The 553839-nt window shown below is 38.1% G+C and overlaps 7 protein-coding genes across 14 annotated transcripts in view; 3 read left to right on the forward strand and 4 right to left on the reverse strand.

Moving 5' to 3' along the window:
• The window catches only part of RBM45 (RNA binding motif protein 45), a 13966-nt gene extending 11693 nt beyond the window's left edge, over positions 1–2273 (forward strand). For both annotated transcript variants that reach the window (XM_075153339.1, XM_075153340.1), the window contains exon 10: positions 1941–2273. The gene's annotated coding sequence lies outside the window, so the exon portion shown is untranslated. The remainder of the gene's footprint in view (positions 1–1940) is intronic.
• Positions 2274–63834: 61561 nt separating this feature from the next.
• Positions 63835–145300, forward strand: LOC142083631 (oxysterol-binding protein-related protein 6). Of its 3 annotated transcripts, XM_075153343.1 has the most exons (31): positions 63835–64072; positions 77908–78003; positions 81283–81405; positions 84776–84829; positions 85555–85668; positions 85785–85949; positions 86480–86612; positions 87059–87162; positions 87917–88009; positions 92772–92846; positions 97279–97444; positions 98415–98545; positions 100605–100712; positions 103062–103199; positions 104586–104673; positions 104874–105127; positions 107368–107505; positions 107871–107934; positions 108561–108639; positions 109921–110065; positions 111182–111326; positions 112382–112508; positions 113090–113212; positions 114197–114276; positions 125276–125367; positions 134010–134184; positions 138648–138843; positions 140404–140545; positions 141273–141390; positions 143198–143302; positions 144663–145300. In XM_075153343.1, the coding sequence occupies exons 1-31, from the start codon at positions 63971–63973 to the stop codon at positions 144962–144964; spliced, it is 3975 nt and encodes a 1324-aa protein (XP_075009444.1). In that variant the 5' UTR covers positions 63835–63970; the 3' UTR covers positions 144965–145300. The 3 variants fall into 3 exon arrangements, with proteins under 3 accessions (XP_075009444.1, XP_075009442.1, XP_075009443.1); XM_075153341.1 differs by lacking the exons at positions 87917–88009; positions 92772–92846; positions 125276–125367; ... (4 more) ...; positions 143198–143302; positions 144663–145300 and having other exon boundaries at positions 114197–115895; XM_075153342.1 differs by lacking the exons at positions 63835–64072; positions 77908–78003; positions 81283–81405; ... (21 more) ...; positions 125276–125367; positions 143198–143302 and having other exon boundaries at positions 133936–134184.
• A 1379-nt stretch (positions 145301–146679) lies between these two features.
• Positions 146680–153062, reverse strand: FKBP7 (FKBP prolyl isomerase 7). Of its 2 annotated transcripts, XM_075153348.1 has the most exons (5): positions 152690–152780; positions 152168–152426; positions 150771–150922; positions 147359–147492; positions 146680–147039 (listed from the first exon to the last, which is right to left on the reverse strand). In XM_075153348.1, exons 2-5 carry the CDS (start codon positions 152380–152382, stop codon positions 146878–146880), a joined length of 663 nt encoding a protein of 220 aa, XP_075009449.1. In that variant the 5' UTR covers positions 152383–152426; positions 152690–152780; the 3' UTR covers positions 146680–146877. The 2 variants fall into 2 exon arrangements, with proteins under 2 accessions (XP_075009449.1, XP_075009450.1); XM_075153349.1 differs by lacking the exon at positions 152168–152426 and having other exon boundaries at positions 152690–153062.
• A 50-nt stretch (positions 153063–153112) lies between these two features.
• PLEKHA3 (pleckstrin homology domain containing A3) lies at positions 153113–166574 on the forward strand. Of its 3 annotated transcripts, XM_075153344.1 has the most exons (9): positions 153156–153392; positions 157453–157569; positions 158176–158268; positions 158977–159132; positions 159813–159949; positions 160926–161090; positions 162267–162310; positions 162864–162979; positions 164685–166574. In XM_075153344.1, exons 1-9 carry the CDS (start codon positions 153353–153355, stop codon positions 164807–164809), a joined length of 993 nt encoding a protein of 330 aa, XP_075009445.1. In that variant the 5' UTR covers positions 153156–153352; the 3' UTR covers positions 164810–166574. The 3 variants fall into 3 exon arrangements, with proteins under 3 accessions (XP_075009447.1, XP_075009445.1, XP_075009448.1); XM_075153346.1 differs by lacking the exon at positions 158176–158268 and having other exon boundaries at positions 153113–153392; XM_075153347.1 differs by lacking the exons at positions 157453–157569; positions 158176–158268 and having other exon boundaries at positions 153158–153392.
• A 4586-nt stretch (positions 166575–171160) lies between these two features.
• Positions 171161–417768, reverse strand: TTN (titin). Its single transcript, XM_075153897.1, has 325 exons — positions 417671–417768; positions 412573–412776; positions 411559–411846; positions 410715–410803; positions 410380–410624; positions 408328–408621; positions 407935–408082; positions 407333–407452; positions 406143–406280; positions 405181–405318; positions 404582–404719; positions 402623–402898; positions 402384–402509; positions 400990–401268; positions 400647–400712; positions 399890–400148; positions 399506–399566; positions 399180–399392; positions 398345–398487; positions 397477–397682; positions 397132–397362; positions 396341–396585; positions 395410–395633; positions 395132–395296; positions 394860–395028; positions 392652–394342; positions 392279–392560; positions 391736–392002; positions 391309–391581; positions 390924–391187; positions 390564–390824; positions 389767–390027; positions 389016–389279; positions 388663–388923; positions 388229–388489; positions 387524–387784; positions 387296–387437; positions 387041–387206; positions 386609–386840; positions 385741–386025; positions 385514–385639; positions 383997–384185; positions 379650–379706; positions 365727–368270; positions 364753–365031; positions 363084–363647; positions 362177–362458; positions 361801–362079; positions 361151–361429; positions 360774–361052; positions 360366–360653; positions 359967–360245; positions 359585–359866; positions 359200–359478; positions 358811–359089; positions 358437–358715; positions 358031–358318; positions 357652–357930; positions 357231–357512; positions 356824–357102; positions 356402–356680; positions 356018–356296; positions 355603–355890; positions 355128–355406; positions 354658–354939; positions 353799–354077; positions 353409–353690; positions 352616–352894; positions 352203–352490; positions 351718–351996; positions 351338–351616; positions 350957–351235; positions 350567–350854; positions 350147–350434; positions 348983–349264; positions 347938–348216; positions 347538–347819; positions 347114–347392; positions 346704–346991; positions 346203–346481; positions 345810–346088; positions 345454–345732; positions 345016–345303; positions 344555–344842; positions 341532–341813; positions 340985–341263; positions 340593–340874; positions 340189–340467; positions 339414–339701; positions 338988–339266; positions 338615–338893; positions 338238–338516; positions 337422–337709; positions 336980–337267; positions 336162–336452; positions 335172–335459; positions 334059–334151; positions 333655–333937; positions 333204–333387; positions 332758–332847; positions 332408–332675; positions 332047–332307; positions 331244–331453; positions 331058–331135; positions 330917–330943; positions 330179–330226; positions 329164–329220; positions 328979–329056; positions 328438–328692; positions 327690–327782; positions 327045–327122; positions 326286–326354; positions 325585–325668; positions 325279–325341; positions 324920–325018; positions 324485–324565; positions 323847–323924; positions 323572–323652; positions 323092–323169; positions 322791–322871; positions 322513–322596; positions 322103–322201; positions 320846–320923; positions 319894–319968; positions 319654–319728; positions 319316–319399; positions 318995–319057; positions 318602–318679; positions 318291–318368; positions 317262–317345; positions 316800–316880; positions 314631–314714; positions 314103–314438; positions 312495–312572; positions 312215–312289; positions 311917–312000; positions 311619–311705; positions 311000–311080; positions 310703–310801; positions 310400–310483; positions 309414–309518; positions 309144–309227; positions 308705–308782; positions 308404–308487; positions 308091–308177; positions 307535–307870; positions 306818–306898; positions 305788–305871; positions 305239–305319; positions 304499–304582; positions 303763–303846; positions 303478–303558; positions 302313–302393; positions 301656–301736; positions 301331–301441; positions 301052–301132; positions 299984–300064; positions 299189–299272; positions 298823–298903; positions 298490–298594; positions 298098–298181; positions 297617–297766; positions 296029–296862; positions 295503–295586; positions 294848–294931; positions 293233–293316; positions 292863–292973; positions 292399–292524; positions 292051–292134; positions 291017–291100; positions 289402–289485; positions 289032–289142; positions 288568–288693; positions 288220–288303; positions 287188–287271; positions 285573–285656; positions 285203–285313; positions 284664–284864; positions 284338–284436; positions 283993–284076; positions 283277–283360; positions 282670–282780; positions 282039–282113; positions 281033–281113; positions 279741–279845; positions 279158–279235; positions 278422–278505; positions 274414–274478; positions 273952–274342; positions 273468–273743; positions 272960–273235; positions 272668–272807; positions 272055–272181; positions 271705–271968; positions 271334–271600; positions 270933–271196; positions 270255–270394; positions 270003–270129; positions 269617–269883; positions 269251–269517; positions 268477–268743; positions 268241–268380; positions 267141–267267; positions 266246–266388; positions 263626–263749; positions 262495–262761; positions 262247–262344; positions 261922–262090; positions 261563–261829; positions 261145–261411; positions 260776–261054; positions 260256–260664; positions 260025–260149; positions 259663–259929; positions 258767–259036; positions 258362–258664; positions 257937–258239; positions 257370–257557; positions 257168–257282; positions 256321–256605; positions 255900–256051; positions 255615–255762; positions 255304–255481; positions 255086–255207; positions 254697–254984; positions 254307–254603; positions 254006–254192; positions 253301–253416; positions 252909–253208; positions 252366–252665; positions 252173–252278; positions 250893–251089; positions 250483–250788; positions 250110–250388; positions 249368–249667; positions 248964–249266; positions 248492–248866; positions 248091–248393; positions 247327–247626; positions 246942–247238; positions 246558–246842; positions 246173–246466; positions 245475–245774; positions 245060–245368; positions 244778–244968; positions 243866–244295; positions 243049–243357; positions 242500–242648; positions 242363–242395; positions 242134–242263; positions 241734–242033; positions 241329–241646; positions 240942–241238; positions 240536–240835; positions 237208–237522; positions 236964–237112; positions 235906–236056; positions 235526–235807; positions 235133–235435; positions 234743–235045; positions 234343–234624; positions 233584–233883; positions 233195–233497; positions 232768–233076; positions 232404–232685; positions 231868–232167; positions 231427–231720; positions 228364–231330; positions 227940–228260; positions 227542–227826; positions 227035–227334; positions 226415–226717; positions 225042–225317; positions 224628–224927; positions 224235–224537; positions 223694–223993; positions 223281–223568; positions 222896–223192; positions 222504–222806; positions 222105–222410; positions 221017–221304; positions 220620–220910; positions 220238–220525; positions 219473–220063; positions 219276–219380; positions 218572–218769; positions 218188–218484; positions 217460–218047; positions 217064–217366; positions 199844–216949; positions 199226–199522; positions 198536–199123; positions 198134–198436; positions 197691–197987; positions 196940–197227; positions 196553–196852; positions 196155–196457; positions 195684–195989; positions 193807–195573; positions 193415–193711; positions 192565–192852; positions 192173–192472; positions 190028–192094; positions 189633–189935; positions 189246–189551; positions 188861–189151; positions 188441–188740; positions 188024–188329; positions 187471–187776; positions 187089–187370; positions 186208–186801; positions 185819–186106; positions 185398–185697; positions 184590–184892; positions 184013–184315; positions 183310–183894; positions 182868–183173; positions 182476–182775; positions 181669–182244; positions 181271–181576; positions 180586–181179; positions 174517–180464; positions 174278–174431; positions 173060–173353; positions 171161–172935 (listed from the first exon to the last, which is right to left on the reverse strand). The coding sequence occupies exons 1-325, from the start codon at positions 417759–417761 to the stop codon at positions 172637–172639; spliced, it is 104286 nt and encodes a 34761-aa protein (XP_075009998.1). The 5' UTR covers positions 417762–417768; the 3' UTR covers positions 171161–172636.
• On the reverse strand, positions 369916–379260 carry LOC142083839 (uncharacterized). Its single transcript, XM_075153883.1, has 4 exons — positions 379234–379260; positions 377673–378597; positions 373018–377060; positions 369916–372804 (listed from the first exon to the last, which is right to left on the reverse strand). The coding sequence occupies exons 1-4, from the start codon at positions 379258–379260 to the stop codon at positions 372448–372450; spliced, it is 5352 nt and encodes a 1783-aa protein (XP_075009984.1). The 3' UTR covers positions 369916–372447.
• Positions 417769–426470: 8702 nt separating the features above from the next.
• Positions 426471–535294, reverse strand: CCDC141 (coiled-coil domain containing 141). 2 transcript variants are annotated; one of them, XM_075153350.1, is made up of 29 exons: positions 535065–535294; positions 533303–533425; positions 513091–513282; positions 510786–510894; positions 507780–508033; positions 499406–499525; positions 488223–488417; positions 478749–478921; positions 473350–473491; positions 471400–471519; positions 469265–469456; positions 468015–468191; positions 466300–466479; positions 465296–465421; positions 464511–464699; positions 464025–464204; positions 462790–462939; positions 456412–456552; positions 454173–454367; positions 452368–452551; positions 450994–451103; positions 448298–448408; positions 447582–447668; positions 440108–440994; positions 437971–438143; positions 429127–429281; positions 428899–429028; positions 428645–428805; positions 426471–426842 (listed from the first exon to the last, which is right to left on the reverse strand). In XM_075153350.1, the coding sequence occupies exons 1-28, from the start codon at positions 535164–535166 to the stop codon at positions 428675–428677; spliced, it is 5028 nt and encodes a 1675-aa protein (XP_075009451.1). In that variant the 5' UTR covers positions 535167–535294; the 3' UTR covers positions 426471–426842; positions 428645–428674. The 2 variants fall into 2 exon arrangements, with proteins under 2 accessions (XP_075009451.1, XP_075009452.1); XM_075153351.1 differs by lacking the exons at positions 426471–426842; positions 428645–428805; positions 428899–429028; positions 429127–429281; positions 447582–447668 and having other exon boundaries at positions 437879–438143; positions 448298–448405.
• Positions 535295–553839: the final 18545 nt, after the last annotated feature.

The following is a 553839-nucleotide window of genomic DNA, read 5'->3' on the forward strand; positions in this document are numbered from 1 at the left end:
TTACCACTGCGTGACTCTGCATTGGACTGACTGACAAACAAGTTTTGCAGTAGTTTCGAGGCTTATATTTTGCTTTCAATTAAAGCTTTAAATTGTGCATGTGAAAGGGGATGGAATTCTCTCTACCTCTGAAATAGTACTTTTTTTTTTTTTTTTTAAGATGTGAGAATACTAACTGTTGTTCTTTGAATTTTAGCTGGAGGAAATAATCTTCTTAGCTAAAACTTCTGTGAGTTTTCACTTAAGGAAGTCATTGCCTTTTAAAAAAGATAAGATCCTTTCTAAAGTCCTGTTGTATTGCTTGCCTTTTATCTCTAACAAGTTACTGGATTTCTGCAATAGTCCTTTCTATACAAGGTACTCTGATTAAAATCCGTGATAAGACCTGTGAATTCAATAAAATCTATATGAAAATAAATTTATTTAAATTGAGTTAGTCAATTGAATTAAAATATTTATTATTTCAATGCAGTTTTTATCTGACTTTTTAAAGTTTTTTCCCCAATAAGATTTTTCTTATGTAAATCATCTTTTTTTAATATAATTTACAAAATTGGTTCTTAAAAAATTTTATGGTAATGGTATGCTACTGATGATGCTTTTGCAATGTGAACTTCTGATCATAAGAACAGTATTATCTTACAACAACCTTTGTTTATCAGGAGAATTTGAATACATGTGTATTAATATTCTAAACTAATCCATCTAATGAATTTTGCAGGCTCTGGCTCTCCTACAAGTCAATGAAAATTCAGTTGTTTATATGAGTAGTTAAAAGTAGCAGAGAAATGATGGAAATACTGACCAATAAGGTTCTCTTAACTACTTTAAGTTCTACTGTAAGTTTTCTGGGGGGTGAGGTTCTCTCCTCTTACGCTAAGTAAGTATTAATGGTTGAAATAATCACTTTAAACCGTCTTGCTTTGAGTCGGTGTAGGCTTGAGAAGACAACTACAGGGTCTACTTCTAGGCAGTTGCTGAAAGCAGAAGCTATCTAATGTTCTTGGTGTTGTCCAGCTTGTGCTCTCGACTCAGGTTTTTGCATTGCTCTGAGTATTTCTTGAGAACCTCGCTGCAGTTGTCTGATGTCTGTTGTGTAAATTATCACTCAAAAACAGAAGAGGAAGGAAAGAATTTGGTATCTTTCGGAAGAATGTATTGTGGAATTCCGATTAATCTCTTCATTGCAACCTAGTAGTTCTATTTAAATACACCCTGCCCCCCAAAAAACCAACCAAAAACCCACCCCAAACATTTTTAACAAAGCTTTCAAGGAGTCCTCAGAAAGCAGAGCTTCTAACTAGCACTATATTAGAAATGCAAAACACAGATCTCTAGGGGTGGATTCTGTGGCTCTCAATAATCATTGCTGATTGGCTTTAACCTGCACCAAATGGATTAACTGCATTTTTCTACTTCTGAAAACGTTTGGGTTTGTTTTTAAATAATTATTTAGTTACTTACTAAGTTGAAAAACATTTATGCTGTCATGAAACACTTGGCTATTGTTGTCTTTTGTTATTCTTGTCCTGAAAAACTCCTGTATCACTGATTTGATTTGCATTCATTTTTTTAGTTAAAACTCTCTTAAAATCCTGACGTTTAACATGTATATTTAAAATAATTTATTTCCGTGCAAAAATGTTTTCAAAAAAGTAATTATATCATAGTTGAAATATACTCTGGAATAAAAAAAAAAGTTACCTATATTTTGTATCAACAGTATACTGCAGAAAAATTGCTGGCTTTCACACACTGCTCAGAAAAAGAGGTATTTCTTTAAATGCTAGAGAAGCATATTTAAAATTTTAATATTATTCTTCTAAATATATTAAAAGCCTTATTTATATGCTGTTGCAACGATTATGTTTTGTAATATATATTTTAAAATAGGTATGTTGCTGTTTGATACTATTTTTGTACTTGTGTTTTTTCTACAGAAACTAAATAATGACATGACCCTCAGCTAGCTGACTGACTGACTGAAAACGTGACTAGACATGGTTCCTGTGGACAGTGACAGCTTTTTTTTTTTAATTGTTACTTAGTTGATCTTCTCTTTCTATATATATGGTACATTCTGGTTTTGAAAATGCCGACATGCAGTTTTGAAAATTATCTAGGCATTAAAAATTGTAAACTGGTGGTTGTTCTTGTAGTAGTCTATAATCTTGTATTACAGAAATATCTCTCCTGTGTTTAACTGAATTTCTCCCCTAAAATGGAAATTACAATGATGGGGGAAATAAAGGAGTCAGCATTTTGTGGCTTGACTAGTTAATTGATAATGGTTCAGATTATAACTGTTAAAATAGAAGACATTTCTCATGATCCAAATTGCATCGAAAACTGAAGTACAGCAGTAAATTCGAAGAAAACGAAGTAACTGTTTCAAAAACTGCTAGCAAACCTGACAGTATTAAGCTAGATTTAAGAAAATAGCTGTAATCAAGAAAATGATTCAGGTACATTCTTAAACATTTTGTTGATTTGGGCCAAAAGTATTCATTATGCTTTGTATGCTGTTTAGTGAAAAGGACATTTGACTGTGGATCAGACTACCAGAGCCGCTTACATTTATCCTTTCTTATCCTGAGGTCTTTTGGTTATAACTGTGGGGAAAGTATGGAGTCTAGGGGTGTTTTTTTGTTTTGAGGAGTTGGTGGGTTTTTTTTTTGGTCTTTTGTTTTTTGAGTTTTTTTAAGCAGCTTTCAATACATGTGATGTTTAAGTAAGAATTGGACAATTCAGCATTTCAGCAGGATGAAGAGGATTTCAGCATTGATGAATAGTAAATAAAGATAGTTCGAATAAGTATTTGCACAGATAATTTTCAAATGCCAAATACTTTTCTGTGTATTCCTGACTACTACTTGTTGAATTGAAAATATTCTGGTTATTAAAATAATTTTTACAGATAAAATTGAATAATTCTAGTTGTATGCATGCTAGAGGACAAACATGCTCTCAGATGCATCCCGCTTCCCAGCGCCTCCAGTCCTGGTCCCTTGATATTGGCGTGGGGAGAGGCAGAGGCGCGTCCTGTAACTTCCTCTGGCTCTGGGCACCTTCAGAGAGATTTCCTTCCGAGAAAGCCCTACCCCACAGGAAAACGGGGGTGAGAATGCAGGTCGTACTCCCTTAGTTACCAGGCATGGGATAGTGAACTGGGTTTCGGAGTAGATACAGCCAGCGTATACAATTTTAATGCGATGGGAGAGTTAGTTATATTGATAAAGGGGGGCTGGGTCACAGGGGAGACGGAGTGAATGACAGCCCATAGTGGCGTTTACTTAAGAATCAACAAGACTTGAGCTTTTATCCTACCTTCTGATTTCATGCGCTTACCTGCTCTTCTCCCCTCCCCGCCAGCAGCGTTAGGTTCGCGTCGCCTCAGATGCCCGTCCCAGCAGGGAGATCGCTGCTGTCAGGAGCCTTGGGCAGAAGGTTGCGCTTGTGCTGCGCAGCTGCTCACAGTCACCAGCCTCGGGTCCCGCTGGCCAGTGTCCCTGGGCAGCCTTTGGCATTTGTTCCTGTGCAGCTTGCTGAGCTCCAGGATCATCCTCCCTTCCACGTCCTTCACCTTCTGCTTCTCCAGCCTTATTCTTTCCAAGAACATTACTTCTTACCAGGAAACCTTCCTTGCAGCCTCCTTTCTGGTGCTCCAAGCCCCTGACTTTCCCAGTCTCGATAGTGAATGTGCAGAAGCACAGCACCTTATAATTAGTTGTTTTGTCTTGTGGTTTTTCATTAATTTAAGCTGTGTTTTTACCTAGAACAGATGGCCTCCTTTTCTTGTTTTCTTTGTTTTTTCAAAGAGAAGGAGGAAACGAGAAGGTATTGGGAAATATCTCCAGTTGTAAGTAGCTGAAGGGAGCTGAAGGGAGAAACCCTTTTTAATTTTCTCCATTGTTTTCCAACAGCAAAAGATATGGGCCTATTAAAGCAACGCCCTTGGTTGGGCTTTGGCGGGCTGGGGGGGGGGGCGGGAAGAGGAGGGAGCAGAGAGTTTGACACAGTCTTTTTAACTGGAAGATATGCTTCCTCAAAACCTACAGCTTTACCATTCAGTGCTTTACAGTCAGCTGTCTCAGAATACTGCTGGGATACAAACCTAGATTAGCTATCTAATAATGTCGTGTGACTTCGCCTACTATCAAATTAATGCAATTAGAATAATACTTACATGCAGCATACATAATGTTTCTTATGCAGCAAATATTTTAAAGCATTTAGTACATTGGTCTCTAATACAAGATACAGCTACATTCAACTAGTTTTTCTTTACTTCCTGCTCTTTATAAAAAGAATTATCAGTAAAAATATTTTTGCATTAGAGAGGGTATATGAGAATGAGTCCTGTCATTGCGATTGGTTCAGCAGTTAAATTTTAGGTGACAGAAACTACATATTTAAAAAAACATAAAGCAGTATTATTTCGTATGTTAAAAGAATATTAGAATTCAAATGCTCAAATGATAGGAAGTTGCAGAATAAAGGTTGCCTAAGAAACCTCCTTTTGCTTCTCTCCGTTCCCCTAGTACGTCTTACGATGCAGTCCTTGATGACTCACCAGCAGCTTTTTCCCGCAAGAGCAGTTGTTTCATTCAACACAAAGAACGAAATTGAATCAGGGCTGCTTGGTTAAAGCAGGCTGTAAAATTCCCGCTTAATTTGTTGTAGATGTTAGAAATTACACAGTGAACCAAACAGGTTTATGGTTGAGCCTGGAGAATGGGATCCTATCTCTGACTCCGGCCCAGAGATTGTTTATGAGGGGGGTTGCCATTTCTCTGGGGTTCTTCTGGAAAAGTCTGGGTTTTGTTGTTGGGGTTTTCTTTTTGTTTCCCTTGTCCTCACCATAAATTTTGAGTAGAATTTGGGGCTTTCCTGTATTTGCTCAGGGGAAATAATTCTGACCAGGTTGCCATAGATCCAAAGCTCCAGTACCGTCAAGCAGCACCTTTGCAGCCTTAACTGTACAGTGTACGTGTGCAGCAAGTCCAATATTTTTAGAAAGCATCGGTCCTACTGTGCAAACGTGACAGAGACACCACGCTCGTACAGCGGGTCTGACGCATGCTGCTGAACGCGTGTGATGCGGTGTATCTGCAACTTAGGAGTAAGCTGAAACGCAGCCTACAAGGGGCGAGGGGGGCCAGTGCAAGTATCTTTTCAGCGTATGTGCAGATCTGTACTGTCTGTATTTGTCTTTACTCAAGAGAGTGCTTTAAAGTATAGGGTAATGGTGGGCGTGTTATTTAGGTGCTGGGTGAAATGCTGAGAATCTCTGTTGTGAGTTGAAAAAAGAAAAACTTCTCATTTACGTGTTTGAATCGGCCTTTTTGATGAGCCTTTCCTATGTCAAGATCCCCCGTCTAATGTGGCACTGAAGGTGGATGCCTGGGTGTTTAGGTGATGCAGACATCCCCAGGAGTGTAAGCACTCGAAAGTGAAGTGACTGGTGTCTGAGCTTGGCCCTCCGCCATGGGAAAGAAGAATCACCTCTTAGAGTGATCCTAACAGCTACACGAGGGAGCATTCAATACACACAGAGGGTTTAAAGATACCCTTTACGTCTTGAAGTAATGTTCCAAAGTAGACAGGACAATGCTGTTTTCTAATTGTTCTCAGTCCTGTTTCTGTCACTGCGTGTCCGTGGGAATAGTGGGCCACTGCATTCCCCTGGGCGTGGAAGGTCGGTGCTCCGTATGTAGTCCTGCTTCGGGCCGCAGAGCTCTCTTGCCTGCTTGGTCGGGCAGGTCCTGAACTGAAGAGACTGGGGCTGGTACTCAGAGGAAAGAAATTTCCCCATTTTCAGTACTGAGACTTTGAGATACCCCAAGAAAGAACTCTGCAAGCAGACAGTATCTTTCCCTTTTAGTCCCTGTTGAATCAGTCTGTTAGGTGACTCGCGTGGAGTCATTTGTAATGCTCTGGTGATGTTTTTTAGAAGATCCTTCAAAGCAAAATCATTACTTGCCCTCGTTAGAGTTCAGCGCCTTTTCCAAAAGCACTGATGTACTAGTCTCCAGCTAAATACTAGTTCGTGTAAATACATTTTGCTATTTTAAAGTCCCACAGCAGTTTTGATTGGATATGGCATTCATCACTCCCTGTTTAAATTTTTACGTAGCACTACTGGTAAGTAGCTGGCGTGCTGCTTTCCTAGGTCATTTCATTGGTAAGAAAAACCTCTGTCTGATGTGAGGATGAGCATTAGGTTCCTGTACTGGAAAAAACTGTGTCACGGATATTGCTTTTGCTGGTGGTTAGTAAATTGGCTAAAACTATAAGGTTTTTTGTGTTTTGTTTTGCAGTAATGGGGCTTTAATGTTAGTAAGTAGAATTTAGTCTGCTTATCTGTAAGTGACTTGGATTTCAGCTGTGTTCATCAGCCATAGTTTCTGTTGGCATTGAACGGAGCTTTTGTACCTTTTGAAAATGAGATAATACATGATGCTAAATGATGTCCAGTAGAAATTATTTTATCCATTTATTGAGTCATAAGCACTTGGTCAGCAGAGGAGCCTTTTGTTTGTGTAACTGGAGAAAGATTCTAATTTGCTTATGTTGCCTGAATGTCTACATTAGGGTATTTCTGATCATTAAGTGAAAAAAGGCCGTTCTCAAGAGGGCTGTGCATTCCAAATGTGATCTGTGAGTCGGTGATTGCAATTAGTTCCCTTCACTGGTTTTGGGGCTCCTACTTGAGACCTTTTTCTTTGGTGGCACAAACCACTACTGGAGTACCTCACCTGGGGCAGAGCCCAGGTTTGCACTGGGGGGAATTGGATTTCCTTCACATCCTGCCCTTTTCTTCCTGTTAACGGACCATTTTCTGACGCAGGGTGCTCTCTTGTGTTATTTCTGCTCTGTTGTGTTATTTCTACTCTGTCTACAGAGGTATCATCTAATGTCTGCAGTGCCAGGCACCTCCACTCTTTCCATTACTGTAGCAGTGAGTGAGAGCCAGAAGAAGGAATAATCATATGTAAGGGAAGGCTGTTGAAGGTGAAAACAACATGCAATTATGTGCCCAGCTCCAGTTCAGGAAAACTACTCATTTCATATTCTCACCATTTTTCTAAACTTTCTACCTCTATTTGTTAAACATTCACTTAAAACTTTGTGAAAGATTCTGCTCAAGTTTTTCACCGAATGACAGATTTGAACTGCAGTTGTACTGGTAAATTTTCTCCAAAATAAATTGGAGAAAAAATTGTAAGTGAAAGAAGGAGGGTTAACGATGCCAAGTTCACTCAACACCATCAGAGCAAAGGGACGCGGGGTGGTGCCGGAGCCCGCAGCCGTGCCAGGCAATCCCCCCTGTTCCTGCAGAGGTCACTGGTCTCCTGGATGTGCGGGTGGAGGCTGCAACTCAAAACGGACGCTACTTTTGAAAATCTTAACCCGCCTCTGAGGTAATCAACCTACATATAGAATTTCCTAACCAAAAGGTGGTGGTTTTTTTTTTTTACATAGAGAGAATTATCTCAAGGTGTATCAATTTCAAACACGTTATTTAAAATACTTTAATATAATTTTAATAATTATTTCACAATATTTAAAATAATTTAAAGTAATTAATTTAAAAGGAATTAAGAGAAGAAAGAACCCTAGTTTAACTTGCATCTTTTCTCTGAATTATTTTTTAAACCATTAATTTCTTCATAGCCTCTTAGTTTTGAAATACAAATGGTCTATTTTTGCTTGCACAAGCCTCACATGTCTATTTCTGATTTTTTTTTCTTGCTGTTCCAGAGGCTTTTTTTTTTTTTGCAAATGTTTTGCAAATGCAGGATTAGCCAAATAGTTTTAAAATTATTGTGCCCAGTATGAAAATTTTCTGTGAGACACCTGGAAACACCACATACAGAACACTTCTTTATACCATTTCTTGGCATTTTTGCAATTTCTCTGTAAAAGATTAAGAGTGAGATGATGAGCAGGAACTAGGAAGAGAACCAGAGGAAAGAGGGACAAAACAAAGGAAAAATGAGGAATATGATAAAAAAGGAGTTCTGATTTTGAGACAACAGAATAGGAAACAGTTTAATAAGAGGTAAGATGTGGGAGGGTCCTGAGGGAAAGTCAATTCAGATATTGGGAAAAGCAGGATAATCCAAATGATTCATATCTTAAGACAGAAAAGATGGAGGGCTCTGTGGTGCTCTGGAAGCCACATGCTTTAAGATTAGGTTGGTTGTAGGGATTTGGAGTCTTTTGGATGGATGTCTATCACAAATGAACCGCAGAAGCTCTTACATTCTGTAGTAACATCGTTCTTTTGTGTCTTATTTCTCCTTTGTTTTGAAATACACTGATTGTCATGCTCCAGGCACATTTCATATGCACGTAACGAATATTAGGGCACGAGGACTACTTTTAAAGCGGTATCTGTTATTCAAAAATGTGTGCTTTCTGTTGAGCTCCGTTATCTTGTTGGGTAATTTCTCCTTCATCCCTCTGCGGTGTGGTGGTTCTGTTCCTCCTCCTCGGGCCTGCAGCCCACCCCCAGCTGCAGCTGTCCGGGGGTCACTGAACAACTTGCAGCACAAATTCGCATCAGGTCGCTCATCCACAGCCTCTGCTTTTGGCAGGGAGGAGCAGAGCAGCAGAAGCTTGGGTTACCGGCAGGATCAGGCCTCCCGCAGCCAGCCTGATGCTGTATCGCACTCAAAAAACCTCCAGGTGGTTCCAGATGCTTCGGAGAGCTCTGGTAGCTGAAGCTGTGAAGACAAAAGGAGGCAGCTCTGCGTCAGGCGACTCTGCTGGGTATGAGAGCGAAGAGAAATGTGCAGCTGAATGTAACAAACCACGGATCAGCTGCTCGCTCTGCTTGGTTATAAATGCTTTAAAGGAAGCTTTAAGGAGGAGCTGCTTGGAGGGATGATGGCCTTGGTGCTTTGTAAACATCATAAATCAGAGCTTGAAAATAACAGGGCTGTACTGTACAATCCACATACCTCGTAGATGGTGGGGCTGTTGTTTTGAACTGTACATGGCACTGTCAGATTAATTAAGTATTGATATAAGACTTTTATTTCATCTACTTTAGCAATATGCATCTGCCTGCTCCCAAACCTTAATTTTCTCATTATGATTTTTTCTTGCAATCCTGCAAACTCTGTGGGGCTTGCGAAGGTGGGGCTTCACCCAGCGTGAAGTGGGAACTGTTCAAATATGATGCTAAGACGCGGGATCTGCAGGACCTTACTAAGACTGAAGAGTTAACTGCTGGCCAGGCCCTACTCTATATTTAGAGAAAGTGTTTACAAATCTTGAGCATGGGAGTACAGAAGATACCCTGGGAATTCTTCCAACTCTTCTGACCGAGTTCTGTCTCCAGAAGGTGCTAATGAGTAACTTTTTCTGATGTCATTTTGAGAAATCCAGGACAATGTTAACAGAGCGTGTTCAGTTACGTGGACATCAAAACTCTATTGGAAATGCACATATATGCTGGAAATATTTTCTGAAATTGGAATTATAAGCAACTTCCCAAACGAAATTGCAACATTGCTGAAAGTTATTTTAAGTATCAAAATCTGATTGTCCTCACCTTGGGCACACTAAATCCCCCTCCTAATGCATCTGTTACATCTAAGGATAGCAGGAGTGAACTTGTATTTAATCAGCAAAACAAAATCAAGGGCAATGGCATGTGAAAACATGCACTGTATGTCTTAACCCACTGATGTTTTTAACTTTTAATCAAGTCCACAGAATTCAGTTCTATTCAGAGTTCACCCCTATTATAATAATGCTGGGGGACACTAAAATTTGCTGCCTTTCTTCTCCGTGACAACATACCAGCTTAGCTACCCAAAATTATTGCCAGAATTTTGGGCAAAGGTTATCCACCATACACAGGTATCACGTAGGTTTTTCCTTTGCCTGTTTAAAGGACAAGGATACAAAGATGGCCTTAATGCCCGTATTTAACAACATTCTTGGAATTTTATCCTAGAGGCAATCTGAAACTGTTTGAAACTGGATAATCTCTGTTGTGGCTTTGGAAAAGTAAATTAAGTAGTTCTCAGAGAGCGCAGAGGAAACTGCACCACTGTGACCCTTCTTAAAGCTATTCTAGGGGAGGTATTGAGAGAAAGGTTTTTTAAATATTGAAGTTTTAAAGAACTTAGTCTAGAACAGAAACTAGAGTGCTGGTAAGAGCCAGCAGGGTTATAGGGTAGTAACAACCCTTCTAACCAGAGATTTCTTTGTTTTTGTTGTTGTGGTATAAAATGCATAGCTTGAAGTGTTTATACTGCTTTGGTTTTGCAGTCTACACAGTGAAGAAGTCATACGCATTCTACTGAAGATGAGGCCATGGGACTACTGTCCATTGCCGAAATCAAGTACGAAACAAACTCTTTGCCTTATATTTGAGTGGAGATAACTAGCTATACAGAGTGTCAACATACAGATTTTTGTTTATATGAGATTTAACCATTTATCATGTTTGTCTTCAGGGATTCTTGGAGTTCTGCCAAACTGCATTTCAGATTTGCTTTTCAGATTTCTAGTTTCTTGTATTTAATAGGGATATTCTTAATAGAACTCTGATAAATTGTGGTTAGATAATGTAAGATGTTTACCTGTCATTTGAGTTTTAAAGCATCTCTGGGTGGTTCTACTTCCCTTTCCAGGTTCTTCAATGAGAAGAAATCACTATCCCTTTCTCTTCCAGGATGTCCAAGAATGGTTTAGAATTTATTCCTGTGATGATCTATGAATATGGAAAGTATTTTCATTATATTATATGCATACCTTATGTTATTGCGCTTCAGGATTTCTCTTGCTATGTATTGCCCCAATCTTGTATAAAGGAGAGAAAAAATGGTGCTAATCTGAGTAGATCAGTGCATAGGGATTATCACTACTGAAACTGAAGAGCAAAATGTTGAGAAGAGAAAAACAGTTCTTTCCAAATTCTCTTCAGGGGAATAGAAAACCACCCAAATGGGAAGATCAAGAACTGAATCTGACTTTACTCCCAGGGAAGATGGGGAAAGGCAGGAGTATGCTTTCATACCAGAGATGCTGCTTGTCCTTGGTTTCTCACACCTAACTGAGCAGAAAGAAAAGAATAAACCATCTGAATGGCTGTACAGGACTAGCATAAAGGTCCATTTAATCTGGTTTCCTGCTCTCCACGGGGGCTGGAAACCAATGCGTGGGGAGAGCATTGAGACAGGGCAGACAGAGTGTCCTTTCCTGGGCAACTTTCAGCAGGCAACGGGCAGGCACCTTTTAAGCAGGAACTGCAAAGGGAATTATTCTGCTTAATAGCTACAGATAACCTTCATTCATTCGTATAATCCCTGCTTAAAAACATCTGTCCCTTCAGCTCCGTAGTGTTGTATAGCAGCAAGCCATCCGATTTAATAACACTTTGTATGGAAAAGTTCTTCCCAGCTGTTGTTTTAAACACGCTGCCTGATCATTTACTGAGTCTCCCTGAAGTCTTGTGTGATGGAAAATAGCGTATGATCGTTTCCTGTCGGCCTCTTACGTATCATTCGGGATTTTATAGATCGGAAGACAATCCTTTCTCAGTCTGTTCTCCAGCTAGAAATTATCCCCTCACACAGATGTATTCCCATACCTCTGCATGCATTCTTTTAGCTGGGTACATGCATTTTCTAGTCCCACATTTTCATATGAAGGAACCAGAACTGTACACAGCACTCAAGTGCACAAGAGATTTACACAGGGATGTAATGAGCTCTTCTGCTTTGTTCTCAGCTGCTTTTGGAGTAATTTCTAACATTGTTTGCCTTTTGGACTACTGCTGAGGAGCAAGCTAATGTTTGCAGAAAACTACTCACAATGACTCCAAATGATAAAGGCTAATTTAGAGCCCATTATTATGTATGTTTAGTTAGGGTTATTTTCATTACTGTTTACATTAGTTTGCAGTTATTGACATAGACTTTCAGCCGCCGACTCATTGCCCTGTCACTCACTATTGTCAGATCCTTCTGCAACTGCTCAGAGTCAGCTTCCGTTTTGCTTGCCATGAGTAATTTTGCATCACCAGGAAAGTGTGAAGATCCTTGGTCCTCACCCAAGTAATTTTAGGCTATTTAGGTGCAACAGTGCGTGGCCAGAAGCATTCTAAGTAATTCAGCCCTAAGGAGGACTCAAAGAAGAAAGTAAATAATCTTGTGAAAGAAAGAGGACGTTGATCTGGTTTCCTACTCAGAACGGAATTACCCAATGTCGGTCTTGATGGCAGCTGTGCTTTCTGATTCTTGGAGATGGCTCTTCAGACTTCTGGCACTCCCGTACTCCAGGGCACATCCAGTTTCCATCTCGCTGGTGCTTGCCTTTTGCTGCCTTCACAGCACGCACCTGCTACGAGCCTCCCACTGCCTCCTGAATTCTCCCTCTGCCGAAATTGTTTTATTATCAGAGACTCTTTAACGCTCTTTGGTGCTCTACTTCATGCTCGTTCTTCAAAGCATTTCACTAGTTACTACTGCTGTACTCTCACAGTTTTGCATAATTTGAATTAATTTGCAAAAAAGACAAGGTGTAATTTGCAAAAATCTTTAAGAAGAACGTGTCTGCTACCTGTGCCTTGCCTAAGGGTACCGTTTTGCCAAACACTCACAAACCCCAACAATAAATGACAGCAAAGAAACAACAATATTGCTACTACAGGAGAAAATAAAAATATTTTCTTAAGATTCTGTAAGTAAATATTTTCAATATCCCTAGATCTGCTTATCCTCAGCTTATGTGTGGTAAGGAAACATTTCATATTATATTTAGTAAACTTTCCTGCTGTCTGAGTTAAAGAATGGGACATTTTAAAGCCATTTGTGTCTTGCCAAGAATTGTGGAAAGAATTCTATGGTTTAACCTGGTGGAGGTGGAGGTTTTATCTTTGTATGGAGAATCGAACTATATTTTACAGCTTTCTTTTGGAGAACATGCCTCCCAATTGTTAATGAGACTAAACTTGAGAAGGACAGGTCAAGTTCTTGGATGGACAAAATAGAATGTAGCTCCTCTCCTGTGTTTACATTCTTACTTCAACATTTCATCAAGATGTTCAAACCTTTGCTCCCGGTGGTGTAAATTTTAAGTAAAAATCAGTGAAAAAAATTCTCGTGTCATTGGGTAACAGCTGCACTGATTTTCAAGAAGTTTATGTAAGACTACATAGGATAAGCTTATACCAACATTTTTTGCCATTGTTTCTGAAGTGATATGGTTATAATCTTCCACAATGATCCAAGAAATGTCCATATGAATCCATCCAAATTCATAGTCCTGAATTTCAGTACTAAAGTTTTATGTAGATAAGCCCTTAGAAGATGAGGAGAGTATCTGTCTGCATACACTTTACTACAGTCATCTACCGTCTACGTAACATAATTGTATTGTTTAAACAAAATATTTAAACTGCCTTTCTACATGTTTGTTTCTCTTTGGTTTAAGTATAGGCAAGTTAGTAAAAAAAAAAAAAAAAATCTCTGTAGAATAGCCACTTAAGAATTTGGTATCAAGGTCATTACAGAATATTAAAGAATAAGTTGTTCAGAAACAAGCTAGCTAATTAAAAACAGTTTTCTGTAATTTCTTTATATCCGTGGTTCGCTTTTTCAGATGTTGTGTGGCCTCTTGACTGAAATGAATAATGGTGGTGTTGAATGGTGTCCTTAAGACATGATTAAGAGTTGTGTCCTTTGTCTCCATGCCCTATTACTTATTTCTTTTAGGAGAAAAATAAGTGACTACATTCCTGGTATTATTGAACTTTCCATAATGTATGTGGCTTGTTACTTAATCTTTCTATGGATTTTATATGAAAACTTACTCTGACACCTCCCAAAATCCTGCTTAATAGTTTTCCTTCTTCAACTCCTGGAAACTGAACACAGAAAATAAAAAATTGTGTTACTTAATGAACTCCCTAACTTTATTCAACCCCATTCGGAATGAGACTTGCAGGTTCAGCTGAGAGAATAAACCATTTTTTCCTGAGAACCTTATCCTAGAAGTTACACTAAAAATACTGTGTAAAGGGAACCTTCTCTGGAGGTCTCTGCTTTGACAGGAAAACAGCCATGGCTTTTTGTATGCCAGGGTCCCCAAAATGATCCTTTGCTGCACAGCGATACTGCCAAATCTGGACCTGCCAGTTTGAGAAATGGGGAAAACATAAACCAGCATCACACAGCCTGTTTGTCTTTGCTTAATGAATACTGTAGCCTCAATAATTAGATTTCTAGAATCCTGTAAATCTACCTACTTTTTCCAAGGAATTTGCCATTCCCCTCCCCCCCCCCCCCCCCCCCCAAAAAAAAAATTTGCTGGCAGTGGCGTCTAGTTCTCCAGGGATTTCAATTGGTTTTCTTGGATGACAAAATGTATTTCCCATCTCGTAACCACGAACCAGAGAGCAGGGCTAAGCTGGAGGATTTAAACAGGACAGCCAGGAGCAGTGCAGTTTGCCGAGAGAGGCCTCGGAGCCATCCCCGGGGGACAGGACACTGCGCCAGCCCTGGGGACAGGGAGTGACCAGGCTCCAGCAGAAGGACCAGGGTGCCGGAGGCGAGTCATTAACCAGCCAGGTGCGTCTGCAACCTGTCTGCTCCACAGCAGCACGACCTGTGCCACTCGGTAGCTTCTCTACACAAGACAGTCCAGCTTCCCGTTTCCAAAGGTGTGTCTAAGCCATCAAGGATGCCATGAAAGCTGTGACGGAGGATCTATAGAAAAAAAAAGAAAAAAGAAAGCTAATATAGATTAAACTAAGGGAGTAATTTCTCGGGCAGTTCAAGAGTATGTAATGTGTGTTTTTTTCCACAACCTCCCATTACCGGATGACAAAGACCGAATCAGGTAACGCAACGAGAGCTGCGGGGAGGGTGACAGTGCAATGTTGGGTATCTTCTTGTGTTACCCCCCCAGTGTGGGGACAGGCCCTCACGGTGACAGGCCCCCCTGCCGACAGCCCTGCTCTGTACTTGCGCCCGGTCCTCTCCACGGCATCCCTTTGTCTGGCATCACCCTCCCACCCGCGACACGGAGGTCCCTCTTGCTTGAGCACATCCCCGCTGTGGCCCACGTGCTTTCCAGTTTAATTTTAGACCTGATCTCATGAGCGAAGCCCGTTACTCGGTCCCCGCCGCTGCCCCGTATCTCCGACACGCCGGCATCAACTTGGCTCCGGGCTTTGCTTCGCGCACCGGGGCGGGCTGCGGGAGCGGCCGGGGAGGAGCCGTGCCGAGCCGAGCCGTGCCCAGCCGAGCCGTGCCCCGGCGCCGCCCCGCCGCTGGGCGCAGAGGGCCGCAGAAGCACCCCGCCGCCGCCTGCCCCCTCCGCTCAGCCCTGCCCAGCCCAGCCCCGCGGTACCTGTCACCGGGCCCGGCCCGCTGCCGCCGGCGTGGCGGGGGCAGGCGCGGGGCGGCTCCGCCGGCAGCGGCCGCCCGCCGCAGGTGGGTGCCGGCCGGCGCGGAGGGCACCTTGGCCGGCGGGCGGGAGTGGGGGGCGGCGCGGCGGGGCTGCGGCGGCGGCGCGGCGCGGCTGCCCGCCCCCTCCCTCCGTCAGACGGGCGGGGAGCTGCGGCGGGCGGGAGCGGGGAGCGGCGGGGCGCAGCCGCCCGGGCCGCAGCGGGGATGCGCCGCGGATCCTGGCGAGGAGGTGGGCGCTGAGCGGCGGCGCTGGGGGCGCGCACGGGCGGGGCGCGGGGGCCGGCGGCCCGGGCCCGGGCCCGGAGCCGGAGCGGCGGGACAGCCGTGCTGGGGAGCAGCGGGTCGGGTCGCGCCGGGCCCCGCGGGGGGGCTGCGCGGCGCGGCCGGTGCCGGGTGGGTGGCGGAGCGCGGCGGGAGGCGGGAGCGGGCCGGGGCGCGCTGGCGGCGGGCCCGGCGCGGGGGCTGTGGCCTGGTCCGGCGGTGGCGGCCGCGAGCCCCGGGGCAAAGCCGGAGCATCCGGACGCGGGGGGGCCGGGGCCGGGGTTGCGTAACTGCAGCCGCGCCGCGGGATGCGCTGGGTCAGCCCCGGGCCGGCGGCGGAGCTGCCGCTCCCCGAAGTCCCGTTTTTTCCCCCTGCCACGCAGAGCAATTTAAAATGCCCCGATAAACTGCCTGGTCTGTGAGAACGAACTGCAGATCAGGAGTTGATACGCTCTTGGGTGCCTTTCTGTTTTCGTTCTCTGTCTCTCTCAAAAAAAGGCAGCAGTGGCCTTGTATTCCCAGTCTGCTAGCGATGCTGCAAGCCCCTTGCAAGTACTTTGAATATGCATGGATTCATTACAACAGTTGTTTGGAAATTATCTGCTTCCCAGAAGTGCTGATGCTTAAAATGACCATCTGACGTGGGTTGTGCCGTTGGTCCGTCATTTCGTTTTATTTTGTAACTGCTTTAGTGTGCTGCAAGGCTACGTTGTTGATGTTCTTCCCAAAAGCTTCAGCAATGCAGATCCTATGGACTAATAGTAACTGAAACAAAAGACCTTGCTGTACTTCTCAGCGTGAATTAGGAATCCAAGGTCGAACAGCAAACTGCAGTGCAACTTGTATGGGGTAATGTGACAGAACAAAAGTATTCACAGATCTTATTAGAGAGTTTAAGTGAAAAGTGTTCCTTAAATAGACTCTTACTCAGTGGATGAAAAAAAGATTGCATAGTGAAGGTGTGAGGAAATAGCTATTTTAGGACGACAATTAACTATATCAGCTCAATTTTAATGGAACTGATACATTTAATTGCATTCCTAACAGATTTTCTGTTCTCCAGATGATTAACTTGCAGAATGATACCAGCTCAAAGATTAAAATCTCATCAAATAGCTAATGGTTTCTGTATAATATAATTGTGTTTGGTTTATAATAGTTCTTTTCTAATAACCATCCTCAGTCCATATAGCTGTAGATACTATAATTAGACTTTTTTAATTTTGGTAAAAATGACATGACCTTGACCTTTAAGGTTAAGCAGATGTAGTTGGTATGGATCACAATATCTTATATGTTTAATAAAACATTTATCTTTATGTATGTATAATAAATAGGGGTTTGTTTTAATTCTGTTTAAAAACTACACAGGAGGAGGACTACTTTCTCTTTGCTCTCCCTTTTAGATAACAGAGGTACGTGCAACATTTAAAATACCCTAAGGAGGTTTATATTTAAACTACGTTTTCTGTACAAGTAAATGGTAGGATGTATATCTGGAGAAAAAAAAATATTGCAGGATTTGTGACTGAAGACCCTCTAAACATTTTTCCTTGCTACTGAGGGCTCAAGAGGTCCCTTTTGTTGTACTGCAGTTCCTCAAGCTCGCTTCTTCCACTTCCTATTAGTTTGCTCTTACACTCCCGGATCCTCATAGTGCTTGCGAGCCGTATTGTTAGGGGTATTGTTCGCAGTCTTTCTCATTGCTGGCCCTCTTTTGTTCTTAGCCTGTTCTGGCAGCTTATTCATAAATCTCTGTGATGCTCCAAATTTCTGTTGCTGCTTTTCTAGTCTTTATTTTGCTTCGGTTTCACCTGAGAATAACAAAACATTGGTTCATCTACTTGTAGGAACAAGTGGGATTTTTTCAAATGCTGGTGTTAAAGGGCTGTACTCTCTCTATATATATTTATATGTTTGGATGTGTTTTTTATACATAAAACCATCAGACCCGTAACTTTGCTCACAGATGTTAACTGAGCCGCCATTCAGACCTTACTACCAAGCCACCATGGCTATGGAAAGAGAAACTTGTGGCTTGCTCAGTAGGGGAGTCCCCACCTCTTGCTCTATTGCAAGTGCTGCTGGGGACGGGGGCTGCTCTCCTTTGGCTCTTCTTCCTTCAGTCCACGCTGGAGGTGGAGGCAGAGGGTGTTCATAGTACTGCTTCCTTTTCCTTCAGTCCTTCGGCGCGTGTCTGTGTGCGGGATGTCTACCCCTTGGTGCTTCACATTTCTTCTGAGGTACGGTCTACCACTGGATCTCTCAATGTGACGGAAGAGAACGGTTTTGCTCTTGTTTTGCCAAATACATGGGAGATCAGCATGGGTTTTCTCTGGGGATGTTTTTTGCATATACTGCTTTAGTTTCCTGAGATCTTACGCTTCTAGTACCACGCGGCTTTCTCTCAGGAGAGTTGTGTTTCTTAAGGAACATTAGTCCTCCAGGTCAGCCCTTCTGTGCCAGGCTGGAGAACCTGCTGTCCTGATACTGGTATTGCAGTGGGAGACGGGAAGGGAACTGCCAGTGCTTCACTGCTGAAGGGGAGGGGGTGTATGTATACCGTGAGCCTGTCCTAACGGTTTAATTAACCCTTATGCCTCGTATATAGGGTAGAAAGTAATTGTCCATTACTCCTGTCTTTTCTAATTTTTTTTTTAAAACAATTCGAACAGTTCCCAGAGATTTCTGGTGTATGTGATGATTAAAAACTGGGAGGCTTTATTTTTCAGGTTTTTTTCCTGGTTACTAAATGCTTGCTGGTTTTGAAGCTTTTGAGTGTGCTGGCATGGGAAAAGGCAGCAGTTTCTGTAGATAATTTTCATGGGAAATGTTACTCTGGGCAATTTGAAAGGAAATTTCTCGAGAATTTCCTTCAGGCTTGTGTTTCTTTCTTAAGCTTAGTTTAATGAGATTAAAAAAAAAATCCTTCCCAGTGGAATACTAAAGTAAATGCGTACTTTTTTTTTTTTGGGGTTGAATTTGCATTATCGAGGTTCTAGATGTCGAAGGAAGCAGCAACAGGTACTAGATACACATGAAAGTAAACACGCTCGGGCCATGTGAGGGATGTTGGATTTTTGGCAGATTCAAAACATGGCTTTGGCGGCAGATGGGGAAACTCTCCAGCGGTAAGAAGTCTGACGAGGAGGAAGTTGCGTTAGGAGGTGCCAGGTATCATGAACTGAATTTGGTTGTAATATTATGAAATATTAAGGAATATGAAATTATAGTAGTTCATGCTATGAATGGTGCTATTTATGTATGTTTGTAATTAGTTTCGCTATCTCCATACCTAGGTTTTCTGAGCTGTAAATACAAGCCCGCAGCTTTCAGCTATTTCCTGTAAGTCAAAATACAGACACGAGGGCAGTTAAAAGTTTTCTTTAAATGCTGCCACCGCTGTATACATCCCGGTGAATGGTGTTTCTAGCATATCACTCTTTCAGGGTTTCTCCTTTCAGAAGAGTTGAAAAACGATGGAAGAACCTTTTGGTGCTGGCAGCTGATAAGCCAGTCAAAGGGAGGACAGCTAAACGTGAAACGTGGAAGACAGGAGAAGACCCTGGGAGTTATCGTGTATAGTCAGACAAACTCGTGTCTTTTAGGGAAACTTCTGGGCTGAATAGACTCGTTAAGATATCAAGGGAGGAAAAAAGTGAACAATACCAAAATACTAGAGTCAACTGTTGAAAAAACAGGGTTGAAGTAGGGTTTTTTTGTGTGTGTTTTTCTTTTTTTAAGGGGGGTTGGACCAAGTGACATCCAGAGGTCCCTTCCAACCTAAATTATTCTATAATTCTAACTGGTTTGGCATTAAAGACAAACCCCATACACTACTATTTTCTATTTACAATGAAAAATAGGTGGTGCTTAGAAACTCTGAATTATTTTTTCTGGAGTATGTGTATTAATCCTACAGAATTTCCAGCTAGTTCCATGTAAAATGTGTCAGTATGTGCTGAGGGCTATATACAGTTATGGGTGGTAGCAGCAGGGAGGGAGCTGCTGAATTTCCAAGCTTGTCTTTCCGAGAAAGTTACAGACTGGCTGTTTAAATGGTTTCAATGTGAGCCCCTCCATCACCAACTCAGAAACCAAAAAAGATTGTATCTCATTACTTGTTACCTCTAACTTTGAAAAGAGAAGCTTTGGAGGAGGAGGAGGAGGAGGAAATTGGAGATTGAAGAAGAGTAAGAGGATGGGTCTGGGGTGTATGGCAGTTGTAATGTCGTGAAGATTAGGAGAGCTTTACAATGATCCTTAGAAATGCCTCACTGTAACAGAAAGAACAGCTGCATTTTGAAACCAAGTTAAATAATTTCCTTATTGGGGTTTTCTGAGTTCCTTAAAGGTGAATATATTTTAATACTACTTGAGAGCACTTCTCTTAAAGGAAGTAATGGATACATTAACTTGAGCTGTGAAGGAAAGAAATCTCTAGTTGATTGTGAACTTAATATAGAGTTGCAGGAACGTCAAGTTGCAGGTGTCATTTTGCATTAGAGTCAAAGATTAAGTTTTCTACCAAAAAAATCAATTTCTTTCTGGGAAACTTGGTTTTCTTGCTGTCTTCTTGCTGGGAGATGGTATCTGTATTTCTGGCAGAGTGCGGGCCCTGGGCATCTCTTAAAGGTTCTTTGTTCCTCAATCAAATATTTCACATTTGTGGAATTTAAGCCCTTCCCCAGCTCCAATGAATCTTTTCCTCCTTATTTCGGGATGCTGAGAATTAGGTGGATAAGTTGAATCTGCCCAGAATTTAGCAGATAGGAAGTCCAGTCTTGGTTATGATCTCTCACAGTGCGATCTGACTGCTTGCATTCATAACTCTGCTAAAATAAGAGTTTTATTTTCCCTGGAAATTGAGAGATGGAAATGCTAGTAGCCTACAAACTATATAAAAACCCCCGTACTTTTCAGTTCACATGAAAATCGTGAAAACCACAAAAATCACAAAAGCTATGCTTAGTCCCTATTGATTTGCATATTTCTAGTCCAAGCAGAGATGCTAAGGAACTTATGGATTCTTTACTTAAAAGGCCGGATTAATTTATCTGTATTGAATGTAGTCCCACCCTCTAATGCAAATGCTGTTCTGTTGGTACAAAGCTTTTCTACAGCATATAGTGTTTCCAATTAAGTTAGTGAATTATGTTTGTGAAGGATTCAAAGGTATTAAAATAATGTATTAGATCCTTTACATTAGTACAGTAGGGCATACATCCGGGATTGCTTTGTTATAGAAACAACTAAATCCAAAGTAAGTAACGTTTGTGTTAGAATGATCTATAGATCAATTTCAAGATACCTTATCTTGGACTGTGATATCCTTTTTCAGATGATGAACTGAAAAGTTTTCTGTTGAGAAATGGAATAAGCTCAGGTTGCCCAAAGAAAAGGCTGTATGAAACCTGTGCCATGGGGTGAGGGCTACCTGCCCAGACAGAGGAGACCTTGGCTACATCTGCCCAGCTCTAGCTGACCTGATTAATCCTGGAAAAATGAAAAAACGATAGAAGAACTTAACTTCACACTTCCTGTAACACATTTGGGGTGGGAGACCAAAGAGGTACAGAAACTTTGGTGGCAACTGCTAATTGACCTTAGATATGGACTGTGGAATTGGTGAGACCTTTGACAGCTCATGCTGACGGTTTAAATGAGAAACCAATAAACAGTTAAAGCAGTAGCCGCAGGTGCGGGAGATGAGGGAGCATGACATGGGATGTGCACGTACCTCTGACACTTGGAAGGCTGAGCTGGAGGGGAACAGCCTGGTGTGAGGTCCAGGCCGCTGGCCAGGACTTCCACCCACTGAGCATTTGGGGTGAGCGTTCTGTTCCCCCGGGTCTGGTGGCAGTGCCACCTGGACCTTGATGTGTGTGTGTCATAGGATAGACAAGCTGGAACAGAAATGCCGCACCCGTCCTGCTTAATAAAACACAACTAGATTATGTGACACAGAGTGGTGTCTTTCTAGTCTTGCAACCACCCCACCCCATTCCCCTGTGACAAACCCAACGCGGATAAGGGGATGTTAAAGAGGATTTGGGTCAAGAGAGGTTTCTGTGAACATCTTACAGGAACGGTTCCAAGCTGGTGATTCCCCTTCCCGCCTCACCTCAGCCGTCACCGTCTCTCTCCCATGCATGGTCGACCTGCTTCTGCAGTGGGACTGCAGATGGGCTCTTGTCCCCTTCTACTGTATGAGCATTTTTATGCCTGACCTACTCAGGGTTGCCTGACACCTTTGTGATCTTGTTCAGGAAAACAACTTTTAACTGTTTCTTCCCATCCTGTCTTTGAAAATAAAATTCAATCTTGTTTGGAAAGTAATGGCGCTGTGGTTTGAGAAGTAGGAGAGAAACGAATCCAGATAGACTGTGGGTCATCTTCTCAGATTATGATTTTTGAGATTTTGGCCACAAGATAAAAGTTTCCTCAATTAATTGATTTTCTAGAGTAGGAAAAGTTTTAGGAAAGTGGTGGGAGGCAACTTATTTTCTTTTATGCCTTTGTATTTAGGGTGCTGGTTAGCCATGTTGCCACCTGGTAAGGATTGATCTTCCCGGGAAACTGGAAAGGCAAAATCACTGACGGAGAACTACAGAAATGGCAACAAATGTACCAGATAAAAGGTACTTTACTTACCAGATAAAGTAAAAAGACTTTCAGCTTGTAAATGGGAAGCTGGAATGGTTAGTGTCGTGACAAATGTTTCTTTCAGAGTGGAGTGGGTCAGCTGGGTGAGAAGGTGGTGGCTGATGGTGGAAATGATACTTGGTTAAAAGGAAAAAGCTTCAAAATAAAACAGCTTGTTGAGGTCTGAAACTGGCAGTTGGTGTTGAGTCATCTTGGGGTCCTTCTGACCCCAATGTGAGCGTGACACGCGCATCCCTCTGGGAAGTAATTATGTCTCTTTTGTGTTTAAAGTCTGGTTTCTTGGTTTTAATCTGTTTCTGGAAAACAAGCTTTCTTCAGAAGATGTTTGCAGAAAACTGAAGGATGGGAATGATATGAAATGGAGCTATAGGGTACTCAGAGGATGAGTCTGGATGTAAAGTATGTGCCCCTGGTACTGGAAGGTTAGCTCTGTAGCCATACAAATTCTGTCTTTCATTGTAATGGTTGTTCATGCGTAAAATCCATCTTCTTTTTCCCCTGTTCCCGTCAGCTACATGCAAGTTGTCTTTCCAAGCTCACTTGCACCTGACAACTGTCCTTTTTTGTGCACGTAACTTACGGTAACTATGGTCAGGTCATAGTTGCTACCTGGTTTAATGTTCTTGGGTGACATAATCATGGGTAAAAATAACCCATTCTCTGACTGAAAAAAAAAAAGTAAGTTCTATAACTCTCTGTAACTGTGACCCGTATTTGTGTGGGTGTGCAAATATGCTATGGGAAGCTAAATGTAAAATATGTGGTGGTCCACTGAGCAGGCTTCTCTCAGTCCCTCCTGTGTAGTGTAGCCTACATACAGAACCCACGGTCAGGTTGCAGTATACGATCCAGAGTGACATGCGATGCAAAATAATCTTTAAAAAAAAATTACAAGGTATTTTCTTTAGTAACTGCACACTCTGTCCCCTGCCCAGTCACCATAAATACTGTTGCGTGACAGAGCTTACGATTAATAATTAGAGTGGCTTCTGTCTCTAATTAATACAATAATGGTTGTGTTTTCTTGTGAAATGTGAGTTGAGGATTAATGGGGTAGGCCTCAAACCAGGTCAGAGAATGAGGGTTAGAATTAGCCAAACTGACTAACCCTCAGACCCTTACAGGACTCTGCGATAGCTCCACATGGTTGTGCAGTATCTGTGAGTTTAAGGAATGGAAGCAGTTTCCAAAGTAATCTATGATAAGCTTTTTCATTTCCGTTTCTGGCGATGCAAAGGTTGCTGTTGGATCTGCAAAGTAGCTGGTTGCTCTTAAATGTAACAATGAACGTGGCAGCTTGGGTTCGTAGCTCTTACCCTTTCCATAACAGCTGCCTGAAGGAGAGAAGATGTCCTACAAATTTAAGTAAAATTTTGTGAGCTACACTGGGAAGAGGAAAGAGAGTGGCAGATTCTTTGCCTTTAAAATTTACAAACTCCAATTCATCGTTTTCTTTCGTTTTTCATAGTATTTGGCCAAGTCAATGTAACATGAACCGATGAACAGTAAGTTCAGGCAGAGGAGGTGGTAAAACAGCCATGTTGTAATCACTTCGCCTTTCCCAAAGCTGTGATATTTTTCTTAATACCCTTAGGTTTTAGGTTTTCCCCTTGAAATGCCTAGACCAGTTCCCCAGAGGCTGTGTAACAGATCGCTGTTCATAGTCCTCCTGACATCTTGCGCCTTCCTGATTGCCTCATTTTTCTCCTAACTGTACCACCTTTATAGGTCCCAATACACACTTGTCCTCTATGATGTGTGCACTTTCTCATAGCTGAAATGTTATTCCAACTGTTAATGCACTGTACCAGGGCTGGGCATGGGGTGGCGGGGGAGGATCGTTGCCTTCAGCTCTGATACCCGCTGACTGCTCAGCCTGGAGCTCTCCTGGCCCTTGGCTGCCAGCTCGTGGTGCAAAGACACGGTGGTGTTATTAGCCCCAGCCACCTTGTGCTGTTTCGGAATAATTATTTTCTGATATATGCAGTATTAGATTTCTCCCTCAATGTTTTTTAGAATTTTGAGAGATTTATTCAGTATTTGCAAATTTTTATGCTTTAATATTAATTTTGTGAGCACATTAACTCAATCATTTTGCATAAAGCTGTCAAATAATGTCAGTCATAAACCTGTGCTGTATCTCTTTACTATTCTATATACTATTTACTATTTGAATGTCTTTAAGTTACACAGCATTCTTTTGTAAAATTTAAATATATTGACTTCAGCATTTTCTACATTTTCTTTGTTCCTTTTCACTTGTGTTATTTGTAGTAAGTCAGTCAAAATAATTTCAAAGATGCAGTAAAGCATAATGCTATGTAAAAAATAGGTAGAGACTAACAATAAAGACTTGATAAACATGGTGATGTTCCCTTGAGGGCAACAGAAGTATGCTAACTTACATCAGTTGAAGGGGTTTTAAGAACAGTAAACCAGAACTATTTAAGCTGGGATTGATGTAAATTAGGCTAATAGTGCTCTCTATGAAAGGGGCAATATCTCTTAACAGAGAGGTTTTATTTCCTGCTGCCGCTGCGTGTGTTCAATGGTAAGCTCTCTGTCTTTTTTCTTTCTTCTGTTCTGCTTCGTCTGGTTGGGGACACCGTGCTCAGAGCTGAGAAATGCAGAACATGCTTGTGGAGGGCATGGCAGCTTTATTCATTTCATACTTTAACGTCTCTGGCAACGTTCCCACGTTGAAAGCTGATGAAAACAAACTGCTCTTCAGGCCGCAGATATCTTGAGGAACGTGTAGTTCTGCTGTCTTGGCTGGTTCTTGGGTAGTCTGCCATGAAAAATGCGTCATAGCTATGTGATATAACACTGAAAAAACCCGCCAATGTTAGATAAGTTTGTTTATAGATGAAATTCAGCTTCTTATAAAGAAATGTAATGAGTGCGAACCAATTTTGAAACTAATTTTTTTTGAAGACAAGTGCACCAGGAGTGTGTTCATTAATTCTCTGGATTTCCAGCTCCGAGGTGTGCTTTCTCAGCTCTTGCCCTCTTTGTCGTTCTGCCTCTCCTCCGCAGGTCACTCCCTACCCCTTAATACGCCCCTCCCTGAATTTCGGTCCTGTGCCCAGGCTCACGGGTCCCCTCTGGGGCCGCAGCATGTCCTGGCTGCCGCCTCTCCCCTCCAGCTGCCCCCCGTGCTCCTCCTGAGGCCCTTTGCCATCTCAGGGGATCCTCGGAGGGGGCTGCCAGGGGCTGGGGAGTGTGAAAGGAAGAAAACCCTGGAGAACAAAATGCCTGGAAATTCAGAGTGTTAAGCATACCAAGGAAAATCAGTTATTTTCCTACCGGGCTTATGCCTAATGGCAGTGTAAGGTGCCATTTCTTAATGGCAGCAAGTGAAATATTTTTGCAGTTTATGTTGGTGATTCTGTCAAGGTGGGTTATTCGTTTCAACCATGCTGAAGCAGATTTAAACGTAACGGTACAACTTCCAAATGTGAGTTTCTCATTTAGAAGGACAAGTCTGAACAGAGATAAATGTGTTATGTGTATCGTGAGATCCAGAAAGTAATTCAAGCAGACCTCTCTGAAGTTTTTCTTTTTCAACAATCTCAGTATGCTGCAAAAATGACTTTCAATTCTTTAGGCTCCCACAGATTGCAGCACAGAAAATTGATTTTTCAGCTAATGTCAATTTTTTCCATTAAAGGATAAATGAGGAAGTGTGAGGCTTCTAGGCTTCTCTGACTTCTGTGCGCTTCCCAGACAGCTAATCTTTATTTATCTTTATATTTGGTATAATGAGTACTTAGTGCTTGTCATTTTATTCTCATTGCCAACCGTTGCTTGTGTTTATGAGTTAAATACTCAAATAATGATGGAATTGTGGTGCATTTTTAAAGCCTTTGTTCAAGTACCTCAAGTTAAGAGGGTGAATGTTTCATTTGAGGAAATTAAGCTTCGTAAGAAACTGAAAATGATCCCTATCATGGGTTAGTTTTCTGCTTATTCAGCAACGCGATGGCTTGTGTTATCTTTGTAGTCACTGAAATTTGCCAGTGTTTAAGTATCGCTGCTGTGGAGGGTTTGTTCTTCAGTTTAGTTTTTAGAAACTGAAATTTTATCATTTATATATCCCTGAACAAAGGTTCAGGGATAACATTAATATGTTGGCAGCAAGCCGAATGTATTTAATTTTTAAATTTTGTTTGTTGCTTTAATGATCTTCTAGATATCCCCATACACATCTTTTGAAAACACTGTAGATTTGAACTAAAGAAAATATTTTTTTATTATCTGAGGCAAGTGTGCACTTTGCATTTCTATTTCCATAGATTTATCAAGAGTAGCAAAAGAGTGGCACGACCAACGTCAGCACAACGGGTCAAAAATGAAAGACAGCAAATGTCAAAAGTTTAGGTTTTGCTCATTATTTCTGTTGCGCTAATAAGGGCGCGTGCACACATGAGCAGAATGCAGGAGGCCACAGCATTTGCTCTGCCAGACGAGGAGTAGAGAAATGAAGTGCTTTAGGTCAACGGTGCTCCATTCTAGAGGAGAGGGATCTCGCAAATAACGATAGTGGGATTCTGCTGAAGTTTCTCCCATGATGTTTGCTTTTACTGTTGCTGCAAAGTTTGCCTGAATGTAAGAGCAACCTCGCTTGTCAGCAGGGGCTGACAGGGACGGTGTGGTATGAAGTTCCGCTTGACGATCAACGGAAGACCTACGTAAATAAAAATGGGGAATGTGTATCTCGGAAAAAGGGTATGAGGAGAAGACGATTTAGCAAACGGGCTCTGTTGCTCGGAGCGCAGGGTCAGAAGCTTTAAGCAGAGACAGAATATTTTCCCCTTTGGGTTTTGCCCGATGGCAGGTTGCAGCGGGCAGGCCTGGGTGGGCTCGCACAGCCGCGCACCTTGCTCAGCCGCGGCGGGAGCGCCTGCCGGCAGCCGGGTGCCCGCGGCTTCGGGCAGTGCCTGTAACTGTGCTTGCATCTGCAAACCTCGGTAGCTGTGCGCTTTGGTTAGCAATCTTGCGGCGAGCTGAACGACATATTTCAGTATTTTTCATTGTAATTACATTTTACACGCTCCAGTACATTTAGTACCATGTTCCAGTTCTTTCTGCACACAAAACCGTATTTTCCCCTCTTTGCTATTAAACTATCTAGCTATAAGAGGCAAAGTCGGTGTTAAAGCGAAATGCATAAAGGAGAAAGTAAATGGCAGAAAGTCAAAATTAAGCAAACCATTTCCAATGCTATTACTAGATTTAAGAGAGAATAGGACATTTTACAAATAGTTTCAAAGACTAAAACATAAATATTTGAAAGGAATGGACGGTAGACTTCACAATCATAGTGGTCGTTTGTCACAGTTGCCTGTTGTCTTGCTGGGGGTCTGACTGGAGTGGTATAGAACTGGAGACCAGTGCCCTGCACAGCTGTAAAGAGAGTTTAAAAAAGAAAAAAAAAAAAGAAAAAAAAAAAAAAAGAAAAGTGAGGGAAGTAATTTTCCTAACTTTCCCAAATGCATGGGTGAAGCCTTGCTTGGCAGAATAGATGCCATTTTCCTGCTTCAGGATGCTTGTTAAAAATCAGAGAAAATAAGGATGAATGTGAGATTTTCTTTACAGAATACTGCAATTTCCAACTGAATATCTAAAGTGCTTTTTTTCCCCCTCTCTCCTTGTTAATCTGCCTTTTAGAATTTTTATAGTTGGGAAACTGTCCCAAAACATGTATTTGTTAGGTGTCACTATGTAGCATTAATACAATTAACCCTACAAGTCCTATTTTCTTCCTTAGCGTATTTGCTTGGTAGTCTTTCAAGAATTATTTTAGTGCTGTTTTCTGATGTTGATTAATTTTGGAACAGGTATTGCATACAGCGGGGGAGTTTCTCTTCTGTGTAAATGGCTATGGACATCTTGGCTGAGGTTGCTGCCACATATTTGGCTACATGCTGACTTACCAGCTATTGTCAAGGACTAAGGAATGTTGCAAAAATAAAGTGAGTTACTTAAGAAAATTACTGTTGTCCTTACAGTTGGAGTGATCTCTTCTCCAAAGGAAGAAAAAGATTTGTAATAGAACTTGAAAGTTGATATTGAGATAAAGTAAGTGTCAAGGTTAACAAGTATTTTATGGTGTTGGGGTATGAAATTGTCCTAAAGTGCCTTTAAAAAAAAAAAAAGTGGCTGAGTTGAGTATCTTTGTTCATTCAGTGGCAATATGCACATTAATGCAAAGTTTCAGTTGAAACACACTGACTAGGTCTCACTTTCGAGTAGAAATTGGATGCTTCTCTGTAATTCAGTCCTCTGGTGTAACTTTCAGGAGGTGTATTTATTTGTAAAAATGACAGTATTATGACTGGTAATACATAATATTTTTTTGAGATAACGTTTATGTATAAATAAATATCTCACAACGTATTTTCACTATCTAGATGATAGATGACTTAGAGTCAATGCAGTCCAACAGTTGTATTCTAATGAATTTACAAATACTGAGTTGCCCTGCATATAACCTGAGTTTATAATCTGTGAATGGTAACAAGGAGCAGAGGGAGAAATTTTATCTGTATTTCTATTTTTGCTGTATCTTTTATGGTTTTTAATACAGTAGCATTTCATAATTTATACTTTTGGCATTAGTCTTGCATGCAATATACTTTTCACGACTATTCTTATGCCTAGAGGTTGCTGTCAGATAATGTTAGGAGATTTCTCAGTAGCTATGAAATCAGTCGACAACAGTAAGAGAAGCTTAAAAAGGAAATGCTGAACTTCAACCCGGGGGTTGTCCAGCATTAGAAGTTCAGCAAAACCTGATGACTTGAGTTGCAATTTCTGACACAAACTGTTCAGGTCTTCATGGCCAGCAAAACATGAAGTGAACCCCTCTGTCCCACTTTCTGCTTCAGCAGTGGTACATAGCTGTTCTGTTTCATAAACATGTGTGATTCCCCTGAAGAGGGAAGAGGATGCTCGTATTTTGGTCACGGGTTTTATTCATACAGAGTTATCATCAGAATCCTGTCCATATTTTGTTGAATCTTGCTCTGGAAAATTCAAATTTATCAGCCTCTCACGTGAGAATAAGAAGCTCTCGGAGTGGGGACAGTGCTCCCTGGTTTGTCAAAGTCAGTGAGCGGGGAGGGGAGGAATACTTAATGAGCCCTGGTTGATCGGAGTCTGTGATAGCCCGCGCATCTCGCTCTGGCCAAGACCGCAGATAAAACCTGATGGTGGCTGTTAAGAGCCGGGGTGGAGGTGTGGGTAGGATCCTGGCAACGGGGGGGTTTAATGATACAAGAATGAAATCCAATGTCATCATGAAAGAAAATGTTAGTGTCCTGACGTGAGCATGAGTGTATAACTAACGGTAATACGTGCCTCCTCTTCAGGCTGAGAATCAGTCCTAATAGAATTGCAGGTGAATGTTGTGCTGCTTCCTCCTGAGAAAACATGACAACTGTAATTGAAACAACCAGATTTACGTTCAGCTGCTTGCTGCTGGAGGTCTTTTGTTATCTCTAACCCAGTGTTAATTTAGGTCACCCTTTAATCTAAGTAAAAGAGCCCATGTATGCTTTCTCTCTTGACTGCGTGTCAGTACAGAATGTCCGGAGAACACTGTTCGTTTTGGTGCTAGGGTACTGTATGAAATTTCAGCTTGTAATCTTTGATATGAAAACAATATGGCTTTTAAAATTATTTGATGGTTTATGCTGTGTTGATCTATTTATTTATTTATTTATTTTGGGTATCCTCCTATCTTCCTACTTCTAAGTATAGTACCAAGTCCTTAAAAATTATTTGTTTTATTGAAGATCAGTGCGGATACGCAAGTGCAGCAAGAGTTTGTGAGTCTGTAATACCTCTGCCCAGTGATGCGAAGTGCTCAGCAGCGTCCTCCTGGAGCCCCGCTGAAATAGATGGAGGGCTACGTGTGCTGTAAACTCCAAGGCCTGCACATAAATATCTGTACAAGCAAAAGTGTCTTCCAAAAATTAGCTCAAAATTGAAAACAGAATGCAAATACAAAAAACCACATTAGGTTGTTTTGGTTTTTTTCTTCATACCACCAAATAGTGCAAGGAATGTTTTAACTCGTCATTTGCTCACATAGCTCCTCAGAAAATTAACACACTGTCAATAGTAGTAGTTGTAAGGACAAGTCTTACTTTAATTTTCCTGTTATTTATCTCCTGAATACAGTCCACCGCTGTCACTTGTTTTATTAACATTTCAGAATGCATAATAATTTATAATAGAGAAATATGACTCCTGTTGTCTCTTCCTCCAGGCTTAGATAAGAATAACGGCTTTTCATCTCTATTTATATTAAGTACCATCATTATGAAATTGAAAATGCCTCTGAGTACATTTTATGGAAGTTGAAAGCCCCTGAGTGATAATGGCAGGATATCCCTGACCTTGTCAGTGTATTAAGTGCTAGTGGTAGCGTTTCAGGATGCAGAACGTCTTGATAGTCAGTTATGTATGACCTGGGCCTCTCAGATGGTCGTCTTGTTCAAGTGTTCTCAGTGGTAAAATCTGCTTTCTTATGTTAGCGAACTGGAGTGCTTTCCTTGGACAGGGAAAAATGTCTGAAAATGTAAAACATGTGTAAGAAAGAACCACCCATTTTTGGCCAAGAAAGCTTTTGGCCAAAAATAGTGCAAGTGCTTGCGAATCTAGCTAAACAAACACTGTAACGGAGCTTTCTGACCAGCTGTAGCTAAATAAGTCCACCAGAAATTGCTAAAGTTATATCTCTTCCTCTGTTTAGTGGGAGCTATTCTCAGGCTTTGGGAACTGGGATGATCCGTGGGGGAAAAAAGGGCTATAGTTAAGACTATAACCTTCGAAAAGTATTGCTAATGGCTTTGAAAATATTTTTTGTTCCCTTTTTTCCTTTCCTCCACGTGAAAGATGAGCCCAGGATGGCTGCAGCACGTTAGGTGTGCTGAGCCCCGCGTCCTGCCTCTGGCGTGCCGCCCGCAGGGAGCACAGCGCGCTGCCCTCGCCCGCACGTCCCCGGGCGCCCTCGGACCGGGAGGCATCTCGGATAGCTCGAGATATATCTTTCCCTCCCTAGTCGGCCCAAGCACTTCCTAGACCTTAAATTTGGTATGTATATGTGCTTATTATAGTGTGCTAGAGTGTGTGTAGGTTTGAAGAAACTCTGGGAAGATAGACATTGCATCCAGTGACGTGGGCTGGCCGGCGTAGGCTGGAGAAACCTGTACGTGTTACAGGGCAGAGACTGAAGTGAAAACAGAGTAAACACATTTAGAAGAAAAAATTGGGTTATTTTCCATCTTTCTGGTAGGGTCTTAAAGGATCCACTGTAAGTTTCTGCGTGGCATCTGTCACACGGCTCTCCAGGGGCGATGAAAGTCGGAGAGGTCCGGGTGGATCTGTACCTCCTGTGGGCCAGGCAGAAAACAGAGAGGCAGTACTTGGATCCACAGAAGAGGAGTTTTGATTCTGTCAGATTAGGAAGTGCAGTTTATTGGTTCATTATACTCTGAAAAAAGTTGCGGTTTTGTACCTTTGCTAGTAAATTTGGATTAAATTGAGCAAATATTTTCCATAAAAAGAAAAAAGGAGAAAAATTTGAAAAGCTGAAATTTCATTTGAATATGTTTGAATGAAATGATCATATTGCTATGTCTTGATGTTGAAATAGACTTTTTCCCCCAAGTTACTTGAAATTTCTCCTTTCTTCCTCCTTTTGGTCTCTGAACTAAAAAAAATCCACTATTGATATAGCCAAAGTAGGTTCTTTTTTCAATTAAGGATTTGAGGTTTATGAAACATGTCAGTAAACATACCCAAAGAAAAACTTGGCTGTTCCAAAAATATAAGGCAGACTTTTCTAGTTAAGAAAAGCCATCCCAGCATATGGTGTGTTTCTTTTAAGATGCAAAATATTCCTATACTGAGATGAACCTTCTGGAGGAACTTTGAGGCAGTAGCTCCTGCTCTTAAAGCTTCTGCCTTTATTTGTTTCAGCAGAGATTTACTTTCTGAAAATTTTTCTTCCCAATCTCTAAAAGATGTTAATAGTGCCCTGCCAAATTGTTGTTGACAATCTATTTCTTGTAGAATGCTGTTACATATAAATAGCTTTTTTTTATATATTTAATTTTTCAAGCCAGGAGAAACATTCAGATTTGCTTTCAGCATGCGTCTAGAATAACATTAATGTCTCTGGCATAGCAGTTGTTGTAGTCTTATATGACAGCTGTCGTACACATCATCTTACATGACTGTAGTTGTGGAATAGATTGGGTTTTATATGTGATTGACACGTCATTGCATACAGGGCTGCCTCATCTATTTTTTTTCAGTGCCTCGCTTGCTATAGCAGTGACCTGTGTTCGCTGCCGCCGTGCTGGTGTGACCTTCACACAGACCAGCAAAAACCCCGTCTTGTTTGCTCAGCATCCCAAAAGACAATTAGGAATGGTTGCCCGAGCAACATAACATCCTTGTCAAATACCAGAGGGATTGCTGTGATGCCAGTTGGACCGTTCCGTCAGAAGTGGCATGCTTCCACACGCAAAACAGTGGAGTAGCGAAGGAATGTTGTTGCTTCCCGTTTGCTTTTTATCTTTGCTTGGACTCTTTTCTGCTGAAGTGGTTGAAAATAATCAAAGGCACGGAGTAAACAGAGGAGTAGGAAAAAAAATTTAAAAAGCAACATAAACAAGGAAGGGAATCCTGTGGGAAAGAGGTGGGGATGCTCTGCATTTTGGACGCAAGAACAAAGCAATGGAAAAAATCAAACAGAAGAGTGTCAGTGTGGAAGAAGCATTTAAACAGAATAAAGCCATTTAGAAAAGGAAAGAGGGAGAAAACGTGGGAAATGCCGAAGGAGCGGTATAAACGGGTAAAAATGGGAAACATCTTTTTTTAAGCATCTAGTAACTCTTATGTTAAAACTGTATTTCTTCATGACAGGTACAGTTTTTGTCTTTGCTGAAAAAGCTGTATTTCAGGGTTTTTTTTGTTTGGTTTGTTTTTTTTTAAATTAAAAAGAAATCAACAGACTTATTGATGCTTTGATACTTGGGTTTGTTTCCCCAAAACAAAACCTGCCAAAGATCCCTTCTGGGTGCAGGCGGCTTATCGGTCTTCTGTGGTTAAAGCACACTTGTATTTTGCAGCCAACAGCGCACAAGGGAGCAATATGGCTAGTACCACATCTGTCTGCCTTTTTTCTTCTCAGCTTGAATGAAGAGCTACCTATTTACAGCTAGGATAACTGCGGGGAGGCCTTGGCACCCATCCAGACAAAGGGCTCACGCTCACGTCTCTACATCCATAGTGGGATGCTGTAGCTACTTTCCTGCTGTTAACCCATCTAATTTTACTTGTTTTATACTTGTCTGTGAATTCTTGGATAGCTCGTGTACTGTACAAAGTATTTGTTCCATCTGTTCAGAGCATTTGAGCTTTATAATAAATTCAGAGCAATTCAGAGATTTAGATCTTGACTGTTTTCTTCAGCCAGTAAAGAATTATAATACATGGAAGTCTTTCAGATTAAACGCTAAGCTGTGAGAAGAGAGCAACAACAACCAACTACATAGGAAATAACAAATATCTTCTTTCTGTTTTTCCTGAGAGAGGTGTATGTATTTGTTTGTTACCTGAGGTCTCATTAAGAGTCAGTTTATTCTGCCACTTAGGTGCTAGTTTCTTCAATTCTTACAGAAAGACATTCCTTGTTAGTCCAGAAGTGTTTGTGTTCTCCTTTAACTGCTTTTCTGCTATGTAATTTCATTATGGATGATGTCATCTTTAAGGCTAAGCGTGGTTTGATGGGATCAACAAAATCTGTTGCATTGATGTGTGTCCTAATGTATTAAAATCTAATTTTCGCTGGTCATTGTAGTACTCTGCTCTCTCAGCTACTTTTAATGTATCTGCTACTGCCGACAGTCACAGTTACTACAGAGGACCCATGCATGTGGAATTGGATTTAGAAATCGGGGTGCACTGGCTTATCAGTTACAGAGCCCTAATGGTAGCTACAGCAAAACTTGTCTCCCTTCTCTGGACTGCTTAGTAGTTGTCATGAATTTATTTGATACTTTCATGGGGTCCACTTCTGTTCACGTCCTATTATACAACATGTCTTCATGTTATCACGTGATGGTTTTGATAGCAAGCTGAAGTTCTGATTGTCTAGTCAACTTATACAAACATCCATTACCAAAGTAGCAGAACGTAATGAACCTGCTACAGAAGAGTACTGATACAGGTTGCCCTGTCCTGTCCCTCTAAATTCAGTCTTCAGAGCATCCCACTTCAAAGGATCCGTCTTTTTCTTCTAGAAAGTCTGCACTTGATTTGAGTTCCCTTTTTGCTAAGATGTTTATAAACTTGAAGCAATTGCAGTAGCTAGGCATACAAAATAGTCGCCCTGCTGTAGGAATTTGAGCACATTTCTTGAAGAGCTTTGATTCTGCTGTTGGGAATTTTTGTTTTATTTAAATTTCAAGTCTAAATCAAGTCTAAATACAGATTTAGGAGGCTAATTTTAGGATCCCTCTTGTTAAAAAAAAAAAAAAAGTAATTGACTCTTATCTCTAAGATAAAACTAACTAAAATGAAAAGATTATATGTTTGGGTACACTGTCCTCAGGATAAAGCATCTCTGTTTATATAAATAGAGATTTTTCTTTATTTATTTTAGGTGATAAAGAATAGTACATTTTTAAAGTGTAGTTGCAGATAAAATTCTTCCTATCATTGTATGAATCTTATAAATAATAAGCAGAGAGACCTAGCTTAATTTCCCTAAGGTTTAGGGAATAGAATAAATTTTACTGAAGTGATTTTTCTTTCTACCTTGGAGTCAAAATTTCTTTTATGGTATGTGTATATAAAGATCCATAGATTTTATTGACTAAAAAATATAAAAAAGAAAAAAAGAAAGAAAAACATTTATTTACTCTTTAATACAAAAATTGGTTACTTTGTACTTTGCAAAGCTGTATATTTCATAGGTTGTTCAGTAAATTCTATCTGATGTACCTAGAATTTCTTGTATTTTAAACAATACATTCATGGTAATACTTAAAGTACTTCTAATCATTGTAATCTCCTTTAAAAAAAGAAGATGACCCTTCTATAATTGTAAACTTTTTTTCTCTTCCATTTATCTCTTTTACCTGAAGCCTGTGTAATCTTTTTAGTTTCTATTCTTCTGATCCCATATTTCCCAGGAGATCTCTATGTGTTATTATTTTTATTAGATTAAAATAGAATTCCTGAAACATTTTCTGTATGTCTGCTATTAATGTGATTGGGAAGGGACTCTCTGGGCTGTTTGACTTATTTATTTGCTTGCATTCATATGTTGGAGTGCCTTGTCGTAAATACTTACGCAAGTCAAGTGGATTGGTGAGTCACTGTGATGTTGAAGTCAGATTACAGTCAACCCTCCCAGCTTACTCAACTCTTCAGAGATATACGGTCATTGGTAGTGAGTCATCTCTCTTGACTTCACTATTTCTTAAAACTTTATTACTGTGGCAGATGCGGTACAGATACAGAACAAAATAAGATGGAATATTTACTAGCATGTACATCATAACCAAAAGGTACTAGCTGAATTCCAGTTACAGAGTTTTTGTGTGCAGTGCAGTTCAAGATTCACTTCTAAGACTGATACTTTCAAATTTTTTTTAGTAACTACATAATGAGTTTCTGTATTTGAAACCAATCAAATAACATACCATTTTCTTACAGACAACTTTCAGAACAGGTCTGCACTTTCATATGCACTTTTATAGCAGGGAATTTTTAAGAGTATAGGAAGAGATGATGGTTGTTTTGCTTGGCCTGCTACATAACACAAGAGAAAAACCTCCACTTAAAATTCCTGCAACAATCCAATTGACCTGCACTATATTTTTTTTAGCAAGAATTCTACTCTTTGCTTGTACCAACTCCATTTAGAAACATAACAGTACAGAAGCAGAAGAAACCACCTGAATTATTGAATCCAGCCTTACAGCATCACATGCAGTTCTGCAGTGGACAGTAAGTCCACATGGTCTGTAAAAGCACCTGCTGTGGCCAGAAGTCAGAAATATGTCCAGTGTTCTAAGTCCTATTGTATCAAAACCCCAGAGATAAAAACGTGAATTGTGCTACCAAGAGAACAAGACTATTTCCATTGTCGTGAGGCACCCCAATGACTTGGAAGCGTTGATATGTCCTCAGCAAAGTGTTCATACTCGCACATCACATGCCATGCTCCTTTCTTTCTTGCTGTCTCTCCATAAGCCCCGGCAGTTTGAGCTAGAGGAAAACTTGTTCTTGATCCTAGGTCTGGTAATCAGGTTAACTCTGGAAGTATGCAAGTTCTTGAGAAGCTTCTCATTGCCATCAGTGCTTCCTGCTTGGTACCAAGAAGGTACCTACTTGGTACCTGTGTCTTCTGTAAATCTCTGATGGTTCAGGATCTCTCCAGAAATGTGATGGTGGAGGACTAGGGTACTTCCTGGTGCGGGCAGACTGCTGGCACCAACGGTGGAATGTGATCCGACTCAATTAAGAAAAAGGAAACAGCAAACCCAGTGTTGGTCAACATACCTTCCAGCAACGTCTGTTGTCTTCCCATTTCTGCAAAACCTGACAGACTGAACACAATCAAGTTGTTCCAATAGTCCTGCTTGAAAATGTGTACTTTATTTCTAGTACAGATATGTTCCCTTCAAGTTGAGAACAGTGCTTTGTTTCTCTCTCCAAACCTCTGAATTTAGAGCAGGCTGAAGCCCACTGTAAATCGCACTAAGTATGAGCACTCGGGTAAACCTGTGCTGCGTGTTAAGCGCGTGCAATGAGGAAGGAAACAACTTTTAAAATGCTGTAATTGCAATAGTAGTCCTGTTGACTGGGTCAATTCCAAGGCAAAAAAAAGTCACAAATGATTTTACTATGTGAACTCTTATTAAATGTGATGTTGTTTGTGAGTTGGTTTTTTATTTACATTGTCTAATAAGTGTAGAAATGTTTTTCTTCACATTTTTGAGGCTGGAGAAAGGAAAGCTTGCAAAGCCCACTGAGAAGATGGGCTTGGTGAGATGGTGGGAAGAGAGAGAAAAGGAAGGGCAGCCGGGCGAGTTTTGAATTTCCGCCGATAACACTTGCTAAACTGTGGCCAGAATGGTGATGCAGAAGTCTGATGTGCTGTGGCCAGTGGTGAATCTTACATGCATCATCTTTATTGGTCTAGGGTTGGGTTTCTTTGCTTAAACAGCAGACGGTTTTCCAAAATGCACCACGTTGTTAATTATTGTAGCATTAATTTGTGATACACTGGATTAAAGAATAGATTTTGTCGTAATTTCAGCTCATTGTATTTTCCTGGATAATGACAATTAATAAACAAGGTTATGTTCAAATAGGAAGAAAACAAAGAGAGGGTTGTATGCAATACAAAATCTAGTCAAAATAATTGTTTTAAATATTCAACTGTGGATTCTCACACTACTGCAGCTGATCTGACTTTTGAGAGAATTTATTTTTTACTATTTGTTTTATTGATACTCTAATAAGATATTTATGCAGTATTAAAATCTTTGCATTTCAATTGGTATACTGCAGGCAACTTGGTGCTGAAGGATTTAACTTTTTTAATTGAAAATGGAAATTCTTTGTTTCTTTTTGAATTCTGAATGACAAATGACTGAACAATGCAACAAAGTTGATAAGCAGATATGAGCATGGTATGAGCTATTAAAGAACGGTAATTTGATTGTCTATACTAAGAGAAAACCATTTCTTATGAGATTTAAAATACTCTGTTTTCCATTCTGGTACATGAATAATTGTGACTAAAATGCTTTCCTGAAGAAGTTACAATACAGCAATGGGCTCGTAATTTTGACTTTTTTTTCTTTTATAATTTTTATTTGTGTGGCAAGTTTGAGGGTCCTCTTTAAGTGATTTGTATTTTGCCTTAGTCTGGAACTGCTGCACCCTCATCTCTCATGTGACTTCAGAGTCTTGGTTCGTAGCATTGCAGGTGTAAAGATGATGCATTTGGTCATTGTGTGCTCTGGTTGTCCTGGCTCTAAGAGTGGCTCTTCTGGTTCAAGAAAGGCAATGCAAGCAGCATCTGCGGCTTTGCAGCAGCTTTGCAGCACTGTCAGTCTTCGTAAGCGCATCAGCTTCTTCCAATGAACAAGTACTTAATGGCACTATTTTCTCCTTCGTGGGTTTGCTTTGTACGTGATACATTCCTTAGGAACCGATCTGTTTCTTTTGTGTGATAGATCACAGGGAGAAAAGGATTTGTGTCTTTTCCATGTATCTCTTAGAGTCAGAAATGAGACTCGTTAAATGACAGTATTGATTTCAGTGACCCTCTTTGGGTGACAGATACATACAGGTGTAGTATCTTTGACCAAGCTACACTAATACATAGACATTTTATTCTTTTTGCAATTTTCCGAGGTGATCTTGTACACCAAGATATACTAGAGTCATCTTTCTCTGAAGAATGCAAAGCATCCAGGATTCCTCTCAGCTTCGTTGTCTCATGGTGAAATACGCTACTTAGATCAATTATCCTAAAGTTCTATGATGACAGTTGTCATGCATAGAAATGGTATCTACATAGTAATGGTCAGGTGATACTTGCAGGTTTTCAGGAAGTGCTGGCATTTCTGCTGGTGCTAGTTTATTCCTGGAGGGCGGCCCCGTTCCTGTAGCTCCACGCATACTGCAACCTTTGCTTGTAGTTCAGGAAGACAGTGTGTCCCAATACGTGTGTGGTGGGGTTTTCCCTTTTTTTGAAGTTTTGTCAACATTTCTGTTTTAAAGCATTTATTAAATCATCTCAATTAGGATGCAGTTTTTCATATTACAGGATTAAAGTATTTTGTGGTGGCATATTAGAGCAAAAGTATTTCTGTGATAATTGGCTCTTGGGGCCTTTCAGCCCACCAGACGGGCAAATGGTCAAAATCTAAACCCTTCTTATTTCAGGATAAATAATATATTTCAAATTAGAATTGTTAGTGTCACTGTGACTAAAAATCCTAATTTTTCTGTGTGACCGTAGAGCTTAGGACACTGCAGAATATTCCCGGTATCCGCAGTGTGGAGCGTGGGCAGTGAGTCATACGCACTCTTCTGTCTTAACTGGCTTCAGGAGGCAGGATAATGCAAACCTGGCGTTCCTTGGCCCTGGCTTCTCTCCAGGGGCTTTCAGGCAAGACAGAGTGGCAGCAGTCATAGTGGCTTTTGTGATGGGAAAGCTTTTATTGATTGCATTGGTAACACCGGTGCCTTTTTGGATATGGTAGACCACTAGCTGGTGTTAGTGAAGAGTGAGATTTGGTTGCTGTCAGTCTGCTTTTAAAATGTGACCCAGTGGGCTCTGACTGTTCCTGAGTTTTGAATTACAGCTCTGGTATTTGACATGGGTGTGCCAGCTTAGCCGGATAGGAAATTACTAAGATTCCTTTTATAAATGAAATGATGAATCTTGGGTTTGCTCTGATATGGAAGCACACTAAACCATACAAATTTAGGAATTTTTATGACATCCCCCATTCTTCTAATTTCTGCCTTTTATTTCTCCTTTCTTTCCAAACATATGAAAAAAAATATTGAAAAGGGCTTGTTTTTTTTTTTTCCCTGGCATGGTATGGTACCATTTTCTTCAAGTGCCAGATAAGTGCTGCTTGGATATTTGCAGATCCACAAACAGCTACCCCTACTACGGTGAAACAACAGTTCAAAGAGAGCTAGCTCAACATTCTTCCACTATTAAAATACAATTGAATAGATAGAGGTCTGTAGGGAAAATACTGCAAGATGTAGGTATTATTTATTTCTGTCCTGTTTGTTAGCTGTAGAATGTCACTTTGGTTTTACATTTTAATAACCTCCCATGTTTAGTAATTATATCAACAGAGAGGAATGTAATTGCATGCAATTTTTGTTTCTCTTGGAGTAGTAGTTAATATTTTGGGGTGTGGTTTGTTGGGTGTTGGTTTTTGGTTTTTTTTTGTTTTTTTTTTTTTTTTTAAGGGGAACCGCTGAGTTAATTATTCAATTGCAGTGAACCGTACGAAGAGGATGAGTACTGGCCTGATGACTACCTTCCTCTGTTCTTTACTTTCCAGCATGCTGCTTTGAGCTCCCTGATTTCACAAAACCCATTCTGACTGGACGTGGCAGTTGCACTTTACAGTTCCCAAGCACTTGGAAAGAAGGGAGTCTAGTCTCCCTGATGGTCAGTGACAGGCATTTTAAATACCACTTCTCTTGTCAGCTTGTTCAAGCAGGTCTATATGATGGCTAAATCTACTGTTGAGGATTATGAAGATGGTGCTGTACAACATACACAGCAGTTAGATCAAAAAGAGAGTTGAACTGACTACCTGGAAAATTCCATTTATAACTGAGCTTCTTCATAGTAAAGAATAATAGATTTGGTTTAAAATTTGTGAATACTGTTTATCAGGGTGTATTGTGTTCAGGACAACATAAGGAATTGGAGCTTTTATTGCAGCCCTTCTTGTCTTGCATTATTTTCAGCTTCAAAATTGTAGAGAGAGATATCCAGGTAACTGATCCTATATTGGAGCTTCTTTTTGTGGCAGACTTTTACATGACATAATTGAGGTAACATTTTCCTTTTGATTTCTAAATAAAAATCTTATCCCAATGTTGTGTAGCAAAAAGTAAGAGTATTTTAGCTGATGGACTAGGACATTCGATGTAGGCAGGTTGGTTTTCACCCCTTCCTTTAATTTATTTAGTAGGGTTGTGATCAGAGGTTTTAAAGGAAAGAGTAGTAACTTCAATTTATGCCTATATCTGGAACAGATAATATATTTATAGTTGGAAGACGCTTGAAGGAAAGGGTACCTCAAGACTTTGGCTCTATTCCTTTTGATTGAATGTACCATCGTTGGAACATTTCATCATAACTTAGGTGATGAGTAATTTCTGACTCAGGCAAAGGAAAAAACAACCAATCTATAAAGAAATGAAGCTTTGAAATGAGAGTGAGAGCCAGGACAGAATAAAAATATGGAATATTGGAAATCTGGATATGAAATTCTCTAGCATCTCCATTTTGTATGCTTTTGTTTGTCTAATGGATGAAGTAATGAAGAAAACCTTGCTTGAAAATCTATCTCCAATTAATGGAAGCTACTGTCAATCTGGTAATAGAATAAATGATTTAATTAAATATTCTTGAAATAGTTGTTCTTGTTGTATAACCAAGAGTAGTTGACTTAATGAAGTGCAATATATGATAGGTTTCTCTTTCTTTTGTGCTAAATTCTTTGAACTTTCTTTAGCTTTCAGTTTACTTCACTCAGGATAGCGAGGTGATGGTTGCACGCAAATATGTAAAGGTGGTAGGGGAAGAGGAAGGCAACAGAAATGTAAGTGACAACCCTTTTGCTCAGATGCATAGACCACACAAACGTGAAGTTCTTGTGGTCTTTTTGATGTAGAAGTGGCAGAACAAGGCCTTGTTCCTTCTCCTTTATCCTGTTCTGAGTGAGGCCTTATGGAAAGCCCCAACATCAATGCCACTGTTGAGTCCTTTGTGTGTTAGATAGTTATGTTCTATGTTTACTGTTGACTTAGTCTTGCCAGTAGTCACAAGCCATTCACAAATCAGTGTTTTTTCCTCTTTGAAAAGGGACCTACGGAAGTGCCAGCTCTAGTTTGGTGAAGCCCTCAGAGCAATAGGAGCAACAGGAGGTGGAGGAGGAGAGAGGAAAATAAGATGATTCGTATTTGTGGTGGACAAACTTACGTAGTTTCATAAAGGGTTTGAGAAAACATCCTTCATTTAATAAAATGAAACAATATTAGACTTCTACATTGTATACTAGCTATTTGCTTTCGCTTTATATTTTAAAGTCAAGGGAAATAGCTGAATATTTGCTAGGTATACACAGAAAAATGTAAACTTGGAATATTTTACTTGATGTTTCTCTCACTTGTGCTTTCTTACGCAACTTCCCCATTTAGAGGATAGGCTGGGTTAATCATTGTATTTGGCGGAATCAAATTTCAAAGACAATTTAAAGGTAGTTTACAATGCATCCTTCTCTTACTATCTTCTATGCTGAATCATCCTGCAATTGTGAATATTGCAGTCTTAATCTTATGTTACAGTTGCTGGGTAATCCTTTTATTATTTGGATTTTTGTCTCCCATCAAGCTGAAGGCATCATTACCTCATCTTAGAAGGACCAATAAATAAATAAATTCATATTCTAAGGAGCAGAACTCTATTAATTCTAAGAGCTTTTATTTCTACTTGCTGCTGCTTTATGTTTTAGTTGCCCCCCTCAACGTGGAAAGGAGCCAGCTGTGTTAGAAGTAGCATCCCAAGAACATGGTCTGTCATGTCAGCACTTCATCATTCAGTTTTGCTATGCTGAGACTGTAAGGGAGGCCTCAACACAATGTTGATCCTATGGGTATTGCTGGCTTTGATCATAAATTACCTTTCCTCAAGTGTTTACCACTTGATGGTGCTGGATTCAAATTTCTGTATGTGTTGGAAAGCTCTTTGACCCAAAATGGTTATGACCGCTGAAAACTTCCCTCAGATTCCTTTTCATACAGCAGTTCATTACCATACACATGCTCCTGCATTGTTGCTGCAGCTCTCTAACTTCTTGCCGAGTCATTTCTTTGTACTTTAGGTTCTCTCTAAATCTAATGGATGTGATTAAAGAAGCTGACACCATTAGCAGGTAAAATGAATATTGCTGTGGTCTCTGTGATTAGCCTTTGATTTTTTTGGCATGTGGATTGATACAGTGTATGGCAAATATTGTGGCATTGGCACTTGGCTACCACAGGTTCCTAAGGGTAACCGCTGTAGGCTGAAAGAGCTTGTTTAAGCAAATAACCACAACGTATAATTACTTTGTTAATATAAAAGCTCTTCAGTTTTCTATAGCTTCCTTTTTGGATTCATTACAATGAGTTAGAAATAATCATTATAAATAATGAAACAGGATTTTTATTTAAACCTCTATGTGAAAACATGATCTGGGAAAGCAGGCTTGTCCTCTTTGTAAAAATGGTTTTGGGAGCTAGCTCCTGCTGAGCCCTTCTCTGGAGCCTGGGGGCAGAACTCGGCTTAATGCCTTGTGCCAAGAACAGCATTTCAAACCCGGCAGCATTTTCTTGTGGAGTGAGAAAAAACATTTTTTTACAGGTCATGTTGACAAACACATGATAATGGTTTGTTAGTGTAAAGAACAACACTTAAAAAGCAGACAAAAATAGTTCTAGAAATACCTTTTTAGGCCATGGCAAAGCCTAGTATCCAGCTTTGATTTCCCAGACACTGACAAAATCTTTTTCACTTCAGCGTTGCCTTGTGGACATAGCTCTCACGTACACTCTTTCTACATCCCTGTCCTGCAGCAGGCAGACTGTATTTAGGAATGATCAATTAGCACCATCATCTCTAATCCATGGTATATAGTATGTCAGGGAAATGCCCATCTGAAATGTGACACAATTATGCAAAAAACCATGCCAGATTTAATTGCTCTATCTACAGTTTCTATTCCACAAGTCTTCTCCCTACTCCCCCAAAGTAAAACGCGTTGGGACTGTGCTTATGAAAATTTGTAGATGCCAGTTTTGAGGTAGAAGGTTCCTACAATGGCCTCGCCAGTTAAGAATGAATAATCTTTGAGATGTTTGGAGTCATCAATCAGTTTTATTTCTGGAACATATTACTTTCACAGATTCTTAATCTTTAATTGGTCATAGCTTAAAAGCCATTTTTTTTTGGTTGAGACCTGTGATATATATTAATATAACCATTGCAATATAAGTAATAACTCCTGTAGCACAACATATGTATATATATGTTGGTTCAGTTGTCATATGTGTATCCTTTCAGTGGAGACTAGATAGGTAGTGGAGAGTAAATGAAACAACCAGAGACGAGGACGTGCTCCAGAAAGCAAGGGATGGATGTGGAGGGCAATGCTCTTGCACTATCAGCTGTGAAACTTTATGGGAGGATTGAGGCAGAGGTACGAGAGGAAAAGCAAGCAGAGGAAACTGGAGGGAGGATAAAAAAATTGTTGGGTTTTGTTGGTAATGAGACATTTTTTGAAGATGGGGGACTGTTAAATTACAGATATGTGTGATGCAGAGCTTCTTTGTGTACTTGACAAAATAGGTAGTGGGATTTTCTTCAGGCAGTGGAAGCACGAATACCAGTGACGTGACTGGTCATTTTGAAACCAGATGTGTATCAGCACTGGATAAACACACGGGAGGGCATTCTTTAAAGACATATTTTCAGCAGTTGCTGTAGGGTCATAGAAAATTTTTTTTTTTCATTTCTGTCCCTATTAACACAAATTAAAAATGCTTCACATTGTTGCTAGGGATTTGTGGACTTGAGTGCAAAGCCGCTGCCTTATATGGTGCCGTTAACACTTTCTGATTGTAAAAGCTTCTGATGGATGCTGCAAACTTGAGAAAACTGTTACGGCCGTATTCTATCAGATTTTGTTTAGGACAAAACGCTGCAAGCTGCTTGGTGCTGTGCTGAGAGTGCTTGGCACTTTCACAACACATCTTTGGGTACCGTTGCACAAACTATCCTGTGTATGCAGTGCAGCAAGCATTTCATTCAGATACTTTGAGACAGTAGGTGCGTGCTAATTCAATGATTTTCTTTGGTGCTTTTTCCAGTACTTAAAAATTTTATACCTCTGAAATACTTCTCAGTGTATCTTCTCATTACAATCCCATCAAAGAAAGAACCATTCTCCTCTTGAGTAGACTGCCCCGAATCTCAGGAATTACTAAGGAAGGTTAAAATACTGCAAAGTCATACAGACTTCATTGCATCTGCAGATACAGCTTGGTTTGTGGTCGCTCACATCGTTCTTAATGCAGAGGTCTAATTTACGGTTATTTGCTGCTTAGTAGATTTAGATTGGACAGTTTTGCTTGCCTGTTTTTGAAACAAAGGTGAGGTATCTTACAGTTTTCTTTGGATTTGAAACTCAGTTTTTTGTAAATTACTTATTAAGTTAAATTTTAAAAATTGGTTCCTCTGAGTTACGTTTTGGAAGCAAACTTCCTTTCATTTACATGGCATGTTTGTGGGCTGAGTCCAGAAGGCTACTCATATAGAAAAGTTGTGTTGCTAATCTGACTCCTTAGTGCTGACAAAGTTTAACTAATATGAGTAAAAAGTTCTAAGTACCCCTTAGAATTACTGGCCTGTTCAGACAGGTGAATACTTCATATGAACCCTCATTCTAACTTGTCTGATGCCGTGCAGAACACAGGTGCAGCATCACCATCAGGGGCAGGGATAACCTAAACCATCGAGGATGTGACCATCCCTGCTAACATCTGATACCAGTACGTAATCCTCCAGTCCCTCTGGGATTTGGAGACTCTCTGGGTGGAGTGAACTGTAAGAGACTTGGAGCAGCTCCCTGTTTGGTTGTTTGTCCTACTCATACCTAGCTGGAAAACAGTCTGTATTTTGGTTAGTTGACTCAATTCATCGAGTTAAAAGTACATAGGAATCAGTTTGCTATTCTGATTTCTATTTCAAGTATGATAAAATGATTTAGTAATGAAAAAATTGGTAGAAAATTGTTTTATGGGCCATATATAGAAAAAGGACATATGGGAATTTACACACAGAGCTGAAACAATACCAACACTTGCGCCGTATCTGAGACCAATGGTGTCAGCCAGGACATGAGGGTGGAAGAGTCCCTCTTCTGTTCTGTTCAGGGCAGTGTGATTGTTTGAGGAAAATGCTTTCACGGAAATGCTCGTTTTCTTGGGTGGTCTGGATAGTTACCGTACAGATGAGGAGACTGTAAGTTAATAATTAATCAGTCAAAGAACTGAAGGGCAGTAAATAAAAAAATATTTCATTTCAACTTTTAACTTGAATGAAATATTCCAAGATTTTAAAAGTATTTTTAGTGCCTTTTTTTTCTTTTCTGTAAAGTGTGTGTGTATAAAAACTTTATTATGAGAAATTAGTCATAATCCTGGTTCCGACAGTGACAATTTCTATAATTTATAATATATAATTATAACTAACTTTCCACTGCTATTCCCAGTTTTTTGATAAAGAGATGATAGTACTTCCATCACAACAGTCCAAAAAAAGCAGCCTTTTGAATAGTTGCAGTAGCACAAGGCAGAAGCAATTCCAACTTTTTTTGTTTTCTTTTTCAAGCTTGTTCCTGCACTGTTGATCTTTCCACAAGCCAAAATGGCAACAGATTTAGGTCTGCACTGTAGTTTAGTTACTCTTGGTCAATCTTGTGTTACCTCATGTGCATGAAAGATTACATTTTCTGAGTTAGTGAAAAAACCATGTGGTTCGCTGGTATATTGTGTGGCTTTTTAGATCTCCCCATGCGTATGATATAACATTAATTGTCTTCTAGAAACACAGAAGAGGTTCAACAGTCAAGGCTTTCTGTTATTTCATTGATGCTCATAAGCATCAGAGGGCAAGATGTTATTTTAGATTTAGACGTGAGGTTTTCGGTTATTTTTGTTCAGACAGAACTCAAATCTAAATTCATCCTTAATTGATGTTACTTTTAACTGAATGTATTGGAGGAAGAAGTCTTACATTACCTTTATGCATTAAGCAAGGTCACTACTCATGAAAAGCCATCACTTGGTGCTTGTGACTGATGATTCATCTTGTTCAGTCGACCAATGTCGAAATGGTTAAGACTGCAGAAGAGCCCTCTTTCAGCTGTATTTGTTAACTTCATCAGTTTTCTGCACTAGAGTAGCAATTCTATCGACTACTAGATTTTGCATCTGTCTCTTACTATGCACTGTCACCGTAGCTGAGTCACTGCCTTTGGCCAGCGCTGGCCAGATGCTGGATTTGCCTTTTGGCTGTTCTTTTCAGTTGCGGTGTTTGCTATTTGCTTTGACGTTGACGCATATCAGACAGCAAAGTGCTTGAGTGTTGCTTTCACAATTGAACCTCACGTTTGGCTCCTCGTGCTTGGTTAGCAGCTGACCAACTTGAGGCACTTGTGCTTGCTCAGGAAAAGAAGGAAACAATTTTTTTTTCCCCTATAATATCCATTCGCCTTCTCTCTCATCTTAACTTAAAAGAAACCTCAATTTTTCACCTTCCAAGTTCTGTGATGTGTGTCAAAGCTTGCTGCAGGTTTTGTACTTAGTCCACCTCACTGTTACTCTGAGAAGCTCTCCAAATGGCACCTCTCTAATGACGTCTACTTCTACAAATGTAAAATGTGAAACTGTGGCATTTACAGATAGAAAAGCAATATGTAATTTTATGTTTATATTTTATAATATTACCTATTTAAAAAAAGTTTTAAATTCACCTTAAATAATCAGAGGGCTTTTAAAACTGTTTTTTTATTCTTATCAATGTAGTTAGAATGAAAAATACATAAGTACCTTGTAAATATAGCATGATTTGGAAAATTCAAGAAATTAAGTTAAAATGAAGAAATTTGATTTCCTGTATGATCCATCGAGTTTTTGAAATTAAAATATTTCCTTAAAAAAAAGAAAGGATTTTATTTCTTTTATTGGGTTAATAGACTGCTAAATAAAAGTTTCAAAAATTTGGAACTGAATATGAGATACTGTATTTGTGTGGTGTTTTTAATTAAGAATGTGTACTAAATTTTGATAAATATACCAGGTTACCCATATTCACTGATAGTATTAGGTAATAGTTATTTGTTGACAACATTAGCAAATTAGATACAACCCTAAAACATGATTTATTTTGTCAAAAACTGAATTTGTTTCTTACTGGTGAAACTGAAGAATTATTCTGGGTCTCTTTAAAGTCATATTGAAATTAGGCAGCCTGGAATTTTCTCTTGAGATCAGTTTGGGAATTTTGCATTTGGTCACAAAAGAAAATGTATTAGTTCCTAGTAAATATTCTGCTAAAGCACAATGACAAACAGTGTTGTGCATAATTGGCAGCCACTTGCCATTTAGAGCTTATGGAGCTGTTATTTCAGATTATTAATAAGAACTTTGTGAGAATTGATTGCAACTTGCAAACTCTACATCTGCTGTGACTGACTTGACTCTATGCTAAAATTAAACTTAAAATGCTTTTGAGAGGTACAGCTGAAAAACACTGTAAGTGCTGATGTTGCTGGCATCACTTTAAGCCCCTCATTACAAACTGTTTTGCAAGGAAAATTACAAACAGTTCGTGATAAAATGATAGTGTACCACAGGTTTAGTAGTGTTGAAATAAGACATCTTTTGCTTGTTGTTACGCCATTCAATTTTTGTTCAGATCAAACTGAAGAAAAACTGTCTCGTATCTCAGCCCTACAGAGAGGAGGGCTGGGGCACAGACCTGTGTATTGCGAAGTGGCAGGGCGCAGACGTTCGGGTCTTCTAATTCTAATTGTAGGTTCTCTTTGTTTAATTTTTTTCTTATAACTGGAATTTGCAGCCATGGTGTCTCCCATGAAGAGCAGTTTTTTGCAACTACAGAATGTGTTTTAAATTGTTTCTAAAGAATTTGTTACTGTGAGCTGACCTTCTAGGATGTGCTGTGTAACATAAAGAAGTGGGGCATGTATAGAGCTTGGGTTACAAAAGGAAAGAAAAATTCAAACGATCATGATTGTGTGCAATTTATGAGAGGAGCATGAACAAAGAAAGAGGAAAAGGGACCTGGCGTGGTCATGAAATATAAAGGAGTAACTGGGTCTGTAGGGAGGTAGCATGTACTTTGTGGTTGCAGGATGAGGGAGAGGAAGAACGAAAAATGCTGGAGTGGGGCCAGAGAGGTTGAGCTTTGATGGGGATGGGTCTGCAGGACACAGAGTACTTGTGGGAATCTGGGGTAATGCAAGATCACGAACAGTGGGGAAAAATGAATTTGCAGTAAAAAGTTAAGGTCTTTGTAATATACAGTGGCATGTTAGGGATTTGTATTTCTGCTGCTCTGTTATTCCTACAAGTCTTCTGTGCTGGTTGTCACAGGTTATTCATATGGTACTTGAGGGATGGAGACATTATTAAGCATCAAATAGCTTGCAAGCACCCAGCGAGGTTGGCGGGTGTGAATGTTGATCACTAGCACAGAATAGCACTTCTCTCTGGCCTGTGTAAAATTAACCCATTTTTCAGTTGATTGACTGAGCTGGATACACCCGATTTCTGGATTGCATAGCTCCATCTGAGTCCCTCAGTCTTCGCATTCTTCGCTGCCGTTGTACACATTATGGTTTATCGTGTGTCAAGCAGAGGATGACTAATTTCACGTCTTGCAAGTGGTGCTAATGCAGCAGGTCATGCAATAATGATCATCACTCATTGAAGTGTCAAAAGGCAAGTCGTTTTTAAAGAGAGATGAAACAGGATTCTCAGCTGGGCATTACTCACCTTGGTGTTTCTATAAGACACCAAAAGGTACTAAATGTAAGTGTCCTGTCCCTAATTACGGGGAAGTGTAAGTAGAATTTCTGTATATTATGTTCAAAGAGAATAGCAGTCTTGTGATGTTAGGAGGGGAAGGGTGGTTGTTTCCCAGCACACAAAGAAATAGTGGAGAGAACTGCTCGCCAGCTGGCATGTTTACTGTGTTGCTAAGTTATGGATATACAAGTGTTAATTTTGACCAAAGACTTCTGTACTTTTTTTGTGTGTGTTCTTATAGTTCTATCCTTCCTTCATCCCTCAGACTTTTTGTCATAATTTGTGAGGCCTACACAGCCTTGCAAGGAGTGTGTCTTTGGGAACCAGTGCCCTGCATAGCTTACACCAGTTTTGTGTAAATCTGATGGAAGAGTGTTGTGTGGGTTGTTATGACTATATACGTGATGGGCTGTTGTGAAATTCATCTGTGATTGGAATAATTGCTCAAGCATACCTCTAACCATTCTACTGTTGAAGCACATCATGTTTGCTACTGGCTGCAATGTAGTTAAGCAGCATCCTGAAGTCTAGAAGTGTATGAACAAGTGCATTGCTGTCGGAACTAGGGAAGTTACCTTACAATTGCGCTCAAGCAACCTTTCTGCCCTCCTCTTAATTAACGAAATACAGACCTTTCTGCACATCTGACTATAAAATGTTTGTCAATTCTTTAATTATGCCAATTCTTCTCTGAACTTCTTCTCCAAAACTTCTCTAAACTCTTATCAAACTTATTAAAAGTCTTTAAAAAAGCTGTGAAAACTGACATTAGATGCCTAAAGTCTTGTATCAATACTAAATACGGTGTAGTTGTGCACTAGCAAATTTTGCATTTGAATAGAGCTCTTCCACGTGGTAGGCAAAAGTTTAACAAGGGTCCTTGGCTAAGGTTTGAGGTTAGACATACTTAAAGAGAAATAGCATGCACATTCTTAAAAATGCAGGAAATTAATGTTTGCAAGAACCTATTATGATTTGTGGTTGCTTCCCACCACTGGACGCTTTTGCATTGGTGTTGGATGATTTGCTAAATTATATGATTTATTTCAAATGGGAACTAAGCTGGAAAGTTCCCTTTGTGCTTTTTATGTTAGGTGATCACAGTAGTCTGCTGGTTTTATAATCTGTTTATGTATAAAAATCAATACATATTAGCAGTAGTCTTCTGTCTATAATATGTTTTGGAAATCAATGACTGATGGAGAACATACAGCTTTTCAATGATGAGAATAGTCTAGGACTGCTCACGTATTTTTTTATGTGTAAGGTGCCTGAGGGCATTTCTGTTCTCGTATTAGATCATGCTTTGTGCACAGGCGGAGGAAATTTAGTGTAGTGTAATTTCAGCTGAAATGATTAGTAGTGTTGGAAGTAGAGAGTTCTATGGCAAATGAATGTTACTTTTGAGTGTTTTTACACTGTTTTTGTCTGTGCAGCTGAAAGTTGATTCATTAGTATTTCAAAAGTGGGAAGAACTAAGCATATCTAACTATTGATGTGTGCAGGACTTAGTGTTTAGTGTGATGATAGGAAATAGTATGTATTTCCCTCATGAAAGAGAGTCAAGAGATAATGCACAGCTGGTTAAGAGAAAAGGTTTTTTTTTTGTTGTAGTGTGGTTTTTTTTTTGTTACTGATTTGCTCTATCAGGAAACTACTTTTGAGGGACTGTTGTGGTTTAGCCCCAGCCAGCAACTAAGCCCCACACAGCTGCTTGCTCACTCCTGCCCGGTGGGATGGGGGACAGAATTGGAAGAGTAAAAGTGAGAAAACTTGTGGATTGAGACAAAGACAGTTTAACAGGTAAAGCAAAAGCAGCACATGCAAGCAAAGCAAAACAAGGAATTCATTCACTACTTCCCATCGGCAGGCAGGTGTTCAGCCATCTCCAGGAAAGCAGGGCTCCATCATGTGTAATGGTTACTTGGGAAGACAAACGCCATCACTCCGAACGTCTTCCCCTTCCTTCTTCTTCCCCCAGCCTTATATGCTAAGCATGACGTCGTATGGTATGGAATATCCCTGTGGTCAGTTGGGGTCAGCTGTCCCAGCTGTGTCCCCTCCCAGCTTCTTGTGCACCCCCAGCCTAGTCACTGGTGGGACGGGGTGAGAAGCAGAAAAGACCTTGACTCTGTGTGAGCACTGCTCAGCGATAACTAAAGCATCGCTGTGTTGCCAACACTGTTTTCAGCACAAATCCAAAACATAGCCCCATACTAGCTACTATGAGGAAAATTAACTCTACCAAAACCAGCACAGCAAGTCACTCACTCTTGTGCTGAGTTTAATTCCAGTCAACATATCTTAAATTTTGGAGGAGCTTCAAAAGCGATTATTCCATCTCATGGTCTTTTCAGTCATGCCTGTGATTCCTAATGTTTTTGTAAAGTGCTCAAGACATTTTTGGTACTTTGTTGACATATGAACAATAATTGTCTATTTTTCATTTCTATCTTTCTAATGAAACCATCACTCAGTGAAGTGCAAAGAAATTTGGGTAATGAGAGAAAGTAATGAGATAAAAAAATGAGTTTATGATGTGTTCCATGACTGTTCTTCCATGGAAACTTATGTTTTAAACATATGTGTCAGTAAGACAGATTTCTTTAAAGTGGTAGGAAAAACAAATATTAGCAGTGATCAGAATATATATTTCTCCAGACTTGAAAAACATTAACATTGTTCCATACAAAAGATCAGGCTTAATAAATGCCTAGTGACATATGAGGATAAAATTGGACAACCTCAAGTGGAGAGATTAATGGGGTGCACCAAAGATCAGGATTAAGAAAAAAAGAGTTTTATTCCTTTTAGTTTATCCCTGTTTTTCTGGGTTGATTTGTTTTTTTTGTTGGTTGCTTGGTTTCAATTGTGGGAAGGGAGAGGGAGAGGCTGCATTATGATCTAGCCTGAACTCTTGCCATGGAATAGGCCATTAGACTGCCCTGAATGAATTCTTTCTTCCAAATCTGCAATGATGGCTGAGCTTTGGAATATATTAAAAAAAAAAAATTAAAAATTCCAGTCTTAATCTGAGAATGTCTTCTCATACCCCTACAAACACCCATTGTAATCCTTAGTGTTTAGTTATCTTCACCATTATAAATTTGTGCCTTATTTCTGACCTGCATATATTTATCTCTTCTTTTTGTCCCATTAGATTTTGTTATACCTTTGAGAAGAATTCTAATAATAAATTCCTTTCCCCCCACGTAGTGGGCTATAGATTGTCATCCAGTGACGCTTCAATCTTCTCTTTGACAAACTAAATAGATTGACCTCTATAAATCTTTTATTAGTAGTGATGTTTTTCAATCTTGTCGTCATGCTCATGGTTCTCTCTTGAACCCATTTGTGAGTGTCTTTGAAATGTTGGCAGCAGAACTGGACAGAGTGATTTAGTAGCAGTCACAGAGGTAATACAGCCTCCCTATTCCTTCTTGCTATTTCCCAGATTATATATAAACCATTAATTTTATTATCCTGTGCAGCTGTGATCCATCGTGACACTTAGTGTTTGTCAAGCTAATTGCTTCCAAGAATAAAATTGCATCCTATTTTTTGTTCCTGGATGTGACCTTCCATTTAGCACCCCAAAAAACAGGTTTGGTGGAAGCTCTGACTAATCAGCCAGTTTTGTGTCTCCCCTCTCCGTTTTCCATGACCTGAGCAAACTCCATCAACTGCAGTCTTGTATTTGCTCCCATAAATACATTGCATTTCTATTGAGACATCAGTGAGTTTTTGTGGCATCCTCCCTACAAGCATGATACGCCATTCAAAATCCAAGATTGATAAGATAGGCAGTTCTTAATTTGCTCTGAATCAAAATTTTACTTGGTAGGTTTGAAACATAGCAAAAATGTGATGTTTGTGAGGTAGTGGAAGTAAAACATGCAGAGAAACAAGAGATAGGTTAATAAAAGAAGGGCAGTAAAATGCAGCCAGACATGGATTTCAAGGGCCACACGCACCTTTTAGGCTCCTGTGCTTTGAAAGATTAGTATTATTTTTCTGAAAACATTTTGTAGCGCTTTTACAAGGGAAATTAGGTTCTTTGCTTTAGATCACTGTCCAGTTGAAACTCTAATTAAAAAGCAGTTTAAGAGTCTTTAGGCTTCTAATCTATTTTTCCTTTGTCCAAGTTGGCCAGTGGTAAAGAAAATATTCATTACTGAAATTAGGAAAAAAGAAGTTGTTTCCTTTTTTTTAAAGAGCTTGTTGAAAATTTTGAGGTTTTTTTCCATGAAAAAAATCAGGATACATGAAACTTTTTTTTTATTCTTTAAAGCATTTCCTAAGTTTTGATTAAAACTTTCAATCTCTTTATGGCTTTTTTTCAAGAACTGAAAAATTTGATTCTTTGAAAAAATTTTGATGAAAACAAAAATCCCCCAGTAATGTTTTCAGTTTAAAAAAGGGGTGGAGGGATGGAATAGTATGTGTTGGGTGTTTGTTTTTTTCTTTTTAAAGTGTTCTAGACTTACATTAGTCTAGAAAGGATGATAATGTCCACCAGTTACTTTTTCCTGTTTAATGTTTAACTGGTATTTATTGCATATTTGTATTTATGTATTTGTAAATTGTATACATGCTTAACCCTCTACTCACAGCAATCTGTTACAAATGCATACAGGTCGATATGCTGCCTCTGTAGTATGCAAAAAATTTCCAAGCCTTGCAAATCAATAGTATTCTATTACTGTGATAGCCTGAGGAACATGGAGCAACAAAGACATACAAATGGAAATCCTAGGGTCACTTCAGCTATTGAGGCAATCCTCAGAGAATGCAAATGAGTTGAGGGCTTATTTTGAAATTATCATCTAAACTGGAGGTTTGGACGTACTGGAACTCCGCTAATTACCATGTATGCTTCAGGGCTTCTGGAAGGGCAGAAAACTCTGCTTAATTGTGTAGGCAAGCAGAAAATAGGAAAGGCAGATGTTGTACTGACCTCTTCATGTCTGAATCTGATTATCTGTTTTTTGACCTCATCCATCTACTTGATGAAGTCTGTCATAATTGTGTATTTTACAGACATATGCCCACGTGAGTAATTTTTTTTAATATTATTTTTACTTTGTGTATTATTGAGACATACTTGGGCTAGCCACTCAGAAGAAAAAAAGATACCACAGTGTTAAAGAAATCATACCAGGTGTAAAGTGTTGGGGGGTACTACGTTCTGCTAAGGATGACATGAAAATAAGTGTCTCAGTGATATTTGCTGATACAGCAGCCTCCTGTGGAATATGCTGTTTAAGATGTCGAGACTATGTAGACTTTCTTAAAAACAAAAAACCTCACAAAATTCCCCCCCCCCAAAAAAAACCCCCACAAAACCAAAATCCAAAAAGACCAAACCACCCCTTAAGCCAACAACCAAAGCAAAGCCTAAGGACTTTAAAAACTACTGTATTTAATAAACTTAGTCACTGTTTTGGAAAACACCAGGTTAATTCATTTTAATTTCTTTGATAATTCTTCCAACAAATGCTTGTTGTGGGAGGTTGTCAAATGTAGGGCTGTAAAACATGACTGCTATGAAACATGTATTTTTTTTCCATTACTTTTGCTGCATTATTGACTATCAGTCAAGGAGAAGTGGTAGCCTAATTAAGAATAGTGATACAGGTTTAGACATTGCTCTTATTGACATAAGCGTTGTGTCTTAGCCAATTAATTATCTAATCTTGAAAGAGTTTACAGGAAATTGCATGTGTAAAATGGGTAAGTACTGCTTTTCTCTACCATCATATGAAATAAGACATAAAATAGGAAGGCTTTGGTTTTTTTATCAAGTGAGTTTAATGGGTACATTGCTACAATGTACATCTGGTTATATATTTAGCTAAATTAGCAAACAAAGTAATCAATGAAGTGAAGGAGGTGAGTGCCCACATCTAACATCTAAATGAAGAAATTTTTCCTGATATCCAATCTAAACCTCCCCTGGCACAACTTCAGGCCGTTTCCTCTTGTCCTATCGCTTGTTACATGGGAAAAGAGACTGACACCCACCTTGCTACAGCCTCCTTTCAGGTCGTTTCAGGTGGAAAAATTTCTTCACTGAAAGGGTTGTCAAGCATTGGAACAGGCTGCCCAGGGAAGTGGTTGAGTCGCCATCCCTGGTGGTATTTAAAAGACGTGTAGATGTGGTGCTTATGGTTTAGTGGTGGACTTGGCAGTGTTAGGTTTATGGTTGGACTCGATCTTAAAGGTCTTTTCCAACCTAAAGGATTCTATGAGCATGGAAATTGCAAATTGCGCTGACCAAGTGCAGCAGTTTGGTCTGTATCAGAGCTCCTCCCCAGGGGTAGTGCTGGACTTGACTCATTTCCTACCTATAGCCAGGTTCTAGATCCTCCTGAATATGGGATAAAGTGTGATTTATGGCAGTATTGAGGCACTGTATATATTGCTGTACATAGTATCAGATTGAGAATTTGTATATGCCAATGTTGTTATGTATTGGTTATCCAAACCTTGAATATGCAGCTTTTAAAATACTTGAAAGGGGCGATGGTAACACAGTCGTATGAATTCTAACATCTTCTACCTTAAAAACCATTTAGTGCTAGTAAGATTTCCCAGTTTTCCTGCAGCACCTTATTTATTCCTACTCTAAATATTGGACCTGAAAATCATCAGTGGTCCCATTAGATCAACAGTGTTGTTTTGGTATCTATCTAGGATTGAAAATTCACTTGTCAGAGGTCTAGGACATGTTATTTTTGATGGCTTCTCTAAATATTAGCCTTGAAAGTTATTACTGGAGCAACTGTCCTAGAAAAATGTGGGAAATTGATTTTCCTGATGGGAATTAATGATTTTGAATTAAAAAAGAAAAGGTTGCTCAATTTTTTTCCCTATTGTCAACATGCCAAACGTAATCAATAATTTTCCTGAATCTGGATTTGGCCCTTTATTATTTCTGACAGTACCTGCAAATAAAACAAATCTTAAAATGCATTGATTAAAGCCATTTCCTAAAAAGTTGATGTTTTGTTAATATGATGTGGCTGATCTCAAATAGTGGCTGTAAAGGGATTGGTTCACTCATTTATTAAAAAAAAAAAAAAAGACAAATTGCTTATTTCCCATTAGTGCTCTATTAAATCACCACAGCATTGCCACTGCACTGAGATGTTTTATTTCCATTACATTCTTGTCTTTGCAACATTCATGTATTGTGGAAAAGTGTGGTTATGATTTTCCTGCATGGAAGGTCAGCAGTGAAGGGGGGAACAGACAGTTACATATTCCTCATAATGTGAGAACAAAGGTTGGCCTCCACTGAGTCCTTGAATATAGAATGACGGCTATACAGCTGCAGACCACCACAGAAGCCTCTTCCCTCCCCAATGAAAAACAGCCTCATATTGACAGATCAGTGTGAAGATGCTTTGCTTGAAATAATGCTAGTGACAGTCGCATATTTTTGGTTCATTTATGTCTAGAGACTCAGTTCTGCACCCTAAATCGTCTTCTCAAATTACTCCAATACTGCACAAGATATTGAAGAGTCTATAAAGCATTCTGGGCATTCTTGCAGAAAAGACTCAATCAGAGTGAGAAACAACATAACATTTGTGACAGAAGTCTGTTGTGTGAATCCAGACTTCATTTGGAGTTACCCATTGAGAGCTTCCATTTATCTGTTATATGACATGCGGGTTTATTTATAACTCTAGATTTATGCAAGTCATGTATTTGTATGTTTTCGTCACTTCTATTAATAGCTTCTTCACAAACCACACTGCAGTTGGTGCAGTTGCCCAGGGTCAGTGGAACATCTTCAGATTTTGGGAGAGAACAGAGATTCCCTAACCAGTGTCAATGGACTTGCCGTACGGTGGCGGCTTGTAAAGCGAGATAGCTGCAATATCCATACCTCTGATATTGCTAATATTCATTTCCACAGGCTGCTTCTCTGCTCTGTGTCGCCCATTTATTTTATTCAGTTTTTACAGCTTGTGTTTCCCAAGTCTTTGCCAGTTTGCTCCCTGGTGTATTGTCTCATTTCACTCCTTGTATATGTATCTCTACTCGGACCTTTTAAACCTGCTAACATTTTTTTTTCCCCCAATAAAAATAGCCTTCCTCCATTTCATTCCTTTCCCCTTCTTTTTTTTTTTTTATGTTTTATTTTTAATTTTAGCCAGTAACATAAAAATACTCAATTTTTAAAATGAAATTTTAAATAATGAGAATCTGTGTAACTCCAGATACAATGTAGTTTGTTCAGTGAATAAAACTAAGAGTGATGAACTTTTATATGGAGAGTCAATGTCATCTTCAGTATTTTTATACTACTGAATAGTCCAGTCTAGAGAATTCCCAGGAAATACTTTTAAGAGATGTTGAATAAAACATATTATTGTAACCCGGGATAGAAGGTGAAGAGAAATCAGTAAATGGCTCTCAGTGTTCCGTGTCTTTCAAACTATTTAGTGTAACATTGTTATAAAAAATAATCATGCTACATCTTGGTACTGGATTGGTCATTTATTTTGATGCATCTGAAATAATTTTGTTTCAGATGATAGAAGGCAGGACTTCTGGGTTAACATAATAGCTAGTGTAAAAAACAGTGGTTTCTGATAAGAGAAATAAAGCATGTAATTTTCCTTATTTATTTATTTAGACAGAAAGAGACTGAAAGAGACAGTAACCCTTTATGCATGGAAAGGAAATGAAGCATGATTTTGTTTTTAAGACCTATTTAATACTTGATTTGAGACACCAGGGGGAAAAAAAACAACCCACAACACTAATGAACTTAGAATAAATGAGGAAAAAATAGTTGTGTAGTAAAATATGTTCAAATCTGAGATTGAAGTAGAGAAAGAATGGGGAATCCCTAAGTTTTCACTTCTTTTTTCTTCAGACTTAGACAAGCTGTAACAATTGAGATCAAGCACAAAAACATTATTGGGAAACCCCCCCCTTGAATTCAAAGGCTAGCTTAAAAAGAAACATAGTAGGGGTGAACTGCAAGAGTGTGGTGGAATAGTTCTCATTTATAAAAGAAGTATTCAATACCAAATGTTTAACAAAGAATAAACAATTTCTTAACTACTCAGTAAAGAATCTTTAGTATATTTCTTATTTTAGTTTCTGTACAGTAATTTTGTATTCCTTTATGAACAGGATTAGATATAGATTTTTGCCTCATCTGGAGGATGTCACAATCATGGCACATGGTATTTTTCCTTACTCATCAGAGTTAAAAGACCTTGCTGCATGTTCTGCTTAGAAGATGCGCTCTCTCCTTGGCTTTGGGCAGAGCATCTTACCTTTCTATATACATCACCTTACATGAAAAATAAGTAAATAACTTAGAAGAGAATGTACTGAAGAACCAGTAAATAATTTTTAGGATTACTAAGTTACAAATGATGTTTTAAATCCAGAATAGCTTCGATGCCAATGAGAAAAGTTGAAGACAAAACTCCCAGCTGGGCGATTGATACTTGCAACGACCAAAATCTTTCTGCAGTGTCTGGTTTTCACGTTCCAGGAAGTCTGTCTCTTCTTATGCTGGAAGCAATAAATACATTTCCTGCTCTGGAACTCATGGCAGCTTTGGGGCAAGCCAATGTACGGTCACATTGGATGGGCTGAATCAACTTATGGTCCTAAACTGACAGGTGGTTTTGAGCAGTTCATGAGGGATTTAGTTGGTGTGCTGCAAAATGCAGCCTACAGGTCAATGATATTTGGATAAGCAGCAATTAATAACCAATGGCCAATACTGTTATCCTTGTTTATGCCAGATAATGCCATTCTTTTTGAGTTGTCCAACTGAAATAAATTAAAATACTTCCATGTTGAAGACATATTTGCTGTGAAGTAAAGGGATGATAAAATTGGCCTCGTACAATAAATCAGATGTTTTGGTCTTTGTCAGGAAACAGTATCAGAACAAATGCACAATTACTAGGGGGACACCCAAAACCCCACATAATAGTTTTTGAATGTGTTTTTAGTTTTTCTGTTATTTTCTAGAAATATTCTACCATGGTATATGGCTTGCTTCTGTTCCCACTGAAGTCAATAGCAAAATTGCCAGTGACTGATGAAAAGAGCCCATGAAAAATGTCTCAAAAGCATTGGTTTCATTTTGGCAAATTGAATTTGTTGGTCAAAAAATTAGATTTAGAATTGTTTGCTTCAATCTTAGTTACAGAGAGACTGGTGTCTCTTTACATCAATTTCTCTACATTTATTCCTTCTAACATGCTTTAAAAAAGATGTATTACCCAAATTTTAAGCCAAAATTGGAAGATAAGCTCTTAGCAATGTAGAGAAACAGAATCCAAATTCAACGTGCAAGAACAATAACAAAAAGTTTTAGTACTAGCTCTTGCTAGTTTGCATTAATATTTTTGTTGTGCTTACAGTGCCTGTTTTCTCAAATATCCCACTTACTTTTTTTTGACTTTTAACCCCAAACTGTTTCTCTATCAGAAATTTCTATATATATAAATAATAGCAACTTTGTATTGAAGTTATTGTTGCTGTTAAATAGGGCAAGAAGAAATGTTTGCTTCTTGTAGTGTGAAGGGGGATAGTTTAGTTTTATGTATCTTTTTTGGGAGACTGTTAGCAATTAATCAGTGTGGTTTGAGCAAGTTGTTGGTTAGATTCAGCTCTTAATGCTTGGGCAACGCCGCAGAACCACTGTGCAGTTTGGCTCAGGTGTAAGCCAGTATTTTTTTTTTTTTTTAATATGTTTCAAAAGAAAAAGTCCATACTTCACAGAATCTCAAACCTGGCAACTATTTACAGAACTGTTTTTCTTGTGTACTGCTTGCTAGCATTGTGTTTGCTTCTTACAACAGCACCTACACTTCCCGAGAGCTTTAAAAACACACTTGAAGTGCCAGATCACTGTCCTCCTGTGCCAATACGAAATATTAAATTTTTCCACATTAGTCAACTGAGTGAAGATCAGATGTTTTAAAAAGGGTTAGATTTTCATTTGGCCGAAAGCTGCTCTGCTAAAAAATTTTCAGAGACCTCATAGCCGAAAGTGACTGAAAATTTGCCCTTTTAGCTATTAAATAACTCAACTGTTCTGCACAGCTTTGTGAACTAGGATTATAATTTTTGTGTTCTAATTTTTGGAATTTGATTTTTGATTTATGTGAAAATTGCATAGACCTTGAGATATCACTGTTGGTACACCTCTTTGGCTAAAATTTGCCTAATACATTTCTAGGATATGAAAATGCTGTTAAACTACATCAGCAGTCCCTGGTATGCTAGGATAGAAGGAAAAGCCTCTCTTCGGGTGCAACTTCATTATGTTTTCTCTCTGAAGTTCTGAAACAAATGTGCTGTGCAGCTTGTTTCTTTCTTCCTGCAACCTCTGTCTTGTAGTTGGCTCTAGCAGCTCCAGCACAACGCATCTTCTTAGGTTTCTTCTAGCAAGAATTTGTCATCCTGAAAAGAATAGAATTTGCCAAGATATTCAGGCTATGTGGGCAGCTTTTGCTGGTGGAACAGCCATGTCCTCCCAGTCATGCCACTGGGATGCTCTGTGGGCTCTGTGGATATTATGTGGGATCTGTAATTCTATGGGAGACTCCTTGATGGAGATGGAAGCTCATCCATAAGATATGGATGAGATTCGTACTTGCAAAAGTGCTGATAACTAATAAGTGAAGTCATTCCACTTTCCACAGTACAGCAAGCAGAAAAGGTGTCTGTCACTTATGAGTCATCACAGATCTCAGCTTCAGCAGGAGGGCATTCGTTAGGGTGCAGTATTCGGAAGCTGGTGGCTGCAGGGCACAATGTAATTAATTATTTAGCTGCCTCTGTGTGAGTATCTGGGTTCAGGATGATATTCTTGCATGGGTATGTGTTGTGATTGGAGAAGCTAGAGCTCTGTCTTCAATATGTCATAACTTCTTGAGCCTGCAATCATGTCTGAGTGTTAGTTAATGTATTTTTGTCCTGATCTCATTTAACATGGTGCAGGACAGCACTTTTCTCCACGCTCATCTAAAGCTAGCTGTGCCGTGCTGACCCTTGGTGTGCTGTCATCACAGTGTATGTGGAAGGGCACTATTTCAAAATTAGAGAGGGGGTGGTGGAGAAGATAGCAGACGACATCATTCAGGGAATGATTTTATCTAAGGTTAATGGAAGATCAGACACAGTATCTATCAGCTGAAGCAAGATCGAAGTAATCTGTTAAGCATTGAAACCTGAAATGCTACTTCCTGAAATGTCATGATGTACTGATGATGTACTTGCGACATTTTTGGAGTGTTTGACTCTTTATTGACACAAATATCCTCTGTGCTGCTCTAAGTATCTATTTTTCTGTTCTTGGATGGAAATTAAAGGTTTGGGTAAGGAGAAGTAAGTGAGAGAAGGCATCTAATGCTTGCAAAGAGGTAACACACATAACAGTGCCTGAGTAAACAGGAAAGAGAATGGCCCCTGTAGCTGTGGTGGGTTAGCCCGGGCCAGCAGCCAAATGCCTGCCCAGCCGCTCAGTCCTCCATGCCACTGATGCAAGGGGGAGTAAGCAGCTGGGTAGGCGTTTGGCTGCTGGGATGGGAAATAGGATGGGAAAGCTTGTGACTCAAGGTAAAGACAGGGAGACTGCTTATCAATTACTGTTGCAGGCAAAACTCAGCTTAGAGAAAATTAATTTATTGCCAATTAAAATAGATTTGGGTAGTGAAATGGAAGACATTAAAACAACACCTTTCCTCCCATTTTTCCCACGTTCAACTTCACTCCTTCATTCCTGACACCTCTAGTCGCCCCCTGCCCCGAGTGGCATGGGGGGTGGTGGTGTTTGTGGTCAGTACGTACGGCAGTTTTTTCTCCCCACTCCGCCTCCTCACAGTTTTCCCCTGCTGCAGGGTTCCCCACGGGCTGCAGTCCTTCAGGGAAAAATCTGCTCAGCGTGGGTGCTCCACGGGTCGCAGTTCCTTCAGGACTGTCCATCTCCTCCACGGGCTGCAGGGGAGTCTCTGCTCTGGCACCTGGGGCACCTCTTCCCCCCCTTCTCTGACCCTGGTGTTCACACAGTTGTTTTTGTCACTTCTTTTGTTCCTCCTCCTCTGCCTTTACGGTGTTTTCTGCCCTTTCTTGAACACCTTTTCGCCGCCAGGCTCAGCTCTGCCCTGCGGTGGGGCCGTCGCGGAGCTGGCTGGAGCCGGCTGCGTCCAGCTCGGGGCAGCCCCGGCCTCTCCTCAGAGAGGCTGCCCTGCAGCCCCGCCCTGCCAGACCGGGGCCCCGCACCCAACATGGCAGCCCGGAGCGTCTGAGCTAGGCCCTGGGTAGCTCCTGCCTTCATCAATACTTTTTTTTTTTTTTGTACCTGTGGTTCAACAAATATACTGAAGTTTTTGTCCAGATGGAAAGATTAATACCCCCTGGCTGCAGTCCTGTGGCTGAAAGCGTTTTCTGGTTAAAATATTTTGTATTATCTTTCAGTCATTTTTGAGAGCAAGCATGTGGTGAGCTCTGCACCATCTGAAAGGTGCTGATTCGTGAAACTGGGTTGTCCACCCCTTCAGTGAGGCCACCATCTTTGAAAGAGGGACCTGCTTTTAAAAACCACCTTGCAGAGTCCTTAATCTAACTGCAGGATTTTTAAGAAGTACTGATTATAATGGGGTGTTCACTGGTAGTGTTGTATGGGAAGTCCTAAGGAGTTACCTGATAATGTTATGATATTATGCAAGATGGGATAACGACCCCTTGTCAAGGATTTGTAAGCTTTGCCTGAGAATTGCTGTAAATTCCTTAAGCCTTTCCGTAGGGGTTTTTGAAATAGTGTAATACACTTTCATCTTCTGTGAGAATGCAGAACAATGTACTTGTGTTTGTACGGGGTAGTTGTTAGGAAGGGAAGTAAAAAACTGGGAGATCTGTTGGATTAAATAGTGACTGTCGACAGATTTCTTTGCTGCAGAGCTACTTTGGAGTGAGGGTGTATTCATTCACTCTTTCTCCCACATTTTTCTTTATTAAGGTGCAGTTCAGCTGAGATTGAATTCCTCTTTGGCAATCCATAAACTGTGAAACAGAAGGATGCAGAAGACTATCCCTTGCCTTTTTGTACATGAGTGGTAAGAGCACAAGATCATTACTAGAAGTTTGCTGCAAAGATGAGTTCAGAGGAGAAGAGTATATCTCCAGCTCACAAAACGTCCACTCCATCACATAGAAGTGCCTCCTCTTCATCATCTTCTCAGAGGGACAGGAGGCAGGTAAGGATAAGATCTAGACATTCGTAACATCTGGTGAAATGATTCATTTATTCCTGTAATGTGGCTGTTAGTTCTCTCTAGCTCTAAATTCACTTGCTTATAGCATTGGATGACATCACTATAGCCAAGAAGTGTTGATTTTTTTAAAATTTTTTTTTCCCACTTTCTAAAGTGGTTTGAAAAAGATTCAGAAGCAACATGGGCACTATGTGTCGTGCTGGAGTGGGAAGGGTATAATCTTGTGGACAAGTAGGGAACATGCTCTGAAGTCTTTTGGGAAGTGGTTTCTTTGGCAGCATGAACCTACAGTTTCTTCAAATTGTTTTGTGTCCTCTGTGAATATCTCTTTTTGTAAATCTAACTACAGAGATGTATTATCTTTTTACAAGGTGATATTTCAGTTCAATTGAAATATCACATCGTTCATCCTGTATGGAAGCACCTAACATTTTAAATATTATTTGGTTTACTACAAATTTACACTGATTGTCCCATGTCATATAGTACTAGTCTAGTTATGTTAGACTTCCATTTTCAAGAGACCTTTGTGTATGTGGATGTAATATGTCTTTTCTCCAGGATCCGTTTGAGATGAGGGCTGTATTATTTCCCCTCAAAACAACTTAGGTATTCCTGTGTTTTTTTGAGGGCTGGGTGTACAGTTTGGCCCCAGCGTCAGTGGGAGCACTTCCGAAAGTATCAGAGCTACCCACTAGATTTCAGATAGGTAGGTTGTTACATGTATATTTACAAATGCAAAGCTTGATACTGAAAATTTGATTAGAACAGAGACATACTTTAAAACTTTGATCCATGGAAACCTTGAACACTAAATCAGCTTCTGAGTTAGTTTAACATCATCATGTTTAAAAAAGAAATGTACAAAATATAAGAATATAACAACTTTATAATTTAAAATATTGTGAAAATATTTTCCTTAATGCAATACTGGCTTCTTTTCAGCTTGACAAGGAAAAGAGGCAGGAAAAGAACTTAAATAATTGTTTGCTGTGGTATGCATTTACTTGAATTGCTGTAGCTTAAGAACGTTTTCCCAGCTATTTGTATGCCAGCTGTGACACTGTTTGCTCAGCTGCTGCTGTAGTAGGTTTTTTCCCGTACCTGACTTATAAAAATTTTGAAAACTGAGAATTTTGATGAAAACTGTAACATTTACAGCTTTGAATGTAATAGTCTCACCATAAGATATATTTTAAATGTTAAACCAGGAGAAGAATTCTGATGTGTGTTTGATAACAGGCAGGAGATGTGTCTGGATTTTTTAAAATAATTTTCAGTGCTTTTCAGTGAAACCAAAAAGATGTTCTCACAGATGATAAATATTTTTCCTTTCATGCTGTACAGGATTTGGGATAGCTGTACTCAGTGAAGTCCTGGTTAGCATATGATCTTCTCTTAATTTTTCATTAGTTCCATCTGGAGCAAGAATTTTGACATCTGTTGTTTAAAGCATTAGTATATTTTATCTCCTGCATTTAAACCCAAAGAAGGTGAATGCAAGACTTGTAGGAGCTGCTGAGCTCAGCTAAGAGCATATCCTCTGAGTTCTCTTTGTATTTAGGTAGTTTGGTACAATCGTGCAAGTGAGAATAAAAAAATTACCTTTTGGGAATACATTTTATCATAAATCTAATGGCTACCATATCTGTTACCATAGCAACAGGGTAGAGCAAGGTATACCTGTCATTGTAATGAAATGGATGCTTAACTTTAAGTCCATATTTGGTCGCTGAAATGTGAAGCATGATTTTAAAATAAAGCTGAAGAGGTCAATGGTGTGATGCATCCAGAGCTCTCTTGGATCCGATAATGTCTGATGATGCTTAACAAATATATTTAGGCATGTAAATGTGGGCTGGAAAGGCTACTGCTAGGCATTCATTTTTTTGCCTCAGTGCTTTCAGTGTTAAAGGGAGAGAAATATCCAGGAGAATGAATGGATGGGCAATTTCTTCTGCAGTGAAACTGAGCTACAGTGTGCAACACATCATGAGGTGCAATGGTACTATATCCAGGGCAATAAACATACAAATGTTTCCTTTGTGCATGTAGACACAATAAATCAACCAGCTTCATCGTACCATCTACTATAACAATTGTATTTCTAATTTCTTTCCTTGCTCGTGGCATTATTTGTATATGTTTTGGTTTTCATAGGCTTTCCCCCAAACGCAATGATAGCTAGAGGGTAGGGGATTTTGGTTTGCGGGCTGTTGGGTTTTACTTTACTTTGAAAAGGCTTGAAAATTCTGTCTTGCTGCCTCCTTGGACTCTTCACAGCAGCTAGAAGAAAAGCACCCTTCCTGAAGGGGTAATATGTGTGGATATGGAAAGTGATGTGACTGGATGAAGCGTCAATGTAGCTTTCATTGTCATGTGTGAAGATAACACTTGATATTTCTAGATGGTTAATGACTGAAATCTTCTCATCATATAATTCTTGTCAAAGTCATACCAGCAATTATGGAACAGTTTTCCAATAAATTATGGCGCAGGAGGCTGAATGAGTGTGAACATGACTGTGATAAATCATTTCAGGGAGAGTGGAAAATGTCTTGCTGTATATAATACTGGCATTGTAATGTAGCTTTCTTATTTGTGCAATATACATCACCTAGGAGAACTAGCAGTCAGCAAAAGCTTTGACATTGCCAATTTGCAGGCTCCATGACTAAGTAATTGATAAATGAACAGACTACTGAAGCCAGCAATAACCAAAAGACTGGGTTCAGATTTTCGTCGTCGTAGGAACTTCAGCATCATTCATTTTCGTCAAAATCGTGGTTAATTTGGACTATTAGATAGAAGAAGGCCCAGGACCAACCTGTTTTGTTTAACCCCTGAGCTGAGCAGGGTGGCAGGGCAGTTGTGGTGTCCTTGGTAAGGAATACTTTAGAATGGAGCAGCAGCAGTTTTTCCTACAGTGGAGCTGTTGCAGAGCATAGAACCTGTCACTTCCATTGTCAGAGGATCTCCCTAAGAAAACTAAGGGTCCACATACAAAGGTGAGCATAAAAACTGCAATTCGGACAGCCTTTTTTGTGGGCCATGCTGGAAAGGGAGATTCTTGTTTTTCATCCCTCGTATGAAACTCTGAAAAGGCTAGTCATATTCTGTTGCCCAACAAAAAGGAGGAAAACTAACACTGTTTTTAGAAAGTACACTGAATATGATAAAATCATATGCTGTGTATTCAGTTTGATGGGTATAAGTTCTTTATAAATATTCCATATTTTATTTATTGACTAAGTATGCAAGTCATACTGCAGACTGTAATACATTCTATATTCTCTGCAGTGCATGGGTAGTAATACTGTGCTGAGAAGGCAGAAAGAAGTAAATACATTTACAGGGTTAACAATGTGCAGTTTGGCAAATTGGGGCAAATTGAGGCTATTATAAACAGAGGGAGTGATACAGAAGGAGAGTAATAATAATGAAACAGTAACAAAGGAGAGATTTTGACTTTTCTGACTACCATCTAAAGGGTAGCTAATACACGATGTGAAGTGGATTTAGCAATGTCTACTATTTTAAATGTGAGGATTTCTCTTCTAATATCTCAGTTTTCTTTTTGGTCTTTTAGGGGGGAGGGATGATCAGCTGTTATCTCTTTCTCTCTCTGTTTCTGTGTCAGATTGCTGTTTCAAAAAATCCTTGGTTCTTTTCCCACACAGCAAACACAAAAGGAGAAAAGCTTTTAGTCCTATTGCATTTAGCCTTGTGTGGTCACCTTTCTACTAGGAGAGCTTTCATATTTCAAGTGACTGTTGTCTTTCAGCCATATGTAAAGAGTGAAGATAGGGGCTTTGAAGGAAAAAGAAAAAAAGATTTTCCAGAGCAGCAATCATCTGCTTTTCAGATTTTAATGTTTGGCCTTTTTTTGTTGTTTGTTTGTTTGTTTTTTTTTCTTTCTGTAAGAGCAATATTGACTAACAGGAGAAGGGGTGTACTCAAGGGAGGCAGAAAGGGCTGAGTTTGGGCTGAAGATTTTTACCTGCCTTGAAATTGAGAAGAGCGCGATTCCAAAGTCAAGGCTCTGGTTTTGCCTACAGGTCTGTGCTGGAAAATGTCTAGTTACCTTTTTATAACCACTGTATTTTAATTGTCAAAGTAGTCTCCTCAAAGCAGTATTTCCTAAGGTGGGTATCACCATTTTGTAGATATAAAGGCTTTAATGATGATGGAAGGATTGAGTCATTTGTCTGCAGCAACCTTAACCAAACCTTACTTTATAGAGTAACTGGAAGCCTATAAAAAAGTTATTGCAGTAGGTGAATCTGGGAGCAAAATATATGGTACCTGAAAAAAAAGGACTAATAATTGTTATTTGGATATAGGGATGCAGCAGAAATCTAGGCCTCACAGTGCCGTGCACTGTATTAAGCACATAATAAAAGGCAGTTGCTAGCATAAAGTGCTGATTAGATGAGACAGACATAGATTGGGAGCAGAAAAAGAGAGAGGTGACTTGTGTGTTGTCTCTTTCATCCACTAATGATAAAGCATAATGCAAAGCAATATGCATAATAGGAACATATCATGGGTTCTATATCAATTCTAGAATTTCATGCTTTTAGCTAACATTAAGAAGAGTAAAAGTAGAATTATGAAGGGAAGTCTCTTGGCTAAGAAAACCGCCATCAAGTTTTTCCCAGGAGATAATGAATGAGCTGCAAATTTTTCATAGATGTACTGCAGGGACCATCAGGTTCTGTGAAGCTGAGTTCACATAGGCAATCTGCATGCCACAGCAAGTGGGTGGTGCAGGAGGGAGAAGTAAGAAGTGCCAGGAGTGGAGTGCTTAGCTGTGCAGTGTTGAAAACAAAAGGTACTTGATTTAGAGAGTGAGACTCTTGGTCAGGAAATGAATAGGTGAAAGAAATGAGTAGGGGAGAGAGAACTGGGTGGGCCAAATGCTTTGTGAGGTTGTAGGACTTGAAACCAAGAAGCAAGGACTGGTTTGTAGGGAGAACAACAACTGGCTGAAAAAGTAAGGGCAGAGTAGAGAGAAGGAAAGCAAGGAGAGAGGTGGGGTTTTTTGTGACCAGGAGTGTCTGGGAGAGCTAGTTGATGTGTAGAAGGGGGAAAAAAAAAGTTGCAAACAATCTTTTATTCTAATTGCTTGGTGTTTGAGAAGATCTTTTTGTGTGGTTATTCTAAGCAATAGCAGATTCACTTTTTATCTGTTCCATAGAAAAAGCAGTCTAGTATTTGAGACTGAAGCTACTTAATGCAAAATGCTGGGGCTTAAACTGAGACACCTGCTGTTGCTATTGCTTTGGCTCCTGTTGCTGCTACACCTTTCCTGGCAGCTCAGTGGGAAGTAGCAGAGCAGTGGCAACGGGAAGGGTCATGGCAGGAGCAGCTGTGGTGGCATCTGCTATGGGATTTCAGTCACTAGTGCTTTTCCCTTGGTAGGCTAGGTTGACAGGGTAAGGTCCATCACATACACAGATCCATCTTGCCTGCTGGAAATTAAAGTCCTTTGGAAGAGTCTCTCTCTTTTCATTGCCCTATTTCATTTAGGATTTTTGGTGCTTTTTCTGGGAAACTGAGAACAATTAGATGTGTGAGAGTTTGTGAAGGGATAGGACGGAGTGTTCATGCTCATGTAGTTTAATTTTTTGGTTTTAATATGTTGAGATACCTCAGTCTCAGCTTTCTCTTTGTTTGTGACGGGTTACAATCAGTGTCAGAATATCAAGGATGCTTTTGTGGCTTCATTACAGATTTCTGCCTCATAAACAATGACAATATAATCAATTGGCATTTTTACCATGCCTGCCTATCTGTCCAGCGTGCCTCAGACAGTGTTGCTCGTACAAGATTGCAGTATAATATAATGTAATATATTCCATGTGGAAGAGAAGTCTGAGCGCATTTATATCCTTTCGTTATTCTTAAACTGAGTAGCAATCTACACGCTCGCTCACTGCTGTCAGCATGATGTGACATCTGGGAAAAAATTATTGATGGTTACCTGTAAATTTCACTTGTTCCTGTCTCTCCGTGGCTTTAAAAGAAAGGAGGGCAAGGATGGAGATTTGTCTAGTAGATATGGTACAGACCTGAGAACATGGAGCCTTATTCCTAGCTTTGCTCTCTAGCAAAGTGTAGACTTTTAAAAGCATTTTTACTTCCCAGTAGTTTGTGAGAATTATTTCAATAATAATTATTAATCTCTTTGAGAGTTTCAAACTGAAGATGCTACTAAATGCCAAGCACTGTTATTACAGTGATGTGATTCTCTTCTGCTCTCTGTCCTAATTAACTCTCTTCACATAATACAGTTGAAGCAGCATGAGAGCAGGAAGTGTTAAATAAGTACTTTAAAAGCAACAACTCACTGGAGCAAGCAAATGTTCTGAGGGAGCCAAAGAATGAAGTGGCAAAATTGTTAACAAAAACATGCAATTATTCTTTAAATTGTTTAGCTGCTGCTGACCAATTTTTTTTTTCTGTGCCTTTAATAGAGTCTGAAAATGTTCCTCAGGTTCAGGAGGTAGTGGCTTTTACTTCAGTATCTGAAAAAATGTCTGAAACAATGTAACTTATGAAGCTGTAGAACACCCATGTGAGTGTTACATTAAGTTCAATGCCATAGCACTTGCCTTAAATGAAATCATAAATCTCAGGCCTGTTAGATTCCTTTTTCATCACTCAAATGGATAACAGTGAAGTACTTGATGAGTGAACATCTACACATGGCACAATCAAACCTTCAGAAGAAGGTAAAAACTTTAAAAGTGAAGGTCTCTGGACTACAGATTTGTCCGGGGACGGGGTAGGAACCCGTGTAAGTGAGACTCGGAGGGAACTGGTGCAGATTGACCCCGGGGTGAGGCAGGCCCCCCCGAGCACCGATGCTGACGGGTGCATTGCAAGTATGAGGCATTCCTGCTCCAGCACTGGGAATCCTTGGGGGCCGGGCTGCCAACACACGTTGGCAGCAACACACGCCCAGGAGCCCAGATCAGACTGGATGCATCAGGCTCCCTGTCTGTATGTTGTGAAGCCAGCCTGCAGGCACGCAGCAGATGTCCCTCGTCTTGTACCTGTATTTCTGCCTAGAATTTACACGATAGATAAATGGCTACCAGAAGTACATCTGTGTGCATGTGCCTTGGATGGGCCCTCTCCAAACAATAGATATTTGGATCACAAGTGCCCCTGCCCTTGGTAATATCTATAGTGGTTTGGAGACAAGATCTCCCAGAGTACAATCCTGGAGATTAATAGAGGGAGATGCTGCGTCTTTCTGAGAAAGACTTGGCCTTAAAGCTGTTGAAGAAATAAAACGGACTGGAGCAGCCAAGGAGAGACAGGTAGCCTGGCAAGCCAGCACAATGTCTGAAAGACCTGTGAGGAAAAAAAAGGCTGTGCAGGACACTTGGTTCGGTTCTTGACAGTGATAGTGTGCATGCCAAGCTGTCCCACGGGACCGTGTGTACACGTTCTCTGAGCTTCATAAACATTGCTATCTGAGTTATCTTACCTCTAGGCATGCTTTACAGACTGCGTGGAGAATGCTGAAATGCAGATAGGCACTGTAATTTTAAACTGTGTCAGTTTGACTAGAAATGGTGTATGTAACTATCTTCTGCTACAAAACCCAGGAAATTGCTCACATAAAAGCTTAATTACCCATGCAAATTATGACAGATGATTTAAAGTGGTGTTTTCAGAACATGGTCACTCTTGCATTCCTCCTGTCTCATTTTTCCCCCTCTACCATGCACGCACATCCATACCTACGTGAGCATGTCTCACTTTTCTTGAGAATATAAACTAAAAGGTCAGCTTGTACATTTTTAAAAAAAATGGGCTGTCTGGGATCAGTGAGGAATGTGTGTATGTGCACACACACATGAATTCAGAAGGAAGAAGGAGAACTCTTCTGAAGTGCCAGGATTTCTGGGAAACAAATAGGGGAGAAGGAAGAGAAGCAGAAGCATGATTTTATTTTCATTTCCTCAGTAGAGAGGAAAGACACAAAAGTGAGAAGAAGAGGGAGGGTGATGGCAGGTATGATATGAAGGCTTCTGTTTTCAAGACACTCATGCATGACTGGGATTATCCACATTCAAAACATACAAATGTATCAGGCAGAATAAATGTGTGTCTTAGTAAAACTATTTGCTGTTCTGACATCTGTCTTTTTCTGTCTTCATTAAATACTTTATCCTGGAATTGAAAATGCTGTTACATCCAAACTTTTTTTTTCCTGAGTAGAATAAGATTTCATTTAAAAAAAAAAATTCTGATTAAAAATTTTTCAAAATCCCTTTTTTCCTAGCTCCTGTATTTTTGTACTGCATATATTAATATTCAATGGATATTGAGAAAGTCTAAGTGGGTAGCTTACACAGGGATGTGAAAGAGAGCCGCAGGAAGAAAGGGCTTTCTTTTTTTGAACGTATGCACTTTTTTAGGTGAGTGTCTTAACTTTTTGGCCTGTGATTTGTGTTAACTTAGACTCCCTTGCAACCATTTATTAAAGTGAAAACTGCATATATTTTCTGAAGAAGGCCATTCAACATGTCTAGAATGCTTTCATTAGTTAACAAATTAACATATCAAAGAATGGTTTTCTTTTGTACATGTAATTTTATTTTCCCTCCTTTTTTTTAAACTGTATCAGCACTAATAAAATAAATAGCCTGAGGCTATTTAGCGAAATATCAATCCTTTTAATTCTGATTATTCAGTAGTCATAAAAAAGCTTTGAATTCTCTCTGTCAGATGTTGTCAATTTATCTGTTTGCTCTTTTTTGAGATAAGCACGTCAAAATCTAAAGTGCGAAAGAAGAAGATTGTCATTAAAGACTCAGGCTGTGACTTGGTTGTCATTCCAAACCATAGCTCTGGCAAAGAGAAGATTGCTGTTACAATGATAGCTCTTTTCTACTTTATCCACTTGTGCTAATACTTCCCTCCAAGATGCTCTTCAGAAGAGCAAGAGCTTATTTCTCTTCAGAGTTTGTCAAAAAGGACCTTGAAAAGCAAAGGCTTCTTTGCTTTCAGAGCCTGAAAGCATTGATGTGTACGTACAATACAAAGCTGAAGTTCCAGAAAGGGCTGACAGAGAGCTCCTGAGCTAACAAGTCATTGACATTTCTGTAACACAAGAAGTGTTTATTTTGCATATCCCAGGAAAGAAGTAGAGACGTACATACCTGTATGTTATTAATATGCTACAGAACTGCTGTTTACGTATACTTGTCTTTCAGTAAAAAGGTTACAAAGAGAAAATGTTGCTCTTAAGCACATTTCTGTACAAGATGAGCATGTGCTACAAGAAGAAAAAAAAAGATTAACTACATGTGCTATTCATAAAGTATTGTTAAGTTTCTTTGTCTGTTGGTTGATAGATGAGATTGTTGAAAACAGCTATGGAGCGGTGTCAATAGGAGAGACTGAGAATGAGAGTAGAACCATGGTTGCTTTATACAAATTAAAAAAAATGTGCTAGAAGAAAGAAAGGAGAAATACATTGATGGAGACATGGTTGTTTTGCTTTGTACTCACCCTTCTCTCACAGTGATATTCAAGACACTGTCTTTATTCCAGCATCATCAGAAGGAAAGCCAGAGCTGACTGGGAAGCAGCCTAAGATAAAAGCCAGTTTCAAGGTTATTCCCTTTGCAAATAATATTGCAGATTAACTCAACATATATCACAGCTTTGTTTAAAAGGTAGTAAAAACAGGTATGTCTGCAGTCAAATCTGTGTCTACCTTATTACTGCTGCTGTATTTCAGATAACTGGAGAATACTATGTTTTTAGTTGAGAGAAAGCGATTAAGCATTGCACTTCATAGTAAATGGAATTCAAATAAGAACACAGGTCTGTGCAGGGGTAGCTAGGTTGCAAAAATAATGCCAGTGAATAGCAGATAATAAAAGATGCACTAGTTAGTCCTTTGGATTGAAAAAAAACCAACACAAAAACCCCAGAGAGAAAAGCTCTATTTTGAATTACTGTTGCAGAACAGTGTATGATTAGGCCCCATGGTTATGGGTGTTGAAGATTGCTGAATGCTGCTGGAGTGCCATGTCACCATAAGACTTGCTTTTCAAGGCCCAGGATAATGTTCTGGGCAGTGGCATGGGGCACAGGGTATGTTTCCAGCCATCCAGTGGTTGCTTCCACCATGCAAAATGACCCACTAAATCTTTTTCATTAATTAACTGTTAGCCACATGTTGTGCACATTTCTAAACTAAAGAGAGTCTCTGTCCGATGTGAGTGATAAATTGCTCAGCAGCTTGTCTTTTTCTTGGAAATGAATAAATTCTAAATTAGAGAGAACTCATTGCATTAAATATAATTCATTCCATTAAGTAATTAAGCAGTGAAGCAGAAAGGGGAGGCATGAGTGCCAGACTTGTCCTTCACTGGATTTCCTATCTCTACTTACCCAGTATCTCTTTTCTTTTCTTGCTTTCTCTTTGAAATCAATTGAATGTCTTTTCTTTTAATGGGAAATCAGATTCAGTTAAGAAACGTTAGGGTCTTCAGCCTCTGGCCTGATGGAGACCACATGCTCCATGTGCTAGTATTTGTTCTGGTGGACGAGGTGAATGGGTTACTGAACTCTTAACTGAGAAATGAAGTTGGCAAGATGTATAGAAAGATATTGTAAAATATGTTTTCCATTCTTGCCCTCCAGAGAAGATGAGAATATGAAACAACATCATATTGTTATTCTCTCCATCAGCTTCCCTCTCCCTCACATGACTTTGGGAAGCAACATGAAAAAAATGCAGGGCAGGATCAGCATTTGTGTTCCCCGTGTGTAGGCTTGTTAGGGGCATTTTGGGGTAAATGTGTGTTCACATATACAATGTATGTTGTCAATAATCTCAAAGCTGAAGGAAGGATTGTAGATAGGACTAAGATTTAGCAATGGATTTCTAGATTGCTCTCTAAAGAGCAATTTCACTTAAACTTGTAATCTTGTTGAATTAATTTCCAAGAGCACACAGAATTTGATGGTGCTGGTGTTTTTCTCCAGGACAAGCCAGCTATACTGCACAGGTAATCCTGAAGCATGAGGAAGTCTGGAATGGAGCAAGGCAGAGGTTGATTTCATCTGCCTGTATTCTTGGGATGAGAGGAGTGAGAGTACCAGGTTTATTGATATGCCTAGATTTATGGATTATTCATTTTTCTGTTCAATTATAAACAAAACCCAGAAGCTGTATGGAACTGCCTCTTTCTTCCTTTTCATCAGCTTTTTTTAACTGCTTCCTTTACCAACTCTATTTTTCTTGTTAAAACAAAAAAACCGTTGATAATAACTTCAAGATCTAAATAATATTTATTTCTGTTATCCTAAATAACTAAGCTCCTGCCTTATAAGAATAGCTGCTTTTCAAAATGTCAAATAATTGCGTAATTTCTAGCTGTAATTTTGCAGAAAAATAACATGCGTTAATGGAAAACATTTTGCACCAAGTAATGTCTCTTAATATTATGCTAGAGACATGTCACAAATTTAAGGAAGTGATTTTGTGCCAGTGTAGCGGTGGTCATGACAGAAAAGAATCAGAAAGCAGACATTTACAAGCAACAAGACAACACTTCATGAAGAAAGGAATGTGAAGAAGGCAATTTTATTTTAAAAGTGTTCATTTTCTTATTTCCGAACAAATAGTTGAATAAGTCAGCATTCATTAAAGTGCTGTTAGCTAATAATGTATTTCTCAGCTGCAGTGGAACTGTAATGACTGAGGGCTGATTAAAAAAAAAGAAAAAAGCACAAAAAAACCCTTGCCTTAAAATCATGCGATTGAAAATGTCACTGGAAATCTGGCAAGCCAAGGGCTGTTGGGTTACTCCACTCTAAATATTGTACAAAATGAAATTGCAGTTATGTAACAACAAACTGCACTGGCTGCTACATATGAGACCTTCACAACATCTGTGTTGGGCACTGCTCCATCTCAAGATGGAGGGATTCCTGCCTGCCAAACAAAACTGGCAAGAAAGTTGGGAATCATCCTGATTATGCTAATCAAGCGAGATTTTAATCTTCCTTGGAGGAACAAATTTAGGTTTTCCTGTGTATTGTTTAAATGTGATACTGTGTGCATAAGTAGCATTTAATCTGTTCAATGAGAAAACTTTATCATATTTTATCATTAGTAACTTCGTGGTGCTCAGCTCAAACAAGCATATTAAATTGTTTGTAGGAATTTGTGCTACATAAATACAAACATTTTTCTCATCTGACTAGTAATAGACATTGGGCTAAGTAATAAGATTGGCCTTTCTTTGATAAAGCAGAAGATTTCAAAGCTTTTGCTGGTTGCCCTGGGGAATGTGGCATAATACTGCTGCTTTTCCACATTCTTCACTGTAAAATTAAATTAAAAGTAACCGAAAATAGATGCCAATTATTGTTGCGTAGTGGCAGGGATGTTTATTAATCTCCACTGACAACAGAGACAATTCCCATATTTTCCTATTCTCATTCACAGCTGCAAATTGAAAGAGAACAATGAAGGTCTGTGTGTTGCTCTGCAGCAAGATGTGATCTGTGTTATATATGCATTTATATGAATAGCTGTGTTTATTTTCATTTAGTTTGGTTATGGTCCTTATGTATTTAGTTATCTGTGTACTTAGTTATCTGTATAAACAATAATATTTACTCTGCTGTTTTTATGTATTTTTATATTCCCTGATTGTTTCTGCTGTCACTTGTACCTGTGTAATCTCTTATTCAGTGAATGTAAAGCAGCTTAATTGTGAACAAAATTTAATTGTTGTTTTCAGCTGAGAAAACTTACCCTTCTCAGAGGGTAATTGCAATTGCAAGTTTGTCATTGCGCTACATGTCCTGGAAATTGAATAGTTTTATTTCATGCCAAAGAGATACTACTGACATGTTGTGGTAGAATTCTTACCAAATAATAATACGAGATGTTGTAAAATTTCACCAGAGAACGAAATGCAAATCCAAGCAGACAGAATGTGATTATTTTCTCTTGTAGCAAAAACACTTTTTCTTTTACAAAATATGAATGAAACATTTCTGGAAAATGGGAAGACATTTTTAGATGTCTTTTAAGAATAGCAGTTTTTTCAGGACTAGTTGTGACATTATGTATTTCATTTTTGTGCCATGCTTTGAAGATATAAAATTTTATAGTATTGTCATACGTAAAAACAGCTATAATGGTTTAAGATCATTGTGTTCCATAAATGTTCACCAGCAAGCCCATCAGCTGAGACCCAGTAACTGATCTTGTGAACACCTGTAATCTATTAAAAGCACTCATATAATGAGTTACTTAAGTCAGTTGAGAAACCAATAAAAAAATGCTAAGGTGTGATAATGAATATGCTAGAGGCATGAATATCTTATGTGCAATGGTTTGCTTCAGAAGTGAATGTGGGACAGTGCCGACTGCACAACATGTCTACTCAGTGTCTTGTATCTTAGCAGAAAACATAATAGGCCTGGCCAGGAGCACTTTGCATCTGTGTAGGTAAGAACTGCATTACTTGTCTTTCCTGGCTTTTTTAAATTCCCAGTCATTTCTAGGCTGAACAGAGTAAATAGTTTAAAAACCAATAATAAAAAAAGAAAGTGAGGAAGGAAAGAGAGTTGTATTGCCTCAGAAGACAAACTATTTGTACAGTTATGTCATGCATGGGTAGTACTTGGTACAGTTTGAGCCATGATGCTGATATTTTATGTAAGGAGTGTAATGATCCGTCATTCACTACTTAATATGTATTTTAAAAAGTAACACTGAATGATAAGTTGTTATCTTTAATTACCTTTTTTTTTTTTTTTAGAGTGTTCATATTTTGGAGCGGAAGGCTTCTTCGGGAAGCACAGATCCTTCTGTAAGCAAGCAGTTCCTTGAAAGCGACCCTATTTCTCTATCCAAGGTAAGCAAAAGCACGGGCTGTAATCTGGGTGATGAGTTTCCCTCTGTAGTTTCAAAGTAGTTTGACTAACACCTTTGGGATATTGTTTTGTATGATTCTACCATTGAGTATATTGTGAGCGTGCCCTGGAGCTTCCTATTCCCCAGCTGAGATATCAGAGGGGCCAGTAATCTTTAGAAGATGTTATATTAACAAAATGAAGGATTTGGATGGTGGTTTTTTTTGCCCCTGGATGGCCCCCAGGAACAAGTTTTACGATCTCATAGTATGGGGCTAGAAGGGACTTTGAGAAATGATCCAGTCCAATCCTCTTATTAAGGTAGAGCAAATCGTGTCCAAGTCCAAAAGTGCTGCTAATCAATAATGATATTAATTCTATGATATTAATTTATTCTATGATTCTATGATATTAATTTAAAAAATACGTTCTAATGACATTCCTTGTGGGTAGTTTCTTAAAATTTTGAAATTTAAAATCTCTTGCTGAGACCTTCTTTCCTGAGGCAGAGAAATGAATAGAATTGTAGAGGTAACACTGCCAGTGTCTGAAAGGTGCAGCCTTGTGTGTGGTGCTTTGCAGTCAACTTCCTCCTTGCTGCATTCCTCAGTTTTGGAATAACTGATTCCAAATAAGTCTAATTCCACATAAAGAAGGCTTCATTTTGAAATAACTTCACATGAAAAAGTAAGATTATTACTGAAAAGGTGAGGATGTTGTGATGGAATATTTGGTAGAAAAGAAAAATCTGAAGTTACGTATCTGTAAGTTCTAAAACAGAACTGGTAAAACAAATTCGAAAGGAAACATTCTGTTCATCCAGCGAAAATGAAACGGTTCATTCTGTTTTATGTGGAAAAGAAATACTTTGCAGTCAAAAAGAGTAGGTTCAGAAAGCTGTTTGTAGTGGCTCCCATACACCCAATACCTGGGGTGTATGCAGACCCAGGGACTATAAGTTGTGCTTGTGTTCCCCTGGCTGCTTCTCATAGAGCTGTTTCTCATGTAATATGTAGGGAATTGCAGAAGTCCTAAAGTACTAATGCTGTACTTGAGGATTGGCATTGGGTGAGGACCCTTCAAGCATATCACTGTCACTCTGGTTTTCCCCCATTTCTGGTTGCTTTTGCATAATGTCCCTTGTATTGGGCATATCTCATCACACCAAACCTGTGGGATGAGGCACAGTTAGCATTGTTAGGATGGTTTTAAGAACAGCTTGTAGCACTGGTGCAGCAGAAGACAGGTATCCACATTGCACTGAATAATTGCTTGTTTTGTCCTTCTGTATCAGGCCTTTTGTTTAAATGAATAGCTATGAGATTGTGTGATTTCTAGTTGAGAAGTAATCAATACTGGTGTTATCTAGTAGATAAAAGACTTATGCCTGCAGCTGATCTTCTAAAGGAGAAATCAATATGGTGAAGAATCAGTTGACAGAGTTGCAGAGAGAGATTCTCTGCTCGCCCCAGGGGACTCATAGTTTAGTTTGCCCCCCTCAAGTGCCAAGTGCTTCTTTGTAGGGGAAAAAATAATGCATATGTGCTTCCCTCTACAGTAAAGGAAATAGAATATCCAAGGAGAACACAGGGAAGTAAAAAAGGTGTTTTTTGAGCATGACATTTACAGGCACTGGGATAGTTTCAATTTATAGTTATGCAGGGAAAACTAAACTGAGTAAACATTTCTATTAAAATTTACTGTAGTATGTATTATTTGGGATAGAGCTTTTCACCCTTCTGAAAATAACAAGACCTTATTGAAAATTGTAATTTGAAATTTGCTGTTACTTTTGAAATCGTATATTTTCATAATAGTAATCAGAGCTGTGTAACTTGGAGGTGTTATGCAAGACTGACAGTGCTCAGCTTTGAACAGTTGTGTGGGAAATGGAGGAGACAATTTTTTTTTCCCTTTAAATGTTTGATGCTGTATGACCTGCTTCCTTTCTCGGTAACTTTTCATAAGATTGCTGGGAGTTGTGACAGATCAGCTGAGAAAATGCAAGTTTACAACTTTGTAGGATACAATTAATAAAATAGAGTCTTAATGAGCAGACAATAGGAGATTTTTAAATTGGTACAGAATTTTGTTGAAAACAGTAGTTGGAAGAGGATAGAAAGAAAGGCATGACTTTTTTTTCTTTAAAAATGTTGTTCTTTAGCTGTTCACTATGGTTTATTATAAGTCTGGCGTGAGTCGTACAAGTCATCATGCATAAGAAGTGGTATGTACAAGAAATATGCTTTAATTGGCTCCCTGAAAAGCATACAGCTGGTTGTATCTGAAATGATACAGTTCCTATTCTTTTCTCTAGAGGGAAAATTCGTTAGCTTTCTTTTAAATTTCTCTCATGAAAATGAATGCAGGAAAATAAAAAAAAAAGTTAATTTCCTTTTGCAGATTTCTAAAGGCACAATTAGCCTGTGAAACTTTGTCATAAAATGCCTTTGAAGACGAGAGCTGACTACATTCAAAACCAACAACAAACCAACCTCTTCTGCTTGTTTTTCTGATTTTTAAGGAAAAATTAGAGTATCCAGAATCAATGTAGCTTGTACTTTAAAGATCAGAAAATTTACAATTTTTTATGATCAGGGAATACCACAAAGGGCACTGTTAATATATGCCCATATATTTAACAGTATCGTTTGTTCCTCATTTCATCTCACGATCCCATCTTTTTTTAGAGAAAGAATACTCGGAGTAAAGGTACATTTTTAACATGCAGATCCTGCCCATACCCCACTTATAAAATCTCTTCAGTCCTTTTAGTTCTCACAGTGCAGTGCTAATTTGTGGGGTGCCGTCTGGATAGACTTAACAGGTGATCAGAGCCACCTGCACTTTCACACTGTTACCCCCAGTAGCAGGTCTGACCTTTCTTATACTTAGCTCAGCCACAATTTGATCCTGTTTTCATGTATTTGGATGTGTTTATTTCATTGGTACACAGCCCTTGTTGTGAATAGCATGTCCAGACCCACCCTCAGATTGTCTTTTAGTTGCAGTGTCTGACTTTTATAAGTTTCAACTTCCTTTTAGTTACCTGGTAAGGGTTAGACTTCCAAAAATATTCATATTCAGCAATTTTAAATGAGAAACAGCCAAACATAATACAGTGATGATGTAGTTTCGTACCTAAATAGGCTGATTTAAAAGCCTACCCCCTCCTTTACTCTTTGTCTTGCACTGCAGAATTTGTGCTACATATAAGTGCAATTTTTCATCATGTGTGTGCACAGTTAATTAATCAATGTGTCTTCATACTTTTTCACCAGGAACCTGACAGCTGGGAAATCATAGAGGGTCTGAAAATAGGCCAGACCAATGTCCAGAAGCCAGACAAACATGAAGGTTTCATGCTGAAAAAGAGAAAATGGCCTTTAAAAGGTTGGCACAAGGTAAATGTCTCATAAAACAGTCAAAAGATTATTACCTCATTTTATGAGTTGGGACTTTTGTCTGAAGGAAATTACGATGTCAAATAAATGCCCAGGATCTTGGTGTATGACTTTTTCTTCAAATTGTGTAAAGAATTACTTTGCACACACAGCTCATGGTTTCCAAATTGCAGTGCCTGCTGCCTAATGTTGTATTCAAAATCCAGGTGGAAGTTGTAAATAATGCAGCAGATGCCTTGTGGTTTAAGAGTTTAATCAATATTCCTTTCGTTCTTTCCAATATATTATAACAAAATGTAGCCGTGTACTGTAAGATTGCATTGAGTTTACGTTAAAGTACACAGGACATCATGATAGCAGAGGAGAGCTGAAGGGCTTTTGCATGGACCCAAGGTGTTCGTACGGGAGAGCATTCCCCTTTAGGCATGCTGAGTGGGCAGATTTGCCCAGCTTTGTCCCTGAATTTTGTTTGTCTTCTTGATTGCAGTCTTCTGTGTGGGCCTGCAATGGGACTATGCACTTTTGCCATTAGGTGTCTCAATTTAAAAACATAAAACAAAATGCCCCAAAACTCAAACCCAAATCTCCTGTTTCTATTTAGTTAATTTAGAGACATTTCTCCATGAATAATTCTACTTTTTGTTTTTGTTATGAAACCTGGTGTTCATAAACTCTTTTGTCTGTATTTTATACCATAATAATTACGTTTTTTTCCCCTTTTTTAGCAACAAGATGTATGGTATTGACGCTCACCCATCTTTTTGTAGCTGAGGGTACTTGAAGCAGGATAATTTTCTAGGGCAGAATGCGTTTTACTGCAAAGGATAGTGAAACCATTTGTTATACACGGCGTTTTTTCTGGGAAAGCATTAACTTTGTTTTTTTGCTAAATGCTGGGGGACTTACTCAAGTCTGAGTCCAAATACAGTCCATACTAGTATAAAGTACACTTTTTTCTAATTTCTCTGTTCTTTCTGAATGTTATACTAACTTATACATATATGCCTGCCACCTTTTTTTGTGCATGCCTGTCTACCTTAGATTTTTTGGTTTTGTTTTACTTAACTAGAGTTTGTAGTTTCAGCACCAAATACATATGCACTACTTGAATTTAGTCTAAGGGGATTAAAGGATTTCAAACTGACATACCTGAAACACTGAAAGAACTGCAAATGAGAGCTTATTTAAAAAAACCAACAAACAAGCACACCAAAAAAACCCCAAACAAACAAACCCCCAACAAACGACCTCCACTCCCCAAAACAAAACGATTAATCAGATGTATAAGAATATACAGAATAACCCACTGTTTCCACTCCTTTAAAATACATTATGTTAACGTGTTGTTTCTTGGACAAGTGTCTGTTTTGGTAAGGAACTTTATAGGAGAGCAAGAGGAGTCCAACTTTCACCTTTCTATAAAGGAGATCACTATTGATGATCTGTTTTTCATGCTGACTTTAGAGCAGTTACCTGTGTAAATAATTTTTAATGTGATTAAGAGCTTCACAGTTCAGCATCCCCCTCCATCCCCCCCGCCTTACATTTCACCTAAGGATCTATGCTGAACTTATGTTTCGAAACTGTGGATTGGTTAATAAGTTTCTTTTTGTTTTTTTTAACTGCTGCCTCAATATCCTGCAGTTTCCGTAACAATACTTTGTGCTGAGAGCCCAGTGAGGAATTCCAGAGAAAGTAATTGTAGCATGTGCTGTGTTAGTGTTCTGCTAGCAAAGCCATAGCATACTCTGTCTTGAACGTTGCATGTCACATTCTGACAGTTCTGAATGTGCTTTAGTAGCATACCAGGTATAATGTGCACAACTTGGAGAGTAGCTTACCATTTTCTGAAGTGCAGTATGCTTTGGAATGAAATACGAGGAAAGGTCATTTTCTTCTGTGTGTGGAACTTAGAGAGGCAGAGCAATACGAAATGAATGTCATGTTCTTGTGAAGTCCATTAATGATTATACCTAGTTTAAAAAAACAGAACCAAAACCCCTCCTGTTGTTTTGACATCTTATTCAAGAAGTTACGTCTCCAGGAAAGCAATGTTTTCTTGCCCTGCATGAGATATTGGTACCATCTGTTGTGCGACTGACAAAATTTCCAGAACCATCTTCAGGAGATATTTTCTGTCATCTAACTACTGACCCTGCTCATCGTGTCGACTTAACAGGTTCATGTCATGAAAACATTGTCCTTCCCTTCCATGTCAGACAGCTTAGAGGGTCCAGGATAATGTTTTGCTGTGTTCTAGATTTTTAACATAGATTAGTGCTTTAGGTTAGACTCTAACAATATGAATTAGTTTCTATTAATTAGCATGTTTTGAAAGTTAGTGGTGGTAAACACAAGTTAGTGAATCTCATTTCAAGTCTAGGTTTCCTGCTAGGCTCTATCTTTATGCTGTGTGCCAAAGTCTATGCTAACTTATCCGCAACGCAGCTTGAGTGGTCTGGTACACACAAGCTAGGGCCGCTTTAATTGTAGGAAAAACACATTGTGAATAGGGGATTCTGCTCTCTGCTGTAAGTAAGAGCCACTCAGCTAAATAAAGGTGTAGCAATGTCACAGATAGGCATTGTCAGGTTAGCTTAGCTCTGGTAGCTGTGTCGATGAAGATATAGTGGCTCACACCATATCAATGACTAACACCAAAAACATAAGCCCTCCCGTGACCTGGGTATGTTGCTGGGAATGCTGTAATATTTACACTTGTACTAATACCTGTATTAGCTAGATTACAGCTACAAAAGGTATAATCAGCACAAATTACAATCTCTTCTTTACCTCGCTGTGTAGAGGTGTGCCATGAGGCACAAAGTTTTGGATGGTAGAGCAGTGTCTCACAGCCTGCATTTTTTTTCCCAGCTGGAGATCGAGGAGACCACAAGAACATCCATATGTGGGTCTTCCTTTTGGGTTATAGATCTTGCACTAGGAAAAAACTTTTCAGTTTCTGGATAGGGAAGGTAGGTTGTTAATTCAAAATGTGACCAGCTTCTGTGAGAAGAAAAACGGGAAAAAAATGAAGAAACAGATATAACTCTTTCGGCCTACAGTGTCTTTCTTATAGAGTTTATTGAATTGGCTGGAAAACTGAAAAAATACTCTTCATTATCGAGGTTTGTTAAGTTAAACCTAGAACATAATGTTGAAAACAGAATCTAGTTTTTCTTGCTTAGAAGATAATTGTTGTCAAAAAACAAGCAAGAAAATAATTCAATACTGTATTTATCCTCTCTTTCTAACCTGCAAACATTCCTTAATTGCTACAGAGTAATCCTTTTTTTTTGCAGATGAATTATTGTACACAGTTTAAATTGCATCTGCTCATTAAGAAAGAATTATTTTTTTTTTCTTTCAGAGGTTTTTTGTCCTGGATAATGGAATGTTGAAATATTCAAAGTCACCAATTGATGTAAGTAAAGTTAAAGACCATTTTAAAATTTGTGTTGGAATTCAGCCTGCCAGGGTGATTAAATCTCATACTCACTCTAGGCATATTTATGACAGCGCACACATGAAAGTTGTTGATGGATTCAATGAGAGATCTGTATATGGAAAGTATGTAAAGTTTTGGTTGAGTTCTGTCCTCAAGAATTCTACCTTTTCTCACTTCTGTGAAAATAAAAACTACATTACTTAAAGTAGTTTATTTAATGAAGGTGCTTGAGAGATTAGCCTGACCATGTATTTTTCTTTTTCAATTTTTATGTCAGTTAGAGCTGATTATTCTGAGATATGTGGATAGGATAGAGAAGTGATTACAACGTACTCAAGAGATATAACGGGCAGCATTAAATTAGTTAGATCTGGTATCAATAATTTTCAAGCGGTAGCAGCAGGGAGCTGAGTACTGTCTAATTTTCTCTGCTTCTCACTTACTGGTAGCTGTGTACTGGTGTGAACCAACACACTTTAACTTTGGAGTTGGCTCTGCACTGAGCATTTTTTGTGAGATACTTTTTTCTGTCTATAAATATAGTAAGTGGTTAGTCTAACTACAGGTTTTATTTTTTAATATGGCTTTATATTAAAATGTTCATAAAACGGGAAACCATTTCAGCACCAGATATTTTTCTGTTAAATATAGTGAACAAATGCATGATACTACCAATTTCTTACCCTGCTTTTTGATTTTAGATACAGAAAGGCAAAGTCCATGGGAGCATTGATGTTGGTTTATCAGTTATGTCTATAAAAAAGAAGGCTCGTAGAATAGATCTTGACACAGAAGAACACATCTATCATCTGAAGGTAAAATGTGGTGCAAATACTTATTCTTTTCATCCACAGTGGAAATAAATAAAACTGTAAAAGATGTGCAGAAAAATATATTTTGAATGCTTTCTTGATAGTGAATTTGTTTCCAGGTGAAGTCCCAGGATTCATTTGATGCATGGGTTTCAAAATTACGCCACCACCGATTGTACCGTCAGAATGAGATTGTGAGATCTCCGAGAGATGCTAGTTTTCACATATTCCCTTCAGCCTCTACTACAGAGTCTTCACCAGCTGCTAATGTGTCAGATGGAAAGGTATGTAGTTCTTTTGTTGAAAACTCACGCACACTGGGCTTGCTCATGGGCAGTTTCAGTGGGGTCTGCTTGTAACGTCAATAGAGGGGAGTTTCCACTGTGGGAACCAATGGCAAGCAAAAAGCTTTGAGTGTGTGCAGCTGAAAGACTCTCTAATTTAGCCTTACTGCAGCCTTCATTAATGGGCTGCTGTAGAGATTTTGCAAAGAATTCACTGTCCCCAGAACAATTTGCACTTGCCTTTGTCATAAGGGATAAATCTGTCTCTTTACTGTTTGAAAATGTTCTTCCTCTTGAACAACAGCTTTTCTAACTGGTAGTTAGCAAACACAGTTTGCTTGTGAGGTTCTTAGTTTGGTGCTCCAACATGCTGTTCAGAAAAATCTGCATCTTGGGGAACTATATAGTCAAATCACAGATGTCACTGAAATCACAATGCATATTTTGTTTTCTTATTCTGAAGTAGTATGGTGATTACACTGACTGAGCAACATAGCAACAGTAAATTTAAGCGTTTCATTATGCCTTAGGTGCAACAAAACAGCTTCCCCTGGCAGTCCCCTATACCTTGCAGTAACAGCCTTCCTGCCACCTGTACTACTGGTCAGAGTAAAGTAGCAGCCTGGTTGCAGGACTCTGAAGAGATGGACAGATGTGCAGAAGGTTAGTCTTTACCTTTTCATGCCTTGTTCTTTCAGCAAAACTTCTTGTTGATTTAAAATAAGAAATAGTCAGTAAAGTGGTTAAGTTGCATCTTTACATGCACATGAAGTAGCTCTTCAGGTAATTAGATGCTTGTGGTGGGCACTTCCCTCTCTGTATGTTTTGGGATGTTGCTTTTAAAATTTATCTTAGTAATTTGTATTATCTTAATGGATATCATTGTTAAAATATGATCAACTTTTGAGGTCCAGACTTGTTGCTGACTCCCATAGAAATAACAAGTGCTTAACATCTCTAAAAATAAAGCTTTTAGTTAGAGATCTTACTACTAGGGATTTGGACATTTAGCTTTTATAATGCAATAAAGTGCCAATGATTGACATCATGGCAAAAAAAAAAAAGTCTGAACTGAAGCACCTAATGTATTTTTGTTTTATATCTGTTAGATCTTGCTCATTGTCAGTCAAACCTTGTGGAACTCAGTAAACTTCTTCAAAATTTAGAAATACTACAGAGAACTCAGTCAGCACCAAATTTCACAGACATGCAGGTAAATGTGCTTGAACATAAATCATCACACTGAAACATTTGTTCTTTGTGTTAAGGGAAATATAGAGATGTTGTCTGTTAACTCAGAATGATTTTCTGAAATCATAATAATGGATGAAAGGTTTATCTTATATGTTTATCTTAATCATGTGTAATAATATTTCATGTGTAAACAAATAATTAAGACTTATTAATTATTTGACTTTAATAGGACGAATCAAATGATTAAGTCATTTGCAAAGCAAAACTGAAATGTTACAATAGAGGGTGAGTTTTCCTCTTGACCACAGGAAAGCAACAGCAGATCCTAAATCCTAAACACTTTCTTCCTTCTTCACTCAGTCTCCTTGAGTACACAAATCTCCCAGTGGTGTTCATGCGTTGGGAAGTTTAGTTCCAGTGAGGTAATGAGACTTACCATTGATTTCAGGAAGAGGTGAATTTTACATTTCTCTGAGTAGTACCAGAATAGGTACTGAGGTAACAAGATCTGGTCCTAAATACTGTGCACTCATGAAGAAGGTATACCAGTAGTTTTGCTAAATGAGCTAAATATACCATGTGTTTATAGAAGTGTATGGATAGCTACAGCTGGTCACTGCTGTAGTTGCAGGTGCCGGCAGTGGCATTCTTCTCCTTACTTTCTAATTTGTAGATGTCTAATGCTACAATTCTTTACTAACTTGCTGTACTGTCTGTGTTGCTTGCGTCAACTTAATAGCACTTTGTCGCTTTTAACTATTTGTGTAATGTAGGCTAACTGTGTAGATATTTCAAAGAAAGACAAGCGGGTCACGAGACGATGGAGAACAAAAAGTGTCAGCAAAGATGCAAAAATTCAACTTCAGGTACTGAATGCACAATGTTTTACTTTTCACTGTCCTTTCAGATTAACTTTTAAGCATGAAATGATATATTAGCTGAAAGTAGGAGGTCAATGTGCTGTCTCTTATGTTCCTGATGAAATAAATTGAATCTCAGTTTGTTGTTTAAAACCTAGAGAAGATAGTGAGAAAAGTATTGATTTTACTTTCATTCATATGAAAACATTGGCATCTAGGGAAAGGAGGGGGATCTGAATACTAGTCAATTAAGGTGCAAAATAGGCAATATGCATGCAGCACACGGGGATTCTGTTCTATCTCAAACTTGCCAGGAAGGGCAGTTGAACAGATGACATAAGGTAAAAGCAGAAAACATGAGTGAAATGCTAAACACACCAGTTGTCTTTGTCAAGACCTATACTAGGAATGTTACCAATGAGAAGTATTTTCACAAGCCTTCTCTTATGGAAAAGTCTAGTACGGGAACAAACTGAATAATCCAAAGAATAAATTACGTGAAGAAAGAATTTACCCCATCTTGCCTTAGAACTAAAAAGTAAAGGCACAGAAATAAGCATAATACGCTCGTATTACGGCTAGTTCCAGAGTGTCTTACTCTGTTTTGTCAGTAGTAGTTGTGTGTTTTGAAGCCTAATCCAAAACCTAATCTTTTTTATAATCGAGCAACTGATAATGAAGACTATATTCAACTGACTTCAGGAGCTAACAATCACCACTGTGCTGTCTGCTACAGAATAAATAAATGTCAACAACTTCTGATCCATTTAAATTCTCTGAAATTCATGCAAACTTTGAAAGCCTTTAATATGTCCCCTAGAGGCACAATAAGGTATTTTCTGTGACTCATTTAAGATTAATAACCTTAAGGAAAGAAGAAATTGTAGTTGCATCAGCTTTCTCATTGCAGCTGTTGTAGGTGATTTTTCTTTCTCCCTGTTGCACTAGATAAATCACAATAGGTTGAACAATGAAGCATCTTTTAGGATTAAAAAGGTTTGTTAACAAAGGAATTTTGGTGATTGATGTCATGTCCTATTACCTGCATGTAAAGGATCACTGTGCTTCCCTGCTGCTGAATAACATAGGCAAATAAAAATATCAGGAAAATGGATGCAAGTACTTGGTGCCTATAAAGAGACAGTGTCGACACTGCATGTTCTTCTTTCATGCCACAGTGGTCTCAGAGAAATTCCTCTCCACAAAAATGATGAAAAAAAAGATGAAAGCAGTCAATGTAAGATGATCTGGGGTGGGTGATAAGGAATTACGAGCTGTTCCTGTGTTGCCTGCACTTTGCCGAAGTGACACTGATCTGGGCTTCCATCATTTTGGCACCTGACTCTCAAACTGCTGTTTGTGGCTTGGCAGGAGTTGTGCCTCAGCTCCTGAAATTCTCAAATACGGTCAAAGTTTGCAGGTTCCCCTGAGAGAGTTTTTGTGCATAGCACTGCTCTACATGGATCTGTCACTTCTGGGTCGATAATGAACTCTACCTAACCTGGGTCAGCATTAAGTCCTGGTAAGCTTAATGCTGGAAATGTAAAGCTTATTTTGTTAGAGCAAAGCATTAAGTTATTGATTTATGAATTAATTTGCAGTGAAACAGAAACAATAAAATTATTCTAAATTATGTGGAATATGAAGATTCCTTTTTGGCTGTTTCATTATCTTGCCTAGTTTGATGGGCTCAACACATTGTTTATTCTTCCAAGGGCTGTCCTGTCCCATGAATGGTCTAAAGCTGTGATCTGTGGAAGATCTCTGACTCATTCTGTTATTCCTATTCGCTCATGTTGCCATTCCACTAAAATGTGGCTTTCCTCCCATGCTTAGGTGCTTTTTAAGCTTATAGTCCCATTTTGTTCTTCTCTTAGCCATTCCTTCTAGCTTCATCGGCCTTTCTTATAGGTCATTTTTTCAAGACTACTCCAACTCTTTATAAACTGTTTATCAGGGCATCCACTACTGAGGATCACTTTGTCTAAGTTGTGATCATTTCTTCATGGTGCCTACATATGATTTGCTATTAAATGATTGACATTTGGTACTAAGAAAACTTCTGTTGTCCTTTTCCTTTCCCTTTCCCCATGCCTCCATATATCTGGTTAGTTTTAGGGGATAATGCTAATACTAACACACTAACTTTAAGCTAGTTGCGCTATTAATTCCATTTGAAGTACTTGCACCTATTTATTTTAGAATGAGCAGTCGTTAACTACCATCAAAAGACCCTCTGATAGTATGATGTTGAGAGCCATCCTTCTGGGGAACACAAACATTAGGGAGCTCTATATATACGTGTCTTGTTCATGAGTAATGGGGAACGAGGGTGTAATTTTTGCTAGCTCAGCATCCACTGCATAAGATGCAAGGAGAGAATTCTCCCATTCAGATTTTGTATTGTACTTGTTACCAGTTTTTGTTAATAAGATAGCTTTTGTTGTATTCCTGCTAACACATTCTGCAATATGAATGCTAGGTGTATAATGCGTTTAAAACATATTTTTTCTTGTAAGAAAAGGTGCTTGCTTTTTTTTTTAGAAATATGTGTTTACCAATTAGGTATACCAGTTCTATATGCAGCTAACTTTGCTCACACAGCTAATCCCAGTGAATAGAGTGGGGTTACTCCCCGAAGTAAAATTGAGTGTAGCATGTGTGTATAATTTTGCAGGTTTGGGGGTTTAGTATTGCTAAATTGTTCAGAATTAACAGCTTAATTTAGAGGCCTTTACTCAAGAGTAATACACGGACTGTGTCTCTGAAGAAAGATTGCTTTTATGAAGGAGGTTTATTTTGTTTTTAAAAAGCCTATTTAAAGTCTTATGAAAATGGCCTGCAACAACAGGTTCATTCATTCATTCATTTTACAAATGATGCCTTTGTACAAAAACTGAGTTTTGGGTTTGGGTTCCCCCCCCCCCGGGTGGAAGACCAATTTGTCATTCTCATGACAATCTAAAGATCTTCTTTTTCAAGACTGATTTTTTTTTTCTTTTTTTTTTTTTTTGGGGGGGGGAGGGGGAGAGAGTAGTTTAATAGAGAACTATACAGCATGGAGCAACCTGAAAAGTCGTCTTGCTCTACTGAGGCTTTCAGCTCAGAAATGAAACCAAACCCAAAGACTGGCTTATTACCTTTTCCTTTGAATAAGTATTTCTTTATATTGTAATTTAGGTTATGACCTCACTTTCTATTGTCTTGAGGGGAGTGTATGGTTCTGCAGAGCTCATTGTTCCCATTTTAATAATGTATACCTGCATAATCTTGCAGATACATATGTATTTGTGCATGTCTCTCTCTCTGTACTTCCATACTTTTAGATATATCCCTATTAGTTAAACAAGAATATTTTTCCAAACTCTTATTCACAGGATAGACATACTTCTGAAGAGCACAAAGAGCTTTACATTATGCATATGATGTGTTCTCTGCTTTAACAAAGTTTGTACTCTATATTTTAGAGCTTATGTACGTGTTTTTAAATGTGAGAATTTTATAAAATATTATAAAGCAAGGCTTCTCTTACTGTGATCATTAGACAACCCTTCCATTGTCAGCACTGCCACTAGCATCAGCCAGAGGGTGAAGGGTATGGCCATTCTCAGATGCAGCAACCCTATGCAGCAGGAATGTTACAGGAGCAAGACACTTCAGCTAATAATTGGATTACAATATCCTGTTCTTCAGCATGGTGCCTATATATAGAATCTATACCATTATTATTTATATGGTGCCCAGGCTGCTTTCAGAAAAAGTAAAAATGTATATAGATTTAAAAATACTGAAGTGGCTATAGGTGAAGCTACAGGGGAAGAAAAATGTAAAGGGATTGAAAATTGTTTTCTAAAAGCAGAAAGGTGGCTTTTCTAGTCTTCTAGAATCTTAAAATAGCTTCAAAATAATGACATTTTGATTAGACATTAAATAGAAGGTCTTTATGATAGGTGTGGAGCTCCTCTGCATTAGACAATTACTTGCTTGACTTTAATGTACCATGATGAATTTTCTTGAAAATAAAATAAAAAAAATTGAGCAGGATGAGGCCACAAGTTAGGCATGCGGAAAAGGAAGTAGTTGTTGGAATACTTAGGTTTCATTTGTGCTGCTTTGTCCGAGTTTTTGCATTGCTTTGGAAGCAAAGCCTTCAGTAATGTACGGGAGAAGTAGTCGGAACTCAAAAATGAAGAAAATGGAGAAAATGAACAAATAGGCTCAAGGATGGACACAGAAATGCTAGAGCTGTGCACATAAGCAAGCTTACTATAACACACACACTGAAAAGTTTTACCATTGAGATGCATGCATCTTCAATGACCACAGTTCATGCATTTCCACTAATGCAAAGTGATCTCTTTCAGAATTCATCGTCTAGATGGTCAAGTGACCCCCACAAGGAGTTTGGTTTTTGTGTTTTCTGCCATGCCATAGCACCCTTTTTGTTTTCTTATTCCATAATTGCCTTATGACTCTGAATGGCAATGCTAATAGAATTTTTTTTTTTTTGTAGTCTTAGTGAGTGCACTGCAGTCCAACTCATCTGGACGTAATTTTAGTGAAGTATCTAGCTTTTTTATGTCTCTGGCATACACAACTGAAAACATGTAATGTGTCCTCAGCATGTGTAGGCCATGAGAGTTAACAAGATTGAAATCCACTTAAAGACTCTCCCTCTCCCTTTTCTGATCACCTTTCATCTTCCTGTGTCCCATCACCCCTTCCCTTCTCTTTCTCTACTTCCTTCTCTTCTTGCATTCACTGTCAGGAAGGGCCGGCACCGAAGGGCCAGTTCAGCACAACACGACGCCGGCAGAGACTAGCAGCTGCAGTGGCTACAACAGTGAGTGGATTTAAAAATCAAGGGATAGCTCTAAAGATGGGAAGCTGTGTAACTTGAATGTGTAATAAGCTTATGAAAATGTTTCTTGCACTTTTTGGAGGTATCCATGCTACCCACTTTCAGCTGAGTTTCTTAGAAATGGTCAGGCCTGACAGAAATGAATTCTATAAATGTGAGTCTGAGCTTGTTTACATGGTACATGTCCCTCCTCCTTCATGCAAGTGCAAGTGACGGCTAGACTCAGGCCCTGCACTATTTGAACATGTCTGACATACTCTGCTATATACTATACAAAAGGGAAAGAAATGATCAAATTCAAATCAAAAGATTCTCATGATAGTCTATAGCAAGACACAGAATCAAGGAGATTTGTTACAAACAACCATGGAATTATAAAATTTCCTGATCTTTTTTTCTTTCTTTTTTTTTTTTTTAAAGTAGTATAAGGTTAGCCTTTTCATTTGAAACACTTTCTGTTTACATTCCATAATCCCAAAAAGTCATATTACTACCTCTAGTGTCTGTGTTTAGTTTTGCAAATTCTCTAAGTCTTTGATGCAAAATCTGGAGCTATGGAATCAACACGGGGCTGGGAATTGGGAGGGGGAAGTGGTGTTTGTGAAGTCAAATTAGCATCAAAAGCATATCTTCAGCTGCTGCTTTATCAGGAAAGCACTTATTAGGAATGCACAATATAGTCATTAGTACTAATCCATCAACTGATTAGTACAACAGCTAGATAGGGAAGACTCTGTGCAGCCAAAGATTGAAGTGAGCTTTAAATGCATACCCCTTACCTAACCCAAGCAGTGAATGTCTTCACCAGGCTAAAGTATTCCAGGGTCTGCTGCTCCAGCCCATAGCTAAAATCCCCTAGATCAGACCTAGCTTCTGCTTAAGCCTGAATACCTTGAGCTCCTGCTACCTGGACCACAAAACTCAGTAACTAAAAAGCATGAGAGAAATCAGTGTTTCTCCAGTTCCCAAATTAACTCATCTAAATTTAATCCCCTGTAATCAGTTGATGCTGAGTGCTGTGCTCAATAATTGATTGATATTCCAACCTCATCGGTCTGCCTGCCTAGCAGAGAAATCAACCTGCTTCTTGGTGTTTGTGGCTGAGCAGCGTCAGTGGGAGGCTCTAACCAGTAGGTTCAGCAGTAGTTAAACAGCGTTGGCAAAATGTGTACCAAGGAGTGCTGAAGTGGAGCAAACACAGCTGGACTTAGATTGCAAGGCAGTAGGAGTCCAGGGAATCGCTGAGTTACCTGCAGCTGAAGTGAGGACCTGTTGAGGGAGGTCTTGGAGGAGCTAGAAAAAGCGCAGAAGGAAAACTAGAGGCACCAAAATGACTCTGCAGCTGTTGCAGTGGTCGTGGCAATGGCCCGTTCTTCCTGGCTGATGTAGCAAAGTGCTTGTCTCTCCCAGGCAGTGAAGCTGTGTGTATAGACGGAGGAATACAGCGTTACATCAGTTAGGTGCATGGCAGAAAGAGGAGGTTTTCCTTACAACCCACTCTACCAGGAACAGTCTGTTCCTACATGGACATGTAATTCTGAAGAAGGTGATGGATGAGTGGGTATTACACCCCTGGCATAAAGCAGAAAGTCAGGTCAAGGTACATCTGAAGTCAAGTCTAGAAGAGTGTGTGTATGGAGGAAACCAGAGTGATGCATCGAGAAGCTAAATATTTTTTAAAAATCCTCCAAAACAACAACAACAACAAAACAAACCAAAAAAAGAATGGGCAATAAAGTCAGAATCAAGTCACTACAGATATAGAGAGAAAGCACAGCAGTGAAAGGAAAAAAGGGGAAGAGAATATATTGGCAGTGTTTCTTTGACTGTTGCCTATTCAAGAGAATGAAAGAGTTTGTTCAATGTGGACTTTTCCATCTGTTGTGGGAAATAGCTTGGAAACTTGTCTACAAGATGCATATGAGGAGAGTTCATGTTGGTCAACAGTTCAGTATTTTTGGTTCTTGTATTTAAAGCAGTCGGCAAAGCAGCTATTTGTCTCTGTCATGGGAATGTATATTTCCTGCAAGCAGTGTGACAGTATTTGTAGAACATGTAAATACTGTTTCTAGGACATACTTTAAAATGTTATTTTTCCAATAAACCTCACTGCAGAAACATTGCTTTTCAGCCTGGCCAGCTGAGGTATGAGGCAGATTTCTGATGGATCTGAAGCAGGTCTCTTCAGCTAGGTTCATCACAAAGGGACTAAAGGCCCTCCCATGTGTGGGCAGCCTGCCTGCAGCTCTGCCAGTCTATGTGGGGCTGGGGCAACAGGCGTGTGGGGCTGCAGGGACTCTCCTTCAAGCTCCTGCATTATAGCTGGGATCAGCTTTCTTCCCTGTCTTCTGGATGGGTTTTCTTCCCTGCACACACAGCTATCATGTAGTCACCTACTCTGCCCTCCTGGAGCAATTGAACCTTTGCGGTGCTCCCAGTCAGAAAGTTTTGGGAACATGCTCTCTGATTTAAGAAGTGAAAAGGTTTTGTAAAGGAAACTTGAAATTAACCTACATTTAGTCACATTAGTCAATTAACCTAGTTTTGTTGGGCTGTTGAGAGAGGCAGTCTGGTACTCGCGAAGGAGATAATGGGGTAAATATACAGTACAAATGGAAGGAATTTATTCTACATCTCCTGTAAATGAAGTCTTCTTGATATGAGGCTAAAATGAGGTCCAATAAAAAATACCTACTTTGTTGATATAGCTGGAAATCAAAATACATGAGAGAAGAGAATAAAGTTCATACTGGATAGGTGCCATAGAGCTATTATTTTACGTGCTATATGGGTGAACAGGAAGAAAATGGTCGAAGAACAGGAGGAAGAATAGGATGGAAAACAGTATTTTGCAGAATATGCTCATGAGTGGAACGCGATGTAATGAATAGATCCAACAGGATTTTGAGGGTTTCACTGGGGAATCAGAAACCTAAAACATATATTGATGACAACTTTTACAGGAAGGGATTGATAAAACCATTCCCTGATCTAATCAAATAACAAGGTACCAATTTCAAATACTGACGGTAGTATAGAACTTAGCTGTGGATAAAAATTCTTAGTAATATGACTTTTTATGTTATCTGCTGCTTTTTATCATGCCGCAGAAGACACATTTTATATTTTGGCCCCATTTTTCATATTTGAATAATTACATTGGGCTGCAGTGTGGAAATTCTTGATTTATACATTGGATCAATATAATGAAATAAATTAGATTTAATGTGTTCAATGTGTTTAACAGTGCTTAATATTTAAGTAACAAAATGTAGTTCTGCATGCCTTTCCTTTGCATTTAAATTTGAAAATTGGGTTCTTGGCCTGATTTTTATACAAATGTGTGTAAATGGTAAAATTAAAATGCGACATACGCTCACACACACACATCACACGCATAACAGTGGTAGCCATACACTGCATATGTAGCATATAGGTAACTGTTCAGTACCCGATACATGTGTCTATAACTTATAAAGATTTGCATATATATTTTTATTACTGTACCTGAAAAGTATAGAAGGAGAAGGAGAAGTGGAAATGATAATAAACTAAATTCTTTGCTCCATCTTACTAAGCTGTATCTCTCTGCATTTATTTATGGTTCATGTACTTTAAATGAAAATTAGGTGGAGTTTTGATTTTTTATTTTGGTGGTTGGTTGGTTGTTTAGTTAGAAAGAATATAGAAAGACTATATGATTTTTCCCTCTTCATAGTTGCCAGTACAGTTGCCAGTACAATTAATTCATATAGTTACAATCATTAAATCATTAAGATGTTAAGATAGTTCTTACTTGACTAGCAAAGATATGTACAATATCCACTGAGGTAAATAATGTCCGATTGAATAATTGACGAGCAACCTTTTCCTGTCGGGAACTGGAGAGTCCTAATTCTGCTAATAATTCAGAATTGCCTTGATACCAGTTTCAACTCAAGATTTACCAGTAGGTTTGGAAAGCTTCAGTGATATATTTGATAATATTATATCCTAGTTCTAGATCTGTGGAGAAACTTGCATACTTCAAATGTTGGTATTGTAACAACAGTCATACTACATGTACTCTCAAATGTCCAAGTATAAAGTAGCATGTGTCATGGTTCAATTTTCTAGCCATCTTTTAAGCATTAGGAAATGGTCCATTTTTGTAAACGTTAGAATTGAAATGCTCCATCGTTAACTGTTAACTATGTATTTAGGCCTTTTTCTGTTTCAGTGAAAAATTTCAAGAGAATTCTGCAGCAGCTGTGCTGAGATTTAGGAGAGTAAAAAGTTACATGTTCACTCTTATCATGTTCTTCACATTGTGAACGAAGTCTTTTGTTTTCAGAAGAAATTTGTATTTTGCTTCAGCAGTATCAAAAGGTTGGTTGCACCTTATACAATATTTCTTCACTGTTTCTCACTGTAGGTCCCTTTCAGTGCTACTATGTCACCCGTTCGACTGCATTCATCGAATCCCAACCTTTGTGCAGACATTGAGTTTCAGACTCCCCCAAGCCATGTAATGGACCCTCTGGAGTGCTCTACTGAGTACATGAAGCTTCAAGAAGAATTCTGCCTGATGGCGCAAAAAGGTAACTGGAAATGTCAAGCCTTTCCTTTATTGTGCTTCTCTGTTGAGTTTCTTTATTGCCTTCCCTTAGTTATGGTCAGGGCATTCATCTGCATTAGATGATATTGTATAAGAGTTTTTAGCTGGTCAGGTGGCTTACATAAAGACAACATGTATTACCCTTCTTACATTTTCCATGGATGTCATGAATATAGAAGTAGATAAACTCTGTCTGATAAGAGATTTTTTTAGAAGTCTTCTGAAGTACTTTCTGCATCTTGTAGATATGTGACTGAATCTGCAAACATTTTGTTTCTCAATAAAACGTTTTATTTTTCCCCAAAGATGAATCAGAATGTCGCTGCAACATATAATGTTTTGCAATTCATTTTTGTGCAATGTTTTCTACATTAGTGGAAACAACAGAAGAGCTTATTACTAGAATGTACTTTAGAAATGCCATTTAATTGCCAATAAATGAATGGTCCTACAGACTGAAAAATACTATTTTTAAAAGGGTTTGTTATCAGTTTGCTGTTATATAACAAACATAGGAAAAACGCAAGACTGGTATCTTAAAAAGCATCAAAAACCTGTTTAAAGACCAAGTAATCCTCTTTATTAGTGCAATATTAACTCTTAGCAGAAATAATTTTTTTGTTACTCTGAAAAGAAAAATAAAAAACCAGAAAGAAAAGAATACACATTGGACACAGGTTTTCCAAATATGCACCTTTCTATACGTTCAGCACCAAGAATATGCTCAGATGACATATGTGTGAACATACAGTATGCACATTACAACCTCAAGCTGCAAGTGTTTTTACTTAATTTGGCATGAATTACTTGAAGTTCAGATCCTTGTTTCAAATTTCCATAATTGTGGGATGAAAATCTCACTCTTTGTCTTTATTGCTGAAATATTGTAATAACTGTCAATGTGCAGTTCTGTAGCTGAGAAAACACTTGTTTCCTTTTTTCTTTTTGTTTAGTGCATTCTCTTTTGAAGTCTGCCTTTAACAGCATAGCTATAGAGAAGGAGAAGCTTAAGCAGATTGTTTCAGAGCAGGATCTTACAGGCCACAATGCTCAAATAGCACACCTCAGACAGTCCCTCTCTCAGGTATGTTCTTGATTTGATTTCAAACACGTCTAGCTTGCCAGATGCACTATTTCTTTTGTATTTGGGCCATTTCCTGAGGTGGAAGGAGCCAAGAAAAAGCCTAGTTCATGACCAGAACTATGACATATGTTGTGTTATAACATATATCTAACCTCTGTTTGTGTAAGCATGTATCTATTATGGTTTTCCGAAGTAAAGAAAAAGGACTGGATATCTTTTCTGGAGCTGTTTCCAGCACAGCCAAGGAGATATTCTTGTTTTCTTAATTCAGTTTTAAATTTTGACTGTATATTTTCAGATTTGTTTTATATGTCCATGTCTCTAACTGCAAAACGAATCATGGCTTACAAGATAATCATGGGTAAATTGGATTTTCAGATACACACCTGTTACTGTCCAGCGTCTCTCCCACTTAAGCCAAAGGAAAAATTGTCATTGGCTTTAGTGAGGAAGAAGAGGTAAAGCAATAGTAAGTCCTCAGGTTGCAAAATAACTCAAAATTTTTAGTTCATTGTCAAGGAAACAGTCTTTACTCTGAAGAAAGGGTTGGTGTGGAGTACTGCATCTGCAAGAAATATGAGCAGAGGTTTAAAGGCAAACAGAACTTCACCCAAATGTGTATATAATTTCATACACTGTTATTGTTATTGGGTTGGAGGTTTTTGCTATGAGATTAAAATTGATGCACAATGTTTTTATAGATACAGATGCATATCATGTTACACAGATTGATTACTGTGTGTTGTAATAAAGAAAGGTTAAGGATGAGAGATAAGGATAACCATTTCTGGTTATTGATACAAATTTAACTTATTAGCAACTTGTATGAAATAGGTGATCATGTTTTCTTCTTATTCCTGACCTCCAGTGTCAGTCTAAAGGTCACTGTCACACATTAGTTCATAGTCTCAATGGGGAATAAGTGGAAATTTGACCTTAGTCAGACGGCTGGGTTAGTCCAGTCTTATGACCAGATTTGAGCAGTTTAAGAAGCTACTGCCAGGCTGCTGTTAGTCATCACCTTCCCTTCCTGGTAGATGGGACCTGTGAACATGCCCAGACTGTTTCAGAAGAAAACAAAATGGGGTAATTTAAACTGTTTAGTGACAGTTTAAGCTAACCTATTTTACTTTGGTCCCACTTTGTTTCAGTACATTCATGCAATATATTCCTGAGTCTGCACTAGGGGGAGGCAGAAGAAGATTCTTACTCCATTATAACATTTTCCACTAAAACAGTATGTCTGTCTGTTGTTCTTTTTTTTATAGTCCTCAGTGCTGGGGATATATTAGGGTTAAGTCAGTTCATGTTCTAGATATGTAACATACTATACTTTTTCTGAATTTCAGAATCTTGCACATGAGTCTGTCTAGATAACAGACAATATGTCTATATGCACCCGAATTTATAATCTAGGGTGGGCTTTAAAAAAGGAGAAAAATCAGCAATTGAATTCTATTTGTGAATTCTATTGGTATTTGTGACACTCTAATGGATCAGTAGTTTGAAATGAGTACACACATGCAAATACATCAAATTGATCTGGATGGGCAAACACCCAATGATACTAGCAATTATGTTGTTTTTGCTGGAAAGGAAGCAATTTCCTTTTGCAGGCTCTAAGTGCTGATAACCTTGGTTCAGAAAGGGCTGTATAGTTGTGAACCAAGAATTGCCTCTTTGGGCATTTTGCGGGTAGTTCCCGTTTGTTGTTCTGCAGTTTCATTCTTTCTTGCTACATTCACTTCCCATTTCCATAATGTACATAACCCACCAGAATACCTGCTAAAGAGCCATCTGAAGTATTAAGGTAGAACGCCACTGTTACGTTGTGGGAGAATATCTGTCCCCCTTGCCTCCTGAAAATCACCAAAGCAACCAAAAGATTAAATCATGTTAGAGAGGATCTCAAAATAGGTATCTCTCTAAAAATGGAAGAAAGGAGGTTCTGTGATTTCTTAGGAAATTGCTGGGAAGAAGCTACTTTTTTTTTTTTTTCTTTCTTCTGTTTCACGCTTACTTTTTAATTTTAAATGAATTGTGCAATTTTTATTTTAAGGCTCTCAACCAGAATGCTGAACTAAGGAGTCGCTTGAACAGAATACATTCAGAATCTGTTATTTGTGATCAGGTTGTCAGTGTAAATATTATCCCTAGTCCTGATGAGGTAAGACTTTGGCCTTTAATGGATTTAGAGTACAATCAAACCTTGCTAATTCTCACTAATAGCTGAAACACACCTGGTAAATTATAGAATTTTTCAGATTGGCAAGTGTTCATTTATAGAAAAAGTCAGATTATATTTTCCCAGAAGTTATAAAACTTCTGTCTTTTATTTTGCATATGTCAGATCTCATGAAAGAACTCAGTTTGGTTTCTGCAGAGAAACAGGGAAGGACTCCAGTTTTGGAATATTAATTGTTGGCTTTGGGAATTAGTGAGGTTTTACTGTATTTGAATGTAACACACACTAGCTAACCAATTCTATATCTTAGTTTCTTGCCAAATCAACAAAACAGTTTAATATCTAATGGCCTGATCCTGCAAGTGCTTAAAGGGCCTGATGTTTAATATCTTGAGTGGCACTGCTGAAATCAGAAGGTTCAGTCTATGAACCAAGCACTATACTAATATCATGTTTGCAAATTTTGTCTTTCTTGTTTTGCTTTCCTCATTCAACGTTTCTATTAATAACAAGTCAGCTTCCCTCATGAGAAGGACAAATCTGAATTTGCGAGCTGTAGGATGTTACAGTTAATGTGGTCACTTTGACAACCATTCTGTTTGCATTTTACCAAAATATTTTTCATTTGTCATTTCCACTAATTTCTTTCTATGCATATGCCATTTCAATTAACATACTCTTGTCTCCTAATTATTTCTACCAATAAGAAAGGAAGGTGAAAATATGTTTCCAATTACTTTTGTTTATTTGCTTTTTGAAAATGTGCAAACAATTTTTCCAAGAGTCCAACACGTTGGAGACTAGCAACAGAAGATAGAGGTGAAGCGGTGCCACAGCACAGCAATCTGCAGTGAAGTTCTGAGCAACGACCATCTCTTCTATTTTGTATTTTTTGTTGGTTAGCTGTTTCTTTTTCATATGTACATTGTTATCTTGGTACAAGTGTGTCTGACTGAAGGAGTTTTTCAAAGAGGTTCCCAGATCTCTCGTTCACTTCTTCTCATGATTGCTTTATATATATAATCTTGCAGTGTGTAGATAATGCCTGTGTGAGCATCTTTTTCAGGTAGTTGCATGTGTATTTTTCCAAGTCCCTCTAGTTTATACAAAAACTTAAAATTTTAATCATTTCCTGTAAAGATAACAGTGAAATGAGCTTCTGTTTCCATTATAATTCATCAAACATCATAAACCATCTACAAGCTTATAAGCCCCAGTGAAAAAGGAATGATTTTTGACCTCTTGGCTTGTATATGATTTTTTTTTTGTTAGTGCATTTTGAGGCAACTATATAGAATAATTCTACAGGATTAAGATGTCAACAAAACCATTTGCAGGACTTTTGTAGTAAGATTAATGGGGATGGAATTGCAATCTGAAGAGTTAACTGTGTTTAGAAAGGCTTCAGTGGTTTCATTTGTATTATGTCCCAGAAGCAACATGCTGTATAAATTAAGGGATTAAGTCAGAAGCCTGTTTCCCTCCATGGCAGCAGCTCCTTTGGTGGAATGGTACAGGGAAAGAATCTTAATTTCGCCCCCTTCTTAAAACGGTAGCCTGTAGGGTAACAGGTTGAAACCTGCTGTTCCTCCCATCAATAGCAGGAAGAGGAAGATATGTCCTACTATTTAAATTAGCTTGCCCCCTACTGATACACACATAACACAGTTTTGAACCCTTGCCTTTGCTGTTAAATTCTCTTTATAATAAACCATAGAGAGTTCATTCCCTTTAGTAGTATTGAGTCAGTGTTAATGGCATAATTCAAATGAGATTTGGAGTGCAAACATGGAATAAAAGCACATAAATATATATTATAGCCATCCTCCTGAATATTCAAACATTTGTTACTAAACTGCTTCACAAATGCATTTATTTTGAAAGTAACTTATAACTCCGTGACCTTATAAAGCTTTATATTTGGGTTTTGGTTGTATCAAAGCTAGCTCCTAGTGATGTAATTTGTTATGACCAGGTGTCTTTTAATCTGAATTTCATGGTTGAACTTGTCTGACACAATCCAGTTGTTGTCCACAAAATCATTCCTCTGGATGCAGAACTAGATCCGTGATTATTTGGGCTGCTAAAACTTAGCAGTTGATGCTGAGCAGGCCTCAAATGAAGACGTGTATCTCACTGCTCAAAATGCCCTTTATTTTGTAATTGTCAAAGTATCAGCTGTTAGGTACACACAAAGCCCTATTGAAGTGCTGTCTTTACTATCTGTGCTTATATTTGGCATAGAAAAATTATTTGGGTGATTTACCCCTTCTATGCATATTTCTTTTATATTAGAAATAATACTTTTATTTTTCTGTGCTTTATTTACAGACGGGTGAACAAATTCATGTCAGTTTGCCACTATCTCAGCAAGTTTCTAATGAGAGCAGGCTGTCTATGTCTGAATCTGTTTCAGAGTTCTTTGATGCACAGGAAGTGCTTTTATCTGCCAGCTCGTCAGAAAACGAGGTAGGCTATGATGGCATGCTGCAGCTTTGCTGTTGGACAGATTTAGGTATTACTACCACTAGTGAATGATTTTTTTTTTTTTATAATGCTACTCAGAATGAAAAGGTATCGGAATGTGTAAGGTGTAGATAAATGAACCTGAGACTCCCTTGTGATGGGGTGCAGAAGTTTCCTGAAGTGTAAAACTGAGTTGAAAGTTGTTTGTATCAGCAGCTTACGTTCAGTACATGTCCTTGCTAGACTATGGCAGTTTCAGATAAGGATGACATAGCCAGGAGCAATTATGTCTGACTACGCAGTCAACTAATGTAGATCTTAAGTTATTCTTTTAAAAAAAAGTCTTCTAGTATACATATAAAGTTGTTCTCTGTAATCAGAGAAGTGGACAAAAGCATGAAAAATTGGCTCACTCCAGCTCAAAGGTGAAGCAGTCAGATACAGTTCAGGCTCCTGAATCACGTTGCTGTCCACAGCTTTCCTGTGATATCCTGAATAAATTCTTCAATTTTAAAAATGTATTTTTTTTTTAAATACATTTTTTTAAAGCCACAGTAGTGCTGTGGTCTACCATAACTCTTCTGCAAGAGCAAATAAGAGTGTGCCACCACATTTTCTCTTTGGCAAGGATTGCTTGTGTGCCACGAGTTGGCACAACCACGGCTAGAGTTATTCATCTAAAGAATGGAATGATTCCTTATTTTACTGCTTCTGGCAGGTGTAAAGTACATGTTATTTCAATAGTCTGGGTTGTCTATATCAGCATGGAAAATTGGTGTGTCTGTATGGTATAAACAAAATGGAAACTTTACAAAATCAGCCCCAAATGGTATAGGCCTTATAATAAATACTTTGTCATCAGTAAATACTGTAAAATATTTTGAAAGTAACATTTCTGAAAAAAAAAATTCTTGTTAAAAAAAAAAACTTAAAAATAGTTTTAACACTGATATAGTTCTTGTTTTGCAAAATGATAGGTCAATGTTTATATAATTTTTTGCGGAAACACAAGCTGCATTTTATTGTTTGGTTCTTTATAAAGAGCACAAGTCTGACTATTTCTTCTCACCTCCCATCCCCAGCGCATTAGGTTGTCGATTTTTTGTTCATCTCTGATCTCATTTGAAGTTACGTTTTTGCAAATTTAATGTCTGTATTTGGCTTCGTAATAAGGAATTCAGAAATATAAGAGGAGCATAGCATTTGTTTTGACACTTTTAGTGCATTGGCAGTATGGGCTGATTGAAACATCCAGTCGATTTAGTTAAAAGGTCTAATTGGGTAGAGATGCTGTCTTTGAATATTTGTGTTTCAATTAATTATTTTTGTCTAATTTGTCAGTATATTTTATATGTATTTGACTTAATTGATATTTTATTTATGTTTTAGGCTTCTGATGATGAATCTTATATCAGTGATGTGAGTGATAATATATCTGAGGACAACACCAGTGTTGCAGACAACATTTCTCGGCAAAGTATACTGCTATGTTTTAAACTTTGGGAAATTACGTTGGTTATGTTCATGTACCAGATTTACTGCATGGCTGTACAAGACCAGCTCAGCTGAAATCAGTGAAGTTGGGCTTGCTTGTTCTGCCGGTGATTTGGTTCAATGGATAAGTCTGGTTTTCTTAATCTGGTGCTTTCTTATGATAATAGTTTTTTCCCTTCCCAGTTCTTAATGGTGAGCTAACAGGAGGTGCATTCAGGAATGGACGGAGAACTTGTCTCCCAGCTCCCAGCCCTGACACCAGTAACATCAATCTGTGGAATATTTTGAGAAATAACATTGGCAAAGATCTCTCCAAAGTATCCATGCCAGTTGAGCTAAATGAACCTCTGAATACCTTGCAACACCTTTGTGAAGAGCTGGAATACAGTGAACTCTTGGACAAGGCTGCTGAAACAGATGATCCTTATGAACGCATGGTAATAAATGTTGTGTAGCGCTTCTTACGTCTGTATTAAAAAGGGAGCTGTTGAGTGGAGGTCTGTGCAGGGTCCTCTCTTGCTCTTCTTGTTCACCGACAACAGACCTCCCTGCTGGAGGTCACAGATGAATGCTGTGAACAATTACAGGTGGTAGGTGTGATCTGAACAAGGCTGAGGGACTTTTCTTGACTTCAAACCAAGTCCTGCAATTGTGACTCACTGATGTAAAGACTGATCTCTAGGACTGTATATGTAGGCATTGGCAGTTTCTAACCCTTCAGCATCCTTTCCTGGCTTTCAGTGGTCAAGTCCAGCAGCCTCCAAGAGCTAATCAAGTCTGGGGCTGGGTTATGATCAATGTAGGTGTCAATAAGATGTCATCCTAGGCAATTTCTAATAGAGAAGTTCCAAAACCAAAACAAAGTTTGCCTGGGCAGCCTGACTTCAGCTCCCCTGTGAGTATGTCTTGATTTTTTAACGGACAGCCAACAGCCTATGTTCAGCTCTCAGGGTGTTTTGACCTGTCATGTCTCCTTTTCCTCAGAAGAAACAGGGAAAGGCTGTTAGGGGAAAGTTGGCAGTGTTGTTGCTGAACATACCTACTGTTCCCTGGTATGGGTTGGCAGCACTGTGGATAACTGGGAGAAGAGAGGTTTCTTGTGGCTGTCATATAGCCACACCCTCAGGTCCATGAACTGCCATGTTCACGTGGCCTGCAGGAGAGCGAGGGGTCCTAAACACTGGTATTTTTTCCTTGCCACTGAAGAAGTTGGACCTGTCTTATGATAGGGGGTTGAATGAATTACCATCACATGCTGTTTTCCTACAAGACTCCTTATGTCCCTCACAAAAGGGAGATCCTGTAAGGACTGGACAGGGTTATACTGAGTAAAGCAGGCTGTTTGCCTGTACGACTCTGCCTCCTTTTTTGAAAAGCTCGGAAGGTGAGTATTGAAGAAGTCAGGGGAGTTCAGGAAGGAAAAGCCACGGTGCAACCAAAAGCTTCCTTGGAAATGTGGATTCAATCCCCTTCTCTGCTACAGATATCTAGTGCAATACTGGGGATACAAGCCAAACTTTTAACAAGCACCTTAAAAATGCAAATTGCACACCCAAGCTGAGGCGCGTGGGATTACTTGGCAGAAGTGCTGAATACCCAACACATCAGTGGTAGCAGTGCTGTGAATGCTACCTGCTTCTTCACCATTCTCTGAAAAATCAGGACTTTGCTATCTTAAATAAGTATCCAAAAGTAGTGGAAACTTTTCTTCTCATTGCTCTATATATCATAAGGATAGTAAAACGCTGCATTTCTCTGTAGTGTCTTCTAGTTAAATTAATGAAAAAGGTTTTGGAAGAGTGAAGGTTTCTACTGTTAAAGAAAAGCCTGTGAAAAGAGCGTTAATTGTGTTGATGCTGCATTTATGAATAATATGAAATGAATAGAGAATGGAGTACCCATTACACAGTGGGAAGAAAACAAAGCATGTAAAAGCTCATACGAGTGTTACATCCTCACTAGCACAAGGAGAGGGGGACCTGGTTAACGTTGGCCCCACTCTCAGCAGATTATCCTTAGCTGAGTGATTTTTATCCCAGTATTGCTTTTTTGAAGTTTTCTTTGGACTTCGAGTGCCTGTTGTGATTTTTTTTAACTCTGCTGAAGGGAGATGTAATGTAAATCACCATGGCGTGTCACTTAGCTTATTACTCCCAGCTAGGCCTGGTTTAGAGATTACTAAATTTTGGTTGTACTTGTAGACAAGGAGGCTGATAAGGCCGCACGTGCATGGAAGATCCTGAGATAACTCTGCATTAAGGACATCCTAAGTGAGAGCCGTGTATTAAATAAAATAGTTCCCATAGGAAAATGGTATGTGAGCTTGTCATTAGAAGTTACTATTATTCACAGGGAGTATAAACTAGAGCTGGGTCTGTGTTTTAGATCATCAGTGATAAGCCTGGTCAAAGGTAGAAAAACAGTATCTTGTGCAGATTGTTATTTTAGAGGACTGTTGAAAGAGGCTGACTGAGGCCATGAAGAAAACCAAATTATATCAACAAAAGAATTATAGTTTATGCTGGTTCTGGCTGGGATGTATGGCTTCACTCTCAGGCATGCTTCATGAATCCAGATTTCATTCTGAGTGGAGTGAGTTGTGGACACCACATAGTGATGGCATATACACAAGAATCTCTGCCTATTCTCACTTATGTTCTCTGTTGTATTTTCACAGGTTCTCATAGCCGCTTTTGCAGCATCAGGCTATGCCTCTACATACTTTAGAGCAGGAAGCAAGCCATTTAACCCAGTGCTCGGTGAAACTTATGAATGTATTAGAGAAGACAAAGGATTTCGATTTTTCTCAGAGCAGGTAAAGCTTATTTCTAGATAGACACTCCTGTTTAGATTTAGATTTTGGTTTCTTTGTTTTATAGAGTAATCTTGTTTTTTCTTTCTATTTAGAATGATCTGCTTTCTTTAATAGTAAAGAAAGGTTGTTAGTATGAGTGAACTTTGTTAAATACTAGAAGGTATATATTTTAAAGGTTTTAGTAATCACAAGGAAGTGTTTTAAGTACATAGCATTTTAAATACAAACTTAACTTGCATCTGTTTTCATAGCATCATAGGCTAATAAATAGTGTGGGCTATTTAGTATTTTCATATTGCAGTAACAATTGTGTTGTCTTAGAGATGAAAATGAATTATTTTTAACTCAGCCAAACTGTTTTCCAGGTTAGCCACCATCCTCCCATTTCGGCCTGTCACTGTGAATCGAAGAACTTTGTGTTTTGGCAAGGTATACTTTTTTAATTCAAAAGCATAAACTCCTTTTTTATTAGCAAGTAAAAACTTTGTCTGTACAAGCTGAACTTTGCATTTGGAATTTACTCAAAATTTCTATACTTATTATTTTTGTAGTAACATATTACAAACTGATGCTCTGAATTATTTCACTCCAAATTCTCATTCTTAAGAGTGAGCAGATGTATTACAACTTCCCTTGTCACTTGCACTCTGTTTATACTTTTCTGCTTAAAAGCTTTTTACCGAGAAAATTATTATTTCTTACAAACACAAGCAGTTCTTTTTACACAGTTGAACAAGCAGCTCTTTCTTTCCTTGTATCTACTGGCATATGCATTTAATTTGTATTGAATGTTTTCATGAGAGATTTGACAATAACGTAGCACAGGCATGACTCCTAGAAGAAAATCAAACTTACCTTTAGTTTTTCTGACCTAATGTCATTTTCTGGTTTTTTTTTTTTTTTTTTTTTCTTCTTTTGTCTTTCCATGACAACCTCATACTGTCCTGTTTTAAACTGGATGGTCTAGCATAGATTATCTCATGTGCGGCACAGATCACTGCAAGGGGGAGGGTTTGGTCTTTTCAGTTTTGTAAATCTTTCACTATTATATTCAGATATCAGGTGGAAAAACAAATTCTGGGGGAAATCAATGGAAATTCTGCCAGTTGGAACCTTGAATGTGACTCTTCCAAAGTAAGCTACTGTCCTATTTCCTTTTGTTTTCAGTCTTTGCTGCAATCTAATCTGTGCTGCCTTGTGAATGGATTGGGGGAAGTGTATGCAGACATCACAGGAATTGTACTGGTGAGAGTTAGTGCCTAGCTCAAATCTCTCCTTAGTGTACAGGTGGGGATACTGAAGCATTTTTGAGCCTGAAGATCCACTTGGATTTTTTGGAGGAAAAATACACAAACTCTCTAGAAAGTTATAGACAGAGGGGGATAGAAATGTTTTAGGAGAGAGAACCCAAGTTTTACATGTACAATAGTGATCATCTGTTCAGAACAAGGCTGCAATATAGGACTGTCAGCAGCTAGCGCTGTCCTTACTAAGGCTCTCAATACTGCTAAGTGTTCCCTCAGAACAACCACTAGTAACAATGTAAGGTCATTTTTCAAAATGTAGATAAGCTGAAACATGTTCTTCAGATGTTGACAGAGTAGTGAGAAGAAGTTGTTTCACCACAGGTAAGACTAGTTGCAAGTTGTAAATCTGAGAGTGTGCAAGGAGAGGATACTTTAAACGTGTCTGCTGGTTTTGCAGTACTATTCCTGCTCCTGTACATTGCAGCCAGCCTTTCTTTCTGCCTGTAACAGTATGGCATCACTCCACCATTTTATCCATCTCATGAAATTGAAGTAAGTGCACTTAGGAGCATCTTTGTCTTCTGTCTTCATGCTTGCCCCTCAGCTCTGAAGGAGAATGTGCTTTGCACAATATAATTCCCTCATTTTATTCCCTTGTTTGACAATAGAGATGCTCTGACTCTGAGTAGTTATTACAGAGGGAGAGGGATGATGTGCCAGTGAGCTCCTGCTTCCTACTTCTTTCTGTTATCTCCTTTCCATATTTATTTTCTTCTATTTGTAATTTAATTACATTGTCTGCTTATAGCCTCAATTCAACCTTATGTTGATCTTTGGGTCACTGTCCTGCCCCTAAAGGAATTGTGGCCAAAGCACTTAATGCTCTGAGGACAGTGAATATGCCGTGCAGGGCTTCGGTGGTTCATAATATCTTGATTTGTGGTTCATAGCACCATTCTCCAGTTTTCTGCACTAGAGCCTCGGTGAGCTCCTCTGTGGAGGATTAGTAATGTACCCAGAACCAGTGCTTTATTAAAGTAAGCTATTGTTTCAAAAGTTTTTGAGGAATATGGTCTTGTATTTATGATAATGGAGCTATGTTTTACTTTTTTGTCCATAATGTTCATGATTAATATATGTTACCAACTACTTGTTAATCTGTTCTTAGGTATGGAGACTACTATGTCTGGAACAAAGTCACTACTTGCATACATAATATTCTTAGTGGAAGGAGGTGGATAGAACACTATGGAGAGATAACTATCAGGAACACAAAAAGCAATGTTTGTATTTGTAAACTCACATTTGTCAAGGTAACATATGTATTCTAATACCTATCATATATTCATAAAACTGCATAGTTTAAGCATACATCAAGCTGTTTCTTCAATATTCCTGAAATCCACATTCCACATTTTGTCTTATCAACATTTCTAAATATGTAAATTGTCAAATGAGAGTGCTATGTCAAGTAGTATGACTCTATTCCATTGCACATTTGATATCAGTGTATTGCATTGCTGTATAGCTGTGTGCTATACTGTTGTTGGTTTTAGGTTAAAAATGAAGTGTCAGAATTTCTTTTCTATTGCTACAATGAAAACGCAAAGTCACTGTAGACTTTTGTGCCATTTTACTTCTGCCTTTACTAGAATTTGGCTGTCAATATTTTATCTCTTTAGATTAAATAATGCTGCTTTGGTTCATAGTATTTTAATATCCAGGCAAGGACCATATATAAAAACAGGTCACTGTATAGCTATGTTACTATCAATTATTTTCCCTAAAAATAAGCTTGACTTCATATTGCAACAAAATACATCAGTACCATTGCAGTGTTAGCAATGGTGTGTTACTGTAAATCTGAAATTTTGATGGATGTTCTGAGAATGGGCAACTGGCTCAGTAGGTGAAGGTGTAAGAAATAAACATGTCTAAGAAAAGCAAAACAGAGAAGAGAAACAGAAACAAATAACAAGTAATACTGGCTGAACATCTTCCCTGCTGCAAACAGTAGTGTGCAGCACCCATCAAAGGATTCCTTTACGTGTTTTACAGGTATAATCAGTATTTCTCCATATAGAAAGAAGAGAGCTGGCTCTGATCTTGCAACTTTCAAAGTGTCATTTTTGCTGAATTGTGTGGGATTTGCGTTAATGAACAACAATATAGTTCCCAGATGTGCAGATAATTTAAATACTTTATACCAAAACCACATATTAAATTATTCAGGGTTTCTCAGATACTAAATCAATTAATATTCAGATAATCTGAATTTCGAATTCTGATATTCTTCGTTTCAGATGAGCTGTTCCGATACAAAATTTGGACAATTGGTGCCACATATTAAGATTCATGCAGTATCTCTATTGGTACAATGGGTAATGTGAAAAACAGTGTGAACTAGTAATTCTTTGTTAAACTTGCAGGTGAACTACTGGAATTCAAATGTAAATGAGGTCCAGGGTGTTGTGATAGATCAAGAAGGGAAGGTGGTTCATCGCCTTTTTGGAAAGTGGCACGAAGGCCTTTATTGTGGGGTTGCACCTTCAGCCAAATGCATATGGAGGCCAGGTAAGAAGCTTGTAGTAAATGCCGGCAGGCACCGTAGCGTAACCCTAAACTATATAAAGCTGTTTTAGCCATCATTTTCAATATGCAAAATACTCCTGGAGAAATTAAATTTCTGTCTAGACAAATAAACAAGAATTTACACGAGTTTATAATATTGGTAAATGGAAATGTTCTTACAGGGTGTAGTCTTCTACATCTCAGTCTGACTCCTGGTCAAATATTCTGGGGTCTTGGGGTCAACATAAGAATAAAATTAAGAGAAAAATTTGATGTCTGGGCCTGCCTGCCTGCCTTCTCACAGAGAGCAGGGTAGCTTATTTGGATACAACAAATAGGAGGTGACAGTTTATTGAGGTTGTTGTCTTAATGCTTTATTAGCCTAAAGGATTGGACTTCAGAGATGGCGAGCTCCTGTGATTTCAGGAGCTGATTTCAACTTCCTTACGCTTGCTTAGAGGCACGGAGGCTGAATTAGTCATCCTTTGCACCTATAGTATCTTTCATACATGCAGAGTGATTACCCAGGAATTTTCATAATTTTTAGTATTTTGAACCCTACTCTGTATTGATAGTCTTTTGAACCCTACTTTGCACCCTACTCTCTGCCATGTCTACTCTGACTGCTGTTAGTACTGAAGATGTTGGACAGTGCAGAATCAGTCTGTGAGCGAGCGTTATGTTCCAAAATTAACTCTGAAGATCAGTTAAGGTTAGTTGTTATACAGACATTTGATAAGCCCACTTTCCAGGGAACAGGAAACTATGTTTAACTTGAAAACCTTGAAAACAGTAATTTTTATTTAAAAATTAAGGAAGATCATAAAAGTTTTGAATCTATTAGCATGTAATTACAACCTCTGCAGGATAAGCAGTTGAAATTAATATTTAGTGAACGTTGTTCCACCTAGAGAATAGCTTTTGATGCTTTTTAATTGTATGTAAGAGTAAAATATATTAATATTTTTGCTTTTATAATTTAATAAATAAATTAATCTCTTGCATATTTAGCGTAATAGTTTAAAAAGCTTTTTTCTTCCTCATACATATTCATACAGGCTCCATGCCCACTAATTATGAACGTTATTATGGCTTCACAAGGTTTGCTATTGAGCTCAATGAATTAGATCCTTTACTGAAAGATCTTCTTCCTACAACAGATGCGCGATTCAGGCCAGATCAAAGGCAAGAATGCTTATTTATACACTTAATATTTGGTGGTTTTAAGGCTGGGTTTGGCTGAGTATTGAATTTTGTCTATGTCTTCACTACAGTCTGAACTAAACTTTGGAGGATTCTGCTAGCAGAGAAGGTATTCAGTACTGCAATCAAATTTCTGCTTTACCCAGTTGGGGGAAAGTAGAAAGCATCTTGCTGGTATAGTAGAGCTATAGTGCAATCTTTGGGCAGAGATAGGATTCCTCATAACAAACTGGAACGACAGGCTCTGAAATGTCATGCCCTCCTGCTATGAATGGAAGCAACATTAATTCCCTCCAAATTCTCAGTTCATAGTACGTCGATGTTCGTGATATGCTGAAGTTACTAAAGAAAGTGTATGCCTTAGGCTATAGGTCAGGTACATGTAACTGGGGGGAGTCACATCTCGGTTATTCTTATTTTATGAGATTATGACTAGATCTGAAAGTGGGTACAACACAGAAAACAGGCTTGGCTTCTGCTTGTCTTTTGTGATGATTGGTGCTAGAAAATCCCTTGTTCTAGACACTGTATGATTGCTAGAGGACCTGCTGTTATTCATACAGGCTTCTGGAGGAAGGAAATGTAGAAGCAGCAGCATCTGAGAAACAAAGAATAGAGGAACTCCAGAGAGGTCGGAGACGGTACATGGAAGAAAACAGCATTGAATATGTACCCAAATTTTTTAAGTGAGTCTATTCATTTCAGTAGTAAGTCTCCGTTTCCTATAGTGTGACTCGACAAAGTACTACAAGAATTACTACCAACATAGTCTGTTAATCGTGAAAGCCTGGAAAATGGCAATTTTAAGAAAAATAATCAGATACCTGTTCTCTGCCTGAAGCAATTTTTACATAGTTTAAAGCTTCATAATTGAAAGATCATTTCTCACAATGGGCAACAGCTATACAAGCCTGCTGCACCTCCTGGCCAATGTTTTTTTAACTTTGAAGTGGAATAGAGGTGTAATATTACGATCTAAGATTTAACTATGTTATTGTTTTAAGTCATTGCATAAACAAAGTAGTAAATAGTGACCTGAACAACATCATCATACATCTATCTATCTATCTATAAAATGTATATATAAAAATATATATATATATACGTACTTAAATTACAATTTATTTATTTTTGAGTGGAGGGGTGTTTTTTTGTTTGTTTTCGCTTTTAATTAAGCATTCTTCTGAAACAAGGGATAGTCATACCAAATAGCCTGATGTTTAGCATGGGGATTGAAAGTGAAAAGATTGAACGTGCTTGATGCAGTTTTGTAGTGGAAGATGAGCAAAATACAGAGGAGACAAACAATATAAATCGTAAAAGGCTTGCATTCTGCAAGCTAGACCTCTTGGTTGATCAGAATGCACATAATCGAATCTGTAATGGCTAAAGAGGCTTTATGTGGCTCTAAGACCTGCTCACACAGATCAGATAACAGATTTGCGATCTTGGCTGTTTTCTAAACCTTCCACTTTTGACATAGGTAGAGGTTGATTTTTATTTTTAAATCCCTGACTGTTCTTGTGTCCTTTAGAAAAATGAAACCAGATTTAGTATTGGGTTAGATCAGAGAGATATGGAATTTGATTTCATATTGCATAAGAGCAGAGACCTATGGTCAGAACTTCTTTTTCCTCTCTCTCTCTTGTTTTTTTTTTTCCTTTCTGCAGAAAAGTTATTGACGCTAATCAAAGAGAAGCCTGGGTTACCAATGACACCTACTGGGAACTGCGAAAGGATCCTGGCTTTAGTAAAGTAGAAATTCCCGTACTCTGGTAAACTGAGAATGTAGATCTAGTAAACATATCACTCTGAAGAAAAAAATAACTATGCACAATATGTTTCTTATAGCTAAGTGTGGTTTGTGGGTCTACGGAAAAACCTATCATTTGCATTTATATTCATCTTTATAATGGACCTTTGAAAGTGCATTAGACCAGGCCCCTGACCACTTCTGGATCTTTTTAATTTTGCAGCCATTAAAAAAAAAAAGAAGAAAAAAAAAAAGAAACAGAAGCCTTTTAAAGTTTCATACACTGAAAATTCAGAACAAAAGAAGCAGATGAGTTATCCAAAGTCACTCGGAAGAGCTGGTAAATGCAAAACTGCAACCGGTGCTTTAAAGAGACATTAAGAGTAATGTAATTTAAATTTAAAAAAAAAAAAAAAAAGGAAGAAAAAGAGAAGAAAATCCATTTTGTTTCAACTATTTTTGTTAAAAACTTTTGGGTCACAACACTGTCATTTCTGGCTTCAGGTTAGTCCTTTGGTGCGATGCGCTTGGACTGGCCTTTATCAAAAAGATATGCTTTTCCGGAAGCTGTTCCCATTCATATGCCATTGTTCATGCCTTAAAAAAAATATGAAGATGTACAGTAAGTAATTTTAAAATATGTATGCTTAGGCTTGTGTGAAGGGCAGATTTTTAAAACACTAGAATTTTATCATGATATAAATATTGGAGAAGAACCTGCATTATTTAAAATCAAAAGATAACCAAACATCTAACTGTATTTCAGAGGAATGAGATCTACTGTACATGCTTTAGCTTTGGGAAGCTGACTGTATAATCAGACTGAAAAGAAATTGCTACCTGGTTGAATTTGAGACAAATTCGGTAAATGCATATGAATTGCTAGTCAGAAAGTTCATATTCTAAATGACTGATGCTGAGATGCAATCATCACTTTTACCACTGGCTGGACATAGTCTCACAGTGAATCTCATTTCCCCATAACTGTTTATACAATTAGAATTCCCTGAAGCTTTGCAACAGCATTAAAAGCACAGAAAGATTTCATGGGAAGGTCTCTGGCTTCTCTCCAGAAGCTGGATAGTACTGTAAATGCAACTATTTTCTGCCACACACACTGTTTACTTTACTGGCTCTGTTTTTTCCCATCCACTTTTCTTACCTAAATTTATATTTGAGAGTATGGCAGAGGCTCCCATCCGTTGTAGCTAACAACTACTACTTGTGTTGCCAAAATAGCTTTTGTGCAAAGTTATATTTTACAGTTTTTCATAAAGTGATTCTATATTTTTTGATTAAGAACCAAGTCTCTTACATGTTGCTAAGCCTCAGTTAATATATGTGGAAGAAGGCTTGGCACTTTCTATTTGAAAATCTCTGAAACATTAAACAGTAGGAGGGCAGATTTTAATAAAAGGAAAAGAAGTAATTTTATTAGGTAAAAATTGCATTCCATATCGTATGATCTAGTCTTCCATTTATGCATGTGTTATACATCCAGGCATTGATGGTAGGTTAGATTTCATGCACGTACACTGTATTTCTTTCTACACATACACAGTGTACATAGTGCACTCGAATTTTTCTATTTAAGATTGATTCCAGTACTGAGACCTAAAAAAAAAGATTAGATAGGTGTGTGATCCTGCCAGCAGAGCTGCTTGAACAGTTCTCAGTAGATTACAACACATACCCAGTTCTGCCTGCTTCTTCCTTTCGCAGAGTCAGGTCCGTACAGAACTGAGATTACTTTGATTATTTAATATGCGTTTAGTTCTCCCCCTTGTTTGTATGGCAAAGCAACTGGCAGAGCAACTAGCTACTAATGAGTTCCAATTTCTTCACACAGTTCTGTTACCAGGAAGAATTATGAAAACCTAAAGAAAATATTAAGTAGACTTTTTAAGAATTGTGAATGCTCATCAATTGCTTATGAATATTCGGTATTAAAAACTCTGTGCAGATTAACAGAATTTCTTCCAAAGAAAATTTTGAATTATGCAAAGAATGATATCTTTTTCTTTCCTAGTTGAACCTAGTCTGATTTGTTTTTTTTACTTCTGCGATTGTTATTATAAGAAAATGAAAATATATCAAAATTTGTTTTTTTTAATCATATTTAATTAACTTCATCCTACTTGCTTTAATGACATTACACTATGAGTCAAATTGGCACATTGTGTGCAAAACAGCAATTAATTATTCTGTGTCACTTTCCTTAAAAACAACATTATTAAACATTTGACCCCCTCATGCTCCAGTCTTTGGGTGCAGTTCACTGTGATATTAGAAAACACTATGTGTATATGACTGCAAGTACCTTTGAGGGACAGAAACTGCATGTCCTCAAATTTTTCTGAAAGTTGATATTTAATACAGAAATAAGGTCTTTAGTTTTACAGTGTTCTGCTAGTGCTTTGTGAATGCCATTATTTGCAATGCAAACTGAAACTTTGTAAACACTAAAGATGCTATCACTGATTTTATTTTTTACAATTGTTTATTTGACACTCATTGAAAGAAAAATAACATTAACATTTTTAGAATTAAAAAAAATCTGTGATATGCTAAATCTTTCTATTGAAGGCACTTTTTAAGCTTACTGAATGTTAAATTAGTTAATTAGTAAGTAGAGGAAACAGAAAACAATGCATCACAAAACATTTGCAGTCTTTATCAGAAATTGAAAAGTGCTAGCAGATGTACCGTAAAGCAATTTCTTATAGTGCAGAATTCTCTGGATTGTGTGCAAAATCTTTTACCAAATTTTTCCTGTAATCTTGGGCGACATCTTGACATATTTTGTGTTGTTTCTAAAGAGCATGGGTTAACAGAGGATACGTCTGGGGGCTTCTATCCAAATTATGATTTTTAGACAACCTGTGAAATTTCACCAGCACTAAGTCGTGGGGAATAGTGGGCTTTCCACATCCCCTGCCAGCGTGGTGCAGAATGGTTTCCCGTGTTGCAATGAGAACAGCAGCCTGGCACCCATTGTAAAGTGCCTGCTGCTTTTTGGCAGGGCTGCTGCTCGGCCATCCCTTCCCAGCACATGGGATTTTTCCGCACCAGGTGCAAAACCTTTGCACTTCTGTTGAACCTCACAAGGTGTCTTCTGGCCCAGACCTCAGGCCGAGCAACGTCATTCTGATTGAAGCTCTGCCATTTGGCGTGCTGTCTCATCCTCCTAATTTAATGTCATCTCCGAACTTGTTAGCATGTAGTCTATGTCCTTGCCCAGGTCACTGGTGAGGTGTTGATTGACATGGGCCACAAAATTGAAGCCTGCAGGGCTGTCCTTGTTGCTGACTGCCAGCGGGGCGTAAGCCATTGATCAATGCCCTTCAAGCCTGGGGATTCGGGCAGTTTTCAGCCCACCTCACTCCATTCATCCAGGCAGTATTTCCTTTTGAAAGGCATGAAAAATACTTACCAACTCAGTAGATTTAATTGCTATAGGTTTGATATGTGATGAAAATTAGTGCAAATCATTTGACATTTAAAACCTTTTAAACGATTTAAGAAGTTCTAACTTTCACTGCAAAGACATATCCTTTGCTTTTTCCTGTGTTTCCTCAAAACACTTATTTCTGTATAAAATACACAACCCTTATGCTTTAGTTTCACAATAGTGAACTGTACTTTCAATTAATATTTTAAAAGCGTACCTTAATTTGTTCCCTGTTCTGGTACTGCGGATATGATAGGATAATAATAGCTATTTTCATCAAATGTAATGTCTTACAAAGACTTAAATAGCTTCATTCCTATTTTAGATCTGTATTAACAAGATGGTAGATTTTTCGGCATATTAGAAATTGTTATCTCACTGGGAGATGCAATTTGAATATGAGTTGATTTTCGTAGAGTATCACTGTGATTAAAAAGTCATCTAGACACCCAGTCTAGTTTTAGACAGATGTAAGTTGCATGAAATAAACTTTTTTTGTATTTGGCTTTAAAAGTGAACTCCCACTATAATACTCTCTTCATCTTACAAATAACGTTACCCTTTTTTTTTTTCTCATTTTGAACTTCTGACTCTGAATGAGCTTGTACGGCATTTGTGGGTTTTATTTGAATAGCACGTTAGGCATATGGCGAGTACTGCAGTACGTAAACATGACATAGTTTTGAAAGATATTGCCCTTAATTAATTCCCTACTGAACACTGTCAGAGCTTTATGGAAACAAATTACACAAACCTTAAGGCACACTAGGAGCCAGCGCTTGTCCTATCCCCATGGGCGCCTGGTGAGGAGCTTGCATCTGGGCCATGTCCTCTGTTTCCCATGGAGGTAACATGGGATTTTCTCACTCTCGAACCAGGCAGAGTGGAGCCCAGCACAATGCAGTCTTGTTCATAGAGTTTCTTTCAAAAAATCTGAATTTTTAGAAATACCCTGGAAGAGAGGGGAGTTTCATTTGCACTTGCACAATAACCAAGAGGGCTGAATATGCCAATTCTCTGTGAGTTTTGCAAAACTTGCTTTCACTAGCAAAGCTCTGTTAGTATAGGGAAGGTTTGTGTGGTCTCCTTGTTTTATAGGACTTTGAATATTGTCTGGTTCACAGATAAACACTAGCTGTTTAACATGCCATTGGCTGCAGTCGTAATCTGAGGAATTAACTCTATTTTAGATGTCATTACTAATACTGGAGCTGCATAATGAAAGTAAAGGAGAGTTTCCAGATTGAATCCACCTGAAAAGAAAGGGTATTTGTATTCATGTGCTAAAATGACAGGAGGGGTTAAGTTAGAGAGTTTGGCCCAGCTGGGGAAAAAAGATTAATATTGACAGAAGCGTGTAAGAAACACTGGAATGGTCTCACTTGTCACCCTGTGTTATACACAGACCTGGGAGAAAGCTAAGAGAGTTTACTATGTCGTAATCACTTGGCAGCTACTGGGGCTAAAAATACTATCTTGGGTTTTCTTCCTGTCTGTCATTAAGTAACAGTCATCAAAATTGCATGAAACTTGAATTTGATCTTTAGAGCATATATTGATAAAAGTCAAAGTAGGCAGGGATACAATGGCAACTAAGGTTTTTTGTTAATGTGCTCAAAATTGCGAAGGTATGTTTAGTATAAAAAGTAGTATAATTTTCTACTTTACCATCCCTGGTTACTTTTATTATAATTCTGTTGTCACTCAGAAGTAGTTTCATGGAGAAAGGTCTTTTTTTTTTTTTTCCCCCTTTTTGTTTTTAACAGAAGAATCTAGACTAAGTGTGTTAATAAAGGTTCAATTATTCCTGGGGAGGATATCTCCCTGAGCTCCATTAGAACAGTGAATGGTACCCACAAGAATGTTGCAAATCTCAGTAAGCTCAGAGAAATGGCTTATTTACAGCAATTTATTTTATTTTTGTATTATATATTGTAAGGAGTCTACTTACAAAAGCAAATACATTATTTGCTCTTTAAACTAGGGAATGTAAAATACCTTCATTCATTAGCTTTGGTGTAAGCTATGTCTTTCTTCCACTAAACTGAAAAAAGCCCCTTTATAAAAGGATTTTTATATGGTATCTTGCAGGTTTAAAAAGTGATAGCAATGTACTTGTAGGTGTTTTATATACCCATCTCCTCCTTTGTCAAGTTTTGTGGTATTATAAACCCATCGTATCTTTAATTTTTTTTCCCTTCCTTGTGATCTTTGGCAAGCCTCAGAAAAGAAAAGGGAGGGAGAGACCACAATGGAGAACAGTGAAACTAGTCACAGCAGCTCTGTCAGTGGCACAGCTGTTACAAACCAGAAAGTTTTCTAACTTTTATGAATTAAAATGTCAGCAGAGCTGCTGAATCCATTTCAGGCAGGTTATCTTAATACCATTTTTCTTTCCACTGATCCATGACAGCATGAAAAAAGGGAAGATTGGTGACATTTGCTCAGAATGAATTCTGAAGGTGAAGGGAAGTTTTTATTCCTTTTATAAATAAAAATGACTGTAGCCAGCATTTGGCTAAAGGTGTATTGGTAATGTGGACAAAGAGAGTTACATATTTTATAAATAAGGAAACCATAAAGTTGGAATATATAATCAGCAGTGCATAATATATTCTGTCTTGACCTATCAATAATTCATTGAAGTATGGTAAAGCTACTTATTTGTGCTCCTGGAGCAATGATCCAGATGTTGTCTCCTATGAAACACTAAAACATATTTCCATATTGATTGCTACTTTTAATGGTCTGCATTAATAAAAGACACATCTTATGCTAATTATAATGTTGCTGGCCCAGAACATTAGGGATGCAACAAGGGAAGAGGTGAGGAGATTCCTTCAAAAAGTCAGAAGTGGGTAACTTATCTTGTACACCCTGAGCATCAAAATGATGTTAGTGCTATACAAGAGCAGCACACACACAGTGATAAATACTCAACCAGAACTATTCTTCTTCATTGAGGTACTCTGTCCTTGTGCCAGTCAGTGTAGCCACACATGCAACATCTTTTTCTGAAGTTGCTTTTTTTTTATGATTGTGCTTATGGCCCGGGGTTGATTTGTCAGGTCCACCAAGGACAATCAGTGTTAAGAGTCAGGATTGCAAACTCAGATTTCTTTTCTAGTAGTCCTGTGCTGAATGCTCTCCCTCTTCCTGTGTTAAATTCACCTGAACAAGGAATATTACAGTAACATTAACAAAATGAGTATAAGTTTAATCCTCAGTATTTTCTAGGCAAAGGAAAATTCAGGACAGCTTCTTTAACTGTATTGAAGAAATACAGATGAGATCTTCAATTATCTTTGTATTTGCTTAATATTTTATAAAATATTTTGAGATTGGATCACCAATAATAAAATTATACATAAATATGTTAAACATGCTTTGTCACCTATCTTGAAGTCAACATTGAAAATTATCATTCCAATTTGAGGTTAGAAATTAGGTCTATTTAGTTCTTGAAATGTGTTACTGGTATTGTTTATTGGTTGACATATATTGTAACAAATTCAGATCACAATAAATTTTATTTTCAGCTGAGTCTCAAACAAGACCTGACTATGAGCTGAGAAATAAATGCTGATGAGTGTGTTTTGGTATGCAGGCATAAATGCAAAGACGGCAACTTCTACCTTAGATAAGCTTTCACTCTAATTAGCAAAAGCACTGTTCTTTTTCCTTTATTTCTAAACTAATTATTTTCAAACATTCATTCCTCACTAAGAATTAATTACATGTGAAGTTTGAGTTTTAAAAATTAAACAATGTTTGGAACTCCACAGACATGAAGAGTGGTGCTTCAGTCTTGCATCTAATGCTCAGATCTTGCTAAATCTCCTGCTCTCAGAGCGGGGTGGCCCTATAGTGCTTACTCACTAAAATTTCATCCTTGGACCAGAAAGAAATATCAGTGGGCTTTTCTGGATGGGATTCTTCTTTGTATATGTCCATGTTATTTACTATAAAATGAGTAAGAAATCAAGCTGCTAGCATCTGGTATCTGAAATACTTTCCTTCACCAAAATGCATAGCAAACTTCTTGTTCATCTGTTACTCTTAGATTGTCTGAAGCAGACACTTTATTCAGCATGTAAAAAGCCATCATAAAATTAAACTACTGTGGTATCCAGAGAGATCATTATGATAGTTCTGTATTAGGATATTAGGTATATTTTCTTTGTTGTAACCAGTAGCAAGACTCTTCTTTGGGTCTTTATCTACTTTCCTTTGTATAATTAACTGTTTGGTGAATTATGATTTCTCAATATTTCAACAGCAAAGGATTCTCTATTTTCTCTCATTTTTGCACAAAGTTAATAGAAATTGGGAATAATGTCACACTTCTTTTGTGAGATTAGATCCCATACGCACATATATGAAATGTAGTAAATTTTAGTATTTATACCTTGCTCAGACTCTGAGAATGCCTTTAGAAGAGTAAGGTTTAGATTAGTTGTTAATTTTACATTGCCTTACTGAGCTTCTTTGCTTTTAACAGCCTTTAATTTCAGATGGGAAGCCCCTGCACCAATTCTTTAGCAGGCCAAAATGTCAAAACCTAAATAGCTAAAAGAGCATTCTTTGCTGATTGCCCATATCCCTGTGCTCATTGTACAAAAAACCCCAAATCTGTTGATTTCTTGTACACCTCTTTGTGTAGCATACTTGTAAAAGGAGGTCCTCAGAGTCTTTCCACTGTGATTATGCTATTATGTCAGCTAGAAAGATATACAGAAACTCGCCTCGCGGTTTTTAAGATGAATTTTAAAGGCAAATAGTTGCTTTCTAGAAGCCTAACATATAGAGCCAGTGCTACTTTTGAGTACTGGGTAGACAGTGTCTGTTTTAGAGGAAAATAACAGACTGTAACTAGAAAGGGTCTGTGTTCCTAGATGCAGCAGACAAAATTTTTTCTGTTGTTTGAAAGCAGTAGAAAACTGTTACTTAAGGGAAAGAAAGAAAGTAAGAAGCCTTTATGTACCCAGCTACCCAAATGTTGCAGAAGGCATTATTTTTGAGCACTGTAATATTAAACCTCACCTGCAGCACCCTTAATTTTATGCTCAGAAGTTCAGTGTAGTCTGAGATGAAGAAGGAAATGATACTGGGAAAAAGTCAGTACCATAATTTCTAAATAACTCAATAGAAAATTGATTTGCAAATATTTGTTTTGAAAACAGTATAAGCTACTTGAAGTATCGCAATTTTTAAAAGCGCAAGTTTAGTCCTTCATAGTACATTCAGTAATTTAACATTTAAAAAAATAATCTTGATTGATCTTGATTGCTTTCCTGCAAATGCATTCACTTGTGCTTGACTATTCACAAGTTTGGGATATCTTTAAGGATGATTCTTCTTTACATCTTATTAATTCTAACTCCAAATACTGGCTGTAATTCTGCCTGTAAAAACAATTCAATTGCTTACAGTTACTAAGCATCAACAGCTGAGGAGTAACACAGGTAGGATATAATTTGTATATTCCAAATCTATGACTTTTATTTCACATGCAAGAGTTAGTCAGCAATGCACATTTCAGATTTTTTTTCTGCTTCAACTGCTTGGACTCCGATCTTGCATCAACAGGCATCAATACATAATTAGCATAAACATTGCAAACAGTCTCACTGAATTCAGTTTAAAAAATGTAGATACTAAAGTTCAAATAAAAAGACTCAACAGTGACATTCCTAAGAAATCAAAACAATGTACCTGGTTACACCAGGCTTTATAGTACTTGATTTTTAATTCCTACATGCTTAAACAAATGAGCACCTACGCAGATGAGGCTGAGCTGGTGTGGGTACTCCGTTGAACTCAGTGAGCTTCCAGGTGATTGGATGATCAAGCTGCCCAAATCTATTTCAACTGTAGGCCTAACGTACAGTCAAGCCTAGGTATTCAACTAGTTACACATAAGCTTAATTTTGAACATGTGCACTTGTGGAAGATAAATGTGTGAAATACAGCTGCTTTGACTGCTTGCCAGTCAGAGCAATATATTTGACTTTCCTTTGACTCTCTTGCATTTTGGGATCTTATTCTGGGGCTTGTAGTTAAAACCAGTTAACTTCATGTCTCTGCAAAGCTCAATTATGTATGACATTTGGAAGAAAGAACAGGAGATTAAATCAATGACAATTCATCATATTATGTCTCACTTTGGCAAGCTTAATTGTAAGAATATTTGCAATTCCTATCCCTGTTTCCCTGTACTTTCCCCAGGATGGTGCCAGCCCAGAGTGAGGGTTGCTAGTACTGTATGCCAATCAAAAAAGGAGACTAATCTTTCTGATTTGCGAAGAAGGGGTGGCTAACTAAGAGCATGCTCCTAATCTCAGCCTAGAAAAGCATGAATGTGAGAAAGTGCCTCCCCTCTGTCCTTCTAGGCTTTAGCACACAAATAGAACTGCTTTTTTTTGGTATATCAAGTTCTCTGGCTACTTCAGAGATTGAACCTAGCCAGGAAGGAGCGGTAAAAAAACAGTTTTAAGTTCCCACATAACGCAGCTGCCACACTTGTTCTGTGTCTTTGCACTCGTGAGTTGGTTTTGAACATGCTGTTGTAGTAATCCAGAATGCAGATGAGGCCTCATGCTGACTACCTCTCATGCAATAAAACCCAAGCTCATACAGTATTTAATGTTGATTACAGTCAAGCATCTTTTGGCCATATGATTCAGGGAGGTGGTAGTGGGGGGAATAGTAAACAAAAGAAATTAATTTAACTGAGACTTTATTCCAGTGATGTATGTGGTATACACAATACCCATAATACCAGCTCCAACTGAGGGAGGTCCTACAGCTTCTGGTAGGAAATAAAGGTGAACTTGGCTATGCTATAGTTTATGTTGTGCTCTAAAATGTAACAAGATGTCATCTGTTTCCTTCAGGCTGAGCCGGATTTACCAGGATATTGTGTCCAAAAAACACACACACAATTCTAGTTTTTGAGGAAACATGATGCTCTTTTACCTGTTGCAATGTAATTGGATAATGCATGTACAAATGACTTGTTTAGCCTGCCAATGAATGTTGCTAATGCCTTACCAAAAAAAAAAGCATATTTTTTGTATTTTTTTCCTCAGAGGCAAATCCAAACAATGCTAGATTTGGGAAACTGTTTACTGAAAAGCATTTTCTAATAGATCTCTGAAGAAGTGCAATTGTATAATTATTATTGTTCAGTGCATACAGTACATTGTCTCCATCACTCTGTACACTGCTGCTATTAGTGCTTGTTCTAATAAATCTCAATGTACACTGTTTAAACTGCTGTCATCTGTGTTCTGATTTATTAACATAAGAAACACTTTAGAATATGGTTCTTGAATGAACTGTTTGTAATTAGCTAAGTGAATTGACTATTAATCATAAAATTCTTAATATATATTGTACAGATTGATTTTGGAGAGGTGGGTGATAGTGGCAGCAATAGCACTGAAACAGCGGCTTCTCACTAGCATCATCCTGTTCCTTTCTAACCTTGTTCCACTGCAGGATTATTTTTATAAAACTTTTCCCATGTGATTCTCTGTGCAGTTTCTTTAAATCTGGCAGGAGCTACCAACTGCAGTCTCAAAGAAGATAATTTTTTTTTGGCAGTTCCCGGTTTTATCTTCATGCTACAGCTGGTAAGAGCCTTTTGCTTTTTTTTTTTTTCCACTTCAGCTTGGTCTTTATGATTAAAGGGAGCTTGCAGTATGTTACTCAAGTTTTGTGAGAGGGTGTAGGGAAAATGATTCCTGATGTTCTCTAATAGAATTGAAAAAAGAGGTGTGGAAATGAAAAAAAAAAAATTACTTGACACCCACCCCTTCTGGCATCTTGGAAAAATAACAGTATGTGGGATTTTTCCATTATGTGTTCTTGTCAGTTGTTCAGCCCTTAAATCAATTACATTTTATTTACAATGAAAGCATAACAGAAAACAAGAATTTGGTTGGGAGGAGAAAGTAAGGTTTTTGTGGTTTCTTGGCATTGTAAAAAGAACAAGTGTTCAAACAGTCTGGAATGCTGCCTGAGTGGAAGCAACAGCAAAGGAAGAGAAAGCACTTTTTTCATGAATGGCAATGCTTGCTTTCTTGTGTCAGAGTACACATCTGATCTCGTCCAAACGGATGCCCTGAGCCAGGTTGTACACTGGGAGCTTATTCCCCGTTAAACAATTCTGCGAGCGAAATTCAGCTCTGGTTTCATATTTGTGTAGTTGGGATCCGTACTTTGCCTCTGAATGCTTTGCAAAACAGATCTAACACTTTTCGATGACTGTTGCTCAGCAAAATTACTGTGCATAAGTGAAGTGTGAAAAGCTATATGTCATTACTTAATTGATTAAAAAAAACAACACAACAAACCTTTAGGAATAGATTAGCGTGCAGGAAGCCTGTGAGGCAGCACCACCAATCTGACATCTAATTTAGCATAAAAACTATTACTTAAGTATGGAAGTAAATTTTATATTGAAATTGAATCTAACCACGAGACAGATGATACTTCATCTTAACCACAAACATGTAGGCGCTGTGGTGTGGTGAAGTGAGACAGTGTGGGAAGCTATTGACAAGATTTCATCCTGACTCAGCTAAAGGAGTTGCCCACAGAAAGCTGTTCCAAGTTTCACTGCCGGTACAAAAATCTGTTCTGATGTGATGATACACAGCATTTTTGCCCAGCCAACGTATCAAGCCACATGGTTCTCCAAGTCCTTACTAGCTTATTAAATATTTAAGTTGGTCTAAATGTTAAAAACCACAAGTATGCAATATTGACTGTTCCTGCACCTGAATATGCAAAATTATTTTTTGAGTAAGTAATCATTACTAAATCAGATTAAAAGAAACTAAGCTGAAATATCATTGAAGGTACTGTGGGCTAATTGAGGAGGTACTCTACAGTTTATTTCGACTGAGTGGTGAGTCTAATTTTACCCAAGGCCAGTAAATGAAACTTCTTATACCTCGACTGTGTTTTTTATTTCTGAAAGCTATGTCTAACTATTAGGCAGAGTAGCTAAGAGATAGGCTAGGTTGTGTATCCCATATCTATATCCCAAGTGCGTATTAATAATGGTAAATTTAAAAAGAATTCAGAACAAGTTAATGAAGTAGGCATAAATGCATGTTACAGATATGAATCTGATGTGAAGACCTTTTTTACTTTTGCCATTTGTAATCACATGGAAAAGTCCCAAAGTCAAATCAAATATGTAGTTGCTTTTCTCACTGATGACTGTCTGGCTATGTTTCCTTCAGCAAAGAAATGAAACTAATTACTAGCTCAAATTTCACAATTACCCCAGTTTCTTGAGCAGGTTTTTTGACGAGTCAGTGGAGGAAAAAAGTATAATTAAACATTTCCAAAAGGTTACACTTGTGGACTGCAATGGACTACAAATTGAGTTTTTTTTTTTAACTGATAAAACTTAACGTGTAGATTGTTTTTTAAGTTCCTCTTTCAGTAGGTTATTTTTGAGGGCCTGGCATTACATTTAGTAGTAAAAGAAATTGAGGTGATGTAGCACAAGGGCATATCCATTCTTCAATTCTAGTTCAAGAGCTGATTTTACTTAAATGCTGATCAGCCAACCTAGTACAACAATATTAGTCAGGCTGCTTTTTATGTTTGGTGACAAGAATTTTTTATGTCACCTGTCTGTTAAAATGTTTAGTATCTGGAAACTGCTCAAGTATCTTCTTATTTTATGCCTACACATGTGAAAAAAAAAATTAGGAAGCTAGATGAGGAAGTATTCTCGGAGCATAAAAAGGAACAGCCTGAATAAGCAGAGATGTGATTATGAACGAGGATACCGAATTCTTGCATGCCCTACAAACACCTACTTCATTTTGTCTGTTTATAAATAAATACTCTGTATCCAAAGATCTGAGAGTACTTTATAATCCTAGTCAGTTCTTGCAGTATCCTGCTCAGGGAAGTGATGTATTACCACAGCCACATACAGTAGGTTTCACAGACTGAGGTTAATTGCCCAGTGTTGCAGAACAACTAATGGCAATGCCAAAAATAAATCCAGTTCAAGCCTGCTGTTCAGGTTAAAATATAAGGAGAAGAAGCAAAGAACAAGATATATCTACTACTGAAGGGAGAATTGTATAGAGATAACTGAACCAGTGCCCATCAGACAGATTAGCATGGACAATGTGAATTATATCACGGTAGACAAATCCTTTGTTTTGTAGTCTTTCTTTAGACGTAGTGGCACAGCAGCAGCAGCTACAGTTCTGCATCCTCATACAGGTGGATGCGCAAGCCCCACAAAGCTGTCCTCTAACAGACACGCCCGCTCACAGATGCTGGAAAAAAGGACTTAGCCATTTGGGCAGCATCCTCCAAAGGAAAGGCAGCATTAAACCTAATTTAGGTCACATGGGCTTGTTTGTTTCCAGGTTGTCTTCACAAGCTAATAATGCTGGATGATGAAAGTAGCTTCACTGTATGCGGTAATGTTTATGTAACAAATGACCACTTCTTTTGGCTGAAAGATGTGCCCGCTTCTCATAGATAGTAAGTTTAAATGCAAACATACTATCTCAGCAAATCTCTCCCTGGTGTACTACTTTTGCATTTCTTACTAGTAAATGCTTCACAGCTAACACATCCATCTGCCCATTAAGAATATTGCCAATAATATTAGGGCAATTACAAAGAAGCAAAAGCTGGGATATTTCATACACTTTAGCCAGTGATAGTCATTTAATATCATATTATTTAAAGATGGACACATGAAACACAGATTACGTAGTCTGCACATCCGTGAACAAAGGTCTGAAACCTGAAAGGTAAGTCTGTGGAAGAGCATATAAAACTATCAGCAGAGCGTGTGCTCCTTAATCTCTTTTGTGTTTCCTTTTCATCATTAACTTGGCTGTAGTGAGAAGGCAATGAATGGTACAAAGGAGCCAACTGTGCAACACATTCCCTTTTCATCAAGTCAACAGATGTTGCTTGTACAAAAGTGAAAGGGGGATGATGTCAACCAAAAGCCATAGAGAAGCCAGCGGAACTCCACATCTTGTAGCCTTTCATTGGTGTAACGCGTACAGTACAGTGCAGCTTTCAATGCTTTGATTGCTGGGCAAGTGTCACGCTATAATCAGCACCTCCTGGCAGGAGATCTACCTTTTATGTGTGCTGTAGCACAGACTATGACTATGTATTATTGCAGTCTATTCTGTGGCAGAAAATCGAAGGAGGTTCCAACAGAGTTTACTTGAGCTGTAAACCTGAAGAGCATTATATAGGGAACATAGTGAGTGTGTGTATCTGTCTTCCAAATGGATTGTTAAAGGTGACCTTGAAAATCATTTAGAACTGCCCTAATGGTATGTTTTAGATAGCTATACAGAAAAGGACAACAGTGTTTCCTGCACCTTTTAAATATTTTTTTCAAATCCATTCTAATTGGTGAAGAAACTGTTCATGCACAAAAGTCCCATATAAATAAAACATAAAAGTCCATTAAAATACTTATCTCTAGAAGCTTCTTATTAAAATTTTCTCCTGAGACTACAGATAGTAGTGGCATATTCAAAAGGATCTGGCTCCACAAGAAGTAAAACATACTTTAAATGTGGGGAACTGAAAAACATTTTAGGACTAGGCTTCTGATGAGTTGCCTCCTTGAATTTCTGAGTTCCCTAACTTTGATATGGTCTATTTATCCTGCTGCCCAGAGAGATTTCCATAAGGAACCAATTAAGTTTCAGGTACACAAGAAGTGACTACATTTTTTTACTGCTTTACCAATTTGAGAGCTTAGTAAAGTAAGTCTACACAAAATGAAAATACTACTGTAGCTAATTTAATTGTTCCCCTATACTGCATAATTAAAGTAGCATTTGTGAACTGATTTAAAATTTTCACTGCACTTGAACTATCTAATAAAGAAATCCAACGTGGAAGTATCTTTGCTGAAGCTAAGTCTGCTGAAAATCTTCGTCTTGCTTTAACTTACTTTTCTTCCCACAATGGTCTCTAAATACCATAATGCTTTGTGAGCAGCAATCACTGCGAGCCTGATGCCAAGGGACCCCAGTACCCCAGCAAACTGCTAGACCAGGAGTTCAGCATGACTGTGGTACTGTCTTCATACTCAGGAGCTCTGAAGTGACGTAAGTCATGGTATTAAACTGACTGGTTTTGCTTATACAAGAGAATCTCTAGACAAGCTCCACCTTGCAAAAAAAAAAAAAAAAAAAGAAAAAGTCAAGTGCTGTTAAAACCATTTTGATAGTAAAAAAAAAGCATATATGTAATAAGGACCATATTTGTCCCGTAAATTGTTATTTTTGTTACTTCCTGAAATATAACAGGATCTATATTGCACAGACCCTTGCTTTCTAGGGAAATACTCATGCCATCTGCTGGAAAGTTACGGAATTCAGCAAGTAAGTTTTTCAGTAGCATTTTATTTTGCTGGGTTTTAGGTGTTAAATTCTTGCACTTGTTCTTTTGTAAAGATCTGTAGGTAAATGTAACATAGTTCAAAGGCACTTAAGTCAGGTGGTCTGGCAACTGACGGCACCTCTTTGTACACTAAGAACGCGTTAAACAAATTACCAGCATAATTTGGTACTGATTATGTGGGTTCAACCCTTTCAAGTGAAACACCAACTCAGTTTATCCAGTCAATTAACACTTAAGACTTCTTTTCTCCCCTCAACTGACTGGTTAATCATACTCATTTTATGATATGGTTGACTGTGACGAGAAACAAATTAAAATCAGATCAGTTCATGTGGATTACAGAAACATGAAAATCATCTGCAGATTATTCTAGATTTCTGGATTAAAATTAGTGAGATAATTCTACATTTTCAGTTCCTTGGACAAGCCTCTAGCTTGTACACACCTCAGGTCAGCCTATAAATGCATCTTTAGACACCCCATAATTACAGGTATCCAATATTCCTCTGCAGGGATAATGTAGGATAACTATCTAATAATAAACCAAAAATCATTATGGAGTTACCTAATAACTACAAAAAGCACTCTGCATCCTCAAAGGTTAATCAGAAAGCAGGACTGTCTTCCAGATTTTACTATTAAATAATATCCAGGTGCATATCAATATGATGTAAGGAAAAAATACAGTATTTAAGCATCAAAATTCTCAGCTATATATAGCTAATACTTGCCTGCCTCTGTTACTACTCCATGGCTAAGACCCATTCTGAAGAAATAGAACTCATCTTGCATATAAAGTAAACTACCTTGCTGTTCACTCCAGGTGAAGATTTAGCAAAGAAACTGCAGAACGCAGAGCTGAATAAGCTACCTTGAAACTGCTCCCCATGTTGCGGCTTGTGGTGTCCTTAGGCAAACGTACAGACACCTTCAGTCTGCCGGGGATGGACAACTCACACAAAAGAGAACAGAAGCAGAGAACAGAGTTAAGATAGGATTGTAAGGACACGAAAATCAATTAAAAAACCATAGAAGTAGAGCTTTATATCCTTATATCTCTTCATGTTTTTTCTTGCACAGAATTCCACCTTCCAACTATAGAGGAACCTGCTCTGCAGATGAATCAGCAATTGAGGCTTCTGCCACTAAGAGTCTTGATTTATTTATTTACAAGGGTCAGAGGGTATATAATTAGAGAAAGAAGTGGTAACAGAGAGAAAGTGTGTTCTCATGATCGAGAAAATGGGGAAACTGAAAGAATAATTTTGTCTCTGACACCAACAATGAGTTTGTATATGATTCAGGGGAGCTTACTTAAGAACAAAAGTCATCATAGATGGATACTAGGAAATCTGTGGGGCGGACTTTTTTGGTCATATTTTTTCATTTGTTTTTTAAAAAGGTGCCTGGGTCATGGTGAGGGTTCAAGTCTGACATCGTTCCAGTAATGTATAAAAGTGGGCTAAGATCGGGCTGGAAAAGTCCTTTTGTTCTTCTGTGAAGCATCCTGCGTAGGGAAGGCAGATGGGATGCCTTGTCACTATCGTTATGTGCATTAAGGGGTACGGAAGGTTACAGCCCTGGCACTCCCCAGAGGTGGCCTTGAACCCCCATGTGAGCAAGGATTTTCATCTGCACAGCTTGGTGAGACGAAGCAAGATTTTTCTTTATTCAGGTGTTGACTCAGGCGTAACGTATGCACAGCATGTTTTTCATGTATTGGTTGCTCAAAATGAGAGAGCACCAGGGCTGCAGAAATGCTGAAAGTTCATACATACACTGGTATGCCAAGTACAAAAGTGCCTCGTACTGGAGGGACGGAGGAAATACCTTAGGTTTCTTCACTTGAACGCGCAAAATTAGTGAATGTTTTCTGAACGTGGCGATGTTAATGTAGTTGCACTCCTGTTCTCTGACCTGTGGCGTGAGGATGATACAAACAGCTGCTGCAGCATTTATGGTGGATTATAGGGTGTTAGAGTAACAGTACCACCACGTAAACGCATCAAATGAAACTATTCATTATCAAAATTACTGCTAGGATCAGACTGAGTATGATCTATGACCACATACTAAGCAAGAGAAACACAAATACATGTTGAATAAACAGTGCCAGCTGAGCTCAATAACCTGTAGAAAAAATAGTATTCTCTCAAACAGTTGTAAGACATATACAGGATAAATCTAAATCAAGACTGAATGGGCAATTTTAATTTAAGAATTTCCTTAGCTTTTCCTTCCCTTTAAAACCTTTTAAATTCTGTTAATGTGTTTTGATTGAGTAAATATGTACAGGGTTTTTTATTAGTGCCGCGTAATATGAATTACAGTCAGACTGAATTGCAGCATTTCACATGGTTTCGGTTCAAAGTCTGTACATAACCAGCTTCGATTTTTGAGCACCCTCTAGAGTAAGCAGAAAGCTCCGGCAGTCTTTCCTTTCATCTTAGATAGCTGAGGTAATATATTCCTCTTTTTGCCTTTTTATTGGACTTCCTCTGAATGTTTAAAAATAGTTATGGAAGTATTGGAAAAAGCTAAATTGAAACATGTTAAATTATTAAATAAGTGATCATATTATAAAAACAGTCCTTAAAATGCTTTCATGTGAAAATCCTACTTCAGCAAAAAAGCCAACCAAACAGAAGTTTTTACCTGGAACCAGGGATAATATTCATATTAAAGTGTAGCTTTACAAGCCTGTGGCTGATGTTTTACCTACTATAACTGCAAAAGGAGTCTCTGGAAGATGTGCTACAAGGTTTAACAGTTGTATGCTCACCACGCTTGCAAGAAAATCATCGTTTACATGAGGACGGGTCAGCTCCTGCTGCCTCCCTCATAGATCCTTCACGGTGCTGTCTACTGACTCTCTTCTCTTTACGATTTTATATCTTTTTACACTGGTGTTTTCCCTCTTGGATCCTTGAGCTGCTCCTTAATCCTGTATCAATAATCTCACTTCTGTCTGCAACTTTACTTTTATTATTTTGCATAATTCTCACAATTTAGCGAATTTCTCAGTCGTCTGAGCCAAGTACATGCAGCTGGCCTGTCTCAAAACTGGCCCTTGGGTCACAGGCAGCTGAGTCCGTAGGAGAAGAATAACGTATAATGAAAGCCCACTGCTGTTTCCCCCCCGCCCCCAGCCATCTCTAATCTTACGCTTCGGCCCAGGTGTTTCCGAAGACCTCCACACCGCTTGCTCGCCGGCTGAGCTTTCACAGGGAGGTAATACAGCCGCTGTTGAAAGGCAACACTGTCTCAGCAGACCTACCAGCTTTCACGGATGTGTAACTCAGGCGGTCTCCCGGAGAGCGCGTCTGGGCTGCTTTGTTGGTTGTTGGTAAAACACTAGAATTCAGCTGCAGCAACGACCCAATAAACAGTAATACATCAGTTACGCCTACCGGGAAGCTAAGGGTTGCAGAAATTACTGCCTTCCGTTCCTAGGGCTGCAAATTTTGGTTTCAAACAGTGGCATTAAACTGCCAAAGAAAGGGCAACCATTTCCCTATCAATTTACACTGGTAATTCATTATTCATCGTAAGAATTAGAGACCTTAACTGAAGGTCTTTGAGAGAAGTCTCGAGCAATACACCATAGAAGCTTGGTAGCTAAGATGCTGTTGATTCTTTCCAAGCAAAATATAACTCAATCTAAAGAACCAGTTTGACAGCTTTTTTTTTTTTTTAAAAACATGTTAATTTGTTTGAAAGAATATTGTGAAAAGAATTGAACATGGGCTTGATGTCTGGAAGTTACACTTGGTACAGAGCTTTTTATTATTATCATTACTAACGTCATAATATGTTTGCTGCTGCAACCAAAAACTTTGTTAAACAGGTTGGTGATGGAGGAAGACTAGTTCCAGTGCCCAGTCTCAGTGAAGCTGATAAATACCAACCTCTGAGCCTTGTGATTAAGAAGAGAAAATGTTTGCTTTCAAAAAAATCTAAATTTGCTTCAACACCTTTCACATTAAAAGACATTCTTCAAGGGGAGAAAGAAATTTCTGCAGGTAAGATTTCTATCTTTCTTCAAAGCGGAAAAATGCATGTTTTCTAGTAAATACAGAACGGTAGACGTAGTTTAAACTGTGCAGGTAGTATGATGGTTCTTCAGTACATGGGTAATAAAATTTGTCTTGTAATAGAATAGTCATCTAATAAATATTTAAGAAAAAAGTACAAGTCAAACTCGTAAAAAAAAAAAAGGGAAAAAAAAAGACTTTCTGGGAAAAGAGTGACCAAAAAAAAGTCAATTATACTAAAAAGCCTTGATATTTTCTGAACTAATATGAAACAAATTCAGTTCAGCTTTGTGTTTTTTCACAAATTGCAACAGATTCCTGATAGATGTATTGATCTATGTTGATTAATTGCTACTTAAAATCTGTTTTTAATGTTCACCTTCCTCTGTATACTCGCTTCTATGTATGTAAGAATGGCCTCGGTTCTGCAGCTGTTCCATGCGAGTAATCCCTGGCCTTGAACTGGGCTCTGACCATTTGACAACAGCTATCTGACTGAAGCAATTGGATTTCCATGAGGTTTTTTTCCATGTTTGTAATTTTTTTTTGTCTATTTAAAGAGCTTAACTGTGTTTAAATTGCCTTTGCTATGCAATATCAGAAATTTTTGAGGAGATTGTGTGAGAATTAGGAGGTGCAAAACTGAACTATACTGCCTATATTTTCCCGTACCTTCCTTTGAAAAGTCCGTGTAATTCTTGTCTACATGCTGTGTTTTCTCAAAACAGTTTCATTGCTTTATTTTCTTTTGGGAAAATGGTCCATTTTGACAAAAGGATTGATCACATTAATTGCACAACAATTGCATTAATTAAAAACTCTACTAAGACAAACCAGTATGAGCACAAGAAGACAGAAACACCGGTTGACCCCACAAAGGGGTGATTCCAGGATGCAAGCATGATGAAAAAAATTGGAATCCCACTAATCCTACTGGTCTTACATGCAGGACAATTCAGCTGGCTTGTCCTACATGAAAAAAATTGAAAAATCTCATGAAAAGTCTGAGAAAAAGCTTGCAAAATCTCATTAAAAAGTCTCACAAAACCTTACTAGTCTTTTCTGTAAAGGTCAAATGTCATGTGCAGAAAGTATTGTCCTTTAATGTAAGCAAAGAACTTTGTAATTGAATTTCCTTTTTCTATGTGACAAATACAAGCATTTGCAATCTTTTTAGAATTATGAAAAATATACAAACCTTTTTTTTTTTTGGTTAAAAATAAAGACAAACAGGATTCATAGCAGTCGACTTCATAATGTCAGTTTATCCTTAAAGCTTCAAAGGATTAAAAAAAAAAGGAGTAAAACCCAGACTCTCAAACGCACATTGAAACCTAAAATATTCTCATTCTGATATTTAACTGCAAAGCGAGTAGACGACATGCGCTTCTCGTCTGGGAGCCATAAATTAACTTTTGCAGTTTGGCACATAACACTTGCTCCGTTCACTCCAGTGATTTTAACTCTTTGCCATCTGGGTCGTATACCCAGCTCTTTGGGATCCTGTTGTGTGAGTCTTGAAATTTGTGCTCCTGTATCTGTTAGAAATATTACCAATTGTTGTCGAGGGTCAACTGGAATTAAAATGTATTTTGCTTTAACGATGGGTCTGGCCTCATATTCAGAGGAATCTGAGGGGAACAAGGAATCATCATTTCCCTCATCATAGTCATCAGGATCACCCCAAATATCACCATCCCATTCCTCAGGGGATACAATTCATTTCCTAATCTGTACAACATCAGAGGGATTGGGAGCCCGCATAAGCATCATCTCAACCTGTTCTTCCAACTTTTGCGTTTTCTCCTTTTCTTCCTGTAACTGTTTTTGCAGCTGCTCGATTTTCGAGGATAGTATTAATTCAGCTGCTTTTCTGCCTTCTACTTCTTCTTTCTGGTCCAGGTCCCTTCGATTGCTGTTCTTCCTAAACTGACAAGTGGCTTCTAGGCAGGCGCCTAACATTTTACAAATATTTTTTTTTCCTTTTCCATCCTTTATATGGCCCCTGGCTACTTTTAGTTGTTCTTCCACAGCTTTCCAATCATGCCAGTTATCACGAGCCCATTCTTCTGAGAATTTGGGACTCGGACTTATTCCACGTTTTTGTAACTAATCAGTGATACTACTTGCCATCCTGCCAACTACGCCAGTTTGTTGCGAATGAGTAGTTTTAAGGCCGCTTAAAGAATCACCGGCAAAGGTATCAGCAAAAGTGATTTTAATAGAAATTTATAAAAGCGCAACTTAACAGAATTCGATGGCAAGGTTCACTCTATTACTTATTACATGGATTAAGCATACACAGGGAAAATCGTGTCAGAATTGAATTGGAATGATTTATAGACAGACCGAGGACAAAAGGGTAAGGGAGACCCTCCCGTTGAGTCACAAGGGTCAGAGAAGACCCGGCTGGATCCAGCCTTAGTCTCAGACTTGGACAACGGTTTGTGCTTAATACAAAAGGGATAAGGAGACCCTCCCGTTGAGTCACGAGTTCAGAGTAGACCCCCTTGCTTTCCAAACTCCTCCTCAGAGAGGAGTCTAGGTGCGGCTGGATCTACCCCTAGTCTCAGACCTGGTCAATGGTTTATGCCTGAGGGATTATATGTGTTTAGCAGCAATTTAAAGTTCATTCACAGTTTTAAGGTAGATCATAAGATTTTTACAACATTTAATCATTGACTAATTTAACAGTTACAAAGTGAGCTAATCAAGTTTACTACAATTACTAAAGTGACTTGATTATGCTTGTTACTGGTTATCTAAATCCACACACACAAACACACACACACACACACACACGAGATGTAGATCAATTCACACTTAAGGGCTCAAAGCTAGATAAATTTATAAAGGTATACCTGTTAAAAATTCCTCTCGAGTCTCGTGAAATAGTCACGTTAAATGTCTTGGCATTTCTTAACGGGTGAAGGGTTGAGCCCTGAGGAGCATCTCGGCCGAGGAGTGTTTCAGCCCAGGTCGCGACAGTCCTCCAGATATCACAGACTTGAGGGTTTGCGAACTCTGCGAGGCGTCCCACTCAGAGCGAGACACTGGGCGCAGCCCCCTGCAGTCCTGGAGGGCTCAGAGGGTCTCACTTAGGACCACTGTTCATGGGTTTGTAAGATGATTGGCTTTAGTCATTCATAAACTTCTATGCTGGCCACAGTCCAAGGTGGTAGTTTTGGCAACAATGGTGCCGTTCCACTCAGGTTACAACTCAGATAGGGGTGTCAGGGGATGACGAGTTTTCCCCAATTTCGTCGCCCACCTGGGTTAGGTAACAGGAGTTCTGGTACCGTCAGTGCTGTTCCCCCACTTCAGCCATGCAAGAGTTCTGGGTACAGTCAAGGGACACTCCACCGCCCAGCTCACTACACAGAAGCTAAAGTTCATCGGGAGTTTCTGAGATCATAGAGTGGCCCAGGAGGGTGGGGGGGTGTCCTGGTTTCAGCTGGGATAGGGTTAAATTTCTTCCTAGTGCTGTGTTTTGGATTTAGTATGAGGAGAATGTTGATAACACACTGATGTTTTAGTCGTTGCTAAGTGCCCTCCTAGTCCAAGGACAGCTCCCGTGCCTACTGACTGAGCTAGGTACATGAGATGGGAGGGAACATAATCAGGACAGCCAGCCCAGCTGGCTAGTGGGGTATTCCATACCATGTGACGTCACGCTCAGTATATGAAGGGTAGGCGTGATCCAGGAAGTACCGATCGCTACTTGGTTATCGGGCAGCGCGGGTGGTGAGCAATTGCATTGTGCATCACTCATTTTGTATATTCTATCATTATTTATTATTATTATTTTCCCTTTTCTGTTCTATTAAACTGTCTTTATCTCAACCCACGAGTTTTTCTCACTCTTATCCTTCCGATTCTCTCCCCGTCCCACTGGGGGAGGCGGGGGGAGTGAGTGAGCGGCTGCGTGGTATTTGGCTGCCTGCCAGGTTAAACCACAACAGGGGGGAAGGAATGCACCACTTTCAGAATTCACTGATACTATTTTACACACAGTGGCTTTCATTTTGTTCCTAGTTTTAATATTCTGTGTGGCCTTCACTAAGTCATTTTGTGTTTCAGAACCTCTGTCATTAAACCCAGGACACACTACATGTCTAGTTTATACAAGTACCAACAGCATACTTACAGGTAAAAGTACTTTAGGAGAATAATGATAAGTACAGAAATGTCGAAATAGCCCTAATCACCATTTCATGCCCAGCACATATCACATGCAGGAGCCAGAGAGGCACAGAAATCCCTCAGACCCCTATGCGCTCTTTCCATTAGTCATCAGTAGTAACGCCGGTAAGTGCGTGCTCAATGTAGCTCTGAATTTCGCATCGAAATGGTTAAGCACAGTAGGAACAGTACCATTCATTCTCTTCTGGCTGTGTAAAAATATTGCATTCAGACTTTTCATCACACAACGGTTATCTTCTTTCACTCAGGTGTCTCGTCTTACCAGTTGCTCAACTATGAAGACAAATCAGATGTTTCGCTTAATGGTAGAAGAGGAAATCAGATAATGAATGATGTTGGTTTTGATGTCGCTGGATCAGATTCTGTTGCCTTTAAAGCTTCCTTTGGCATAGTGACCAAACATGAGGTTGAAGTACCAACATTACTTAAAGAACTTACTACAAGGTTATATTATATATTTTGTTTTCTGGTTCCATAATTATATTTCATATAGTTAGGTTCAACCTCTGAAATGGTTAGGTTTTGATTATTTTTAGCCAATTAATAGCAGTCACCATCTGATATTTTCCAAGAGTCTCAGGTTGGATCACTGGGATTAGACACACGACCTTCTGTATAACACAGAAGTCTCTAGAATTTTTCTGAATTAATTTTTTGAATTACAGCGCATCTTTCGGGGGAAAAAAAAAAATCCAGAGAGGAAGAGTCCATCCAAGGTCCTATCTACGATATTCCATACTTTTGAAAATTTGAAATTTCCTTTGAATGACATTACCCAACTTCAGGTTTCAGAAACATGATTTCCTTGCCTTTGTCTGATGATCTAGAGGGCCATATGTATTATTGCCAATGTAGATACTTCAAGGTTTTATGAGGTTATTACACAGCCTTTTCTTCGAAAAGCAAAGTAGGTTTATCTACTTGATTTTTTTCATAACCATCTGTGGCTCTTCTCTAAATGCAGTTTCCATTTTTCCAACATCCTTGTTGAGCTGTGGACACCGAAATCGAACTTGGTGTTCTTGTAGTGCCAGCACAAATGTCAAACACATAGAAATATGATGTGACTAATTCTAGGTGTAATTCTCTAGTTTATATTTCAAAGATTATCCCTTGGCCACAATGTCATCCCAGTGAATCCCAGTGTTGCACCCCAGGAAATTATTTACTATGCATGACGTGATATTTGGTATTTTCGAATATATATTGTTTCCTTGTAGTTATTTACCAAGCAGTGCATGACATTTTGTATCCGTAACCTCTCTTGTTCTTTACCTACCTTTTTCTGGTTTATTTGTAACCTCCAAATATTATCATTAATAATTGGGGGTGAGGTGTGGGTAGGGGTCCTAGTCTCCTGATAAAAATATTCAATGTTATAGGACTAAGAGCCAATGCCTGTAGAAATTCTCCTACAAAAACTTGTTTCATGATTGTTCCATGTTTATAAGTTATATATTTTTTTTCGGTTATAGTTGACATGTATCAGTTAACCAGTTTTTAATCCATTGAGTGTATGCCAGCTTATATAGGCATCATTTAGGCTTCTAACGAAAACGTTGCATCATCGTAAGCTTTATAGAAGCCCAAAGGTAGAGCATTACAGCTCTTGCTTTTACTATTTATTTTCCATAAATTCTTACTGACATACATTAATTATATCACTTTAAAAAAATTCATTATTAATTAGGGTGTGTTGACAGTTCCTTACTGTCACTAAGAACAGTGTCAGATGGACAGACTTGGAATTTTCCAGGATGTCCCACATATCCTCTCTAATATTTGTACATTACTGGCTTTCCTTGAATTTTTTTTAGTGCTTCTGTTCCCAAACACTGAAAATCGATATTAAGCTTCCAGAGACCTCCTCAGTCAGTTGTTTTACTGCTATGAGACAGAAGTTATGGTGATTTATTTACTGATTTAAAGATACTAATTCTATTAGCTGCTTTGTAAATTGCTAATAATCTCTGAATTTCCTTCCTGCCTCCCTCTTGATTTTAGAAAAATAAACTTTGATCATTGTCTAGTCCATCAATCAAGAAAAAGTAGGATGGAAATTTTGTGCGTGGTCATGGAAAGTATTAGAACTACAAGGCAGTGCTCATTAACTGTCCATACAGGAATGCGTGGAGAGACAATGAGGGTAAATATGTTTGACAAAGTTCTGTAACTTAAATGAACAAACATAGAAAGCTCATTTTTGTAAATTTTATGGTTGGATTTAATTACATTTTTACTGATGTAAGCTCAGAAAAAATCTGAAGTAAATCAATATTATTGCACTGATGTAAACTCAATTAAAAGTTGGTCTCTTGTTAGTATTGCTTATGTGACTGAGGGATGGGAAAGGCATGAAAGGGTGGCTAGACAATGAGCCATTGCTTTGGGTGAAACCTCAACAAAAATGTGGAATTTACTTCTTCTTAGTTTGAATCTCCAATAAACGTATAACCTATCTTTCATTATTATATTCATTTTCTATAACACATTGGAACTTCAGGTTGTTATTATTTCAATATATATATATTATATATATACTCCCTGTCTTATGTTCTTCCTCCCTCTCCCTCTCTCTCTTCAGTGTGTTTGAATAATTGAACCTACAAATCTTCTGAGGTTTGCCCATTACTAGTATTTATAAATCATTCACATAATTTTCAATGAGTGATGCAAGTTAAGTTACTATCTCTGTATCAAACTTTATTAAAATGCAAAGTTGTTAATATAAAATTCTTTAGTTGTGAAATTTGATCTTTAATTTCAAAGCTTCCTCCTGGCATTATAATTCTCTATATATTAAGATATTATTTTGTTCATTTTTTCATTTCAGTTTGTAACTTTTTTTCTTTTGATGCTTTTCTAAATTATAGTTTCACATTATTGAAGATCAGAATTATAAAGGGCGGGACAAAGCCATTGTTTTTCCTGCGCATACAACTATTGCTTTTAGTGTATTTGAACTTTACATTCATTTGGATGGTAATTTTGGTAAGTGATGTGCATTACTGTCATTACTGCTATTATTTAGAATGATCTGAGTTTTAAAAACAGTTTTCTTGCTTTTGATACACATAAGCTCCGATCCCGTACAATAGTATGCTTTAATTTTATGCACATAAGTAGTCTGACTTTCTAAGGGAAACAATTCTTGAAAAGATAAACAGGGGAGGTGCTAGAAAATAGTCTGCTGTGGAAACATTTTTTAAAAGTTAAGGATGATTTTGTAATTTTTTTTAAATCCTGCAGTTGCATGGAACAAAAAATCACTTCCTTACATTTCTAGCCTGTAAGGAACAGGCTTATGAGACCATCTGATCAGTTTTGCATAAAAGAGGCAAGTAAAAAGACCCAAGTAAAGGAGAAAGCGTGCACAACTTCTAAACTGAGCTAACATTTTTTCTGTTGGGGCTTTAATTTCAGTCTGATACATCATTACTACATATGGATATCTGAAGATATTTAGGAAGAAATAATCACAATTACTGGAAACTAATAAAAAAAATTGCATAGCTCCTGTAAGTTTTTCTCCTTTTGGGGAAAGGATAGCGCTTATGTATTTAGATTATTTGCACTAAAGTGTAGCCTATAGCATTATCAATGTTATCAATCAACATTGTTTCTAATAAACCAGAAAGTCAGTTTAGGATTTGATCTAGTACTTAACAATATCAAATGCAAAACTCCGCACCGACTAGAGTAATGTTAGATAAAGTTCTAACCACCAGATTCACGTGTACTTACATACGGGAACCTCTGAGAGTCACCCAACTGTTTCAGGGATCGCTTGACTCTCTGTAACATCGTGGCTTTCTGTACATAGCACGATAGAAGACCTGATTAGGGAAGTAATCTCTGTCTCTGCAGATCCGTACAGTACTACGTTTTAAAAGTTTCAAATAGCTCTGTACCCTTTGGCATACACAGTATAAAACTTCCATGACAGGTACTCTGCGTTGTAAAGCACCTTTTCACTGAACTGTGAGATACCTTTACCCTTCTGTAAAAACTTTAAATATACTCCAAACCAGGCATAATTACTGGATTAAAAGTAAAAGAGATAATACAATATGGTAGTTCTTCATATTCACTTCCATAATGCTCAACATTAATTTCATTTTACCTTTAATTTTATTTTACCTTTATGCAATGGTAGGTGCATGCACAGTGTTTTTCTTAAAGTCATTGTCAGTGAAATAATCAATGAAGTTGGTATTTGTATTTGCATAATTAAAGAGAATTCTCAGTTGAGAAAGTTTAAAACATGTTTTTTCAGTTCCTTGGATTATCCTTATATTTCACTTTAAACGTTTTCTTCCAAGTTATGGATAGAAGTTTAGGTGATGATACTCATTTTTATTTAGGAAAAAAAGTTTTAGTAGTTGATTTGGTGTTGGAAGAGATGACTACAGAACTCACAGCCTTGCTTATTATTTTTCATTTTAACTTTCAAACGAGATCATAGAAATGTTTCTCCTTCAGAAGCGGGGCTTCCATTTGTATGATATTGACTTAGTCCCTTAACATGGCCATAAATTGTGTATAAACCAAAACAAACTCTGATGATGTACGCTGAAAGCCACCAACGTTTTAAAATTCCCATTGAATGTGTGTCACTTGATTCTACGGGCAATTACTGTGTGCAGACTTGTATTAAAAAGTGGTCTAGCCATTAAAAACATTAGCAAAGCTGAATTTAATCACTGTTAGCGTCACAGATTAGAAAGCCTATTAAACTCTGTTGTGCAATTATTGCTTTTATGTTTTGTTCCTAAAAACTTATTTTTAATTTTTACAGAACTCTGTGTGACTCCAATTTCAAAAGGAGGATTTGAAAAAGAGAAATCTGGATCATCTTCACTGACCAAATTAAGGAGGTTAAAGAGTAATCTGTTTCATCGAAGTATGACTTTTGATATTTATATCCAAATGTCTTAGTTAATGCAAGAAGAGTGTGTTTTTGTTTATTTAATTTATGTGCAAGATGAACGTTTAAAGAAGAAAATTTTGATGGAAAATGTACCTCTTTTAATTTCTTGTGTATTGAAATGATTGTAAAGTTACTAAAATTTATATTTGAGAATTTGACTCTTTCACAAATAACAAATTTATGGTATTGCTGTTCATTAAAACTCTAAAGATCTTAAAATAAAAGTTTATGGCTGTTGATAAACTGGTATGGAGTAATTATACAACCAAGTTCAGTTAACATTAAGCCTATTTCATATGCGTGCCAATTACAGCTAGTGTTATGCAATACAAGTTTTAATCTAGAAATAATATTTCAGGGCAAACTCTCTAAGTTTAAATAGCAAACAATATTAATTTAAATATTTGAATGTACTCTTTAGGCAGGGGCATGGGCAAGATACCATCATGGTTCTCTTTTCTCATTCTGATATGAACACAACATCTGACTAAAACTGAGTACCCCTGTATGGAGCTATATTTTCTTCAGAACAAGATCCTATACTTTTAACACCCCTTGGTCTAAGCATTTTGGAAATCTGCAAATCTGAGTGTGAAGATAAACGTTGAGCAGTACACACATCCTTCTAAAGGCTGCTCTGTGTTGATGTCCTTGCCCCATTGTATCCCGGTCTTGATCCAAGGGCTTTTATGGACCAAGCCTTCAGTGCTGCTCCAGTCCACACTAAGGGAATAAATCTTCAGTGGGTATGATACATCTCAGCAGCTGTAGCTGCCTAGAAGTTTGTCCGCCAATCTAAACTAATCAATCCCTGAAGAGAGAGGAAAAAGGTAGGTAGTCCCAAAAGTGATTTCTTCCTGGGGTGTTTAGAGGCTCAGAAATCTGCTGGGAGGTCAATCCTGAGTCCTCCAAATCTTCTAAACTTTTTAAGTATTGGTGGCTTTTTTGTAAATACTAGGAAAAAAAAGTGAATCTACAATTTTTCGAAAATAAAACTAGAAATGCAAAAATAAAAATGGTTAAACAGGAAAGTACGCAGCTGTGATTTGATTTGGCACCAATTTTTCAAAAGCTTGCCTCATGCCCATCTTTTAGGTGCATTTCTAAAAATATTATTATACAAAAAATTTCTTTTGTTAGTGTCTTTTGTGAAATTAGAGAAAAATTTTCATCACACAGGGCTTTTGATGGGAAGTAATCTACAACGTGGCATGTTTAGAATGGTTTAATGAATCAGTTGTTACTTCCATAATTAGATTGACAGGTTGTTTTGTAAACAGTTCGCAATGTAATGACAAATCATTGCTTCTTCTTTTTGTGCGTTCTTTTTCAGATAAGGGAGTAGTGGATACCATTGGTAACTCTGATGCTTACTTGGAGGACCTTTTTACAGATTATTATGAAAAAGCTGCGAGCATGACTGATCTCTCTACAAGCTATCTCAGAGAAGGGTCTCATATCCGAATTAATTTACTTAATAACAACATCCCCAAAGGTCCCTGTGTCCTTTGTGGAATGGGAAGTTCTAAAAGGGAGACAGTCTACGGATGCCTAGAGTGTTCTTTTAATGGACAAAAGTACGTACGACTGCATGCTGTGCCCTGTTTTGACCTCTGGCATAAGAGAGTAAAGTAACTGAGCCAGGTAAGTGCCTCTTGTCGCAGACACGGGCATAACTGTGCCACAAACTTTTCAGAATAGTAAATATGACTCAAATTGTTGAAATGCAAAATAGTGAAAGTGCAAAACATTTTATTGCACTATTATCTTCAAGTTATTTGCTTCACAGACAATGACCTTTGACTTGAAAATGCCCTCATGCGTTCCGACATTGCTTTTCTTCTTTCTAGAACCTTCTCCTTTCATTATCATGATAATGAAAAATGTACTTTTAAACTGTATTTTCATAATGTCAAAATATATGCTAGAACTTACTTTAAGTTGTTTACACAAACTTCTTGTTAAACCCCAAAATACTGCCTTTATCTACACTGGCATATGATGGTAAAATGAGAGTATTTGTTAATAATTTAGTGTTCTCATGAATGTTTAATTGAAGCATCAGATTAAAAAACATGCTAAAACTTAGCTCAGTCTAGTGTTTCATTTACAAAAGGGAACAACTAAAACTAGGGATAGGCGTTTCATATTAGTATGCCATTACCACATGTCAACAGTTTGTTTAGATTAGTAAAAAGTACCAGCCAGTCCACCTCCTGCATTTAGATTTTAGGTCACAGCTGCTCTTGACATTATGTGTTCAGAAAAAATTGCTTAGCAGAAAATGCTTTGGAAGCTTACGAAAATAACAGAACTACATCCTTCCAACAAGACTTCAGGGGTGAAGGTCTTTAACTGGTAGATCTCAACCACAGAAAATTAAGTCTTCATTGTTGAGAATACGAACACCAGAGGGCACTGCAGAATGGCATCCAACATGAGCTTGGGAGTGCTGTTGCTTAGTGTACTGTGGAAGCTCTCCCACGTTATTTCAAAATGGGAAAACAATTAAATAAGGCTTTTCTACCTTTTAGAATGATTTTAAGGATAAGCCAGGTATGGGAGCTTTTTACTTCTGCTGCCCCTTTCACTGTGTACGTCTGATTATTACGTGTTGAAATGAATACAGCCATTGCTTTTCATATAAGAAGAGTGACGTGTATTACACAAGTATTATGACGACATCTGCATAAGCGGAACAGTTAACTAGCCTGAGGTACTGTCTATTAACTATCGCTCCTTCTTTGCATTTTTCCAAAGTGAGGGAAACCAGAATGATGCCCAAATAATTACTTATGTTTACACAGAGTATCTCCCATCATCATCCACCTCATCCAAGTAAATCATGATAGTGTAGATTTTTAACTTGGTGTTGCTGAATAAACTGGCTAGCTTAATAATTTTACTAAGTCAAAGTTTAAAAACCCACTTAAAATACTGCTTTTTCATGAACACCAAATTATTCATGCTAATATTACATCAAAGAGGTTATTTTAAGTTGCTTTAAAAACACTTGTGGTTTTATCTTGACATTCCATAGATGGTGTTCATTTATTTTAAGGCCTTTTATAGTTAAATTTGCTGCAAACGGCAATTCCTCAAGAAACTAGCCTAGGAGCTGCAGAGGTAACTCTTTAACAGAGTTACCTTCCTGGGATTCTGTTCTCCCCTTTGATTTTACAGGGGATTGAGAAGTATTCATCAGTTATGTTCTAACTATGTCAACAGGTACTGGAACCATTGTTGTGTGCTTGATAGGACAGAAATTTTCATCGGTATTTTACACAATCAGAAAGACTACTGAGCAATACTGTAGATTAGGACATGACGCAGGAACCACTAATAATAGATCATGGTGTTTTCCAATTTTATTCTTTTCTTTTGAAATATCTAACATATTTTATTAGTTGAATGTTTAAGATTTTTACAGTCACCTTAAGAGATATAAAAAGATGCCACTATAAAAGAAATACAAAAAATTCTGTGATGAAGTATTATTATTATTTGAAATTCAGTGTTCAGAAAACAGCCAAAGATTTTTTAAGTACTTAGAGTTCATCATGCTGGTAGACATTGTACTCCTTTGCTGATATGAAACCATCTCCATCATGGTCATTCTTCTTAAATATATCAGCTAAGATTTCATCATGGACTGAGGGATGACGTTTTTTGCCATCTCTTGCAAATTCTTCTTTCAAATACTGGCTTATCTAGAAGAAAAGAAAAAAGTCCAACCATTGTGGCTTTTATGCTAGTACTCAACAGCTGTCTTCAAGGACACTTGGGTTATATATGTAAGTTATTGTGACTCCAGTGCAGACTCGTCTAAAGTTTGTTTCCCAGCAAGTCTGAGATATACTAATGTATTAATCAAAGCAAATTTCAACTTTGCAGAGTGTAGTTTGTGTAAGCATACAGAAGCTTTACATGATGAACTGCAGCAGAGGCAGCTCATGTAAAGATAACACTGATGCAACTATACCTACAGTTTTATAAGTAATTTATTCCAAATTAGTTACACCACATTACCTCAAGTTCAGAGAGTTTCTTGTCACTGTCCTTGTCTATTTGATTAAATGCTTCAACACTGCGAGGTCCCTTATTTACCGCATAAAGTTCAATCTCAAAGATCAATGTTGCATTGGGTGGAATCTTGCCCTGTGCTATGAATAAAAGAAAAAAAAAACATTTAAGAAATCAGGCACTATGGTCAGAGATCACACATACGCTAAATTCACATGTAAAGTGTCTTATTTATTTTTTATTACAAAAGGCTGTGTTAATATTCAGATTAAACTCTGAATGCAAGTATTGTACAGCTAGACAGGAAGATTGTTCAGATTGTATTAGATAAATGATTTTGAGAGAGATTTGCAAACAATATACTTCCCTCAAACAAAATTACATTGCTCGTATCAACTCAGGTATTTTTAAAAATTAAGAGAAGGAATTAAGAATTTGTGTTATGAAAAACAAGTTCTCACTCTTTTACATACTGTCATATGATGGGGCTTATTGAGAGACTGATTCTAAGACATATGCCTTTACTAAATACCTACAATCCGATTTAAAAGATTACAGTAATAGACCACTCATAGAATCATAGAATCATTAAGGTTGGAAAAGACCTCTAAGATCATCGAGTCCAACCATCAACCCAACACCACCATGCCCACTAAACCATGTCCCTAAGCGCCACATCTATACGTCTTTTAAATACTGCCAGGGATGGTGACTCCACCACTTCCCTGGGCAGCCTCTTCCAAGGCCTGACCACTCTTTCAGTAAAGAAATTTCTCCTAATGTCCAATCTAAACCTCCCTTGGCGCAACTTGAGGCCATTTCCTCACGTCCTATCGCTAGCGTCTTGGCAGAAGAGACCAACACCCACCTCACTACAACCTCCTTTCAGGTAGTTGTAGAGCGCGATGAGGTCTCCCCTCAGCCTCCTCTTCTCCAGACTAAACAACCCCAGTTCCCTCAGCCGCTCCTCATAAGACTTGTGCTCCAGGCCCTTCACCAGCTTCGTTGCCCTTCTCTGGACACGCTCCAGCACCTCAATGTCCTTCTTGTAGTGAGGGGCCCAAAACTGAGCACAGTATTCGAGGTGCGGCCTCACCAGTGCCGAGTACAGGGGCACGATCACCTCCCTACTCCTGCTGGCCACACGTTTCTGATACAGTCAGGGATGCCGTTGGCCTTCTTGGCCACCTGGGCACACTGCCGGCTCATGTTCAGCCGGCTGTCAACCAGCACCCCCAGGTCCTTTTCCTCCGGGCAGCTTTCCAGCCACTCTTCCCCAATCCTGCAGCGTTGCCTGAGGTTGTTGTGACCCAAGTGCAGGACCCGGCACTTGGCCTTGTTGAACCTCATACAGTTGGCCTCGGCCCATCCATCCAGCCTGTCCAGGTCCCTCTGCAGAGCCTTCCTACCCTCGAGCAGATCAACACTCCCGCCCAGCTTGGTGTTGTCTGCAAACTTACTGAGGGAGCACTCGATCACCTCATCCAGATCGTTGATAAAGATATTGAACAGGACCGGCCCCAAAACTGAGCCCTGGGGAACACCGCTCGTGACCAGCCGCCAACTGGATTTAACTCCCTTCACCACAACTCTCTGGGCTCGGCTGTCCAGCCAGTTTTTTACCCAGCGAAGAGTGTACCTGTCTAAGCCACTTAAAGGACTTTATGTAAAATAGTGTTTAAAATATACATCTCATTAGAAAGAAGCAATAGAATGTAAGTCATCTGATTCACACACAAAAAAAAAAAAAACAAAAAACAAACTACTGGAATATTTTGTCCGGTCCCTGAAGAAAAAAAAACATGTTAGACTTCATTATTCCTTTGTCAAAGCATTTTCTGATATCTGATGTAAAAATACCACTGCCTATAAACACAGGTCATTGCATCAAGCATCTGGCAAAAAAGAAGGAACTGAATAGAGACAGAAACAAACTAATGAGGTCTAAAAGTAAAGCCAAAAAAGCATCAAGAAATCATGCAGTGTAAAATTAAAACGTAAACATGCAAGTTGCTTCTATTCATAGTCAAAGCCAGTGAGCAAGACATTGTCACCTCAGAATTTTGACAGAATTTGAGCTTGTGCCCATCCTTCATAAACTGAAGAAAAACTAAAGAATCTATTTTGTTTATAAGCAGAAGGTAAACAAAACTATTACTCACACTACTCATCTAAAATATCCATAGTAAAAATGACAGGTTTCAGAGTTCAAAAGATTCCAATCTTACAAGCTTTAAAAAATTAGAAGTTTTAAATATATCTGAATATAAATCATGGTTTATATACTACTTAGGAAAGAAAGATACAATTCTAGAATTCAGTAGTTTACAAATATACATACCAAAAAAGGAAAGATATGTAAAATTTTAGAAAGCCACATGCATCTTTTATAATTCAAGATTAGGCAGGCATCTTCCCCAGCATGCAGGAATACGCTGAGACAGAGGACAGGTATGCTGTAGGAAAATAATACTTTCTTGAAGTGCTACCTAGAACAAACAGTTAACACTAGTATTAAAGAACATACTTTTATTTGTGTCAGTGTTTTTCCTTGTTGCTATGAGATTTACTCATTATACTTAATGAGACTTACATTATACTCAAGGGGAAAAACTTATTCCTAGTAAACTTCACTGGCTACAATGGAATTGTATGAAAGACAAAACTGGTGCATGGAATTCTGAAATAGTATCACCACCAAACAATTACTATAGAGCAGGAGCTACCTTTTCACACAGAAGCTACTACACCCAAGTCAGAGCTCAATTTAAGTTATCTACAATTAAGAGTGCTGAAACACTGCATAAAACTCTGATTGGAACTTTTTTTTTTAAAAGTAGGCTGCATACTTAAGCATCACAAATTCAAATCGGATTTCATGCATTGTACTGTTGCAATTATTATGTAATGTGATGATACCGTCCATTAACTATCCAGAACGTAAGCAGTATTTTAAACAAATTATTTCTACTTAGATTAATTCTGTGGCATGTATTAGATTACATTGCATTTTGCTCAGAAGACGCGGAATGTCGTTAAAAGGCTAAGCAGGTAGGACACAAATAATAGAAACTAAACATGAATAGCATATAATAGATTAAGACAAAAAAATGCTGATATGAATCATGAAGATCTTCCTTTTGCTGTCAATTTTTCATATTATGGCAATACTTGGAAAAACACTTTGGGTGCCATGTACGGAATTCTAATGCAAACTCGAGGCCTGGGTGTGGGTCTACGAGGAGGACTACTTAAACTGCATAGAAATGAGCAGGATTAGGCTGCACAGCTGCAGTCATCACCTTCAGTGCCTCCAAAAATAATGGAGCACCAATTCTTACAGTCATTTACAATACTGTATGTTTGAAAGGGTAAAACAGAGGAAAGACAAAGTTTAGTATTAAAACTTCTCTTTTACCGTATCCTTGCTGTCCATATGCTAACGATGGAGGAATGATCACTTTCCGTTTTTCTCCAGGACACATATTCATCATAGCAATATCTAACCCTTTTATGACTTGTCCAACACCCAGAACGAACCATTTTGGATGACCTTCATTTTGCGTCCGACTATTAAAAAGAATTGTGAGTGGATAACAGTGAATTTAGTATTTTATTTTTTTATGTATCATTTTAAATTAGCAGTCAGTAAAAACATACATTAGATTAGTAGAACACAGGAATGTTTAGAGTGCAAGAATATAAAATATTAACACTGTTTTTCTGCTACATTTATAATTAATTAAAGGTCATATCTTGAAATGTGTAAGGGGCAACCTGCTTTTGAAATAAAAAAAAACAAGTAAAAAACCTAACTTATTTTAGGGACATGGTGGTGTTGGGGTGATGGTTGGACTCGATGATCTTAGAGGTCTTTTCCAACCTTAATGATTCTATGATTCTATGATTACAAAAACATCCAATCTTCCTGATCATATACACTGCATGCCAGAAACAAGGTGCCACGGCAGAAAGTCTGTGAGAAGAGGAGCGCTGGGAGCAATTCACTGCTAGGAAGTGAAAATGTCTTCAGCAGTTTACATCACTGTAGGATGGGATGGGATGGAGCATGCAGGTGTGTGTTGGGGGAACCTGGCAATCTTGGCTACAGTACTGTGTGCTCACCCACCGCTCTGTTCAGTTTAGATATTCAGTGCTTGAGCCAGCTTCTGGGCATATGAGGTGGCCCCAGTATGGGAGCTACACTGAACGGTGACTGAGCTGCATGTAGCTCAAAAGTCAGAGGGCAACACTATACGTGCCAAAATCAGTCACTTCAACAGGCAAAAAAACGCAAGTAAAATGGTACTGTTAAATGTAGAATTATCCTATATTGATTTTTTCTTAAATTATACAAGTGCAGGGAATGAATCAAAATTTTGTAATACGCTAGGCAACTCTCTGATCTGTCCAAATATGGGGGAGGAATGAGCCAGGTACCTGAAGGAAAGAAAAGACTCTCCTCCATAGTTCTGCACAAGTGAGTCCTGCCTCACTAGTAGGATGCACCACCATTAAAAGCAAGGCACTGTAAAAATAAAGGTTTTGCACAATGATTTCTGTGCAAAGTAAGATAAACCAAGCTGAAACTGCCTCAAGATAGACGGATGGGACAAAATGAAAAAGCAAAAGCCTAAATGCTAAGACTGGGGCAAAGAGGAAGGCAGCACAAGTCAAGGAGGCAAGCAGCGACAGGGAAGGGGCATAAAGTCTGCAAACCGCTAGTGTAATGCGGCTGCCCTGCACAATGCCGACTATGTAGAAGTGCGTGCTGTATTCAAGTTTCTGTCTAAAACAGTCAGTCTGCGTCCCTACCAGCAGCTCCTCCTCCAATCCCGAGTTTTTCTGCACAGATTACAGCACAGAACATGGCAGGTGATAACACGGTGGGGTTTTCTGCGCCCTGCCAAAGGGGTTCTCCATGTGAGGTGTGGGCTACAGGCTCTCAGCGACCCTCCCAGTTGGTCCCCTTCTCTGGCGACGGCCGCCAGTCTCAAGCATGGCTTTGGTTTCCAGCTTACCTCAGCCATGATCCTCTTGACCCTAGGTAAATCCTACATGCTTCCGCACTCGGCTGAGGAAAAATAAAGGCTGAGATGTGGGGGGAAATTACTAATGCTAACGGGGTTAGCCTGGACCCCAAGCTGTGCCCACGCTGGGGGAGCAGCGGGTCCCGCTTACCCGGCTGAGGGGGCGCGGTGGGCCCTTGAGCCTGCCGCGCCCCCTCAGCCGGGTAAGCGGGACCCGCTACTCCCGGGGACGGGCAGGCTGTGCCACGTACACCGTCGGGCTAGGGCCTACCTTCCCTTCCACCCTACCCGGTGCCCTGGGGCCCACCTGCAGTAAAACTTGGATCCGTCGCCGGCCAGGAAACCGTCGTAGTGTGCGTTCAGCAGATCCCCCTTCTTGCTCCGCGGGCTGCAGACCTCGGGGAGGTGCAGCACCTCTATTTTAACCTCCTCCGCCGCCGCCGCCGTGCCGCCTTCCGCCTGGGCCGGCGCCGCCAGCAGGGCCAGCGGCAGGAGGAGCAGGGTCAGCCCGCGGCCCATGTCGCTTCAAGGAGGCCGCCGGCGTGGCACTGTCCCCGCTGGAGCGGGGGAGGCTGAGCCTGCGCTGCGGGACTGTCTCAGCCTCCCCGGACGCGAGAACGGGCCCGGCCCAGGCAGCCGCGGGGCGGGCGGTTCTGCGGTCCGGCCCCCTCCGCTCAGGAAGTGAAAGGGACGGCAGGAAACAACCCCGGGGGGTGTCGGTGGGCGGGGGCCGGGGAGCGCGGCCGGGCGCGCATGGGAGATGCGGAGCGCCCCGCGGGGCGGGTGGCGCCGCCGGGGCCGCCGCAGGGCCGCCGCTGCCGCCGTGCCTGAGCTGAGCGGCTCCGCCTCCGCGCGCGCAGGGGGTAGTAGCGGCGGGGACGGGAGGTGAGCGCCCATCCCGGCGGCGGCGGCGGCCGCCCTTTCCCTGCGGCGGAGCAGGAGGATGCGGCCCGGCGTCGGGCTCTGAGCGATGGAGGGGGTCCTGTACAAGTGGACCAACTACCTGGCGGGTAGGCGGCGAGGGCCGGGGCCGGGGGGGCGGCGATTGGGGATGGGGCTGAGGCGGCCGGGGCCTGCGGCGCGGGGGGGGCTTGGCCTTGGCCTCGGCCTCGGCCTCGTTCGTGAGGCGTTGCTGCTGCGTCGGGGGGTCCCGGCGTCCCGCGGGCGGCCGGGAGCTGTCTTTAACGGGCTGGCTGAGAAATCGTGCGCCGTTTGTGTTTAGAGCCAAGCCGCTGGGGAGCGGCCGAGCGTGGCGCCGCGGGCGGCAGAGGCTGCCGGCGCCCCTGAGGCGGCTGGCGCGGCGGGGCGCTTGGAGCCGGCTCCGGGGGCTGGGCCGGGGGACGGCGCGTGGCGGCGGTCGCCAGCGCTCCCCGCGCGCTTCCGTGTGTGTGGCGTGGGGTGGCGGCAGGCCTCTCGGCCGGGCCGAGCGCCGCGGCGCTTCCCTCGCAGCCCCGCGGCGTGGGCACCAACGCGGCCCCGACAGCCTCCCAGCCAAGGCGTGCCCGGCCCCCGTGGTCGTCCCCCGGGAGCTGGGTGGCCAGGTGCCTCTCGAGAGCTGGATTGCGCCTTGCCGGGTTAGTCAGGGGCTCGTCACAGGACGGGCTGCGGGGAAGCGCCGTCTGAGCTGTCTTGCGCTAACGGCCCGGCTGTGGGGCTTTCCCCTCTTTCCTCTCAGAAATAGCTTTAATTTACAGCATGCAAGTTTGCAGGGTATCCTCGCTTGCAGTTGAGGAATCATTTAAGATTACGTCTTTAAATCTTCAGTGCTAAATGTAAAAGTCTGAATTCTCTTTTAATTTGCAATTCTCTTTTAATTTGCTTTTGGATGGTAATTTTCTTGAATCTGTGCTCCTACATCCTAACCTGTACAACAGATACAAAACTTTAGTTCTGGGTGAAGTATTCACAACACGTATTTTTAGAAGTGCTGCACTAAAAATGCACTAAATGCCTGTTTGCCATCAAAGCTCTGGTTTTGTTTGCCTCCTACTCTGTTGTAATAGAGATACCACCTCCCTCTGGAGATAGCAATGGATAGACGGTACTGTCAAGGTGAAAAAGATTTCTCTTCTGACACTGTAATAGGACTAATTGTCCCTCCAGAGCAGATCAGGGTTGGATCATATGCTGTGCTTAATCAGGCCTCGTGTTTGATTGCTTTGGCAATATCTTCTTTGCCCTCTCGTTCTTCAGCACTTCACGTGTGCTGTTCTGCTTCAGCATATTCAGATTTTGAATGTGGATTGGGGTGGATGTGGAGCCACATTGCAAGAATTGTGCACGCTTGCTGTGAATTGAAGTGTACAGAGCATAATCTTGCATTTTTCAGAGCAAATATGTGTCCACGTATACTGGCCTTGTGGTGAAAGAGAACAGTTGTACTGTAGTTAGAGAGATATTTGATAAGGTATTTTTGTCATTTCTTCACAATAAATGTGGAGAAAACACATATAGGAAAAATTGTGGTTATGAAAGAAATAACGAGGACAAGTTTCTTTTCCAAATAGAATGGAAATTGTCACTTTCACTTATGTTACCAAAAATGTTACTCTAGTGAAAGGTAAAAGGTCACAGGTAATGAGGCCTTGTGGTGTTTGATACAAACTTCCCATTTGAAGTCTGTTATTTAATAAGTAAATAGTCAACAATAACTGTGAATGCTGTACACACAATGGACTGTTATATCAACATGCAGCTAACTTCTGCTGAAAGTCAGTAGCCCTCTAGAATAGCAAACTGCAGAACCTTTCCTTCCGTGTGTGCTGGCCAACTGAGAGCATCTGCTCCTCTTGCATTTCAAAATCACAGTGTGTCAAGAATTCCCTACAATTTCCGGAATATAGGAGGGCAGCAAATTTAAAAAAAAAAATCTAATCATATTAGTGAAATTTTAAATGTTATTACCAACTTTCTTGTTACTGTACTATCTACTTTTGTAGCCAGAAATAGGCTGTAGTACTTGTTGTCATTAATGATAGAAGCCAAGCAGCAATGCTGAAGCATTGTGGAAAACATTTAGTTTCCTCCTTCATTAAAAGCAAACCAGAAATAGAGCTTTACTTTCCCCCCCCCTCAAATAATATGTGTGCATCTAAGGATTTGTGAAGTACAAATTTGTTAAATATTTTGTCAAACATAGGACGCTCTGCCCAATTTCAAATCAGAAGAGCTGTTTTTGTACTTTAGCTTGCTTCTGTGAGGCACTTGGAGTCTTTTAAATCCTTTGCTTCTGTTTTTTCCAATGCCAGCATAATGTGAGGCTGGAATAATCATCCGTGTAGGGTCCCGTTTTATCAGAGTCGGACTGTTGAGACAGGCATTGACTTACTGCCTGTGCATGCTCTTAGGAGATAAGGGCAGCACAGAGTAAATGTTTTGCAATACAGTGTAGCAGGAAAAAAAACATTAGTGCATTTCTGAGCTGTATTTTACAGGATAGGGTCTTCAATACAGTCATTTCATGTCTGTTTGCATATTCTTTGAGTATAAGTAGTGATGTACACATACAATTTGAAATATTTCCCGTGGGAGTTGGTATCCTTCAATGTTTGTACTTCTTTTCATTCTGTTTTTATATCTGAGTGTGGATCTGCTTATTAGTGACCACTCTGCATTTTGAAAGACACAGATGCTTACCATTATAGCTAATAAATAAAAAAACCCAGTTACATGTTATTATTTCCGTATCATGGAATTGTGACATGAGGTAATGGGGCCTGCTCTTACGCTTCTTGAATTAATGTTAAAATTTGTGATGATTTAATGTGAGTAGTAGGAAGCCTTTAGCTGATTTTCAAGAGTCTGGTACCTAATTAAGCCTCCTGCGTTATAATACGGTGCTGCTGGATGGCTGCAGCTTGCTCTGTTGGAATGGCAATTGGTAAGCGCAATGAACTACACCGTCATATTGCCAAATACACTGAGTTCTTGGCGGTTATTGCCATTCCAAACCCTAAGCCAAGCAGGAAGTTAAAGTTTGGTGTCAAGTTGTAAAGTGGAGGGATAATCTGCTCCTATTGTACAGCTGACCCAGACTGTAATGGGCCAGTGTGATTGTTATGCTCTACTGGAATATTTTAGTTCTGTGTTATTTTTAGAAACAAAGGTGATTTACTAGGCAAAATGGCTGGCATTGAGTAGTATTAGAAATTAGGGCACCTATTGCAATGAGTGTTGAGTTTTATGAAATAGCTGTTAAAAAAAAAAAAAAAAAAAAAAAAAAAAAAAAAAAAAGAAAAAAAAGGAGGGGGGAAAAAAAAAGAAGGAATGCTAATGTACTTTAATCCAAGAGGGCCCATGACAATAATTTACTGTGTGGTGTAATGCCACATGGAGTTCTCACAAATCTGTGTCTATGCATAAACTGCTCTGTTTTGTAGATGTAGTGAAGTCAGAGATCATTATATAATTTTGCTAATGCAAAGCTGGTGGAAAACCTTAGTAGAGAGCTGGTGTATGCTGTCCTCACAAATGGACCTAGGAGTACAAGCCATGTCTCGGTTCCCTGCACAATGCCTGACATTAAATTGTTGTTGAGCGATGGAGCTGGGCTACTTTCAGAGAAAACGGTGTGTCAATAGTTAAGTGTGAAATATAGAAGTTTTCGCTGAAATACAGTAGTCAGATAAGACCATAGAGTAGCAGTTTGTGACGTCAGTCATTTATTTGTGTCTTACAAATAAGATCCTAAAATCTTAGGAAAGTCTACCTGAAAAATATACTTGAATGAGAATGGTTCTTCAGAGGTCTGTAACTTACCAGCCTTCAAAATAGGATTCCTTGGTGGATAAATTAAAATTTAATTTTGCTCTAGAATGGAATATAGCGAAAACCAAAATACTGCTCTTCTTGCACCCAAAAAGAATGGGAATGAAATATCCATATAATACTAGTTTGATTATAGAGCAGCTCTGGTCTTCAGGCTGCGCAGATTGTTTGCTTCCTGGTGTATTACATGAATAGTTTAATGTTTGCATTTTTTATAAAAGTTTTAACAGCCAAAGAGCTGAATTTGATTTGCAATTTAGTAATTAGACTAAACTTTCCTTTTCATGTTTTTGATCTCACTAGGTTGGCAGCCTCGGTGGTTTGTTTTAGACAATGGGATATTGTCATACTATGATTCACAGGATGATGTTTGCAAAGGCAGCAAAGGAAGTATAAAGATGGCTGTGTGTGAAATAAAAGGTAAGAGTTAATAGACTTCTGCTTGAGGAAATTTTAGCTGCCAGGGAAATATATTTTCCCAAGGCATATTTTGCATCACAAATTTTTCCTCCTCTGTTTTTGTTTATCTGTAGTCTAATGTGACTGCTTCAGAGTTCACAAATAATAATGAATGCAAATTATGAAATGTGACAAAGAAAAATGTTTTTGACAGTTAGAGCTCTGTTTTGAGATTTAGAACCCACCATATAGTCCTTTTTGTTTTAAATAGTTGTGTGCATGTGGCTTATGCTTGAAGTTACCTTGGCTAGTTATTTAGTTCTACTGCTTATCCCTTATCTTATCTTGGGTAAGAGACTGATTCATATATGGTAGATTTTCAGAAGAGCAGCAGCAGTGACCCAAAAGGGGAGATTCTTACAAACCAGAAATGTTTAGTCTTTTGTTTTCCTGAGAGCAGCTGCCCATGTGCATAGGTGATGGATGTATTAGAGTTAGTAAGTGAACTGTTTGTGTCAGACTGTAAGTTTAGCCTTTAATGTATTCTAAGCTGTAGGTCAACCTCCTTGGCTAATAGCAAGGCACTCTCTAACTCTCCATTGCTTTCAACTCTTGACCTCCTTCCAGATCCCACAGATGACTGGGCTTGTGATGTGGGTACTTGTGTATTAAAAAGTGGGAGTTCTTATTTCATATGGGCCACCAAGTATTTTTCATGTGGTAACTCCTTTTTGGTGCTGTTTCCGTGGTGTAGATGAAATCAATGATGTAAAGTGGTAGATCCCATTTTTTGGCCATTCCAGTTGCTCATTTTGCTTGTCATTTTGTTCTTTTGGTGAAGGAAAGATAATAATTGAAGTCTGGATTTGGTGCCGTCCCCTGCATCCGTGGCTAGTGGGTCTGGAGGAACTGTGGTTGATAACATGAAACTCAGCAGCGTATTAAAGATGATGTATTGAATATAATAGACTGTAAACAAAGTCCACCTCAGTTCCTGGTTCTAGGACTCTGTGAGCTGAAGCCAGATTTTGTCTAGAAGGGAGATTATTTCAGTTTTTAGCCTAGTCCTCTGTAAATACTTGTCCTTGCAAAAAACTCTTCAGTTTGCCATGTTTAGACCAGGTTTGGAATACAACAGTTGTTACAGATTCATACGCAGTATATTGTTAATGCAGAAAGGGAACCCCATTGTACTTGAGTCTGGCCACTGTTTGGTGTCTCGTGTTCCACTTGTTGACTTGAAGGCATGCTGGGGAGAAGGGTTGGGCAGCTTTGGGCTTTTTGTTGATTAGCAGTGACACATTGTGACTTACTATTTTACTATGGGATTGTAATAAACATTTTAAAATACTTTGATCGTATTTAATAAATAATTGTTACTGAGTTGTTATTTTTTTTCAAATTTTTTTTTTTCTCCTCTATCATAAGTTCATGCAACAGACAACACAAGAATGGAGCTAATCATCCCAGGGGAACAGCATTTCTATATGAGAGCAGTTAATGCAGCCGAAAGGCAAAGGTGGCTGGTAGCACTGGGCAGTGCAAAAGCCTGTCTAGCAGATACCAGAACAAAAAAAGAAAAAGGTATGTGTGTTACCTAGAGCATATACAATCTTACCACTTTTTCAAATGCTTGTTTTCTGATAATGATAGTGCAAATATTGTGGTAAAAAGTCAGTATTATTGTCTTTAAATATAAATCATAATTATTTATAGTCATTGAGGTGGTAAATTCCCCTTTGATGTTAGAATTAGAGGTCACCTCCATTGACCTCTTCTGTCTTAAGAAGCTGAAATACCAGCAACTTATTGTTGTTACAAGAACAAACATAGTGTTTGTAGCTGTTGTGAAGCCATTTCATTGCTGCTGTTTTGATTCTTTATAATTACTATTGTTTTTTTCCATATTTTTTCTTGGATGGCTTAATGTCACTATTTCCAGCCACTCTGGTGGGCGTAAATTTCATCCACTAAATTTTTTCTACATTACATTGCAGCTAAGAAAGATTGCAACTTTATCTTTCCTAGTAATGTGCCTCTTTCTTAATGATTGTTAAATTAGTATCAGTTATCCAAAAGTACAAACTATTGTCTGCTTCAAGTACAGTTCTTGACTCCTTGCAGAATCCAATTTTCCTCAAAATTAAGTGAAAGTTTAAGGGAATTTTAAAATTGATATTTAAATTTAAATGAAAAGTGCTTAAAAATTAAAATGTGTACATACATTGTATGCAATAAATTGATATTTCTTTTATTTTTTATAGAAATAAGTGAGACCAATGAATCTCTTAAAACCAAAATGTCCGAACTTCGTCTCTACTGTGATCTTTTAATGCAGCAAGTTCATACAATACAAGAATTTGTTCACCATGATGAGACTCGCTCTCCTCCCAGCATTGAGGTACTAAATTTCTAGAATGCCATTGGAGAACCTAATTATATAACACGCCTCAAGTTTCTGTTGACATCTTATGCCTTTTTCATCTCCCTAATGTTGGGAGATTTAACCTAAGGTCAATTTTTGAGTGCTTGTCTGTGTATAATACTTACAGTGATTATATGTGCATACAGTACCTGGATGATTTAACTGTAACATGCATTAGGAAGCAATTGCGTTATCAAGCCTTTTGTTTAAATGGCTGGAAGAGCTGCAGTATGAGTTATGCAATAATTTGTTTCATTCCGCATCTCTGTTATGGGCAGAGTAGTTGAAACAATTTTGTTTGTCCATTCTTTACTTCGTTACCCTTTGTAGAAGGGTATTCCATTTTGTTATCAGTGAAAGCTAATGTTACAGGTATGGAAATCTGGGGTGTAGATAAGTCTCTCTGAATATGCACAAGTAAAATTATTCTATTATTTCTGCTTTTGAAGGAAAGTTAGTACTGGAAATTATGAATGGTTTCATTTACACTCTTGAGCAGTGTGTGGACAATATTGTTGTCACTTTAGGGCAAAGCAAGGAGTTGATGCTTAGTCACCACATGAAATTGTTGTCAATTTACAGCAAGGTGAAACTGCCCTGCAGGCTCCTTGCACTGGAAGGATACAGCTGTTTGCACGTTCTGCTGCAATTCATTTGTTTTGCTGAATGATCTTCTGATACCAGTTAGTCACTCTGAGACAAGCTTTGCAGTAAAAACTTTGCGGCGTTATTGGCTGATACCGTAAAGAAATTGAGATGTCAGAAAGAAATTACAATGCTGTCACATTTGTTTGCTTAAATTAACCTCATTGGAAGGTGTACATTTGATTAAATAAAGTGGGAAATGAAATTCTTAGTGGTTAGTGTGTGTGGGAGTGGTGGTGGGGGAGAGTTGTATTTGCATCTTTTCATTTTTTTTCTTGCTTATGCTTGTGCTTTTATTTATTTTCAGAACATGAATGAAGCCTCTTCCTTGCTTAGTGCCACATGTAATACATTTATCACGACACTTGAAGAATGTGTGAAGATCGCTAATGCCAAGTTTAAGCCAGAAATGTTCCAGCTGCCTCACTCTGATCCCTTAGTTTCTCCTGTGTCACCATCACCTGTCCAAATGGTTTAGACTTTATGAAATACTATTTTTTTCTAAGTGTCATATTGTTGGTTGGATTTGGGGAAGAATGGCAGATGACTATGCTATTGCTATATGCTATGATGTCAACAGTTGAAGTCTTGACTCTGTTATGATCCGTACTGGTCCTAAATATAAATCAATAATTTTCTGTTCCCAGTCTCTGCTAGCTTTTACATAACCAGAGTAATTTATTGTACGTGTCAAACCCTGTGATGAGGTATCTCATAAATGAATGAGGTTTAACTTTTCCTCAGTTCAACTGTTTCTTTGTTTTTTAGAATGCTAGCTGTAGACTGATCTTAAAAATTTCATAATCTTGCCTCCTGTTTAAACAGATAAGTGCCTTGTGGCTTGAAGCACTTCAGCAAGATAGCGTATCTTCCAGTGTATATAATTCAAAATGTTTGTATTAATCTGACATGCCCTTATTTAACAGAAAGATAAATAATGGTAAAGATATTACTTCCGTAACTCTTTACTACTGGTTATTTCCCTTAGAAGGACAGTGTATGTGAAGTTATCTTAAATGTCTTCTTGATCATATGTATGGATTCCAAGATGAGATGTAATATGGGATTTTGTTGTGGTAATCCCTTTCTTTGCACTTGGATCTCTTGTCTCTTTATCTTCAATCAGTTTACTTACAAAGCTGATCATCATTGATTTAAATTAGTAACTTTCTTTGATATGCATAGAGATTTGACAGTGATATCAGAAGAACCACAAGGAATCAAGAGGCAGGATTTGGCTTTATTGTGTAATAGGGAATTTAAGCTGGCATTTGGTAGAGGAAAAATGTCTTGATACTTCTGTACATCATAGCAATTAACAAATGGCTCTATGAGTAATTTTGGAGCAAGAGAAAATGAATTCCGTAGAAACTAGGTAGTATTTTTTTGTAGTAAACTATTTCCTGTGTGAATGCTTTGGAACTTTTAATATTGATGGCAATCCATCTGTTTTCATATAGTTAAATCAGATTTTTAACTAGGAATGGTTGCTTTTAGTTAAAAAAAAGATTGCCCTCCCTTTTTGTAGAGTCTGTAAATAAAGGAAAAATTAATGTAGGTATGCATATTATTCTTATAAGTAGCTTGTGACATTTTTGGTGTGGTTTGTTGTTTTTGTTCCCTCCCCCTCCCTCCCCCCCCCCCCCAGATGAAGCGTTCCATTAGCCACCCTGGTCCTTGCTATTCAGAAAGGTAATTTTCTATTTCATTAAGCTTTTTTCTTATGTCTCAAAAAAACTCCCTGAACCTGCTAGCATTAGAATTAAAAAGTGAGAAGAATTGTTCATTTGGGGGGGGGGAAAACTGAACAGCATAAATTGATCTAATTTTGAAAACTAAGGGTGCAGATTATCAGTGTCAGTGGCAAATAATGCAGCTGCTGTCTCTAATACACTATAAAAATTTCTTCATGCTAGAAACTTTATGCAAATGAGTTATTTTGACAAGTTCATGAAATTAGACAGAGATTGAAATGCAAACATTCTGTTTGGGTCAGTATTTCAGATTCTCAAATTACTTTCTTCTGCGTGCAAAGATTATTTACATTTTTATTTCCATTTTCAGGCCTTATAATTGTGAAAATTAGAACGTTCTGTTGACTGTGCCATTTTTAGTTTAGTATAGTAAAAAACATTGATACTAACAGTTTAACCTAAGCACTAAAATTATTTTAAATTTAAAGTATATTAAGTTTGTGTGGGTTGTTACAGATTTTGCTTACTGATAGATCTCGTTTCTTTTGTAGGAATAATCATTCTGTAAAAGAACCAATTTCATCCCTTCACCGATTTTCACAGCGGCGCAGAAGAACATACTCGGATACAGAATCGTACAGTGATGCTCCCTTTGAAGATTCTCAGAGTAAGTTTGGAAGAGGGATGGTTTTCTTTTGTGTCTTCCCGTTTATTACCCTGTTTACACCAGCTGATATCAGCACAAGGAAAAAAGTTTTCTTAGTTACGCAAAGTTTTGGTTGCAAGATTCCTATATTATAAATCAAAGCACTTGTGTAGTTTGTTACGTAGCTGACTTTTGCTGGCTTTCATTCATATTGAAAAGGATCTTACAGCTGGAGTAGTTGTATTGAAATCAGTGAGACTACTGGCAAGATAAAATAGAGACATAACCAGGAAAGGGATGTTTGTACTAATGGAATTTTACATGAACGATGTTCTGGTAAGTGGTGTGGAGTACTGTTGTTTGCCACCTACTTGTTGTCACGAAACAAATTCTCCTTTCTGTGACCCCTGTGAGTGGCGGGGGGTAATTTCTACCCAGTACATTGCGGAAGGATGGTTCATTTCAGTGGCTGCTTGCCTTTTGTAGAGAACAGCACTGTTCTGAAACAGTGCAGCCTTGTCAATAATAAATAAAAGCAACCCAAAAATTATGAAATGATGTCATGATCAGAATATGTTTTTTCCTTTTGAATCTTGCTGTCATTTTGACTCCATCCTAACTCCTCTCAGGGAGACTTTAACTTGACTAGTTCTTCTTGACTAGTTCTGGTTTAGTCTTGCTTCCTTTTGGAGTGCCTAGTGCCTCACTTGGACTGAAAAAACCTGAGGCCTGTGCATTGCTGAAAGCCCACGTGAGCACGAAGACGTACTAATGCTTTACATTCTATCATGAAGCAAGTATTTGAACCTCCGCACCATTTCCTTGGTTCTCTGATGCTCACATGTTGCAGGGTGACCACCTCCTTTACCTCACTCATCGGCTACCAGCATAGGCTATGCCAGCATGTATCCCAAGCTAATAAACTTAGTTTAGATCCTATTCTGTGTCTCATCACTAACGTAGGTGCACATCAGTCTAGCTTCCTATAACGCAAGGCTTTTCTTGTTACCATCTGGACCTTCTGGTGTTGGTTACCCAGTCTGACTCTTTCCAGGACTGCTGAGAAGAGTCTTTATCTTGTGTGTTTCTGCTAACACCAGGCTTTTTTGGTTCCTTACTATATAGCTCGAGTTTCTAGCTCAGTTTCTCTGGTTTTTTGTTTGCTTTTACTGTGTTAGAAGTTTGCTTTTACTGTGTCCCTCTGCTACCTTCCATTTATCTTAGTTCTTTCTCTTTCCTGTCAGGTAGCCTAGCAATACTCAACTTGCAGTGAGTCATCCACTTCACTTGAATAATAGAAAATGTTTTAATTAAATGCTAATCAATGCATCAGTTCTTTTTAAAAAAAAAAAAAAGCTTGCGTTCCTCATATAGAATACATCTGCACCTCACAGATTACTGTCCTTCATAATGTAAAAATCGTCGTGAAAAAAAAACCAAACCAAGCCAACAAAAAAAACCCCCAACAACCACCAAAAAAAACCCCAAACCAAACACAAAAAAACCCCCAAAACAAACAAAAAGGCAATTACTTGATTTATACTAGCTGAACATTCTTCATATCCATCATCCTTGGGCATGATATTGATTGTAATTTTTCAGGAAAAGTCCGGAGTAATTATGCTACTGATTGCTTATGTGTAGGAAATAGTTAGCAAATAGAGTAACTGACAGATTGGATGAGGTTTTTTGAGCTTGAATTAAATACTTACTGGTATCTTCATAGGATCTGCTCACTGTTCTAGAAGTGCTGTCAATGGAGATCTGGTATCATCAACCATTCCTGAAGAAAATAGATCAGTATCAAAGGAAAGATCTGAACTGGAAGAGACTCTTTCATCCTTTTCTTGAAGAAACATAAAGTATTCAATTTTCTATAAATAATGCTATGCAAACGCTGCTGTAATTATACTGTTGTTATAAGAAGTAGTCATTTCCCTTTTTAGAAGGATTTCTCTGCACTTTATAGAATAACTTAAAAACTATCTTTGAAGTGTATTTTATCTTTATATAGTTTATTTGCAAGAGTATTTTCCTAATATTTCACAGTTTGAATGTGCATTTTTTGGAACAAATGATGGCTTAACAGATAAGCATCCACATTTGTAAATGTAGCTCTTTTTTAAAAGCGTGAAGGTCTGACTGATACATTAGTAAACCTGCAGGTTATAAACTTCAGCAAAAAGGTTTCATTGTTTTTGGAGAAAATGCGACTTGTGCCATGGGCCTCTTGGTCATTTGTACCAGGTTATCCACCAGGAGCTGTGATTAGCCCTGCAATGGCTTTTTTGCCTGTGTAAGGGCTGTGGGAATGGGCACTAATGGGTCTACTCTAGCAGCTTGACGGTAATTGACATTGCCTTCTTTAAAAACATAAGGATATACATAATCCGGTCCTTATTTTTAGCCAATGAAAGTAGAAATATTTAGTGTATTTTTCTAAACAAATGTATAAAAATAACTTAATATGAAGCATTTGTACCAAACATTGGATATTTAATAATTTTTATTTATTTATTCTTTTTTGCATCAAAAATTTCTACCTACTTTCACTTCTAAAGATCTATTAAAGGCTTCAAAATGTGCATAAATTGTTTCTGGGGTGTGTAGCATGATAAGTAGCTAGTGCAGCACTGTTAAGATTTACTCTACTCACTTAAGATGTGTTTTTAGCAAGTATTATAGAAGCAAGAGCTGAAATATTAGACCATTAAGCTGCTGTTGTAATGAATATTTGTATCTATACATATTTTATTTATGACATATTTATACAAAAGGAAGCTTCTGTTTTTGCGACTCCTTTATATCATCTAAGGATGGTATACACCAGGAGATGGATTCTGCTCTCAGTTACATCAGTGTAAATTTGCATTAACTGTAAGTGAGATTGGAGTCTGACTCTCTTAATAATTAATGAGTAATATAGTATAACAGTGCCTATTAGCACCTTGATCCATAAGGTTTTTAGTGTTAGCATTGTAAGCTTTTGGGGGATTTTTTGGGTATTCATTTAGGGGTAAACTTGGTCTATAAAGTCTTAGCTGTAGAGCACTTTAAGCAAGCCATTTATTGTTTTTGATTTACACAATTGTTAAATAAGTGTACAGGGTTTTTTGCACTCAAGCACATACCAAAATCTGTATTTATAATGAAATCTTCTTTAATTTGGTTTAACTAGTCTTCCTTTTGTGTATATGAATAATTTGGTGATTTTGAAGCAGGCTGGAAAGGACAGATGGGAATGGAATGGAAGCTTTCCTTATAAATTTCTGGAATGTTGATTTATCTAAATCAAGATAGGTCCAAACATTGATGAAAAACATATGAGCTGTTGCCCATATATAAAATAGCAGTTTATAAACCATTATGTCAGGGTCAAATGGAATGGAATGGCTCGTACAAGTAACATTATTTGTGAATACCAGCTCAGAGCTGTCATTTGTGCTCAGTTCTGTCAGTTTTCATGCAATGAACATTTGCATATGCATATCAGCCACACACATGCTTGTACATTTTTTTCTGAATGTTTGCTTTAATGTATTCTGTATGACACTTACGACAATTGTAAAAATAAGTATTAAAAAAGATGTTCCGAGAAGTAAACTACATATTGCAATGAGAGTGTTGTCTTGAGTCATATGCTGTCTTAGAGCTGCTTTTTTAGATTTGACTGAGGTTTCTGCCAGCTTGTACAGCATTAAGTACATGTCACATTAACAAATACCTTTTTCTGGCTTTCAGCAACTACAGAGAAAATAGTTTGGACTCCACATTTTGCAAAAAAACCTCTGAGACTGATCAGTGCATGTAGTAGTAAATAATAATTTTAAATACTGGCACGTAGGATGGTTTAGACAAAATAACTTTTGTCTAAATGATTAGATTCAAGCACAATTGATTAGATTCTAATGATTAGATTCAAACACAAAATTTGCATATAATTATTTCAGCACTGTTTTGAGTTTCTCCATGTCACTAAAGCTGGAATGATGGCTTTGTATATATGTAACATGTTCCTGCTAAAGTTAAACCAGCCTTTTTATATATACCTGTGCCAAACTCTGGCAAAAATCCTAAAATCTATTTCAATGAAACTGGTGAAGATGATATGCCATCATACTTCTGGCATCTGGAGCTAAGAAGTCATTTCTGAAAAATGATACTTAGCTGGCTGAATCACAATGATCCATATGTAGTAAGACTAAAAAAAAATCTGTATGCTCTTACATTTTTTGTTTCCAAGTTTAGAGGAGAGCCTATCAGGATTCTCTATCAGGAATAATTGTATCATTATTCTTTCTGGTGGAGAATGGGAGCTGAACCTCAACATAGAACGTGTAATTAGTACTTCTAGTTCTGATCTCACTTGCTTCTGAAGAGATCAATCTGAAACCAATTCGATTTTTTGAGTAGTATTTGTTACTTAAAGATTATAAGCATGCTACATATATTTAGGTGAAAAGTGGTAACTTCTGGTTACTGAGTTATATCTCTGAAGTTTCTAACATCAGATAATTAGAAATGGAATGTGCTTAAATGGCTTACCAGCTTGTACTATAAAGAATTAATGATCAGGCACTCAGTGATTTGGAGATTTGTGATACTGAGATTACAACGTTCAGGGGCTTTAAACTTGTGAAAATTAATGTTTGTATTTCTTTCCACTTAGTGTGTAGAAAGTCAGTTTGACTTTTTTAATTCTGCCCCCCGCACCCGGAGAAAGCAATCTTTGAGATTGGAATACTTCAGAGGTTGCTTCTGCATTAAAAAAAAAAGTACTTACTTTATTTAAAAAGTGAAATCACAGCTATTTATGTTAAGGTTATTTTCACAAACTATAAACTTGAGTTTTGCTTGTTATGCCACCATCAGTTTAAGTATTGTAGTGTAGCTGTTGTTCCTGCTGGTGTAAGTTAATAATGTTTTAAAGGAGTGTAATACCTGAATGAAGGAAAAGTCTGTGTCTGAAAACTAACTATTTTTTTCAGATGTTCCTCGTTATCCTGCTTTAAAAGAGTTAATGTGAAACCTGCCTGTTATGGGTGTTTCTTTACTGACTACTTTGAGGGCTGAACCTAAGAGTTTCAGATCCAGATCTAGAAGAGAATGTTACTGCTTAAAGGGGATTTATGTAGAACCTGGGTGCCCAAATCCACAGTCGCCATCCTGAAAATCTCTGCTGTTTAGATTGAAGACTGAAGGACCATATAGATTTTTATTTCACTCGTAAAGCTCCCCACATGACTGTAACTGTGGGGGAGTATGTACATCCTTAGAATTGCCACTGTCTTGGAAGGACTTGGCCCCTTAGCAGCTAACTTAAGCAGTGCACTAAGATTTGGAAACTGGGCATTCCTCTGCCCATACAGCAGGGGGACCCGTACTTCACTGTTTTGCAAAGGGTGCAAAGATAGCATAATGGTCTGCACTTTAAAACATGCTAAAAGAAATGCTTTACCTCTGTTCTTCCCACCGTGTACGTGCAGTAGTGATTAGAAGGTGTCATTTAGGAATTTAATTTATTTTGCGTAGCATTTTGATATTTGTTAAGTCTGGATGAACAATCCAGAATGTTGTTTGACAAGCAGTCATTAGAAAGTAGTCAGACTGTTTCGCAGCTCTGCTGTCTGGTGCTGCCGCCTTCTTCACGGTAGGACACTATCATCGTGGCTATTTATGCACCAATATACATAGGTACTCCCATAGCTGGTTCTAACCAGCATGCGTATGGGAGAGAAGGCTAAAGATGAGAGCACAACTGTATCTTATGGATGTGGTTTAAAAAAAAAAAAAAAAAAAAGACGACAGGCCTTCTTCAGCTTTTTCAAAGGGAAGGGTAAGCAGGCATCTCCAAGACTGTCAATTATAGATGTCAAAGGTAATACTCTACATCTGTCGAGGGACAGGATTTAAGAGCGTCTCCTCCTTTTCCCTGTGTTTCGTATTCTCTTGTGATAAATACTGCTTTGGCTACTTCTGGTTGTTCCCTTTCTCAGTGCGCTCTGTAGGCTGCTTAGGGCATTTTCTACTAAGTTTGGGTTACAGTGGCAGAAGCAGGTCATAATTACCTTACATGGGTCTGACTCTTATTTTTCTATACACCGGTGGTCATTTTCTGACATGTCAGAGTACCTTATTTTCTCTGTCATCCTTTCTCCTTTGTACCACTAATGTTAGTACTATGGCATGTTCCAGTGTGGGAATGACTGAATGATTTATTTTTCACTGTGTTATGCTTTGTTTTTTTTAATAGACATTAAGTATTCTGATTTTTTTGTTTTTTAAATCCAAGCTCTAGAACATTATCATGTTCAAAAAGGGAGAAGGAAAAAAAAAAAACCGACTAAAGTAGATTTAGTTTTAATATTTCATTAGAGATGTGAGGGTTTTGTGTTCTGTTCATGTAATTTTTTCCCCTTGAAGGGAAAAGTCATCGAAACTGGAGACGATGGTAAAAATTGAATGTTAAGACTAGGGTTTTTTGTCTGCTAGTGGTAAAATGAATCTCCTAGTGTTATTATGGTTATCCACCATCATGGTTATTTTTCTCAGGCTGCCAGATGTAAAGTGTTAGAGAATGTATAGCCCTATAGTAGAATTTATACAACAGCTTACGGATTTTGCTAAAAAGTTTTTCCTTACGTGTCAGGACTTAGGAAACATGAAGTCCAAATGCCTTCACACACAGCAATGGTAGGACAGTTTTCTGAACTTGGTCCTATAGTGCAATAGATTTTATCTTTAAAGAGAGTAAATGTCAGCTTGTACAGTTAAAAATCCCAATATTTGACCTGCATATAATAAGCAAATAATTTGAAATATTCATTGCTCATTTTATGTTTATTTTATGTTTATTTTTTACCTAGAGATGGCTTAATCTGTTGTCTCGAAAAATGTTACTGTTTAGGGATGTGTTCTGTGAAACAATAGTGAAGCTTTAGGTTGTGACTTCATCAGTGTCATACTATATTAGCATTCGCTTAGCAGTCTTGTGAAAAAAGGTTAGCATGTAAAGTTATCTATTAAGACTGTGCTTCAGCAAAGCCTGCAAGTACTTTAAAACCTATTTTTAGGCATGTGAGTGACTCATCTGCTTAAAGTTACGTGTGCTTGCTTAAATACTGTGCAGCATTGGGCCAGAGAGGTGCAGGCAGAACAAACTTGCTTACATTGCCACACCAGTGTGCTTTCCTCTTGATCAAGTAAATATGTCTAGACTCAGTAGAGGCCATGGAAGACTGAGTGTCCAGTAGCATTTATGGAGAAGAGTCCATGCTTAAATCTGGAGATGCTGTCTGTCACTATTACTTTCTGCTGAGGTGACTGACTAGTGCATTTTTAGTGATAATTTTATTGTGTGCCTGTGTATACAAGTTAGTTCTTGGTTAAACAAGACTGTATCTGTGTATTTTTGTCTTCTATTGAGTTTGGTTTTTTTTAAACATCTAATACAATTAAAATGAGAAGCTTTCTTGAGGTTTTTTTTTCTTTAAATGCTTTAAAGATTGAAATAAATGGCCTTTTTTACCTCATATTTATTATTCTTTTTTACTTTCCTCCCTAAGGAAGAAATACCACGCATTCTTAAAACTCGTCCATCTTTATGATTGTTTCTGAATGTTCCTGGTTCTATCACTTGAAAAAGTCTGGATCTTGTCCTGACCCAAAACTTAGTTCACCTGAAATCCTTATTTTTTCTTTAGTCCTTGTTTCATCCCCGTTTATTAGCTTTTCTGCATCATTTGAATAGCTAGTGGTTGATAGCATATAGGTTTATAGGAAATTAAAAAAAAAAAAGTCTGCTTCTATAGTGAGTCATCTTGGAATAGGTTTTTAAACATACTACCTGCTTTACTACTTCTGACAAACTTGAGCTTTTTTTTAGTAATAGTAGTAGTAGTATACTGGGAGTCATAGTGATGCGTAGTGTTGCTGACTAATGCTCCTGCTCTGCTTAAGAGAATTTTGCAGCCCCTGAAGCAGTGTTGCATTGCTGTGAGCGTACTTGCTCTCAAGCTTTTTCTAGTGACCAGAGTGAATTCTAGAAGCAGAGTTGCTCCTTTCACCTTGATACTCTCTTCCCATAGATAACCAAAATTGTGACCGGCCTGCATGGGATTTGTGATTCCCCCCCAGGAATGTAAAGGCAGGCTTTGCTTCTATAGATATGTCAGCTGACTTGAGGGATGAAGAACTGATGGGGCATGGGCCCTTAATCACCCATGGAGGTGAGAACTTGTAAGTCCAGGCAATTAGGGTCAACTGGTCTATACTAGTTGCAGCTGCTGAAAAAAGGAGGCAATATCCAGATTTTCTGGAGGCAGTTTTTTAACTGCTTTGAGCAGAGACCAGCTATAAAGAAGAGAGATAAGCAATTTATCCATATAGGGTGTAGTGGAAGGCCTGGAAATTCACTTAACAGAGGGATAATAAGAACAGCATAATGCTTAGGCATGTGCTAGAATTCATCCTGTGTCAATGAAGAACCTATGAAGAAAACTTTGGTTTTTTAAGGCTGACTTTCTGGTGGCCAGGCTGTTTCTGATAGATGGCTGGATTTTCAACAGTTAGCTACCTGGTTTACATTGGAGAATTGCATTTCTACCTAGTCTTTTCTTTCAGCCACTCTTTTTCTGTAGTATAGTACAGTAACTGTAAAAACAAAACATAATAAATAAATAACAAGGAGTTGCAGATTTTATGGTGCAGAAAGCATGCTTTATTTCAAATGAACAATTCTATCTCAAGGAGGTTCAACAGCTAACAAGACTCATTACTACATTAGGAGAACTAAAGCAAATTGAAGTGCAGGGCGGTATTTGATGTTGTAACAACAGTTTGTTTTCAAACTGTGGTTCCTTGCTTAGTTGCCTGGAAGTGACTACTGGATGTCTAATACTACCACACAAACTCAATCACTGCACCCTACGAACCTCCGAGAGGGGGTACTGCTGCTGCACTTGAGTACCTAAATAGCTTCGTTGATTAAGGGGATGGCCAGGTGATGTTACTTTTTTAAAACTATTCAGGCAGTCAATATGTCAGAAACAGTACACAGACAGTGGGTGAACAAAGTGCTGGCCGCTTGCACTTTGTCCAAAAATTGTCAGTCAGGTATGGAAATTATGACATAATCAGATCCAATGTAAAACATTAAAGCAATGCTTACAGGAGGGTAATTGCAAACATCACCAATGCCTTACATTTCTGATTCAACATAAATATTTGTGCATGTATGAAATACTATGCACAGTATCATCTCTTAGGTGTAGGTAGTCTTCAACAGGGAGCCTCTCTACCTGTTGAGGCATTCTTAGACATCAACAATGAGTTGAGGCGCAAAAATTAGTTAAATGTTGAGCAGGGTAGTCGTTTGCTAGGAAACTTTCTCCTACCAACTGTTAGTTCCAAAAGTTACGTTTCAAAATGTCATAAAATAAATGGTACAAAACTTCATAACCGTTAACTTCGGCTATATACAGTATGTACATGTCAGTGAAAAAAGTGTTTAAAATTCTTAGGTCAATAATGACTATAAGTCATAATGTATAGCTCTGGACTTTGTCTCATTCAGGTAGGTACAAAAATATTTTTTTTTTATATTTACAGATCAGATATTTCAGTCCATATACGAATCACTTGTAAAAAGACAAGTGTAAATAATACAGATCAAGCCCTCTAAATTGATCGAATATTAATATTCACAGTGGCAGAATCGGTACCAAATTCATTTCCTAAATTTAGGGTATAAAGTCCACCGTCGTTCTTCTGGACATCCATGATGATCAGAGTGGTTAGATCTTCACTGGTTTCAATGTGGAATCTCCCTTGCTGGTCCTGGCTGGTAATTTTTCTCCCTCTGCAGTACCATGTTATTTCAGGAGCAGGTTCACCCGAAAAGGCACAAGATAGTGTGAGAACTTTTCCTTCGTCAATGCTGATATCGGATGGGAGAGCTTCAATTTTGGGTGGTACTCCTTTACAAAACAGGAAGAGAAATGCCAGGTTAGTCTGTTTCCACTAAGCCATGCAGCAGGTTTACTCTGAGGACTACTTCCGGATATTTGAAGCACTAACTCTACCAGTAACTGTATTGCTCACCTCTCAGACCTGATTTAAGCATTTTACTAGTTGAACTCTCCAGTTGAGCCATACTAGATTTCCCCATAATACTGCTGGAGCTCATCTCTACAACGGATTCTTTCATGGAGGACATGCTTTTGGCAGACATGCTTGCAAATTTCATTTCAGTCATGCTGCTACTGCTGAAACTGCTGAATGAAGCCTCTTGTTTAGAAGAAGCCATTTGAAAGGACTGAGAAGAAAAACTTTCGTGCATGCTTGCGTCGCCACTTGTCTTCACTACTACCTCTTTTGGAGGTTCTTCAATTAGAGCTGGGGAGCATCGCAGACATAGAAGGAAAAACCAATAATGTCACATTAACGAACAAAGTCATGCAGTTCTATATGGTTAATTTTACAAAAATGAAGAGACAGCACAGTATGCTTTCAATGGAAAACTGCAGTGCAGTATAAAATTGTTTACAATCATCTGATTCAAGATGTCCAAATCACAAACAGTAATTTATAAATGAAACAAGTAGGAAATGGAACTGCTACCCGTATGTATGAGCTTGAAGGAAAAACATACTTAAGAAATAGGTCGTCACACAGCATTTTCTATTAGAACCGTTACTAGAATTAGACAGTGAGAAATTGTGTGTTCACATTTGTAGCAGTTGTGAGACATTTTCAAGTTCTTACGTGGTATAGGAAAGTCCGTATTTCACTGCATTGTTCCGTAGCTATTAAAGGCAACAGACAAGCTCAATCACTGTAGCTTTCCTTTAAATCCAAGCACAGTCATAGAAGCAAATCATAGCAACCCCTTGATGCCAGGAACTGGGTTATGGTACCGCCAATAGCCATAACTGAACTGGGTTTAGTATTTTAAGTTACCATAAACATTTTTAACTGTGGAATTACTTTGTTTTATTGGAACAGATTCTGTTAGTAAATGAGGAAAGAGTAATTGCCAGCACCAAGGTCTTAACACAGTCATCCTAGAAGGAATGATCATAGCCTTCTGTTAACATGCATCTACTGATGTAATAGAGCATCTGTTTGCTCTTCTGTGGGTGTTATAAAGATTTCTAATGCTGTTTTAGTTCTATATATATAATATACAAAAGAAATAGGAACTTGTTTAAATACCTTAATCAACATTACTAGTGGCTTTTATCATAAGTCATTTTAGTAGACACACCACAGCAAAAAGTTGTGGTTAGTCTGAACACAAGACCCAGAGAGCAAACTTACGGTGTACAGTCAAAGATGCTGTAGCAGAGCACTGCCCGTGATAATTTTTTGCTTTGACTGTGTATTTTCCGGTGTCACTCACTGCGGCATTTTGAATCTCAAGAGAATATATGTTTTTAGAGCGTGTTACTCTGATGTGTGATGAAACAACAATCTGAGGAGGGAAAAAATGGTTTCATTGAGATCAGGTTTATGAATAATTCTAATTTTTCAAATAAATATATTAAATAAATACTTACAAGTTGATTGTTCTTAAACCACTCAATTTCAGGAGAAGGATCCCCAGAAACTTCACAGGTGAACAATACATCTTGTCCTTCATTGACATTTTGAGACTTAGGCTGCATGATGAATGCTGGTTCGTTGGAGCGCTCTTTAGAAAAGGTCAGAACATACTGGCATTTAATAATGCCTTCATCAGTTTTACCCTCACAGGTGAGTATACCTTCATCTTTATTACTAGCCTTTTTGATAGTTAGTGTGTGATCACTTCCAGAGACACCATATCTGTAATCATCTGAATTTCTCAGCTCCATTCCATTCAGCACCCATTTTACTTCAGAGGCACCAGGAATGTTGGCTTTCAGTGTCACTTTCTGCCCATCGGACACTGTCATTTTAGTTGAAGAAGTTTTAACTTCTGCTTTCAGTTGTTTGACGTCTTCAGTAACAATTGACCTTTTAATGACTTCTTGAACTGCTGCTTTTTCTTCGGTTGCCACTGCTGATTTCTTCTGGGTAGAAACTGTAAGCAACTCATCTTCTTTCTGAACTGATTTATGAGTTTCAGATATTCCTCTTACCTGGGAATGGATGTTTTTAAATACTTGGCCAGTAAACTGGAAGTTAGTTTTTGAAACACCTCCTTCCCCAATAATTTCACAGGTGTATTCTCCTTTATCAGATTCTGTGAGCTCATGGATTTTGAGCTCATAGGTGCCATCTGCTGCATAATGAAACTTGAAATGATGGTCATCTTTCAGTTTTTTGCCATCCTTATACCAAGCCACTTCTCTGACACTTAAAACACTGCTTTCAACTGCACAGGATAACTTTACCTTATCTCCAAGAGCTTCTGCTTTCAGATGCTGTTTTATCTTTGGTGGAGAAGCAGTCGGTAATTGTACTTTCTCTGCTGGTGCTGTTTTGTCTGCAGGTGGTGACTTTGCTTTTGGGGGACCGCTGATGGGTTCAGGAGATTTGACTCGTTTAGGAGACTTAACTGGCTCTGGAGACTTTACATGAGGCTCAGGAGATTTGATTGTTGGAGGCGATGTAATTGCTTTTTCAGGAATTTTTGATCTTTGAATGGTCAAAGTAAAATGCGCTTCCTGTCTTCCTTCAGAGTTTTCCACCACAACAGTGTAGCTTCCTTCATCTGACATCTGGACCGAAGAAATTTCAAAGGTAGACTTGTACTGTGTTCGTGTTACTTGGAAGCGCCTCGAAGAAACAATGGGTTGACCTGCACGGAGCCATGTTATTGTTGGTGCTGGTTCACCATCAACATCACAGGAAAATCGTGCAGTTTCCCCTTCAGAAACTGTGATTGACCGTGGTTTTGTAAGGATTGTTGCTGGCAGAGTGCTTTTAAATGCCTTGTGTACAGTCCTTTCTTCCAATGATTTTTCTTCAGCTGCACTAATTTTTTCTTCAGAAGCAGCATAGTGTTCATATGATAAAAGTGATTCTCTTGTTGCTGACATTTCTGATTTGACCTCTCTTACTGAGGAACTTGCCTCTGTAGCAGATGCTTTCTTAAATGAGGAGACTGCATATGCCTCTGTTTTTGTCAAGTCAGGTAAAATTGATCTTGGTACTTCTTCATCTCTCCGCTGGGAAGAGTATGTAATGTAATCTCCTCCAGTAACATCTAGTGTTGCATAATCAGAGCATTCCCCTTTGTAGTTTGTGCATACAGCCCGGTATGTTCCACTGTCATCAATGTGGCAGTCGAGAATCTCCAGAGTTAATACACCGCTGGTATTAGTAAAATGTATCTTACTGCTCTCCTGGAGCTCAATACCGTTATGGTACCACTTCACTTCAGCAGTTGGTTTTGACTGGACATTTAGAATGAACCTGGTATTATGGCCACACGGTACCCGGTGTGAGCGCATTCTCAGGGTAATGCGAGGGGCATGGTCAAGGGTGAAAGGCTGCTGAGTCAGAACTTCGTATTTCCTTTCCGTAGTTTTCTGAGTTTTCAAAGCAGATTTCATGGACTCATATCTAGAAAATATATCAAATCTTGCCATCCTCTCAAACCGAGAGAGCGATCTTTCACTAGAAACTGGGCTAGGTGAGCGTGGTCGAGTTCTCTCTGGTGTTGGGGATCTTCTCTCACTTTCTTCAGGAGGCCTTGAGCGGGGTCGAATTAATTCAGATACAGGACGCATCAACTCAATGTAAGTTGGAGAAAGAGATCTTCTTCTCCTTAGTAATCTAGAGGGAGGTGAAAATTCCCTGTGAACGTGTTGCACCATTTCTATTTCTTCTTCTTCTTCTGATGTGATCTCAGTTATTTCTCTTTCCCTCCTTCTCCTGAGTCTACTCTTTTCCTCCTCTGCCATATATTCAAGCTCACTCCTGTATTCAGAGAGTCGTTGAGCAGTGCCAACAGGACGGAGCAATTCTTCATCCTCTCTTTCATCCATTATTCTTTGCTTTTGTTTAGGTGGTCTGTAGGCAGCCCTGTCATGGCGTTGACGAAGCTCTGCATAGCTTGCACTGGTCTCAGCTTTCGTTGGGATGTGATAGCTTGAATACCTCAGGTCTCTTTTTCTTTCTTCCTCTGAACTGACCTGTGCTCCTGCAGTAGAATACCGAAGGGCAGACAGTTCAAAGCGTGGGGGGCTTCTACTTGGTGGGGAAGCAGAAAAGCCTAACTCCAGCTCTTCTTCAAGGCGCAGTCTTTCCTCTTCAGTTCTCTTCATGGCTAAATAGTCATCAATAGGCAGGAGTAATTCCTCATCAGACAAGTCACCAAGCGATCGCCTTCTTGGTCTATAGTAATATTCGTAGTCTGGAGATGGGATATGCCGACGTGCTGGTCTCACAATTTCAAGGTCATCTTGTGTTAGCTTTGGTATGCGCCATTTAGGCTTATACTGATCAGAAATGCGTGGCAGTGGCATCACGTAGAATTGCTCCCACCTGGAAAGACGTATGCGTTTCTGGCGTTTCTGAACAGTTCTCTCAAGTTTTCCTGGCATTTCGTACTGGTCTCGCAGCCTCTTGTACCACTTCATGTCTGACAGAGGCACAAAGTGTTTAATGTTCTGATCTTCCTCAAGAGTAGTGCGCACATGTTTGCGAGGCTCTGGGACCTCATACGGCATACGAAGTCTTCTTTCTTCCTTCTTTTCTTCTTTCTTAATTTCATATTCACCTTTGACGGTCTTAGTGCTAACAGCTGGTTTATATAAGATAGCAGCTTCTCTGAGAGCCTCTTGTGCAGTTTGTGTCAGTGGAACAGCTTCAACCCCAGAAAGGATTTCTGCCATTCGTAAGGTCTTGTCAATTTGCCTCTGTACGTGCTTCTCCCGCTCTTCTTCAGTCTTGTACTCGCGCTTGACATATTTCAAGCGTTCAACTTTTAGATAAGCCTGACAGCTTGTAGATCCAGCACTGTTTGTAGCAGTAACTCTGTAATAACCACTGTCTTCTGGTAAAGTATCTCTGATATGCAAAGCATAATAGTCTAAACCTTCATGAATTATATCAAAGTTAGGACCAAAGGATAGAGGTTGACCATCTTTCTCCCATTTCAGTGTTGGTTTTGGTACACCAGACACCCTGATCTCAAAACTGACATTTTGGCCTTCTTGACATTCAGCATTTGCCAGCAGTCTTTTAAACATTGGCCTTAGTGTGGCATCTGCTGGAGGTGGATGTGGAATCACAGTCAGCTTAGCTTTGCAGCTGTCTTCACCATATTTATTGCGTGCCACAATACTGTATTCAGCATCATCCTCTTCAGTGACTTTATTGATGATGAGTTGATAAAGACCCTTGTCTGATTCAAAAGTATACTTCTTATCATCATCACCAGGTTTGATTTTCTGGCCTGATTTGAACCATGTTAAGCGAGGTTCTGGGTGAACTGTTATAGTTACTCCGAATCTGACATTTTCTCCAACATATGCAGTGCGGTTATACAAAGGCAGAGTAAATTCTGGTGGACGCTCTAACAGTCTCATAGTATCAACCCGTCGTTTCACTTTCCTAACAGTTCTGCATCTGTAGTGCTCAGAAATTTCTCTCACACCTTTAACAAAAAGTTCTGCATAAGAGCTGTCTTCACCATAGTCGTTTACTACCTTGCATCTGTAGGTACCATCATCGGATTTAGAAACATCTTTGACGTACATGGTTGCCACACCTTCTTCATATTTGATTTCATATTTCTCATTGCTTTCTAATTGCCTCATACCAAAATACCATGTGACTTGTGTGGACTGATCATGGTTTTCAATCCTACATACGTATTTGGCATGCCCTCCTTCTTCTGTAACAGTATGTTTTATCTGCCCAGCAATGGGACCAATGTCTATTGGCGCAACTTTAACTTTAGCCACCGTTACGCCTTTCTGAGATCTAATCGCGCCTCCACAGGAAATGCGGGCTACTGACACAACTGTGTTCCACTCCTTCTTTACTAGAGTTTGGTAGTAACGCCTGTGCCTCAAGGTCTTGATGACTTTAGTGCTGGTCTTTTCTGTCGGCTGTTTTAGCCACACATGGTTAAGTGCTTCAGCAGCTGTCATCCGAGCTTTTCTTTCCTTTACTAGTAGGCGATCAATGAAGTCCATGGCCTCAATGCTTATGTCTTTGAATGCTTCGTCATCAAAGTTGTATTCAGCATTTAGAATATTTTCAATAACTTGTTGGTTTGTTTCAGCAATGAAAGGATTAATGCCACTGAGAAGTATATATGTTAGAGCACCAACAGACCACATGTCAGTAGCTGTGCTGACCAAATCATGATGATGTACTTCAGGCGCATAATATTCAGGAGAAGTGAACTGGAGTCTAAAGCTGTCTCCAGGCTTCAACTGTCTGGCTTGACCAAATTCAACAATTTTAACTACGGAGCTTCTTCTTGTGAAGTAAATAATATTGTCTGGTTTAATATCAAAATGTGCGATGCTGTGGCGATGTAAAAATTCTAGTGCATCGCAGACCTGGCGTACGTAACTTACTATTTCTCTTTCATTTAGTTCAAATGAAGCTGTGCTGATTCTTTCAAAGATGTCAACTCCAGAAATGAATTCAAAGATCATGACCAATTCTTCTAGGCTCTCAAATGATTCGTGAAGATACAGGATATTTCGGTGCCTAGCAATGTTTAGAATGGAAATTTCTTTCTTTACCAAAACTTGGTCAGCACCCTTTACTTTGACAAACTTGGCCAGGTAAGTCTTTTTTGAAACTGCCTCAACACAACGGTGTGCAATGCCAAACTGCCCACGTCCAAGCTCTTCTGCAATCATATATTTGTCATAGAGTTCCTTTGTAGAATAGTGAGCTGCTTTAACTGTGGTGACTTCTCTGGTCTCATCAACTTCTTCATCATAGTTCATTACTCTGGTCTTATCTTCCTTTGTTATAATTGGATCAGTAGGTTCAGAAGGCTGGCTTTGGCCAAACTTGTTCTCTGCAATTACACGGAACTGGTAGGTGGTCTTGCCAAATAGGTTCACCACTGTGTACCGTGTATCACGAGCTTGTGCAACACGAATCCATCGCTCTGCTGTTGTAGCACGTTTCTCAATAATGTAGTTTATGATTCTGCTTCCACCATCAGTAGCTGGTTCGTTCCAGGTTAAGTTGACTGAATCCCTTGAAATGTCAGTTACCTTCAGACCTCTTGGTGGATCAGGCACATCAGCCACATCTAATTCAACTGTTTTTTGATCGATTCCAAATCTGTTTTTGGCACAAACAACGTAAAACCCTGCATCTTTTCTGTCAACACCATTTGGGAAAACCAGAGATGTGAATGATCGCGTAACAATGACTTGGTAGTGTCCATTAGTATCGATGAGGTCCTGTCCCTTCTGCCATGTGATCACGGGGTGAGGCTTGCCACTGAATGGAATCTTGATGCTCACTACTTCCCCTCGCAGGGCATGAACAGCTCCCATGCCTTCCAGGTTTTTGGGCAAGTGAATCTTTGCAGGAACTGGAATAGAAACAGGAAGAAAAAACAACACATGACAAAAAGCACATGAGAAAAGCACCAATAGTCTAAATATTCAAAGCTTAAAAAGAATTTGTCTTAGGAATCGAGACCCTTCATTCACCTTCAACGTCCAAAGAGGCAGTGCCAGACACAGAACCTCCTTGGTTGGTAGCTCTAACTTGATATACTGTGGCATCATCATCTGTTACATTTGTGATGACCAGCTGGTGATATCCACCCTTGAATTCCTGTATCTTGATCTTTTCACCATCTGGCATGATTTCTTTGCCCTGTCTGTACCACTTGACAATTGGTTTAGGATGACCAGTGACTTTGCAGACAAACGTGGCATTAGCTTGAAATTTCACATTCAGATTTCTTAGTTCTTCTTTGAAATGTGGAGCTTGAATTGGTACGTCAGATTTTGGAATGACTGGTTGTGATACCTCACTCCACTCACTTTCACCACCAAGATTTTCACATTTTACACGGAACTCATATTCAAGACCTTCAATAAGATCTTTCACAGAATAGACGGTTTCACGAATTTCATCTGTTGTTACAGAAATCCACTTGTTCTGTTTTTTCTCACGCTTCTCAAGATAATAAGTTCTAATCTTTGCACCGCCATCACTTGCAGGAGGCTTCCATGAGACAACACAAGAATCCTTTGTGACAGCACTTGCTACTGGCTGACCAGGTTGTCCTGGTTTTTCTGTAAAGAAAAAAAAGGTTCAAAACCTGAAGTGAGCATGCCTCAGTAATTACAGGGGCATACAGAAATTGGTATTTTGGCATCCACTTACCAAATGGAGGTTTCATAACAACAACTGATGAAACCTCCAGTGCCTCACTAATGCCATATGTATTCTGAGCAGAAACACGGAAATAATAGCCTGCATTTTCAGTTAGGTTAACAATTCTACAGGTTGTGCCTGAAATGCTTGAAGATACAAGTTGCCATTCTGTTCCTTCCTTGGCTTCACGTTTCTCTATGATGTAATTGGTTATCATAGCACCTCCATCATCCTCTGGTGGTTTCCAGCTTATCACCACAGAATTTTTCAGTATAGACTCTATAACAATTGGCCCTACCGGTTTATCTGGCTTATCTGTAAAAGAAAAAGCACGATATTTTTAGTTCTTTTGCCAGTAAATATTTGAGAAAATATTCCACAAAAATACGGAAAATAAAATTAATTACCTTGTATTTCCACATTAAGTACAGTGTCAACCGTTCCAAATGTGTTACTGAGTTGCACTTTGTACTTCCCAGCATGAGCCTTGTGCTGGACGTTCTTAATAGCAAGATGAGTATAATGCTCTGTGTTCTCAATAGTAACCGTTTCTGATCCTCTCAAAGGTTTGTTGCCGTGGAACCAAGTTATTGCTGGTACTGGTCGGCCAATATACACGACATGAAGGCGGAGGGTGCCACCTGCACCTGCATAGTATTTCTCTTTCAATGGGAAGCCAGGATGGAACTGAGGAGGAGCCTGCAATAATAGCTTGCCACTAGTTTCAATTTCTCCGACATCATTGGTAGCCATACAAGTGTAGAGGCCTTCGTCCTCCTGTTCATCTGTTATTACTGTCAGTGTATGGTTGCGTCCATCAGATGACATTTTGTATTTTCGGCTTTGCACCAGTTCTTTGCCGAAGCGGTACCATTTAATATCAGGCAAAGGTCTCCCAACAATCTGGCATGTTAGCTGAGCTGCTTCACCCAATTTAGTTGTAACATCCTGCATTTCTTTTTTTATGGCAGGTGCTTCTCCAGCTACGACAAAGAAAATTAAAAAATAATGAAGATTACTATGAATTTTTCCTCTATATTCCTTACTATATTACTGGAAATTAATTTTCATTTATACTTCTGCCTCATACTTGAAAGGCTGTTCTTTAGGAGAGTCATGTAAAACAAATAGGCAGCATGTTAAGTGCAGCACCATGGTTTTTGACACAGCAAATCACAATAGTATCACAACAAATACAATGTATTTTTGCTTACATGTTAATTTAGTTTTCACTGCCATAGCAGTCCTTCGAGGTCTGCTGAGGCCAGTCTGATTTTCTGCAAAAACACGGAACTCATATTCTGTAGCCTCTAGTAAACCTCCTACTGTAAACTGCCTGTCCTTGATGCGTTCTTTATTGCATTTTTTCCAGGTGCTTTCTCCAGACTGGCGATATTCAACCCAATAGCCAAGGATCTCTTTGCCACCATCACTTTCAGGTCGTTCCCATTCTAACGTAATGCTGTCCTTAAATATGGAATTGATCTCAATTTCTCCAGGTTGGCTTGGTTTATCTGAAAATTAAAATAGATACAGAAAATAAATTCCTCTTTAAATGTCACTAAGTTGCTCTTCAGAAGATGTGTTAATGCAAACATTTTCTTACCAAATGGATCCTTGCATACAACTGGTTCAGAAGCAGGACTTGCTTCACTCTCACCAATGTCATTTTGAGCAATGATACGGAATTGATATTCAGCATCTGGAACAAGTCCTGTGACTGTGTACATTGTAGTGGTAATCTGTGTCTTATTATGCCGGACCCATTTTTCTGTAGATGTCTCTTTACGTTCAATGTAGTAGCCAGTTACACGAGAACCACCATCATCTTTAGGTCTGGACCAGGACAAGTTGACAGAACTCTTTGTAACATCAAGCACTTCAGGTGGGTTGTTTGGAGGCTCTGGAGGATCTGTTAATAATTATAACAAAAATAATAGAAATAGTAGTGACATTGCATTAAAACATTTGCATATACTATTGCACTTTTAGAACCATAATGTAGTAATTAAAAATTACTTTTTTAAAAAATCTGAAAGGGGACTTACTTAGAGGTGTCTTTGGTACTGCTGGTTCTTCAGATTTGAGAGATTTGCTAATACCGAAATGATTTTCAGCAGAAACACGGAAGTGATATTCCACATTTTCTTTGAGCCCTTTCACCACTAGTGATGTCCCTTTCACTCTAGAGTCAACAGTGTACCAGGCAGTCTTCGGTACTTCTCGTCTCTCAACAATATAACCTAGGATATCTGCACCACCATCATCTGTAGGAGGTCTCCAGCTTACTCTGACAGAACGAGCTTGTATATCATCGTACTCAAGTGGCCCTTCTGGTGGATTTGGAATGCCAATTACTCTGACTTTAATATACACAGCTTTTTTACCACACTTGTTTTCAAGTGCCAAATCATAGGTGCCTGAATCTTCTCTTTCTGCATCTTTGATCACAAGTTCTGTGTGAGTGTCAGAAGTTGCAATCATGGCCCTCTTGCTGATGTCATGTCCTTCTTTTGTCCATTTGCATATTGGGATGGGCTTACCCTTGATGGGTATTGTAAGCCTGATAACTCCACCTTGTCTCACCATGAGACCTTCCTGGTATTTTTCATCAAGTTCGTAGTCAGGATATTCTGTAAACAAAATTAACATGTCATGCTATGTCTGTTTTACAGATGATATCATACCTGCTTTAGGCAAATACTTTTTTAGGATAACTTCCAATGAGAGTTAAGACTTGAAGTGTCTTACCAAGCATTTCTGTTATTTTGACTGTTCCTGGCACTTCAGCAGGTTCTCCTGGCCCACCAGCATTACAGGCTAGTACACGGAATCTATACTCTGCACCCTGGGGGAGATGTGTCAAGGTGTATTCACGAATCTTGGTTGGCGTGGTATTGCATTTGGTCCATTCAAATTGATCAATCTTCTGCATCTCAATTAAGTAGCCAGTAACTTTAGAACCACCTTCATCTTCTGGTGGACTCCAAGCCAAGGAGACAGATGTTCTTGTAGTATCAGTGACTCTTGGATTCTGAGGTTTACCTGGAGGAGCTGGAAGAGAAGATCAGATGGGGAACTTTTTTATGAATATTTAAAAGATGTAACAAATGCTAACTTGCAACATATGATCTGTATTAAGTCTGTAGTATTTATACAGGAAAACTTAGAATGAAAGATTTTCACGAATATTTTCTTGGCTTTCTTCAGTCAGAATCTCATTTGTTAGTACACCCAGATAAATTTCCAAATTAGAAAAAAGAGTAAATTTTACTAGTATCGTTCCCTTCTGCCATGGTGTGCTTAGTCTATGTAGGAAATTACTTACCAATTGGATCTCTGGCGACAGCAGACTTGGAAGGACGGCTGGGTTTCCCAGTACCTCTGGCATTGATTGCTGTGACTCGGTGTTCATATTCTAACCCTTCAACCAACCCAGTGGAACGGTAACGAGTCATAGTGACTGGAACTTTATTGACACGGATCCATCTATCTGCTCTAACTTCTTTGCGTTCCACAATATAACCAGTAATCTGTGAGTCACCATCATCTTCTGGAGGATACCAAGTTAATGTCATGCCATCTCGAGAGATATCAAACACTTCTGGAGTGCCAGGAGGACCAGGAATACCTGTAAAAACATAACACAGAATTAGTGAAGAAAGCGTCAAATGATTCTACACATTAGTACCATGCAACATATTGTGAATGACAATGTAATATCAATGTCCTATCAAACTTTGATATCAGCAGATATCAAAGTACTTTACAAACCACGTCAGTGAAATACTCCTGTTTTTGTAATGGGGTAAAGCAATTTTTAAGGCTAGTGATTGACCTGAGCAGAAAATCCAAGTTTACCATCTGTGGTTCTGTGCAGTGCATCTATAATACAGATTTACGGATGGCATTTTTCTCCGGAAATATAACAAGACTACTGTGCATCATAATGTACCATTTTATTTGGTGAAAGGAGGTTTGTTATCTATGTGTGGATATATAAGCCCATTTAAATATCTATTTTTATTTTTAAAGGTAGAGAATAAGCAAATCTTATCTATGTGTGGATATACAAGCCCATTTAAATACGTATTTTTATTTTTAAAGGTAGAGAATAAGCAAAAATTCAGACTTACGGATTCTGCTCTTGCATTCTATAATTTCAGACTGCAGGTAAGATCCGATTCCAAACCGGTTTGTAGCAGCCACACGGAACACATATTCTGCACCTTCAACAAGTCTGGTGAACTTAAACATTGTCCTGGTTACTGACTCTGAAACTGGCAGCCATCCAGGACGGTGAGCATCACGCTGTTCTACCACATAGCCGCTAAGGGTAGCTCCACCATCCAGCTCAGGTGGCTCCCAGGAGATGGTTACAAAATTTGAATCAATTTCATCAATTCGGATAGGTCCAACAGGTGGTCCAGGTTTGTCTAGAAAAAAAAAGAAAATTAAAAGACAAAAAAAAAAAAGTGGAGAAAAAGAATCATATTGCTGATGTAACACAGTTCAGGTGGAGAAAGATCATGGACAATTATTTTCATAAATCCTTACCAAGGATTATAACCTTTATTGTATCAGTAACTGTTCCAGTTGTGTTCTTCAGTTCAAGTGTATACTCTCCAGTGTCATGTATGGTGGTCTCACGCACAGTTAATTTAGCCATTTTGGCAACAGTCTCCATTTTGATGCGTTCTGATTCTTTTAATTTAGAGCCAGCAAAGAACCAAGATGCAGCTGGAGGTGGTCGTCCTTCAATTGGAATAGCTAACTCAATGGGCTTGCCAGCAGGTACATGAATTGTCTTCTGAGGTATTCCAGTGAAGTCAATTGTTGGTAGAACTAAGAAAAGCAAATAATTGATATTTTAAATATCCATTTTATAAGTATCACGTTCATTTGGTGTAAGCTTCACCTTGTTATTTTTAACAGTAGATACCTACCTTTTTGGTCTTGTACTGTTACTGCTGTGACAATCTCTCGTGGTTCTGACACACCCTTCTGGTTCTGTGCTCTGACCCTGAACAAGTACTGTTCACCTTCATTGAGAGAGATAATTGTATGCTCGTAGATGGTAGGCTTCAGTGTCACTACCTTCAACCATCTTTCTGTTCCAGCTTTGCTGGCCTCAATAACATAGCCAGTCAATCTGCTGCCACCATCATGTGGTGGTTTCTCCCATGCAAGAGTAACAGTTGATTTAGTGGTGTCAATCACTTCGAGTTTTTGTGGTACCATGGGAACATCAGATACTAGTACTGCATCAGATGTTTCACAAGCTTCACCAATGCCGTAAATATTTTCTGGTAGTACTCTGAAATAATACAAAGCTCCTTCTAGAAGTCCAGTAACTCTATAAAATGTCTTGCTGCATTTGGTAGTGACAGTCTTGTAAGCTCTCATGGAAGCTTCACGTTTCTCAATTATATAATTGTTGACTGGGGCTCCACCATCAATGGTTGGAATATCCCAAGTAAGTGTCACAGAATCTTTTGATACTTCCTTAATTCTCACTGCAGCTGGTGGACCAGGTGTATCTAAAACAAACAAAAAAAACCACTTTTTTTTTTTCCTTTTGGATCATTTCCTTTTACAGTCAATGACGGATTCTGCATAAAAAAACAATGCTGTGTTTTGATTTATAAATTAGCACAGCTTTAGAAACTATGTATTTTCCTTTGGATTAGATTGTTTCTCTCACTTCCCAAACATTCTCATGTTATTTAAACTGCAGAATTCCTTTGGAAATGAGTGACTTTCTTATTCCTGAGCAACGTGCACTATGAGTGATGTAATGCCCATATACAATTGTAGCAGTACTTACCATACACTTTTACAGAAATAGTTGCAGATTTTTTTCCTGATTGATTTTCAGCCTCAATGACGTATTTTCCAGCGTCATACCGATTAACTTTATCCACAATAAGCAGAGTGTAGCTGTCTGTAGTATCAATAATAGCTCGACTTACAAGGTCAACACCCTGCTTGCTCCATGTGATTACGGGAGCAGGTCTGCCAGAAACAGAGACCATTAGGCGCAGGGAACCACCAGCTCTGACTGTAACTGTCTTCTTCAGATCATCAGCAAGCTCAAGCTCAGGTATTTCTGATGAAGGGTGTAAGAAACATGGAATTAATTAATCTTTTAGTAGTTCTAAAGGAAAATATAATTATTCCTTAAAATAGACATTAAGTCTTCAAATTACCTATTCTTTCCACGGGTTCTATTTCTGCTGATGATTCACTAAATTCACTCATACCATTCACATTTGTAGCAGCAACTCTGAATTGGTATTTCTGTGTTGTTTTAAGACCAGTCACAGTGAACTCAGCATTCCTCAGAGCCGCAGTTGTATGTGGTCGATACCACTGTTCAGTACCTTCTTCTTTCATTTCAAGAACATAGCCCAAGATGTCAGCACCACCGTCATATGTGGGCTTTGACCATGCTAAACTTATGCTGTGCTTAGTAGTATCCACAACTCTTGGAGCTGAAGGTGGTGCAGGAGTATCTTTGAAAAAGAAGAAAATGTATTTCACATTGGTGCAGGAAACATTTGACAGTTAAAAACAATTTCTAAACAGCTAATGCCAGGAAATGCATTTAAAATAAACTATATTTTTTTAAGTTTATTCTAATACTAGCTAGTTCAGTGAGATCATATGTGGTTTTGGGTGTCTTAGTTGGAGTGTCAGCATGGGTTTATGCTCCATTATTATAAGTAAATATTAAAATAGGTTTTAAATGTGGCAGCTTACATGATGGTTCTTTACATAACATGTATTGTGAAGCTTCACTAGGCTCACTGTTCCCAGCAGCATTCACTGCAGTGACACGGAACTGGTACTGGCTGCCTTCCATGAGACCAGTGACTTTCAGTCTGGTATCATAAACAGTGTAATCTCTGTTCACTCGTGTCCAGCGCAGACTTTTCCTTTCACGTTTGTCCACAAGATAGTCCTTAATCTCACTGCCACCATCTGATTCTGGTTTTGTCCACTGAATAATGATATGTTCCTTGCCGACACTCACTTCTTCAGGAGCACCAGGCTGTGTTGGGATAGCTGGGTTTTTTTTTAAAAGGTGAAAAAAAAAAAATTATTATTTAATAAATTGTTTATCTATGAGAAATATTCCACAAATTCTGATGCAGAATGGAAGGTAGTAACACTCACTGAAAGCATTCCTGGCAATCACAGGTTCTGTTTCAAGTGGAACACCTGGTCCATATTTGTTGACAGCTCTCACACGAAAGATGTATTCATTATTTTTAATAAGTTTTGTTACCACACATGATAACGTCTGGCATTCAGCCTCGACAATAACCCAATGAAGTCTGCTGGTTTCACGCCTTTCTACGATATAGTGAGTGATTTGTGCACCTCCATCTTCCTCAGGAATGTTCCATGCCAGAGTACATTTCTCTTCTGTTACTCTGCTAACAGTGATTTTGCCTGTGCACGGACCTGGTGAGTCTGGGTAAAGACGAAAATAAGTATTGTTATTAGCAGCTAAGGAAAAGCGTCTCACTCTTATTTTAAAGTGTGTAGGTTTTTTAGTATACTAAGTATGAATATTAATCATGGGATACATACCAAGCACTTTGACAAGAACAGAAATTTGTTTCATCCCACTGGCATTTTTAACTGTTAGAGTGTATTTTCCACTATCACTTCTGTCACAGAACTTGATAATTGCAATGGCTCGTTTGCTGGTGTATTGCAGAGATATCTTTTCACATAGGTCCAATTCCCTGTCACCTTTGGACCAGAAGACTTTTGGTTCTGGTTTCCCACCAATGGCTGCATCGAGAACAAGATCTGATCCAGCCCTGATGGTCACGACTTCTCCCTGCAGTCTGGCATCGAGTTCAGCCTTTGGTGGTGCTGTCATTAGGAAAAAGAGATTAAAAACAAATTACGTGACAGTACTAAAAATAGAACATTATGTTTTTAATTGTTCCAAGTGAATATTTCTTACAGTATTCATCTTTGCAAATGACGGCACCAGTTGATTCAGATCCTTTGCTAATCACACCAGCAGCATTCTTTGCTAGTACACGGAACTCGTATGCTTCATCTTCACCAAGAGCTGTCACAGTAAAAAAGTTTTCTGAGACAATGGTATAATTGCATTTCAGCCAGCGTCCATCACCAGATTCGTTATATGGTTTGCGCTCTATAATGTATCCGATAATTTTGCTTCCACCATCATAAAGGGGTGCTGACCAGCTCAGCGACACTGTAGATCTGGTGACATCCGTTACTTCTGGTCTTCCTGGTGGATCTGGAGGAATAAAACAGAAAAATGAGAAATGCAATTCTATTTTAGCTTAAATAACAACATAACTCTAAAAGAAATACTTGCCAACTGGATTTTGAGCCACTACAGGTCTGGAAGCTTCGCTAGCTTTGCTAACACCTGCAGCATTTAGAGCATAGGTTCTGAATTGGTATTCTAGGCCTTCCACCAATCCTGTGACTTTGTAGTTGCATTCACAGCATGGCACTTTGTTTTCCTTCACCCAAAGGATGGTGTTGCGCTCCTTCTTTTCAACCCAATATCCAATGACTTTGCTGCCACCGTCGTGATAGGGTTCTTCCCAGCGAATGGCCATGGCAGTTGCAGACACAGAATAGACTTCTGGCCTTGAAGGTGGGCTTGGTGGGACTGAACACAAAAAAGACGGGGAGGAAAATGTTAGTTATTACAAATACCTCAGTCAGAGGAAAAGAACACATTTTGAAAAGTGTTTCGCTTACCAAATGGATGCTCAGCAACTATTGTTTTTGATTCAAGGGGTTTGCTGACACCAAATCTGTTTTCTGAGCTTACTCGGAAACTGTACTCCTGGTATTTTGTGAGATGAGTGACTTTGATCTGTGTACGTTTCACACTGGAATTTACCAGTTGCCATGCTGTTGTGCCAGATTCACGTTTCTCTACAATGTAGTTTGTAATGTCACTGCCACCGTCATCTTCTGGTTCTTTCCAGGTCAACACACAGGATTCAGCAGACACAGATGATATTTCAATTGGGCCAGTGACAGGACCTGGCCTTCCTATGACTACCACTGTGACAGTAAATGTTTTCACACCAGCAGTGTTTTCAAGTGTGAGGTAGTATTTACCAGAGTCACCTCTCATACTGTCCTTTACAGTCAGTGTGGTTCTGTCTTTTGTTGTCTTGATGGTCACTCTCTCAGTTTCCTTCAGCCTCATCTCCTCAAGTTTCCATGTCACTTTTGGAGCTGGGCGCCCACTGATTGGTATATCAATAGTAAAGGTGCTTCCAGCCTTGCATGTTATGAGCTGTCTGCTTATTTCGCTGAGATCCGCTGTTGGTTCAATCTGTGGCTCCTTAATAATAACAGAAGAGAAAGCTTCTCTCGGCTCACTGTAGCCAGCATCATTCTTTGCCTTGACCCGGAACTCATATTCAGTGTTCTCCACAAGGCCTTCAACAGTGAAAGTAAGTTGTTTGGTTTGTCCAGCTTCAATCCAGGAGTCAGATCCTTTTTGTTTCATTTCAAGAAGGTATCCAGTAACACGGCTACCACCATCATGATCAGGTTTAAGCCAAGCTAAGACTACAGAGGATTTCGTTGTATCAACAATATCTAGTCTCTTAGGTGGAGCAGGTTCTTCCGTGGCTACAACTGGTTCTGTTAATTCACAGGGTTCACCTACACCATATTCATTTTCTGCTGACACTCGGTAGTAATACGGCACACCTTCTGCCAGATCGGTGACCTTAAAGATTTGTCGAGTGCATTTTGAACTCACCACTTGCCAGCTACGACGGCTTGCTTCCCGTTTTTCCACAATGTAGTGATGGATACGTGAACCTCCATCCAGAACAGGAGCATCCCACATTAAAGTAATAGACCCTCGAGTCACATCTTTAAATGTAATAGGACCTGGTGGTCCAGGTGTGTCTAAAACCTTGACAGTAAATGTGATAGACTTACTTCCACTGTTGTTTTCCACAGTAAAGACATACTTGCCAGCATCATTTCTATTGCATTCCTCCACAGTCAGTGTGCTGAATGAATCAGTTGTTTGAATGTCAGCACGCAAGCTAAGATTAGCATCTGCTTTGGACCACACAGCAGTAGGAACAGGTCTTCCAGAGAAGGCAATAAAGAGACGAATGCTTGCACCTGCTCTTACAATATGAGTCTGCTTGAAGTTTGCATCGATATCAATTTCAGGTGCAGAAAGCCTGTCCACAGTTTGGACTGAAGCAGGAACTTCACAACTTTCTCCCTTGCCAGCACCATTGACAGCACTAACTCTGAATTTATAGTGTTCTCCTGCCTCCAAATCAACAACAGTATATTTAGTAGCAAGAACAGTCTCTGCATTGACTTTCTGCCATGCTTCGAGATCAGCTTTGCACATCTCAATGATGTACCCAATTATTTCCATGCCTCCATCAAAAACTGGCTTGGTCCACTCTAAGCTTACACTAGTCTTTGATGTATCTGTCACCTTTACAACATTAGGAGCACTTGGTGGGCTGACTGGTTCTCTACATTTAATCAGCTTTGAAACATCACTTGGAGGTCCAACTCCTGCAGCGTTTTCAGCCATGACATGGAATTCATACTCATTGCCTTCAATAAGGCCAGTTACTCTGTATCTGTTCTCAGTAATGGGCCTCTTACTGGATACTTTAACCCAGCGCATGCTCTTCTTTTCTCTCCTTTCTAAAATATACTCATTTATCTCACTTCCGCCATCTGATTTTGGTCTTGCCCATGTGAGTGTGATACTGTCTCCTGTTACATTGGTAGGCTCTGGAGTTCCTGGTGCATCAGGGAGAGCTAAAGAAAGAAAAACGTCATTAGAAAAACAAGATGATAACTCCACAGTTACCTCTACAGAATGAGGTGGAAACTTACTGTAAGGTATTTGTGCGGTAACTGGATCAGACTCCAATGGTCTGCCAACTCCAAACTTGTTCACTGCAGAGACACGGAACTGGTACTCATTGCCCTTAATTAATTTAAGAGCAGTGTAGCTGCAAGCTTCACATTTATCTTCAACTAATGCCCAAGCAATCCTGCTGGTTTCACGTTTTTCAATTATGTAGTGGGAAATAGATGCACACCCATCATTAGCTGGAGGCTCCCACCATAGTGTGACTTTTTCTCCAGTAATGTTTGTGAATCGTATTGGTCCACCAACTTTTCCTGGTGTGTCTGCAATTTTAAAGGTTCAGAATTACAATTTGCTGGCACTTAGAATAAAATACTATTTTAAAAGAGCATGCTGAAAGTGTTTGGTGCAGTACCTTGTACTCTGAAGGTAATATCTTCTCGTTTAGTGCCTGATGCATTTTTGGCTTCTACTGTGTACACTCCACGATGATCCCGGGTAGCATCTCTAATGAAGATTGTACTATATCCAATAGCTGTAGTTATTTCTATATTCATTATTTTCTCAATCTCCTTACCATCCTTAAACCATGTCACTTTAGGTACTGGACGTCCTTTGATTAGAGCTTTAAGTCTAATGCTCTCTCCAGCTTTAACAGTAAGGCCTTCAAAGTGCTCAGGGCCAAATTCAATTGTTGGAGCAACTAAAAAGGGAAAATATAATTCAATTCCCATATAGCTAAATATTTTTTCCTGATATTCTTTTTAATTATAAAAGACTGTTATATATAGAATTCTTTCACTCAGAAAATGGCATTCTCTAAAAAGTAGTTATTATAAGAACACTGTAAACTTATTTTTCCTGTAAGCACACAGTGCATCATATTAACAATAGGTGAAAGACACCATTAATATGTGCTGTTACAGTACACCAAGCTACCTGAGGCACATTTTCTTTTCTAAATTATTCAGTGCATCAGAATATTATAGTTTATGATTTATTTCCAACTTTGCTGCTGCTGTTTATCCAACACAAATGTAGAGTGCCATGCCTTTCAGCAATTGATTACGTATGTCTGCCAGATTTGGGTCTTTAATTAAGATGACCCTCCCACCCTGGAGGACAAACAGAAATGTTCTGAGTTGACTGGATGGACCTCAGTCACACGTTCTTCCCCCCTTGGCCTCCCATTTCCAGTCAGTACAGCCAGAAGCTCTAGCTGGCTTCAGTACCCAAATACAAGCATATTAAGAAATAATTCTTACCGTTTTCATCTCTGGTCATGATATAGCCTGAAGACTGTGAAGGTGGGCTGATTGTACCAACAGCGTTTCTTGCAAGCACTCTGAATTCATATCGGTCACCTGAACTGAGTCCTGTAACTGTATATTGGCATTCACTGACATCAGTAAAGTTACATCTGAGCCAACGGTCTTCACTTCCTTGTCGTTTCTCAATGCTGTAGGCCACAATCTTACTGCCTCCATCACGCAGTGGGGGGGTCCACTTAAGGGTGACTGTTTCCCGGGTGACATCAATGTAATCAGGAGTACCAGGTGGGTCTGAAAGGAAAATAATTAAAATTTATTTTTATTACTGCTCACCATAGTCTACAAGACTAGAATTTTCTTGGATGAGTGATTGATCATTCACTCACCCACTGGAGAGACTGCCAAAGTAAATTTGCTTGGCTCGCTAGCTCGGCTTAGACCTGCAGTGTTTTCAGCGTATACTTGGAACTGGTAATCCAGGCCCTCGAGCAGTCCGGTAATCCTGTATTCTCTGCTAGATATTAATGCAACATTAACCTTCTGCCACAAAATACTGTTTCTTTCCTTCTTTTCAACGTGGTATCCAATAATCTCTGAACCACCATCATAAACGGGAGCATCCCAAGATATGGTCATTCCATCAGCGGTTATGTTGTATACAACAGGCTTGCCCGGGGCACCTGGTGGTCTAAACTGATGCTTTGCCACAACATCTGCTGAGACAAGAGGTGGGCTCACTCCGTATCTGTTTTCTGCACGAACTCTAAACTGATATTCAGTGTCTTTAACAAGGTTTGGTACTTTGAAAGTTGTTCTTGCAGCACTCGAACACACCAGCTTCCAGTTCATTTGTGAAGTTTCTCTCTTCTCAATACTGTAGCCAGTAATTTCTCCTCCCCCATCATCTTCAGGAGCTTCCCATGACAAAACTACACTATCTGCTTTGATTTCATCTAGTCTTAAAGGTCCTTTTGGCTTAGATGGAGGGCCAAGAGTGATGACAGTGATTGTGAATGTTTTTCTGCAGACTACATTATCAAGAATTAAAGTATATTTGCCACCATGCTCCTTTTTCACATTCTTGATGCTTAAGCTTATCTTGTTTTCAGTCTTCTTGAAACGAAGATGTTCAGTTTCTTTAAGAGGGAGGTTGTCCTTGAGCCAGCTCATTGATGGCTTAGGTTTACCTTTATAGGGCAATTCAATGTGCAGGTTATGTCCAATTCTTACTGCAATTTGACCTCCAGGAATATCAGAAAGGTCAGCTTCAGGTGTTATTATATGTTCTTTCACTGTAATGGGTCCAATAGTAACACCGTCACTCATGCCTTTTTCATTTTTAGCAAAGACTCTGAATTCCATGACAGAAAGCTCTTTAAGTTTTTCAACTTCAAATTCACAGCTCTTGCTTGTGCCTGCATATGTCCATTCTTTTTCTTCCTGCAGTTTCTTTTCAATAACGTAGTCCGATATAATGCTACCGCCATCATAGTCAGGTTTGCTCCACTGCAATTTAACAGAAGTCTTTGTAGAATCTTTCATGGCTAGGTCTTTTACAGGTGCAGGTATGTCCGCAGCTTTCACTGGTTCTGATGTCTCACAAGGTTCACCCAGTCCAATTTCATTTTCAGCAAGAACACGGAAGAAGAATGCAGTCTTCTCTGACAGGTTAGTTAGTTTAAAGGTGGTATGAGAACACTTTGTTGTTACAGTTGACCAGGCCCTCTTTGTAGCATCTCTTTTTTCAACAACATAATTTGTTATTTCAGAACCACCGTTAATGAGAGGTGGCTCCCATACCAGTGTAACTGTGCCACGAGAAACATGCTTAAGCTGCAGCTTCTGGCAGGCAGATGGCGTGTCAAGTACTTTTACATTCACAAATGATGATTTCGCTTCTCCAACTCCATTTTCAATTGTAAGAACATATTTTCCTGTATCATTTCTGGTAACTTGAGGAATAGTAAGTAGTGTAGATGATTCTGTGTTCTGGATGATATATCTTTCATCAGTCCCAAGATTCTTGTCACCCTTTCTCCATGTGACTGTTGGAGGAGGTCTTCCTTTGAATGGAATCATTATTTGCACATCTTCACCTGCTTTAGCAACAATAGAGGTCCGGAGAGCAACATCCAGATCAATCTCTGGTGCCACTGTGGAAATAAGTAAAAATTAGTAGTGCATACTTGGAACGTAAAATAAGAAATGCTTTGAAAAAAACCCAAAACACAGAAAAATGATAAATCACTGAAAAGTACAGTACCAAGAATGTCTTTAGCTTGAACGGGTTCCATCATTTCAATAGGCTCTCCTTGTCCAGCACAATTTATAGCAGACACGCGGAAATAATAATTAACACTTGGCTGAAGGTGGGATACAACATACTCTGTTGTTCTCACTTCTCCCTTAGTACTGACTACAGTCCATTCTTGCTCTTCACCTTCCCTTTTCTCCACCACGTAGTTGGTAATTGGACTTCCTCCATCGTAAGCAGGTTTAATCCAGCCAAGTGTGACAGATGTCTTGGTTGTATCCACAACCTTCAGCTTTGTTGGTGAGCCTGGTTTATCTGTAAATGATAGTTTACAGGGAAAAAAAAAATCAGAAGCCATATCTACAATTAATCATAAAGAGGAGTAAAATCTGCCCTCAGTTACATTAGTGTAATCCCATCCTAATTGCTCATTGTCCATTGATTTCTAACCAATTAGAAATACTGCACATAGTATCTTACCAACAGGATCTGCGGCTTTGTAGAAGTCAGAAGCTTCGGAGAATGGACCTTGTCCAGCTGCATTGACAGCACAAACTCGGAAATGATATTCGCTGTTTTCAGTCAAACCTGTTACTTTCTGTCTGGTGTCCCGAATGGTTTCTTTAGTAACCTTGAACCAACTCAGACTCTTCTTGTCACGCTTCTCAAGAAAATATCCTGATATTTCACTGCCTCCATCAACAGTGGGCCTATTCCAGACAACGGTCATAGAATTCTTGGTTATCATTGTGACTTCTGGTACACTAGGTGGTCCAGGTGTAACTGAGTAAAAAAAAATATATGTCAGTAGATCAGTGCTAGTTACAAATAATACTCAAGATGATTCAGTTGCATAAGTTATTTTATATGTTTCTTACCAAATGAATTTTTGGCTATAACGGGTTCAGACTCCAGTGGGTCACCAACTCCAAACTTGTTCACACCACGGACACGGAACACATACTCATTTCCTTTGATGAGTTTTGTTGTAGTTATGATACACCCCTCCAGTTTTTCAGAAATTAAAGACCATACAACCCGACTTGTCTCCCGCTTTTCAACAACATAGTGTGTTACAGGTGCACCACCGTCATCTGCTGGTGGGTCCCACATTATTGTAATCTTTTCAGCAGTGACTGTCTTAAACTGTATAGGCCCACTTGGAGGTCCTGGCTTGTCTGTGGAAGGCAGAAGAAAGATGATGTTAAGTATTTATTACTGAATTATTGTTTAATAGTATGATACAGTCATATCTCAAGACATACCAAGTATCTGTACTCTAACATGGGCTGATGCTGAACCCATGGCATTCTTCAGTTTTAATTCATAGGTGCCACTGTTGAGTCGAGTTGCATCCTTGATGAGTATAGAAGCAAATTCTGTTGTGTTTTCAATAGACACTAGTGCACTGGTTTGTACCTCGTTGCCATTTTTGAACCATTCAATTGTGGGTATAGGCTTGCCTGAGATGCCTAGTTTTAGCTTAACTGAAGTTCCTGCTTTATATTTCACCACTTCTGTATATTCTGGTGGCACATCAATTTCAGGTGCACCTTAAGAAAAAATAAGAGTAAGAAAAAGTTAAAAACATACTGAAAACTTGTATTTAATAAAAACAAAAATAATAGTACTTTATTTAAGCTAATAGTTACAGGCATTTTATAAATACAGAACAAAGTAAAGATAACGTGTGTAACTTAAATCATAAACCTAGAACAAATTAGAACTAATCCTACCAAGAAAAGGCAACCACATGTATAAATATAACCACTTTGGGCATGGGCAGACTTCTGTTGCTCAAAGAATAAGGATACCATAAGACTTCAAAAATGCAGATAAAGCCAAAGATGTTCATTACAATCATGCCCAAATAGCTCACAGTCATTCAAGCTTATTGAGTCAATCACTGTACACTAGCCCTCCATATTTAAAAGACTATTGTTCTACAAAATAGCACTGCCTTTAAGCTTCCTAGTACCACAAAATCATACCGTTGTATCATTGCAAAACACTTACCATATGTATCAACACATGTGATAGGACCCACAACATCTGAGGGATTACTAATGGAACCAATGGCATTCTTAGCAAAGACCCGGAATTCATACCGGGAATTCTGTGTCAGACCAGATACTGTGAACTGAGTCTCAATAACATTGGTGAAGCTAGCTTTTGTCCATCTGCCATCTGGAAGATCACGTTTTTCTACGATGTATCCAGTGATCTTGCTACCACCATCAAATGCTGGCTTCTGCCATGACAGAGTGATAGCAGTCTTGGAAATATCTGAGACACGAACGTTTCTTGGTGGTTCTGCAATAGGAAACATAAGAGTATTGCTAATTATTAACAGCTGTTTTGGATATCGGCTTACTGTACAGGACAGAATATCACGGGGTGGGTGGGGGGGAAGCACTACTTAAATGGTTGGGCTTCTTTATTTTCTAGGGAACACATACCACAAGCATCAATTGCAAGGACTGGATCAGAAGGATGACTTGCTTTTCCAATGCCAGCTGCATTTTCTGCATAAACTCTAAATTCATAGATAAGGCCAGCGCTGATGGTGGTGACTTTGTAGTGAGTTGTGCGAATGAGGGTCTTGTTAGCCTTCTGCCATAATATGCTATTCCTGTCTTTCATTTCCAGGTGGTATCCAATGACTGCACTGCCACCATTAGTGACTGGTTCATGCCATCCAACAGTAATACTCTCTCGGGTGACATTCGTGACCCACGGTGTGGAAGGAGGGCCAGGGGTAGCTGATAATATCAAAAGAAGTGATTAATTGTTAACAAAATTGCATTTTCAACATCAGAGCATTAAAGATCGACCTATAGCATGAGAAGCATATTACTCACTGTAAGGAAGCTTGACAACCACACATTGTGAGTCTATGTGATCGCTGATGCCAAAGCGGTTCTCAGCTTTGATGCGGAATTGGTATTCTTCTCCTGTTGTGAGCTTCATAACTTTGATAACAGTTCTAGCAACCGTTGCAGACACTTCAGACCAAGCAGCAGTACTTGTTTCTCTTTTCAGTACAATATAGTTGGTAACTTGACTTCCACCATCATAAGCTGGTGGCTGCCATCTGAGTGTTACACTCTCTTCAGTGATATCGCTAAGGACAACCGGACCAACAGGAGGACTTGGTCTATCCAGCACAACAATATTAACAAATGATTTTGTGGTGCCACTTGAGTTGGCAGCAGTAATGTCATATCTCCCAGCATCAGCAGCCACACTTTCTTTAAGGTTAATGATGAGACTTTCTGCAGTGGCTTCTGTGTGAAATCTCATGGTAGGTTTCAGTGGAACACCATCTCTAGACAATGTCACCTTTGGCACTGGTTTTCCAGAAACGGGAATTTCAACTTTCAGGTTTGATCCCGCTCGAATATATACAGTGTTATGAGGGAAGCCCTTCATGTCAATCTCAGGAGATTCTGAAAAAGAAGACATTTTCAAACCATTAAAAATGTTCTCTCTTTTTAAATACGAATCCAATTTAATGTGTATGAACTGTTGCCTCATGTCAGGAAGCATACCTAATTGTTCTTTAACTGTAACAGGGAGCAGTAGTTCCTTAGGATCACTTAAACCAGCTTGGTTTTCCGCAGACACCCTGAAGAAATACTCAACATTCTCCTTAAGACCATGGACAACATGATGAGTTGTCTTTACAACTGCACATTTAACCCATTTTTGCTGTCCTTTCTCAAGAGCTTCAATGACGTAGCTCACAATTCTGCTTCCACCATCATGTTCTGGTTTTAGCCATGAAAGAGAAACACTGTCCTTTGTGACATTTGTTACTCCAAGTTTTTCTGGTGGGCTGGGTTTTTCTGAGAAAAAAAGTGCAACAGGTTAAGCAATGTAGCAAGCATTTACTTTTTGTATTGGCAGTTACAATGCCATCTGGATTGAAAAAATATGTTTTTAAATGAATTTGTATTTTAGAAACATTTTAAGTAAAATGCAAGCAAAATCTAAAATTCAAGCTATTACTTAGCTCTTTTTCATTTGTAAAACCACAGACGTACCTATCACAAAACGATCTTTTTTACTGTAAACAGATTTAACACTTTTTATATTATTTTGAAGTAAACATTTTACAACATGTATTGTTTTAAATATTGAGAAATATTTTTCTTAGAAGAACACACCTGTTATTTTTGTTCCCTCCTTGGTCTCAGAAGGTACTCCAACACCATATTCATTTTCTCCAGAAACCCGGAAGTAGTAAATGGCACCTTCTTGCAAGCCAGTCACTTTGTAGGACAGACGATGGCAATTGTTTGTCACAGTGACCCATGCTTTTTTGCTAGCTTCTCGTTTTTCAATAACATAGTTCTTTACAGGTGCTCCACCATCATTTTCAGGAACATCCCAAGATAACACAGCAGATTCTTTAGTTACGTCTTTTGCTGCAATATTAGATGGTGGGCCGGGAGTGTCGAGAACTTTGACTATTAAAGTCAAGGTAGCAGTGTTCAGGATGTTTTGCAACGTTAATGTGTATTTTCCAGAATCGTTTCTTGTTGCTTTTTCAATAGTAAGAGATGTGCAATTATCTGAAGTATCAATGCTTGCTCGTGTACGGAGATCAGAGTCTGGTTTGTTCCACATTACATTTGGGACTGGTTTGCCTCTGAAAGGAACAGTCATTGTGAATGATCCACCAGCCTTTACAATTAGTGTCTTCCGCATTTCACTGTCAATATCAAATGCAGGTTCTTCTTCTCTTTCTTTTGCCACCTGAGGTTCTGAGACATCACTTGGTTCACTGACACCAATTTTGTTAATGGATTTCACTCTAAAGACATACTCAGAGCCTGATACTAATCCAGTTATGGTGTATTCTGTGCCTCTTAAGTTCTGAATAGCAGTTGTCCAGTCAGTTTCATCAGTTTTCTTGTATTCAACTGTGTATCCCGTTACTGGAGCACCTCCATCAAACAGTGGCTTTGTCCACCCAATTATGATATTTGACCTTGTAGAATCCATAATCTTAGGTTTAGATGGAGGAGATGGCAAGAAGATTGGATCTTCTGCCCGAATTAATGGTGTGGTTTCACTTGGAAGACTGAGGCCAGCAGCATTTTCTGCATAAACCCGGAATTCATATTCACATCCTTCACGGAGACCAGATGATTTCACTCTTAAATCATAAACTGGCTTTTTGTTTACACGAATCCATCTTAGGCTAGTTTTCTCACGCCTTTCAATTACATAGCCAGAGATCTCATTGCCTCCATCAGACTCAGGTCTTGCCCAGCACAGAGTTATCGAATCTTTGCTCACGCTGGTGATCTCTAAAGATGTAGGTGGACTTGGAACTGTAAATGGGTCTAGGGCTTTGACAGCAACACTTTCTAGAGGCTCACCAGTGCCGTATTTGTTAACTCCCATCACTCTGAAAATATACTCGTTACCCTTCAGTAGTTTTGTCACTTTACAGGATGTTGTTCTAAGCTCTCCTTCACAAAGTGTCCATGCAATTCTGCTGGTCTCACGTTTTTCTACAATATAATAATCAATATCTGCACCGCCATTTTCTTGAGGGGGTCCCCATGATAAATGGCACTTTTCAGCAGTAAGGCCATTTATTTCTAATGGGCCTGCAGGTGGGCCAGGTCTATCAAGTACTTTGCAATTAATTGCCAAAGATCTTGTTCCTGCAACATTTTGTAATGTTAGTACATACTGTCCTGAATCACCACGAATACAGTCCTTAATGGTTATTGCAGTAGTGTGATCTGTTGAGGCTATTTCAACTCTAGCTTTTCCTTCAAGCTCCCTGCCATCTTTTGTCCATGAAATCACTGGTATTGGACGTCCTGCAATATCAGCACTGACTTTAAACACTTCTCCAGCTTTCACAACTACAACATCCCTGAACTTGGCATCCATCATAATTCTTGGAGCCTCTACATCATCTTTAACAGTCACAGGTCCAGTTGATTCAGATGGCTGACTGAAGAGTCCAGCAGCGTTCTTTGCAATCACATGGAATTCATATCGCTGGTCTTCTGTAAGTCCGCCTACGTCAAAGTATGTTTCTTGCACATTAGTAAAATTACACTTTAGCCAACGACCATCTGGTATCTCTCTGCGTTCAATAATATATCCTGTTACTTTAGCTCCACCATCATATTCTGGTTTAGTCCATTTCAGTGAGACACATGTTCTTGTAATATTAGTAACTTCTGGTTGACCAGGAGGATCACATGGATCTCTTGCAGCAACTGGTTCACATGATTTACTGCATTTGCCTATTCCAGCAATGTTTTCAGCATACACACGATATTCATATAGCAGTCCTTCATCGAGACCGGTAACTTTCATTTGCGTATCAGGTATAAGGCTCTTGTTGACTTTTGTCCAAAGAATGCTGCTTCTTTCTTTACGCTCCAAGTGATATCCTAGTACTCTGCTACCTCCATCATTAACTGGTACCTGCCAGGTTACAATCATGAAAGCTTTAGTTGCATGTGCCACATGAGGAGTTCCAGGTGGTCCCGGAGGCTTAAATGGATACTCTGCCACAACCGAAGGAGAATTAGTGTAAGTGCTTTTCCCATAGCGGTTTTCTGCACAAATACGGAACTGATATTCAGAGCCAGTGGTGAGTCGAGGTACTTTAATTGATGTTCTTGCAACTGCTGCAGATACTACATCCCACGTTGTTGTGGTAGTTTCTCGCTTCTCCACAATGTAATTGCTAATATGGCACCCACCATCATATGCTGGAGGTTTCCAAGACAGAGTTACACTATCAGCACTAACTTCATCTATATGCACATCAGTTGGTGGTCCTGGTCTGTCAAGGACAACTACAGTTAAAGAAGCTGTTGTTGAGCCAGCAGTATTTGAAAGGTGTAACTCATAATGTCCCAAATCTTCATTTGAAGCTTCCTTGATGGACAGTGAAGTTGAAGTCTTTGATGTCTGAACATTTACCCTGGTTGTCTCTTTTAAGGGATTCCCATCCTTCTTCCAGCTAACAGCTGGAAGAGGTCGCCCTCTGAATGGCACATCAATCTTAAGGTCATCTCCAGCTTTCACAGTGAATGTGTTGAAAAGGAGCTCAGCAGATGGCTGGATTTCAATATCTTTTGCAATGACTGGGACACCAAGTTCTCTTGGATCACTTTTTCCTTTTTCATTAACAGCAATCACTCTGAAACTGTACTCTTCTCCCATACTTAAGCCTGTTACTGTTGCTTCTAATGTTTTCACCTGTGTACATGCACTCCATTTTATACTTCCTTTAGTTTGCATTTCTACTATATAACCAGTAATTTTACTGCCACCATCGCTCTCTGGCTTTTCCCATTTAATTGAAGCAGAGCTGCGAGTCACGTCAACAAGAACGACCTTTGCAGGTGGAGAAGGTGGTTCAGAAACCTTAACTGGGTCAGGTGTTTCTGCTGGTAAGCCAACCCCATATTCATTTACAGCTAGAACACGGAAGTAATAACTACATCCTTCTTGTAGTTGAGTAATTTTGAAGGAATTCTTAGAGCAGTTGTTTGTAATTGTGGCATACGCCTTTCTTGTGGATTCTCGCTTTTCAACTACATAGTTGGTAATTTTAGCTCCACCATCAATAAGTGGCGGTTCCCAGGCTAATGTTACAAAATCTTTCTTCACTTCTCTGATTGTCAGGTTTGTAGGTGCACTAGGTGTATCAAGCACTCTGACATTAACAAAAGCTGATTTTTTGCCACTGTTGTTCTCTAAAGTAAGATTGTATCTACCACTATCAAATCTATTCACATTATCAATGACCAGCATTGTATAGGAACTAGTGACTTCAATCTGAGCTCGCTCACTAATTGTTCCTTCTGCTTTCTCCCATTTAACTTCAGGTTCTGGTCTTCCTTTGATGGTGACAAACAGGCGTAATGTACCACTAGCACGTACAGTGACTACTTTTCTGAGATCTGCATCAAGTTCAATTTCAGGAGGTTCAATCTTGTCCGCTGCTATGACTGTACCAGGTATAGTAGCAGGTTCTCCTACTCCTTCTGAGTTGATGGCACAGATGCGGAAGTTATACTCCTGGTTCTCTTTAAGTTTTGTTACAGTGAACTGTTTTGCTTGTAGGCCTGTTGGTGGGGTGCAGGTAGTCCATTCATCAGCAGCAGCTTCTTTTACTTCTACTACATATCCCTTAACTGGAGCACCGCCATCATAAATGGGCTTACTCCAGGCAAGGGAAACTGATGACCTGGAAGTGTCTGTAACCTTTGGATTGCTTGGCGGACCTGGTGGATATAATACATCACAAGCACGATAGAAAATGGATGGCTCACTGGGTTCCCCTATCCCTGCAGCATTTTCAGCAGAAACTCTAAATTCATAGAAATGCCCATCGGTAAGACCTGTTACTCTGAATCGCAAGTCCGTCAGTCTTTTCTTATTGCATTTGGTCCACCGGATACCATCTTTGTCTCGTTTTTCAAGTATGTAACCTTCAATTTCAGCTCCCCCATTGTCTTCTGGGCGACCCCATGTTACCACCATAGAATCTTTTGTGATTGCTGAAACTTCAGGTGTTGAAGGAGGACCAGGGGGTTTGTATGGATTACGAGCCACAATTGGCTCAGATTCCAAGGGTTCTCCAGTTCCATATTTGTTCACTGCCATTACACGGAAAATGTACTCATTGCCAGCAAGGAGTCTGGTTACTTTGTGGTTAAGAGCCTGCACGTCTGTTGCTACTTGTGTCCATGAAAGCCTACTTGTCTCTCTCTTCTCAATAATATAATGTGAGATACTAGAACCACCGTCATGTAAAGGCGGAGCCCATGCCAGGTAGCATTTTTCTGCAGTGACACCTGTAACCTTCAAAGGTCCTTCTGGAGGTCCTGGCCTGTCTAGCACTTTTACAGTGATTGGTATAGATTTTGTGCCACCAACGTTTCTGAGGTTAAGAGTATAGTGACCTCCATCTACTCTTATACAGTCTTTGACAATAAGAGTTGTTTTCTGAATAGTAGATTTAATTTCCATTCTTGTAGTTGTTTCTTCAAGGTCTTTACCATCTTTTGACCATGTAATGTCAGGAGTAGGTTTGCCATGGATATCAGCTTCAAGAACAAAGGTTTCTCCAGCATGAACAACAATGACATCTTTGTATTTAGGATCCAGTGAAGCCCCTGGTGCTTCAATTTCATCTCTGGCAGTAATGGGCCCTGTACTTTCAGATGGTTCACTCAAGCAACCTGCTGCATTTCTTGCAATTACTCTAAATTCATATCGTTGGTCTTCAACAAGACCACTTACTGTAAATTCTGTTTCCAATACATTTGTAAAGCTGGCTTTCATCCAGCGACCATCTGGTAGTTCTTTCTTTTCTACAATATATCCAGTTATTTTGCTTCCACCATCATATTCTGGTTTTTTCCACTTCAGCGTGATATTATTTCTTGTAACAACAATGGCCTCTGGGCGGCCAGGTGGGTCACAAGGATCTCGGGCAACATATAATTCTGATACTTTGCTGACTTTGCCAATGCCAACAATGTTTTCAGCAGAAACTCTGAACTCATATTCAAGACCTTCTTCAAGGCCATCTGTCTTATATTTGGTGTCTGCAATGAGTAACTTGTTCTGTTTTGTCCAAAGAATGCTATTCTTATCTTTACGTTCAAGATGGTAGCCAAGAACTTTGCTTCCTCCATCATTAACTGGTTCATGCCATTGTACGATCATATGGTCCTTGGAAGCTGCTGTTACAAATGGGGTTCCAGGTGGCCCAGGCACCTTGTAGGGGTATTGCACAACAACTGGTTTAGAATCCAAAGGAGAGCTCTTCCCATATCTATTTTCAGCAGAAATCCTGAACTGGTATTCAGAACCTGTTTTAAGCTTTGTTGCTTTGATAGTTGTTCTTGCAACAGTTGCTGAAACAATGCTCCACGTGGTAGTGCTTGTGTCACGCTTTTCTACTATATAGTTGCTTATCTGACAGCCACCAGTATAATCAGGTGGATCCCATGATAAAACAACAAAGTCTGCACTAACTTCGTCAAAGCGGACAGGTCCTCGTGGTGGGCCAGGCTTTTCCAGTACAATTATGCTCAGGTGCTCTGTTGCCGTACCTGCTGTGTTTGTTGCTGTTACTGTATATTTACCGAAGTCTTCCTTGTTGCTTTCTTTGATATGTAAAATAGTTGATGTTGATGTATCCTGAATATGTAATCTGGTTGTCTGTTTCAGTGGCTGTTCATCTTTTGCCCAAGTAATAGCAGGTTTGGGTCTACCTATAAATGGTACTTCTACCTTCAGATCTTCTCCAGCCTGTACACTGTATGTATTAAACATCAGTTTGAAACTTGGCTCAATTGTCAAGTCTTTAGCTATCACAGGAATTCCAAGTGCTCTGGGATCGCTTTTGCCTTTTTCATTGTAGGCAATCACATGAAATTGATATTCTTGTCCTGGACTCAAACCAGACACAACTGCATTGCATGTTTTGGTCTCACTAACAACACTCCATTTTTCTGTTCCTTTAGGCAGCATTTCGACAATGTATCCCAAAATTCTGCTACCTCCATCATGTTCAGGTTTTTCCCATGCAAGTGATGCACTTCTCTGAGTCACATCAGTGAGCGTTACTTTCCCAGGAGGCAGAGGTGGCTCTGAGGCTTTGACAGCGTCCGTGGTTTCAACTGGAACACCAATTCCAAATTCATTTTCAGCCATAACTCTGAAGTAATAAATTGCTCCTTCTGTAAGATTTTCAACTTTAAAACTTGTCTTGCCACACTTAGCACTAACATTTGCAAATGCCTTCCTGGTTGACTCACGCTTGTCTATTACATAGTTCTTTACCTTTGCACCACCATCGATAATGGGTGGTTCCCAAGATAATACAGCAGAATCCTTCTTTATATCCTTTACCACTAAGTTTTGTGGTGGTCCTGGTGTGTCCAAGACTTTTACTGTAACAAATGCAGATTTAGAACCACTGCTGTTCTCCAACTTAAGAATGTACTTTCCAGCATCATTTCTATCACAGTTGTCAATTGAAAGTTGTGTGTAGTTTATGCCTTTATCAATCTGAACTTTTTCTGTGAATTCACCTTCTTCTCGAGACCACGTGATGTCAGGTGTTGGTCGTCCCCTGAATGGTATGTGAATCCTAGCAGACCCGCCAGCTCTAACCACTATCCCTTTCCTTAGCTCTGAATCAATATCAAGTTCTGGAGCTTCAAGTTTATCTTCTGGTTTAATAGTACCAGGAATTGATGCAGCCTCTCCTACACCAACTTTGTTCAGGGCACACACTCGTAGTTTATATTCTTGGTGTTCAGTAAGCTTTTTGATTTCAAATCGAGTAGCATGTACACCTGTCTGTGGAGTAACAAGTGACCATTCATCTTCGTCTGCTTTACAGATTTCTACAAGGTATCCCTGGATTTCACAACCACCGTCATAAATAGGTTTACTCCAGCCAAGTGTAACTGAACTTTTGGTGGTATCCACAACATGGGCATTTGTAGGTGGGCCAGGCTTGAACATGGGGTCACAAGCTTTAAAGTAAGGAGAAACTTGGCTGGGTTCACCCACTCCAGCAGCATTTTCAGCAGAAACTCTGAATTCGTATTCATGATCCTCTGTTAATCCTGTAACCCTTAATCGCAAATCTGTAATTCGGCGTTTATTGCATTTTATCCATCTGATGCCCGCTCGGTCTCTCTTTTCTACAATGTAACCTATGATTTCACTACCTCCATCACTATCTGGCCGGCTCCAGCAGACAGTCATAGAATCCTTTGTGATGTTGGTAATTTCCAAGGCCTTTGGTGGTCCAGGAACCACAAATGGGTTTTTCATCATTACTGGCACAGATTCTAAAGGCTCACCAACCCCGTATTTGTTAACTGCCATAATGCGGAAAACATATTCATTTCCTTCCAAGAGTTTTGTTACTTTCAGCATTGTAGGTAAAACCTCTGAAGCAACAACAGTCCATGCTAGGCGACTAGTTTCTCTCTTCTCTACAATGTAATGAGAAATATCACTGCCACCATCATGAAGAGGAGGAGCCCATGCCAATGAACATTTTTCAGCTGTAACTCCTGTCACTTGGACTGGGCCCTCTGGAGGTCCTGGCCTGTCCAGGACTTTTACATTTACTGGTACTGTCTTTGTTCCTGCAACATTAGAGGCTTCTAAAATGTACTGTCCACCATCAACTCTAATAGCATCTTTTACAATTATTAATGCACTGAAATCTGTGTTCTTTATTTCACATCTAGCAGTTTCCTCAAGCTCTTTATCTCCTTTGTACCACTTAATGGTTGGGAGTGGCTTTCCGTGAACATCAGCCTCAAGTCTGAATGTTTCACCAGCATTTACAACAATTGTGTCTTTGTACTTTGGATCCATTGAAATTCGTGGAAGTTCAACTTCATCCCTTGCCGTTATTGGTCCTGTACTGTCAGAAGGTTTGCTTATTGCACCTGCAGCATTCTTTGCAATTACTCTAAATTCGTATCTTTGGTCTTCAGTAAGCCCTGTTACAGTGAACTGAGTTTCAATGATATTTGTGAAGCTAGCTTTCATCCAGCGACCATCTGGTAAGTCACGTTTCTCTACAATATAACCAGTAATCTTACTTCCACCATCGTATTCTGGTTTGGTCCACTGTAGAGTAATAGAGCTTCTTTTTATTATTATAGCTTCTGGGCGACCTGGAGGATCACATGGGTCACGAGCTACATAGCACTCAGAAACTTTACTTGTTTTGCCTACACCAACAATATTTTCTGCAGAAACTCGAAACTCATATTCAATTCCTTCTTCAAGGTTAGTAGTCTTAAAACTTGTATCCTGAATAATAGTCTTGTTCACTTTAGCCCATAAAATGCTGTTTTTCTCCTTTCTCTCAAGATGATAGCCCAACACTCTACTGCCACCATCATTTATTGGTTCATGCCACTGTACGACCATGGAGTCTTTTGTAACCGTTGTCACAAATGGTGTGCCAGGAGGTCCTGGTTCCTTGTAGGGGTACTGTGCTACAACTGGCGCAGATACCAATGCAAAACTCTGCCCATACCTGTTCTCAGCAAATATTCTGAACTGGTATTCTGAACCAGTTTTCAGTTTAGTCACCTTCAGTGTAGTTCTTGCAACAGTAGCTGAAACTGTTTCCCATACAGTGGTGGTTGTATCTCTCTTGTGAACCACATAGTTGGTGATTTGGCAGCCGCCTGTGTACGCTGGGGGATTCCATGATAGGGTAATACTTTCTGCACTTATTTCATCAAACTTCACAGGTCCTACTGGAGGGTCAGGTTTGTCTAGAGTTATAATTTCAACGGAGGCAGACTTTTGCCCAACAACATTAGCCACAGTGATTTCATAAGTGCCACTGTCCTCTTTGCTAGTTTCTTTAATATTCAATATAGTGAGATCAGTCAAATCGCTAACATTGACTCTTGTTGTCTGCCTTAATGGCTGGCCATCTTTTACCCAGGTAACAGTTGGTTTAGGTCGACCTGCAATTGGTACTTCTACTTTCAGATCTTGTCCCACTTGGATACTATAACTGTGAAAAGCGGGTCTTACATCAGGTTCAATCACCAGGTCTTTGGCAACTATTGGAACTGCAAGTGCTCTAGGATCACTCGTACCCTTTTCATTTACAGCCATTACTCTAAAAAGATATTCTTCCCCTTGAGTTAGGTTAGTAATAACTGCTTCAAGTGTTTTTACACGAGCACACTCTGACCACTTCTCGCTACCCTTTGCTTGCATTTCAACAATGTATTGTATGATTTTGCTGCCACCATCATGTTCAGGTTTTGACCAGCTTAGCGAGACACTGTTTCTCGTGACATCATCCACTGTTATTTTTCCAGGAGGCTGTGGAACTTCAGCAACTTTAATTGGGTCACTTGTTTCTGCAGGGAGGCCAATTCCATATTCATTCTCAGCAGAGATTCTAAAGAAGTAACAGCAGCCCTCCTGAAGTTGATCTACTTTCCATGAAGTCTTGTGGCAGTTCGTTACAACAGCTGCATATGCCTTTCTTGTTGCTTCACGCTTTTCAATAATGTAATTCTTTATTTTTGCTCCACCATCCAAGAGAGGAGGCTCCCATGAAAGTGAAACAGAGTCTTTAGTGATCTCTCTGATTTTTAAATTAACAGGTGCACTTGGGGTATCCAGTACTCTTACACTGACAAAGGCAGACTTTGTTCCACTGCTGTTTTCTAAAGTCAACGTATACTTTCCAGTATCAAATCTGTTAACATTGTCTAGAACAAGGGAAGTAAAGCTGCTAGTGGTATCAATAATAGCTGCCTCTCTGATCTCACCATCCATTTTACCCCATTTTACTTCAGGTGTTGGACGACCTCTGATGGGAACAAACAGTCTTAAGGAACCTCCTGCCCTCACATTTACAATCTTCCTTAATTCCATGTCAAGGTCGAGGTCCGGTGCCTCCATCTTTTCTTCCACAATAACAGAACCGGGAACATCTGCATGCTCTCCAACTCCTGCTTTATTAACTGCACATATGCGGAATTTGTATTCATGTTTTTCCACTAATTTTTCTACTTCCATGTGAGTATTCTTAATTCCAGTTGGAGGGGTACAAATTGCCCATTCACCGTCACTTACATCACATTTTTCCACAATGTATCCCTGAATTTCAGAGCCACCATCATAGATAGGTTTACCCCATGAAAGGAAAACTGAAGATCTTGTAATATCCACAACTTTAGGATTATTGGGTGGACCTGGCTTGTAAATAGGATCACACGCTTTGTAGTAAGTGGAAGGAGGGCTTGGTTCACTAAGACCAGCAGCATTTTCAGCTGAAACTCTGTACTCGTAATCATGATTTTCTATAAGCCCCGTCACTCTGTATCGCAGTTCACTTATCAGGCGTTTGTTACATCTTGTCCAGCGAATACCTTCCTTATCTCGTTTTTCAAGGACGTAGCCTAGGATTTCACTACCGCCATCTGAGGCTGGCCTTTCCCATACAACTATCATAGAATCCTTGGTAATGGCTGTGACTTCTGGTGCCTTCGGTGGAAGTGGCACTACAAATGGGTTCTTTGCGAGTACTGGTTCGGACTCAAGAGGTTCACCAACGCCATATTTATTTACTGCCATGATGCGGAAAACATATTCATTTCCTTCTAAAAGTTTTGTAACTTTGCAGTTTAGGGTTTGCACATTTGAATCAACAACCATCCACACCAAGCGACTGGTTTCCCTTTTTTCTACAACGTAGTGCGAGATATCGCTACCACCGTCTTGTAGCGGAGGTTTCCATGACAGCATGCATTTTTCAGCAGTAACGCCTGTAATCTCAACAGGTCCTTCTGGTGGTCCAGGTCTATCAAGAACTTTGACGTTAACAGGAACTTTCTTTTCACCTGCAACATTCTTTGCCAGTAGTACATACTGACCACTGTCAACTCTAATGGCTTCCTTCACACTAAGGCTTGTGGCAAAATCAGTACTTTTTATTTCCATACGAGCAGTGTTTGTCAGCTCACGATCACCTTTTAACCACTGAACGGAAGGTATTGGTTTGCCATGAACATCAGCGTCAAGCTTGAATGACTCACCAGCATGCACTACAATAGTGTCTTTGTATTTTGGATCCATACTTATATGAGGTGGTTCTACTTCATCTCTTGCTGTAATTGCCCCTGAGCTCTCAGATGGTTCACTGAAAACACCTGCAGCATTTCGCGCTATAACACGGAACTCATACCTTTGGTTTTCAACTAGACCAGTTACTTCAAATTCAGTATCAATGACATTTGTAAAGCTTGCTTTCATCCAACGACCATCAGGTAGCTCCTTCTTTTCAACAACATAGCCTGTGATCTTACTTCCACCATCATATACAGGTTTCTTCCACTGAAGTGTTACTGAGCTTCTTGTGACAATTATAGGTTCTGGACGACCTGGAGGGTCACATGGGTCATGTGCAGTATAGCATTCAGATGCTCTACTTGCTTTTCCAATGCCCACTATGTTTTCTGCATAAACTCTGAACTCATATTCAAGACCTTCCTCAAGGCCAGTTGTCTTAAATTTGGTATCTGGAATAGGTGTTTTATTCAGTTTAGCCCACAGAATGCTGTTTCTTTCTTTGCGCTCCAAGTGATACCCAATGATCTTGCTACCACCATCATTGACTGGTTCATTCCATTGTACCACCATGCTGTCTTTTGAGACATTTGTTACAAAAGGTGTTCCAGGTGGACCAGGAACTTTAAATGGGTATTGGGCTATGATTGGCTCTGAAGTGAGATAGGTACTCTTCCCATACCTGTTCTCAGCTGCGATTCTGAACTGATATTCACAGCCAGTCTTTAATCGACATGCTTTTATTGTTGTTCTTGCAACAGTAGCTGACACAATCTGCCAAGTGGTGGTAGAAGTGTCTCTTTTTTCTACAATGTAATTATTGATAGAGCTACCACCATCATACTTGGGTGGTTCCCAGGAAATGGTAATACTATCTGCTGTTACTTCATCTACTTTTACTGGTCCAGTTGGAGGTCCTGGTTTGTCAAGGACAACAATATTTAGGGTCTCAGTTGCTTCACCTGCAGAGTTTGTAAGTTTAACTAAATATGTCCCCACATCTTCTCTGCATGCTTCCTTTATTGTTAACACCGTGTTATTTTCTGAACTTTCTGCATTTACTCTTGTAGTCTGCTTCAATGCCACATTATCTTTATGCCAAAACACTGCTGGTTTGGGTCGACCAACAAAAGGAACATCAACCTTTAAGTCCTCTCCTGCCAGAACACTGAAAGTGGTAAACAGTAGTTTGAAAGCTGGTGGAATCACAAGATCTTTTGCAACGACTGGTATACCCAGCTGGCGAGGATCACTGACACCTTTTTCATTCTGAGCTGAAACACGGAAGGTGTATTCTTCACCTTGGATCAATCCTGTGATGGTGGCTTCAGTAACTTTTACTGTAGCACATGTTGACCACTTTTCACTGCCTTTGCTTTGCATTTCTACAATGTAGCCCAGAATTCTGCTACCACCATCATGTTCAGGTTTTTCCCAAGATAAGGATACGCTATTTCTTGTCACATCCAACAAAGTTATTTTCCCTGGCGGAAGTGGTCTTTCTGATACTTTTACGGATTCTGAAGTTTCAACTGGAAGGCCTATTCCGTACTCATTTTCAGCTAGGACTCTGAAGTAGTAATTGCAGCCTTCTTGCAGTGAATCAACTTTCCAGCTGGTCTTGTGGCAATTGGCATTAACAGTTGAATAAGCTTTTCTTGTTGATTCACGCTTTTCAACAATGTAATTTTTTATCTTAGAGCCACCATCTATGAGAGGAGGCTCCCATGTGAGTGTAACTGATGATTTTGTAACTTCTTTTATTTTCAAATCTTGAGGTGCCCCTGGGGTATCAAGAACTCTGACATTCACAAATGCTGACTTACTACCTGAGCTGTTTTCGATTGTCAGTATGTATTTGCCACTATCAAATCTATTTACATTTTCAACAATAAGTAGAGTATAAGAGCTTGTTGATTCAATGCTTGCTCTATCCAAAGATTCCCCATGTTCTCTTGTCCATTTTACTTCAGGTGCTGGTCTTCCTTTAATTGGGACAAAGAGCCTTAGAGTACAGCAGGCTCTAATAGTGACAACTTTACGTAGTTCTGCATCAAGTTCAATCTCTGGAGGTAGCATTCTTTCTTCAGCTTTTGGAGTCCCAGGAACAAGAGCAGGTTCTCCAAGACCTTCAGAGTTCATAGCGTATATCCGTATTTTATACTCTTGATTTTCCTTCAGGTCAGTGATGGTAAAAGAAGTGGCCTTTAGACCTACTGGTGGAGTTACAATCTTCCACTCGTCTTCTTCAGGTAGTGCGATCTCAACCATGTAACCCGTGATCTCTGAACCACCATCATATATTGGTTTGTTCCATGCTATTGTAATTGAGGACTTGCTGCTATCCAAAACACGAGGATTACCTGGGGGACCAGGCTTAAATACAGTGTCACAAGCTTTATAGAATGGACTGGTTGGGCTTGGCTCACTGACTCCAGCAGCATTTTCAGCCATGACTCTGTATTCATATTCATGGCCTTCAGTCAGTCCAGACACTTTATAACGTAAATCAGTAACAACCCGTTTGTTACATTTCACCCACCGTAAACCAGCCCTGTCTCGACGTTCCACAATATAGTTAGTTATTGGGCTCCCACCATCAGAATCAGGATGACCCCAACAGACAACCATAGAATCTTTTGTAATTGCTGTAACTTCAGGTGTTTTAGGAGGATCAGGTGGCACATATGGATTTACTGCAAGAATGGGCTCTGATTCCAGAGGCTCACCAACTCCATATTTGTTGACAGCCATAACACGGAACACATACTCATTGCCCTTCAACAGCTTAGTAACCTTCAGTTTAGTTAATGGAACTTCTGTGGCTACAGCTGTCCATGCCAATCTACTGGTTTCACGTTTTTCAACCACATAATGGTCAATCTTTGCTCCTCCGTCATCCAGTGGAGGTAGCCATGACAGCACACATTTTTCTGCAGTGACTTCAGAGACAGCCAAAGGCCCTTCTGGGGGACCAGGTCTATCAAGAACTTTAACATTGAAGATATGCTTGGCGAAGCCACCAGGATTTGTTGCAGTAAGTGTATAGGCACCGCCATCTCTTCTTGAAGAATCTTTATTGATAAGAAGAGTAGAGAAATCTGCTATTCTTATTTCTAATTTTGCTGTGTCTTCAAGTTCTTTTTCTCCTTTTGTCCATGTCATAGTTGGTGGAGGGCGACCTGAAATATCAGCCTCAAGTCTGAAAACCTCACCTGCTTTCAGCACTAAGGTGTCTTTGTATTTAGCATCCACCCTTATCTTTGGTGCTTCAATGTCATCTCTGCAAGTTATTGCATCTGATGGCTCAGAGGGCTGACTAACAGCCCCTCCAGCATTCCTAGCAATCACACGGAATTCATAGGCAGAATCTTCTGTCAAACCACTTACAGTGAATTCAGTCTCTAGTATATTGCTGAAATTAGCCTTCAGCCAACGGCCATTAGGAAGGTCTCTTTTTTCAACGGTGTAGCCAGTTATCTTAAAACCTCCATTATATTCTGGTTTAGTCCACTTCAGTGTAACTGCATGTCTTGTAATGTTCAGAGGTATTGGCTTACCAGGTGGATCTATTGGGTCTAGGGCAAACACAGGCTCAGATGGCTTGCTTGGCTTACTCTTCCCAGCCAGATTTTCTGCTATAACACGGAATTCATATGCAATGCCATCGGTAAGTCCAGTTGATTTAAAGATATTGCCCAATACCAGCATTTTACTTACAGTCTGCCAAAGAATGCTATTTCGTTCTTTTCTTTCAATGTGATATCCCAGAATTGGGCTTCCACCATCAGTAACTGGCTCATTCCAGCTAATGGTCATGGTTTCTTTAGTGACTGCAATCACCTGAGGGGTGCCAGGAGGCCCAGGTACCTTAAATGGGTAGTTGGCAACTACAGATGCTGAAGTAATGGCTGGACCAATTCCATATCTGTTTTGAGCTTTAACACGGAACTGATACTCAACTCCAGTAGTAAGACGAGTGGCTTTAAATGTAGTACGTATCACTGTGGTTGCCAATTCAGTCCATGTGGTACTGTCAGTTTGACGCATTTCTACAACATAGTTACTTATTGGTACACCACCATCATTCAAAGGAGGCTCCCATGAGAATGTTAGAAAGTCAGATGAAATTTCATCAAATTTGATTGGTCCAGTAGGAGGTCCAGGTATGTCATGAACCTGAACTGTGATTACTTCACTAACTTCTCCAAGAATATTTTTAGCTGACAGAGGATATTGACCACTATCACTTCGTTTACATTCATTGATGGTTAGTATGGTTGCAGTTGCAGTATTTTCATAATTTACCCTTTGTGTTTGCTTAAGTATCTCATCTTCTTTCTTCCAAGTCACAGTAGGCCTTGGACGACCAAGCACGGGGATTTCAATCTTGATATTGTCACCAGCTTTGGCAATGACTGTTTTCTGGTAGATACCACGGAGGTCAAACTCTGGTAACATTGTTTGCTCCTTGATAATAACTGGCCTGCTTTCTCTTGGGGCACTTCTTCCAGCACTGTTAACTGCCATAACCTGGAAAGTATACTCTTCATTTTCAGTTAGATTCTTTACTACGCAGTCCAGCGTTTTTACAGTGGTGATGTGTGCCCACTGGTTGGTTCCTTTTCTCTGTGCTTCAATTACATACCCGGTGATCTTGCTGCCACCGTCATGTTCTGGTTTTGGCCAAGCCAGGCTAACTGAGTTCCGTGTTACATCCATGATATTAAGGCTCTCAGGTGGGGATGGTGCCTCAGAAGCTCTTACTGGTTCTGCAGTTTCAGCTGGTTCACCAATACCGTACTCATTTTCAGCCAGCACCCTGAAATAGTATTCACACCCCTCAACCAAATTAGGAATCCTGAAGGAACACTTCTGGCAGTTGGTTGTGACTGTTGAATATGCTTTCCGAGTTGATTCACGTTTCTCAACAATATAGTTTGTTATACGTGAACCGCCATCTATCAGAGGCATATCCCATTGGAGGGTGATGCTGTCTTTGGTTATTTCTCTAGGCTTAAGGTTTATTGGCGGACCTGGTGTATCCAAGACTTTTACATTTACAAAGCCAGTCTTCTTACCAGCAGCATTTTCAAGAGTCATTACGTATTTTCCTGCATCGTATCTGGTGCACTCTGTGACAATCAAGAGTGTAAAAGAGTCTGTATTTTCAATGCTGGCACGTCCTTTGAGTGAAACATCATCTTTTGTCCATGTAACTTCCGGAGTTGGACGTCCTTTAATTGGCACAAAAATCCGAATAGTTAATCCAGCTCTAACAACAAGTGTTCTTCTTAGCTCAGCATCTAATTCAAAGTCAGGAATCTCTTCCCGGTCTTTGATTTCCACACTTGGAATTATTGCTGGTTCACCGACACCTGCAGCATTCATGGCAGAAATTCTGAAATTGTATTTGGCTCCTGTCTGCAGATGAGCAACAACAAACTGAGTGATTCTTAAAGCAGTCCCTGTAGTGTCTTTTACCCATTCTTCTTCTCCTTCCTTTTGATGCTCTACTATATAGCCAATGATGTCAAGACCACCGTCGTAGTGAGGCTTGCCCCAGGCTAAAGATGCACTTGTCTTTGTAGTATCAGTCACTCTTGGATTTGCAGGTGGACCTGGTGGGTCTGAAAAGTAAGGAAAAGATAAAATATTACATTACAGAGGAAGTCGCTCTTATGCTGTGTAAATGCTCCCTGCCCATCTCACCCACCCCAAAAAAGAAAAGGCATGATACTAACATGCAACATCCTTGCATATGACTGAGTTTGAAGCATCACTTGGTGGCCCAACTCCTGCTCTGTTTTCTGCACTGACACGGAATTCATATTCATTTCCTTCCAGGAGACCAGTTACTTTGCATCTAAGATCTGAAACTGGTTTCTTTGTTGCTCTGACCCATCTTAAACCTTTCTTTTCTCTTCGCTCCACATAGTAACCTGTGATTTCACTTCCACCATCATCTACTGGCCTTTTCCAGGTAACTGTGACAGTATTTTTAGTCACATTTGTTACTTCTGGTTTTCCAGGAGGGCCTGGGGGACCTGATAAGGAAGAAGAAAGTACAGTTAAAACAAAAATCAAGTCTTCAGAGATTAATAAAAACACACTGGAACTTCTTAGCTTGTTCTACATACCAAATCTATCCACCATTTTAACTGGTTCTGATTGTACTGGTTCACCCTTGCCATATTGATTTACTGCTGAGACGCGGAAAACATATTCATTTCCTTGAATGAGCTTGCTAACAACATGCCTACAGCTTTCAATATTTTCAGCAACCAATGTCCAGAGCAGTCGGCTAGTTTCTCTCTTTTCAAGAACATATGATTTGACTGGTGATCCACCATCTTCTGCAGGAGGTGACCATGTAAGGGTTGCTTTTTCTGCTGAAACATTGCTGATCTCAATAGGCCCCGGAGGTCCTGGAACATCTAAAACTTTCACATGTACGTTCTCCTGCTTAGTGCCAAAAGGATTGGTTGCAGTGATTGTATATTCTCCAGAATCTTTTCTGGCTGCATATTTGACGGTTAGAGTAGAAGAAGTTGGTGTGGTTGCAATGTGCACAAGCTCTGAAGGTCTAAAATCTTTCCCAGCTTTTGACCATGCTGAAGTTGGAGGTGGTTTGCCACGGATACTAATAGCAGACACTGTAATGGTGTCTCCTGCTTTTACTGTTAAACCTTCCTTCAAAGTAGGATCGATAACAATGCTTGGTGCCTCTGTCAAAACAAACAAACACACACACAAACAAAAAAACCCAATTGTTATAATAAGAACATAGGAAAAAAGAAAAAAAAGAAAGAGAATTTGATGTTAATTATTCAAATAAAATTCTACATTTTTAATGTCATCTACCTACCATACTCATCCTTGCATATTATGGTTCCTGTGGATTCAGATGGAGGACTGATAGCTCCAGCAGTGTTCTTTGCTCTAATTCTGAACTCATATTTGGAGCCTTCAGTGAGGTCAGTTACAGTAAATGCACAGTCTGGAACATTCACATGATTAGCTTTTGTCCAAGTCTTTGAGGGTAAATCACGCTTTTCAACAATATAGCCAGTTAACTTATGTCCACCATCATATTTTGGTTCTGTCCAAATGAGTGTTACTGAGTTCCTAGTTACATTGATAACTTCAGGTTTCCCAGGGGGATCTAGAAGAAAAAAAAAACATAAATAGTGGTCAAACAAAAGTTATTTCAAATCTCAGAATTTTCCTTTTTATTCTCCTGATGACTTACCAATAGGATCAAGTGCCACAACTGGTTCAGATGGTAGACTTGGTTTACCTACTCCAGCCATATTGATTGCCATTACTCTGAATTCATATTCCAGACCTTCAGTTAACCCTGTCACTCTGAAATCTTTTGTTCTTATTGGCGTTTTATTTGCTCTCTTCCACAGAAGACTATTTCTTTCTTTGACTTCAATGTGATAACCTAGAAGATAAATGACGAGATGAAAATATGAGGGGTTTTCTAGAAATCTTCATTTCTCATAGCATTGTGAAACATCATACTGCCCGTATGGCATGTCGTATAGGCATTGTGCAAGAGGAACACTGAAAACCAGATTAAGAAATGGATGTGAACATACATACGATACAGCTGTATGCAACTGCAATGACAAGTTGTTTGTAAATGCAAATTGCTAATTTTATAGACTCAAGTGATGTAACACATAGGTGAGTTTGTTTTTCTTTCTTTAGATATTTTGGCTTTGTGCAAAGATATTGTTTCTCAGTTAGTCTTTCCCCGACTTTTAAGTTAAATTTTTTAAAAAATTCATCATAGAGAAAGAGTAGGAAGTAAAAGAGTGAACTGAATCAATCAATCAATCACTCACTCAATTTAAAGCATAAATACCTGATAGTTTTATCTTACCATTTGACAGAGAGAAAGAACTATTAAGAACTGAAATACTAGGGAGGCTTTTGGGGAGATACCTGTGATTGGTGAGCCTCCAGTTCTTTTGGGATCGGTCCAAGTTAAAGCTACAGATTCATGCCGAACATCCACAATTTTGGGAGGTGGAGGAGCATCTGGCACATCTAAGCAATATAAAAAAGATGCAGTAACATTAAAAATAAATATCACTCTTAAAACACTTTTTTCAATTTTGAAAATTACAATGGATACTTACCAAATGGATGTTTTGCAATGACAGGGTCAGATTTAAGACCTTCACCTACACCGTATTTATTTTCAGCCCTGATCCTGAATGTATACTCATTTCCTTCATGAAGTCTTGTAACTCTAAATGTGGTTTTCTGGACTGCAGAGGCACAAGTCACCCACTTATTGTTTACATTATCTCTCTTCTCTAGGACATAGTTAGTGATTTCTGAACCACCATCATCTTTTGGAGGGCCCCATTTTAAGGTTATGGCATCGGCTGTGACTTCTTCAAATTTCACTGGACCTGTTGGTATGCCAGGTTTGCCAACAACTTTCACAGAAATAGTGCCTTCCTTGCTGCCAGCAACATTCTTCAGAGTTATTGTGTATTTTCCAGCATCAGCTTTCTGGCAGTCATGTACTACAAGTGTGGTGTTAACTGCTGTAGATTCAAATGCAACTCTTCCACTCTCCGTAAGTGCCTGGTCTTCATCTTTCTTCCAAGTTACAGTTGGGACAGGCTTGCCTTTAACCGGGATTTTAAGACGGAAGTTGCTACCCTCTTTAGCTATATAGCACAAATCAGGCAGATCTCTTAAATCAAGATCAGGTGCCACTGTAAAAATAAAAGAAACCGATTATTCAACTATGCATAAACTCTGTGATAAAATTAAGATGCTGTTTTAAAGGCATCTGATTTGTATGTATGCATAGTAATAATAGTAAATATAAAATAAATGTAATTTGGCTAAGTGAAGCACTGAATTAATGATCTTAAGTTGCTTCTTACCAACATCATCTCTTGCTACAATTGTGAGCTCTGTTGGAGTTCCATATCCAGCATCATTTTGGGCTCTCACTCTGAAAGTATATTCTTGTCCTTCTTTTAGGTCTCTCATTGAAAAATGGAGGTTCTTTGCCTGCATGACTTCTTGCCATTTATTTTCACCAATCAGGACCTCGACAACATATGCAAAAATACGGCTTCCACCATCACTGATAGGTTTTTTCCATACTAAATTGCATGATGATTTTGTTACAGCTGAAGCTTTTAGATCCACAACTGGCCCAGGTGTTTCTAGAAGGAAGAAAAGCATAGTAAGTGTCCATTCAAGCTAAAAATAAATATGATTGGAATACCAAAATAGGCAAAATGGATTAATTTTTCTTACCAGAAGCTTTAACAGCATCACGAGTTTCACAGGGGTCACCAATACCATATTCATTTTCAGCAAAAACCCTGAAGAAGTAAGATTTGCCTTCTTCTAAATTAGTTATCCTGCAGCTTGTCTTTGGACATTCTGTTGTTACTGTGGACCATGATTTTCTTTCTGCATCACGTTTTTCAACAACATAATTTGTGATTGGACTGCCACCATCTATTAGCGGAGGTTCCCATGTAATGAAGGCAGAATCCTTAGATGCTTCCTTTACAATCAGGTTTATTGGAGGGCCTGGAGTATCTAGATAAACACAACAACCCCACATTTGATTTAATTAACAAAATACAAAAATTATCAGTTAAAAAGTTAACAAATATATTATAATGGGGAAAACCCTGACACTTACCAAGTACTTTTACAACAATGGTGTATGCCTTTTTGCCACAGCTGTTCTCCAGACTGAGGACGTATTTTCCAGCATCATATTTGTTTACATTTTCACAACGCAGGAAGGTATCAAAATCAGTTGACTTGATGTCTAATCCTTGTCTATCTCTTAGGTTGGCACCCACTTTAGACCATGTAATCTTTGGAGGTGGACGTCCTCTTACTGGCACATAAAGTCTCATTGTGACTCCAGCACGCAACACAAGGACTTTCCGTAGTTCTGCATCAAGTTCTCCTTCAGGAGGAACTGTGTGTTTAACAAAAACCATGCAATTAAACCATCATCTTTAAGACTATCACTCAAGTTACTGTGACAGAAAGTCCCTCTTTTCTGGCATTTCACTAGATTAACGAACTTGTTCTCATGCCCATGATGATGGTAGTGAGTTAGTGTCCTGACTCACATTTCAAGACCATTTGCAAACTTGGCATTTTTTTGCACTGATTTAATTTCCTTTTTTTCTGCCTTTTCCACCATTTACATTACTTATCATATGAAGAAGTCTCCTAGTTCCTCTAGAACTCAGAGGAGTTTCAAAGCCTCCTGGACTGTACCGCTTATCTTGAACCAAGACAGTTCTGTGAAGCAACACTTTTGTATATACAGCAAAATGCATAGAGAAGCCTGCATGGCTCTCAAGGAATAAGTGTCATACAATTAAATAGTGTGCCACACAGGTGCTTAGAATAGTAATCTTGGCTTCAGATTATTTAGAAGACATAAAGAAGACTGAAAGTTTTAAGAATACAAGAGAGATCTGAAAAGTCTAATTTTAGGATTAGAGAAAGAAAAAATTCTTGAAGACCCAAAATAGGAGGCAGAAGAGTATCTAGCATACAAATGAAAAAAGCAGACACCACTCAGATTCTACTCCATTCCTAACTGCCCAATTCTCTTCCAAATTAGCCACTTTTAGCCTCCATTTTTTGAGAAATGACACATTCCAAATTAATCTCTTCTGTGATCTGTGACAAACCCTGTCTTTGGAACCCATCCCATGAAATAAAGCAAAAGTCAACAAGGTAATTTGTTTTCAGTGAACATACTTAAAATGTCTTTGGCAGTGTGTTTATCAGGAACGTCACTTGGATCACTGTATCCAATCTTATTGACAGCATAAACGCGGAACTGGTACTCTGTATCTTCTATCAGCCCTGTTACCACAAATCGCGTAGCCTGTAAGTTCTTGGGTAGATTGCATCTGACCCAGTTGTCTGTGTCAGCTCTTTTTGCTTCCACTAGATAACCAATAATTGGGCTTCCTCCATCATATGCTGGTTTGCTCCATGACAGGCTAATCGAATTACGAGTAGTATCAACCACTTTAGGGAAAGCAGGTGGGCCAGGAGGGTCTGAGAATTAAAATAACATAAAGTTATCATACCAAATGCTGTACAAAAGTATTTGGAAATAACTATGGAAAATATCTGAGACTTTCAGCTTACATTGCGGATCACGAGCATACACTGCTTTAGATGGTGCGCTAGGCTTGCCAGGTCCGGCCTTATTCAACGCTATCACCCGGAACTCATATTCTGTTCCTTCTTGGAGTCCAGTAGCCTTAACAGTTCTTTCAATGACAGGTTTTCTGTTTACCTTTGTCCAGTTAAGAGCCTTAGTTTCACGCTTCTCAAGTATATAACCCGTTATTGGGGATCCACCATCACTAGCTGGTGGCTTCCAACTAACAGTCATAAAGTCTTTTGTTACATTGCTTATTATCGGTGGATCACAAGGTCCGGGTACATCTGTGAAGATTTATTTGAAAGTTATGTTCACATTCATAAGTGTACATAAAAAAACAGTGACTAATGAGGCTATCCCACAAAGCACTTACCATATGGATTCTTAGCAACTGCTGGTTCAGTCAAGATAGGGTCTCCAACACCATATTTGTTTTCAGCACATATGCGGAACTGATACTCATGTCCTTCTATTAGTTTCTCCACTGTGCAACTTGTAATGGGTACATTGGCACTGACTTGGGCCCAGTTTGGCCTGCTTGTTTCACGCTTGTCTACAATGTAGTTAGTAATTTCTGAACCTCCATCTTCCAGAGGAGGCTCCCAAGAAAGCATTGCACGATCTGCATACATATGTTTGATTTTAACGGAGGCTGGTGGACCAGGCTTATCTAGAAGAATTAACATCACATTGTTATAGCTCTATTGCTTTATCATTCAACTATAAGTGTATTTATTAACAGACAGTTTTTAGCTTACCAAGTACTTTAAGCTTAATGGTTGCTGACTTTGATCCACTTGCATTTTCAGCAGTAATAGTATAGTCTCCTGTTTGCTTCCTGTTAACACTGAACAACTCAACTGTAGCAAGATTTCTCTTAGTGGTGATCTTAACACCTTCAGATGGCTTTAAAACTTCTTCTTCTTTCTTCCAGGTGATTGTTGGCATCGGTTTGCCATATACATTTGCCTCCAGACGCACATTAGTTCCAGCTTTTACTGTAAGCTGTGATTGCATAGACAGATCCAGCTCTATTCTGGGGGGAACTGAAAGGAAAGAGCCCAAGAGTTAATCAATCTAGTAAGAGATAAACATCTCATTCTTCACATGAGTGCTAGTTCAATATGCACAGATTCTTATCAGAGTTCTCATACGTTTTTACATTTCTTACCATTTTCTGGATGAATGGTCACTGGATCAGAAGGTTCTGAAGGTCGGCTGATGTTAACTGCTGTCTTGGCAATTGCTCTAAATTGATATTGAGCATTTTCTTCCAAATCCGTAGCAGTGTACTCTTCTAGGGGTATTTGATGTGGAGTTGTATTGCACCGAACCCACTTATCACCAGGTAATTTGCAAGCTTCAACAAAGTAGCCAATCAGTTTGCTACCACCATCATGTTTTGGTCTTGTCCATACCAGTGATACGGTACTCTTAGTGACATCAATAACTTCAGGTTTTCCAGGGGGATCTAAGGCAAATAAGATCATGTTATAGTCTGTTTTGCCAAAAAAGCTAACATATTAAAAAATGGTTTTAATAGTGTTGGATCCTATTTACAGCATACCCAGACAGTGCACTCGCAGCGCAGTCATGGTAAACATTAAAATATAAACACAAGGGCAAACTGAAGATCATAAAGAGTTGCAGATATATTGAAAATGACCATAAAAACAGTAGTCTGTTGCAAATCATTGGTATGTTTGGCTTACCAACTGGTGCTCTTGCTGTGACAAACTCAGTTGGTTTGCTAGGTTTACTTGCTCCAGCTCTGTTCAATGCATAAATTCTGAAAGTATACTCAAGACCTTCGATGAGGCCCACACAAGGGTATTCTGTGGAGCGCACAGCTGTGTCATTAGCTTTCACCCACAGTAAACTGTTCCTTTCTTTGCGCTCAATGAGATAACCGGTGATTGGACTGCCTCCATCACTATCTGGTTTATCCCAGGCAACAAAAATGCAATCCTTATTGACCTTGGTAATACGTGCATTCTTTGGTTCACTAGGAACATCTAGAAAGAAATACAAAGATGGATATCAATCACATGCTTTCTTACTAGGAGGACTAAAAAGAGAAATGCTGCTATCAGAAACTGACGTACCAAATGGGAACCTTGCAATCATCTTGCCAGAAGTAAGCGGCTCAGAAATCCCAAAACGATTTTCAGCACGAACGCGGAACATGTACTCTTCTCCAGGAATCAGTTTTCCAATTCTGCAGCTTGTCTTTGTGACAGAAGCTAAAGCTGTTACCCAGTCTCCTCGGCTTACATCACATTTCTCGACTACATAGTTTGTAATGTTACTGCCACCATCTTCGAGAGGTATATGCCATGCAAGAGTGCAAGCATCAGCATCTATTTCAGAAATATCAAATGGAGGCTGTGGTGGACCTGGTTTATCTGCACAAAAAAGTATATTGAGAAAGAAGAGATGAAAGAAAATGGCAACCACCGGAATATACTAAAACTAGTTTTGTATAAAGCTGGGTTTAAAAATAATCAAATGGAACATACCCATGACTATCACTCTGATTTTCTGACTATCAGTACCAGAGCTATTTTCTGCAGTAAGAGTGTAAAAATCAGAATCTTTTCTAGTCACATCCTTAATGATAAGAACAGAAGACTTTTCTGCTTTATGCACAGCAAGGCGACTAGATGTAATTACATCTTGATCTCCTTTCAACCATTTACAGACTGGCTGAGGCTTCCCATATACATGAGCTTCAATTCTCAGTTTCTTTCCAGCTTTAATGTGAACGTGATCAGGCATCAGGATCTTAGGTGGGACTGAAAAAAAATCACACAGACATATAAATTCAACTTCTGTGACATATTAAATTACTTTTTCTTATGTTTTCATTTGAAAGTTCTCTGCTTCTCTCTCAAGTGGAATCACCAGTAGGAATGACTTGATAATTTTTAATTTATGTTCCACTTATGGACAACTAGAGATTCTGCAGTGGGAAATATCTATTCCAGTCTTACTTTTACATTCTTGTAGAGTTTATAAGGGAATATTTTTGAGTTTGGATTGCCTTCTCACATGTTTATGTAAAGACTTGTGCGCTATTAATGCATGACACACAATTCCTCTATATCTGGAACTTGTCATAGCTCACTTATGGCTGACTTTCTACAAGACAAACATGAAGGAGGAGAAAAGAAAGACTGAAGTTCTTGCTGAACTAAACCCATTTCCACAGTCAATCTTTTTATACCCTTGAACTATTCTTCAAGTAGAGCTCCTTCTACTTCTTCTTTTGCACAAAATCTTTCTGATTTCTTCCAAAAGAAACCTGGCGGTATATTTGGTGTACTTTTCTTCCTGCCATTGGCTAGTTTTCATTCTCTTTTGCTCCTGTACATCTCTCTTCCTCCTTCCACGTCACACATGAAGAAGGTTCTTCTCATCTGCCCCCTACCCCTATGTCTTCCTGTGCCGCAGAGGCCCTACCACCTTAATTAGGCCAACCTGTCCTCCCTGCGTTTCACTTTACATTCTCAACCAACTACAATATAAACAACTTGTTTTGTCTTCTGTTAAAACAGCTCCCACTTTCGGCCCCATTTATCTCTCAAACTACCACTCTGACTTTTTCCCTTTCATTTTAAGTTCATTGAAGGTATTTATTATTTCTCCTTAGTTCCTATCTTCTGGTTCCAACTGCAACCATACCTGCAAAATTCTTTAATAATTCTGAATTAGTGGTCAACTCTCATTATTTCTGACATGTCAAAATATTCAATAGAGTTAACCATAAACCTCCAGATGACTTCATAAAGCATATGTCTTTCTGGGACTCACTCAAAGAACTAGAATACTTGTTCATTTCATCATTAAAGCAGAATATTGCAACATAGGTATTATTGAAATTGTTACTTACTGAGTTGTTCTTTAATTTCAAATATTCCTTCAGTCTCTCTTGGCAAACTTACTCCTACAGCATTTCTAGCTGCCACTCTAAACTTGTACTTCTTTCCCTCTTTCAGACCAGCTACAACAATGGAGAGATCTTTAACAACTGAATATTCTGTCCAGCGATCCGCTGGTTGGTCATCTTCTTTGTAGCTAACAATGTACCCATCGACTTTAGAGCCTCCATCACGCAGTGGTGGCAGCCAGCCTAAAGTAGCACTATTCTTTGTAATTTCAGTAACTTCAAGTTTTCTTGGTGGATCAGGTTCACCTTTCAGGGGAAAAAAAAAAGACACACATTAAACATTGAATTTCCAAGATTTTCTAACTATTGAATACTTGTTAAATTATTGGATGCTATCCATGCTAACTCAATGAGGACAATATGAAAAAGAGCAGAATTCTTAATAATTGCAAAGGTATTGTATTCATAGATTGTATTATTTGAAAGAAACTGACACAGAAATATTTATGTTTATCATTGAGTAGTTAGTAGCATTGTCCAATTTAAAAACACCAACTTCCAAAAAATACAAAATATTACCAGAATTAGAGAAAAATATAAAATGTTCATAAAGGCATACTTACTTAGGGGATCTGTTGCTAGAACTGGTTTTGGTATGTCACTTGGAACACCTGGCCCATATTCATTTACTGCTGTTACTCTAAAGAAATATTCATTTCCAGGTACAAGATTAGCTATTTGGAAACTAGTTTTCTTTAGTTCTGCAGTGACTGTTCCCCAGGTCTTCCTGTCAGCCTCACGTTTCTGCAGGATGTAATGAGTCACTGGGCTACCACCATCATTCTCTGGAGGTGCCCATGAAAGATGGCATGACATCTTGGTGACATCTGAAACCTTGAAGTCCGACACAGGTCCAGGAGTATCTATAAAGAAATTTCAACTTATGCTAGTCTTTTCTTCTTTAATAGGTTAAAATTAAAGGGAGCTAACAACTTCCTATACAGGGGGAGTTAGTGTTAGCTAATACAGTTGTGCTCAAAAACTGTAGCACCTGGGGGTCATAAAAATTCCTGCAATGAACATTGAATATAGTTAAAAAATTGTCTAGAGGTATTTCTCTCATTACTTACCCAGGACTCTGACGTTCACAAATACAGCCTTTTCTCCAGCTACATTAACAAGTGTCAATGAATATTTGCCTGAGTCATCACGTGTTGAATCGGGGATGACACAGAAGGCCATAGTGTCAACCAGATCAACTTGTCCTTTTCTGATAACATTATCAATACCCATTCTCCTCCAGGTGACTTTTGGTGCTGGGCGACCTCTAACAATGGCAAAAAGTCTAATAGGGCATCCTGCCCTGACTGTGACTAACTTTCTCATGCTTGCATCCAACTCAATCTCAGGAGGTTCTGAAAGACAAAATTAGAGAAATAAAATGCAAAGTTCAGCACATGAAATAAAACAAAACCAGACCAAATAAAGATTGCATTCCCCTCTTCATAAAGAGGATGGGAAAACTCACCAAGTATTTCTTTGGGAGACACAGCTTCTTTCAGTTCAGCTGGTCGGCCAAGGCCAACCTGGTTTTGGGCAGAAACTCTGAACTCATATAATTGGTTCTCATCCAGGCTGGTGGCTGTAAATTCTGTATGAATAACTTGGGCAGCAACATTGCATCGTTTCCATCCTGCTTCAGGATCAGCACCCTCAACTTTTGGTCTGATTTCCACAACATATCCAATAATTGGAGCACCACCATCATACACTGGTTTTCCCCAGCCAAGGGTTATGGAACTCTTCGTGCTATCAACCACTCTCAAGTTTGTGGGAGGACCAGGTGGTTCTGACAGACAATAAAAATTACAGATAAGAACAGGGTTGTGCAATTTAGCAATCTGTTATGTTAACATTAAAACAAAATACAGTAGAACACAGTGGTATGATACCTATTGGGTCTTTTGCTACTACAGGTCTTGATGGCAAGCTTGGTTCTCCAAGTCCGACTTCATTTTCGGCACTGACGCGGAACTGATATTCATGACCAGGGATGAGATTAGTAACCTTCTTGCGTCTCTCTGGGATTGCAGTCTTAGTAACAGGAACCCATCTTAGTGATCGTTTCTCTTTCTTCTCTAAAATGTATCCTGTAATTGATTTGCCACCATCATATTCTGGTGGATTCCAAACTACGGTCATCTCTTCTTTGCTAACTCTTGTGACATCTGGAGGGTCGGGGCGTCCAGGTCTATCGTATTTTGTTTTTGCAATAATTGGGTGTGTTTCTGTTGGTGGACCAGTGCCCATTTTATTCTCTGCACGAACTCTGAATATATATTCATTACCTTCAATGAGGCGTGTCACATTTGCATAGTTTGTTAGGACAGAGGAAGAGTATGTAGACCAAACCATACGCTTGCTTTCACATTTTTCCAGGATGTAGTTCTGTATTTCACAACCACCATCATCTTCTGGAGGGTCCCAAGTAACAGTACATCTATCACTTGAAATGTCAGTGACTTTCAAGTTTCTTACAGGACCTGGTTTATCCAAGACAATAACAGTAGCATATGCTACAAAACTACCAGCTGTGTTAGTTGCAGTAATCACATATTTCCCACCATCACTACGCCTTGATTTTGTGAGAACAAACTTAGATGTGTCAGAAGTTGTTTCAATACTGACTCTTGGAGATCTGGTTAGATCTGTGGCATCTTTGTCTTTTGTCCATACAACTTCAGGCTGTGGTTTTCCTCTGACTCCAGCCTCAATTCTAATTGTGTCACCTGCTTTCACAGTTAGCACCCCACTTAACTTCAAGTCTAGCACTGGTTTCTGCAGATCTTCCTTCACAACAACTTCAGCTGTTCTTACCCAGTCACTTTCACCTGCCTCATTCTTGGTTTGAACTCGGAATTGGTAAATCTTATTTTCAACACATTTATCTACCATGTAGTGTGTTTCCTTAATGCTGCCTTTGTGAACCCTTTCCCATTCATCTGAATCTTTCAGTTTTCTCTCAACATGATAACTTAAATTGGGACTTCCACCATCATAATCTGGCCTTCTCCATTTCAGATATACAAATGTCTTTCCTTTCTCTGCAATGTGAAGATTTTCTGGCTCTCCAGGCTTGTCAATAGGATTGATGGCAAGGATGGGAGTCTTGGTTTCAATGCAAGGACCTGGACCTATTTTGTTTTCTGCACAAACTCTGAAGAAGTATTCACGGTTCTCTATAAGATTTGCCTTTACTAATCGTTTAGTGATATCAGAGGAGACAATTGACCATCCCCTCTGGTTTGGTTCACGGTACTCTACTATGTAATTTGTAATTTCAGAGCCACCATTATCCACTGGACTCTCCCAAGCGATCATACAAGAATCTTTTGTGACATAGCTTATTTTCAGGTTTTGACATGGTCCAGGTCTGTCAAGTACATTAACAACAGCAAAAGCTTGGGCATGTCCACAGCTGTTCTTAGCTGCTATTATATATTTGCCATGATCAGATCTTTTGGCTTCTTTCACTTGCAGTTCAACATTAGGTAGATCATGGACTATTTCAACACGCTTTTCTTGGACTAGTACTTTGCCATCTTTAGACCATGTTATGTCAGGATCTGGCCTGCCTTTTACTTTACCAGTAATACGGATTGTTTGGCCTACTCGGACAGTAATTAAGTCTCGGCAGGTCACATCTAGGCTTACTTCTGGAGGAGAAAGAATATCCTTTGCAAGTACAGTTTCTGCCAGTTCTCTTGGTTCTCCCTCTCCCACAATGTTGACAGCTTTTATTCGGAATTTATATTCATTTCCTTCTACTAACCCAGGTACTCTGAAAGCACATTGTCTAATGAGTTCATCCTTATTAATCCTATTCCACTGCTTAGTTCCAGTTTTCTGACATTCCACAATGTATCCCAGAATCGGGCTGCCACCATCTTTGAGGGGCTTTGTCCACACAAGATCAGCTGTTTCTTTGGTTTTGTCTTTTAATTTTGGATTTATAGGTGGTCCAGGAGGAGTGATAGGACGTGACGCTTTTATTGGATCAGAGCTTGGAGATGGTTTGCTTAAGCCCACCATGTTTTCTGCAAAAACTCTGAATTCATATGTGTTGCCTTCAAAAAGACCAGTGACTCTGTATTTCATGTCAAGTATTGGTGTCTTATTGACACGCACCCATTTACCAGATGCTTCCCGACGTTCAAGTATATAACCAGTTATTGGAGTTCCACCATCAGATTTTGGTAGGGTCCAAGACACTGTTGCAGCACTTTCTGTAATATCATAAACAGTTGGTTTACCAGGTGGGGATGGTGGATCAAACATATGTTTAGCAACTGTTGGTTCTGAATCAAGAGGTGCACCAATGCCTATCTTATTTTCTGCCCGAACACGGAAAATATATTCACAGCCTTTCTGCAGTCGTGGAATCTTAATTTTTGTGTGACTTGTTCCAGAGCTAACCACTCCCCAAGTTTCTTTCTTTGATTGACGTTTCTCAACAATGTAATTTATTATAGGACTCCCACCATCATCTTTAGGAGGGCGCCAAGAAATAACCATATGTTCTGGTGTTACTTCAAGAATATTAATAGGACCAGTTGGTGGGCCAGGAACATCCAAAACTGTAAGATGTAGAGCAACAGTTTTGCTGCCAGCTGCATTAGATACTGTGAGTAGATATTCTCCTGTATCTTTTCTTATACAGTCTTTGATAGTAAGTACAGTTGAATAATTGTCAGTCTCAATCTTGTGTCTGCCATCTGTTTTAATTTCAATGTCATCAGTAACCCATTTTGCCGTGGGAACTGGTACACCTCTCATGATTGCAGGAAGTCTCACTGTGGTGCCAGCTTTAACAACAAGACCTTCAATTAACTTCACATCTAGTTCCACGGATGGAGGTACTGAAATTAGAGAAAAATAGAAATTACCTTTTCAGGGGAAATGCTTGAAGAAAGAGAGAAAGAATCAGTGAAACTACATGAAAAACTAAAAATTACCTAGTTTTTCTTGACACTCTATTGGTATAGTTGTATCTGGAAGGCCAAGACCAACAATATTCTGAGCTCTCACACGGAATTTGTATATTTTTCCTTTTTGTAGGCCTGTAACAACACAGTCTAGCATAGGGACCGTCTGGAACTTTGTCCACTCATCTGCACCATCTTCTTGATATTCCACCAAATATCCAGTTATCTCAGCACCACCATCACGATCTGGTCGATTCCAAACAAGGGAAACTTCGGTCTTGTCAACATCTACATGATGCAGATTCTTTGGTGGCCCTGGAGGATCTTTTAAAATACAAAACCAAAATGGTTACTAGGATGGCCAATCTACGGTAGCAGTGTACCATGTTCACATTAGTACCAACAAGATAATCTCAAAAATTACCAAGAACAATATGAACAAAACAAATCATATAACTGAAGAACACTTACGCAGTGGATCTATAGCTTTAATAGGCTTGAGTGTTTCCACATATGGACCTCTACCAAACTGATTCTCAGCTGCAACTCGGAAGAGATACTGAGTGCCTTCCATCAGATATTTAGCCATGTGACTGCGTTTCTTGGAGGATGATGAGATGGCTACCCACTGTGCAGAAGCTACATCTTTCCTTTCCACTACATAGTTGGTAATGACAGAGCCACCATCATCTTCTGGTTCCAGCCAAGTGAGATAGCAAGAATCACTTCTAACTTCACTGATTTGCAGATTTCTGGGTGGACCAGGCTTATCTAATATTGAAAAAAATTGAATCTGTTATTTATTTGATAGCCAAAGCATTTTTTACAAAACTTAGTAAATTTCAAGAGAGATGATTATATTTCATGTAATTTTTAGTCCTTTTTCTACTGTGTATTTTTAAGAAATACTCGTTTTATTCATATTTTCCAGACATATTTTCCTTTATTTCTTAATCTCTATTTATAGAATAAAAACATGAGTATAAAAGGAACATCAAAAAGTTTACCTAAGACAACAACTTTTACTGAAACCGTCTTTGAACCAGCTGGATTTTCAACTGTCAGGGAGTAAATTCCACCATCTTCATGGACAGTGTTACGAATTTCAAGCTTACTGCCAACTCCTGTAACCTCAATATCAGCTTTCGGTGAGACTTCACGATCTTCTTTCTTCCAAGAAACTTTTGGGAATGGAACACCTTTAATAACAGCACTAAGTCTCAGGGTATCTCCAGCTTTTACATGCTGTTCTCGGGCCATATTAGCATCAAGTATCAGCTCAGGAGGTTCTGGAATCAAAATGATATGTTTTTAGAAAAGGAAGGAAAAAATCTCTTCTTAGGTAAACTTATCTGATTTTATTAAACTCACCAAGTCTGTCCTTTACTTCTACTGGATCAGGGACATAGGCTGGTTCAGATTCACCTGCTGCATTGACTGCCTTGACCCTGAACTTATAGGTCAAACCCTCAGTAAGGCCAGTGACTTTGTATTTTGTTTCAGGACAAGAATCTGCTGTAAGATTGGCCTTTTTCCATTCTTCATCTCCAACTTTCTGATACTCAACAAGGTAGCCAATTATCTTGCCATTACCGTCATGGCGTGGTGGTTGCCAAGATAAATCAACTGAATTTTTAGTTTTATCTACTGCTTCTGGATTAACAGGTGGACTTGGTTTTGCTGTTAAAAAAGCAAGAAAAGAAAGAAATGGGGAAAAAATGAAACTATTAATATGATTTTCTAACTGAAATGAAGAGTGCACTAAAATTTCAATGAGAAATGAAATTTAATAGTTTACCGATTGGATCTCTAGCGAAAATTGGCTTTGATGGTGGACTAGGATCACCAACGCCAATTTCATTTTCTGCTGAAACACGGAATTCATATTGACAGCCTTCGAGGAGGTCAGGTACTTTGAACTGAGTACTGGGGAAAATCGGGTCTTTGGTAACTCTGACCCATCTTGTAGCCATTGTTTCCTTCTTTTCTACAATATAGTTTGTTATTGGCTTGCCTCCATCATATGGTTTGTTCCAAACCACTACTGCAGAGTCTTTGGTAACGTCCTTGATGATTGGTTGCTCAGGTGCATCAGGAACACCTGGGGGAAAAAAAAAAGAGTTTATGAGCACTGCAAACAGAGTAAAGATTAAAGTATCAAAGTAAGACAGCAAATGAATAACATACGGAAACGGTCTTTGGCTTTCATCTCATCAGAGATGAGAGGATCACTTATGCCATAAAGATTTTCTGCATAAATTCGAATTTGATATTCTCTTCCTTCAAGCAGCTTAGGAATTTTGCATGTTGTCTTAACTGTGGCAGATGTAACTGGCATCCACAGGTCTCTGTGTGCATCCTTCTTCTCAATAATGTAATTTGTAATTTCACTGCCTCCATCATCTAACGGAGGTTTCCAGGAAACTACCATATGATCTTTATGAACTTCATCAAATATAACTGGGCCTACTGGAGGTGATGGGCGATCTGTTTAAAAAAAATAAAGCATATCCATGCTTTTATATGAACTTCACATAATGACATAGATTAAACAGTGTCAATATAGTAAATATACTATGAAATTAGAAACTTGACATCACAGTTTTAATAAGGAATCAAGACCTCAAGACGATTCCTCTTTAACACGTGTTTGACTCACTGGACTTAATTCCTTAATGCTTATAAGGTATTTGGTAGTTGACATTTTCTACAGTGTTGACATTCCCTAAATGCATGTAGAGACGTTAAATTATTAATGCTGAATAAACTAAGCCATAGTTAACTATGTACTCAAAATTAATAAACAGTATTTCAGTATAAATGAGAATGCAGTAAATAAAATTATTGTAATAAAGAACACATTTTAATATTCACATTTTATATAAGTCTGTGAATTCTAATCACTACTAAAAATCACATACAACACTGTTGTTTAGTAAAACCTACCAACAACATTAACTTGACAAAATCCTTTTCTTGATCCTGTGCTGTTCTCTACAGTAACACAATATTTGCCTGAGTCTTCACGGACAGATTTTAGTATCCCCAAGCAAAGAGTTGTAGGAGTTGTCTTGATCTTCGTACGGTCATCTTCTTTCACAACAATATCATCCTTTAGCCAAGTAACCTTTGGTGCAGGCTTGCCTGAGTAACGCCCAGTCAGGCTGAAAGCTTCACCAACCCGAACAATAAGCTTGTCTCTAAAATCAAGGTCAAGTGATGGAGGAGCTGAAAGATGATATTAAAAAACACAGCACCCACAAATGTCAGCAATATTAATAAAAAAAAGTAAGGAATCAGTAAACATAATCATTGTTTTCAACAGAGATACGAAAAAGATACATACCAATTTCATCCTTGCATGTGATTGGTTTTGTGCAAAATGATGGCTTGCCTTGCCCCACAATATTGCAAGCACTCACACGATACTCATAGGTGTCACCCTCTTTCAAGCCTTCTACAGTGTATTTCCTATCAAGCATCTTCTCCTTTGTAACTTTGTGGAATTTCTCTTTTCCAATGAGACGGCTCTCTAGAACATACATTGTGATATCTGAGCCTCCATTATATTTTGGAGGGTTCCAAGTTAATGTAACAGAGTTCTTGGTAACTGCTTTTACTTCCAGGTCTTCTGGACGGTCAGGAACAGCTGCGAATAAACAAAAAAATATGGTAAATGCATTTTTCTGCATATTCATCTCATATGACAGTAATCCAAACCCGAAAATATACTTACTTATTGGATCTCTAATGACAATCTCTTTTGTTGTCTCTGTGAATGGACCCATGCCAATTATATTCTCAGCTGCAATTCGGAAAAAGTAGGCTTTCCCTTCAGTGAGTCCCTGAACAGTAGCATTCTGCCTTGTAACTGTGTAGCTTACTGGAGTCCAAGCTCTATGGTCAGATTCACGTTTTTCAATTATGTAGTTGGTAATAGGAGAACCACCATCATCTTCTGGAGTAAACCATGTCAATTTACAAGAGTCACTGGTTAGGTTCTCAGTAAGGAATGGCATTCCAACTGGGCCTGGCACATCTGAAAGCAAAGAAAAAATGGAGTATTTAAGTATACATGCTGAATGTTATGAAATTTTACTTGTTCACAAGGACTGAAGTTGCGATTTACCTAGCACATCAACAATAATAGTCTTCTTCCGCTCACCACCAGCATTCTTAGCAAGAAGAGTGTATATACCCTGATGGCTCCTTTTGCAATTCTTGATGACCAAAGAAGAACTAATAGCTGTTTCTTCAATTCTGGCTTCTTCTGGTAAAGCTTGGTCATCCCTGCTCCAAGTCACTGTTGGAGCTGGTTTTCCTGAGACATATGCTATGATCCGAATTACTCCTCCAGCATGAACAACAATTCTGTCCCTGACACTTGCATCCAAATTAATATCAGGAGCCACTGTGGGAGGTGAACAAAAAAATTCAATGTATTTTTTTTTTTCCTCACTTTGACTTAGAGGTACTAAAAATATAAATGTAAATGCGAATGATAAATACCAATTCTGTCCTTCATTTCAATAATGTCTGTAACTTCTCCAGGCTCTCCGATGCCAGCAGCATTTACTGCTCTAACTCTAAATTTGTAAAAACATCCTTCTTTTAATCCTGCCACAACGAACTTGGTTCCTCTAATTTCTTTATCTTTTACCTGGAAAAAAAATATTATAACATCAGCTAACATCAAGGTATCATCAATCTCATTTGTGATGTTTGAAACAGATCTTAAATCAGATGTTGTTTCAGATTTACAAGCACACGACAGTCTTAAGCATACATGGATCTAGCTTACACAGAATTCTTCAGAATCTGTGTAAAGAAATACAGGACATGGACATACAAGCTATTCTGAAGATTCACCTTTTTGATAATTCTAACAGACAAGGATGTAACAGAAATTACAATAGTCTGTGGTCTCAGAAGAATTACATGTGTTACTGAACAAATAAACTCATATAAGTGAGAGTGGCAAAAAAAAGGAATTCTTTCTTCTTTTTAAACCCCAAATGAAGCCTGTTTACCTGGAAGCAGTGCAGGAAATTTAGGTATTACTTAAAATGCACGCAAATGTTTATGGAGATACAAAAAATAGCCAAGGCATGCAACAGTTGAATTTTCAGTAATGCACTATTGAAAAAAGAAGATTTCAGTAATGTACTACCGAAAAAAGTAGGAAAATGTAGGGTCATAATAGTTGCAAATGATTTGGCAGTCTGATACCAGTGAGACTGACTTTTGTGCCAATTCTAACTTGGTCTTGTCTTCTGTTCTTTTATCACAAGTTACCCACATATTTTCTCTACATTTTTAAACAGAAATTTTAAAATTCTAAGTTTAGGAAACTGCAAAGTTAACTTGATGTTGTGGAGAGGCAATTACTGACTTTTACATTTGGTCTTATATTTTAAAAATATGAAGATAATATGGTGCAAAAATGTGAACTTTTAGAAAATAACTTGCATAGTGAAAATTTATTAAAAATATGTTTTCTGGAGGGATTTCTTTTGATAGACACACAGAAAGAAGACATGCAGATTCTGTAATAGTTTTCCACTTACCCGTTCCCATTCTTCCTTTCCTTCCTCTTTATACTCAACAATGTAGCCAGTGACCCTAGAACCACCATCCTTTAGTGGTGGAGTCCACTCCAAGTCTACAGAAGACTTTGTCCAATCAGTAACTTTTGGAATAGGAGGGCCAGGTGGGGCTGAAAAATATCATCATACCATTACACATAACAATATATTCTATTTTCTTATCTGAATATTTTCATATTCAAAAATAAGAATCTAAAATATTTACCAATAGGATCTCTAGCAATTGCTGGATCAGATGGCATGCTTGGTGGACCAACACCAGCTGCATTGATAGCTGAAACACGGAACTGATATTCAGAGCCTTCAATAAGACCTGTAACTTTATACGAAACACCCAGTGTCATAGGTTTGATAGGATCACGGTTAACCCTGGTCCATCTCTTTCCGGTAGTCTCTTTGCGCTCCAACCAGTAACCAGTAATAGGAGAGCCACCATCATGTTCTGGTTCTTCCCAGTTTACAGTCATTGAGTCACGTGTTATACTGCTAACTGTTGGCTTGTCACAAGGTCCAGGAACAGCTGGGGGAAAAAATTCACGCATAGCTTGTAAGAAAAATGCTAAAGGAAAATGGAGATAGTTAGAGTGCAAAACACAGCTATGCACATGGTCACAGTTGCATTAGGTAGTTACCTATCTGCACAAGACTCCTTGCCATCCCTATTCAGGTACATATACTTCTGTGAAACATAAAGTATTTTTCCTTCAAATAACAATTGTCAAAAATGAGTTTTTTTCACCTTCCTGGATCAGTACCTCATTTCAGTGCCAGTTTTGGCTGGGATAGAGATAAATTTCTTCCTAGTGCAGTGTTTTGTAGTTGGTATGAGAAGAATGTTGATAACACACCGATATTTTTAGTTGTTGCTAAGTACCCTGCTAGTCAAGGGCTTTTCAGCTTCCCATGCTCTGCCAGGTGCACAAGAAGCTGGGAGGGAGCATAGCCAGGACAGCTGGCCCAACTGACCAACGGGGTATTCCATACCATATGACATCATGCTCAGTATATAAATAGGAGGCGTGGTCCAGGAAATAGTGATTGCTGCTTGGTCATTAGTCGCCAAGTGGTGAGCAATTGCATTGTGCATCACTCATTTTGTGTATTCTATTATTATTATTATTATTATTATTATTATTATTATTATTATTATTATTATTATTTCCCCTTCCTTTTCTGTTCTATTAAACTGTCTTTATCTAATACATGAATTTTACTTTTTTTTTTCCATTCTCTCCCCCAATCCCAACTCAATCCCACTGCGGGATGGGGGGAGTGAGCAAGTGGCTGTGTGGAGTTTGGCTGCCTGCTGGGTTAAACCACAACAAGTGCCCAGCTTAACCTTGGATGTTTTAAGAATGATTTTCTCTTGCCAGCCTAACATTCCTTCTACATCAGAGCTATTCAGGATCTGGACAGGCTGGATCAATGGGCCGAGGTCAATTGTATGAGGTTTAACAAGGCCAAGTGCCAGGTCCTGCACTTCAGCCACAACAACCCCATGCAATGCTACAGGCTTGGGTGGCTGGAAAGCTGCCCGGAGGAAAAGGACCTGGGGGTGCTGGTTGACAGCCAGCTGAACATGAGCCAGCAGTATGCTGAGGTGGCCAAGAAGGCCAACAGCGTCCTGGCCTGTATCAGAAACCGTGTGGCCAACAGGAGTAGGGAGGTGCCGTAATGATCGTGCCCCTGTACTCGGCACTGGTGAGGCCGCACCTCGAATACTGTGTTCAGTTTTGGGCCCCTCACTACAAGAAGGACATGGAGGTGCTGGAGCATGTCCAGAGAAGGGCAACGAAGCTGGTGAAAGGTCTGGAGCACAAGTCTGATGAGGAGCAGCTGAGGGAACTGGGACTGTTTAGTCTGGAGAAGAGGAGGCTGAGGGGAGACCTCATCTCTCTCTACAACTACCTGGAAGGAGGTTGTAGTGAGGTGGGTGTTGGTCTCTTCTCCCAAGTAACTAGCGATAGGACGAGAGGAAATGGCCTCAAGTTGCGCCAAGGGAGGTTTAGATTGGGTATTAGGAAAAATTTATTTACTGAAAGGGTTGTCAAGCCTTGGAACAGGCTGCCCAGGGAAGTGGTAGAGTCACCATCCCTGGAAATATTTAAAAAATGCGTAGATGTGGCACATAAGGACATGGTTTAGTGGGCATGGTGGTGTTGGGTTGACAGTTAGACTGGATGATCTTAGAGGTCTTTTCCAACCTTAATGATTCTATGATTCTATACTCTGTCTAATTTCTCTTTCAAAACTGAAGGCAGGAAATTGACTCTTCCTGATCTATAAGGTCAATAATGTCTCAAATACAACAGAATGACCTAATCATAGAATCATAGAATAGTTTGGGTTGGAAGGGACCTTTTAAGGTCATCTAGTCCAACCCCCCTACCGTGGCCAGGGACATCTTCAACTAGATCAGGTTGCTCAGAGCCCCATCCAACCTGACCTTGAATGTTTCCAGGGATGGGGCATCTGCCACCTCCCTGGGCAACCTGTTCCAGTGTTTCACCACCCTCGTCATAAAAAATGTCTTCCTTATATCTAGTCTAAATCTACCCTCTTTTAGTTTAAAACTATTCCCCCTTGTCCTGTTGCAACAGGCCCTGCTAAAAAGCTTGCCGCCATCTTTCTTATAAGCCCCCTTTAAGTACTGATAAGCCTCAATAAGATCTCCCTGAAGCATTCTCTTCTCCAGGCTGAATAACCCCAACTCTCTCAGCCTTTCTGCATAGGAGAGGCGTTCCACCCCCTGATCATTTTCGTGGCCCTCCTCTGAACCCGCTTCAACAGGTCCATGTCTTTCCTGTGCTGAGGGCTCCAGAGCTGGATGCAGTACTCCAGAGCAGAGTAGAGGGGGAGAATCACCTCCCTCAACCTGCTGGAAAGCTGCCCGGTAGAAAAGGACCTGGGGGTGCTGGTTGACAGCCAGCAGTACATGAGCCAGCAGTATGCTGAGGTAGCCAAGAAGGCCCTCAACCTGCTGGCCACACTTCTTTTAATGCAGCCCAGGATATGGTTGGCTTTCTGGGCTGCGAGCGCACATTGTTGGCTCATGTCCAGCTTTTTGTCCACCAGTACCCCCAAGTCCTTCTCAGCAGGGCTGCTCTCAATCCCTTCATCCCCCAGCCTGTATTGATACCGGGGGTTGCCCCGACCCAGGTGCAGGACCTTGCACTTGGCCTTGTGGAACCTCATGAGATTCACACAGGCCCACTTCTTGAGCTTGTCCAGGTCCCTCTGGATGGCATCCTGTCCCTCAGGCATGTCGACCGCACCAGATAAACCGTTATTCATATATTTAAACCTCAAAAAAGCTTGAGACTGTATTGTAATATACAACAAGGAAGGAGAAAAGTATTTTTAAGTACTGCACATGCTTTTAAGAACTAACAGCTAATGCTAAAACTCTTCAAGTTATTCTAGAAAATTTACTTATGTGAAGAGAGAAAAGTAGTAGTGGTATTTAACAGATGCTGTACACATACCAGCATATGAAAACAACCGACATAATTTGAAAGCACATTCCTACTTACTGAAAAGGTTTCGTGCTGTTTCTGGTTCACTATCCAAAGGTTCTCCAATACCGTATTTGTTTTGTGCCTTAATACGGAACACATATTCATGGCCTTCCATCAGCTTCGGAACAGTGAATAAGCATTCCTTAGGCTCATTAGTAACGGGTACCCATGTCTTCCTATTTGCTTCTTTTTTCTCTATAACATAGTTCGTAATCTTAGAACCACCATCATCTAATGGAGGAAGCCATGATATTGTCATTTTATCAGCCAAAATGGATTCAAATTTAATAGGTCCCACTGGAGGTCCGGGACGACCTAAAAGATACATTTTTATAAAGAAGAATTAATTCAAATGCTATTAAAATAAAGTATCACATGAATGCTATCAATTTATGCAATGCTAAGAGTTCTTGATATCTACCCAGCACGTTCAGTCTCATCTCCTTTGAAGCAGTTCCCAGATTATTTACAGCTGTTATAGTATATAAGCCTGTATCACTTCTGCGAGACTGTTGAATCAATAAAGTGCAAGTATCTTCACCAACAATCTTGTTGACATGTTGATCATACAGCACTGGTGTTTTGTCATCTGGTTTCTTTGGAGAAGCTTTTAGCCATGTTAATGTGGGGAAGGGTACACCCTTTATCTTGGCCACAATGTTAACATCTGTTCCTTCTTCAGCCTCCATAAATTCTTTGAGTTCAATAGATGGTGGACCTACAAAGAAATGTTGAAAAGATTAACATACAAAAATACTTCATAATTTTAAAATGGAATTTGTATTTACCGGTATCAGTTAGTACTTACATGTCTGGTCTTTGACAACAAGTGGGCCAACAGTGGCTGAAGGCCTACTAGGACCTGCTATATTTACAGCTTTGACCCTGAATTCATATTCTCCACCTTCTATAAGATCCTCAACAGTAAACTTTGTTTCCTCCACATCACGTCTGTTGCATTGCTTCCAAGTCTCTTTCACTTCTCCAGTACGATCCCAGCGGAGACATTCAACATTATAATGTGTAACAGGAGCTCCACCATCATTCTTTGGTGGTTTCCATGTCAAGCTCACTGTGTTCTTGGTTACAAGGCCAATCTTTAGTTTAATAGGTGGATCAGGAGGATCTTCACAAACAAAACAGAAATGTGAATAAATCCACTGTACAGTACTATAGGGTTTTAAAGAATGTGTTTGACTTTGATTTCACTTACGGATTGGATCCCTGGCTGTGGTCCGTTGGATGGTTTCTGCAGGAGGGCCAATACCAAAACGGTTTTCTGCACGTACCCGGAAGAAATACTCTTGGCCAGATATGAGATCAGGTACAACAAAGGAAGTACTTCCACAGTTTGCATTGACTTTAGTCCAGGCCTTCCCATCAATAGTTCTTTTCTCTATAACATAGCCTCTGATTCTATCTCCACCATCATCATCTGGCATCTTCCATGAAAGTTTACAACTACCTCTTGTGATATCACTTACTTTTAGGTCTTTTGGTGGACCTGGGACATCTGTTAAGGTAAAAACACAACAGAAACGATTTTACATAAGTATGTAGAAAAATAAGACTAAACCCTCGTATTTGAATACTTCAATATGTGTAAGCCATACCAAGCACATTGACTCTGATATGCACAGTTTTTTGTCCTGCTTTGTTCTTTGCCGTAATGCTGTATCGCCCGGAATGACTTCTGTTGCACTCAGGGATGATAATCACTGAACGTGTATCTGTTGCTTCCACCTGTGCATTATAGAAAGAAAGAGAAGTTATATATCAACTTTAAATATTTATGTTTGAAAAATGCAACAATACTAAAGTTACAAAAATTGTTTGCTTTACCTGAGCTTCTTCAGGTACGTTATGACCTCCCTCCTATAAGGAGGAAAGGAAAACAAAAGGAAATAATGTAAATATAAAAGGGGATAGGCTTAAATGTCTAGAAACACATGTAGAAAAAAGCTTTTTCTTTTACTAACCTTTGCTGTTGTCTTTGCTTTTCCTTCAAACTCCCAAAATGTTTTTGGAACTGGACGACCCTTGATAATAGCTGGGATTTTAATTGTTGTGCCAGCACGACAAGAGAGGAAATCCTGTGCTCCAATATCAAGGAAGATTTCTGGTTCCTCTGCAAAAATATTTTAATATATAAATTTTAAGAGCTACTGAAACTAAATTTCTGTCAGCACTGAACTAAAACCCCACACAAACATGCAGAATGCATGTTTATGTGAGAAAGTTTGCGTGTGCAAAAAGGAAGCTGGGAAGTATACAAATAGAAAAATTTGTTGTAGTCATTTCTTCATAAAATACACATTATTTCCTTAGTATGACTGTAGGTACTCATCAGTTTTCTAACGGATCCTGCCCTGGTAATGGTGATCATGACACTTTCAAAAATGTGTGTCAATCTTTTGTTACATTTTTGCATAATTGTTTATTCTGTTTTGACTTTGGCTTGCTTGAGCATTCACAGCAGTAGGTGGCATTTAGATATAAATACCTAAATTAGTTCCCAGGACACTTACCTAGAATATCTTGGACAGGTATTTCTGATGTTGCAGGACTTGGTTCTGATTCTCCAGCAGCATTTACAGCTTTCACCCTAAATCGATATTTTCTGAGCTCTTTCAAGTTAGGAATAACACATTCACAAGTAGGAAAGAGTTTGTCTCCTTCATTCACCTTCTTCCAGTCAGTACTACCTTCATCCTGCATTTCAACAATATATCCCTTTATAGGACTACCACCATCCTTTTGTGGAGGCTTCCATGCAAGAGCTACAGATGATTTGGTTTTGTCTTTGACCTCTGGGCAAGATGGTGGACCAGGCACAACTTGTAAAACAAGAGCAAGTAAAAATTACCTGAGAGTTAGTGTCTGCCTATATTTTTCTGAATGGTTTCTAGAAGAAGGCAAGTATTTTCATTTTCTTCTGTCATACATACAATGTATAATCCCAGAACATGCATACTAATTACATATATTACATATATTATTAAGGGATATTTAAGGTACAAGGCATAAAGATTGAACTCTTTAACAATAAAGAAAAACATTAATATAAAAATCTGATTCTGAACTCAAGTTTATTTGGCAATGTTTGCATTGGTGTAATCACAGTTTAAGGTTCATAAAAGAGGTAAAAAAATTAAATTAAAGCTAATTATTTTTAAAATGGTGAAAAGCAAATCAGGAAACTGCTTTGTGTCAATATATTCTTTTTGGTTTAATTAAAACAAAACATTGGATTAATTGTACTAAATTCAATATAAATAATAGTAGCACATTTTGGTTCTGGTGTGATATAGTCTTTAAAAATAGTCATACAATTTATATACTTACATATGGGATCTGCTGCTAAGGCAGGATCTGATGGTTCACTGGGAGGGCCAATTCCAGCAAGATTTTCAGCCATAACTCTAAACTGGTATTCAACACCTTCAGCCAAACGAAGCACATTGTACTCTAGACCTTTTACTGATGGTTTTGTTACTGGAGCCCTGTTAACACGTGACCAGTAGACACCTCCCACCTCTCTCTTCTCCAACCAATAGCCAGTTATTGGGCTGCCACCATTGTTCAAAGGAGGCTCCCAAGTCACTAGCATTGATGATCTGGTGCGATCTAAAATTTTTGGCTTTCCAGGAGGTCCAGGAAGGCCGTAGGGATCCTTAATAACAACTTTTTCTGAGAGGCATTCATCACTTATTCCATATTTGTTTACAGCCCGGACTCTAAACTGATATTTTTCATTTGTTGCAAGATTCCATACCTGAAAAATAAGATTTAAATCAATACTTGGCTACTTTCAGAATAAACTTATTTGAAGTTATGCAATGGTTTTCGCTTTAAATTCTGTCTTGCAATCTCATTACATACCTATGTTTATGTAATACACAGCTGTATGTAATGCCCTAGGGATATTCTTATTTCACATGCATAGGACCAAACATAAATAAAAATGTCATCATGTTTGTTTTTGCAGTTGATAAATCTATGAATGATGCTGGGAAATGGAAAGGAAAATATCTTCTAAACTCAGCTGAGATTAAGTAGCAAAAAAGAACAGTTTCTTTTGTTTTGTCACATGAGAAAAACACACATACATAGATGGGCAATGTTCATCTAGTAATTCTGGAGTCTAAATGGAGAACAAGCACAGGTATCTATGCAAGTAGCAGTTTTCATTAGATGTGTACTATTGTTATTTTTTATGCAGACTAAAGTATGTAATAAAGATATTTTATAAATTACCCCAAATCTTCTCTCAACAGCACTTTTGGAGACTTCTTCCCACTCAGATTTCTTCCTACTAGCATCACGTTTCTCAAGAATGTAATGGGTAATTTCACTACCACCATTATCAAGAGGTGCATCCCATGTTAAATAGCATGATTCTGCTTTAATATCAGAAACAGCAAGATTTCTTGGTGGAGAAGGACGATCTGTTGGAAAGCAATAGAGCATAGAATTACATTAAGAAAAAGGCAAAAGCTTTTTATTAGCTGTCATTTTATTAAAATGTCACATCCTTACCATACACTTCAACATGCACATTGCGAAATGCAGTGCCAAGACGATTGGAAGCTCTCACAGTGTAAGTGCCTTTATCGTCCCTCACTGCTGCAGGCAGGATAAGTTCAGTTTTTGCCTCACTTCTAGATACTTCTTCCTTGGTTATCTTAAGTGCACTGGATGTTTGGTCAATTAAAACTTCATTCTTGTCCCATTCAATCTTTGGCATTGGCAGACCTGTCACATCAGCAGGAATATTAACCGGTTCTCCTGCTTTCACTTTGATAGTATCTCCTCTCACAGCCAAGCGTAATGTAACGGTTGGAGGTACTGAAAACAAGAAGAAAAATGACAGATTGAAGATGGAGATGAAACACAGAAATTGCCTTCCAGTGTTCTGGAGATATTTGTACATATTTCTTTAAAGATGATATACCTTCATCATCTTGTATAACTACATTGAGGGGCAATGATGGTTCACTTTCTCCAATAGCATTGACAGCTTTGACACGGAATTCATACATATGAAGTTCATCAAGTTTTTCAACAAGAAGAGATGTTGTTGGACAGAGCCTTGCATTAACTCTTTCATAGTCTTTTGAATCATGTCTCCTCTTCTCAACAATATATCCTAAGACAGGGCTGCCACCATCACTACGCGGAGGTTTCCAATCAAGCGTAATGGTTGACTTCGTCCTCTCTGTGTACATGAACCTCTCCGGTGCTGTTGGAGGACCTATTAACATAGATAAATCATAATTTAAAAAACATTAAAAAATTAGAGAATTTTTAATCATATAAATACAGCAGCTCTGTTTTTTTAAAGCCATAGATTTTGTATGCAAAGTATCTGAGTATGGTTATGGATAGTATAAAGTTTCTCGTGGATGTGGATAAAAAGGCAACAAGTAGTGTCTCAGTAGACATCAGTATTTTGTTACATAAAGAACCATAGTAGCTTTACAGAACTGATTCAGAGATCTGACTGAAGTAATTAATCTAAGGCAGATGCCTTATCCAGGTAGTAGAAAAGTAAATACACTTTCTGTATAGAAAACAATCCACACAACAATACTTGTTTATTAACCTATAATTAAAAATTGTTTAAAAACCCCATAAAATTACTCATCTTACCTAATGGATCAACTGCAAGAATGGGTCCTATTTCAACAGGTGGACCAGTACCAAATTTGTTCTTGGCACTAACACGGAATTTATATTCTTGCCCTTCAACTAGACCTGTAATATCACATTTAGATCTGTCTGTGTCTACAGCTAGTCTCCATGTATGCATTTTGGCATCCTTCCTTTCAACAATGAAGCCTATGATATCGCTGCCACCATCATCTTCAGGATCAGACCAGTTAAGCAAACACATCTTTCTGTTTGTGACCACTGGCTTTAGGTCAAGGACTGGCCCAGGAACATCTGAAAAACAAAATCAAACAAGTAGGATAAAGCCCAAAGATTATCTCACCAAAAAAAATGCTCAGTTGATTTCAGAAAATATTTTTCTTACCAAATACTTCTACTCTGGTTCCTGCAGATTTGGAACCACTGCTATTGGTAGCAGTAATTACGTATCTTCCATGGTCTTTTCTCAATGCATTCTTAATGGTTAACTCAGATTTTGTGCCAACATTTTCAATAACAACTCGATCTTTGTCTAATTCACCCTCCTCCACAGTCCATGCAATGGTGGGAGTAGGACGCCCTGTCACAGTAGCAGGAATTTTAATAGTTTGCCCAGCCATGATCTGAATGCCTGCTTTGACAGAAACATCCAGCTCAACAGTGGGAGGCTCTGCAGAAGAGAGAGAAACAGTCCATTAGTTCAAGGGAGAGATTAAAAAACACCTTTTAGGCAGCTGGACATTTCTTGAAAATAATACAATTGCAATACCTTTAGGTTCTGCAACTGTTACAGGTTCAGTTTCACCAGGTGGTCCTTCACCAGCTGCATTAAGTGCAGTAACACGGAGTTTATAGTCTGCACCTTCTCTGACTTCTTTAACAGTATACTGTCGAACCTTAATGGGTTTCTCTGTGCAACGTGACCACTCTTTTACTCCCACCAGTTGTTTGTATACATGGTAACCAGTGATATCTCCACCGCCATTATATACAGGAGGTTCCCATTCTAACTCAATAGAAGTTGAGCTTGTATCAGCAACCCTTGGAATCGGTGGACCAGGTGGCACTATAAATAAATAGGTGTAAATGAAAGTTAAAGGCTATGAATCCTATTCTGTCACCCATCTGCTATTAGCTTCTGCTAAGCTACTTACTTATTGGGTCCTGCGCAGTTTTTGGATCTGATGGTGGACTAAATTTACCAGGGCCAGCTGCATTTTCAGCACATACTCTAAAGACGTAGGTTAATCCTTCCAATAGTCCTTCAACTTTTATTTCCAGGGCATTCACAAGGTTCCTGTTGACCCGAGCCCAATGAGTACTATTAATTTCACGTTTTTCAATCCAATATCCTATGATCGGGCTGCCATTGTCTTTTGGTTCATTCCATTTAACCACCATACTGTTGCTGGTAACATCTTGCACATCAGGCTTATTAGGTGGATCTGGTGGAGCTGAAAAAAAGGATTGCAATTTTGTCATCATTGCTGTCTTCTTCAGAGCTCACTCAAAGCTAAGAGAGAACTAAGATATGAGAAATGACTAATTTTAAGTCATTTCATAGTTCTTCTACTCTCTTTCTTAGAAACTTTGATTCCTAACTGCAATCAGTAATCAAACTTGCAGTGTTTCTTTCTTTTGGTAAGAATATTAGTCTATTGAACACAGAGAATGTCACTATTCAGAAGTTAAGTGTTTTAAGTGTAAAGTTTTATGACAATGATTGTCATTCTTATTTCTCTACTATTGAAATTAGAATGTTTTCAGTATTTCCCTTTATTTCAATGGTTTAAAATGTGCAATAAATAATAATTACATTGCTCAAGTTTCTTCACGTAGAGGAAGCTGAGTGTTCTAAGAGTCTGTGTAGTTTTACACCGGTTTTCTGAAAAGGTTTTGTTTCAAAATGAAAACTTACAGAAAGGATCTTTCGCTGTCATTGGTTTTGAAACACATGGTGGCCCTGATCCAACTCTATTTTCAGCAAATACACGGAAGAGATATTCTTTTCCTTCAATCAGTTTTGTTACATGGAATTTGCAATGCCTGAGTGTTGAGCTGACAGTGACCCAGCCCATTTCAGCTTTTGTATTGTCTTTCTTTTCCAGTACATAGTTTAGGATTTCACTTCCACCATCATCAAGGGGAGGCTCCCACTTGCAAATGACTGAATTTTTCCTCACATCTTCAAATACAAAGTTGACTGGAGGCCCTGGTGTATCTGTTAGTAAAGCAAGAAAAATGATGAGTACTCGTCTTGTGCACTTCTTACCCAATACTCTGAACAACTAGGTGTTTTTGATGACATTCATTACATACCTAACACATTGACTTCACATGAGGCTTTTGCAACACCATGATCATTTTCCACTTTAATTGTAAATGTGCCATGGTCAGCTCTGATGGAGTCACGAACTGATAGTACAGACTCTCCTTCTTTATGGTTGTCAATACTCATACGTTCTGGCAGTGAAAGCTGGAAAGGTTCCTCTTCTTCAGCTTCACCCTTCTTCTTCCTTGTATATGTTGTTACTCTCTTTTTGATTTCCTCTGGTCTGACAACTTCATCATTCCTCAGCCAAATGATAGATGGATAAGGTGACCCTGAAATATGTGCCTCAAGTATGATCTCATCACCTCTCTTCACCTCAAGACCAGACTGTAGTTTTGCAGCAAGGAAGACTTTTGGAGCCTCTGTAATAACACAGAATGATAAATGGAGAGTAGAACCTTCCAATATGTTTGAGGATGTATGGCAATTACTACAAAGAATCAAATGAGCAATTCATACCAATAGGATCCACAGCTTTCACAAAAGGAGTAATCCGAGAAGGCTCACTGATGCCAGCAGCATTCTCAGCACGAACACGAAACTGATATTCCTTTCCTTCCTCAAGACCTTTCACTGGGTAAGTTAATAGAGGTACCAGATAGTCATTGCATCTCTCCCACCTATCCTTGCCTTTAGCGAGCTTTTCTATTATATAGCCCATAATCTTGCTTCCACCATCAAACAGCGGTGGTTTCCATGTAAGTGTTACTGATTTTGATGTTGGATTATGGACCTCAAGGTCAACAGGAGGATCTGGAGGCTCTGTGGAAGAGTAGCAAAAGAGGGATCATATGAGAAAAGAAAGTATGAAGATTTAGTTAAAATTCAGTTTGCTAGATTATTTAGTAGTAAAAAAACCTTACGTTTCGGGTCTTCTGCAATGATTGGGTTTCTTAGTTCAAGATATTCACCTCCTCCAATCTTATTGACAGCTTTAACACGGAAGTAATATTCACTGTTTGGGATAAGATCTTTGACTTGCCATGAAAGCTTATTTTCACCAGACATGACTGGGATATATGTTCTACGACCAGCTTCTCTGCGTTCCAGAACATAATGCAGAATAGGAGTACCACCATCAAAGTCTGGAGGTTCCCAGGATACTTTGCAAGAATTCTTAGTTACTTCGCTTGCCTTAATGTCTTTACACTGTCCAGGTGGACCTGTTTTAAATAAGAATAATAATAGAATTAGTTAACTAAGTAGATGGGAAACTGTATTCCTACAAATATAAAATTATATTGCATTTCCTTGCTTTGCAGAGAGCAGACCAAAACCACAAATGTTGGCTACACAACATATATATCAATTTATATTCCTAAAGGTGAAAATATTCAGAATTCTTATAGGATTTTTTACATTTATATGATGACTATTCATGATAATTGGGCTTTGAGCAGCCAATGATTAGTTGGAGCAACTTGGGGTAAAGTGGTTTTTTTGTGGATTTTGTAACATTAATGCCTTTATGGCAATCTACATGTGTCTGAGTTGAAGTGATTCCTCCACATGGCAGAAAAGGGATTTTTCTAGTCCTTTCTTCTGTCAGCTGCAGGGCTCAAGTAAGGATAAGTATCTCTCTCAGAATTGAAAAAGCCTAGTTACCTATGACTTTGACGTTGACTGAGCCAGTTGTTGATGCCAGCTTGTTCTCCAATGTGATAGTATAAACACCAGCATCAGCATGAACACTGTCTATGACTTCGAGCAATGCAGAGGTGTAGTCACTCTTCATTGTTGTTCTGTCACCAGCTTTCAACTCTTTGCCATCTTTGTGCCATGTTATAGTTGGGGATGGAACAGCTCTGAAGGGTATAGGGATACTTAATTTCTGTCCTTTCACAACAACAATGTCGCGAGTTTTTAGATCAATGGTTGGATTACCTGTAAAAGTAAGTATAATATTACTAGAAAGTTGCCAAACACCATTCTTTTTTCAGTTATGTGAATCCGAAAAAAAAAAAGCATCTATTCTTACAGTCTGGGTCCTTGGCAACAACTTTTTCTGAGATGTCTGATGGCTCACTAGCTCCAACAGCATTGACAGCTCTGACTCTCAGCACATATTCCTTGTCTGGAACAACACCTTCCTCCACTTTACATTTTAGATCTTTTATTGGACGAGAATTGATTCGCATCCATTTTTCTGTTCCTGCTTCGCACATCTCAACATTATACCCAATAATAGGACTTCCACCGTTCTTCTCAGGTGGTTTCCATGCAATGCAAATGTGCTTTCGACCTGCATCTGTGACATGTAAATCCTGAGGAGGTGAAGGAGGGCCTGTAGAAATGGAAAAGAATTGTGTCATTTTTTCTCCCAGATATCTGTTTTACACAGTACACTGCTTCCATAATCCATACACTGAATATTATACTACTACTTACTTGTTGGATCTTCAATATGAATGAGGTCGGTTGGTTCACTGGGATGACCACAGCCAGCTTCATTTTCTGCACGAACCTGGAACTGTACATCTGTGCCTTCAATGACATCAGTCACTCTGAAATTGCAATCTGGACCAGCTGTCTTGCCAGCTTTTACCCAGCGAGTTGCTAGTTTTTCTTTCTTTTCAATAACATATCTGAATAAATTGGGGAAAATACTATCAGGCACTTGACATATGAACACTTCAGGCTTCTTACTCAATAAAATAGATTAAGAGAAATCAGAATAGTTTGGCCAATGGAAAAGTAGAGAGAGACATGGGTGACAGATTCAATGCAATTTACTTCACAAATCAGCCACTTAATCCTCGTAGTCCTGGTAGGTCTTGGACGTAATGGGGCTGATGTTACTGACAGGCCCAATTCTGAAAACCAGTTCCTGAACTCCTGCTGTGTTCTCAGGTTTTAGAGAGCTGCAGTGGTAAAAGAACCTCCAAACTATACTTGTATCATTGCTAGTTTGAATCTCAGTGGTTAGTCCACTGAGAATATTTGTAGATATTATCTGTGAGTTACTCAGCTGTCAAAATTCTGCCTATGATAGGCTGTGGGAAAGTAATGCGAATTAAGCGACACGTTGCTTCAGGCAGATCTCTGTAGTTGTCAGTTTGTTGGGAAGGAGAGAAAGAGTGAAAATATAAAGAGGAAAAATCTAACTGGCATTCAAGGTGAATTTCAGAGGACAGATACTTTAGAAACCAAAGAAAAGGACAAGTTAGAAGCAACCCAAAGGAGTAAAACAGTCTGTTTGAAAAGTGTAATAAAGAAGAGAATGAACAGAAAAGAGATGAGGCTTCATCTTAGCTAAGTGCATACAGTTTGAATGAGAAACTTAGGCAGAAGGAAAATGTAATTATATTACTTGGTAGACGGGTCTAAGTGGCTACAGCTCTGGAAGAACTGGAGACTATGGCTGCATTAATTTTTTTTTGATTTTATATACAGTTCAATTTAATCTGATTTGATTAGATGCTGTTTTAAGGATGTTGACACACATTGATTGTTCATACACATTAGGTTATTCATGTATGTACAATTTCCACATTTTAAAATCAAACCCTTAATTGCTTTGACCACATGGCTTCGCTTTTACATCCATCCACCTCTTTTTCATATAAAATGTGTCCATTTAAAATGTAAACATTTTGGGAGGAATGTCTTCATTCATGACATTCATCTTCATCTACAGGAAACACTACACAAACTTTAAATGACTTTACCTTTGAATCGGTCTGCCACCATCATTCTTAGGTGGTTCCCATTTCAAATCAACATGACCTTTTGTCACTTCAACTATTGTAAGAGCATATGGAGGCCCAGGGGTTGCTAAAGAAAAAATACACACATTAGAAGAACAGGAATCCATTACATGTGAGCTGTTCCTACTGATCACTAAGCAAATCTGAAACTTACTGAAAGTATCTTTAGCAAGCACTGAATCTTCAATTTCACAATAGTCACTCTGTCCAATGGCATTTTCAGCAGCCACACGGAACACATACAATGAGCCTTCAGTCAGTGGGCTCACTGTGTACTTGGTATCTTTCACTGTTGTATCAACTGTCTGCCATCCTTTTCGTCTTACATCTCTCTTTTCAACAATGTAGTTGGTAATTGGGGAGCCCCCATCTTTTTCTGGTACTGTCCATTTAAGGTCTGCTGTGTTTTTAGTAATATTAATAACCTCAAGCCACCGAGGTGGTGAAGGAGGATCTGTAAAACAGAAAAAGAAGGTAAAAGAGGTCAGTGTATTTCCCATCAAAGATCTTGGAGAACAGGGAATACACCAAAACTATTAAAACTTTGTATTTTCTTAGCTGAAGCAGGGCAGGTTCTAATATTCCATAAGCCTTCCAAGTGTTCACTTGGTACCTACAGACACAGGCAGACATGGGGCTTTTTTAAAGACAGAAACAGTGTGTTTGCTGTAGCAGCACGTTCTGAAACAATACTCACAGAGCCTCTCCTTGCACAGCACAGGGTCACTGGGTTCACTGGGCTCACTCTCACCAGCCTTGTTCACAGCTCTCACACGGAATGAATATTCTTGTTTCTCCATAAGCCCTTTGAGGAAGTGTTCAGTTGTGGGAACTCCTTCAGCCACTCTCACCCACTCGTCTGTTCCAGTCTTTAATAGTTCAATGACATAAGATTCGATCTTTGCCCCTCCATCATGTTCTGGCTTTGTCCAGTTCAGGAACAATGATGTCTTGCCAACATCTTTCACAGTTGGTTTTCCAGGAGGCCATGGTGGATCTAGACAGGAGTCCAATATTAATTACATGACTGAAAACAAAGAATTTTTTTGTTGTTGTTAAATTAAACCATTAGAAATGTGTTTATTATACCAATTGGGTCTTTCACTAAGATTGGCTCTGTTTCCTTGCTTGGTTTTCCCAGTCCTGCAAGATTCTCTGCCAAGACACGGAACTTATATTTCTTCTTATTTGTAAGACCTTTAACTCTGGAAATAAAAATTAAGTTTGATTAAACCAAATCTACACATTAACTCATGCCTAAAACATTATTCTCTCTACTCTTCATACTACAGTTTACTTGGAAAATCTGAAAATACCCAAATTACTGCTAATGATGTTTTATGAAGTGGTGAACATACAAAATAGGTCAACAATACTGTCAACAATAAAATGGTGCACCATGACACAGAAGCCAATGTTTTGAGAGCCATCTTGCATTTTTGCATGTTCCATGGTTGTTAGTTGAGTATCAGGAGAAAAAAATCCCAGGGTTTTGGCAAACTGATACTTGAGATGGCTATGTCTGCTATTTTAGAATGCCATATGAATAATCACATAGCATAGAAATTATTAAGCATAACATTTTTTAAAAAAAGGAGATGATTCACTCTTCTGTAAAGACATTCTCCTTTAAAACTAATTATCAAAAAAAGTATGCCACCAGATGTTAGTTGGATGTAAACTTATGGAAGCAAGGAAAAAAGAGTAAGAACAATGTAAAACTTGTTTAAAAGGCTACTGTTACATTTTTATGTCTCTGTGGCGTATTTCAGACTAAATTGACTATCGTCTTACTTGAATGTTGTATCTTTCACTGGCATTTTATTGCATTTTATCCATTTATCTTGCTCAGGATCATATCTTTCAACCCAGTAGCCAGTTATAGGGCTGCCACCATCTTCATCTGGTTCATTCCATGTTAAGGTGACTGAATCTTTAGTGACCTCTGTAGGCTTGAGACCTGTTGGAGGGCCTGGTGGATCTGTATAAATTAATAAATAAAAACCAAAAAACAGAAAAACAAAACCATTATAAATATGGTTTTTTTTTTCTGTTAAAATATTGTAAAAATTTAACATTAATTTAATTAACTAACCAAATGAATATTTTGCAATGATGGGGTTACACTGTGCTGGCTCCCCAATACCATACATGTTCTCGGCACTGACTCGGAACACATATTCTTTATGAGGAGTTAAATTGGTAGCTCTGAATTTGGTATCCTTAATAGTTGATGACAATTTGTGCCATATTTCACTGTCTGTAGCTCTTTTCTCAAGGACATAGTTGGTAATTTTAGAACCCCCATCGTCTCGTGGAGGATTCCACGTCAGAAGGCAGGATTCATTTGTGATTTCTGATACATCAAATGCAGCTGGTGGACCAGGTTTATCTGTAGAGGACAAGACGTGAATGTTAATCTTCTGCTTGCATACCTCAGTACATTACTAATGATTTTTATAAACAACATAAAATACATGCATACCAAGAACATTAACTTCAACGACAGCAGTAGCACGTCCACTGGAATTTACGGCTTCTATAATATAGGTTCCACTGTCGCTCCTCTTGCTGTCTGTAATAGTGACTGTAGAATGATTAGGTTTGGTTTCAATGGTGATTCTGTTGTCAGGTATCAAAATTTTGTCAGCCTTGGTCCAAGTAATCTGGGGCTCAGGCTTTCCAATTACTTTAGCTGGCAGCTCAATTTTAGTTCCAGCTTTCACAGTAAGTCCAGCGAGAAGCTTCACATCTAAGAAAATTTCTGGAGCCTCTGATTTAGGAGAGAATAAAAACGTTGTTATTTAAGAAACAGTATTTCAGACACTAGTAAAAATAAAGCAGTTATTGTAATTTGGTGATTGAAATAATTACCTTTTGCATCAATGGCCTGAATATCATCTGTTGGCTTACTTGGCTTGCTAGCTCCTATTCTGTTCAAAGCCTTAACCCGATATGCATACCACTCTCCTTCCTTGAGTTTTGTTACTTCCATTCTGTTTGTTAAAAAAAAAAAAAAATCCAGATATTTAAAGTGGTGAGGATGGCTCAGCTAGTTGAAAGGATATACCTTCTGATGTTAAATTACTTACTTTGTTTCAACAACAGGCTCCCCACATGCCTCCCACTTGTCTGTGCCACGTTGGGATTTTTCTACCAGATAACCCTTAATGCGGGCACCACCATCATATTTGGGAGGCTCCCATGTTAGGAAGATTCCTTTTGACGTTGGATTTCTCCATTTAACGTTCTCTGGTGGATCGGGCACCGCTATTAAAAATCAAAAACATACGGGGTCTTAGAAACCAGTCTAAGGAAGATATTTTTTTACATCTTATTTTGAAGAAAATCAACAAGATCTCAGAAACAGAAAATCAGCAACAATGTGAAACAGCTGACTCACTTGCTGGTGCTGACATATTTACAGGTTCATCTATATACGCAGGTTCTCCTGGGCCACATTTATTGCATGCAGAAACTCTAAATAAATATTCTTTTCCTTGGATGAGGTCAGGTACAGTGAACTCTTGGTCAACAACATGATCCATAACCTAAAGAGAAGGAAGGCTCCAATGTGTTTCTAAAATTTATTTCCAAAGAGCAATTACCAAAATAAGACAAAAAGTTCAGTAGCACATGTGGAAACAATATAGCAAATAGAAATTGAAATGAGAAAGAATGAACTTACTTTGTTCCATGTTTTCCTGCTTACTTCACGTTTTTCAATTATGTAGCCAGTAACCGGACTTCCACCATCATCTTCTGGAGGTTCCCATGACAGCTGTACTGTGTTCTTGATTATGTCTAAAACTTTCAGTTCTCTTGGTGCGCTTGGACGAGCTAGAAATCACAGAAATTGCATTAATTATTTTGTAATCGGAGTTTGACAGATGATCTCTATGTAATCTATCTGCCAGAAGACTTACTCTTTTTAGTCATTCTTCCTTAAACAGCAAAGTTGGATATTGAAAACCAGAAAAAGGTTTTTAGTTATATTTTAAATATACTTGGTTTACTGCAAGTTGTGTGATTCCACATTATTAACCTAATTAGATTTTAGCAAGACAAATATGGAATGTTATTGCTAGAATATATACATGACCACTTACCAATGACATTAACATTAATTTCTCCTGAAACAGATGACACAGGGTTTTCTAATGTTAAGGAATAAATTCCCTTGTCTGGACGTTCACTTGGAGTAATTACAAGTTCTGCAAAGGAGGCAGTGGTCTTCATTGTTACACGATCACCCTCTTCCAAGACTTGGTCACCAAAAGACCATGTGGCAGTTGGCACAGGGTAGCCAGTGATAGGAACACGGATCTTGATTGGCTCTGGAACAATAACTTCCAGCCCATCTTTAAATGCACTTAGGTCCATTGTAGGTCCAACTGGAAAAAGTGGAAAATGGATTCGCTGAAATATTTTCAGATGTTCTGAATATGGCTAATGATAGCTGTGTTGAGAGGCTGATTCTGAGTGTGTCTCAGCCTGCAGGTTGGAGCTGTCTAGGCCTAGCTGTGGCTTATCACTCCCTATCTCTCCTGGCTAAATGTTTTTTAGAAATATGTGAGATGATAAGGCAGTTTAGCATTATCAAGTGGGAAATCTAATTTACCCTGTAATATAAATGTTTTGTATTGTTTCAATTTTATTTTTCTTATCTTCTCTACCTTTCTCTCCTTCTGTTACCTCCCACAAAACTAGGTCAGGAGACAAAAGGTCATGCCTTGCTCTTCAGGCAACCTAATAGGTCTCTACCTAATAGTACAGCTAATTATCTGCAGAATTCATAACGGAGGAGAAATAGCTCAGAATCTCAAAGGTCTAAGGCTCTCTATACTAGTTGGCATCACGGTTATCTGGTGAAAAATATACATATTACCCACAAGATGCATTTTAATTGTGTGTCTTATCTGATTAATTATCTTTAATAAATAGCATATGGCTTACCAAAAGTATCATCTGCAGTTAATGGCCCAATAGCCTCCGCTGGGTCAGACACACCAGCTGCATTTTCTGCTGAGACTCTGTAGTAGTAACTGGATCCTGGTTTCAATCCAGTTACCTAAGAAGCACAAATAATCATTCAGTGACTCATATTAAAGATGATATACACATTTTGAGTACTTTGTTGATGAACAGAACATCTTACCTTAAAAGTAAGAGCAGGTACTAGTTTTGGGTTACAGCGAATCCACTTGTCTGTTCCTTCTTCTTGCCTTTCAACAATATACCCTAAGACTGGACTTCCTCCATCTTTGAGAGGAGGTTCCCATGTGAGCTGCACTGATGACTTAGTTTGGTCTGAATGATCAAGGTTAATGGGAGGACTTGGTCTCTCTGAAAATAATTTGAGAGAAATGCATTTTCGCAACTGATAAAGGAATATGGTTCTGCATATCAGCTATCTATACCTTAAAGTACTCTTTTTAAAGCCTTTGCATAGATTTTTCAAGCCTTTGCATAGCTTTTTCTAAACCAGTTTTTGAAATTGAGGTTGGATCCTAATTTCAGAGGAAAAATATTTGGAGTTGTTACTGAACAAAATGGTAGCAAGGTATTTCTAATATGTTTGAAGGACAAAAGTAGAAAAAAATCTAGCTGTACATGGTAGTTGTAGCACACGTTTCTCAATTGAACTTTCCTGCACACATAATACATAAACAGCCAAAATGTCCCTGTCTCATAATGCAATCACAATCAGTGCTTGCATACTTACCGATTGGGTCCATAATTTTTACTGCACGTGTAGCAGGACTTGGTTTGCCAACTCCAACCATGTTTTGAGCTCTTACTCTGAAGAAATATTCTTCATTTTCCACAACATCAGTAAGGACAGCTGACAATTCATCAGCTGCAGTGGTCATAGTTGGCTCCCATTTGATGGAAGCTCTGTTACGGAGTTCAATAACATAGCCAGTAATTGGAGATCCTCCGTCATACTCAGGTGGTTCCCAGGTAAGTGTAGCTCCAAACCTGTTCACATCAGTAACTTCTACATTTTGAGGAGGACCAGGAACTTCTGTATTTTATTTTAGGGCGAAAAAGGAAAAACAAGGTATGTGTTTTTTACCTATTGTTAGAGTTTGTATTGCTTTTCTTACACTGTCATCAAACACTGAGTTTTTCATAACTTCTGCTCACCGAATTTGCTCTTAGCTTCCACAGGTCTCTCTGTTTCCACCGGCTCACCAATGCCCACTCTGTTCCGTGCACTAACACGGAAGAGGTACTCAACTCCTCCTTTTTGAAGTCCAGTAACAGTGTATTCACAATTTTCAGCACGATCAGTGGCCATAATCCAGGTCTTACGCTTGATATCACGTCTTTCAACGACATAGCCTATTATTTTACTTCCACCATCACTTTCTGGTTCTTGCCAGGTGAGCCCAACTTCACCATCATAAGTTTCAGTGACTTCCAAGTTTCTAACTGGACCTGGAACATCTAACAAAGATATGACAATATTTTAGGGCATTGCATCTTTTTTTTTTTTTTCCCTCTGGCTTAAATAAATGTAAGCAAGGTTTTAATAATGGGAGTACTTACCAATGACCTCTACATTGATGAATGCTTCTGCCTGGCCATGTTTGTTTCGAAGTACAACCTTGTACCTTCCCTTATCTGATTTCTTTGCTTCATAAATTTTGAAGGTAGTGCAGTCAGTTGTTGTATCAACAGTTGTTGTGGGCAGACTTTCTTCCCCTTTCAACCATTCAGCTTCTGCTCTTGGGTAGGCGTCATATGGAACAGTCATAGTTAAAGGCTTCCCAACATCAACCACAAGGTTTTGATCACCAGTCTTGATTCTTGGTGCAGCTAAGGAAGATCAACATGACAAGTAAGTACTTACATATAAAAAAAAAAGTGATATATTTGTGTAGTCAGCAAAGAAGCTAACATAGAATAGTAAAAGAAGCTGTTGTGTGAATTCTAAGCAAATCCTTCATATACTCATTGGATTGCTCCCGAGAAAGAAACTCAGGCTGGTTGGCATGTACTGTGTCCTCCTATAAAATCGGGGAAGAAGGAATTGCTTTTTGAGCATTAATTTAATGTATTTTATTGGTCTGATCCTGTAAAATAGACAAATTAGGAATTAAATGTCTTATATGACTGAATTGAGTAGGCCAAATAATTTTCATGTTTTAGATCTGCAGTGACCTAATGAAAAGGTTCTGTGTCCTTTAAGCTCAATTCACACTCGTTGGTATAGACACTGAAAAGTGACCTGTATTTTCCTCAACAGTTGGATCAGTGTGGTATAACAAAAAATGTTTGTGGCCTGAATTATAATTCATACAGTTTAACAGACTTGCACTTGTCTCAGCTTGATTATGAATTCATTTTAATTCAACTCTTTGAAAGAACAAAAATAAATTTAGTTAAATAGTTAATTCACTAATCTAAGATTTTATAAAAGAAACACAAAGCAAGCAACTTACCAGCTAATTCAAGCTTAGCTCTAGCTTCCTTATCTTTGGCAATAAATCTGTATTCCCCTTGGTCACGGGGCTTTATGTCGCACACCTGCAGCCTGTGGACCTTTCCTTCACTCATCATCTGATGTTTGTCACCTTGGACGATAATCATGTTGTTTCTCAACCACTTGACCTCCACACCATCTTTGTTCAACTCAGCCATGAAGATAACATCTGCACCAGGAGCTTCATAAATATCTTGTGGTGGTCGGATGATCTCAACAGGGATTTCTGAAATAAATATAAATTCATTTGGTGTTATTTGTGTATTCTTTCTATTATTACTAAATAATGAAGAAATAAATCCTATTCAGTTTTACTCATACCTTCCACAAAAAGTCTTGCCCTAGATTTCCTGTCATCCACTCCACAGGAATATTCACACTCATCATCTAGTCTACAGTCTTTTATGATTAATCTGTGCAGATTTCCATCCTTTTCAAACTGGTACCTTTATGGAGGAGAAAAAAAAAAAGCAGTATTTTAATTTCCAGACAAAGCAACAAAGCAAAACAAGCATGTTTAGCATATTAACAAGCATAATAAAATGTACATACTTTTTGCCTTCTTTGATTTCTCTTCCATTTCTGTACCATCTTACACTGGCTTTCTCTTTGGAAAGCTGGCACGTAAAGACAGCATCATCAAATTCAGTGACGGTCTGGTCCCGGAGATGTTCAATGAAGTCTGCTGGTGCTTCTGTGATGAGAAGTTCTGCAACAGATTTGTCTTGTCCAGCTGTAACAGTGTATTCACCTTCATCTATAAACCCACAGTCTTTAATGATGAGTGAGTGTTTGTATTTATCGATTTTGTACAAAATGCGCTTGTTGAACGTGATCTCTTCACCATTTTTTGTCCATTTGAGGGTTGCATTGAGGCGATTGACTTTGCACCAGAATGTGACAGTTTTCTTTTCCATGGTCTCAATGTCTTCAAGAGGCTCAATAATTCTGAGATCCTCTTCTGTTAAGACAAAAAACCCAAATTGATTAATTTAATCATGATCCTCATGATCCTGATGTGAAATTGAATGTAAGATGATGAAATAAATTTAAAACAGTGCAAGTTATTTACCTAATACTGTTAAGGCAGCAGAGCTTTTGACGTGTTCGCCTCTCTGGTTTGACAGTGAGATGGTATAGGTAGCTTGATCTTTCAACTGGGCATCTCTGATTCTGAGAGTGTAAACTAAACCCTTCTGGACAATAATGTATTTTGCACTATCAAATATTGCCTCATCATTTTTGTACCACTTCTCTTTGGCACCTTCTTTATTCACTTCACAGTTGAAGATAATTTCTTGACCCTCATTAACTTCTTGGTCCTTAAGGGGAGTTATAATCCTGAGTTTTTCTGAAATTGAGAAAATGGAAGAAAAAGGACATCATGTAGTACAAGGAATGAACAAAATATGCACCTGCACATTGATGAAATAAAGCTTACCAATCACTGTTAAGCGTGCTGTAGCTTTAGCTTCACCAACCATGACAGTATACTTTCCTGCATCTCCTAGAATAGAATCTTTAACTACAAGTGTTCTCTTTTTGCCATCTGAAATGATGTCGTACTTATCACCAGGCTCCAGGACTGCGTCACCCCTCAGCCACTCTACTGTAATTGCCTCTTTGGATACTGAACAGACAAATTCAGCTTTGTCTCCTTCAAGAACCTCAAGATTTTGTGGTCTGGTAAGAAATTCTGCTGCAAGTTCTGAAATAAAACATTTTGTAGATATATATTATTTTATTTTATTTTTTACTTATGAAGAGAATAAACCAAGTTGTGTATTCTTAGTGATTTTTAAATTTTTTTTTTTAAATTTTTTTTCCAGAAAACAAGGCCACCAAATTAACTGTCTTACCATGTACAGTAAGTTTGCCTGTTGTACTAGAGCTTGGGAGCTTGCAAGTGTATTTGCCAGCATCTTCAGGATGAGCATTACGTATGAGAAGAATTCTCTTTCGGCCATCAGAAATGTGTTCAAATCTACCACCATCAGGGACCTCCTCATCTCCTTTAAACCAAGTAACTTCAGCATTAGGCTTTGAAACTTCACAGATCAATTTTACAGTGTCATTTTCATTTACTTCAAGATCAGGAAGATTTTTTGTGAAAACAGCCTCTTCCTCTGCAACACAAATTTAGAAAGATGATTAAAGTCTTTCATCAAAAAAAAAATTTATCTTTTTCATAGATTAGATTCTAAAACACTGTGTTTACCTATCACTGTAAGTAGGCCTGAAGTTCGAACTGTTTTGGCTTCACAGGCATATTCAGCTTCATCATCCAAGACACATTTACTGACAAGAAGAATGTGTTCTGCACCTTTGGAAATTATGTCATACTTTTTGCCTTTTCTAATTTCGATGCCATCCTTAAACCACTTCACCTGTTTTAGAGCAAATCAACATGGTTATTAATATTAACATACTCATCATAGATTTCAATTGTGTATTCTTTTGTAACAACACAATAAAGTTGTCAATTTTAAAAAAAAAAGCTCTAGTTGAAGGAGTTATTCAGATTAAAAAGTATTATTATTGACCTTGACACCTGGACGAGAAATTTCACATTCAAACCGAGCAGATTCTTTTTCTTTAACTTCAAGGTCAGTTAGGGGTTTCAGGAACTCAACACGAATAGCTATAAGAAAAAAAAAAAAAACTTTTAGTAGAGGAAAGTGTTCGGTAGAGAAGAATAAATTGCTGACATTGATATTATTGCCAGTCATAGACACCAGTACATGACGTTTATAGCACTTAGACATTTTGTAGAAAATTGTGAATGACTCACGTTCTACATTGAGAAAACATGATGTCTTAAAATCCTTAGCATCACAGGTATATGTTTTTGCATCATCCAATGTGCAGCCGTGGATAATGAGTTTTCTGACCCTGCCATCAGAAATGATATCATACTTCTTTGTTTTGTGAATTTGTTCTCCATTTTTGAACCATTTAACTTTTGCATTTTCCCTGGAAACTTCACATTCCAGTATTGCAGTGGCCTCCTCTTCAACAGTCTGGTCCTCAAGTGGTTTAGTAAATTCAACTGGGGGTTCTAAAAGAAACAGATTTTTGATAGAAAAGATCTAAATCACAGCCAGCCCTCTGTTAGTACAGAACTGTCCCATACTGTTTACTAATTTTCCTTGACTGAATAATCAAAAAGGCTCTTAGACATCTCTGCTGAAGTTTTTTTTTTATTATTTTTTATTTTTAATGCCCAAACATGTTCAGTTAATTCCGTTAATTTCCTCATTCTCAGCCTACTGTAAGATTAGACTGAATGATATCCTTGTCCACGGGGTTTTTACTCACAAATCATCACAAAACCTTGCAACTCAGTTTCTTTAGCTGAAGAATACCCATGTGATCTTAGTGACTCTGAAGGTATACTCTGAACTTAAGGAATGATTTTTTAATTTTTCCTTGAATTACTAAATTAGTTAGAAGTGTGTGCAGTTTTTTGACTTCTTAGCCGTACACAGCTTGCAAGCAGTGCAAGTGGGGATACAGTCAATGTTATGTGATTTGACTGATGGTGTAGTTGTGCTCTCATAGGTTTCTGGATACTCTAAAGAACAGAAAAAAGCCTTTGGGAGCCATAAAGGCCAGTATTTGTGGGTCATCTTGAGGCCAATTGAATGTTCAAGTCTGTAATGAAGCCCCGGAAATCCTAATGAACTGATTAATTTCCCATGTCTGACACATTTCCAGCATTTCCCGCTTTCCTCAGCTCTTCTGTGAAGCATAAAGATTTTAAGTAAGTAGCTTTTTTAATCAGGAAAGTTATTTACCAGTCCAATATTGTATGTATGATTCTACTAATTTGATATATGGTGTATATTAACATCCTATTCGAGGGTGAATCATGAATGGGCCATTAACACTGACTATGGTGTAATTAAAATGGCTGACTTACCTTTCACAAAAAGATTTGCTTGAGTTCTGAAATCTTTTGCTGTCAGTGATACCTCTCCCGCATCTGTTAACTTGACGTCTCTAAGAATAAGTGTGTGAACTCTTCCTTCAGCACGTGTCATGACCTTATAAAGTACATAAAAAACCCCTTTGTAAGTATTTACAACAAATATTTAAGAAATATTTAATGAAATAGCATTGCTATTTATTGTTATCTGTGGAGTTTGGTTGTTTATTTTTATATGAATTTTCGATTATGTCCTTTTGTATATACTAGATATAGCTCAAGACACAAATGCTTTGAGGATTTTAAGAATCATTTCTGTTTTGTCCTTTCACTTACAAGTAATTGTAATTTTAAGTTTCCCCATGTTTTAAGGTATTTGTGTCCTTGTATTAGAAAACCTGAGTCTACTATCAAAGTTCAAAATGAGGCTGACTTGAGATCATGTTTATTTTGAGCAGGTACTAATAAATACCAAAATAAGTAAATTTATGGGAAAAAGTTGGTATTACTCCTGGTTACATCTAAAGTAAAAACTTTTAGAGAGATAGAGAGAGGTTTGGCACCCCCTTCATACACTCTTTTGAAAATGCCGATTTGACTTTCTATTATTAAATTTTGGTAAAAAATTCTGCCTAAAAAAACCATTTCCTTGTTGATCTATTGCTGAAACTACTTTGCAATCATGAGTTTGAATTGGGCTACCGCTACACAAACATCCTTTTTCTCTAGGAGTGGACCTGGGGGATTCAAGGATACATCCTGCATTGCAGCCATTAAGAGGGCTGCTACTCATTCATGCCGTAAATTTTAACATAGCTCTTGAAGAATTCTATTTATTTGTTTTCAGAGAAGTATGTGATCAAGTAGTAGATGCTGTTTCAGAAAAATAAAGGAGAAAAGTAAGCTTCTGCTCAGGAAGAAGCGTAAAAGATTAAGTTACTTTGGAGAAGACAGTTCCTTTTGCTTCAGAGGGAAGGAAGGAACTAAGAGGCTGTCCTTCCTCCCAAATGGTCATTGTGTCCCTGAAAACTAGCTCTAGTGAATGCTCGTCTGAAAGAGATTGAGATGAAGGCAAATATATATTTGACCAAGATAAGCAGTAAAGATAAAGAAAGAAGTCACTTCAATAAAGGTTATATGTGTATAGCTGAATGTCAGCCACAGAGGCAAAATAACGGTCTGAATTAAAAACAGCTGAAATGAAACACTTGTACAATTAAATTGATTCTTGAAGACGGTAGTAAAAGTGTTTCAAGAGGCTATTTTTAATGGGCAGAAAGTGATGCATCAAGTAAATATATGGTTTACTCTGAATTTCTTCTTGACAAAATTTCAACTGAAGTAAAATGACAGTTTTGATTGTATATGTAAACTGAATGAAAATCTAGATTTTTTTTCATGTAATTAAAATGATAGCTCAGACAGATAAGAACAAAATAATGTTCCATCATACAGAATATTGAACATGCAATATTTTTCTTGCCATGCAGTAATAACTGTCAAACCACTGCACTGATAAATAGCTTTCCACATTTTTATTCCTAGACTCAGAAGCAATTAGCTTGATTTATTACGTCTCACCTGCTGAGTTTCAATGTTGTTTATCTGTCCTTAAATACTGTAATAGGGTTGCCTATCGCCATGATCGGTTTTTCTTTTCCTATTTCTATATTCTTTTTTTTTTTTATGAAATATTTTTTATTTATTTTAGGCAAATTTGGTGAAGCTCAGAAAAATCTAGTAAAACCTGAAACAATATGCTAAAAATTATATGTAAAACAAAAAGATCTGTACCAAAGTATTATTAACAGCATTATTACAGGTTCTGAAACCTTGAAAATTTGCTTTGTCTGAGGTTTCTAATTTTTGCATTATTTCCCTTAGGCCTAGTACATGAAAAAGAAGTCTTAAAACCAGTGATATCCATTTATATTTTGTGTTTCTTAATGTATTTCTTTATGTTTCTTTATGTATTTCCCCTACCATTAACTTTGAATACTAAACCAACTGCATTCCAGGCTGCTCAGATCTCAGAGTTGAGAGCCAGCACTTGATGAAGGGTTAAAAATAGCTAGTGAGAAGTGCTTGACAAGCAAATCTGCCCAGAAAGTTATCTGGAGAGCCAGAACAAATGCCTGAAATGGAATTTGAATCCTCCTAATCCCCTTATAAGCAGAATTGGACTGCAACTCAGCATTCAGGAGAAAAAAAGCATTTCCTGATAGCACCTTTCAAAACCCTCTCACTGTAACTACAATTAACGTACAGTTAAGCAAATTGTAACCTCCAATTAAGCAAAAATCATTCACCCCTGTGTCTGAGTCTCCAACAGAATCAGGAACAAAATCACTGTTGTAATCATTGATATTTTTGAATCTTAGTTTCTCTTCGTATGATAAATACTTGTAGTATTCCAGAATACTGGAATTTCTGGGGGAAAAAATGCTGTATCTGCTTTAGTGAGGATTTATCATTTGGCACAGCAGCACTCCTGTATTGCTGTGCCTTAGTGCTTCTACTGGCAGAAGGTAAATACAAAATACAGAAGGGGAAGAGAGTTGAAAGAGAGGAAGGTGGAGGAAACATGAGGAAAAATAAAGTTTCGTTTCTTTACCTTATCACTGGGCTCCAGTTTCTTTCCTTGCAGGAACCACTCTACTGGGATTCCCTCATAAGAGAGTTCACAATCAAAGGTTGCTGATTCCCCAGCTGTCACTGTTACATCCTTGAGGGGTCTCAGCAAGCCAATTACTCGAGCTTGGTAAGGAGAAGACATCATTTTCAGATTAGTCACTTCTACCCAAGAGAGAGCTGCTGCCCTTATGTACTAATTTCCACGGTGGCTTCCCTCATGAGAGACAGACATCTGAATGCTGCTCTTTAAATTCCCTAAATAGAAGAGGCCACCCTGGGTTTTTAGGGGAGGGCTGGTGACCTAAAATTTCCTATTTGCAGAGTGTGTTTCTTTAAATTGAACAAGGTCAGCAGGAAAGTTGCTGTGCATCTGTCTCCCTGCCAAGCCTTGCATGCCTCTTGCTAGATAAGGCATGTGTTTTCCAAAATAGCGAGGGCTAGGATTGGAGTGGGAAACAAGTGGTCTTCAACTGTGTGGTCTGTCTCTGTCCATCAAGCTCTTAGCCCTATCCCCAGATATCACTGTGATCCCATCCTCTCAGGTTAACATGATACTTTAATGCAGTAAAGCCTTTGCTTGTAATACTTTGATTTCATAACAACATATGATGCCAGACCATGACGCAGCCTTCAAGGCCATCTCCTTATTTTTACTTCTCCTATATGAATAAACTATATACGAGGTTAAAAAACATATAGGACATTCCTTAACTAAAAAAAATTACGATGGCTTCAGTAATTAATCCTTGAGTTGCTGTTCTGGAAAGAATTGCTGTGCATTCAATATAGTCTAGAGATTTGTTCACCTGTTCCAAAGAGGCAATGAGTACCTTGTAATTAATTAATTAATTAATTTCAATTTAAAAGACACTTACGTTTCACTCGAAGGTGAGCACCAGATTTGGCATTTGCTGCTTGGAAATCTACTCCACCAGCTTGATCTAAGCGTACATTGTACAGTGTAAGGAAGTGCTTTTTGCCTTCCTCCTTGATTTCACATTCCTGCAAAAAGAGAAGTGAAACAATTTTTTCAGTATCTTTTTTGTGCTCCTCACCATAAGAGCCCTACTTCTCCTCATACCACGCATCTATTATCTCCTCCTCCATTCACAACACTTAGGCCCACTGCCATCTGCAATACACCTTATAAACTTTCATTCATAGACCTTTCCTTTCAGTCTCTTCCTAATACAGTCTGCTTCCTCTTAGAACGAGAGGGCAAGAGGCAACACATTCGTGTTGGTGAATGGTATGTGCTGATTGACTAGCCAATATATCCATATATAGACCAGTCAGAAGCCTAAGAGAACTAGAAATTACTAAGCTTCAGCTATGACCTTTCCCTGAGAAGGATCCTGTTCTCTTATCCAGACACTGATTTTCATGGAACTTCCGATCTTTGTGTACTATTCACATTGGTACTGTTACATCAAAGAGTTGCCAAATTATTGCCGGTCGTGATTGTATTGTTTCTTAATTTTCCAGATCCTTCCAGCAAGGAATTAAGAATATTTGGCTAAGCCTTATACCATTTTAAACAAATTTTAGCTGTCATAGTAACTGAAAAGGGTTTGAAAATGTGTTCTACATCTATTTAAACCAAACATAACTCAAAACCCAAAGGTAAATGCAGACAATCCCAAGTCTGTATTTTTAAATGCTATTATGTTTAAGTGAATTCCATGAGGTCTTTGAACTTTGGATACACGATTGTTAAGGACTAGCAATACAGAATGTACTTATTTATGTAAAATCATTTGTTATTTACCTATTTTATATAATATTTTGGATTAAGTTTATACTACATTTTAAAAGTTATTGATGAAAAAAACCCAGTATTTTTATGATAGTGACTCTTATTGAAAGCAGAAAGAGATTTCACTTAGTTTCTGCAGCCACCTTCTTCTCCCTCACACCCTACCTCCCTGCAAATTGTTGAGACACATATAAGAAACATCTTGAAATATTTGCTTACAGCTGATTCAGTCAGGGGTTCTCCTTTTAGCTTCCAATTACCATGGACACCTTCCTCAGAGATTTCAATATCAAAACGGGCAGTCTCTGTCTCAATCACCTCCACACTGTATAGTGGACGTATAATCTCAATATCCCGGTCTGGAGGAAAAAAAAAAAAAAAGTGATTGATTCCCTCAATCTCTAACAGACCCCAAAAGATCTCTACTACAGAGCAGCCCAGTAAAATAACCATACCTTCAATATTGAGTTTAGCAGAGGTTTGATCAGTACCACAGTCACAAGTGTACTGTCCAATGTCTGTCTTCAAAGCTTTCTTGAGGATAAGGATTCTCTTTTTACCATCAGCCTTAATAACAACATTCTTTGATGGAGTTATTGGTTTGCCATCCTTCATCCATTTCACTGGGGCATCTGCTTTGCTGATTTCACATTGTAAGATTACTTCATCTTTCTCTACAGCAGTGTAATCCTGCAGCTTCCCAGTGAAGTAAGGGTCTCCCTCTGCAAGCAAAAGTTAAGATATGTTTCAGTCTGAAGTTTTAGTCTTTCAAAAAGGACAATTACTTCTTACCATAAAATACATTTCTTGTTTATGTCCTGCAAGAAGGATTAAATATAGTCCTTATAAATATTATACGGTTCTGTTGCAAAAAGAGAAAATAACAAATATCTAAGAAATAATTTAGCATATTACTAATACTACTGAGAACATGGCTTTGGTGCTCTAGGAGTTTCAGAGCACCATTTAAGTATCTAACAGTTAATTTTGCAACAGTTGCATGAAATTTTAAAGTTATTTTAATTGTCCTTTATGGATGGGGAAATGGAGACCTCAAGAAGACAAACAAATTGTAAAATTGTCAAAAATCACAATGTAGATTTAGGCCAAACCAAAAAAACCCGACCAAAGCAAACCAAAACCAACCCCAAGACTTCCTGATCTCCATTTTTCATTAATAAGACTCTTCTGATAATATACATCATGAAAATTCTTTTGGGTATTCTTACCAAGAACAGTGAGTTTAGCTTCCGAGGATTTGTCCATAGCTTCCACTCTAATCTGAGACGTATCATCAATAGTAAGATCTTTGATTGTGAGTGTATGGTATTTGCCATCATCTGTCATTGAAACCACTTTGCTGGTATGTAATCGCTGGTCATTCTTGAACCAGACAACAGGGATATTTTCATGGGAGAGTTCCACAGTGAACACCGCAGTTTCTCGCTCCTTTTTTGTTACATCCTTGAGAGGAGTAATGAATTTCAGGCGGATACCTATAACAACATAACATTTCATTAATAATAATGTTATCAATAAAAACTATTCAAGGACTATGGTGCAAATCTTTTCTAGAAAGGCAAAGTCAGACAGACCTTCAATAATTAGCTTGGCACTTGTTCTCTTATCCTCAGCTTCAAACATGTATTTAGCTTCATCCTCAAACGCAACAGATTTAATAATCAGAGCATGCTTTGTTCCCTCTGAAATAATTTCAAATCTTTCATCAGGAACGATCTCTTGTGTTCCTTTCAACCAGCGGAAAGTCTTGGGTTCTCTGGACACTTCACATTCAAACTTGGCTTCATCCTTCTCAAAGACCTTCACATCGCTTAGTGGAGTGATAAAGATGAGAGGCAATTCTGAAATCAAAGAAGAGCACTTTCAGTTCAGTGATAGGTTCATATAGACCTTTCTGCTGCTAGATTTGTTCTCATGCCCCGAGATACATGTGGAAATGTTGGCAGAGTGCAGACTGTACCTTTCACTTTCAGATTAGCAGCACTTTTAGCATTAGCAGCTTGGAAAGACACTTCTCCAGTCATATCAAGTTTGCAGTTATGAAGGACAAGAGTATGCTTCTTCCCGTCTTCAATGATTTCACAGTCCTGGTAATAAAGAAACACACACCCCCTCAAATATGAATATTCTAAGAAACCACTCAGAAGACATTATTATTAAATATGCTTTTTCTAGTGTAAATTATGGTCTGAAAATAAAGAAGAAGCCTTACAGGTGAAGGTGTTAAGGTTTCTCCATTTAGCTTCCATATAGGATGGACATCAGGCTCAGAAATTTCAATTTCAAAACGTGCTGTTTCACCAACAAATACTTCCACTCCATACAGTGGGCGCTCCACTTTAATTAAGCGAGCTAAAATCAAAAAACCCAAAAGTTCACACCTGTTTACTCACTCATTCATTACCATAGAAATGTAGTACTGGAAAGGATCTCAACTCTCTCCCTATCCCTTCTTTAGGACATTCAAATGCTATCACTGATAAATGTTTATCTAACCTCTTTTTAAAAAGCTGCAAGTTTGTGCAGTCTACAACCCCCTTCTATAATATGTCTGAAAGTTTAGTTATTTTTAGTAAGAGTATTTTTCCTCATAATTAACCCAGATATCTGTTACAGTGAATTAAACTAACTGCTTTTTTTCCTGACTGTAAATGGACATAGAGAATAATTGATCACCACTGTCTTTACAACAACCATTTATATATCTTAAGATATATTGTGTCTTGTAAATACTCTTAATAATTGTAAAGCTAGATATTTCAGCTACTTATCATAACAGCATTTTTTTTAAGGGAACAATTTTTGGTGTTGTACTCTAGAGAGTATCTGTTTGTCTACACGTTTTACAAAGGTTTCAGTACTTTCCCTTAGCCAAGGCATGATAACTTACGCTCAACGCTGACATTAGCACTTGTCTTGTCGGTTCCACAGTCACACTCATAAACACCCTTATCACTCTCTGCAGCCTTCTTGATCTTCAGGATACGGCGCAAGCCATCTGTTTTTATGGAAATTCTGTTGGAAGCTACTAGTTCTTCACCATCTTTGTACCATTTTACTGGCACATCTTTGCTAAGTTCACACTCCAGAGTAATATCATCTTTCTCCACAGCACTGTAGTCTTGTAATTTCACAGTGAAATATGGATCGGCCTCTACAAAAGGCATAGTGGATATGAAATGATAAATTAATAATGAAAATTTACTAAAACATCAATATTTTGTCACTTTCTACTTATAAAAATTGTTTATACATATTATATAGCATATTTTAAATTATTTATGTAATTACCTAAGACTTTGAGGTTTGCTTGTGTGTTCAAGTCCTTGACTACGGCCTTTATTTCAGAGATGTCATCAAGTGTTACTTCTCTTATTTCTAGTTTATGAACTTTGCCTTCTGAAGTAATAAAAACTGTTCTGCTTGTGTGGAGTCTCTTGTCATTTTTGTACCATTTCACTGGCATGTCTTCATGAGAAAGCTCAAACTGAAAGCGAGCTGTTTCCCCTTCTTTCACTGTTTGATCTTGTAGAGGTGAGATGAACTTCAGTCTCACACCTGTAATGTAGACACATAAATACCATCAGAAAAAGGCTAATGTGGTTCTAAAAGATACATTCTTTATCCATTATTTACTGTTTTGTTCATAAGAAGATACTTGCCTTCCACAAACAGTCTTGCTGTGCTCTTCTTGCCATCAACTTCAGCAGTGTATTCTCCCTCATCATCAAACTGAGAATCATTGATTATAAGAATATGCTTCTTTCCATCTGCAATGATGTCAAATTTTTCTCCAATCTTGAGTATATCAGTACCCTTAGACCATATAACATTGGCTTCTCTGGTAAGGACACACTCAAACCTTGCTTGGCGCCTCTCAGGGACAGTAACATCTTTTAGGGGCACAGCAAAGTCCAGCTCAATTTCTGGAAGCAAAACAAGACACATCATTTGTAACATGCTCCATATGAACTCTGTTTAAGTTGATATCATACTCCATGGTGCATCGTACCTTTCACTGTCAGGATAGCTGTAGTAACTGCATTAAGTGCCTGGTAAAGAACTTCACCAGCTTGCTCTAACTTGACTTTGTGCAAGGTTAGGAAGCGTTTTCCTCCTTCAGCTTTGATTTCACATGTCTGGAGAGATGACAGATTTTGGTAAATACAATGCCAATGCCTTACTACTAGGTATTTTTAGTAAAGGGATTCTATAAATATTTTACATACAGTAAAGAGTCAGCTAGAAAGATTGGAATTGTTTTTCAAGATAAGTTAACACTTTTACTCAATAATAAAAGAATGGAGTACATTTCTTCAGCGTTCCACACTTCTTTTAAATGTCAGCATCATTCCTAGCAATGTATGCAAGATATTTTTATTATTGTCTGAATAATGTGCTGTAATCCTTTGAGAAAATGAAGGCCTTCAAATCTTGGCTTTTATAGCATACAATTCTTACTTAGAGAACCAGTGTTTTTTAATCACGATAATGCTTAGCCTTTCTACATTCTGGACTGAGTAGCAATGACACACCTGCAAAGATCTTACCATAAAGACTCAAGGGAACTTGTTCACAGTGTTTAAGTTTAAATAAATTGTGTTGTAAAATTCAAGGATGCTTACAGGTGAGGGTCTCAGGATTTCTCCTTTCAGCTTCCATTCACCAGGAATATCATCCTCAGATATTTCTGTATCAAAGTTTGCTGTTTCTTTCTCATAAACTGTAACATCCTCTAATGGCTTCAGAAGTGCAACTTCACGTTCTAGAGTGCACAAATGAACACATATATAATTAGGTCAAGTTTTGATAGAGTTTTATAATAATTCAGGTTACCTTTTTTGTTTGTTTGTTTAGAGGTTTTTGAACATTGGTCTATCAGCTGATTAAATATAATACAAAGAAAAGCTTCCTTACCGCCAAGGGTCAGTTTAGCTGGGTATCTGCGACCTTCAACTTCCACTGAATATTCCCCGACATCAGCAGGGCCAGCATTCTTGATTTTCAGGAAAATTTTATTTCCTTCTTTCAAGATTTCTGTCTTGTCAGTTGGTTCAGCAGGGATTTCCTCATCTCCTTTAAACCATTTAAAGTTTGGTGTATCCTTGACAATATCACAGGTGAAAGTAGCTGTTCCTTTTGGTTTCACATGCTGGTCTCTTATGGGTTTTACTAACCAGTCTCTTATCACTTCTGCATGACAAAAAGTTACATTAAAAAAACAGCTTAGCAGACTTTTAGTATGAATAGATGGGTCACAAATAGGAAAAAGAGAACTAACAGATTTTGCATTACAACAAGGTTTTAATAGCTGTAAAAATCTTATCTGTTCATTTATATTTTAATACTATAAAAAAAAGCTTTCCTAAGTTTAAAACAGCCAAATATCCTACAGAGAAAGGAGAACACGATTTTCATTGCTTACCTACTACCTTAACACAAGATGAGCATGACAGCTCAGTGTCTTCAACGGTAACAGTGTAAGTGCCAGCATCAGCATCATCTGAATCAATGATCGTGAGGGAATGTGACAAACCAATAATGCCCAGAGCAAATTTCCCAGGCTTGTCTTTGATGATCTTCCCATCCTTCCTCCAGACCACATTTCTTTCTTTGTTAAGCTCACATGTCAAGTACAGTGGCTGGCCTTTAACCACAGTGACTTCTTCTTCAAGAGTTTTCACAAACCGCACTGGGAGTTCTGTGGGAAACACAACATTTTGATTTGTCTCATTTATATACAGAAGGTGTGATGCAGAAATGCCTTACATCTTAAATCAATATGTGTAGTGATTGATGGAAACAAAAGGATGCATCTACCAACCACTGTAAATTCGCAAAGTACCAGTACTTCTAGCTTGAGAAGTAGCTAGCCTTTAAATTATTGATAAACTTGAAACAGGGAATACCTTCAACAATGAGTTTGGCTGTAGAGGTCTTCTCTTTGTTCCCCAGTCGTAATACACAAGTATATTCACCAGCATCTGACAGCTGGACATCAATAATATGCAGCTTCCTATCTTTGCCATCAGCAATAAACTTGTGTTTTGGGCTCTCTCGGATGTTACTTCCATCCTTCATCCAGCTGGTAATCGCAGTGGATGGTGAAATAAGGACTTCAAAGATTGCAGAAGACCCAACAGATTCAGCTTCTGTTAGCACTATATCTTTCATCTCCTTGACAAACTTCAGGGGTACAGCCTTGAGTTGGTAAGTGAATGGAGGCTCTTCAGGAGGTTTTTCACCACCACTGCCCGGCCTGAGTTTCCTTCTTTCCACATCTGCTGGTGAAGGTGTCTTCTTGGCTGTAATTCAGATTCAGAAATGAATAAACTAATCCTGATTTATTGCTTTTGCTTGTAGGTATTGACTTGTAGTATCCTACCTTTGACTGGACTGATACCCTTTGGAGTTTCTTCTTTTGGTGGCTTGGCCTCTGAAGTAGAACAGCAATATTATTAGGAATGTAGTTAAATAAACATACATACTAAAATTAAGACAAACATTTCTTTTACAAATCAGATTTTCTCTTCTAGAGAGAAAGGGAGGATGATATAAACATATGTATATATTTATACAACTTACGCTATCTGTATCTCAATGGTAAGTTCAATATTTTGAAGCATGAGAAAGACACATATTCAGTAGTGGGGACTGAAAGGCAGCTTAGGAGCCCCTAGTTCCTCAATTTATTCTTCTGCCCATTATTTTGTATAATTCTGCCATTTCCTGACACTTTGCTCACAAATAGGCCCTTGATCAATACCCACCTGTCAACCAAAATAGGTTAAGTACTTATTACAAATTATATGGTTTTTTTTTTAAAAAAGCACACACTTTTATTAATGAAGACAACAGAAATATAAGTTGTATAAATTAAATACATGTTTCAGGACAATGTGATACTCTCACGAGTGAGGGATGTTCTGTTAGTTGCCCATCTTGTGATGAATTATCTCAGATTTCTGAAAATATTTCCCATGCTATGCTGTTTCTCATCATCATTTTGTGAAAGGAAATATAAAAGATACTTCTGATGGGAGAATGATATGAATGAAATACAGGACAGATTTTATTGCAGTGGATGGAAAAATGAGTACTAGAAAAAATGCGTGAGTTTTTCTGAGAAGATAATGGCACACAACATGATTTATGCAGTCTTATAAAAGTGTAAGACTAAGACAATGAACATTGAGCACATGGATTTATGTACAGACAGGTAAGACAAACATGTCAAGAGTGGCTGAATGCCAATACAGCCAGCTGACAGACTAGATGGAAATGTGAACTTTGTTAAAGAACAAAAACAAACATCACAATGGCAAATGGTATTCTCCTGAAGCAAATAGTACAAGCACTTTGTAGAAGAATTTGGCAGCAGTCTTCCTCACCTCGCTTTGCATGAGACTTTGCAGGAACATCCAGAACTTCACGCGATTCTCCAGGTGCATCCAAATTCTTGTTGTCAGTCGAAAGTCTACTGGCCTGCTCAATCATGTGAGCAGGTTCTGATTTCCGGTATTCTTTCTCTCCTTCTGCTTTCTTGGGAGTTATTATCTTACCTATGCTTGAGGAGTAAGTAACTTCTCCATTTGCAGGGATTCCTTTGCTTGATGGTATTTTGTCTGAAAGCTTTCCCTTCTCTTTTCTCATGGTAACAGATGTGCTTTTTCCAATACCATATTTAGCTGATGTTTTTTCATCTGAGGTACCTTCTGTCACTGGAACTTCTTTTCCTGAAAGCTTCACTTCTTCCACAGTAAAAGAAGATTTCTTTTCTTCAGTTTTATCTTTGCTGCTTTTGAGAGCTGGAGTTTCTTTACATTCATCCTGAATGGAATGAACTTCTTGAAATTGTTTTTTATCTTGACTCCCTGGTGGCTGAATAGGAACTTCCTTTACTGACTCAGATCTGTCAACTATTTCACCTTTGGCTCCTTTTTCATGTTCTCCTATGGAAACTTCACCTTCCATTCCTTCTCCTGTAATCACTGTATCAAATTCTTTTTTTTCCACAGGCAGCTTTTCAGGGGCATTTGACTGTCTAACTTTGTCTTTTTTTAAGTGGGTGCTGAAGGTAGTTTTCTCTTCCTTCTCTGGTATAATCTTTTTGCCAGTTTTTTTATCACTTAGGAGTGCTTTCTCAGTCAACAATTGTCCTGAACCCTCTTCATAATGAACTTCTCCTTCTTCTGCAGAATATTTTTCTCTTGGTTTCCTTTCCACTACTTCTGGCTTAAGTACAGATGGTTTAAAGATTATGTAAGATTTTTCTCTGGGAACCTCCTCATCTTCAGTGGGGTGTTCTAGGTCAACATCTTTTCTCAATGCTGGTTTAGTCTCCTCAGACAGATCTAAGGAATGTAGTTCTGCTAATGTAAAGTCCAGATTCTCATCTTTCTCATCATCTTGAGTAATTTCCAATTTTTTTGCTTCCTTATTAAGAATCTTAGCTGTAGGAATTTCAGCTACTGTGGTACCAGATTTCTTCATCCATTGAGTTTTATTTTGTATGCCATGCTCCTTCATGCATTCTCCAAGAGGAACTTCAAATTTCTCTAGAGTAAAACCTCCTCTCTCTTCTTCACCTCTAAGCAGAGGAGTTTCAGCTATTCCTGCCTCTGTGATATCCTTTACAAATGAAGTTTTATCCTTAATGGGAAATTCTTCATGTTGCAAACTGATTTTTGATTTTCTCTCTTTTCGTAGAAGTCTTTTCTGGTCCCTGGGCTCATATGGATCTCTAGGTATATGTTTAGGTGCACAAATTGACTCAATTTCCTCTTCTTTTTCATGCATGGGAATCTTTCCTTCATGAAGAACACTAAATTTGTCAGAGACTTTCCCTACAACACCTTCCCTATGAACAACCAATTTAAATTTATCCCCCTTTTCATCCCCAGAATCTCTTTCCGCATGTTCAGATGCTATAGAAATCAATTTCAGTTCCTTATCAGGTAGTGGTTGTTCATCCTTTGCATAAGTAATGTGATCCATTGCAACTTCTATTTTCTCACCTGTAAGGGTAGTCTTTCTTGAAACTATAGATGTCATTTCTGGCTCTTCTTCAGGAGCCAAGACAAAATATTTCAGAGCCACTTTCTCCTCCTTATCTCCACCTGGCTTCAGTATTCCATCAGCTGTTTCCAGTGCGATTTTAAACTCGTGTGGTTCTACTGTCTGAATGTCCAGAACTGTCTCCTTAGGACTTACTCTTTCTTTTTCATGCAAGCGTTTCTCAACCAAAATCTTCTTTAACACAATTGACTCGGGCTCTTCTTCTTCCACTGGGGGCATTTTACCTCTATGCTTTAGTAGAGATGGTGCATCAGGCTTTTCTGCAGCTACAAAGGTTTCACAGGTAATTTAAAGAGTTAAAATCCATAAGAATAACCATCAGGAACAATATATTTTAAGACAAAATTTCCAGCTATACCTGAAATAGAATGAACATAGAACACTTTTTCTCCACACAACAGAAAACTTACAACACAATCACAAAACAAAAGAAAGATAACAATGGCACGCACAAACAGTACAGAAGACCTAAGTAAACCACTGTTATGGTACAGAGCATTGTCCCACTAGTTTGCCAATTTAAATCCAATCCAGGTTAAAAGTAGCAGAAAACGACTGCTTTCTAAGGCCTATCTGACCACCTATATAAGATGGGTTAGTTATGCCACTGCAGGTCTGGCTACATCACAAAATCAATGGCCAAGAGACATTCACGATTAGGCTTCTCAAGTGCCCAAGATCTGAGCTCTACTGTAACATGAGGCCCTTTGAACGATGGGCGAGCAGCATGTGCATGAGCTCTACCGATGGACTTCTGAAGCTCAGAGTACTTCAGAGGAATTGGACTCTTCACAGTTCTTTTTTCACAGCAGGGTATGATCCGGGGTCCTAAGCATATCAAATGAAAGTAGCAATACTCTAGTTCTTCAAAATCACTGCCACTTTTCCTCAGGACTTCAATAACTTAAAATTAAAAGCAGAAAACGAAACAACTCAAGAATTGTTTAGAAACACTGCTATACAGAAAATAGAAGATGCAGTTCACAAGACATACATCAGGACATAAACAACATCAAGGAATCAACAGAATACACAAATTTCATAGTAGGACAATAAATAAAGGCACACATATCACCATCCAGAAACAAGCGCATAGATTCATCGCTATGGTATATCAGAGACACTTGTATTTTAGATTAGGTGACAGTACCTAGAATAACAAGATCCTTGAATAAGACCTCAAATCTTCCTGCAATGAATGAATTATATGATTGTACATCTCTTCATTCTCTTTATCCTGAAGGTATTTAGATATCTCAGAGAGAAAAACCCTATAAATAGCATAGAATAAACATAAATACCTGCTTTCTTTCCAACCACTGGGACTGTCACTGGAGTAGTAACAGCTGGTGCTGGTTCTGCTGCTGGTTTTGGAGATTTTAGAGCTGTAGAAAAAAAAAACCAGTTCTTATATATTTGTTTTAATAAATAATTTCAAGTATGATGTTCTTTAAAATGTTCTGTAGATTGTATGAAAGTTTCAGTCTTAGTAATGTTAAAGGCATTTGTTTAATGTCCTTTTAGCCAGAAATCTCTGAATGGAAAATACTAAACTCACAAGAAAGGCTGCACCGGTATACATGACTAAAGAATTCTTACCTACTGCAGGTTTAGGTTCAGGCCCAGGAAGTGGGATAGTTTCTTGCTTAGGTTCTGGTATTTCAAACACAACAATTACAAATAGGTTAATTTAGATGTTTTGTAATCCCGTTGAATATTAAAGTTAGAAGCAACAATACAGAGAGTGTTAATTGAAGACAGAATCTATTGGTTTATATTTTATTTAGCAAGAAAGCAAGAAATTAACTTGAGATGAACTCTTGTAAAGCAAGATACAATGGAAAAAAGATGAATTTTTCAAGCACTGAAGAATTAAAGACAGCAAGAAATCCTGAAGAATGCAAAGTGGTTAATCATGACACAAAAGTCATGGACAGACTGGATGATACTAATGCATTAGGTTAATATAGCATGATATTCAGCAATGAATATGATTTAGTTGCTGCAATAAGGAAAAAGAGCACCACACGTCTGTACCTTTTGGCAGTTCAGGCACATGTTTCTCCTCTTTTTTTATGACAGGTATCTCAGTTTTCTTCTTAGGAACTTCTGGGACTTTAAAATATTATTTTTATTTTGTAAGATACATTGAAACATCTTGAATCCCCAAATACAATTATCTCCAATGTATTTAAAAGTTTTCATTCTTTTTAGACAAAAACAGTTTCAGATGTTCATAAGGTTTAGGAATATGTATTTTTAAGAGTGAGATTTGAATAAGTTAGAAGCACTCATTGGACAAAAGGACAAATATTTGCAAAACTTTAACTAAAAGAATGCTTGGATTAACTGTTTTGCTGTAGTTATATTTTTATCAGTATTACAAAATATTTGTAAAGTTCTCTTCTATACACAGTGAAGATTGAGAAGCAATCCCAAAATGCAGAATTCAGACCCAAATGTCAAATTTGACTGTGCTTTCAGCAAAGGTTTAATTTACCCAATGAGGTTAATGCAAGCCATCTCACTTTAATTCCTGAATTTCAGAGAATACTACTTAAAAGTGGTATTTTTTTTTTTAATTATACTTTACCAGGTAGATTTGAATGCAATCTAGTACCTTCAGGTTTCTTAATTTTTTCTACTGGTGTAGGTACTGGTTTAACTTCTGGTTTAGGTTCTTTTTCTGGTTTAGGCTCTTCCTCTTCTGATTTCTTTTTAAGAACTTTAAAAGAAAAGGAATTTCAGTTTTTAAAGCACAGGTAAACAAAAGAATAAGACCGTGAACAAGATAAAAGATTAAAAATAAATCAACAATCATGAATAAACAGGAATGTAAAATATATAGTTCAATATAAATGGAAGATTTTGTATAACTATTCAAGATACTATTCTGAAAGCCTTTTAAAATTCAAAGTAATCTAGAGCAAAAAGATGCTTTTATCAAGAGCAGCCCATCTGAGAGGAAAAATGTCAAAGTTGACTGTGATAAAATAAAATTTCTTAGACTATCTTATCATATATTTCTTATCATATTTAAATGATGACTTACTATACATAATTATGCATTAACAACTGCAGTTACAGATGATTTTCAGGGACAAAATGTAGGATTATGGATTAAACTCCTATTGACAGCAGTGAGAGAAAAAGACTGAACCTGCAAGTGTTATATTTGGAGAGCTCAAATTTATATAATGTCTGTTTTTCATTTTACTTATTTCACTTATTTTTGTCCTGTCAGATATCAGTATTGGATATCTAATGAGGTTGTAATCTGAAAAACTCAATATCTATATTTTATTATGTTGTCTGGAGTTTGAAGGTCGGCTGCAAGGTACATGGGCATGAATCATCCCGCTGTGGTGTTTCAAAGAGAATTGGAATTAGTGCTTCCTTTTTCTAAGCAATAATTGAGCATGAAGTGATTCAGAAGGCTCCAGACTTTACAGGAAAGGGGACTGATGTCCAATAGTACCACAGGGTTCTGTGATCTGGGCAGTACTTCTAAGAAAACTATAAAAGAGAATACAGATGCTAGATATGTGACTTTAACAACATTTACACTGTCACTGGAAAACATTTAGCAGTCCAGAAGCTGAAGACAATGGAAAACTGTCAACTCTAGTATAGGCTTTTCAGGGATTAAGAAAACAGAAGAGAGTTATAGGGAACCAGATTTTCAGTGTTTTGCTCTGTTTTCATCACAGATCCTTTGGATCTGACAGATTTTCAGGATATCCCCACTTCATCCCTGCAACTCTAAAGGCTTTCCCCAAGAAACAGACATCAGGTAGTACTTTGTTCGTGTAATTTTCCATACCATACACATAAACAAATGTTACTTAGGGGAATATACTAAACAATGTTAATATGCTGTTTTTTTTTTAAAACAGAGCCAAGTTACTATACCTCTTTTCAAAACAACTTCTTCTTTTGGTGGAGGAGTAACTTCGGGAATTACTCTACGAGGTTTCTTTACAAGTCCAGGCACTTAAAAGAATATTATTCCAGATTTTATTATGGGTTCATAACAGTAGTAAGAGCTAACCAACAACTAACCATTCCAAACACACAATTCAAATGCTGGTCCACTACTGAATATTAAAAGCAAAGATAAAACTGCTGAGATTGAAGTCAACAATTTTATTACTTTTTCTATATTATTTGTGTACAGTTGTTTTCTAGGTTTATGCATAAGAGGAAATTTTCATGCAAATCAACAAAAGAGAGGTATGGTTTGACAAAACTATAAAGGTTATGTATTCAAAGAGAGTTATCATAGTAAAATTTTTATTTCCTTTTCCTCTTTCATTACAGGCTTATGTTACATATCTATTCATCTGAACTGTCTATGTTCATAAGGATCTAGTTAGTTTAATTTCTAGACTTGGAACAGCATTAAGAAGAGATGTTCACTGCTTAGCTGCTTAGCTTGTCTTAAGTTCCAGTACGTGCAAAAATATAAGGGAGTACTTGTAAAGTGGCTTGCCCAATACATTATTAATTTCCATCTCTGGAAAGTGTCGTCTCACAAAAATAAGTTACATTTCAGACCAATAAACTAAGTATGTTTGAACAATGCTATATATTTTTAAACAGTATAGTATTTTTTATTTCTCCCTAAGCAGAGAACCAAAGTGAGTATCTACACCAGTGACAAAACGCATAAAAACTCTCTCACTCTTCTGTGATTCTGTCTCTTGCATCTCATGAATTGCATGATGGGAGATTAAAGTGGACATAAATATAACATGAACATATACATCCAAGACTGGAGTCCACTGCTGAGCATAATCTAACATAGACAGCTTTTTGATATTTCTGAGCAAATGAAAGAAGAAGATGACACCGAGAACTACAAGTTTGGGCTCATGAAAGGCTTAATTTAAGTAAGATTATTATATTAGCTAGGTACCTTTAGCAGGTGGGGGTTCCAATTTCGGAGGCTCACCAGGTTTTGCAGTCACAACTTTCCTCCTTGATTCAGGAGCTTTAAAGAAAATTATTTGAATTTTACTACACACATCATTAGATTCAAAAAAGAAAAGAATTTTCTAAAAAATGCAAACAGCTGGTTAATACTATTGACATAATAGAAAGACAAGAGCTACAAAGCTAAGATTCTGGCTGATTAACTGTTTAGAAGAGGTCAGATGATCTGTAGGAAGCACAGTTGATCTGAAACCTATGTTCATACAGTAACACCAGCAAATTATTGCTGGGGATTCTTTTCATTTGTAAGAACATGTTAAAGATAGAAGAATTATGTTAAGGATAGAAGAACATTAACTTGGTTAAGATTTTTTTAATAAATTGATTTTTTTCTGTAAATATTGAAAAGAACCCATGTAAACTGACTTTGGTAAAAAATCATAAGGGATTGAGCGTTAATAAGGTGCACCATTAGAGCAATAGTAAATGAGAAAAGAAAAAAAAAACATCAAAGTGATATGTTTAAAAGCATGCTTTTCAAGATTCATCAGTATAATTTAAAAGGATTATATATTTGAGTTCCCACTGTTAATTGTGTCTTCAGATTATTATACCTTTAAGTAGTTCTTTTGCCAATTTAATATCTTCTGTTGGTGGAGTAGGTGGTCGTGGTTTTCGCTTTTCAGGGATCTTCTTTTCAGGGATCTTCTTTTCAGGTTCCGGTGCTTTAAATAACATTAGGTAGATTTAGTATAAATTTACTACCACAGTAGTTATGTGAAGAGTAGTGTACAAATGTAAAGACGGTCATTTTCCATTTTCAATGAAGCCAGTGAAAAAGATCTCATTAAATTAAATGGGAGTATGAAAGAGCCTTAGGCTCTTTACTTTGTAGCATTGTACCTTGCTTTGTAGCATGCACACAATACAAATATCCAAGCTGACTTAAAAAAGCGTGTTAATAACATGAGAACAAAGGTGGGAAACCAAATGACGGGAAGACTCTCGTTGACAGGAAACAAAGTGAAAACATTTAAAGAATCTGTATGTTCTACTTAGAATTAAGAGATCAGAACTCATTTCCAAAACATAATAACAGAGGAAGAATTATGCAGAGACCTACAACACACAGGTACATGTGCGAAGAACGACAGAGCAAGAAAAAAACTGCAGTAATGAAAGAAAGGTGTCTGGCAGCCTCTAGGTAGGTACTTTGTATACCTTCAACAGGTAAAGCTTCTTCTACTTCTGCAACTGGAATTTCTTCTGCTTCTTCAGGTTCAATCTCCTTTACGATTTCATATTCTTTAAAGAATATTGACAACTGGTGTAAGTTTCCAATGGTAAGATCGTTTCACATGAACAATTATGTAGCTATGACTAAAAAGAAAGCTACTCCAACAGATAAATGCACATTAGGGTAAGTAATCACTCAGTATCTGTTACCTTTGCAGTTAACGCATGCTTTTGAAAAACTATTCTCTTTCTATGTAAGAATGAATCAGGGTTATCTGAAGGATAGTATTTTTTATGCGTACAATATAAACTAAACATTCAATTTGTGGATGAGTCATTGTAACTGGAAAGAATAAAAACTTCAATGCTCTCAATTCATTTAAGATTATAACAGCAACATAAATACTAGGTTTTAAGAGACTCAAATTTAGTGGGAATTGATTATCTTTATTGATTATCTTTGTAAGGAATATCCTGTGTAGGAGCATATGTCACTTAAAAATATTTATTTTTGAAAGTGATATTTTACTTCCAAATATGAAAATATAATAGTAGATAAAAGAAACAGAGTGGTATAATCTAAAATATGAAGTTAATTTACAAACATTACAATGGGAAAAAAGGACATCTATTTTAAAGCTTTTCTTTGGAAGAGCAGGACAAAGGATTGTCCTTACAGTAATAGCTATGATGACATATACCTTCACTTCGTAGTGGTTCAGGTATTTTAGGAACGGCAATGTGTACTTTCTCCTCTGGGACAGGTTTCTTGGGCACCTCAGGCACTTTAAAAAATATTAGTTCCTTTTATTTGCATGTATATAAATGTTCATATGAAACATAAAAAAGACAAAGACACCTAACACACAGAAAATCAAAGTGAGTAACAGCGGCCATAACCATGAAAGAGTGTTTGTGTTCCAAACAGTCTTTCCCAAGGTAGTCTACACACAACTGACATATTTCATAGACTCAGTTATGAACAAATTAAAGAGAGAAGAATAGAAAACATTTCTTCTCAGGAGATGCCTCCTGGCAATATATACCTTTTATTGGAGGAGGCTCTGGTTTTTTAAACTCTGGCTTTTTAAGTGTTGTAAGAGGCACTTTCTCTTCTGGCACAGTTCTCTCTGGCAGTTCAGGTGCTTTAAAGATATTAGTAAAATTTCATTTTTGTGAACATTAAGATAGATACATACAATAGTGAAAAGTGCAAAGACTAAAAAGAGTAAGGCATTCAAAATACGAAGAATAAAATTTTAAGTGACTGATTATTCACTCAGACACCTAAGCACTGCATACATGAGTGAAACAAGGGAAAAAGTATTCAGAGAAGAGAGAAAAGGAGAGGGCCAGTCACAGATGTATGTACCTTTAACTAAAGGAACTCTATGTTTCTTAAGGACCGGCACAGGCTCTGGTATTTTTGGCACAGCCACAGGCTCTGGTTTCTTGGGCGCAGCCACAGGTTTCTTTGCTACAGCCACAGGCTTCTTTGGCACAGCCACAGGCTTTGGGGGAACGACCACTGGCACCTCCTCTTCTGGCTCTTCCTCCTCGGCCACCTCAGGCACTTTAAAGATATTAGTTCCTTTTACTCGACTGAGCTAAAGGTCAGCAAACAGCCAAATGGCAAGCAGCAAAGCAGGAAAGTAAACCCGTGACAGACTACCAGAGGGTTCTCTTCAGACAACCACTCTTCCTTCAGGTGGACTACTCGCAGCAAAGAGCCAAAGTATGGGCTTGCTGATGAGCCCCACCCCCTCCTGCAGGCATGTACGGGCACATACAGACACAACACGACCAAATGCCGCTCTCACCCCTCCCCACAGAACGCAGAGGGGCAAAGAGCACTCAGTACTGCAGCGACACGGAGGGCACGGCAGGCTCTTTCAGAACACCACCGTATACCTTCAGCTGGAGGAGCTTCTGGCTCTCCAGGCTCGGCAACTGCTGCCACCTCTTCTGGTGCTTCCTCCTCTGCTTCCTCTTCCAGGACCTCTGCCTCAGGCATCTCAGGCACTTCAAAGATATTAGTGCGTTTCATTTTACATTGGTGAAAACACGTGCCAAGTAGGAACAAAAACCAGAGCAGCACAGACACAGAACATCACAACAGCCAGCCCAAAACCTCACACACACGTGCAGCACTGTTTACCCAGCACGCACAACCCTGAGAGTCTCAGTTTGGAAAGAGAGACAGGTCAAGAGAGGGTGGGACAATGCTTAAGAGAAGACGACTAAGTATCTTCTTTGTTAAGTTATCCATGAAGACAGGTACCTCTGGGTGCTGGAAGCTCTGGTGCTTTGGCAACGGCCACAGGTAGTTTTTCCTCACGAGCAGCCTTCCTGGGCACCTCGGGTGCTTCAAAGATATTAGTAAAAGTCAGTTTTATACGCTAAACAGGAAGACGAACAATGAAATGTAAACTGGAGATGTGCTCATGAAAGTAACCAAACTCGCGTATCTCCGGGTCTCCCGGTATCGACCCAAGTCTCTCTCTCTCTCACTCACTCACAGACACAACAACCCACACACGAGCACAGGCACAGAGCGGTGATGCCAAGCAGGTTCTGTGAGAAAACTGTTGGCTATGCCTCCGTACCCCTTGAGGGTGAGGTGTGAATTGGGATACCCTGCTCTGTACTCAGCAGCCTTGCCTCCCCAGGAGGAGAGACTGTTGTTCTTGGCCCCGCTGGGATATGACTTTTCCCTGGAAGCAGCCTCAGCCCATATCTTCTCTGTTGCCATTCCTCATAAATCTGCCGGTGCTTTGCATTCAGCAGTGTGGGCAGTGACAGGGTGAGGAACAGAAATCCCATCATCATTACTATTTCTCTCCTCTATTCACATTTTGGTTTTTTCAGCTTTTGCAGTATAAGTACGTCGGGGCTTTTGACTTAATGAAGTTTCAGGGCTTCTATAATCCTGTATTTAGAAATTGCATTTGGCAAGGTTAAAAGGGGTACCTGCAGAGCGAGCAAGTTTCCTTGCTCTCCTTCTTTGTGTGATACAGAATTGCTCTGCACAAACAGAGATCTGGTGGACTTGTACCTAATAACTCCGTGCAATTCAATTGTAGATTTGCAGAACCCACTTTCTTGGGTCCCCATGAGCTTATGGTCAGGAAAAAGTTATAGCAACGTCAACTACAGCCATCTGTTTTTCTCAGACGAAAATAGACCATGGAACGAAGACCATCCTGATCTACCATGCATTTGAATAAGCCCTGTATTTACTAACAAGTTTGTGGTATATCTATTATTTGGAATCTAGGCTCAGATCACATATACCCAAGTCTTAAAGACTTAAAGATAGTGTCCTATCTAGGTATGTGTCTCGTTTTACTTTGGGACTTCTTTTCCCATAGCAACTTCCGTTCCTTCACAGTCCATTGAACCTGGCTTTCCTCCTTATTCTCTCTGAAGTGATCAGTTTTTATGTGGGTTTGGTTTTTTTTTGTTTGTCTGTTTTTTTTAATATTGCTGTGTCATGAATGTGTCTGGTTGTCACCACCACAAAATAGGGCAGGGTTGCCAGTTGGTAGTGGTCAAAGAAAAATACTTTGGGTAAAAAAGCCATTTATATTACTTGAGATTCTTGGCAAAATGATAAAAACACAAGTTTATATTAAAAATCCAAAGCAGAAAACTCCTTCCCATGTATCTTATCAGTTTTGATATATAGAATTTTGGATTCTGAACACATATGAAGGAGATTGGGAGAGTCCTTCATGTTCCCTACGTATTTGCCATTCTAACAATAGAAATTGTACAGAGCGCATAACACAGAAATTTCAGGTAATCACAAATGGACAGGATAACAGACATCAGAAGTGACATGTAGGACAGGAAGAAACAGTCTCATTCAGGCTGATGCACAGGGTGACAGGTACCTCGAACTGATGTAGGTTCTGGCTTTTTTGGCACAGTTACAGGCATGGGCTCTTCCAGAACACCTTTCTTGGGCATCTTGGGCACTTCAAAGATATTAGTATATTTTAGTTTTGTGGGCACTACAGATGTATACGAAACAATAAGACAATCAATAATACATGCACGCAGTCTTCTTTGAGAAAGTGCTGTGGTTACGTTCAGTCATCGGTCAAGCTTTGCTGCAAACACATGGAATGACCAGGGTGTCAAACGGAGGAGATGGGAATTCTGTGTTTAGTTTCTGTTTCTGAGTCAAGGTGGAAATGTAGAAAACATATGCCCTTTTGTAACAGCTAATCAGGGACTTATTTGTGGAATCCTACTGTATTTGAGTATCAGTCATGTATCATTCATGACTATTTTGTCATTTTATAAGAATTTTTTTAGGGAAGTAACATTTGCTTTATCATTACCACTTTTTCTCTATCAATTATTTCCATTCTTTACACTTCCTCTTCATTTTCAGTTTTCCACAGTTCCTGTCTTTTAGATTCTATTGTTTACAGAAATATATACTTCCCCTCCTCTCTTTTGTATTATATTAACGACCCTTTCATGTGCTAAGATCATCAGTAGATATATTCAGTCTTTTGCTAGCAAATCTACCTCATGTGTACTGGCATTAACTTACTTTTCAAGAGGTAGAGAACTGATACTGCTGCTGTCATCCAGCAATACAGTCTATTAGAAAATTCAGGGATACAATATTATGTTCTTAAAACTGAAAACTCATTTGCACGCTCTTCTTCAGAACAACATTATTCTGTTTAAACTAAGCATTCAGTAAATGTTAATTCTTAAGCTTTACAAAAAGTTCAGAAAGAAATTGAATCTAGTTTTTCTGGCATGTTTTTGACACTCCACATTGCATACTTCATGTTTCTTATGCACCTATCTCTGATACATCATCACCAGAAAAATTAGCTCAACTTAAGTCCAGAAGAGCATGATGTTTCTTTCTCATGATTGATACTAATAGTGATGACAAGTACCTTTGGCTGTTGGTGGTTCTGGTTTTTTGGGTACAGCAGCGGGTGTTTTTTCTTGTGGGACAGCTTTCTTGGGCACCTTGAGCACTTTAAAGATATTATTTCCTCTTAATTTCACAGTTAAAAAAATACAAAAGATCATAACACTTATGATAAAATCAAAGAGTTTAGGTATTTCTAACACTGTAACATTCCTCTACTGACTGGTTGGTTAGTTACATATGCAAAGATAGGCACAGTAGAGGCTAAGGGTAGAGGACACATTACACATCTTACACAAAAGAAGGGATAATAAACGAAAATATTGATCAATACACTAAAATAAAAAGCAGCTCCCCCCAGAAGATATACCTTTAGCTTGTGGAGCTTCTGGTTTCTTTGGCACAACGACAGGTTTCTTCGGCACAGCCACAGGCTTTGGGGGAACGACCACTGGCACCTCCTCTTCTGGCTCTTCCTCCTCGGCCACCTCAGGCACTTTAAAGATATTAGTTCCTCTTACTCGACTGAGCTAAAGGTCAGCAAACAGCCAAATGGCAAGCAGCAAAGCAGGAAAGTAAACCCGTGACAGACTACCAGAGGGTTCTCTTCAGACAACCACTCTTCCTTCAGGTGGACTACTCGCAGCAAAGAGCCAAAGTATGGGCTTGCTGATGAGCCCCACCCCCTCCTGCAGGCATGTACGGGCACATACAGACACAACACGACCAAATGCCGCTCTCGCCCCTCCCCACAGAACGCAGAGGGGCAAAGAGCACTCAGTACTGCAGCGACACGGAGGGCACGGCAGGCTCTTTCAGAACACCACCGTATACCTTCAGCTGGAGGAGCTTCTGGCTCTCCAGGCTCGGCAACTGCTGCCACCTCTTCTGGTGCTTCCTCCTCTGCTTCCTCTTCCAGGACCTCTGCCTCAGGCATCTCAGGCACTTCAAAGATATTAGTGCGTTTCATTTTACATTGGTGAAAACACGTGCCAAGTAGGAACAAAAACCAGAGCAGCACAGACACAGAACATCACAACAGCCAGCCCAAAACCTCACACACACGTGCAGCACTGTTTACCCAGCACGCACAACCCTGAGAGTCTCAGTTTGGAAAGAGAGACAGGTCAAGAGAGGGTGGGACAATGCTTAAGAGAAGACGACTAAGTATCTTCTTTGTTAAGTTATCCATGAAGACAGGTACCTCTGGGTGCTGGAAGCTCTGGTGCTTTGGCAACGGCCACAGGTAGTTTTTCCTCACGAGCAGCCTTCCTGGGCACCTCGGGTGCTTCAAAGATATTAGTAAAAGTCAGTTTTATACACTAAACAGGAAGACGAACAATGAAATGTAAACTGGAGATGTGCTCATGAAAGTAACCAAACTCGCGTATCTCCAGGTCTCCCGGTATCGACCCAAGTCTCTCTCTCTCTCACTCACTCACAGACACAACAACCCACACACGAGCACAGGCACAGAGCGGTGATGCCAAGCAGGTTCTGTGAGAAAACTGTTGGCTATGCCTCCGTACCCCTTGAGGGTGAGGTGTGAATTGGGATACCCTGCTCTGTACTCAGCAGCCTTGCCTCCCCAGGAGGAGAGACTGTTGTTCTTGGCCCCGCTGGGATATGACTTTTCCCTGGAAGCAACCTCAGCCCATATCTTCTCTGTTGCCATTCCTCATAAATCTGCCGGTGCTTTGCATTCAGCAGTGTGGGCAGTGACAGGGTGAGGAACAGAAATCCCATCATCATTACTATTTCTCTCCTCTATTCACATTTTGGTTTTTTCAGCTTTTGCAGTATAAGTACGTCGGGGCTTTTGACTTAATGAAGTTTCAGGGCTTCTATAATCCTGTATTTAGAAATTGCATTTGGCAAGGTTAAAAGGGGTACCTGCAGAGCGAGCAAGTTTCCTTGCTCTCCTTCTTTGTGTGATACAGAATTGCTCTGCACAAACAGAGATCTGGTGGACTTGTACCTAATAACTCCATGCAATTCAATTGTAGATTTGCAGAACCCACTTTCTTGGGTCCCCATGAGCTTATGGTCAGGAAAAAGTTATAGCAACGTCAACTACAGCCATCTGTTTTTCTCAGACGAAAATAGACCATGGAACGAAGACCATCCTGATCTACCATGCATTTGAATAAGCCCTGTATTTACTAACAAGTTTGGGGTATCTATTATTTGGAATCTAGGCTCAGATCACATATACCCAAGTCTTAAAGACTTAAAGATAGTGTCCTATCTAGGTATGTGTCTCGTTTTACTTTGGGACTTCTTTTCCCATAGCAACTTCCGTTCCTTCACAGTCCATTGAACCTGGCTTTCCTCCTTATTCTCTCTGAAGTGATCAGTTTTTATGTGGGTTTGGTTTTTTTTTGTTTGTCTGTTTTTTTTAATATTGCTGTGTCATGAATGTGTCTGGTTGTCACCACCACAAAATAGGGCAGGGTTGCCAGTTGGTAGTGGTCAAAGAAAAATACTTTGGGTAAAAAAAAGCCATTTATATTACTTGAGATTCTTGGCAAAATGATAAAAACACAAGTTTATATTAAAAATCCAAAGCAGAAAACTCCTTCCCATGTATCTTATCAGTTTTGATATATAGAATTTTGGATTCTGAACACATATGAAGGAGATTGGGAGAGTCCTTCATGTTCCCTACGTATTTGCCATTCTAACAATAGAAATTGTACAGAGCGCATAACACAGAAATTTCAGGTAATCACAAATGGACAGGATAACAGACATCAGAAGTGACATGTAGGACAGGAAGAAACAGTCTCATTCAGGCTGATGCACAGGGTGACAGGTACCTCGAACTGATGTAGGTTCTGGCTTTTTTGGCACAGTTACAGGCATGGGCTCTTCCAGAACACCTTTCTTGGGCATCTTGGGCACTTCAAAGATATTAGTATATTTTAGTTTTGTGGGCACTACAGATGTATACGAAACAATAAGACAATCAATAATACATGCACGCAGTCTTCTTTGAGAAAGTGCTGTGGTTACGTTCAGTCATCGGTCAAGCTTTGCTGCAAACACATGGAATGACCAGGGTGTCAAACGGAGGAGATGGGAATTCTGTGTTTAGTTTCTGTTTCTGAGTCAAGGTGGAAATGTAGAAAACATATGCCCTTTTGTAACAGCTAATCAGGGACTTATTTGTGGAATCCTACTGTATTTGAGTATCAGTCATGTATCATTCATGACTATTTTGTCATTTTATAAGAATTTTTTTAGGGAAGTAACATTTGCTTTATCATTACCACTTTTTCTCTATCAATTATTTCCATTCTTTACACTTCCTCTTCATTTTCAGTTTTCCACAGTTCCTGTCTTTTAGATTCTGTTGTTTACAGAAATATATACTTCCCCTCCTCTCTTTTGGATTATATTAACGACCCTTTCATGTGCTAAGAAGATCATCAGTAGATATATCCAGTCTTTTGCTAGCAAATCTACCTCATGTGTACTGGCATTAACTTACTTTTCAAGAGGTAGAGAACTGATACTGCTGCTGTCATCCAGCAATACAGTCTATTAGAAAATTCAGGGATACAATATTATGTTCTTAAAACTGAAAACTCATTTGCACGCTCTTCTTCAGAACAACATTATTCTGTTTAAACTAAGCATTCAGTAAATGTTAATTCTTAAGCTTTACAAAAAGTTCAGAAAGAAATTGAATCTAGTTTTTCTGGCATGTTTTTGACACTCCACATTGCATACTTCATGTTTCTTATGCACCTATCTCTGATACATCATCACCAGAAAAATTAGCTCAACTTAAGTCCAGAAGAGCATGATGTTTCTTTCTCATGATGATACTAATAGTGATGACAAGTACCTTTGGCTGTTGGTGGTTCTGGTTTTTTGGGTACAGCAGCGGGTGTTTTTTCTTGTGGGACAGCTTTCTTGGGCACCTTGAGCACTTTAAAGATATTATTTCCTCTTAATTTCACAGTTAAAAAAATACAAAAGATCATAACACTTATGATAAAATCAAAGAGTTTAGGTATTTCTAACACTGTAACATTCCTCTACTGACTGGTTGGTTAGTTACATATGCAAAGATAGGCACAGTAGAGGCTAAGGGTAGAGGACACATTACACATCTTACACAAAAGAAGGGATAATAAACGAAAATATTGATCAATACACTAAAATAAAAAGCAGCTCCCCCCAGAAGATATACCTTTAGCTTGTGGAGCTTCTGGTTTCTTTGGCACAACGACAGGTTTCTTCGGCACAGCCACAGGCTTTGGGGGAACGACCACTGGCACCTCCTCTTCTGGCTCTTCCTCCTCGGCCACCTCAGGCACTTTAAAGATATTAGTTCCTTTTACTCGACTGAGCTAAAGGTCAGCAAACAGCCAAATGGCAAGCAGCAAAGCAGGAAAGTAAACCCGTGACAGACTACCAGAGGGTTCTCTTCAGACAACCACTCTTCCTTCAGGTGGACTACTCGCAGCAAAGAGCCAAAGTATGGGCTTGCTGATGAGCCCCACCCCCTCCTGCAGGCATGTACGGGCACATACAGACACAACACGACCAAATGCCGCTCTCGCCCCTCCCCACAGAACGCAGAGGGGCAAAGAGCACTCAGTACTGCAGCGACACGGAGGGCACGGCAGGCTCTTTCAGAACACCACCGTATACCTTCAGCTGGAGGAGCTTCTGGCTCTCCAGGCTCGGCAACTGCTGCCACCTCTTCTGGTGCTTCCTCCTCTGCTTCCTCTTCCAGGACCTCTGCCTCAGGCATCTCAGGCACTTCAAAGATATTAGTGCGTTTCATTTTACATTGGTGAAAACACGTGCCAAGTAGGAACAAAAACCAGAGCAGCACAGACACAGAACATCACAACAGCCAGCCCAAAACCTCACACACACGTGCAGCACTGTTTACCCAGCACGCACAACCCTGAGAGTCTCAGTTTGGAAAGAGAGACAGGTCAAGAGAGGGTGGGACAATGCTTAAGAGAAGACGACTAAGTATCTTCTTTGTTAAGTTATCCATGAAGACAGGTACCTCTGGGTGCTGGAAGCTCTGGTGCTTTGGCAACGGCCACAGGTAGTTTTTCCTCACGAGCAGCCTTCCTGGGCACCTCGGGTGCTTCAAAGATATTAGTAAAAGTCAGTTTTATACACTAAACAGGAAGACGAACAATGAAATGTAAACTGGAGATGTGCTCATGAAAGTAACCAAACTCGCGTATCTCCGGGTCTCCCGGTATCGACCCAAGTCTCTCTCTCTCTCACTCACTCACAGACACAACAACCCACACACGAGCACAGGCACAGAGCGGTGATGCCAAGCAGGTTCTGTGAGAAAACTGTTGGCTATGCCTCCGTACCCCTTGAGGGTGAGGTGTGAATTGGGATACCCTGCTCTGTACTCAGCAGCCTTGCCTCCCCAGGAGGAGAGACTGTTGTTCTTGGCCCCGCTGGGATATGACTTTTCCCTGGAAGCAACCTCAGCCCATATCTTCTCTGTTGCCATTCCTCATAAATCTGCCGGTGCTTTGCATTCAGCAGTGTGGGCAGTGACAGGGTGAGGAACAGAAATCCCATCATCATTACTATTTCTCTCCTCTATTCACATTTTGGTTTTTTCAGCTTTTGCAGTATAAGTACGTCGGGGCTTTTGACTTAATGAAGTTTCAGGGCTTCTATAATCCTGTATTTAGAAATTGCATTTGGCAAGGTTAAAAGGGGTACCTGCAGAGCGAGCAAGTTTCCTTGCTCTCCTTCTTTGTGTGATACAGAATTGCTCTGCACAAACAGAGATCTGGTGGACTTGTACCTAATAACTCCATGCAATTCAATTGTAGATTTGCAGAACCCACTTTCTTGGGTCCCCATGAGCTTATGGTCAGGAAAAAGTTATAGCAACGTCAACTACAGCCATCTGTTTTTCTCAGACGAAAATAGACCATGGAACGAAGACCATCCTGATCTACCATGCATTTGAATAAGCCCTGTATTTACTAACAAGTTTGGGGTATCTATTATTTGGAATCTAGGCTCAGATCACATATACCCAAGTCTTAAAGACTTAAAGATAGTGTCCTATCTAGGTATGTGTCTCGTTTTACTTTGGGACTTCTTTTCCCATAGCAACTTCCGTTCCTTCACAGTCCATTGAACCTGGCTTTCCTCCTTATTCTCTCTGAAGTGATCAGTTTTTATGTGGGTTTGGTTTTTTTTTGTTTGTCTGTTTTTTTTAATATTGCTGTGTCATGAATGTGTCTGGTTGTCACCACCACAAAATAGGGCAGGGTTGCCAGTTGGTAGTGGTCAAAGAAAAATACTTTGGGTAAAAAAAAGCCATTTATATTACTTGAGATTCTTGGCAAAATGATAAAAACACAAGTTTATATTAAAAATCCAAAGCAGAAAACTCCTTCCCATGTATCTTATCAGTTTTGATATATAGAATTTTGGATTCTGAACACATATGAAGGAGATTGGGAGAGTCCTTCATGTTCCCTACGTATTTGCCATTCTAACAATAGAAATTGTACAGAGCGCATAACACAGAAATTTCAGGTAATCACAAATGGACAGGATAACAGACATCAGAAGTGACATGTAGGACAGGAAGAAACAGTCTCATTCAGGCTGATGCACAGGGTGACAGGTACCTCGAACTGATGTAGGTTCTGGCTTTTTTGGCACAGTTACAGGCATGGGCTCTTCCAGAACACCTTTCTTGGGCATCTTGGGCACTTCAAAGATATTAGTATATTTTAGTTTTGTGGGCACTACAGATGTATACGAAACAATAAGACAATCAATAATACATGCACGCAGTCGTCTTTGAGAAAGTGCTGTGGTTACATTCAGTCATCGGTCAAGCTTTGCTGCAAACACATGGAATGACCAGGGTGTCAAACGGAGGAGATGGGAATTCTGTGTTTAGTTTCTGTTTCTGAGTCAAGGTGTTCACTAATAATGTGAACAACTGTTTATTCATTCATTCCCTTGTTAGCATCCATAAAGTTTTGGCATTTATTGGTAGATAGGAGTTCATCATACCTGTTTGATTTATTGTTATAGCCTAAGAAATCAGATCTTACCTCCTGAACTTTTTGAATATGCCAAAAATACCAGTACAACAAAGGTTTGGGTGGTTTTAGTCAAGGAAACATTTGACACCCCTGCACAGCAATTCATATTTGGTACATTTCTCACACATTTTAGATATCAGAGTATACAATGAAAGATCAATTTAAAATGAGATTAATTTAAAAAAAACCCCAAAACCTTCCTTATGTTGATAATCATGGTGGCATGTACCTTTAACAAGTGGAGCTCCTGTTTTTTTAGGTACAGCAATGGGCACTTTCTCCTCTGGGACAGCCCTCTCAGGCACCTCAGGCACTTCAAAGATATTAGTGAATTTCATTTTACAATTACGATACAACGGAACATAGGTACAGACACTGAAACACAGAGGACAATAGAAATGTTGTGAAGTAACAATTTGGCGCACACATACTTGGTGCGATTTGTTTAGCAAGCATCATTTAAAACCTCAGATTCAAAATGACAGACAGAACAAAAGAGGTTAAGATAGTACTTAAGAGAAGAGGGGTAAGTGTGTTTATCATGTATTCATGATAACATGTACTTCTGGCTGATGGAGGTTCTGATTTTTCAGGAACAGCTACAGGAATTTTCTCTTCTGGGACAGCCTTTTCAGGCATTGCAGGCTCTTTAAAAGATATTAGTATCTTTTAGTTATATGTATTAAGCTTTAAAACGAGCAGTAAAACATAGTATACTCAAGAGAAGGAAAAGAGATCCTGTTCATAAGAGGTACCTTTAGACCGTGGAGCTGCTCGTTTTTTAAGTACAGCAACACTTCCTTGCTTTTCAGCCAGCTTGGCTGGTAGTGGTTCCTCAGGTGCCAAAACAGGCTCTGGTTCTTCAGATGCCACTTCAGGCTTTGGTTTTTGAAGTGCCATAGAAGGCTCTAGTTTTTGGGGTGCTGAAATTGGTTCTGGTTCCTCAGGCGCCACAACAGGTTCTGGCTTGCAGGGTGCCACAACAGGCTTCGATTTTCTGGACATTGCAATAGGCATTGATTTTTGGAAATCTGCAACAAACTCTGTTTCTTCAGGTGCTACAAGTAGCTCTGTTTTTTGGGGTGGCACAAAAGGTTTTGTTTTGGGGAGCACCACAACACGCTCTGATTTTTGGGTTGATGCAACTGTCTCTGACTTCTCAGCTGCCACAGTGAGCTCAGGTTCCTCTGGGGCCATGAATGGCTCTGGTTTTTGGGGTTCCACAACAGGCTTTTGTTTTGGGGGCATCACACCATGCTTTAGTTTTTGGGATGCCGCATCAGGCTTGGGTTCCTCAGGTACCACAACAAACTCTGGTTTCTCAGGCACCATAACACGCTCTGGTTTTTGGGATGCCACAACAGATTCTGTTTTTTGGGGTGCTAAAATAGTCTCAGGCTCCTCAGATGACACAACATGTTCTAGTTTTTGGGGTGCCACAATAAGCTTTTGTTTTCGGGCCACTCTAGCAGGTTCCGGTTCTTGAGGTTCTACCTCTTGAGGCTTTGTTTTTGGGGGTCCTGCAATGGGCTTTGGTTTTCGGGAAACTGGAACAGGTACTTTCTTTTCTGGGAAAGTTGTCTTGGCCACTTTATGTACATAAAAGATATTAGTTCTAAATTTAACAACTGCACAGACAATCATACCAAATTTAAGTGAATCATAAAACGTAAAACCACAATTGTAGTGAAAACAGTAAAATCATATCAGGTATAAATACTTTATGTTGGCCTGTTTGAGGATGAATATACCACATTTTGGCTTTTCTCCCTTTTCTCTCAATATACGCCCTCCACCCCAAGCCTCATGCCCCCATATGCAAGTGCACACGTGCACTGATAGTATAACTTAAGCTATAAGTAAAATCCATGATAATTATAAACAGAATGGACAGGACAAAAGACATTAATAAGATTGCAGGTAATAAGCTGGAGACTTTCAAGAAAGCAGTGATGGCATCTAGTTTTTCTTGGTGGAGCTTCTGATATTTCAATTACATTGATATCTTCTGTTCTTTGCTACTAGAATGAGTACTTTCTTTTCTTCTACTATTTTCACTTTAAAGATATTAATTGTGGTTGTTTTCACGAACCCAAGTGGGTAGAATGGTAAGAATAATTCAAAATAGTAAGAAGAATTGAAGTATAAAATACAGGCAATTCAAGTGACAAGATTTGTCACTATCCTTCAAAAAGACCCACATATGTCTGTTTCACACACATATACAGATACATAGAACAAGTATAATTTAGAATCTCAGAAAATAGAAGGCCTGGAAAATCACAGTGTTAAAGGAAAGAGCAAAAATGTCGCTTTTGTTATTATATTAGTGTTGAGATTTACCTTTCTCTGGTAGATATTCTGGTTCTTCAGGTGCAGCCTCTGGTTCTGGGACAACCACAGGTTCTGGTTCTTTAGGCACAACCTCAGGTTCTGGTATTTTAGGCACAGGTATTTTCTTTTCTGGAACAACTTTCTTCGGCACCTCAGGTTCTTTAAAGATATTTATTTATTTTACTTTTAGGAATTTGAAGAATAGGAATTAAAAAGGCGACAATAGCTCCAAGGTGAAAATTGTCAAACAGCATCAGAAAAAAAAATACCCCTTATAAATAGTCTGTGTTTTTTTCATCTTGCTTGATGCATACCATTAACAGCCATTGTTGCTTATTGGGAGCTATTCACAAGTGAAGAAGACAACACAATCTGTAACATTTATAAATATTAGAATATAAAAGAAGAGGATAACACAAACTTAAAAAAGATAATATTTAGATAAACAGATTAAAATTTCTGTGCAATTTTATCAGTATTGAACATGTACCTTTAGGTCGTGGAGGTTCTGGTTTTTTAGGAACTTCAATGTGTACTTTTTCTTCTGAAACCACTTTCTTGGGCACCTCAGGCACTTTAAAGAAAGTAATTAATTTCATTTGTATGACGTTCAAACATATGTCTGCAGCATTAAGACACTAAGAAAAAGTGAAACTCAGGGACATCAAAAACATCAGTAGTTTTGGATGTGAGTATTGACTTTTTTCTTTGCCTACACGAAATTCTCTCTGATGTCTCACTGAGGTACAGATGCAAAAACTACAATTTAAACAACAAAAATATTTTATAGAACATTTACAGTAAAAGTAAATTACCAATATGTTAAAATGGTACCCTTGACAATGAAGGGTTTTTCTTTCATTAATTGCATACAGCAGTTACCTTTAGTTGGTGGAGGTTCTGGTTTCTTTGGTACTTTAACTGAAACCTCTTCTGGAACCACTTTCTTTGTTACTTCAGGCACTTGAAAACTATTAATAACTTTTACTATAACAATTTCATAAGCAACATTAAAGCATAATAGCAGAACAGTATTAGTGAGAACACTAATTACTAAGATCTATTTTTTTTTCACACAACACATTTATTCACTTGAAAAACCTTTGACAACAGAAGAAAATTGTAATAGAGGTCTTGGGTACTGTCTTCTATAGTATTAAAACAATAAAAGAGTGATGTTTTTGATTCTGTCAATTTTGTCATAATGACAAGTACCTTTGGCTGGTGGAACTGCTGGTTTTTTAGGCTCCACAACTGGTATTTTCTCATCTGGGACTTTCTTGGGCACTTCTGGCACTTTAAAATTAATAATTATGTTAATATTAAGAATTTAAAGAAATTTAAATAGCATTAAAGTGGAAAAAGAAACAAACAAAAGGACACCAGGTAACATCAATCAAACATAATACCCTCTACCAAACAGGTTTTTTGCTCTCAATCTTGATCAAGAGTCATTTGAGAGGAGTAAATAGGCTGCTCCCAAAAATGAAATACAAAAATCACAGTTTATAAGACAGAAAGATGGGGAAATAGTATCAAAAATGTCTTATCAATGAAAATAAGATAAATTATTGCCAGTACCTTTAGCTGGTGGTACTTCTGGCTTTTTAGGCACAGCCACTTTGATTTTCTCTTCCACAACTACTTCCTTGGGGGCTTCAGGCACTTTAAGGAAAGAGATTATTTTCAGTTATTATATGGAATTTTACAGCTATGTTCAAAACTTTTCAGTAGAAATTACAAAGTAGGGAGGTTCTTAATGGAGCCATTGATTTGATGTGTTTGTTGACTTAAGGTTCTTTTATGTCCCTGTAAAGTCTGAGGAAGCACCTCAGTCTTTTGGAGTTTCTTCTCCTTCTACATTACATTATTTTTCCATTTTATTCAACCACCTTCTGAATCTCCATTTGATTAAGGCTGCCATTGTCCAGTCTGTATTCCTTCTCACATTCTTTTGTGCACGATGACTTCTTGGTATCAAATATTCCTTGGATGGTTTTCTCCTGTGTTAGACATCTGTATCACTTATCATACACTTTGAAATTATTAAACTCTCTTTTGGGGCTAATTTTTCACTGTCAGTTGGGAGTATTTCAGATCACAGAGGCCCTGTTTTCTCTTTAAGATTTCTGCTGTGGTTCTCAAGTATCAGTCTCATCTCTGCCCAGCCACATCAGTATTTCTAACACACTGGTACACTGCTTACAGCTATGATTCAAAAAGAAGAATTTTCAAAACAGTAGCATATGTAGAACTGTGGGCACAGAAGATAAAAGTAATAGGACAACACAAATAAACAATCAAAAAACTAATCTGTACAATCAAGGCAGAAGTTTTTTTCTCTTCCAAATTTTAGTTATCTGTAGTGCAACATACCTTTGGCTGGTGGTGGTTCCGGTTTTTTAGGCACAACAATGGGTACTTTCTCTTCTGGAATTTTCTTGGGCACCTCTGGCACTTTAAAGAAAACAGCATTCATTTTTGTTATATTTAAGGCATTTAAAAATATGTAAATTATTAAGAAGAAAGAGTCTCACAAGAAGCATATCAGAAAGAAACGTAAGACCAGATATAAATAGATGTATCATGCAAAAAATGTTGTATACTATTACATACTACTAGGATTTTTTATAAATGAGAAATAAAAGGTGATTTTTTCTTTTAGTGTATACACTACTGCCCAAGAGAAAGAGAAATCTCCTCCTCAGAGAGTCACCATTATTGACATATAAGCTTTAGATGATGTTACTCTTGGCTTTTTAGGTACAGCAACATTTACTTTCTCTTCTGAGACAGATTTCTTAGGTACCTTGGACACTTTAAAGATATTAGTGTACTTTTAAGAATTACAAAAATAAAACATGCAATACAGAGAAATAAGACAAAACAAGCATATGTATAAGGATACTCTGACAACAGTTACATGTTCTGAAAAGCCTCTGTGGTTCTATCCCTCTGGCAAACAACAGTTTGAAGTGACTTTGCTGGGGAACTTTTGTCATGCAAAGACAAACTGCTAGTTCAGACAGACTTCTAAAATATCTGAATGAATTGTAACAACTGGTTGCTGTGCCTAGAATTCACTCCATTCAAAATTAAATCAATTGACCCCTAAGTTTAACGTGAGCAATGTAAAAGAGGAAGTGTATATACTTCTTTCTTGAGTATTGATAGAATTTCTAAGGCTGTTTACAGTACCTATAAACACCCATGAAATGAAAATGTTTGTTCTGTAAATCTCACTGCATGTTGACTCAGCTAGAATTTTCTTTATTTTTAGTCCCTTTGGCTGGTTTCTGACACAATTTCTGTGCCATCACAATGGATTACTCTTGGGTAGAAGAAATAGACAAACAACTAATTTTTCATGATTTAACAACAACAAAACAAGGGACAGAAGAAACTTGAAGAAAAAGGAGAAGGAAAGGATATGTTGACCTATACCTTTGGCAGGTGGACCTTCTGGCTTTTTATGCAGAGGGACAGGTTTCTCTTCAGGAATAGTTATCTTGGGCAATTCAGGCACTTGAAAGATATTTATGGATTTTAATTTTAATTTTATGACTTAAAGATGAGTTAAGAAACAGGAAAAAGGGACATATACAACATAAATGCCACTAATCTGACACAAGTAGACCATGAACTATTAAATCAGAAACGATGTAAGAAACAGAAAAGATGTTAACAGCAAAAGACCTCAGTTCTATTAGGCTATCAAAGTACCTTTAGATGGTGGAGATTCTGGTCTTTTAGGCACAGCAGTAGGTTCTGGTTTTTTAGGCACAGCAATAGGCACTTCTTCTTCTGGAACAGCTTTCTTAACAACTGTGGGCACTTTGAAGATATTAGTTCATTTTAAGAATTTATATAGAATAGAAAAACAAGTCATAAAAAATCCCAAGTTTGTAATGTAAGTAAGGTACAAAAAGAATGAACACAAATATTAATTACATTGAACAAGAACTAAACCATGAACATGAATAATTTAATTTTCCTGGAGTTTGTGAATCTGCAAATTGCAGGAAGAGATGATGAAGAAGATATGTACCTCTAAGTGCTGGAGCTTCCTCTTTTCTATGAACAGTAGAAATTTCTTCTTCTATGTACATCTCCTCATAAACTTCATGTACTTGAAAGATATTAGTTTAAATACTTAAATTAATTTAGAATATCTTCAGAAAACAGGACAATGTGAAAGATAAAGAACAAATACCACCAAATATTAAAGCTCATCTTAAGACACACAGGTCTATTTTATATCTACCCTCAAAATTAGGATTCTTTCAAATAAGGGAAGAAAAATATCTCATATTCTACCCTAATCTGATCTCTGCAGCTTGCCAGAAGAAAGATGTATGATATGTCCTAAACTGAGCTGCTTGCTTGAGTGCAAAGAGATAGGCCCTGTCTATCTAAGCTCTGTCACTTTTTCTATTTCCCCCCCCCCCCCCCCCCGGACTAATCTCAAGTATCAGGGTCCCTTACAATTGTCTCTTTTGCACATAAAGCTAATTTTCCCCTCAAGAACAACTACAGGTGATATAATTTTTAATTTTTTAAAAATTAATTTTATACTGTTGCAGCTAACTAAAGCTGCTAACTAAACTCTAGTTTATCGTAGACAGAATGTTGTCAAAATAATTAAAGATTTATATATGAAAACATATTTTTTTATCCTTCACATCCTACTCAAAATTTCTTGTACCTTTAAGGTGTGAAGCTTCTTCTTTAGGTAGAGCAGGAGGTATTTTTTCTTTGTGGACAGCTTTCTTTGGTACTTCAGGAACTTAAAAATATTGGTTTATTTTAGAAATTTACAGTAGGAAATAAGTAGTACAGTTTTGTAAAACAATTAAAAATTCTACTAGAACAATATGAAAATACATGGTATTAACCTGTGAATACAACTCAACAACTTCACTTTCTGGAGTTCACTGTTTTTCTAACTCCTAGCACTTACAGGTCTGAATTTGCCTTTCTCTGAAAAAGATAGTAGTTAGGGTTTTTTTTTCTTATCAAACAATCTTTAGGAATTTTGGCAATGCAAAGGGTTTTATTTTTTTAAAATTTCAAAATTACCTATAAGAACAAGGCAAAACTCCAGTGCAATTAACTAAATATTAAGTTTCAAACATCTATAGAGTTTTTCAACACTGGAATTTTATTAAAAAGCTATGTTTCTATGAAAAAATTTTTGTGCCTTTGTATTTTGTCCTGATTTAAAGTCTTACCTTAATCTTGACATTGTTAAAGCCCTTGACATGACTGCAAAGAGTGTTTCTGCGAACAAGCCTCTGCCACAAACTTTTAGATTTTTTTTTTAATATATTATCAGAGAAAGTATTTTGGGAAATAGAACATGAGACAAGAAGTCAAAAAAATATAAGGCTAATCCCTGGCCCTGCTATGAATTTCCTGTCTACTAAATTTCTTTGTATTTGTCTAATTTTGTCTTTTAAATTTTAGATCCTTGATGCAGAATTTATCAATCTGTTTGAGCAGCTGCTAACACAAGATAAAAATAAGAACTTATAGAAAATGTTCCTTGAATTTGTTTTCCTGAATGATAAATTATTCTGTCTTAATAATTGTTTATTAGTTTAACATACGAAGAAAGATGCTGAAATATTTTTGGAATTCTTTGTAATTGGTTGCAAAATGATTATGTTTTTAATCTCTTTTCTCCCCATATATATGCTTTTTTTTCTAAAATAAAAACAAACAAACAGACAAAATTTACTCTTACAACAAGAGATCAAATGGAAGAAAACAGTGGCCGTGTTGTTCAAGAAAAACAAGCATGTTGGGTTTCTCACTTGGTACCTCACTTTTGAAAGAGGCTAAAGAAAATCCATTTGGAGGTCATATACCTTTTACTGGAGGAGTTTTTTCTGTAGGTACAGCAGTAGGTATTTTCTTCAGTGGGACAGTTTTCTTTGTCACTGCAGGTACTTCAAAGATATTACAGTTTTTAAACAACATTATAATATACAAAATGTAAGTAACAAAGAAGCAATGACAGACACATAGCATCTAAGGAAATATTAGAATGAACACATTAAATAACAGATTAACACATGGATGGAATAACGAAGATGAATAACTAATTTGTAGGGAACATATTGCTTTATAGATTGCTTGAATAGTTGGTGTACCTTTAGCTGCTGGAGCTTCTGGTTCACTAGGAATAATAACAGGGACTTTTTCTTCTGTTGGAACTTCTGTGTAAACTTCAGGCTCTTTAAAGATATTAGTTTATTTTACATATTTTAATATTATTTACATGACAAGATTAGAAAGACAACTTATAATGCAAAAATGCAGACATGTATATGGACAAAGAGCTGTTTGAACATAAATTATTTAAATATCTAATTTCAGCCTGATCATTTCCCTACTATTGCTAGAAGTGACCTTCCCAATTAGTAAAATAGAAGTTTACAGAAATATTTAATTTTATTTTCTAGTTACTTAGTTCTGTGTATTAGATAGAAATTGTAATTGAATTTCACATGTCCTCATCTGGCGTTAACTATCTATATCCCAGCTCAAAAATTAATTAAGTCTTACTCAGGATGGCTCTTAAACCAGTGTCTACTTAAGTTCATTTCTTTAGTTCAATGCAGCTAAAATGCTTTCCTAGATCAGAAACTTAGTTTCTCTCTTATTTATGTTTCTTTCTCCCATTAATAGAGGAGAAAAGAACATTTTTTAAATGCTAAACTGTAACTAAGTTTGGGGGGAGAGAGGGTCTCAAAGACATGGATGGAAGTTACTTTTAAATACTTAAAAAAATGAATTGAAAATGTCTCATATTTTACAGAACAATCTAGAGCATGAATTGATATATTCTCTGCAATTTACTGCTTGGTAGATGTGTCATTGGTGTACCTTCATACAAAGGAGGCTCCTCTTCTCTAGGAATAATGGTATGTACTTTCCCTTCAAGGAGAACTCTCTTATGAAACTCAGGAGCTTCAAAGATATTAGCTTTCTTTTAGTAACCTCAAAATAATTTTCAACTTTTAAAATCCCAAACAGAAATAAACCCAGAAAACGAAGATCTTTTGAGGTCCCAAATACTGTGCCTTTTCGAGAATGAAATATTATACAGTTCTAGAACTGTCTTGCTGGAACAATTAATTATGTGAAGAAATTTATAGTTTCTGCTGTCAAAGAGCATAAGCCATTTGCTTTTCTCACTGTATTGTCATGCTTTTCCTTCTGATATGTGTAACAGTTTTAATGGTTTTAACTTATTAGCTCTTGCCCTATTACTTCTCCACCAATACCATGACCAATGTATTGGCTTCAAAACCCCAGTTTAAACTAAATTCACAACTATATTATAAATATAAAAGCACTGAAAGTTTACATACTGGTATTGTAAGTAGCGATACCTCCTCAGCATGTTTTCATTCATAAATCAATGTATCTACTGTTTAGCACATGTATAGCACATATCTAAAATGTTTGCCTCAGATTTATGACTGAGAGCTCAATCTGCACTTGGAGACTAGATACTCTTGCCATGGTGTAAAGAACATAAGGATCATTTTAGAAGATGTTAGTTGGGAAAAATGACACAAATATTTTCTTTCCATAAAATCTCATATCAAAGGTTCCTTTACCTTTCATTGGTGGAACTTCTATTTCAGGTATATGTGTAGGTTTCTTTTCTTCAGGGACAGTTCTTTTGAGAACAGCTGGCCCTTTAAGATACAATTTACCTTTAGGGCTTTCAATGTTATTTGGAAGAAGTTAGAAAGAAGAAAAGCAAATCTAACAGGAAGATTCATGAAACAAAGGATTAAATGCTTCCTGAAAGAACATCTATGTTAATTTTGAAGATTAGACAGAAGAATAACATATTAAAAAATATTCTTGAAAAATGGCCATACATTTGGATGGTGGAATTTCCTTCCTTTTCAGAAGAAACAAAAACATTCTTTCTTTCTGAACTACTTTCAGATGTCGCTTAATGACAGAACACATATTTTTTAAAATGACTCTCAAATATTTTCAGCAAATGACTTGAAACCAACAGGCAAAAAAAGACTCAATGACAAACAGTTGAAAAAAACACTGTGAGGACATAAAACATACACGCATATTTCTCAATAAATAATGACGACAAAAGAGAGTTCATGATTCATGAGGACAATGCAGAGGAAGTATACCTTTAGCTGGTGGAGTCATTTCCTTTTTAGGAACAGCAGGTAGTACTTTTTCTTTTGGAACAGGTTTCTTCAACACCGCTGGCACTTTAAAGACATTGATGTTTTTTTAAGAACTTTTGCAGTGTGAATATTATGTAAGAATAGAAGTTAAACAAAAAAAAAAAGAACAATTCAAGAGTCAGAAAATTTAGAAAAATACAAAATGCAATGTCCTCAATAGTCCACCTGGACTATTTTGCTTGGATTCACATAGCTAGAGTCTTCAGTATTTACTGAAAGAAAAACACTGCTCTTGGGTGAATTTTTGACTGAGATAGGCCTTAACAATTGGGTTTCATGAACTATCAGCTCTAATTAATGCCAGCTGGGAATATGGTAAGGTTTTAATTTCCTATCAACTAACTCCAAGTCTTTATGCAAAAAAAAAATCCCTTTCCACTGATTGCATTCTGATAATTCGTATGAGAAACAACTGTAAAAGTTAGCACAAAATTAATTTCTGGCAAATTAAGTGCTCTGAACAGAAAATTACAGAGCTTCAGACTAGAACATAAACTCTACTGGCATCCACTGACAATTGCTATTCACGACTCTTATCTTTTGTAGAGCCTGATACAGAGAACACCTATTAAGATTATATGCACTCCAGCTCATCATTAGGTTGAAGAAGGTCCTAGTTTTTTAGGATTCTGTAGGAAACTAGAGTTTCACTGATATGGCACTATAACTCAACAGAGTTTTATTAATTTATTCATCTGCTTGTTTTCAGTTATTAGCTATAAAATGTCACTAATATTGTGATGGCAAAAATCAAATCTTGAAGGTCCTGCCTGCGCTTCCTTTGTCCTCAGAAAGTAACTTGTCCCAGTTCTGATTTGTTAAAGAAATATTTTTTTTTTAGTAACTTAATCCCCATCTTTGACTGTATTGTGAAAGAAAGTTAATGGTCTAGCAGTCAAATCAGAATCCTGGGGATTCAGAGACTTGGGCAGAAGGCTGTGTTTTTAAATTTATCTAATAGCTGATGTACCTTTAGCTGGTGGAGCTTCTTTTTTAAGAACAGGAACAGGTACTTTTTCTTCTGGCAGAGGTCTTTTAGGCACCTTGGGCACTTTAAAAGATATTTCATTATGGATTTTAAGTTATTTATGAGGAATTACAATAGATACAAAGACAGCAAGCAGAGCAATCACTCATTTGTAGAGGATCCATCTCATCATTTATGCAGAGACAAGTGAACAGCCACTTATCTCAGAGTTCTTGAGCAATGAAAGCTAAGGAATATCAGCATACATCTTTCTGGTACATTTTAGATGCACTTTCTGTTTAACCTGAGGGATCCTATGATCATAAATTTAAATGATGAGAAGGAAGGTCCTACATGAGTTTTAACATCTCTGTAACTCACAGGAGCTAAACTGGGCAAAAGAAAAAATATTGACACATAAAAATATTTAATTCAGGCTGAAGCTGAACTGCATCAGAAAATTATAATTTACTTTGCTTGTGTCATATCTACACTAGCTCACTCTTGGCAGTCAGATGTGGAATCCTTCCATTCCACTCTGAAGGGAAGAATTCCTTAGGAAGGAGTAGAAGAGAAACAATCTTTGAATGGATTTATCATTACCAGCAACACACATAGGACTACAAAGGGGAAAAATATAAATAAACACCCGAAGGTGGCTTAAGCGGTAGGTGGGAACTCAACAAACTGTAAGAATAAAGAAATCATGACTTGATGTACCTATAGTAGGTTGGATTTCATAAGCCTCCTCATATGCCTCCTCATATTTCTCAGAGATTGTTTCCTTCTCCTTAAACTCATACTTTTCATAGACATCTTCTTTCTCCTCAGCCTCCTCTTCGTATTCCTGTTCCTGAATCTCCTTATATCTCTCAGGTTCTTCAGGTTCCTCATATGCCTCAATTTCTTCAGTTTCCTGAACCTTCTCAAACTCTTCAATACTTTCATATGTCTCATACTTCTCATACTCTTCATATGTATACTCATACTTCTCCACCACAGGAGCAGGAGCAGGGACTTTTCCTTTCCGGATAATTTTCTTGGATACTTCAGGCACTTTAGAAACAGTATTATTGTTACTGTTATTATATATTTTTTTTTTTACAGTTAGTCAAGACAATCCACATAGAACAGAAAATGTACATGATAACCGCAAACATAAGTTACATTAAAATATAAGAACATCCTCCTGAAACAGTATATATATTGTAAAAGATTTTAGGAATGAAGAGGAAAAACAAATCTTTGGGAGGAATAAGAAGAAATATATCTGTACCTTTAGTCGGTACGGTTGGTTCTTTGGGTTTGGGCACAACAGCTGGCACTTTCTCTTCTGCAACAGCTCTTTTATGCACCTCAGGGACTTTAAAGAAATTGATTTCTTTTAGGAATTTTAAAAAAACACCTTAGAGCAGTATAAGTAAAAAAGCACAAGAAACAGAGCTTTATGGTTCTACAATGAGAACATTGATAATGAAGAGTTTTAATATAAATTTAAGCAGAAATCTCATACAACAAAGACGAAAATTAGAAAGAAGGCCAAGAGTATTTTTAGCACAAATAATAATTATAATCAGGAGTACATGTACCTTTTGCAGCTGGAACTTCCACTTTTTCAGGGGGGGCAGCAGGTACCTTCTCTTCAGGAGCAACCGTCTTAGGCATCTTAGGTACTTTAAAGACAGGACCTAACTTCAGTGTTCTTTTGCCCAATTTTTAAATAGACACAAATACAAAAGCTTGCGAACAGCAGAACAGAAACTTACAAACAAACAAATAGTAGAGTGACAAATATAATACAAGACAGACATACTAAAATGTCCCTGCTAAACTCAACTTGTATGAAGAATGTTATCTATTAATGATAACAGCATTTGCAAACTGCAATACCTTTGGCGGGTGGAGCTGGCACCTTTTTGGGAACGGGTTCTTTCTCTCCAGGAACAGGTTTCTTAGGCATCTCAGGCACTTTAAAGACATTATTTTATTTTAAGAATGTCATCTGCCAGTAGTATGAGAAACAACAGAAAACATAGACAAACAGACATAATGAAATAAGAACTGATCTGCAGAACATATTTTAAATGTTTTAAAGACGAAAGAGAAATAAAAACAAAAGACACTTTATATCCATAGGCAGACTTCTTGAATAAGTCAGATAATTTCAGAACTTATTTTTCCGCTAGGAATTTGACAGGCACTCTGAGACATCAATACAGAAAGACAGCAGGGACACAACACTAACATAAATAACAAACAAAATAAAATAAAATAGAGACACTGAATGAGAATAACAACACAATGTTTTCCTAGCTATTAATTTATGTACCTTTCGCTGGAGGAAGCTCCAGTTTGTCAGGAGTGGGTACAGGTATTTTTTCTTTTGGGACAGGTTTCTTACGAATCTCTGGCTCTTCAAAGATATTATTTTGCAAACACATTTTAAAATTACTTTCAGAGCATTAAAAACATAAAAAACACATGAAACAAGATCACAAGCTCCCCCAAAAGATCATTAAGATTTACATACAACTTAAAACAAGAAATAAAGATGAATTTTAATGAACCCAAAAGTAACTTGCAAGAAAAATTCGTGTACCTTTTGATGGTATAGTTTCCTCTGGAATAGTTTCCTCTTCTTCTTCCTCAGGAACAAAAATGGGAACCTTTTCTTCAGGCATAACTTTCTTTGCCACCTCAGGCACTTTAAAGATATTATTTTAAGAACTTTACTTTCACAACATCACAAAGAAAACTTCATAACATAAAACACAAGGACACCAACTTTAAAGTAACAATAGTAATAAAAATAAGGGAAACTATCAGGTTTTTTTCACTCCCTGAAAACAGAAAAGTGCAATTGGGTTATAAGGATTAGATGATGATTGGCTCTTTTGCCCAATTCTTAATTACATAGCATCATTGCCAACGGAAAACAGATTGTAGAAGATTATTAGCATCTAATTTTTTACACAAAAAATTTCCAGTGTCTGCTTTTCAATTTTTTTTCTAAAAAACTCAGCTGCTGAGGTAGAATTTCCTCAGCACCAAAAGGTGGCCTCTGCAAAAGCCTGCCTCCACTTTGAATTTTGCATTTAGGGTATATCTTCTGGCTATTTGTATGGTCAATGGTGATTTGATTTTATTTTTACATAAGTTTAGCTAAAAGACTTGAGATTTTTGCATACCTTCAAGGTACATGTCAGAATGATCTCCCTGACTTGAAGATTTTCCAGTTAAAGGCCCATAAAATATTATTCCAGATATTTTGTTTAAACAAAATTTAAATTAATTTAAACATCAGTTCTGAATAATGATATCATAATGAAGTATTTCATTCACAGCAATCACTTAAAATGGAAAACAAGCAGATCATTCAAGGCCTGATTCTCAGCCCACTGAAGTCAATAACAAAACAGACAATCAAGTCCTGCCTGAGACCTAGCACTGCTCAGTACAGGGGAGCAGCAGGGTGCTAGAACCAAGGATCTGACTGAGCATAAATTGATTTTTAAAATGAGGTTCCACTGAAATATGAAAATGTAAGGGAGAGGAATTATCTGCATACAGCACAATGTGATATACCTTTAGCTGGTGGAATTTTCTTTACTTTAGGAACTGCAACAGGTACTTTTTCTTCTGGGACAGCTCTCTTGGGCACCTCTGGCACTTTAAAGATATTGTTTTGATAAGAAAATTTCAATTACTTTTAGAGCATCAGAACTACTAAAACCACGGAACAAAGTCACAAAGACAAATAAGATGAAGAAAACTCCCCTCAGAAGGATAATTAAGGTTTACATCCAGCTTAAAAAAATCAATAGAGACGAAGATCTTTCAATGAACTGAACAAAGCTTTCTGATAATTTTCAAGAAGAAATGGTGTACCTTTTGCTGGTATCTCTGGAATAGCTTCCTCTTCCTCTTCTTCTTCTACAGGAACAAAAATAGGTACCTCTTCAGGGGCAGGTCTTGGTATTTCTGGCACTTCAAAGATAGTATTTAATTGTAGAAAACTTAGACACAACATCAGAAACTGGGAGACAACTTACACAGAAGCTAGAGAGTATGAATTAGCAAGTACATTTGTCACAAACTGCTACAATACTTCAGTTAGATTCTAATAACAAACATACAGAAACAATAAGAAGCATCATCCACATGTTCAGTTATAAGAAGAGATACCTTTGGCTGGTGGAGGTTCTGGCTTTTTATGTACAGGGACAGGTACTTTCTTTTCTGGAACTTTCTTGGACACTTCAGGCACTTTAAAGAGATTTTTGTTTAAGAAATTCATTTTCAATGTAACATAAAAAATAGTAAAATGATAACTGTATAACTGATATTAAGATAACTACAAATATGGTAAAATTTAATTGTGTATGAAAGATAACATTGATTTTATCCACAGATTTATGCACAGATGCAAACTTACAAACATACAAGCACAGCACTACAAATTGGTGTAGTAAGGCTAAGGGGGAAGTCTGGCTGTTTAGGTACATTTTTTATCTTTTGGAGCATCCGTTTTTGAAACAGCAAGTAATTTTAAATAACTTAGATATATAAGATCCAAAAGACAGAGACAACACAAGTCACAAACACAGAAATTTTCAAAGTGTAGGATAAGCATAGCACCCGTGACTAACAAAACCAGCCACAATACAGCATCCTGATCAAACATAGGTCAGTGAGTGGTTTAGTATCAAACACACTAGGAGGAGGAATGGGATTGTTACTTGCAGTCTTCTAAAGCTGAAGACATAAAACTAGAATTACACAGTTGAGCCAGAAACTGGTGTACCTTTGGCTGGTGGACGTTCTTCCACTTTTTTAGGCACTGGGACAAGTACCTTCTCTTCTGGCACAGGTTTCTTTGGTACTTCAGGCACTTTAAAGATATTATTGTAGTTTAAGAATTTCATTTTTGAACCATAAAGTAAAGAACAAGGATATGAATCAATAAAGTGGAACGACAAAGAAGAACTGTCAAGAATAGAAAACTCTCTCCACGCACATTATATTAAAGAGGAAGGGTGAACAAAGACCGATCTTTTAATTTTTTTTTTTTTTATAACACATTCAGTCAAGAGCTGATATACCTTTGGCTGCTGGAACTTCCTTCTTTTTTGGTACAGGAACAGGAACCTTCTCTTCTGGCACAGGTTTCTTTGGCACTTCTGGAACTTAGTAAGATATTATTGTAAATTGAGCTTGACATAAGAATCTAAACCACTATGACGTACAAGCCAGTGACACTAAACAATTGAACACAAACACAAAGAAGCACAATTCTTAAGAGCAACCATCCTTTTACTAGTGTAAACCATCCTAGTGTTTAACACAAGTGAAAAGATAAATGAAGTCTAGAAGATCACAGTTAATTACAAGTTCATATACCTTTAGCTGGGGGAGCTTCCTTCTTTGGCACTTGGACTTTCTTTTCAGGTACAGGTTTCTTTGGCACCTCAGGCACTTCAAAAACAGTATTTTGGTTAAGAAATAATCCACAAGCAATTCAAAACAAAAATGAAACAAAAAAGGCAGCAGCACAAACATTCCATATGAAGAGCCCCCTCCAAAAAGAACAGAAAAAAGTAATGATCAAGTAAAGCATCTGAAAAATACTGTGAATTATATATTCAGATGATGTCTGCTAACATAAAGAGATGATATATACCTTTTGCTGGAGGAGCTTCTTTTTTCTTCAGAATAGGTATTTTTTCCTCTGGAACAGGCTTCCTGGGAACCTCGGGCACTTGAAAGATACCATTAATGTTTTAGGTATTTATTTCTAAAACAACAGGAACATATAGTACAAGCAAGCATCACAAATATATACCCAAAACACCATGATTTAACGTGGTTTGATTGTTAAGAAAAATGAAATAGCAAACAGATTATATAAACTGCTATTATGTCCATTCTCCCTACTCAGCCATTGAGGCCATCAATAAAAATGTTTTTATCTTCAAGGGCTTATTTTCTGATCAAAAGATTGAGTTAAGACAGTTTGACTTTTTAGAACCAGCTATTAAAGGAGATTAAGAAGTGTCATGGTGGGGAAACTTGCAAAAATACAATTTTATATTTTCCTCCAATTTTTGGATGTTTATTACAAATATTGTAATAAACAACTATTTAATTGCTGTATAAGATATTTAGTGGTTTTACTACTTCTCCTTATTTTCCCCTAGAGCTATGATCCTAATGCTCCTCAGGCATGTAATAGGTTGCATCTGATCACGTCGAATAAGCCAATTCTGTATATGTATTGCATATATATTGCTGATTACATTTTCTTCCTCAGAAATTTCCAAGTGCTTTCTACATATAAAAAACAAGCCATCAAGTGTATCAATTGATTTACTTCAAACACATAACTATGGATACATTATAAGTACCCAGCAGTTTACACCACAATTTGTTGGGTAACAGCAATGTTTATGAGTGGTTTACTTAGATGAAAAAAAATAAAATCCTGACTCTACTGAAATCAACAGGTTTTCCCTTTAACTGCAGTGAGGCAAAGGTTTCAAGTAAAATGTATCTTAACGTTAAACCCAGAAATATCCATTCAAGTTTTATGATGACACGAGAGTCTGGCTCTGAGCATACTGAAGAACGTTTGGAGCACATATGAATTAAACTTAACTACTATGATAGAGTCAAAGGAAATTTTACCTAACCCTAATCTTCCTGTTCAGGATTAACCTGACTTTTGCAGTGTACAGCCTGGCCTTTTCTTTACTAGGAAAAATGTACTAATCAATATGTCAAAATCCACCTTTGACGGTGATTCTTTAAGCATTCATTCATGACAAACAACTATAGGGTTTTCAAAGATTTCTGAGAGGAAGTCAGTGCGACTTGTGTTCCTAAGTCACTTATTTTCAAGTACCCTACCTATTTTCTAGATAAACATATTTTTTGTCCGTGACTGCAGAATTCTCGTAAACATTTCTAAGTATTTCAAGCACAGTCTGATAGCAAAATTGGACCCCAGATTAGGATGAAATAAAGCTCAGTTAAATTTTCTTAGTTATACAGACTTCATGTGAAAGAGGAATGAACATGTATGACATGGAACAATTAAAATTATAGAGGTAGTAGTAAAGAGTAGATGTACAGCCATCGCATGTTTTCTACACTATATACTAATCATTAAACATCTTGAAAAAAGACACACTGTAAAGCACACTGGAACATACTAAAACAAAACTTTGGTACATTAACAGAATGAAAAGATACTACTTTTTCTCACATAAATCCTAAAATTAAAGTATACCTCTAACTGGTGGGGGAGCCTCCTCTTCATACTGGGGAACTTCTGACTCTTCCTCCTCATATTCAGGAACTTCCTCTTCATAATAAGCAGCTTCTTCTTCATAACTGGTAACTTCTTCCTCTTCATATTGAGGGGCTTCTTCATACTGAGGAACTTCCTCCTCATAGTGACTAACTTCTTCATAATGGTGGACTTCCTCCTTGTAATGGATTACTTCCTTCTCATATCTGGTGGCTTCTTCCTCTTCGTATTTTGGAATCTCTTCTTTCTCTTCATAATGAGGAGCTTCAACATACACTTTTTCTTTTCGGACAACTGTCTTGCGTACTTCAGGCACTTAAAAAGATATCAATTAAAAGAATCTTAAAATTTAGCACATAGATCTTACTAATAATAAGGATCATTGTCAAATAAGAATTAAACCAAAGGAAGAACATTCCATAGAAAACAAATCAGCATTCACTGTACATGGAACATACAAGACACAAAAAACATTTATACCATATTTCAATACTCTATCCAGTATACCTTTCGCTGGTGGTCTTGCCATTTTTTTAGGAGGATAAATCGGTACTCTTTCTTCAATCATAGCCCTCTCTGGTACATCAGGCACTTAAAAGATACAGTACATTTACATTTAAGAATTTTTAAAAGTGGTGTTTAAAAGCAAAAATATTCTTGGCAAGAAACACAAAAAGATATTCTACAAATACAAGGCTGATATGTAAAAGACAACCGTGTTTATTGACACTGGACATGTAATTATGGAAGCCATTAGGCTGCTATTCAATAGTAACAGGCAACATTTCAAGATCCCAATGTAAGCAACTGATATGATTCCTGCTTCATCCACTGCTGCCAGCAGTGAAGTTAAGGCTTGCTAATGGGCAGAACTAAAAATCCAAATTCAACAAATTACAAAATCACTAAATCCCACTCTTCTCTCTGGCAGCCCCTCTCCACAGCAGTGACACTTTACACTACTTCAGTAATAGATCAAGAGTCCTCAATCACTGGTAACAAAAGATTTGCATAGGAAACCCTAGATGAAAATGAGGGAGTTCGTAGAGGAAACCTTTGTGAATGACTGACAATAGATAAGAGCTCTGGTCTAATTAAAGGCAAAAGAATTAATTGCTCAGTGAGGAAGGTATTTTTCCTCTTCTGTTGATTGCTTTACAAAGTGACTTGTTCAGGCATTGCAAGCAGCCATTCCCTATAAGAGCAGGAAGATTTCCAAAAAATTAAGGTGTGAATATGTTCAGTTTTTAAGATTTATTCAGGAAAGAATGCACGCTATATTTAAGCAGCATATTCTCTTTTTCATAACAGCAGTGCATGGGTCTTGTCTTCTGAGGCAGGTATCTTGGGAAATTTTTGACCAATTTAACTGGAAACTGCACAGAAAACTAACCTAGCATTTTAATGTCTGGGAGACTACTAGACTTGCAAGTTAGGGAATAACTTTGGCATTTTCTTAATAGATTGGAGATCTTTTTGGATCTTCATAAGAGATGAAATCCATTCTGTCAGTGACAGATTTGAGAATTTCTACATGTTTTCTTCATGACAAGCTACAGTGAGCATAGATGATTGGCTGCCACAAGTCTTGATGCTTGTTAAGTGGGTATTATTTTGGGGGCAATGTGAAGCTCTTTAAATATTATCTGGCACAGTCCTGCTTGATATTTAATTGTAAGTGCCAGGTACATCTGCATTTGAAATCTTAAACTAAAACTGATTGGAACTGGTAACTTTGGTTGATTTGATAACAAAAACTGCATTGTGCATGACTGTCCTTGCCAGGAAGCTCAGGTTCCTTTGGATTCTTTTGTCCTAGCTACAACACTTCTATTTGGTATCCCATGGGAGAACTGTTGCATTTAATGTCCTTCTGCTTTGACACTTTTTTTCCAGACCAGCTGGCATATTACCCCAGCCTTACAGAAAGCCAGTCAAAAATTCTCTTTCATCCTCCTCTTGGTACTTATGATCTGACTGTTCCCCTATCATTCGCCAATAGAGAGACTAAATAGATTATTTAACTTCACACTGATGTGATTGTATTAATCTTTTGTGATATGAATATCATAATGTGGTTTATCAACAGCAGCAGATCTGAAAGTACTAAGTATGAGGCATCTGGTGGCTCATTTTTCACAAATCAATAGATTCCCTCTAAAAGTGATAGAGCAATGAATTTTCTTTCAAAGCTGTGAACTTTGTTCAAAACCCTTGAGCTGGCAGGTCCAATATATGGGATTGTGCTAAGTCTCTCAGGCAGGCAGGCAACAGCAGAGGTAAAGTTTTTTTGTTTGACCTTCAGATTTAGGTGAGGAATTGCTGTCACAGAACAGGAAAGGACAGGCTTGCTTTTCAGAACAGGAAAGCATGTTAATATAAATGAAGGAAAAGTTTGTCCTGTTTCCCCTCAAAGGTCAGACAGGTGGCAAGGTTTGCAAAGGAGGAACTAGTGAAATGGTTGGGCTTCCACTAAGACAACAGCAGTAAGCCAGGAGGAAAGATTTAGGCCTTTTGTGAGAATCAAATACTATCCTGTGGCATTCCACAAGCTTCACTTTCAGGATAAACTGGCGATCTGCATAGGACATGAAACTGTGTTTGTTGTCTTTTTTTTTTTTTAAGTAGATAACAACATGTAAATTTGGACATAGAATCTTTTTAGTCCTTTCATACCTGTGTATGAAATCTCCTTTTCTGTGTGAAAAGAAACGGATACTTCCTCTGACATAGCCCAGTGTTCTTCTTCTGTTGGTACTTCAAAGACAGAGTCTAAAGTTAATATTTTTCTCTCGTGCAATATCATGTACAATAATAAATATCCCATTTGGGGTTTCTTAGAAAAGTAGTAGTTATTTCCTGACACGTCCCACACCCTGAATAATTAGGAAAAATATGTCTCTAGTGTTTCTCAAAGACTGTTAAGGTTCCCTTGGGACTATGGTGGAACATAGTTGTGGACTTGGTAGTGTTAGGTTAACGGTTGGACTCGATGATGTTAAGGGTCTTTTCCAACCTAAATAATTCTATGATTCTAACATTAGAACTTCAAGAAAGGTGCCAGACCAGCAGGCTTGAAGCTCTGGTGGTATTGCATGAGGACAGTCTGTTCATAAATGAATCCATGGGCAGGAGTACCTTCTGGTGGTGGAGACACTTTTCTTTTTGGAACAGCAATGGATACTCTTTCTTCTCTGGCAATTTTCTTCGGTGCTTCTGGCACTTTAAAGATAGTAATTGTAAGAATACTAAATTCTAAAAGAAATCACACACTTTCTGAAGTTCATATGAAAGAATTATGGACAAACAATTATGGGGAAATAGTACACATTTACATGGCAGAGATACTTATTACAAACACAAAATCACACCAGACGTACAAACATAAAGACATTTAAATTAACAAAGAAATAGACCAGCGGAAGCTTTAATGCATAGTAGCTAGATATGCATTAAATATTTTGAAGACTACTAGTTTGGGGAGTTCCCCAGATAAATTAGACACTTTGACACACTGTGCACTTTTAATAACAGAAATATTAATTATTAAATATTAAAATAATATCTACTAAAATAATACATATAATATTAGAATAACATAGACCAAAACACATCAAAAAGCAAACAGCATATTCACACATCATGAAGTAAGATGGAATGACTGAGATGAAAGTAAGATGTAAATAATTTGCCTCTACGCTCTTCAGAAACACAATTAAACTACAAAACAACACACATACAGGATACATAACAAAATCACTTTTCAAACACAAGAAAACCACAGAAACAGAAGACATATTTGTAAGTTTGAAACCCTTCACTGAATATTGACAATGTTATAAAACATTCATAGTTTTTTTTCTAAATGTGTTCATATATATTTAACTTCTTCACTGAGTAAATATCTTCACTCAGTTTTCCAAAGCTCTGAAGCAACCAGAGGGATGAATGAAGTTAAACAGTGGCTAGAAAATGCAAGGAATGCAGGTGTGTAACTGTTCTCTGTCACCTTCTGCATTCTTTTGCAGGGGAGAAGACAAAGGTGCTTTTCATTTATAATCAAGCCAGGAGAGACTGGGATTTGATTAACCAGGCAGATGGTGAGTACAATGCACACGGACACATAATATTTAGAAGCCTTCTCTACTTTCAAAAGAACTTGTATACCTTTAGCTGGTGGAGCTGCCACTTTCCGTGAAATTGGAACAGGTACTTTCTCTTCTGTCACTGGCTTCTTGGGCACTGCTGGCATTTTTTAAAAAAAAGTTTATTTTAAAAGGTTTTGAATTAATCACAGTTTAGGAACATAATCAGATGACAAAATACAAATGCAGAGACTTGACATTTCTTCAAGTTAAATAAAAAAAAAGACAACAAACATTGAACATTACAGTGTGTGTTAGACAATTGGACATTATAAATATAAATCAGTATTCTGAAATAAGACTTCTCTTGTGTAGCTCTGAAAAATTATATACCTCTTTTTGGTGGAGCCTCCTCTTTTTTAGCAACTGCAACTTTTTCTTCTGTGATAATCTTCCTGTGCACTTCAGTCACTTAAAAATAAGTGTAAGAATATTTAGTTGCAATATTTGAAATGCAGACATATGTAAGTTTTTTCTACTTAATCTGATTTTTTTAAAAAGAAAATGCTAAGTAAACTTCAACAGCAACGAAAATGAGACATTGCAGAAGAGTGTACTTTGCAACCATAGCACAAAGATAAATAAATAGTCAAAAGAAAGGGGAGATCCAGACAGAGGTTACAGATACTCACAGACAAAAATTTATTTAGGTAAAATGCCTAAGCACAAATACTGCAAGGCCAAACAAAAAAATCTCCATGATAATAATATACTCAGTTTGTTTACCTTTGGTTGATGGAGGTGCTTCAACTTCTATCTCAAGAGTGGGCACCTCTTCTTCTGCAAGTTCTTAAAAAAGATTATGCAACTTTAGAAAATTTGATTGATTTCAGCAACAAACATAAGTTAAAAGATGAAATAACACATAAATCTCATCAAGATGACACAGGCCACGGGCCATATTGTAGACAAACAGACGTAAGTACATGTTTAATGTTGAAGAAATTTGATATATGATATATATATTTTTATCAACATACATATATGTTAAAGATGCAATACAACAAAACCCCCATTTTTTGCAATAGGAACAAACCACTGATATACCTCTTGCTGGTGGAGCCTCCATTTTTTTAGGCACAGGGACAGGCACTTTCTCTTTAGGAACTGCTTTCTTATGAACTTCAGGAACTTTAGAAAAATGAGTAAGATGAGAAGGAAGATGAGGAAGAATATTAAGGTGTAATATTTGTAATTGTCTACTACATTACAATGTGTTTTACTGAGTTGACACAAACAATACTTTTCATAGTACAAGATGGAATATGAGACAACCGTTCATCGCTGGAAGCAGACACTACCCATGTCAACATGTACAAACAAGACAGTAAGACAAACATAATCCCCTTGAAGATACATCACCCACATGAGGAACTGCTTTATACCTTTAACTCCTGGAGCTTCCTTAGGGGCAGCTGGAACTTTTGGTTCTGGGACAACTCTCCTATGCTTCTCAGGCACTTTAAAAGATTACAATACGTAGTTTTACAAAGAGGAGTAGTATCACTATAACATGCACACATTTCCTTAATACAAAAAAACACAAATGGAAATAAACATATAGTGGCAACATAACGCTCAGAATGATGAAACAACCAATATTTTGTAATGAAAAGAACATATACCTTTAGTGGGTGGGGCTTCCTCTCTTTTAGGAACAGTTACCCTCTCTTCTACGTAGTAAGACTCTTCTTCAGTCACTTAAAAAGAGTAAAATAAAAAAATACTTGAGTTTAAGTATTTGACATCTTTTACTGTCTTTATAGCCCTGGTAAGCAATAAAATAATTGTAAGACAAGAATAAGCAGTGTGCTTTACTAACAGACACCTCTGGTATTACGAAATCTACATTCAAACCCTCCTGCTCCTTCTGAAGCCAATGGAAGAACTCCAAGCAACTTAAATGGAACTGAGATTCAGCTCTCATCTTGTATTTCTGTGGAATCTGAAAATGTCAGCATTCGAAGTACTAGATCAGCACTTTCCATTCCTCTGTCCACTAGTTCACTAATGTTGGAATTTGTTCACTTGGAGAAAGCCTATCTCCCAAGTACTGAGAAAATTCCTTCACTAAAGCCATTTCTTGAAAATACTTTCTACAGTGTCACTTGTAATGGAAACTGACTCAATCAGTGTATTACCGTCCTTCACAGAATTATGTTACCACCAATAAACTTACAGGGTGGAAACAATTTAGTCATTTTACAATGAAATGGTCTGAGGAACCAGAGTGCACCATGATATTCTGAAGGACCTTTACTTCATCCAGGCAACCTGGTGGAAGAGGAACTTCCAACAGAGAATCTTTGTAAAAAAAAAGAAGGGCTAATAATTCTCAACATCCAAGAGACACCTCATTATTTTCACTGTATTAAAACAGTATTAACTACTACACTTTTCAAAAGCAAGTAATAGAAATTGTAGATGTTCTTAACATTAAAGTTTATAAGATATGAAACATTTATATAGTAGTAAATTTTTCTTTATTAATAGAGTAGATATTAATTCACACTATTTTTGGTACAAAACAAAAATTATTTTTTGCTTTTGGCTAGTATTCCTGAATTGTGGTCATACCTTCAGAAATCTCTTTTCTGTGAACGGAAATAGACACTTCCTCCATTTCTTCTTCACTCCATTCTTCAACTGTTGGTTCTTTAAAGAAGATTGTTAGTTTTAGTATTTTTGGTGAATGGATGGATGGAGGGGGGGGATTGATGGATGGAGAAAATGAAACCCAATTCTTACAAGTTCTATATGACAATGACAGATATGCATACAATACAGAAAGTGCTGTGCACATATATATGTATGATTTGCTCTAAATGATGTGTTTTGTCCATGCCCCATGTAGCCTATTGTGTGCTGTTTTATCTCTCAAATATCCTTTACTGGTCGACTGTCAGTTCATTAGAATGCCTCAGCTCCCCAAAGTTCCCCATCACAACAGCTGAGGGAGGGAAACAACAGTCAAAGAGTTAGAGGTTGCTCCTTGATCCAGCTACATGAAGGTAAGAAGGACAGGAACAAGATGAGAAGGGTAGGTCAAGAATTGAAAGGAAAGTCTGGCATGTGCACATCTACAAATGTGACTGTATCAGGAAAAACATCAACTTGTTCTGGGGTAAAAGGTTAATTTGCAGGAGACAAACAGAAATTAACACTGCACGTATCCATATGAATATATATTTGCATGTTCATATTTTAGATAGATAATTTCCATATCTGTTTTTAAAAACTCATTTATGCTTTTTAATAGAATATGTAAATTGTCTTGACTGGCTAGTTATTAATGGGATATAAAAATGGTCAAAATGTTGATTTCAGCTATCTTGAAGTAGATATTTTGTGGAATTATACTAATTTAAAACAACTGATCTCAACCTTCCCTGAGTATGACAATATGAACTAAAAGAGCTGGTGAGAAGCTAAGACTGTAGAGAGAAATAACATTGTTATCTGCAGGGCTACAGAGAGCCCTGGAGTATGGGAGTATGACAAATGGATGGTTACAGTCCTAATTAGCAGAGTCTAATCTCAACACTATACACCCATACTTCTTAACGATGATTTCATGACAGCCTGATCCAAAGATGATTGTATTCAGTGGTAGAGTTTCCATTCATGTCAATGGGGTGGGATCCTGGCATTCAAGACTGAAATGGTAAATGGCACTCAGGAGGCTCTTAACTGCTTGCAAGTCTGTAAAATGTTCAACACAAAACTCATACAAGACAACTGACACAAAATTTTTGTGTATTTTGATCTTGGTCTTAGAACAACAGACTTGTAGACAAAGCACAAGGTTCTCACTACTGTCTGTTTATAGTGTACCTTCAGGTGATGGGATTTCCTCTGGAATGGCAACAGATACTCTTTCTTCTGTAATAAGTACTCTTTCTTCAAAAGTGGCTTTCTTGTGCACTTCAGGGACTTTGAAAGATAATAATATTACATGTATGCTTTTCTAATTCCATTGTGAAAGCAATGTTGGAAAATGCTAAATCTAAGTTTCCAAAGAATTGCTTAAGGGTACTATGCACATAACACATAACAGAGATTCAATATTTAGAAATAATATTTTTGTAAGCATTGCACAACACATATACTGTAATGATTCATTGTCACTAAATCAGAACAGCAGAATTCACAGGGGAAGCACAAATCAATGACTGATAACAATACAGAACATATAAACAAAAGCTGAGAAACAGCATATACTTTCTTTCTACTGGAAAGCATACCTTTAGCTGCAGGAGCCTCAACTTTTTTAGGAACAGCAGGAGATACTTTTTCTTTAGGGATAAGTTTCTTAGGAACTGCAGGCACTTAAAAAAAAGTATTTAATTTTAGGACCTATAAAGTGCAAAACTGGCAAAAGCATCACATAACAGAAATGTATCATTCAAAAAGATTACACATGGACATGTTTTGCTTACAAAACAAAACAGCTGAGCAAGCTGAGACAAATGCAATGTTCCAAAGACTACAATAAATAATATTACAGTGATCAATATTGTACCTTTTGCAGGTGGAGCTTCTTCTACTTTAGGAACATGTGGTATTTTTTCTTCTGGAGCTGGTTTCTTAGGTACTTCTGGCACTTCAGAGATATGAATTACAATAATATTAAGTAACTAAAATTACAGGTGTTTGAAGACTGCATCTATAGCACAGTTATCCACAAAACTGACACAAAAGATACATAGCTAATGTAACTGGAGTACAACTAAAACCAGATTCACTTAACAATCAAAGCCAAGATTGGACATAAACAAGATGCTTAAGATAACAAGAAAAGAATGTTATTTATTTAAGTGTACCTTTAGGTGGTGGAGCTTCCTCTCTTTTTGGAACAGCAATTTTTTTCTCTGGGGGAGCTCTCTTAGGCACCTCTGGCACTTAAAAAGAAAAAATCCAAGATATAACTGAATTTTATATTTCAAAGATTTATTAGAGTGTTATAGAATTTCATTAATCCATCTATAAGAATATCAAGACACACCACATGACACATTCATATATTTAACATAGAAAGGTATGAGACAAGAGTAACATATATTTGGGGGGAAAAAAAAATCAAATCAGTATCTGGTAGCCTATCAAGTGCTTTAAGACTGATTCCTTAACTGAAGAAAGAGCTGCTCAACTATGTTACCTGGCCTTAAAAATTGTTATATATGCACAGGGAATTATACATAAAAATCAATTTCTAACACAAACATGTTTATGTACAGGCTAACAAAAAAAAAAAATTAAAAAGATATTCAATAGGTACATGTACACTCCATCACTAAGTATACCTTTGGCACGTGGAGGTTCTTTTTTGGGAACAGGAACATGTACTTTTTCTTCAGGCACAGGTTTTTTAGGCACTTCAGGAACTTTAAAGGTATTAAAATTTGTTTAAGTAATCTTTCTAAGGCTTTTGAGTTTGTCTTAGATGAGAACACACATACAACATAACACACAAAGACTGTATTTATCATATGCTTATACTGAGAAGTAATAGTAGTCAGGGAAACAGCACAATAATAGTACGGGACTGGTTAAAGCCCACATTCAAAAGATGCTGTACCTTTTGCTGGGGGAGCCACCTCCTTTTTAGCAACAGCAACTTTCTTTTCTGGAACAGGTTTTTTAGGGACTTCAGGCACTTTGGAAAACATTGTCAAAGTGAGAGAGCTTTAGTTTCTGGACCACTCATCCAGATTTCAGTAATCCAAAATTGCTTTATAGAACATAGTGTCTGGACAAGGAGCTGAGCACTGCAACACAATACAATGTACAACCACTTGGACATACAGTGGACTATATGGGAAAGACACTATGATATGGTATAAAATTCCAATTTTAACATTTCTGCACTATCACCTTTCATGACACTCTATTGAAGTAAAAACACCCTACCCTTGTCTGCAAAAGCCACACAACTTAAATACAAACAACAAGCACAAGATTGTTAGGAAAGAGAAGGGCCAAAGCTGAGGCAAATGCAAGCTGTAAGCTAAGTTATAGCACAAATGAAAAAGTGAAAGTATGGAGATAATGGAGATAATGTAAAATCAAATAATGATATGGAGATAATGCAAAACCAAACCACTAGAGTGTAAATTCATAAATATATTCAAGAAAATGTGAAAAATAATATAATGAAAGACAATTTGTTTGGTTTTTGCTTTTTTCTTTCTTTTTTCACTAGGGCAGTAGAAATACCTTTAGCTGGTGGAGCTTCTTTCTTAGGGACAGGAACGGGCTTTCTTTCTTCTGGAACATGCCTCTTTGGTATCTCAGGCACTTTAAAGAGATAGGTGGTGAACACTTAGGAGACAGTAAAAATATTTGGTAAATCACAGTAGGCTACTTTCAACACGCTGGATAAGCAAACGCTATATGTCAAAAAATATGTTGTTTTATTAAACATACAATATGCTCATCTCAAAAAAAAGCTATTCAAAGCATTATTTAAAGCAGTGATGAAGAAGAATTAGATTTAGAAATGCAATAGGCCTTGAACTTTTACGAGTAGAGCCACAGAGAGATGGAAAGATTTCAGCTCTGGTATGCTATCCTTTCGTAAAGAGTGGTACAGGCAGATAATGTGAAAGTTCAGAAAAATGGAGCGCATGATGATACAAAGATTTTATTCACCTTCAACGTGAGGGATCTCCAGTTCTGTAGAAATGACTTCTTCTTCTTCTTCTTCTTCTTCTTCTTCTTCCTCCTCCTCCTCTTCAACTTCCTTATGTGCTACAATAAGAATTGTAAAGATATTAAATTTGGAGATAGGAAATACCAATGTCCGTAGTAAATCTGAAAAGCTTTTAAGAAGATATTATGTGTGTCCAGTACACAAAGGTCACTGAAACTCATATGCTAATATGTAAAAGAATTTCATCCAGAAAACCAACAGCATGTGCAAATCTCATAATGAGTTTTGGTTAACTACAGATTCAAATTGTTTTAAAAATCTTAAATATTGATTAGCCTCTCATTCTTAATCAATCTACCTTCAACTGGGTAAACAGCTTCAAAGAATCTTTCTTCAACTGTTTTCTCATGCTCTGTTGGCTCTTCAAAGAAAAGCATTTAAACAATGTTAAGATAAAATAGTTGAAATGTTGACAACTATTAATCTAAAGAAAACTGAAGCTACATAACACAATGAACAAAAAGAGGCAATGCGTATTGAAAAACAAATATATGATGTGTCTAAATATGTAATTTGCTATACATAAAAATAGATTAAAAGAAAATCTAGTAGGATTGAAAGATTGTTTTGATTCGGGTGCACAGATTTTTGGTTTTGTACATACCTGTGACATATGAATACTCTTCTTCTCTGTGGACAGAAACCGACATCTTTTCTTCTGAAACAGTCCATGTTTCTACTGTCGGTACTTTAAAGATAGGATTTTGTTTTAGTATTTTCTATTCTAGATCCACATTAGTGGTAGTCAGCATGTGAGTTTTTATCAAATCTGTATCTGTATTGCACATTTAAGTCTTAAACATATTTAGACAGTCAGTATTCATATTCTAAAATACTGAACACAAAACAAGCATACAAGTGTAATATTTAATATCTGTTAAAGACTGAAGGCACAGACAACTTTAACACGAAAATTTAAAATAAATGCATGCACAGGCTTTTGGAAATACTATATCAGAAGAATTCCAAAGGTGGGTTTTCAGAGAAATTTTGGGGCACTGGGCCATTATTATGTAAGCATAGGCCAGCAGGCAGAATATATGAAGAAAAAGCTAAATCACACTGCAATATCCTGTAGGCTGTTTAAACAAGAATCAAAAGGTTCACCACAAACATGTTAAAAACAGACTTTATGAAAGATAAAAGCATGGTACACATACTATTTAAACACTGAGAGTAGTCACAGCACGACTGTTACAATAGATCCAGGTACATACACACAGGCCCACATATTCACCAGAAGCACAAGAACACACAGGGTGCTGGAAAAAATGTAAACTGCAATTGAAAGATGCTGATCTCTACCTTCCTTTTTCATAACTTTTTCCTCAATGATCATTGGTGTAGGTTTTGGTGGTAGAACTTTCTTGGTAACTGTAGGCATTAAAATTTTGTTACTCAGTCATGTATTTAGTAAGTCTACAGCTTTCTAGCAATGATGTTGGAAAAACAACAAACAAGACAAACATAATCTAACTCAGTAGCTAAGTCAGGCTCCTTGGAACCATGCAAAGCAACAGAAGGAATGTGTTTGCTTCTTTTTATTGCTGCCTTCTAAAGGGGCTGGATAACTCAGGACATTTAGTACACAGGTCATATCCTGACATTGATGTATATTGAATTGCAACCAACAGACTCCTGCTGCAGAATGGGAAATGCTATACAAGAGGAGGTGGTTGGCAAGAGAATAAGGATGCATCTTTATTTCATAACCAAACAATTAACCAAGACATCCTGGTAGACAGGTCAAGATGGAAATCTGAGGAAGATGGGGATTTCACATCTTCAAGTTAGTGTGAAATATACCATTTCACCCAGTGCAATTTTACACTCACATCCTTTCTTAAAGCATTGGTAGTTCGCATCTGCATTTAGTATTTTCCCCTAAAAAGCTTTTCATCTTCCTTTTATACAATTCAGCAGAGGCTTTTATTAGATGTTTCAAAGACTGAAAAATTTATCAGACCCATGTTAAAAGAAGATAAAGCATATGCAGATCAGCTAAGTAACAATAGCCACTACTTTCATGTAAAGATGACGTTAAGGTAATTAAACTGTAGTTACCCTCAGCCCGTTTGACTTTTTCTTCTGCAACCCTCTGAGTGGTTATCTCCACTTTTTCGTCGACAGGTTTCTTGACAACTGTAAGTGATTCAGATATATTTATTGTTTAAATCATCTTGCAAATTACTTTCTGGACACAAACCAGGTAGAACTGGCTGTTTTCTTGTTTAGGATGTTATAACCTTTGCGCATCCTGTGCGTTGTTCAGCGCATTGTTCACTGGTGGTGAACAGTGGTGGTAAAGGTACTTGTGAAACAGGTGATCAGGCTCACCCTCCCCTGAGAGATATGCGGTGATCTAAATGGAGGACACTTCTCAGAAGTGCAGCGTTCACTGGCCTAAAAGCACCACCCATGCCGAAGGCTAATATATAGCGAGAAAGAAAGATAACTGAAGCTTAGTTTGATTTTGCCAGCAATTCTTGGTTTGCTTCAACCACCATTGCCACTATTCTCTCTGTATTCGAAAATATGAGGTGGGAGAAGAAGAAGGATTGCCATGAGCCTTGCTCACGTCACTGTCCAACATAAAGACAATTCTCTCCTTTTCAAGGAAATGTGAATAACTACCACAGTTCAGCTTGAAGGAGATGCATAAGAGATCTTAATCTGCATGTTTCTGTTAGTTTTGCAGGAAAGTCATACCTTTACGAACTGTTACTTCTTTCTTTTCCTTCTTTTCAGCTGTAATTGCTGGTGGTTTTCGGTCAGGCACAGGCTTTTTAGGAACTTCAACCACTTTAAAAATAATAACATTGTTTAATGATGAAAAATACATTGTCTAAACTCTCGATAGACACAAACATTATTAGTTATAACATTATAAGTTTATGAAGTTGAAAAACACACAGAGTTTTGGAGATACAATTGTTGCAGTAAAATTTTCTGCTTATTTCCAAGTTTGATGGTTTCTCATCACAGCCAAATTGTGTTCCTAGAGGCATACATGTTACTCCTACCCAAGACAGTTAAAGCATGCAAAGAATTGCGAAATACAGCTATTAACGTCAAGCAATTAAGGTGTGAAACATTTAACCTAAATCAAGTTTATCTAGAATACATGCAAATGATAGAAGAAATATCCAAAACAACTAAAAATGACATGTATCCTCTTAAACTATTAACTCATATTAGGTTTTAAAGATGTCTCTATCTGCAGATTCCATTGGCAACCAAATTACAGTGTATCAATTTCTACCTTTCAATCTATACCTCGCCATATTAGAGTCCATGTCTCATCATCAAAAGCCAGTTAAAACTTGGCAGCATATTAAGTTTCAAGTTATTGTAACAAAAAAAAAATTCCAAGAAATGCTGCCTGGCTCAAAATTTTTGGGCTTAATAATAAATACAAGAAAAGAGAAGAAATAAAATGGTATGATAATTAAAATACCTTCTTCATGAATGACCCGTTTTTCTTCATAAGTCACTTCTCTTTTCTCATAAGCTTCTTCCCATTCCTCTTCCCCTTCATCATAGCCTTCTTCCCTGACATAATAGTCATGGTCTTCTCCATAATCTTCTTCCCATTCTTCATAAGTTTCTTTGGGCTTTTCATATATTTCCTTCTTTTCTTCATGAATCTGTTCTCTCCTTGCCATGGATGTTATTTTGATCTCTTTGGGCTTCTCTGGCAGCACCTCAGAAACTTAAAAAAAATGAATAAAATAGATTATTCATATCATAGCCTGAAATTTGCAAGGGATATTGGATGTTCACAGTTAATTAAATGATTTCACCCTCATAGATGGTTTAAAGAAGTGACTATTTTTTAAGCAGTCCTAACCAGCTTGGATTTTAAATGTGTATGTTTTTAACATAAAGACAAAAATCAAACAGATGTGATTGATTCAAGGTAATTCAAAACAAATTGCCTTGTTTCCACAATGTAATTTTACTATTTTTTAAAAAGTTAAAAAAAAAAAAAAGGTTACCTTTAGGTGGTGGGACTTCTTCAGGACCTTTTTTAACGAGTTTTTTCGAGACTTTCTTTACTGGAACCTTTTTTTCTGCTTAAAACAAATATATTTTAAAATTTAAATTAAAAAAAAAAAAAAAAGAGAATCAACAGTCATAATGAAACATGCACACACTGTCCAAATACTTTAAGTATTCTTACCTGGCTTTTTCTCCTCTGGTGGTGGAACAAGAGGCAGAAGAATAGGAATAGGGGCAGCTTGTAGGAAAAACGAAATATTTAGAATAAAATGTGAGTATGATGTTTTCTTGTAAATGAAGAAAAATCCTAGTGCATTTGGAAAATAGATGAGATGATTTTATTGCAATTGCAGAATAAAAGCAAACATGGTGCTCATTCTGACAGTACACTGTAGCTAGAAGAATATATTTTGAGTGGGAATTCTCAGTCTACCTTTATTTGAACCCTGACCCTTCTCAGCTTTATTTTCTTTGCTGCCATCACTCTCCTATCTTTGCTGATAGTAATTAATTTAAATATCAAATCTTTCCCTTCCTGCTGCCACTGCAAACATTTACCAAATTATCCTGGAAATGAAACCAAGAAGATTGAACTTCTAAGGTTCATAGTAAACTATTGAACGTAACAGAAATACACGTAATGTTTGTAGTCTGTAGTCCAATACCAGAGCCTGGGGAGAGACACCATTTGCAGTAAACGTGGAATACATTTTATGGCTTTAAAAGAATATTTGTATTTTATTTTCCTTTTCTTTTTCAAGGCATAGTAATTCAGACAGCTTGTTTAAAAGATATTTCTGTGGCGAAAAGAAGAAAAGGTGAAAATAAAGAATGATCAGAAGAGGAAAATGGAAATAAAAGGAAGATGGAATAAACAAGAGACTGATAGGAAAACAAGATGGAAAGGACAAACTCTTTTTAAGAGAAAAGGCTTCATTCCTACCACTACCTGTGTATAGTTTTCACCTTCCACACAGCAAAACAAGCCTATCCAAGCCAAGCCTTCCTCATATCATATTTGTATAGAGACAATTAACTAGATCTTATCACTGAGCGAGTGATAAGTAGTGATAAGTAATAATTTTTATTTTATTACTTATTATATTTTTGATATTTTTCTCTGAGATTCCCACTGGCCTGCTGCTTCAGTGCAGCTATAAAAAGCACTATGGTACAAGTATGGTTTGTTACCCTACCTTCAGCTTGTTTTTGAGGTGGAACTGCAACCTTGGCATCAGGAACATCTAGAAAATCAAAATGTGTAGTTTACTTAATAAAAAAATAATAGATTTGAATATGTTGTCCCCAAGAATAGTAGTTGATGGTGCTTTAATCTTTCTGTTCTATCATACAAGGATGCTAGCTTGCTCCTCAAGAATAAGCTAGCTGACCAATAGATAAGTAATTTCATTAATCTTTCTTCTCTGGCCAGACTCTACACTGTTTCATTTTATTTCTAAATAATTCTTGCATCATTTTCGAGTAAGTTCTTAAGAATATTCAGAAAAGAAGACCACTATATATCATAAGGAGATAATTGTTACTCATTTTGCCTCCTTGATTATTTTTTTTCAGTTGTGCAGAGGACATAGAATCTATCAATTGGTCTATTCCTCATTGTTCTATTCCTCAGTCATTCAAACAAAAATAAACTTTTGTGTTTTAGAGAATGTGGCTTCCCATATTGTACAAAATAGTACCCCAGACACATTAATATCACAGATTTTGGAGTTATCACAGTGTTCATTGCCACTATTTATGAGAATAAATAGTTCCTCATATCTATGGATGAGGAATATTTTTTCAGGGTGTAGGTTTGACTTACTATAACCAGGAAAAAAGGGTTTGAAAATAAAAAATAAAGCAGAGCAATGCACTAAATCTGTGACAGAGTATAGACATGATCTTGTGCCAGTCTTGCTCATGATCTTTACCTGGTGGCTTCAACTCCAGCTTGATTTCTGCAAAAGAATATTTGATTTCTTTTAGGACTATTTATTTTTCCAGAATCATGTTTCAAACTCACAAATTTGCAGAAGGCTATGATCACAAATTTGTTTAGCAAATTCGCTAACCTTTGGTTACCAGATAGAGCTCTGCAGTGCTTCTTGCTTCTCCTCTTGGTTCAAGACGAGCAATTACAGAATATACACCTGCAATAGCCAAGTATGTTGATATTTATATGCCTTTATCATTAAAAAAGCAGACAACAAAATCAGATAAAAGAATGGCATCAGCACAAATATTCCATGCACTTTTACCTTCATCTTCTGCAGTAACATTGTGTATAGTCATATAATGACAGCGACCTTCACTTCTGAAGCTGTACTTGGGACTCTCTCTCAGTTCAGTGGGGCCTTTATACCATGTCACAACTGCATCATCAAAAGACACCTCGCACTCAAAGGTTGCAGACTGGTGTTCACTCACTACAATGTTCTGTATGCTCTTTGTGAACTGAATTGGTTCAGCTGTTTTTAGAAACAAAAAATATATAAATCGTTATGCACCACCAGGCCATTTAGCTTATCTAATTCCTTCTCATTGTTTTAATAATAATAGCTGCATTATAATAAGAGATAATAACAATAGATCTTGAAAAAGTAAAGTAAGAAAAAGGGATTCCATCTTCTATGAAGTTTTCTATGTCAGAATGAAGATTAGAAGACATAAGAGTACAACTATAACAAGATTGCTGTGCAGATAAATTATACAAGAGAAGCAATTAAGGAAATTAAAGATAAAGAATAATTAAGAAAAAGAGGAAATCCTAGGAAAATATAAGAGTATCAGAGAGAAAGAAAATAAAAGCAAGTATGACTCAGATTGATTGAGGACCAGGGGACATTAGTAATGATGATTTAGTTAAAGATACTAACTTACACACAAGTAGGTCAGATATTGTTCAAAGAGAAAGGACAGTAAAATTTCTTGTTTAGTCTGTTTCCAAGTTTGGGAATATCTCTTTAAGAAATTATTTTTATTTTCATTTGTTCTGTTAATGGAACATCCAGAAACTGTTTATCACTACTGTAATAAAGAGATTCTATATCTGTTTACAAACCTTCAATGGCCAGATCTGCAGTTGTTTCTAGATCGTCAAGCTTGCAGGTATACTGTCCTTGGTCTTCTGTTCTAACATCCTTGATGATGAGTTTGTGTACTTTGTCAGAGACTTGTGTTGAATATCTCCCTCCTATCTTAATGGGTCTCCCATTTCTATACCACTGAGACTTGGCATTTGGGATAGAGAACTGACAAGATAGCGTGCATGTGTTTCCTTCCTTGAAAGTAGTGTCATGAAGATGCCGTTCAACTGCAGGTTCTATTAGCGTGTTAAAACATACATTTTAGCAGACATCAGACAGTGGAATAATTAAAATAAATTAAATTAATTCAAATACATACTTCAAAAGTACACTTACCAATCACAGTTAGCCTGGCGCTGGCAATGTGTGGTCCACACACTATTCTGAAATTTCCCTGATCTTCGAGTTGGCAATTCCTGATTCTCAGTATGTGACGATCACCTTCAACTCTAATTTCATATTTGTCACTGGAGTCCAGTTTCTGTGTTCCCTTATACCATGAAAGTTTAATTTCCGGATAGTTAATTTTAATCTCACATTCAAAGATAGCATCCTCATCTGTTAAAACCATCTGATTTTCAATGTCTTTGATCAGAGTAATAGGCTGAAAAATATTAGTTTAGATTAGTTTCAAATTCCCTGTTATGGGTTTGAATATTTCACAAATCAGCCCAAAAATATGTTACCTCTGTCTGTGAGAGTCGTTGCTGAATAAAAGCTACAAGTTCATCAAATTCCTGATCTTCTCTTCGAGCTTTTTCTGTGAGCTCAATTTCCTGAAAAAAGCCAGAATGTACTCAAAGATTAAAGGATACTAAATGTCAAGCTGTCATGTTTATCCAACATAGAATTTGTTCCTACATCATATTTTCTGTAACTGTACTGTAACTAGTGTATCTTCCCATCTTAAAAATTGCAGCCAAGTTATGAAGACAGAACATACTTGACCAGAAGGCCCATTCCTTCTTCTTGGGTTTGAGCATGGAAGAAATGGAGAACTGTCAGTGAAAGATCTAAAGAGGAACCAGATATTCCTGCACATGAAGTTACATCAGAGCATGGACACCAAAAGGGTTCAAAGGAACTGCGTTACTCCTAACAAAGCCAATGCTGCAATCACACCATATCTTACCAATCTATGGCTTTCTTCTGCTTGGGTTTGCTTTAATAACTCAAAGGCTTGCAGGAGGCCACGGAAATCTGTAATTCCATACATGCGAGCATATTTCTCATATTCTTTGGGATCTACATTTTTGAGAAGTTCCAAGATATCAATAGGTTGATCTTCCTCTTCTTCCCTCCTTTTTGTTGGAGTGCTATTCAAATCAATGACATAAGTTAAATATACAATGTTTCATTCCTAGAAAGTTGTTCACTGAAAAAAAGAATCCGCCTAGAGCTGCCCTGCGCAGTGGAATCCTTTAGTTTAGTCTAGTCAGGTGCTTCTATTTTTAGCACACTTGTTCATATTTAATGAATATTAAAAAATTATATCTTGATCTGAGATACATAATAAAAAATGTTTCTTCTGTGTTGATGGCAAGTTAATCTTATTAATCTCTTAATAAAAACTTTCCATATACCTTTTTAGTTTTGCCCTGAGATCCCCTTCAACAACTTCTTTCTTTCTTTCTTCAACTTCTAGGTTTACACTCCTCTCAATTTCACCATGCTGGTTAAAAGCTACACATTTGTACATGCCAGAATCAGTTTTTATTGCGTCCTTTATTGCTAGTTTGGCTTCATCTCCTCTCTGCTGGATTATAATGCGACCTCCCTGGTTGAGTTGCCTCCATTTTCCCTTCATCCATTTAACATTCGGAATTGGGTCTCCTCCAACTTTTGCAATAAATGTTGCAACAGTCTCTGCAGAAAGATGCAAATTAGGAAGAGAAGTCTTTCCAGCTGTCTATGACAGCAGGACACAATCTCAAACAAAAGGTATAGGCAAATAGAAGACAATGCACTTTTTGAAAAGAGTTCTTACTTTCCATGACTTTGATACTCTGAGGCTCTGACACAAAATAAAGTTTTCCTTCCACTTCTGCTTTCTTAGCTGCTGGTGCAGCTGCTGGTTTTTCTAAAAAACAGAGTCAAAAAATTGAAACAGATGGTTTCATGTAATAGTTTATGTTCATGCATGATGATGCTTCCAAAGGAATTGTAAAAAAGGAATTAATTACGTAGATGGAACAAAATATTATGCAAGAGATAAAAATGCAAAATACTTTCATACTGTTTTAACTAACTTGTATTTTACTTTCCAGATGAAACTGAACACTGTGGGCCATGGTGTGCTGTTCATTAATTTCAATCAAGTCATTTATATTCTGCATGGATGTAAATTCATAGATGGAGGTGCAAATAAGAAGCCTCATTTTCTAAAATGGATCAGTTTTTAGTGAGGTATTCTCTTTTCTGTCTGTTTCTGGAAATTTCACCCTAGAATTTAGCCAAGAGTTACTTGCATTTTTTTAACAATGATCTGTTAAATTAGTTTTTTTTTCGTTTTGCATAGTTCTTAGCCTTGCAGCTACCCATGTAGTGCAAAAGATACTATTTCTACATATTACTGAACTCTTATGTCTTTTATGCAATGGTAAGACAAGACCTACGTGGAAGGACTCACGCTTAGACAATATTTACTTTCAGCTAAAAGGTCAAAACATCTTAGTTGTAACAGTCCTGAAGCAATTAGCCTCTAAGACCACACGCTCAATCAAATTCTTTCTGTATTTTCCTTTAATAAACACCACTGTTCCCATCCTTTCCATAAAATATGCGTGTCCAAGCAATTTCACTCATTTAGCTTGCATTTTTCTTAAATTCAGTGTTTAGATTTAGAAACTAAATTCTTAATCTTTTTGGTAAGAATATACTATTGATTTGACACTGATCTCCCATTGTTTATGTCACTATTTATATATAAATTATTGTTAAATATACTGTCTTCCCAGATTGTACAGTTTTGCAAAGAACTAAAAGATACTAATTGTTTGCTATTAGATTATTAACATTTTTGTTCCACAGAAAACAAAGCAGGATGGAATTTTGTTTTAAATTTCCAACATATGCATTGATTTTCTCCATGTTACTGTACCTTTAACTGTCACTTTAGATTTGCAAGTATCAGTGCCAGCTGTATTTGAAGCTTTGCATACATATTCTCCTAAATCAGATTTGGTAACTGCAGCAAGTTCCAGAAGAGCTATTCCATTAGCAAAGCTGAAGTTGCATCTGTCTGAAGCTCTTATTTCTCTCCCTGCCTTCAGCCACTGAATCCGGATTGGCTGTGATCCTTGGACGTGGCAGCGGAGCTGTAGGGTATCACCTTCCTCTGCTGCTGCTGGCTGAAGAGGCTGGTCAAAAACTGGAGGCTTTTTAGGTTCTAGAATATGAAAATGCTTGAGTGAATATTCAAGGAAGGAAAGTATGATTAAGAATGTAAGAGAAAAAGAGATACATGTGATTCTTAAGAAGACAGTGGCAAGGAATGAAGGAGGATAAACAGAAGTCTGAGGACGTCAATGATAGATTTAGAAAATGAAATAAATATGAAGAGAGTATGTTTTCTATGCAAACATGCAAGAAATATCTTTTCTCCACATAGCAAGGATATTCACATGCAAAAAATAGTATAAGAACTAAAGCGCTGCTATTAGGCTGCAAAACTATATGAGCACCTTTAAAGAAACAAATATGCAATCTCCTGCAAGAGTATTATAATGAAGTGCCGTGTTGCTACAACACACTGTCAAGGCTGCCCAAACTTAGATGTAATTGCACAGAAAAACTGTTATTCCATGAAAAGAGAACGATTAAAAGTTCAACAGAACTGTCACAAAGATTTCAATGTTCATTTTAGATCAGTTGTAGCAAACAGTGAAAAAGTAAAGAAGCCCCTGCCTGAAAAATATTGTTTTATTTTAATCACAAAATTAAAAGGATTCCTTGATTTTGTGTTTTAACTCAGGACAAATTACTGCTGTTAAGGTAATTAAAACCCACTCATAAGATAGAAGCTGTATATTTGCAGCTAACATACAAGAAAGAAAAGCAAGAAGTGAAGAAAAATAAGACTTCAACTAACCTCCGATAACAACAGAAGATGTACACAACACACTTCCTGCTTCATTGGACACTTTACAGGTATATAAACCAGCATCTGATTGCTCTACGCTCTTTATATGCAAAAGTAAGGTATTGTTTCTGAAAGATATTTCACGATGAGGGCTTGAATGAACTTCCTGATTATTTTTATACCAAGCAACAGTCAAAGGCTGAGAGCCGGAAACATGGCCCTCAAGTTTAAGTTCATTCCCTTCTGTTTCTTCTACTGCTTCAGACAGTTTCTTAGTAAAAGTAGGTGGAGTTTTTCGTTCTGTAAAAAAAAAAGAACATATTTTTCAAATTTTATGAATCAAACCTGAAATGAAAAATTCTAAAGAAAAGGTTTCAAGAAAAATTTCAACATTGGGGAATAGATATTTGCTCTCATTTAAATAGGATTTTTTTTTTAAGTGAAAGTATGCCAAGATAAAGAGCAGGTGTCTTGCTCTTACAATCACTGTCGTAGTTGATTTTCCTATTTGGAAAAAAAAAATCCTCTTACATTGATTTTAAGTCAAGTGCCATCTAAAAATACCAAGATTTTTGTTGAGTTCTCAAGAAAAAAATAAGCCAAAGACTATAAAGAAATTAGGCCAAAGAAAATATTCTTCCATTTCTCCTGCCATTGTTGTTAGTGACCCTTCCTAATTCCCTTAAGGGACTCATGGGTATCTCTAGATAGGTACTTTCAAGCTACACCTCAAAAGTTTTCTCAAACTTATCTTGCAGCAGTAAGACTAACTTACTTTATAATTAAAGGAAGAAAAATGTACACACAATGTATTATCTATTCAGTACCTTTAACAGTCAGTTGAGCTGTGCAAGAGTCCTTTCCAACTTCATTGCTAGCATAGCATGTATACTTTCCAGAGTCTCCCCTATCAGCTCTCAAGATGGTCAAGTGGGCTGTGTTGTCTACATAACTGATCTGGTAGTTTCTTCCTGTTCTAATCTCTTGATTATCTTTTGCCCAAGTGACTCTAATAGGCTGTGTTCCAGAAACGTGACACTCAAAGTCAGCACTTTCTCCAATAATACCATCCACAGGTGTAATTGGGATGTCAAAGAATGGAGGAGTCTTCCCTTCTGAAGAGTGAAAGAAATAAAAAAGCATCACTTTAAAATCTCGATTTGCTTTAAACCTCTGTGAAAGAAATATTATTTGTACATTATTAAATCCATACATGAAGCAAAAGTGAGTTTTAACATATTTCTGTTAAATATTTCACAGCCCACCGACCTGTAAGGACAAGCCTGCCACTAGCAGAAGCAGTCCCAATCGCATTGGTAGCTGTGCAGGTATATTGCCCAATAAGGCTCCTATCTGTCTTCAAAATCCGGAGAGTTGCTACATTATCTACGAAGGATGCGTGAACATTGTAGTCGTCTTTTACACGTACACCGTCTTTAAACCAAGATACTTCAATAGGTTCTGAACCAGCAATGCCGCAATCAAATGTAACTGGTAAGCCAACAGTTTCATGAACATCTCTTAATTTTCGTGTAAAAGAAGGAGGAAGTTTACGCTCTGTAAGAAAACAGGTATTGTACAGTGAGGGCTTTCAGAAGATATGCAACTATTGCTGTACTCACCAATAATCCATACCTAATATACTGTAGAGTATGCTGGATTTTTGCTCATAATTTCTGATTAAAAATGTTATTCAGCATATCATGTATTTGGAACCAGATGTGAAAAGAGCAGTGTGCATACCGTTGCAGGAAAATATATAACCATTCTGCCCTCAGTTACACCCAGTGAGCCTATTTATCCCTCAGGACTGTTGATGGTGAAAACAATCAAAGCAATATCCTCAACGGGGAAGGAACATGCAGAAGCTTGTATCCCTACAGAAGAACTGTGGTCAGTAAGAGATGTTTTTGATTAGCTTTACTGGTAGGCCTTTGGTAATAGAAGACAGTGCCACAGGGTATCTTACACATCAAGAAACAGTAAAGTATTTAACAAGGAAAAGGTAATCTTTGTTTTTCAAAATAGCAAAGCATACTTAAGAAAAATAGCCCATTTTCCTATTTTTTAAAATGAAATATTCACCTTGAACCATCAGCAAAGATGATGAAGCAGCCTCCCCAACAGTGTTTTCTACTTTGCAGATGTACTCCCCACTGTCACTACTGTCTACCTGGCTGAAAACCAGAGTGGCGACTTGGTTCTTAAAGTGCATTTTCACAGTAGCCGTTCCTCTTAGCTTTGTATCGCCTTTGTACCACGATACAATCATTTCTGGTGTTCCAGCAACCTGGCACTGTAAGGATGCAGAATCCCCAACAGTCACCTGCGTTGGCTCCAAGGGTGTAATGAAGTAAGGTGGTTCTGAAGAACAAACACACACCATTAGCATAAAAAGGTATTGCGCAATGACCATTAGAAGTTCAAATAACCCTTGATGAAGTGATGGTGGCTTGACGCACCTAGTATTGTGATTGCACCATGACAATTATCTTGTCCAGAATCATTTTCAATATGACAAGAATATTGCCCCTGATCTTCTAGTTTGCTACAAGGGATTTCCAGTATGGCAGATGTTTCTGTCGTGGTGATGCTACACTTTTCAGAGTGTGTTATTTTTACTCCATTTTTCTTCCATGTCACTGAAATTGGTGGAGTACCCGTATATGCGCATTCCAAGATTAAATTTTTCCCTTTCTCGACACTTAAATCGTTCACCTTCTTCACAAATTTGGCAGGTTCTATAATGAACAATGGGAAGAAAAGAAATTAAATAAAGCCAAGAGATCATTTTTAGAAGCATAAGCAGCATAAGAAACAGTAGTCTGGACAAACCTTTGACAAAAAGGTGTGTTGTGCAAGAAATCTTCCCTGCCTCATTAGAGACCTGGCAGGTGTAGTCTCCACTCTCAAGTGGATGTACATCAAACAGCTCCAGTTCTGCAATTGAATCTTGCAAGGTGATGTTGCACCTGTGTCCTGGTACTAGCTCAACACTACCTCTAAACCATTTAACTTCCAATGGAGAGGAGCCTTTTATGATACTGGTAAAGGTTATGTTTGCCCCAGATAAAACATTCAGTGGTTCAGGTTTCTTCACAAAAGATGGTGGTTCTAAGCATGCAAATAAAAAAGACAGAGAAGTACATTTGAATTTCTGATGAAGAGCATAGAAATCAGAAATATGTAACAACGCAAAGAATGAATTATTTTTGAAAATAAATTTGTGCCCTCTGACTCTGGCTTTTTATTGATACTGACCTCTAACACTCAAAAATGAGCTGCATTCATCAGACCCAGCTACGTTAGTAGCTGTGCACAAATAAGTTCCCATATCAGATTCCTGAAGTCCATTCACTTTCAGAGAACAGGTATTGTCTGTAAGGGTAGCCTGATACTTGTCTCCACTGGTAATCTCCTGTCCATCATGAAACCAGGAAACCAGAATAGGTGGTGACCCATAAACTTTGCACTCCAGTACAGCAGCAGCACCCAGCTGACCATATGTTTCTTTCAGTTTTCTTGTGAAAGAAGGAGGTATGATACGATCTGCATTTGTTTTTAAAAAAAAAAAATTACCATACAGCAGCTTAAAATGAAAAAAGTTCCCCATGCGTAATAAAATCAGTTAACTTTCTTTTGATATATCTACTTTAACAATCTGCTCCTACACACCTAAGTCATTGAAAAATTGATAGTTGATGGTTAAGGATATGCTAGAGCTTTCATTCACACTTTTTGAGGGACACCTTTTATTTTTGCAGCTCTTTTTCATAAGCAACAATATTGCACCAGCTGTCCAAGAAGACATGTAAACTAAAGTTGAAGAAATTAAGTCCTTGCAACAACTTCTGCCCCTCAGAGGTTAGGTAGGCATCTGTTCTTGATGCCTGTCAAAGTGGTATACCAAGTACTCCTAAGATTATACAAGCAATGAATCTTTCAGGCTGCCAGTCATGAGAAACTGTTTGCTATCTGAAGGCTTTGTAAAAGCCCTATAAGGTCAGATGTGACTCAAAAAGAGTAGTCAACTAACCTGAAACATGCACTGAAGCTGTGCAGCTGCTTTTACCAATACTGTTTTTCACCTCAAAAGTATATTCTCCACTGTCTTCTAGTCCTGCATTGAGGATCTTAAGCCCAGATACTTTGTTGAAGAAACTGATTTTATATTTATGGTCAGTGGACAGTTCATTCCCATCCTTAAACCACCTAGCAGTAAGCTCTGGCGTGCCGTCTACTGTGCATTCCAGAGTACAAGAGTCTCCAGCTGTAACTTTGACTGGGCCTGGCTTCTCTACAATGACTGCAGGTTCTGCAATGAGATGCAAGTCACAACATTTTTAAAAACAGCAATGCAATAGTTATTAGTATATTAGTATAAAAATTGAAATTTTAAAGCATCTTAAAACATTGTGGTTTTTGTCCCATGCTACCAACCTAGCACTGTCAGCGTGGCAAAGCATTCCTGAACTCCAGCATCATTTTTTATCTGACAAATGTATTTGCCAGCATTGGCTGGTTCTGCATTTCCAATCCGCATAGTTGCAATATTTTCTGAATAGGACATCCAAAGATTATCACTTTCTCTAATGATTTCCCCTTTGTCTTTTAACCACAGAACAGAAATGGGCTGTGATCCTTCTACTGCAGCCTGCAGTTCAATCGACTCCCCAGCTACGACAGTGACATCACTCAGCTTCTTCACAAAGGTTGGTGGTGCTATTTAAGAGAAGATATTTAACAGTAAAAAAACACACCAGGAGCGGAAATGTAGGAGGAGAATGACAGGAACAGTGAAATGCCAGGAAGGTGCCAATATTTATACAAACCTCTTAGTGTTACAGAGCCAATACAGGAGTCACTTCCCACATCATTTACAGCTTTACAGTGATATTCACCGACATCTGCAGTGTCCACACTGAGAATGTGAATACTAGCTAGGTAGTTCTCGGACATGACCTTATACTTCTTGCTGCTCCGAATTTCTCGTTTGTCTTTATACCATGAAATCTGGAATGGAGGAGTGCCCTGAAGCTCACATTCCAGGTGAATATCAGACCCTTTCAAGGTCTGGACTGGATGGGGCTTCTTGGTAAAAATGGGGGGTGCTGAAAAAAGAAAAAAGGGTTAAAGTTTGTGTTATTTGATCAAAGGAGATAAAGAGGACAGACTATTCACGCAGCCGTTCTGATGCTGAACAGCAAAGACAAACCATAAATAAGAAAGAACTCCCACAGCATAACAAACAGGCAAGAGATTTGCCATCTATTCAGACAGGTTTTGGCCTCTCTGACTAAAGAAAGTGGGATTTAACAGCTTTTCCACAAAGGAGGACTCATACAGATAGAAAGGTAAGGAAAGAACTGGGATTCTGACCTTTTACTTTCAGTGAGGTACTGGTGCTCGCACTACCCGCTGGATTCTGAGCTTCGCAAGTGTAGTCACCACTGTCCTCAACACTGAGGTTGTGCATTTCAATGACTGCCACTGAATCCACAAAGGACATTCTGTATTTTTCACTGGGATGGATCTCAGTTTCACCTTTGTACCAGGTGACTTTGATTTCTGGAGATCCACCTATTTTGCATTCATACTTAGTGGAATCATGCTGTTTCACAAGTCTTGAGGAGTCCAGTTTCTTAATAAACCTTGGTGGTTCTGGAAAGCCAAAAAGGGGAGATGATGCTTTAAACTGCTCTGATTCTTTGAATAAGCAGGGAAATATGTAATAGAAAATGTAAACTTTGGGGATTTATGCAAACACTCTAATTTTGCTATTGCTATGAAATTTTTTTTAGATGATTTCAAGTTGGTCCAAAATCTAGATTAGGAAGCAAACAAATTCTCTATCTGCATTTCAGTTAGTTTCTCCTTACTTTATTGTCCCACTCTACTTCACCTTCTGTGTATTCAGTACAGATCAGCTGACATGTAATATCCTCTTGCAATACATGAGTGGTCAAATGGAAATACAAGAATCCAAACCGTCCAGCCAAGAAATATTATTAAGAGCATCTATGCTGAGCATTATAGCAACAGCTTTATATCTTAATATGTCATTAACTATTGATATAGTCAATAAATGTATTTGCATTATAATCCTTCACACATTTATTGCAAAGCCAAACATAAAGGTGCATATAAGGAATAAAAGTCAAGGAGCTTAGGTAGCAAACAAAAGAGATTCAAAATAATCATGCTGGGAAGAATTATGAGATGGCTGGTATTACAGAAATTGGTGTTAAAGGTCCTGTGACTGAAAAGTAAACCAGATGGTTACATTTTGTTCTGTAAGGAGAGAAAGGAGTGGAGGTTTGACACTTTTCATCAAAAGTACCATATGGATGATTCAGAATCACAGGATTGAATGCTCATAGATCAAAGATATAACCAGTAAAACCAAGAGGTGGTAATGTAGGCACAACAAACAAATCTCTTTGCAAAACAGGATGAAGTGCCTCTTTGTGCATCTGTCTGTAAAGTGTAGGAAGAATATCTATTTTATTGTGGGTTACTTCAGCCTGTGGGACATTTGCAGAACATCCTATGTTGTAAGTAACAATACTTCCTTAGAGTTTCTAAAAAGAGAAACGATGGTTTGTTAACACGATGACTCTTGGAACCTTAGTAATTTACTATCAGATTTCACTCTGACAAAGAGTTGATTATCTATCTGCATACTAACAGTGACTGAGTAGTCACACTCTAATTCCATTCCTTTCCAAAAATGACGATATACAAGTTAGTAAGGTATATACTTAGAATGTAAAGCAGTTTCTAGAACTTAAAGCAATTGTTAAAACTACAGATTGGGAACATTAGATGTTAAAGTGGGAAAGTTAATAAAAAACTGGGAGATTTTCAAGATCAATTGAACAAAAGATCTTAATTCTACAAAAAAAAAAAAGGGCTGTGTGTCATAGAAGTGTGACAGCATCTGCTCAAATTAAACACATGCAAATGCACACAAACAGCTTGCCCTTCCAAGTTCTATAGAAACTGTCTAACAAACAATGAACATCATTAATTTTGCAGCCCCGGGGAAACTGTACAAATTCTAAAGGATTGAAGTGAGTCCCAGTGTAAGTTCAGGATCAGAAAAGGAAATAATAATCCTGGGGAAAAAAAAAAAAATTCAGGATTTTATGGATAAAGAGTTGAAGAGTAAGAAAGTAAATAAGGTCAGTCAGGATCATTTTATGAATGGTAACTCTGGTCAAATAAACCTATTAGTAATGTTATCATTAATAACAACCGGAATTGTGACTCTGGTGGAAACAAGCTTTAAATCTTTTAAAGAGGTTAAATTCCTTGCTATAATCTTTCAATGCTTTTTGTAAGTCAAGCTACATAATAACAGCATCCCTACTTGCCACTGAATCCACAGGTAGTTCAGTCTGCCACACTCTTCCCACCCCCACCAAGAAAAATCCCTATGGATAGAATATGCTCTAGATATATATAGTATATTGGACCAGCAATTATTACAAGATCTTGTTAGTGGTAGTTCAGCTTCTTGTGTTATTTGTCATAGAGAGTAAAAGCCATAGTACTTACTCTTCAAATGTGTTTGTTTCCTTCCCTCTCCCCCCTCCCCCCCCAATTCACACAGAGGGGAAAAAAAAGAAAGCACTAAACCAACAGGGACATTTGAACTCATGAGTAATTTAAGCAGTGTATTTTACATCCGTTCTTCTATAAAATCAGTAAGAATGAGATATCCGGAACAGCTATAAATAAATCCAATGTTCCCACCTACATTGAGGAAATTACACTAATATACAAGCGTCACTTGTACCAAGACAGCTTGATCCAGTCGTAAATTTAGATCATTGAAATGTATAAGATCCACACACTATGTGGAGAAGCGAAGTGTTGACAGAATGGATATTTGTCACCAAGTTTGCCCTCACATCCTCCAATTTTGCTGTCTAGAACTGCAGTTTTCAATGTTTTCAGTCTTTGAAAGAGTAAAATTATTTGCAGAAGCTGCACACCCCGTAAAAATACATTTAAGTCTCATAAATGAACTGAGTTTCTCTCAGTTACCTTTCCTTCCCCTGGACAACTTAGTGAATGTCACTGCTGGAGAAAGACTTTAAGGAAGACAGATTTTGCTAGACAACAGGGCCACTCATAAAGGCGCAACAGGGTACTAACTCAGAGTTAACATTTCAATGGAAGAATCCCTTTGATAAGACAAATCACGCACTATACCAGACCAGAAGAAAGATAAATAAGTATTTAAGTATTACAATAATATTTAAATGAAATAAGACATCTCAGTGTAGCCTCTTGTAAAGGTTGTTAGTCTCACACGTCTGCATTCAGGGTTTTTTTTTTCTGGGTGTCTGCCTTGCAAAGAAAAGCCTTATGAACACTAAAGCTCACAGCAATACCTTGTACAGCCAGCTGGGCTGCGCACGTGTCCTTTCCGACGCTGTTGCTGGCAGTACATGTGTAGAGTCCAGCATCCCCTTTACTGACTTTTAAGACTGTCAAGCTGGCCGTGTTTTCCACCAACGTCATCTTGTAGTTGCCACCTGGGCGGATCTCTCTGTTGTCTCTGGTCCAAGTAATCCTCATGGGAGCAGAGCCAGTCATGTGGCACTTAAAGGTTGCACTTTCCCCTAGCGCCACATCAATAGATTCTGGCTTGATGTCAAAGAAGGGAGGATGTAGTTGTTCTGCAAAGAGGAAAGCATGGCAGAGCTCACCACCAAGACCTCTTCACCACACACCTCACCATGCCATGCCCATGCTCCCTGGCCACCATACAACGGGCAGAGTGGGAAAAAGGGTGAAGAAATAAAAGACCAAAGACATACCAAAGATCTTTGTTTAAGTGTGAACTACAAACCTGTGAGGAGAAGTTTGGCGCTGGAAGATGCAGTCCCCAGAGCGTTTTGGGCTGAGCAAGTATATTGGCCACAGTAAGCCATACTAGTTTGCAAGATCTGGAGAGTCGCAACATTATTTAAGAAGGCTGATTGCATGTTATCACTGTCGCTTAAGAGAACCCCATCCTTGTACCAAGACACTTGAATAGGCTCTGAGCCATTTATGCGACAATCAAATGTCACTGGGGCACCAACTGCCTCTTGAATATCTTTCAGTTTTCTGGTGAATGTAGGGGGAAGTTGACGTTCTGCAAAACAATAATAATCACCACTATAAGTAGGAAGCCACCCTGTCAATCTAGAATTAGTTAACTCTGAAATTAATAAGAACCCCTTTCTGTAGACAACAAAGAGTTCCTACAAACTACCCCAGGAAAGAGTGGCCCTTGGTCCATCACCTTTAACAAAAAGCAAAGCTGTAGAAGTGGCGAAGCCAACGCTATTTTCTGCTTTGCAGATATATTCTCCAATGTCACTATCCTCCACGGTGGAGAATGCCAGTGTTGCCACATTATTCTTGAAGTGCATTTTGCAAGCCTGTGTTGATCTGAGCTTGGTGTCATCTTTGTACCAGGACACCTTGATTTCTGGCGCACCACCAATCTGGCATTTTAAGATCACGGGCTTGCCAACCTTCACTTCCACACGGTCAAGGTGCGTGACAAAATAGGGTGGTTCTAGGGAAGGAGAGAGCATGGTGAGCAGAGGCAGAGCATCACTGGGGTGCTTTAGAGGGATCAGGGGTGATGTGTACCTAAGATGGATACAAGGCTGTGGCAAACATCCCCACCCGCCTCATTTGCCACCTCACAGGTGTATTCGCCTTCATCGCTCTTGGTGCTGTTGAAGATTTCAAGAATGCCAGATTTGTCAGTAGTTGTAATGCTGCAGCGTGGAGACTGAGCAATAGGCATGCCATTTCGTTTCCAGGTGACAGAGACGGGAGGGGTGCCTATGTAGCCACTTTCCAACATAATGGACTTTCCCTGCTCCACACTGAAATCACTTAATTTCTTCACAAAGACTGCAGGCTCTGTGGGGAGGCATAGATCAATAGTGAGAGGGACAGATGTGGCAGGGCTGCAGGCAGAGCATGAAGGGAGATACCTGTGTGCACACACACACACACACAAACACAGAAACACACCTTTCACAAAGAGTTGGGTTGTGCATGAGGCACTGCCAGCATCATTTGTGACCACGCAGGCATAGTCACCGCTGTGGCCTGGCTCCACGTTGTACAGCTGTAGCTGTGCCACAGACTCGTCCAGAGAGATGGAGCAGTTGCTGTCTGGCACCAGCTCCCTGATGCCTCGGAACCAGGTCGCTTTGAAGGGAGTACTGCCCTTGATGTAGCTGGTGAATGTCACACTTGATCCGGGCAAAACTTCCTGAGGATCAGGTGTCTTCACAAAAGAAGGTGGTTCTAAGGATCATGCAAAGAAGTGAAGAGGGAGAGAGAGATGTTAATAGGAGAGTCACTGTGGGGATGGAAAACCGGAGCAGGTTTAAGTCAAAAAAAAAGAAAAAAAGAGGGAGAAAACAGAAATAAAAAACCATGAAAAATAAACCATGGGGAAACCAGAGGGAAGGAAGAGAAGAGGGAAGAAGAATTTTGTTGAAGGGGTTGTAGTATCCTTCCACTGACCTTGTACAGTCAAGAAGGCACTGCATTCATCAGATCCAGCCACATTGGCTGCCACACAGGTATATGGCCCTGTATCTGTGACATCCAAGGCATTCAGCTTCAAAGCACAAACATTATCCAAGAATGAGATTTCATATTTTTCTCCACTAACAATCTCATTCCCATCCTGAAACCAGGCCACAGATATGGGGGATGTGCCAGACACTTTGCACTCCAGAAGCACTGAGGATCCCAGCACCCCATTTGTTTCCTTTAGTTTTCTTGAGAATGAAGGAGCAACAAGACGATCTAAGTAGGACAGGGCAGAAGAACAGGAAGAAAAGTGTTGGGTTTTTTTCAGGGGAAAGGAAAGGCGGGAAAAAAAAGTTTCCTTTAAAGACAAGTGTGAACAACAAAGACATAGAGCTGACCTGAAACATCAACTGAAGAAGTGCAGCTGCTGTCCCCCACCTCGTTTTGCACCTCAAAAGTGTACAAGCCCCTGTCTCCCCTGTCTGCAGAAAAGACTTTCAAAGTGGATATATTGTTGAAAAAGGTAATTTGGTATTTGCGGTCGCTCCTTAGTTCTCTGCCGTCTTTGTACCACTTGGTGATAAGTTCAGGTGTTCCTCCTACTTTGCACTCCAAGGTAAAAGGATTGCCAGCCATTACTGTGATCGGCTCGGTCTTCTCTAAGATGACTGCTGGTTCTGAAATAGGAAGGGAGGGGTCAGTGTGTCACCAAGAAATCTACCTGCAAACTGGTGAGCACAGGATATAAGCAGAAAACAAAGGCTGGTAGAAGCAATTGTGCAAGCTGTAAGATACAGTACCTGTGAAGCAGGCTATACCCACCTAGGACTTGTAAAAAGGCAGAGCACTCCCGCATGCCAGCATCATTTTTGATCTGGCAGATGTACTTCCCAACATCAGCTCCTTCTGCACTGGCAATCTCCAGAGTTGCAATGTTGTCCATAAACCACATTTGGACATTTTCGCTCTCCCTAATAACTTCACCCTTGTCCTTGAGCCAGACAACAGAAATTGGTGGGGATCCTTCCACCACTGCCTGCAGGGCTGTTGGCTCCCCGACGAAGATTGCAGTGTCACTCAGCTTCTTGGCAAAACGTGGGGGTTCTGATAGCAAAAACAAGGTGGCAGAGGAGGGTTAATCATGCATGCCTGCTTGGAAGAGGGACAGCCAGGAGATCAAGAAAAGAGGGCGGTGATGCTGTTGATCCTCTAGCATACAAACCTTTGAATTTCACTGGGCAGGTGCAAGTGTCGCTTCCCACCTCATTCATAGCTTTGCATTGATATTCTCCAGTATCTTGAGATTCCAGATTGAGAATATGAAGACTGGCAACGGAATGCTTTGCTGTCACCTTGAACTTCTTGCTGCTCCTGACCTGCCTCCGGTCCTTGAACCAAGCCACCTCAAAGGGCGGAGTCCCTGCTATCTCACACTGGAGCATAACATCTGAGCCTTTAAGTGTGTCCACAGGGCTTGGCACCTTGCTAAAAACAGGTGGTTCTATAAAAAAAGAATCACATTATAATGTGTGAGCCTGATTCCCTGGGTGGGTTTCTGGACAGTAGCAGGAGGCCACACATTCAGGAAGGGGGCCTACACTTATTCTTGTAAACCCATATTTAGCTTCCAAATACGTGGCCTCACCTCTAAAAAATGCTGAGCCCCCCGCATCTCCCAGCAAGCCATCCCAGCACTCAGAGTCCCAAGGGCAGAAAATGTGACACTTCTGCACCTGTTTGGAGTCAGTGCTCAGTGGCCCTCCCCAAAAGCCACTCTCCCCTCTCTTCAGGACCACATTCCAGCTTTCCCCACCTCTTTCCAGTCATGAAAGCTACCATCAGTGAGGCTCAGCAACACAGCCTCCTCTTCCGTCTTAAATTTCATTCCTGCCAGCATCACTGTCTATAAAGAGGAGACAGAGGGATAGTTGCAAAGTATGCCCAGCTCCCTCACCATGGCTGGTGTTCCATCTAGGCCATGCTTCCCTTGTGACCTGACAAGCTTGCTCTGTTCAGCTTGCAATTAACTTAAATGGGGAGACAAGGGAATGGCTGCACAATGCTGAACACCCACCACTATTTCCTGCCTGGTCTCCACTGCTTAAACACAGCAGCATTTGAATGTGAGAGCAGCTGGAGATACACTGCTCCAGCAGCCACCAACTGCCATAGCAGCATAGCAGCAGCTCCCTGTCCAGGGGGATGTGCAGCTGGGAGCGGGCCTGGAAGCCAGGGATTCTGGTGGTGTGTGGAGCCATGCTGCTAACCTTTCACTGCGACTGAAGTGCTGCAGCTGGCTGTGCCAGCAGAATTATGGGCTTCACATATGTAATCGCCGGCGTCTTCAGTGTTGGCACCTAAGATGGTTAGCATCGCCACGGAGTCTACAAAGGATATGTGGAGCTTGTCGCTCGCCTGGAGTGCCTGATCATTTTTGTACCACATGGTTCTGATCTCTGGTGTGCCACTGATTTTGCATTCAAGTTGAACCGTGTCTCCCTGCTTCACGAACCGCAAAGCTTCAGGCTTCTTGATGAACTTGGGAGGTTCTGCAGAACAGAGTGAGTATGTAGAGAGTGACGGTATACCTGTTTGCCATGTGAAATCTACAGTGCTGAGCAAGAGTTATGGGGAGCACAAGAGTATTGGGGCACAACAAAGTAAGCTTGCTACAGCAGCTGGCTCTATCCCCAACCAGAGTTTCCTCTCAAGGAAAGACGCAAGATGGAGAAAAGAAGGCAAAGACAACAACTAAAACTATGTTCTGCCAACTCTGGAGCCTGCTGCTTCAGACAGCTGGAGCTGTAAAAAACACAGGAAGGATGATTGCTTCACCCAAAGGAAATTTTGCTGTTACCTTTGAGGGATGAAAATATCCCCAGGCCAGCATGAAAGATTTGACAAGACCTTCACCCCCAGGAGCAGCAGAAACACGGTAGGGATAGTTTCACTTGCTTACACATCTTTAAAGCATATTTCTGCACGAAGAACTTAAGTGATTCATAGTCTCGATTAAATCAGCAATTCAGAACTCCAATTGAAATCTTTAGCAAATTTGAAAGAGTCACCAATGCTGGCCTACATATGCAAGGTAGTTGTATTTACCGTATCACTGTTTTCCATACAGTAATTGCTATGTGTGAATACCAGTGTGGCTGTAGTTTAAGCACTAATGACAAAGCAAAAAGCAGCTCTCCGAACAAACAGCTTCACAAGGGAACCTTTCCCCTTGGAGATTTTGCAGGCACACAAAGCTTCTACTGTCATGCAGTATGATAGAAGGTCTCCACATGGTATATGTCTTCTTTCTGGAAAGCTACTTTCTATATATTTCCAAACTGGAAAGGGTGGAAGATGAAACTCAGTAACAAAGAGATCTCTTTGCCCAAGAAAAAGAAAACACACAAACGAAGGTGACTTAATCTTAATACCTTTGACACTGAGTTGGGCTGAGCAAAAGTCTTTCCCAGCTTCATTACTAGCTTGGCACGTATATTGGCCAGAGTCTCCTTTACCCACTCTGAGCACTCGAAGGTGAGCTGTGTTGGCTACAAATGTAATATTGAAGTTTCCTCCAGTTCGGATCTCCCGGCCATCCTTGGACCAGGTGATGTGTATTGGCTGGGCTCCGGTAACATGGCATTCAAAGTCAGCACTTTCCCCAAAAGGCACATCAATAGATTCTGGTTTGGTGTCAAAGACAGGTGCTTGCTTGGGTTCTAGAAACACAAGAAAACAGTTTAATACTCATACCTCTTGAAAAACCTAATTCAACACACAGATACCATCACATGCATGAAATAGGAAGGGGGAGCCTGTGATCCAGGCAAAAGTTTTGTAAGCCAACACACCTGCCACTGTGAGCCTAGCACTTGAGGTGGCAGTGCCCACAGCATTGGTGGCTGTGCAGGAGTACTGCCCAGTATGATTCATCTCGGTTCGCACCAGTTGCAGCACTGCAACGTTATCTACAAAGGATGTGTGCACATTGTGGTCATCGCTTAGCAGCACACCATCTTTATGCCAAGTCACAGTAATGGGTTCTGAGCCATTGACCCGACACGTAAATTTAAGGGGTAAACCAACAGGGTGCTCAATGTCCTTTAATTTTCTTGCAAAGGAAGGTGGTCGTTTGCGCTCTAGAAGAAAGCAAGTAAAAAATAAATATGTCCCAGGAAGCAGTTTTTTTATAGTTTTGCAAAAGCAAAAGAATTTGTAGCAAGCTAATATAAAATCATCACCTTGAACTGTTAAGAGAGCCTTTGTAGATGTAGTTCCTACACTGTTTTCTGCCTTGCAGATATATTCTCCACTGTCCTTGCTAACCACTTTGTTGAAAATAAGTGTAGCAACGTTGTCTTTAAAGAACACTTTGTAGTCAGGAGTAGATCTGAGTTTTGTATCACCTTTGTACCAAGACACAGTGATTTCTGGTGTTCCAGCAACACGGCATTGCAATGTTGTATAATCCCCAACTGACACCTCAAGAGGTTGCAAGTGTGTAACAAAATAGGGAGGTTCTAAAAAAAAGAAGCAATTAGGTAGGATCATTATAGTGCCAGGCCTTGGAAAGCATATACTTGAAAGAACAGGCAAGAAAAAGAAGCAAAGGGAGCACACACCTAGGGTAGAAACTACAGCCTCACAAACGTCTCTTCCTGCCTCATTTTCAACATGGCAAGTGTATTCTCCTGCATCGTCTTTGGTGCTGTCAAGTATTTCCAGGATACAGGATTTCTCTGTAGTGGTGATGCTACACTTCTGAGATTGAGTGATGGTGTGGCCATTCTTCTTCCATGTCACAGAGATGGGCAGGCTGCCTGTGTAAGTGCCCTCCAGGATGATGGGCTTGCCAGGCTCCACATACTGATCGCTCAGTTTCTTCACGAAGACAGCCGGCTCTAATGAAGGGTAAGAAGTCACAAATGTTGAGCACAGCAGGACAAATGGAGGGAAGGAAACAATATTTTAAGGTAAATAGAGAGACGCAATCTTTACAAACCTTTTACTGTAAGGTGTGTTGTACAATTTGCCCTGCCAGCATCATTAGTCACTAGACAAGTGTACTCTCCGCTTTGGAGAGGAGTTACATCAAATAACTCAAGCTCCACAATGGAGTCCTCCAAGTAGATATTGCATTTGTCCCCTGGCACAAGCTCATTGGCCCCTCTAAACCAGTTCACCTTAAAAGGAGGGGTTCCTCTGATAACACAAGTAAAAGTGATGCTTGTGCCTGGCAAGACATCCAGAGGCTCTGGTGTCCTCTCAAAAGAAGGTGGTTCTAAACACACAAGAGAAAAAGAGAGTTAAGACAGGTTGCTATAGCATAACCCTGGCATTTCCACACACCTACTGAAGATAAAGAACAAAATCTTTATTTTCCCATCAATAATTTCCTCTGAGTATATTTACAAAAGACCATGGGCAATTTCAAGAGGGAAAAAGAAAAGAATAGCTCAGAGAGCTTCCTGACCATCATATACTGACCTTGTACGGTCAATACAGCACTGCATTCATCTGAACCAGCTATGTTGGTAGCCTTGCAGGTGTAAGTTCCAGTATCTGAGTCACTCAGTGAATTCACTTCTAAAACACACAGGTTATCTGAAAAGGAGATCTGATGTTTTTCCCCATTGACTAACTTAAGTCCATTTCGGAACCAGGCAACAGAAATAGGAGGTGAACCCGACACTTTGCATTCCAGCAATGCTGAGGAACCCAGGACACAAGGGGTTTCCTTTAGTTTTCTTGTGAAAGAAGGAGGAATGATTCGATCTGCATAAGAAAACACAAAAAATCCATGGTTAGAGAGAAAAGGAGGGAAGGAATGGAAGAAAGGAAAGAGAACATGACCGAAAGAAAGTTTTTGTACAAAATGGAAGACAAGCAACCCAACCAACCTAAAACATCAACTGATGCTGTGCAGCTGCTTTTCCCCACGTCGTTCTGCACTGCAAAAGTGTACAATCCACCATCCTCCTTTTCTGCATCCATAATTTTAAGTGTAGATACTTTATTGAGGAAAGTAATTCTGTATTTTTGGCTGCTGGTCAGCTCTTTGCCATCCTTGAACCACCCAGTGGAAAGCTCTGGTGTGCCTGCCACTTTGCACTCCAAAGTACAGGCATCTCCTATAGTAACTCTCATTGGCTCTGCTTTCTCTACAATGACTGCAGGTTCTGCAAGGAGAGATGGATAACATGTATGGTGAAAACAGGATTTGATTAGTACTATTATAAGTATTATAGCACTATAAGATGGGGCTTACACATTTGATACCAAAGAAATCTTAGTTTGTTGGGCTGGAGAATTTTTTCAGTTCTGTTTTTTCCACCTTTTATGCTACTCTAAACTGGAGATTTCAGATGCTTTCCAAAATGAAGTAAAAATATTTTTAAACTCCTAAGAGAGAAATGCACTGTCTGTCCTTCTCCAAGCAGGCATGAGCAGAAGACACAACTTAGAAATCCAGTCAACTAGATCCCATCACAGTGTAGAGGCCTGTGGTTCCTTTCACCCCTATCCCTGGACAACTGGAAGTAAGGAACCTGACTACTGCTTGCTAGGGACACAAGGATTCTCCGTTTTGATTGTTTTGAACTCAGGGGCGTAAGCAAAGCATACAGATGACACTAAATAGCCAAGTTCCTTACTTTAAAAAAAATCTTTTATAAACTTGTGCTTTTTACCAACCTAGAATAGTTAAGGTAGCCATGCACTCGCGACTTCCAGCATCATTTCTGATCTGACAGATGTATTTTCCAGCATTGCTTGTCTCTGTGCGCACAAGTTGTAAAGTTGCAATATTTTCCATAAATGTGATCTTCGTGTTTTCACTTTCTCTAATAATTTCCTCTTTGTCTTTAAGCCACTGCACAGAAATTGGCTGGGAGCCCTCCACTCTTGCTTGTAATTCTACTGGTTCACCAACCACAACAGTCATGCTGTTTATTTTAGTCAAGAATTTCGGTGGTTCTGAAGAAGAAATATGCAGTTATAGTAAATACTCACAGGATCTACGTAAAGAAAAGCGATACAGTACCATTGGGAGCACCGCAGAAGGCATATGTGCCAATACTTTACCTTTCAGCTTCACAATGCAAAAACAAGTGTCACTTCCTACGTCGTTCTGTGCTTTGCACTGATATTCACCAACATCTGCAGCTTCGACGTTAAGAATGCGAACACTTGTATGGTAGTTTTTGGCTGTAACCTTATACTTCTTACTACTGCGGATTTGTCTTCTGTCTTTGTACCAAGTAACGTCAAATGGTGGTGTTCCTGAAATCTCACATTCCAGGCTAACCTCAGTTCCTTTGAGCATATCTACTGGAGAGGGCTTCCTGCTGAAGACAGGAGGTTCTAACAAGGGGAGAAAGGAACATTTTTAGAAAGGAGTCTGGAGCTATTTGACCAATGAACAGTTTACTGATACCAGCTTTTACACAACGAGACTTCTGAGAAAATAAACAGAATGGGCAAGGACTTTCCTTATTTTTTGGGCACATTATGAAATTATCTTGCAGGTAGTTGAGCATTCAGAGCTCTTAGCTCCTCTGTAGAAAAGGTAAACAGAGGGGTGACCCTTGGCAGAGAGGGTACAGGTCCCATTTAGCTGGTAGTAGTCTCAAATACAGGGTGTAAAACTGACACTTATCAGTTTGGGTCTGTTCTTTTTCTTCATATTTCAGTTCCTTGATGTAACAATTCCCATTATGATCTGTCTCAGATGTTGACAATCATAGAACTGGGGAACACCTAGCTTAGGACTCATCTGCATTAAGAACACCTCTCTTCTTCAGAGGGAGTGAGGGGGCATCAGAAACAAACATGACATGAAGAAAAAGGCATTCCTGAAATAAGAAATTAATCTGTGGATTTCCGAGGGATAAAACCACCAGGGAAAAATAGGATATAGTCAGAGAACAAGAGGACAGCTAACCTTTCACTATGACTTTGGTGCTACAGCTGGCCTTGCCGGCAGGGTTGTGAGCTTCACAGATGTAGTCACCGCTCTCATCAGTACTGAGATGATTCATTTCAAGCACGGCCACAGAGTCAATAAATGATGTCCAGAATTTTTCACTGGTAACAATTTCATGGTCATTTCTGAACCACGTTACTTTCATCTCTGGAGATCCACTTACTTTGCACTCAAGCCGGGCTGAATCACCCTGCTTGACCACTTTTGCCACCTCTAGCTTCTTAGCAAACTTGGGTGGTTCTAAAAAAACCAGAAAAGTGGGGTCAGGAAGCTCTGAATTAATACTGGAAAGAAAAGAGGAGGAAAAAGAGCCAAACAACTCTGGGTTGCAAACACAAGGAATTCACTTGGCAATCTATCAAAGATCATTTCAAAAAGGAAAGAAAAGAAATAGATGAAAAGACTACAACACAAGAAAGAGTGCACACCTGTTACCATCAATGTTGTAGTGCAAGAATCACTGCCAACGTCATTTGAAACGTGGCAAGTGTAGTGCCCACTCCTAGAAGCATCCACCGAATAGAGGGTTAAGAACGCAGTTGACCCTTCAATCCCAATGAAACAAGTCGGACCAGATACAAGTTCTAAGTCTTCTTTGAACCACTTTAGTTTAAAGGGTGGTGTTCCTTTTAGTGTGGCCTTAAACTCCACTGTGGAATCTGGGATGGCTTGCTGGCTTTCAGGTTTTACTAAGAAGCTTGGTGGCTCTGCAGTTTTTAAGAAAAACAAATATTCAGTTACATCAGAAACGTCTAAGAATGAAGAAAATTAGTGAGGTAAGCATGGAGACCAAGTTTTCAGCATTAATATTAAGAGGTATAAGAGTGTTATGTTAGTATAAGATTTAAGGTATTTTCCCAGCATCTATCACAAATAAGAAAAAGCAGTAAAAGAGTTTCAAACCTTTCACAGTCAGGACAGCACTGCAAGAATCGTTCCCAGCAACATTAGAGACACTGCATGTGTAATTTGCAGTGTCTGCCAGCTCTAGATTAGCAATCTCGAGTGACACAGTGTTCTCATGGCACAAGCTTCTATATTTTGCACTGTCAGTTATCTCTTTTCCATCCTTAAACCATTTTGCAGTAATGGGGAGTGAACCAGAAACTTTGCACTCCATTTGGATAGAAGATCCCAGAACGGTATCCTTTTTGGTTAGCTTTTTGATAAATGCAGGAGGAATTGATTGATCTGCCCAACACAAAAAATGGCAAAAACACACTGGTTACCTTCTTGCCTATCTTTCACAAACAGAGATGATTATTTTTTTCATTCCCTCCCTGCTGGATTGGTGAATTTGCCAAATGACAATACAAACCTAGCACAGTCAGAACAGCTTCACAGGTGCTACTTCCGAAGTCATTTTCAACCTTAAAACTGTATGTACCACTGTCCTCCTTTGATACGGGTTCAATCCTGAAACTGGCCACATTGTTTTCAAAGCTCATTGTGTAGTATCTACTGGGCAGGAGCTGTTTGCCATCTTTGTACCATCTTATTCGGAGCTCCGGTGTCCCAGCCACAGTACACTCCAAAGTCACGGGGTCTCTTTCTGTGACTTTAAGTGATTTAGCCTTTTCTATGATCCGTGCAGGCTCTGAGGTATAAAGTGTATAAAAATGGCAGTTAGCTACACAGATAGGGGTCTGACTTTCCAAGTATTCATCGAGGATGAGCTTGAAGGGTCACACCTTGTACACACCTTGTACAAAAAGCAAAGCAAAGCACTTCTCCACACCAGACTCGTTCTTTGCCTGGCAGGTGTATCTCCCTCTGTGGCTGAGGTCAGCATTGGTAAGCTTCAGTGTGGCCACGCTGTTCTCAAAAGTAATATGATGGTGCTCATCGTCTTCTAGTATTTTCTCATCTTTTATCCATGACACAGATAAGGGTTGAGCGCCTGCTACAACGCACTGGAAGGATGCGGTACCTTTCAAAATGCTAGTGACGTTCTCCAGCTTCTTGACGAAGGATGGCGGTTCTGTGGTGTAAGGTTTTGTTTGTTGTTTGGAAGAGAAGACATGGAAAGGGAAGAGGGGAAAGAGAGATCATATAAAGTCATCCTACTCACTACAGTTTAGCTAGGGGATGTAATGTTTGGGGTATGCTTCCTAGAGGACTGACCTTTCAAGCTGAGCCTTGTGCTGCAAGAACAGCTCCCACCTTCGTTTGATATAATACACTGGTATTCACCAACGTCTGAGACATCACAGTTAGTCACATTAAGAGTAAATACAGATTCTTTGGTGGACATGGCATATTTCTTGCTGCTGAACATCTCCTTATTGTTCTTCAGCCACTTCACCTCAAATGGAGGAGTACCAGTCACCTCACACTCGAGTGTAGCCTCCAAACCCTTCACTACTTCAGTGGGTCTCAAATCCCGAACAAATGTTGGAGGCTCTACAAAGAGGAATAAGGGGAAAGTAGATAGTGACATTGAATGGTTTTGAGGGGAGAAGAAGTCTCCCCTACTCCATCACCCCAGCTATGTGGCATAGCTGGATGATGATAAGATGTTCAAAACCAACCTTTTACTTTCAGCTCGACGCTGCAGCTCTCACTACCTGCATCATTGTGGGCTTCACAAACATAAATCCCACTATCTGACACTCTGGCTTGAGTGACTTTCAAAGTGGCTAAACCGTCTACGAAGGAGATGCTGTACTTAGCTTGGTCAGTCACTTCGTTCCCATCCAGGTACCATGTGACGTGAATCTCTGGCGTGCCTACTACCTGGCACTCGAAAGTGGTGGACTGTCCTTCACGCAAAGCTACTACAGAAGTTGGCATCTGAATAAATCTGGGGGGCTCTGGAAGATGGACAGAAAAGGTGAGACTTTATAATATTCAAGGTGGTTTAAAGAAATACAAGGGTTTCCTATCCCCTCCCCCCTAAATTGCACAGAAAAATCAGAACCACAAAGATGAGAAGAACATTGAGTTGCACACCTTTTACAAACAGAGCTGCTTTGCAAGTTGCGGTCCCCACATCATTGCTTATCTGACAAGTGTAGTTCCCGGAGTCAGATGTCCTAGCTGAGAAGAGCTCCAGTACACTAGATGTGTCATCCTTCCAGACAGACCGATTGGCTCCAGAGAGGAGCTCCTGGCTGTCTTTAAACCACTTTATCTGCAGAGGAGTAGAGCCTTTCACCAGTGCTTTGAACTGAACCCTAGCATTGGGCACAACCTCTTGGGACTGGGGTTTTTCCACAAAATATGGCGGTTCTATAACATGTAAAAAGGAAGAAAAAGGATTACTCTGAGACAGGGCAATTCCAAAATTATGAATGAGAGACCTAACACAAGACAAAGAAGGAGCTCAAACCTTTGACTGTTAAGAACCCACTGCATTGGTTGCTTCCTGCCTTATTTGTTGCTTCACAGGTGTAAGAGCCACTGTCTGTGCCTTCCAGTTTATTGATTTCTAGAAATGCAGTATTATCATGGAAAGAGTATTTGTGCTTTTCACTTGCTGTTATTTCTTGGCCGTCCTTGTACCACTGGATACTTATAGGATGTGAACCAGACACTATGCACTCCAGGTGGACAAAAGACCCCTTAATGCTGTCCATTTTCTTGAGCTTTTTGGTGAATTTAGGTGGTATAATAAGATCTATGCAAAACAGAGTAAAAAGACAAAGTATGAAATTCAAACTCGATTGTGGCAGATGTCAGCTCAGGAGAAAAGATTTTGTATGTAAAAACAATGATAAAAGAGAGTCCATACACACCTAGGACGTTAATGCTGGCAGAACAGCTACTGCTCCCAACGTCATTGTGAACCTCAAAAATGTATTCCCCACTATCTTTCTTTTCTGCATGAAGCACCTTTAGGACTGAGACAGTATCTGTAACACTGATCTTATATTTTGGGCCTAATGTCAGTTCCTTGCCATCTTTGAACCATTTGGCTGTAATATCTTTCGTTCCTGAAAATTTAGACTGCAAGGTTGCTGGGTCTCCCTCAGTCACATCTATTGACACGGCCTTGTCCACAATTGTAGCAGGTTCTGTTGTAAACAAGGAGACAGAGTGTTAAGGGCATCTGTAAAAAATCACAAGGGAACCATTTGAGATCACTGCAAGCCCTCAAGGCAGGACCAACCTTTGACAGTCAGCAGAGCAGAACACCTCTGAATTCCTGCCTCATTTTTAGCCTGACAGAAATATTTCCCATCATGTTTCAGTTCAATAGACCTCACCAGAAGAGTGGCAACATTGTTCACAAAGGTCATTTTGATATTGTTGTCTTCAATCACTTCATCGTTGTCTTTCAGCCAGGACACAGTGATGGGCAAGGAGCCTTTAATAGCAGCCTGAAACACGACCGTGCCCCCTCGAAGGGAACTAATGTTTTCTATCCTCTTCAAGAATTGTGGGGGCTCTGGCAGGAAGAAAGTGGCTATGTAAGTATGGGTCTGGTGCATGACAGTGTGGCATGGAAACCACACTGGGATAAGAGCATGCTAGTGGCATTCTGCACCTTGCACTAACCTTTCAGTGTGACCTCCGAACTGCAGAGGCAGCTCCCGACATCATTTGTTACTCTACACTGATACTCGCCAACATCAGAAGCATCAAACCTGAAAACGTGGAGGCTAATCAAAGATTTCTCAATGCTTATTCTGTGCTTCTTACTGCTCCGCACAGGTTTATCATCTTTCACCCAAAACACTTCAAAGGGAGGTGTGCCAAGCACCTCGCACTCCAAAACCACATCAGAATCCTTCAAGACTTCCATGGATTGAAACTCCTTGCTAAAATGAGGTGACTCTACAGTGCAAAAGAGAGAGTGCGGTTTGTATTAATCATACTTTCGAAGCCTGTAAAACTGCACTGCATTTAAAGAGCTAACTGGGTGGCTGGATGTCACACACACCTTTGATTGTAACAATGCTACTGCAAATATCTTTTCCAGCATCATTTTTGGCCTCACAAATGTATTCCCCACTGTCTTCTGTCTCAACCTCTGTAAGATGGAGTATTGCCAAGGATTTTGCAAAAGACATCCTGTATTTGTCACTCTCTTTTAGCTCTCTATCATCCTTGAACCATGTGATTTTAATCTCAGGAGTACCAGTGACTTCACAGGTCAGCTCAGCATATCCACCTTTCTTTACCAGATGGGCTGGTTCTAGCTTCTCCTTGAAGGCAGCAGGTTCTGTGGATTTAAGAAGAGTGTTCAGGACAAAGAAGGCAAGAAAGAATACCACTGGGTCAATCCAGCAGCTGAAAGTTTAAAAGAGAGTAAGAATGCAAACCTTTTACAAACAAGTTTGCACTGCATGTTACTGAACCAGCTACATTGGAGACTTTGCAGGTGTATTTTCCTGAGTCTGTTGGTTTGACCGCGTAAAGCTCCAAGTAACTTGCTAATGCCTCTGTCATAATGTAGCAGGCTCCTCCTGTCACCAGCTCAGTATCACCTTTAAACCATTTCACCGTCAGTGGTGTTGTGCCTTTAAATGTGCCTTTGAAACGTACAGTTGATGCAGGCAGTACATCTTGGGACTCTGGTTCTACAGTGAAGCTGGGTGGCTCTAGATTGCGTTGAAAGAAAACAATTGTCAAGAGTAAGACATATGGCCTGCACTTTGGGGAAGAAAAGTATTATCACATGAAAAGTAAAACTCCAAGAAATGCAAAATAAATTGCCAAACCTTTTATAAACAAAGTGCTACTGCTGTCTTTGCTACCAGCAGAGTTTGTGGCTCGGCAAATGTAGACCCCAGCGTCACTTGCATCTAGGTGTTTTATTTCCAAAGATGCGGAGCCTTCTGCAAAGTGTACTGTGTACTTGGCACTGGAAGTGATCTCAGTGTCCTGCTTAAACCAAGAGACGGTCATTGGAAGAGAGCCTGAAATTTTGCAGTCTAGACGGCATGAGGTGCTAATGATGCTGTCAATATTCTTCAGTGGTTTAGTAAAGAAGGGAGGGAGAGTGCGATCTGTTGAGAGTGAAAAAAATGAAAGAAACCACACATGAGCAAAACAGGCATGCAGCTCTGCTTCTGGCTCTGATGGGCTCAGAGCAGAGTGGCAGGGCTCTTTGCAGAGTCAGTACCAACCTAGCACAGTGAAGCTGGTAGTACAAGAGCTGATGCCCACATCGTTGGATATCTCAAAGGTGTACTCGCCACTGTCCTGCATTTCAGTGGCATAAAACTTGAGCTGGGCAATGTTATTTTTAAAGCTGATCCTATATTTTTTGCTGGCAGGTAGTGGTCTTCCATCTTTGAACCATTTGGTTTTTAGCTCTGGAGTGCCTGTGACAGTGTACTCCAAAATGGCTGGTTCCCCTGCTGTTACCTGGATCATTTCGGATTTTTCAATGATTTTGGCAGGTTCTACAACAGAATTAAACAACTAGTGTTAAGGACAAAAGGAAATTGCTTTTCTTCTCAACTGGGAGACAATGCAGGGATCACAGCACTACTCCACTGACCTTTCACTGCTAGTTCACCAAAGCAGGACTGACTTCCTGCATCATTCTCAGCCACGCAGGTGTATTTGCCACCAGAACTCAGCTGGACGCCGGTAATTTGCAGCGTTGCTAGACCGTGTTCAAATGTCACTCTTACTTTGTTATCATCTTGAATGATGTCTTTGCCCTTCATCCACATCACAGAAATAGGCTCTGACCCTTTCACCACAGCCTGTAATGTAATACTATCTCCAGCCAGAGCTGTCACATTTTCGATTTTCTTAACAAAAGATGGTGGTTCTAGTTCAAAGAAAAGAGACAAGAAGAAATACTCATCTGCTATCACATCATCCCATGAAATCTACTGCTTAAAGACAGATTTATGAGACAATATGTGTAGTACATGGCGCAATTCAGCTAAAGAGCAGGCAAAGAGAAGAGCTGCATTCCCCAGCTAGGAGCTAATGCATGGCCCTTTAAGCTCAAGGTCCTTCAAATTCACAGGTTTGACGCCAGATAAGAGTTAAGATATACACAGAATTTTAAGAGAAGAAGATACACTCCCTCCCCACCCTCCCTAGCCACCTACAAATCCAAAGAAAAGACATTTTAAAAAACGAGAGGTTCTTGCCAATCCCTTCAGTAAGTGGAGTTTTCTCTCTCCCACTGACCTTTCAAGATGTATGTTGCACTGCATATGCACTTCCCGACTTCGTTAGCTATCACACACTCGTATTCACCGACATCCGCACTATTAAATGAGGACACCTCCAGAGAAATAACAGCTTTCTGAGAGGTCAACCTGTATTTTTTACTACTGCGAATCTGTTTCTTGTCTTTGTACCAGCTAATCTCAAACGGTCCAGTACCAGCAACCTCACACTGAAGAATGGTGTTTGTTCCCTTCACTACCTCTGCTGGTTCAAGTGTTCGGATGAAAGACGGAGGCTCTATAAAAGCAGCAAGAAAGAATTAGTCATCCATGTAAAAAAAAAAAAGGAAGGGAAGGTTTTTCTTAAGAATGGACTGGTAGCAGCAAGAACGGACCTTTGACAACTACTTCGGTGGTGCAGCTGTCACTTCCAACCTCATTTACAGCTTCACATGAGTAGCTCCCACTGTCATCAACTTTCATCTCCAAAATATCTAACACAGCCACAGAATTGACAAAAGACATCCTGTGTGTGTTGCTTTCACGGATTTCCTTATTGTTCTTGAACCAAGTAACCTGGATTTCAGGAGACCCTTTGATTTTGCATTGAAGGCGTGCAGAGTCACCTGGGGTCAGTAAATAAGATGGATCGACTTTCTTCACAAAGGATGGTGGTTCTAAAAATGGGAAGAAAAGGGAAGAAAGGGGAAAAGGGGAAGAAAAGGGGAAGAAAGAAAAGGGGAAGAAAGAAAAGGGGAAGAAAGAAAAGGGGAAGAAAGAAAAGGGGAAGAAAGAAAAGGGGAAGAAAGAAAAGGGGAAGAAAGAAAAGGGGAAGAAAGAAAAGGGGAAGAAAGAAAAGGGGAAGAAAGAAAAGGGGAAGAAAGAAAAGGGGAAGAAAGAAAAGGGGAAAGGAAAAGAGAAAAAGGAAAGAAGGGTGACATACAAAGCTTTGAAAGATTGGTTCCTAATGCAAGAAGAAAACATGACTTCAGAAAACATGACTTCAGAAAATATCAGTATAATCTTTGCTGCAGTTCTTGCAGTTTCTCTTGCCCTCTCCGCCCATCTCTCCCCTGCATACAGGAGCAATTCTTGGATCTGGCTGGTGGAAGAAATATTGAAGCAACACACAGTGCACTGGAAGGCAGCAAGGGAAACGAGCAAGAGGTGAATGAACCTGATGGTCTGAAGTCTGAGAAGAGTTGACAGCGTGATTTCAGCCCAAAGAAGTCTTTTGGCTGCAAAAGAAGAAATGGGGAACCCAAGAAGAGCAAAGGTAAAGGGGGCATAGGACTATCTTACCTCTGACTGTGACGCTGGCAGAAGAGGAGCTGCTTCCTGCCTCGTTTGAGGCAGTGCACACATAGTGGCCTGAATCCTTGAGCTTAGCCAGAGGAATCTCAAGTGAGGCTATTTTGTCTTCAAAGTAAATCTTATAATCTTTGCCTGGAGGGATTTTGTTTCCATCCTTTGTCCACCCTACTGTTACTTTCCTGTCTTCATCTACCTGACATTCAAGATGTATTTTTTTATTGACTGCTGACTGCACTGACTGCAAAACTTTAATGAAGTGGGGCTTGTCTATAATGACCATTTCAGCCTGGCAAATGTCAGCCCCAAACTTGTTGGAAGCTTTGCAAGTGTAAACCCCTCTGTCACTGGTGGTGAGAAGGGAAATTTCTAACACATGTTTATTTTCCACTTTGGAGATCTTGTGGTGGTCCGAAGGTGAAATGGTCGTGCCATCTTTCTGCCAGGCGACGTCGATGACTGGAGTGCCCGAAACAGTACACAGGAACTTGGCACTTTTGCCCACAAAAGTAGTGATAGATTCAGGTCTGGTAAGAAACGTTGGCGGAAGTGCTTCTGCAAAACAAAGGGGTTCAATGTTATCCAGAGGTGAGGACCAGAGCTTATGCTCTTTCTCCACATTTGCCAGGTACAGAGAGCAAGAGGGGCCAGTTTGTCACTGGACACTCTTAAGCAAAAGAAACCAGCAGTGAAGGAGATAAGAGGTGTTAAAGATGATGAATTTTGGCTTTTGGTTTGTACTTCTTGGGTCTGTATACTGCTCCAGAGCTTGAAGGCATTTTGAATCTCTGGAGCAATGTACAAACTAAAAGAAAATAAACCAAAAGCCAGAACTTCCTCCCCCAAGAGTGACATGTTTGCACACCATTCCCTCAAGATGGACAAGTTTGCATGCATTTTACAGTTTGTGCATCTTTCTTTAGTCTCTAGCATCTGGCACTTAGCAAAGACCACATAAAGACTCCTCCCACAAAGAGAAAAGTCAGAGTAAAAAAATCACCATACACTAAAAGTCCAAAAGATATTTGTGGGGTTTTTTTAAGAGAAAAAAAAAAAAAAAGAAGATAATTGTATAGCTCTCAATAGACAAAAAAGTTTGCAAATAGAAACAGCTTTAAACCCTCTTTTGTTTGTTTGAGAAGATCTATTTCCCCAACCACCCAGAGTTCCCCTCTGGCCATGGCACACAGATATTCAGGTATGCATAGCTGCATAGCCTGCCTCACAAGTATAGCTGCAGGATAAACATAGGGTGTTAGGATAATCGCACAGTGATTATTACACCAAAGAAATCAGATTTAAAATGTATGTTTTCTTGTTGTCTGGAAGTTAAATAAACCTTCTTCAAGAATGTATTCACAAACCAATCCCATTCTGTTGACAGTCTAGCTCCTCCCGCTGTCTCTTCCCCCCCTTCTTTCTTCCCTTCTGAAACTTTTCACACTGATTCCCTTTTCTAGGTACAGAAAGCACCTAAAAGTAACATTGTCAAAAATTATTCCTTCTCTATGCTTGTGCCTGCCAAAATTAGGTATGGATTATGTATAACAATGGCAATCAAGAGCCCTACCATAAACATTTGTAAGTATAGCAGTGAAGGCATTGCAATATACCACGGTATTTTAAGGTGAAGGAGAAATGCTTGGAAGTCTGTACTCACCAGTTACTGTTAAAAGGGCTGTAGAGCTTACACTGCCATGCTGGTTGGAAGCCTTACAGCTATACTCTCCATAGTCAACAACCTGAGGCCTCGGGATCTCCAGCGTGGAGAGGTAGTTGGAGGTGCGAATGGAGTATTTGTCCCCATCATATATCTCTCGGCCAGCTTTGTACCACTGGAACCTGACATTGGGAGCAGTCTCTACCTCACAGGTAAACTTGGCCACGTGATTCACAGCCACCTCCAGAGATTCGAGCCTTCTTCTTAGGATTGGTGCAACTGAAATCAGAAGCAGAGAGTAACTCAAAGCCCTGCCTGCTGACATTCTGGAAAGTAACAGTGAAGTGACTGACTGGGAAAAAAAAAAAAAGGTGATTTACTTGCAATCCACATAAAGTGACTGTAAAAGAAAAAAATACCTGTAAGAAATGAAAGCAGTACCAGGCTCAGTGGACAGACAGTGTTACAGTGCATAATGACATCAGGAAACACAGTGGTGATACTGGAAAAACAACGTGCAGCAGCAATGCACAATAGTAATGTGATACAAACGTATAGCACACTGTCCTGGAGCTGTGAGAAATTACGGTGTGAATGAGAAATTGTGCTAAAACTGTGCAATGTCTCTAAAGAATGAGAGAGGGTGCAGCAGTGAGAAAAGTGGGAAGAGCAGGTCCACTTCACAGGCAACAATGGGAGGTGGTTGGGACTGAGATACAACTTGTCCTGACCATGCTTGTGTGATGAGAACAGGAAGAAACAAAGTTCCTGACCAAAGACTGGGGTGAGAGAAGTGAGAGACTTTGCAATGTGGTAAAAGGAGACCATAAATCCAGAGAGAAAGGGGGCCCTCTGATTAGTGGCATGATGGTATTAATATTGTATCTGCACCCAAAGATACAGACACATAGTAGGGCAGTTTCGTTAGTGGAGCAGTGTATTAGAAAGGTAGTATTTTATCTCCATAATCCAACCTCTTTTAACAACTGTGAGTTTTGCTGCTGTTGCTCTTTTTCCACCTTGATTCAGCGCCTCACAGGTGTACTCTCCTTGGTGAATGTCCCCACACACTTTGCTTATTACTAGTGTGTATGTGTCCTGGTCTTGCAAACATTTGATTTTGTCGCCTGAAGACACCAGTTTACCCTCAAAGTACCAGTTCACCTCTCTGACATTTGTTATGGCAGACACCAGACTGACGCTCTCCCCTTCCTCCACAACAGTGTCAACCAGTTTGCTATGTATGATGGGATAACTCTCTTTGCCCAGCTCATCCTCTAGCTTCCCAGCTCTGCTTTCCAGACCCTCTCTGCCCTCTTCCTCACATATTTCTTCCCTTTTCTCCTTCCTTTTCAGTATTTCTGTGGGTGTCTCAATGGGAACATTTACGGAGGCTACATCAGCAGTGGCTGCAGCTGCACCTATATCCTTGATTTGACTGTGCCCAGTCACAGTGTTGATTACTTGTGCAAACAAAGGCTGCTCCAGGGGTATTTCTGCCTCCATAGTCCTCTGAGCCTGCTGGGGCTCCAGCTCAGGGGTTTCATCACAGGATTTTCCTGAGAGAAGTGGACTGGGATGGACTGGCAATGCTTTGGATTCTTCATCTGTCACAAGATGTTTTTCTTCACAAATAAGAGAATAGAAAGCCTCCTTCAAGACCGTTTTCTGGTCAGCTGTCTGAATGGTGATTTCTCCCAAGAACACTGGGATTTCTATGGGACTGAGTCCTCCTGTGGTCACAACATAGGTGCATAGGGTGTGTTTATGTTCCTTGGTGATGTTTATTGTCTGTACTTCAATGTTTTCTTTATCAGCCAACCATTCTGAAAACAAGAGGTTTTGCTCATTTACCACTGCAGCTTTCAGTGCATTTCTAATTTGAGATTTTATGTCTAAGTTACAGGTCTTGGGAACCTGAGCAGTGAGCTGGCTCTCTTTGTTGAGGACTTGGCTTGGCTGGAGCTGGTGGGTGTACATTGTTTCATGGGGTTGTCTCCCCGCCCTTGGACTCTGCCTAAGTGGGATGGCAAGATCGTTGACATGTTCCTCCTCAAGGAGCTGGTTTTCTTCTAGCAGCAAGGGAAATCTCACAGCCTGTCCCTCACGGATTCTTGCAGCAAAATCTTCCTCTGCTGCTTCCAGGGAAGAAACATTCTCCAGGGGCACAGCTTGGCCCCCAGTGAAGGCCAAATCAGAGGGAAACATGGGTTCAGCCTTCATCTCACCTTGCATTGCCTGGAAGCCCTCAAGGACCTGGATGTGGTCACTATCTACGGCACGGCTCTCAGTGGTGCTTGACACTTGTAGAAGGGCTTGGGAGGTCTCTGTCTTCAGAGCAGCCATTTGCTCTGCCATCTTGGGGATGACTTGCTCTTTGGGCAAGAGTATCTGTGCAGCTACAGTGCCAAGGCAGCCTGGCAGTTGTGTCTCCATCGCTGCTGCAGGCGTGACACTCTGGGGGCAAGCAGGGAGGGTTTTCAGTGGCTCTGCCAGAAGCCTGCCGCTCTTTTGTGTTGTGGCGACCTGGGCGAGCATCTTTTCAACACTCTGTGCAACCAAGCAGGCCGGTGGCAGACCTGGCAAGATGTCCTCCCTGGGCAGCACGTGCTCTGCCTGGCTCGTCTGGAGCTGAAGGAGGGCTGGGGGCTCCCTCATGGCCTCAAGGCTGAGTGCTTCTTCCATGGCAGGAAGCTCGCCAGCCTCCTCATAGGAGAGGGGACTTTGGTCCTCTGCCACCGCAGAGTGCTGCAAGGATGGGCTCTGCCTGCACACAGCATGCTCCTCAGGCAGCACAAGGAGCTCGGCAGAGCATGTGGCCTCGCCCAGGACACTCACAGCCCTGCACGTGTAGACCCCAGTGTCCTCCTCCATGCACTCCCGCACTGTCAGGGAGCCCGAGCCGTCAGGGTGGTGAGCAACAGAACGACGTGCATTGGAGAAGACCTGCTCACTCCCCTTGAACCACTGCACATTGGGGCATGGCTCCCCAGCCACGGTGTACTCAAAGATTGCGGTGAAGCCCTGTGCACACTGCACACTGTCTGGCTCCCTGGTAAAGCAAGGGACCCCTGGTATCCGCTGCTGCACGTGGAGGTGGGCGCTGCATGTGGTCTCACCATGTACATTGCTGGCCACGCACGTGTACTCGCCCTCATCCTGCACATCCACGTATGGGAGGATGAGGCTGTGGTCATTGCCAGCAAACACTAACTTACAGTCCATGGATGGGGTTAGCTTCCTACTGTTGAAAAACCACTGGATTTTGGGTGTGGGGCTGCCAGTAACAGTAACAGACAGCCTAGCTACGTCTCCCTGCCAGACTTCAACATTTGAGACCTGTTTGAGGAAAACAGGGGCTTTGCCCCCCTCCTCCATTTTCATCTTTGCTTTGCTGGAATAAACTGGTTTTTCAGGCTCAAATTCAAGTGTTTTCTCTCTATCAGACAACTGAAGGCCGCTGCTGTAGCCTTCACTTCTTCCTTCCTCAGAAGACACAATAAGAGAGCTAGCGATGTCTGTGTGGAAAAAAATTGTTTAGTTTTACTAGAATGTTTAAGACAACACTTGTAGATAGCAAGAAACAGTGTTAGTGCAACTATTTTTGTATATCTGGAGGCTTTCTCAATACTGTACAACAGTTAATGAACATGAGGTCCTCTTGCTGTGAAATACACACCTGCCAAAAACAGCAAGACATGCTGTGCTGTCAGGTTACTTATGAACTTCCCATCTGGATCAACATGGGTGGCTTTTTAAACCTGGCATCACAGTATGGTTTAGGCATACCCTCAAAGTATACAGTGCAAGTAACAGTCAAACAACATCGGTGCATTTCACAAATATAAAGTCGTAGTGCCATACATATTTGTATGTACACTCATACAAACAGCAGAGCAGTGCTAAGACCCTGGTTTAATTCAAAACACCAAGAAAAAGCAGAATGCCAGAATTAGGATTGGAAAAATAACACAAAGTTTTCAGCGCAGAACCTTTCTGCTGGTGCAGTTAGTTCATCTCTTTCAACTCTGTCTTTCATCTAACACACTAAGATATTACCTCTCCCTTACCAGCTTTGTCCTGTTTTTGTCATTAGACCTTTATGCTTACAACACCATTATTACTAAAATCACAAGTTTGCACCCTTGATTTAACGTCATTTAAACAGGTTTAAATCTCTGCTTTTAAACCCCTCCCTGTCACAATGTTGAATATTAAAACTCCCACAATACCAGAGAAAAAGACAGAGCACTTTAACGTTTTTCTTTCTCTTGCCTTTGTGAATTTAGACATTTATGTGTTGGACTGCTTTGTTCTAATTGTGGTTTAAAAATGAGAGGAAGCAGACGTTAAGAACATTCTCTGCAGATGCTTGACACTAGAAATATCAGTGAAATTTGAGACTTCCAGGAATGGAACAAGCCATCCATGAAAAGCACGGCGCAAAAAAAACTTTTGGAAATCAAATCCTGTTGTCTTCACTGAGTCAAGTTTGCTCAGTTAAGGCCCACAGTATTTGATGCTGGAAAGATAGGAGAGTCGTTAAAAAAGAATAAAAGAAGCGTGAGTGGATAAATGTCTCCAGGCACTCTAATGGTGAACCTTGATAAGTCTCTCAATTACAGTGTCTTAAATTCCAAAACTTATTGTGAGATAATAATTTTTGCTGCACTCCAATAACAACTATAAAGAAGAACAGAATATGCCATACCCAATTCTTTCTCCTTGGTTTTAGCAAGTATTAATCTTGCCACAAATACCATAATATACATGACATAGCACAGTGCATACAGTGATTAACTGCAGAGAAGAGATGTTTAGGTAAAAAAAAAATTACACCAGTCCTTCAGTATTATGTACCAGCCTTGTTAAAACAGTAGGACAGTTTCCCCAGAAATACAATGTGCTAGTGAATTTGAGAATGGGCAGAATCGGGCCCATAATAAAATATAAAAATTGCAGAATGGAACTTATGCTAACACACATGAGAACACTTTATATACAGGAGTGTGGCAAAAATTAATGCACTTTTGTGTGTTCCTGGATATTTATGACAGAAAAACTACACAGATACTTTTTCATATTTTAGTTATGTCTGTGAACTAAATAAAGTACAAGAAGCGACGGACTTAAATCATTTACGTATTTATTTCACAAATTAGCTATACATGTTAGCATTCAATACACATTGATGACAAACAAACATAATTCATCCTTTTTTTAAGATACTTGGTTTGTAGAAATGAAGACAACATTAAACCTGACAATGAAATTGTGAGTTTTGTAGTTCCTATGAAAGCACAAAATTTTGAAGAGAGTTGATCAGTCATGGCTCTAAGCTATACCAGTTGCCCCAGAGTAAGTTTATTCAAAACTAGAATTACTCCAGATTTATATCATCGCAGCTTAGGTGAGACTTTGTCTCTCCATAAGCACATGATAGTGCTCCTGGCTAATGTATGAAACTTAAAACAAGACCTTTAAACTTACATAAACCACAAACACGACTACACAGGTAGAGATAAAAGTGCTTGGCCATATATTTCAGATGTGAACATGAACTTGGACCTGTTTGGCTTATGGCTTCAAAAACAAGTTATGGGCCTGTTTCTACTAAAAATTTCGGTTCATTTATGTGCAAATTAAACACACGTCATAATTGCTTAGGACCTAACCAAAGGGCCTCTGACCTCTCTGGCTTTGGACCTGAAAGACCCCTCATGTCACAGCTGACACATAACATCAGACAATTCATGCCAACTTCCCTAGGGACCTCTGCTGCCTAATGAATCAGTTAGTGCTACACGTCTACGCAAGGAATGGATTAAGGAAAGTAATTCTTTCCCAGCACAACGTTGGGTCAGACACTCATGCTTCTCTTTCCTACCACCATTACCTATGAGAAATCACAATTATCTCTGCCTTTTAACAACATACAAATCTTAAATATTTATCATGGGATCATGACTGGGAAGAAACTGAAGTGACACATTGGTATTAGCCTAACCACTCCAGTCATTTTTCCCAGGTACTGGGTCATTAGAACTTTTCACTCTTGACTTTAAGTATATATCAGGCTACACAGTTGGGCAAAGTGAATTTTTTGGTCAAAAATTACTATCCCAGGTGAGTGATGGGATAGTCTTAAAGATTATTAGGTTTTTGAGGCATGCTGACCTCAGTGTGAGGACACATCAAACTCAGAAATAAGAACATGTGTGGACATAACTGAATGTACTATAGGAATAGTCCTTTTATGCTTAAAATCATGCTCCTTAAAGCACTTTGCAAGGCAACTGACAGAAATTTGTAAATAACTGGAAGAACCTCAGGAACAGGTAATCAAAGTAAAAATAATTTTTGCTTAGGGTTGTTGAACTCAAGGTTTCACCTTGGCATATAGGTAACTGGAAAGCTGGCACATGTATTAGAGAGTTATTTAACTTCTGATAAACATTAGTTAATAACTTTCATACTTTTAACATATTTTCTTAATCAATTTATCATTGTTTATGTAAGATAGATTTAGTTCTGATTTAATTATGTCAGCTATTGCTGATTCCTCCTCCTAAATATTAGCATTATTTTAAATACAAAAATATATACTCACATTGAGAACATTAATGTAAAAATCTCTTCTGCTGAGAAAATGCCACAGATAACAATTGAATGTATTCTACTTATTTCTGGTCATCTTGACACATAGCACACTTAACTGTTACTAATAAAAAAAAAAGAAAAAAGGAATATGTAGAGATTTAGTTCTAATGTGAAACAAGAATACTGCATAAAAATCTCTCACTTTTTTAATACTATGTATTTTTTATGAATGACACTGGAATACGGGGACAACCAAAATTATTTTAATGAATTTACAGTTACATCATTGATTTATTATGCTCCCTCTCCTTTCCCTCTAACAAAAATATACAAAATATGTTTTCATGTTTATTACTTGGTAATAGAGAAAAAAATCCTGTCCAGTCTCTACTAACGCAAAACTTTCATTTTCTTCCCATTGTGTTGCTTTTCTTTGCAAGAGCATAATTCCATTGACTTAAAAAAAAAAAGTCATTTAATTCCATGAGTCAACAGAATGAGGCCCACGGATGTAAGAATTTTGCAGTGATAGAAACTGTAAACACAGGATTTGAATCAGTGAGACTCACATGTTCTGACACAACATCGTGAGAAGGGGGAATACCAGTTTAAGGAGTTCTTTCACAGAACTATATCCAAACTAAACAACAAGCATAAGTTAGTATTCCATACCTTTAGGTTACAAGAAGAAGTTGGTTTCTACATTTTCAGGTGATTTCTAGCTTACATAAAACAATAATGATTGCACTGTTACAGACACACAGGAATATGTACACTATATGAAAAAATTAGTCCTACGTAAATGAGTGTCAATTAAAATATCTTTACAAGAATGGGTAAGGAGCTTGGAAGGAGCCTGAAATATACCTTCGTGCAGAAAGTGTGCACAAGACCTATGCACAGACTAAATCTCACTTAAATTCCCCAACGAAGGCAAGTTTAAGTGATTCAGAAATATACCCACAGAGTGGTTTTCATCCCTAAAGAGATGAAAAACAATGCCCCTAAAATGAGTGCTGCATTATTACCTGCAGTGAACAACAGCACAAAAACATTTAGTGTTTCAAAAGAGACTCTGAAATAAATTATGGAAATTTAGTATAATGTTAACACAGCCCAAGTCTCAGCAGTTCCTGCCCTGTTAGTAGCTATACATTTGTACTGCCCACTGTCACTTTGCATCAAGTTTTCAATAGTAAGGCTATGACAACCCCTCTGCTTTTCCTGCACACAGTACCTGTCCCCTTCCAACAACACCCCATCCTTGTACCAGCGGATACTTGGGTGGGGGGAACCAGTCACGAGACACTGGAAGCATGCTGAGGCACCTACAAATGTACTGTAGTCGGAAATGAGCCTCAGAAATTTGGGAGGAGCGTCTGCGACCTGGAACTCAAAGCTGCAGCTCTCCGAGTCCTCTGCCCTAAACTCAACCCGTTCCTCTTGGGACGGCTCTGCAAACACATCAAAGCTAATGTTGACACACTTCTCCCCTTCCACTTCCTGCTCTTGTTGAGTCACCGCAAGCAGTCGGATCGCTTTCTCTGAGTCGTCTACGTGTGGCTCGAACTCAAACTCCAGCTCTATTTCTGACTGGTCACCCGAGCTCACAGTCTTGCTCAAAAGCAAGTCACACTTCTGGGGCCTGTGTGGTTCACTGCCTGCGACTGTCTCGCTGCTCGCCTTAGCACTTGCTCCCTGCTGAGCCATGACTATGAGGGAGCCTTTGCACATTGCTTCTCCCAGTCTATTGATTGCCCGACAATGATACCAGCCACTGTCAGAAGGACCTACATTTTGGACCTTCAGACTGTGAAGTCCCTCCTTCTGAGTCACAACATACTTCCCTGTGGCAGGTATCACACAGGTGTCACCTCTGAACCACTGCACTACTGGGACAGGAGTACCTGTTACCACACACTCAAACACTGCCTCTAAGCCTTCTGTCACCTCGACATCTGCAAAGGGTACAGCAAAGCGGGGAGGCATTTCAGTTACTTGGAAGTCGATTTTTACATCCTCATTCTCCTCTGCAGCCAAGCCTGCAGCTTGCTCCAACAAGGCAAGTGGAAGGACATCCAGGGAAACTACCATGCTTTTCTTATCTGAGCTAAACTCAGGACTGGTTATGATTTTGACCTGCTTCTCGAACTCCTTCACCTCATTTTCATCCAGCTCCACTTCCAGGAGGATTTCCTGTGGTGAAGGTGACCTTGAAGATGTGTTTTGCTCCAGGTCAAAGTGTATAACATGCTGGTGGGTGACAGGGGGTGGCAGTGCTAGTGACCGCCCATCTTCAGACAAAACTTCCACCTCCGCAATACTTTTAGCTTCCCCGACAATGTTCACTGCATGGCACAGATACTGGCCTCCATCGGCTTTCTGGATGTTAGTGATCTTCAGCATGCATTTGTCCCCATCCTTCTCCATCTGCACTCTCTCATCCAGCTCCAACAGCGATTTATTATGATACCACTTCACCCCTGGCTTGGGCACACCCACCACCTCGGCCACAAAGCTCAACGTGCTGCCCTCATACAGCCTCCTCCTGCTCAACGCCTTGAGGAATGCAGGTGGCATCTCCCTGCCTGATGGTTCCAGGGCTTCACAGGGGGTCCTAAACACCTCAGCCTGTGGCTGGTCTGGAGGCTGCTGCCTTCTCTCACAGAGGGGGAGCATGGCCAGGGCATCCATATACTCCCCAGTGGGTGTCCGGTAGCGCTCTGGTGGCGTGCTGTCCCCTGTTGCAGAGCAGGGTCCCTCAAAGGGTGTGAAGTAGAGCTCCAAGGGTGTGTTGCATTTTGAACCCTGGGAGGGTGTGGAGTAATGCTCAGGTGGTGTGCTGTACACCGAGCCTTCAGACGGTGTGGAGTAGCGCTCGGGTGGCGTGCTGTACCCTGAGCCCTCGGATGGTGTGGAGTAGTGCTCGGGCGGTGTGCTGTACCCTGAGCCTGTGGATGGTGTGGAGTAGCGCTCGGGAGGTGTGCTGTATCCTGAGCCCTCAGACGGTGTGGAGTAGCACTCAGGCGTGCTGAGCGGTGTGTGGTAGGATGCTGATGAAGCAGTTTCAAAGATCTCCACTGAGGAGGGAGGTGTGTCGAAGCGGTCCGAATCAGGTGACTCCTCTCCACTTGCGCTCTCCAGCTCTATAGACATTTCTGACTCAGGAGAGAATGGCCGGGCAAGTTCCTGCTGGTTGTTGTAATAGTCGTAAACCGTGCTGAAGGTAACCTCCTCCACCTCCAGTGAAGTGATGGTCTCTCGCTGCTCCTTCTGAACTATCCCTTTGAGATCTGGAGTTTCCTGCATCCCAGTTGACCTTAAATACTTGGCCAGGGACAAGTCAGGCTCCAGCTCTGAGACTTGAACAGCACTGGGCTCTGGACCTGCAGAATTATCCTTCCACAGTCCTTCTCCACCCAGGCTATTCTCAGAGGCTTCCTCAGTGGGAGTCCTCTTCTTGCCCCAAGACTCCTTCCTTTGCTCCTTCTGTGCCACAGGATCATCCACTATTAAACCAAGTAAGAGCTGCCCAAAAGAGAAGCCCTTGGTTGTGTTTGGTTCCTGTTGGGTGTCCCTGAGCATCTCCTCAGGGGAATCTGTGCTTTGTATCTCACAGGTGGAGCTGCTCATTCCTGTCTCAAAGACCTTTTCTACCCTAGAACCTTCCTCCTCAGCCTGATGCCCAGCCTGGGGTTTCTTTTCACGTGCAGCTTTTTTCAAATCAATGATGAAGCTGTCACTCTGGGAGTCTGTGGTCTCCAGTCGTTCCCCACTCTCCCACACATGTGTTTCCTGCACTCCTCTTTGGAAATCCTTTGTGGACTCCACCAGAAAACTATGAATTTGTCCCTCAAGTGAATCCTCCCCACAGACATTCACCTCTGACTCATTAATTTCTTCAGCAGAAGACCCTTCTTCAGTAGATATCATGATGCTGCCAAGGTCCCCATTAGGGATTTGCAAATCAGCCCTTCTGATTTCTCTTAACTGTGCCTCATCCTGGGCACCGATCTCCTCCTGCTGCATCGTGTAGCTCTGACACAGCTCCTCACTCAGAGACATCTCTTCCAGAAGCACATCATGTTGGTGCACAGGGGAGATGAGCCCAGTCACTCCTACCTCCACACTTTCCAGAGCTGTGGGGGTTTGTGCTTGTTCTGTGTCCACAGTCTCTGCAACTGGGAAAGGCTCCACAAACTTCTTCAGATCAAATGTGATATTGGTTTTATCAGTCTCGGATGGCAACAGCTGCTCTTTGAAATGCACTTCTTCTAGGTGAACCTCAACTTCCTCAGTAAAATCCTGACCTGAGTTTTCTATGCCAGGAGGAGTGAGGATTAGATCCAAAGAAGAGTTGCCTGCATCAGACTCCATTTCTTGCAGTATTTGCCCATCATTGTGCATTTCCCGGTGTGCGACATCCCCAGTATCAATCATTTCTTCCTTACAAAGATGATCGTCAAGCTCGATGTTCTGTTCAATATCAACTGATCTCTCTTGCTCCTTGGCCTGTTCCTCCTGCTGCTCTTCTGTACAGAAGTCATAAAAGCCAGAGTGCTCCTTTGTGGGCGTGCTTGCAATGTTGTCCTGCAGGTGGGGCACAGCTGGCTCTTCGACAAGAGGCACACCAGGAGACATTGCCTCCCAGGCAGGGGCATAGCTCTCCTCCACATAAACATCACTCCCCTCTTGCACCACAGGTGATATAGGAATGAAAAATCGTGAGTCCTCACACTCCCTTGCCAGAGCAGACTGGTCAGAGACATGTGTTTGCCCTTTCACTTCCGCAAACGGTGACTTCAAGATGTCCCAGGACAGAGTATCTGTGTGTGGTACCGCCTTGTCTCCTTCAGCCTCCAGCTCCTCTGAAAAGTGACCTGAGTCCTTGGCCACCAGTTCATGCTCTTCCCTGGGCGTGCTGGGGTGCAGCTCAGTGGTATCAATTCCAAAGCTGTGTTCCTCGGAAACAGCTTTTCCCCTGTGCTGCCTCATCTCAGAAATACCATCTGTATCCCTCACACTTTCTTCTGTATAACCTGTTTCTTGCCTTGCATAAACTTCCATGATATCCAGCACCGTTGTTTCCTCCATCTCACTTTCCCTGAAGTACGGAGTTTTCTCACACTCCTCTTCCAACTGCTCACCAGGAGATGGAGACAGCCTCAGGGACCAGGGTAGGTGGGATTCCTCCTCCTTGGAGCATGTGATCTGTTCCTCTTCATCCTTCCCAAGTGTGCTGAGGCCTTGGAGGTGCAGAACATGGTCTGTGGCAGGCCGTTCCTCAGTGCTTCCATCCTTGCTATACACCCTGGGTGCACTGGGCTGCACTGTCAGCTCAGAGGCAGTCTGCGCTGTTCCAGCCGCATTCTTGGCTACACAACAATACAGCCCAGCATCCGCGACAGAGACCCCTCGGATGTGTAAGCGGTATGTGCCATTCTTGCCTTCCTCAAACCTCAGCCTTTCGCTGGCAGAGAGACTCTGGCCGTTCAGGGACCAGGCCACAGCTGGTGGGGGCTGCCCAGACAGGGCACACTCCAACACCACTGACTCTCCTTCATGGCAATGAATGTGTGCTGGGGCTTCTGCCACAATTTGGGGTGGCTCATTTCCCACATCAAATGAGAACTTGAACTTGTGCTTTATGGTGGGAGCAGCCTGATCTGGAGAGGGCCGCGTGGTCTCCCTCGTCTCTGTGTCTTGCTCTGGTGTTGGAGTGGGGGCAGTGATTTTGATTTCCACAGGCAGCGACAGCAAGTCTGAGTCTGGAACTGCATTTGACAGTCCCTGCTCTGCTGCGAAGGCCAGGCCGACCTCTTCTTCTTCCTCTTCCACCTTCTCCTCCTCCTCCTTCTCTTTCTCCCCTTCTTCTTCCTCTTCCACCTTCTCCTCCTCCTCCTCCTCCTTCTCTTTCTCCTCTTTTTCCTCCTTCACCTTCTCCTCCTTTTCCTCCTCCTCCTCCTCCTCTTTCTTCCTTTCCTTTTCCTCCTCCTTTGTGGCCTCATAGGCTGGCATCCGCCGCCTTACATGGAGTGCAGCTGAGGTGCTGACTGTGCCCAGTGGGTTGAAGATCACGCAGGTAACGGTGCCACCATGCTGTGGGAGCAGGGATGGGAAGGTCAGTGTAGAGTGGCACTCTGTGGTGTGAACGGCGGTGCCCCGGATGCGCCCCACGGGCTTGGTGTTGTTGTACCAAGTGACTGTGGGCTGTGGGCGGCCATGGAAGAGGCTGGAGAAGGTGCATCTGTGCCCCTCAACAGCGTCCTGTGGCTTGATCTCCTGGACAAAGAGGGGTGGGCAGGGCTCCAGGAGCCCACCTGGCATCTGCCATCTCTCCCCTGTGGCCTTGGGCCTGTGGTACCCTTTCACTAGCTGCACCGTGAGGGGCTCCGAGCCATCCATCGTGGCCACCACCTCAGATGGGCTGGGCTTTCCAGGAGGGCTCTCCTGGGGCATGGACACGAGGGATTCCTGCTTCTTTTTCAGCGCTGCCCTTTTTGCCTCCCGCAGCCGCTGCAGCTTCCAACGGATCTCCTCATCCAGCAGCTCCTCAGCATCTGCCGCTGTGCCACTGTTCTCCCTACCACATGCCAGCCCTGGACGGTGAGGCCCCACCAGTGGCAGCCTCTGGAAATGGATGGTTCGTACCATGCCCCGGGCTGGGGAGAGGTCCCCAAGCAACTGCTCGGCCTCCTGCCCCTTGTCGAAGGGCGAGCCAGTGCAGCGGAGCACCACGCGCAGCCGGTCCTCCCGCCGCTGCTGCAGCAGGCACTCCCAGTTCTCCCGCATCCACTCTGCTTTCCCTGCGAAACCCAAGCCCTGCTGCTCCCCACTGCGTGCCACCAGCAGCGAGGCAGTGGACTCAGCTGAGCCCTCACTGTTAATGGCAAATACCCTGTAGCTGCCAGCATCGTGCTCCCGCACATCCCGCAGCTCCAGGCTGGCATGGTGCGTGTACTCCTCACTCTCAGTGCGGATCACCTTGCGGCAGTCCTGGTGGACCGGCCGGTTGTTGTGAAACCAGGCCATGTGGGGTGCTGGGCATGCCACCAGCTTGCACTGGAAGAGTGCAGGGTCTCCCTCCAAGACAGACCTACACTTGAGTCCCTGTGTGAAGGTGGGTTTACGGTTCTGGGTGCAAGCCAGCACCACCGCTGTCCCAGGTCCCTCGAGGTTTGCTTTGCTGTGCTGATCTGCAAGAGAAGGAGACTGGGTTACAACATGCCACACTCTGCCTGCTGTCTGATTGAAAAAAATGAAATAGCAATATATTGAAATAAAAAATGGGCATGCAACAGATTTCATCACACACCCAGGAAAAAAAAGTAATTCACTCACCATATTTGTTCGAATAAACGCAACGCCTTGCTCTGTTTTAAAGATTGACACGAAAATCGTTCGTTGTCTGTTCTTTCTTCAGACTGTGGAAATTTCTTCTTGAACAAGCAAAAATGAATTTCAAAATAACACGTTCTTCTGCGTGTATGTTTTTGCTGCCTGGAAAAGCTGTGTGTCTTTGGGTAGCAAAGAAGAAAATCTTACCTGACTTGCAGACAGTAGAATAAACGCCCTTTCTGACCCTTCTGTTTGTAGATTAAATGTTCAAACAATTGAGAAAAAATATTTTGAAAGATATTAAAAAAAAAGTAAGTAATTAGCTAACATGATATGAGAAGGCGTTTATTCGAACTAATACAGCCACTAACTTCACAGTGTTATGCACAGGGAAAAAAGCAAGCAACATGAACCACGTATGCTATCTGCAAGCCAGGGTAAGAGATGTATAATGATGAATTAATGTATGTAAAAAAAGTGCAAGGAATCAATGGGAATATGTAGCTTTCACATATCCTAAACAACAAATGCTTTCTAGTATACTTCATCCATCCATCCAATAGTGTCCATTGAACTGATTAATGTTAGGTTGCTAACTTGTTTAAAAATAGTATGGTTAAGGTTTGTATAACTTTCCTTCTGAACTAAACTATTCCATGCATTCAAAAGGAAATTGAACAAATAAAAGCTCTGTGGACAGCTGTAAAGCATGAAGTAAAAGTTAAGAATATGGCTGCAAAATTATAAATTTGAAGTTTTAAACATATTTTAAAACTTAAATAACCTTATAATGCAGGTAACCCTTTGCATATCAAAACAAACATGCAACATGTTCCAATATGGTTTAAAATGTGTCTTTCTTTCCCTATCAGACACTGCACGTAAGCAGATAAAAGCTTTTCACAATGTTACTAATTACTGGTACTAATTATTCAGTGTAACATCATTGGTGACTGTACCTTTCACTTCCATTTCAATCTCTTCCTCTAGCTTCTCACGAATAATTTTTTCAGGAGCTAAAATCAAAAGACAAATATTTTTGAACTATAGTTGCTAAATATGCCAATCAACACTTTACGTAGAAAAAACATCCAATGTCTCTTGCAAATATACAGAAAATCACACATACATACACATAAATGCATGCCAAACAATTCAAACACTTACAAATTTTGAGAACACAGTAATCAAATGCTTTCAAATTTGTTTGCAATGTAGACTTTTCTGTAAGTTTTGCTTTCTTTTTTGCAGGGTGATGGAAAGTTTCTAATGTAACATGCCTTTATCATGCCTTAAATCCCTGAAGAAAACATTCAACAATCCACAGACTAATGAGATGCTTCTCATTCTTTATCATCTCCTAGGAAATGAATGTACTGGAATGCAATGATTCTATGCACGAGGAATTGATACTTGGAAGGAACATGCAGTTGCCAACCTGTCACTTTCAGATGGGTGCTGCACTCGGCTTGTCCTGCAGGATTAACTATTCTGCACTTGTATATACCCTTGTGGTTCTGACCAACTTTCAACAATCTTAAACTGCACAGTGGCCCATCATGTTTTAAGGAACACAGTGCAGACTCCTCAACTATTAGCTGATTGCACAGCCAGACCACACAAGGTGTAGGCACACCCTTTATTATACAAAAGAGTAACACATCATCTCCTTCTTTTACAGTGGTTTCTGAAGGCAGAGTTTCAAGAAACTCTGGTGCTTCGGCGTCAGTTTCTGTGATGTCTTCACATGGCACAACATCAGGATAGTAGACTCTGTTTCTTTGCTTCTCAGTTTCATATGGTCTTTGGGATGCAGATATAAACAAGCTCGAGGTTTTCTTGGAAGAGTCTTGCTTAACTTCAGATGCTTTAAACTGATAATCTTTGGCTGCTTTAAAGCTTTTAGTATCTGATTCAAGGGTAATTTTTGTTACTGCTTTGGCTTGTGCTTCTTTTGCTAGGTAAGAATAAAGTTAGGAAAAGGATTAGGTCAGATGTTTTGCAGGAATAAAAAATATCCTTATACTTAGGGGGGAAAAACCCGATAATTAGTATTGAAAGAACGTCCAGCATATTAGTGCACTACTACACATTTAAGAGCTCTATTCTTGCTGGGCTAATTCTAAGTACCAGTTAAGCCTATGGGATTTTCATGGGACCAAGACTCGGTCTGTAACGCCTAACACAAGCACATCTTTACTTTTAAATGAGAGCTTCAATTTAGAAAGTAGCAGCAGAAGATTATGTAAAGTGCTTTGCACAGCTCAAGAGCGAAGAAAGAAACTTCAATATGTAAGAGCCAAATCAACAGGGTCAATGGCTTCCTCATTATTCATCTTAGTTTTCTGCTCTTGTTTCCTTTGAGCTCAGCAGAAATATTATCACCTGTCCAGTGTGGTGATAAGAAATTTTTAGGTCTTCACTACTGGTAACATAACTAACATTTTAATATGCTGATGTCAGGAAGAAGTGGAAGGAGTCTTAGCAAAAATAAATACTTATACCTCAGGGAGAGTGAAGGGTAGAAGACAATTCATTAGTGCAGTAATACAATACTCGCACCCATTAACCCTTTCAAGTACATTGACCTATATTGCCAACCTGGGAATTGGAACCTTGAATTTATGGGAAACAAGTTGGACCTATAGAGTTTTAAATGACCAGGTATCTAGTTCAACATTTCTTATCTCACATTCTTATCTTCCTTAAACTCCAGCTTCAGGAATTCTCAGAATTTAAAAATTCCTACCAGCCTGTTTTGCTTTACATCTCACTGCATATCATGAAGGATATGAGGAATAAAAAGCCTCAGACATTCGTGACTTGCTGGGAAGAGGCATGAAGTTACAATACCAACTTCCTGGTATTGCACATGTCACTTATGAATAGAGTTGTAAATGTGGAGGAAAAACCCCAAAGCATTATTACTAGAGCTTTCTCAATTAAATACTGATAATAAAGGAAATACGAGTGAGCTGTAGGCACTCATATAATGAAGTGCAAAAGGTAAGTCATAATGTTAAAAGTCAGATAACCACCTTTGACTGTTAGTATTGCAGCAGTTGTTGTCCCTCCGTAATCATTATATACAGTACAACTGTACAGTCCTTGATCTGTCAGCTGGGCATTTAGAATTGTGAGCAGTAGGACACTTCCGTTTTGTGATATCTTCAATTTTTCAGATGCTTCTATCCTTTCACCTTCATGGGTCCAAAGAAACTCAGAGAAGAATTCATTTTCTAAGCCACATATGAACTGAGCAGTGTCACCACGTTTCACAGTTAGGTCTCTGAGCTGCAAGAGAATCTTTGGAGGGACATCTTCCATTTCCCGAGCAGGGGCCATAGACATCCTGGTGCTTTGAGATATTTGGGAAAGGATTGTTGCGTGCATGGCTTCCATTTCTTCAACTGATGTAGCCTTCATAGTCAAACTTTCTGATACGCTTTCAAAAACCTGTACACCCAATTCCTGTGATGGTTGTTGCACTGATTTAAATTCTTTTTGATAAGTTTTAATGTTCTTCTTTGTGAGAGGAGCAACATGAAGTTCTGATATAGCCTGTGACCGGATAGACTCTTTTACATCTTTCCCAGAACTTTGCCTATCTAAGGCTTGCACTGTGTAATCAAGTAACAAAAATAACAAGTATATTAGTATCTAAAGAACTTTACTGGGCCATGCTCTGAACAAAACCAAACAGTATGAAGGATGAAAATGAATGATCTTCATTTGAAAACTCAGCATGCCAGATGCACTATGCTCTTGACACAAAGATTATCCATTCACATATATGAATGACAAGTGATGCCTAAGCTAGTCATGCAGTTGGTGATACACAGTTGATGCTTGTCTCTTCTTTCACTGAAGTTGTCCATTTTAGTATTGGAAACTTATTATGGAACTTTTTAAGGAGGCATTTTCTTTTTTTTTTTTCCTACAGAATAGTGCAAAATACCTCAGTCAATGCTATAAAGATCACTTAATTGCTTGTTTTAAAAATCTGAATGCCTTCAGTAAAATGATTCTAGTCTTTGACCTATATCAAGATACAAATTTGAAATTTCCAAATGTTACAGCTTAAACAGAAGAAATGAGAGTGGCTAGGTTACAGAGGGTAGGTACTACTAACATTAGCTGGTAAAGAAAAGGTGTGAAACAAGGAAAGAAGAACATTAGTAACAACATAAAAGTCTGGTATACAACAAACTGAATCCCTTTGAAGTAAAAATGGGGCTTTACCTTCTGCAGTCACTGTAAGTGTAGCTGTACAAGTTGTTTCTCCAGCACTATTTCTTGCCTTGCAAGAGTATTGGCCAGCATGCTTTAAGAAAGCATCTACTATTATCAGTATAGCTGTGCCTGTAGATTCATCAAAGTGGAAAACTAAGTCTTTTGTTGGCAACATGAGCTGTTGATTATGAAACCATTGGATTTTTGGTTTGGGCATGCCAGAAACTCTAGCTTGAAATCTGACTGATTCCCCGCTGCATACCCTGCAGCTTGAAATCGGCTGGATAAAGGTGGGCCTTTGGCCAATAGACTCCTCCTTAAGTGAAACAGATGAAGAAACATGCCAATGGGACTCTGATGTAACTTCTTCAACCTTTTTAAATCCTGAAAAGAAGCATGCCAATTTTTAATTTCTTACCCTACACTACAATAAATTTTCTCTCATTCAAGATTTTTTTTTCTAACTTGCAACTTAACAGCATGAATTATTCTAATTCATCATTTATAAAATCTGTGGCAAAAAGAAAACAAAATATTTATGGTTAAATAATATCAAGGACTATATAGAACTTAAATAGCAAATTATCCAGACAATATTTCTACTCTAAAACGTTGGTCAATGTTTCATGAATTCATATGAATGTAAACTATTTCTTTTCAGCTGCCCAAATGCCTGGTACACACCTTTATTTAACATGTTTTTCAACACTTTCAAAGTGATTTATTTTATACAAAACCTCTTACTAGATTCTCCTCACAGTCAAATCAAACAATGTGTAAACTTCCATTAGAAAGAAGGTTTCTACCATGTTTCGTGCATGAGAGATTCTAATACTGGAGAGAATGAAAAGGTGAGGTGCATGGAACATCAAAAAATTGTGAAATAAGTTTTCCTGTGCATGACCTATATTTTGGAGACATAAATGTATGCCGTGGACATTGTAAATGGTAGCAATTAATTGAGTTAAAAGACAACATGACAGACAATGACTCACATATAATCATCAGTGTATATTAAAATTAGTACTGGAACATAACCTAAACAAGGCATCTTCTTTAATTGCACACTGTACCTTCTAACTTCAAGGTAGCAGTGCTTGTCACTTGGCCTACAGAATTACTAGCCACAAAGGTATAGATTCCTTCATCCTCTGGATAAGCTTCAGCAATCTCCAGCTGGTAAGTGTCTTCAAACTGAGTCATTCTAAAAAACCGCGATGGCTTGATCTCTCTCTCTTTGCTGTACCAAGAGACTTTCAGATCTGCTCAAGCAAGAGAAAAAAGAAAAAAAAAGTGTAAGTTATGATATTAGACTAGTAACTACACACTATTTTTATACTTATATCTGTCAGACATCTTAATTTCAAGTATGTTTTTTAAGTTTAAATGTGCCTTGTATTACTTTGGTAATGTATGATCAGTGGAAAGTGGCTTACTTGTTGCTTTAAGTTTTGATTTCTGCATAAAAAATATTTATATGGGAAAACTGATTCTAGTGCTGTTATATTCCTGAGTAAAAATAATTTTTCCTTTCCCCTCTTAATGTATAAATTTAAAAATATTTTGTACTATTAAAATCGGAGAAAGTCTCATTTTTAAAAAGGAATTCTGCTATAATTGCCTGATTAAACAGGTTATAAAATCACTAGGTTGAGCTGAACAGGTTAAAGAAATTAAAACAGAATATCCTTTTGCTAAGGACAGTACCTTGTGTCTTTTTGTTGCAAATATTATAAGTTTTACACCTCATATTTCTCAAGAAAGATCCTGTCTTTGTACCTTTGTAAAATTCATATACAAAATGTTGTGTTACTTGACTTGTATAGATTCTTGTAGACTTGGGAAAGAAGAGGACTGAAGCAGACTTTAACCTTGCCTCTCCACCTAGCACTATATTACATCATGAATCAAATGTTTTCACACAAATAGTGTGCTATTACCGTGGTTGGAAGAAAGAGACAGTGTTTTCAATAGCCAGCTGAGTAGTGTGTACCATTAACAACCTGTGTTTGTAACCATGTATTACCTAACCTAATATAAAAGGTTTTCACAACATGTGAGAAGTATACAAATCCATTTGAATACAGTATTTAAGAAAGGAAATTTTCAACAGGAAAAGTTCTTCACCAAAAGAGTTATCAAGCATTGGAACAGGCTGCCCAGGAAAGTTGAGTCACCATACCTGGAGGTATTTAAAAGATGTGTAGAGGTAGCATTTAGGGACATGGTTTAGTGGTGGGCTTGGCAGCATTAGATTTACAGCTGATCACATTTTACTCACTGACACAGTTTTTCAACGTCCGTTAGCATTTGAAACGCTGAGAAGTTTCCAAAGACAATTTTTTTGAAACAGGCCTTCTTTTTAGAAATGCTTAATGTTTATGGCAGTTTAAAACTTCCATGCTTGATGCCATCTTTGACATATGACTTGCTTAACTGATAGCTCTCAGTGAGTAACACTGCTGTGTGCGTATATCAAATAACTGTACTTCTAGGGAAAGACTGATCCCAGTGCATATACTGTTGCATTTTTTCCTGAATTCAAGATAAAAAATTCTGAGAGAGGTGTACAGGATTTCATTAAACCCACCTGTCCCTGTAACTCTGCACTGAAAACGAGCAGACTGTCCCTCAGACGTAACAGCATCACGTAGTGGTATTATGACAGCAGGTGGATACACTGGTACTTCTAGCTCAGGAGAAACAACTTCTGGGACTAAAAGATAAGAAAAAGAAGTAATTTTTAAACATGCAAATGATCACACACATGTTGACAATCTCATTTCACAGGCATTGTTATGAGCATGGGAAACTCACTTTCCACTGAAAGTGAAGCTGAAGTTGTAGCAACTCCATAGTCATTTTTTGCTTCACAGGTGTACACTGCTGCATCTTCAGGGAAAGTTTCAATGAGCAATAGAGTATATTCCTGTGCATCATGAAGAAATTTACACTTGAAACCTGGAGAAAGCTGTTGATCATCTTTGTACCAGGAAATTTTAGGCTGGGGTTTGCCTGATATCATAGCACAGAAGCGGGCAGGTTTGCCAGACTCCACAGTGGTTGGCTCTAGCTCCTGAATAATCTGGGGTGGCTCTGGAGCTGCAAGTTGTGGGGTGGGGAAGGGGAGGGGAGAAAGAAGGAGAGAGAGAAATCTCATTATTGATATTTATCAAAGCTTCAAAAATATTAGCAAAGAATTTTTTTTTTTAAAAAATCTTATTATTCCCAATCTTGCGTGCCTATGAAAATCTGCCTTTTTCCTTGATACAGGGGGAAGGATCTAGCAGAAAGTACCCTAACATAATTAGCTGTGTTAGTGTAAGTGTTTTCTGACAAAATGTGTCCAAGAATTGTTAGCTTGACCCCTCTGGCAAAGCATATTTGTCCATATGAACTTATTAGTTTTATTTGGACTTAAGAATTTCCTGGTCTAAATAAATACAGTGGGGAAAAGAACTGCTATAGCATTTTCATCAGCTAGCCAGCTATTTCAGTAGAGCAAGAAACATCCATGTACATGAGGATTTTGGTAGTGTTCCAGACACAAGATTCTATTTGGATTTTCTTTTTTTTTTTTTTTTTTTTTTTTACTTTCAGAGTTAGAATTCCAGAAAAGCTATATAGTAATCAGAAAAGCACAGGGTAATAAATACAGTCAAAGATTGTTTGTGGGGACACATACCGTTCACATAGAGAACAACAGAGCTCCTATTCCGTCCTGCGACAAAAGTATATTCTCCAGCATCAGAGTATGTCGTTTCAAAGATGCTCATTCGATGAATTCTCCTTTCCACCACATAACTGTATCTTTCCTCAAATTGGAAGTTGATCTCAATACCATCCTTATACCACTGTGGTTCAATGTCATCTTCATTGACTTCAAATTCAATTTCAGCTCTTTGTCTCTGAACGACCTTTGAATAAGTAGAATAAATATTAGAAATAGCATTTGTTTTTACAGATGGTCCCACATTCCAGTTTCCTAGAAGGCGGCCCCTTATGATTACAGATTTTTGTGTTAGGACTCTTGCTGGTTAGATATTGTTGCTCTTCCTTTGCATTATTCTTTGAGTGACAAAGTTGTGAAATATTTATTCTTCTGTACAGGCCGTACCTGAATATCTTTACGGACGCTTCTGATACGAATGTCACGACCTTCCACTATCAAATTGGCACTGGATGTATTTCCACCAGCTACTACAGTGTACTGACCAGCATCAGACATTCTTGTGGAAGGAATGATGAGACGATGGACATATTTCTCTCTCTGAATTTTCATCCTAAGGACATCAGAAAAGAAAATGAACAAGTTATTTCCTGGGGGAAAATACGTAGCAAAAGTCAATATGGTGTAGAAGCAGTCATTTACCTGTCACCAATCTGGAGTTCTTGTCCATCTTTCATCCACTGGACCTGAATGTCAGGTTCTGAAATTTCACATTCAAAAATAGCCCTCTTCTTCTCCACAACCTTGATATCTTTAATATGCTTCCTAAATTCAATGTGACGAGCTGGGCAGAAAAAAAGTAGAATGAGTGCCATGATGCTATTTAAGCCACTAGAAGTCACTAAATATACAAATCAAGAGGGCAAATACCTTCCACATATAAAGTGGCTGATGAAGATGCTTTTCCAGCAACAAAAGTGTATTCTGCAGCATCACCAAAATGCACATTCCTTATGGAGAGGGAGTGTGTGAGCTTCTTTGTTCGTATCTGGCATTTATCAGTCGATTTTATTTCTACCCCATTCTTTAGCCATTTATATGAGATACCTTCATAGTTAACAGTAACTTCAAATGTTATTGTATCTTTCTCTTCAGCATTGATGTCTTTTAGCATGGAGGTAATTAGGACGGCTAAAAGAAAAGAAATGGACATGGTTTGGTTTTTTTTGTCCTGTTTTGCTTCATTTTAAACACATGTTAACTGGATTAGAGATGTTTAAAATTCCTTAAGACAGATTCTGATTTTTGGTAATATTAAAAGGAAGGCTCTGTGTCCAGAATCAATACTGCAATTAAATTTCCCAAAACTTCAGAATGACATAGAAATCCAAATTCTGTCTCTTATGGTGACTTGGCGTTTAGGCATGTTGGCCTAAACAGAAGAATCCAGGATCTGATTTTCAAATTCACAGCTTTTAGATCTCTTTTAAAAATGTAATTGAGACTGTTTAGGGTTATTTGAAAATACCTCTACAACAATGCTTGTTTTGTCTGAATTGCACCAAGTGCACGTATTAACACAAACTCTATTATTGGGAACTGTGAAATATTCTGCTTAGTTTCATTTTTACATACGTTTTACTGTCAGAGTTGCACTGACTCTGTCATTTCCACAGATAAATGTGTATTCTGCAGAATCTTCACTGCTTGTGTTCATGATATTGAGCTGATGGAGTTTCCCCTGGACCACTATTTTGAACTTCTCACTCATTTCAATCTCCACACCATTTTTCAACCAGACAGCAGGCACATTGAAATGAGAAACTTCACATTGAAAAGAGGCGGTTTTGGTCTCAGGGATCTCAATATTTTTCATGGTCTTTGTGATGTGTATGGCTAAGAGGGGAAAAAAAAGACAAAAGAAAAGAAAGGATTTTTTATAAGTCAGTATGTGTGGAAGACTGCAAAAAACCAAGGGTAACAGGCTATGAAGTGTCAGGTCAAGTTGTTCAATATGAGTTGCTTTAGCAATTCTCATAATTACTTTGTTACAAACTTACAATACTTACTTTCCACAAACAGTTTTGCTTTACACTCAATTTGCCCAACAAGAGCTGTGTATTCCCCAGCATCAGCAGGAGATATGTTATGCAGCATAAGCTTGTGAACTTTCCTTTGAGAGATCATCTTGTATTTATCACTTTGTTTAAGCTCAATATTTTTGTGGAACCATCGGACTGGTACGGTATCATGGGATACACTGAGTTCAAAGGAGACAACAGCATTTTCCAGAGCAGTCACATCCTTTGGCTTTTTGATGATCTTGACAGCTTGAGGAGAGAAGTTAGCAAGATTCAGCAGTGTGTTTGATTTGAATTTCAAACCACACGTTAAAGCAAATATTCAAACCAGATTGACTTACTTTCCACGTGAAGTCTGGCATTTGCTCCTATCTTTCCAAGCTTAAAGCTATAAACAGACTCATCAGTAACAACACAGTGTTTAATTTTCAGCGTGTGAACTGTTCCTTTCACTGAAATTTCATATTTGTCATTTGATTCTAGTTCAACACCATTTTTAATCCACAGAGCTCCTTTCACATCAGGGTGAGTCAGTTCCACACTGAAAACTGCCTCCTGTGTTTCTGTCACAGTCAAGTTCTTTAGTGTTTTCTTTATCTTAACAGCTAGGAAAAAAAAAAACAAACGAAAAAAACTTGACAAAACAGACCAAAATTAAAAATTATAGTAAATATAGTAATCTTAATAAAATGAATCATGGTGTTTCATTTTAAAATCTAGTATGTATACTGATTTATACAGTTTCCACTGAAGTGGTGTGCTTGGAACACAAAAAGGGACATTTACTTGTAGCATCCATGAGAAACAGGTTTTTTTTATTTGATATGTTTACCACACAACTGGCAAAGAGTGAATTTCTACCTGTTAGCCAGTACCTTGAATAAAATGTGTTTTTATTAAAATACTATGCTATATTCTAAATATGGAGACTCCAAAATACATTGTTTGCTACCTCAGAAAGTGCATCATAATATAAAAGTATTTTCAAAAAATGAAGAAAAATATGCTTGTATTTTAGGGTCTGATCCAAGACACAGTGAGCGATGCTGGACGAGTTTTAAAGACATCAGTTAATTATAAAAAAACACTGACCTTCGACCTTCAGTTTGGCAGATGTCTTTGAGCTTGCTATTTCGTAGCTATATTCACCCATATCATCCAATTTCGTGACAGGGATATTGAGCCTTCTCTTTACACCATCAGATTCAGCACGATACTGATCTGTCATAGGTAATGGTCTACCATTTTTTAGCCACTGGCCATCTGATTCAGGATTTGCCACCTCACATTCAAAAACAGCTGCCTGGGACTCAGCCACAGTCAGGTCAGTGAGAGGCTTTGAAATGGCACCACCTGTTGGGAAGCAAAAGCACATGTTTTTTTTGTGTTGCTGTCCAACTTTCCCCCATACTGAAATGCAACCACGTGAAAAGTTGATGCTGGAATTCTTTGCCTTAATTTGCAGCATGCCCATAAACATTCTGAGTTCTGTGAAAAATCAAGAATAGAATGTGACCTGAACATCACAAAAAGATGTTTCACACTTCTATCCTAGTTATCCTCGTTTACTATTTTTATTATCAGCACAGGTATACTGAACATTCAAAACAGAAAACTTTTTTTACATTAATTACATCAAAAGCATACTACAGCATGCCATACTATAGCTCTGATTTAGCAAAACATATAAGCACTTAAAAGCTTTGTTTAATTCAAATTATACCAATCACAAAAGATAAGGGGAAGGCAAGGAGAACATAGAAAAAAAGACAAATTAAAGGCAAAAAAAGTGCAGAAACAGCACAATTGCTACAATTACAAAATACAGTAATTGAGCATTGTTTTTAAATCACAGTGAAATAAAAATCTTGGACGTTAACCCTACTAACCTGCTACTATAAGCTTTCCAGATGTTTTCTTCTCTCCAGCATAAAATACAAATTCTCCTTCATCATCTTTCATCATCTTCACCACTGTCAATTTATATATTTTGCCATGTGCTTCAATTTTATATTTAGGACCAGCCTTGATCTCTTGGCCTTTGAAATGCCAAATTACATCAATCCCTGAATGGGAGAGCTCGACCTCAAAGGATACATTCTGTGTTTCAGTGCAGGTGATGTCATGAAGACCTCTAATAATCTGAATTTCTATAAAAAGAATACATTACAAATATATTAGTTGCTTCCACAGTTTTGAATTTAAAGAAATATTTTCACAAAGAACTGTGCATCTTAAAGGAAACCTACTTTCAACTGTGACATTGCAACTTGTTTCAACTTTGCCAACCATTAGCTTATAACGTCCTTCATCTGATGCATGGGTTCTGGTAAGCACTAGCCTCTGTTTAGTGCCTTTACATACAGCTTGTACACGTTCATCAGGCTTTATCTGATGGTTATTTAGATACCACTTGGAGGAAGACACATCAGGTGCTGAAACTTTGCATTCGAGGATAGCTTTTGTTCCTTCAACTACGTGAACATCTTTTAAAGGCACCACTATTTCCACACCTGTCAAGTTACAAAAATATTGAAATAAATATTGAAATGTTGCAAAAAACTATGCCTTTAAGAAGCAATCCTAAAGGACCCAAAAATCAAACACGCATTCAAAATCGTGATAATGACTTACTGTACACTGTGATTCGTCCAGTGGTTGACAGTCCAAGACCAGGAACACTAAAAGAGTAAGTTCCACTATCATCCTTTGTTGCATCTTCTATCAGCAACATGTGTGACTGTTTATCCAACACAATGTGAATACGATCACTTGATTGAATTTCATAACCATCTTTCATCCAGACACCTTCCACATTTTCTAGGGAGACTTTAACTTCAAGTTGTACAATATCTCCCTCACAGACTTTTTGATCAGTAAGTCCTTGAAGAATAGCCATGGGACGAGCTGTGGAATGAAATGAAGTTAATTAATCCTCATAACAGATAAGCAGAGTATTGAATATTAAGGCAGTATGGGATATAGTGATATAGCTGTAATATATAGTATAATATAGGAAATCTATAATTATATAGACAATATAAGTATTAGAAATGCTTACGCTTCATCTTCAGTTTGCAGTGAGTCCTTTTTCCGTCAACAACAAAACTATACTCTCCTTGATCATCTTTATTAACATCTTTAATAGTGAGGATTTGGCGACCACGGCGGGATGCAATCACATATTTATGATTAGAAGTGAGTTCAACATCACCATGATACCATTTCCCCTCCACGTCTTCTGGGGAAACCTCGCATTCAAGTTCACCTGAGAAGGATTCTGGTACTTCAACATCCTCAAGTTCTTTAATAAACTCAACCACAGCACCTACAGGCAAAAATAATTACATATTTCATGGATAAGCTTGATTAGATACCCCTGATGAAAACATTTCTTATTAAGTGAGCCTAAGGAAATTAATATATATTCAGTGTAACCATTTTACATAGATATATCTCCAAACTTTCATACTGGATTCCAAGAATATGAAAGCAGCTTGAACATTTCTTAGTGCATTAGACATCAGTTTAAATTATTTTATTTTTTCCTGAAGCTGATTTCACTTTAACAGTACTGCATGGTACTGAGCTGTGTGCTTCTTACCTTCAACAGTAAGTTTTGCAGTAGTTTTTATGGATTCGTCTTCTACCAGTGCACAGCTGTAGTCATCAGCATCAGACATTTCAATTGCTAGTACAGAAAGAAAATGAGCCTTTCTGTCTGAGTGCATCCTGTATTTGTCTCCAGAATGAATCTCAATTCCATCCTTAAACCATTTCACTTTGACAAAGGGTTCTGATGTCTCACATTCAAACGTTGCCATGGAGTCTCTCTCTTTAGCAACAATGTCTTGTAACTTCTGGGTGAAGCTGATTAACTGCTTGGCTGCAAAACAATATGCAATGAATCAACAGTGCACTGGCCATATAAACTTAACACACTATGATAAGGGTAAAAGTAAGAGAATTTAAATTACCTTGTACTAACAGGAAAGCATGGCTAGAAGTTTCGCCAGCTATATTGACTGCTTTCACCATGATGCTGGCAGAATCATCAGAAGTCACATCTCTGATGACTAATTCGCAAACATTATCTTCAGGCCAGTACCAATACACACGATCAGTCCTTTCAATCTGCACACCATTTTTGAACCACTGGCACTCAGGGTCTGGTTTTCCCACCACTCTCACACGGAAGTGTGCATCTGTCCCTTGGGCTACAGTCTGGCTTTGAATTCTTTCAAATATCTTGGGAGCCTCCATGCTTGGACTAAGCTCAACCTTCTCTGGTTTGAATGTTGGAATGGTGATTTTGCCTTCAGGAGGAAGTGCTTTCTTCTCTTCCTCTGGGATCTCTTTGGTCCAGTGAAGAAGTTCTTCTTTTGTCTTTTTTAACATTTCTTCATATGATTCATCTTTTTTGCGAGACTTGAGTTCCACAGCAGTGATGGCTTCATAATAGCCCTCTTCTGTCCTACGCTTGAATTTACTACGCAGCTCTTCAGATTCCTCTGAAAGTTTCTCGTGAGTGATTCTTTCAGCCCTTTTCAGTTTCACCACTTCTTTGGTTGTTGCCTCTGCAGGTTTGTCTACCTTCTGTACCTCAAAGAGAAGTTTTCCAGGCTCTGTCACTACAGGCTCATGTTTGGGTTCAGGAGCACGACGAAGAACAGATCTGAAGTCTTCCCTCTGCTGGATCTCAAGTCTCACCTTATGTTCAATAAAACCTTCTGGATTCTCTGCAGTGACTTTCACCTCTCCTGTGTCATACGATTTGCAATCCACAATATCCAGGTAGTAGATTCCATCGTAACGGAGTCTAAACCTTTTGCTCTTACGGATGAGCTGTCCATTGAGGTACCAGTTGACTTTGGGCAAAGGGTAGCCAGTCACACGGCAGCGGAATCGTGCTGTTTCACCTTCCAGGACTCTTGCAGGTTCAGGAACCAAAACAATTTCTGGTTTTTGTTTTTCCTTTTGGTCCACTGCAACTGCAGGAAGAGCACCCTCATGGGCCATTCTTTCTAACTCCTCAATTCGCTGCAGTCCCCTTCTGCCTTCTGGCAACTGGGATTCTTCCACAAGGCTTTTCTCGTCCTTCACGATCAGAGTAGCAGATGTATGGTCTGTACCATATTTGTTAGTTGCCCTGCAAGTGATCACTCCACTATCTCTGGAATAGGCTACTCCATAGTCCAGGCTACAGTACCCAAACTCATTTATCATGCGGAGTCTGTTAGCTGCTTCCAAGGGTTTACCATCATGCAACCACTCCACCACCATGGTTGGGTCACCAATTGGTGTAAGCCTGCACTCAAAGTGTGCTGGTCCAAATTGCTTGAGCCTTAAAGATGTGAGCTTCTTCTTAAAAAATGGTTTCTGTTGCTTTTCTTTGTCATAGAGGTCTCCTTCCTCCCATTGCTCTTGACCATAACGCAAATGGAGAGGTTCTAACTCTGGTGCTGCAATCTCCTTGGCTTTGTAAGTTCCTTTTGGAATGATTAATCTCCTTTCTGGTTCAGGTTCAGCATGTTCAACTTCAACATTTACTTTGCACCGAGTAGTGTCCCGCCCGGCTTTATTGATAGCAGTAGCAGTGTACCATGCAGCATCTTGCCTGGCAGTAGATTCAATTTTAAGAGCAGCTGCCCCTTTGGTTCCCTCAATCCTGAAATATTAAAATAATTTTTTTTTTAACTTCTATACTTTGTTATTCATTTTTGCCCTTCTCCAAAATTAGGTTAAAGCCTCCAGAGGCAAATCTCTGGAGGAATTAGACATGTTGTTTATATTTATTCATGTTTATGAGTGCAGTGCCTAAGAATCAAACAGATAAGGATAATAAAAACCAGTCTTGAATTCAATGGCAGTTTTGCCTGCAGAGGACTTCAAAATCAGAGACAGATAAAGGTTCCCTAAATCTCTGTTGTAAAAGCATTGGCTTTGCAGAATACAAAATGCATCAAATACATAAGCTGAAAAAAATGGAGTGAGTCCTACAAGATATTTTATATCTCTTAGCCTTGCTGCAATGCAAAAGCTGTTAGTAGCTTCAGTAGCCATTGGACTAAGCCCTTAGTGAATCCTTTCTATGGAAGAAAGGGTATTCAGCACACTGTAGGAGGCACTTTGCAGGATGGTGATTATTAACTCCTTTATTATTTAAACAAAATAAAAATGCTTACTTTATTTTGGGGTATTTATGAGGTACAATTATGTCACTGTTCTTCAGCCATACAATGTCAGGATTAGGATTACCAGTAGCTTTCACTGCCATCTGCAGTCTAGAGCCCTCCTTTACGCTAACATTCTTCAGCCTTTCCACAAAGTGTGGTCTGACTAGGTCTTCCTTAGCTGAAACAGCAAGGGTAAATTATCACAAGAGGAAATGACATAACCATGGTTTTTAATAAAAAACACTCCTCAGCCTCCTGAAAATAGCATGCATAGTAGATACCTTCCACAGTCAGTGTCATTGAGACAGAAGCCTTGCCTGCCCTATTCTGAGCAATTACAGCCCATTCTCCAGAGTCATCAGGCATAGCAGGAACAATGATCAATGACTGGGTGCCATCTTCCTTAATCACTATTTTATGGGTGTAGTCATTAACCACTTGTTGACCTGCAGATACACATGAAAAAAAAGTTACACTCAAAACATGTCTCAACAAGATGTAAAATGCATACAAGATTGGTTTTTAAGATTATTTATTGATGAAAATGAGGCTGATGTACCATTATGGAACCAGTATGTCTCTGGCATAGGTCTGCCAACAACTTTTAAGTCAAATCTTGCTGTCTGCCCCTGTGAACATTTAAATGATGTAGGTTTCAGCACAAAAACTGGCTTATATAGTCTCTCTAGTTGTCCTTCATCAGTTTCTTCTAATCTGCGGGCAGGAGAACGAGAAGGAGAACTGCGGGCAGGAGACCGGCTTGGAGAGCGTGGAGAAATAGACCTGGAAGGAAAAGATAAGACAGATGTGTATAACAACATCATATAGCTGTGGGCTGACATGATAAACAGAGTTCAACTTGTGCCTTTAGCATAATTTATTTTCAAGAGGTTAATCAATTTATTGATGTGAGAAATTGTGACACAATTAATTTTTATTTGTAGTAAATTTTCTTTAGGTTTTTGACAGCAATTTGAATAGCTGAATAATATTAAGATACACCACAGCCAGGGAAATTTTTGGGTTTTGGATACTGTACAGATATGCATATAATCCTGTGTACATATATGGAGACAGAACACAGTACGTGGCAACACTGGGTTTTTTCTGTCATAGAAAGATAGCTATTTCAAGGGTGGGAAGTAAGAGTTGCACACAGTACTAAAACTCCAAGTGCAGAAGAATTTTTTTTCCAAAACATGAGTATTTTAAGAAATAAATATGGTTGCTGAGGTTGTAAATCTGATACTGTGGCTGGATACACATGTGAATGACGGTACTCTGGGAACTGCATTGCTCATTAAGAAGCAAAATCAGACAAAGATTTGGCACATAAATCAATATAAGTCATGAAAACAGCATTTAGAACTTCTCTGGAGGTATGCAAACTCCAATAACTTAAGCTGTTTAGCTGCTGTGTAATGAGTTTTTGGACTGTGTCTCACAGCACACAGAAGTCTCATGAAATTTATATATTACTGTGTACCTACCTATATCTTCTCATAACTTCTGGTCCTGGCATATAACCTGGAGTTGCTGTGGGTGCAACTGGCTCAACGTAGAGTTTTGCTGAGCAAATGGCATTTCCTTTCATATTACTGGCAAAGACGGTATAAATTCCTTCATCTTCAGGTAAAACAACAGGCAAACGCAGACTGGCACTGCCGTCTTGCAGAACTTCCATGTGGTAGCGCTCTCCATGCCTTATGCGCTTACCATCTTTGTACCATGCAATCTGCATGGAAAGAAAGAGTGGAATGCTATGTGAGCTCTCCTAAAGACAAAGATCCAGTAATGACCCATGCATACAACATATTACAGCTTCCTATTTCCCAGCTGATGTATCATCACAGCCCATGTATATGTATTAATATCAACATTTTTACTTGAAATAAGACTAAAGTAACATGCTTTCACACTAATCTGAAACACGAGTTTTGGAGCGAGAAACAGATATAACGCCATTTTGACAAAGAGCAAAGACCGGACTTGCTACTGTGTTCACCACTTGTGTGGTCTAACTCAGAGACACACAGAAGCAAGACCAAATTAACTAGTAAATCTAACCTACCTCTGAACTGGCTAACCAACCTAACACTATTCTATTAAGGGACAAAAGGAAAATTCAGCTTGATATCAAAACAAAAGACTGGATTTCCTTTGAGATTTGCTGTTTTCTATGCAGAATGTAGAATATCTGACAATGAGATGTTAAGGGATTTTTCAAGTAGAACACCGGACGGTTTTTAAAATAGATTAATATCATACAGGTTTAGGGTACCTTTGGCAATGGATATCCAGTCATCTTGCAATGGAAAGTAACTCCTGTTCCTTCAAAGGTTCTGTAATTCTTTAATCTTAAATCAAATCCTGCTTCTATAGCTTCAGATTCAGAAATATCAACCATCATCTCTTCTCCGTCTTCTTCAAGAAGTTCATCTAAGGTGGTTTTAATAATTCTGAGTTCAATTTCCTTGATAAGTCTTTCTTCAAAAGAAGAAATATGGAATTCCTATACAGAAAAGCAAGACCATTAGTTCTGTGTGTCGGATAATGACCCTGTAAAGAAGTGATTTGTACTGGTAAAATGTTAGTATACAAAATGAGTATGGACTGGTAAACGTACCTCATCTTCTACAAAAGTTCTGATCATCACTGTATCTTTTGCCATTTTCTTCCTAATTAAGGCTTGTTCTTTTTCATATTCTTTTTCAAAGTCACCGTATGAAATAGATGGGGCTACCTCAGCCAGTTTAGGTTCCTGTACATATGCAGTCACCTGAGTTTGGTACATCATTTCTTGTTGCGATTTTATGTAGGCTTCATAATCAGCTAAGAATTAAGAACACATTAATTTTGATAAGTTTTTGTGGTTTTCACTGGATTAAATAGAAAAAACAAGTACAAACTTATTTTACTTGTTTTGGTGATTCAAGCAGAGTTTCTGTCTGTTTAGCCAATAAAATACAAACAGCAATAAAATGCAAAGACTGATGCCCTCAGATGAGCTTTATAAACAGGTAAAAGTTTTACTGTGCTATTTAGGTTTCTAGTTCTCAAAGTGGAAGCACCTGTAGAGACTATTTTACAATTTCTTCACCACGGCTCTGTCTCCTGCAAACTTTCATGCATTTTTGCAAGGGCAATTGAAAAAAAATTAAGTTAGCTTCTTTCCCTGTAATATAACAATCTATTACTTGATTAACCTTCTTTCCCCGTATCACTCTCTGAATGTCTTATGTTATGCAAGCTGTTATGGATGCCAACAGAAGAAGGTTCCTATAGCTACATATTCCAGCAAAGAATATAAGTCCTTCCAGAACCTGATATCAAATACTCTGTCTTGCAGAAACAGAGCCACCAGATCACTCTTTATGTTTCTTGAATTAACTAAACTAAACTACAAAGAATTTGCAGCACAATTTAAAATCTTTTTCCCTTTTTAAAGTTAATTTTAAGAAATATTTTTCCAATTTCTTTAATCTACAATGTACCTTCTTCTAGTAAGGAGACCGTTGCAGAAGCTTCTCCATGTTTATTACGAACAACAATAGTGTATTCTCCGGCATCGTCGGCAAAAGTCATGGAAATTTCAAGTTTGCATTCCCCGGTTTCTCTTTTGTAACTCACTTTGTATCTATAGAAAACATAAAAGTACAAGCTCTCTATAATTCTGATGAACAGACTTTTTAGTGAATTTTGCTTTTAGTTATACAATTAATCAGAATCACTCCTAACTTGTACAAGACAAAAAAAGAGAAACTTTTGCAGGCAATTCTCACTCAATGAATCTGCAGAACAACATAGGAAAAGTAACCATGCTGAAACTAGAGTACAGGTCTACTTTCTTTCAATTGTCACTAAAATAAATGGGATGCAAACAGCAGTACTGAAATATCAGAGATCTTGTTATCAGACACAGTAAAATGGTATATGTTGTGTGCACATAGTTTGTCCTAATATAGGTTATTATATTTCAAGAATGCTACAAAAGTATTTTTTTCTCTGCTAGAAAGTGTGTTGCTTTCTATAGACAACATTTGCACAGACAGAATGCGAACATTGCATAGACAGAATAAAACAAACTCAAAACTTCCTGATTTGTTTTTAAGGATATGTAGCATTTCTCATTTTACAGTCTTTTGAATATATTTTAAAACTCAGCAGCCTTCTGAAGTCTCACATTAAGACACGATCTTATGATTTTTCCATTTCAAAAATAAAATTATTTGGCTCAGAATCAGTAAGGGAATAAAAATTATGGTACTGTCAATTAAATATTCTTAAAAATTACGTTTAAATAGTTTTTGTGCATTAGATTCAAAGTACCTGTAGCCAGTCGTTAGAGGAACTCCACCTTTTTTCCAGTAGACATGTGGCTTTGGGTTGCCCCCTACTTGGCATTCAAAAATAATGCTCCCACCTTCAATTAATTTATGTACTATGGGTTTTCTTATGAAGAAAGGAGGTATGGGTTCTCCCGATACTTCCTCTGCTGCAGCAGAGACATCTTCCATTACAATGTCCTTTGCCTCCACATAGCTGAAATAAAATTTCAGTGCAGGTAAGTGAGCTGATGTCTGAAGCTCTCATAAACAGAGTGCAAGAAACTAATGACCACAGTAGGAGCATTCTGTTTAGGAAAGTAACTTTACCGTTTCTCTTCTGTAACAGCCTTCTCAGAAATGGTTTCTCGAGTCTCAATTTCTTCTGAAACTGCAAGGCAAATATGATATAGTGGATTTTAAAATACTTTAATGGTGCTTAAGCAGTGAGTTTATTTGACACAAAGAGAGAGAAGGTTAAGCAGTTAGGGGGCTCAGAGGGCCGGGTACTTCCACTGAGGAAGCAAGTTAGGAGTCCCCACTGGCCCGTAATTGGCCTTTTCCTTCTCTTCTTACCGCCCTGTTACTTAATAGCCCTGGAATACAATTCAAGGCATATGTTCTACTTGGGAGCTGACAAAATGTCTAAGTTACATTACAAGTAATATGCAGTTAGCAAAATTATAATCTTCCTACAGTGATAAATATACTTACCTTTCACATATAAGTGGCAAGATGTGCTGACACTCCCAGCCTTATTGGTAGCAGTGCAGGTGAATCTTCCACTGTCTTCTGCAAAGGCTTCACGAATCACAAGGCGAGCAAGCCCTGCTTTGAAAGTGATCTGGAAGTCCATTGAGCTCTCAATCTTGTAGTCTTCCCTGTACCACGCTACAGTAGGCTGAGGATGACCAGAGATATGACACTCCAGAGTGACGGACTCACCTTCAGTCACAGTCTTATTTTTGAGGCCCTGTATGACAAAAAATAAGTATCACAGTCAGTATATATTTTTACTACTAAACAGACATTTAAATAACTAAAACCTATTTGAATGGAAAAATCTAATGTCTACTTCAAAACAATGTTTTGTTCAGCAGTGTATCCAGGAAAAAAGAGGCATTTTCCAAAAGGAAGTATTTGAAACTGGATTTGGGATTTCTGAACATTACTGTTATTAACAAGAAAATGAAAAGGTAGGTTGATATTTATGCAGATCATGGTGAGAAATTGTTTCACTGCAGCAAAGGTCAACCTACTATGTGACATAATTGTGAAGAATCACCCCCATAACAGACATTCAGAATAGTTTGTACCAGAAGTAAATTGTATGGCTGAGTAAGTCTAATACAGAGTTAAAAAGATTAAATAAAGCCAAATTTTTATGATCAGGTTTTCAAAGATAAAAGTTAGAATACAAAACGGGTGAAAACATAGTGTAACTCCCGTAATCTACATACAAATTACTTACTGAGACTAAGGTGGGTGGAGTAGCAGGGATTTCTGCAGGCACAGGAACTCTGGCAGTTTCTGTCACCTAGGTTGTTTAAAGCACAGTTAATAAACACCTAACAAAGCCAAGGACATAAACAGCAGAATTAGACAAGAAAAGAAATTAGGTAAAAAGAACTCTTTGCTTATCATAGGTAAATATTAGGTCCTTAGAAGTATTTGTGTAAAACAACAAAAATAAAAGTCAGCAGAATGCTGTAAAAGTGGAAAATTGCAATGAGGAAACAGCAAACAAGTGAGGTTATGCTATGTTTTTAAGATGAGTGTCAGTCAAAGTGATGGAAATTTGCTTAATAACATACCTTTGCTTCACCTTTCCGCGACACCAAGTGTTCTTCCCGCACTGCTTCACCTTTTATGCTTACACCTGTCTCTTTTTTAGTCTCGACATCATAGCGACTTTTATAGGTCTCAGCAGTGTCTCCAAAGGGAAACTGTGGAGGGGCAACTGGTTCTGCTTTCATCCTGACTTCATGTGGCTTTAGCTGAGGTGGTTTCACAGGCTTGGTGATCTTTTGCACAGCAGAAGTAGCTGATAACTCTTTTTCCAGAGTAGCCATTGCAGATCCAGCTATTGAAACCTAGGGAACAGAAGAGAAGGAGTTACAGCTTTGTTGTTCTCTTGTTTTCAAAGCAGACGGTATATTTCTTGAGCAGATTGCATGTGCACCAGTTGCTTCTTTAGTTACTTCTTTGTTGACACTGCAAAAGCTATATATATAAAAATGACTTCTAGTTTTAGATTGCAGTAGTAGAATACCGGAGATATCATATCCTTGTATTATTTTTGACATGTCTAACATGAAAATATTTTCTCTTTTTTTACTTTAGAATTTGATCTTTAAATGGTCAAGAAGCTCTTAAGTGCAACATAAGAAATGTCCTCTAAATTTGTTCACTTGAGGCCTTAGCTTTCCATTTAATCAGTCTGATACTGCAATAAACAATACTACTAATTACATAACTGTCAGTGATTAAAATAACTGAAGAGATTTCAAAATGTTATTGTTGGTGTAATAACTTTGGAAAACATACATAAATTTTTAAAGAGAAAAATATTTTAGGTAATTTTTATAGTGTTTAATTATGTTTGAGGGAAAAAACAGTTCATTTTTACAGTCCAGGTGAAGAGAGAAAGTCTGCTTGAATGAGAAAATTAATTAAATGGGAACTTTTAATATTATGTGAAGGAGTTGAACAGAAGAATAGAAAAAATAACATTAAAAATGGATGGTGTAGTATTATGTAGTCTGGATTTTTCCTATTTCAAAAATTGGCTTAGCATGTAGTAATCTGCAAGGAAGGAAGAAGCATTGCTTCCAATGTACTAGTGAACGAATGCATATAATAAGATTGAAGAGGGATACTTCTGCTCTTTAAAAAACATAAGTTGCATGAAAAATGTTTATGATTTTACTGTATGACATGAAGTATTGAAGCTGCATCCTTAGATGAAAAGCTTGTTTAAATAACTAATAATTACAAATCACATTTTAGCAGTTCATGTGTCTGTTTACAGCACTGCTCTTCATTAGTCAAACAAGCCAACAAAAACAACTGTAGAGAGCATACAACTATTCTTCTTCTCGGGAATACGCTATACTGGAGTAGGAGGAAAAGCCAAATGGAATGAGTGACCAACTGGTTATTATAAATGAGCATGCTGTTCTTCTCAGATACAGTTTTCATTTCTTACCTCATACGTATGATCTGGTTTAGGAACTGCAATTTTGGAGACTGTGAAGTGAGGACTTGCTGTGCGGGGTCGCGGGTGTTCAACGTGAATTGTTTTCTCAGTCTTAGTTTCTGTTGCTCTTTTTATCTACACAAAGCAATGAAAAAAGTTGTTGAGAACGTGATGCTATTCTCCAAACTAAAAGAGATTTCACGGGGATATAGTTTTTGGAAAAGAATGCAATGTAAACTGAGTCTAACCTCTGTTGATATATGAACTTCCTTCTTTTCAGCAGCTGAGATATGTTTCTCAGGAGGAACATAGACAGTTTTAACTTCTTTAGTGACAACATGACGTTCTGCTGGGGCCTCAGCAACATGGTCTGTTACAGCATGCTCTTTATAGCCATATTCCAAAGTTTTCTGCTTTACATAAGCTTCATCTGCTTGTTCTGGTTCCCAGGGTGATCGAACACGTGCCTGATCAACTGCTGCAACAACTGTAGCTACAGCTTCAGCCCTTTTTCCAGCTTCAGTCTACAGATAACATTGGCAGAATTTATACAAATATTAATTATATTAAAGACTTGCATATCTGTCAAATATTTATAAATATAATGCTCAGTAAAGTATATTCCAGATAAAGAGAGAGTGCATAGATATGCAAAAGTAATAATGTAAACATCAAATATGTTCACCCATAAATACACTTCAGAGTCAGTAGATTCAAATATAAACAATTTTTTTCTAAGCTCTATCTATGCATATTCAGAACATATCTGTGCTTGTGTGCTCTATACATATCAATATTTGTATGCAAGCCCACTTTTAATACTTTATAGTCACATTTATGGCTACTTGTATGTAAGAGTATGGAAGGTATGTAAATGCGCACAATTTTGAAGTCAGTATGCTCATCAACTCCATATAAAACTGTTAGACGCTGCTAAAAATGTAGAGAATGTGTCTAACATCTGATGTGAAAGTATTTGCTAAGGAATATACCCATAAAAATTTTACAGGCATATCTGTTAATCCAGTGCTAATCTATTTGAAATGATTTTACAAAAGAAGGAAAACTGAACTTTCTGAGAAATTGCAAGGATGCATTTGTATCAGGACTTATTTTTTTCTAATAACTGATAAATACTGTCAACTTCTATGTTATCAGGGTCTAAATTTCTGCCCAGTCAGCCAATAGTAGGTAATGGGATGATTACTACTAGTGTTTATTATTACTGTCATAACTGATCTGGATGTAGCAACAGAGCATATAAAATGTATGCCCTGTAGATGGGAAAAAACCTAATAGATAATTTCATGCTGATTTTAAAATCATTATCACCTTAAATGAAAATAACTTAAGCGAGGCCAAAATGTGATTGTTTACAGAGATTTTGTTTTATTATTAAAGTAGTGTTTACATAACAGGGACCTTTTATTCAGTATCATTGCCAATTTCAAAGTTGTTGTTTATACCAACTTGAATTTGGCCTAAATTTACAGCACCTAACAAGTATCTGTAATCTCTTAGCAGTCTGCCTCCTCTGAGTTTTATATGCTATGCTCTTTTAATTACATTTTATAAAAGTATTTTATGAATGTACCATACTGTTTCTAACAAAGTAGATAGACAGACTTTAAATAAAAGCTCTTGGCCACCATGCTATTCTTCCACATATGAGAGTTCCTGGCTATATTATAACAGAAAAGCTTTTCTACTGTGGGAGTCCTACTGGAACAAAGCAGTGTCAACAAGTGTCTGATTGTCAGAAGTAATAAACTGGACAGACTTGAATGGATGTTAAAGTTTGTATTGTACAAAGAACAATACAATTCAAACCTTAATAGAGAGAGGTTGTTTCACCTGACAACCATAAAATTGCAAGGAATCACGTCATAGAAAAAAAGATTGCAGAGTCAGAAATTTGGACAGGTAAACATTACTTGGAAGTCATAGGTAGGGAGTAAGCTTTCACAGAGAAATCCAATTGTAGTCTTAGAAGTGGCATTTCCTAACAGGGTGAGACATAAACCTCTTTATCACTAGAAACTTAATCACACTGACTCTGTTACTTGACAATCTTCCCACTTAACAGGTATGTTATCAGGAATTAATTTGAGGGCATTCTATTGTACCCAAGTAGCTCTTAAAAGGTGAGGTTTGCAGCTAAAACAAATTGTAACAGTGCATTTCACATCTGCAACAGCTATATTCACCTGATCATAAGCTAAATGAATTTGTTCTTGCTTGGCTGTAATTTCTTCTCTAGTTCTGGACACTGTGACTGGTGCTTCGGTTTTATCAGTGGCAATTATTTTCGGTACTACAGTAGTTTTCTTAGCTTCCTTTTTAATCTAATTATTATAGCAGAGATAAAAGTTTCAGTTACATATGATCTTGAAAGACATTTGACAATGGGAAAGCATTCTGGAATGGGAACAGGGAAGGAGAATTAAGGGGTTAGATCCTTGTGCACTGCACACAGCTCTGTATCATATGTATACTGATAAGTATTGTTACAACCTGACACCTATTTAAATAAAAGTAATGATTTTTAAAAAAAAGTTAAAATGCATTTCAGGAGTCAGTCAGTCCATTCCAAAGGTCAGTCAGAAGAGAGTTATGGACTTCTATTAATGAAAACAGTTAGGAGAGAAAAAAAGAATTGGAATAATATAATCTAATTAGAAGTAGTTCTAAAAGTTTGTAAGTGGAATAAATCTTAGAAAAAATGAGCTGGAAATGTATAGTTAGTATTTTTTTTGCAAAGAAGAGAGGATAAAAAACCAAATATGGTTGTAATAATGCTATTCACCTTTTCATGGCTTATGCTCACTTGTTCTTGTTTGGTAGCAATTCCTTCTTTACTTTTCGATATTATGACCGGTGGTTTAGGTTTTTCAGTGGTAATTACTACCTTAGGAACAGCAGGTTTCATATCTTCCTTTCTTATCTAGTTTTTATGGTAAAGAAAAATAATAGTAATCAATTATGCCCGTTGTCAAAATTACACAGCTTTTTGGGAAAGTGGATTAAGATTTCAGTATGTATATCAATAAAACAAAAACATCACCTGAGAAATGAAGTAATTCCTTTGTACAGACCAAGTTATAGCCTGTCTTATATGCTAGCTGAATGAAGTACATTCAAAGTCATTAACATATTGCATTAATCTGTGTGTGAATTAGAGAAGAATCTTCCCACTTCCTAGTTAATTGTGATATATCGTTATGTTTTGTAGAAGCTGTTTGCATAAAAATGAGCATTACTGACTTAATATTTACTCCCATCGGTAGATGGAACTATTTCATTGGTTACTCCAACAAACAATGGTTCCAAAATATGGTCTAGCAGATGCATTCAGTCCTCACACAAATATGAACTTCATTAAATCAAACTCCACACGTAAATATCATATCATGGGAGATAACCTTTACAATTTATCTTCAGAAATCTACATTCAGACAAAAAGCAAAGGTCATTAAGCATCAGATGAAATTCTGAGTACCCTGGCAATAAAAGCCATAATGCTCAAAGGATCTGTGGGAAGGGCAGCTGCACTCTTGCTCTGTAGACAGAGCTACTATGAAGTCAGTAGAACTGGACTTGCAGTGCTGGGCCTATATCTGGAATGCCTTGCTTTATAAAGTTTTCATTTTGTAATCTTCTCTTCGTAAAGAAGCAGAGCAAAGATACGTAGCACATTTGATGAAGAATGAGGTTTTGTAAACTTATTAGAGTATAACAATGAGCTAAACATCTGTAACATATATTTACCTTTTCATGAGCAATGTGCACTTGCTCATGTCTGGTAGATATTTCTTCTCTAGCTCTTGATATTCTTTCTTGTTCTTTGGCTTTGTCTGTGGCAATTATTACTGTGGGTACTGGAGTTTTCTCTGGTTCTTTTCTTACCTGGATGTTTAAAAATAAAGAAGCTTAAATGATATATTGTTTAAAAATATAAGGTATGTGATTTTCGATACATTTGGAAAAGAAGATACAAACAAAAGGGAGGAAAAATGTCAAACTCTGAATTTCAAAATCATCTAGTCTGGAAACAACAATAACAACATAAACAGACTTTTTGTAAAATGTATATACATTTAGCATAAAAATAATAAAACATTCCACAAATGCTTGCTTTGCTACTGAAAGCAGTAATAAAAAAAAATTGAATCAGAGAAAAACTGTCCTGCATCATAATCAGTTTGAGAAAGTGTAGGATATTAAAAATAAGGTAACTTGTTTAGGTAACTTTCATTTTGCCAAGAAGCTCAGATGTAGTCTGCACATAAACATGTAACTTTTTGCCCAAGTGGATTTCTGTTTCTCAGTACTTTAAAAATACATTACACTTTCTTCCTCATATGCATTTCAGCTAGAATGCAAATGTAACATTTCTCTATAAAATCTGGTCTTCCATTAAATTACATTTGTCTGATAAAACACATGCTAAAATAATCTGAATTCTAATAACCCATCAGTATTTTCAAAATTGATTTCAATGCAGAATGAGTTTTTCCTCCTTTTTCTGACCCACTGTGCTGCCAACAAACAAAGCAGGCTACAAATGGCAAGCTTAGAAACAAAATCAGGAAAAAAAAAAGGAAAATTTAAGAGATATTTCCTACATGTAAATTCTTTAAATGATTGAGAATACTATCTAGTAAATCACCCTACAATATATAAAAAATAGATTTTTTTTCTAAGTTAATGTTTTGCAAGTTTATCTATTACATTCTTAGGTATTAATAATGGACGTGAAATAAAAAAGGAAATATTGTCATCATCAAGGAGAGATGGGAGAATGATAGCAATGTAAACTAGAAGGGTGAACATACATAAAAGGAAAAAATAATATTATGGTATGTCATTTGTCTTGTTCATAGGCTTGTCTTTTTTATGAGATATGAGATTTTTGAACAAAGTAGGGTATGACAATCATAAGTAACATCTGTATTCACCTTTTCATGAGAGATGTGCCTTTGTTCTTGTGAAGTAAGAATTCCTTCTCTAGTTCTCGATATTACTGTTTGTTTTGTGGCTTTATCACTGGTAACTACTACTGTTGCCTCCTTTCTCATCTGATTTTTATAGGAACAAACAAAAAAACCAAAGCCTTAAAATTCATTTGAATAAATTGATTGTCAAAAGAAGAGGAGAAGGAAAAATAAGAGAGGAATGCTATTGAAGGAAAAATACTAAGGGAGAATTATTTTATTCCTAGTGGGGAATTTATAAATGAGATATTAGAGGATATTCATCAGTGTAAGAATAATGTTAGAGAATAAATGATGAGGGAGAATACAAGATCACTTTCATAGAAGGCATTCTTAAACTTAAAACCAGTTTAAGAATAATTAGTTCAATCCTGCTATGGTGGAAAGCAATGGAGTAAGTGATCCATGAGCATTCCTCTACAGTCCAGATGCTCTATACAAGTATGCATGCTTTTGCGGTGCACTGGGTAATATCTTGTTAATTCCTCTTAGCGAATCATGCCTTGTTCGCATGTTGGATGAAGGGATAAAGGGGAAATCATAGAATGTCTGTGCTCTATTTCTACCTGCTCCTGAACAGGTTGAACGTGGACTGCAGTCATTGCTGTCCTTTTAGCAGTTTGCTCTACAACACCTGGAGCTGGTTCTCTCACCATGGCTTGATCCACAGCAGCAACAACCGTAGCAACAGCTGCTGTTTTTTCACTGTCCTTTCTCACCTATATTAGTCACATCAAAAGACATTTTTTCATGTTTTGCATACATTCAGAAAAAGCAAAAAACAAGTACAGAGACAGAATGTTGCAAAGAAGTATTTAAATATTTGCAGCAGAGCTCTCTCAACAGCAGATACACACGCGTTTTTGTACACAGACTCTCAGATTCCATTTAGTAGATCTATTCAGCAGCGGTGAGTCCACAAACAGAGCAAAAACAATGCTCTTTTTCCAAAAATAGACTTTACCTCTCTAGCACCAGTCGCAACCTCACCAGCAGCAGCACCACTAATGGTAACTTGTTCTTGGACCCCATATCTCCCCTCCCATCTTTCTTCAGTTCTTATTTGGGTAGCGCTTGTAGATACTCTTGTTTCCCTCATCTGGGCTTCTGTGGTTGCGGCATACCCCTCCTGCTTCCAAGGAGGAAGGACTTCGGCCCCAGCTGTTGTCACTACATGTGTTTTACGGATTGGAGACGGAGATTTCACTGGTCTAATAGGCGAGGTGGAGATTCTTCCAGCAGGAGAAACTGACCTAATGAAAAATTAAATATAATAAATGTAGTGTCATACAACAACAACTATATGAACAACTTCAGCCTGAACTTGAATTCACTCCCCATTTAGGGTGCCTTCAGTACTTTGTAGTTTTATTTTTAAAAAGTTTTTGAGGTGTTCTACTTGTAAATTACACTTCTCTGTTTTCAACATTACGTCTAATGTTAAATTAACTCTATCCTCGCTGAAACCAGGACAGGGTTTTTGTCATACTCATAACTGTAACACATCTTTGTAGTAGCTTAGTTAGATTCCCCCCCCAAAAAATAAGGGCAAATGTCAAAGGGCATTTCAGTCAAGCACATATATTTAAAATATAAAAATACATCATTAGTTTCCACTTGCTCTATCTCAATTCTCCTAATAGGAATAATATAAAAGGCTTACAGGCTGTGAGTACTACATATTATATTTGTGGTCCAGTCTCTGTAGAGACACGAAATGATTACTGTAACTGCTTTTTGTAAAAATATCATGTGGCAGCCACCTAGCAACAACGTAACTGTATCCACTCCTGCACCACATCTCATTTCCATGTGTCATCCATATAGGTGTTCAGACTCCAGGCAAGTTTCTGATTTATTCTGATCTATTTTCTCTCAGACTTACATTTACCAATCTCAGCCACAATAATTGGTAGCCAATTGGAAAGTGCTAGTTTCTAAATTTTTGATATTCCAAAAATTCAATCCCAGTCCTAGCAGATCGTTTTAAAGCATTTTTCGAAATGCTTTAACAGGCTTTCTAACTCAGATTTTCTTTGAGAGGAATTTTTTTTATGCTGTATTTCCCAGATAACATTAAGAAATTGCAGCAGTCGGGGGCAGCAGCATCATATTAATTTTTAGATTTATTTTCTAATGTGTTGTATGTCTAAGAGTTGTTTGAGTAGCAGGGGAGTACAAACTTCTAGTTTCGTATGCACTCTAGATGGCACTCTTGAATTATTTTTCCATCTATGCAGTTTGTTAGTTATTGCTAGTTACTATCAATACATTTCTTCCTGTCCTTGCAAGTTATTCTCAACAGGGCAAAATTCACCAGTGTACCTAGCTCTGGCAATTTAAATAGGGCTCTTCTGAGCACTCAGCTTGGACACATTCCTTCCACGACACGGGTGCGTCAGGATGCTGAAACTGAAGGACTTCCAAAGCAATTTTCTCTACCTGCCTCTCAGCACAGACCTCCTGGGCTGTCCCAGACCATAAGCCCTGCTCTTCAAATCACTCACTTTCCCTCTCAAGATGCTTTACGCAGCAGAGCTAAACTTCATTTTTCCATAACCTTGCCTACCTTCAAAACATTATTTCTGCAGTCATTACCAGCACACACATAGAACATGTTTTTACATATCCTTCCATTCTGTTTGCCACTCATCAGAGTGTCATTGCTCTTTTCTCTGTTTGTCTAAAATAATCAAGGGCCAACTGCTCTATTGTTTTCTTCTCTTTCATCATGAACTTGGAGCTTTGAGTGCTTCTTCAGCTGTATGTAGAGCAATCAAATGGGATTTATTCTCTACAGGATTTTCTTCCATATGGGATAAAAAATTTACATGAGGCACACACTTCTATATCAGTGGCAAATACAGCACATTATAGCTCACAGTCAGAATAAACTCAGTATTAAGTCAGTGCATTCTTCCATTTTGTACTATGGTCTCATTCTACAGCATTACTGCTATATGTGAAAGTGATTCAAAAAGCAATCTTGTTTGAAAGAATAACAAGTTTACCTTACTGGTGAGGGTGTTGGTGCTCTGACATGTCTTACAGGTGATGGTGATTGTCTAACAGGTGATGGTGATTGCTGTCGTGCCATTTGTGTTTTTGCAGCAATTATTGGTGGGGTTGGTGATTTTGATGTAGGTCTAGGAGGCATTCGTGGAGGTGCTTTGTGTGGGAGCTGTTGGGCTGTTGCACCTTCTATGACCATTTCAACACTTGTAAGTGATCTGGCATCAAAGTGGGCTTCAATCTTCTACAATGAAATCAAGAAAACAAGTCTGAGATACTGTAGAAGTAATCCTCCACATTTTAGCCTTACCTGCTTTATTTTTGAAAAATATACCTTTTCAATTCTGGCTTGTCTTGTTTGTGAAATCTGAGCAGTCGAAACAATTGTCTTTGTCTTTTTAGCAGGAACGGCTTCTTCCTCACCTTTTGGAAGAGAAAACATAGTCAGGAGAATTGCATACGGCAACAAACAATAAGCAGTTGCAGAAATAAATGAGTGGTTAATTCCGGTTATATAAAAATGTATATAAAAAAACAGAGAAAGAATTAAGTAACCATCTGTTTTTCCTACAATATCTATAGACAGATAATTGTGAAAACAGTTGAAATAATATTTCATTATTTCATCAACTATGTCATTAGAAAAAAAAACCCTAACAAAACACATCTATTGTAGGTTCTTCAGAATCAGTCCTGGATCTCAAATGACTACACAATCTGGAAGCCTGACTGAGGTGAAATCCAAGCAAGCTGTTCTGGGTAGAATGTTTCACTGCTAAAATTCTCCTCTATCTAAGGACTGTCTTCATCCTTATCAGGCTCATTTACAAGGCCATGTAGAGTTGTGCAGTCTAATATATCCATTCTATCAAAGTCAGCTTACAAAAACATCTTTGAGAAATCTACAGAACAAAATGAGAACAACTGAAAGTATCCCACACTTTTTTCTGTCTACCGTATCCTCAGTTTAAAGAAGACCCATTCTGGAGGAAAGGTCCTTTTAAATTCTCAGATAAAAATTTTTGGCAAATTTCACCAAAGGCAAGCAAATCAATAACTTTTGAGAAAGAAATTATAAATGAACTTATTGGTATAACTTTGACGAAGTGGTGCATATTGTACCATTACAACAATGAATGCTCTCTTATTTTCATGGCTTGCAACTTCAACTCTGTTACCTTGAATTAGCAATTCAGCTGTTGAAGTAGCACGTCCCACATTATTTGTGGCGTTTACTGAATAGGTACCGGAGTCTTCAGGATATGCTTCTGCAATTATTAAGCTGTAAAGGTCTCCTTCTTGCAAAATTTGAAAATCGGGGGAGCTTTGGATTTCTACTCCATCCCGATAGAACTTCACCACAGGTGTAGGGATTCCAGTCACTCTCACGTCAAGTCGAACTTGACTTCCCTGCCTTGCAGTCATGCTCTGTAGTCGTTGTGAGAAGTTTGGTGGTGCTGTTCCAGCTGCAGTTTTATTGAAGAAATAAATAGAAAAACAATAATGTCTGTTAAAAAGAACTGTAAGGGCTAGATATTTTCATTACTAGAAGTGCACAAGGTCTACTTCTCCTTCATATGGTACTGACAGATGCTACCGACTGACCTTCTCAAACGTTCAAAACAAGGGTTGATTTGCCAAAATGCAAACACCCTTAATTTTTTTCATGTGTTTAAAATTTCTGATATTTCTGATTACACCCACAGTTGCAAATGTTTCTAGAATTAGAGATACATTGATTATAACCATAGGTAGTAAGCGCAGTCTCTTGGGTATGGCCCTTTATGTGCGTTATCCTGTTGAGTATAATTTATATCATTAAATGTCATTAAGGGCTCCATCCTGCAGAACTTTATCCTTTCTTTTATGTGTAGTTTGAATGTACCCAGTATGACAGATCATATGAGCAGAATTATACAGGGCTAAGCCAGAAGTTTGTAATTGTGATTAAGAGTTTATAAGATCAAGATTAAACTTTATACGGTTAAGGTGTAAAGGATGCTGTTAGAAATTACTAGTGACAATATATGCTGAATTCTAGACTGCTTTAGGTAAAGGAATTTAGTTTGCTATTTCTTTGCTAATCATGTACTTCAAATCCAAACTTTTTTCGTTATCTGTGACACTTCTGCTATCGCTTTCTTTCTCACATTGCTAGCAGAGAGAGGTGCCTTTCTTTAGCTGCTTGATACCTGTGACAAGTAGCTCAGCAGTACTAGTTGCTTGCCCAGATCCATTGGTGGCTTGTACGGTGTATCTTCCACTGTTTGCTTCTGTCACGGTGGGGATCACCAGTTTAGCGCGGCCATCACTAAACGAGATCTGCACACCGGGCAGAGTTGCAGCAGAGATAACCTGGCCATCCCGATACCAGCTCACCTCAGGAACTGGGAAACCTAAAGAAAAAGGAAAACAAAAGGAGATCAAGATGAAATGCCAGATATCCAAAATTACCATAATACTTGCTCACATGTACACAGTTATAGTGGAGTGTAATGGGATAAGCACAGATGTACGATTATACACGTCCAGTGACACAGTGGTAAAGGAATTGCTTTTTAGAAAGGTCTTTAAAATACACAGAGCAATAGGAGAACTGCACAGGCTACTGCATTTAGGAAATCACTTGAATAATGAGTGGACTGTAGTGTTTGGCAATCCTGTTGAGGAATAAAAGTTCATCAGAATTATGAGGGGGATGAATTGATCCACATGAGGTATTTTTTTAATTTATTTGCTAGTATCTAAGTAGTATTGCTAACAAAATTATGCAGTCCAACAGTTTGCAGACAAAGTAAAAATCAGAACTTCCAACCAAGTTAAGTAGTTGTCCTAACACTAAATGATTTTAGAAAATGAAGTGACAGAAAAAGTGACTGTTGTAGACATTAACATCAAGTGCTATTAATGCTTTGGTTTTTTGTTTCTTTTTTTCTGGAATGAATTCTGTTTAAGTTTGGTGGAAAGCAGTCAGCTGGAATCAGCTGATCTTTTGTTGTTCAAATATATTATTCTTTTGTTGTTGGGGTCATGAGCAAGACTCTTCTGGTCAGAAGAGTTTCACCTATATCTACAGCTGTTTTTCTAACTTTAAATGGTGATTTTAGATTCCTTATGGAAATTCTCTTCCCAGTGTTCTACTCAGCCAACTTTACTGAGAAACTGAAATCCATCTGATGAACAGGTAAAATTTTTATATGAGCCACATAAAGAGAACAGCTAATTAAAGGAGGCAGTTCCAGCTCAAAGTCTTTTTTGTAGTCCTAGAACACCATTTCTCCAAAATGAAAATCCCTGCAAATTTACTTCATGTACTTCTCCACTCAAGCCAAATCACCAATTGCACTGCACAGGGGCTCAGGAATGAGATCTGAGACTGCGCTTACTACAGCTGCTCTAATTTTCCCAATTCCACTCTCTGTGGTTTGGAAAATCCCAGGACTACAGAATTCCGTTTCCTTTCTAGAGTATCCCTCCGATAAACTCATTTAATTATTTGGGGTTTTAATGTGCCAGGAATATGACTGAGACTAAAAGAGAAAGAGAAGCTGAGATATGTAGATTGAAGCTTTTACTAGTTGTCTGCAGTTACACCAGACTTGGTTAGGAATGTTTTAAATTTTACTCATAGTTGAAAAACTGATTTTTAGATATATGTAAAATAGAAACACACACACACACAGAAAAAGAGAATGTGACCAGTTTTAGAGAGGATTAGAAATCAAAAGGGTAAAAGTACATTTAAGCATTGTTAATTTCAATAGAAAGTTATCAAACAACCCTGATGGGACTGGTATAATTCAATTTTGTACTACCGGTACAGGATAACTTGGGCATTATCACCATAATCATAGACTATCCAGCAGATCCCACTGATTTCGTCCAGAGCTATGCGTCTTCAACATTTGTGCAAATGAGTTTCAAAATGTTTTAAGCTAGGCAACCAAAAACCATGCTGTCAATAGTGAATTTCTTGAAACATTGCCAAAATGTTTTATTTTCTTGGTGCAGCATCATATGATGATTAGCAAACATGGGGGTTTGTGTGGTAGGTTGAACAAGACCTACATTTTTAAAAATGGAGTCTATTTTGATGTCAAACTGGTATGTTCAAGGGATCGAAAGTTAGAAGCCACTTTGAAAATCTGAGCCCAAATTCATATTAAAAGAAACTCAACTTCACAAATTTACTAGCACTCTGCTAGTCCCATGCCACAGAGCTGGGGACTAAAAGGTAAGATCTACCTCAGATTATAGATATTTTTGCCCGGACTATATGGAGTAGGAACTTACTTTTATACGTGCCAAATTACACTATGATTTGAATATTAATTATTAGGACATTCTTTTTCATTTTAAAACTGACCTTGGTTTTTTTTGAGCTTTATTGCCAAAAAGAAGAAAATGAACCTGAAGTGCGTCAGCTTCACTGCTTAAGTAATTGAATTCAATGACATTGTCCTGACAATGATGTAAGTGACAGGAACAGCCAACCCATGTACAATCTACGTGCTGCTCTCAACAATATGCAGAGTAAAAAGACTGGCTTGCATTGGGTAATACCTGAAAATATCGGTTCAAAGAAAGCTAAGTGGTGTACAGGTTAGTTCTTTATGAACAAATTCAATCCTTGATGAGTACTGTGGAGACGTGAGGATGGGCACAGTTCTAATGCCAGCAGCACTGCAGACTTTCTTCACAGTGACATGCTGTCTCATGTCCCCTCAGTCACTGCTCACCCAGTAGGACTCCCCTTGTGATGATGTCCTAACTGCTCTGGTGTTTACTGCTTTTAATCACGGGATTTGTGTGTTCTGCACTTTCTGAGCACAGGGGGAGGTACTGGATATTTTTGTCTGATATCAAACCCTTGTAATGTGGCACTTAAGTCACAGTCTGATACAACAGTGCAATTCATTTCTTCTAGTTTACAGACTGCAAAATTGCATCTCAGGTGGTTGCTAAGCTCCTCTTGGTACTCTTAGATTAACTGGGCTCTTCACGTTCGAATTGTAGCTCTGTATTAGTACTTGTATATAAAAGGGCAGTGTTATCAGAGATAAACAGAAAGTCTGAATTTCAAATTCATAATAATTCATGACATATAGGAAGGGCAGACAATGTAGCAGAATAAAGCTGTGTAGTCCATTATTTATGCAATTAGTTCAAGAAATAAAACTTTCATATTTTTTATGCATTAGAAAAACTAAATGCCAAGCCACTGTCAGATCTGTCAATCTTGGTGGATACTTTTGGAACAGGAAAGATATTCCAGAATTCCACAACATGAATAAAAGCTAACAGGGGACTGCCTCACATGATATTTGGGACTAAAATACAAATATGGTATATGCTATTAGAAAAACTGCTGTATCTCCTCTCAGTAAGAAATCAAGTTCCCCTCCCAAGTACTTCATGATATCACACAAATTAAAATAGCCAAAATCACATATTGAGCCATAATATTAGCAACCTAACTTGTTCTGATGGTATATTTATGTATTTGTAATAAGAATAAATATTGTAATCATCAGTGGAAAGAAACTTTTCACAGAAGATTTACAGTGTACAGACAACAAGAGAAGGTCAGGGCAATTAACTGAAAAGTAGAGGGCCAAAAAACTGAGTAAGGCATTGTCCTGGTTTCAGCTGGGATAGGGTTAAATTTCTTCCTAGTGCTGTGTTTTGGATTTAGTATGAGAAGAATGTTGATAACACACTGATGGTTTTAGTTGTTGCTAAGTACCCTGCTAGTCAAGGACGTTCAGCTTCCATGCGCTGCCAAGCACACAAGAGGCTGTGAGGGAGCATAGCTGGGACAGATGGCCCAGCTGGGCAATAGAGTATTCCATACCATGTGACATCATGCTCAGTATATGAATGGTAGGCATGTTCCAGGAAGTAGCGATCGCTACTTGGTTATCGGTCAGTGTGGGTGGTGAGCAATTGCATTTTGCATCACTCATTTTGTATATTCTATCATCATCATCATCATCATCATTATTATTACTATTACTGTTATTATTATTATTGTCCCTTCCTTTTCTGTTCTATTAAACTGTCTTTATCTCAACCCACGAGTTTTTCTCACTCTTATCCTTCCGATTCTCTCCCCGTCCCACTGGGGGGTGGGGGGGTGGGGTGGGTGTGAGCGAGCAGCTGCATGGTGTTTGGCTGCCCGCATGGTTAAACCACAACAGGCATGAAAAATTATCCTGGATGTACAGACTACAGGACATGTTTAAACACCTTGTGTGAACCTTGTGTGAGCCAGTGTTATCCAAAGGGACCAAGGGATGAACCACAGTGGACCATAGATGTCAGAGATATTTATAGCTGGACAGATCATGTGTTTGCACCTGTCACAGAGCATCTGGGTAGTGTTTTACGGTATGTGGATCATCACATTGCTAATGCCTGTAAGACAATATAATTCCACCAGCAGGAACACATGTCATTTCTCATTAGTCATTGCCGAGGTCAGAGGCACTCTTAGAACAGGGTGTTGGTTATCTGATAAAGTTATTTCGGGGGTTTGCATGGGCTTTTGCACAAGATAGGGTGTTTTAATAGGTGTGTAGACTGGCAAAATGAAGTGTCCTTTAAAATTATGTGGCATCTTTAAATTGCATCAACAAATTATATTAATCCAGCCTTGTACTACCATCATGATCACCATATACTTCTACTGTCTAGCAAACTAAGGTTTTCTACCCTCTTCAGTGGCCACATGAACCTAGATTATGCGCTTCTAACCCACCTGCCAGAACTCTGGAATTAAGTAGACTCAAGGGCACAGAAGGTAGAAATAGAGCTTAGCCAGAGTAAGGCTTAGCACTAGGTCAATGAAGAACTAGCATACGCCTTGCCTTTTGCACCTTGACTCCTCACTCTCTCTGATCATCGTCCAAACAAGATTACTCTCCCTGCACCCACATGAAGTTCCCTTATTAGCACAGTATGTATTTTTATGTATATACTTTTAATGCTATTTCCCCCCATTTTTGATGATTCTAACATACATGAGAATTAGACACCAGTTTCATTGGCAGGATGACTGGTTATTGCCTGGGAAGCCTTGTAACTTTATGCAGCATGTTTGTGGATATCTGACAGCACCTCACAGTGCTGATCAGTACCGTATGATGTGGATATATATTCACATTTTAGCACTGATCTTTACCCATTCAGAGCAGATTATAATCTACGAAAAGTGTTTGTCTTAGCATAATGTTACCAAAAATAATAATAAAAAATAATCAATCTTGCAAGAATGAATCAAAACCTTACCACTAATATGAGCCTCAAAGGTTGCGGCACTACCCTCCAGTGCCACAACACTTTGTAATGGCTGCGTAAATGTTGGTGCTTTTGTCGTCATCTTTACAGGCACTCTGAAAGAAACAAAACCATAATTAGATATCAATGGTGAAATTGTTATTATACACACATTCTTCTTGCTAGATTTTGGGAATATTTGTAATTATTTTCATAACAATTTACTCTTCTCAATTTTAAATCACATTGATCTGGTGAATTGTGAAGACTGTAGATTTTGACAAAGTTGTATAGCAAATTACTCTTAGGACATGCTTGGCTGAAGTGGATGTGAAACATATTTAGTGAAGATGTAATTTGGCATTACAAGTATGCAGCAGGAGACAAAGTTCTGCTTGACTCATTGCATGACCTTGTGCAGGTCATCTAGCCTCTATTTGTCCATTAATCTCCTTTACTTAAAGAGAAAATAATCTTCATGTAAAAATTTGTTTGAATTATTTGAAAATGTTTTGTTGTGCAAAACATTTGCATTCTCCAATGGGAAGACAGCTAGGTCACTAAGTAGCAACTGAAAAAAAGTGAAGGTTTACAATCTATTTGGCTTTTAATAATTAAAAAAATGCCAGGAGGCTTTCTTTTAAAAGCAGTCTTTAAGTAGTGAATAATTCCATTTTACACAGAAGCATATTGGCATTAAAGATGCAGATAAAATTCTACTCTTTCTTAGAGAATAACTCAGTGGAATTTTGAGTATGGGAAGACAGCCACCTTCGAAATGTGAGCTAGGATATAAGGTAGCCACTGACACTGATGGTTTGAACAACTGCAGATCCATGTGAAATCTGAAAGAAAAATAGTTTGCTTTCTCTTCCTATGCCACAAGATCCTACTTTGAAATAGGACACTGCCACTAGAAAAGCATCTATATCAGGAATATTTTATATTTGCATGAACATATTTATTTACTGATGCTGAATTGTGCAGGTTTTTAAAATGTAACTAGTATCTTTTTAATAGTCTCATATATCTATTAAAGTTACAGTTTTTCTCATTAAAAAATTACCCTGAGAGCGTGTTATGTTTTGCTAAACAAGGGTTAACCCCATAATCTTTTCAAGTCTATCTCACTCACCCATTTACTGTTGTTTACTTTGGCTTTTGTGCCTGGTTTTGTCCCAAGCTTAACTTAAAAACTAATGAGAAAGTGAAGTTTCTTTCACTATGAGCCAAATTTATGCTACCTTTCAAAGGGGTAAAAATTCTTCATGACATGAGTTCCTTCACTGAAATCAGTGCCTGATGCTTACATACAATAAGTGTATAAGGGCAGACTGGATACTGTATTGGGATTTTGAGCTGCTTTTTATTGCCTTTACTGGTTATCTGGATACTTGTTCCAGCCTGACAGAGGAACAGCCTTTTATCAAAGCTTTTCAGCTTCGAGGGTGGGGGGAAATGAGTTCAAATTAGAAAGAAATTACCAACATTTCATCCTAACACAGCACGAGTTTCCTGAAAGGAAGATGAAGACAAATATCTGTCACATGTAATTCACTAAGATCTGCTTCAGTTATAACTATGTTTTGAAGCTCAGCTAAAATATATGGAAATAATCTTATAATATAATTAAACATTATGAAAGCTTATATATATATATGTAATGTTCTGACTCCAGAATAGATTGGAAATCATTTAATAAAGTAGAATTATCACTAAGTTCACACAAAGTTCATATATTTCATTGTCTAGGTAAATTTCGTTGATGAAGATCTGATCTTATAAGGCTTTTTGTATAATTAGAATTGAAAGTATGCATCTGAAATGTCATATTCCAGAAATAACCTTCCCAGCTATGAATGACAGCAGACAAGTGTTCCAGAGCTGCCATGTAATTGATACCTTAGCAGTTGATTCCCTTAAAAAGTCATCAGTGCTTAGCTGTTACCATATGCATTTTATCAGAGCTATTCTTGGAGCCACTCAGTTTATCTCAGTAGCATAACCTTGAACACTCCCAACAGAAAGGAGTTTTTCAGTTAAGCAGAGGTTTCCATGCACTTTTCAAATCTTAATTTATATCGCCTTTAACAAATACACTGGAAAAAATTTTTGCTGAGTGCTATCAAAATTTACTCCCAGAAATTTAAGACATCATCTTGCCAGAGAATTTAAGTGCTCCATGTCTATACTGTGAAACCTACACCCCCCTGTGAGCAAATTTATAAATAATAGAACATATCAGGATTATTAATTACTAATAAAATACTCATTACACTAGCAGAAACATGCTACTAACCTGATCTCTCAAAGTGCCTGTAAGAGTGGGCTAAGCCCAACGAAATCTTCTTGAACGACGTCCTTATCCAGAGTAAGATTTTTTAGACAATCCCAGCATGAGAATTGTAGAGCCTCTAATCATAAAAACAAAACTACACAGTCTTGACAGTGTAGTTTTGTTTTTTTGCAATCCCTACACCCGAGGCGAGGCGGGGAATGCACGACTGCTCAGAAGTGCTAACATAGTTGTTTTGCTTTATATACCCCAGCTCTGCTGACATGTTGGCCTCATCATGTCAGTGCCCGTTCTGATTGGTTTCCTAAAAGAAAGTATCTTGAGAGAGGGGATCCACTCTGTGTAACCATACACCACCTGTTGGTGTGATTGACAACACTAATTTTGGAAGCACGAAAGGGATTCACTGGGGAAAAATCATCTGTTCCAAACGTTTTGATTTATAATTCAATTTCGTTTGTAATGTGCAGTTTACAAGCCATTGCAAATTTCCTAAGTCATAAGCACAATATGAAGAAAATAATAAAGAAGCGTTTTAGCAGAGGATACGGACAAGTCAGAAGTAGTCATATCAGTGAGATTCAGCCTTACTTTCTTTCATTATAAAACATCCAAGAAGCTACCAAATGCATCTGTCAATCACCAGAATAAATACATAAGCTGAGCTCAGACATGTGGCTGCACACTGTTAGAATACACTGTTTAAATTACTTTTTTCCATAACTTTGAATTCTATTTGGTAATATATAGATTTGGCTCTCTGGGCTTTTTTTTGTTTCCTTCACAATTTTTCTGTTGGATGTTCCAAGCAGTTAAGCTTAAGAAACAATAGCATACAAAGTGCAGAAATATAAACTCTGTGAAAGTAAATTAACACAGACAACTACCGTAATTTCTAAAAAAAGCAGATTTTAAGTCTAACGGCTTTTTTCTAGACCTGTGGAGATCTTGTACAGACCACAGAGTTAATCATCCATGGAACAGCATATTAGTTTGTGAACTCCCACTAGCCTAGCTTTGTCAGTCTATGCAGCTAATTGTACCATTAGATTGGTTGCCTCTGAAACAGAGGTCAGAGTTAGAGGACTACTCTCATCAATACCTGGAACGGGAGGTGTTTTGCCACACTACCACATCTGCCTGTTTCCATTGTTGCCTTCTTATTCAAAAATCCTTTTCCTTCCCTATGAAGTGGAATATATGTAATGCATATCTAGCAAACTCTTTAAGCACATAACGGGCTCTTAGGAGTACTTATGTGCTTAAAGTCAAGCATGTGCTTTGTTTGTAAATGGAGGACTTCAGTCTGCAGTTACCAAGATCCACATTGAAAAGATCTCCCAGAGGATACCTAGAGAAGTAAACACGGGCTGGAGTTCTGTACTATCAGCTGCACTTGTGTTTAAAAACAATCTGGAGGCAACATCCAGCAGGAACTCCAGAAAATGCCAAGGAGATAGAATACGACCACTGTGATTCCTGCAAGGGGATATTATACTATAGTTTGCAGATCTGAAAGAAACAGGAAAGGACATATTGCTGTGATCTCATAAAATAACTTCAGAAATTTGATCTGCCCTTTAATTTATCCATCCCATATGGTGTCAACTTTATGGCTACTCTTGGTATGCAGCATTAGGAGCAGCAGCAGAAACTGGAAGAATAGTCTCCACACTGGTACTATCTGGACTCTCACAGAGGTTGAAAGTCAGAGTACTATGGCTCATTTTTAACTTTTTGTAGCAAACAGATGTCAGAGAACATAATCTCTCTGTATAAGACTTAGTATGATAACAAATGCAACTCTAGGCGTTAGTGGGGAGGACAAGTTAACTTCTACTAAAAGACACAAAATGTCCAAAGAAATCTGTGTAAAGGGTATCTAATTTCTGATTCTAAATAGTGACTTGCTAAATTAGCAGATAGCCATTTTTCTCTGTGGTTGAACACTTAAATATTCAGTGAAAAATCAAACTTGGAGAAAGAACACAGGCTAGTATCTGCAAACTTAGTAAACACAGCCAACTTAATGACGATGTCTAAGTCAAATAAACAATTAAAAAGTTTATGAACATGTGACAATTTCTAAATGACAGAAATGTGCAGACTGTCACTTTTGAGTTATGAGATAGCCAGAAGTTCAAATTTTTCTATTTCAATCAAATCAACAACAATTAATGACAATAATAGAGTTACAAAGAAAAAAATTTTGCTGCATTCAAATACATAAACCAAATATATTGTATTTTTAAAATAAGTTCCTTCCTTTTTTTTTTTTTTTTTTTTTTTGGAAGTTTTACATTTTTTTTTGATCACTATTAAATCTATTTCCATTCCAAAAAAAGTTTATACCTTCTCAACTTTTTACTTTTGCTGGTGAATTCAGAAATGAAATTGAACAGTGAAATATTTCTCTCACGCTCTCAAGGAAATACAGATTATTTATATTGCATGATTTCTGTTAACAGAACGACTATCAGCCCAGTGTGATTTCTACAAGCTTGGTGTCACATAGTGTATCCGCAATAAAAAGCGGAAGGATTACTTCAGTCGTCTTATTGTGTAGCAAAGACTGTTGGTAAAAACGACATTATTTCTTTGCTCCAGGATCAAACAAAAGTCAGATCCAGATAATGACAATGACTTTTTTTTCAGGCAGACATACAAATTGGGGATTGTTATGAAAATTTCAGCATTTGCTTCAGTCTGCTACTGTTTTAAGTATAAACTATGTATTGACGATGTTACTATAGCTTACTATAGCTTACGTATTATTACATTGTAGGCCAACAATACATTTGAGAAATATGTAGTAATGAAGTAATCTTCAACACAATGAAATATTGTGGTGTGGATACCAGCAACCTCTTTGTATGTGATTCACTTTGATTAATTCTAATAATCCTATTGACTTGATGAGTGGAGCTGCACAAAAAAAACGATTACTTTAGTAGGCCCCCATGAAGACGCCTTGAAAGCTGAAGACTCTACTGAGAACTTAAAGACAAATTCATTCTTTCTTGAACACTGAAAGCTTCAAACTGCCACTTAGGCACATTTTCAATGTGCTTTTTTGAAGTGGAATTTCCTAATTTGTTTTTTCAAAAAATCACAACCTTTCCTCTTCATTATTTGTCAAACAGTAGTTGTGTACTATGTGCTGTAGCTGCACAGCCAATAAAGCATAAACCCTGCTTTCTTTCCTAGTCCCTTAATCTATCTACACATGCTAATTTGCAAACTGCATAAAAAGAATCTTTGCCATTTCCTTCTTTACTTCCATTTTCCCTCACTCCTTTCATTCTTTGTCCTATTCTTTCCTATATAATGTCTATTATATCCCCTTTCATATACTATTTTCATTTCACTCTGCCCCCCAACCAAATATGCAGAACCAAGGGAGTCATGAAATAAATCATTTGGTCACTTTAAATAAAACTCACCGATGCTGTCCTAAATCCTTATAGAACTGACAAAACACAACCCGAAATGTATTGAGATATTATATCCTTGTCCAGGACAATCCTTGCTGATTTTCCAGTTTTTTGCTTTCCCTCCTTCCACCCACCTTCTTTCTTTAAACCTAGAAATAACTAAAAAATACTTCTCTTAACTGTTAAACCATTAAATCCTGACCTGAATTCAAAATGTTTTTTCACCACCTTCATCAACTTCTCTTCCCCTGCAAATACTATAAACAGTACTTTAGAACCTTAAATAAAGGCTATAAAATGCATTATATTCACAAGAATATCCACATTTCTGTGCTGCAGCTGGCTTCTGAAAAGCTGCAGCCTTTTCAGATGCTAACGTCTGTTATGTGAGCTATTGTAACTGATTATGCAAGATATATCTTTTTCAATACAAACTAAAACTTGCTTGCAGAAAATTGTTTTACTTGTTTCTGAAGAAGGCACTGTCAGTTGCTCCCAAAGCAGAAAAGATAACTGAGGCACTAAGCAATTTTTGAAACTACTTCAGCTATTTCACATGTGAACAACTTACTGGGAACTGTGACTAGATTTGAATGGGTATGGAATAGTTATCAGGGTCCATATTCACTTACTTCATGTTGATAGTTTTCATTCATATCATCTCCGAAATATCTAAGGAGGAGTTTTACAGACATCACTTTTCCCAAGTTTTCCTTGGCTATTTTTTCTTTATATATCATCCCCACACATTTACACATGCAGAATAAGGAAGGAATAAAAACATTACTTACCCAGCACCTCACCCTACTAACAAAACCTGAGACCCTGAGTAAAGAATATATTTACTAACTGTTCCACTTCCTTCCACAAAACAACAACTAAAATCATAATACTGGGGACAAATTTTAACTAACATCGAGATAGTCCTTAGAATTTAATAGATACATACATCCTGTCAAATTTTGCAGACCTTTTAACAAATTCATGGGCATCTATGAAAAGAAACAAACACACTTACCGTTTCATAATGGATCCATTCCCTGGGAACACTTGGAGTAATAGCTGTGTTTCTCATTGGCAAAAGAAGGTTGCTGGGGGTTTTGTTTACTTGTTTATAAATACCACTTTCTACAATTTTGTAAGAAAACCATAGGTAAGAACAGAGATACAGATTTCTGTTTTGCCTCATGTATTATTTAGAAAAGCATTAACACTTTTTTTTTTTAAAGTCAAGTCGTGTTTTGTGAATCAAGGTGGAAAAAAGTCCACCTCAAACATTAAAGTTCAAGTTCTTACAGGCTGATAATCAAGAAGAAAAGCAAGAAGAACCCAATGCCTTAAATTTGCTGAGGAATCAAGATCAGCAGGCACTGAATTCTACACTTTCATTTTTACAGAATGGATTTTTAAACAGGAAATCTTATATGCCATACTTATGGATTCCAGCTGATAAAAGAACATACATTTTAGGGTTTTAAATTTTTTTGGGGATGTCTGGTATGTACTTTGTCAGTCCTCTTAATGTGGCTGCAGTTAGAAACACAGTATTTTCTGTGAAATCTTTAAATCTAAACCACATGTGCAAAGGAGGGGCTTAGTCAGCAGAAAGGTAATTGTATGGGATCCACAAGATGTTTGATATCTGTCTCCATTCCATTTTGGAAAAAACTGTTTGTGAGAGATACGGGGTAAATAAGCAGAGCAAGAACCGCAGTCCTCAGCTACTATGTTTATGTGCACATATACACAACCTTGTGACTCTTCTGTGGGCAGGATGCCATCGACTTTTCCATAATGTCAAGCAGGTGATTTATGAGATCAGGTGAAGACATGTGCATGATATTTTTTTCAGCTCATTTCCTCCCTATGCCTGTACTTTACTTTGGAGATAAATTTAAGTTTCTACCAGCCAACCTGCATCTTGCTGGAGACAAATGTTTAATGTTTTGGTATTATGATTTAAGCAACTCTCAAAAATGTTATTTCAGTCCCGGTTTTGCACAGATGACATCTACCCAGATGAAGCACAAAGATGCTGCACTGTGAGAAGTGTGAATGCATTGCTGTGGTATACAAACCCATTGTAGGCCTAATCAATGTTTATATAAAGAATGACAAAATGTTGCACAATAGGCAGTTGCACAATACACATGTACCTGTGTTATTGGCCAAGCCATACACAGTGCACTGAAGCAGAAGTCTGAGTAGCATGAATTGTTTGCTAGGTAGGACTTTGAAAATCTGAATCAGAAAGACCCGGCTAAAGAACAGTTGCTCCCAAGTCTAACTAGATGTTTGTTGGTTATTGTGCCAGTCAAACAGCCATCCAAAATGGGACGTTTTCTGAACTACTTTTTTCAATGCTGCAAATGAATGACACTATGAAAGTCCTCCTCTTTCTCTGTAAAAGGAGCTTTGCAGGGAAGTGAAAAAAGACACCTAGACTCCGAATTCAAGAGATGGAGACGAATTTCATCGTGCTAATGCTTGCCCTACAATCCAAAAGATTCAATTTCAGTTCAGGTTTTCTTTATACCCTGAATGGATGTTGTGGGTCTTGAGGAATCCTATCATTGGGAAGTCTTTGGTTAAACTAAGGGTGTGCTTTGAAATTAGCATGGGTATCACTTCATAGTCCATCCTTTGGACTGTGATGACATGCATCAACTGGAAATGGACTGCTTTGTCAAAGTAATCCAGTCCTGAAAGCAGAAGCAATATAGTGGAAGACTTCTCCATTATGCTGCCTTAAAGAGACTCTCTCTTCCCTGAAGACATTCTTGGTACTAGGTTTGCTATTATTAGTAACCACTCCTTTTGATGCCTAGCCTCCTAAACATGTCTCAAAGCTGTTAGAAATAAGGTAATGAACACTGTATTTAATAACCCGCAGAATTCTGTAGTTATAAACTCATTTTGTTTTAAGTCCTCCTTTGTTTCTGTCTGAATTCTCTATATAAGCTAGTGGGAAGAACTACTGATGGAATTGATGGCATTGATGGAATTTGTAGAAGAATAAAACAGTGGGTACAGATCAATCACCAAGGAGATCTGTAATTCTGAAGGCTAATGTTTCTTTCTTCTGTCATCTCCTTCTGCTAGATTTGTCCAACAAACCAGAACAAAATTGCAAGAAATTAGAAATCACTGTCTAATAAATGCTGTGCACAGGTGAATTTTTATTTACAAAGAAACCAAATACAAATTGTAACCTAGATAAAAATTGAATAGCACTCAAAGATTCATCTTCTCCTCACCCATGGCCAACATCTACTAATGGACACAGCAAACAATATGAACACCCTCGTGAATCAGACATCTTGCAGTTCAGTCCATCTTCTGATCCTCTGCAGCAGACAGGAGAAGAACAGGATCATGTTCCAAATTGAAGCTAATCTCTTGTGGCCACTCAAGTTCAAGATACGCTCCTTGAAGCCAGAGTTTCTCTTTAAACCTGTTTAAAAAATGTCAGTTAATATTGCCTATATTTTTAATGGCGGCAGCTGCAGCATTCCCTTTCATAAGCAACACTGTGGTTGACATACATTGTTCTCTGTGGTCTTGAGACAATACGAGATTAGAGATCAAATAAAGAGTGATTCCAAACAGAACATAAAATATCCTAAAACTCATCTTACTGACAATAACAAATAACCAGAGGGCACTTTAGTTATAAAGAACAGAAGAGATGAGAAAAATGAGGAGAAACTTGACCTTTCTGTATGATCTACATGTTTTAATAATCCTGAATACTCTATGTGCCCTAAGTAAAATTAACATGATCTTGCATTTGATTTTTTTGCTTTGGAATGTCTGCCATCTCACAGCAATACAGAAAAAACCTGAACAAAATATATGGGATCAATGCTTGATCAGCTGGACATGAGGGAAAGTGTGCAGGTAGCTTATGATGAAATGAGAACAGCTTTTGAATCAACATATGCAATAATTTTCCTTTCCTTTTACATATTGGTCTACATCTAGATAGACAAACCACAGGAACTTAAAGACAAAAGAACACTGCTCTTTCTTTTTTCAATGGCTTTTTGCCATAGAATTCACTATATATGAAATGTTCAGAAAATATTCAGACGCTTTTAGGCAACAAATGCATTTTTATGTGACCAGTGTAAACTTAACATTTTGAGCAGTCTGTGAAAGACTAGCCTGACAGCAATCCCACAGATTCTCAACCACTTTCCCAGATTACATTAGCCATCACTTCTTTAAAGCCATGAGACTCCTGGAGCCTCTTTTCCATCACATTGCTCCACATACCTTCCAGAAAGAAAGCTATTTTACTGTATTCATCATGAAACCAGCTTTTCACCATAAAACAGTCTTACTAATTTCAGAGTTCTGTAATAAACATTAATCAACAGAATTGTTCAGGTATTTTCTATTGAAAACCTCTGACAGGTTTTCTGTCAGAAAAGTTTTGACAAACTGACAGCAAGTCTTATTCTTATGTGCACAATCTCTTCCTAACCCTCACCTACATCCTATGTTACCTCATCTTATCTGATGTTTCCAGTGAAACAGTGAACTAATAGTGGAGTAAACCAGATTAGTAATGGTCACAGGGTATAAAAACTCTCTCATTCCTGAATACATTGCTCAAAAGACAGGCAGTTCTAGCACCATAGGCTACAGCTGGCTATCAGAGACTAAATTCAGGAGGCAAGGTTTAACCTTGTGCAAGAAGTCACTACAAGAACTATTGACTTCATGTATTTCATTTAATCTTCTGAAATTGCACAGTGGGAAGTTTTGTCATCTTTAATCAATTAATGAACAATGACTGTTCCTGTGCTATTAGGACTGATACTTATTCTTCTAAATAAGATGCTTACCTAGTAGAAAACTTTGTTTACATATTCTGTTATTGAAACTTCATGTTCATGTAGTTGTATCAATTTGAACTTCTGGAATACTTTGTATCTTTGAGCTGTTCAATCTTATATTAATACCTAGATTAAGATACCTAGATTTTAAAAAATTACTTCACTAACTAAATACCTTATTGCACAAACTCACTTTTCTATTGTATTACAAGGTCTTTCATCGAACAGAATTGCGTATCTCCTGGTGAAGAATTAAGGGTAAAAGACAGTCACACATTATCCATTTCATTTACATTATGCAAAAATTCATAGGATTAGGAAGAGTATTTGATGTGTGCTTTGTAAATTAAGGTCCTTACAGCTATTGGAGTATTACAAGATGCAGCACAGAGTAAGCTGCAAGTTACCTTACCGGGAGATGTTTAGCCATTGGCCTTTGATCTCACACACAATGTGTGTCGTGGGTTTGTGCTAGCTCAGTTGTGGTGATGTTCACTTCTTCTGAAAAGTATCCATCTTCCCATTCTGATTTAGCCCGAGTTATAGTGGAAATTTCTGGGGTTTTATTTTTCTCTGAAACAAAATATGTACATTAGTAAGTGGAAATTAGGTGCTCATATACTATGGCAACAATATGCCTAAAAGCATGCAGCTGGCATGAATCACCTATCACTGTTACGAAAGCAGAACAGTGTGCCTTTCCAATTTCATTGCTGGCAACACAGATATATTTCCCAGTATCAGCAAGGACTACATTTCTTTTTAAAAGGTAATAGGTATCTCCTAATTTCTCAATCTGTAAAACAATAGAATGCACATAGGAGATTATTAGTAGCATAAAGCAAAATATATTATCTTTCTCACAAGAAATATTTCAAGAACATTACAACATACACTGATGTCTCCAGATACCACTTGGATATCATCCTTCATCCAGCAGACATGTGGTTTGGGTTTTCCATGTATAGTGCAATGCAAGATTAAATCTTCTCCTTCTTGTAGAATTGTATGTCCAAATTTTTGTATGAAGTTTGGCTGTTTCCCTTGCACTGAAAAAAAAATTATTCACTGTATTTTAAAGGGCACAACTAAAGCAATAGAAGAAAAAATCTGTTCTCATAATTATAAAGTTCACCACACTGCATGACAAAGAGAGCCTTTATTGATGCCTGGAACTCAGGATAACTTGCCTGCAAGACAGTTAGTAGGCAGACATCGTTTATCTATATAATATAAAGTTTGTTAAAACACATGGATATTAAGCACCCAAGAATTTCATGCATTGACATAGTGATATTAGTTCCATGGTAATGCTAAAGAATCATGTTCTTTGTGTAGGCAGTAGGCAAGTCTATGTGGATTATTGTGTTTCAGTGAGGGTGGAAGAGTAAATATTCCACACAAATTTATAGTGACAAAGTCAAGAGAGTAAACTTTTGCATTTAGTGCATTGTTGTACATTACACTTTCTTCAATTTTATTCTTCTAGTCAAAAAAATATTATTGAAGAAGTAAAAAAAGAAAAAATGATCTATATTTGCAACAATGACGAAGGCCAGAATGTGGCCTTTGTACCATTTGATCAAGATCATTATTTCGGTCATCATTAATACTGAAACCATGTACTACCAGATCATCCAGTACAAATCTGATTCAGATCAAGGTTGGGCAAATAATTGCATTTCTATTGCAATAACCAGAGCACATGAGATTGAGTTTGTGCTGGCTTCATGCCACCTGTGGGAGGATAGATGACACCTGAGCGAGTACAGGGCTTGGCTAATACAAATTAACCCATCAAAATTGTTTGAAGAAATTTCAACCATCAGTTCAACATCAGTTTGTTCTGAATCAAAGTGTTGCTTCATGTGACATGTAACTTAATGAGCTGTAAAGATGGATTTACTGGATCACTGTACTACTACCTGAAGTTCCACTTACATTCCACCTCCAGGGCCTCAGTAAAAATGGAGACGACCTCAAAACTCAGACTAAGTATTCTTGACACAGGGAATCCAAAGCAGCAGATGTTAACACACAGAAGCACACACAAAGACATATACTACAACAAAAAGGAACATTTTGCATTCCTATCACATGAAGAATGTCTTCTTGTTCCTCTTTACTATAAATTGTACCATGTGTCCATAATATTTAACAAAAATCATCACTGGCGTTCTCAGAAACTGGAAGTTACTGAAATAAATTAACAGAAATAAATAACAGAGCTTGAAACTGCTCTCAACTATGCCAGCATTACTCCATTGTTTTAGGACAAAAATTTTTTCTTTATGGTATTGTGAAACAAAAATCAGCGTATCTCAGAAAGATGTCCAGCAACTTCTAAAGCCAAATATATTGAGCCCATGGCTATTTTTGCCAAATGCGGGACTGTCAGCATGGTGAGGCAGACATTTTAACCCACTGTATTAATAAATCCACTGCTTAGGTGAGCTCTTACTTGCAATAAGCTTTCAAGCTTAGCTGCTTTTACATTCTTCCCACGTACTGTAGGACTGAGGCCACAATATAGAGCAGAAGTGTATGAGCTTTACTGTCTCATACTCTTGCTAACCTAAGGTCTGTATTAGCCGGCCCCAGCAGCTCAAACAACTCAGTTCTTAGCCGCTGAAAGTTAGCAAGTGCAAACTGCTGCCACCATTGCATTGCATGCACCTGAAGCACAGAAATTTGGGATCTGCAGCTTCACTTCAAGCAAGAGAACTCAGCTTTGCCTCTTTGCAGGCAGCTGGAATAAGTCACACACAGTGCATGATTAGCTTGTATTCCAGTGGAAAATGTTAAGTGGGCATCAGCCACTCCTTGTGATATTTTTGGCTGGATTCCATTACTTGTGCAGTTTGTATTACCTTGTGAAGTCAGGCTGCATCTCATACCAGGATGGTTTTTAACATTAAAAAAAAAAAAAAAATCATCTCAGTGGAATGGTGATAATGATCAGACCCCATCTTGATCTTGTATCAGTAAGTCAGCAGAACATAAAAACTAAAATGACCAGTTTCTAGAGAGCAAAGGGGAAAGTATCTGCAAGGAAACCCATGAAGTGACAGTTACTATAACTCTTTAAGGCACAGGCTAGAACTCAACAGGGAAACAAAGTCTGCTGTAAAAGAAGAGTTCATCCTCTGAAAGCAACCTTCAAAATAAAATGGATGGTTATATTTCACCACTGGTTTTCCCATGGTATCATAATGAAATGTCAGAATAAGCTAAGACAATTTGTTAATTAAAAATGATTTCTTGGCTGAACATCCCATGAACCACAAAGGTTGGAAGGGACAGATCTTTTTTCCTTCATTTCCTTCATTTCAGGTAGTCAGTGGTATGAAATCCCACTCTGATGGCTTCAAATAAGTTTGTCAAATATTAAATATTACATAGATTATTTGTGGGAACCAGTAGAGTTCTGCTGCAAACTGGGGAGCCAGCAAAGAAAACTCAGCAGTCTGGAGCAATGCAAAAACTGCAGGTGGAGAGATTACCTGCATCTGGCTTTATCACACAGCTTTCACCCCTGCCCCAAGTCTCTCTCACATACAGGTAGTTTTCAGCAGCCATTTTTTATTACTTTGCTTCATGGTTATTCTTAATCCTTTTACTCTGGGCATATAATTTCCAATCTCTGATGTCTTGAAATGTGATATTAGCAAGTTTATCAACTTCCCCTTCTCAAAAAATTTAGACTAGACTGATTCACACTATGCTGCTCAGAGACTTTGGATTCGCTCAGCATTGCTCTACATTAAGACACTGCGCTTTATTGTTTAGAGCTTTTGTCTCAGTCAAGGTCCTAACACAATCAGAAGGAATTTTGTTAAGGAATATCAAGTCAGTTTCATGATCCAATTGATCTGAAATATCCATAATCCAAAGCTTCAATCTCCTTGAATACAATGGTGTAGCCTCATTAAAGGAAGTCTGAGCAGGAATTTTTAAAGACACAGCTCCTCTGAGCCACAAAAGATATACACACACAAAAATTACTAGCTTAGTCTAGCAAAGTCTCCAGAGAAAGGTCCAGAAATAGGCATACCTTACCAGTCATTTGAGAGGAAGCCACCTTCTCCATTGCAGCTCCAGCCACATCCAAAACCAACCAGAGGAGTGCCTCATCCTCCCTTTGCCTACTGACTCACACCTGGGCCCTCAGACAGGCTGCTTCTTTTGAAAAATGAAAATAATTAATCCCTTTCCCCTCCAAACTTATGCGCCTTGTGTAAATACCCCTTCACACAACTCCACGTCTTGTAGTCAAGCAATCTCATTCACCACTTTCTTTTTTAATGGGTGTCTGCGTATGGGGAAGGAGGAAGGGACACTAGGTTAGTAATATGTCTTAGTATAATATTTTTGTTGTAACGCTAGAGAGATCGAGATTTAAATTTGCTCTTTAAGAGAGCGATCAGGAAGGTGTAAACATTTTGGAGTCTTGAAGTAACTATAGGTTCAAAACTGTGACTGTGATGAGGGGAACTCAGCACTGTAAAACAAGAAAGTAGCAGAACCAAAACAATACAAAACACCTAGATGTATTCCCTGCTTTTACAGTATGGTTAAAAGAAGGAGGAAGTAAAGCATGCACAACATGAACCATTAAAAAAAAAAAAAAGGCTGGGGAAACATTACGTTGACATTATTACTGAAACAAAATGAGTGTGGTTTTCTTTCAGAGAAATATTAGTGTATCATGAGACTACATCACTGTTACTCTTTTTTTTTTTAAGATTATCTGAACAGAAAACAGCAGGAATTTTTCAGAAAAAAATTTTGGGCATTCATTAGAGTCCTTAAATAAAGAGTGTTTAAACCCAGACTGCCAACACAACAGTAACCAGCCGTGATCACCCCTTTGTTTACAAAGCAAAGCATTAAAAGCAGGAGACTTTCAGTATCCAGCTGTGTATCTGCTATCTCTAATCTCTCTCTCTTTTAAAAATCTTGTTTCTTGCACCAATTAAAAGTGTGGCTGTTATCCACATACCCATTAAAAACTGTGCATTTAAAACTATTCCTGATTTAAAGTAGATGCAATACCATACTCACAAAATCAATTTTTCTTAATCTAAAATTCACAGAAATGTTCAAATTATCAGAGGAAAGATTTAATGAACAAAGGGATTACGTACTTCTACAATGATTTATTAAGACCTACAGTCATGCTAAGGCAATTTCTGGCCTTAAATTTATACCTTTTTGCATATAATAATTATAATATCTGACTATGTGTCCTGGTTTCAGCTGGGATATAGTTAAATTCCTTCCTAAACCAACAATAATTGCAAAACCAACAATAATTGCAAAACCAACAATAATTGCAAAACCAACAATATTCTCAGAAGTGACAAGGTGTTTGTTTTGACATTTATTATTATTTCACAGTGTCTGTAATATAGCAATAGCATGAATGCCATACTTGTGTGTACTCTTGAAAATAATAGTGTACTCTCACAAGCCAAACTTGAAAGATCTTATTGAACATTTAAATAGGAATTCAATTCCAGGATTTAATCCAGTAGTAGGAAGCTTACTTTTCACAGATAATATGTTTGAGTAAAAATGAAAGTGGATGCATTGGCACAGGAGCAGATCATAAGCCACTTCAGCTGCTTTTGAACTGAACGGCAAAACTGAGGCTCACTTTCCTTAGGAAGGCAGCTGGCTTCCCTGGGTGACAGGTAATCTGTTGTGATCTTTCATATAAGCTTTAAACCCATATAATTTTAATCAGGATGTACAAAGAACTCTGCACTAATCTACCCTTCCCCAGCGGAACAATTTTGTTTTGTCTTGGCATAGTTGGAGACAAGATCACCCTTGATATCTTCTTTTCTGTGAGGCTCTGTTGAAATCTGGGCTACCTAATTTGTCAGTTACAACAGGCATTTATGGTTTAAGCTCACCAAGTGTGGCATTTCACCACTATTCTGCTTTCGTAGTTTCGTGGGCAGAGGGCAGCTTTCCTTTAGTGACTTTCTAGATAGAAGTAGCTTAAAAACGTCCTTCTTCAGCCACAAAAATTGAGCACGGGTGCTGATTCAACACCACATCATAGCAGTGAACAGTTACAGGGGCATTTTGTCAATACAGCTTCCTCATCTGGAAAGCCTTCTTGGAGCATATAATCCCAAATCAAGTCTCAAATAGCAATGCCTTGAAACAGTCCATTAAGATAAACTACTTTTATGTCTTGTTCAGTACATGAGCTACCATTAGTACTTTCAAACTATGATGAAAAAAGAGAAAAATAGATAAGGAAAATACAAACTTTAGCAACAAAAGTAATTTCATGAACTATTTAAACCATAATTCAGAAGAAAAAAAAAAAATCAGCATTGTATTGACTTTAAAAGCTTTTCTGCTAAGGGGGCAAAACATAAGTATACTTGATTAGACACATGCAGCATGATACTCAAAATTTTACCAAAGGCAGAATATGCTTGTTCATAGGCATATGCAGCACAGATTTGTAAATGTTGGAACAAAATTTACTCTCTCTCTGAGGCTTCTCTTTAACTCCTCCCCTCTTAAAGGAAAAATGTCAGTCCTCCTTGTTATACTTGGAACCGGGAGTGTAAGCTAAACTCCAACAAAAGGCTATATCACTGGCTAGCTTCTAAATAGTATTAATAAAAAGATGGAATAAATCCCACTTGGATTCAAAGCTGCATCTCTTACTCTCACATAATTTTGTAAACTGGCCTTGTATTCTGTCTGTCAAATCTCAGGTAAAGCAAATAACTGAGATCTCTCCCACTTGCTCTAAAGCCCGTTAAATGAAACTTACAGAAACAGATTTAATGCAAATACGTATGAGGGAGAAAATCTACATGCCTGCTCCCTCGTAATACCCTACGAGCCTGGATGTACATCAGGAAGTGTTACAAGGGAGGAGAAAGAATTTGTTCCCATAATCTGTGTACACTCGTCCAGTGGTTCTGTGTCTGTTTGTTGCCTTTTTAACTCATAGAGCTGGTTGTCATAAATAGTAAGCTGTCTTTCTGTAAGTGCCAGCAAGCAATCAGATCCAACTACAAGCCTAGATCCAAGCTACCTCCAATTCCTGCTCTATGACATGATGAAAAGTTCACATCTTTTTCTCCAGCTTTGGTGGAACTGCAAGTGAGTTTGGGACAAATTTTTCCAAGCAGGGCTGGAATCCTAGCTCTAGCTTTGCTTTCTGAAGGACAAAGACTCACCTCGCAGTGTTGTTTTGCTCAACAAATGGTTCTCCTCCAACCAAAAAGGTCAAATGCGTATCTCTGAACTCACACACTGGCCATATAAAAAAGACAGAACAATGATCATTCTAGCACTGAACTTTCCGTAGTTTTCAAGATGAAGGATCCACAAGTTAAAACAGAGATGCAGCTTTGAGCCCAACATCTATAGAGCTATAATGACTGTTTTTCTCACAAGCCTTATGACAGTTAATGCTTAATTTAAAGGCCTAATTCTGGCAGAGGCAAGGCAGAAGAGGAAAGAGAACATCTCTGTTTTCACTCCTGGGTTTTTTTGTGTGCATATACCGAGTCTCAATACCGAAGGCAAAAAAGCCTGGAAAAAGTGACCCGAGTATTATATAAAGTTACTTAGAAAAGCAGAAAACAAGTCAAAAGAACATCCATGATTACTTTTAATTTTTGAACAATTGCAACTCTCAGTAAAAACAGAGGATTGAAGGGCAGCCATCACCTAGAAGACTCATTTTCAAATAGAAAATGAGTGTTATGAACAGGATGAAGTTATCAGGCACCAGAAGCTCTGCAGCAGGCAAAACCGTACAGCATGTAGGAGAGGCATTTTGGTTTGTTCTTACCACAATATTGCTTAATGTATTGCTTATGCAAGTCAGCTTGCTCACATAGGTTCTTTACTGTATAACAATCATACATAAAGTCACAAGGGCACAAAAACACTAAACTGAATTTTACTCTTATGAAAATGGAAACATTCAAAATCATACTAATTATTAAAATTAGCTTTATTGTGAAATGGAAAGTACACTTTAGGAAAATAAGTTATTTTTATACCTGAGAGAATTCTTGTGAATCAACATTTTTGGGAGATGACTGAACTTACGAAGTTGTTCATTAAGGGTAATACCAATTTTAGCCAGAATTTACTTTGTTCTCCCATCTGCTCACCACCTCCTCCTCCTGCTCCCTCTCGTATGGCTGTGAGGTTAGATTCCCTTGAGAACTTCTCCATTTCAAAGTTACAGGAATTTTAATAAAGTTGCAGTCACTTGGCCAAAATATCTAAATGTCAGTCTTCAATCTCACTGACCGCCGGCAATTTGCAATATATTTCTGCTCATAGCATGCTACACAGTAAAAGGCTTACTTCATTTCGGCAAATTGTGCAAGAGAAAGTCAATATTTCCTCTCTATAAATTTTCCACACCAATGCAGTTGTAATATGAAAGCTGCAAACCAAAGATGCAAGAAAAATGATGTAGCTGTTTGTGAATTGTTTTTACTGTACAAATACAACAAGTACTGGAGCTAAAGAATGAAGTTATGTTTGAGAATTAGTAAACAATATCTTCCACTGGCACAGTTATGTCAATGTTATCAAATATTTAAACAAATTACTACTTTAATAAAAAATATTTGTGGTTGACCTTGTCAAGAATGAAATGCAATATGTAGGTGAACAAAGTTCTGGTTTGGATTTACTACTTTGAAGTTATAGGAGAATTCTATTTGACTGAAATAAAACAAATTTTGTTTTGGTGTGAATACACTTTTGAGTATTTCCCCAATTTGGTTGATTCTCTCTGAAATAAGTGTGTTAAAAATTTTAAACATGCAGAAATGCTCACTTCATAAACTATTATATTTCTTGTTTTACACTAACAATTTAGTGGATTATTAGAAATATTTATATCTTTAATTTTATAAGAAGGCAGAGAAAGTATCACAAGCATCTACCTAAGCAGATTGTTATGTTGGAACGTCTCATTTTGTAAACATTTGGGGTTTTTGGTCTACTGTATTCTAGGGGCCACTTACACAAATTCTGATGATTCTGAGTCCAATCTCTGTAGTGCAGACAATCACAGCTCTGTTGGAACTGCTGCAACTTTCATTTGTGGAGACTATCTACTGGGCTGAGACAGATTTAAATCTGATCTATACCAGTGCAATCATGAATGGTATGATTTCTTTACTAAGAAGCTTTATCCTACAAATAATTTTTTTTTTAAAAGTATATGAGAAAAATGTGGTTGGAAATAATACATCCGATGTTTAAAAAACATTTCAACACCCTTCACACCCCCTCCCAAAAAAAGGCATATCATAAAATATACGTTGATCTGAGCACTCTACCTGGGTGTATCTTGACATTTATTACCTATAACCATTAAAACTGTTTCCAACACTTTGTAATGCCAACATTTTATAAAGCAAAAATCTGCCTCAGATTCTAGAAAATCTTTGTAGCTTTTTTATCTCAACATCACTATGAGAAAGGAAAATAAGCACATAATACTGGTATTAAAGAAACAAGCAATGTATTGAGTGTGACATAAAAGTGGTTTGGTACAGATTGTGAAAGATGCAGTGTAAGAAAATGTTGTCTTAGCATGTGAGAATTAAGTCCAGTGCAGTCAATATTGTACTTATTTTGTGAATAGCCAGTACATTAGTGATATGCTAATATAGATGACACACAGCATTATGCAATCTATTCTTGTAATAGGTGGCCTGTTACCTTTCACGTGAAGAATGGCACTTGATGAGATAGTGCCGTTCAAATTTTTAGCCCGAACAACATAGAGGCCAGCATCTTTATCACACACCTTCTGAATGAACAGAATATGCTTTGTCTCCTTTTGTAAAAGCTTTAAGTGCTCATCTGCAGTCAGTTTCTGGCCCTTCTTGTACCTGAAGCAGAGAGTCAGTTTTCAAGTCAGACTTATATCACTGTATGCCAAGCAGAACTTTGCAAATTCAGACAACCTCTATAACACTACCTTGACAGCAAGTGATAGAGCTCACTGCTGTACTCTCATTCCTCAGTTTTAGAGTTATATTTAAATATGGATGAATATTTAAACAATTCAAATCGCTGGATAATACATTCTTAATACTAGAAAATGTGGTTCTGAAAATGGTTTTCAATGGACAATTCACAGTTATCTCACTGCAGTATCGGAGAGAGTAGCCTGAAGGCCTGGGCCCTCAGTTTTGTGCTGAAACATTTTTGCTAGTAAGATGTTGAGTCAATCCACATTCAACTCATGAGTAGGCTCTTAAGATACATAAGCAACATGTACTTTGCGAACCTGTGTCTTCAGTATAAAGAACAGTCAAGGACCTGTTCCTCCACCCCAGTCCACTTAGCATTTACTTAGTTCACATCATCAAACAGCACAGAACAATGCATCAGGAGTTATTTCAGAGAACTGGTGTCATATTCTAACACTTGAGGATCTGTCACCATGTATTGGTATTGACTCCTGATTTACATATTGGAAGTGAGGGAAAATTCTGTCTCTTCTTGCCTCGTGATGTTTCAGCATAAGCTACATTTAACCTAACACAAATATAGAAATGCTTTTCCACAGGTATATCCAATAAAATGTCTATCATCAGTACAAAATACATGGTATTGGTAAATTTTTATTTACGAAACCCCACATTTTTTTCTGTTTTCATAAATTTATAATTTGCAAAATGCTTTCAGTTGAATGTTATTTTTTAAAAGACCATATATCAACAGTGTATATATATTTGAGCTAAATTAATGCTTTCTTATGATAAAACAAAACTGAAGGTATTTCTTGTTTCACCAACAATACTCCTCAAAGTGTAGAATACCAGGATTTAAAACAAAGTAACTTTATTGATACCAACACAGTATAGCACCAAGGTTGCAGTGTTCAGTATTTTTCTCAGTGCCATAGAAGAAAATTCAGCTTACTAAAAGCTTATAGTTTGCCTAATTCTTTACATGTGTAATAATAATCTTAACATCAAAATGTTTCCAGTAAGAGCCATATCTAATTTTAATACATTAAAAGAAAGGCCTCCATTGTGGAATTCTAATGGAATAAGTGAAGAAATGGTAAGTGAGGTAAAATTTTAGGTAAATAGGCCAACAGATAGAGAACTACTGTCAAAATCTTGAAATCCTGGCCCTCTTTCAGGCCCTATTCCCTTTGGCAGGGAATTTCTGAAAAGTAATCTTAAAAGATGTTTATGTTACATCATCTGTATTTCTCACAAATGCAGTAGAAAACAATCTTAAAGACAAAAGCAATTCAGAGAGAAATAGAGAGTGCACACAAATATATAATATAAAACTGGTTCTCTTAGTGTAGACATTTAGGGTTTTTTTTTAACCTGTAACCTCCCTCCAGTTTTCGACAACTGACTCTCACATATATATAAATGTGTCTCTCTATATATGTAGTGGCTCTATAAATATTTTAGCATGTGCACATGTGTATGTATCTGTCCGTTCATATATAGTGCCAAGATCCTGAGAAAATGCAGGTGAATTTACTTACGGTAAATCTGGCGTGTGCTTTGTTTTAAGAAATTATTGAACAAGTGGAATGTCATATTCCAGAATATAAAAACTATATGTTGTATTTGTTTAAAAAACATCAGATATGCTTGCAGTAGTTTGATGTTGTCATTACTCGTAAAATTAAGTACAGAGAGATTATTTCAAGTAGGTTAATTGTCAAAAGCAATTTTGAAGGTGGGAATCATGCAGAAGTGTGGAGTAGAAAGGGTACAAGCCATTTATGCTAGTCTATAGATTAATTAATTTGGTTATAAGTGGTTCAAGGTGTCTTGCTAACAGGTATATTTACTACTTCTCATCATAAGCTACCCACCATGTCAGTGTAGGCTCTGGAAATCCTGTTACTTCTACTTCCAATGTTACCGGAGAACCTTCCATGACGGTTTTGTTAGACAGAAGCTGGGAGAAGTTAGGCGCCTGTCCAGTTAGGCTGGCCATGGTGTTCTTTTCTGATGAACTTTTAATCTCTTCTCGGGTGACCATCTGCCTCTGACAGCTTCTGGTGGCGTCTGATTGAAACATGAAACCTGAGAATGCATCAGGCAAAGCATGCAGCCTGTCCTGGGTTTTAGTACAGTTATTCAAGTCATGCAATTGTTCTTGCGTTTCTGCCATGCTTTTATAAAGTTCAAGGTGTTGTAAGTGTGTTTTGCACACTTCAGTCATCATGCTACATACTGGTTTGGCATTTATAGTGCAGGAAGCAGTGCTAGCTTCAGATATTCCTTGTAAGCTACAAGTCAAAGGAGATACTGCTCTGACTTTTGAACCAGAATCTGTTGAAGAGATACAAAACTTCTCAAACTGATCTGATGGGCTTTCCATTCTATTATTTGTAGCATCAGCATAAGCAGAATTTGTTAAGAGATCAGATGCTTCCATCACTTTTTTAATACTAGTGGTTTTCTGCATTTGCAAGCTATAGGAACTGACATGCAGACTATGAGAACTACAACAGCACTGCTCTTCTAGCTCTGTTTCAGAATGTAAGAGGTTGGATTCTGGTGTCTCAGAAAGCGGTGGCAAAGAGATATCATCAGGTGATATACACTCATATTCATCTCCGGAGGGTATTTCTTCTGCCAGCAATTCAGTCTGTAAACTATCCTCTTTGGCTGAAGATGATAGCTCTGTATCCTCTGAAACAAGATCCTCACCAGCTGGACAGATAATTGGAATATCAGCCAACTTATTCCTCTCCTTAAATTAGGAGGCGAAAGAAGAGAAGGGAAAGAAGAAAAAGAAAAACAGAGAAAGAGAATGAGTTATCATTCTATGCATCCTCTTTTCATTTAGAAGCTAGCAACAGTATTTGAAATATTTCTTCTAATTAAGCTTAATGTATTCTGAGAAGCAGGAGGATATACATGGAAAAGGACAATTCCTCAGAAAATTTTGCACCAGCTAACTGCAATTTCAAACTGTTTGGACAGATTCTAGCAGATATTATTATAATAATATATAAGCATTTATTATAACAGTAAAAATAAAAGAAAAAGTACCTCTTTCTATAAAGAAAGGACAACCTGTGGATTTTCTGTAGGTGCTCTTTATAAAAGCATTTGCAAGGGGAAAGTGGAGGAGGAGGTGGCCTAATTACATCTAAATGGGAAACAGTTACATAGCAATAAAAATATATTAACAGGCAAGTTACTGGACTTTGATTCTTTGAGAGTCACTGGTCATGTTCAAGATTTACAGAATTAAACCAACATCTTTAAGATATTTTCCAAGCATTTTATATTTCCCTCATTTTTTGCCAGCTATTTCAAGATCTTGTCCAAACATTAACAGAAAACTATGTTAAAAATATTTTTATATTATCTTGGATCCAGAATAAAAAGAAAAATCCCTCTCATCATGTTTCAAAAAGAAGTGGATGTGGCACGAGTGCATTAATTTTAATCACAGAGCATCAAAGACATTATTTGATTTATAAATTACTTCTCTGCCTCTTGATTTTTATATAAATGTGTAATCACATATTCATGCCTATTCCGTTTGTGCCAGGGCACAGCAACGGTGCTCATAATGTTTTCTTATGCTATTCTCTCATTTTTGAGTTCTATACAAAAAATATGTAATCTACTGAGCAATGTTTCTATCACCTATAAACTGTTCACTCAAATCAGCTGGGCGATATACTGGATGTCATTGCTTTCCAAACCAGGTCTTTTTGGCAGTATCCAGTACAAAAGTGCAGTGGCACATTTGTTTTGGTTTTCTTTTTGCTTTATTTCTCTAAATATAACCTAATAATCAGTGCACAAAATTAACGAAATAAAAGTAAAAAGAAGTAATAGAACCTCACATGTGCCCTGGTCCTGTAGATACGTTAGTTTTAATATAGATGTTTTTCCAAGTTAATACATTTGTTATTTCAAAGCCATGTGATTCATGCCAGACCCATGAATGAATGATTGGAAGAAAGTTGGAATTTTACTGTGTCTATTTTACTAAATAATTCAATTCAGTTGTAAGATGAAGTTCAAGTTTGGGTATTAAATGTATTTTCCATAAGCATCCCCTGATGAACTCTGACCCCCAAAATGTCTTCCAGTATGAGTATATCATGGATATAAACATGATAAATTATAATTGACTTTCCAATTTGGTGAAATGTGTCAATTTTTCCCCTTCCCAATTACTCAGAAAACAATAAATACTGAGTTACTTTTTCCTTCTGCACATATTGAATTTTTTTTATTGGGGTTCTAACTAATTGTAAACTATTCCTAAGAAATTGTTATTTTTAGGGATTAATTCCGATACACTCATAAAATATGTTTTTCTACGGTTTGCAAATTTGACTATTACCCAGCTTTTTTAACCTTATCAACATTGCTCTAAGTAACTCTGTCTTGCAAATTTGCAAGTCTTTCTTAAACGAAGATTTAATAGGCATTTCAGTAGCAAATTCTGGCTGTTTTGGTCTGACTTGCACTAATAAATTTAATAAACCAAATCTGATTAAATATTAAGAAGTTGAAAAATTCGTTAGAATGTTAAATTCTGAGCAGACATATTTAAAAAACATAGGTCAAAATTTCTGAATAGCCAGCCTCTACTGTCTGAATGCAATCAATGGTCCAGATTAATTCTGTCTATTGAGAAGTCTATGCACATGTACATACAGTGGCATATATCTGGGTAACTATGGGAAGACCACAACAATGTAGGAATCTTCCTGTGACTAATCTAGGTTCTTAGTGCAGAGATGTGTTTTCGGTTTCATTGTCACCTCGGTTTGGAGATCACAGAATTGAGCAGTTATTTCAGACATTGCTGCAAAATGACTCTGGGGAAAATACTGGGGAAAAGAATGATGGGTGGGCAGTGAACGAGCAAGCTGTCAGACAGACTTTGGCAGCATGAGGACTTTTAGCCCTGGTGTGCTACCTGGGATCAAAGCAACATGAAGATGAATGTGCCATGAGAAAGTTTAGGCCATGTTTTAGAGGGTGATATTTATTACTGAAGAAAATTAGTACTGAGAACCTAGCTTGCAGAAGTATAGAAAAAATTAGACATTGCTGGCCCACTAGACAGGGGCTGGGGATGGGCCATGTCTTTCCTTGGAAAGGATGGAAATGGAAGACAGAAAAGCTCTAGTGAGAAGAACCTGCTACTTCTTGAAGTGAAGTATGGAGTGATGAAAAGGGTGGAGGCATCATAGTTGCCATACTTCACATCTGATATTTGCTGTTTCGCATACCCTTGACTTCTCTCCTTGGCAGCTGAGGCACAATCTGACAAGGACTGACAAAGCTGTGGCCTAGCAAAATAGGAAATAGGGCTATGGACATCTGCTGGGTGAGGTGATTCTCCTGAGGGTGGCTCTTTGGAATAGTCACTAAATTTTGAGAGAAATCTGGGCTCCAAGTCAATACTGAAACTCCTGTTGATTTGGAATGGAGGTAACAAAATTAATTAGGCTCAATTTTGGCTCTTCATCAGATTACAGGACATTCTGTATTGAACTGAAAGGAATGTTAATATTAGTTGAATTTATACAAAACGTCACAATTTAATGTCTTGTATTATTGGTCTATGTTATCATTTTGCAAAATGGAAATTTTACAGCTCTAAATCAATTACCATCCATGCAGTTATGGATGTGTTAGAAACCACAGAAGTGCCTGACAATGGTCACGTAGGAATTAGGATTTCTTCCCCCAAAAAGGTGATGGGATCAATAGCCCAACTGAAGTGCATCTACACCAGTGCACGCAGCATGGGCAACAAACGGGAGGAGCTGGAAGCTATTGTGCAACAGGAAAACTACGATATAGTTGCCATCATGGAAACATGGTGGGATGACTCGCACAACTGGCGTGCTGCAATGGATGGCTATAAACTCTTCAGAAGGGATAGGCAAGGAGGTGGGGTAGCCCTGTACATTAGGGAGCGTTTTGATTGTCTAGAGCTTAATGATGGTGACGATAGGGTTGAGTGTTTATGGGCAAGAATCAGGGGGAAGGCCAACAAGGCAGATATCATGGTGGGAGTATGTTACAGACCACCCAGCCAGGATGAAGAGGCAGACGAAATATTCTGTAAGCAGCTGGGAGAAGCCTCACAATGGCTAGCCCTTGTTCTCGTGGGGGACTTCAACTTGCCAGATGTCTGCTGGAAATGCAATACAGCAGAGAGGAAACAGTCTAGGGGGTTTCTGGAGTGTGTGGAAGATAACTTCCTGACACAGGTGGTGAGTGAGCCAACTAGGGAAGGCGCCCCACTAGACCTCTTGTTTGTGAACAGAGAGGTGATTGACGGTTGGAGGCCGTCTTGGGCATAGCGATCACAAAATGATAGAGATTTTGATTCTTGGAGAAGTAAGGAGGGGGGTGAGCAGAACTGCTACCTTGGACGTCCAGAGGGCAGACTTTGGCCTGTTTAGGAGACTGGTTGAGAGAGTCCCTTGGGGGACGGTCCTGAAGGGCAAAGGAGTCCAGGAAGGCTGGACATTCTTCAAGAAGGAAATCTTAAAGGCACAGGAGCAGGCTGTCCCCGTGTGCCAAAAGATGAGCTGGTGGGGAAAAAGACCGGCCTGGCTGAACAGAGAGCTTTGGCTGGAACTCAGGACAAAAAGGAGAGTTTATGACCTTTGGAAGAAGGGGCAGGCAACTCAGGAGAACTACAAGGACTACAAGGTTGTGCAGGGAGAAAATTAGAAGGGCCAAAGCCTGACTAGAACTTAATCTGGCTACTGCCATAAAAGGCAATAAAAAATGTTTCTATAAATATGTTAGCAACAAAAGGAGGGCTAAGGAGAATCTCCACCCTTTATTGGATGTGGGCGGAAACATAGTGACAAAGGATGAGGAAAAGGGTGAGGTACTTAAAGCCTTCTTTGCCTCAGCCTTTTAAGAGTAAGACCAGTTGTTCTCCAGGTACCCAGACCCCTGAGCTGGAAGACAGGGACAGGGAGCAGAATGAACCCCTCATAATCCAAGGGGAAATGGTTAGCAACCTGCTACACCACTTAGACACATGAGTCTACAGGATCAGATGAAATCCACCCAAGGGTGCTGAGGGAGCTGGCAGAAGTGCTCACCAAGCCACTTTCAATCGTTTATCAGCAGTCCTGGCTAACCAGGGAGGTCCCAGTTGACTGGAAATTAGCAAATGTGACACCCATCTATAAGAAAGGCTGGAAGGAGGATCCGGGGAACTACAGGCCTGTCAGTCTGACCTCAGTGCTGGGGAAGGTTATGGAGCAGATCATCTTGAGTGCCATCACACGGCACATGCAGGACAACCAGGTGATCCGGCCCAGTCAGCAGAAAGGCAGGTCCTGCTTGACTAACCTGATCTCCTTCTATGAGAAGGTGACCCACTTAGGGAATGAGGGAAAGGCTGTGGGTGTTGTCTGCCTAGACTTCAGTAAAGTCTTTGACACCGTTTCCCACAGTATTCTCCTGGAGGAATTGGCTGCTCATGGCTTGGACAGGTGTACTCTTCGCTGGGAAAAAAATGGCTGGATGGTCAGGTCCAAAGAGTTGTGGCAAATGGAGTTAAATCCAGCTGGCAGCCGGTCACCAGTGGTGTTCCCCAGGGCTCAGTATTGGGGCCAGTTCCATTTAATATCTTATCAATGATCTGGATGAGGGGATCAAGTGCATCCTCAGTAAGTTTGCAGATGACACCAAGTTGGGCAGGAGTGTTGATCTGCTTGAGGGTAGGAAGGCTCTGCAGAGGGATCTGGACATGCTGGATCAATGGGCCGAGGCCAACTGTATGAGATTCAACAAGGCCAAGTGCTGCGTCCTGCACTTGGGTCACAACAACCCCATGCAACACTACAGGCTTGGGGAAGAGTGGCTGGAAAGCTGCCCAGAGGAAAAGGACCTGGGGATATTGGTCGACAGCTGGCTGAGTATGAGCTGGCAGTGTGCCCAGGTGGCCAAGAAGGCCAATAGCATCCTGACTTGTATCAGAAACAGCGTGGCCAGCAGGAGTAGAGAAGTGATCGTCCCTCTGTGCTCGGCACTGGTGAGGCCGCATCTCAAAAACTGTGTTCAGTTTTGGGCCCCTCACTACAAGAAGGACATGGAGGTGCTGGAGCGTGTCCAAAGAAAGGCAATGAAGCTGGTGAAGGGTCTGGAGCACAAGTCTTATGAGGAGCGGCTGAGGGAACTGGGACTGTTTAGTCTGGAGAAAAGGAGGCTGAGGGAAGACCTTATCGCTCTCTACACCTATCTGAAAGGAGGTTGTAGTGAGGTGGGTGTCAGTCTCTTCTCCCAAGTAACAAGCAATAGGACGAGAGGAAATGGCCTCAAGTTGTGCCAGGGGAGGTTTAGATTGGGTATTAGGAAAAATTTCTTCACCAAAAAGGTTGTCAAGCATTGGAACAGGCTGCGCAAGGAAGTGGCTGAGTCACCATCCCTGGAGGTATTTAAAAGACGTGTGGCACTTAGGGACACGGTTTAGTGGTGGACTTGGTAGTGCTAGGTTAATGGTTGGACTTGATGATCTTAAATGTCTTTTCCAACCTAAACTATTCTATGACCAATGTATCCTACCTTTCTAAAGACTTAAATATATTACCACCCGTTCCAAATTACCAGAATATTTCACACAGTAAATTATTTACATTTACATCCAGGATCCCAAGGCTTCAAAGTGTTCTTTATGCTAAAGGAATTAATATCATAAAAAGTAGGTCTGGTTTTGTATTGCCTCTATTTCTAAGACTATATTTATTCATTGACAATTTGGAACCTTTCATGTTCATTTACTGTCTATCCATGAATAAAACATGCTTGTCTGCTAGGATTTTTATCATTCTAATACATACCCAGTGTTTCACTATCTAATTTTCTTTTGTGCATTGTCCTTAACATGCAATCCATACTTTGGAACTTATTTATGATCTCTGCTGCATGGAATTTTGGCAACTGAAATGTAACTTAAGTGTTTTGAGGTGAGGGTGAAAACGACTATTTATTTATTTATTTGATGTATAATGTTGTACCGACAGTACTGCAGATTATATGTGACATGATGTCATACTGAACTGCTGACAGCTGTAGTTGTCTTCCATCATGTTTTTGCCATGACTGCTTTCCTGTTATTCACACTGTTGCAAAAGCGAGGCAATTCTGTGCTTGTTTTGCATTAGATTTTTGTAATACTGTAAACGAGAAGACATTAAAACCCACGAATCTATAACAATATCTGTCACTTTTGAGAAGCAATGAATTAAGGAGTAAAATTCCTTTGAGAGTACACAACAATGCCCATCCATTTGATTAAAATATAAAATCAACATGAACAGCAGATACCTGTTTAGTGTTGGTAGAAGACAGAGTATTGTTTCTCTTCTCAGTATTCTCTCTTTCTGAATTTGTAAGCAATTTACCTGCTGCCATCTGAAAGAAAGATATTTTAAAACCACTTTTTTTCCCTGATGAAGACCTTAATGATTCAACAAAGCATCATAATTTCCACTGTTACTTAGTTCAAATCCTGAGCTATGAGGCTTCTCTCATAGCATATTACTTATAAATCAAATACTTTCATAGCTTGTCTCTAGGGGTTATATGAATATTAGGGTTCTGGGAAATACTAACAACAGTCTCCTCTATTACTTCCTATATTCCCTTAAATCTTATTACAAAGGAGGGAGCAGAATGTGTTCTCCTTTGAGGAAGGAGGAATGGTCACAAAGAGGATGTCTGCATTAAGAATACTGTGGCAATAGGACCAAAGGAAAATTGGTAAAAGATTATGAAAAGAATATTATTTTAGAAAAGAAAAAGATACATAGGTAAGCAAAAAGGCTAAAAAAATAAAATTCATATGGAAGAATATGTGGATTGGATAGAAGGCAAGTGGGTAACTAAAAAAAAAATTGGAAGAGAAATGACCAAGACACACTGATAATACCCATCTTAAGGGAGGCTTCAAGACTGAAAAGCCTTTTCCAGCAATACACAAAACCTTTTAAGAAACAGAGTTCTAGTTAAAAAAAACCAACCAACCAAAAAAAAAACCTAACCTGCTGCTTTTGTTCCTCTGCTTTGTCTTTAATAACAGTCTCACAGGCTTCTTGACCATTTCTTTCTTCTTTTTGAACAGCAACCAACTCTTCAGAAAACTCATCTTTCTGCTATGTGAAAAGAAAATTAGATAAGCTTATACACAATAGAAAGTAGCAACTGTAAGCTACGCACTGACTTATGCTCTGTACAACAGAGTAGAAAAAAAAAAGTGAAATCATATTTAAAACCTGTCATCAGCAGAAGTGTAAATTGCTTTTTGTAAAAATATGCAGCAAAACCTGATTCATTCATTCCTGGACAAGCAAAGATAATATTTTTCAAAGCTGAGGGGATCTTTTCTGAGGCAGGGAAAGTATAGGACACCAAAGAAGATCGCAAGTGGTTGGTCAAGAATCTGAGGAATATTAACCAATTTGTACCCAGCATAAGTAAGGGAAAATAGAGGATTAAGAAAGTGACACTATTAGGAAAGAAGAGGATAAACAACAAATCCAGAAAAATTTCAGGATTGCAGGAAAACAGTTCTAGGGAGGAAAGAAATATTTGTGAGTCTCTAAAATGTTCAAATTTGTCTAAAAGGTAGAAAGGGGAGAATGTGTTCTAACCACAAAACATAACCAGGCAGAATTTACATTTGTTCTTGTTTTCCTCCCTCCTTCAACTTCCCATCTGGACAGTCCATAACTACTCTTAATGTAGTTAACTCTACTTTAGATCAGCTACTTGTACCGTTCTTTTTGGTTAATACTTATTTCTAGCTTAAGCCTCAAAGACTGCACAACTGCTTACGAAGTACTTACATAACAGAAATCTGGACAACGATACTGTATTTCATAAGGACTCCATGAATCCTTTAAAATTGTCATGGAAGAAATCTACAGATTTCAAAGAACATCACAGTGGCACAATGTAAGGAAAACCAAAAGTTTTATAGTCAGAGTTTTGTGTATTTCACATCTTTAGCTGTCTAGCCAAAAGTTTCAGTCCTAAATAGGTTCTTACAAGAAAGTGCCGCATTATTAATTTTCCATTCTAGCATTAAACAATGAAAAATTCTGTGTGATCTGTTCAATCTGTTTTTTTTCTGAAGAAAAACTAGTCTTTAATTTTGCACTTGAAAAATCCAAGAGTTGTTTTCTTCTGACATTCAGCAGCTATGTAAAATCAGGAAAGATTGCGCAATACAACATTTCCCCTTCGTTTGTTATGCTTTAAAAATGACAGGAAGTGAAACTGAATTCATAGTCATGGCATTCCATACTCATGACACCTATTTGTGTAGATAATTTGCTGAGTGATTTATTCTTTGTAAGATACAGATATTCTGGAAATGTTCAGTAAGAATGTTTGTTACTCTTAAAATCTCAGAATACTACATATTATTAAAAAATAAAATAAATAAATAAACCCTTTCATTTGAAAAAAAGTTGCAGAACTACTCTCTATTGCAGAAGATTAGTTTTTATAATATTCTTTTTGACTGACTTTTTAAAAAGAATTATCTAAATTAAAGGTTAAAGTAATCAGTAAGTAGTTCATGAATGGTTCTGTGTGAAAAAAAGAGTTCTCCAAACAACTCCATTAAAGAAAGATAACTTTACAATTAGCAAAATTAGTCAAAGTAAAAAATATTAAAATTATTTTGAAATTCCACTTCTCTTGAAAATATCTGTATTATGTTGAGCTAGCAAAAAAGATCAAGGTTCAAGCCCTGTTCTAACAGAACCTGAGGCTATTGTCCTGCACACAACAGCATTTATGTAACACATGGACTGGGAAGAGAACTTTGAAAAACCTAATTGGCATTTATATTGAAGATTTCTTTAGAGTGCAAGGCAAAGCGTTTTTTCCATTCATTTAATGACTTTTGGAACTCATTTGTATTTTTGGCATCTCTTACTGCTTTTAATTGTATTAATGGATAATTTGAGTGGTCAGTTTTTATAATAGAATTCTATCACAAAGAATTGAAACAACATTCAACATCAACAAGAGCAGGATATTTAAGCATCTTAACTCTTCCAGCTTCACAGAAGAATTAACCCATTGGCTATTGCTGCATGTGGGAGACTTTGATCTATTGCTTTGAGAGTGGCAGATAGAGTCGACGGAGTCTTTATTATAGAAATCTAGCTCTCCCAACTGTCTTCCATAATTCCTCCTCTGTTGATACGTTATACTTAATTACACTTAAAGAAGCTTATCAGAAACTAAAAATGTTGTTGTTCTCTTTAATATTTATGTTATAAGTCATGCTGTTCTAATTTAAATTACTTTAGTTTTAACACAACTGTTTTTTGGGATGATTTTTCCAATAGGGAGCCAAGCTAGGTTGTTTGGCATTTTATAGATCTAGACTATATTACAGTACCAAGGGAAGAAGAAATATGAAAAAAAAGTATGTGTCTAGATACTCAAAGAAATTGTGAAATTTTCCCCTAAAGGTTACTTGAAAGCAGTAACAGTTCCGAAAGAAGGTGAGGAAAAAAAACCTGGAAGGACTGTTTAGTGTACAACAAGCAGCACTTCATTGATTCATTACAATCATTACCTAAGGTAATGGAAAAGTGAACAATTAAGAAATGCTTCATACTACCATAGATGATCCTCAATCAAAAGTACTGATTCAGACACTAAGCCCAATAAGTTGATGCAGATGCAATATATTCTCCAGATTAAAAAAAAAAAATACCTTAATGTCCTTAAGTTCTCTCAGAGATCTACACAACTCATCAATAGAATTAATGATTTCTTTGTACTTTAATATGGTTTTTTCAACATACTTCTTTCCTTCTTCAATACCTACAGAGGTAAAACAACATGAAAGTAGAACAGAATGCCTCAGACACATGTGTAACAATCAATGTACTTTGTAACCCCAATATACTATAATAATTACATTTTACTGTGTTTTGTTTTGCTGAAGAAGTTCTGTGATTGGCAGCAATGTGCTTTCCTACCTTTTACTAGCTTACTTGAGATGGGGCCTCAGAGTCGCTGCAGGTCTTCTGCAAGGCTTCTCCTTGAACAAAATTACTTCTATCTGGTTAGTGATACTGCTTTAAAAGATGCTGACCTCGTAAAATGTGTCCTAAACTAGTTGCCTTATTATACAGCTAGGAGGCACTTAGATCCCTGTTATAAGAAATACAAAGCAAAGGCAGGATGGAGAAGCTTTTTCCCATGTAATGACTTAAAAAACACAAAGCAGCTTCTTTCTCCCAGTATTCCTAATCAGCTGGTGTCAAGAATCCATTCTGTCAGCTCCTTTCCTACAGATAGGAATGTTTAAAATATTGAGAAGGTTAAAAAAAAAAAGAGAAGGAAAAAAAAAGCAATTTGTGCTCTCTAAATAGTATTTTCAGCACTAAATTAGAAGAATTTAAAAGCAGAGTTTGTTGAAATTTTTTCAGATTTACTACTTGAATTGATAGGCTACGCTGTATCTTGCACATTTGGATGGTGACCTTATCTTTGGATAAAATAACTTCAACAAGTGTATAAACATTATGAGTGGAAGAAAAAAAAGCAAAACCTGAAGTTTGTTGACCTTCATTCTTTTTGGCCAACGATATTCCAAATCAATACAATTGCAAATGCAGTATTTACATAAAAATCTACATTTTTTGCTGATAAAATGCTTAAGAAAGTTGGCAAATACTACTAGTATTCACAGTTTAATGTAAAAAATTCACTCAACGCTGAGGTATATCACTGTAACGTAGTTTGACTTCAAAGGCTTGCCTGTTAGGAGATAGCATAAGCCATGAAGTCTTAATTCCAAGCTCATAAATATTACAAAGGACATTCACACTCTGATTTCAAGGTGAACTCAGGCTGCATACAGAAAACCAAATAACTACCAGACTGTTGAGTACTTCCATATTTTTAGTTTTTTAAATATTTGTTCTGAAATTCTTCACCTCTTCCAGTCAATACTTTAAAACAACATTTGTTTTTTAGACTTCATGGGATTTTCTTCTTAAATGAACAGATCTAGGAATCTGCTTCCTCCTAAGTTATTTTATTTTTTTCCCCCACAGTACATTACCAGACAGCTCCTTACCATACAACCGTGTAGCAAGGTCTATAATCTGCTGAATTTTTTCTTCTTGTTGAGGCACTGTAGGCTCAATAAACTTATTGAATTGCTTGTAGAGAGTCTCTATTGCTTCTTTTGTTTTGCATTCTGCAGAATACTTGCCGACTCTAACAACTGTTGCACTCACATCTTCAAACCAAAATTGACACTGAGGGATAAAACCACTGCATTATAACGAATTATTATCAGCAGTTCAAGCTTTTGTAGAATAGACTGGACTATTTTTAGGCTTCCCATAATCAGTGGCATACAGTATGTCTTAAATTTTCCGATTTTAATTTAACCTGAAAAACATTTGTTCATTACCAATGCTGCTTCAAATATTAATAGCTGTTAAATTTTCTTTAAACACTAGATCCATGCTCATCTTACAAGCATGGTGAGATTATTAGTTAATGGTTCTGCAAACATATGTTTTATTTCTGGGTTCTTTCCACTTTGTATGTCAACTGACTAATTTCACAAACTTTGTTTCATGGCCACAGTTATAGCTCTGTAAGAGCATCAAGGTTGCTTAGATTTAGTCTACTAGCAAACAGGGGTTTTGGCCTCAGCAACTATTAAATTTGCTAGGAATCTTTCTACTGACAAAAAATGGGCTTTAGAGCGTACCCTTAATAAACATTTTTGGTTAACAATACTGAGAGGAGGATAGAATCTGGTGTTCAGTCACTATCATCCGTATTACATCATTACAGCAAGCAGCTAATAATCACCATTTAACTGCCATTAAAGTCAATATTTCAGACTGTGCCTATTCACTGAAAGAAAACTGTTGAGTAAAAGGTGATACTTTACACTGAGTAAAAAAATAAACAATCAAATCTTAGTTCTAGGAAATCATTTATTTCCCTCAAAGTAAGGGGGGAGTTTAAAAATGTTAATCCACAATAAATGGTAACAAATTGCTTTGCTAATGATATATGAAATAACACATTGATCAGATCATTGGACACTAAAAATATCTTTTAAACAAAACTTTAGTATTGTGATCCATCATTAAGGGCATTTATTTGTCATGCATTTAGATCACTTTGGAGATATGACCAGTGTTATTTCTAAAAATAAACAATGATGACAGGAATGTGCTTGCCTCACAGCAGATGCACCACCACAGTGTGGCAAGATGGAAAATACTGTTACAAAATTTTTTTCTTTTTAAAAAAGGCAATGTATGAAGCAGTCCTCAAACACATTAAAATAAAGTTACAGAAGTCTCCAAAAAGACTTAGACTGCAGTTCAGAAAAAAAAAAATACATACACTTAACAATTAAGTCTATTAAAAAAAATTATATCCTCTTTTAAGGAACTGAATATTTTATATTTCAGTTCCAGAATTACATACCACACAGCAGCTCTTCCTGACAACTAACGAAGTGGATATCATGATAACCTGGCTCTTGTGGTTTGACAGCTACCAAAGAGCTACCAAAGTGCCTTGTGGCACTTTTTGTGTTGCCTCAGAATATACTTAGAGAAAATGAGCTCATAAGTATGATCATAGATATGCTGAATCACTATGAAATTCATATGGAGGTGGAGGCCCCAGTCGTATGCATAGCAGTGCAAGAATATGGTCATGTTGCATATTTTTTTCCCCCTTTGTCCACAAAGTTACAAAGAAAAAAATAGAAGAAAAAACACATTTTTACCAATCTACTACTTTTGGAAGTCACAGATTTTGCCTGAAATACTTATAAGCACTTTTATCTATCCCAGTCCTGGATCATTATTACAGCCACAGGGGGGATCTCGGGTTTACTAGTACCTCTTCCATCATCTGTTGCAGATGCTCCACGAGATCCAGATTTTGCTTGTAATCCTCCACAACTCTGCTAAAGTCATTCAGCTGTTTTTGTAAGTCACTGATTGACCCCAAGAGGACTCTAACTTTAGCATTAGGTTCATTTGCTACAAAGCCAATGACTTTCTTCTCTAAATTATCCATCTTCTTTTTAAGAATCTGTTTAAAAGATGTAGCAATGTTAAATACAGCAACAAAAATGTTTCTATTTTTAGTAATAAAAAGTAAAAAACATGGGAAAAACCACAAAAAGCCATTTCTTTTCCTGTGTTTTAAAAATTACAAGTACAAGTTGCTTTTTCAAAGATCAAAGGAAACTGCAAGACCTCCACAATGCTGATTAAAATCAATGCAAATTATATTTATTAAAGGTGGAATTGAGTTACATTTTTCAGCTTAAAAATAAATAAATATCTGTAGTAATGAAACATGGAATCTTGAACAAAATAACTTTCACTGAAACTGGAAAGGAAAAAAGTACTACAAAGCCTTTGGAGTCTTTGACCAAATACAAGTCAATTTAAGCATCACAGTTATTTTGTGTCCTAGAATATTAACATATTGTTTAAGAATCTGATGTAAGCAACATCAGTGACAATCTAGCATAATCCCAAAGACCAAGGGGAACAAGTATTCATACTAGTACTTTATGATGTCTGGTATAAATATGACCTGTAAGTTTTAGGATAAGATGGTATGCATATATACATTTATATATTTTATACCCTGGGAACACTGGTCTGGACAGTTGATCAAGACTTCATCGTGTTAGCTGTTTTACAAGTGATGCAAAAAGACGGGTCCTTGATTTTTGTTTGGAAAGTTAAGAGATTGGTTTAAAATAGGAAAGTATTTCATGAACTGTCCATATATACACTTGTAAGAATATACACTGGTAGGAAGAATGTTGCCAGCAGGTCAAAGGAGGTGATTATTCCCTTCTATGTAGCACTAGTGAGGCTACATCTGGAGTCCTGTGTCCACTTCGGGCTCCCAAGTCCAAGAAATACCTGGACATACTGGAGCAAATCCTGCAAGGGGCCACAAAGATGACTGAGTGACTGAGCATGTGTCATACAAGGACAGAGAGGGTTGGGATTTTTTAGCCTGGAGAAGAGAAGGCTCAAGGTGGATCTTATCAATATGTATAAAAACATGATGGGACGGAGTAAAGAAAACAGAGCCAGACTCATCTCAGTAGTGTCTAGTGAAAAGATAGGAGGCAATGGATCCAAGCTGAAATACAGGAAATTCTGTTTACGGAAAAAAAACCCACCCACTTTTTTTACTCTGAGGGTGGAACAGCTTGCCCACAGTGGTTGTGGAGTCTCCAACCCTGGAGATATTCAAAACCCAACTGGGCATGACATAGAGCAACCTTTTGTAGTTGATCCTGCTCTGAGGAAGGAATTTTGACGAGATGATCTCCAGAGGTCCCTTCCAATCTCACGGATTCTATGATTTGTATTTGTATTTGGATACAATTGCCAAGAAAGGAAAAAAAAAAAAAAAAGATGATAGAAGAAACAGCCAATGCCAACAAAAGAAATAGCAAAAATAGAATCATAGAAGCTGCTGAAAAGTTCAAGTAAAAAAGTTGTGAAGCAAGAGACTGTTAGGGCAAGTGAAACAAAAAGTGCTAGTTCTGATAGGCAACTAAAGAGGTCATTGGAGGCTTTGGAGGAAGAGTTTCTGGTGAATGCAAAGAATGGGTGAGGCTAACAGGGTTCCAAGGTGCAAATGAGCATGACCAACTCCAGGCAATGGATGCAGAAAAAGGTTCTGAAGACTTAAATAATGAAATGAGAAAGACAAGAAAGTAGACAGATGCAAGAGGGAACATGTGCACATTTATTGATCTGTTGATTTTGATGGGGTATTTGTTTTATTTTGTTTTTTTAAGGAGAGGGAAGACTGGCTCACACATATTGTGAAGGAACAGAAGCAAGATGAAAAAAAGATTAAATAGAAAAGCAATGGAGGATAAAAGGAGTGAACACAGAGAAGTTAGGAATTGAAATAAGATGAAGGAAATGGAAGAATAAAAGGAACAGAACAATGAAAAACATCCCAGTGACAGACAGGGGAAGGATATAAAGCTGAGTAACGGGGAAGCCCACAATGCATTTTACATCTCCTCTGATCTGCTTGGCAGCAATTCAACCAGTGAAGCCTTCACTAAGACCAAAATTTCTAATATTACCTGTATTTTCTCTGCATATGTATCAACTTGCTGAATCTGTATTTTAAGTACTTTCAAGTTTCGAGATTTTTCAGTTTTCTTCATATAGTTAAACTTCAAATTGTTGAATTTCTTTTTGAGATCCTTAAATGATTCTCTGAGCTGAAACAGAGTAAGCATATTTGTTAGTAAAAAAGAAAGCAGCACACTTCAATTTAGGCTTTTTCAAGAGCTGTTTAACAGACCATGATCTGAACACTGAAAATTTAGTACAGAAATTAATAATACTATGCCTCTCATAACGCATCCTTATTTTCTCAGAATTTCTTTCCAGTAGTAGAAACTCATAATCTTACTAAATCAACATTTTTGCATTCTGAATGCTAAGTGTTGTTTCCAGAATGGCTGGGGCAAAAAAAGGCTTGGGGCAGAGGATGAGATCCTTGCTCAGACAATCTATGAAAAAATCCTGTCCGAGAGCTTTTATTGATTTTAACTAGAGGCAGATGTCCTTCACATACTCTAGTCCATTTAGTTTTCTTGGTTTTTTTCCCCTCCTTTTTTCAGAAGCCCTGCTTCTGAAAGGAAGTTACACAGGGGCTTAATTTTATACACTGTGCTGGTCAAAACATCTTAGTACAATTATTCACAGCATACAAAGATGAATCCAGCTCTTTGCAGGATCAAGATGCAGACTATATGAGCACCTGCCTTTCAAATAACTATTCTGTGAGTATGGTAGCAGAGAGATTCTGCCTAACAGATACCCAAAGAAAGCCTCGCCTAGCTATAGCTAGATAGATTTGGTATCACGTGAGAGTATTATTAACAGTTGGCACTGACTTGGTGCAGCAAGCTCAACTTTAGGGAAAATGATTCTTATAATAATATAAATTAAGATGAACTAGTAGCTCTACTTATGAAGAATCCATGCCTTTCAAGACTTTTCAGATGGACTTATATCAGCTGAGATAACTGCTATTAAATTTAGTTATATTAAATCTGCTGTAAACCTTTTTTGTTACTTAGATGGAATGTAGCTACATTTTCTTTAATCTACGAAATATTTTAAAAATCCAGAATGATAGGAATGGCACTGAGGAAGCTCTAGGAAGCTACACTTTCATTTATACACATATGGATCAGATGTATTGCCAATTTACCAGAATGAGTTTAATACACAGCAAAAAGAAGAGTCATATATGATCAACATAATTTAAAAAAACAGTATTTATTTACCATGGGAACTAGTTGGTATATTCTTTACCTCTTTTTTTTCCAATGTCAATTACCTGTTTGCTTTAATGTCTTCTTACAAGTGTGCCCTTAATAAACTATGTCATTATTTGCATTAGCAATGTTATACAAATAAGCATATCAAATATAATCAGCTAAATTATCTTTGAAGAACTATGAATTTTTTAAGTATAAAATTTTTTTTCAATATTTTTTCTCTGAAAGCTATGTAATTTTCAATTTTATTTACAACTGCAAAAAATCCTTTTAGATATTACAGTTACTTTTGAATGCCTTTAAGCAACAGATATGAGAACCAGACAAGTAAAAAACCTGCTTTAAATATGCTTCTGGTACCTTATAAAAGGTACTACTTTAATTACATTGCAATTCTATGACCGCATTTTCAAATTATTTATAATTAATTTGTAAAATTTGAAATGGAAGAATATAAAAACAACTGAAGGGGTTTTTTTGAGAATTTCACATCCTTTAGGTTGACAATCTTTTGCTTTTTAGGAGAATGTAGAATAAATTATGTAAAATTATATTTATCTAAAGGAATAGATATAAAAGAAATGCAGCAGTTCTAATGCTTTAGGGTCTCTTCCTCCAGACACAAAAATGAAAAGAACTTAACTTACTTGATCAGTGCTAACAGGTTCAGGTCACATCCACAATTCGATATTTGAGATATTTTTTAATATTAAGAAGTCCTACAGTCTTCCCCCTGCCCCCCTCCCCACCAAAGAATCCAGAGAGTAATGAATGCTCATTTTGTAGCTACTGTTATTGGAACAGCTAGCAATCAATCATTATCATTATTATTATTATTACATACTAATGTCAATCCATCAAGGGATATATTTTTCATTTTCGTTTCATCTAGTGGGATGTTGCCACATTATTTCAGCAGTGAATAGGCAGATGGTATTCACTCAGTGTAATGGAAAGGAAGGGAATTCTATCACCGGCACTGTGATCTCCAATTAGCTTAAGCTCTTTATCCCATCTAAGTACACAGAATAATAAAATCTATCTAAAAGCCCTCTGTTAATAAAACCACTTCTGCAGAACAATATTTTGCATTCAGAACACAAGAGCCTTATTTGCTGGTTTAATTTTGAGGAAAAGAAGAGGTGAGCAAGAGTTTATTTTAGTTTATTTCACTGGCTTATGCACGTACCTAGTCTAATGATCATTTATAAGGGCAGAGGCTCTCATAGCAGTATGTGAAATTAGATCGCCTTGTTTCAGATATGATGGCTCATGTATCAAAGGTCTGCAGCTGCTGTCACTCTTCTCTTTTAGCCTCAGTGGAAAAACCAGATTCAGCTCAGACTTGTACATCACCCCCTCAGAGTGCATGTACACAACTCCTGTTATCATCAGCAATTGTACCAAGGATGATATATAGCTGCCAATTTTTAGAAATCTAAATATATGTTTTCCACTATTTTCTGCAAAATTAAATGAGAAATATGAAAGGAACTATACACCCTAATACACTTCAGTGACTTCAGCCCACAAGTTCAATGGAACTTTGTAACTTGTCCATTGTGTCATAGTCATTAATCAGGCAGCTGTTCCTAACTATAGTTGGCCTGTCATGGGTGGAGAATGACAGTGGAGGAGAGGGGTTTAGGTGCCAATTGCTCCGATTTATCACACAACTACAAAATAAATGGAAAAAGCAAGGTAAAAAGCTGCTTTAAACGTGTTTTTGTTAACAGTACAGTTCCAGTAAAACGTTTTGATTCCTGTGTAAGCCACTCTAGCAAGTACTTCAGTGTTGTTAGCCACTTACCCTTCCCTTTTTATTCATACATAAAACTTTTAGTAGCACTAATAAACAAAATAGCCCATGAAAGGACGTTGCTGAAAATATATTTTCAAAGTGGCAAAGATTAAAGCACAGACAGAAGCAAAGCCAGTCAGAAAGTTGGAAGAAAAAAAAGTGCTGTTCAAGTCATTAATGATTCCTTTAATTCTGGGACCACAATCAAAATAAATTTCAAGGTGAGAAATGTGCTAAGAAGTATCAGTTCCTACTAACTTGTGAACAGAGATAGCTCATTACCCTCTGTGGTTAAAATCCACATTTTCAGTCATACCTTTCCATAAGGGTATAAATAATGACATGATAAAGAGGAAAGAAGTGAGATGACTGGGGAGAGCTGAGATCCTACTTCGAGATGTTACTCTTCTGTTGCAAGTTTTGTGCAGACATGTATAAATGTTATTTTTAAAGTGATTACCTAAAGAAAAGGCTTTTTAATTGCAAAAGTTATCTTATGTAAATAACTGTCACCTATAATCCCATGAACAGATTCAGTGTAGTATTAAGCTACAGTTAGCTGAGGCTTGACTGCTCTATCGCAAATGATTGCGGTGTAATGCAGTGGAGTTGCGGCTTTTTGGAGGCTGCTACCAAGCTAGTTAGTGAAGCAGGAAGCCCAAACTGGCAAATACAGATCTTAAAGGTCATATATATGCTTTCCTTATACCTTTCAAAGATGTAGAGGCCATAAATCCTTTTTTTGGCCTTTGCAAATTTTCTTCAAATTAGAAAAGGCACACAAAAGGCATGCATTTTACATCTTACTCTTCAAAACTCATTCTATGTATCCTTGGCTATAAATTGAAATATTTGCTTCCTTGCTTCTTATAGAAGCACTAATATGTTACAAACACAGGGAGATAGCCAAGTCCTCTAAGTATATTTTCAAACACCAGTGAGTCCTAATCACCAAAGCCCTAGCTCATGTGCTTTATTTACACACTTAAATTCACCACATCAAAGGTAAATTAATTTAAGTATTTACAGCAGAATTCAAAATATTTTCATTCAACTTTAAAGTTTGCTCTGTACACTGGTAAATCACAACTAAATTATCTGGTTGGCTGTTTACTATGTGACAGCTATGAACAGCTGCTTCTTGCTGCTGGCACATAAAATATTTATTTCCTTAGACATAATAGATGGTAAAGAAATTGTTATTTCAGACAAGTCTGGTAGATACTAGCAATACTCAGACTAACTTCTGATGTTAAAAGTAACAGAATTTAAAATACTGAAGTGAATACTGCTAACTTTAACATTCCCGAAGTAGTTCAGTGTCTGGTTTCTTGATCCCTAAACAGAATTAGTTATAAACACTTAATGAAAAAAAAATGAAGAAAAATGGCAGCAGATTAATGCATATACAGCTACGTTAGCCAAGTATTTGTTTAGGAAATATCTTTTATGCTAACCTCTAATAGAAAAGGAATCTAAAGAAAAAGGTATCCACACACCAAATTAGTATATTTCAGTTAGTTTACATTCAAGATGCAATTAGGTCTGGGGATGACAGATTTTAACTTAATCAGCCAACATGGCTTTCTCAACTTAAAATGGAGGGAAAAAAACCAACCCAATAATTAACACTGTAAATTAAAATATGCTATGTAATTATTTTGCAGAGGGTGTCCATTAACCATGAGAAGCAAAAACGTTACATTTTGCAATATAGGGCATGTGGTGAGTAAAACGTGTCACCGACACAATTTTCATTTAAATTTGAGAGAGACAGAAGATTGCTTTTTCTCCTTTACTTCCTGCTCTCACTGGATATCTAACAAGCAATAAAAATAGAAAAATAATTCTTCTTAAAAAGGAGTCACATTCTCCTGCCCTCATTATATAACCCCAGAATCAAAGGACAGAAACAAGAGATTCATTTAATACAACAGTGTGTCTTTGAATATGGCCAGCCTTACATACAGGCTGCTCAGTGAACACTTCCTTTTCTTCAGCAAATTTGAGGGGTTTTCAGTAAAAACCTAGAATACTTTAGTTCAAACCTCAAATATTCTGATTCTGCCATGCCACTGCAAAGCATAATGGGACTTCTTGTTTAGGTACTTCATGCTTTCATTCTCTTCTACGGCATGGTTCCCTCTGCCAGAATGCTTCTCCTATACCACCTGCTGTTCCTGTTGCCTCCTACCATTGGCCAAGAAGTTACATCACGGGAGGCTGATGCAGAGATCAGAGAGTGAAACACACTCAGCTTATAACTGACAAGGGACTAGAACTGTAACTGAGATTAAAAAAAAACCTTTTTTTTGATGCACATGTTCTTTCAATTTCAAAATATATTTTTGTGAAAATGGATGCTTTTCACAAACACACAAAAATATTTTTTAAAAGAAAAGAAAATCCAAACAATAATTTCCTCATTAAAAATAGTTGGGACAGAAATCTCAGTCACCTCTACTTTGGTATTTTCAGAAAATGCAATCTTTCTTTAGCGAAAGACAAAATAAGAAAATACAACTTTCAGTGTCCTGTGTTTCCACTACCCATGCTTCACCTACAGGGAACATTAGTGTGAAATCCTTCCAGGTAAGAATCCAGCTTCTGTACTTCATGGATGTACAGAAGTGCAACCTACAGAACATCAAGTGTAGAAGCCATCAGCCTCTTATTTTAATGGATCACTCTGAGAAAATTCATTCTGTGGAATGTTTTTCCTAAATTAATTTTTGCTGAGACATCTATCCAATTCAACCTGTTAAGTTGTGAGTGGATTTGTATTTGGTCTACTAAGATGTTAAATTAATAATCATATTAACTAAGTAATTTTTCCTAACCTAAGTTCCATAATACTAAATTCTTATATCGCGTGCCAAAGAACACTTCCTTTTCTTCCAGCAATTTTTTAAGTATCATATCTTGGGTTTCTGAAAAAAATGTTAAATACTAAATTAGGCTGAACTTTTCATTAAAAGACTGGAAGTTCTTTCTAATATCATTACAACTGCAATATATGTAAATTCTACTTTTGTTTGAAACTTTAGCTTCATAAGAAAGAAATCTGAAGACTCAGGTATTTCAGACAAAACTGAGAGATTTGAAAGCCAAAGAAAATAGAGCTGCTCTATTTCCAGTCCTCTTGGTACAGTGAAAGCACTTTATTGCCAGCCCAAAAACTTGATATAATCCTGAACTGCAGAGGTATGGACCATAGCTTATTATTGCTGCTGTGTGGATCAAAGATTGCTGGTAAGATGAAAATCAATTTTTCTGTATACATATGAAGCATCTAGGGGAATGATAAACAGTAACATTACAGAATTTTAACAGTCATTTAGTGTGTTGGGATTTATCTCATTTACCTCATTTATCTCCTCTTGAGTGGTGCAGTGTTGGAAATGCTGTGACAGTTCTTCCTCATATTTATTGGCTTTGGAGCTCCAGTTAATGTTATCATATTCAAATCTAGCAAGTTCTTGCTTCAGATTCTTTACAGAAACATTCAAGTAATTCTAAACAGGGAACAGACAAAGAAACTTATCAAACTCAGGAAATTTATTGATTTAACCAATCTAAAATGAAAATCATTTTGAGGCAGAACATGTATAGTCAGTCACAATGGGCTAGAGTAAACTACTAAACCTCCACTGTAACGAGAGCAAGTACATAGCAGTTTCAATCACTAGCAGTCTGAGTAGTTTTGGGTCAAAGTCACAACTCACACATGGTGTCTTCTCTGAGCAAAGAGGAAGTGGCCTACTCTACTCCTTTACCACCCAGAGATGAACTCCTTTCTGCTGTCAATCAATTTATGGAGTCTGAAGAGCAGACTGGCAATGTGGATAATCTAGGCAGGTCATAAGCGAATGTCTTGCTTTCTCCCTAGTAAATGAATACAGCGTAATGACAATCCTGCCCTGAATAAATAACTCCTTTCTAAAATTATATCCATTTTGCCATGCAAATCAGTCTGGAATCCACTAATAAGGTAACACTGTTATTATATTTCCTTTTTGTTCTTTTGTTATCCTTTCTTTATAGGAGAATAAATATGCAAAGCAACCTTTACAAAGTAGCAGGAGTCTAATATATAGATGTGGCATTCAAGAAAATCACCAACAGGGCCTTGAACTGCACAAAGAATACAAGAGAACAGAAAGTCGTGGTTTTTTTTTTCCAAGTGCTGATATTTTAAGATTAATTTCCTCCCTATTTCAAATCTATTTCAATGTTTTCCAGAGTAAGATCTGTTCACAGACCATTAAAAATTAAAACAAGATTTCAAAGAAATTAATTTTTCTTTTCTCTTGGCAAAAGCAATTCATAATGTAACTACTGAAGAATAAATCTCATAATTTCTGGGTGTTTCATTTAATTTGATGGCTGTATAACTGCAAACTCTGAAAGTAGAAATCTAAAACTGATCAACTATTTTACATTTTATGTTTTGCTTTCTTTTAAAACGATCTTAAAGCTCTGTATTTATTTTTCTCAGAGTATTAATACATTTTTGTACATCTAAAAGTCAATCAGGTAGCTCCAATAATCTTCTTTCACATTTATTCTTGATTTCACAAATCATTCTAGTTCTACTCACAGGTTGCTGCATTGCAGACAAGATATCCACTCCCTGGGTAATAAGCAGTTTATATAGCTGTCTGATATGTGCATGTTTCTCCTGAGCATTCAGAAGGTAGGCTTTAGCATAGTGCACATTTTCAGGGTCCTCACATATTTCAGGAATATCCAGTTCTCCTGATTTTGATAGACATTCCAGCTGGAATATGTTAAAAGGAAAATCAGTGTGTGTTTAAAATAATGTGAAAGGAGGCTTACAATTCCTTCCTTACCCATAATGTGTTACCCTAAACTTTGTTGATGTGCGTTTAAGTAATTAAATTTAGGTTCAGATCTGAATTTTAAATTCTCCAAATTTCATGCAGTTTTAGATCCAAAATTTTAATTCTGATCACCAGGCGGGTTAATGCTGTTTGTTTGGGGAAAAAAAAGACAGACAGGCACCAAAACCAAAAAGAGTTTAACTGCAACGGGAAGAAGGTATATTTTAAAAGATTATACTCACTTCTTTTTTAATGTGATGGAATTTGACTGTCTTGTTGAAAATCTCATCATATTCTGTCATTGTGTCCTTTACCGTTTGATGGAGATTAATAAGCTCGCTTATTCTTTCAGAATTCTTTTTCACAGGAAATCCTTTCTGGCTTGGCAATTCTAATAATTTTATCAGGTACTCAAGCTCAGCATTCAGTTGCTAGCAAAAAAGCAGAAGTTACTCAAACTACACAAATATATTTGCAAATTTTCCCTTACATTTGATGAAATAACAACCTAACAATTGTAAAGTGCGTTAGGGAAAAATCAGTGCCATGCTCTTTAAAACACTCTCCACATACTTTATTTTTTGCTAAGCATGAATCTCAGCTATCATCCAGAAACAGCCTTCGATCAAAACAAGTCAAATAACTTGTAGGGGAATGGCAGACTGAATTGCTAAAACTCAGAGACAGTATTCAGAGGACATAGGAAGCTCAGTATGACATACCTCAGCCTCTGACCGGCTCTAACTCAAAAGCATGAAGCTGGTACTCTCCTTGTACTTCCACCACCCCAATGCTTGTGTGTCATTTTAATATGCAGCTAACACCGCTCAAGACATTCTTTGGACACTGAAGCTAAAATGTCTTCTCCCTTACCTTATAAACACACACAAACCCTTCCTTCTGGAAAAGTAATGTAAAACATAAAACACTGTGACCCCAGACAGCCTGTGTGAATGTGAATGTGAATCTTTATTGCACCAAAAAGAGCTTTTGATCCACCATGCACCTCAGTAGCTTGCTTTCTCACCTGATACTGTGGTTTCATTTGGTTAAATTTTTTTTGTAGTTCCAAAACAATAAAAAGGTCACTTTCAAGGTCAACTGTTGTTGCAAGCTGGAGTGCCTCTTGAAGAACCTCTAATCCATGGGTAGTCTAAAAGATAATCAAAGAGTTCAGTGTTTTTATCTGTAGTAAATAAAAAAAAAAAATTAAACTCAAATCGAAATTTTTAACAAGAACCTTCCCCAAACCAGACACCCAAATGCTGTCAGTAAATTTCATTAAAAGATTACTAGTTTAAAAAAAAACAAAACCACAAAAGAAACCAACAAAAAAAGAGGGATTCTGTAGTTAAGATGACTAATTTATTTTTTTTAAACTATAAACCTCTCTGTCTCAAACCCCCTGACTGACAAGGGTGATAGGAAATCTTTAAGACAGCGTGCAAAAATGATTCAGACACAGATCGGAGGACCCATACATGCGGTGTATTTACTGTGATAGCAGATATCCTGGTTTAGCGATAAGTTGCACTAGACAAACAGCGGCTACAAACCTCTGGTTCTGCTGCTAGCCTAGCTAGTGTTGCTTTTAAGGAACACTGCACACTGTCCCTGTGCCAAGGAGGTTTCAGTCCTCTTTCCATATGAACACGGTTGGACTTGAGTTCAGTAACTATTAGGACAGAGTTTAGTTTAGTAACTATGAAGTCACCACAAAATGGTGCTTTTTTTAAAAAACAAACAAACAAAAAACTAAAGCACTGCTGGTATAATATATGGACTCGATTAAAACTTAAAATCTGAAGTGGGGACTTGGACTTGTATGTGTTTGAATAAGGGCAAAAAAGATCAAAAACATTTCATGTTTCTTGATGACTATCTGGCAGAATAGACTATGGAGAAATATCTTACTGATCATCTCTCTTTCTTAAATGATGCCTATAATAGTTGATGAGAGAGTCACAGACAAACTAATAACAATCTAAAAATGTTTGCCACAGTTTCTTTCTTCCTAGCTATTTTACTTACAACTTTTAGTTGTTCTTTAAATATCCGGCACTGTTGTTTGATGGGTTTTACTTGAGTATTTTTAAAATTCCAGATTGCCCAAAGATCAGTCAGCTCTTTCTTTTCTTTACTCAAATTGACAATGATATCTTCTGTTACTCGTACAGATTTTTCTGCTTTTAATATTAAACTCTCATTTACCTGGCAAATAAACAGACACGTTTTTTTCCACATATATTTTTATAAAATACAATTAAAACCTCATAATAGTAAGCTTTGTTGAGACTTTAATAAAAACCAACTATTCGAGAAAAACTTCTTTGAAAATTTCTGGTACTCTAGGTGTCTTTAAATATACTGTTCTCTTAGAAATAGGCATATAGATCAACAGAATTTGTATATTGAGGACATGGCTAACGTTAAAGTTTAAAACCTAGAACAGGTCAGTATGACTGAATTATTGTCATCTGATGGCTGTTTAATGCTCATACAAAATAAAGTAATTTCTGAATAGACAGAACTACCCAAAATGGCCTTTTGGGGAATAGCAACTGGAAAGTGAAGTGGATGAAGAAAAGGCCACTCCTTTGTGCTGATAACCAAAACAGCACCGAAGCATGGGAGGGATAAAGTGTTCAGCATTTGAACATTTGGTGGTTTTTTCTCTTTTTAACAGAGCCCATATCAGAAACATCAGAAAATGGTGTAATGCTGTTTCTGCTTTTCCCATTTCAGAATTTTTCTTTTAAGAAAAGTTGTGTTCATAAATTACTTGTATGATCCTTATCTTCCAGATACTTAAAAGCTACAACCTAAGAATATCATGGGAACAGAGTAGCAGAAAATGGTAAAAGCAGAAATAGCACTTTCAGGTCTTTAGAGAGATAATATCTGAAGGTATGTTTAGACTTTAAGTGACTGCAGTGCAACCTCATATTCACACATATTCAGCTTGCCTTTACACTGACTATCTTATCTGCGCCTGGCTGCATCCAGCTGTGACAGCACACACTTTAGCCCACACTAACTGCCTGAGCACTTTCCCTCCTTAAGTAGGTTTTTCCAGCTCATCTTGCATGCTGCTGTATGTTATCAACACCAACTCCCCCTTCTCACCCTAATGTAATTGCTCCCTAGTCTGTCCTATAAAAACAGAAAGAACAGCTGGGTATCCAGGCTGTCTACATTAATTTGGATCACTTTAGGAGTGGTGGCTTAGGGAATGATTGCACATCTCAAATGATCATCTCATGAAGGAGTGCTGGAAAATTAGATAGGGATGCCTAGGCAGTGCAGCTGAACCCAAGACAGAACGTAAAGACACCAGGAAAGATTATCTGTAAGGAAGTAGCTCTAGCACTCTTCTTTAGAAGAACTTCATACACTTACTTAATAAAGACTGCCTCTTAGTGGAAGTAAAATAAACTTAATACTGTACTTGCATATATACTGCTTTCCAACATGAACAAGACAGATATGTGCATGTATTATATTCATATGCATGTACTGGATCATTTATTAAGGGCTCTGTCATTGTTAATCACAAAACTTTTTATATTACTTATAATGCCATTACCACTCAAATAATACTTTCATATTTTATAAGTATATAGCAGCATTAGTCCCTTTAAAACTAGGTACTGGAGAAATCACAATCTATCAGTCACAGAACTAGGATCAGTGCTCATTACAGGCAAACATCAAATATTCAGTACGGTTTACCAGATTATACTCACCATATTTACTAAATTTACAAAATTGCAACCCATATTTTGGGTGGAAAAAATTTTCTTTATAGCCTTTTGCCATTGAGTATTAGCTGACTCCATTGCAATTTTATTTTCAGCCTCCCTGTTTGTTTGTAATGGTTCTGATCTATAAAATTCCTTCAGATTTTGAATATCATCATTCACCTATAGAAAGACATAAAATAAGCATAAAAAAAACAATTAAAAAATTGAGCTGCTATAATCAGAAGGTATACAGACATGGTAAAACTGAATAGCAGCCTCTGAATCTTTTCCAGGTTTTAAGATCTATCATCTTCCCTAAAATCTATACAAATACTAAATAATAAAAAAGTTTTAAATAAACTGTTAACCAGTAGATGGCAAGCAGACAGGTGACAGCAATTTGTTCAATTTCTGTCACATATCATTACATGGATATTATATACCAGTGTATCAATGCAATCATTTTCACAAATCTGTTTAATATGAAGTAACTGAAGTTAGCAATCATTGGAAGTAGACGCAATCCATTTTTTTTGGCAGTTTATCTTCAGATAAATAAATCCTATAGCTAATTTTATCTGATAGGTTCCATTGTGTCCTCAATTTCTTTCTAAATATAAAATAACAACAGTGTTGTAGAATCTTAAAAAAAGCATTACATCAAAATGAAAATTAACTGCCCTGGGCACCATTAGCATAGCTACCAAAATTATGTTGGTAATGAATTGATTACGATTTCAGCTAGAGCGAGCTGGTTTGTATTAATTTTTAAACCCTTTGAGATGAATTAGCACTTCATGGAAGTAATGCAAGACAGCGATAAATATCTATATATTATAATATGATAAATATAGATATATCAATATATTATGTGACATATTTTTAAAATTATATGAAGCAAAATCAGTAAATTTAAGAGTTGGAGTACATATACATAAGCATTTTTATTATGTATATAATGAGAGAGTGCATGTGTGCAGGAGAAAGTAAAAATTCAATAAAAATACTTCCTACAATGGTGATTTAAATCAGTAGAAAATCTGTGCATAGACTAGTCATTATGTTGACGCAAGTTCAATGATCAGGCCTGCTTGCCCTGATGGAACAGATCTCCTTTAAAGTAGAAAGGAGCTTACAAAGACTTGCAGGGCTTCCATGGCACAGCATCTACAGGATTTGTCTTAGCTAACTAAAAGCACATTTTTCACTAAGATTTTCATAGTCTAGTTAGAGAATAAATAAGTAATCTGTACCTCCATAGCTGACTTTAAAAAGGCCACATAAGTTTCTAGAATTTCTAATTTTGAACTAATATTCTTTTCAATTTTTTTCAGTGCTTCATTCAGAAAGTCAATTCTGCTAGAAAAAGCTGCCACCTGCTCAGGTTCAAACTCTTCCATATCTTTGATGATTCTCTCGGCTGCTTCCAGTTCATGTGATGTTTCCTTTGAGGGTACAAGCATAGAACAACATGCATAATGACTGAAAAGGACTTGTGAATATTGATATTATATTGTCAGTTTTCACTAGTATTACTCTCTTATGTATAATTCAATTACTTAGTTGAAGAAGAGTTCATAATGGACATTATATGCTGAAAATAACCCTTTCTTTCCTTTAACATTTTGACACCAAAAACTATGGATGTAGTTATTAAAATAGCTATTTTGAATGGAAAAAAAAAGTAAGAATCTCAGTATTCAGATTAAGTAAACCACTTCACAGTGGAAGAATGAAAAAAAACCCAGAAACATTCCATGTGGAAACATCGATAGCTAGAACTGATACAATTCCTTTAATAAATAGTATAGCCCAATTTTCTGAACCGATTCTCTTGAGTCTAAATCCCTCTTAGCTGCTTGTCTGATACTCAATTCTCATAGAAAAACTAAGTGTCCACTCTACAGTAAGACTCCAGAAGCACTGAGTCCTCATAAGGCCACTGCTATAATTGTTTTATGGCCTGTTCTTGTAGCACTTCGCCTTATGGATCACTCATGCCTTCATTCTTGAATCAATAACTGCTTCCTAGCTCCAGACTAGTCCCTACCCATCAAGCTAGACTGCCCTGCATTCCAACCCAAACCCATGTTCTTGCATGCAGCAAATCTGCAGAAGTCAGATGGAGATCAAACAGTGGGTCATATCTGTTACTGCATCAAATACTCAAACCCAGAAGAGTCACAGTATGCTGTCTGAGCAAGAGCTGAATTACTAACATTTTCCATGTTTCATCTGGGATTCTGGTTTTCAGATTCACTTAACTCATAACTTCAGATATCTATGTCTATGTGCTTACCTGCTTTTGTATATTTACCTCAATACCACTTAGCATATCTACTTCTGGCATTCAGTCAAGAGTGCAAACTCTAGCATATCACAATCCACAGAAAGAATAGGTAGGAGAGGTTACTATTGTCAGGGCAGATTGTACACTGCAACAGACAAAGGTAACACCCTGGCATGCAAAAATTTAGCAGAAAAGACACTAAAAACTATTATACAGTCTTGTGGAACAAAAAGGGGCTCTAGCTCATCTGCTGAACTTTTTATATTCTTACTGTGTGCTCACCAGAATTTCCTTAAAGTGAATTTTATTTCCACAGACACTGTACAGATCCAGCTCTTGTTGCTGGAAACAAACTGTTGCCTGAAAAAAAAAAGAACTCCAAAGGAGTAATATAGTTTTAAGAACTCCTAAAACATAGGATACTCCTAAAACATATACTGCCATGTTGCTCAGTTTAGCCATGAAATATGCACCTGTATCAAGACGATGGAGAGGATTCAACTGGTTTTAAGCCACTTTCAGATACTGCAGCACTGCTACAGGAGTTGGAAAGGCCCTGAATGTGACTTTAAAATAGCCTCATCTGTGTTACAGAGCTGAGTGCTGCAGCTTTCATACCGTGGCTGCATTCCCAACACGACCAACAGATATCTGATGGCAACTTCACAGTCCCCTTCAAAGTTTCTCCGACTGGGAAGTACTTTTTTCTTTTTTGCGGATTCATCCCTTTTATTTGGCATAATAAACCATAAGAGTTTTCTGTGCCTCTGACTGTCTAGACAATTTTTAAACTTGCAGGAGTAGCAATCCACATTTGAAGAGTCTTCCTATCAAGGGTTGATACTGGAATCTTGAGGTAGTAGCAAATAACATGATGAGATAGAGACAATGGGGATAAGCAATGATATAAGAAGAACTGACTTGTAATTTTATCTGTGATTTTGTTCATTAACTACAGTTTTAAACCAAACTATAGACCTGTTTTCTTTCCAAGAATACGTAAGAAACTCTCAGTCTCTCACCTTATTTAGAATTACATACAGCATGCATTTGTTTCTAAAAGTACTTAACATTATTAAAGCTTCTTTTTTTTTTTACCTTAGTTTGTTTAGCCAGTTCAAGATGTTTGTCCAAAACTCTTTCCGACTCACACAAATACGAACCAATCTCCATACCAACTGCAAGCATCGGGGTGATTTTATTAATCGACTGCGATACCTTTATTTGAAAGCATCATTTTTATATTGTTAATTTGTACAAGTAGAGAGTATAAAAACAGTATAAAACATCACTTTATGTAGAAAAAACACTTGTCTGTTGGTGTTTAGATTATGTACTTTGTATAATCAGAGAAATTCAGGAATGAAAATATGAAGGAAGAAAATTCTACTATTTCTCCTAAAAAAATTCTGACAGATATGGTCAGAATTTGAGAAAAAAAATCCTGTTTGGTCTCATTTTGTTGATAGTGTTTTCCTTCAAACTAAGTATCCCAAGCTTGTTATTTCAATAAGGCACAACTGCATTATAATTTAGATATTATAACCTTGGCAAAAACACTTCTATTATGCTCATTTTTTTTCCCAAAAAGTACATTTAGAGCTTCTCCTCCAAGCCAAGAGACCTATTTTTGTGCAGATACATGTACACAACTCCATTTCATTGTCACTGTAAGATGTTATATATGCATGATGATAACAAAACAGATTATGAAGAACAGAGGCAGATGATACCAGACATAATATGTATAGTTATTATTAGACATGTGAATTCACATGTACCGTATATTTTAAGCAGTGGCTGCTGATTGAGGTTCAAACTTTATAAAATGAAGCTCAGGGGCAGTTGAATTTAGCACCAGATTCTTTGGGATACTTTCCATTAGCAGAAGGTTGGAATGAAAAGTGTTTTGCTTGGTAGGAAGAAAACAATAAGCACTGTTCACTGTAATGAAAGATCATTTGTTATCGCTAAAATCTTCAGAATGTTCTCTAATTCAAGACTGGGAACAAACTGATTAGAACAAAGTGCAGAATGAAACCGTATGTCAAAATTGGGGTCTACATTTGAGTAAAATTTATTTTCATAATTGAAGTTTTATCTTAAGATTCTCAATATGCTGGTGACATAATTTCTACAAGACCAGCAGCTATCAGCAAATTTTTTATTTTCAGCTAAACTCAACAATATTTTCACTGTGTTCTAATACCACGAGGCCTCTTCTACATAAATTGTATGCAAAGGGACCAATTTATGGCAAATTTACTTCCTATTTGATTCAGAATAGTTCATTATAAACTTCATGTTAATATTATAAAATATCAGATTGCAGACTTTGTTATTCAGTCATTAAATTTGATTTACTTTTTTGGTCTATGCTCTGGGATTTCTTTCATATGAACCTTGTTAAAAGATTATATTTTTTAATTTGAATTTACACATGGAACCTTATTTAGGAGCCATGTGTCAATTCCATCTCTGACAAGTCATTAAAAAGGTCTGCAGTACTACAGAACATTCAACAGCTTAAAGAAGGCTGTGATGTCCTTGATGCATCAGTATCTTAATGAATAAAGGAATTTTTATAGTGAACAGAATCTACTCTCCTTCAGCCTTACTGAAAATTTGCTGTGGTTCACAGTCACCATGTTTATTAACCCTCAATTTTGGCACACTTCTATTTTTACCTTCAGCCAAATGAAACAGAAGACATAGAAACAGCATAGGAAACCTGCATGCAGGTCAGTGTCCTAATTGCTCATTTCTTTTCCAAAAGAACAAATTATAATAGCTCATTATCTAAGCAAATCCATGCTTTATTGAAGATTAGTGAAGTGTTCTCATGGAAACAGCTGCATTTTTCAGAACAGCTTTAGGTTCATTTGTGCTGATAACAGCATTCAGTATTCTAACTACAACTGTGCGCTCTCTAACAACCCAATGTTATTTGTAATTATTTGAGTCAACTTTAATATTCACATAGCTAAATTATGGAAATACAATGCACTGTTCATGAATGCATTAAGAAGATGACATGTTATGAGGTACCTTATTTAGATGATCTTCAAGTGATGCAGTCCATTGTTGTTTCTTCAAAGTAAGTTCCTTATAATCTGGACACTGCCTGATTAATTTATCTACTTTTTTTTGAATATATTGCATCATTTTCTGAATTCCTGTCACCCAAGAGCTAAAATGGAAGAGTAAAACTGTTATTTCTGATTTTTGCTCAACAATCAGGATGATGATTTAAAAAAACCCAACACCTTTTCTGTTGATTTGTATGACAAGTAACTCATGAATTTTAAGCTGTGACCCTTAAAATAATCAAGAGATATTAAAATGAATCCAAACAAAATTGATAATGAGTAGAACACAGGAATGACATTTCCAAACAAATCATTCATCACCAGTGTGTAAGTTAGATTCACTGCCACATATTCTGATTCACTGAGAAATACCTCATTTCACAAATAATTTGGACTATCTAAAAACTAAAACCACAAATGGAACAGCCTAGAAAGAGTGAAAATATATGCCATATCACTTCTACTTTAAAAAGAATGGTTTTTTTTTTACTTTCAAATATTTCAGTGTTTTTACAATAGCTGAAAAAAGAATGTCATATACATTCTAAGTCAACATTTCTTTAAAGATGCTGTTTTAACAGGAGAAAAGACAACATCAATTTACAAAACAAAGGCTTGTCTTATAACTTAAAACATTTAATATCAGGGAAGCAATTCACAATCTGAATACTTGAGGCAGTCCTCTTCAAATTGTAAAGAAGTTACTACATACAATTAATATCTGAAGTTTTGATATATAAAATAGAAGAAACCCACATATCAGTTGATTTACCACTGAAATTTATTCATCGTAAGAGTTTTTGTAAGACAAACATGTTCAAAATAAGTTTTTCATTACTTTAGTTACTTTCATTAATACAGGGACTTATTAAGGTTTCCTCCTTTGTTCTCTAAAATTAAAGGAAATTTTCTCCTCACTTCAAATCAGGCTCAGAGAGTTAAATTCTGCAACCTCAAAGAAAAACCTTATTCTACATTCCTAACATGAATTATGGTATTAATAGAACATTCTGTTTGAATCTGATCCAAGAATTGGTCACAAAGAGAAACCAAATTTTAAGTCCTTTTTAGGCAGCCGGTGGTTTCAAATTTTGTAAATTAATCTTTCAAAAATTAGCAACCTTCTATTTTGTGCTTTATCCTTAACTTCTAAAAATGTCACTCCTCTATTTCAGTACTCCTTAAAAAGAGGGATGTTTAAAAACTTCTACTAGCACCACTCCTTTAAAAAAAGCAATGAGAACAAGATTTATAGTTTTTGAAAATTATAATTTAGATCTCAATAAAATCTTTGAAAGTATCATTGATTTGTTATGAGTTAACAGAATAAATTTATAACAGCAGTACAATAAAGACAGTTCTTGCACTCATAGGCAAGCTAACTGGCTGACAAAGAAGGGTTCTCTTAATGGACCAGACTTACTGATTGTATAATTTTTTTAGAATTAATACATACATTTTTGCTCCTCCTGTTTTTCTAGCTGGTTTTAATTTAAAAATATGAGAGCTCAAAAATCAGAGTTACCAATATTTTCACTTTGAAACACTCAAGGATTACAAGGAAGAACTGCCTTCTCTCACTTTTCTATAATCTGTTCATCTTCCAATGTGAAGATTTTCAGCATTTTCATTTATTTGGACTATCTTTTAGTATAAGGCTGCAGGAAACCTCAAGAAGATTTGAAAGTAGGACAGAATTAACGTCATATTTCTCCATTTTTCCTGTGAGTTGGATTTCCAATTATGCCATGGAAGTCAGTGTCACTAGCCTTAAATGCGAGGCTATCAGTTTTAGATTTGTAAATCATAAACTACTAGAGCTGTCTTATCATATGCATACAAACTGCCTGGCTTGTTTTTGGGTACTCTAAAAATTAAAAAAACAAAACAATGTGGATACAGAAATCCACCTACGTTTTAATTCTCTTAATATTCAAGTACTCTATCTCCTCTCGGTGCATTTAAACAAGTACTACACATGGCAGCTACTTTGATGCATTAAAAATGCGTTTTCCCGTATCTTCATTCAGAAGTTACAGTGCAATTCCGGGCATCATCTCATCAAAATTGACAAAGTGTCAACCAACCTGAGCAAGGTCAGATGATTCCTTCTCTTTATTAATAAGTATATTGTCTGAAAAACTGGAGAATCTGGCTTCTTTTTTAAAAACAGTAAAGCCATGCAAGTAGCAGAGCATGCAATACCTTCTCTATCACAAATGATGAAGGAATGCTAAAATTACTGTGCTCCAACTACATCTTAAGGGAGCTGGCAGCTATTTTCAAATACCACACTAATTTCTACTTGCTGCCAGCTAGTTCAAGAATCCTACCAGACTGCAAACATTTAACAGCTATGTATCTCATTGTCAGATTATACCTTCTTGTCTGTCTTATGGCAAAACAGTGTTTTGAAAAGATACCTAAACTTTTTCAGATCCACAGCCTTCACTGCCTTCAAATTGTGACTGCCCATGTCCCTCAGGATTTCCTGTCTGGTTAGATAAAGGAAATGGGAAGTCTGTAAGGGCAGTTAAGACAATGAATTGCGCAATAAGGGGAACAAAATAGTAATCAGGATTTAGTCTTGACAGGAGTTCTGTTTTCTGTCCAAATCTTCCTCCTTTGACCCTCAGCTGTTCATACAAATCTCGTTGTCCCATGTGGGTTAATCACTGGGCTAAATACTGGCCAGCATTTAAGGATAGCAGAGTGGCTTATACATGACAAAGAGAGGTGTCTCTCTCTCCTCTTTCAGAACATGAACATTTCTGGGGAAAATTAATATTCTGGAATATAACACTTTACCACATTTGCTGACAGAACTCACTGTGTCACCATTACTAGGCTTATGAGCTGGCTGGGAGCCTTCTGCGTATTCCTAAAGCCATGGGTTAGGCAAAAAACCCTAGACTTGTGGTGTACAAAAAGCTGAATGTGAGTCAGGATCATCCTTGTGGCACTGAAGACTAGCCCCGTGCTGAGTGCATCTGGAAGAGACTAGCCAGCAGGTTACTCCCCTCTGTTAAGAGCTTGTGAAACTGTATCTGGAGACCAGTTTGTCCAGCCTGGGTCCCCACAGCACAAGACAGACAGACAGACAAGCTGAAGTGAATTGAGCAGAGGCCACCAAGATGTTTGGAGGCTGGAGCACACGATGCACAAGGGGGTGCTGAGAGAACTCTGTTCAGAGTAAAGAAGCGGTGAGGAGGTGATCTAATCAGTGTCTTTCATTATCTATGAAGAAGTGGGGTTATACAAAAGACAGGATTAGAGTTTTTTCAGAGGGCAAGAGGCACTGCTCACAAGTTGCAGCAGCAGAAATTTTGGCTAGATATAAGAAACACATGTTTCACAAGGAGAGTGCTTTAGCACTAGGAACAGCTTGCCCAGAGAGGCTATGGAATTCAAAATGGCCCTGAGCAACCTAATCTAACTGACAAGTTTTGAGCAAGGGATTGCACCAAATGACCTCCAGACTTCCTTGCCAGTTTAAATTATTCCATGATTGTAATCCTCAAGGCTGTGCCTAGGAATATAAAGTGTTCCACCTGCATGGAAATTCTAGCCCTACTTGTTGAAATATATGGCAAATTGATTATATTCAGGCAATGAGGCCTGAACGCAGCAGGAAAAAACTGAAAAACCATAATACTCTGTGTTTGCTTTCTTAGGAAGGGACTTATTTATTTTTACGATGCAAGTAGACATTTAAAATATTTGAGAGCCTGGGATTTTTCACTGTTCTTTAGAAACAGCAAAACACATTTCTAGCGAGATTGCCTATTGATATTGTTTTAAGTTTCACCTTCCTTCTCTAAATGACTGCTGTTTCATCTGCAATGCTTTGCCATTTTTTAAATTATAGTGTCTTCTAGCAGAAATCTTACCTTCTTTATTTATTTATATAACTTGAGCAGTGCTTTGGGACAAAGGGGATCTGCCTGTGGCATTACCTGTTTTTATTGAATTTTACCAGAAATGACTGTTAGGGTTATTTTGACAAATTCATCCCATTTTTCTTGATGTGTACCGATGATATCTTACTATCCCACTGTTGATTTGGACTGTTTAAACATTTTTTAAAAACTCTTAATAAGGAAGAAAGAAAATTAATGACTTGTTATTTTCGGGATTCATTCTATCCAGATCTTTAGCATTCCTAACATTAATCAATGCTGTGCAGACATAATTTGAAACACAACATCTGCTTCTGTTAAGGTAATGTCTATCAGAATATCAAGTCCTACAGAACAGCAGCATATGTTCTGGAATTGTGGCTGGTTTAGGAATCAAAGTCAAACTTTCACTGAGGGAAATCCCTTTCCTTTCCATTTAATTAAAAATCAGGAGATGCTGAAATGGTAACAATAGCTGTAAAGCCAGCTGCATGTGTTCCCAAAACAACTTTCTATTTGAATTTTCTATTTCATCCCTTTGCTAGGTTCAAGCTAATTACATCTGTGGTGACAGGTGAAGGTGCTGTAGATAAAATTTTTTGCAAGGTCACGAGATGAAATGAAAATCTTATCTAGACTTTCAGTTGCTGTGTGGAAGTAAAGCTATGCAAAGTTCAGGAATAATTAAGGACATAAGCATGTAATGGAAGGTAGAGCTAAGCTGACCACTAGCCAACTATCAGCCATGGTCATCTGCTCTGTCTTTGAAGTAGAACTCATTAGTATAAATGGTTTTCATTCTTATTGCACCAGCCTCCTACTAAGACCTGAAAAGTAGGAGATATTAAGCCATTAGGACTGATTCTAAACTAAGTCACGCTTTACATCAGTGTAAAAATCATATCTGTGGAGTACATCATCACTGTCATTAACAAAAGCTTTGGAAGAAAACTGATTTCATTCATGAATTAAAACTACTAAGAAGTGGAGAAACTTCCATATTTTCTGCACTTGGCTTAACACCTGTATTTTTGTCTTGTATCAAATCACATTATAATTGTTATAATGATGACTTTCAAAAAGGTCTAAAAGGATTACATTGGGCAGCAAAGAGTGTTCATAGCCATTGATATATTAATTTTCGTTTACATACATTTACTTTTCCAAAATGTTAACTAAACCATTGTTTCTGAACACTGCCCTAACATACCAATTCCACTGTTTGACACCACTCTTACAAGTAGTGTTTAGTATTCCTAAAGATTTTTGTTAAAGAGATTGGTTTGTTTAAATACCAACAGATAAGTATGGCAGAAACTTTGAGGTTCAGGTCATTTAAATGCACACCTGTTAGTTAACTACACTGGCTCTAAATGCAGTCTGATTCTAACTAGTGGAGTTATAAAGCAACAGGTAGAGATGGAGGAATGCAGCAGATATGCAAAAATGGAAGGAATACCTGTGAGAATCTGCTTTGTTAAGTAAAGTTTGTCCCTTTTGCAAGGTACTTGCTGTGCAACCTTTAACTGCTTCCTGTAATTCCTCATACTTCTTTGTCAAGATAGGCAAATGTAAGCTTTCTGAATTAAAGATTTTAAGGTAATTCTCAATACCTTCAAGACCATCAAGTACCTGCAAAAAAAAAATCTGTTGTCAATATTTCTATTTAAAATGTGCATGTATATTCTTTTACATAAATAGATGATCAATGGAAATTTAATATTTGAATGATCAATGGAAATTTAATATTTGACATTTCTTCAGAAACGAAAAGCACTATTTTAATTTAGGGTCTGATATTGACTTTGCAGGTCACAGAAGAACACGGGTATAATTCAATGAACGTTAGTATAAGTATGGACATGCAAAATCATGATTACTATTTGAATTTAAAACTATTCCATTTTTTCAGCAATAATCAGGCCAATGTGACATACTGAAGCAGAACCAAAATAACAAGTAATACAATGCATTAGCACTCAAAGTTTTATTGAAGCGCACTCTTAAAGAATTTTACAGAAATTATTATTCCTTATAATGTTTTAAATATATCAAATGTATATCCAACAAGTAAATTATAATTAAATACATTTTTGTATTGATTTTGCACATATGTAGCTTTGGTTTCATTATACCTATTCGCTGTCTTCCTTTAGTGCAAGCAGAAGTTTCTTATTCAAATACCAAAAGAAAGTGACAAAAGTACTCTAAAAAGACTTCTGTCTTTTTAGACAGAGTAAGGACAACACTGCAATACTCCATTATTAAAGTTAGTAATAGTAATTAGTAAAATAGAAACATGCCCAAACCTACTGTGCATAATTAGCATCACAGCAGTAGCACCATATTCTCTTACACGGATTTTTTTTTTTTGTTGCTCTAAACACCAGAAAAACATGAAATCCAAACAAAGCAAAGCAGTAGACAATGTCTAATAGCATTAATTTCTCATTGAACATATACATTTGTGTAACAAATTAAAAATATAATGACTATAACATGGACTACTCTGTATACATATTTTTAAAAGGAAATCCTCAGCTTGTACAACACCAATCAAACTTGTGTTCTGACTTTGCAAATCTCTATATATACTCTAAGTTTTAGTTCAGTGAATAATTTTTCAGACTTATAGCCCAAAAATACATTGCTTTTGAAGCCTCAGTTCGTCATGAGAAGAATTCTGAGAGAAGAAAACTATATACATGCTAAAATACTATCCTTAATTACATCAACTTTAAAAACGTTACATCAGAAGAACAAAAGAACTTTGAGGCAGACTAAATTTGACTTTAAAGACTCTTGCAAGGTTTTACATTCATAAAAAGTTGAAAAGTAAAAATTCAATGAGATACTCAGGGGACAGTATGATCCAGCTTGCTACAACATATTACATATGAAACAAGAACTCAGCAGCTGAGAATGATCGCTATATTACTGACCCTAAATAGCGAGGAGAGATGCCTGAGCCCTTTCAAACTGAAATCTATGCAAAAGAAATGAAGGAAAATAAAGAAAGAAGGATGAGCAAAAGTAATTCAACTTCTATACACAATGGATTAAAATAGGACATGCATACTATTTTATTGTCTCTGGCAGGTTATTTTTCCTTACAGAAGAAAGGATTCAGCATTTAAAAAAAAAAAAGATATCCTGACCATACAAAGAAAATTTTCTAAGAACAATAACACTCCATCAGAGGAGTGTAATTGAAGGTACCCAGGAAGGACTTTTCCTAAAAAGTGAAATCTTTTTAATCATCACTAAGTATAAAAAAAGGCCATAAACTTCAGATCAAGACAGAAATTACAATCATCTTTGGAAACTCATAGATTCATGGACAAATGCAAATCTCAAAGATTTTATTCTGTAAATAGAGGCCATTCACATGAACTCAGTAGCTAAGTGAAATTTATTTTGTGTAATAGGTTCTGTATAATGAATTCCAGTCTTCAGAACCATACTTAAGAATATTAAATTAAAGAGTCATAGGAACATTATAAAGTGTTTAAGAATAAACATGGATTTATAAGAATTTCAGAAGAAGTTAACCACTAAGCCAGACTTATAAGTATTACTAGTTAGCACATTTAGGTATGCAGCAAATGTAAGAACATGTTTTGAGTCTTGCTAAAAAGCAATAGGGAAATTTAAAATTAATAAATCAAAAAGTTATATATTACTGCCATTGTTACATTTATCAAAGAGCAATATGAGCACAATGACAACAACATGCGCTGGACAAGAGACTATTTAAAAGAGAACCAGGACGGGGGGAAGGGGGGGGAAATCAGGTGTTCTCTGCAGCTTATCTTCCTAAACATAGTTCAGTGCCTTACATGTTCATCACTCTGAACCTTCAAAGATGATAGCCAGATTTATTGGGTTGCATTGCCTGCATTCTCAGTGCTGTTGCTACTTTGACCAATTAAGGCTGCTACCACGAGCAAAGATTTATGTTTCCTGATGCTCAATTTCAGTTGCCAGCAAGAAGCCTGGTTACAGCAACATATTATCTGGATTGACTTTTTCCCTAGCCACCGCTGCAGTCATTGGTAGTTCTATACCCCTCCTACTCTGCTCAGACCCTAAACTTAGAGTTTCAAGGGCTCAACCAAATCAACATTAAACAATCCACACAAAGCCAGCCTTCTACTTCTATCTTAGACTCACTTCAAGAATTCACATATGTGTATATGTCTGACCTTTTTTTTATAGCATAAGCATGTTATGACATAGACAACAGAATACATGCAACTGTGGTACCAGAGCATAAATTAAATGATATGGTTTTAGAAATTGTATCAATTGATCGATCAGCTGATAACACAAAAATACTTTGCAACTTATATATTCACAATTTAAAGATGCAGGAGAGTTATAATTAGTGATCTAAAATGCTTAACACTAATGATGTTTTTTTTTTTTTTCGTTTCAGCATGGAAGATTAGATAGGGAAAAACAATAGTTATGCTAGCACAAATGACAAAAACCTTACAAGCTGTAATTAAAATTAACACCAATACACTGAAGATAACATGGGCATAACTCCTATGAGCAGAAATAATATCCCTCCTTCCTGAGCTATTCTGGGCATTTCCTGCTATTAAAAAAAACACTTTGTAATAAATTCAAATGTCATTCAAAAAGGAACTTAATATTTCTCTCTAAATTTCCTTGTTGATGGTTACCTTGACCATTCTTCATGATTGGGATCCATTTTAAGTAATTTTTAAAAAGCAGCAAAAATAATGCAATGCACTTTCCCCAGTCTGTTCTGTTTTGTCGTTGTGTACATACAGAACATGAATGGTGAATTTTGTTGTGGTTCATTTTTGTTCCATTTTAATTCTTTGCTTTTGCTTTAGTTTTATTTTAGTTCAGTCTGTCCTTCTCATCCACTTATCATAGTTTTGAGATCTTTTCAAGGAAATAAAGGATATAATCCCTCTGTACATCCTCTTCTTCTCTACTGTCATATGGCTCCATATAATTGTCTTGCTTTCAAAGTCCTGTGCCTGTTCAATTGTTTCTCTGTAGCTCCTTATGCTTTACTAATTACCAAGACCAAAAGAAAGTAAAGGATTTTTCAGCAAGGCTTCTACTCAACAACATGGACCTCTACTTATGTATTTATTTTTACCAATACTGAATGTTATCACCACAAAATCATTGACTAACGACATATACAAACCTGAAAATTCCATTAACAAGGAAAAAAAGAGAGTCTAGAAGGTTAAGCAAAATAAGTTTCACTGGATCATGCAGAGGTCTGTATTCCAATCCCCACAGCTTTATGCCAAGAATGCTCCACCTTTAAGTCCCTCCTGTATGTTCACTTTAAAGCTAGTTACTATCTATACTATCTCGAATGATTTTTAATTTTGCAATGGCACATAGGAGGAAAAAAAACCCCAGCATCTAAAGTAGTTAGAATAAAGTATGTATGTCCTGGAGTTCAAAATCAAAAGGTAAATTTTGAAGTAACTTATGCACCAAAATACAAGATTCTTTGCAGCTAACTAAAAATGTGAATCTGCAAACATACTGGACTCAGTAAAAGTCTTATTTATTTACTTAAAGCTATCCAAGTGAATGTTTTCAAGCTTTGGCCGTACCAAAGCAATCTCACACTATTCCACGTATCATTTCCCAAGTATTCTCAGAGGATAGCTACACAGAGATCCTCTTGCAGAAAGTCAAACTGAAGGTAACGACATAGACATAGAAATGGATTGATATTTAAAGGAAAACTTAGCAAGGAATGTACATGACAAAAGAGCCAAGGAGCTTGCAAACATGCAGAAAAATATTGCTTAATGCAGCCAAAGGTACAACAGAATGCAGCCAAATATACACCAGAACTTAAGAGCACAAACACAATGAAGTGCTATACTTCTGTGTTTTTCTTTTCCTGAATTCATTAAAAATTAAAATGACAATGAGATACACAAGATCTAAAAGGAGCTCTCTTCAAGTTAATTCAAAACAACTAATACTCTATTTTGCTCATTTGTCCTTTACATGTAAAGAGAGTCCAGAGGTTCAGGCATACCCTCAGAACAACTGAAAATATCTCCTTTCTGAACTATAGTAACTATAGTGCTTTCTTCACTCTTATATATAACAGGTGTGATGGCATGCTGTGGAGACGCACCTGAGCTAATGCTTTCTTCAGCAGATACTTCCACAAAGCACAGCCCTGTATTCTGAAAAGATGCTACCTTTGCTCTCAAAGCAATAGACCTATATTTGCGTAGCCACCACCAAATTAGGAGGTGGCTGGCAATCAGCAACAGTTTTAACACTGTTTCCATCAGCCCATCTCAGATTTCTCATTATAAATGTGTGGTGGTGCATTCATACCCCCCCCTTTCTTCCCTGGGCTACTTGTTGATCTGAGCGGCCTGTCGATCTCAGAAATTTCCATGAAATCTCGGCCTTGGTGTATTGAGTCTGGCAGTTGAACGCTCCTTGACTGTATCAGAAACTCTGCACAGCTGAGGCTGGGAACATACTCCTACTGTCTGGCCCAGGTGTCCAGTAGAACAACACCGAAACCTTGAGAATTTTTTAGTAATTACCACCTGGGACTGTGGCCAGGATGGAAATTTACAGATGACTAAAGCCAACCATCTTGCAAACCTATAAACAGTGGTCCTAAATGAAGCCCTTTGGGTTCTCCTGGACCACAGCGGCTGCACCCAGCATCTCCCTCTGAGTGGGATGCCTCTCAGAGCTTGCAATCTTTCAGACCTATGATATTCGGAGGACCGCTGGGTCCTGGGTGAGTCCCTTTCGAAGCTCAACCCTTCGCCCATTGAGAGGGAATGCCTAGACATTCGACGTGAATATTTCTTCACTGAAATCGAGGGGAATTTTTAACAGGTATACCTTCTGTATATTTTTTTATATACATATATTTCTCTCTGTGTGTGAACTAATAGTAAGCATAATCTGTAACTAAGTTGTGATTGTAGTAGACTTACTAACCTACTTTGCAAATATTGAATAGTTAATGATTAGGCGTTACTAAAGTTTGTTAATGATTAGTTGATACTTAAGTGTTGCTAAATTGTGAATGAAACCTAGACTGTCCCTGAAATATAAACCCTTAGATGATTTTCTTTTATATGTTTCACCCGTGTAATAAGTAATAGAGTGAACCTTGCCATCGAATTCTATTAGGTCGCACCTTTTAAAATCTCTATTAAAATCACCTTCTGCTAATTTCTTTGATGGTGATTCTCTAAGCGGCCTCTAAACCACTCACTCGCGACCAAATGAAATCAAGAAAGATCAGACTTACGGGAGCAAAAGATATCTCTCACTTCAAGGGTCTGTAAATAATTTCAACACCAAGTATTTTTTACATATTGTTAAAAAAATACCAAAGGAACATAGTACAGGTTAAAGACAAGTGTGATTACAGCCCCATCTGGTGCTCAAAACAAAAATCAGTGTAGGTAAAGTCTTAAGGTTGTTTTTTCAGCACATTTAAAAGAGCTATGAAGATTGTTCTTGGAGCTATCCTTGGAAATGATCTATAAAAGTACTGCAAACAATATGTTTAAAAAAATACAAAAAGACTATTTGGTCTTTGGACACCTTAAAATATAAATTTTTCTAATTAGTCGTCTAACTAAAAGGTTTTGGAAAAAAAGTTTGCATGACTAATACTACTTGATGTATATGCCCTTGAAGAACAGGCTTCTTGTAAAACGGAAACAGAGAGATTTCATATTTTAAGTGTGGTCTTTAATGCTGAGGTCCTTCTTTTCAGTGGAAAATTTTCAGTATTATCAGCTGATTTTCAAAATTATCAAAGACTTAAAACTCAGTGGAACACCTTCAGATAGCAGAGTCTAAGTGTCTAGTATTTCCAAAAAGCACATAAGCCCTTGTTTTCTTTAACTTTGGTGTAACAGGCAGTTGGTCGGCACCACTGGCTAAAGACCTAATGTTTCAAAAGCTTTGTGCCACAAAGCAAGGCAACAAAATTGAGAACTCATTTTTTAAAAGATAGCTCTCTGATCTGATAGCAACACCTGGAAAAGGCTTGAATAAATTCTCTAGTGACATCAAGGACCGATGAGATAGAGGGTTCTTTGCTTAATCCTTCTGCTCTAACTCAAATAAATTTCCTTTAACAAATTGTTGTGTATTAATACTAGAACGTAATAACAGAACTTACTTTTGTTATATGGTAAGCCAAACAAATTACTAAATTACTTCTTGCTTTAAGTAAAGAATATAATCCAGTTGCAGTTATGAAAAATCTAATACAATTGTAGTAAATTGTTCCAATATTTCTGAAGCTCATTTCTTCACTGGTTAAAAAATATGCTCTATTACTAGTCGAAATTTGGCAAAGTTTGACATCTGTCTGTGAATTTTGTTGTCTGCTGGATAGGAAAATCATGTGCTATTAAAATTTCTTTGCCCATATAGGTGCTTATAGATTGCTTATCTTCATTGCCTAAATTACCTAATCTTACATAAATTACAAATATTATAAGCAGAAAAATACCAGCAATCACTCCACAGTACTCCACTGGAAGCTCATCTGTTGATAAAAATCCATACTTGTTTTCCCATTTTAAGGCTTAAAACAGATTTGGCTCTGAATCGGCTTAAAGTGGCTTGGGGATTTTGTATTATTCACTTTCACCATCAACACATGAAATAACACTAATATAACCTTACAGAAGTCTCTTATAACACTATTTCCACCTTTATTGATCCTTATTTGGTCTTCTCATAAAAACCTATTGTTAACCTGACACATATCAATAGATTTGAGACAATGATATTAAGCTCCCTCAATTCTTTATTAATCAATTCTTCTATCAGCTGTTCCCAGGTTGAAAACTTTTAAATTAACTGTGCCATCCTCGTCCCACCTCAACATTCTAACATTTTTGGGGGAAATTGGAAGTTTGCAAGATTTTACAGCACTACTTCTTAAGATGAGAAAAATCTTCTTACTCAACTTACTTTTCACTTCTCCAATGAGTTTCCAGAAGACAGAATAAGTTACTGCCAAATTAGCATCCAAACAGGGTTTTGATTTTTATTATATGGGCACACATCCACTACAAATTGGATTATAATCATTTTGCTTATACCACAGAAAACTGTTCAGAGGATCATTTAGTTTTGGGAAAGACTAATTCCAAATACAATCTAGTCTCTCAAAAGAGAAAGGCTCAGAAGCAATATAAGTGAATACACTTTCAGTAACCAGCCTATAAATATTGTAGATTTAACTGGAAGCACTTTACAGCAAAGAATAGACACTGGATTCCTGGAGACTCATTTTGTTTCCACATAAATGCATACTTTCACCATTTTAATTCTACTTGACTGAATCTCAAGTAATTTCTATTATGCCTATTATTCCGTTATTATTTTATTCCTTTCTACATGCATTTCCTTAACTGTATTGTACTCCCATATAGTGATTTTTTTTTCCAGTCTTTTTATTTTTTTTATTTCAGTCTTTTGTCTTACCTAAACAATAAGTTTGACAAATTTTATTTACTGGAGACCTATTAAAATGCCCCCTTGAATCAGTTTAATTTAAAAATTCATTATATATTTTTAACTGCGATTAAGTGCTACCCTGTAATATAACATTTGAAAAAGAACTTTAAGATCTTAGGCTTTGAGCCAGTAAGAATGTCAAAAGTAATCTAACCCACATAAGACTACATAATGACTAGCCTAAGACAACTTCAGAATATGACTGAAGAAAAAATATCTGATATTTTTATTTTGGGATTGGGATTTGAAGAGGAAGTATACAAGAATATTCTTTTCATGCTCACATTAGAGAAAATGAAAAAAAAAACAACAAAAAAAAAACCCAAAAAGAAATGATGAACAGAACACTTGAAAGTGTATTGAAGTATTCAAGCATGATAAACAGCTTATATTATAGAGGAAAAAAAATATTATAAGTAGGATGTAACAAAAATCAATGACCAAATTTATGAAAGTAATTTTCATACAAGTAGTTATTACTGGACTTGATGTTTGAAAAAGTAAAAATTTAGTTTTAAAATATTGCTTTTTTTGGTCATCAATGATTTACCCATTTTCATCACATAAGATTAGGAAGAGACAGAAAATTAAACAAATGTACTAGTCAAGGCTTCTTGTACCTAAACACAACCCACACAAAACAAGCAATGTATAGAATTCAGTAGACAGATAAGCCCCTTTTAGCCCTCTCATGCGAGAGCTGCAAGAATCAAATTCTGGAATCTGAATCACTGCTTCTCCACATGAGCACATCAGTGATGGAAATTATTGCCTACACATTATCTTGCTGACCTCAGTATAGGTGTGGGCCTTAATTCATCATTTGTTCTATGACTAAGGGAGTTTTGTGGTTTTTTAACTGGCCAAACTTTAACTTTGGTGTTACCTCATGTCTAGACCGTGTAGTATATGAGGTGCCTGGTATGAGGAATTGTAAATTTCCTGGATTTTTCTCATGTCCGATTATTAATTAGCCCCTGTGGAGACCTCTGCAAGTACAGACATCGTTTCTGGTATCCGTACTAGCCTGTAACAGTTTGGGTATTATAGAGCAGCTCCTGTACCTTCATAGAGCATTATGTCATCATGACAGAGCCCATGATCTTGAAGTCCAATTTTTTGGCAGATAATATTTCCCAAATTCCTTATTTTGGAAACCAAGTGTTCTTCTCAATATACTTTAAAAAAAAAAATATTAAAATGCATTTGCCATTTTGGATAGAAGTTTGAGGCGATAGGTCATATTAAAGGGTAATCAGATTTGTAATTTTCTATTCCAAATTGTTTAGCAAACTCTGTTTGCATAATCCTATGTATGTCAGCCTTCAAGAGCACACTGACAGTTGTATTATCAGGTTAATTGTTACAAACTTGGCTTCTTACCAACCTTGCCAGCAGTATGAAAAAAGTCATTGGCCTCCTGTAGCAGCGCTTTCCTTTCTTCCATATGGAAGCACACTTCTTCCTGCAACAGACAGATTTTCTGATTTGAAAGCTTTAGATGTTCTTTTTCTGTATAGTCCTCCGAAAGCAAGATCTTAAGTGCTTCAGCTTCCAGTTGTTCCACAGTGGAATTCCATTCCTAACAGGAAAAATTCCGTTTTAATCAACTACACATAGCAAAGTAATATACCTGCACAATAACAATATAAATACTGGAAAACATGTATCTCATTTATAGACCTGAAACTTATCACCATTTAAAACAGTATTTCTACTAGGAGGGATTTCTCAGCAAATTATGGTTTTAGTGACAGAGTTTTCAGTGGTGGCATTCTACATTCTTTGACACAATTTCACAGGCAGAAGTAGTAGTTACTGGTGTATCTGCTGGGAAAAATGGTCTGGATAACATAAAACCAAGAAACTTCTGCTGGGTAAGACCACACTCCCATGACAAACAGCCCCTTAAGTCCAACTATTTAACCAAGAACAAATTAAAATATTGCCTAGACAATAGCTGCCTCCAGTGAGACAATTTCTGCTGAGAGCTGTCTGGTAATCAATTAAATCAAATTACTCTCCCTTACACAGTGAGTGTGCTATTATCCTTGACACTCTCCATTATACATTTTCCCTGATTTCCCACACAAAACCACAAGTCCGTTCAAAGCATGTCTCTGCCTTATCTGACCATGAACCTTCCTAGTGGCACTGACAGATTGAAGTGATGTTTTAAAAAGGAAGATCATACTTCAGAATTTCAAGCCACAGTCAGAAACATTACTGACACTTAATTGAGTTAGGTACTTTAAAACTAAGGTGCTTTAAAATGGATTCAGTTGAATCAGTACAAGTTTGCATATAGATATTTTGTCTGCATTGCACCACTTGGAAGCATATTTAGCTAATCAGAACTGATTGTCTATTTGACTCCTATGTCTTTTTTCAACTATTCATGCTGAACTGACTTGTGCTTCTAGTGTACTGACCCAAATTATACATCCAATTTAGGGATTAAACCTTCATGAACAATACTTTTTTTCCTACATTTTTTACCTGTGATAAATGCTATTACAGTATTCAGTCCCACTATCTTCTTTAGGTTATAGAGGTATTGAAAGGTGTATCAGTCTAGACAGCCCAAATGGAAAGGAGTTTTACTTTAAGAGCATCAAGAGAAAAACATCATTTCATCTCTTCCTGTCTTGCAACTACTGCTTTGGTGTTTAGTTGTTTCTTTGTTTTTGCTGTATTTTTATAGAGAAAACTATAAAATAGTAAAAAACTGTTACACAGTGTACTTTATCCCTGCTGTGCTTGTCAACACTTAAAATTGGTGCCTTATTACACCGTTGCAAACAAAAGGAGCATCTGATAATATACTGCAATTTCCCATGCCTTAGGTAGCATATTTCCTCCACTTTTTCTGGTAATGAATTAAATAGGAGAAGAACGTTTTTGAAATTCATTTAGCATTTCCTTCCACAGATTTATATCAAATGTCTGGTAAAGCAGACAGAAAAACATTTAAAAATAAGACAGAAATTTTTTCATGAAAACACTGAAGTGTGTATATGGCACAAAAAGATTACAGGGTAGGTTCTTTTATTTTCAGCATGCTTAAAGAACATTAACCTCACATTTGTTGTTTCTTTTTAGTGAAATTATTGCTAGTGAAAGATGCTGTTTTAGAAGTTTTCCCAAAAGAAGTAATCTGGTTATTCACAGATCTTTCACAAACAGCAGCAATTCTAATTCCCTCACAGTGTCCTACCATGCTGCTTATCCTTCTTTGAAGTACGGTAAGCAGGAGTAGACCTATTTTGGTCTGTGTAGTTCAGTGCATTCCTTTTCTGACACTGTCCATTGTTGTGACAACAACTGGTATGGTAAAACACCTTGTTCAAAAAGATCAGCAACTTATTTTACACATAGACTTCACCAGATGCAGTTATCTCTCTCTCCCCCTATTGGTATGGACTGGATCTGGACCAACAACTGACAAGTGAGAGACACTCTACAATTCCCAACACAGTGAAAAACACACCTCAAAATGGAAAACACATGCATTCAGACCATGCCTGTATGTTCTTGCCTTGAACTTTGGATTCATTTCTGCAACTTCACAGCACATGAACTAAAGCTGAAACAGAGGGTATTGACATGGGTAACAAAAGTAATTTTAAAAATGAACAAATCCATGGGAATAAGGAATGTGATGCCTGGTGTGATGTCAATACATAGCAATGCAATAGGCTCAAAATCATGAATTATATAAAAATACCTTTAATGTCTCTCAAAAAACAACTACCAAGGTGTATTAAGTGATGAACCTTTCTGTGTGAATTAGTCTGTGATACTAACTGTTGCAGGTTAAAATAGAGACATTTTAGCAAAGTTGAGGAAAAAAAGGATGCACATTTTACATGATAAATGAGACTCTAAACAAGATTTTAACAAGCAAATTTTCATTAAATTAAAACCAATTTAAAAGGATATTAGTGCTTATATAGTTATTAAGTAAGCTTTTTGAGGAGGAAAATTTTTAAAAAGACTTCATAGTAATAAACATAAAAGGACTTCTAACACCTTCACTAAAGTAGTAGAAATGTCTCAGATTACAGACTTATTTGATTGGCATCCTATTTCTGTGCAATGCAACATTATCCTTCATCTTGAAAATCTGATTAATAGGAAAAGGAAAATTATGACAATCCTGCTGAGTTTGTAGGTCATTTTTCCACTGTGATGAATACTCTTCACCTTTCTGCCATGGAAGACCTAAGCAGCTGTAAAAATCTATAGATCTACATTAATGTCTTATTTAGCTTTTTCACGTTAAATCTACTTTTGCTTTTAATGTTTATTATGGTATTATCAATTAAAAAAAAAAATCCAGCATAAAATAATTCAATAGTGTTAAAATATTTCAACCAAATTCTAAGTGGTTTGCTAAGAAAACAAATTCCACATATTTCAACAAATTTAGCTTTGTTTCATTTTGAAAAAGAAAGATGAGTCAGAATCCCAGAATCCCATCAAGAACTGAGCTCTGGTTATGCTTCAATATATCTGCACCCTGTGCCTACAAAGGTGCAATCCTGTCTCACTCATGCTAACCCTTCTTTCTTTCCATAAGGGAAACCTTATGAAAAGTCTTCTCAGAGATTTTTCAAGTTCAGCTCCTCCACAAACACCTGAAGACCAAATGCTGCCCATTATATTGTATGCTTGTGTAAAATACTGTTGGTTTTGAATATATGGCAATGAAATTGCACCACTTCCCAAGAAACCACTCAAAAAAACCCCCATATAAGTATTCCTTGAGGACTTGAACTGGACACTTTCAGCTTCCTAATGAAATAAGAAGATATTAATTTGGGGCGAGATAAAAGCAATTTTTTTCTCTTTTTCTTCATTTTGTCTATTACTGATAAACAGCTATAGCAAAGTCTTTCTTGATTTTTTTTCCCCCCAAATTAAAATAATGACTGTTTCTGAGATCTGGATGCAATAATCTTCAGCCTGTACTTTTAATTAAGTGAAACCCTGCACTGTATTATTTAATGCACAATTCCCCTTTCATAAAGTCCTGTCTTTGTCTCTCTGCCCTAAGTAATATTCAGCAAGAATGAGGATTTTGAGGATAATTACAGTCTGCTGTGCTGTATTTGTTCCTTTTTACCTGAAGAATTTATCTTGGGGAAAAAATAGTAAGGAGGTCTTTCCATACACACAATTTCACTGGCCTATTTATGAATAAGGTGTGGACCCCTGACATCCAATTTTATCATTACCACAATGTCATCATCTTCCGATACTTGCAGCTGGAATGACTGGTTGGATTCTAATAAAAATTTCACTTACATTTAAACATATAGATGTTAATGAGAATTAGAAAACAACACAGTTGGGAGCTTTTAACTGGGATTAATAATAATTAACCAAAAAAAGGCAAAGAAAGTGTAGTTGAATATATGCATCCTCATTTTGTTATTATACGTTATTTGTATAATAATTAAAAATAATATTTTATGCAAGAATGAAAAAAGCATATTTTAATGTAACAGGAAAGGAAATTGTCTATAGTTAGCTTAGAAGCAGATACAGAAAATCAAAAAAGTTCTGAATTGTTTCACTGTATCACAATGTGTAAATTATAATTACAGCAGGCAAGGCTAATTACAAGAAAATGACTGAAATTGTAGTGAAATTATTTCCTATAAGAGGATTTCACTGTAACAACATTCATGAATGTATTTGCTACAAGGTGCCCAATAGCAGCTTTTAGGTGATCTTGAAGCACAGGTTAAGCTCTGCCTCGTTTATACTGAGGCAAGCTGCTTCTCTAACCGTTCACACAAGCTCAAAAACCCCAATTTATTATAATAATTCATAGTTTACAATATTGCATGAACATTACAACCTTGCACACTCTCTGAGGGTATTAAATGTAGTTAGACTCATTTGCTATCCAATCTGATCATCACTCAAAATTGGTTCAATTTTCTATAAAATAGTTAGCGACAATTTCATGTTCAGCTTTCTATTTATAAGGAAATGTTTCTACACATAAAAAGCCTATACTTTCCATCAACAGGACATACAAACTCAGTGGAAAAGTCTTGTTAGTTTTTTCTGTCCTTCAGCCTTCTACATGTTAAATTCATAAAAATCTGTCAGTCAGCACTAAAATATTTGTTACTTTTTCCTGAAAGGAACACAAAGCCTACTATTACCTTGACAGCCTACTATTACCTTGACTTTTCAATTTGTCAAGAAATGCTTGTGAATTCCTCTGACCTATTAAAGACACATTGCATTGTATGTGCCTATACTCAATGTGTCTCCTTAGCTCATGTCACTATTCTTACTTTTCCTCAAGTAGTCAGTCTTTTAAATACTTGCTTTCAATATTCCATTTGGCAAGGAAAATGAGCTCTTTCTAGATTCCTTGATTAATCAGGTATTTTTCAAGAGTGTTAAAACTGATGATGTAAAATTATTGTGGCTTTAATCAAAAGTTTTGAACTTTTTCTGCCTTCAAAAATATCCAGCACAAGCCTGAAAAAAAAGTAGAAATACCTACAACTTCATCTTGTTATTAAACAACTATTCTGGGATAAATGGGCTTTTTTGGTCCTTACCATAAACCATTTCTTACTTAAAAATAGTAACTTTGGATTAAAACCTGAGAAGTTGTGTAAAACTGACTTCACTGGAATATTCTAAGGTTAAGCTGAGAAAACCTTGAAACACATCTATTTGACCTCAGATAAGTCAGATAGATAGATTTATCTGTAGATAAAGTAGCATTTAAACCACAAGCCAATTAAATATAAAAATATGTATTTTTTTCAGAACAGATGGTAAATTAGCTCCTTCTCTCATACTGCAGATATGTTCACAACTGAACTTTCTCTAAGCCCAACTTCTGCCTGTAATTGATTCATTTGATACACTGGTACATTGATAATTTAGCCCCTGTGAATATCTGAAAGGCTGTCCCCTTCAATAACTACATTGCAGTATAACTAACTACCAATATAATCATATCATTCCCTCAAATTACAAATAAAACCGTGTGCACTAATACAACTGCAAGAGATTGCGACCTGCTATGACAATTACCATATGATCTGTCTCTTCGGAAGTTCAGTGGATGGCTATATCAGTGCATTTAACAGTGAGTTGTTAGAACCAACAGACAGAAAGAGGAAAATGTAAGTCAAAGTCAGTCACCACCCAGAAAATTGTTGAGAGACGCTAAAAGATAATGCCAGGACAGAGAGGGACCTACCAAAAAACCAAAACCACCACCAACGAAAAAAACCCCAAATCATTAACAGAAAAATAATAGATAGGAAAAAAGCATTCTCCCAGGCAGTGAGATGGCACAACAGGAAAACCAGACAGTGAGAAGAACCTGATAGATGAACGTAGATTTGCATTTGCCGCATGCGAAAGATGAATGTTTAGGTAAAAATAAAATTGCCCATGAAAAAAAATTCTTTTTCTTTACGTGCTTTGTTCTAGCTATCAAAATACAGGAGTGCATTAGAACATCTGCTATGACAAGTATTGCGTTTCATCTGCAAACTCCTCAATAGAATGCCAGCCTCAGAAAAACTGGCAAGAAGAGCTGGATAGTTTGAGTTTGCATCCATGCAGAGAACGGTAAAGGAGCATGGCCATCCAGGAAGGTCAGAGAGAGAAGAGAGCTCCAGACAGACATTTAACTGTGAAATAACTTTTCCCTTGTATCTAAACATTAGCTGTGGGATCTGGGGAAAAAAAGCAGGTAAATACAATATTCTTGATCCTTATGTTAATGCCAACAAATATAGCAATTAATACTACTAATATAGTGACAGTGATATTTAATTTAGTCATTAAGAACCATCCTGAAACCTCATTAGAGCACGTTATTACCTAGCATGACTACTCCAGACCCAATAAGCATGCAGATCTATAAAACAGAAGTACTCTCCATCTTGCTACTAATCCTTATTAAACGGAGGACCGATTCCAGCATTGTTCAGTCCTGCAAAGTGGCGGAAACTAGACAAAATGCAAACAATTTAGAATCCTACTTTTCTTCATCTCTAAAGTTATTTGGTCACAAAGTGGTGCTAGCAGTTCTTTTTCACCATGTCAAGCACCTCCAATACACATAGAAATGTAACAGCAAGCAGTTAATCAGTGCCAGCGGATATCCCCATTGAAACATGATTTCCTAAATCTGCCTCTCCTCTCCTCTCAAATATTGGGGGGGCATGTGTATGTGTGTCCATTTAATGTTTGGGAGGGTTGAGGGCTTTTTTCCCCATTATGAATCCCTGGTTTTATATTTGGTCTTGATTATTGCACAAGATAACAATGTTTTCAGTGGTTTCACCTCTTAGCAAAGTGAGGTTCAAGATACCAGCTTGAGAATGTAATAAACCATTCTCCTTTTTCTCTCAGCCCAGTCACATAAGTAAGGTGTTAATCCTGTAAATCCTTCTTAAGCTAGCCTCTGAACAATTTAAGCAAATCATTTGTCCTGTTCGTCTTAATGCAACAATACACGTAGTAAACACGTGTGTTTTCTTGTGTGAAACTCTTCAGTTACCAGAACTTTCCACTATCTTACTCCCTATGAGAACACTTCCACTTGCTCTGCATGTCTGTTAGAAAGAAACTTTTCACCATACCCTCAAAGCTACAGTATATGTACGAAATGTTACTTGAAAAGATTCATTTACACCACTTTAGATCCTAACAGAAATCCCAAAGTTGTTAAAAACTAGTTTATCAATGTCCTTTTACTTCTAACAGAATGCCATTAGAAATTGTCATGGCTATTCAGACAGTATGGGAAAGACACTAACCAAAATCTACCTTTATTTTTGCAGCAAGGCAAATGAAATGTTTTAAAGCCCCTAATTGCTTTTTGGAAACATTCAGTTTTGGCGTGAGGGAACTAGACAAATGACAGCAGACATCAGCTATGCTCTAAGCAATGACCAAGCTACAGAAAAGCCATGTAATTAATTAATTAGCCAAGTATTGTGTAAGGTACTCCTAAAGAGTTCTTCCTGAAGGTAAAGTGGAGTATTCTTCACAATCATTTCCATATTTTCTCATATTTTCTCACATAAACTGATAAAATAGTTAACTGCATGAACTGATAAAACTTCTGAAGACTTCTGGAGACCACACTTCACTCTGAAATTAATGTAGAATATTCACTTTTTTTTATTAGAACATAAGTTGGACACTAAAGGGATTCCTGAAGGGAAGGTAATTCCAACTGTAGATTTAGTGTTATTAGAAAAAACTGATATTGTGTTTTTCCTGTTGCTAAAGAGATTGCTTCTAATATATACACAGTAAAAACTGGTGTCTGCTTTTATCTCAGTAAAACATTAAAGAATCAAACATATTAAAAAATTGCTCAATAAAATAGAGGTGGAAGGATTTTGAAGCACTAACGCAGTTAGTTGTCTTTCTATTTGAAAAGATGGACATAATTTCTACTCTAAAATTTTCCAGATAACATGGAACGGTACCATAGCTATGTATAGTGGGGGGGTTGTCGTGTTTTCCCTATCCCCCCCCCCCCCCCCCCCCAATTTTCCATGTGAACCTAGCAATATTTTTATGAATGTTTTACAATTTTGTCACATATTACAAGTTATATAATGACTCTTGTTTTCAGGGAGAATGTTAGTCCTTGCAGAAAAATCTCATATGACAAAACCCAAACAAATAGAAAAAAATTCTGATGGCTCTGTACCACAAAAGTGCCTAGCACATACCCAAATGTGTGGTGATCACATGCATGTGTATAAAATCTATGCCAACGTACAGCTCCAGAAAGCAGAACACGTTGCATGTTTTTATAGCAGATTGTGTTACAAGGTAGTCAGTGTTATTTTGCAGTGATACTATCATTGTCTGCAAAGTACATTAGGTGGCACAGATGTAGCAGAGTTGTTATACATCACAACATTCTTTTGGTCTGAATGCAGCCTGAAAACATATTTTGGGAATTATAGATGTTTGCTTTACAGAAAGCTAGATAAACTGCTAGTATTGTATTTTTTACATCATTCTGTTCCTAAACACGTTCTTGCCACATTATATTTAATAACTTCACAGGTGATTTGGAAGAAAATATAAAATCATTGCTTAATAAAGTTTTTAGCTGCACAAAAAGTAGTGGAGTGCTGTGTAATAAGCAGGAAAGGTTAGTTTTAGAGACTGAGTACAACCTTTTTTTAAAGTAGGCTCATTTGAACAAACCAGCTAACTGTAATTTCAGACTTATCAGGAATTTGTGTCATTACTAGAATGAAAGATTGTATCCTAGAAAGTAGTAACTCTGGACAATAATATCATGTTGTATGACCAACTGAAATGAAAATTTTACTGGAAAAGTGGCTTAAGGGAATTTTGTGCACCTGTGTATGGGAATACAGAGGAAATAATATTTCTGTTTCCAGGACTAGTAAAATAATTTTTTAAAATATTGTACCTAGTTCTTCACTGGTCTTACCCAAACTTCTGCATGGAATTAGTCAACAGCTTCTCAGAATGAATACTTCACACAACAGCACTGCAGTTCCAAAATACATGTGAAGTTAAAATGCTTCATATCAGCAATCGGATGCTGAAGGCCTGTGAGTTGCCAAAGATTTAGGGAATTTAATGTTCGGACATGATATATCTTATAAGCCTGGTTTTGCTTAGTCTGTGAGCAAAGACGCCAAGTTCATTTCTAGGTTGTTTTGTATTACAGTGTATTCCATTACAGTGGTAAACCACTACTTTGTGCAGTGATAACATCTAATATTAATCTCTGCTATCTAAACCAATATTTACTGGAATATACGTTTGATTGGTATACTTTATCTGAATTTTAAAATCAAGATGCAAGGCTCCTCCTTTATCCTGGTCTCAACATTTGCAGTTCAGTGCTGTAAAAACTAATGCACAAAGCCCCATAACTCAGCTTTCTGAAAGATATTTGCAGTATGCAGTTCAGACTGACCACTCTTTTTGCACATCATAAGCATAACCAACATGTTCAGTAACATTCACTTCAAGAATTTCATTTCCCTCTGCTAGAACATGTTACTAGTAAGAATAGCAGAAGGCTAAAGGTAAGATGTTCTAAATTACAGTTCACATGGATGTGTAACAGAAAATTTTAATGCTAAACACTTTTAAATGACTTTAAGAAAAAAAAAGCAATTCAGTAAGATGATACGAATGATCTAATATATGGGAGAAGAATTGTTAGGTGAAACTGCAATAATAAGTGTTATTGTTGTAAGTTAGTTTCTGGATGCTCAACCATGAAAAGGATTGATTATTATACAAAATGAAAATGCATATTTTTCTCCTTTCTGCACTTACAGTATCATTTCTAATTCAGACAGCAAGTTACAAGAATAGCCTTTCAACACCGAATGTGGGGAAGATTAATGATCATTTGGCTAGTTGTAAAATTCAGCAATACTTTAGGACAACTCAATTACTTTTGTGGGTCCTATTCCTCTGGAAACACTCCATGCCTTACTCATTTACTGTTTATCTTCTGCTTTTCTTGTGCCAAAGGTCTGTTCAGGCTTTGAGGCAGAATTTAGCTTTTCGTACTCATCTTCCCTAGAGGAAGAAAATGTGTTTTCTAACATGCTGCTTGGAGAAGCGTTAGAAATATTATTGTATTCTGCTTACATGACAACCCTGAAGCAGTTAACTGCAAATTATGTAAACAGGCAAACCTGTGACATTTCACTACAAAGTTTACAAGGAAACATAACTGTGAACAATTGTAAATCTGTTAGTTGCTATCAACACAATAGCCTTTAAAAAGACATTTGTTTCTAGTAGAATGGTTTTTGGATGAAAAAGGCCTGCTTGGTCATCAGGGTTATCCAAATACAATTGCTTGAAAATGATACTGTGAGGAATGATCCTGACCCAGCAACAGCACTTACCTGATGATAGCACAATTAAGGTATCTAAAAAAAGGTTCTAAACATACACATAAAAATATCCCCCCCCTTTTTTTTTTTTTATATAAACATTGTTTTTAATCCCATCTTGCTTTTATGAGTGATGATAACAGATCTAGTCTCTGGAAAACTGATATTCACAATGAAAACAGTATTTTCAATTACTTTTATTCCCAAGAAATAAATGGGCAAATACCTCTTCCGATAATGTACACAGTTCAGTGACAATGAATTATGGTAGAAGTGGCTGGCTTTTTATCCTTTATGAACTTTAAACTTTGGTAATATTCTAATAAAATTGTTTTTCTTTATTTTTTGCAACATGGTTGAATACGTAAACTACCAGTCTGGAACTTGATCACTAAATTGAAAAACCAGCTAAAAAACATCAAGGATTACTCTTCTTTTACCTTATCAATAGCTTTTAAAGTTTTAAATGAAAAAAAAACACTGAGAAACATGGAGGCCTGCATTAAAAGAAGTAAAATGAGAAAAATTCTCATTTAGACATATGGGTATACCAAGTATCTACTCCTATATGTGCTTATTAAATGCCCGAGTTCATGTTTTGGTACTCATTTTTGAAGTTGCTTCACCAATCAATTATCATATTTCTTACTTTCACTTTGACTTCCATTTCTTCAAGCTCTTGAAGTAACTCTTCATTTTCCAATAAAGATGAGCCTAAGTTTTGCTTGTGAAAATAATCTCTGATGTTTTTCTTGTACCAAGATGTTACCTAAATAAATAATAGAAAGGATTCAGTCAGTGAAAAATTTGAGAAACAACTGTCCATTTTTAAAAATATGTACAAGACAGTTTCATCTACAAAAGAAGGCCTAATTTTCATTCCTTTCATTTTTCATTCCTAATGTTCATGCTTTTATTCAAATGTTTGCATTTGTATTATTTAAATGTTAATAAATGCAAAGGGAAAGGATTGTGGTCAAAACAAACACGTATTGGAATATATGTAACAAAATAGACAAAAATGTATTCATCAAGTATGACCAAATTATGAATTAACACAGTAAAAGAAAAATCAAGTTTTAGTCACACATAGAATAAATGCATTTTTATAACACGATAAAGATATTGCACATTTTCCCTAGAATCACATTAACTTAAAAATATCCCTTTGTGTAAAAGTAAAGTAAAAGACTATAAATCTGAGTACTTCTGCAAGAACACCAAAAAAAAAAAAAGGGAAAAAAAAACAATTAGATGGGCCTTATGACCTAACAGAACCTCTCCATTCCTGGTTTTAAAAACCCCAGTGAAGCTATTGAGATAATATTATGTGGAATAATCTTTAGTAGCTTAAAAAAAAAAATTATTACATCTTATTAGATTTACTTCAGCAAGTATATGCAGCAAACATATGCAGTATACAAGTATATCTTCTAAATTGAACAGAATGGCTCGCATTTATTTCTACTTGATTTACAGTAGGTACCTCTCACTTTCTTTGTGAACAGCACATGGCAAGAATTCCTGAGTGAAACTTTGCATTTTAAAATAGTAGTCAGAATGAGTTATTAGTATCAAGGAGACTTCCTCCAATCTTTTCAGTCTGGAAAATCACCACTATACTTAAATTGTATATGGCATACTAAGAATTACTTTGTATCTAGGTACTATGGATTTCAATAGCACACTACAGATTTTTTTTTTTTTAGTCTGCTCATGTAGAAGCTATTTTTAATAAATTTAAACAATTCTAAAAATGAAAGAACCTTTAAAATGTGTTGGAAATATTTTCAGTTACAAATAAAAAATTGGGCATGTTATCTCAGGAGTTCAATCGAGCTAGGAAAGTAAACAAATTATTTCACTACCGAGCCTTCATTTCTTGAGCATATCCTCCAGATGTGTACTTATTGAGTGAAACATTTTTCCTGGAAGCACATTTTCACAGAACATTTACCATGGGTCCACCAAAATACAAATGAATGGAATGGACAACAAAAACTGTGCTAAAAGGGAAAGAAAAATTTCTCTGTAAATTGGGACTGTTCTCTGTATCATGTATCTGCTTAGCAAAACAACCTAGTATCTCTGTAATGCTAGGCAGAGGAAAAGGTCATTCTTTAACCCTGTTACAGTAAAGTGTTCATCCCTTTACCACTTGTCAATATTTCTTTCCATTACAGTGCATTTAATCAGTTGGCTTCCACTACAGCTAATACCACTGAGTGATTTCAATTGTGCCAGCTTAGCTCTTAAACAACAGCTAGGAATATTTAACTGCTTTTTAAGAAAGAAATCCACAGAACCTTACTTTCAGTGATTTTGGTGGAGGGATAGGAAAGGAGAGAAGGTTAACACATCTGTTTGAAAAAGACAGTGTTTTTTCTTGATTGGTTGAAATCTAAAATCACTTCTGTTCTTTAAAAAATAGATTTTATCATTCATTTACAATAATTATCTGCTCTGTTTGCAATGAATAATCCATATCAGAAATCAAAGGCTCTTCAACATTTTGCTCAGGCTGCTAAACTGCTCATTTTGCATTGATTACAGTCCAGGTGATTTCAATGCTTACATGTAGTCTTCCATTGCCTTCCTACATTTTCCACTGTCAATTTAGGAGAAGCAAGTTTTCCAACAAATAACTGGGGTGAGGGGGGATCCAAACCAACAGCATAGCTTAGTTTGTTGTGGTGGGTTGGCCTTGGCCAGCTGCCAGACACCCACCCAGCCACTCTCTCACTCCTCCTTCTTTCCAGAACAGGGGGAGAAAATAAAATGAAAAAGCTCATGGGTCAAGATAAAGACGGGGAGATCACTTAACCAGTTACCATCACAGGTGAAACAGACTCAACTTGGGGAAAGTGAAATTAATTTATTGTCAATTATAGATTTAGTGAGAAACAAAGACAAAAACTAAAACACCTTCTTCCTACCCAGCTCTTTTCTTCAGGCTTAATTTCACTCCTTCATTCCCAACTCCTCTACCTACGCTTCCTCACCAAGTGGCACAGGGGGATGGGGAATGGGGGTTATGGTCAGTACATAACAGTTCCTCTCTGTCACTCCTTCCTCCTCACACTTTTCCCCTAGTCCAGCACAGGTCCTCCAGGGGCTGCAGTTCCTGTCAGGACGCCATGCTCCAGCATGGGCTCTCTATGACCACAGTTCCTTCAGAGAAGATCCAACTGTTCCCGTGTGGACTCCTCCGTGAGCTGCAGTGTAGATATCTGCCCCGATGCGGTCCTCACCACAGGCTCCAGGGAAATGCATGCTGTGGTGTGCTCTCTTCCAAAACTTCCACAGGCTGCAGGGGAATACCTGCTCCAGCACCTGGAGCACCTCTTCCCCCTCCCTCCTTCTTCACTGACCTTGGTGTTCACAGCATTGTTTCTCGCTCTTTTTTCTTCCCCCTCACTCCTCACTATGTCTGCGCAGTGGTGTACCCTTTCTTAAATATGTTTTAACAGAGGCGCCACCAGCTTCACTGAGGGGCTCAGCTCTGCCCTGCGGTGGGGCCGCTGCGGAGCCGGCTGGAGTGTCCGGCGCGAGGCAGCCCCGGCCTCTCCTCACAGAGGCTGCCCGCTCCTGAGCCCCTGCTGCCAGACCTGGACCCTGCGCCCAGTGCACTGGTGTAGCTGGGGATGTTTTCAGAAGGAGGGGAATTCTTGCACACACCGATTCAAAGCTCATACACACATACTTGTCCTGGGGTCTACCAAACCTCTTGAACAATCTGACACTAGTGTGAGACTACAGAGAGAAGGAGCAAACATAGCAGAGAACAGAAACTAAGCAGCAACACACTTTTCTTTCTAGAAATTATTCCCACTAGGAAAAACTTTGTTTTTCTCACTCCCTTTTTTCCTGTATGTATTAAAACACACATACTGACATGCCATAAATTAAATCTGACCTTACCTCAGGCAGTTTGAACTTGAGCAGCCTGCACTATGTATTTTGACATACCTACTCTGAACTGCAGGATGAGCTATTCTCAAATAATTTCTGCAGCGCATTCACAGTCAGCTGACTTTTGTTAAACACCAGACAGGTTTTTTTCATCACAATCATCACTGTATTTGGGTGGCTGATGCTTTACTCACTATCTTAAATCTCAAATAATATTTTTATCATCAGTACGTGAAGGCATCATCATGACAAGACAGATCTGTCTTTGTTCATCTTGGGGACATTTCAGTCTCTTCATAACAATACTACCTAAGCTGTTCCCTAATCCTCAATGTATTATCTTCACAATATTGCTAGTGAAGCACCCTTGTCTAATTTCATAAATAACAAGTTAGGGCAAAATGGGACCACAGACACATTTTTAAAGAAAAATGCAGCACTTCAGTTTAAAGTCTGGGCTTTAGCGATTTTTCTATGATCACGTACAGCCTTATAAATAGGAGGAGTAACAAAATAATCTTTTATGGGAAGAGAACTAAGTATCAGTATTGCATTGACCCAGAGTAGCTACTAGTGGCTTGTTATACAATGTTTGTGAAGGACTGTAAAAGACTCTGGAAATAAAAATACAAAACACCACTAAATGTGATGTATACCAGTCAATAAAAGCATTTCAAGTTCCAATATAGTAGAACAGTCCTTTTCATTTGTGGTGATTCTTGCTTATGCAGACAAAAGCACTATACACTTTTTTTTGGCCTCCTTTTTTTCCTTTTTTTAAAGAAAGGACTTTGTTTACACAATGTTCCTAAAAGCAGAAGTTATTTAGAATATTAGCTAATAAGACTAATCATTTCAATTTTGAAGGGAGCGTTTGCAGTTGTGAAATATTAAAACCAAGTATTCCATATAGGTACATACATACTTTAACAAGAATACGTATACTCACTGGGAAGACTGACTGACCAACAATGGAGTGAGTTTAAAAGGATGTCAGAAACACATTTGGTTTCAAGGTGTGAGGCTTTTTTTACATAGGATCAAATTCTGGGAATCCTGCGAAGTTGGCCCATATGCGCAAGAGTAGTAAGAGAAACTAAGTTATCACTATCAAGAGAAACAGGACAGGAGATCATACGTTTGGAAATACACAGGAGGAGAAACATTGGCCATAATTAAGACAGTGGCAAAATTACTGCTAAGTTCACTGGCAGCATGATTTCACCAGAAGTAGCTAGCAGAGAAGTAATCTTAAGTTGATCTGATTGTAGAGTTTTGAATAACTTAAACTTATTTAGGTCTAAATGTCTTAGCATTCATTGTAAAATACAATTTTTGATATTTATGATAAAAGCCTTTGCAGAATGTGCTGGAATCAAATATGAAGGCAAAACTTCACAGACAAACTTCATATAACATTTTGATGGTTCAAATAGCTTTATGCATTAGATGATAATCTTCAGATTTGCCTCCAAACTGTCTGAGATAAACACAATATTTTCATTCTAGCTATCCGTAACAGTAGCAGCACTATGCTGAGTACAGCTATTGGAAAAAACACCAGCAAAGAGCACACCACCAGCAGATGTAGTCCATGTTTAGACAATTCTCTACACATTAGCCACTGCTGTGGATTTCTCCTCACATATGTGCACTTACACATTTGGATTTCCAGATCCTTGTTATCAGATATTAAAATGAAAATCTCAATTTTTCATAACCGAAATTTGCTTTCAAGCAAAGAAACAACAGAACCTTTCTATATCCTACCATACAGAAATTCTTCTAGGTAAGTATCTGGTAATATCATAAACCTATCAATTTAATATGTGAAGATTACAAGTGAAGAAGAATGCCCTGCATTTTTTGGGGTAAAATCCGATGACAGCCTTTAATTCACTGAGCTACACTACTTGATTTTTTATGTCAATTAAACTACCTTCAATGAAAATGAAATTAAAAAAGGGAACTGTGACTTATACCAAGATAGTTTGTTTCCCATATATCTGCCTAGATAGCAAATGTGGGTGTACTCACCTGTCCCCTGAGTTTTACTCAGCTCTTACTCTGCCCTTGATGTGACCAAGCATCATGAATAATTTTAATTGTCTCATGTATGCATGATTAGATCGATTAAGAAAAATTACTTTCATAAATCTTCTTCCAAAGATAACTAATTATGCACAAAATAGGCCAATCTGCCTCTGATTTTCATTAATGAAAGAGATTATCAGAAAATATGATGCTGACACTTACATAAAGGAAGGTCAGATACCCTTCTCTAAGTGTAAAATAAGTACACTTCTTTCAGATATTGAAAATACCGAAAAAGAAACATGTTAACATGTTACAATCATGACTATCAGATCATCATATTCCAATTAGAGATCAAAGGAAGGTGCTACATTTTAGTTCTTCAGGAACCAGGTTATAAGTAGCAATCTTCACAGCTGCTTGGCTTTTCTTTTAAAAAAGCAACCCACACATTATGCAGTCTTCTGCATCACATTATTATGCCTAGCAAAACAAAGGCAATACAAAGAGCAAAAATCCAGTCTTAGATCTTACACCACAGAGCTCATCTCCAGTTCTCTGCTTTCTCTGTATCCCGTGAACTCCCATTAATGTCAGTGGGAGTTCAATGTGCTGTTCTTGCATATATAGCACCATTAGACATCAAGAGGAGTTCAGTCCATGTACAGAGATTGGAATATTAGTTTTCAGATGTGCTAAGAGGCTTTGAGAGTTTGATTTCTGTCATCACGCAGAAATATATGCATAATGTGTTAGAGGCCAGAGAGAGAAATTTTATATAAGGTCTCTAAAAGTTAATTTTCCAGTGTTTGTATTTACATGTAAATACTTTATTGGTCTATGACACATGCAAATTAATTGTCCATAAATGTACAAATCATACATTATACCAGGTTTGACTCTAATGCAGATACTAAACAAGTATATTCTGATAAGCATGATATTAAAAACTATTTGAATTTGTCCCTCTATGTGTATACCAGCCTCAAACAGGTAGTTAAATACTGGCTACTTTCTTCAGATGATCAGGAAACTTGCCAGTAGAAAGCAGTTTCTATACTTACTCTTTGTGATATGAACACATACCTGAGAGGAAATGGAAACATGCACACAAAAAATTCACTGCACAATATTTTCAATCCCACCTAAATTAAGGTGAATTCTAGCTCGTTGCTCCCAAATATTTATCCCTTATGTGACAAGGACAAGTAGAATTCCCTGGTAAATTTTATGAAATTGAGACATTTTAACATCTCAGGCAATGTGATTTTTTTTTTTTTTTTTAAAAAAGACCCCACATATTTATCTCTTACTCCTCAACAGCAAGCTATTTCAGAAATGTTTCCATTTTGAATGTTCCTCCATGTTTTTATACTGTGGAAAAACACTGGCATGATCAAGTAATTGTAGTAACATCTAATACTTTTTTAATGTAGAGAAAGAATCATTTTTCTAGATGAAATAGGAGATATTTCCAATATAGTGAGTTAGACTATACAGAAAGTTCAGTTGTAGCTGTTGTAAATTTATTAGAATACATTATATTGAAACAACATTTCTTTTTGAGGATCTTTCTTTTATAGTATAGCTAAGTGGTGATACTGAAAAAAAAAAAATCAAAAACAGTAACAGCAGCAATAATGTGTATCTCTAAGCAAGCACTGGATGGTTTCTAATGATTTGCACAGAAATGGATACAGCCTCCTATATTGCAGTTCTTGTTTTTCAGTATTTTTGTCAGCTATTATTTTATAACTACATACTGAGATTATGACACTTGCATAAGACCGTACTATTTTATCTAGTTTTTTTTTCCCCTATCTAATCATTAAATAAGTAATTCTTGCTCTGTTTCTGGCAGCTACTGATATTGAATGCTCCAGAAATAAGGCTGTCATCTTGCTTGTGTACCTCAAAAATTTTGTCATCTCTATGCAAAATTACAAGGAGTTGTGCTTGTCAAATAAGGTGCTTCTCATCTTAAACAACCTCACAGGCAAAGTTAGTGCCTGCAGAATAGACTACTGGTAAGAGTGTCTAACATTTTCCTCTTATACCAGGGGAAACTTTATTTTGGAGGCAAAGAAGGAAACTTACAGAGGTATCACAATCAGGACTGTACTGTCAGAGGTCCATACAAAATTGTAGCCTATTTACAAAACACTGAGAATAACTCAGCTTTAGTTTTGTTAGACTTTGGCAGTTAAATTTGCATAGGTTCCTCTTTCTCAGCATACTTAATATCCAAAGAGGCAGAGCAGGACTCTCCCTGTATCTTTTTTCTGACAAGTTGGTGAAGTTATGTGGTGTTTCTCAAGGAAAATGAAAGGGGAGTCTTATATTGCAGAAGTTTCTCTGATAATGCGGAGCACAGAGAAAAGCTATCTGATCTTAATGCTAGGAGATAAGGAATGAAAAGGAAAGAGAGCAGTAGGACTGGAAAGAGGAAGAGAAAGAGTAAGACTTAAATGTACCTAAGCTCTGAAAGGAAGATAAAAAAACAAGTTGTATTTGAGAAAATCAGTAAGAGATGGGAGCTAAGCTGGGAGAAAGAAGAGAGAGAAACAGGTTGCAGGTGTGGAAAACCTGCAATCACTACAGTACCCTAGAGAATTTTGATTTGACTCCAAAAGAAAATAATCCTCTGCTTTCAGACACACTAACTGGCTAACTATGCTATATCGTCTCTTTAACTGACTAGTCCAGAAACAGCCTGCTGCAGTTGTAATTGCTATTACCAGTTACTGTTATCGCTCATGTGGCTAGAGTTTTGTTTGTGCTGGGAATTCAATTTGAAGGGAATCTTGTTTGGCTTGAAGCACCACATTTGATAACTTCGAGGAGGGATCCACATAATGGAAATAGTGCTTTTGAAGACATTAGATTTATATTAAAATAAATTATGTTATAGTTACAAAGTCAAATATTCAAAAGTTGGGATCTCATCAAACAGAAGTGTCCCAGGGATATTAGCCTAATAAATACATTTAAGCTCATTTTCTCTAATAGTCTTTACTGTAAAACGGTTGCTAGATGGTTTTTTTTACTGTGGCTTCCCTTAATATTATATGCCTTACCTGGTTCTCTTGTTGGTGCCACAAACAAATTTGTAGAACCTGCTCCAGTCCTTGGCGCTGATGTTTAAGGACTCTGTCTAGTTGCCGTCTCCTGTCTTGTAGCATTTCAAGGAGATTGTCAATTTTCAAGCAGCTGCTGTGGGCTCCCTGAATCAGCTCCGTATTTGCATTTGGTCCCTCACATTTGAATTCTTCTATGAATTCAGTTAGCTCTTGGCTTTTGTTTAAAAGTGCAAGTGACTTTTCCAAAAGCTCTGTAAGAATAGAATTTCATAGGAAAAAAACCAATGTGATTTGTAATTCTAGTAGCGTATTTTAAATATAATTCAAGTATTTTTAAAACTACCTATCTATTTACATATGTGAGCATAATGTATTTTCATGCATTACATGTACAGGTTATAAATACTTACTTTAGAAGGTATATGTCCTAAGATATTTCAGTTTGGACAGATATAAACCTACAAAGGTATAACGGTGTATACACATACATATATGTACCTATAATGGTACATAAAATATAACACAATATATATACACATATAATGGTGTACTGAGAGCCATTGAGACAAAACACAGAAGTGAGATTTTTTTCTCAAAACAGTTCTTTTTGATGGTTCCCCAATCCTCAGGTAAACTGAAGTGAAATTTCCTACCCTGCTTTCTGTGTGGGTCTGTAGCCTCTGTAGTGTTTCATTACTGATGCAAGCGAAGTTTAGGTCTTTATGTCCCTCACAGAAGTTGAAAGAAAAAGTTGTCCTGTCTGGGGGCTCTTGTAACCTTATGACTAAATAAGTCATGAATATCAGGAACTCTTACCTTCTTTCTATAACCTCTACCTGAATACATTCAGGGTTAAAATTCAGTGAACTAGTACACTTTAATGATCTACTAGTCATGTGTCTGCCTTTGTTCCAGCTCCTTAAAGCCACATAGTACAAAAGCTGTTGAACCGACAACAATCAGTATTTATAGGTCTTTCAAATGAAAAGGGAAAATCTTTAGGTATGGAATGAGGAAGAAGGGGAGCCAGGCCAGAATAAGAGGCAAGGTAGGCATGAAGAAAAGTATAAGAAAGGAATGGTTGCAAGGGGCTGCTACTGAAGCAACCGACGACAGGCAACAAACAGCTGAAACATTGATCTTCTCAGTTGAGTACATGTACTGGTAACTCAAGGCAAAGCACCCTAAATCTCCACCTTTCATATGAAGCACCTAGGGAAGATGCAGAAGTGGAATGCCTCCACTTCTCCAGCCACCAAGGGCTAACAAAAGAGTTTAGTTTCCACAAACTCCCTGCAACAAGCCTGTCCATTTTACTTCTTGCTTTCCAGAAAGGTGGTATTAATCAGAAATGTTCCATTTCAGTCCATCCAAAATCGGATACATACAGAAATGGATAAACAAGGATAATTCATATATTTTTACCTTTTTTATTCTGATTTGAAATGCATTTGTTTCAAAACTTTTTTTTTTTTTGGTAATAAACATTTGTGATAAACTACTCATCACATACTGGTAGAGCCAATTCTTTGTAAAGGTTGTATTTTCAGCTACCTTACTTTGGAGTGGGCAGATAGTGTCCTTCTCACAGTAAGCAATACAAACACTGTTTTTTATCAAATAGCTCAATATCAGTTTTCCAAATTTGATGTGGTTAGATTAAGAAGCCAACCAATTGCAACAACTTTCCTTCATCTGAGGAAAGGCTTATCCCCATCAATGCAGTCTTTCTCTGCCAAATAATTTAATCTGATTCTTACGGTTTATAGACCCTCTTTTCTGCAATAAATTACTGCCAGATACTTCAGGTTAAAATTGCTGTACAGTGAGTGCTTTGCTCCCATGAAGATCAAATTGGAAGCCCCAAAACCAGTATTAGAGTTACTTGAGTTCCATTCTCTATTCAGTCTCCTGAGAAGAATACCTGGCATTCAAGGTAGCTAAAAATATTTAAGCTGGTACTCTACTAGAAAGTACAATTGACATTCTGCCAGTTATTAGTAATCTTACAGCAAAATTTAGTTAAAATTACAAAGATCGAGTCTTAAGTCTTATAAAAAATACAGAACCGTATGGAATTGCAAAGGTGTCTGAAGTAGCCACACAACGATATTGGTTTTGAGAAATTTTTTTTTGCCCTTTTTGAATTAAGAGTATCACAACAAAGTAGAAGATGCTTCACATGAAAATTTGAATGAACAAAAAGAAGTCACATGGAAGAATTTTTCTAGGCAAACATATGTGCAGGAAAGTTGTGGTGGAAGGGGAGAGAGCACATTTTTTCCAAGAGAGTTACAGTTCTAGCTGCAGAACCTTTTGGAACAGATCAGACAACTCAATGTGGAAGTGAAACACAGCCCCACTCCTCAAAGGCAGAAGCAAAACACAGGGAACCACTGTAGGCAAATAGATTCTGAAGCTGGTTAGTTGCCACCTCTACCTGACAGCTCCCACCCTCACTTCACCACTTTTTCTTCAAACTCCATCCCTAGGCAAAGGAAAACAGAGGTCAGACTTCTCCCTTGGCCACTCTCAAGAAACTACAGAGGATTGTTACTAGAGTTGATTGGAAATTTTCTAATGGAAAGTTTTCCACAGGAAAATGCTAATTCATTGATGGCTATGATAACTTTGATGAATTTTCCCATGGAACAGAAGGACGGTTTTAGAACTTGCTTGCTAATCAGCACTAAAAGTCAGCTTGGTTTCTTAGCAGCTCACCTGACCTGGACTGTCTTGAAATCAGAATACAAGCTTACCACTAGCTGCTCTGCAGTAACAAAGATGGAACCATGAGGGTGCTAGGCTCAAAACCAGGAGTTTCATATCTTTCAGGAGGCATGATAAAAAAAGTTATTTCACCATTATATTTTTCCAAATAGAACATTTTCATATTTGTTCTAGGATTTTATTTTTCTTTTAAATACACACAGAAAGAGTAAATCATCCTTCAAGGAGGCAGTGCACAATCACACGCCACCAGGCGTGGAATACCGTTTGTACCTTTTGTATGATGCTCTTGTTGCAGAAGGAGTTCTCTCAAAGAGTCAATATTGTCAAACTCTTGGGCATTTTTCAGGAAATCTTCAACTTGGTCAATTTTAACAGCAAACTGCATTAAGAAAAAGGGTGAGAAGAAGCATGGTATAATTTTCTTTTGCAGAACTCCACCATAATCTCTGTATATAGGGAAAATTCACGAGAATTTGTAAATTCTTGGGAAAATGCATTTTTAGTGACTGCTAGATACAGATGCTTTGTGGCCTCTATGCACCTTCTGTTTTTTTGAGGTTCTCATTGATTGAGGGAACCCAAATTTCAGTTGACATACTCTGTAATTAGTTTGTCACTTTATGAATTATCTTTCCTACATAGCCTTCAGACTCACTGAAAATGAATTCTTATGGAAGAATCTGTTTATTTCAAAGCCTTCAGTAAAATAACTTAACATGAATGAAGCCTTTAACTTAGGTGTCCTTCCCAGAACTTCTTTCTAATGTTAAAGTATTGAGTGAAAAAAACATTTAAGGGCAACATCAGACAGAAATACAATCTTCAAAGCAATCTTTTGAAGGCAGAAATGAGTAGCAAATTTAAGCTAACAAATATTATAGTAAACACAGTAATTAATTATAGTGGGGAAACAGCATCTCTGTAATGAAGACTGAATTTAGGTTACTCCTTTACAACTCATTTTTCCATGGGTTCCATATTTTAAATATTGAAATATGCTGTGTTTCCGGGAAATCTGGAGCCGATTTTGTAATCCGCTGAGATTGTTAAAACTAAGATTAGAATTCTTTATTTGGTGGAATTCTTTATTTGGCTTCCACCTTTGCAGGTGCAATTCCAAGTATAAGTAGCTCAGAGTTGAGACACATATTCTGCATCTTAGTCAATCTTTATCAATTCTACTGCTTCATTTCAAAAATGACAAAACCAGTAGAGTTCAAGCTTGTGTTTCGGTGTAAGCAAAGATGTTGAAACCTACGGTGAAATTAAGGAAGATGAAAAGCAAGCACTCTGCTTTTTCTGTCTTTTCTATTGTTCCACATTTTTCTCCTTCTTGATGTGTGTGCTATAAAAGAAATCCATTAGGTATCAACATTTGAGATTTGAGTTCTGATTTTCACTAAGGACTATTCTTGAGATATGTTTTGTGTTGTATCACAATAAAACAAAGATTTCTATAATCACAGGCTGTCATTTAAAGAAAAGCCTTTCCATAAGAGATTTCAGCAACTCCTATTTAAATCGGTATTGCATTTCTTCTTCCCTTCTATATATAATGGGTGTGATCTGTGCTGTGCTCCAGCTGCTGCATTTTGTTTTAAAGATATAAGCCTGTTGCAGGGGCAATTCAGCTAGCCCCTTAAGGATTTAGTCTGCACTAGGTCAACCTTTGGTGGTACAGAATTTATCAGTGACACTTATGCCAACTCTGTACTAATTTATTTGTATAATACACATCGTCAGGACAAAATAATTAGTAGATTGTTCATCTTGGAGTTTTTAGGACAGTTAGCAGTAGAACGGTTGCTTCTATATTTTATAGGTGGCACTGGGCTACTGTAGAAACAAAATTATCAAGGAGAACTATTAAACTCTTCAAAGCTCCAGGGATGTGGGGACAATTGAATATGAGGCTACACAGAGTGAACATGGAATCCCTCTCTGCTTTAGCTCCCTGTGTATCGGTGAATTAGGATAAGATATACAGACAAATGGGTAAACGGGAAAGACAACACTGAAATCTGTCTCTGGGCTTACACAATTTTTCTTTTGTGCGCATCTGCACATGGAAGTCTCAGGTAAAGGACTGGCAAGTTAGACTAATGTTTAGTCTGTATAATTACAATAACTGTATGGATATTTCAGTGTAAAACCTTCAGTGGCCAATCTTCAATAAGCATTAGGGAAGGCATCTGAGAATTTAGTTCTTTCAATGCCAAATAATTTGAATCATAAGGAATGAAAGATATTCTGCAGAATGTCCATAGTCACTGAATTATGTATTTTAGGTTTTGGTCCAGTTCCATTTTTCACTGTCATTTTTCTGTCAAGTACAAATTTTGGAGATATCATGACTAAGGTATTTCTTAAAGTGTATATGTTTTTTTGTTCCGCTTCATCCTGAACTATCCAGAAGGTGGAAAAGGAAGGATGCATCTGGAGATTTTTATTTTCTAAATTGTTTCAACCTTTAGGAATCCAATGAACATATTTAACAGAGTAAAATTACAGTGGACAGAGTACCTCTAAGATGTGGGAAGTTTTAAAGTAAGAGTCATTTGATTTAAATACAAACCTCCAGAGCATTTTCAAAGAACACTGAAGTAAGTTCCAGAAGTGCCTGTCGTTTCTCAAGCATAATGATGAGGGAATCCCATGCATCCCCAAGGGTCTCCGCCATGGCATCATAAATCTGACTCTTTTCTTTGTTCTCCTCTGCAGCCTTGTCTGCTTCATACAGCAGGTCCCACACCTGGTCTTCCAAAGCCTGAGAAGAAGAGGGAAAAAAAAAAAAAAAAAAAAAGAAAGAAATCTGTAAACAGAATCCAAAACACTGTGCTGATACTGGTGTCAGGGTACTTTTTCAGTAGGTCTGATAAACCACCCACAAGTCTCCTACTCCTGCTTTATTTCCAGTTCCTAGAGATAGGAGCGTAGCTGTTCCTGCAAGTTTCATAGCAAACTTCTGAATTTTATCTGCACTTAAGAGGCAATATTTTTATGAAATTTCATTTAAAAATAAGTGCTAAGAGAATTTATTATTCTATCTCTAATATTTAGATTCAAATAAGTTTACATCTCCTTAAACACAGATCTTCCTGGAAGTGGTAGCAATGCAGATATTTTGGATCGTCTTTGATATGTCATCATATTACATTACCTGACATTACAAGCTTTAAGAGTTTCTAAAGTAACTTACCCATAAGTCTCCAATGACTTCAACACAGACAAGGCACAGACAATCCAGACAAAAGTAGCTTGAACATATGCACGTATTCTCCAGAAAAACACCAAATTTATGCAATGTTTCAAGTTCAGCTCTCTGCATTGCTCAAGCTGGCCACCAAATAATAATACACTATTGTCAAGAAAATCGTTCTACTGTGTTTCATTACCTCACTATGAGAAAGATAACTGCAGGGCCATTTCCAGCTTATGTTGAAAATCTTTAGTGTGTCAGAAAAATTGATTAGCATTTGTTCTTTATTCTTCCCCCGTCCCCCTCCCCCATCTCAGGTTTTATTATGAGCATGAATTAATAAAGTGCCAATTTCTGCTGTTATTACAGGTGCTATCACATGAATGTGTAATGGGAAAAGAAATCTGTATTAGGCAAATTAAAATCTATGATAACTCATTCTCATGACACAGATGCTAATAAAGGTTAAAGAATTGGAAAACTTGAAATTCTCCTGACAGATCCAATTGAAAAGAGGAAATTGCAGAAAACTTTATTGTTCTAAACACAGAACCATAACCTCCAGTCCTCCCTAGACCTTGTATACTACACAAAGATATCAGCTTGAACCAAAGAAACTCATCAGTTCTCTCTAAAAGCAGTACTGTGAGAACAGTATAATAAACTATGGAACTTTTATTCTTTCTTTGAAAAAAATAAAATGAAATTATTTTAACTTAACTTTACAGACAGCCAACTATGAAAATAGTGGTAAAATTAACATGCATAAAAGCAGCTCCAACAAACCCACCTTTTTCTACAGTATATAGAAAAGTCATTATCAGCATGAATGCATGCTTATTGTTTGGTGACAAACCCATCAAAAAGAACATCTGATCAAAAGCCAGTGTTCTAGAGAACAATACACACTCTATTTTATTTGCTGAATACTAAGAATGGGAACTGCTGCTTTTTAATCCTTCTGTAAAACCAATTCTTTTTCTTCTGTTGAATCCCTATCCTGATTGCCTCACAATATGAGAAGAAAAGCTCAAATTCCCCAAATGTTACCTATTCTGTATTTAAGTAGAAATCTAATTAACATTTATTTAAAATTATTCTTTGACTTTAAATGAGGTCATTTGCATGGAGTAGATACTGTCACTCTGATGTAACTATAGATAGCAACCCTTTTATACCTCCATTATATCACAATGAGACAAGAATCAGATCAGGAAAAACAGTTGGCCTTGGGAATCCAAAGTACTCCAGTCGAACTTTATTCAAGAATATTTATCTAGCTGATAAGGTAACTAAGAGTTGCTGCAGGTGTTTTTCTAGTCTTACATGCAGCAGTCAGAATACTTATTATTAGAAATAAAAAAAGAGCAGCACTGACTCATGATAATTTTTAAACTGCAGGGATTATATGCTTGTACAAGTAATAAAATTTAAAACCCAGCTTCATCAAAACAATGATAATGGTAAGATAATGAACTGAGCTCATGAAAATTTTACATTAAAATCCAGCTTTTGCTGCAATCTTTAGCACAGTTCTTTCGAATCTTTCTTGGTTTTTCTTTTATTTGTTGGCATCATTATTTCTCAATTTTTTTTATACTAGCAAAGCTATAAAAATGATGTTGTCTATGTAATACTGGATTTTCCTAAATATATGCACAACATTTTCAGAGCCAACAAAGCCTTGGTTCTTTATTCAACCCCAAAAAAGGCTGAACTCCAAGTACTATCTGCCAAGTGCTACCTGTGTTGGATGAATCCTGGCTAACAGATTTAAAAGAAGTTTGATTTGCTTTCTAGCACCTAGGAGAAAAGATCTTGTGAAAGTCTTGTGGAAGCTTTAAGGCTAAAGTGTACAATAAAAGAAATATCATGACAGAAGAGGAATGAATGAAATACACAAGGATGTGACCTCCTTGCCCTGTGATGGCAGGGTAGGGTGAGGTTAATGTAGACATACTTCAGAGTGCTTACTAGATATAGCTGCAAATGCTTTACCAATATTTTTGATGTAAAATGATTTTCAAACTTCTTTATGCCAAGCATTTGCTTTTAGCAGATAAGTTTGACTTCATTTGAAAAAGTGAATGCCATAAGCTAAAAGGTAAAAACATGGAAAATTCTGCTGTCATGACTCCATTCATTATGTCCACTTTCCTTTATTTGTTGGGTTTCCTAATCGTGACACTTCTTTCAGACATCACAGCAGTTCAGCAAAAGGAGACTATGTCTTATTATTGGAGAAACAATCCTATAAGAAATATTGGCTTTTAGTGGAGAATGAAGTTATGATACACCTGAAATAGATATTCCATAAAATGACATCAGAATTCTAAGTGTTCAATCAAATTCATTCTGCTGAAAATAAGAAGCACACTTTAAAGCTGATGGCTAGAAAACAAATCTGGAGATTTAATATGCTAGCAGTCATTGTTTTCAGTTAAAAATGACAAAAAGTCAGGGATTATTTTCCCTGATATTTATCAAGGAACTGGGAAATTAGCAAAAGGGTAGTATATAGTATTCCTACCTCTCTCAGAAAACAGATTACAGTTTACTGAAAATAATGAAGGTTTGTTTTTTTTTTTCCCTACTGGTAATTACCTTCAGAAGTAACCTACAGTCATGGTGGTTGCATAATCAGGCACATCTTCATCTACATCGTTCACTTGTTTGAGAACACTGCATTTTAGGTAAGGTCTTGAAATCTCCAATGGTCAATAAATACTAACAGGGAGAAAGAAGTTACTTCATCTGGAAGGCCACTTTACCCATCTTTTCAGGCCCCATCCTCTGTTTTCCACTTTTCCCTTGTTGGTTAACTTCAGACACACAGGATTTTCACAATAAAAACAGATCAAGCACATCAAAGGCAAACCTGCATTAATAATGCAGTCACATTTCTGTTGTGTTTTATAACGTTAGTAAAATTGGTAGTTAGACTCATGTGCTATTTCGTTCTCATCTTACTAATTATGCCACTAAATTTTTTTTAAGTTTTTGCACAAGGAATACTGATGAACAATTTCTTTAATCGAAGCCATTTACCAATAGGTAAATGAGCATATATAACTATAATATGCTGCTCTACAAATAGTCTATACATTCAATAAATATATTTTAGTCTTCCAATTTATTTCTAATGCTGGCTGTTCCTGTTACCATTCTTTACATTTACAGACAACATAAAGGCAGGATATGACATTTACATTGTTTCAAAACAGACCTAGATATTGATTCTCAAAATCTATTTTGAAAACACAGCCAGACTGCTTGCAAGATGATTTTAAAAGGCTTCCCCATTAAAAGCACAGTATAAAACAATGTTTTTGTTACCACAAAGACACAGTCACGGATAATTTGACTAGCTTTTCAGACACATAAAAGAGGAATTTATTACTAATTTTCCATGTCACATTGCTTTGTTCTCTGTCCAATTTCATCAAAATAATCAATATTTTCTAATTACATATGATAACATAGCATGAAATGCCTAGAGCTCTGCTTGTCTACAGGACATTTACTCAAAGTGATAGCACTCAAGACCCAAATTCAACGCTAACACTATTTTACATTTAGAAAAAGAATATTCTAGAAGAATCACGAATCAGGAAATAAGATATGAATTTTTTAAAAGCTATAAAAATGGAAAATAAATAAGGTTTATGGATTTCATTCATTTTTTCAATAGCTTAACTACTGATAAATAAAGATATGAAGACACCACAAAAGGGAAAACAAAATAACAAACAAATGTTTCATGTATAGACTGGGTCATTCTTCATTCTTGTCATTTATCATCCAACACTAGGAGATATCTGTTATGTCTTAAAATTTGTTTTAAAATAGACCTAAAATTTAGGGCTCTGTCCTACAACAAATTACCTTAATGTGGCTTTTTGATTCTTTGATTTTGATTCACTTGTACGATGTTCTAGTAAGAAGTGCAAGTTCATGTCAGAGTTCAAGTACTAAATGTCAATTCACTTTTATGCAGTGTTAAAATTTTCATCATTTGGTTTGTTCTAAAGTTCGGTGAGAAGACTGGAAACTGGTGAGGATACTTGCTTCTCTGAGCAGCTACCTACTCTCAACAGGCAAGGGATAAACCAAACCCATCGTTTTAAAAATTGATACCATGGGTGAGATTCTCGTTCCCTCACTTTCCAGCCGCTTCAAGAGAGCTGGAGTCCCTGAAAGCACCCAGTTTTTTTCCAATCTGCAAAGTGTGGCTCTAGTGAAGAGGGAAACCATGAGATTGTTTCTTGAAGCAGTCATTTGCCAGGTGAGGACAGAAACATAAAGCAGCATGGAGTGTACAGACCACTCGGCCTCAGAGACATTTATTACTGAAAAAGCCATTTGCCCTCTGTTTTTTTGCCCCCTGCATTTTGTTCAAGGTCAGTTCAGCAGATGTTCCAGCCCAGGGTTGAGATAACCCAAAGGCAGCTTATTACTTCCCAGATGACTTCCCTCTTTGCTATGAGTGCTGTGCTTCATCACAGATTCTTACCCCTGAAAGGTTCTAAAGAATGTGAAAGGTCATGTGATTTTTTTTTTTTTTAACTACGAAGTTAAAATTATTTTATGTTATAACACACAGTTTACCCTCTTATTTATAGGCAGGCATTTTTAGTTGTAGACTATAGACTAGAGAGTTGCTTTCAAACATGCAGAGATATTTATATATCTCTGCTGCTACAGCATTATCTCATTTCAACAACATTATCTACAAAATGTTAAGTAGCTAGGATTGGCTTTAGGGAAAAAAAGAGACTTTCTACTGCAAGGAGCATACCAAGGCATGAACTATTCACAATATTTCTAAATCTTGGTAAATCTTATGTAGACCTGCAAAAAGTTGCACTGAAGTATGTGCATCTGATCTTCGCATTTCATTTCAGTGTAATCTTCAATAGCAAAGCTACTGAATTTATGGATTTTAAACTACTCAAGCCAGTTTATGTAGCAATAAATAAAGACAAAATCCACAAATATCTTATAGCCTGATCAAGCCTGAAAAGTCAAGTCAAACTTGCTCCATAGTAAAATATTCTGGAACTGCTTAGAGTACAGGAAAATCTTGTCAGAGGTACATAGAAAATGGCATTTCTCTGTGCATTGTAAACATCAATTCACTTTTATCCCCGGCTGTACATAATCCCAGCTGTGAAAAGGAAAGAGGAAACAGGCACCAGACAGGAGAACCTAGGTCAGAAGAAGAAATGCATTTCTGAGCCAGCAACACCTGGAGCAGGTGCAAGAGCTTCTCCTCCAATTATCTCACTACAAAACTGGATCACACTGATGAGTTAACAATATGTTCAATACCACTGCTCATAAAGATCTACTGCTGATTGTCTTTAAACTTTTTTTTTTTTAAAGTCAATATAGATCACCAAGATTTCATTGTATTGTATTAAATTGAAATTAACACCTCTCTTCACTTGGAAAGCTTACTCCCAAAGAATCATTTATAAAAAAAATTACCAGGTGGAAGAGCTGTGAGATGTCTGACAAAATTGTACCACAACAATTCATAAACAGTTTGAAACTCATGGCACTGTGCAAGAATCATGTTATACAAGAGAATATATCGCAAGAACTGTATTTATTGCAACAATAATAATAAGCCCTAGCACTAAATTTACTGTAACTGTAGCCTTCTCTAGTTTAATCAAGCCCTCTCCTGTTTCTTAGTCTTGTCTCCTGTCCTTGCCAATTTGAGCATGCTTATCTACAGTGCTGCCAGTTTGCAACAGTATTGTTTCAGTGAAAACAGTGCAGCAATGGGTACGTCTACACTATGGTATGTGTTCTGAGTGCAGCTGGTGAAGACAAGCCTAAGGTAAATTTTAAATCACTCATTCAGTGCAGTGCAGTGTCAGTAGCCTAGAACTCAGTGCTAGTGCAGTATTTACTTCTCAAGTTGTTTTTACTGCTTTCACTGAGGTTATATCTTCCCTAAAAGCTGGGGCAAACCATTTCTGCCATCTGCACTGTAAATCCTTTAGTGCAGTGCAGCTCAAAAAGGATCTGAGAACAATCCTACTGCAACTTACCACTTCTTGCCACAGGATGCTTGGAACTTAACTAAGCATTATAGGGCTTTGAGCACAAGAAATGCACCAGCTACAAATGAACAAACCCTGTTCTTGATGGACATAGAATGATTCCTAGAAAGGTTTCTAAAGGTATACAAGTAAAATTCGGTAGATGATTTTAGTAGAAGCAACGGGTAATTGTGGTTCATACTACTGCTGCTACATTGCTAGCTATGTCTGAGCTAGTTGATTTACACTTAGTTCGCAGAGGTCTACACAAGGTGTAAGCATAAGATAGACCTGCTGTCAGAACTCAGAATATAACATTCAAAACAGAAACAACATAGGTTTCTAATAACCCAATTACTACATTACCCATATGCAAAGTATCCAGAAGTTTTTCATTATCGTACATAATACTGTTTAACTTCTTCAGACACCTATCAATTGCTCCCTTACCTTTTTTTTTTCCTGGTTGAATAGTTTCATGGTCCCACCTTCATTCACTTACATACAGAAGAAATTGTTAAGTACTGAATCCAATTAGAATTTTGGCATTGTCTTGAGCTTGCAAAACTGTTCATTGCTCACAGTCACTTATATGCAAATATACAAGAATATCTAAAGTTACTGGCATAGTTAAAGAAGTATAATTGTAGCATATACAGCTAGAATTAATATACTTATTTGACCTAATCCTGCTCTATTTTAGTGTAACTGGATTTCCTTATTTATGCTTTCAGTGCAATTTGAATTTTAATTCATAAACTTTAATTTCTAAAATTCAGTTTAGCTAAAAAAGCCCCAAAATATAGTGCAGGAGATAGATTTTACACTGCAGTTCTTACCAAATCCATTCTCATTCCACAGCTAATGAGATTTTTTTCAGGCAGTATATATTATTCATAGAAAAGAAAAACCTGCTTTCTTGGCTCTGGGGGGCCAAGGAACAGCCTTGCTTTAACTTTGTGCAGCACATTTAAGAAATATTTAAAACCTGTCAAAGCAAGTAAAGCTCTGGGGGAAAAATAAATAAATAAACTATGTATTTTTAAGGCATATTTCTGTTACTTTATAATTTTATGTAATCATTATAGGTTTTAGTTTCCTTTTTGCTATATGAAAAACCTGTCTTTCAGTAAAACTGCTAATGTTCAATTCACTCATATTTTTTATGTAGAGTTTAACTTAAACAGCTTTTTAAAAATATGTAGCAGTTTCTCCCAAACCAATAAAGTTTTCCTGTATAATAAAAAAGGTGTGCAGTGAGTGGCATTTTACCTTTCCTGGCCAATGAAAACATATTGATCATTTCTGCTTTTCTTGAGATGGCAAAACTTCACACTAGATCTGACTTTCAATAGCTTCAAAAAAGCACCAAGTACTGGATGAACAGGTAGAATAAATCACTGCCTTCTTGCACTGGCAACTGAGAAAAAGTGCTAAAGCAACAATGCAGAGTCATTTGGGTAGCTTGTGCAAGGCTGCTCCTGGGCCTCTTTTATAGATATAAAATGCTTGCAGTAGACTCTGCACAAATAATAATTTTTCTAACAAATGCTTGGAGGCATTTATTAGGAGGATAGTCAGTGAATCTCTCAAGCTAAGCAACAATTAATGGGGTGCTCTATCTTCAAGTACTTCAATTCAACATTGTTTATGCTAGCTAATTGACTTGATGAATAATAATTGCTTTTTTGTTGTTTTTTTTTTTATTAAACTTCCCATCATAATTATTGCAACCATTCACAGAAATCTCTGATTTGGAATCTGGCTATTTGTTAGCTGAAAATCACTGTTTGCATGTATAGCTCCATGGTCCTTACAGGCTTTTTTCAGACTTACATGTAGTATTTTTATTTTGCAGAACATGGCCAAACAACAATGTTCACTAGCATATGCAAATCCACTCTCCTACCTCTACATCCTAATATTTGACAAGTCTATTTGCTCTCCAAAGCATAAGCATTGATCCTTAGGGTGCAAGGAAATCAATGTTGCTTTAGCTCTTTTGGTCTCCCCTCTGACTTCCAAAAAAGCTAGAGCAGGCTAACACCTTGAAGCATTTAACCAGCTTGTGATCTGCTTAATTTCTTAAAGTTTATTAATTTTATCGAAAGTTTTACTGAAAATTTACTCAAGTTTGTTCATTTTGGTTTAGATCACAACCAGCACTTAAAAAAAAAAAAAAAACAACAAAAAAACAACCCCCCAAAAACCAACAAACCCCCAGTAGTAGGTAGATTGAATTTATGCTGCCCTTTGATGGCTGTTTTAAAGGAAAGAGGACTAAAAATAACTTTTAACTGTGTCTGGGAGAAGACCCATGTTGGTAGACGCTGCTAAGGAAATTCAGAAGATTCCCATATGCCCTGGGAATGATGAAGTCTTACAGACCTCTCCCATCACACTATTGAAGACCCAGGATCTGAATTTACTTCATCAGGAATAGTTATGACTCTAAACTGAATTTGGTCCTCAGCGTTTTTTCACACTCAGGTAATAGCAATTAAATCACTTTCACACTCTACTTCATGAGAAGCTAGTTCATGAAACAAGTAAAGGGAGACTTTGCAAAACATTTTTATCTTTTTGAGTATCCGTACACATCACTAAAATACCACATCTCCAAGATAAGATATTGACAGCCTCTGTTTAATAAAATTAACATAACAAAGAAGCAATTAATTGATAGCCTCTGTCCATAAGTTAAGGTATATAGAGAGGTGTCATTTTCTATGTAGCATGAAACACTTGTATTTTCTTCCAGAGAATTTTGAGTGCAGTAACAAGTATTTCATCTTATTTTGTCCATGAATAGCATTGGCATGAAAGGGCAGAGAATGGGTTGAGAAAGCAGTTGTCAAACACCATCAATACATCTAAAAAATAAATGCTACTCCTAAAACAGCCATTTTAATACTACTGGATGAAAAGTTGATGAAGTAAAGCACTTTCTTACTGAAACATAACACGTTTGCATGCACAACAACTCTATAAAAGTAGTGGCATTCATTAATTATCCAGCATGAGATTTTCTTAACATTCTGGACCAGCTCTGTAACTAATGTAATACAACAGGAATTAAACGAGTATGTGATACTTATAGTCTCTTTACTAATTCAACATCTTAATATTAATCTATGAAAAGAATTAATTGTCATGACTTAATACTGACATGATAAAAAAAAAAAGGTAAAATATTTTCAGAACTTCACACACAGATTGCTGGTCACTAGTAGGTTAATTTCTCCCAAATTATCATACCACTTTCACAGCTGTCCTGAATACACTGTGGAAAAACAGGTGGCATCTGAGGTGGCTCCATTTGGAATTTCTTGGCAAAGTCTGACTTTTTAAAGAGCTGACTATTTTATATTTTGAAATAAAACTAGACATGCATTTATCCTAATATTACCTCATCTTCAATACATTAAAAAGACATTTCAAATGTTAAATCTTTCCTAACTACTCAGGATGGACACCGTAAAATTGGTATAGGGCCCAGAAGTTAATTTCCTTCTTTTAGAATCCTTTTTTCTGAACAGGTTGTTAATTAACATTTGTACCTGACCGGTATGTTATATTTTCCAGTAATTGATGAGCTGTGAGGCACATAATCCCTAAGACACAGAGAAAACTGGGATAACTTTCGAAAACTATCAGTCATGCTTCATACAATTTTTTTTTTTAATTCAATTACTGTGTGATGAATTCAAACCCAACCAAAGAAAATTTGAAAGTTAAAGCAAACTAAACTGCCATATTTAATGAAATGCAAAAGCAGTGTGCATAAAGTTACAAAAAATTGTTCATGTGTAATAACCTGTTAGTTTTTATAACTGATTCACGGAAATTTTGAAATACAGACTTAATAGTAATTTTTTCTTTAATGTCTATTGAAAATGATTCACACATTTAAAACAGCTGTGTATTTTTTTTTTAAACAATCACTCCTGTAATACTACAAAAACCTAATATAGTAGCAAAACAGTTGTCATTTGTCTGTTACCCCAGCAATAGAACACAGTTGTATTTTGAGAAGACAGACTAGTAAAAAAAGAGAAATATTTTACAGGAAAATACTTTGGTTCAGGAAGAGTTCAAATACATAAGACAGTCTTCAGAGTGATATTAAGGTTTTATTGCCATGAGTTTGAAATTATGCTTTCCACAACTGTCAAAGCCATTAGTTAACTGTGAACTTTTCAAATATTCATCCTCAACTATTTTAGTTTCTGTATACTACATATGGGAATAGTTTAGTTTTAAATGGAGTAGACTGATATTACTGGTTTTATACTTTTCATCTTTGAAATATGAACTTTTTATCAACACAGAATCACAGAATAATTCAGGTTGGAAGGGACTCTGCAGATCATCTTTCCAACCCCTTGCTAAAGTTACTGAAGGACTTATCCCATGAAGTCTTGAACATCTCCAGCAATAGAAATTCCAGAACTTCTCTGCGTAACCTGTTCCAGAATTTAACCACCTTCATGATCAAACTTTTTTTTCCTAATATCTAATTGGAATTTCCTTTTTTCCAACTTGTGTCTCTTGTCCTAGAAACAAACTTAGTAAAAGGAAAAGGTGTATTTCCACCAAAAATGATGACTCATAGAAAGCAAAATATTTCACAGAAACCTGAATTTTGATGAGTTTTTTTTTTTTTAATTGAATCAACTTAATAGAGCTCTCCAGTAAAACCTTAACCTTATTTCAATCATTTTTGGAATCGGATGTTTCAGTTTTCTGTTTTGGTATGATTTCTCAATAAATACATTAAAGATGTACTTATTGTTTCAATGGAGCAGAAACAAATTTGGAAAGATATTGTTTCCTGGAAAAGTCTGGGTTTGCATTTGTTTTTTTTTTTTTTCCAATTTGAATGGGGAAAAGAAAAGAAATGCATCCAGCTCACCCATCTCTGAGTATGTGGTGCTGTTACTTCTCAAATTAACAATTATGTGATATGAACATGTCCAGAGTACTTTTCACTTCATATGTTATTTGTTTCTTTTTATGAACTTTCACTCCCTGTGAACACAAAAAACCAGAATGGTACGTTTCTCTTTGGGCTCTGAGGAACTGGCATGAAGCTTGACGAAATAAGGAATGCCTAGCATGTAGTCAAAAAGGAGTTTGTACAAACATGCAACTTCTGTTGGTTTCAGTAAAACCATGTCAGAAAAGCATTGTGTTAAAAACTACAGGCCAATTTCAATTTCTATGTGAGATGCTATTTTTCCTTTCCACTTCCACACCACTGTATTCACTAAGCCAAAAAAGAACATTGGTAGCTTAAAGGGAACAATGTTCTGGTTAAGGTTTACTGAGAGGAAACTAACAGGGGTACAATCCCAGGCCTGTGCATGGTGCTCACTGTCTTGTCGCGCAGCCACACAACTCTCCCGCCACTCATTTTCAGAGCACATTTGGGTCTGATATTGTAGCGGAGACAGAATGTGAATAGCTGAAGGTCTAGAAACATCTTTTTATGTAAGCTGTGATGAATAGTATAGCTTTTGCATTAATTTGTTCACAGCCCATTTTTTGGATACTTTATGTTCGGTTAAAAGAGCATGGAAAGAGAGGGGAAAATTGTCTTTTGCCTTTCCTGATCGTTGCACACTGAGCATCCCTCCCTCTCTGGAGGGAAACAAAGTTTGGCCTTCTAGAGTACACATTTAAGTACATTCTTACTGTGTATTCAGAAAGCTTCTGGAGTGCAAAGCAAAGCAGATGGAGAAAGATACCTAGCAATCAGGGAGCTCGAGGCACTGTCAAAGACTGCCAAACCCCTGAGGAAAATAAGGGCTAGATACAAATAGGACTTAAACTTCCTAGAGGCCTAGAGGGGATAGCATACAGTATGTTGCAACCCAAAAAGCCACGTGGAGCTGCTAACATCAGGACAAAACTAAAGGAACAAATGAGATTTATGAGGACAGAGTTTAGAGAAAGACTGACTTACAAGTGCAATAAAGTTACAATAAAACACAGTTCTATAGAACCCTTCTGGTGGTGGTGTTGGTACGTCTCCTTGAAGGAAAAATTCAAAGTAATGATATTTTAGATTTAGTTCATGGAATCCTAATGCAGACTGCAATGCTTAAAATTATGGTTCTCTTTCATTATAAGACTCTGTTGCTTGTGAATTTGCCAAAGCAGAATGAAACTTCATGTAACAGGATCTGTGCCATACTGGATTTTTCTGGAAAGTTTCAAAAAAAAACCATAAAAATTGATCATTTCTAAAAATAAGAGGAAGGAAGAATACATCATTACAAGGTACAAGTTTTGCTGAGGAGCTCTAGCACACACAATCTGCAGCAAGGGGCTTCAGAGGCTGGAAGACCCTGTGGACTAAGGGAGCATGGAGTTGAAATTGTTCCTTCTTCGGTTCTGAGTGCTTGTGTTTGCAGTCTTGGTAGTTTTTACTGCACTAAGAAATGTAGCCATGATTAAGAATATATATAATTTAGTATACTCTTTACATATTTACTGGAGTACAAAGGAACACTCGAGCCACTGTATTTTGGTACAAAGTTACTATAATTTTATACTCCAGGCCTAGCTAAAATTAGAAATGCAAATATAGCATACCGCAGAATTATAATTAGCATATTCACAGAACGTGAACAGAGTATTAGATGATAACATATAAATTAAAAATAGGTCAAATTCTGCACTTTCTTAATTTTCATGAGTGGCAGACCTCTTGCAAAACTTAATTCTACCAGTCTCTTTACAAAAAGAATGTATGCCTGTGCATGTTAAAAAATTCCCAAATTATTTTAAAAAGGAAAAATGCAAATATTTTAGGTACAGTCATAATTTCATAGGTAAAATTGATTTCATTCTTCCTGAACTTCTTTAATGATTTGCATCTCAAAAAACCAAAAATTGCATGTCAGTAAAGTTTTTACCTTCTGTTTCCTGAATCCAGTCATCATAAGATATGCTTTTCCCTCTGAAATACTATCCAATATTCCTTCTTAAACAGGCAGCAGCTCCTGAATCAATCTAATTTATAACTAAAATTTGTAATCTTCAGTAGTTTATGTTAACACAAACAACAGAGATTTAAATTATTAGCTATAGTACAATCAAGATCTCAGAAGTGAAGAACTTCAATAAAACAAAGATCCATGAATTTTCATCCCCTGGTAAGATTACACAACACCTGGGTCTTCAAGTTCAGGCCCCTGGGTCTTCGAAACCATAATTTCAGACAGTCCTTTTCACGGTTATTTCTTATGGCCAATCAAAATCACCTAGGATTTTTGCCCCTTTTATTCCCATTGAAAATCTATTTTGGGACATTGCTCTGACAGTTAGAAACCTTTTCCAGCCTACCTCTTTTAATGATCTCCATGTGCTATATGTATTCCCATACCAGCAGCGGCCTTAGACTTAAGCAGTTGGTCTCCTGTGGTGCTTACTCATGCAATGTATTTATGAGAATCTCAGTCTTTCTGCTAATCCAAACAAAACATTTTCTTAGTCCACTTTAAGAAATAAGATGATCCTCTTCCCTTTGATATCCCTGCTAGGCACCTACCTCCAGTTCGACGTCAGCTTTTTTCAGTATAGATGACAAGAATCCTAAATTTCCACTCATACTTCTCAGTTCCCTTCAGAATAGTTGCAAGTATCAGATCCCAGACTGTTTCCACAGCCATGGTGGTTAATAGCTGTTCCACAATCAAGCAGTAAACTTAAGACCGCAACAGAAATTCTTGCTATTCACTTTAACTGCACAACCTTATATTTGGACTGTTGAACTTTATAATATTTCTGTTGTTATACTACTGAAGTTCATCTGCTTCCTCTCAACCCTCTTCCTTTTATGATCAGGTTCATTTCAGGTTCATCATTTCATGATGAGGTTCATGATCAGATTGCTCCCAATATTCTCATCAGGACTGGATATCAGATTGCTCTGGAAGGAGAGAACTTTGAAAAACTCTCTGCCTTTTGTTCCTTTTTTCCATCTATTTCTGTCTGCCATTGTTATTTCCTGAAAAACAGGTAGAGCTTGTCAAACTCTTTAAGCAGACTCGCATGCACAGCTGACTGGATCACACATTTCTCTCATAATTATGGAGTTATATCTAGTTTATCTTTAAATCCTGATCCTGCTCAGTGGTTCCTTTCCTTCTTCCTTCCCTATATTTCTTTTCATTTTTATTTTGGGCCAAATTTCAGACTTTAGCTCATATTTAAAGTAGTACAAAGGTCCAGCTTCAGATTCTTACAGTGAATATTCTAACTTGGAATTTTCAGAGGTGTAAACTATCCTCCCCACCGAGATGCTGCTAAAATTAATCTTTGTTTATAGGCAGTGCTGAAATTATACAACACAAATAGTTATTAACTTGAGGCCCAGAAAGTAGTCATAAAACTATTTTGAGACAAATACTATTACAGTGGGAATTTTGTCTATGCAAATATTGAAATGGGTGAGTGAGCTGAACTAGCACTGAAAAAATATTTATTAAATCTTACCTTTTGCTTTCTTTTATTTTTTTCAAATCGCTTGCAAAAATCCGCTCTGCTTTATGATGAAAATGCAGCTGAACTTTGTTGCTAATTGTACTCTTGGGCACCTCAATAATTAATTTTAAATAATTCAAAAGATATTAACAAATAATTTTTTCCATAACAAGTTTACTGAAAAATAAGCATTATGAAAATATTTTTACTTGAAATAATTGAAAGACGTATTTAAAAGATATCAAATGCAAAAAATGAGCATATTATATTATCACTTTTTGAAGAATGTAATTTCCTAGTTTGTTTCTCTTGGATATTAGCATATAAATTACTATTTGGCAATTTATGCTCTGTGAATTGAAGTAAATAAAATAATTAGGAGCAATCTTCAGGTTCATGAGCCAAATTAATAACAGTGTTGGTTTCAAACTTAAGTTTATAGGCTAGATTTATTTCTGGTTTTTGTAGCGTTTCTGCCAGAGTCTCTTTCATGATAAAAACCAGAACTTTGGAAGGAAACCAAGAATGCCGCTGTTTGTCTTAGTGGGGATTTTAACATTGTCATAGCCAAAAGCATGGCAACACACGCACAGTCTTTTTTTTTTTAAATTGTGCAGAAAGCATTAATATTGGGAGATTCAAACACTAAGACAGCATGTTATCTCCAGATAGGGCTTCTGTTGGAAATGACTGTTTTACCATTTCCTGTTCAGCATTTATTCTTTCAACTCTATTAACAATAACATGTCTGTTTCCTAATCCATAAACATTTGAAATGGGGACCTTTTCAAAAGTTCTATTCTGCTTTTTATTAAAATAGTAGGGTGTTCCCAATGCCCAAATTCAATGGAACAAATTTAAATCAGTAATGAGTGTGATAGAGTACCTTCTATTAAAGGAAACTATTTTAGATATATTTTTTCCAAATGCCCTAAAGTACACACACCAGTTTTTATCACAATAATTCTGAACATTAAAAGCAGTAAAGAAATGTTCTAAAAATTACTGCTTTCTATTCAACCGGTCTGTTCCTTCTATTACCCTTTAAAGTACCATCTGCCTTATTGAGTGCCAAACTGGTTGTTTGGGTTTTTTTAACTCCTGTTAACATTGCTAAGTCAAAAACAGTTCCCTGGAATAGTGAGCTGGATTACATTTCTTTTTCTCCAGCATCAGAAGTACTAGAAACTGATCACGGGTCACTGTGCCAAATTTTGTCCTTACTTACACTTATGAATCCTCAACGTATGAAGTCAGTGAAAGAATGGCCTGAATATTTTGATTATAACTTACAGCACGTATACTGGGATGAGAATAATGAAGCTAAAAAGCAAAAGGATGATCAGAACCCAGAATGAGTTTGCAAAACAACACGGGATACTGCCAGAATGGTCAACTATTCCATAAATTATCTTCTAAAAGTCCATAGTATCTTCTAAAAGTCCACAGGTTCTTCAGCACTGATTCCAAAGACGCGTTTAGTATTTATTATCTAACTCTTCCCTTAAGCAGGACTAGTTTCACATTCAAATCATTGCTGGTTCAGGAATTTTTGCCTGTCCTGCACAAATGCTTAACTTTGAATTGGGTTGAACTAATCCAAGCCAAGCAAAGTTAAGCATATGTATCTCCAGTATTTGTATCTGTCAGAGAACATGATTCATTTTGCATTTTTTTAACACAACAATAAAAGAGAAATAACAAAACAATTCAAAGCTGCCTCACTGTGGTACTTTAAATCCAGGTGACAGAAAAATTCCACAACATACAAAATTGTATCCATTTCCTGGGGATCCAAGTGGAGAAATTCTTAATTATACTGTTTTCTACTCGTAAACCATTTCTAGCTCTAAAATTAAAAAACATAGGGGTTCCATCCTCCCTTCTTTTTAATGAAGCACAGTAGAAAAAAAAACCCTTTTTTTCCTCTTGCTATAATGTAACTTTCTAATCTTCTTACTTTGAAAATTTACAGACTGATAAAAAACAAATGAAGCCAATATGGCATTTAGCAACTTTTAAAATTCAAACAAGTTTAATCATGGAAGCATAATTCAGATCATCATCAATATAAATATTAAATGTAATAAATACACTATTTTGAATTAAAAGATCTTTTTTGATGGGTATTCATAATTTATTTTATGGAAGCCTTCACTTTCATAAATGTGCTGTTCTAACAAGGTATTTCTGATTTGCTATATGCCATATTAGCATATAAATGTTTTAAAAATATATGTAACCCTGATATAAAATATCACAATGTTGCCACATAACCGGAACAAGTTTTACTTGAGCACATTCCAAATGCCAAGATCTAATTAAGAGCAAAAATAAATATGTTATAAGCAGCCATAGACTATCATTGACAGAGTCAGTTGGAACAAGATAGTCAATGAAAATAATAACTTGTAGCCAATATGGAATAATTAAAAACTGCTCTGGATAAGACCACAGCTGGGAGAACATTCATGTATTTGTGTAATTAATATTGTTAAAATTTATAAAATTATGTCACTCACTAAGGCTAAAAGATCAAACAGAATTGCATATACTGGACACCATCAAAACAAGGATCATCTAACAACTGCAATTTTGTGTCATCCTTTCAACACCTGTCCCGCCCACATTTCTAAATTCTTTTTTATCCTCTCATAAATCTTTATGTCCATAAATTTTGAAAACTGAAACATTACTACCTCTTTATCCATCCTCACATAACTAATGCATAATTCATGAACAAATGCTAAATGAAAAAGATTACTATAATCAGTACTTCAAAGACTGAGAATCATTTGTGTAAAAACTTTTGATCAGTGGATTTAGTAACTTAAGACTGAATCATTACTGACAAGTGTTAACATCTTACTATAAGACAGAAAAGATCGTGTCTGAAAAATGCACAGTCGGTACGAATTATAATGACATTGCAGTCCTGTATTATTACAGCTCTTAAATTATTGAGGAAAAAATAGTCATTTTGAACTTAATCCTTTTATAGAATGTTCATTAATCAATGGTGAATTTTGCAAGGACTGCAGGTATAAAACATGAAATAATGAGCATTTGTTCCTGATATATTTGGATGACAAGCATTCTTTAACAGTTTATGCATAATAAATTTTCTGATCTGATATAATCTATTAAGCTTTGTGCATCCAAATAAGGACCAGTCATCTGGGTTCAAGCCATCAGTCACAAGGCCTCACAAATAGGAGTGAAAAATTTTAGCATTTTCATCAATATTAACTAAAATATTTGTGATTATTTTATTATTTTACTATTTATTGTGAGCAGAAAACAAGGTAAACACTGCTAAATGAAAAACAAACTTAAGGTTCCATGCATCTAAACTAATAGGAATAGAAAGTCAAACATTTGATGAGCATCAGAGCATGAAATGCTTTTGGATTATTTAATTTTTTCATTATTTAATTAATTTTTTAATGAAAAGAAACATATCCAAAACTTAATTTTAGTTTAAAGACTTTAAAACAAAAATGGAATAACAGCTTGGGGATGCATCTAGAGATTTCATCTATCACAGCTCTTTTTTTTTTTTTTTTTTTCTCCTTTCTGTTTTCTTTAATACAATGATTTTAAATTGGAGCCTATGGAGAGGACTTTATTGTTTTACTGTCCTTGTTCACGTCCTTACAAGTTTTCAGCCACACCTACAAGGTCTCTCTTAGAACAATATTTACATTATTTTCTTCCCCTTAGCAAATAATATTTAATATAAATATTTAACACTTTAAGGTTTGACTTGATGGTAAAATGTTATTTGAACCTTTGTTTTTCTTTTAAAGATTGTGATTATTATGTTTTCTTTTTCCCTCTCTAAAATTTATTTTTCATAATTAGGAGACAAAACTTAGCTTCTTCCTCTTGTCAGTATGTAAGAACTCAGCTAATGCTGAATTGTTCAAACAGGATACAGCAGCTTGTTCCAAGAATGCCTGAGTGTAGCACTGATGGCAATAAAGATGAGACACTTGCATAAGTAAAGACGGTAGAACCACTCTCTCTGGTTTTGGGGTGTTTTTTTGTTTTGGGTTTTGGTTATTTTTTTGTAATGCTATTCTTCATAATATTCAAAATCCACACTATGCACCATATTAGATTACATTCTATATATACTGTATTAAATCACCTCGTGTTTGAGATTTATAATGACTGGGGAAGCACAGTCACTAGTATTAAATCAAGTGCACTTGATCCTATCCAGATCATGTTTGCTCTTTCAGATCTGAATTTTATGTAATCTCAAAAAAAAAAAAAAAGATAAGTTGCTGTGCACAGCTCCAAGATTTTAGAGGAATTTATTTGTCTACAGATATAAAGTCAATCTGCTCTATCAAAACATGAAAACAAATATTCTTCTTAGGTGCCTTTAGTCTCTTCTCAGTGTCAAACATCCATATTGAAAATAATTTATCTTTTTCACGCAAGCATGTCACTCTGTTTCCAGATGCCACTGTTTTTATAATCTGCTCTCAAGAATGCTAAAATCTGATTTTAGGACTGTTACTTAGCTAAAATCTTCCTAGCTCAAGACAAGCAATATTTAATGTTACAATATCATTCTTACCATAACTTACATCAATTAATATTCAATAAAAATGGGCCTGGAATATCTACTTCACACAAAGAGCTTGCTTGTGTTTACAGCTGTTATAATCTAATCGAACTTTTCATAACATTGGAGAACTAAAAAAAAAAAAAATCGACATTCCATTATATTTAGCAGTTACTGAGGGTTATAGGAATTTTTCACTTGACTTGACAGTAATGTATAAAGTGGAAAAAACAGGGCATCTTTACTGCTGTTGTCAGAAAATAGTAATTAACACTGAGCATATTTTCCAGTGCAGAGGCCTAACTTTGATCTGTTACACTGACAAAGGCTGAACATATTTTTTCCTATGTGGAGTTTAACCTAACAACCACATTGCAACAGGAGGCCCAGGCAGCTGTGTCAATTGTTGTACCTGAACTATAATGACTAGATGTATTTTTGTGTGGTCTTAATCACATCTTACCTTAAGTTTAGCTAGGAGGAATTCATGATCTTGCAGTAGTTTTTTAGTCTCATCTTGATTGCTGCCAATTTCTAATAAATTTGGTGTTGATTCAGCCAGCTGAAGCTTCACCCATTTTCCACACTGTAATAAGTAAACAATTACAGCCTTCAGAAAACACAAGCTTTCCTTCATTTATTTACTCACACAGACTCTCAGGTCACACATACTTTCCATGGTCATAGGAGCACAGGACCCATAAACATGTATTCAACTGCAGAATGAAGACACAGAGGATACAATATAAACTTCACTTCATTTGAAACAGGTATCAAAATCCCAGACTCTAGTCTTACCCAATAGCTACTGTGATTTTGGTTTTGCCTGTGAAGACTAAGATCATCACAAGGAGCCAAAAATGTTTCTCCAACTCATCTCCCCTTTCAGCTGAAGGTTGCATAGATAGTTAAGGAAACTCGGTGGGTGGAGGGGTGGGCGGAAGGTATAAATATATTACAGCAGATGCAAAAACCATAACCCCAAATCTTATTTCTACCACACAGTATTTTCTGTATACTGAATAGAGAGAGAGAGGGATTGCACAACTAGCAGCAGGGACATTGAATAGCCTTTGGGATAGGAACCCAAACGGCAATCTCCCATTGTGTCCCGGAGGATACAGAGAGAAAGGAAGCTTGACAGCAACCCAAAGCATAGCTAATTCTTTCCTCACTGTGTTGCAGAACTGCTACACTCTGAGAAGTAAAACTCAGAGAGGATGGTGATAGGGAACGAAGCAGCGATGTAGCAGCGATAGGAGGCTAGCATGGTTCCCACAGCACACAGGGGAAAAATAAATATCTTCACCCTAAACTTAAGCCTCCCTGCAACAAAATTACTCCCCTGTGGCAGCAGACAGTCTCCCAGGAAGGGTGAGAACTGATAGGAGAGAACCTTAGTACCGGCACAACTGAGGTAACCCCATCCTGAATAATCACCCTAATTCGGTGACAGCCCAACCCATTATCACCTTATTCTGCATTACAGATAAACTAGTGGCTGAGGTAGTGTATTTTCCAAGCTGCTTAGAGAATGAAGAATCAAACTGCCAATAAATTCCAACTGGGATTCAGTACCTAGGCATCTAGCTTTACTCCCCATGCCAAATTTTGTGTAAGCTGAAGGTGCGGATTCCAGCTCACAGAACAGGCCTTTAGGTGCTTATGAGCACAACTATATACACAAAAGGGCTTCTACTAAAACACATGGGAATGTGAATTCATAGCTTTCAAAAATAACCACTCATTATCAGGTTTAGGCTTTTTTCTCCCCCAGCAAATACTTCAAAAAAAAGACAACAATCTGCATTTATGGAGTTGGTAGACTACTTATTATATAAAATTATTGCTGAGTATAGTTTAAAAATAACTCTTGAGGAGTCTCAACTACGATTAAAGGTAACATCATGCTTATTAACACATTTTCATGGCACTCTGCATTTATCTCTCAGTTTTCAAACAGAGTAAGAGGAATTCCTTGCCTCTAAGAGTCTACGTATTTTGGCCAAATTATTTATTCTATTTAAAAAAAAAATACCACAAACAGAAATTGTGAACAGAAAGAAGTGTTAATTTCCAAGGAAGCTCTATTAGATATTAACTGATTAAGTGACCTTGCCTTATATTTTACGCTAACTATTCATGTGCACAGAACATTTGAAAGAAGTAGTAACCACTGAGCAACAGAAAGCCAAGAACAGACATGCTAGCAGTTGCCGCCTTACCTTAAGTACAGCTATAACAATACTGGCATCCCCAGCCTGAACAGCAACTGAACTGACTGTTGTTGTAGAAAGCTTCTGCTCTGAACTGGCTTCGTTTGACATGGTGTTTCAAAATGGGACTTCATACATTAAAGCAGACTCTAAAGAAATGCTCTTGCAAGGTCCACTGTTCATTTCAGAAAGCCACAGAGTTGCTTGGACTCATTCAGTGAAACAGCTCAGCTAACACTGATTAGTCTGCCAAGAGGAAAGAACAGGAGGTTAAAAATAGACAACCCCATTGAGTTTATCATTCTTGAGAGAGGTTTGACACACCCCTAGTTTGGTAGCATTAAGCTGCCTGTTCTTTTTTGTCACCATCTGAAGTGTGAAGGGCTTCTTCCATGAACATCACCTGACACTGGCTAACCAAAAGAAAAAAGATTCTCAAATTAAAACAGTTGGAAAAAATTTTACTATTGAGTCTATACAGATAAACCCAGTGTTCTGAGGTTTCAAAACATGCAAATATACAATCTACATTTTCACATTCTACAAGTAAAATATTTTCTCGTTTACTAGTTACTGAATATATTTGCTCGACATAATTCTTCTGCTGAGTCAAAGTATTTTAACAGGATGAACACGTGTATGTAAGTCAGATGCTGAATCAAAACAGAGGGGTTTTAATCCAAAAATATTTAAAAGTATAGTGACCATAACAACCAGAGAAGGAAATCAAGTACTTTGTGTGAATTCTTAAGGACTGTGTTATTCCTGCCTAAGATTAAGATACCTGCTTTTCAATTTAATCATAAGTTGTTTCTATAGTCTTCATTTTGTTCTAAATGAGCATAAGGAAGATGTCTCTAATAATTGTTTGCACTATTCTTGAGCTTTTTATTCAGTGCAGGGAAATTAATAGACACGTTTAAATCATGGTATTGGTTTGCCATATTAATTCTATTGCCAGAAGCCCGGAGCATGCCACAAGTAGCCTACAGTACGAGACAGCAGCTGCCAGGTTTCCTTCCACAGAACAGCTGAGAAAGTGACACTGGTGTTTAGGTTTGCAGGTCACTCTGGAAACACAATTCCACCCAAGAAACTACATGCATAACTCTCCTCTAAGCACCTGCTTGCTTGATTTGTTTAAAAATATGTAACATTTAGATATGTTTTTATACAAACTAGATTTGCTAATTGCAAACTAGAACAGACACACCTGCAATGAAACCAAGATCTGGAAGCAAATTCTAAAGTATTTTGGACTGGAAGAAACTTAGGGTAATTACAGGGAATTTGAACGGATGTGTCAAGGTCTGGGATTTTTTGGTTTTTTTTGTTCATTCCCCCCCCCCCTCCAATTGTTGGCAGATTATAATCTTAATCTGATCGCCATCTTCAAACCATGAGTTTCAAATGGGGTATCCAGAAGCATGTTGTAGTGGTTTGTGCTGAACTAAATAGGCTTGGCAAATCAAATCAACGATTTTCCTATTCCTTGTGCCAAAACAGAACCACGAACCCTCAAGCTGCCAACAAGTGAACAAATATCACAGTTTTCTGAAACTTCTTGTAAGACCTGTGAGAGGCCCATGGACCCCACCACTGAAACATTATATAGATATTCATAAGAGTCCTGTGGGTATTCATGTAATAGGTATGGCAGAAAACAAGTGTTTGAAATTTAATGGCCACACAAAAACTGGAGGGTAGAAATCCTGGAAAAAACCTCAAAACTGAAACAGAAGAGTGCACCCTATTTTGGTGTGATTAGAAGATAGATCCATTGTACAAAACTTGCTAAATACTCAAGATTTCCAAAAAATATTCCAGAAGACAAGTGACTTTGGATTTTTTCGCCCTGCAGGCAGGACTGAGGACAAACAGGACTTGACTGCTGGAAAAACTGGTTGGAAAAAACCAGCCTGACCTCTTGTTAGTCTTATAAAAGGAGTTACAAACCAATTTTGGTACCATGTCAAAGTGTGTCCTTGAGTTTTTGTTCTCTCAGAAGCACATTTTAAGTGTACTTTTTCATGGCACAAGTTGGGCCAATCCATCATCTCACTAGGGTAGCCAGACATAAGAGCTGTTTTTCACTCAGGTTAAATGAGGAATCATTTTTCATAGTGCTGACAGCTGGAAATCATGGAAAAACACCACACGCAAGAAGTTGACCATAAAGCAAGTTTGGCAGCAGCTGAGTCAAGTGATTCAAAATGTCTGATAACAAATGCATGGATATTGTATTTATTTGGCTTATGCTAAGCATACAAGATAGAGACAGGGAAACATCAGAGTGGCAGGCAGAGAAAAGGTAGCATGGAATCAGAAAAGAGCTTATAGCACATCCCTGGGAGAAAAAGCTGAGGATTTTGGCATTGCATGATGATCCATTTCAGCTGTGTCCAGGGAAACAAAATTTAACAAGCATGCCTTTCTCAGTTTTGTTCACTTACCTATCTGTCATCTGTTCCTCTGTCAAAAATCCTGCTAGAAGCCAGAAACAGGCAGTCTATCTGTGTCAGTAGAGAGAAATATTTTCCCTTTGCTACTGCTGTGTGAAAGACGGAGAGTAAGAATGACAAGAGGAAACCAGCATTCACCTGCTGTCCACGAGAAACAACGAAACTGAACAGATGAATGAAGGAAACAATCTCAGAAAAAAAAGATCAGGTCTCTCTAGTGTAAATAATGTCAGGTATTATCTGTAAAAAGGATTTGAGAGGTAAACGTGATAAAACTCATTTCATTTGCAACATGGAGCGTGTCTTATCAGCAGCTTTTTCTCATGTATGGCAAGGGAAGTGCACTAATCACAGTTTTGACAGTTATCCATAGGGAAAGGGCCTGTCTTTTTTGGAGATAAGTTGCTTTTTGTTCAGAGCTTTGGAACTGCCAGTGCACTATGAAAATGCCTCTGGGAGAGACAAAGTTCACTCCCTGCAGCTGCAAAGACGTGAGGTCCTTCACTTGGACTGGTCTGTAAATGTAACGGGTGTCCTTTTCTTTCCTTGTCTCACACCTGGGAGAACAGCCATACACAGCAAGGGAGGGAAGGAGAACAAGGGAAGGAAGCATCCCTCAAACTGATGGGTTTCATGCGGCTTGGAAAAAGGTACGTAACCACTGCTTCCTTCTGGCAGCCCCACCTGAATGAGGGACAAAGATGTCAGACTTAAGTCTGTCGTTGCTGCTTTTTGCTGGCTCCTACCATCTTTCCTTTTGAGTAGGCACCATTTTCAGGTATCATCAGGAATGACGGCATGAGGGCTTGAAAGCAAGCAGTCTGTAAGTCTCCCCAGGTTCATAAAGAGGGGACTGTGCAGTCACGGAGGTCCCATACAAGGGTGAGGGTTGAGCAGGAGGTAGGTATTTCTCCTGGAAGAGGCTCCTCTTTACCCTACACTGGTTGAGTAAGTTCCTAGGATGACAAACTGGTTGAAATCCTAACCAAGTTTTGTCATTCCTAAAAACCAAAACCAAGTGTGATAAAAACCATCCCGGCAGCAGTAGCAGTCAGGGGAGGAAGGCGGGAAACAGAGACGCCTCCTCCCAGAGGTCAAGAAGTACATGAATGTCATGTGGGGACAGTAACTTGTAACACCATCTCTTTCTTAAGACTTAATTAGAAAAAAAGTGTTTCTTGCAGAGAACCACACTATGAAGGCTGCCAGAAAACAGGAGGAAACTGAGGCACATACAGACATTACCCTCTTGCTCAGGGCCGGAGAGGCAGGACAAGTGGGGGCCAGGCACAAACTGACTTCACAGCACCCAGAGGCAGAGCAAGGAATACCGCAAGCTACTCCACTGCCCCCAGCACGGCTATGAGATTTGGACACAGGCCACAGCCGAAGGAAGTCTGTCTTCCCACGAGCCCCGGACCACCCGGGGCGAAGGACAGCCCGGCCCGGCCTCGCTCCCCTCACGACAGTGAGGAGTTTCTGCTGCCAAAGTTATGGGGCAGGGCAGTGCAGGTGCACTGAGAGGGGAGGAAACTCTCCCCGCTCACAAAAGCAAGGTTACTATGGCCTGCAAGAGGGAGGGAAAGGGCCAGACAGGGTAAATGAGTTTAACTTCAGGTAGGTAACAGCTGAAGCACAGGCAAAAGCCATTTCCCTGTCAGCTTAGAGTCCATGAGCTTAAGAAAAGGCAGCCCTAAAATAGCCCAGGACCCTGGTGGCCCCAATAAGGGGGTTATGCTGTCTTTGCCACCATGGAAAAAGAAGGCACAGAAGCCCCAGTAAAGGGCTAGGACACAGCTGTGAAAGAGTGCCTGAGGGGTAAAAGACACCGCACTTCCCCCCAGCAAAAAATGGTAAGAACGAACCATGGTCCGTGTTGCCTGGATTATTGTTTGGTAGCTCCCAGCTTCGTTTTACTTAAAAACATACAAGTATAATGAAGCATTATAGCTTGTATCTTCCCATTCTTCCTATGCATCACCCTAACAAAAACCCTTCTACTCTTGCTCCTTCATCACCAGTCCTGAAGACACTTTATACTATTCTCAGAAAACAGCGTGAAGAGAAAAAGCTACCCAAAATGCATCGTCACACAAAGCAGAGAAAAGACCAAAAGCAAAGGTATCCTGGTTCATGCCTGTCACACTGAACATGTCTCCATGAAAGAAAAAAAACCAACACTGCTAACTGTAAAACCAACAGTGTATCGGAGATCAAGAAACCGGCAAACAGTTTAACATTGATAATTCAGAGCAATGGTAAGAGCAAAATCACTATTTGTTTGCTTCCAAGGACAACAACATTTTAAAAAAAACCATACAGTAAACAGACCTGGGATGCAATGACAGCTGATACATTTCAGTCCACTAGTCATTAATTTTTCATGTCCCACTCTTTCATCCCAAAGCATTCCCTTCCCTAGATACCCCTCTTTTTGGATCCTAGAGGATTTCCACAATGCATACATGCTATTTGTACCTAGCACTTGTCAAAATAGTACCTAAATCCCTACTATTTATCAAATGATAGAAGATATCCACCAAATTTAACAAGGGCTTACAACCACATGTTATATCACTTCAGCCTCCATTCTTACTTTAAGAAAGCTCATATAGCCTTTAAATTTAGAAGCCTCCAGCTTCTAAGTGTTACTAAGCAAAGACCATTCTTTCTAGCATCTGTTATTTTAAAAATTGTCTTTCTGTACCTGGCTTATATACAGGCTGAAGAAGAATGCTGACACATAGGGACTGCTTATGTTTTTATTCAGTAGGCATCATGCTACTTGAATTCCTGAAGAGTGTACAATCGCCCTGATTGTTTTCAAATATAGAGAAAAAATAAACCAAGCTTGGTGGTAACGTGCTCATCTGATCTGCTTTCTTCTTATCTTGTTATCTTAGGACACGACTCAAGATGGGCAGCATAGCAGACTGAGGTAGCATGAGGTGTTGGGATCTCCACTCAAGAACCCCTGCAGCAAGACTGATTTCTTGTTCTGAGAATGCATTAAAACTTTAGTGCTTTCTGAAAAGAACCTCCCTTCCTTGTTAAATGTAACACTGTGCAAAAAATGTATTTCTTTAGATTCTTTACTCGCAGATAAGCTTGAGGAGATTTCATACAACAATAAACCAGAGGAAGAGGACAAAAAGCACCTTAGGGAAAGGAAGAGAAAGAGAGAGAGAGAGAAGAGCACAGATCCCAGTGATAATTCTGAAGCCATTGGCAGCTCTGACTGATTAACAGATGCACCTCTAAGCCAACTCATCTGAACAGATGTCTCCAAATGCAACCACATTAATTACGTGGTATCATTTTTCTTTGCAAGTTTAATTTTATTTTGCTGTCATAGCTAATAAAAAACACAAGTTGGATTTATATCTTTCCTTAAAGTGACAGCTACAGGAAAGACTGAAAGAAAAAAGTGACTTGATGAGTATTCAAGTGTAAATATGGCAAAATATGAACAATGAAAATTTTACTGTTGAATGGGGTTAAAATATTAAACAAGACAGAAAACAATACACAAGTGTGAAGCACAAAGTGATCACATCTCATTCTCTCTCACATCCCAGGTGAAGACCAGCATGTCCTCTTAAGTTTACTGAAGAAATGGCAGTTCAGTTCCCTCAGAATCAGCTGGAGAGTGGACTTACCCCATCAGCACCCCCGGCGAAGCTCAACATTTCTGTCTCACTGGGTGTTGTCCAAAACAAATGCTGCACAGCCTATGGAGCTGTGCTCTGATGAATACAAAAGTGAAGCTATTTTAACAGCTCACAGGTGGCACATACACTAGTCAGCCCAACTGCAAGCTTGTCAACAGAGAAAACGACGGCCCTCAACTCTGTCAGGAGAATGAACAGACATTAGACAGTTCATTAGTCCGTTGTTCAGGCTCCAGCAGCAGCAGCAGAAAGAGAAGAGTTTATTACACAAAATTAGTGCATTCCCTCACCCATGCATGTAAGGAAAGCCAGCAGGACTTTTGTTACTAAATTCCTTGGGAGCATTTGAAATTCCTTCCTGATGTGGTGTGTTAGCACAGTGAAGTACGCACTCTGCACCAAATATAGACGGGAGACAGGCTACGCTTTCTCCCTGTAAAGGAGGAAGTTTAAGATGCAGATTGTAACCTACATCTAAGTCTCAAGGCAGCTGCAAACTGTCCCACTAATAAGGTAACTGCAAGGACAGTTTTGCCCCATGCCACTCATTTCTGTGTTTAACTTACATTTACAATTTAGCTGTATTAAAAGACTGTTTCCCTTTAATTATTTTTCAATGTTTATACATGAATACATATGTCTGTATTAAACTTGTGAAATAAAAACATCAGTTAAATATCACACAGACTATTCAAAGAGACAGTTACATCAGTGCAAGTGGGTTCTTAGGGCCATCTTTTAAAGTGAAACATCTCTGTTTAATATTATCAAAAGTAATCAGCCAGCAATGATGCAAAAAGATCAGTATGAGTCATTCATTTAACAGGAGATTAATTAAATAGTAATTAAATAGATATAATCATACTAACCACACCAAAACATTGAAGCCATATTGTTGGTATTGTTTGGAAAAGATGATTTAACTGGACACAAATTTCAGAAAGCTAAATTTAGAACAAGTACAGAAGTATGCTACACAGCCACATTTCTAATAGCACATTACTTTAGACATCTGATATTGGGGAGGGTTTCTTCAGAAAAGAAAAATTCAGCAGGGAAGTTGAATTTTAAGTGTTAAAGAACCACGAGGCTTTCCTTTTTTAAAAGTCATTTATCAGCAGAGTTATAAATAGCAATGCTTTGTTTTGTTTTAAAAAGATAACTCCATCTTGTATAACTCTGCTACTTGAAGGTTCACACTGCTGAGCATTCCTCTGCATGTTCTCGTCACACATTTCCCTCTTCCAGATCACGGTACCTCAAACAGCAAGCACGTACCAGGTCCTGCCTGTCCTTTTCACGTAACTGCTGAATTGTGTGACATACTTAGAAGAGGTTAAAAAGCAGAAAGTACTGAAATCTTCCCCCCACTCCCCTCCCGCTTATTTGTCTGGAACTGGGTTGTTAAACAGATGTGCGCGCTGCTGGCACCCATGTAACAGAGCCGTGACTACAGGACATGAGGATACTCCCTCACTGTTCCCAGTTTAAGTGACCCTTCACACTCTACAAAGGATGGCATGTAACACTTCAGAACTCAAGTCCCACATAAATTTAGGAAGCGTTGCCTATAAGTAAAAAAAAACCCACAACATCTTCCCCCCCCCCCCCAATACTCTTTCGACACTAACTGAAGAGCAGTTATGTTGGATTTACATGCTTCAGAGCCATCGTTTGCCATCCATAGCAAAAAGCTCCTGCTGCTGTTCAATCACCAGGAATAGGCGATTTGTCCCTTGTTCTGGGCCTGAGTGCTCAAACTTCATTTGATCCGAATGCTGCTACCTGCAGCAGCAAGTGGTTCCGTGCAACAGGAGAGGTTCAGTGGACAGAAACTTGGTATTGAGACTCTTTATATATATCACTGTTCTTCATACCGCTTCCAAGTGACACCATGATGACCGAGCTGTCTGCATGGCAACATGTACTACAAGACACCATAGTGGGGAGCAGACGACTTAATCCTGTGGGGAGATCATCTTGAATGAATGTATGCTTATCCTGGTGGACATCTTTTGAGGAAAAACAGAAGCAAAGTGTTTTTTCTGGTACTCCTTTCTACTGGAGTGGCTTATCTTGTGGCCTACCATGCAAAGAAGCACTGGGCTTGGGAAACTGAGTGCAGGCTGATGAGATCATATCACCCTTAGGACAGCATCACCTTTCCTGTGTCTTAGCTGGTGGTTCTTCCAGAACCTGAAGAGTGTTTTTTTTTTTTCTCCCTTTTTCTAAAGGGTTGCCACTGGCTCCATAGGTCTTTGTTACTGAAAAGATTTCATGTCTGCCTGCTATCTGCTGCTGGGGTGGACAGGGTAGGGATAAGAGCCTTCAGCTGTTTCTTCAGGGAGAAAGTGACAGGAGACAGGAGAGATTAAAAGTTCTCATTTTTATCACACAGGCTTCAGCTTTTGTTTGAAACACTACTCAGGGAGTGACAATGCTCTTCCAAACTCATGATAGGCCATCAGTCCCCTTTGCCCATGTTTCCTGCTCCAGAGTGCCCTCACAGCTGGACCTCTACAGTTCCAGAAATGACCCATTCTCCACACAAAAATATGCCAGAAACCAAGGCGTTCTCATGCCCTTTCCCATGAAGAACAAATAATCCATGGACCAGGATCATAAGTAATAGTGAGCTGTGTTATCTTGGTGTTCTGCACATTTGGCTCACTTGGGCACCAAGACCGGGTATCCCACACAGTATAGGACCTGAGCAAGTGCTGTGCAACAGGGAGCTGCTACAGAAAGAATTCTGTCACATCTCAAGGTCATGAAGAAATTGATTTCAAAAGCATAGCAGCCCATGCTGTCAAACCAGGGATGGGTGTCACTTTTCCACACCACTGCACCCAGTGCTGTAATATCACCAGACGCCTCCCTTCCCCCAGAGATGTGTAGAAAATCAGTGTCTTTACCTGGCTGTAGGGAAAAACACAAAGTGGTCTGTCAGCATGTCCTTGTTGGATTTGACTGCAGATTCCGGGGACAAGGACCTTGGATCACCTCTGGAGGGCGCACACTCCTTTGGAGTCTCCCTCATTGTCATCCCAGGATCTGAAAACCCACCTTGGTAGCGCTTTCCCACCTGACAATCTCTTTGGGCTTTTTATACAAGGTATGTGGCTGCTGTGCCCAAGGTGCAATCATTGTTTCAAGTCTTCAAGAACACAGCTTTCACTCCCTTGACTTTGACACAGCATTCCTTCTCTCCTATGCCCAACAGCAGTCATGAAAGTGGCAAACTCTCAGGAGAGCCACTGAGTTGTTCTGCTGTCTGCCCCAAGCAGCTTCTGGTTCTTCCACCACACAGATTAATGATCGGCCACGTTGGGACCTCAGGTTTCTCCTCTTGAAATTCAGTAGGAGGCAGAAGATGTAACTTTCACCATGGTAAAATAAAAAAATGGGAGAAAGGGCAATTTAAAAAAGGATAAGAAAAAGAAGGAATTCAAACAGGGAGATGGAAGACAAAAGACTGGACAAGATTTTGAACCTGGAGAAGTCTTGATGAATGACAAAGGAGAAGCTGAGAGTTGCAAGAATGAATTAGGGACTGACAATCAACAGTAAATGCAAAGGCACACATGGCACTTGGCCCTTTGTAGCAAGAGAACCATGTCAGGGTATTGAAAGAGCTCTGCGTTGTTCAAGAACTTGCTACTGATAAGTCTCTGTTAGGTGTAAGCTGAAAGAGCTTGTGGGAAGGTGGCACACACATTGGTCAAGAACCTAATGTCGCATTGTGTTGGATCAATTTAAATCACATTTGGATCTGAGCATCCAGATTAGTTTTATTCTAAAGACTAAATTGTACGTAATAAAACAGTGCTCTGAGTGCCTAACTAACATGCAGTGAATGAACACAGTCAGAAGTTCACTTTAAAACTGCAGCATCAAACAAATCACTAAATTGACCATCTGTGACCTTGCTGTCAGTGTCAGACTTGCAAGGTATAGGTCCAATCTATGACCCTTTTACAGATACACATTTACCGTAGGCCATCAGCATCAGTGCTGATCATGCAAACAAACCAGTTGCTCAAATGTATCTTTTCCAAGAGCTTTATCTGTCACAGAGCATCCAGTAACATGTCCAGGATCCTTTTGCCAAGACAAAAGTCTTTTCCCATGAATCATGGAATAGTTTATATTTGACCACTTTTTCCAATTTCTCAAACTAGATTCTTCTGAATTGTCAGTCCTCTGGTGAACTCTGCAATCAGCTGCTTTGATTAAGGATCCCCATTGCTTAATTACCTCAAATTTCACACTTGAAAATAGGTTTGCCCAGGACAATAATCACCATCTTTGTTTGAAAAAGGATATAAATTGAAGTTTAATGATATGGTGGATACAAGATTTTCAAGATAATCTACTGTGATCATCCTCACAGTGTGGAGACAAAAGGCAGGCAAGCACCATTGTTGAAATTTGCAGTCAGACACAAAGCTGCACTGGGGACCCTCTATATGTAATGGGATTGGGGGAGGGGGGAGAAAGGAAATATTAAGTACAACTGTAAACTTCTTGCATTTTAAAAATTGTACAGACAAAATTGTTTTGTTTTTAACCTTAACACAATTTCAATATTAGAATGCTTGAGGCAGAGTCCTGCGGAATATGTTCTCAGACATCACATTAATGTGCCTGAATGTTATGGCCTGAGAACAGCACTGTGTCCTCACTGGCAACAAGAACATTGCTAGAGTGCTAAGGCAAAATGCACGTAATGCAAAATAACGTTCAAATGAAGGTTTTGACTGGCGACATTAAAAATACACTGACGTTTTTACAGAAGGTTTACAGAAGATATCATGGCATCACTAGCTGTGCAGTAGGTTTTGCTCCAGCCTGTTCCTACCCTCTAATCTGCAAATGACCATAAATCAGCTGTTTCTCTTGAGGCATCTTGTCAGGCCCTAAGGTAAAAAGGATGTATATCAAGTAAATTTAAAATAATAATAATGCTAATGTATTTGCAAATCCTTAATGTTTCATATTTGTTTATTTTTGCTCTGGTTCTTTAAAATCATGCAATATGTTTTACAGTACTCTTCAGATTTTAAAAAAAAATCTTAAATAATCCTCTTAAGCTGCAAGATGGAATATTAGATTTAGATTTTTTTTTTCCAGTTATACAGTTACTGTGGGCTTTCTATTCCTTTAGCTAAATCAAGAGAAAGTTTAAGAAATAAACTATTTCACTACCTCCATTTTTACCTCACAGAGCTTGAATCCAACATAAGCAGTTCCAGGAGAGAGTTGAAATATTAAAAGCCACATGTCAGTGAGGAATCCCAGAACTTGGCCTAAATTAATAGAAATTTTTGGAGTCCTCTGTCATCCTTTCGTTTTACGGAAGTCTTTTCAGAAGGCAGAGATAGATGATGTACCTTAAGTCACCCCTTGTCAATGCAGCAGGATCTGCAGTAACTAAGTTTTAGAACCTTGCTTTCAGTGTTCCAGGCATAAAAATAGCATGCAAGAGTACTTCATGGGCTGCATAGCTGCACAGCTTTTTTTTTTTTCCCCACTTGATCTGATATTTAGTAAATATTCTGTAATTAAACCCCTTTCTCTGAGTTACTCTCTCTTGCTGGGCTAACATTTCTTCTGTTTGCAGGGTATTTGATTAACTGCCTTCAAAGGATGAGCTTCATCTTCCTAAACTTCCTTACAGCCCACCTGTTGACACCACATGATTTTTATAAGTATTTTCATCGTAAATTAAACTCTTACAATTCACCAAATGGTTTTATTACACTTCTCTTGTTTTCCCTCCTTTCTTTTTGCTGACTACCGTTCTTCAGGTCTCACTACCGTATATAGGAAAACCACCCCATCACCTCGTGTTCTAAGATGAAGATGATTTGAGCTGTGCTTTTTATATCCTCTGGGTGTGTGCAAGATTTCCATGACTATAACATCTCACCCACTCCCAAATATTCATGAGGTTTCCTTCCTAGCAACCCTGTGAAGCAGGGAATGCAGCTGTCATCCCCTCCCAACACACACACTGGCAGTAGCAACCATTTCATCCTGAAAGTAAATTCTTCTTTGGAAATAATGAAGGAACTCTTTAAAATGTCTGTTGGATCACCTGAAAGTCTTTGACAAAATTGTTAGCGGAGAAGACAGTTTAGTGGTAGACATGTGGACATATCTCTGATAAGGTCCAGAAGACAAAGCCATACCTAGAGAAGAGGTAACAGCTGACAGTAAATAGCAAAAAGAATTCCAATAGTTCATGTTTCTGTCACCTGCAGGAGCAAATGTCCTGGCTTCTTCATGAATGACTAGTTCTGCAGAGGTAACGCACCATGAAATGATGCCTGCAAATGGCAGCTACTAACGAATTGGCCGTACACGACGGGTGGAAATAAAAACCTTACAAGGCTCATTAAGCATGTGGCTCGCTGCAGCCTTTTGATGCTGTTGCAAGCAAATCGTTAATAAAAACCCTGGCTAGAGCTGACCACATTACTGTGTTTCTTTGGATACGTTTGTCTTGGAGAGGAGGAAGGCCACGCTCTGAGAGGCAGCGAGTGATATAAAGCAGACGGTGGGGCATCACATTCACATCATCACCACAGCTATGCGGAGTACCAGTCAAATGTGTTGAATACATTGTGCAATCTTCACCCTGCTGAGACTAGCTTGCTGTTATCTATCACCCAACAGAGGCTCCAACAGAGGCATGCAGAGCTGCACACAAGGGTTCAGAAAGGGAACAGTCTGCACTTAGTACCAGTTTAGAATATGGCTTGTTCCCAAGACTCACATCACACAATCATAATAAATATCAAGTAACCATGCTGTATACTTGCCTGTGGAAGTGGTTAAGACACCGTGAAAGCTACTCTCTTTCCTAATAGTCTAAAAACCTTAAGAGGAGAATGGAACGTTAAAAGACACTTATCACTTGGCCGAGACTTAAAAAAAAAAAAAAATCCTGGCATAATACTTGAGAAAGGTCCTACTGAAGCTCTCCAGCCCACTGGAACTCTGCAGCCTCTGATCCTGTGAGGCATGGGGATCACGGGCAATCCAGGCATGCCTGGAAAGTCACCAATGACAGGAGGGAATGTGCCGTCACTTACCCAGCATCTGCAACTCTTGCTGAGGAAAATGAACACAGGAAGCAGAAACCCCGAAACTGAGGTGGCAATCCCTACACGGCAAACCAAGCATAAGACAGTGAACCATGTCTGAAAATTATACCACTGACATTAACACATTGACTGCTCCTGCCAAAATGGAGAAGAGTAACAAACAAAAATCAGGGGTTTTGAGAGGTATTTGTTTATGTTTTGTTTTGATAGAAAACGTTTCAAGTAACAGGTCTTCCATCAGTTCCTCCGAGAGGCAGTTCTTACAGCTAAGCTTCACTCTCCATTTTATTTCAATATTTTATAGATGATTAGAATTAATGTTTGGTGTAAGATCTAGGAAAGGGTTCAATAAGGTTTTTTAAGGCCCAACCTATAAGCATACTCTGTGGGGAGCATTTATATTCATTCAAATAGAGCCAGCGATTCTCAGGGCTTCGCAGAAGTCTCAGGGCTCTTCTACCTTGGGCTGTCACAGCCTTATTCTACGTGCAATACGTATCTACACGGAACTGCCCAAGCATCTTGCTGTGCATGTTCTAGGACCCACAGCTACCATAAGACCACCTTTTCATATTTTTCTAATCTATTTAATGTACATGTTGCCTTCTGACAGTGACAGTATTGTAGCAGAGTAGACAGAATAAGATTGGGATATGTAATGTCAGGATCCTCAGAAAAGCTAAGCGTATTTATAGGGTCATAAGTAGAAACCATGTTTTAGCTGGCTGTGCAAAGCAGTCCCAGGTCATTTTGGTCACGTGCCGTCAGTGGCATGTTTTGCTATAGAAGTTTGACAGATAATCTGTGCCTAAATCAGCCTTCCCAAAGAAAGACTATTACATACTGAGTATTAGAAACTAGGGGTAGTTACATTGGATCTACTCAGACATTTTAAGCACAGATGTTTGAGCTTAATAAATCAATAGGATATTTTACATAGCATATAGTACTCCTCCCCTTTACATACAAATCCAAAGTGCATTAGAGGTTTCCCAGCAGCAGCTGGTGTCTGACAGGAATCGACGGCTAGTTGTTTGTGGAACAGCTAAAAGGCTTACTAATATGTAAAATATATATTTAAAATTATAGAACTATAAAACCCCCCATGCTTAACAATTTTAAATTACTTTAAGCTTTTAAGCACACTCACTTTTAAGCACACTGTGTGCTAGTTACCTGTGCGCAAAAAGGTAGTTTTTCCTGTAGCGTTAGGTAGTCACAACACATTTGACATTTCAATGCTGTCATTAAACTGCCAACAAAACAGCATTATTATTTAAAAACCTGTGGTTTATCTGCAATAAAAATCATAAGTTGCCATTTCTGTTCATTACTAAAGTAAATTATCTGCACAACTCTTGCTAACACAACCAATTGTTTCCACTTAACAACCTGCTCTTAAGATATTCCAAAATGATCAACTTAAGACTGATTAAAGTTTCCTTTGCTTTTCTTTGTGCTTCAGAAGTTTGAAATGTTATAGTCTAGCTCTTTGCTCTCCAGCTTATAAACTTCAAATATCATTAGTACCTGGAAAATTAGCTGAACATTTCCAAGTGAAGTTAAATAAAAAAATTGGGATTTTCACTTTGATTTTTAATGTTTTCCAACCTATTTCCTTAACACATTTGAAATTTTAAGAAAGTACATTTTTTTTCCTCCTCTCCATTCAAAAGAGAATTTATATGCTGACTCAGCCTTCCTCTTGTTTCTACATTACATTCCCATAATCTTTGCTATAATAGAGACCTATGTAAACTAAAGTCAACTCTGACAGGAAAAGAGAAAGCTGTTACCTTAATTTTCATTGCTATTTTTAGCTTCAGTGTATCATTAATACTTTACATATACTAAATAATTTTAGTATATCCTGTCTCTATACATTCTTGTATTAACATAACTAAAATTTTACAGTCACACAAGCACCTATTTTTTTTATGAATATCTTTGATATTTGATTAATATGTTGCCTTCCAATTTGACAGATTCAGAGGTGTGCACACAAGTTTCTTTAATGATTCACTTTCAGGTTCCAAAATAACCTTGAAGTCACAGAATAATGGTCCTAAACTATCATGTGTTTGGGAGATCTGTACAAAGGGACCCATTGGAAGTGGGGAACCAAACTCATTTTTGTGTGGTTATTTAGCCTTATCTGTATTTCCACACAGTAAATCTCCACAAAAAACTACCTCCACAGAGCATCAGATGAAAAACATCCTCCGTATCCTTGCAAAAGGCATGCAATTAGTCATTTTTTAATAGACTTTTCAATTAAGATGCAGTCTTGACAGGCATCAGTACTATAATGATGGGACTACTTAAGTGGAGGAAACTAAAGTGGGATGATTGTAGGAATCAATGATTTTAAAATGATAGCCCAGTGTACTTTCTAACATCTGATTTCGATTCCCCAGAAGTAACTCTGCAATAGCCTGCACTTCGGTTGTTACGTATTACGAAATTGTGGAAATGATGCACTACAGAAAAGACTCAGTCTACCGAGATTCAAAATGACTGTGCAAGTTGAAACTAGAAGTAATATAACTGCTTGACTATTTGCCTTTGTATCTTATTTCAGACTATATCACTTTTCCTGAAAAAGACAACAGATATCTCTCCAAAGAGATCATTAATTAATTACCTTGTTGGAACAATGTTATGTAAATTCCAGATACTCGAACAGGTTTTGGCACTGCAGTTCACATTCAGGTGCTTTTGCAGATATTACATGTGTATGGGTTGAGATCCTGTATGCTTAGACCAACCTTCCGATTATTTTCTTTAAATTAGAACAGAAGTCTAACATAACTAAGCATTTTTACAGCACTAACTCTCTTTTTACTGTTGCAAGAGTCTGGAGAGATAGGAGGAATAGACTTCAGAAGTCAGGAATCACCAAATCTTTGCTTTCATCCCTGTTTCTCAGCATTTTAGCTCCGGAGCTCACGTAATGTGCTATTACAGAATCTCATCTGTAGCTCCAAAAGCTTCCTTCCTCCTTCCTACTAATCTCTTTATACAGATTAAAATTATCCTGTAGAAAGAACTCAGGAAACTGGAGGTTAACATAACATCATTACATGTCATTACTGTTGTTGAAAGCCCATGACACCCTCTCCTTGTGATCATGACCTACTGATAATTTCACTTTTTTTTTTTTTTTTACTGGGATGGAAAAATCTTTCCCCATCTTTTTGTCAGCTGGCACTGATATCCTTAGGCTAGCATGATGGTATAAGAAGTGCTATACAATCCCACTGCACACACAACCCTTCGCCATCCACTGCTGTACCTCCAGAGTAACTGTTTGAACACGAAGTCAGTCACCCAGGCTATGCAAGTCTCCATGGTCCAACCTGTTATTTCCAAGAAAAAATTAACCCCATTAGTCCTACTAATCACAGTACAAAGTCAAGCAGTAAACAGATTCAAACATTTTTATGGAAACTAATAAAAATGCCCACACACCTTTCACAATTAAAAGAGCGCATAGGTATAGGCATTTTATATGACTGCCAGTCTGTCCAGCTGATGCCCTACTGAAAATGGATGACACCTACTGAGCTGATCACCATTCCAATACTGTTCACTCTCACAAAAAACACACTCAGGATTACATTACCAGAAAGAGCAACAAAATGCTTACCATATTTTGAAACACTTCAAACACATCCAAACTTGGCTAACAGGAACTTAGAAATTCTTGTTATTGATTTCATTACCATGGAACAGGGTTGACTCCATCACTTCCAAGTTATTAGTGATAACATACTTCGGAATATAATAACTACAATCCTTACAATCAATCCTTTCCCATTCTATGGGAATCTCCCCATCTTACATGTAGCACTGTATCCCTCACTACAGGTAACTTACATTAAAAAAAACAAAACAAAACAAAACCGTATTTGCATGTTTTGGAACTCCATTATTTGAATTGGTTTTGCTACCAAAAAGTGTAGAGCAAGAACCACAGGTAGAGCCACCATTACTGCTTGCAGTAGAACCTGCACAGACAAGTAGCAACAGATTACTTGAGCAGTTTTGCCTTTTAGCATGCCTCTATATATCTCATTAACTTTGTGTGCTATTAAGGGTTGTACATTTCTAAAGATTCAGTAGCAAGTACAACCATAGATAGTAGATTGACTAAGAGAAGACCAGCACAAAAATCTCTCTCAGTTAGTCACATTCAACAGTATTCTTAACAGATGGTGTTTATTCCATTCTTTCAGTAAGACAGGAAGTCTCAGAGTTCATAGGAAGGATTCAGAAATACCTTGCAGACTTCTGCAACATGACCTAGAAAACTACTGCCATCATTCCCGATACATAGAAAATGAGCAAATCGCAAAGCGCTGGTAAATAGCACCTTACCAGCCGCTTGATTTCCCTAAAGGCAAGAAATTCCAGAGAGGAAGGGGAAGGGAGCAGAGAGAGAGGAAAAGCTCGCATAGCCCAAGGGGTTATATCGGAGACTTGATCAGAGACAATTGGATGAAAGTCAGAATCCACTGGCCTCCAGGAATGCCGGACAACAGATAAGAACAGCCTCAAGATTGGACTTCAGTCACGGAGCTAAAATTAACGCCGGGGTTATTAGGGTGAACAGTCATCAGTTCCAAGTTGTGCACACAGCTGCCACATGAATGAGGTAGGAGCTTCTGATACTGTTCTGGTTTTGCATATGTTATTGAGCCCCTAAACAGAATAAAAATAGAATAAAAAATAAAATAAAAACCTGCAAATAATCTTAGTGTTTGTAACACATGCTTACTGTAAACTAGTATTTTAATGGGATTTTATACTGCAGACCATTATTTACTGTAAGTAGATTGGATTTTCAAACAAGTGCTGCAGAATTGGAGACGCGGTGCTTATCAATGACTATAATTCTTAATTTACTTTTGTGTTTGTGCTTTGTATTAAATATATGTAGATTTTTCATGTTTGGGTTCTTTCTAAATAAATTTATCTCATCCAAATATTAGCCATAGTATCAGCAGCTTTCTCAATCAGAATTAAACAACTAAATTAAATTTTAAAAGATTATATTGAAAAAGTCTTTTTATATAAGTAAGGTCTGTGAAACTTCAGTTGGTTTTAAACTAGTATTAATGTAATATTGTACCATTGCATCAAACGCATCAAAAAATAATTGGATTTCCTCTGCCAAAATACCCTGAGAGGAAAAAAATCTTTATCAATGAAGTTATAGAGAAGCCATTAATTTTGAATTATTATTTTTTGTAGAGAAATTGCTTTATTTGACATATTGCTTTCCTGTGGAGAAAATGTGGAAAAACTGAGACAAATAAGTAAATATAATATTTGAATGACAGATCCATCAAGAAAACCTGCAGAGTAATAACAACTTCTGCAGGAAGAGAGCATTATCTTTACCGTGAGCAAAATATAGTGAGATAACATACGGTACTTAGATCTACAGTTGTTTGTTTCACACATAGTATTCTAAAATGGTCGGACAACACACCATCTTCCAGTAAATATAATACTGAATTTGTCCAAATTAAAT

The sequence above is a fragment of the Calonectris borealis genome, chromosome 6 (assembly GCF_964195595.1).
Source record: "Calonectris borealis chromosome 6, bCalBor7.hap1.2, whole genome shotgun sequence".
NCBI lineage: Eukaryota > Metazoa > Chordata > Aves > Procellariiformes > Procellariidae > Calonectris > Calonectris borealis.

Coding starts and splice junctions, on each gene's coding strand:
- LOC142083631 (XM_075153343.1), top strand. CDS start 63,971: ATGAGTTCAGAGGAGAAGAGTATATCTCCAGCTCACAAAACGTCCACT. Junction 97,445..98,414: donor CTGCCTGATGGCGCAAAAAG/GTAACTGGAAAT, acceptor CTTTTTGTTTAG/TGCATTCTCTTTTGAAGTCT. Junction 108,640..109,920: donor TTGAATGTGACTCTTCCAAA/GTAAGCTACTGT, acceptor ATCTGTTCTTAG/GTATGGAGACTACTATGTCT.
- FKBP7 (XM_075153348.1), bottom strand. CDS start 152,382: ATGGCTGAGGTAAGCTGGAAACCAAAGCCATGCTTGAGACTGGCGGCC. Junction 150,923..152,167: donor GATTGGAGGAGGAGCTGCTG/GTAGGGACGCAG, acceptor TCTTTTTAATAG/TCGGACGCAAAATGAAGGTC. Junction 147,040..147,358: donor AGAAACTCTCTGAACTTGAG/GTAATGTGGTGT, acceptor CTTTTCTTCTAG/ATAAGCCAGTATTTGAAAGA.
- PLEKHA3 (XM_075153344.1), top strand. CDS start 153,353: ATGGAGGGGGTCCTGTACAAGTGGACCAACTACCTGGCGG. Junction 159,950..160,925: donor GCTCTCCTCCCAGCATTGAG/GTACTAAATTTC, acceptor ATTTATTTTCAG/AACATGAATGAAGCCTCTTC. Junction 162,980..164,684: donor TCCCTTTGAAGATTCTCAGA/GTAAGTTTGGAA, acceptor GTATCTTCATAG/GATCTGCTCACTGTTCTAGA.
- LOC142083839 (XM_075153883.1), bottom strand. CDS start 379,260: ATGGACACTATTGGATGGATGGATGAA. Junction 378,598..379,233: donor CTATTGGATGGATGGATGAA/GTATACTAGAAA, acceptor TTTTTCAATCAG/ACAGCAGGCAGAGTGTGGCA. Junction 377,061..377,672: donor GGAGAGATGGCAGATGCCAG/GTGGGCTCCTGG, acceptor CTCCAACACCAG/AGCAAGACACAGAGACGAGG.
- TTN (XM_075153897.1), bottom strand. CDS start 417,761: ATGACGACAAAAGCACCAACATTTACGCAGCCATTACAAAGTGTTGTG. Junction 327,123..327,689: donor AGAAGTAACAGTTCGTAAAG/GTATGACTTTCC, acceptor AATCACTTACAG/TTGTCAAGAAACCTGTCGAC. Junction 301,133..301,330: donor AGAATCTCCACCATCTAAAG/GTACTTTGATAG, acceptor ATATCTTTCAAG/TGCCTGAATTGCCCAAGATA.
- CCDC141 (XM_075153350.1), bottom strand. CDS start 535,166: ATGTCAAACGAAGCCAGTTCAGAGCAGAAGCTTTCTACAACAACAGTC. Junction 468,192..469,264: donor TTTTAAAGTCAGCTATGGAG/GTACAGATTACT, acceptor GTCTTTCTATAG/GTGAATGATGATATTCAAAA. Junction 465,422..466,299: donor TTAAAGAACAACTAAAAGTT/GTAAGTAAAATA, acceptor ATTATCTTTTAG/ACTACCCATGGATTAGAGGT.